At 46.1% G+C, this 548,686-nt stretch overlaps 5 protein-coding genes across 9 annotated transcripts; 3 read left to right on the top strand and 2 right to left on the bottom strand.

Annotated features, from left to right (window-relative positions):
• Positions 1-15,016: 15,016 nt before the first annotated feature.
• Positions 15,017-38,159, bottom strand: LOC129380065 (uncharacterized). The gene is made up of 5 exons (XM_050196666.3): positions 37,929-38,159; positions 34,274-34,404; positions 32,613-32,819; positions 18,862-19,116; positions 15,017-15,246 (listed from the first exon to the last, which is right to left on the bottom strand). Exons 1-5 carry the CDS (start codon positions 38,047-38,049, stop codon positions 15,106-15,108), a joined length of 855 nt encoding a protein of 284 aa, XP_050052623.1. The 5' UTR covers positions 38,050-38,159; the 3' UTR covers positions 15,017-15,105.
• A 57,442-nt stretch (positions 38,160-95,601) lies between these two features.
• Positions 95,602-333,954, bottom strand: Sec31 (secretory 31). 5 transcript variants are annotated; one of them, XM_050195734.3, is made up of 28 exons: positions 333,858-333,954; positions 333,300-333,418; positions 333,063-333,152; positions 327,853-328,048; positions 315,344-315,439; positions 314,327-314,464; positions 303,330-303,472; positions 290,520-290,631; positions 280,344-280,649; positions 264,560-264,793; positions 255,393-255,467; positions 251,044-251,127; positions 246,321-246,371; positions 229,672-229,771; positions 227,814-227,995; positions 223,962-224,088; positions 211,729-211,874; positions 197,081-197,251; positions 191,235-191,531; positions 188,281-188,428; positions 185,840-186,020; positions 164,347-164,426; positions 148,699-148,844; positions 147,620-147,811; positions 124,842-124,883; positions 122,603-122,740; positions 108,310-108,381; positions 95,602-97,556 (listed from the first exon to the last, which is right to left on the bottom strand). In XM_050195734.3, the coding sequence occupies exons 2-28, from the start codon at positions 333,410-333,412 to the stop codon at positions 97,368-97,370; spliced, it is 3,849 nt and encodes a 1,282-aa protein (XP_050051691.1). In that variant the 5' UTR covers positions 333,413-333,418; positions 333,858-333,954; the 3' UTR covers positions 95,602-97,367. The 5 variants fall into 5 exon arrangements, with proteins under 5 accessions (XP_050051691.1, XP_050051693.1, XP_050051694.1 ...); XM_050195736.3 differs by lacking the exon at positions 333,858-333,954 and adding an exon at positions 333,614-333,798; XM_050195737.3 differs by lacking the exon at positions 124,842-124,883.
• Positions 324,401-326,814, top strand: LOC140215317 (piggyBac transposable element-derived protein 3-like). Its single transcript, XM_072285931.1, has 3 exons — positions 324,401-324,602; positions 324,882-325,021; positions 325,084-326,814. Exons 1-3 carry the CDS (start codon positions 324,572-324,574, stop codon positions 326,716-326,718), a joined length of 1,806 nt encoding a protein of 601 aa, XP_072142032.1. The 5' UTR covers positions 324,401-324,571; the 3' UTR covers positions 326,719-326,814.
• Positions 333,955-416,567: 82,613 nt separating the features above from the next.
• LOC126547765 (UPAR/Ly6 domain-containing protein crok-like) lies at positions 416,568-444,940 on the top strand. The gene is made up of 3 exons (XM_055063136.1): positions 416,568-416,949; positions 435,171-435,329; positions 439,654-444,940. Exons 1-3 carry the CDS (start codon positions 416,889-416,891, stop codon positions 439,890-439,892), a joined length of 459 nt encoding a protein of 152 aa, XP_054919111.1. The 5' UTR covers positions 416,568-416,888; the 3' UTR covers positions 439,893-444,940.
• A 27,037-nt stretch (positions 444,941-471,977) lies between these two features.
• On the top strand, positions 471,978-487,439 carry LOC126547764 (uncharacterized). Its single transcript, XM_050195742.2, has 3 exons — positions 471,978-472,167; positions 472,900-473,082; positions 479,499-487,439. Exons 1-3 carry the CDS (start codon positions 472,101-472,103, stop codon positions 479,723-479,725), a joined length of 477 nt encoding a protein of 158 aa, XP_050051699.1. The 5' UTR covers positions 471,978-472,100; the 3' UTR covers positions 479,726-487,439.
• The last annotated feature ends 61,247 nt before the right edge of the window (positions 487,440-548,686 follow it).

The raw sequence follows: 548,686 nt of genomic DNA, 5'->3' as shown, positions 1-548,686 counted from the left end.
CAACAACTGATAGCTTCGCGCGCTGTGTTCTTGCCGCTTAACGTTGAAGAGAGACGCTCGGGCCCGTATCATGAAATCGTTCTACGAAAGTGTCCGACTGCGGCGTGTGCTGAGAGCTCCGTGAGCGCTGTGTTCCCGCTGCTTCGTTGGCGTCGAAGCGAGAGTCAGCACGAAGGTGAATTCGCCCGTTGCTGCGGGCGCTAGCTTGAAAGCGGTCGCTCTACAGGGCGGACGGACGGCTTTCTCGTTGGGTAAGCACAAAAATGCTTATGCATTTAAATAGCTGCTTTCGTACACGTTTGCATCTTCAGTACCCTTAAAATCAATCCCTAACATAAAAGAAAACAAAAACATAGTTCTTTACTGACACAGGTAGCCCCAAAACTTAGCCAAAACATGTGAAATCTCGCGCGAATGCCTGTCCGCGGGAAGTCGAAGGCCAACTGTCATGTTTGTCAAGGCGACGAGTGCGCCGACACGCGTAAAAGAAGAAAAACAGAGTAAAGGGCGCGAAACATACCACGTGACTGCGCTGAACCAATGTGGAGGCACAGATCTTCTCTCCTGCCTCCTATCATGCTCCTCGCCGAAGCAGCGGCGGCAAGATGAAAGTATGTCACTCCCTTTAGTTTTATTCAGGGGTCTACGCATCCCGGCCGGCACCGCCGCGGCAGCGTTTCACAGTTTGTGTGTAAGGCACGTGCTGCGCTAGCCTTCCTATGCGACAAAAATGCAGGTGCTGGGCTGTGGAGGTCACGTGCTGGGCTGTGATAGTGTAAACATTACAATCGTCCATAGCCGGAAGAGAGGACTTGGCGCTGGCGTCTCAACAGCCTGCTGGTCACGTGTGCAGAAAGAGCTCGTAAACGCGCCCGCAAAATGGCTCCAAAGCATGCGTTCAATGTCGAGAACACTCAAGCCCGAAAGAAGCATCGCGCGGAGCAGGAGCGTCTTTGGTACGCAGCGAAACGTGGTGCAGATCGCAAATGTATGCAGTTCGTTTCCGACAGTGCATGGAATCCGCCGATTGTTCAGTTCTCGCAATATTTTTCGGCTTTGGAAGTTTTGCTGCCGCCTGTGTGAAGTTGGCTGACGCGGGCGAGCAGCAGCACCAGCGGGCGGCCGCAAAGACACCCACCGCTGCGGGATCTTTCTCGTCTCATGTGTCTGGTTTCCTCCGGCTGCTCGGGGTGGCGGTGACATCGTCCACGCGAATGTAGAGAAAGATTACAGTAAACGAGTTCGTGCCTTTGTTCGACCTTCTGTGCCACCTATGTGTCGTGTGCTAAACAGCTTCGCTGGTCATTGCATTTCACAGAGTGGAATGGCTTACGATTTTTTATGCTCTGACTTTTTTTGGGAATTGGAAATTTTGCTGCCGCCTGTGAGCAATTTAGTTGGTGTGGGCGCGCAGCAGCAGCAGTGGGTTTAGAAAAAGTTTATTTCGACAAGAGACGATACGAACACTGAGTCATAATCACGGCACAATTCCACCGGTACGATAACATGTAAGAAACGAAACACAGCACGTTTTCAACGTAAGTAATGTCTGAGTTCTCACGCACCAACATATAAACACGTATACCCACGGAAAGGCATAGTTACACATAAACTAAATGCCATATGTACAAAATGATTTTCAAGTGGGTGTCAACAAACACACCCTCCGCTGCGGAGTCTTCTTCTCGCTCATCGACGCATCTGCTCTCGTCTTTGGCCACTTTCTCACGCAACAAAATTGATGGTGTGCGGCACCGCCCATTGTTCTCAGACCTCGCGCTTGCCGCGTGGTGGCCGCATCTCGCTCAGCTATTTGGAGCAAGCGCTCTGCTACGCTGTCGAACAATTCGTGAACAGATTCTGACAATCGCGCAACAGTTTGAGAGAGGCGATGAAGTCATTTTCATATGTGATGCAGAGATGGGAGCGCCTTACGTATAAGGAAACAAACACTTGTCTGGCTTTAGGCAAATATCGAAATGTTAACGAATTAGACCAGTGATGATGACGAGACAGATGTGAGGCTGCTGCCACAGCTACAGTCAGAAATTCCAGCGATCAACGTTAAATGTAGTCACTTTAGCGCGGATACGTACGGCACCCAGCATTCTAAACCTGCTCTGGACCTTTTCCGGCAGAGTATTTTGAGCTCCGTCAAAACTATCACACGCGAGAGCGAAAGCAGAGGGCGAGGAGAAGAGCCACCAACGGCTGTCGAGGGCTTTCATTAGCTTTTGTTTTTATTTATTTTTATTTATTTTCATTTATGTCTACTTTGTACTGTATGCATGCGTTTTCGAAGTTTGACATTATTCGCTATTTTTTTTTCTTTTATTGCGATTGGAATTACATGGACACTCGAGGTGCATTTCAGCCGTCGCTGTGAGGTTCCGTATAAAGTCCCAGGGTGATAAAAACGTCGCCGCGTGCCGTACGCTGAATGTGCCAGTGAAAGTTTGCGAGGATGAGCCGGCGAGCGTGGTTCAGTCTCGCGTGCGCCAGCGAGGAGCGCGGGCCGGAAGCGTGCCCTCTCCTGTCGCCGGCGAGACACACGGGTCCGGCGAGCAGGCACGTACGCAGGATTTTTTTTTTTTTCGAGGGGGGGGGGGGGGCAGCGCAAGGTAACATTTCTGTGCAAATAAGGGGGGGGGGGGGGGTACCTTTGCTAATGTAAATGTGAATAATGCCCACCATTCGCCATAATAAAGCGCAATCCCGCAAAAGAGAAATAAAATGAGGTGTATCTCACAGGTATGCGCGTGTGAGATAGAACTCTCATTTGCTTGACAACCAAGGAAGCGCATCAAATAGACTCGCGCAGGAAGGAAGCGCAGGAAGAACAGTTCCAAGGACAAGTAAACAAGCGAAAGCGTAAAATAACCATTTCAAGTAGCGTTTGTTTTTTATTAGCTCTTGAAGAAATACAGAGTAATATATATTTGCGGAACAATCACAGTTCTTCTTTTGTATCCCTCGCTTACTGCTTACCAAGTAAAATGCCGAAACTGACCCGTATTGTTATTTGGGAAATTGCGTAACGATGCGTGGCTGCCAGTCCCGTACAGCCGCGCAGAGCGCAGGACGCTACTGTTCTAGACGTACTCCGCCCACCACGGAATGTTAAAAAAACGCCCACATAAGCATAGCGAAGAAGTGGCTACGTCAGGCGGTCAGACTGGTAACGGTAGAAGCTTCATTCAAAACACACGGACTCATTCTGCATTTCCGGCGGCGTTTTCGCTACTTCCTCTCTAAATAAAAAGGTGTTGATTCATAAATAGTTCCACAAGCAACGGTTAAATTTGTGAATTTTCGTTTTTCTTTCCTGTTTGGATGTTGCCTCGGCTTTCTCCTTTAGTAGATCGCTTAATTTCTCAACTCCTTGCGTCTCTTGTTTCCAGTTGATTATTTTGCATTAAAAGTGCTGTACAATTAGGAAAAAACCAGACGAGGTAACGGATGACATTCATATTGCTTACGGGTTTAAAGGTCATTGCAGGGTTTGATCATGGACGCTGCTTCGCATGATTTTATTTTCCACCTTATCTAACCTATATCACCGGTATATGGTTCTGAGGATATGCCAGTGTCGCGGTGAGCCATCACTCCAGGAAATAATGAAGCAAAAGGAAAAGTTAAACGCAGCTGGCATTAGACAGTTTTAGAATAGTGTTTGTCGCCTTACGTACGTTAAACGTAATCACCTTTGCGAAACGTTAGGGCGCACGTCCTTTCAAGACTTTTAGTTTACCGTATGAGAACGCAAACGTAATGAAGACGTTATAAAACGGGGCGCCGTCTGGTGCCTCGTGCCAAACTTATCTAAGCGAAGGCAATCCATTACCAATCATCCTGTTGTTGCTATGCCGACGCGTCTCGTTGCGTACGGGCACCAGAATCGCTGAATGATCTCAGAAATTGGACGCGCTATGCGCTCATAACTAACCTTTCAGATGAGTTTAGAAAAAGCGAAAGCTCATTTCAATAGTTACTGGCAATCAACGCGAGTCAGAGCACAGCCACCACGAGAATTCACGCTGAAGCGGAAGCCATGGGTGCCGCCAGGTTCGACAACGCTATTTCTTAGCGTACGTGAACATTTGAACGTTAAACTGGCCCAATCACACGCGAAAGTACTTTGCTTCACTCTTCGAGATTCTATGGCCGTAAGAACAGAGATGCAAAGTCCGTACTCACAAAAAGAGTTCTTGAGCTATAGGAGCATAGGAGCAGATGCTAGCCAATGGTCAAGTTTTGCGTGCTTTGTTAAAGCGAAGCTTTCTTTGCCTCTTCTCCCGATTTGATAGGCGCTGCTGCTGCGGCTTCTGCTGCGGTCTTGCTCGCGCGCATCGCTAAGTTTCTTGCAAAACCACCAGATAGCGCTGGCCTCCGCGCATCCCGGATTCCGCCGCCGCGTTTCACACTTTGTGCGTATGGCGCGTTCAGTGCTTGCTTTCTTATGCGAGAAAAAGGCAGGTGCTAGGCTGGGGAGGTCACGTGCTGAACCTTACAATCGTCCATAGCCTGAAGGGAGCGCTTGGAGCAAGCAAAAAATGCAGTGGCTCATTGTCCTGTAATACAGAGCGTGCAAGCACTCAGCAAAGGGAAGCGAACCGTGCTTACATTCCTTCCAATCACGCATATAACATGCAGAACAGCATGTTCAAAACTGTCATCAATGGCTCATATTCCCGTAAGTAATGGCTCATACTCGGTTAAGAAAGCAATAGGTGCAATGGCTCATAGCCCCTTAAGGTTCATGGCTATTCACATAGCGTGCGTTAGTTGCGACGACGCTACCCGTGTGGTTGTCGGTGATGTCAATGTGGATGTGTCGGCACCGAAAAGGGAGTGGTTTCCGCGTTTCGTGGTGCAGACATATAGCTTGCGATGCCACACCGATCCGGCCCAACCGACCACCCAGGCGGCGTACGTGCATCGATTGGACATTGTCGAAGAATGTGTTTGCAGTTGCGAGATATGCCGATCAGTGTATATCATTGCAGCCACAAAAGCCATTGACCGTAGTCACTAAGCGTCAATGAGTGACGAAATAAAGTCTTTACTACAAGTTTTCATACTACGATGTTTACAGCTCCGCTCGTCATCCACCTTCTCAGGCCGGAATGGCCTTGCTTTTTTTTTTACAGGAAGCTGTCTATCGCTGGTATCTGCGAAAAAAAAAAAAATGTGTCGGAGATGTTGACAAAAACAATCATGTGGGCCGATCCTGATGATGGTGCAGAAAGGGTCCAAGCTCAATGGTTGCACCTTAGACTTGCTATGGTCAGGACGCGCGTTGTTCACTCTGAGGAAGAACGTGCCCTCAAAGAGCGACAACGAGAGCAAACGTGCGAATGGGGACGAAAGCGACGAGAAACAGCTGCAGCCGAACGTGCAGCGGCCGACGGGTCGGGATCATTGAATATGTGCCGTGCCGACGGAAGATGGGACCGTCGTCGCGACTGTCTAACCCTCTGGCTATGCCAAAAGGAGAAATTGAGACCTTTCTAATAGACGCCTCTGGTTGGATCTCATCCGTCGAAGACAAGTCGATCATCATAGTGGGAGACCTTAACGTCGACCTAGCGTGCCCCAACGGCAAATGGATTGCATCCTTCCTGTTGGAACGGTTTAGAATTAAGCGCTACACGGACGCTAATATGCCGAACACATGGCACCGATCGTTTATAGATTTAACATTTGGCAAGAACGTGTCTAGCATAACAGTACAACCAATAGTAGTGTACCACAGCGACCACAAAGCTATTGTCACTGTGGTAACGAATTAGACAAAATAAAGACGATAACAACCCCGAAGTTACCTATACATGTCTTTATTCAATCAATATAGCAATAACCATATATATCAATATAGTTGTCAATATAGTCATCCCAGTACAGCTTCGCTGGTTATCCTTCTTCACAGAGTGGAAGGGCACAGTGTTTCGATTATTATTCTGACTTTTTTTTCTTTGGAAATTTTGCTACCGCCCGTGTTCAGTTGGATGACGCGGGCGCGCAGCAGCAGCAGCAGTGGACGCCAACAAACACAACCACAGCTTTGGAATCTTCTCGTTCATCGGGGAGAGAGAAATTATTGAAAGGCAGAGTGGACGGCCTGCGCTGGCATGCTCTGGCCTGCTACTCTGTACAGGGGAAAAAGGAAAGGGGACAAACAAAGAGCTATGAAATATGATGATGAGGACAGGAAGAAGGGGTCGATGCATATATACACCAACACAGTGGTTTCCTTAAGGACTTGTGTCTAGTACGGTGATATTTAAGTAGTCTAGAACAGCCCTTGTAGCTATTGATGCTACTGTACAATCACACATTGCAGACAAAATATTATTTTCAGACAAACTTTGCCTACCAATGCCTGATAGCGCAGAAGCCAGCGTCTCCCGCTGTCATGCGCAGAGAGGGCAGTCGCAAAACAGATCCTGGAGAGTATCAGACATTTGGCAGCGTTCACAGTTCAGGCTGTCCGTATGGCCGACGAGATTTGAATAGCGTCGAGTGAAGGCGACGCTCAGGCGAATTCGATTAAGCATGCTCACTTGGCATCGCTTGACTTTAGCCGGGGGGCGAAAAGTCCTGCCAGTGTCTATTTCCCGAAAGCGCCTGTACCGATAGTCTGATTGAGCCCAAAAATGTGCTGTGCATACTCGCATGACCGTGGTCAACAAAGAGTTCATCGCTTCGCAAGTATGGGATCTTTACGTCGATAGTTTAGAGATAGCGTTTCTTGCTTTCGCATCAGCTAGCTCGTTTCTGGTCAAGCCACAGTGACCAGGTACCCATTGGAAGGTAACTGAGTGTGCGTTCCTCTGAGCAAGATCAAATATTTGCAGGACGTCTAATGCTAGCATGTAATACTGGCCTCTCCTCGAAAGAGGAGCGATGGCTTGCAGCGCTGATTTTGCGTCAGAAAGTATAGTCCATATATGTGATGTCAGGTACGAGACAAAACGGACAGCTTTCCGTATTGCAACAAGCTCTGCAGACAACTTGTGGTCCAATTTAATTGTATTGGCGGGATATGTCCAGCTGAGGGATCACAAAGGCCGCGGTCGATGCGCATGAAGTAACGGATCCGTATGTGTATACGTGCACAGAGCCATCACATAGCCCAGCCAAATGGGCCAAAGTGAGATGCTTAAGCCCAGTGGAAGGAATTGATTGATTGAAAACATGTTTATTTGCAGGATATTCGTAGAACTCGTGGGTGGGCCGCCTAGTCCGGTAGCCCACTGGTTACTGCTGCTGCGCTGGCCCTCCCCACCAGCCAGTGCTGACGGTCAGGATCATCGCTGAGCAGAATAGCTTCCCACTGCTCTTTTGAGGGATTTGGAATGGGGTCAACTATGGGATTAAATTGGCAAGCCCACACCAAGTGGTAGAGGTCAGCTACCTCTCCACAGTGTGGGCATTGCGGGGAGTATAGTGTAGGGTGCCACTGGTGTAACTTAGCTGGCGTTGGGTATGTATTAGTTTGTAGTCTCCTAAGAGTGTTCTCTTCCAACTTATTGAGGGATTTATGTGGTGTTGGGTACTCCTTCCTGGCTGTTCTGTATGGTGCGAGATCGTCAGCATACACTGCTAAAGCAGTTAGGTCGCAGCACCCTTCACGGTCATCAGGGGGAGACGCCCGGTATAGAAGAGCTCGGGCATGCCTGTGAGAGGCTTCGTTTCCTCCTGGTAGTTCCAGGTGACCGGGAAACCAGATGACTGAGGCTTGGCTGGATGGATGCTTAGTCAGCAATGACAACCCTGACCTGTGAATTAATTCATTATTGAAGTTGCGACAGGCGTTCTGGGAGTCAGTGAGCACATCGGCGTTGGGGTTAGATGCTATAGCTAATGCAATAACTGCTTCCTCTGCGTGAGTGGGGTTGGATGTTTTCATCGAGGCGCAATTCACCATCGATCCTGAAGGCGTTGAGACCACAATAGTCATCACTCCATTCTTTGGCCCTGCGGCGTCCACATAGAGGGTGTTAGGTTGCTCGTCCCATGTCTTCTGCAGGGCTTCCCCTCTTGCTTTTCTCCTTTCGATGTTATATGCGGGATGCATGTTCCGCGGAATGAGGTACACGTTGATGCGTCTCCTCACATCACGTGGTACCTCTTCCCTTTGGTCTATCGTATAGGGCAGATTAATATGGATCTTTTCGAGAAGATCTCTACCTGCTTTTGTGAGTGCGAGCCTATCGAGTTGCGAGAGGCATTGTGCTTCCCACATCTCTTTGAGGGTATTATGTACTCCTAGAGCCATGAGCTTTGCCGTTGGCGTGGAGTTTGGTAGCCTCAGTGCCGTCTTGTAGGCCTTCCGGATCAGTGTCTCCAACTTTTCAATTTCCGACTTGGAGAGGTTAAGGAATGCCGTCCCGTACATTATCCGAGAAATCACGAAAGCCTGCACTAAGCGGATGGCGTCCCTTTCCTTCATGCCATGGTGTTTATTTCTGATACGATGCATCATCCGGAGGATTTGCTCGGTGGATGTTGTAAGCTTCTTCATAGTGGCGGTGTTCTGTCGCCCCTGCGGGATATACAGCCCTAGGATCTTGATCTCCGTGGGTTTCGGTACTGAGTGGTTGTCTATATACACCGTGATGTTCTGCGCCAGGGGTGTCCTCGGGTTCTTCAGGATGAGCAACTCGGACTTTTCCGGCGCACACTGGAGGCCTCTTTCCCTGGCGTACTGGTTCACCGTGTCCGCTGCTGCTTGAAGACGCTCCTCGATCTCGGCGTCACTCCGCGAGTTGCACCAGACAGTGATATCACCCGCATACAATGTGTGTTTGATAACCGGGGTTTCGGAGAGAAGGCCTGGGAGATGTTTCATAGCCAAATTGAACAAAAGGGGTGACAGTACCGCCCCTTGCGGAGTTCCTCTCGGGCCTAGAGTGATGGGATCTGATTTTATTCCACCGAAGTTTATAGTGGCTTGCCTTGCTTTTGACATAGTTTTTGACATAGTTGTAGGTTCTGGCACCACAGTTAGTGTCGGCGAGGCTTTCAAGAATATTTTTATGCAGAACTTTATCAAACGCTCCTTTGAAATCAAGTGCCAGGATGGCCCTTGTCTGTGACTTGGGAGGTGTCTCAAGGAGATCCTTGTACAGGTACAAGAGGGCGTCCTGGGTCGATAGGTGAGGGCGAAAGCTGAATTGAGTGTTAGGTAGGAGGTCGTTCTCTTCTAAGTATCTACTGAGTCTCGTGTTGATGACCCTCTCTATGAGCTCGCCCAAACACGAGGTCAGCGATATCGGTCTTAGATTATCCAGTTTAAGGGGTTTGTTCGGCTTCGAAATGAACCGAACCTCGGCCGTCTTCCAGGATATTGGTAGCGTTCCTGTGGCCCAGTGCTGCTCGTTGAAGCATTCCACTAGCGAGGTGATGGTGTCATCGCTGAGGTTAAATAAGAGCTTTGCTGTTATTTGATCTGGACCTGGAGCTGCATTTTTTCTCATGGCCCCTATTTCTGCTTTGATCTCTTCTTTCGTGAGTAGGATGTCCAGCTTCGCATTCGGCAGCCCAGAATACTCCGGTTGTTCCACGACTGGGTCCGTGCACAGACACCTGGTCTTCAGCTTTTCCATCAACTCTGTGTCCGTACCCGAGATGGTGTGTACAATCTTCGTGAGCCTGTCTTTAGTGGCCGACTTGCTGCTGCTGGGGTCGATTAGGACACGCAGGAGCTTCCAAGTCTTTGACACACCTAGCTTCCCCTGAATACCATCGCAAAGCGTATTCCAGTTCTATCTGGCCAAGGATATGGCGTAGGATTCTGCCTTTTTGTTTATCTCCTCTATTTTTTTTTCCTGAGTTTGCAGTTAAGTCGTTGTCTTCGCCATCTCTTTGTCAATGAGTGTCTTGCTTCCCATAAATGTAGAAGGTGCGGATCGACCGCTGGGCAATCTTCTGTCGTGCAGACCTCTTTCGTAAAGGCTTTCAAAGCTTGCACCTCACCCTTAACCCATTCCTCTAGGTTTGTAATAGGGTTTGCAGTAGATGCCCGGGCCTGTCTATCTGTCCCAGTTCGTAATTCTTGCGATACCTATTTTGCATTTGCACGCGTTTATGCTTATCTCCAGAGAGAGGATGAAGTGATCGCTTCCCAGTAGCTGTTCGGTATTCTTCCAAATCGCGCTGTTTATGTTCTTGGTGAACGTCAGGCCCGGACACGTATCTCTACTAACACTGTTTCCCAGCCTCGTAGGTTAAGTGGGATCGGTGAGGGTCGATAGCCCTTCTTGCGTCACTACTTCTTCCAGTTTCCTGCCTTTTGGTGTCGCCGCCGGGTAGCCCCATGAAGGGTGCGGTGCGTTGAAGTCGCCCCCAATGACGTAGGGGGCATGGCCCGCTAAGCTCAGAAATTTCTTTATGAGGGAACCCAATCTTGCGTACCTGTCTTTGGGAGGGCTGTAAACATTCAATACATGCGTGCTTTTCGCTCCTCTTTGGAGAGGAAGAATAGTAATATAGCAGTGCGCAATATCCGGCTCGAAAGGGTCGTGCAGTATGGCAGTGTATAGTTTGTGCACTAACGTGGCAGTTAACTGGTCTCGCTGATAAGTCACATAGTCTTGGAGTTTGATAGGTATTAGGTGGGGTTCTTGAATTAGGATAGCTGCCGGTGGGTCAGATTCCTGAGATAGTAGGAGTTTTAAGAGCCGCTTGCTTTCTCCTGTAGCCCCGGCAGTTCCACTGCCAGATTTTTATTTTAGGTTTGGCTGGCATGGTGAGTCCGTATCGGAGGGCTCATCCACTTGCATTGCACGAGCGAATTTGGACTTGTCTTTTGTCCGCATGTTCCTTCCGAAGTGCAGAAATTGCCGTCTCCATGTATCATCTGTTGCTTGCAATCTGCTCTCGAATTCCTTGGAATTGGGCGTTCCCGTAAATTGTAAAGGCTCGAAACTCCTCCTTGAAGGATCGGAGTTCTTGGATAATTTGTTGGTAGAACTCGCCTAAGGCAGGCTGGGAGCTAGGTACCTGCTGTGTTTGGCTTTGAGGAGTCGGCTGAGTTACCGGCGTTATTGCATTAGTAGTGGCTCGCTTAAGCTCTTGGTTTTGGATTGTTAAAGCGCTGACTTGTTTTTTAAGACTTTCTATCTCTTTTTTGAGTGCTGCCAACTGCGTGTTATTCTGCGGGGAGGACGAGGGGAGGGGAGGCCACTCTGCAAAGCTCCCCTTCGAATCTGAGAGCTGACCCGAGGACGTCTTCTTGAGCGCCCCGGTGGTCTTCGTGAGGTTCTCCTTCCCTTGTTATTTACCCGCCTCCACGTGACTGGTGTTCTGGTTGGAGCCGGTTGCCCGGCGTCTCGAGTTCGAACGGCCTTGAGAGGTGAAACGAGAGTGGGAGACTGATGACGACGCTCCTCGCCATCGCTGTTCAAGCTCCTTCTGCCTCGGCCTGCTCCTGCCTTCATCTTCAAGTTCCGTTGTTGATGCCGCGTTTGATAACGTGGCACTAGCGTTCTTGTTCAGCGGTCTGTGGAATTTTTTCTTGCAGTCCCTTGAATAAGTCTTGTGCGGACCACTGCACAGCGCGCAAACGGGGGCGCACTCGTGCGTCTCATCTGGACTCGGCGTTCCACAGTTCTGGCAAGCAGCCCCCTTGGGTTTCGGGCAGACGTCTGCTCGGTGACCTGGCATTCCACAGTTGATGCAAGCCACCCTCGTTTTCCGATAGATGTAGCAGCGGCGCTCTGACCACCCGTAGTTGACCGTAAATGGAACTTTCTGGCCGGCGAAGACGATGACTGCCGACGTAGTCTTGCCCAGACGGCGCGCTCCCAGGATTGTATGGCTGGGTGAGGAGACGTCTTGGAAGATAGAGTCATCACCCACTTCAGGCTTGATATTATGTATTACACCCCTGCAAACATCCTCTGGCAAGGCAACGTAGGCAGTGACTGTTATACTGTTGCCGTCGAGGTGCAGACTATTAAGCTTGGCGAGGCGGAACGCATCTTCCTCACAGTGAGTACATATCATTATAATGTTCTGCTGGCTAACAACGCGCAGAGTTGGCTTTTCTTGTAGTGGTGTGTCGAGGGCCGCTTGGATCCCTAATTCGAGATCGTAGGAGCGTGGAGCCACAGATTGCAGATCCACCGTGGTTTTAGGTCGGATGATGACCTTGTATGGAAAATTCTTTAAACTCGGTAGACGCGGAGGTCTCGGTGCGGGAGGCTCTCGGTGTTCTTTCTGCTCCAGCTCTTGCTTGGGAGCTGTCAATTTAGCTTGCGCCGCTCTTTCGTTGTTGCGCCGGGACCATATGTTCCAGCCATGGCTGTTGTCTTCCTTCGGGAGATCCTGCGGGGGCATCAGCTGCTGCTGGGATGTTGGTACATGACTGAAGTCCATCTCCGTCGGGTCGTAGCCTCTTAGGGAACTCATAGTAGTCGTGGTAGTCATGAGTGAAGCGGGAGCACTCACCGGCGAACGTCGTTAGACCCAGCGTTGCGCGAACGCCATGCCGCGCATCCGTGGGCGCACCTGCGTCTCTGCTGCGGTGAGGCACCCAAACCACTCGGCCGTTAGGGTTAGCGCTCTTCGCGTGGTGCTGAGAAGTCAGACAGGCTTTACCGCCGAGAATATGGCACTCACAGGTTCACTGGTGGTACCAGGCGATTCCAGGCGTTGAAGGGAGCCCGTGGATGGTAAATATACGGTGATCCAATATTGTAATCCGCCGCAATCGAAGATTGTCAACGGAGCCCATGTATCGAACGTCGCTCTTGTTACTCGAGTTCGAGCTAATTTTGTACCCTCATAATTCCTACAGCAAAGCCTGAGCGATACATCTGTCGTGGTGCCCGGTATTTAAGGTGGTATAATGTTGAACCGTTAAGCGCTGCTGTATATAGATGTTTGTTTGTCATTCAGACATTTCACAACGCTCTAAAGAAATTATATACTTGTCCCAAGAACAGATATTTAACATTCGTTATACACAAGCGCTGACCCATGTCCGCAATGGGCGAGGAAAGTGCGGAAAAGAATGAGGTTATCTTTTTTGTATCAAGCGCCGGGAAATGTCCGATGAGTTCATTAGCTTTCCAAGAAAAAACTTCACCAAACAGTAACAGAATTGAAGCTGCTGCACACAAAAGGCGTGCCTAATAAATGATCGGCTGAAACAATTGATGATGATGATTACTGGAGTTTGTTGGCGCAAGGGCCAGAAGTGGCCAAAAAGCGCCAAGGCTATGATAAACTTTCATTGCTAAACGAATAACGATCATCGAGAAGTGGATGAAACACGGCTGTATAGAGGCCTAAAATATATTCTTTGAAAAGTGTATAAATGTAGTCTGAATAAAACTGGACAATGATACAGGACATATGCTATGGAAAAACGATGTACTATGAAGAGGTGATGTACCAAAATATGTCGCTACAAGTAGCACTACTGCCTTACCAAGGCCCTTGATCACAAGGGCCCGGAGGCATGTGCCCTACAGGTTGCTACTATCGCAGCATCAGGCTCTCGTGAGAAGGTGTGCTAAGTATATCGTGGCCTCATAACCTGCAATAAATAGACATCTTGTAAAAAATTTTAAACTGATTTAGATGAAAAATTGGTTCTGCTCCAAGATACATTATCGGATGAAGGGGAGTGTGGCATCGGTATGCTATAGGAAAGTACTTTTTTCGTTCAGCTTCTGCTTTCAGACACTCCACCAAGACGTGCAGAACGGTCAAGGAAACTCATTAGATTCACACTCATTACACTCATTAGATTCTACGTATAAACTCTGTATAGGACTTGTTCTGAAGGCGCCTGTGGCCAGACGAATACCTAAACTGTGAACGGGATCCAAAGTGTTTAATGCACTTGGAGCGGCAATTTGATACGCCGCGGAACGATAGTCCAGACGTGACCGTATGATGCTCCTGTACAGGTTCATTAAGCAGCCCCTGTCACTGCCCCATGTCGTATGCGCCCCCCCCCCCCCCCCCCGAACGAAATTTCTGGCTACGCCACTGAACACTAGCCCCACTTTTGCATCAGCCTCCACGCACTTCCTCGCAGACCAATATACAATGCTGTATAAAACTGCGAATTTACTTCGTGGCAGCATGGCGACAAGCCTATCTTAACTGCTGCTAGGCTCAGAACCGATGATTACGGCTTAAGCGCTCACCTGCATGGATCCCTCAACCAAATAAAACAAAAGCGTTGACGCTAATTAAAAGTTCATTTTTGTGAAACTTCTAAAGGAGATTATTAGCATGTACCTGATGCCTACTACTGCAAATCATGTTCTGCCCCCTCTCCTAACAGAAAAGGAAACTCCGTGCCCTTAGCCTCCGAAGGATGGCCAGCGGAAAGCTGTGTATATGGGCCTCTTAATGCCGAACTGCACCTCCGCCGCGGGTCGGCCCAGCACTGCACCATCTCCGGGATCGGCCCACGTATAGGGAGTGCTTAACGCCTGCTTCACCTCTACCGCGCGCCAGCCCGGTATCGCATTATCTCCGGGATCGACCCACGTATGTAAAATGGTCGGTATACGCGCAGACGCCATCCGGGAGATCATTACCCATATACAGCTTTGCTGTAAAAAAATATAGCCGGTAACTACCAGCCTGCAACAAAAAAGAATACACCACCTGGTAGTTCCTCAATGCACCATCTGAGCTTCCATAAGACGACCCCGCGAATGGGCGCAAACCAATGTCTATAAAACAGCACCTTAGCACAAAACTAGGACACAGTCCTCATTAAAAATTGATAGGGAAAATCCGTAAGCTAAGCCACCGTTATATTCTGCAGATCGCGAACAGCAGTTCCGCACAAACCCATCACTTAAACAAAGTTGAATGGTATAACGCTCGATATCACATTAAAGGTTGCCAGTTTTCATAAACCCCTACCCAAACATTAAACCGATTATGCGCTTGCATCCAGCACTATGTCATAGGGCGGACTTTTTTCTTCCCAGATCTGACGAAGATCTCTAGCATGGAAATAAAGACAGGGCATTATACATAGCGGGGAATCAAGCATTTATTCGCGCAGAGCAAGCGATAAATTCGTCAAAACTAAAATTAACTGGAACAAAACATTTACAGCATGCCCTAAACATCGGTCTTGACAACGTCATGCGAATCGCGTTTCCGCGTAGCCGTGGTTACCCTGCGCAGAGACCGTCGGAGGAATCCTGTGGGGCGTTTCTTCTCAGGCCCCTTGAGTGAAGCCTGTGATCCCTCTTCATGACTCTGAGAAGAAAAGGACAATTAGCACGGTATTAATCAGGAAACTGCATGCCTGAGAATTCATAACAAACAAAAAATTACTTAAAGCGACCGAACCAGCGACAGCGCGGCTTGCGCCGCTGCTGGAGGTTACGAACACGCCAAAGGCACGAGTACTGGCGCCATTCCCACCATTGCGTTGTTTGGCAGGCAGTTAAGGCAGAAGCCTTTCTAGGCTCATGGTGAAGCTTGTGTCATCACGCCATATGAAACCAGATGAAAGAATGAAAAATGATTGATGGTGACAGTGAATTATAACGTTATAATAGAGATTGGTAAAGGTTAATGGTAACTAGTAATGACTCGTAATTACTACTAATTACTTGTAATGACTACTAATGACTCCGAAATGACCACTATGTCTAATCACGGCTTGTAATGACCAGAATTGATTAGAAATGACTAGAAATGTTTAGTAGTGAGCAGTAATGGGTAAAAGAAAGAAGAGAAAGATAAGAGGCAAAGAGAATGGGTTGAATGATAAGAGGAGGAAGAGTAGGCTTTCGCCGTTCACCTCTTACGAGAGATCTTAAGAGACCCTGTCATTTTTTTCACCTGCATCCCTATGATGGTGGGCACTCATCACTCGCGATCAATTTAGTTGACGAGTGGCCACCGAATCACTTCGAAGACGGGAAAGGAGGCCTCGTTGGCGTGTTGGAGACCTGCAGTGTAGGTGTGATGTCGCTGCTCGTGCCGCACGTCTCAAAATGTTTGTTTGCCTCGGTGACTGCAGATACTGGTACATGCGATACCGAATGTTCCTACTCTGCATTATGGTAGAAACCCAATGCACAGAGAAAGAAGCTGTTCATTCTATAGCTAAAAAAGATCGAAAGTCAGCAGAGCGAGCACGGAGACGGAAAAAAGCCTCCAACTACAAAACGCCTTCAGAAATTGTACCCTGCCGCCTACAACGTACAAGACATTACAATCAGCCATCTATAATACACGGTGTTTCAGCGAACACTTTCAAATAAGGTTTCACTTATGGATATGCTTTGGTTAGCTTATTGTTATGCTATACGTGTGCCTTGTGTAGTGATGCAAATTGCTTATCAATGATATATACCATAAGTTATGCAGGATTATTAAATTTCTTTATTCATCATTGTTGGGCACATTGTCTTGCGATTTCTGTACAGCCATAAACACAGCTCTCTGTATCGGTAGCATCACTCTCTTCTTCTTCCATGTTGAATGCGCACGCCTATTCTCTGGCAAGCGGTTATACAGTCGGCCTCCGCGATAAACACGCGCTTGCGGCGAACGTCAAACGATGACGCATAGCGCGCGGCCACCTGCGCCGACTCCGAACACGCTTACGGAGCCAATTCAGACTCCGAACACGCTTACGGAGCCAATTCAGACTCCGAACACGCTTACGGAGCCAATTCAGACATACGCCGGCTTGCGCGAAGCGCGGTGTTGACTACGGTAGTGAAGCTTTTCGCTTCAAAATTTTTAAAGGTTGCCTGTGGCAGATCGCTCAATTATAGTTTATGAGCGGGTCTACTCGAAGCGACGGGCACGACTTGCACAAAAATCATTAAAAAGAACTAAGTAATTTAATATTATGGGGGTTTTACGTGCCAAAACCACTTTCTGATTATGAGGCACACCGTAGTGGAGGACTCCGGAAATTTTGACCACCTGGGGTTCTTTAACGTGCGCCTAAATCTAAGTACCGCAAGTGTTTTCGCATTTCGCCCCCATCGGAATGCCGCCGCCGTGGCCGGGATTCGATCCCGAGACCTCATGCTCAGCAGCCCAACACCATAGCCACTGAGCAACCACGGCGGGTGATTCACTAATTAACTTGGTGAATTATGTTATGACCCATATTGCAATTTAAAAATTCTAGCAGTGCACTTCGCAAGGCGGATCCACTTGGAGCGAATTCCGAGGACGACACCAGTTTCGAGATATAAATTCCCGAACTTTGTTGAGAAATGCATTGGCGTTCCAGTTACTTGTGTGCTTCAGTGCATGAAACGACGTTTCGTTAGCAATTTAACTGGAACGCCAATGCATTTCTCCGCAAAGTTCGGGAAATTATATCTCGAAACTGGTGTCATCTTGAAAATTCGCTCCATGTGGATTCGCCTTGCGAACTCCACGGCTAGAAATTGTAAATTGCAATATGGGCAATAATGTAACTAGTTAAAAACTTCGCGAATTTTCATTAATTAGTCAATTTTGGAACTCAATTTCCTGTGCAAGTATTGTCCGCCGCTTCGAGTAAACCAGCTCATGAACTAGAAATGCAATATCTGCCATAGGTAACCTTTAAAGATTATTTAGTGTTTGCTGAAACACCCGGTATACGAGAGATTACACTAAGCCGTCCATAATATACAAGTAATCGCATTAGAATAACAACTTCGCATACTAAATGCAAATGAATGCATGTTGCACATCAAAATTGGCCAGGCACCTTGGCAATGCTTGTATGACACCTTGCATTACATAGAATGAAGCAGCAACATCCTTAAGTTGCACTGGCAGGGCACACTATACATGCTCTGGTTCAGGATTTTGTGGCCACGGGTGGTGTGCTTTGTTATTGCACCCACCGTGTCTTCATGATAAACGCAAGATTGACGTCCCCTACAAATAGGAGAAGTCCCCAACCTCTGATTAGCGGCAACTTCCGCATCCTACTAGAATTACGTTAGGCAGCATTGCTCAACTCTTGTCATTACATCCCAGCGCGTCAAAAGCAGATGGAGTCAAAGACTTCTACGTCTGGAGTGCCTTAAATCGACGACACTACTACGGTGGGTAATCAGCGAAATCCATGAATGCCGTGCCCTTTAAGGCGACAACTGCACGGTTTGAAAGTATTAATTCTTACACTGCTCGGGAGGTTTAGAGGCAGAATGCTTTTATTGTCTGAGCTCACTTATACGAGAAGGAAAGGCAGTTGACGTCTCGTCCGGTTGCAGAGCCACAAACACAGTTCGGTGTTTTTGTGGCTTTGCGTTTTTGACTGGTTTTTTTCGTTCGTGTATAGAATTGTCCGCTGTGAAGTGAATGAAATGTAATTGAAGTACCAATGAGGCTATTCAACTCAGAAATGACGGTTCTGTACATACACAATGCATACGAAAAGGAGGCTGTCAACAGAGAGGCAAGTGCCCCACATAAGATGCCGTAAGTAGGACTGCACGATCAGCGTCTTATTTCTCCGCACTTTTGGGTAGAAAAGAAACCCATGCGTACCTCTGCGACATTCGGCTGAATTACAGTGAATTCCTGTTGGTTTACAAGATCACTCGGAACACTTCAACCAGCAATACCCAACACTGACGGAATCGCCTGCCAGTGCAAATGAGAGCTACGAAACACTGCAATTTCGACAATGTGCGTGAAGCTATGAAGCACACTAGTGCACGTTTTCGGCGTTCTCGTGGATACTTTACACCACATAAAGCAATGGGGTACGATAAATTACAAGAGATAGAATATATAGAAAGTCTGGGAGGTTAACCAGAGGGATTTCTGGTTGGCTACCTGGCACGGTAGGAAAGGGTAGCAGGGATAAAAATATGCGAGCTCGACAGCGCTCAACCATACCACCGAACAAGGGCTGGACGAGTTGGCGACACCCGCGAGGAAGGAGGCGAACTCGCCACTGCTGTCGTCTTTCGAAAGATCTTTGCGCTTCTGATGAAAAACCTTCCCCAGGAGTCGCTGCCAGCCTGGCTTTTTCTTGAAACGTGTTGCCGAAACAACATGACCCCGGTGCGGTGAACCAGAGTCCCACTGCTCGGAAAGTGTGAAGCGTTCGTTCGGCTCGCATTTGTGCTGGTCCGGGGGCTGCGACGAGTTCTGGCAAGAAAAAGTTGCCGTTAGCTGAAGACACGAAATATTGGGAGGAATCAAACAGGAAAGTAAAAGCTAGAGGGGCTCGCCGTGTCACTAAATGACACAGCTAACTTAATTATGGCTCTGTAGTGCACGTTGCAGCGTTATACCACCATTGTGAGCACATTTGGATAACCTTGTAAGTCCCAGAAAAGTGAGTAGAAGTGATAGTAAAGAATGACTTGTCATCTGGAATAGGTATGAAAGAGCACTGGGTAAGACGGACTCGCCGTATGTACGCATGAGCATTTTTGCAATTAGCATGTGTATACTATCCGAAATATAATGAAATAAGCGGCCCTAACTAAACCAAAAATTAAAAATTAAATTATGGGGTTTTACGTGCCAAAACCACTTTCCGATTATGAGGTAAGCCGTAGTGGAGGACTCCAGAAATTTCGACCACCTGGGGTTCTTTAACGTGCACCTAAATCTAAGTACACGGGTGTTTTCACATTTCGCCCCCATCGAAATGCGGCCGCCGTGGCCGGGATCCGATCCCGCGACCTCGTGCTCAGCAGCCTAACACCATAGCCACTGAGCAACCACGGCGGGTCTAACTAAACCAAGGTAACTACCAATAAACGCTGGTATTCTGGAACATATTGGGAAGCGTTTGCAGCATCGCTCACGACGATGTGAAAGACATTCACAATTTTAGAGCGCAGCTCTTAGGCGCCCGTTCCAGCGGCGAGCGTCGGCGTCGTACCTCCTAACCGAGCGAACGAGCACACACAGCGCGAGATGGAAGACGGATACCGAAAAGAGCGCGAGGAGGAAAGCGCAGGAGGAGGGTGCAGCGGAAGCATGAAGCGGAAAGCGGAGGTGATGGTGAAAGCGTGAGAAGAAAATCGTAGTGGAGCGCATGGCGGGCTTTGCGGCGACGATGGCTACGAGATGGCGCCAGAGTAGGACGCGTCGTCTGCATGGATCCGTACACAGGAACGCAGAGGCGAGCATGGAGGTGGATAAGGCACGTAATGCTAAGAGGAAATTAACGGAAAATATAGACTCCACTGCACAACCCGCGAACAGCCTCGAACAAAGACTCGAAGCAATAGAACAAACAATGACAAGCCCAGCGAAAATCATAGAAGAAACATTCAACACAATACAGTGTGTAATGCAAGAAACACTCAAAGCCTGCCATGACAAGCTTAAAACCGAAATCATCAGCACGCTACCTACCTTAGGCAGCAACACAAACTCTGCAGTCCTCGCTCCCACCATTGAACATGGCTACGAGTCACGCAGGACGACCTCACGACGGGCACGGCATCCCCACAGATGCGCCCGACGCCAGGGTCATGGTATTCCGCAGAGGAAATGGCGGAACAAGTTCGGATAATATCAGTGAAACTGCAGGTCGTTTGCCAAAAAGAGGGAAGCGCTGCAGTTCGCAATGGCGGACCTCGACCCCAAGGCCGATGTCATCGCGCTACAGGAAACAGAATCCGCAATCAAAATAACGGGATATACCTGCTTTAATGAGCTCTCGACAAGCAAGAAACAGACTGCCAGAACAACCATGTCTGTGCATCGAAACATCACGGCAATGCAAATCGACTTAGAAATCGAAAATCTGCACTACACCTTTGTGCAGCTAATGCCCAAAAACAGGAAGCATAAATGCCTCTGTATACTAAACATATATAGCCCGCCAAAGTACAATACTATCACCTTCCCCACAATCATGAGAAAAGCGAGGAAAGAGGCGGCACAAGTCCAGCTAGTCGTCCTGGGAGAGAGAGAGAGAGAGAGAAGTTTAATGATACGAAATGCTGAGAGGTCGGCCTGAAGTATATTCCTCTAGCTAGCTACTCGGCATTGGGGGAAGGGGAAGAGGGAAAGAAAGAGCGAAGATGTGCATGATGGGTGACGATGACGATAGAAGGAAGATGTAGAACATATCGCAAGCAATTTGGCATGCTCAAAGTCTGCAATCCAAGCCCGTAGTTTTTAAAAAGTTCAGTAATGCCTGAATGGCCTTGAAACTCGATTGAGCATCTGGCCAAGGGCCTAAAATAACGTCCTCCGACAACGGTGCGCTGTCGAGACGCGTAAGGTCGTTGTCCAACCTTTCACGCTCTTCCACGTACTTAGGGCAGTCACAAAGCACATGACCTATAGTCTCAGTCACATTGCACACCTCACAGTGTGGAGACTCGGTGCGTCGCATGAGGTGCACGTATCCGCGCGTAAACGCTACCCCCAGCCTTAGTCTGTGCAGAAGACTGGCACCGCTTCGATGAATTTTCGGTGGTAGCCTAAAATTCATGGCAGGGTCCAATCTTTGGAGTCGTCTGTGGCGATTATCCGGATTGTCCCAGTGCTTTGCTGTCAATTTTCGGATGACACTGGAGAGGAGACAGTTGGCGTCCGCTCTTGAAAAAGGAATTGAAAGCAGTGACTCTCGTTCTTCGAGTGCTTTCTTCGCTTCGGCGTCGGCCAGTTCGTTGCCCTGTATACCACAGTGACTGGGAATCCACTGAAATGTGATGTGGTGGCCGTTTTCTTGTGCTAAAGTGTAGAGCTCGGCAGTTTGAAGAGCCAACACTCTGTAAGTGCTTTCTTTCAACACCACTCTAAGTAGTTGAAGAGCCGATTTTGCGACGCTGAAGACTGTCCATAGGAGGCTGTCGCGAAATATATTGAACGGCCTCTCTGATTGTCACTAGTTCCGTAGATGTTGAAGTCGTCTTGTTATGCAGACGAAACCGTCGAATGACTTGATGCGCAGGCACGACGAAAGCCGCACCAGACGCATACGACGATACCGATCCGTCTGTATACACGCTCACCGAGGAGTCATATTCTTTCGATATATATTCAAGTGTTAAATGTCTGAGGCCGACGGTAGGTATTCGCGATTTTTTAGAAATTCCCGGAATAGATAGACGTACCGGTATTTTGGACATCACCCATGGGGGCATATGTGGAAGGTCAGCCGGGGCAAAGTATGCTGGTATGGCAGATTCTTGCCATTTAACGGCTCTTGAAAAAGTGGAGTCCGGCCGTATATCGGGTAATGTAGATAAGGGATGGCGTCCATGACGACAAAGCAGTCGCAGAAATACTCGAAGAGGTTCGCATCGTAGATAGACAGGTAAAGGGGTGACGCGAGCCTCCTCAATTGTTCCGTGGGTTGAGGTGCAACGTGGAACACCGAGACATGTTTTCAGTATCTGTGCCTGGGCACTTTCCAGCGTGCGTAAACATGACGGGCTCATACCTGATAAAACTGGCAGGCTATACCGAATGTATCCGACGTAGAGAGCCTGGTACAGCCGGAGTAGCGAACGCTCAGATGGACCCCACTTCATACCGGCCAGAAAGCGAAAAACTTGAGCAAGCCCAGTTAATTTTTTCTTTAACATTGCCACATGTTTCGACCATGAAACACCGCGGTCAATGACAACGCCGAGGTACTTGTGGTGGGTGACATATGGGATGGCATTTCCATTGATCATAATTGGATACCAACACATAAGCTTCCGTGTGAACGCTATCGCAGCGCACTTGTCTGGGGCCAGTTGCAGTCCTTGGCACTGCAGGTACTGAGACGTTAAAGAAACAGCAATCTGGCACGAATTTGCGGTCGCGTGACTGCGGATGCCCATATGTATATGTCGTCTGCGTATGTACTGATGCGTACTGTATCAGGAATTATTTCCACAAGGCCAATAAGGGCAACATTGAAAAGAGTCGGGCAGAGAACTCCTCCTTGAGGCACTCCACGGACCACAGCGTGTCTTGTCGTTTCGCCATCATTCGTGGACATGAAGACTGTACGACCATCTAGGTAATTATCAACCCACATGTAGAGACGGCCGCCGATGCCTAAATTACCGAGGGCATCAAGAATGGCTCCGTGCAGTACATTGTCATAAGCTCCTTTTATGTCTAAGAAAACTGCTCCTACAAGGCGGTGTCGCTTTTTTTCGTGTTCAATCGTGGACACGAGATCAATGACCCCATCTATTGCAGACCGGCCACGTCTAAATCCGGTCATCATTTCAGTATAAAGCTCATTCTTTTCCATGAACCATTCTAATCTAGTGAGCACCATCCGTTCCATCACCTTACCGACACAGCTAGCTAAAGCTACTGGCCAGTAAGATGACATTTCGTAAGGCGATTTTCGTGGCTTTAGGAGGGAGACCAAACGGCTGGTTTTCCACTGCTTCGGGACTGTACTGGATGACCACGTGGCGTTATAGTATGACAGCAGGACTTTCCGACCTTCCATCCCAAGGTGGCACAGAGCAGTATATGAAATACCGTCAGGTCAAGGGGCAGAAGATCGTCTCGACGCAGCAAGTGCAGCTTCCAATTCCGGCATCGTGAAAGGAAGGTCAAGACGATCATCTTTATGAGGTAGCACGGGTCGATCCAATGTTGGACATGCTGAAGCATCGGTACGGGTGACTCTCTTACAGAAGTCTTCGGCAACCTGCACTTCCGTCAGAGATTGGTGAAGTGCTAGAGCACGGAAAGGATGTTTTTGCTGAGGAGGGGCACGAAGGCTTCGTACTATCTGCCAGATCCTAGAAAGTGGCTTTCGAGGATCTAGAAACGAACAGAAGGTCCTCCACCGTTGTTTTCCCATTTTTTGAAGGTGACGCCGTATTTTTCGTTGAGCTCGTCTACATAAAGCAAGGTCTAATGACGATTGAGTTCGCCTAACCTTCCTTTCCGCTCTCCGACGGATCGCTCGGAGCCGTTCATATTCAATATCAATCGCCGTTCTGGATGTAGGTGCACTGATGAACTTAGTTGTCTTCTGCACTGATGATACAATAATGTCTTCTATATCAGATGGTGAAGTGATGTCTCCACAGTACTCTTCGACAGATGTAGTGAATGTGGACCAATCAGTGCAGCGTACAGCAGATGCAGTTGATTGCACAAACCACTTCATCTGCACATATGTTGGTATATGATCGCTCCCATGCGTTTCTATGTCCAAGCACCAGTTGACTAAGGGCAGGAGGCTCCGAGATACAATAGTGAGGTCTAAGCAACTTCCGTAGGTAGTGCCGCGGATGTAAGTTGGAGATCCATCGTTGATGACAGCCAGACCTTCAGTGTCTATGAAGTCCATCAAGTGCCTACCCCGACAGTTCATTGCGGCACTTCCCCAGTAAGGATGATGAGCGTTGAAGTCTCCAATAACAACATGAGGGCCTGGGGAACTTTGTAATACAGTGGATAGATAAGAGAGTTCAAGTCTTTGTCTAGGAGGTATGTAGGCGCCGATGATCGAAAACACATGTAGTTTATGTTTTAGTGTCACACACACACATTCATTGCTGTCATGTGGAGCGATCGTGTTCCGCACAAACGTCATGTCACTGCGTATACACATTAACACTTTGCTCTTGTGTCTATCTTCACGTGACCAGAGCTTAACGTATCCGGAAAGGCGAAATTCCGACGTGAGATTTGGCTCGCATATCACGATCACTGGGAAGCGGTATTTGAAGACTCGTTGCCTAAAGTCAGACATCCGGCCGCATAAACCTCGAGCATTCCATTGCATTATAACAGAATGATGCATCTTTTGTTCCAATGTCCAGTGTTTTATCGTGAGAGCCATGATTAACACCCTTATTTTAGAGCCGCTAATAGCGGCTCCATAGCATCTAACGCCTTCACGACCGATAGTGCAGTTGGCGTTGCCATTCCGGAGAGTAATATACGCATAGTGTTTACTAGCTGTTTGAGCATGTCTATCACCTTTTCATTTCCAAGCCTTTCATTACCCTCCCGGCACTTGGGGAGCGCCGAAGGAGTATCTCCTCCGGAAGCCCTTAGTGGTAGCGAAGGCCACTCAATAGCCGAAGAGGTTGGACGCACGTAGGATGACGCATCATTCCTTGACGGGCGCGGTGGTACTGGGGGAGGCGCATCTTGTGTGTCCCGGCCGTGCACTCTCTGTGGCACGTTTTGCATCCAAGTACTCAAAGGAAGCGCCTCTTTCCCTCCGGGCTTGCTCTGGGAGCGGCGACGCCTTTGCCGCAACCGGCGCCTTTTCTTGCGGACGGAATCGGCAGCCTCCTTGTGCGTGGAGTTCTCTCTCACCATTTTTCTCAGGATTTGCCTCTCCTCTGCCATTTTGGGGCAGTCCTTGGATGTCGCTTCATGGGCTCCGGAGCAATTTGCACATTTCATGGCGTCAGTCTCACAGGAGTCTACATGATGAGCACCACCACATCTTCGGCACGACGTAGGATTCTTACACACCGCACTCACGTGGCCCAGTTTGAAGCACTTGTGACACTGTAACGGTCGTGATACATATGGACGAACTGAGTGCCTCACATAACCTACTTTGACCGATGCTGGCAAAGAGTCTGACTCGAACACCAACTTGATGCACCGGGAGCGGCCGAATCGGTGGATGTCGAGGATTCGCACTGTCGACGATAAAAGAGATCCCAGGTCTTCATCCTTTATGTCAATGTCCACATCTGATATCACACCAGAGCAGGTATCTTTGCCGTACGCTAGGAATAAGCGAACTGGGATGTTACCAACCACTTGAATGCCTTTCAAAGCCTCTAATACTGCCTGAGTATTAACGTCCACCGTCAGAATGTTCTTCGGAGCATTAATGCGGATCTCTCTCACATGTCCTGAGGCTATTCGATTGAAGTATTCGGTCAGCGATTGTCTGTTCAACGAATTCATATTCGTACCTTCCGTAGTTGGGGTGTAGCCCATGGAGAAGACCCGTTCGTCACATCTGCTTTTATGAGTAGAATCACTGCCTGCTGACGTCCGGCGAAGCTTGCGCTTCAAGTGGCGCGATTGGACTAGCGTGTAATCACTGTCCGATTCCATCTCTGCCGCTGTTGAGCTGTCAGATGAATCGGGAAGCCTATAGTCGGTGATGTCGCGGTTTCCCACGGACAGGGCTACCGCCACGGGACTCGCCTTGCCATGAGGGCGCGGAGGTCCTCCGTCCTCCATTCCGGAGGATGACGTCTTCGAGGAAGCTCCTGATATGCAGAAGTCGCACAACTTTGAAGAACCACAGAACAAGGTCTACCGTTCCGCACTTCTTCGTCGTCCTGGGAGACTAATGTAAGCCATACCATGTGGGGCCACCCGCGAAATACTAAGGGAATGTCGATAGCAAATGGGGCCAACAAGCACGACTTGACCCTGCTCACAGATCCCACGCAGCCGACACGTATTGACAACAGCGTGCCACGGAACACTATTCCCGATCTGACCTTCGTCCGGCACGTGGAGGGAGCGACGTGTCCCATACAGGCCTCAATTTGGGCAGTGATCATTATGTCCTGAACATTATAGAATACCTGCAGTGGGGTATAATAAAAAGAAGAAACTGCTCGTCAAACATACCAAGTAGGAACAATTTAGATTCAAACGCAACCGTCAGGCAGCAACGAAGATTAAAGACCGAAACGAGTGGACGGCGCCGCTCCTCCAGGATGCGGAAGAAGCCACAATCGAGGCGTCCACCGAGGAAGATGGCCCCAGGCCCCACTATAAGCTGATCAGCCTCTGGGAAAAGCAGCAGACTCTCCATGCAGAATGGATGAAGCACAAACGTAACCGCACACTTAAACTAGCACTGGCCTAGGCTGAGACGGAAGTACTGGAGCATTTACGCGAGCTAAATTCGGCTCAATGGATGCAGCTGTGCAACAGGCTAAATGGCCAGCTCGGCTCGAAGAACCCCTGGTTCTTGTTTAGACATTTGCTCGATCCAGATAACAGCAGAGTGGCAACGGCAAAAAGGTCAATCGGCTCCTTCGGGCGCATCCGGCCTCGGAGCAAGAGATCATACAGGAGCTCAACAGCTGCTATTTTAATACAGAAAGAAATGAGCTGGCGTACGCCGAGTACACTGGCGAAACGAATGACAGCATAGATGCCGACATAACCGAGGCTGAGGTGAGAGTGGCGCGCCGGGGAACTGCCACAGCCATGGAAGGTGGCTGTCGTCTTTATTCCAAAACCTGGAAAAATGCTGCAACTGGAGAATCTCGATCCGCCCTGTCTCACGTCATGTCTGGGCAAAGCACTAGAGCACGTGGTTTTAACACGCCTCGCCCAGAATCTAGAGGAACACCAATTATTCCCACCCACCCTCTTTGGCTTTCGGCCAGCTGTGTCCACGCAAGACATGTGGATGCCCAAAAGGGACGTTGCGGATGCCGGAATCCCGGAGGCAGTGCGCACGATCCTAGGGCTCGATGTGCACATAGCGTTCGATAACGTCAGACACGAGGCCATACTCAGAAATCTATCGGACAAGAATGTTGGGGCACGGGCGCACAGATACATTAGTGCCTTTCTTCGCGAGCGGACAGCCACCTTCAACATTGGAGATACCAACAGCCCTCAGATCAATCTCGGCCCTAGGGGTACACCCCAGGGTGCAGTACTATCTCCTTTGCTTTTCAACTGTACAATGAGGAGAACCTACGCAAAGAACTTAACAAGATCCCGCTCATCCGCCATGCCATCTATGCGGACGATGTTACCATTTGGACGAGGCAAGGCAATGCCGGAACCATCAAACAAGCATTGCAAACAGCAGCCGACACGGTACAAGTCTACGTGGCCTGCTCCTCTACCAAGTCAGAACTGTTTATTGCCGGCAAAACAACGCAGGCAATCAAAACTACACTGCAAATCGTAATCAGTAGAGAAGTACTACCCCAGGTCGCCACCATCAGAGTACTGGGGCTCTTCCTAGAGGAAAAGAACTCGTGCAAAGAAACTATGAAGAGACTCGCGAGCACCTCTCGCCAGATAATCGGGCTGCTGCGACGTATTACTGGCCGCAAGTTTGGACTCCAAGAGAAAGAGGCATGCAGGCTAATCCAGGCTTACTTAAAAATTAAATTGTAAGGTTTTACGTGCCAGAACCACTCTCCGATTATGAGGCACGCCGTAGTGGAGGACTCCAGAAATGTCGACCACCTGGGGTTCTTTAACGTGCATCGAAATCTAAGTATGCGGGTGTTTTCGCATTTCGCCCCCATCGAAATGCGGCCGCCGTGGCCGGGATTCGATCCCGCGACCTTATGCTCAGCAGCCCAACACCATAGCCACTGAACAACCACGGCGGGTCCAGGCTTACTCGGTCTGCAGGATAGCATACACATGCCCTTTCCTTCAACTACGAAAGATCGATATCACAAAGAACGACACTTCACTGCGTTCAGCCTAGAGAGTAGCCGCCGGACTTCCTATATGGGCAAGCAACTAAAGACTGATGCAGTTAGGACTCCATAACACCGCCACCGAAATCGTGAAAGCGCAGAGATCGGCGCAGTGGAGGAGGCTGTCATGCACACTGTAGCAAGGGCATGAGATCCTACAACTCCTGAATTTCCCCTCCCCCACCCCTCCGCACACACAAACCACCAAGAGAGTGAAAATACCGAGAGACATTAGGAACAAACTGGTCATTCCACCCCTCCCGAAGAACATGGGAGAACACAACAAGGGACGCCGTCGGGCACGCGCGGAATCCCTTAAGACTAGTAGACAAACCGGCCACGTATGTGGACGCCTCGCCTGTGGGGAACGGCTCACATTCGATGGCGGCTGTGGACAGAACGGGGTGGATCCTCCAAACCGAGGAAGTCGCAGCGAGGTCAATCCTGTAAGCAGAAGAGGCCGCCATTGCTAGTGCAACCGCAGTCGCAGGGACGCTCTTCATAGTATCGGAGTCAATGACAGCCACTAAAAGCTTCAGATTGGGCCAAGTAAGACAAACCGCGGCAGAAAAACTACAGAGGCCGGAGGTAAGCATCAGGCTTCTCTGGGTCTCTGGCCACGAGGGAAACACCGGCAACAAAGCTGCCCACCTTACAGCCCGCGCAACTACTAACCGGGCCGAGGGGCAGCCTCCTCCTCCGGAGGACCCTGAAACACTGTCACTAAGTTAAGGAGATCGCTTCCGTCAGCAAAGAGAGGAACGACAGATTTACCCGCTTCCGTGCGGCGGCCTAAACAGACAAGAGGCCGTGGCCCTGCGTTGAGCTCAAACGCGCAGTGGGCTCAGCCCCAGGAGACTGGCGGTCATCCTGAAGGATGACAGCGTCTCGACATTTACGTTTTGCGGCTTAGCACAGGCTGGACAGAATCTAATTCTACGTGGATGTGACCGCCACCCGCCCCCTAAAGAGCTCCTGCAGCCATCCCCCTCACCTGAGGAATGGGAGAAAGCGTTGAGAAGTGTCGACCAAGAATCACGGTACAGGCTGGCGGAATGGACGGCGACAGCTGCGGCCCCCTGGGCCCCGACCTAGCCTCCCCCCCCCCCCCCCCTCATGACCTGGCTCCCCCTTCCCCTACTATTTAATAAAGTTGTTTCCTCCTCCTCCATGCAAACAAAGCAGACGACGCGCAGGTCAGGCTGCGGCGGCTGCTGTGAATCGCGCCTACGCGTCACCCACGCGCTGTCTCTCGCCGTCTCCCGATTACCGAGCCCTCCCCCCCCCCCCCCCCCAGTCGTTCCACACTTCGCTCCTTCTGCAACGTGCTGTAGGACACAAGTTGTCAACGGCGGCCAATATATATCGAAATAAAAGAAGTGTACAGGTGCGCTCAAATTTCTGATTAGGGAGTATCGTAATCGTACACGTCTTCTTTTTTTTTTCTTTTTTTTGTATGGATGCGTAGGCCCATGCGAGCATAAGCTGTTTCAGTTGCTGGTCAGGACGTCCTCAAAAGGTGCGGTGATAAACTGTCGCCACCAATGACGCATAATTCTGCCCCAGTATTCGCCGCATCACCGCGTCATCCGGGAAGACACCTGCCACGCCAGCGCACCACAGCGGCCTCGATAGCACCGAACAATAAAGGATGTTCGCAGGCTTTTTCACCGACGTGGGATGCATGTAGAAGGGGGCTGCGTTCCTCCGTAATTCAAAAGGATAGAAAGTTGGGCGAGTGGGTACGGTAACATGATCTTGAATTGTAGCGCGAAGTGACACAGACAGACACTAGAAGCAGACAGGACGAGCGCTAACTCTCAAACAAAATTTTTATTGGAACTATCAAGCTTTATCCCGACACCTATGCCACTAGTTCTTGCAGGCACTGCAATGACATCGCTAGCCAGGACCATATGCTCTGGCGTTGCCCCTCGTTACGAGGCCCAGAACAAATCAATGAGGACAAGTGACTCTCCGCTATCAAGAGCCCCGATGCCGGGGCGCAACTATGGGCTGTCCAGAGGGGCCACGATGCGGCGGTCAGGCATGGCCTGACTGTCCCAACGTGGGAGCGGCCCGCAGCGCGCTGAGTCGCGTACCTCAGGACCTTCATTAAAGTTTTGCATCCATCCATCCATCCGAACTATCAACATATATATAGGTGAGCGCAAACACCGCAGCGTATGAACGTGACAAGGTCTAAATACATAATCAGTTAAACATATCAAGAGGTAGGGAAGCGAAAAAAGCAAACAACAAAAAGACACTACTTGAGATTAACACACGTGCTGGGAAGATATTGAAATTCGCATTCTAACAGAGAATGATGCGTGGCAAACGCAAGTCACCTAATTTTTTTTTTTTTTAGCTGGGCTTTTTCCCAATTTCAAAAGCTTCGCCTAGGGCGAAAAAAAACAGCACTGCTTGAATTTTCATGTCATTCCGAACTTGTTAAACCGGAGACAGCATACTCAGCTCTTAGGTCTGCCATTGCTAAGTCATGTTTACACAATATACAACAGTTTTTCACAACAGATAGGCTCGAGAAGGCTGGTTATCCTGTGCATTTGTTACCGCTAACCTGCGAAAAGCTTTTGAAATGGGTAAAAGGCCCCGCTAAGAATCAAAAACAAACGAAGAAAGGTTTGTTGTGGTGCTCTATGTACATAGGTTGCCCCATGGTTTACGGAACGTAGCCAATATCAGATCTGACGTCAATACAGTTTTCTTGGTCCCCCGCATATTTTCTATCATGTGCCCTATGATAAATAGGTAACTTGAACAGGGTGGCAAAAAAAGAAAAAAATGATTGCGGCGTTAGACACGCGTCTCCTTTTGTGCCTTGTAACACTGGTATAGTTTATCAGATTCCACTTTAGTGCCGGAAAACTTACATTGGACAGAGCGGCAGGTGTATTAATATTAGAATAAAAGAACACAAACAATCACTTAACAAACCTAATGCTTCACATCTAGCGTCGCATTGTTTCAATTGCGGTTTTAAACCTTTGTTTGGAGACAAAAATTCCTTCAGGACACAAATGCCACACCACACGGGAAATAATCGAGGCATTTCACATTAAAAGATTAGGAGAGACTTGCATTAGCCACGCATCGTTGTCTCTGTTAGAATGAGACTTTCAGTATCTGAATACGTGTGTTAATCTCAGGTAGTGTCTCTTTGTTGCTCGCTTTTTGGCTTCCCTACTTCTTGATGTGCTTAACTGATGTCTTTAGACCTTGTCATGTTCATATGCTGCGGTATTTGCAATTATATATCTGTATAAGCTATGTGCGTGTGTGTATATGTATGTATCGATGTGTGTGTGTATGTGTGTGTGTATGTGTGTGTGTGTATGTGTGTTGATAGTTTCAATAAAAATTTCGTTGACAGTTAGCGCTCGTCCCGTCTGCTGCTAGTCTCCGTCACCTTCACGCTACAATTCAAGATCATGCCTCCGAAATTCACTGCTTGCCATAAGTGACGTGAAAAGGTCCCGTAATATGGAGAGGGACCGCGATACAAACGTATTCTTGAACTACGAGTGAGCTTTGGTACGGTTTGTGTTCACAAATCAGCCCAGAAACGCTATCACCCTTTCCTTTCTTAAAGTAGTTTTAAAGCTAAGCTTTTTAAAGTGAAGCTGCGTTTGTGCCGGCTAATGCCTTGCAGAGAATACAGCAACTTCGACCACTGCAATTATATATGGATGTTGGCATGTGCAAATGGGCATGGGAGCATTCTTGGAAAATCCCGCAGAATGTACGTGACACCGGGTAAACAGGTGCCCGAATACACAAGCAGAACAAGACGCAAGAAGTGAAGTCGGCAACAAAAGCACCGTAGTGCAGAGAAAAGGTTCAGTGAATGAAATGAGACCGCAACGTGCATTGAGTAACGAACGGTGAACTGCATAGAAGTAATATCATTTCAGTAAACATACAATATCCGTTCGCAAATTGATCGATTCGAACAGACTCGCGTGATCCTGCATATTTTATTTTTTTTAATAATTTCTACAAACATTTTTTTCTCGACCAGGGAGCCTCATTGAGCGTATTTGCAATATCGAAGGAAGAGCGACATTGATGGGAAAGGAAAAATGAAAGTCGAGGCGCGAGAGCTACTGCACAACTCAGAGACCAAAAGCCGCGATAATTGCATAGTGAAGGAGTCGACTTAAGTTAGCGGCCTGCAGGTGCATGCCGTTGTGAGCTCTTAGTTCGAATACATTTGGTGCAAAAACTCACCTCATTGGTGGCTGTCCCACGAGAAGTTGCTGGTAGTGGTTTCCTCAGCGAGTACAGCAACGGTGGGGGCGTGGCAAGGCCAACCCCCGAGAGCGCCAGGTGACAGTGCAAGGAGCCGGACGACAGAGACCGACTGCGGAGTGAATACTTGGCTTCTACTTCGTCCCAGGGCACAGCCTCCTTGGTCACCCAGTAGGGCTGTTCGCGCTGTGAAGGTGCAGGAACATTAAAGCGGCCACTCTGCTTGCGACTTTGAGCTATAAAAGCAAGCCGACACATCGTAGTTGCCACGTATTATGTTAGATACCGAAGGTGTTTTCATAAGTATGAAGTTACAAAAAAAAAGAAAATATTTGAAACGTCTATCACATTTTTTTTTTGCTTATATTTCAAAATTTATACTCGTACACCCATAGTTCCTTTACATTTCTAGTGCCCCAACCATTACAGAAATGACGTTCAGCAACAGGCAGCAAGTACTTTCTAAATGTTTAGCTTTAGCAATATTGGAACGATGACGAGAACTTAGGAAAACGTCCTTCAGTTCTTGCGATACAATCGATCGCTGGAATTTTTCAGTTCTTTGGTACAGTGTTGTTGGTAATGGAGAACGCTGAGCTAGTTTGGCTGAGGGTTGTTTACCTCTTTCAGAACCTCCCCCCCCCCCCCCCCCACTCTTCTTACAAGATGGGTGGAGCTACAGAACGGAATCGCTGACATAGCAGTCGCTTTTGTAGGCAGCTAATAATTAAAAGCTAACTGAAGGAAGAGCTCATGGCAGTGAGCCTGCAGCAACACACTAATTCCACCATCAAAGCGAAACGAAAAAAAAAAAAAGCAGCGAAGGGAACGCGTCTGCATCAACAAGGTGTAGAATCACGAGTAAATGACTGAAAGCCAAGGTTACTACGAACACTAAAAAAAAAAAAAAAAAACTATTGTGCAGCGTGCAAATGCAGCAGGTAGTCGAGTGCTATACAACGAAAGTGCGAGTGTTCGGCCCCAATGTGGTATACAAGTACCCAAATGCTGGTTACACGGACGCGCCAGAAATAAACAATTACGTTGTCTGCAGACATTTGCTAGCAGGGGCACATCACTTAGTTTTGAGAACTCGTCTATTTCCCGCGGTGCTCGCGAAGAGCATCACCGTCGAAAATGTTTTCAAAACATACTCAAGAATGAAACTTATTCATGAGGAACGGTCATACTTATCATAAAGCGCCCATTTGTGGCTACGTGGATGAAAAAAAAAGAAGAAAAATCGAAAGTAGTGTTACACTCGGCGAGAACTTTCCATGGCAGCTGTTCAAACTGATACTCGAAGTAGCTCATATCAAGGCGCACGGAGCCACTATCGACCACCTTGATATCAAATAGAATGCGCGAAAAGGTATACTAAAACATTTTCACAAACGCACTGCTTGCATGGGCCAGCGTTAACATACCTGGCAGACATTTTGTCCTTTTAATGAGACTTCACGGATAAATGTATACCATCCGTAAAGCACTCATAATTGAACCAGGCTGAAGGTGGAACTACAACCATTGCACATAGCGGTCTACGCTATAGATAGCGATGACCAGTGATTATAAATGTAGTTATGAATAATTATAAATGGTGATGGACGCTCGAGTACACGCTACTGATGCGCACGCACCTTCATCTGCTGCACATACTCCCAGAGATGAAACTTCTCAGGGCTTGCGATTGTCTTTCCCCTACGTTCTGCGAGCTTGTCGATGTGGTCGAAGGAAAACTCGAGAAGCTCTTCCATGTCGACCTTCTCGTCTGCAGACAAGCAATGAACACAGTTGGATTACGATGGATGGATGGATGCAAAACTTTAATGAAGGTCCTGATTTTTTAAATTTTATTTACATATACCTCATATGCCTAAGAGCCATTGTGTAAGGGGGGCCAAATACAAAAGTCTATACAAAGTAGGTTAACAATCGAAGAATATGACGGCAAGTACGGCAAACCCTGTCCAGAACGCTATAGAGCAAATAAGGGGCAATATGACAACGGCTGCCTTGTTACAAGTATAATCAGGCGATTTATGATCGTACCCGAATCACGATTGTACCAGCGTGTCCAACCCGTGTCCCATTCATTGGGGGCACGTTAAAGATCCCCTGGTGGTCAAAATAATTCGGGAGTCCCCTACTACGGCGTACCTCAATCAAAACGTGGTTTCGGCACGTAAATTTAGAACAGAATTGTACCAGCGTATACCGGGCGTCCCAGCTAACTTGGATCAAGCTTTTTAAATAAACGAAGAGCGCCAGAGAAGTTGTACCAACTGCATAATAGCGGTAGCTGCGTGTACTTAGCAGTATTTTTTTTTCATCACTAAATATTGTTTTTATTTGGCCAACTTTCATTATTGCTTGAATCTCTAACATCTAAATTATAACGTTTAGATCACCTCAAATAACCTCTGATGCAAGCATTTCTTTCGTGCTAAAATTTGCCTGGTTGTCTCTGCCGATAAAGAACGAAATTGCGCGAAATACGAAAAAAATTGGGCTCCAATCCACGCCGTGAAAGTGGTTGGCCAGCGAAGCTGTCGTACCACCTGATTAGATAGACCAATGCGACGTAACCTCGAACTGGGTCCTGCCTAGCCTGAGCACGACGCCGTTGTGCATATTCATGTTGCTGTTCCTTTCGTCGCTCATGGTACTCGTGCTGCTCTACAGGCGTCGTAACTGTGCGTGGCTTTTATATAGCGCTATATCACAACACAAACGAAATTAGTTGCTCGCGTCGGGTCGGGTCGAGCGCGTCGGCGTTTACACATGACACGTCGAACGTTCCAACAAAATCGCTGGTGACAGCGTACCTTCCAGAAAGCATACTACACAATTCGTGCCGCGCATACAATCTGATTACTCAAAGTTTGGCTAGAACATAAAACTAACGATAACATGCGAGTAAGTTCAAAAAAAATTAATTGTGGGGCTTTACGTGCCAAAGGCACTTTCCGATTATGAGGCACGCCGTAGTGGAGGACTCCGGAAATTTTTACACCTGGGGTTCTTTAACGTGCACCTAAATCTTAGTGCACGGGTGTTTTCGCATTACGCCCCCACCTAAATGCGGCCGCCGTGGCCGGTAATCGATCCCGCGACCTCGTGCTCAGCAGCCCAACACCATATAGCCACTGAGCAACCACTGCGGGTTGCGAGTAAGTTCCAATGATGCGAGCGCGTCTCGCGCTGAGCGGTAACATTAATTTGTTAGCGAGAGAGATGCAATCACCGAGAAAAGGATGAATAAGTACACGTGCCAATATGCGTAATACGCGATAATATGCTAAGTCGTTCGCATCGCGAGGATCGCTCGCTCTGCCAGGGTTATCTTCGTAGTCCTGTTTGCTAAAACGCGGCGCATTCATAAATGTAAAACAAAGAATAAAGAAAATGTAGAACAGTCTGAAATTATGCGCCACAGGGACAACTAGGTATGTGGCATTGGGTTTAAGTTTGCAATTTTATCGAGTGATTGTAAATATTCCGTATTATAAACATAAACACTACAGCCTATTATCTATACATAACCATTCGCTACAAAACAGATATTATTCAGACAACAGTTTTCTACAAATCATCAATGTTTCGCAATACGTAAACGTCAATCACAAGAACAAAAAAGGAATTCGTTAGCACACGCGAGGTATTGTAAAGAGGCGAGGATTGCAAATACTTGAAGCTGTGTGGCCTCGCTATTCGTGGCGGTGCGCGATGGCGCCTCGCGTAATACAAAGGCACGGCGCTAGCACTCGTGAAGCGAACAGCGCAGCAGATGGCAGCCAATCAGGTAAAATGTTTGGTCGATTGCAAGGAGGGCCGCCGATCTTGCTGCTAATGCCGTGCCGTTGACGCTCACGCGATAGAAAGTACAGGAGTGTATACGTTCATGACTGGAGTGAGTGTGTGTGTGCGTGCGTGCACCTCAACGGGACTACAAAAACGAGGCGACAACACACAGCGCTAGGAATTTTGTTGTTAGGCATCGCTGGGCATGTCTCGGTTTACTGCGCCGTGGTAGCGGTGCGCCAGTCAGACTATAGGGAGAAATGATTTTGTCGATTAAGTAGAAACACATTACAATTCCCATTACCATTTCTCTGCAATGCTAAGCTGACAAAGTGCAAATGAAGGCATGCGTCCAAAGAAGCGGCGAAGCGCCGATAACTCGCGAGGAGCGAGAGCCCAGAACGTGAAAGCAACCGGAGAAATCCGCGAACCTTGACTATGCTTGAGCGCTGTATGAGACGGCGAAACGTCGACAGAAAGCCACGCGCTTATCTGTTCATAAATGCAGTGCTATACACGGCGACTTCACCCGCCTGGGAAGGTCGGTGGCTATGGGCTTCGGCTGCTGGGTACGAGGTCGTGGATTACGAATACCAGATTTCCGATGGAGCGGAGTGAAAGAACGCTCGTGCCGAGGGCGCACCTTAAAAAGCAAAAACTGAAAGTTTAGGAGGGGGGAATGCAATCCTGGAGCTTGCAAGCGAGCGCGCGCGGGGAAGCGTGTGCAGTGCAGTCTCCCGACGAGAGTAATTTTCTTTGACGGAGTGCGCAAAGAATTTACTTCTGTACGCGGTCGTAGATACCATAAATTTCGTCCTCATGCGTGCTGTTGTCAAGCTTACGTTGGGGGAATCAGTGTTTTGCACAGTACCATTCGACGTACAGCAGAACACTGTATTCTTAGACTTCCCTTGATGCACATTGCAATTTTGAAATTAGAGTAGTTACCAAGTGCTCTTGCAGGTAGAGTACCGATTACGACAATACGATAATTACTTGTATGTCCCCGGAACATGCGAAAGCATTTTGTTCGCTTGACGGGAAGATGGCACAAAAACTTTAAAAGCCAGCAGCATTCTTTTCGCGACTCCCACTTGATTTGCTATCTTCGCCTTGTACTTTGCGCCCGAAAGCTGCACACTGTGAGAGACGCCGTTGTATAAGGCCCCGAATTAATATTGGCACCTACCGGATCTTTACTGAACGCCGGAACCTTAATTTGAGAGTGCTCTTCTCTACATGCGGCCGCCGAAGTTACCAAGCCCCAGCATATCCACTTCGCCGGCCGTTTAGCTCTCTTTTCCTCTCATTTTAAGCTCGTCGTGAGGGCGCAATATTAGGCCCGAAAGGGTAAGAAAAGTCACAGTCAGCTCGTTTACCCCCCGGGTAATCAATAGACAACCCCTACAATTTGCTTGCCTTCCGTAATTTCGACCTCGGTAGCAAAGACAAGACGACACGCTATTGCGGAAAGCCTGTTGTTACGCTTACCCCACAGCACCTCGAGGACGTTCTCGTCGACGCTGTAACACGACAGCGATCGCACAGAATCGGCGCGGGCAGCTGCATTCCTGCCCTTTGGCTCCGATGAGTCGCGCATCGTTGATTCCATTGTCTGTGCGCGTTACCGCCGTTCTTCAATGCACTGGTACTGCTGGTATTATATTAATCCCACAGCGCGGGACCACGCGAGCGGGTGGATTTAAATAGATATTGCTCAGGTGTCGTACTGCAGCGCATGCGCATTACATGACTCGCGAAAGTTGATTCTCAGCGCATGTCTTACGTCACCGGTGGGCTTCTGCGTCGTCAGCGATACGCTTTTCATGCTTCTTTTCATCTGTTACGTGCAAACATAGAGAGTGTAAGGGCCCGGCCGCTCGATGCAAAGCAAGGTGCGGCCAGCTACGTCGCGCCGCGGACAATAGGCGGGCGCGTCTCGGCCGAGTTTACAGTTGCGACCGCTTTTCTTGGTGAGGGCGCCACTGCTCGGGGATGCTTTCGCGACTTCGCGCCGGGGCTAAGCGGGCGTTGGTTCTCGCGTCAGAACGTGTTTGCCTCGTGCTCTATGCACTAATCTCGTGCTTTTTCGCGTGCGTGTGTGTGAGCAAGTCGGTTCGCGTCAGAACGTGTTTGCCTCGTGCGATATACATTAATCTCGTGCTTTTTCGCGTGCGTGTGTGTGAGCAAGTTTGCCTGTGCTTGCTGTGCTTTGTTAAGGCTCTTCGGTGTGCGTGTGTGCCGTAGCCAGCCTCGTTCATGTGGCGCGATGCCGCGCAACTGTTGTGTGCCACTCTGCGACACAAATGCCAAAAAAGGACCCGACTGTGAAATATCACGAGTTCCCCTGCGACTTGGAGCGTCGAGAAGCGTGGCTAAAAATATCTCTCGCCAAGGAGTGTCGGGAAAGGGAAGCAAGTGGGAACCAAGCGATAGGTCTCTGGTATGTTCCCTGCACTTCACAGAAAATGACTGTAAAAAGAACGCGAAACTTAGGCTCCTGCTTCCGAATGCGGTACCGACCGTGTTTTGCAAATATCCACAGTACCTGCAAAAAGAGAATGTGCAGCCCAAAACACGTCATCGAATAAACTTTACTGATCACACAGTAGTTGAGGCAAGCGATAATTGCGGCAGCTCAGAAGAAAGCCCCAACATCGAAAGTGCCTTGCAGTTTCTCAGCGAGGAGGTGGAAGCTCTAGTTCCAGAGACTGCCTTAGAATCATGCTCTGAACGTCGTTTTTCTGTTGATCAGGCCTGCCAAACGACATTAGATATTGTGGACGTCCTAGAACAGTCAAAGAAAGCAGTCAAGAGATCGAAAAAAAAAAAGTTGCCCCTCAAGGAGAAGAGTTGAAAAAATTGCAGTCCGAACGGAACGAAATGAAATACCGCCACTTAGTTTATGAAAACAACAACGAAATTCAGTCCTTTGTTCAGGTATTACAAAGAGCGCAAAAAGGAGACAAAGCTGCTGTTTTTATCAGCAACCAAGTGGCCACTTCAGGGGGAAAAAAACCTGCCTACAAGGAAAGAATCCTGCGGGAATGTGTTTTATGGAAAGCGTGCTCAAATAAAGGGTATGAGCATGTTCGAACTAGAGGTCTTTTGAAGCTTCGTTAAAAGGTAACCTCTAGCATCACCCAATATGCTTCGTTTTCATGCGAAACAATCTACTGATGATTATATGCAATGATAAGCGTTTTTATTTCATGTAAGTTAGTTTGAATTACTTGGGAAACTCGGTACAAGTTCTCCCTATGTAAAGTTTTTACTTTGCGTACGTGTTCACGAGAAGTGAATAAAAGTACTGATAGATTGCTTCACGCAGAACCTCTCGATGGAAGTGCATCACCCGGTCGTGCATCGTACGGGCAACCTTCACGGATAGCGTTCAGGCGTATTCTAGAACAGATTTCCACCCCTGTGACAATCTGTTGGCGTTTGTGGCGTAATCAGCACTTCCAATTATGACTTAAAAGATTTTGACTACAATTTCCAAATATAAAGCGCATTATTTACGCCTTGACTGGAGTGGAGATCGCGCATACCGACGCAGCGGTGAAGGCGCTCTCTATCAGCAGCCATCCCCGAGCAGTGGCGCCGCAGCGGGCGCACGGAGAACTAGGCCCGAGACGCCGTTGAGGCGCGACGCAGCGGGCCGCACCTTGTGCTTTTGGATCGAGCGGCCGTGGTAAGGGTAAGTTGAGTGATTGAGTACCGATGGTTACCGCCGTGCTTATGAAGAGTGTGAAACGGTAAACGTTGTACAATGACGTATATCATTTTACTTTACGTTTTGTTGTACAAAGCAACGAAGTCTGTCTGCTACCTCAATTCCGAAAGCAAGGTGTGAATAGGTTCGTGGCGGCAACGATTTAGGAGCAGCTGCAAGGATGCATTATGGCGATAGCACCGGAAGACGAAAGCTGGATGATTATTGTGCTCTCCCAGCAAGGGTACTCGCGACACGCTATCGCTGGTCTCACGGAATGCAACTCACGGGCCGTTGGCGTTGAAAAGAGCACAGGCAATCCTGTCTCTGCAATAAAAGATGACAATCCAGTGTACGGTGCACTGTATGTGCCTTTTGAACGTCGCTGTTAGAAATGACATAAAACTTCAGCGTACTACAAGTTACAGCTTGAGTGATATTGTGAACAAACTTTTGCAGAAGTAGTCGGAAGCAATATTTTTTTTACAGCGGAGCTGTTTTACGCCAGGTTCTCGCGGTTTGTGTGCGTAGGCAAAAAAGATGGCGGCCACCCCAGAGCTATAACATAAAGCAAAAGCGTATCACCGGGTAAGCCCCAGCTGCGTTTAATCGCGAGAAGTGTCAAAACGTACTGTGATGAAAAAAAAATGTTGGAGTAAAACCGGAATACTCACTGTTTACTATGGATTTCAGTTTGATATCACGGGCTCTGTAGTCAAACCACGTAATCTTATCTCAGTTCCTTTCCACCCGTGCAATAGGTAGGCCGCATGCGGTGAGGACTGCGGAAGAACAGCGCGCCTACGAAGAACACCGTCGTGAACGGAAGCGGTAATGTGCGCGGCGGCGACGGGCGGCACGTAATACGGACGAAGATCGGGCCGCAAACGGCAAGCGTATGCAGCTTTTGTTGGATCACCCCTGCCGACTCCACTCCCATAGTAATTGTGGGTGATTTCAACTTATAAACCTATCTCGGCCAGACGGAAAGTGGTTCGTGGCGTTTCTCTTGGAAAGGTTCGACGTTCAATGTTACACAGACATCTGTGTGCCCACGACGCGTCACCGGTCGTGTATGGACCTCACGTTGGTCAAAAACCTTCGCAGTTTCGCCACAGAGCCACTGGCCGTATATCATAGCGATAATAAAGCTATAGTCACCTTGGTGGTCAAATAATAAATCCAAAAATCAAAGAAAAAGAAGGTTAAAAGAAAGAAAGGTATTGAGTATGCACTTTATTAAAATAGCAACAAAAATCGTAAAAAACCGAAATTCGTTGCGGTATGTGTCTTTTATTTTCAATCAATATATTTATTATAGACATATTTATCACCGTATATATACAGCTCCGCTGGTGATCGAACTTCACAGAGTGGAATGGCGGAATTTTTTGTAACTTGTTTGGGCATTAACTAGCGTATCTAATGCGGTCCTGTGCAAAGGATATACGAGTCCAGAGACCGCATTTTCTTAAATTTTGACTGGCTGCCCGGATGACCTCGTATTGCGCTCTCAACCATGTCCGGATCTTCTCGTCTGAGTGGCCGGATAACAGCTATATATAGCTCGGCGACTGCACAACAGATAGAACCAGCGATAACATTCGAAAAACTTCCGATACGTAAAGACGCGCCTTGCTCTAGGCGGTAACTATGAACATTTGTCAGCTGGCGAAATACTGACACCAGGAACTGTGAATAAGTACGCGTGCTCACGTGGATCAGTAAAACTCTTGCTTGGGCTAGTTGGTTCATGCTTGAAGCAGTAAAGGCAAGGCGCAGAAGACCAGGACTCAAGAAGAAGAACACAGACGCCGGTCCTGTCGTTTGTGTTCTTCTTCTTGAGTCCTGGTCTTCTGCGCCTTGCCTTTACTACCTCACGTGGATAGGCAACCGCCAACTCCAATACGCCTGTTGGTATGAGCTAACCAAGGCAGTCATAAGAGGCCGCGGGTGCGTGGCGTAAGTAATGGCGACAAAAAATGTAATGCGCTATTCAGGTACTACAATGCTCCTAATCTTGTACACCCATAGCCACATCGCGAAGCGTGAGCGCTAAACCTGCCGACGGTGGAATTTATCTAATGTTGAACCGTTAAGCGCTGCTGTAGATGTTATTGCAATAGCAATATACAGACATTCCAGGCGAAGTTTCGCCTTCGCCATGATATTTCATTTATTACACCTCAAGGGTCCGACAAAGGACATTACATGAGGGGTGGGTACGGGGGACATAACGTAATTAGCGTAAAAACAGATAATTACAGGTCAAATCAATACAACTGAGTTAGTGAATACAAGGCGCGATAAATAATATAACGATGTGTAGCAGTACACACGATAATCCTATGGGTTAACGTGAATGTGTGTGATTTCTTCGACGGCAGATTTGAATTCTGCAGGGTCGGTGATCGTAACGATATGTCCGGCAAAGCGATTCCAGTCACGCGCAGTACGAATAAAAAATGAATGACGAAATGTTGAGGTGTGAGCACGTGGAGGAACGTCGCCGTTTGGATGGGTGTTGCGTGGCATGCGATGCGCGGGAATGATGAGTTTGTTTTTAGACTCCAAACAGTGAAAGAACTTGTGATAAAATTTAGTCGAGAATTTCTGCGGCGATGAGCCAGGGCGGGTAAAAAAGTGATTTTAGTGCTGTGATGCTAGAGTTGGGGTAAAAATAATCACTCAAGATGAATCTAGCCATTTGGTGTCGGACTGCTTCGAGTCTTTTAATTAGGTTTACTTGGAAAGGGTCATATATTGTACTGGCATAATCTAGCTTTGAAGGGACTAGTGTGCTGTATGCCAAGAGCTTAACAGAGGAAGGTGCAAGGGAGAGATTGCAACGGATGTAGCCCAAGACACGATTTGCAGAATCAGTAACTTGATCAGCATGAATGGTCCAAGTTAGATCATGAGAGATGCGTACACCGAGGTATTTGAACGAGTCGCCGGGAATTATAGGACAATTGTTAATGGTGCAGTCAGGATTTGGAAAGTTGCGACGACGGTGAAATGAAATTACTGCAGCTTTATTAACGTTGAGAAGCATTAACCAAGTTTTCCACCTCTCTTCAATGTGATGAAGATCGTTATGGAGTATAGAAATATCGGTCGAGTCTGTTATGGGGCTGTATAGAATACAATCGTCGGCGAGAGGCGCACTTTCCATGACACTTGAATGGGTAAGTCGTTAATATATATTAAAAACAGAAGTGGCCCGAGGACCATGCCCTGGGGGACACCGGTCTTCGGGCCACTTCTGAATAAAGTCTTCTGAATTTTCTGAATAAAGTATTCTGAATAAATATTTGGATAAAGTTCAGATGAAAATGAGCGGCTCGCGTGCCTACATGCTGCGAGGGCAAGCATGCGATTGTAGCTAAGCCAACAAAGATGGTGTCTTAATGTGTGCCGTTCTACTGCGCACCCAACCTTGGCGGTCACGTTATCGAGAGCACGCTAGGGAAGGAGTGCGCATCTCGTCATCTAACCCGGTCGTGGCTGCGCATGGCTGTCCGCACGGCCGAGCCCATACGTGTCCTGCGCGCCTTATGTTGGAGATGCTTAACGGCAGGTGGCGTGGGCTACTGCACGAGCCGAGATGGCCGTTGGTTCCGTAGGCGTTGTCTTTCCGAGCGCCTAGACTTTTGGGTCACGTTTGGCGAGGTGACTCAGTTAAAATGGTGAAGCCATCACCAGTGTCCCGCTTTTGGACAGGCAAGCTCACTCCCCACGAACCTACGTTCCTACAGGGACTGCGCGCAGTCATCGAGTAAAATCTGTTCCCGTTTGCTTGTGTGCGCGTGGCACCATGCGTGTTGACTTAAGAAGCGAATGTTTACGGAAATTATTGCGGTGTATAACACAGTAAATCTTTCTTGGCGCAGTTGTGTAATACTTTGTTGGCGCTATCAATGCGCCACATTTCGGGCGAAAGTGTTACTTTATTTCAATTTCATATAGACTACACAACGCAAAATGAAAAAAAAAAAAGAACAGAAACACGATGCATTTTTTTTTTCAAGAAATAACCCATCAGCCTATCGGCGTCCCACCTGAGCCCTTGTGCCATGTCAGTTTGGACCTTCTCGGACCCTTTCCTACATCTGCTTCAGGAAACAAATCCGTCGGTACCGATTAGGCGACGCGCTATGCAACGACACGAGCGCTGGCGACCAGCTGTGCTACAGGCGTGGCGGACTTCCTCCTTCGTGACGGAATTTTGGTACACGGTGCCCTACGACAATTGCTGCCCGACCGAGGCCGTACCTTCCTGTCTAAAGTCATTGACGATGCCCTGCGCTGCTGCTCCACACAGTACAAGAACGCCAAGTCATACCATCCCCAGACGAAAAGGCTCCCTGAGCGCTTGAATCGGACCTTAACAGATATGCTTTCCAAGTACGTGTCGGTTGACAGCGTGGTTAAAACCCTGCAGTGTCATATGTGACATTTGCATATAATTTCTCCCGCCACGACATTGCTGCATACTCTCTCTTTTACATTTTGCTCGTACGTGAACCAGCTTTACCGTTGGACACAATTCTTCCTTCCCCTGCCACTTCGACTAGTGAATATGCACGCAACGCCACTGGCTGGGTCGATTACGCGCGGCACATAGTCCGTAGTAGACTTCTGCTTCCCAATACAATCAGAAGCGCCTATACGGTCAGCGACGGCACAACGAACGTCTTGCTCCTAGTGCCCTTGCGCTACTTTGGTCCCCCTTCCGACAGGCGGGCCTTTCTGAAAAACTCCTTCCTCGCTACACGGGCCCACACCGCGTCCTTCGACGTGTGACTGACGTCATCTACGTGATTGTGCCCGCCAATCCTGCTACAGGTTCCCATCCGTTGTCCAGCGATGTCGTCCACATTTCGAAACTCAAGCATTACCACCCTTCCTCTGCTGTGGGTCCTTATAGTGGGGCTGGGTTGGCGCTTCTGCCGCCGGGCGTCATCCTACGCGCTACTCGAAGACGATGATGTCGATAACTGCGCGTTAAATTTATGCGTGTTTAGTGAGTAACACAACCGATTGTATGTGCTATTAACAGCAAGGATGAAGGTGAGTGGCAGAACGTACAATGGTAGAATGTACATGATGAGCAGAATGTACAATGTATGTTGTTAAATTGAACCAGTGAGGCTTTTGATCATAGAAGTAGACAGCCCTGGACGTGCAAGCCTATATGAAAAGCAGCAAGCAAGAACACAGGAAAGCGACACACCGAAATAAGACGCCGCATATAAATGGGTTGTTCAATAAAGACAGACTAGTGCTCTGAAATATTAATTTCTTAATATTATTCATCAGCATGTTTATCGCTGGCTATATGCTCTGCGTTAAGTGAAATGCACACGTCCCACCATTTCTACCAAGCCTAGATAACAGGAGTGAAGCCATCTTTGGCACCTACTTAAATATCGCCTCCAATGTGTGAACTACCCCTGGTTCCATGTCTTGTTCCATGTCAAAGCAATATCCCCCCTTTTTTTCTACCGTTCTTCAAAGCATCGCAACAATACCCTTACCCGTTTTATAGTCCAGATCTGGCACACTCCGGCTTCATTATGTACCTCACGGTAAAAAGGGACATGGCTCTGACATAGCAAAAAACATTGGTTGAAACGTTGGAGGAGATTTCGAAGCAAGTGTCAAAAGATGGCTTCACACATGTTAACTAAGCTTCGTAGAAACGGCGGTTACATGTGCATTTAGCTTTCTGGGGACCATAGAGAAATGAATAAAAGTGCCGATGAATAAGTTTTAGTAATGAAGATTTCAGAGCACCCGTCTCAATCTTTATTGCACAACCCTCGTATATGAGGTACGGAATCCCCGAACATTTCTTTCTCTATGATTTCCCATAGATATGAAACCTATTATATCTGCGACCTCCGTCAAACGCGGTCTGCGAGCGTTCAACGCGTGCACGTGCTGGTACCATGAAAAGGGCGTTATGTTCAGCAAAGCTTCTTACTGGAAGAGTTGGTATGTACGTGGCTCGTTAATGAACAGAAAACCAGCCAAAAGGACGCGTTTTAAGTGCAGCACTCGTACTGCCCACTTCAGCCCTTGTGTACGCGTCTCTATCGATAGTTTCCTGTTCATTTACTAGAACACTATGTGAAGAGTTCGACCGCGCTCGCCCAACACTCTTGACCGAATTTCCTGCCAGCGCTAATCGCTACGAGACAAAATATTATTATTTATAGAAGTTGCAAGAATATTGTGTAGAGCACTCTTGTCAGCGTTCTCGGGAGATTGTACGCCCATTAAAGCATTTGGATAAGACAAATTAAAAGAACATCACCGCCCAAGCACTACGTACAGATGGTTAACCAGCGAAGCTGAAACATGCGGCCCCGGTGTTTATCACAGGGTCAATCCCTACGCTTCATTAAACGATGGCTTGATAAGCTGCCGGATCCTCGGTACGCAGATGCTACCTGCGCTCGGCTGCACGAGCCTGTTCTTGTGCACGAGCTGCAGCATCGGCCCGGCGTAGACGAGCTCGTTCCCGATTCTGCTCGCGGCGTTGCTACTCGAAAGCTATCTGCTCCTCAAGAGCACGTATGACTCGTGGGCTACCCATTTCGGAGCCGGAGAGAAACTGCTGCGCGAGCACTCGGCTGCGACGGAGAGCAACGACGCCACTACTGGCGCGGCTAATCCAATACATATAGATAGCGCAAGGCCTTTTCACTCCGATCCATGACGTCATGTTACCTGGCCCCACTGTTGTAGAATCTAATAGGGTTGCTCATGAGTAGTCAACTGTGATTTTGCATAACGCCAGCTTTGTCAATAGAAATTTCGGGCCAGGTAGCGCGACGTCATGAATCGGAGTAAACAGGCCTTGTGCTATCAAGGTGGTGTTGGCTAATCGCGCGCCTCTCTCTCTCGCTTATTTTTTTTTTCGCGCATACGCACGGGGTTGCGCCAGAGTACATTTCGCCTTACAGGCGAGTGATAGACGGACGGACAGACGAATCCGCTAGCTATATACAGCTTCGCTGCAAAAAATGTGTAGCAAGGCAGTGAAGTTAGAGGTAGCTTAGACTGCTACACTGCACGGGGCAAGGGGGTACGGAGATAAAGAAAGTAACAGATTTTGAAAGCTCATCAGCGCATAGAGAGCTGGTTTGTGCGAGAACAGGAGAAGTTGGCTAATTTCCCAGGAAATAACTTCTTTGTGCTGTATGCTTTCATAATTTGTTCTCTTTCCTCATCTATTGGAAGTGTATACCCACGAAGCAACGGGCTGGAGGTACTTGTGGCTCCTTTAACGAAGGAGTCATACTCGTCTCCAACGATGTCTTCCCAAGTGACACCGAGTTCTTCATGAATAGCCTTCCTGGGAAGTACCTGCGTGCGGTAAAGAAATACGTAGAAAAGACCAAGTAAAGTTTCGTTCGTTCTCTGTCCTCGCTTCACCGTTGGAACTTGAAGCTTCTCGGACGATGATCGGCAGTTGTTGATCAAACGCAGGCAGGAAGCGATGAGATCAGATGTACAAGAAATATTTATAGTTGAACTTTTCTATATACATGGCAGGTAAAACAAATACATTACAAACTTGAATAATTGAGAAACAAAGTCTCACTCTTCGACTGTCTCATTGACTGTTAGAGCCCAGACTCATTTTAACGTACATAGTGCGGAGGCTCACTGATCTATCAGCAATCCTGATTTCAGCCAAGTCTGAGGGACAGCATGTCGTCCCGATTTTTATAGCCCAAATATACAAAGAAAAAAGGGCGGTAGGGCCGTTGGCCCGTCCCACAGGTTCAGTTGCCAATCAGAGTCAACCGTTTGTTAAGCCACAACCCACAGGGATGGGCTTACTCTTAAAAATAAACATATTGGAAAACAAAGCTCTTTTCCTTCTTCCCCAAAACTCCGTTGCCCTCTCGTTTCTACGTAGTTAGTGACGGGCTCAGCAAAACACGCCAGGCCCGAACAAGTTATCGCTAGACCGCCTCAAATCCCAACGGCGTCTAGGCCGCAAATGTCTCGGAAGCAGGGGCATCGACACCACGTAGTGCCGCTGTACTCAAAGTTTGGCCGTGTGGGAGACGGATGGCCTTCCTTGTCCTTCAAACTTATTGTCTACAAGACAAAGTTCTCCGAGTGCGTGTTTACAAGACGCCGCCGTCCGAATGCACTCTTCACGTGTGCACCGCATCCCTACAGCGTGCACTCTAAGCTGGCCTTCGACACCACACAGGCAGTCGCACCCAACAACAAGGCTGGCGATTGCGTTCCGGACGCGCGGCACGGGGTCAAGGTTGCTAAGCCCTTCTTAACCTCGGCGGCGCCTCCAATTAGTCAGGTACTCGGGCGCCAGACCCACAATACCGTATACAGCGGTCCCTTTCAAGGCTGGTCTGTGTGGACTCGTGTGACCGTCGGCGGACTGCCAACACCCTGCGCACAATACCGACTTCCCGGAATCGGCACTCGCCCTCCTGGCGCCTGCCGCGACGCGTCACCCAACACCGCGCGGTCCATGACCCCACATAACACAGAAACGGTTGCCCCGCTGACATGGGGGGGGGAGTGCACCCCCTCTCTATACACACAGCACGTGGCCGATTCGTGACACTTAAGAACACGAACAATCAGAGCGACCTTACACGTCCCTCCTAAAGAGTATACTGGGCTCACAATGTGCCCAGCTATGCTACAAGAGCCAAAGGGCGCTGTATCTTAGAATTTAGGCTCTGAAGGTTCCGTCAAAGAAAACTGACATACGCTGCCCAACACGGGTGCTGCGGAGCCCGTAATGAACAGGAAAATGAACTGAAAGGACCACGGAAAAAAAAAAAATTCTCACAGCGATAAAAAAAAAGGGCGAAAGCTCAACACATTCATGGCAGTGAGCATGCAAAAGAAATACATGTAAGTACAGGAACACTTTCCAACGCACTGCACTGCACAACAGCAGAAAAGTGAGATATGCAGAGTATATACATAGTATGTAAAATCTTATAACCCTCACACACATGGACGACAACAACCACCGAAAGTTCCATCAAGGCTAAACTGTCCCGCGCACACGTCCTTCGGGTGAACGGGAACATTCACGCCTGTCCTAGCTGGCATGGCTGTTTCTGTGTACCCTTTCTTTTCTGCTCTTTACTCGATTGGCTCCCATGAACGATTCGAGAGCCTTGACAATGCATCAGCATTGGCGTTACATGTTCCTTTCCGGTGACGCACCGTTACATTGTAGCGGTGTAGTGAAGGCGCCGATCTTGCTAACTTGGCCCCCTGCGGGATGCTGGTTGTCAAATATGACAATGGGTTATGATCAGAGACAACATTCACCACTGCTCCGAAAAGCCAGTAGTCAAATTCCTTGAGTGCCCAAATAATAGCGAAGGCTTCTCTCTCTACAGTCGACCAGCGCGCCTGTGTCGGGTTAAAGCGATGGCTAGCAAAAGCGATCGGCTTTTCTTTTCCGTCCGCTAACATTTGAGCTAAACAGGCACCGGCCGCCGTCGCCGACGCATCAGTGAATAGCCAGTACGGCTGATGAGGCTCAGGAGTGTTCATGGCGACAGCCTGACAGAGAGCTAATTTTTGACTTTCGAACGCGCACTGCGCATCTTCCAACCATGGAATTGAATTAGGAACCCCTCGCCTTGTCAAAGCTGTAAGTGGGCTAGCCACGTCGGCGTAGTTTGAGACATAGTCCCGATAATACCCACAAAGCCCCAACAGACTTCGCAACTCTTTCTTTGTGTGAGGTGGCACAAGGCCCTCTATGACAGCTATCTTGGTTGCCCGATCTGTGTCAAAGAGGAGTACTTGGTCCCCGACATAAAATTCTTTAGTCCGTGCCCTCCTATTGTAAACTTCAGCATATTTGCTCTGGCACTCGGTGCTTGTCAACTCAGCTACACTCGCGGCTAGTTCTACTTGCTCCAGCCACTGCTGCAAATACTTGGCAGGTTTCTCTCTCAGAGTTGAGGGCACCGCGATTTCACCCATCCGAGTTTGCTGCAATATTGATAGGGGCCCATTTGGGTTTCTACCGTACAAGAGCCTGAACGGCGCCACCCCGGTGGTATCATGCGGCACTTCGTGATACGCCCACAGAACAAATTGGATCAGCTTGTCCCACTTTCTTCGGTCCCGTTCCCTTGCACGATACAAGTTATTTTTGAGGACTCTGTTCCATCTCTCAACCGCTCCGTTGCTCTCAGGGTGTTCGGCAGTGGAGAACCTAGGTGGACAACCCAGTTTTTCTAGCATTACCTGTGTCAGTTGAGATTTAAAGTTAGTACCTTGGTCTGAACAGATCGTTTCCGGCACTCCAGTACGACTGAAAATTTCCAGTAAAGCCTCGCATGTGGCCCTCGCTGTCAGGGATCGGAGCGGTACTGCCTCATTGCGTCTTTCTTCTGTTAGGACTAGTTGTCTGACTTTGTCTCCCGCTAAGGAATCCCAATGGTACAAAAATCCGTCTGACACGAACATGCCAGCTTTGCCGTTTCTCGCATCATTCCAGGCCTTTTTCAGGCTTTTATCGGCAAGCTGAGCAGCTCGAAATCCCTCCCGCTGACTAAGCACCCCAGTGACATCTTGTGTGAAACTATTCTCTTGCAATTTAGGGATTTCATCTGTCGTTTCTTCGAAACTTAGACCGCAGTCCAGCTCAGTGTTATCGACCATTTCGACTGATTGGACCCCAACGGAATTGGCTACCCGCGGAATATTTTCTTGTCCAAACTCCTCTTTTTCCTGCGCCTGTAGTAGTTCCCAATCTTTCTTCGACAGCAGGCAGTCAACCCCCTTTGCAAGTTCGTCTGTAACCGCGCATACCAGATCGATCCTCTGCGGTTGTATCGAAGCCCCCGGGCGATGCATGCCTACGGGCAGCGTAGCTAGGTTAGCTCGAACGCTGTTTCCGAATGCCGACTCGAGTCTTACTGTTCCTGATGACTCCTGTACAACGACGGGCAACATACTTTTACGGACGACCGTTATCTCACTAGCTGTGTCCAACACAGCTTCCGTTGCTATATCCCCGCACATGATAGGGATAATGTCCAGCTTTGATCTCCCTGAACTAGCATTTTGAGCTAAGACTTGTACTCTAGCACTTAGCACCCTTTCTTGCTCTGCTGGAGGTTCTTCACTTACAACAGCAACCTTCTGTACCCTTTGTTTTTGCACAGTCGGCGCCTTCCCCTGCTGTTCTTTATTTGAAGCTTTTGGGCAGTCTCTGGCTAGGTGACCCTGTACCTGACAGACGTGGCATTTTAAATTTGTCCTCTGCGGGCTAGCTAGTTTTGCGTGCTGCAGCAATGAGGCTATTGCGGCTGGCTTAGTTGCTCGTCCTTTTCCTTTAGCTTGCTCGAAAGTCTCGAGCACTTTCGCCACCTCCACTGGCCTAAACCAATCTTCGCCCTCCCGCAAAAGAACATATTCAAGGGCTTCTGAGCTTATACTGGCTTTCATACGGTCAGCGACCATAAGCTCCGTCATAGCTTCTTTTGTGTTTGCATTTCGAGATTGAAGGTAATAGGCCAAGTAGGTTCTAGTGCGGGACGCGAACTGAGCCCAAGTTTCCTCCTTTCGTTTAGATGCCTTTTCAAACCTCTCCAAGTATTTAGCTGGCGTGAGCTTAAGTTCATCTAATACCGCCTTCTTTACAGTCTCATAATCTGTACATTCCTCGTCATTGAGGCCACGCAACAGATAACGGACCCGCTCGGCCAGCGCAGGCATGATCAAATGTACGCGGCTCTGTTCTGGTACTTGAAAAGATGAAAACAACTTTTCAACCTCATCAAACCATATCGGAACGTCAGCGTCACACGGGAACCGGTATGCCTTAAGCACTTTAGCACATTGTGATATTCCATCCGTGCTGGCACGGCGGAGATCGCTTCCTTCCGACACCGAAGGCGGCCTGCCCGACTGCCCGTGTTTACAAGACGCCGCCGTCCGAATGCACTCTTCACGTGTGCACCGCATCCCTACAGCGTGCACTCTAAGCTGGCCTTCGACACCACACAGGCAGTCGCACCCAACAACAAGGCTGGCGATTGCGTTCCGGACGCGCGGCACGGGGTAAAGGTTGCTAAGCCCTTCTTAAACTCGGCGGCGCCTCCAATTAGTCAGGTACTCGGGCGCCAGACCCACAATACCGTATACAGCGGTCCCTTTCAAGGCTGGTCTGTGTGGACTCGTGTGACCGTCGGCGGACTGCCAACACCCTGCGCACAATACCGACTTCCCGGAATCGGCACTCGCCCTCCTGGCGCCTGCCGCGACGCGTCACCCAACACCGCGCGGTCCGTGACCCTACATAACACAGAAACGGTTGCCCCGCTGACATGGGGGGGGGGGGGGAAGTGCACCCACTCTCTATACACACAGCACGTGGCCGATTCGTGACACTTAAGAACACGAACAATCAGAGCGACCTTACAGACCACTAGATAAGAAAGACTCTAAGGGCTTACGCATAGACACTTTGCAACTAACGGTTGAGTGTTAACCCCCCGAATTGCAATGGAATGAACACCAACTATAAAGCGAGGAAACCCCCGGTAAACTTTTATTTTCGGGAACAGCGTTTACCGGCGTCGCTTACGAAGCTATGGAATTTGGATGTACGCGTAGTGTTACGGCTCGAGGTGGCGTTTGGGTCAGGAATCCACAAAGTCCATCGACGAATACATCCGGTCGTAGGAATGAAAGACAAAGGCTTTATTTACATTATTTACACTGGCTCCAGGTACCGAAGCCCACTCCACGTAGAAGCATATTAAACGACCGAGTTCACATCAGGACACATCAGTTTGTCATTTTCAGATAGAGGGTCTTGACCCGTCAACGGTCGGCGCCAAAGCTGCGCTGACTTCTGGATAGGTGGGTGATGAATGGGGTGGGTTGCCTCTGGTAAACGTCTAAGAAATGCTCTTTGCCGTATTGAGACGTAACAGTCTCCACCGCCGCCAAGAGATTCGGCCTGACGGTGACCAGCTGTCAGGTTGCCCGAAGCGTCAATGTTCGGTCGCGACTTCGGGGATTGTCCTTGAAGTGATGGCTGATGTCTCACTGCAGCTTGAGGGCACAGCCCTCGCGTTGTTGCGGCATTCTTCCTAGGAAAACAGAAACGCACACTCTCTGGTCGGCGCTCCCGAGCGACACTCCTACCGGACGCTATGATCCCCACAACGCTTTACAAGGTTCTACTCTCTCTCTCTCTCTCTCTTCTCTCGTGATAAGCCCTCGGTAAGACAGAAATTGGTTGCCTATCTCAATAACATCGATTGCGATACGTACAGAACACGTTCTAAAAAAAAAAAACTGCGTTTGTAGCTTAATATCCCCGGCTCAGACCATCTACATTCTTATTCTGGCTCGCTTTCCTATACTTGACCTCGAAGTTGTATTCCTGCAAAATGAGACTCCATCTCAGCAGCTTCCCATATTTTTTCCCGACATTTGTCTCAGTCATGCAAGAGGGCAACGGTCGCTCTCGGCCGCGAATTTCGTGCCTTGAATATAGCATCCTAGCTTTTGAATGGTCCATACTATGCACATATACTTTTGTCAGTTTTCGACTGAGGTACAGCACGGGATGCTTTTCATCGCGTTCGTTAAGTTGAGCAAGGACCACACCTAGACCACGGTTGATGGCGTCGCAATAAAGAATGAATTATCCGCAAATGTTTGGCGAGCCAAGCACAGGCCGTGAAGACAAGGCTTTCTTCTCCAAACAATCTACATAATCCAAATAAGGCTGCGAAAGTCATTCACTTTCGTGAGACTCGCGCACTAACCTTGTCTTTCCTTTCCACAAAGGACTCTCACTAAAGAAATAACAAAAGAAATGTTGCGTAATTTACGCGCTTGAAACTACAACAAAATTCGACCTTATTTCTAAATACTTCCACGCACGCTCTAGCGATACTCAAAACGCTGCCATCTTGTGAATACACGTGCGAAACATGCACCAAAGTTTTGCTTGTTTGTGTCCGCGCCAGACACGCCTTAAAAGAACGGTACAAATACTTTCTAAATTGTACGGATATATGAGATGTTGTAACCACTTTATTTTTGGAACCAATAAATCTGAATCTGAATCTGTGTCTAAACAACGGCTCCTCCAAACAACGCGTTTTACTTTGAAAGAAAAATCTCGCGACCACTTCCGAAAAGTGTACTGATGCTCAAGCGCGCCACTACAAGACCCTAACAAATAACCTGGGCTTGACTTTACAAGCGTATCTCACACACAAGAAAAAAAGGAAGTTTATCTGCCTAAATGAAAGAACTACATGTCAAGAAAGAGAAGTTTCCAAAATATATGCGCGCGCAAACCATCTCTTTTAGAATATCGATGAGGTTCTAAAATAAACATTCTAAACAAAGCTCCCAACTTGCTTATCGAAACGATCTCTCAATCTCAAAACGTCTAACCCGACACTAAAATTAAAGAAACAAACGCGCAGTTTCCACAAAACATGTATAGCGCTCTTCATTTGGACTAGCCGACGGTTGCGTCATCTCTTTTGCGCCGTACTTGATGCTCGCGCGGTCTGAAGCTCTTGTCAATCTCGTCAACCAGGGAATACAAAAGGCATGCAAGCTTTTTTAGGCTTGTAGCGCAGCCCAGAAAGAGCGAAAAGGAAGGTGGAAGGGGTAATGAAAAGGAACGGAGAACAGAGTGAACGCTCACTCTGTTCTCCGTTCCTTTTCATTACCCTCCCACCTTCCTTTTTGCTCTTTCTGGGCTGCGCTACAAGCCTAAAGAAGTCATGGCATACCCACTCGACCAAACTACCACGCTTTTGGCACGCAAGCTGTTCCCCTCGCTACCGACCCCGACACTTGACGTACTGGCGACATGCCTTCTAGGCACTCCACTACGGATTCACGGCCGCTTATGACCAATTCGCGTTTGCTTACCGCCGCGCACTCCTGTGTCACACAGGTTAATACCTTGGAAAGAAATCAACAAAGGGGAACTTAATTGCCCCTGGCTTTTGTCCACCTTCGTGCAGAACACATCTTTCTTTTCATCACCTGGCAGCTCGAACGCGCTCTGACTTGGAACATATTCTAAACGACAAACACGCCTTTCTAACTCTTTCACTGCGCTGTCCACAGGGTTTAGCGCCTTTCGCTTTATTGGGCCGCGTTGCCTTTTCTGCCGCACTCCTGTCTCTGCGACGCCTCTTTCTCTTCGCACGCTTTCTGGTGCTCATTTTCGAATTCCTTTTCTTTTTTTCCCGTTGGCGGCTCCTCAGCAACTTCCTGAATTTGTCGGGGAAATCAGAAATATTTCCTCCTCCAGCTTGACTACGTCTCCGGAGCTAGCTGCTTCGTCCTCTTTCTTTACAGTCTGTTCATCGTCGTAACTCAGCGCCTGACTCTCCTCCTGAATTTCTGTCGGGGAAATCGGAAAGATTTCCTTTTCCGGCTTAACTACTTCTCCGGAGCTAGCTGTTTCATCCTCCTTTTGTGAACTTTGTCCATCATCGTGACTTTTCTGCGGAGCTAGTTCGCCTGCTTTCTACCTCGCCAAAGCCATGACCTGGGCTTCAGCAAATGTGCATCCACCTTTATTCAGTAGCGGCTCTGAGCTGTTCGAAAAAAGGTAGGAGCATCCTTCCGGTAGCCCATTGGAGACTGCTGCTACTGTCTCGATGTCTCCGAAAGGTCCTTCAGTCTGTACATTTGCCATAGGTAGGCACACTGAGTGTTCGCTGACGGCCAGTGTGCCAGTGTGTGTCCTGTCTTTCTTTTTGTGGCTCGTCTTAGTTGTTTGCGCTGTTACGTTTAGGCCTGTCTTATCCACGCGCATTCGGGGACGCAGTCTTCACTTCTCACTGATTTCGGATGGACGAGATCAATGAGTACCCTACACTTTTTGCCATTTACCATTTAACATTAGATACGTCATGTAAGCGTTTAGAAGATCGATTCTAGTTGGATGATTGCTTATGCAAGTAAATACTGGCCTTTTATTTGGGCAGTTTCGGGCGAAGTCACCCGTTTCCTTACAGTTAATTATAACATACCAGCTGAACTCTCGATTCTAACTCCTCCGAATGCCCTCCGGGTTCTTTTCTGCCCCTTTCAGACGATTTCGCTATGCCTTCGGTGCGCGCCGAACTGCGACTAGTGTCGTCTCGTTCTTTTGTTGTGCTTTCCTGCCCTCGAGGCTAAGATTTTGGCCGTTGGGACGGCTTTTGATAGTACTGTGTGCTACTGCTCTGTGGCCTGAAGCCACGGCTTGACCACAGATCCGCCAGCTGTGCTGCACTCTTTACAGAAAGACCTTCCTGCCTCTCCTTAGCCCAGAGGCGCACGTTATCCGTTAGGTCTCGTAAAACTGCTCTAAGCAGAATAAATCTGACACCTTACTGACGTTATTCGCCCCTGCTCCTTTCACCCACTCTGAAAAATTATCCTTCAGGCTACACGCAAAGTCAACAAAGCATTCCTTAGGCTTCTTTCTTTCCTGTCGAAATCTCCTCCGAAATTCCTGTGTACGCGCTTGCCTCGGCTTCGCTCAGTCGGGCTACGACTTGGGAGGCTTCTCCCGGCAGCAACGCAAACAACCGCTCCGGCCAGTTGTCTTGGTGAAATGATTGCTGCTCGCAACTCCGTTCAATATTAATAAGATAGAGACCTATATCATCGACTGTTTTATACGGCTGAAGCAAACTCGTCATTTTCACGCTTTCCGTGTGTAGTGGCGCCGCATCCGCACTGCGCGCTAATGTCGCTCCCTTTTTTTTTTTTTTTGGCGAGCTCAATTTCTGCCTGCCTTTGTTCCCTCTTTTCCTTCCTTTCCTTCTCTTCTTTCTCGCACTCTTTCTCTTCCGCTCTTTCTTTCCTCTCACGCTCCTTCTCTCCCTCCCTTTCTTTCCTCTAGCGAATTCTTTTTTCCCGGTTGCGATCAAACACAGCTAACTGACCGATAGAATCCTGTCCTCATCGTCCGGCAAAACATTGTCGCTCAAGCACTCACCCAACGTCGAGTTTGCGAAGGTCATGTCTCCTGCAGCCACGTTTCCAGGTCCACCGATCCCAGATCGTGGAACTGCCTTCTGCTGCTCTTCCTTCCAGTTTCCTCGAGTCGTCCAAGACTCCAAGCTGTTACTGTGACGGTTGTGCCTCCCTGAGCCACTAAGAGGAGGTCTGATGATTCCGGATCCACAGAAGTCGCTCTTCCGTCCGCAGTTACCTCGAACTTGCGTAGGCTTCCCAGCTCTGTCGATCCCAGATCATGAGGACTGCGTTCTTGATCTCACCGCTGCCAACCAGTTTGTTGCGGCTCGAGGTGGCGTTTCGGTCGGAAAACCACCAAGCCCGTCTACGTACACATCCGGCAGTAGGACGGAGGAAAAATGGTTTCTTTACATTATGTACACTGACTCCAGGTACGGAAGCACACTCCATGTAGGAGCATATTAAACGTCTGAGTTCACTTCAGGACACATGAGCTTGTCATTTTCAGGTAGAGGGTCTTTTCTTGGCCAGTCAACGGTCAGCGTCCAAGCTGCGTTGACTTCTGCAGAGGCGGGTGATGAATGGGGTAGGTTGCCTCTCGTAAACGTTTAGGAAATGCTCTTCGCCATATTGAGATATAACAGAAGGCTTATGCAAGCATATACCTTTTCAGTTGCTCATCAGAGCGTCCGCAAAAGAAGGCATTTGCAGCGCCTGAACGGCCACCATGTCCCACGATGTGGCTTCGAAAACTCCTCGCACATTTAATTGTGAACGCTTTATTGCAAGAAAAATTATATGGACACTCCAGACGTATTTGTGTCGTTGCCGTGAGGTTCCGTATAAAGTCCAAGGGTGTTCAAATTCTCGCCGCGCGCCGTATGCTGTATGTGCGAGTGAAAGAGTGCAACGCTAAGCCGGTGATATCGGGTCACCCTGGCGCACGCAAAGGATGAAAGCGGGAAGCAAGCGCTCCGTCTTCCCTCGCGCGCAAGGCTCCGGTGGGAGGGGGGCGCGTTCTACTCTGGGCGGCCAGAGCGGCCGCGCCCGCCCGAGTGGTGGTGGTGAAAAACTTTATCGAGTAATGACAGGAGAGAGTTGGGGACGGCCTTAAGGCCCGGCAACTCACAATATCCAGGAGGAGTCCCTAGTTCGGGACACCTGTGGCTTCTGCTGTAGCACGCGCTCGGGCCACTAGGGCACGTTGATCCTCCAGGGTCGAGCAGCCGAGCAGGGCAGCCTCCCAGCTTGCTCGGGTAGGGGGGCATGGGAAGGGGTGTGGCAGGCCCACACCATGTGGAAGGGGTCCGCGAACGGATGATCACAGTGTGTGCAGACCCCGGAGAATGCCGGGTTAAAGTGTTTGAGTATTGCTGGGCACAATACCGTGTTGGTGCAGAGACGGAGGAGCCAGCGCTCGTCCGTCTTGTTTAGGCCCGATGCCGGGGGTGGGAATCTGAGCCCGTGCGATTTGTACAGGGCCGTGATTTCTTTGAAGGATTTAGCCGCATTGGGTGCTGGAACATCAGGCGATGGAGGGCAAAGTGTATCCCAGTAATTTCGTGCACGGGCCGAGGCATCGGCCCTGTATGTCGAGGGCTCCAGATGATTGTACGCGGGTTCGGGCGATCTAGATAGTAGCATCGTTTAAGAATTTGACTGCGCGTTCAGTGATGCAACCCCGGATGAGATTTTGGCACGCAGCCCGCGAGTCGGTAATGATGATCCCAGATGTGGGGTCCGCTGCAGCAAATGCTATGGTGACTTCCTCCGCGTGTATGATGTCGGGTGCTCGGAAAGTGAGCCCTTGAATGGGTACGTTTTGGTGAACAACAGCGGCCGTGTACCACCCGCCGTCATGCGGGCCAGATGCGTCCGTGTATAAGACCTCCGTGCGTGAGCTATAGCGTTGCTGTAGGGCGTTAGCCAGCGCTATACGCCTACCATCGTTATGTTTTGGGGCAGAGGCGGAATGATCAGGGCCCCACGCCAGTCCTCAGGGATCGTCGTCCGCTCTTCTATCGTGTAGGTGTAGGACATGTGTAAACGGTGTAGGAGGTCTCTCCCAGCCTGCGACGAACGAAGTCGCAGGTACTGGTTGTTGAGATGAGCCTCTTTAAGTTCCCCGTATGTGTTTGTCATGCCCAGGTCTGCGAGACGTTGGTTAGATGTCGAGATGGGGAGGTCAAGGGCACGTTTGTAGATTTTGCGGAGTATGCAGTCGAGTGTATTCTCGTCGCATTTACGCAGACGCAGGTAGGGGGGTCGAATACAGGATCCGGCTGGTCACGAAAGCGTTAGTGAGGCGCAGAGCATCCCTGCTCTGGAGGCCTCCCCGTTTATTCGAAACCCGGCCGAACATACGGCCTACCTGATCCCCTACCGTGCGCAGTTTGCGCAGGGTGGTGTCAATCTTGCGGTGTGTGTGGATGAAGAGCCCAAGGACTCTGATTTCATCACGTTCCGGGATAGGCCCGGTACGCAGGGAAAGTTCAATTTGTGCGGTCTTTTTTGGTTTGGGACGAAGATGCACGTATTCTGATTTGGCAGGTGTGCATTCAAGACCGCAGCTACGGGCGTAGTCGTCTACTAACGGCACTGCTTGTTGCAGGCACGTCTCGATGCTGCCAAGAGATCCCTGGGTTGCCCATAACGTGATGTCGTCAGCGTACATAGCGTGCTGCACGCGTGGGACGTCACTGAGCAATGGTGGGAGGTGAGCCATGGCAAGGTTGAGCAGGAGAGGAGGAAGGACCGCTCCTTGTGGTGTCCCCCGCGTACCGAGGGGGTACGGGCCATGCTCCTTGTCTTGAATACGGAGGTATGTCTGCCGTTCCATGAGGAATTGGCGAACATACCTGAAAGCATTATGCCCACAGTTTGTCTGTGAGAGGAGGGTAAGAATGATGTCATGAGTGACTCTAAGGCAAGGATTACCTTGTCATCACTGGGGTGTTCAACTGGTTTGATAACGTCTCGGTTTAGCTGCAGGAGAATGTCCTGTGCAGAGCGATGTGGGAAAAAACCGTACATGGTGTCCGTAAAGGTGTGTTGGGCTTCCAGATATTCAGAGAGCCTATCTCGGACCATGCATTCCTTAAGCTTCCCCACACATGAGGCTAAGGAAATGGGACTGAGATTTTCAATGTTAATGGATTTGCCTGTTTGGGGTATGAAAGTAATCAAGGCCGTTTTCCAATCAATCGGTAGGGGCTCACGCCCCTCCCAGATCTGATTGAAATAGTCGAGGAGGTTTTGAAAGCGGCCTGCGACGGGAACAGAGTCCGCCGTACGCTGTGTTTTCGCGGCTTAGTTCGCGTTGATGCGAGTCGCAGCACGAAGGTCAATTCGCTCGCTGCTGCTGCCGCGCTTCCTCACTCCAGCTTTTTCACAGCGAGTTTCCGCGGTCATCGAGTGAGATGTGTTCATGCTTGCTTGTGCGCTCGTGACACCATGCTTGTTAATTTAGTTAGTATGTCTATGTTTACAACTTATACGGCCGATAAAGGTACTATCCTTACTTCGTATAGCTGTCCACTAATTTGCAATCGGAATCGGTGCTTCGTCTTTCGGACGAAACTGCGACTTTGTTTAATTGTTCCCTCGTCTTGTTTCCACTTCACTAGTATTTCAGATGCCGACAGGACACGTGCATGAGGCGTATTATTCAGCGCTGCATTGACGCGTGAACGAGGCTTGCCTATAATCCCCGCGGCCATTCGAGCGCACAGGGTAGGCATTCGAGGGTTCTCAATAACTCCCGTAATACGTACGGAAAGAGACTGCGATACTGCTACAACGCATGCGCTAAAATAGGAGTGAGCCAAATACCAGTGAAGCTATTGAGCATAGAAATGACGGCTCTGGACGTGCATGCGTGCATGAAGAACAGGTACCCAACACGCAGAAAAGCGGCACACCCAAATAAGATGCCGCATATAAATGGGTTGTTCAATAAAGACAGAGTAATGCTCTGAAATCTTCATATCGTAAAATTATTCCTCGGCACTATTACTTCTTCCTATATGCTCCCCCAATAAGTGAAATGCACACGTTCCACCGCGTCTACCAAGCCTAGATCGCATGAGTGAAGCCATCTATTGACATCTACTTAAAGATCACCTCCAATGTGTGAACTACGCCTGGTTCCATGTATATCCTTTTAAGCAATATCCTTTTTTTTTTTGTCACCGTTCCTCAAAGCATCGCAACAACGCAGTCACCCGTTTTGCTGTCCAGATGCGGCACACAGCGGATTCTTTATGAGCCTCACGGTAAAAAGGGACATGGCTCTGACATGGAACACGGTGTGTTTAAAACATAGGAGGCGATGTTGAAGTAGACGGTCAAAAGATGTTAACTCATGTTAACTAGGCTTGGTAGAAGCGGCGGTTACACGTGCATTTAACTTTCTGGGGAACGTATAAAAGGAATAAAAGTTCTGGTGAATAATTTTCAGAAATTAAGGATTCCAAGCACTGGTATTTATCGAGCAACAATCGTATGTAGGGTACGGAAAAAGACCACGATATTACTGCAACGTCTTCTCTAATTACGGTTTGTTTTCATAAGATGACCATGCAAATCTTTGTTCACCCCTTTCCTTTGGCGCTGTACTTTAAACGCTAAGTTACATTTTCGAAAACAATGAAGCTCTCTCTGAGGCACTTTACTGGGGCGCTAGCTGCTGTTTTGGCAAGGATACAACCAGCTGGGCCACTGTGTGTACGCAAATGTACAACTTGGTACACTGGGCATATGCAACTGGCCCTGCGTAGCTAGGTACATGCGAACATTCTCCTCCTATCCACAAGCATTGCTATGAAACCCTGAATCAACAGGTGCCCGAATATACAGGGTGATCGAAATAAATTTTACGCTTTTCGTAAAGGTAGGCGCTGGGTGGTACAGTGGAGCGAGCAAAAGTTTGGAGACCACGGCATCAGCAAACAATTAAGATATATTCAAGCGCAACTCCGCGGCCTGGAACCGGTTTATTACATTGTATTGGTCAAACACGTGCACGTGGGCATGCACTCTTGATTTGAGCCGGAATGCTTAGTCTGCGAAAAAGAAAAGAAAATCGGGGCACCTTTGGTCCCCATGCAAACTTTTGTTCGCGACTGTACGTGAAGCTCACCTATGCAAGTAACCTATGCGGCCACGGGAACACAAAGTGAGATGTTAATTATCGCTATCTGCCGGCCAATTAACTAAAATGGAACAATTAACTTCGTACCAACCGCAGTGAGCGGGCATGTTTGTATTGAAAAGTTTGAGGCAGTTGCACACAATTCCAATTGGCAGAATTCTTCTCGCATGCCCGTGTTGTGAGATATCCGGCTGCAAAGTTTAGTTTCCGTTAGCATGATTATGTATGCAATCGCATACAATACAATGAGGATCGGCGCAAAGCCTCTACCTGATGTGACGCGACTGTTGCGTGCGGCGTTTAGTCTGAAAACGGGGAGGAGGATGATAACTGTTCCCTTTTCACTATGCTGCGTTGATCTAATACGTGGATCCTAACCCCCAACGAAATGTTACGTGTGGAAAGACATAGGCAAAAGAGACTATTTGCACTGTATATATAGGAGCAGCGCAGCCAGAGAGCAAATATGAAAACCTAACTCGTGTCAAACCCAGATGTTCGCCTTCGTCTTTATTTGCGCCATGTCTCTCGAGCGTCTCTTCTATCGACACAATATCAAAACTGGAATTACTACTCTTTATGTAGATAATGAAATTCGCGCATCGCCTTTATCGACCGCACTGGCATAAACTAAAGTGCACGAAAAAGTACACGCGCATATGTCTCACAAGTGCACTCATTCTATGCCTCACTGTGAGCACGCCCAGCAGACACTGTGCTTTCAATCGTGACTTGATGAATGATTGTATACTATCTATAGAGCACTCGTATACAAGAGAAGTATGCTGGAGCTATAGAGCCACGGCACCAGACAGATGGCGACCAGACAGATGTTAACCAGACAGATGGTTAACCAGACAGATGGCGACGCCTAACGATTATAAATGTGGTTCGCAGCTTTGGTAGCTATCCTCGATGGGGATCGACGCTCGAGTAGGCGCTGATGCGCACGTACCTTCTTGCATTGACGGAAAGCGGTCTGGCGCCACTCGTCCAAGCTCTCGCAGCCGACCTCAGCAAGCTCCTCCGTATGGCTGTCTTTTCCTGCACATAAGCAATAAGCATAAGCAATAAGTTGGACAATGATGCAAAGTACAGCTCGGGTAAACGCTGTCCAGAGCGCCGCGAAACAAAGGAGCAACATGACAACTCTACGCATGCACTTTCGAAATTCGAACAGCTTCCATGTCCTTCCACAGGTAAAGAAGGGACTGCGACACATTGCGCCAACTACGTGTACGTCATCGCGACGTGAGAACACATTTCAATCACTTCGACGGGAAGACAGCGCGAACACCAGAGAAACCAGCTGCATTTCTTTCACGACTAACTACACACGCTTTGACAACTCTGCCTTATTATTTGCGTCCGACGGCTCCACAGTGGGCTATGGCGCAGGCCGTTGTATAACACTCCGAGTTAATATTGGCCCCTTGGTGTTCTTTATCAAACGCCTAAACCTCACTGCACGAGTACGGCATACTAAGAGTATAGGATAGCATCCTACGTATGTCCTATGTACGGGGTGATGATATTTAAGCTTTGCGGAAACTTTAAAAATTGTCTGTTGCAGGCAACAATTCTAGTCCTTGAGCTGCATTATTCAGAGAGGCGGGCATTACTTGCTAGACAAATATAAACACATTATCAGCTAATTAACCAAAATTGGACGAAAAATCGAAATACATATCTGATGAACAAAAATTCACTAACTGAGTTCTTTTATTAATTACCTTGCGGCACATATTAAAATTTACAAATTGTAGCCAGGAAGTTCGCAAGGTGAATCCACTTGGAACGAATCGTCAGGATGACACCTGTTTCGATGTAATAATTCCAGAACTTTGCCAATAAATACATCGACGGTCCGTTACTTTTGTGCTTCAATGCATAAAACGGCGTTTCATTAAAAAAGTGGAATGACCATGCCTCTTTACCGCAGGTTTGATGGCGGATATATATCTCTAAAATGGTGTCATCTACTGAATTCTTTTCAAGTGGATATGACTTGCAGTTTCCCCGGCAACGTTTTGTAAATTGCAATGTGTGCCCTAATGTACTTAGTTAACGAGTGAATGAATCTAACTAATCAATTGCAGCTTTCGAGTTCTTGTTCAAGTAATATCCGCCTCTTCGAGGATACCTGATCAGGGACTAGAATTCTGCTATCAGCCACAGGCGGTATTTAAAAATTACTTAATGCGGTCGCAGAAACACCTGACATATAGCATACCAGTGTAGCATACATACGAGTAGCATGCCTGAGCCTACCGACTTCACCGGTTTTTTAACTCTGTGTTCTTCAGTTTTAGGCTCGTCGTGAAGGTGTCATATTATCAGGCTCGAAAGGGCTGCAACGACCATATTCGTTAGCTCGTTTACCCGCTCAGGCAAATAAAAGACGTAGTATCCGCAATTTTCTTGCCTTCCAGAGTTTAGAACGGGGGAGCAAAAGAAGGAACAATTGAAGACACCGTACGTTATTGAGGGAAAACCCGCCGTTCAGCTCACCCCGCAGGAGCTCGCAGTTGTCTTCAGCGCTGGACCGAAACAAAGGCTGCGACTTATCGGCGCCAGCCATGGCTTGGTGTTTGTTCTTCTCTGACAGAGCGTGCGTGTTGATGATGGCTTGACAAACTGCCAAACGCAGTCTTCGACGAAGAAGGTGATGATGATGATGATGATGATGATGATGATGATGATGATGATGATGATGATGATGATGATGATGATGATGATGATGATGATGACCTTGATGTGTTTGGCGCGAGTCGGGCACATCCTACATATGCGTTAATGTGATAAATTTTAAATCTATAACTTTTATGAATAAATTAAAGCGAGGAAAGTTCAAAACGATTCAGTAGATAGTCATTCAATAAAAAAGTATATATGTAATATGAATGAGGCAATAAAGGAGGAAGGAAATGAATAATACGGTGAACAATGAAATCGGTTTGATTCAATAATGAATTTTTTCTATGGCAATGCTTACATTCCTGAGTGAGTTCCCAAACACAGACGCTCCGAAAGACAGCAGTACCGGAGTGTTCATGGTGGGCCGAGCTGTCGCACTGTAATTTCCAATGTCCTTTTTCTCAAGGAGGGGAAACGCTGGCATTCCAGTAAATAGTGTTGAATCGGTTCTAATGAGTTGTAAAAGTGGCACAAAGGGGAAATTTCCAGACCAGATCAGTGCATGTATAAATTTAGGGGTGGGACTCGACGACGCAGTCTCCGTTAATGTCACTTCAGTCTGTCTGGTTTTGCAAAATTATCTGCTCCAGGAGAATTGGAAGTGGTGTAGTTCCGAGGATGATGTTAGATTTGATTTTGATGTTAAAAGGTTGTATCTTTTAAACCTGACAGACGTGATGAAACCCATCGTTGGAAGAAGGGTAAGCACAGGGTCGCTGATAGAAGCCTTGGCCAAACTGTCTGTCGCTTTATTCATAAATATGCCTTTGTACCAAGGTACCCATAATAATCGTACAGTCCACAAATGACTTGGAGCCAGTGAGTACAAAGTATTTAATATATGCAACTCGCCGGGAGCAGTAAGTGAGTTACACAGCGATAGATAGTCTGTGATTGTTACCGCGGTTATCCTGGAAGATTGTAGCTTACGCTAAGCTAGGACAACAGCTAAGAATTCGGCTAGGAATATTGGAATGATGTCGGGAAGCCTAACAGAAAAAGACCAATCCAGTGATTATGAAAAAATTCCAACTCCGGCCTTTACCTCAATCTGCGAAGCATCTGTTGCTATAATTACGTTTGTGTGGAGCTGATTCAAGTTATCCTGGAGTAAGCCGTTAAGAATATGCGAGGGAAGCTGCTTTGCATTGTTTGGGTATATGTAAGCATAAGTAATAACCAATGAATTTGAGATACTGTTTACCGTGACTACACCATTTATGTGTACATCTAACGGACTCAATAACGATTGTGTTATAATCAATTCTGGCGTGTGAAATCGAGGCCATGAGACTCCAAAAAAAATGGGCTGGTTGATTGATAAAGATTGACTGGGACCTTCTTAGTAGGAATTCATAGAGCCTTATGAATGTTTGAACAGTGAGTATATTAAATGTCATTTCAAGGGAAGCTATTCGTGATTCCTTGTAGAGCACAGCGTTTGCTAAAAACATTGGTAGCGCCAGAAATAAGCGAAGTTCTTCCCGTTCCAGCAAATCTAGTGGACGTAGCTCATAAGCAGAAACACCGGAGAATAACACACAGCCGAACTCCAGTATAGGTCGGATATGCATGCGGTAAATCATTATGAGTGTGTCTCTGCGCATGCCCCATCGATTATTGCTTATCCTTCTTAACATCCCCATTGCACGGGAAGCTTTTGAAGTTATATGTTCAATATGATGACGCCAGTTAAGTTTTCCATCATAAATAATTCCAAGGTACTTGACTTTTTCCACTTGTGGTATAGTATAATGGCGGTATGAAAGGGATATAACAACTGGGTCTTGTGGAGGAAAGACAAGAACAGCACTCTTGTTTGCATTAAGGGACAAGCGGATACTGTCCAGCCATGCGTCTAGCTCGCAGAAGTATTCCTGTAAGCACTCGTACAGTGACTGAATATCACTTGCCGAAGCAAATAACGCTATATCATCAGCGTAAACGTACGTGTTTGTATTTTGATGACAAGGAATGGAGCTGAGTAAGACGTTAAAAACAACAACTGGGATAAATGTGCGCCTTAGGGAACCCCGCGCGTTTATCTGAACTTTCCCGATGAAATTCCACCTTGTGCACAGTAAAACACCTGCCCGATCGTCGTCTTCTAATGCACTGGTGATTATGATGACCATGTCTCATTTAACGGCACAAACCCAATATGGGGAACAGACCACGAACCGGGTGGTGATATAATTTAGAAAAATAAAGGAATATAAATGAGTAATCGAAGATGAGAAAGAAACCGATATTAATTAAATAAAGTGGTGCTACTCTAGTTATTCCAAAATGTTCTTTGTTCTTTTTTCCTTTTACATTGCGTTTCTCATTTTCGAATAAGAATTTTATTTAGATACCTACTGCCACCCGATTCTTGGCCTATTCCCCTTAGTGGGTACGAGCCATGATAGAGGTTCATTATCATCATCATCATCATAGTGTATAATAAGTTAGTCCCCCTTGCACAGATAGGAATAGCAACATGAACTTAACATTCAATATACCTCATGTGTAGGGGACACGTAAAAAATGAGTAAGTTACATTCTGAATAACTATATTAATAATAACTGTTAATTTGTGTTATTCCTATTTGAATTTTGTAAATTGATTATTTATTGAAGGAGAAATAAATCAATCACAGAAAATGGGAAATAGATAAGGCAATCTTTTTGTGTCAACGAAGAAATCATAAATGACTCGGCAAACGTTCCTTATTACGTCATCGACACGCCTCTGCGCCGTCAGCTATACGCCTTTTATCAGTTACTTGCGAACGTGGAACTTGTCGGCAAAAGTTGAATGTTCATGATAGCCGCCCTCCTTATGAAAAGCGTGAAATATAAAACGGGACACAATGACGTATATAATTTTACTTTTTGTTTTGTTCTACGAAACAATAAAGTATGTGTACTAACGTAATTATGAGAGGAAGTTGAAAATACGTTCGTGTAGGCAATGAAGAACTCTGTAATCTCCCCTCGTGGGTACGTGCGAGAATTTGAAAGAAGAAGAAGAACCCTGGAATTATTAGCAATTGTCTTAGCTTTACGCAAACTACCACCATCTTTGTCATCAGCCATCATCTTAACTGATTGTCTTTCTGTCTGTTCTTCACTAACCACACCCAAATTGTCCGATTCATTAAAACTTTCTATTCTCTCCTCCCAAAACACTTACGTCTCGTGAGTTTAGTATAGGTGCCAGGTCACAAAGGCCTAGCCTTTAACGAATATGCAGATACACTCGCAGTCGCGTCCCCCACGATGGTCCTATAATCCCCATTTTACCTTCGTCAGCTTTCATCACTGCGGCGAGATTCAGAAAATGTACTGGTACAAATAAGTACGCGCAATCATCATTGGCAACATCTGATTTCTCGCATCTCAGTTTTCCTTGGAACAACAAATGGTGCTCCTCTAGAAAAATTGAAGCAACGATAACGAGACTACGGTGCCGAGTCCCCCCACTGAACTCCATAGGTCTGGTCTGGCTGTATCGCCCTTGTGCCCTTTGTGCAATGAGAGTGAATCTCTGGAACATTTCTTTTTGACATGCCACCGCTTCATTATTCAACGGAAAAGATATTTAGAACCCTTCCAAAAGCTTGGCTTAAATTTGACTCTTCCAATAACCCTTTCCTTTGGGGCTGCCGTACTAGGTTACAGCCACAGGGACGTTTGTGAAGCCCTCTGCATCTTTCTGCGTGAGACAAAACGAATTTCACGTTAAAATTCTTCAAAATTCTTATAATGTTCACAAAATTCACAAAAATATCTAGATAATTGATTATTCATACCTGTAACCAGTAGACACTTTAAATCCCAATTTCAAGATACTTATTTCATTTCAACCTAAATTATTCAAAAAAGAAATGCTAGCAGTTTCTTCACCGCCCGATTCATGGCCGATCCCCCAGAGTGGGTTGCGCCATTTTACTAGGGAACAAGAACAAGCTCGTCTTAGGTATAGTATGCGAACGAGTTGCCCAGAAACTGTTTGGTGAAGGGCTGTTTGCAGCCTCTGTCTTGATTGGTGCATTTTCTTGCCGACTCCGGCGCCTCGCTTCTGCCTCGGCTGACCGAACTGGGTCGGCTGACCGACAGGGTCGTAGCGTCTTACAAGGCGCGTATATGAGCCCGACAAAAGCGCGTCGAGTCGGCTTGCCAGGCTGAAATTGGCCTGTCGAGTTCATGTAAACGCTGGCCGGTCAGGCTGAATGAGCATCGAGTCGGGCTGAGCAAGCCCGAATGCATGAGGTAGGCTGAACCAGCCGGGCCCGTTTTCAGCGCGCATGTAAACGCGGACGGATCGGGCCAGCCAGCGCCGAGTCTTATTGCGGAACCACTGAAACGTAACGATACATGCGCTGGCAGCGGGAACGGTATGGCAGCGGGAAAAACAAGCACTTGTGCAGAGCAACCTCTTCGTAACAGTAAGACCCATGCAGTGGAACTGTTGCAGACGGACTGCGGGAACGCGTTCATGTCTCGGCTCAAACGCTGCGCGCCGCCGTTGTCGAGACTCGTCAGAAGCGAGTTCATATAAACGCGGTCACGTCAGGCTCGGTCAGCCCGATTTCTGACTCGACCCGAACTACAGAGTTGTCGCGTCTATGCCCCTTTGCTTCTGCTTCTTCGGCTCGAACCAATGAGTCATCTCGCTTACGTCGCCGTGCTGGTGTCCCCGCGGCACGCAAGGAAAGGAGAGCTGTTTTGGCTGGCTACGGGTTTCAGCTCCCGATCACCAGCTTGCTGGATCGCTTGGGGGTCTGAGGGTCCTGCTTCCTCCATGCCATTCCACAATCGCAATCTGGTTTTTTTTTTTTTTTTTTTTTTTGATGGGCATGCTTTTATGAATGTCTCACACCCACTCTAGGAGTTTGTTTCCGCCGCCCATGATGCATGGAGTGCAAGACCGCCTGGTGGTCTTCGCGTCAGCATGACCGAAATGTCTTCTCTCATTGGTGGAAGCCCACGCTTCAACCAATGGAAGCACCTAGGCGCGCTTGCAAGGTCTGCGCCTGTGAGCAACGCCAACGGCGCGAAACTAAGCAACGAGCTAAGAAAGGCTGAGAAAAGACGCAGTTTAGCCTGTGTAAAACCGGCTGGTTGTTGTGCATGGGCATAAGCTGTATAAGAAAAATTCAAGATTATACAAAAAGACCTGATATTAACTAAAAAGAGGAAGGGATGTGGGAAACACGCACAGATCCCATGCACTGTGGGAATCGATGTTATGCGAACATTTTGCAGGTATAGCTGACCATCCAGCATTGATTGGAGTTTGGTAAAGCAGTTGCCAGGTGTACCGACGCCTTTGTGTAAATCGACTAGTTGTGCGAGTGACGCGAGCGTACGTGCGTGTGACGACAGCAGCAAGATGACGACGATGGTGACGACGATCGCATAAGGGCAACGTCGTTATTGCGACTGCCGCCGTTCGCGAATTCGTTCGTTGCGAATTTATGCAACATGTCGATAGTTGAGTTCTGCATAGATATTTAACGGACGTAAGCGAGAGACACACGGATGGTGACGTGACCATCGACTAAGTGTTATACAATCGTACGTATGAATATGTATAGTTATTCGGGTTTTTATTCATTTATTTGAATTCTGGGGTCTTAATTGCCAAAGCCACGATTTGATTATGAGGCACGTCGTAGTGTGGGACTCCAGATAAATTTTCACCACCAGGGGATCGTTAACGTGCCCCCAATGCGCGGAACACGGGCGCTTCTGCATTTCGCCGCCATCGAAATGCGGCCGCCGCGGCGGGGATTTGATCCCACGACCTCGTGCCTATAGCACCGCCACGCCGCTAAGCCAGCGCGGCAGATTTTATCGAATGTCACCCATTCGTCGTCATGTATATATGTTTCTTTGTAAATAAACGAAGCAAATTCGTTTTGAATACTGTTCCTGTATTATGTGCTAAATTCAGCAAAAAAGTTAGTAGCGCCTTGCCTAATAAACAATTGCAGCGCAAGTAAACGGGACTCGAGAATTTGCCTACAGGTTGGTGCTGAGTGATATGTTCATCACACTAGTTCAAAATATTTTACTGCGCAATAAAGAAGGTTCGGAAAAAGCAATGTTTCAGTTTAGTTTTATAACGCTAATTTCGAGTGCAACCGGCTCGCTAGCATAGGTATTGCGAAGGGCAGCTCACACAGTGCTTCTGTACAGGTAATTCCATTAAATAAAGGTACATTCATTCATTCCATACCACGAATCGTTCGCTGACAGCTTCGTTGGCTAGGCTTGCAGCAGACGGCTTGCGTATAATATGACACAGGGGTGTAGCAGTGATAAGTGAGCGCGACGAGAGTGTACGTAAACCAAGGTAAATGTACCTGGTAGCGAAGCTTCCATAGAAGTCCATACGTTCAAAACATGGCGGTTGATAGGCGGTTCATGGGGCTTAGCGCCATCAGTGTGAGGAGGGTACACTTCCGGCGGAATAAAAAATAATGTAATGCCATATCCGTTAAAAAAGGAAGTGACGTCATTTTGTTCTGAAAGGCGAGAAATTTGTTTTGGTGGCCAGCCATTACATCTGTATATTCAAATTGCCCGCCATTCGACTTGGTGGGCGTCCAGAGCTTTCAGCGCGGAAAGCGACGCAGTGAAAGGTCGTACGGGTGCCCAAATCGTACCCTTGCACAGAACATACTTTCTTTGGAGGCCGGCGATAGCTTTTGGTGTAGAGTGCTGGTCCCAACGTTGGACGCCAAGAACCTCGGCCAGCGCAGTCGCACGAAAACAGCTGAACTAAACAACTTCCTGGCTGTCGTAACTCACCACTTTTGACTGAACAGGTTAAAAAAAAGATGAAACGACCTGCGCCATCTAATTCAGACAAACGCTGACAAGCAAAACTACAGAATATGTGAGGGGAGCGTATTGTAACAGGTGAACTTTACGATCGCGCCTTTCTGCACACCTCAAGAGATGCAATGCATTGCAAGTGATAGCGACGTCAACGGCCTCTTCTTATTGTGGGCGCTGAAAAAAAAGGTATTTATTAATAATGATAAAGTAAAATAGAGTTGCCTTTTCTGATCACGCGCATTTAAAACTGAATAGGAGTTTTATTTTCCTTGAAATAATCTGTGTCTCGTTTTAATGAAAAACGCCTTTTTCTTTTCCAATGTTTGTTCCCTCCTCACATAGTCGCTCTTCAATCGCTGCTCCCATAACGACACTTGCTGATGTCGGTGACAGTTCGTTCTGAAGCAGTTTTCGCCCGAAGCTTCGCGACCTATTTGGATCGACCTAGTGTATGTGCGTACTCTCACCAGTCCCGCAGTGCACTGCAATACTACGCCCGCCACTAGAATGCGCCGATAGCACAGCAAGCAACGCGCTTCCGCATTGCCTTTGAACATTATAGGTCTCTTCGATTTGGCTACAATTTCTTCCTTGATTTGGCAGTGCAGCGCGCGCCACCTGCACCGCGCTCTTTGATTTGACTTCGTGCAAGAGCCAGTTCAGCACGAGCTCACGTTTAGTTCCCATGGCACTAATAAATATTATTTCTCTCTCTCTCTCTCTCTCTCTCTCTGTCCCCTGCGCTCGCTACTTTGGAAGTGCAGGCGTCATGCAAGCTTTGACGCGAAATAGCCACTTCCCGCCACTCTTGTTGTAGTTCCCCGGCCAAACGACAGGGAGCGTTGACCGGCGCTATCCCAGCTATCCCCTCGACAGAGTTAGCATCGAGCCAGTCGGGCGTCGAGACAGCCGAGGCTGCACTGCCTGCCAGAGTACCTCGGTATCTCTCGCAAGCAGACGCGCTCCTCCCGCACAAGGATGCCCGCTGGTTACGATCGCCAGGCGTCGGGTCGCCAGCGCCTGTCGACGCTTTGGGGAAGAGAGCGACTGAGAACTCGGGCATGGGGCCACGACCACCCGGCCAATGCGACCCGAGATGAGCCGAGGAATGAGCAACGGACGGCGCGCACACGCCACCCTTCAGAGCGATCACGTGAAGGTGGGGGCAACCGCGGCATGGGTAGGAGCGGCTCGACCGACGAGCCACGGCGCCGGGGCTCCAACACGGCCCCAGTGCCCCGGACCGATCCCCGGCCAGAGTTACCCAACCAGCAACCCCCAAGAAAGCTGCGGTCGTTGCGCCACGTGGCCACGCTGGTTGCACACGTGGAGGACCAGCCACCCCGCCTGTACGCTAGCGCAGCCCCTTGGAGGACGCAGATGCGGGTGCAGCGCGCCCACGGCCTGGGCGACACGGCCCTGCCAACGGAACCCCCGGGCAGGTACTGCGAGGTCTGCGGCGGCCTCGTGATCGTCGCCGCGCGGCACGCGGCCTCAGAGCTGCATATCGCCAGGATGGCGGAGGCCGCGGCCCGAGGACGCTTGCCGTGACGCCACATAGGTGCCCGATGGGATTGCGCGCGATCCTGTCTTGATGGCTCTTGTCCTGGGACCGGCTCCTCCTTTCCCGCCGCTGGAACCCAGGGAGATCCCACTCCAAAAGAGGCGGACGCCTTCGATTTTGATTTATCAGAAGGCATTTGGAGCTTTTCAAATAAATGTGTCAAATAAACCTTTCTAGCATATATCAACTTGAAACCAAGTGACCTTTGTTCTTACGGTAGTCACGATGGGCGATTGGAGACGACGCTCCTTACCCTATCTCCCGCACGCCGAACCAGGCGGATTACCGCCGGTGGAGCGACCCCTCCCTCCCCCTCCCATATCCCCATCTTCGAACTGGTCACAAGCGTAGACCACCATGTGGTTGACGAGCCCCGAACCGACTGGACCATGTAGTATAGCAAGTCAGGGGCGCCGGAATCTGTGCTCCAGGTAAGCCCTGAAAATGAGAGAACTGCCAGCCACGACGAAGCGAGAATCTCGGATAAACGTCTTGTTCCCCTGTTTTGTCGTTCCCTGCCTTCGTTTGCTGTGCGACGCAGGCAAATATCTCGATCGCTACAAGCCTACATCCAAGCTCCTCTAGCTTGCAATAAACATTATTTGCAACCCTGCTTGCCCTTGTACTGCTGAATTACTATCGAGCAAGGTGAGCACCCGTGAGTTGGTCGTCAAGCCTATATATAAGCTTTTTACGTGAAAAGGCGACTTAGCGAGAACGCCATCCACAACTTCCCTTGACGTCAACCCTGCCTTCGTCAATGGTTATCTGGGATATAGTACGATGTTCACGATGATGAGATTCCATCCTTTGTAACGGGCGGGCACACTACTACGCCCTAGCCACATACCCTAGCGCAACATGGAGAAAATAATTTTAAAAATGGGTGCAAGACGATTATGATACTGTACCTAATGCGAAATTTGAGAGCAGCTCGATACGTGTTTTGATTTCGTGATATATTGAGGCATGTAATTTGAGACCGAAATAACCGCACCGGTTAGTAGTGGACCAGTGCCGTCAGCGCCTTCACAGAGGCAGGGACAGTATATGGAAACGCTGGCATGATGAGCGGCATCTCAGAGCCAGCTGTGGAAGAAGACAACGACGAACGCGCGAGCAGTGTCACGAGCGCGAGGGGCAGTATGGGAAAGTTGACATGATGCGCGGCGTCGGAGCTAGTTATCGAAGACGACGACGACGAACGCGTGAGCAGGGGCACTAGTATGAGGGGCAGTATGGGAACGTTGACATGATAAGCGGCGTCGGAGCTAGCTATCGAAGAAGACGACGACGAACGCGCGAGCAGTGGCACAAGGGCGAGGGCCAGTATTGGAACGTTGGCATGATGAGCGGCGTCGGAGCTAGCTATCGAAGAAGACGACGACGAACGTGCGACCAGTGGCACAAGCGCGAGGAGCAGTATGGGAACGTTGGCACGATGAGCGGCGTCGGAGCTAGCTATCGAAGAAGACGACGACGAACGCGCGAGAAGTGGCGCAAGCAATAGGGGAAGTGTGGGAACGTTGGCACGATGAGCGGCGTCGGAGCTAGCTATCGAAGACGATGACGACGAACGCGCGAGCAGTGGCACTAGCGCGAGGGGCAGTATGGGAACGTTGGCATGATGAGCGGCGTCGGAGCTAGCTATCGAAGAAGACGACGACGACGAACGCGCGAGCAGTGGCACTAGCCCGAGGGGCAGTATGGGAACGTTGGCATGATGAGCAGCGTCGGAGCTAGCTATCGAAGACGACGACGACGAACGCGCGAGCAGTGGCACTAGCGCGAAGGGCAGTATGGGAACGTTAGCACGATGAGCGGCGTCAGAGCTAGCTATCGAAACAGACGATGACGAACGCGCGAGGGGCAGTATGGGAACACTGGTATTATGAGCGGCGTCGGAACTCGCTATCGAAGAAGTCGACGACGAACGCGCGAGTAGTGGCACGAGCGCGTTCGCGCGGGATGCCGACGAGCCGCTCGAGGCCCATTGTGTGTATTCGCGGGCTTTTTCACGCTGGGAAAACACTTTCATGTAGCCCGTATTGAGTATTGAGCAACAGAAAGCTGTATTAGGCGTTTTTCATGTAGCGCTACAATTTTCTGATTAACACTTTTCATCTATATAAATATTTGAGAAGTTGAGTAATTAATTAAGACTAATTATGTAAGCAAGCGGAATGTTAGAAATAATCCGAGTATCTTCAAGCGACGGCAAACTACGTTACCTTGGTTCTGTTCCATCCACAACTCCAGCAAAGGACACTCTTCCTCTACTTAAGACAAAGGTTAACCCTGTTGCCGCGGAAATAGGCGAGGTAGTTGTCCGGCAAACAAGATACGGTGTTACTGTATTTAGCAACAACAAAGGTTCTATCGACAGCCTTAAGAGAGCTGTATAGACTGAAACAATCAAACATGCAGAGCAACAGATTAAATTAGCGCAAAAGACGCAAGCCATCCATCAAGATAACTGGAGTGGACCCTGATGTCTCTCCATCGCACTTCATTGCCGCGATATATGAGGCAAACGATGGACTGACCCTCAACACTGACACCTGTGGAGTCAGGACATCATTTCGGGAACGCAGACGAAGCGCTTCTCATGTTTTAGAGACTGATCCTGCTACGTTCCGACATTTAATGCATCGAAGGCGCGTTATGGACAGCGGTCCATGCGAGCGACGATGTGCATGTACAGTCTCGTCCACTCTTAGGGTGAACACGGCTCACCGTGGCCGCGTAGAGTCACTGGAAAAACTTTCAGAGTACCGCAAAGGTCGGGATTTGACTGGCAACACTGAGCGGCCACCGCCATATACCTTCCAAGCCGACTGCGTCGCGGGAAGGCCGCAGTGTTGGAAGAGCTTGATATTCGGTGACACATCGGGTTGAGTGTTTACTGAAGTACAAATACTTTGTGCCCGGAGATAATGGTTGCTAAGAACGAAAATAAAATGTTATTTTGTGCGAAGTAATGCAGCAGGTGGTTGTTTTGCACGCCTATCGTGTTTACTGCTGGAACTGTGCTACGATTGTGGGCAGTAGCTTAGCGCTGCTATCGGGAGCTTATACGCGCGTTTTTTTTCCCCTTCCGCGGAGCGGGCTACGAAGGAAACATTTCGTCACTTCGAGCGGGAATGAGGCAAGCTTGTGATTTTGGGCATGAACATCGTGGACCGCCCCATCGGCTTCTATTGAATGTTTCCAAGTAGGACGAAACTAACACCTGACAGTGTCACAGGCACGTACGTTCATTGTGTAATTTCACAAGCTAAATCGGATACATTTAATTTAGTTTGTAAACGGATATCGCGCGTTCTCGATTCTGCCGGGCGACTTCGTCCGCCGATACGTACGACACACTGCGACTTCCGTGTGCGCACCGGTGTTTGGCCGTGATCGCGTAAGACGATCTGTGCACAGCAGGCGTAAAAACCAACTTCGATGACCATTTTGCGCACCAAATCTTGTGGAAGGCCAATATGAGATATTTGCGTGATTACAGCTACGTAAGTGTACTTCTGTACACTGATAATGAGCGAGAGTTTGCTACATTGCGATTTATGAACGCGGCTGTCTAGTGCGTGCATGAGCGGCTACTCTTCTCAACTTATTTATGCCTGTTTTCTTAGACTGCCAAGATTTACTGCCTGTGTAAAAAAAAAAGGAACGCCCGCTGGTGACGCAGTACTTTTTTTTTTCTAAGTTACATAGGCGATGTATAAAATTCTTGTGCTTTTAGAGCGGTTTATGTAACATGCATAGTGACAGAGTCAAACTAAAGCTACTGGGTGTTCTGTTGTTTTGTATTTCTTGTTATGCATCAAGCACAACATTATCTGGGTATGCACCGTAGCATTTCAACATAAAACATAATATGTATGCTGACTTCAGTTCATTGCATGTGCTCGGCTTACAAGCTCAAAATTTAAAGCATGTGTTGTGAATATCACCTGGCCATTGGTTTCAAGCTTGAAATGCGTATGTATAAATGAGCAAAGGATAAGTGGAAAAAAGGAAGTATCATGGGCCTCGCATTGACCATGTTTTTATTGACTGCGATCGTCACGATCTGCGAAAAACAAGTGCCATATGGGTCGAGTGACTCGAGGCGAGAACGCACTCACGTGCGCGGAGAAATCATGCGAGTACCTGGTGCACGTGAGGACGCGGAATTCTCGCGCGACAAGTGTGCCTTCGCGTGCCACGAGCACGGAATAACCGCGTGTGTTGAGCAACAAACGCGTATACACGTGTACCCGCGTCAAGCGTGCACGACGCGAACGATACCTGCAATGAACTCCTATTTTCGTAGCATCGCTAACACCGCGTGCACTTCGCTTAAATATCTTCTAAAACAGTGCCGAAAAGCACAAGCAAGGTGTACTTATATCTCGCACACGCGCGTGTTTTTTGTAGGCTTGAAGTTCTCCCGGCCGATTCTGTGTAACCACGCAGAACGACGCTCTCGGTTATTTTGCCCGGTCGGAATGTAGGGAAAAGTCTTTCCAGACTCAGTTCGGTTGCTGCATCCGAAGGCGCAGCTGCCAGGCATGATTTCCTTGCAGTCAAACGCGAGCGCGACAATCGGAACATAAAAAAACGTAGGGAACCTGCGCTGCCTGCGCTATAACTCAGCCGGCCCGCCCGGCGCTTGGAAGGTATATGGCACCCCAAAGTCACGTGGTACGGTTGGGCCAATGAACGCGTCGGCGGCGCGGGGAAAACAAATGCGGTACTCTGAAATTTTCTCCAGTGACTCTAGAATGATCTGCACTGTGCAGCCACCTGGTGGCACAGAGCTCAACCACACACAGGAGCAGTAACGAAATGTATTGTTCTTTGCTGCTGGTGTAAACTTTTCGCAGGAATGTAATGGTTAACACGTTGTTTTTGTAAATGTTTAAATTTTTTACACTTGATTAGAGCAATATTACCCCTTTGTTTGGCTGGTTAAGCTCTGCGCCAACAGGTAGCTGGACCGTGCTGACCGATCAGGCCACTCACGTACGTTGTGGGGATGCGTGACTCTCACGCGTGCCCAGATATCTTGTTTTCCCGCATAGCTCCTGCGGTGCGGCTTCGCCGCGTGGCCTGTGTGATGCCCGCGGCGGTCGATGTGGTTGGGGCGCAGTGCGAGAGATGGCGCGAGTGTTGCGCTGCTAACGCCGCCGACAGGCGGGGTGACTGGGGCGCCGAAAGAAAAGGCGCTTCCTCTTTTTGGGGGTCGGGACAGCAAGCAGTACGGATGTGCCGTGCCGCGCGTGCGCCGACCCATGCTTCCGCGAGACTGTCTCGCGTGGCCGCCTTCGAGCGCGCCACCGTTCGCGTGACCGTACGCGCGAACGATTTGGCGTTGGGATCCAGCGTGGGGCGAACATATTCGCTCGCTATCCGGTCGCGGTGAGTCGGACTTCGTGAGTCGCGCCCATCGGCATGTTTTGTGGATAGCAACTCGGCTAGCAGGCATTGATCTATGAAAGGTGCAATAAATGCCCTTGTGATTGTGTGCTCTACTGTGTTGTCGTTCCTATGTCCCAAGAGTACGGGGGAGGAGAACCCCACAACGTCTTCGCTCAAGTTCCTTCATCACCTTGAGTTTATGCCTCAAGCCATCCGCCGAAACGCCCAGCACGCCTGTGGTTATCGGAATACCAGACACTTTCGGCGCTTCGACGGAATGCTCGCAACGCATGCTGCTTCCATGGCTCTCGCTTGGGATCGACTGCCGAGCAGCTGGCGGAGAGTTTGGAGAGGCGTCGCGCGCTCGCTCCTGGACAACTGGAAGTCGACTACACGACGTGCCATCATGACGCAGAGCCAGTGAAGGCGGAGCTTAGCCCCGATCACTCGGCGAACAAGTTCAGAAAATCCATGACTATGGAGGAGGGTAACTTGTAATCGTCCGTAGCTCTCTTAATATGAGACGTTTCACACAAATTGTGGTGCGAATGATTCACTTTAGCTGTACCATACGCATCTACTATTTGTCCGAGCCGTTTCAGGGGCCCCTTTAACTAACGGATTAGTTATGTTTAATTAATCAACTTTTTAAGTATTGACTGCAGACGCCAAGTGTGATACGCAAAGTTGTAGAGCACCTTGAGAAACCTCTCAATAAATTGTTTCCTACGCGTTGTATCTCACGTGGTCCTTTCTTCCGCCTTCCAAAGCAAGCCCACGAAATATGAAAAAATACCACGTGACGGGGCGATTGCGCACTGTTATTGTGCTGCTCTCAAGCGTGCGAGGGATGAACAAGGTCGGCTGCAGCGAGACTGCCCCGCAACAGGGCGTTATGTCTGGTGTAGGTATCTGGGCATTGTTGCGTTCTCCAGGGTAGAGTACCCCACCGCTGCCGACTTATTGCGAAGCCTGTTTAGCGAAGCTCGACCGACTTTACTATTGGGTAGCGTGGCGTTGTCGGCGGGCTGCAGGCATCCGGTAGACCATGGCGACCAGGCAAGGACGAGACGACTTCTAGTGCAAAACTTGCACGTTTTATTCAAAGGTTGGTGAAATATGATAAGGGAATGAAGTTAAAAAGTACATTGCGGGGCCGTTTAAATAGGCCCACTAAAGTCGTAGGCGGAATCTTGCACACGTCAACGTCACGTGATATGCGCTGAGTTCCACGGTGCTTGGCGACGGCACCCACTCATCCGGCGACCTTTCACGAGCCCGCCTCCGCAGGGACAACCCGCAGGTCCGGAATAGTAGACGTTTTTCCTTTCTTCTAGGCGACGTAGGTTCGCGGAAAGGGCGTCTAGTTGCGGAATGGCGGCTGGTGCGCTCTCAGTTGGCGTCTTTACGAGCGCGCCTCCGCAGGTGGCAACCCGCAGGTCCGGGATTATCATCATCAGCCTGGTTACGCCCACTGCAGGGCAAAGGCCTCTCCCATACTTCTCCAACAACCCCGGTCATGTACTAATTGTGGCCATGTCGTTCCTGCAAACTTCTTAATCTCATCCGCCCACCTAACTTTCTGCCGCCCCCTGCTACGCTTCCCTTCCCTTGGAATCCAGTCCGTAACCCTTAATGACCATCGGTTATCTTCCCTCCTCATTACATGTCCTGCCCATGCCCATTTCTTTTTTTCTTGATTTCAACTAAGATGTCATTAACTCGCGTTTGTTCCCTATCCGGTCCGGGATAGTAGACGCTTATCCTTTCTTCTAGGCGACGTTGGTTCGCGGAGGTTCTCCTGTAGAGCTTGACAGTTCGAGGAAAGGGTTCCTCTAAAGTCGCACATACACAAAGAGGCCTGTAAGCACTGCGAGGCGCCCGCCAGACCGGCAACCCCTCGAGACAACCACGATAAATTGGGAAATCATCCTTCGTTTCGATGCGGCATGGTGGTCGAGTATCCTTGTTGCACGGGGTGCTACACGTCAACCGTAACAGCATGCGGTTTTTATCGCATGTCGGCGTAAATGCGTGCTGCTGGCCGAGTGGTGCCGAAGCGATAAAGCCTCTAAGGAGACGAAAGAGAATAAGAACATAGCTTTATTTTTGATGCTTGAAATGGGCAAAAGCTGGCAGCCTGCCGACGGAGTGTAATGGGGTTGGGTGGGGAGGCGGCGTTATGGCCGGAATGATTTTTAAGTGACCTTCAATCCAGAAAGCGCCCTTTGATTATAATGCGTGTTCAAAGAGGTCACCATCTGCTGCAATGCACATTTGGCATCTCATTGGCACATTTTCCGAGGCGTTCTTGATCATGGTATCAGGGATGGAGTTGCAGACTTGTCTTATTTTTTTTCTTTTAGGTTCTCTGATGTTGTGGTTGGTGTAAGGTATACTTGATTCTTGACGTAGCCCCAGAGAAATAAACCGAGGGGAGGTAAATCTGGTGACCGTGTCGACCAAGCAATGGGCCCATGCTGTCCAATCCACGGCTGCGGGAATACTTCATGCAACCATTTGCAAGCTTTGCTGCTGCCGTGCGCGGGAGCACCATCATGCTGATTCGAAATATCCTTGATCCTAGCCAATGTAACTTCGCAAATAATATCCTCAAGCGCCCCATCAAGGATGTCATTGACGTATCTTTCGCCTGTAAGCGTCTTATCAAAAAACACGGAGCCAATGATAGTGCCACCGTAAATTCCACACCACACATTAACCGACCACTGATGTCGGTGATGTGTCTTCAAAACCCAGTGAGGGTTTTCGTCGCTCCAATAGTGAGCGTCGTGGATGTTCACTTGGGCATTACGCGACAAGGTAGCTTCATCGGTCCACAGTATTTTGTTGACAAAGCCTGGGTCCTCTTCCGTCTTGATTGTAATCCAGTTTGCAAAGTCATTTCGATTTTGGAAATCGTGGGGCTGCAACATCTGGTGCGGCTGCACGTGGTACGGATGAAGTTGCCTCTTCTTAAGTACTCTCCACACTGAAGACTTTGACACTCCAGCTTCAGCACCCACACTACGAATACTTGCACGTGGGTCTGAAGAAAACTTTGACAGAATATCTGTCTCTCTGCAGCAGTTTTTCAGGTCTTTCGCTAAGGCCACCAAGAAAGTGGAAACAGATCTCGACGTCGAGCGGATGGACACCAGACTCGCCCACCTGATGAAGGCCAAAACCGCCCTGCTCCGCCGATGGAAGGGTCAAAGGCTCAATCGCAGGCTCCGAAAGAAGATTTCGGAGCTCAACAAGGTCATCGATGACCACTGCAAAGCGCTATGCCAGCAGCAGTGGGACGAGCTCTGCGAGTCCATCGACGGATAGATGCGCAACGGCAAATCCTGGGGTATGCTGAAGCACCTTCTCGACGAAAGCGGCTCGAAGTCATATCAAAGGCATACGTTGGCCCGGGCCCTTCACGAAGCCACCAGGTCTTACACGGTCGATGAACTCGTCGCAAAACTCATACAGAAGTACCTGCCTGTCCGTCGCGACGGAGATCCATCGACCCAACTCCCGGACTACCAAGGCCCTCCACGCCCCGAGCTGGACGAAGACTTCTCCATTGCCGAGGCCAGACAGGCCATCTTCGCGCTCAACCGCAAGTCTGCGCCGGGTCCGGACGGAGTCACAAACAGAATGTTGAGAAACCTTGACGACACGTCGATTGTCTTTCTGACCGACAAGATAAACGAGTCCTGGAAGAGCGGCATTGTTCCTGCAAAATGGAAGACGGCCTGCACGGTGCTCATTCCCAAGCCCGGCAAGGCTCCGAACATCGAAAGCTTGAGGCCGATTTCTCTGACCCCCTGCGTCGGCAAGGTCATGTAGCGCGTCGTCCTCAACAGGCTTAATGGGTACCTCGAAGACAACGAGGTTTACACGTACAACATGATCGGCTTCCGCGCCGGACTCTCAACGCAGGATGCCATGAAACTAATCAAGCATCAGATTGTGGATGGCCGTTCCAGAGACGTCAAGGCTCTGCTCGGTCTGGATGGACCTCTAGAAGGCTTTCGACAACGTGCTCCATACCTTCATCGTCAAGACCATTTCAGACCTGGGTCTCGGTTCCAGATTCCGCAGCTACGTCAGCTCTTTTCTAACTGACAGGAAGGCCAAGCTTCGCATTGGACTTCCGCTCAGAAGATGTGCCCCTCGGAGGGCGGGGCGCTCCTCAGGGCGCCGTCATCTCCCCAACACTGTTTAACATCTGTATGATTGGTCTTTCCGAGAGGTTGGCGCGCGTCGACGACGTCAAGCACACCATCTACGCCGATGACGTCACCATATGGTGCTCCGTCGGCTGCGAGGGCAGAGTCGAATAAGCCATGCAGGAGGCGATTGACGTGATCGAGAAGTATCTCTGCCCCACCGGACTTCGATCCTCCCCCGCCAAGTCGGAGCTCCCACTTTACAGAAAAGAGAAGGGAGACAGACCCAAAGATTGGAAGCCAGTCTGCGAAAGCAGCATCAGACTTCGCACTTGTGACGGGGGGGGGGGGGGGGTGATACCCAGAGTCGACGTTATTCGGGTCCTGGGCATGTTTGTTGAATTCAACGGCGGGAACGGAGCTGCTCTCCGCAAGATCATCGCAAAGACAGACAACGCTTTCCGCCTCGTTCGCAGAATCGCAAACCGGCATCGAGGCATGAAGGAAAACAATCTTCTCAGGCTGATCAATGCCTTCGTACTCTGCCACCTCACGAACACGATTTCTATGCACAACTGGCTCAGAGCGGAGCGAGACAAGCTCAACGTTCTTATCCGCAAAATAGTCAACAGGGCTCTTGGGCTACCCATCAGGACCCATACCGAGGATCTCTTGAAGCTGGGGTACATAACACCGCCGAGGAGATTGCCGAAGCCAAGAACGCGCGCAACTCAGTCGCCTGACCACCACAGCGGCAGGTAAACGCATTCTCGAAGAGCTGGGTTACCACCCTGCGGAATTCCCGATGGTCAGTACCCCGATCCCTAGGTGCATTCGAAACAAGTTCGTAGCAGCCCCTGCGCCCCGAAAAGTCCATCCCGTCCCCAACGAGGGCAGACGCAAGGCCAGAGCAGCAGCCACCCTCAAACAGATCAAGCAACGCGACATTAGAGCAAGCTTCGTCGACGCCGCAGAGTACAGTGACCGAAAGACATTTGCCGTCGTTGTGGTCGACTCGAGCGGAAAGATTTCCAATAGCGCCTCGATTCGCACTTCAGACCCCGGAGTCGCCGAGCAAGTCGCCATCGCTCTCGCCCTGCTAGGCGGTCGTGGGTCCGAAATCTATAGTGATTCCAAAACGGCAGTTAGGGCTTTTCAGAAGGGTTGCATCGCCAAGGAAGCTGTTCGTCTTCTTAGCGGCTCGAGTCCACATGCTCTCACATACCATTCAATTCACTGGTTTCCCGCTCACGTAGGATCGGTCGAGGGTGCTCCCCCGAACCTCAATGAGTCTGCTCACGCGGCTGCGCGTGACCTCACCGACCGCGCTTCCTCTATAAGGAGCACTGACTCCCCTCCTCTCTACGGTCACAGGGACGCTCCCGCTAGTCACAACGAGATTATTAAATATTTCTACATGTCCAGAAGGGTCTTTCCGCCCCCTCACCTCAAGTTGAATAGGGCGCAAGCCGTTTCGCTTAGGCTTCTACAGACCAGCACATATCCGTGTCTGTCCGCTCTCCACGAGGCTTACCCCGACGTGTATCGCGACGACGCCTGCCCGTCCTGTGGCCAGACATCCACTCTACCTTACATGCTCTGGGAGTGCGGGTGGACATACCCCAAGTTCATCAAGGAGGAGTGGGACTCGCTTCTGCGTAGCCCCGCTCTAGAAAAGCAAATCCTGGCCGTCCAGCGTGCCCGCGACCGGGCCGGTGGGCTAGACCTGCCGGTCCCGACGTGGGACTAGCCGGGTACGCGACGAGTTCGCGTCCTCGCCGGACCTGCAATAAAGTTTATTCACTCACTCACTCACTCACTCCACGTCCTCGCCCAGGATCGAAGATTTTTGTCGTTCGTAAAAGTCCCAGACTGTCTCAGCGTTTCATATGCACGCACAACCGTCATTTAACTCGGACGCGTACCTGGATGCCAGTGTTGAAATAGCTCAACTGTTGTGCGCTTTCTATGTCCACTTGACGCATCTAGAGCCAAAATAATATCCGCTATTTCCTCATTGGGGTAAGCCATATCTGCTGCTCAACGTTGGTCACAGCCAAATAGCGTTGCATGGCGTTGCTGTGGGGAACACACAGGGATACCAGCGCCTGAGGAGCACTGGATATATTGCAGTTCGCTGGGATTGGTTCAAACGAGGTACATAAGGTGACTGAATCAAGGGGTTTTACGTGCCAAAACCACTTTCTGATTATGAAGCACGCCGTAGTGGAGGACTCCGGAAATTTCGACCACCTGGGGTTCTTTAACGTGCACCTAAATCTAAGGAGAGGTACATAAGGTGTGATCTACATCGGGTAAACTAGAACAGCCTGTGAGCGCACTCTCTCAGGGACTGATGCGCCGGTCACGGTGCACAAGCATAGGCACAAGTATGAAGCCAGAGGCAGGTATACCCGATATTGCGACCACGAAGCGATGCGCACGTGCAGGGTGCGCGATCAAAAAAGAACGTCTGGTAGACAGTAAGTGTGAGAAGGAAAGCAGACGGGGCCAGTGCGAAAAGAGACATCGTCTGAAGAAGACATGCGTAATCTTCCTTGAATATAGCCAAGGTTTTTTTACCATAAGTTAGTTTCGTACCCGTGTAATTTAAACGCTGTTATTCGAGCCCTAAGGTTTAAAGTTGTAGCATCATCGTTCAATCCGAAAACTACTACACGGTCATTTGTGTACAAAGGCGATATTGTAGCAGCCGTCATCGCCTTCCAGCGTTCCCTTCGCCCTTTCCTTCTTTCAAGCAGAATCAAAATGCTGCTTTCGTATTTTCTTTTTCGCGGCCTTATACGCTTTATCACTTCGTCAACACTCAGCCAGCAGCATGCATTTGCACCATCATGCGATAAGAGCCGCATGCCCAGATACCTACACTAAACATAACGCCATGTCGCAGGCCAGTCTCGCTGCAGCCGACCTTGTTGAACCATCCCACGTTTGAGAGTAGCACAATAACAGTTCGCAAGCGCCCCGTCGCGTGGCATTTTTTTTTTTATATTTCGCGGGCTTTCTTTGGAACGCGTAAAAAAAGGAACACGTGAGATATATCGTGTTGGAAACAATTTATTGAGAGGTTTCTCAAGGTGCTCTACAACTTTGCGTATCACACTTGGGGTCTGCAGCCAATGCTTAAAAAGTTCATTAATTAAACATAACTAATCTGTTAAGGGAAAAATAAATATAGCCTGAGTATCTCTAGGTCAGTGCCAACATGATGCATACGGTTAAACTTGCGTCCGGAGTGCCTTTCATTTTTAAAACTTTGGCTCAAGTTATGTGGGACAGCCTACTGCATGTCATGTAGCAAAGCGTGGCATAGATATGTACCTAAACATTCAGGAGCCATTCCACTCTGTGAAGGTGCATGGACCAGCGAAGCTGTTTAGCACACGGCACAGATTTGACACAGAATTTTGAACAAAGGTGCGAACACATTTGTTGTCTTGATAGGTGGAAATGGTGACGAATCTGTTGTTGCGGTGGTTTATTCAATTCCACTATATCCTGTGGGAGGAGATATTTAGGCCTAACTAGTCGTTGCGTTAATGAATGGCTAAAATAACATTATTGTGATGTGCACACAGCAATTAAGGGACATATAGGAATTCACGGCCGCGACCGTGGATGTACGTCGAATTTTGAGCGCACAAGCACGAGAAATCGAAACACATATTCAACTAATTAACAAAAATGACTAATTATCTTAATTGTTGTTCGCTGGCGCCACGTGTGCGCCCACGAAGCATATTGCGCTAAGGACTAATTACGGGCTGCTCTGCGGGCCACTGCGTTATCGCTTCGCGAAGAAAGTAGACAGCGCAAAGCACGGGGATATGCGCATTTCTAGAATGACGAGACCCTCTCCACTTTTTCCTCGATAGCGCTACGGCCGCGGTTCGTGCGTTGCAGCTCATATTGAGCGCGATAGTACAGATTGCCGCACACTCAGTGACCCAAGCTGGTCCGACGGCTGTTTCGAACGCTGTTCCCTCAAGCACATCAGCCCGACGCGCTACCCATTGGACCACGGACTAACCCAATGACCTGCAGGTAGGTGCGAAAACGGTTAGATAGATAGTTAGCCCCCGGAAAGTGCGTGAAGTACCCTAAGAATGCAAGCGCAATAAAACGCATTCTGCCTTACTGCGTTGCGTGCGATTGCTGCTACTATACAGACAAAATCGAGATGCCGCCGCTAGAAGTGACGCATGGGCGCGAGCCCTGGCAATGCTCTGGAAGCAACTGGGAGCCTAGAAACACAACCGTTTGTGCAACGCGCACTTTCATTCCGTCAAAGGAAGCGTTTAACGCATATGCCTCATGTTGTGAGACAGATTGTGCGTCGTTCAGACAAAAATTGTAGCCAGACGTGTACGTCCCACTCCTAGTGTCTTAACCTGCATTGAAGAGCACGCCTTCGAACGCCAAGGCTGAGCGTTGGGCTAGTTGGTGGGCTAGTTGGTCTCTTTCCTCGCGCATTAGACACTTCACTTTCCCGAACACAGCCATAAATGCACTTTGCCCCAGGAAGAACAGGAAACGGCAACACAAGTTTGGCACAAAAATGCAATCTGCAAAAGACAATCCGACCACACGTGTCACTTAATTTGCCAATAAAGAGGGCGGTTTTATTATGACGCAAAAGTAAATGTTCGAATCAAAGGTGTCCTACGCCGTGAGCTCACTCTTTCCTAAGCAAATATGACACTTCGCTATAGCAAATGTAAAAAGGGAAGCACGTAGATTGTGCACAGCTACAGCTGGGCAAACTGTCTCAGTCCAATGACAAAGCCGAGAAACTAACCTTGGAGGCTTTTTTTCAGCATCAAAACGCACAAGGTGGACCGCCCGTTGCGACCTGACAAAAGGCAGTTTCTCAGTTCTTACAAGACATACTTGCCGTTTTGAATGTTGTGCCGTGATGTTCCGTATAAAGTCTAAGGGCGATAACACTGTCGCCGCGCGCCGTATGCTGTATCTGCGAGTGCAAGCGTGAGCCGACGACCGCGGCTCAATCTCGCGCGGGCAAGGGAGGAAAGCGGAGGAAGCGCGCGGTCTTCCGTCCCGCGCCAGGAATCAGGGGGGGGGGGGGGGAGGAGAGGTCGGGGGGTTGTACTTTGGCAGCAACTGCGTATGGCGCGGCTGCGCGGGCTTAACCTTGAAAGCGATCTGCTTTAGGGGCAGGGTTTACGTGGGCCGAGGGCTCATAGCTTTGGGCGTGCTGGGTTCTCGCCGCTCAATTTACGTTGAAGCGATAGACAGCACGAAGGTAACTTCACTCGCTGCTGCTGCCGCGCTTCTTCACGCCAGCATTTTGACAGCGAGCGTCTGCGGTCATTGAGTGTGATGCGTGCATGTTTGCCTATGCGCGCATGTTTCCAAGTGCGCGCATGTTCCCGAAAAAAGCAAACAAGAAAGCGCTCGGACGCGCGTTGCTGCAAACACTCGTGCTATGTACCGCGCTGAAACTCTACCATGGTAGTTGGACGTCGGTGTGGTGCCGAAAACGTGCGCAGCGTAAGACTGCAACTCCACTTTAAAAGAGAAAGCGGCCAGGTCCGGACGGAAAGCGGTCCGAGTTGTCCGGACTGCACCGTGAGCCAGGTAGTGACCGCCTTTCATGAATGGCTCGCTAATTCAACGAAAAACCCGTGCGTTACACTGGGGCGACATTTAAGGACATCACGTTGCTGACGAAGTCATTTTGCAGCGTCGGTCCTCACTTGCTGGTGGTGGCAGCGCGTTCCTGACTGCACGTACTCGTAAGGCGCGGCAACACTGCGTCGATACGAGACCGGCAAGACGCTCACTCCAATGATTGACCGACTATTCTGCGTCACTGAAACCTTTTTATCATACCAGGTCGACAACGGCGCAACCGACGAGCGCGAGTTGTACTGCGACAGGCTTTCTTGTCGAAGGCACCGGCAAAATCAGCGTGCCGACCATCGTCAACCCCGCGCGATCGGCCGTCGAACCGAACATGATAGCGACAGCGTCTTCGCTTGTATATATAATTAATCTTGCTCAAAATGAGTCAAGCACGCCTACCAAGTTGAAATGCACAAGCTTTAACCCTCTCGAGCCGTGCCCACGAAGTTTGAGCCAATGTCGATCCTGTTCAGCGAAGGTTAACCTGGCGCCGTCGACTTCGTGCACTCGCTGCCGGCGGACCTGAACTGAAATGTAAGCAGTTAGGTAAACTGCTTTTATAGTTCAATTCTGGCCTTAGCGATTTGAAATCAGCTACACTTCACTTCGCACGGCGCGTACACAATAAGCGGCGACACAGCGCTGTGCCAATATCTGTACGTCACCGTACCTGTAGGCTGTCGGCCGCATTCGCTACGTATATTTTCGCTACATTCGCTACATTTCTCAATTTCAGAGATGCATTGTTTGCCTCTGCGTCAAGCGGCAAACAAGAGAGGGTGTATTCGGTATACAGCAGCATAAACAACCGCCTCGCTCATTTATACTATGCAACGCCGTGTGAGCGATGGCATCCGCGCGTTTTCGTGAGAGAACAACATGGCCTACAAATGAGCACTTATGCGAGCACAGTTTTCTCTGATAATGCTATGTGGCAACCTAAACCTGTAAGTATGATGGAGTTAAAGAAAAGCGAGAACGAGTTAATTGACAGCCCATAATATATGTATCTGGATCACAGTTGCCGTTGTTTAAGTGGTTCGGCCGCTCATATTGACTCGTCTCAGGCTGTAACATGGCACATATGCGCAGATATGCATGTTTTGCTACATTTTGACACTATTTCATATCAGCGATGGACCTTTTCCACAATATTTGACGATAACAACGACCTGCGGTTGTAGATGTCGATGTAAACAAGTGCACCGCTTTAATAAATCCGACGTAGAAGGCTGCGCCCGAAGACTTTTTTGAATATGCGAAACGTCTAAATAATCTGTAAAAAGAATATAGAAAGCGATGTTTAAGGTCAGAAATCAGTGACAAATTCCAAGGCTGCCGTGTTGCCAAATGGAACTCAGCGTGCCTTTATCGGCTGCACTGTTTGCAGAATAGCGCGCTCAGGCCTGCTCACCCAGTAGTCATGGAGTGCTACATGGCTTCAGGAACCACATGCTGTTAGATATGGGGCCGTTTCCTGAGCCTACTTCGAGTTCCCCAGACCACATCGAATCGCACCACTGCTAAGTAAGGAATGCAGAAGCAGATGCCACATTCCTGAGGCATGGCACGTGCAAACAAGTTGGCGGACCCCACTTCGTACGCCGCCGGTGGAGCTATTCAATGCTTGACTCTTCCAGAAAGCGAGGGGATAGCCCGGCACTGTTGCAAGTAAAGTGGGTCCAGAAGCAAGACGTACGGCTGTAATGCGCCGTGACAACCTAGCAGCGTCGCCCCCGTCCGCCTTTGAAGAGGGCAGTTGCAAGCCAGCGAGGCAAGACCGCAGGGAGAAGTAAGACACCGTGAAATTCTGCCCGCCTTGGTCCGCCGTCGCCCCCACCTGGCTATTGTGACGGCGAGTTGTAAGTCAGCAAGGCAAGACTGCAGGGGGACCAAGCGGCGACTCTCTTCACCGGGTGTGACTCCATCGCACGGGCGCCTACCATTGGCCGAGGGTGACGACACCCGGGCGGGCTCGCCGATTGGCGGAGAATGGCGTCACCTGAGCGGGCTCTCCCATTGGCCGAACGGCCGAACGTGACGTGTCTGATCGACACCGAAGGGCTTAAAAGACGCAGACAGGGAGCAGCAGTAGAGCATCCCTTGATTCATCTCTTCCGCCCGTCCTTCTTCCGCCCGTCCACGCTTCGGAAAGGAATCTCAGAGGGCGAAGTACGTGTACAATATAAAATAAAGTCTCAGGTGTTATTTCGGCGCGCTGCAACTCGGAAGTACAGAGAGCATCAGGTTTGTCTGTAGGCATATTAGCATAAAAATCTATGCATTCCAAATTGGTTCATATTGAATGTCTTGAACACAAGACATGTATTTCCTATATTTATGTATTTTATCGTAATGTTTTGTCTCGCAATTATTTACAGAGAGTAAATCCTTTCATAGCCTTTTCCAGGGCAGCAAACAGCGTGCGATCATAACGAAAGTAAGCTTCCTACTGTGCCTACGCGCTGCATCTTTCTTTCTCGCAGGAGCTACAGCATCGCTCAGTACCTTAATTTGAACTTTTCGCAGACGCTTCAAGCAACAAGCGCGCACAAATAAATGTAAATAAACGCGACATCTTTTTCTTTACACACGTGCGTTACTTCGCAATTACTCATCCACTGCTCCTACAGCAACATTATTGCTCACATTTGAAAAACGCAGTCGAGCAGGCTCAGCACATTGCGAAGCGTGCTTGTTGTATCAGCGCAGGACATACAATAATAATAACAATAATATATAGGGTTTTACGTGCCAAAACCACTTTCTGATTATGAGGCACGCCGTAGTGGAGGACTCCGGAAATTCCGACCACCTGGGGTTCTTTACCGTGCACCTAAATCTAAGTACACGGGTGTTTTCGCATTTCGCCCCCATCGAAATGCGGCCGCCGTGGCCGGGATTCGATCCCGCGACCTCGTGCTCAGCAGCCCAACACCATAGCCACTGAGCAACCGCGGCGGGTGCAGGTCATACAAAATACCGAAAGCAGAAATGAGCTCGCGATGCTTTAGAACAGGATTTTGAATTCATAAACGAACCAAAATGTTTGGTTAAGCTGACCTGCCAAATCTCCCCGTTCCACTTGTTGAGTCAAGCGGAGGCGGACGTCTGTTAAAAGGTGGAGATATCGATGGCACATAAGCAGGATGGTTCGCAACGTTGTTTTTTCTGTTACCAACGAAGTGGTGGCTGCAGGTTCTTGAGTTTTCGCTTGGTTACCACGGTCCTCCGTCAGGGATAGGCAACACAATTACAGAAGAGCAAAATTGTCGCACTTTCTCATGCGAGCCGCTGTGTTGTAGGAAATGCAAGTAATCCGATTACCCAACAGGTTGAACGGCCCGTATCCAGCGCTCTCGCCTGTCCCCTTCATACGATCGCGATGGAAATCGGTAAAACTGAACGATGTTATTCCGTCCTTCACGTTCATGGCAATTTAGAACACAACAGTAGCGTTGATTGAGGCGTTTCTTCGTAGCGCGCGGAGCTATCGCGGTTGCCATCGTTTCCGCCATCAGTCTGAAGAGAGCCAGCAAGCGCTTTATGGCAGTTCGGCGGCGCGTCCTACTATCGGAGAAATTCATAGCTCTCTCTGGGTGTTAAATGCGCAAAACACTCGCAATATGGACCAAAATTTAGTTAAATCCTTGTTTCACAGTCGCTAGCTGCATAGGCAACTTAGCAAGGGAGTCGGGCTTCGCACTACTCAATTACTGCTTCTTCGCACCGGCAGGTGGCGCTACGCGTCTTGCAAAACTCCAGTCTAACGTCCATTCCCACAGAATATGTGCTGCAGCGTCACTCCGGCTCCGCATGCTTTACATTCGTTGGATGAATAAAGCGAGCAAAAAAAAAAAAAAATAACAGGCAACTGGTACAGTGCTAACACGTCAAAATCCACCGTTTACAAGGGAACCACCATAAATGGCTGTATGCTTCCTGCGCGATGGAAACGTATACTCAACCGCGCACTGGCAGCGTGTTCCAGTGACCACGCCGCTACACTGTCCACGCCTGGGCGCGTAAATTGCATGGTACACGCCACACACGAGCTTGTTGTGCGCACTACTTTATTATACAATACACATTAAAATGCGGATGCAGCCTTCTTTGAAACACTATCCACGATAACCCCTGCTTGATGCTCTGCATTGCTTTGTCTTGACTACCCGCCGTGGTGGTGTAGTGGCTTTGGCGTTGCGCTGCTAAGCCTCAGGGTGCAGGATCATATCCCGGCCACGGTGGCCGCATCTCGATGGGTGCGAAATGCAAAAAAGCCTGTGTTCCATGCACTCGGTGAACGTTAAAGAACCCCGGGTGGTCAAAATTAATTCGGAGTAACCCATTAGAGCGTGCCTAATAATCATATTGTGGTTTCGGCACGTAAAAATCCCCAGAACTTTTTTTTTTCTCTTGAGTTTGCATGCCCACCGCGGTAACTTAGTGGTTGCTCTGCTGAGCTTGAGGTCGTGGGTATGATCCAAGTTACATTCTGATGAGGATGAAATATAAAAAAATGTTCATGTACTTCCAGTCAGGTGAATGTTGAAGAACCCCAGGTGGCAAAAATTAATCCGGAGCCCTCACTATACAGCATTCGATCCCCATCATATCGTGGTTCTGCCCATAAACTAATGAGCCAAAGTAATTAAGATAATTGGTGAATCTTCATCAATTAGCTGATAATGTGTTTCGATTTCTCATGCGAGCAATGTCTGCCTCTGAATAATCCACTTCAAGGACTAGAATTATGCTGTCTGCCACGTTTTAAAATTCCACAAAACTTCAACGCGACCACCTCATATATTGGCTAATGTTGAATGGCTTTTTAGATCTTTTGTTACGCAAGTGTGTGCCACAATGACAGATCCTCATATAAGTAAACATGCATGCATATATGCATTACAGGAAGTTGTAACTGGAATAAACCCTCCTCCTATTTTAAATAGTCGACTGTAAATAAAGATGTTTCTGCAATTAGATTTTTTTTCCCCAATATAGGCTGTTTTGGGGGTATGAGGAAGCTGAAAGTGAGCCCTAATGTTTAAAAAAGCTCCGAATTCCATCGTGCCATAAAGAAAGTTTCAATAAATTGATTTTTGTGGATAAAATAAACTGAACCCCCTAACTCTGCCCCAAAATAAACTAAAGAAATGCACAACCCTGCACACACATACTGATGATTGACAATTTTTGGCCAGCAGCATCATCAAAGTACACCTTTCTCAGATGACAAGATTGCTGCACACCAAGCCTTTGTTTTACAAACAGTAAGCCTTAGAGTATTAGAAGTATAAGAGTTGCAAACTTGATTATCTACCACAATACATGGTGCAAAGAGATTTGAATATTGACCAATTTTAAAAAGCCTTATTGGCAAGCGTCACATATTCTATATGCACATGATGGTGTCCAAGAGGGTCTGCATTTATTGCCAGAACAAACCATGTGAACTTAGCTACTCCACTCAGCTTCTTGAACAGAGATACTGTGCTACTTGAAGTCGCAGCTACAGCACAAACCTACCTTCAAAGGAGTCCTGAACCATCCCTTGGGCTTGGTGAGAAAACATAGACCGCGGATAACATATACTGCTGTGAACATCTCAGCCAAGTTTTGCAGTCATGCACAACGCGTAGAGCTTGCAAGCAGAGCCTGAAGTCACAGAAGCCTGCTCCTTACTCTCTTCTGGACGCTTTACTTTGTAATAAAGCGGATTCCCATACACGGCTGCTATTGGCCAACGGCTGACGTCAATCAAGAAGCATGTTTTGATTAGTGTGCTTGTTCCTACTGCTATTGTGTATATTTATTGGCGAAGTTCAATAAACAGGCTGAAGTAAGTGAATATCTGCTTTCGAAGTTTGATAAGGATTGTGTACTTCCGGAAGCAGCTGACTATCATCTGCAGACGCTCAGCCGCAGCCGCCCGCATAGGAATTAGACTTTGGCCATCCTGCTTATTATTGTCGCAGCCATCGGGTATCACTAATTTTGACTAGTTTCGAACAATCAACTAGGCTCAAACCATGGAAAACTTAAGTGCAGACGGCGAGACCACACGCATGCTTGCCAGCATGACTCACTCCTGGCCGCTCCCGGTTAGATGCTTCGGCAGACTTGTTGACAGCGCTTCAAAATGCGTAAGTTGTGGCTACTATCTGTCATTCAAGCTGGCGAAGGACAAAGCCAATCCGCACCACGTAGCACGGCCAGATGAGCACACTAGTCGTAGCACACACTCAAGCCCTGTCGTACACAAAGTAAACATTGCGCATGTGCCCTACAGTTGCATGTATAGCTGTGGTTTCCCATGTAGCGTAGATACCACGGGCGCCATGACAAGTCCACTGGCTAAGCGTACTCTGGCTTGCTGAGGACAACCGAGTTTCGCTAATGTTTGGCGCGTCGTAGGTGCCAAAATTGGAAGTGGCATCATCGTTAACATCAAAACCCAATCTGAACTGCACGCCATGGTGGCATTTAGAAGGCGGAGTGTCATGGACATGTCCTGCTCTATCGTAGCCTTCACAGTGAAAGTCATTGAAGAAGGAGTGGAAGCACCGCAGAGGCCATGCTTGACTACCAATAACTCCACTTCTGCTGAACGTATTGAAGTACTTTTTGCAGCAAAGTATTTCTGAAATAGCCTGTTTTCACTTCAAATTCCTTTCTACAATTAGATAAAAAGTGGTTCAGGGTCCCTTTAAGTAAGCATGGCGCAGCAGCCACTGTACAGATCCAAGTTAAGACTTGTTGGAAATTGTAGAAAAGGGGAAATTACAATGACTGTTGGCCAAAGAAACTAATGGCACATTCTGCCTCAGTTGCGCCTCGCTTTCAATTCTGCCGAGGTGTACTCCAGGGTGTACAAAGAATGGAAACAGCACTGGCGTACTGCGGCTGGTACTGAAGATCTACCTCGGCATTCCTTGACCCATAATGTTTACAAATAGCCAAACTGAGAAACATATGACTTTTAATACAAACTTTACATTGTTTTTGTGGAAAAGTAGCTTCCAGAAATGAAACCTACTTCCACAAATTTCCAGAACTTATGCCTGGAAATTACAATATTACATGGTGCAGTTTCATGAATTGCGCCACAACCAGTAGCAATACCTGCCCAGTGCATAACACTGCCAGTAACTAGACAGCACAAAGTTCACCAGCACCCCACAATGAGCATAGCAATAACATGTGGCACCAGACCTTTTGCACGCCATGCCCAGAACATGTGCCAACAAAACAAAAGAAACGTACAAGCTTCCTCGTTCCTTTTATTCTTCACATTGCAACCTTGAAACAGTGCGCTTCAGGACAACACATAAAGGGTGAAAATGATTTGTTGGAAAAATTTAGGACCAGGCTGCTAGAATGCATAGATACGGTGATATGATGAGAAAAAAGATAGTTCAACATAGACTAATATCTTCAAGGATAACTAGCCAGTAACACTGCCTGATGCACTATCATGCAAATGAAAAGTGTTGAGCACTCAAGTCCATTCCTATACAAATGCATGTCCTGCTCATAGTGCAACAGGGCTTTCTCGAAGAAGGATCTAGAGATCTCCTGTTTTAAAAAAAAGCTAACGACACCTCCAGCTGCACCCCTAGATATATATTCTCTCTTTTAGTTGGTAACATGACACAGTTACCAACTAAGCCATTCAAAGCAGACTACTGCTTTTCAGGATCACCTTTCTCCATCAATGCAAACGTTTGTGCCAATAATAATTCTCATTATAAAAACAAACTGCAACAAGTGCGCACCCAAATTACAAGTTCTGAAAATCTATTCTCCCAAGCCTGACTAAGATAACAAATAATTCACATAAGAATGAAAAAGAGTGATCACTTGCCTACTTTTCATTGCAACCTTTTTCATTGCCTATTTTTCATTGCACTGCAACCTAAGAGTATCTAAAGTCACCTATAAACACCTGAGAGCTTTTTCTATTACAAGTGCTTCTTTATTATGAGCAAAAAATAATTATTCTCACACAACACACTCATTTCAGTAGAACCAATAAAGCTAACACAATCAGGCATGTGTCAGTCAACATGGCTCATCAACTGTCCTGAATTAAGGGAGCAAGCCTCAGCAAGTAAATAAGTTTTGTTTCAGTTTGGGCTTACCACAAGAATTCAACAGTTGCTCCACATACAACTAAATATGCTAACTAGGACCCATCCAATAGTGTTTGTGTGTCACACTTTGTGCAAAATATACTCTACACTGCACCTTAAGAGGTTGGCAAAGTGCAGTCACCGAAGGAGAGAACATGTCACACTTGTGACTACCCCAAGCATAGTCACACACTCTCATTATCGATTCATTCCCACAAGCAGACCAAAAAGTAGGTCACAAACAACTTGTGCCCCTCACAAGCCAGATTCTTGGTAAAAACAGCTCCATAAAAGTAACTACAAAAATAAAAGCAGCATATGAAAAAAAAGTAAGCTACAGAAAAATTATTGTAAGAACACACAGACATGATTGTTGTTTTGCAGAATACACTTTGCAGTTCAAGGGCTCACAGAAGAAGTAGCAGTACTGAAATTTCCTCCGACCCAACATTCTTTAATAAAAGTGTGAGAAGGCGCTGTTTTGGTTTCTTTTAAAAAGGGAGAAGAAAATGGGAAAACAATAAAGGTGTGTGTGGTGGGGGGAGGGGCAAGGCATCAGAGACGCAGAAGACCCAAGCAGAAACAACAGTGTGGGGCTATTGTACGTACACCCCCAGCTGCTGGGCGACTTGGAGCAGTGCCTTGAGCCCCGGTAAAAAGCTGCTGGTCTCGGAGAAGTTGGATGAGGACACCAGGTAGCTGTGAATGCTCAGCGCAGTTGCGTAGTCATTCTGCTGGATGGCCTGCACAATCTGGTGGAGGCCGTGTGTTGTCGCCGGCGCAATCTGCATGCACAAGAAAAGGGAACCATCACCACAGCTGCCTCGTACCAGTAGCCTGCCACACGAAAGCACCACCACGATTGCTAAACACTGGGGTTTCATTGCGACAGCAATTACATGGACACTTCAGGCACCACCACCACCGTTGTCATGCATTCCCGCTCGATGGCGCATGCGCAGTACAACTGCACCGACGGTTAGAGTGAGGGTCTCTAGAGACACAGAGTGCATTTGGCTGCAAAAACAATGAATTGAAATGGATACACCGTCAAAGGCTACATTCAATCACTTCGGTGGCAGAGCCAGGGCAGTGTTCTGCCTTCCGCTGCTGGCATGAGCATTGTGCGCACGCACACTATAAGCACACTAGCATTCCTGCTGAACTGCTGCATCACTGGTCTGAGTGGAATGGACAGTAAACATCAAGCTAACATTATCTAATATTTCACTGGACGCTGACCTTGGTGGTAGAATGGGAGAGGTTACCAAATGGTGCTGCTTCGCTAATGCTCCGAGCATTTCGGGAATGCTCTCATGTTGCTGGCGCTTTCCACAAGGGGCTCATTCTGCTGCTCCGCCGTAATCTGAAAGTACCAGGTTGTCCACTCCTAGAAGAAGCATGCGCTCGCGTGCGGCCATGGAGCACATGTGGCCGTCGTGAGAACTACTTGCGCAGGTGTGTTGAGAGCCAGAGGCAGTGCCTAAGGTCTGCTACTCTGACAGTGTGCGCAAAGCTTCATCTGATACTGGCACCATAGCTTTGCTTGCATCCCGGTGCATGAACGCCCATTTTTCGTTTAAACCTTTGTAAAGCACTGAGTGTTTTATGGCACACGGCACAACAAACTGCTTGAAGTAGTACACAAGTAGTCCGAGAATAACAGCCTTTAATGTATAGGCATTATAGGGCTGCTTCCTTTGGAAATCTGTCCGTCCATCTGTCTGTAATGTGCAACACGATGCACTCCATAGGCATACATGGGTCCCTACAGGGGTATATATAAGAATGCCTTATGATTACAACTACATATATTGAGTACCGAAGATGTATTAGGAGTAATTAAGGTTCAGGACTAAGAATATTAATTACAACTAATTAAGCCTAAATAAGACTCCTTAAGACTAATGAAGGGTACTTAAGCCTACTTGTGAATGATTAACATTAAAGTGATGAAGACTAATCATGAACAGTTAAGGGTAATTTAAGATTACTTCATATTACATTACGTCACCCTAATCAGACTAATTACGATTACATTAAATTTACCTAATAAGATTAATCCCAACTAATTAGATTCACCAATGTGGTAACTGCAACAGGTCATTGCAATACTTGCAGCACGTTGCGTCATCCTAAGTGCAAGATGAGCGACGGGAAATAATGACAAGTTCCATTGGGAAGTTTTTGTAGTAATGTTTAAAGAGGTTACAGTTAAACCTCCAAGTAAGGAAGTCAGTAAAATCGGCAGTTTGCTTCATTATATCGAAATTTCGTTCTATTGAAATTCGACCTTTCATGCAAATAATTACTGTCACCGATCAATTTTTCTTACACTGAAAGGGACTGCAGAAATTTCCGAATTATCGGGCAATCCAAAAAAGCAAATTTGAATGAGAAAACAAATCATTCTGATAAATTCGGTAGTCGGCGATGAATGATACAGTTTCATGCCACGTACGTCGACGGTATCTTCTCGGCAGTACGAATTACGCAAAGCCAGCCATGCTTTCACATGCACTCCGCCCCAACGGCTGACACTGTCCCCTGCACTGGTACAATGCTATCAGGAAAAGCGCCAGCAGCGGGGAGCGAATGCTTCGTCTGCCTCTCGCTCCAACGGGTCACAGGAACTCGAGATTATACAACCTCCAATACTAAACGCGTGGTAAGACAACTACATGGTACAACGTCGTCTCTGCACGCCCACTCTTTGCACAGGCAGCAGATTACCTCTAAAGCAGGGTGTGCGGCTGCGTATGCACTCAGTCGAGCTTACAGCCATGGGCAGCCCCGGCGGAGATGCCTGCCAGATATCGGGACGAGCGTCAACTTATCCCCTTCCCGCCCCCTCACGCACGCATGATCGCATTACCGCAAGCTCGCTCCCTTCCCCTTCTTTTCCTTCGCTTGTGCGGGAAGGCCACCATCTTTCTTGTGCTCATCCTCGCACACTCACTCGCACCTAAAGCAACAGTGCATGGGGCGCAATAGGATCCTATCGCACTTGGACTTCATACGGAACATGATGCAGCTCCACTTCCGTGGTTGCTCCTGTCGCGCGGCGCGCGATTTGTGAGGTGAGGTGCGTTTGCAAGCAGCAGCTTGTAATCCAATCATTTGACCATTTGCGTTCGCGGAAGTTTCCATTTATTGTCTCGGCATTCCTTTGCGGCGGCAGTGAAATATCGTTATATTGAAACCGCATACGAACACACATGGTTATATTGAGGTTCTAAATACATGGTGTTCTGTGGACAAGACTATGAAAAGATAAAAACTTTGTTATATCGAGAAGTTCGTTATATCGAGGCTTAACTGTATTTCTTGGAATATTTCACAGCATGCCGTATGCATGGCATGTGTGCCTTGTGCTACTCGTCTCAATTTACCTAATGAACGTAACAAATATCAGCACTGCTCAGTCCAACTTTTTACCTATAGCGCTGCGTGTTAAATGGGGAAAAGCGATGCAGTCGAAGGTTTTCCTGAGGCTAGTCAGTGACACGTGTAGTACGTGTTAACGTCTACTTCTGTTTTAATGTTAGGTTGTTTTGCCATTAAACACAACCTAGCCATCGGTTCATGAAGATGGTGCGGTTGCATTGTTATTATAGCAGCAAAGCTGTGCATGTTTACAGTTAGAAATTATACAATGGATTGGCTGAGCAGGGAGAGTATACTAAGGCAAAAAAGAGAGTGAGAGAGACATTGTACGGAAGGTTCATGCTGTAATATGCGCCTCAGCTCCTCTGACTTTTGATGCATTATAAACACAGTCACAAAATATTCCAAGACGTTCCTCTTATACCGCACAACATGTCAAAAAGTAGGTATTCTGCAAGCACTTCTTTACCGTTTTGAGCAGTTAGTTCTGCGACGGGACATAACAGTCAGAAATTTACCTACGGTGATACTAAAAACTTTTCGTTGGGCATGCTGCACTGTATTGTAAGCAAATTTTTGACGCCAGCATCAGGCCAGGTTTCGTGCGCACCTTCACAGTAGCCAGTCGCGCATATAGCTCTCAACACGCATGTGCACGCAGTTCGTCCAGTGGCCGTGTGCTCGTGTGTTCCCCCTAAGCGTGGATGACCCTGTACATAGTCACGGGCATCGAGAGCAATCGAACTGCATTTTTACATCTCAGATGTTTGAGAAAGAGCCTCACACTATAATGTCACACATTAGAGAGCTGTTAAATGACGTTGAACATACTCTTATTTCAGCAGTTCCGTGGAGCAGATCCAAGGCTGCGCGACCAGCGAGCGCAGATTCTTGCGCAGTGAGATGTAGTGCCACAGTTCTGAAATTGTCAGACAACTAAATGGTCTTCAGAAGTGATCTTGTCTGCAGGTGTTTACTCGGAAGCTTCTCTGCAGGTTGCAAGATGGTTTATTGCGTGATTTTGTTTCGTTCTTTAATAAAAATATTTTATACTTGGTTACAGCAATAGTAGCTCCGTGTTTGGCTCTGTTCCACCAGGTGGCTGCGCTATGCAGGCCACTCACGTTTATGCTAAAGCCCCTTCATCACAGTGGTAGTAGTATGGAGGGGTTTTAGTTAACGCCTCCACCCGTCTGTTAAAACACGCAGCTTGCCTGCGCTTACCGGAATATCAGACAAGCTCGGAACTGCGACAGAACACTCAAAACACACACTGCTTGGATAGCTCTCGCAGGCAGTGAACGGCCAGGTAGCTCGCAGAGAGGTTTGCGCGCTGGCTCCAAGACACCCAGAAGTAGAGGTCACGATGTCACATCTTGTCACAGCTGTGACATCGATGTCACATCGATGTCACAGCTTAGCCCCAATCACTCAGTGAATGAGTTGAGAAAAAGCATGGCTAGGGAGGAGAGTAACTTGTATCGTCCATAGCTCGCTTAACATGAGATGCTTCAGTTAAACTGTGGCGTTAATGTTTTACTATGGCTGTAAACTACGTGTCTACAAAATTTGTCCAGACCTTTTCAGGGATCCTTTAAAGGGGCCTTGAACCATTTTCTATCGAAGTGAAGAAATGCATTCGAAGTTTATTAAAATAGACTATTTCCGAAATACTTCCTCACAAAAACTACTTCAATGCATTCAACAGAAGCGGAGTTATTGGCAATCAAATGCAAAACGACAGCACAATTTAGGCATTAACTGTTTTGGTGCCGCTAGAAATGTGCCCATTTTCGTTGCTTTTATGTTTTAACATTTCATTTCAAGATGTAGTAGATGCATCATATACTGCAATACATAAAGTTATGGCCCGAGTACTGGTGTCTTGAATGGATTTATAGCAGCAATAATAATAATTTTTGAGAATTCTTATGTGAAACTTCAAGGAAGCACCTAAAAGAACATGAATTAAAGTAATAATTCTCTATGTTTAGTTTAAGTATTGAAAGTAAAAGAAATCTGAAATATATAAAATGTGCACCTGGTTCCTAGTTCTCAACTTTTGTAAGTCAGATAACCCCAAAAAATTAATTGTGAAGATTTGCTAGCATTAATACTAGGCATGGTGATGCCCATGCTATACAGGCCAGCAGTAACTTCGAAAATGTGGAAATGGGTAAGTTCCTATTGTACAAGGAGCATTTGTCTTCACTCATTGCAACCGGCACCTGGTTTGCTTTTTACTGCATTCTCTTGGCTCACGAAGCAGGCAGAAGCTTTCTTGAACTTGCTTATTGCATTCGATTAGCTTTTCTGTGCAAGCAAAATGGTCTAGTGTTCAAGTGGCACTGGAGCCTCCACATGCTTTCTTCAGTTCATGTAATGTGCTGTACAGTAATGAATAAGGGCACTTCCACAAGCAGTGTTCCAAATGTAAAAGATTAGACAGCTGGTCAAGCTCTGGTCAAAGGTCAGTCTGAAATTGACACCATGTTATTGTGCAAGTGAAAACCCCACATGACGGGAAGGATTTCGCCCAATAATTTGTACTTACACTGTCGAAATGCTGATGGATAAAAACAACCCACGGTGCACTTTATTAAACTACAATTAGTCGAACACAATTATCAAAACAATACACACATATCAGCATCTACCATTGTTTGAGACATTGTTAAAACAGTAGGCTTGTGTGAATATTCGAGCGCTTCGAATATTCGAACGAATATTACAGTATTCGAATTCGATTGGACCCGAATTCAAAATTTCCAATATTTCGAAGTATTCGGGGTGAACGAATATCAAAACTGCGTTCAAGTACTATCAGGAGTTTCAGTTTCGTTAGGCAAGCAGCAGTGCCATTGACATCAAGCCTACATCTTGACTACATGTGGAGCCAAGACAAGCTAAGCCACATTCAGAGCGCTGTCATAGCCATCACGCGCACACGTTCGTCAAGGTAGTCAAGGCTCCCGTTTCATTGCTTCTTTGGTTACCATGTGCCACGTGTGCACTGAGCAGGTGTTGATCGCATTGTGCACTTGAACTTCAGTGTGCATCAGTTGCTTCAATCAGTCAAGTGGCATGGCCAATGCGTCCACGGGTGCCAACCCAATATGGAACTTTTTTGTGAAGGTCCCGCCAGGCCAGGAAGCTGTGTCTCAAATGCCACGCTATTCTGAAGACGCTAGCGGCGACTACGATGACTCTGGCGACGCATTTAAAGAGGCGCCCAGATGTATTCGTGGCATATGAAAAAGAATGTTGTATGCGGAAAAGCGTGAAGTATACTGCTGTCACTAAGCCTGATGCGCAACAGCCTTCAGTAGCTGACCGTTTCAAGCTGAAGCTGAAACATACGACACCAAAAGCACAGGAAATGACAAAGGCTATTGCTGGATTCATAGTGCGCGGTATGCATTCTTACAGTGTTGTGGAGGAGCTGGGATTTGTGGCCGTTATGAACCCTGCTATTCCCAAGTACGTTGTGCCGTCGCGAACAACGTTTTCCAGAGCAATCATTCCAGAGCTCTACGCTTCGAAGAAGCAAAACTTGATAAGCAGCCTTCAGGAGGTGATTGACAGTGGAGTAGAGGCAATTTCATTAATGACGGACAGTTGGACATCACATGCTAATGAAAGCTACTTGTCGGTAACATGCCAATGTCATGGACAGCTCATTTCAACTGCCTATGCATGCACTGGCATGTACAGAAATGGCAGGTGCTCACACAGCCAGAAACTTGGTGCACTTTCTGAAAAGCGTGATAGAGGAGTGGGCGCTTTCCGATCCAGGTACTGTGCCAGTGTACGTTGTTACAGATAATGGCAGAAATTTCACTGCTGCAATTACTCAGTCGCCTTGGATAGGCATAAAATGTTTTGGGCACATGTTGCAGCTGTGCGTGAGTGATGTCAAGCGGGATGTACCTGGATTTTCCCAACTGTGCACGAATGCCAGGGCTATAGTTGACCGCTTTAAGAGAAGCTCAAAGACTCGGGTGCGCATTATGGAAGTACAAAGGGAAATGCAGCTGAATGCCCAGGAAGTGGTGCAAGATGTTCCAACGCGTTGGAATAGAGAGCATCAGATGATGACTAGGCTGCTCAAGCTTCGTAAACCGATCACCGTGGGGCTTTCGGACTGTGATGGGGTTGATAACCTCACTGCAGCTGAATGGAAGCTGATGACTGCCGCTGTGAAGGTACTCGATCCACTTGCTCAAGCCACAACAGAGCTATCTAGGGACAAATATCCCACGTTGTCCCAGGTCATTCCATTGCTGGAGTGCACTGGCATGGTACTTGCTCGACACGCAGCTCAATCAGATGAGTCGGCGGCAATTGCTTCGAGTCTGGGACTCAGCATCAAGGCAAGGTTTCCTGGTGTCAAGACATCTGAGGATACAACCCTAGTGATGTTGCTGGACCCAAGATTTAAGGATGCTTGCTATACGGAAAGGGCAGTGAAGAAGTGGGCCTGTGCTGTTCTCACCACAGCAGCAGAGGGAACTCTGCAAGTTGTATGCTGTGAAACATCGAGTTAGGGTGGTACAGGTTTAGATAGCTCCCAAGATGCTTCTGTGTGTGCTTCTGTAAGGGGGTCCTTTGCAAGCTTTGCATCAGATGGTACTTCATCTGATGACCCCTGTGGAAACCATGAGATGGTTTCCACAGGGGTGGCACACGACCACCCGTAAGTGGGTTCTGTTCCATGTGCACATGTCGTGCTGATTTCAACCACCTTTGTTGGGAGTGCCCCCTCTACATCCCACCAAGGCTTCGTGCCCTGGCCACCATACAGTGGGGACCCTAGCCTTCTTCTCTCCGGACTTGGGCTTGCCCGGATACCACGTCTCCGGACCATGCCATCGAGCTCTGCCGAGCACTGCTGTTGTTCCCCCATGACCCGGCGGCACCACCCGTCGGCGATCGGCTCCGCGACAGCCACAAGCGTCATGCGGCCCCCACTTAGCTGCCTCCAGGACGTTCGTTAATAAAACGGAGGCAGCCTTACCCTTCCCCTTTTGCAATAACACCCCTCCCCTTTCCACCGCAGCGTCTTCGGCGCATTTTAATGTGGAATAAACGTGGTTTCATTCATTCCTCCTTCCTCACTGTGAGGACCCGCTCGAATGGTGGAAGAGCAAAGGCAGCCACCTTCACCCGTCCCTTGTAAGGGTAGCCCGCAGGCACCTTCCAGTGCCAGCAACCCAAACAACAAGTGAAAGGTTATTTTCGACAGTGGGTGCCATCGTAACCAGCAGAAGGGAGCGCCTACTACCCCAGCATATTGAGCAACTAGTTTTTCTGCATGATAATTTTTGACTTTCCTTTTATTAACTGTAGAAAGGAACACCTTTTACTTGCATGTAAAGCTGTGATTTTTTCAGATTTTTTTTTGTGTGTTGTAGCTTTGTAACTAGTAGAAGGGAGTGCCTTCTTCACTGCATGTGGAGCTGCTAGTCTTTATGCCATTATTTTTTTACTTGAAATATGTTACCAAATAATTTTCTGTGATGTTTATGCATGTATTGCAGGTCGTTATCTGTGTGGAAGGGAGCACCTTCTTCTACAACTAGTCTATGTACAGAAAATGTTTTTACTGGTTAAGATATGTTATCACAGGATTCTCTGTGATGCCTTTGTATGTTGTAACCTCAGAAATAAAGAATTTTTGCATAGAACAACATTAAACTGTTCAGTTTTGTCCTTCGGACACCTGACAACTGTTCGAATTCACTTCAAAAGTATTCAACCCCAAGGACCATTCGCTTCGAATTTGCTTTCAACTAAAATATTACTATTCGCACAAGCCTATAAGACAGCCTATACACCAGATCCAGGGTTCATGCTGGTGTATATGACAAAAATTCAAGGGTTTTTAAGGACTTTCAAGGTCCTGTGTGTGGATTTTCAAGGACCACACGCAGGGCCATAATTATACATGCGTGTATAATTATGGAATATGTACTGTGTCCCGTGACAATTGCCCTTTCCCACGCTTGTTAAGCTTCACCGCAATACCTCACGCACGCTTCACCGCGTAACATCGCTGTGCTGAGGCGCAGCTGCCTTTCTGGAACCAGCATTATGCAACGCGCCACGCTTTCTAAGCTTCGAAGCCATACGCGAGGATTACAGATGCGGAGTTGGTGTGATTACTGACAGCAGCGAATTCTTTCAATTAAAAACGCGGCACCGAACGGCAAGAACCTTAATAGCGAACGTCGAAGCAGCGAAGCCTAGTGTTGCCGCGGTGGTAGCTACTGCTGCCAGCGGATCGGCGTGCGAGAGCGCTGGATAATTCGAGGCGGCGAAATAATCAAGACGGCGGTGATGGCTTTGATTAATGCCATTTCAGACCTGCAGTCACGGAAAAAGCTCCAGAAAATCGGACAGCGAAGGGTTCTTGCGTCTGAAATTACAGACATTCTTATACATCGACTCTATGGGACGCGTCAAAGCCGTCCGCGCTATCGGGCATTTCACAAAAATCGGGCGTCCAGAAAATCGATTGCTGACTGTGCACAGGCAACTCCTCCAGCCAACAACACGGCGTCAAAGACAATTCGTAACGAGGCCTCTCTTTTACTTGAGCCAGCAGTAGATCGCGACTTTCGTTCCCTTTCAATAAAATGACAGCCAATTTTCCCTGATTGAAGCACAAATTCCCCGAGTTTTACCAGACAATTAAAAATGCCTGAGAATTCCCTTTTTTTTTAACAAAATCGCAGCGGGAATTCAGGAGGGTTGAAATTTTCTCGAATACAATCACTGGAAGTTTATTAAAAATAAAAATTTAGGAAATTTAAGGATCTCCGAAAATTCCAGGACTTTCAAGGCCTTGAAAACGATCTTTTCAAATTCAAGGGTTTTCAAGGGTTTCAAGGACCTGCACGAACCCTGAGATCAGAAATCAACAACCAAGAGAAGCTTCCGTGTCTTCACTGCTGCTGTCAATTAAAAATAATGTTGCCAGGTAGACCAAAGTGCAAATTTTACATCTTTTTATTGAAGAACTGCTAAGAGCACAGGAGGCTAGCTTCGACGATATCCCCAAAGATTTATTTTTCCAGACTCCCCAATCTGCCAAATATTGTCAAATCTGGGGAATAGTAAAACCTCAGTCGTCATTCCTTTCGGTGCACGATGTTGCTAGTACAAGAATTCCACTGCAAATGTTTAACGACGCATAGAAAAACTGTTCATCAAATAGATCGATTTCAATAGATGTGGTAATAAGAGTTAAACTGTGGTGCAACCATGTTTGAAACATTTTCTGGTTTCTCTGAATATGAACACTTGCTACATTTTTCAGCCCAATTTTAAGGCTCAAGTCAAGCAGATTGCAATGGTGAAGTATAGCACAGCCAGCACAATGACAGAATAGATCCTGGAAGAAATACGGTGCAAAGAATATGCTCCTTGCACCATCTGACACTCTCTTTCAAATACGATTGACTTATTGTGTACAGCTACAACTATTTCTTGCATAGAAAATAACCTAAACATGGAATATAGCTTATTACAATGACTGAAGATACCATAAACTAAAGTGAAACAATGCCTTAACACGCAAGTGAGCTCCCCGAGTGTCACCACAATGCCCTCTGAACTGTCATAAGTTTACATGAGCACCTTCTCAGAACTATTACAGACAGCAGCAGCAGCAGCAGTATGCGTGCTTTGCATCCTAACCACATGTTCTCTCACTTTCGCACACACAAAAAAACTTTTATGCGAACAACACAACTGCACTCTGCCATCCCTACTGCCAGAATAAGAAAATAAGCTAACTTTCATGTGAATATAAGTAAATATAAATATTTTGAATAAAAAGAAAGGAAGCTAGAAAGGTGTGCTAACTTTTTAAGAAATGAAAAGCAAGAGTGCTACATCGCAGCTAAATGTGATTACTAAAGACTGTTTTCTTGCCTCACTTCCAAAAATGTTTACAACCATCCCAAAATGATGCTGCAAACGTTTTCTATCCCACAACAACATCTGATCTGTTTTCTATATTGAAAGTACAATCAGGAAAAAAGAGGGGGGGGGGGAGAATAAAGAAACAAGTCAGCAGTGCAAGTGACTCTCAGCATAAGCAAACAAAGAAGAGGTCTGCAGGTACTACAGTGGTGTCCAACTTACTGTGTCTTCTCGTAACCTGTCATACATGTTTTCAAGCTTCCGTGCAACGTCATCCAGCTTCCGCTTGATTTGCTGACAGAAAAAAAAAGAAACAAATACATTCAGTGTCTCTATGATGCTACTTCACTTTATTAAATTTCTTATCAAAGTCCTGTTGTACAGGGTGTTTTTTTTTATAGACCATACAGAATTTTTTAAAATTGCCTCTGGCAGATATCACAATTATAGTCCTTGAGCTGGATTACCTAAATCAGTGAATATTACTCGCATGAAATATCAAAATACATAATCGACTAATTAATCAAACTGAACACAATCTTTTTAATTATTTACTTTATGGCAGATATTGCAATTTATGAATTGTAGCCAATGAGTTTGGAAGTCATATCCACTCCGAACTATTTGTTAGGATCGCATGTGTACATGCACTGTGAAACTGGTGGTAAAAAAATTCCCTATTGTTCCACTTACTTTTTTAACAAACTGCCATTTTACGTATTGAAGCACTAAGGTAACTGGACCACCCATTATTTCGTCCCACACTTAAAGGACCCCTTACCAGGTCTGGCCATTTTGAGCTGACAAGCGCAGAGCATACAATACGTGATAACGCTCGTGTCTGCAAAGTATTACATCGCTGCGTGCCAAGAAAACACCCGAGATTTCAAACCGAATGCCGTTTTTCCTTCTCCTTGCTGCCACCGCAGTCCAAGCCAGGCAATGACGTACACACGGTTGAGCTGAGGTGGTTCGTGGTGACATGTGACTTCGAGAATTATTCAAGGCAACATCTGTTGTTTGTGTAATGTGTTGCTAGAATAGACGAATTAAAGCTCAGAGAAATAATAAAACACACAAACCGAATGTCTGCGTGTTCTTGTTTTACTTCGCACCGCAGCAAGAGAGATGTACTTCCGTTTCGTCTGCTTGTTCCCACGTCGTGCAGTCACGCGCGCAGACACCAAAACTATGTCATTTTCTACCGTGTTCCAGCGTGAGATCATGCTCTGTGATCTTGTTTATGGCACAGTATTCGTGTAGCACTGACTTATACCACTAGTCAGGTGTCCTCGTGCACAGCGCGCAAAATCGTGTGCTGCGCGAAACGAGACAATCCCAACAGCTCGCGCACGACGCCATCAGCGGTAGTGTGCCGCACTACAAAAAATATCATAAGAAGCCAACAAACACTGACACCAAGGACAATATAGGGGAAATTATTTGTGCTAATAATTTATTAAGCACAAGTAATTTCTCCTATGTTCTCCTTGGTGTCAGTGTTTGTTGGCTTCTTATGATATGACTAATAAAAATCTGGCCCCTCGGTTAACCCCCTTTCTTCTCGTTTCGCACCACAAAAAAGCGGAGAGGAAGAAAAAATTGAAGGCGCGGCCCGTGACGTATGCATCACGTCATCCTCGAGGTCCGGTATGGGAGAACGCAGGGAAGGAATTTCGCTTGCGGAGGCTAGACAGGGCAAGTGGAGAGAGTGTCTTGCTTGGCAGTGGAGTTTGCCTCCTGAAATCATGGGTTCGCGGCACTGAAATATTTCTATCTCGGCTATTAATGAGCCGAGTTGAAAAATTTTCACGGCAGAACACTCCCTAGAGCACACATAACTTCTAGCGTATAACTGAACTTTGCTGTGTGGCCTGGTGAGGTCGGCCCTTTAAGAAATCAATATCTCAAAACTGGTATCAACCTGAAAATTTTTTCCAAATGAATTCACCTTGCGAACTCACCAGCTGTAATTCGTAAATTGCAATGCCATAAAGTAATTAATTAGAAAATTAATTCGAGATTTTTAAAATTAGCTGAATGTGTGCTTTGATTTCTCATGCAAGTAATATCCGGCTCTTTCAATAATCCAGTTCAAGCACTAGAATTATGTTATCTGCCACAGATTATTTTAAAAAATTTCGTAAAACTTAAAAATGATCCCCTTATTTAGGATAAGCATGCTTGATAATTATGGCCTCAATCAGCAGTGAGTTTAACCACTGACAGCATACTGATGAAGGCCTGTCAACGTTTGAACTTGAATACTACAGTACTAGTAAAAAAATAAAAATAAATTAGTGAAAAATACTAAAAAATTTTTGATCTATTCAATATGGTAACTACTCAATACTATAGGCACTCTGCTCCATATATTAGCAGCTCAAATAATCTGTGCCCCAGATGTTTAATAAGTGTTTTCATAAAATATTGACATAATGGCGGTTAAGTTTTAAGTTGATATTTTACAATGATTCTACAGTGTGGTGTAACTTCTGCGCAGGTAGGTCCATATAATTGACACATAGAAAAAAATCAGGCTATGAAACTACAAAAATCGGTCAGTGATTCTAAATGTATTTTTTCAAAATACATTTTGCCATAAACGAGGTCTAACTGCAGAAAGGAATTTTGCAGGAATTAAAAGAAACTTTTTGGTGTTAATACAACAGCTGTAAGCCAGCTCCAAAAATCGGTTATAATAACATCATAAAAGCTGGCACCCATGTACATGCATAACGTTGTTCCAAGAAAGTTCTTTGCACTCTCGTTTAGCATGAAAACTATGACTATCAATAGTCAGGACAAGAAGAAAAGGTACTGAGGGGCCTGATTTTTATTTATCATATCATAAGAAGCCAACAAAGACACCAAGGACAACATGGGGGAAATTACTTGTACTTACTAATTGAATTAAAGAAATGATAATGGAAATAGAAATGGATGAAAAAACAACTGGCTGCAGGCGGGATATGAACCCACATCTTCGCATTACACGTGCGATACTCTTACCAATTGAGCTACCTCAGCGCCCAAAGGCGTAAAGTTTTCATTTTTCCGGGGGGGGTGACCCGCCTTCCGAACCCCATATATATATATGCGAACCTGTTACGACCACTGCAATAGTGAATTTTTTTTACATGTACTGCTCATTCGTCAAGAGTGCAAGCTACTTACAGCAACAATGCGTCTTGGCAGTGGATAAGTGCATAGGGGTCCCCTTATGCCATCCACGTATTTAAGCACAACACTGTACCGTTTCCATGTATTCCCTGAGGAAGGCCGGACCCGGGTCGAAATGTAGCAAATAAATTTTGTTTTTCATATATGCGTTCTCAACCTACAAATGACTGTTTATATATCATGAGAGGCCAACAAACAAAGACACGAAGGACAACATAGGGGAAATTACTTGTACTGACTAACTGAATAAAAGAAATGATAAATTAATGGCAATGAAAGCGGATGAACGTGGGATTGTTCCCCACCTGCGGCATGTTTTTTCATCCGTTTTCACAGCCATAAAATTATCATTTCTTTAATTCAATTAGTATAAGTAATTTCCTGTATGTCGTCCTTGGTGTCATTGTTTGCTGGCTTCCCACGATACAAATAACAAAAATTGGGCCCCTCGGTTAATCCCCTTTCTTCTCGCCCTCAAAGAATTGTTCACTGATGTGACGGCCTTATATGAGTATTTACAAGACCTCATAGTGGGAGACAGTTCAGTTTCACAGCCTCTGTCTTCTCGCACCACCAAGCATCTGGCGTCTCTCGGTGGTGTAATCTTCCTTCGTGGAATTGTCATATACTTCGCTATCACTAATACTGCTTCGCCTTTCCGGAGAGACTGCAGCCGCTCTCTCTCTCTTTTTGTTTTAATGTGAGTCCGAGTATAAGTGTCAATGACGCATTTACACGCACAGCCAAGGGACATCTAACTGCGGTATATTCAGCGACGTACTAATTGCATACTAATTTTTTCCGAGTGGTAAAGAAACCCCACGAAATATAAAAAATACCACGTGACTGCGCTCCCACCCGCGTCATAAAGCAGCGTCATAAAGCAGCGCTCTCAAATAAGCTGATTGAAAGCAACTGCTTTGCCTGTCTTACACCCAAAGAAAGAGACAGCACATGACCTTGATAATGATATGGAAGGAGCACCAACAGCAGGTTTCGTGGCTTCGAAGCTATTCTTTCCTCTCATTTCTACGTCACACTTATCCGTCTCTCAAGGCCGACTGATCACACTGATAACAAAAGGCCCTTGATAACACAGCTGAAGCGCCGCTCTGACCAAGCGCGAAATGCAAAAAGCAATGGAATAGGCATAGAATGTTTCAAAATCCCGGCTCTGCTCGTACCGCCTCAAAAGAGTGCGTGCGTAGCTATATTTCGCGCCAGAAACTTGCTTCGGATCAAAGTCAAATTAAAGTGACGGTTTTATTTTTCACGAGCGTGTATATCTGCTGCAAAAGCAAGCTCCTGACAAAACATAAAAGCGAAATAAAGACACAGGGAAGCGACCCACGTGTAGAAAAATGGCAACACCAATGCATTCAAGTAATTAAATGTACCACTTCTAAATGAGCCGAATTGGGAATCGGGACGTCTGCACAAAAAAACAAGAGAAAAATAAAACCATCAGATTTCAATGGCCCTTATTATCTGTGAATTCCTAAGCGCCGCTGAACACCAGCTGCTGCCGAGAGGGCGTGTTCGAATAGGTGTCCTTCTGCAGCTATGCAGCACTGAGCCCGCTTTATCACACCTTCAGTGGCGTTCTTGATGACCGACGCTGGAATCCTAAGGCAGACATCCATTATCCTTGCCTTGAGCTGATCTCACGTCGTCATCTCTATCAAGTAAACACAATCTTTCACATAACCCCACAGAAAGAAATCCAGTGGAGAGAGGTCAGGTGACCTAGCTGGCCAATTTAGAAGCCCGTGCCTTCCAATCTATTGTGCACGAAAAGTCGCATCCAGCCAGTTTCGTGCTCGGCTGCTGCTGTGTGCTGGCTGATACCGCAGAAGTGGAAGACGTGACAGCGGGACTTCACTGAGAAACTCATCCACAACTCCTTCAAGGACTTCGTCCACCTAACGCTGTCCAGTCTGTGCATAATTGAAGAAGATGGGACCGATTATAGCACCGGCGTAATTTCTGCACCACACATTGAACGACCACTGGTACTAGTGCCGAGGGCGCTTTACCCAGTGTGGATTGGAGTCACTCCAATAGTGTGCGTTATGCAGATTTACCTGGGCGTTTCTGCGAAGACTGGCTTCATCTGTGCACATGATGTTGCACAAGAAGTCCGGTGACTCATCCACTTTTGTGAGGACCCAGTTCAAGAAACCTAGACGATTCTGCAGGTCCCTATCTTCCAAGCATTGATGCTGGTTAAGGTGGTACAACTGAATGGCTGAGTGATTTAGAATCCTCCAAACAGATGACTTGGAAATTGGTACCTGGGTGGCCACGTCCCGCACGCTAGTATGAGGGTTCGAGGCCATAAATGCTAGAACAGCCGTGCGTAGGCTAGGACTCATAGAGAGTCCTCCGCCGCTGTCTCTGGAAGGTGCCGGTTTGTCTCAGGTTTTTATAATTTCTGATGATAGTCAATGCATTTGGTATACCACCACACTTCCATGACTGATATATATTTGCAGCCTTCACAATGTTTTGCTTTATTTTCTTTATTTCGTTTTGGCTAACTCAGAGGGAACCCGTCTGAGGGCGCCGCTTTAGGATGCAGGTGAAAGCGCAGTCACGTGGTATTTTTCATATTTTGCAGGATTTATTTATCAGTCGGAAAAAATTGGTATGCAATTAGTATGTCGCTGAAAATACCGCAGTTAGATGTTCCTTGGCTGTGCCTACAAATGCATCATTGACACTTTTATAATTAGGATACTACCACTCATGTTAGATATTTATTTACAATTACCTAAATAAATCTCAGTAACTAAAGAATTACTGGTAGCTACAACACTGTACAATATGCATTAGGTCTTCTTCAAGTAACGCAATTGCACTTCTTTTTAATCTTGGTGCGCCATCAGGGTGTCTACCAAGTTGACATTTCCAAATTCCCTGAGTTTTCCAGGTTTTCCCTGTGTGCCTTTGCACATTTCCCTGAGTGATGCAGAACTGTGTTTTATGCCAAGACGGGCTGAAACCATATCGCCTGATGCTGTCACTCTCGAGTAAGCACATGAAAAAAATAAAAAAGCGACTTAATCCAATTTGAAAACTAAGGAGTAGTGTTTATGTTATTCAAAAAGAGAATAGAAGGCAGGGGTTAATAAAATGCACAGCAAATAAAGTGTCTTCGAAAAAAATTGCAAATGGAGTCGGACATTCACAAATACGAATAAAAAGGAGATGCACATAGAAGCAAATATATTTGAATATGAGCTATTTCTATCAACTGATAGCAAGCTCAGTGGTATGAGGCCCGAACTCTGTCACAATTGAGATTCTCTCTCAACCACTCCTAAGTTAACCTCAACTGTCCTGACATACTCTCAGCCCGCGCACAACGCCTGAGTGTTGTGTTTCACTGCTTTAAAGAGTTTATTTTGGTTTGGATGAGGGACACCTGCATCTCGGCATCAGCCAAAACTTTTTTTTTCGAGCTCAAGCTCCTTCAAAACGGCGGCAGCAAGCTTCCTTTACCGTTTATTCCTCAATGCGTACATCATTTCTGTTCTTGTCCTCCTTCTGCCACTCGTTCGCCCCAAGGACCATTTGAAGCATCTTGGTCAGTTGCACAGTCCACGGCCGATATTTAGAACTCCCTAGGGGTCGCGAAAACGTTCGAAAAATCGGCCAGTTGGAAAAAAAATAAGTGCGTGCCATTTACTGCCCTTAGGGGCTCAAACCGCCACAGGCACGTTCGAAAACGCTCTGAAGGCCTGTCGGTACACATATTAGGCATATCGGCGCTCGTACTGTGACAGGAAATACCGGGTGCACGTGTGTATAATTAAGGAATATATACTGTTTTCCGTGGCAATAGCCCCTTCCCACGCTTGTTATGCTTCACTGCAATACTTTTGCATATGCTTCACCATGTAACATTTCTGTACAGAGGCGAAGCTGACTTTCGGGAACCGGCATTATGCAACGCACCGTGTTTTCTAAGTTTCTAAGCCAATCGCGAGGACCACAAAGGCGGAGTCCGTGCCATTGCTGACAGCAGCTAATTCTTTCAATAAAAAACTCGGCACCCAACGGCAAGAAGCGTCATAGCGAACGTCGAAGCAGCTAGGCCTAGCGTTGCCACAGTGGTGGCAACGGCTGCCAGCGGATCTGCGTGTAAGAATGCCGGTTCGAGGTGGCGAAGTAATCAAAACGGCAGCGGTGGTGCCTTTGATTATTGCCGTTCGGACCTGCGGTCACGGCAAAACGTCCGGAAAATCGGACGGCGAAGTTCTTGCGTCCGAAATTTCACACATTCTGATACTTTGACTCTATGGGGTACGTGGCGGTGCCGCGAAGCCGTTCAAATTATCGGGAATCCGGAAAGTCGGTCGTTGACTGCACACTGGCAACTCCTCCAGCCGACGACAGGGCGTCAAAGAAGATTCATTACAATTCCAGTCTGTTGCTCGAGCCAGCATTACCCGACTTTCGACCCTTTCAATAAAATTAGAGTTTTACAATAGGGGCCCCAATATTTTGGGGCCCCAAAGAGCTTTGCGGGTGTTAGCGTTGGGGCATGCAGGAGTGAAGAGTTTTAGAATAGGGCTTTGCGTTTGCAGATAGCGTCTTGCGCTGACAGTGCCACTACGGCGTCTAAAAAAACGATTAAAAATAATTAAATAAAATATACCATCTTATGATATGAATAGTAATTTTGACTTGCGTGTATTCGCGTTTAATTACAATTTAGAGGTTATTCTTCAAGCAGCAAACAATTAGTTGTGCTTAGTTTGGAGCAACAAAACCAACTTTACGTGCCTTCACCAGCCAAGCTTAGCCGTGTTAGGCCTATGAGTACAGTGGCTAGAATAGGGAAGTGTGATGAACACGCCGGCTCGCGCGTGGCGCTTTGGAAGGAAACTTCCAGGAGGCGCTGCCACACGCATACACGTCGGCCGCGACGGCGGCTAGCAGCCGCAGCGCCGGGGTCCTGCGCGGAATGCGATCATACGCGCGCGCAGTCAGGAATGCAATAACAAATAAGAGAGCTTCACACTACATATATGCTCGCTCGTTCATGGCTGCAAATTGCTATATAGTAGCATAGCCCCTTACCAATTACAGGGCGCCAAGGTAACAATCCGATTAAGCGCACGTCGATGGTAGAATGCAGCTTGTTTTATCTGGTTATCGAACGCAAAGCAAGAAAATTCCCAGTGGTAACTCGGAAGCAAACATTTTATTTTCAACACACTGCTTGCGCGAACAACTCATTTTTTGAAGAATGGCTTAGAATCTGTTCAAATCAAACCATTCTCAGTCATTGATGATATTTTGCTACGCGACACGTCTGAGCTGGTGCTCTTTTTTTTTTCACGAGAACAAAAAGAAAACATTTTGTTTAAATAGTTTACAAGCAGTTCAAACAGAACGTTGTCAGCCTCTGCTAAGTGACGCACCTGAGCTTCAGGTGCTTCTTTTCACGGGAAGAGTGCCTTTGTTAAGTGCCTTCGTGTAGAAGTGCAAACGGGGGACCCAAAAAACATTTTCAACCTGGTTGGTGAGGTTGGGGCCATGCTGTGCACAGCCTAGCATGGAGTTTCTCTCTCTCTCTCTCTCTTTTTTTTTTTTTGCAGGCAGATGACAAGCTTTTCCAAGCTGTCACTGTGCAGCTCGTTGTAACTGAACCACACCGAAAAAGTTGTTTCAAGGGCGTCTACGTATGAGAAGAGCTTCTCAGAAGGGTATATGAAGCTCCGCAGAACTTGATGAACATCGCCAGCTATTCGTTGGCTTCGTCGGTGGAAACAAGGAGCTCGTCGAAGCATTCTTTGCACGCAGCCTTCGGGATTGTTTTGTGTGCAACATACCCTGCCATGTATAAGATTAGCCGCGGATCGCTCATCTTTTCAGGGTACTCATGGTTGGGGAGCATTGCGGACTTCTTTATCATGTGAGAAGCTTCTTCTACGTTCCCACTATCCTCCATCCACTATCTCCATCCACTACTTCCATCCACTATCCACTATCTTCCATCCTCACCACTGAGGAGAAAGGTCAGATCGCCCCCTTGACAGTTGCCACTCCTGGACGCTTTGACAGCAAGAATTGGGCAGAAGAGGGATGGTCGTTGCCACCAGAAAATCGTCTAAGGATACCAAACAATTTCTCTAGGCAGTCCTGGCTCAGCCGGCACGTCAGCAGCTACTTAAAGCCAAGCTTCTCACGAAGGTACTTCATTAGATCAAGCGTGGCCTGAAGGGTGACCCTTAGTCCCTTGGCAGTGCTTGCTGGAAGAAATCTGGCTGATGACGTTCCCGTGTGAGCCTCCCATCGGTTTAAGCAGTCTAATACCCTGTCACACGGGCACCCGCGAACTCCGTTGAACTCCTTCGTCTTTACGCCAATGGAGTTGCGCTCCGTGTCACACGGTCTCCCTTGCGCCAAGGAAGTTAAATGGAGATTTTGGGCGAAGGGAGTTCGGCAATGACCATTACGGTTGGATGGAGTACTCTCGTTCACAGGCAGCTACAGTTCTGCAGAAAACTACGCTAGTAAAATCGTCGTAACTGGTTCATTTACAAATTTTAGCATTATTATTTTTTTTGCCTTGGGATATATGCCACATAATGGAAGTTTTAATTTGTTTTTAAGGGCATCAGCACCTGTACTCTCTACACCAATACTTCGCCACGCTGCATCGGGAAACGTCGTTCCGCCATTTTGTTTGTTTTTATATGCACGGGAGCCGCATGTATCGTTCAAGCCGTACGGGTAAGATTCTCCGGGTGACACGCACCATGAGCGATCCCGGCGCACCGCGAACACACAGACACGCGCGATTACACAGCGGAATCACAACTCGAAGCGCACCGACCCAACAACGTGACCCGTTCTGCCCACGCACGAAAGCAAGAGCGCAGTGTGGCCAGCATCGCTTGCAACTTCGCTATGCTTGGAAAACAAAAGTCTTGCGGTAACGTACCGCAAAGTTTCTCGCTGTGATTTTATATTATTACATACTGCGTTAAAAAAATGCACATAGATTACTTTAACGGCGACCGTATATGGGAACAGTTGCACGCGGAAGTAAGCGCAGCAGCGCCGTTTGTACCCCGTGCGGCGCCCGTCGAAAGCTCACGCTGTGCCGTGTAGCACAGCCGCAACTCCATTGCCGTCAATCTCCGTTAAGGAGTTTCATGCTCAACGGAGTTCGCGGGTGCCCGTGTGACAGGGGTATAATACATCCTTGATGTGCCTGTCATGTGCAGAGTCAGCTTTCCACCCCTCAGGTGGAATCCGTGCTGTCATTGCTTTTACTAGCTTCCACATCAGCAGAACAAAGGCTTGAGTTGGTACGAGGTCACCCCATGCTCCTTTAATTGCTTCTTGTAGAAAAACAGGCCTCGAAGCACCTGCGGAATGAAAATGTGCTATGCCAGGTTTACCTTCATCTTTTCAAAGTTGTTAGGTCTCACGTGAGCAAGATTGATATTCGGCATCACTTTAAGGGTAAGTGGACACTTATCCTCTATGTGTGCTGCTCTGATGTGCTCAGTGTAAACAGAACCTTTAGGCCTTTTGTACCTTGCTTTAACAAGACCATTTCGAACACATTTTATCAGGTTCGGAAAATCCGAAATGAACAGGCGTCTTCCAGTGCCAACAGGATATGGTGCAGATGGCTTTATGGATGTCGAGGAGCCAGAAATCACAAAAAGGCGCCACACTGAACGGTTCCATGAAGCTCCGTCCGCCGTAATATAATCTACCTTCAGCCCAGCCTTTCCTGCGAGCTACACGGCTTCTGTTAAGATTTTGCACAGACGCACAGCCTTCACATCTCCCCTGGAAGCGAAAACGCCGAATATCTGGTGCCAGCTAGGAACCAGTGAAAGGCTGAAACATGATCACGAGACCGTGATTGCAGGGAAGATGTTTCCAATGTGAATTTTCCCCAAGTCCACCAGTCCTTCCACTTTCCCTCCTGCGCCAACATTCAAGAACTCTGACAGCTTCCTTTCGTCTACAATCAGGCCGCCGTGGCACTTGAATTCCTCCATAGATTTTGTTCTTCTTTCAGTGCCTGTGATAATAGCAGGGTTGAGGCCAAACCCATCCTTGTATTTCCGCATGTGCACCTTCAAACAGCTTCTGCTTGGGAGGATGAGTATGCCTTCCCGCCCGACATGCTCGTCGAGCCTCGGGTTTTTCATTATCATTATTTCACAATCCAGCAACCAGTCTGAATTGTACTACATACCTTACGTTGATTTTTGGTGAGCGGCTTAAGCATTGCACAACAGCAAGTCTTTGCTTTTGTGGAAGGACGTGTAACCGGTCCGCGAGGATGCCCTCTTCAAGTTCTGCACTTTGTCTCTTCAGTTTTTCAATAGTTTGAGGGTAAAGTGACAGCTAGGCTTTCAGCCGGAAAGTGGCTTGTGCGTGCACTCTTCTACGTTTTGAAATTGCTGCAGCAGAAAAAGAAACGAGCACTACTTCCCAGAGGTCAGGGCGCGCGGCGTTGCTGAAGCAGCAGAGCCGGCGCAACTCGCACTGAGCGACGTGTAAACGTCAGCGCGCGCCCCCTCGCGGCTCCCCTGTGGGCGGCTTCACTGCGTCTCGTAGGCGCTGCGTGCTGGCCGCCACACTTCTCCATTCTAGCCACTGTACTACGAGCCATAAAATCCACACTCGAATTCGAAATCAGCGGCATCTAATGAATCAATCTTCATAACACATGCTAGTTGAGAGAAAGCGATAACTGCAGTCACTTCTCCTAGCTTGCGAACTTCACGCATTACCGCGAATCGAACCCAGTTTCGTGCTAGGTTAGAGCCGTCGCTTCGATGGGTGCCGCCATGTTTGTTGACGCAAAGCTTTTGGGAACGCTATTTGAGCTCCCGCTAAATCGGCGAAATAGCGTTCCCAACGCAAGACCCAAACGCAGTTTGCGTCTCGCGCATGCGCTGTGCTTCGACGCTATTTCTTTGGGGCCCCAAAACGTTTGGGGCCCCTATTCTAAAACTCTCTATTGCCGCTAATTTTCCCTGATAGAGGCCCAAATTCCCCGAGTTTTCCCTGACTTTTTCCAGACTACTCAAAATCCGTTAGAATTTCCGGTTTTCCCAGTTTTCCCGGTTAGTAGACACCCTGGTCATATAGTTAATTGGGGTGTCTTGTATATATTTATGACCTCTGCATGCAAGTTCTAAAATTTTAATAAAATTTGTCCTGTGTATATATTTAAATATATTGTGTATGTGCATGGTATTTACAGTGAAAATTGAAAACAATGTTGAAGTGAGGAAATGTGGATGTGGCAGCCACCGCTGGTGCTTGTAATGCGCTTGTCTTCCTATTGTCAGGATTTGCAAAAATAAAGCGAAACTATATAATATATATATATGAATTAAAAGCCGTGCACGTCCGTGCCAACAGTGATGCAGTAAGCTATTAGCAACAATAAAATTTTAAGTGATAAGGTAGAGGCAAGCCAAAAGAAACATCAAAAGATGTGGGTGACAAACATCTGGTAATGACAGTTTAGGTCTGTGTTTGGGAGAGGTGGGTAGGCTTCGGCACTGCCGGGGGGGGCTCAGGCCACAAAGCCCCCTGTAGTTGGCACCTATGGCGGCACCGTTTTCCATTCCACTTTCTGGGGTATTTATGTTTTACTACTACAGTATAACTAACCCTAGGAGTGTTAGCCAGCACCACCACTCACAAACCTTGGCGGCGAATGTGGAACATCCTTTCTGCCGCAGGCGTCACGAGTATGTGATCTGGGTGACGGAAACTGGTCATTAAAACCAGCACATGCTACCTGAAAGCATCAAGGTTGCTGAATTTGAGACCCTCCTTATGTAATGAACGAGAAGAAAGGGAACCGAGAGGCCCGATATTTATTAATCATATCGTAAGAAGTCAACAAAGACACCAAGGACAACATGGGGGAAATTACTTGTACTTACTAAATGAATTAAAGAAATAAATTAATGGAAATGAAAGTGGATAAAAAAATACAACTGGGTGCAGGTAGGATACGAACCCACGTGTTCACATTACGCGTGCGATGCTCCTACCAATCGAGCTACCACGTCGTCGTTTTCCCATGCACTTTCTGGGGTATTTATGTTTTACTACTAGAACTAACCCTGGGAGTGTTAGCTAGCACCACCATTCACAAACCTCGGCAGCGGATGTGGAACATCTTTTCTGCCTCAGGTGTCGCTGGTACGTGATCTATTTGGGTGATGGCAACTGGTCAATAAACCCACACGTGCTACCTGAAGGCATCAATGTTGTCGGATTCGAGACCCTCGAAATGTAATGAACAAGAGGAAAGGGAACCGAAGGGTCCAATATTTATTAATCATATCATAAGACGCCTGCGACAGGAAATCTCGCTAAAGTGAAAGTTACTGGCCGAAAATATTATTCAAGATCATAATCGAGCACAAAGTGAACCGACAGCAACCTTCACAAAATCATGCTCTGTTGCCACTTTATGAAGGCGATGATACTGCACCTGGTGGTATGTTTCTAATGCCACAAATGTAGTTTTCGTTTTGTATCCGATTGTAACATGCCGGCAATTTTAGGTCCTATTTTCTCTGAAAAAAGGTGCACATTAAATTCAGTTAACTATGGTAGTAGCACTACCTTAACAAATTTATCACACTAGTGAAAGGAATTTATTACAAACAGTCTGAAAATTTTCAACTACTTTGCTTAAACATCCATAAAGTTAGAGGCAGTTGTAGCTGAACACCTAGGTCCACTATCCATTCCCCTTTAAAAGCTCCAACCCAGCAAGCTTTGCTTGACACTGAAGGACTGGCTCATGTACTATATAGCCCTGCTAAATTTTTGCCGCCACAATGCAGCCACATTTTGGACTACAGATATAAATCACACAGTGGTGTCAGCAAGATCTACACTTGTACGTTTAGCAGCGCTTAATTTCATGTTTGCTAAGTTGCATGTCACAGAGACACATTCATTACAGGAGCAAAAAGGCAGCATATCTTACAAGAAGCTAGGATTCAGATTGCTGGTCTTTATTTTCTGCACAAGAAGCCTACAGAGATTGCCAGGATAAGCTGCTTTATCTCCGATGTGATTTATTCTTTTTCCTTTAAATTTAAATAGCCTAGGCGAGAGATCACAAGCTGACAACACAAAAGCTCCCCACAATTAATGGTGGCGTTACCACCTGTGTTTCACTTATATTTCTAGAATACCAAGTCTGCCTTTGGTAAAGTAACTCACGTATGCTATTTCACAAGTGTCTGCCAATGTACCAAGCTTAACCTTATATATTTTCGTTTAACATCCCTGTAAGCCCTGTACTTACGGGGTTGACGGCAGCATGGGTACAGTTCAACCGTAGCTGCTCAAAAACCTCTTGTAAGACTTGATTCTCCTTAGGAATAGGACCTTTTTCCTTTGGTGGCGGTGGCGGGACAGCTGGAGATGCAGGTGCTGCTGCTGCCTGGTTCACAGTCATGAAAAGTACTTATTAAGCAACTTGCTCAAGTAATATAAAATAATAATGGCACAAGCCTACACATACACTATATCGACTAGAGTCTGACTGTTAATTAATTAGTCTAGCAATGTTGACAGTTGGGCAATTTGGTGACCAATCATGGTGTATAAAGCAGTGCACAGAAACACGACGCAAAGTAGTGCACATAAGCGTTGTCCTGTACGTTGTTTTGCAGTGGATGTCCTGCATGTTTATTCTACTTCTTTGTGTCGTGTCTTTGTGCACTGCTTTATACGTCAAGACGATTGATTAGTCTACTGCACTTAATAGCACCAAGGTAGTCCCACAGTTGAGAGGCTAAGTCTACATTGCTATCCATCCCTAATTGACTGAAACTTCCTTGACTTACAAATTCGACACATGCCACATGCAAACGCAAAATGCCATCTGCTTCCTAGATAACCTGTTTTACTTGTGACACAGTAGTGACAGTAAGGTGTACGTAAAAATGCACCCCACATTTTTCAGGACGCCATGTTCACAAAAAAGCAGGGATATTGTACGAGTCAATTTGATAAGCCACTGCATTCTGATAAGCACTGCCTAAATCTGTCTCATCCAAGGCTGCAATCACACCTTCCCTTTCGCTTGAACCATACAAATGTTGCTCTTGCTTGGCATTCACCTTCAAGAAATGTTGAACAATGCCCTTTCTCCTGCTAAAAATGTGTATTCTTCCAGATCCAAGTGAAAGATTTCAGCCTTTAGAATAGTGTCACTTGGAACAACGTAGTTTTCTTTAAAGAAAAACTTTACATCTGCTGCTTCCAAAGTGCTTCAAAGTGGCACAAAGGCTGAGAGTATTAAAGACTGCTCCTCATGGTTAATTCCTTTTTAACTTTTGCAATGAATTCCGCATATGGCAATGTGCACAGATAATAAAATGGTTATTTCTAGCATTATGTCATTATAAATATAGAAAAGTATGTCCTTTCAGATTGAGCAGCTAGGAAAGGATGCTGTAATAACTTTACACTGATGCACCAATTACAATGTACAGCTCAGTGAACCATCCAAAATTAATAGAGGAAGAAAAAAAAAACAGGCTAAGAGATGTTATAATAAAAAAAATTAAACTTCTATGCTTCTTTAAAACTTAGCAAGGCCATCTCACATGAGTGCAGCTTAATTAAGAGACAAAAGCAGGACCAAATAAAACTACAAAATGCTATGGTCACATGCTCAGGCAGACTTCAGGCAAGTCATGGCTGCCTGAATGCATTTGCTGCACAAAATGAAGCAATGAAAAATAGCAGTGGCAGAATAATCTCCACACAAATGCTCAAGTATTTGCATCAATGCAAATCGTTGGTGCAGTATCTTATTTGCATCGTGGACCCAGATATCAGGTTTATAATACAAAATGTTTTTTTGTAGTGAATACTGTCTTTGCAGCAAAGATTTGCTTTTTTTCCCACCACTTCATTTTGGGCTTACAGTACATGGCAATTTAAGTCTAAAGAATTCAATTTTGTTCTTCAGATGATGCAGATCCAGACTGCAGATGTGTTAGTAGTTGAGAGGCAGGCATATCAGGCACAGGCTTGTTAGCATGGTGTGTGCAAACTCGAGCGTATTTGCAAGCCACTACAATTGTAGTTATGGCGGCTGCAAAAAGGGGTTTGAAAAATTAGGAATGACTAGCCCAGAGCTTGACGGTCCTGAACAAGGCCCCACAAAAAAAATAATTATAAAAAGACAAAGGAAATTAACCAACTCTCTTCCCACAGAGAGAGCCTAGATATTGTTTTGTCCTATCAGAAATTGAGTTTAATAGAATTTATTTTGTCAGAACAAAAAAAGTTTATCAAATGTCCAGCTTATAAAAAAAAAAACCTTAAAGAAACCTTGGTTCAAATGTTTAGATTCCTTTGTATATGCGAAGCCAATTAAAATTTGATTTTGATTCAAGTGCTCAAAAGGTATGACAAGTACTTTCTATATTTAATCTCCGATACCCTGAACTTGTCATCCTCTTTCCCAAACTCCTCACTACAGCCACTAACATTCAAGTCCTCAGTTGCGGACAATGAGGTTTACTTACAGCGGCAAGTGGATTGAGGATTGAAAGGTGAGGAGGAACATCCTTCACCGTCAGAGAAACCAAACAAAGAGAAAAACATAAATAGACCAGCCAAAGGTCAGAAACCACCACCAGATGCACAAAAGCCCAATGATATTGCACCATTGTACTCTTACATTCAATACAAAAGAACAAACAAAAAAAGTAAAACGAAATCAATATTGAAGTAAGGTCTTCTCTCAGTTTACAACCTTTGCAGTATTACATGGCTCGGAAAACTACAATGAGCACTGAGGAGAAACAAGAGAACATAATTCAAGTGGAAAACAAGGCAGTTTCACACAGCATAAAAAACCCAATTCGCAGGGCAAGAAACTATAAAAATTAGTACAGTTAAACCTCGACATAACGACGCCGTATATGCAGCAAAAATCCTATGTTAAATCACAAATTTAGTTAAGGTAAAAAACTTAAATTCTGGGGGTTTTTTAGGTGCCAAAACCATGACGTGACTATGAGCCAGCCGTAGTGGGGGCCTCCAGATTAATTTTCACTCCCTGGAGCACGCGCACCCAATGCACAATACATGGGTGTTTTTGTATTTCACCCCCATTGAAATGTGGCTGCCGTGGCCAAGATTTGATCCTGTGCCCTCGGGCTTAGCAGCGTAAGAATTTCGTTAAGCTAAGGTTTTCATGTTTCAGCAGGAAAAATTGCTTCACAAATTTCTACAACAGTCCTGGTGGATGTTGTCTTGGTAATTAGCATTTATGAATATAATCCCGCAAGAAACTTAACCAATACTCATCGGATCCAAAGCATGGGCATATGCGATTGCGATCCTGCAGAGAACACAGCTTCCGCGCACATCACACCTACCGCTAGCGACCACCATCACATAATGCTGTGCACACACATTTGTCATCATCATCATCATTATGGCCCACCATATTCGGCTGCTATTTTGTTTTGTGGTGATTTACAGTCAAGATCACAATAATGTCATCTCTGATAATGCTGATGCAGCTTGACTACGCAGTAATAATGCATGTTCCTCCCATCCTTTCTGAGGTGCTCGTGAGCTCCCTTCTATAGTTGACTCTTCTAACGATACATTCCTTTGAAGGATCGCCAGACGTTTGTGCGCAGGCGCGAATAAGAGCGAACGTGAGAGAGAAAATCTGGGGGCTTTTGCTCCTTGAATATATGACTCCGCCTAGGCACTACGGAGGATGTTTCTTAGCACATCTTGTATGCGTTTGTCTCCTAGACAAGCCGGCATTGCGGAGTGCAATCGAGTTTGTTTACGCTCTGCTGCTGGCTGCCTACGCGGTGAGCCAGTGGGCACGTGATCGCTGTGTCTGAAGGGGCAAGGTTCTGACTGGTGTTGTATAAGCCATGGGTCGATTTTTGCATCGCGATGATAGAATTTTTTTATTTTTACAAGCGGACGTGGTAATAAATTATAATATATAATATATTATAATATATTATAATAAACTTGGCGGCACAAGATCTCCGGGGCACCCAAGGGGTAGCGGGGGGATCAACGCTGGAACCAGGGCGGCCTGTGGGCTGTGGCCGCAGTCGCCGAAGCATGCCGGGGGCGCTCACATAAAAAATTGGCTGTCCGCGATAACGGACAGCCAATCTTATACACCCTTGGCATGCGCAGGCCTTGGCGAGCCCCAACCCATGGACCGGTTCGGGTTCTAGCATTGGTGTCCCCATTGCCGCTTTGGTGTCCTGGAGGCGCAGCCAATAATATGAAATAATAACACATTGTTACAATGAGTAAAAAACACGCTTGAATAAATATAATTACACCCAGCCGCCAACTTGTGACGATAAGTTCAGTACTACCGCGCCCCGCGACATCAGCAACACCAGTCAGAATTTTGCCTCTGAATACGTCAGAAAGACTTTCTCGCTCCTGCGGCACTGATGCTGAGTCAGCCATCATCACCGGTGGCCTTTCACCCACTTGCATTCAACTGCGGTTGCTAAGGCCTTCTAGATTTTCAATATATGCAGCCCGGGCTCTCTACTACGGTTGCAAGCTATGATCCGCCACGACCGACTTAGCACGAGCGCCACAGGTGCAAGACAGCCTGTCCGACACAGCGGTCACCACATCGGTCACCACATCGGGCATCCGTGCCTGCTGCTTCACCTATTTTACTGTGCCGGTAGCCAGCGTGCGAGCGTAAACAAACTCTAAAATCACTAAAAAGATTGGAAGATTCAACTCTAGTTGACATCTACGTAATGTGAAGTGTTGCAGCATGAGATGCCGACGCGCATCAAGCTGGTGAAGCCCGAGCCTTCTCAGATGCGCATGGTCGTTTTTCTATTGCATAATGTTTCCTAAGTGAAACTGAGCTGGAGGGCTTTGCCACACAGAGCAAAACTTCACGCCGCCTGCAGCAGGGAATGGCAGCGCATTTGGATTACCGACTTTTAAAAGCATGAAGTGTGCTTCCAATGGCACTATGCCATGCGCGCTGCAACACAGATAGGTGAAGATGCTTATTGCAATAGGGTTGATTGCAATAGCTGTGAATACAGCGCACAACAACCCGCAAGGAGATTTGCTGGTACTGGAAAGGAAACTGAATGAGCGCCGGCATTTTCATGTGACATAGGCAGGGAAGTACTGCAGGAAGCTGCTGCAGCAAGTGGCTACTGTTTGCGATTGCGCACACCTCACGCCTCTTCTTGTTTACATGGGAACTAGTGTCCCAAAAACATATAATAGAATCGCAGTTTGACAACATACTGAACGTTACTGCCAAAAGACCATGTTTTCTGGGAACGTATCAACCAGCAAAGATGAAGAGCAACTCTATTGGGTCATTTTCTTTGTTCTCGATCGTGAGTGCCGGGGCCAGGAAATCGTACGAAAACGGGATCGTAACGAGGTTCTACTGTAGTAATTATTGTCAGATCATTTTGAAGCGAATAGTCCAAATATCATCATCATCAGCCTAGTTACGCCCACTGCAGGGCAAAGGCCTCTCCCATACTTCTCCAACTACCCCGGTCATGTACTAATTGTGGCCATGTTGTCCCTGCAAACGTCTTAATGTCATCTGCCCACCTAACTTTCTGCCGCCCCCTGCTACGCTTCCCTTCTCTTGGAATCCAGTCCGTAGCTCTTAGTGACCATCGGTTATCTTCCCTCCTCATTACATGTCCGGCCCATGCCCATTTCTTTTTCTTGATTTCAACTAAGATGTCGTTTACCCGCGTTTGTTGCCTCACCCAATCTGCTCTTTTCTTATCCCTTAACGTTACACCCATCATTCTCCTTTCCATAGCTCGTTGCGTCGTTCTCAATTTCAGCAGAACCCTTTTCGTAAGCCTCCAGGTTTCTGCCCCATATGTGAGTACTGGTAACACACAGCTGTTGTACACTTTCCTTTTGAGGGATAGTGGCAACCTACTGTTCATGATTTGAGAATGCCTGCCAAACGCACCCCAACCCATTCTTATTCTTCTGGTTATTTCAGTCTCATGATCCGGATCCGTGGTCACTACCTGCCCTAAGTAGATGTATTCCCTTACCACTTCCAGTGTTTCACTACCTATCGTAAACTGCTGTTCTCTTCCGAGACTGTTAAACATTACTTTAGTTTTCTGTAGATTAATTTTCAGACCCACCCTTCTGCTTTGCCTCTCCAGGTCAGTGAGCATGCATTGCAATTGGTCTCCTGAGTTACTATTCATATTAAACCTTGACAGGAGAGCAAAATGTTGACAAATCTAAAAAAGAAGTTGGTTCTTTACTTACAGAACAGGGAACAGGTTCACCTCTGTAGTCAATTTATTTTCAAAGTGCCCCTTATTCAGACAATTTCATACAAAAATGGAAGTTTAACCTTTATTACAACTCCAGCAGCACAAATTTGTTTACAAGTTCTTGCTCACTGTTGTGATTCAGTCTCCTTAAATTTTTGTGGTGGTGAAGGACGTGTAAGCGTTTAGCGCCCGCCCATTGTGCATCGTTTCCGTGAAGTGCAACCTTGACCGTGTGATGCTGGCAGTTCGTGCTGTGTTCCGTAACTTCAGCTTGATGCTTTCAGTCTATAAGCGACCTTACCCCATTCCATACTGTAGGCACACAGACAACCTTTGTAGGCATGCTCACCGCTTCTGCGGTCCTCAGTCTAGCCTAGCCCGCCCATATGAACTAGGGCCTGATCACCGATGAGCGGGAAAATTCACGCAACACTTTGCTGTCTGCCGCCGTGCCTGACTTGGCTGTTAGGACTAATTAGCGCTGTTTCACCGGATGGCGGCCACCAATGTTACAATTTAGTGCCGCAGTGATGCAAATCTATTCACAGTGGCCGTACAGCTCTCAGGAAGACTTCATGGCCGCACAAATTTCACCTCGAGGTGTGGTTTCACAGCAGCGCAGGTCATGCTGCCGTGAAACTACCTTTATGGCAAACTTCTCTGCCGAAGTGAATATTGAGTAGCATAATATTTGATAAAATATTTGAAAATATCACATATTTGCACAAGCCTAGCAATGATGCATCCAACGTGGGGCTATGTTTCTTCTCTTTTGCTTGCCACACGGGTTCCAGGTACATGCATGCAATGTGCATGAACATTGCTAAATTGAAACTGCGAAACAAAGTTGCTTTCCTAAATTGTGGCAAAAAATCCAGAGTGTTCAATGATACTAAGATCACAAACTGAAGAATGCTCTTCATATAAAGAATTTAACTAAATCAATGTTCATTATAGCATAGTTACCATCCTGCAAAGATAAAAATTTGTGAAACATCCTGCAAACATGAGGTGGGGGGCAGGGGAAATAGAGTGCATCTTTAGGCATAGCACACAAACAGCATCAAAATTACAACACGGGATACCGAAAAGCAGCCACAGTGTTTTCAGTTCAGTTATCTTTTTCAATTCCTTAGTTACCTCTTCAAGTTACCTTTGCCAATTCAGCCTAAGGAACTGTTCTGAGAAACTACCTAGATGCAAGTATAGTACGGAGCTCAGCAATTCAAATGCGATAATTGGATTGCTTGGTGGCCTGTGTTTTTCTCTTCTTCCCCCCCCCCCCCCCCCTTTTTTTTGCCACCAGTAAGTGTTGGGTGAACACTACCGGGCCAAATGAAGTCACAATTTGTCACAAATCCAGAGAAAAGACGGGGAATGCGGGAGATGGAAACTCAAGACGATGAGCAAAACGTGAACAAGGTGAATGCAGGAGCCAACGTTTCGACAAGTGGACTTGTCTTCTTCAAGGCGACATATGCTTTCCTCGCCACAGTATATATGCTTTCCTCGCCACAGTATATTATGCTTTCCTCGCCACAGTATATATGCTTTCCTCGCCACAGTATATACTGTGGCGAGGAAAGCATATATACTGTGGCGAGGAAAGCATATGTCGCCTTGAAGAAGACAAGTCCACTTGTCAAAACGTTCGCTCCTGCATTCACCTTGTTCATGTTTTGCTCATCAATTTGTCACAAAGGCACTCACTTTCGTAGTATACCACAATGCATCAGCTCTGTGTCCCCAGCACCCACAGTTGGTGCAAAAAGCAGCAGTTTACATGTCAGCCAATTCTCACGTTTGAGTAGCTGAGCATTGCACACTCTGCTCTATGTGGTACCTTGCATTACTGCGAGAGGGTGGCGCTGGCACCATCACGATTTCTTTTTTGATGGCACTTTTTTTTCTAAGATTGCACTGCCCCACCTTTCAAGAGGTTTAAGCTATTTTCACCAACAGAATTGATTTTTCATAAAACTTAATGCAACATTTGTAAAATTGTACACCAAATGGGAACTAGCAAAGCTTACTAATGATTCAGGAGCCTTGGCAGGTACATTATAGTATTGAGGCTCAACTGTACTGTATATGCAAAAAGTAGCGAACTGTAAGTGGAGCTGAAAAATTTATGTTGAGCCAGTTTACAACCAACTGCTTCGTGGCAAGTGTTCACTATGGGAGTTTGTTATACTCACTGTCCCTGCCTTCAAAATAGCCTATCAGGGGGTCAAAATAGGATGGCAGAAAAATTTAATATACAGAAATAATGCCTTCCATTTTAATTATTTATTTACTTTCTTAAGAGATCGATAACCGAGTTCTACTTACCTACCATATCTTTTTGAATCTAGGCCAATAGTTTTTTTTTTTTTTTTTTTCAAATAATCATATACCAAACTCTAGGGTCGGCTTAGATTACAGTATTTTAAAAACTGCACCAGTTTGTAATTGAAAATAATAAATATGGTGCATAGCTAGTGCCCATCTACAAAAGTCAGTATTGCAGCCGTTACTAGCTGTGCCAGTAGCCAGCTGAAGTACACAAGCGACATCACCATTTTGACCTGTGTCGTATTGGCGTGCGGCATGGCGTTATCGTTAAAACGAAAATTGTGCTAGTTGCAGAGGCATCGTCAAATGTTCAAGCCGGGCAGGACTTCAGCATCAATGAGAAAAATGTCCATCGTTAGAGGGAGCAAAGGGAGACACTTTTTGCATGTGCCGCAACGAGGAGATAACAGTGATAAAGAAGATAAGCGTGCGACAACAGAGAAGAGCTGTGCGCCGAGACTGCGCTGCATTTCGACACGTACGAGCCTTGCTGCAGTTTTCGCATGCGTGGGCACACATAACGCGAGGTTGCGCGTGTCCACAAGCGTACAAGGCTAGCAGCAATGATGACGTAGAGCGAGCTCAGCATGTTCATATTAAATAAATGCTGTTTTTGCGAACGCTGTCCTCACTTTTTTGTTCGGCCTACATTCAAGGTAAGTTCTTTTATTTTTTCTGGCTTCGGAAATTCGGGGGTCGGCTTAGAACTGGAGCTGGCCTAGATTCAAGTAAATCCGGTATATTTGAGAATTGCACTCTCAAGATGCACTACCTATTCACATGTCTGCTGCGTCTAGCGCTCCAATTATGCAGTGGCATGGTGACTAAATGTCTTTGATGCACGAATTTTATAAAACCATGCTCTATCTCACACTTAACTTACAGCTTGATTGAAGTCAAGGCTGACAATGACAGCCACTGGTTGTCAACTCCCTCTTCACACACCACTGTCAGAATAAAGGGCAAGCAATTTCACCTTGAAATATGAAGCATCCCAGAAGGTGGCAGAAGGCAACTTCCTGTACAATAGACATGTTCTGTCCAACCTTCATGTACACTAACTACAATGGCAGACAACCTCTCCTGGCTATGAAGGCAAAGCTACAGGTGGAGAGGTTTCACACCTATACTCTGTTTTAGTAGTTCCGTGCAGCACTGTGGAAGCTACAGGCTTCTTTGACCAATCAGGTGGGCGAACCCATCTTAGAGGAGCCCTGTCATCTGCTAGCGGTGAGCGCTGCAGCGCAGGCAGCAGGAGCATCTACTAAGACTGCAAGTGCCCAATGAGATCAGCTGTTGTGATAGCAGTGATAGAAATTTTGTTCCATATTCATCATCATCATCATCATCAGCCTAGTTACGCCCACTGCAGGGCAAAGGCCTCTCCCATACTTCTCCAACTACCCCGGTCATGTACTAATTGTGGCCATGTTGTCCCTGCAAACGTCTTAATGTCATCTGCCCACCTAACTTTCTGCCGCCCCCTGCTACGCTTCCCTTCCCTTGGAATCCAGTCCGTAGCTCTTAGTGACCATCGGTTATCTTCCCTCCTCATTACATGTCCGGCCCATGCCCATTTCTTTTTCTTGATTTCAACTAAGATGTCGTTTACCCGCGTTTGTTGCCTCACCCAATCTGCTCTTTTCTTATCCCTTAGCGTTACACCCATCATTCTTCTTTCCATAGCTCGTTGCGTCGTCCTCAATTTCAGCAGAACCCTTTTCGTAAGCCTCCAGGTTTCTGCCCCATATGTGAGTACTGGTAACACACAGCTGTTGTACACTTTCCTTTTGAGGGATAGTGGCAACCTACTGTTCATGATTTGAGAATGCCTGCCAAACGCACCCCAACCCATTCTTATTCTTCTGGTTATTTCAGTCTCATGATCCGGATCCGTGGTCACTACCTGCCCTAAGTAGATGTATTCCCTTACCACTTCCAGTGTTTCGCTACCTATCGTAAACTGCTGTTCTCTTCCGAGACTGTTAAACAGTACTTTAGTTTTCTGCAGATTAATTTTCAGACCCACCCTTCTGCTTTGCCTCTCCAGGTCAGTGAGCATGCATTGCAATTGGTCTCCTGAGTTACTAAGCAAGGCAATATCATCAGCGAATCGCAAGTTGCTAAGGTATTCTCCATCAACTTTTATCCCCAATTCTTCCCACTCCAGGCCTCTGAATACCTCCTGTAAACATGCTGTGAATAGCATTGGAGATATCGTATCTCCCTGTCTGACGCCTTTCTTTATAGGGATTTTGTTGCTTTCTTTGTGGAGGACTACGGTGGCTGTGGAGCCGCTATAGATATCTTCCAGTATTTTTACATATGGCTCATCTACACCCTGATTCCGTAATGCCTCCATGACTGCTGAGGTTTCGACTGAATCAAACGCTTTCTCGTAATCAATGAAAGCTATATATAAGGGTTGGTTATATTCTGCACATTTCTCTATCACTTGATTGATAGTGTGAATATGGCCTATTGTTGAGTAGCCTTTACGGAATCCTGCCTGGTCCTTTGGTTGACAGAAGCCTAAGGTGTTCCTGATTCTATTTGCGATTACCTTAGTAAATACTTTGTAGGCAACGGACAGTAAGCTGATCGGTCTATAATTTTTCAAGTCTTTGGCGTCCCCTTTCTTATGGATTAGGATTATGTTAGCGTTCTTCCAAGATACCGGTACGCTCGAGGTTATGAGGCATTGCGTATACAGGGTGGCCAGTTTCTCTAGAACAATCTGACCACCATCCTTCAACAAATCTGCTGTTACCTGATCCTCCCCAGCTGCCTTCCCCCTTTGCATAACTCCTAAGGCTTTCTTTACTTCTTCTGGCGTTACCTGTGGGATTTCGAATTGCTCTAGGCTATTCTCTCTTCCACTATCGTCGTGGGTGCCACTGGTACTGTATAAATCTCTATAGAACTCCTCAGCCACTTGAACTATCTCATCCATATTAGTAACGATATTGCCGGCTTTGTCTCTTAACGCACACATCTGATTCTTGCCTATTCCAAGTTTCTTCTTCACTGTTTTTAGGCTTCCTCCGTTCCTGAGAGCCTGTTCAATTCTATCCATATTATAGTTCCTGATGTCCGCTGTCTTACGCTTGTTGATTAACTTAGAAAGTTCTGCCAGTTCTATTCTAGCTGTAGGATTAGAGGCTTTCATACATTGGCGTTTCTTGATCAGATCTTTCGTCTCCTGCGATAGCTTACTGGTTTCCTGTCTAACGGCGTTACCACCAACTTCTATTGCGCACTCCTTAATGATGCCCATGAGGTTGTCGTTCATTGCTTCAACACTAAGGTCCTCTTCCTGAGTTAAAGCCGAATACCTGTTCTGTAGTTTGATCCGGAATTCCTCTAGTTTCCCTCTTACCGCTAACTCATTGATTGGCTTCTTGTGTACCAGTTTCTTTCGTTCCCTCCTCAAGTCTAGGCTAATTCGAGTTCTTACCATCCTGTGGTCACTGCAGCGTACCTTGCCGAGCACGTCTACATCTTGAATGATGCCAGGGTTCGCGCAGAGTATGAAGTCGATTTCATTTCTAGTCTCACCATTCGGGCTCCTCCACGTCCACTTTCGGCTAACCCGCTTGCGGAAAAAGGTATTCATTATCCGCATATTATTCTGTTCTGCAAACTCTACTAATAATTCTCCTCTGCTATTCCTAGAGCCTATGCCATATTCCCCCACTGACTTGTCTCCAGCCTGCTTCTTGCCTACCCTGGCATTGAAGTCGCCCATCAGTATAGTGTATTTTGTTTTGACTTTACTCATCGCCGATTCTACGTCTTCATAAAAGCTTTCGACTTCCTGGTCATCATGACTAGATGTAGGAGCGTAGACCTGTACAACCTTCATTTTGTACCTCTTATTAAGTTTCACAACAAGACATGCCACCCTCTCGTTAATGCTATAGAATTCCTGTATGTTACCAGCTATTTCCTTATTAATCAGGAATCCGACTCCTAGTTCTCGTCTCTCCGTTAAGCCCCGGTAACACAGTACATGCCCGCTTTTTAGCACTGTATATGCTTCTTTTGTCCTCCTAACCTCACTGAGCCCTATTATATCCCATTTACTACCCTCTAATTCCTCCAATAACACTGCTAGACTCGCCTCACTAGATAGCGTTCTAACGTTAAACGTTGCCAGGTTCAGATTCCAATGGCGGCCCGTCCGGAGCCAGGTATTCTTAGCACCCTCTGCAGCGTCACAGATCTGACCGCCGCCGTGGTCAGTTGCTTCGCGGCTGCTGGGGACTGAGGGCCGGGGTTCAATTGTTGTATTCATATAGGAGGTTGTGGCCAAGTACTGCACCAGGGTGGCCAATCCTGCTCTGGTGAGAGAGTGCGTTACCGGTTCTGGTCACCGGGATCAGGCCGCACTCCAGGCCTGTTTGTGCAATTTTCTCAACACACGGTTTTTTTTTTTTGTATTTTCCGGTGGAGAATAGCGCGGCACCGGGATTTGAATCACGGTCCTCTTGCACTGGAGACGGATACTCTACCGTCCCCGTAGGAGTTAAATTAAAAATTAATTTATGGGGTTGTACGTGACAAAACCACTTTCTGATTATGCACGCCGTAGTGGAGGACTCCGAAAATTTCGACCACCTGGGGTTCTTTAACGTGCACCTAATTCTAAGTACACGGGTGTTTTCGCATTTCGCCCCCATCGAAATGCGGCCGCCGTGGTCGGGGTCCGATCCCGCGACCTCGTGCTCAGCAGTCTAACACCATAACCACTGAGCAACCACGGCGGGTCCCGCAGGAGTTGTACGCCTCATTTAACCTACAGTGGTGCCCTATTTGGTCAGTCAAGGTGGACCAATCTGAGCTCGGTTATACCGCATGGATGGCACTCGGCTACAGAACCTGGTATTTATGACCTGCACATGTGAGTGTGAGGCCATACATATTTGAAGATGTATATCGTGTTTTTTTTTTTTTTTTTTTTTTTTAGGAGGGTTCCCGTACAGTGATAAAATAAAGGAACAGACATTAAAAGAAAGAAAAAAAAAGAAAAAGGGGCGAAACAAAAAAGGAACATAACTGGTGATTTGAACTCGTGACCCTTCGATGTTGCCCGGAAAGATAGCTCAGTCGGTTGGTTCGTCAGGCCCCAGGCTACTTTCAAGCGCCACAGCTCCTGCTCCAAGCCTCACACTTACGTGGAAAGAGACTCATGTTGTCCGCGATAGTCGGTTTTTGCTGATTCCGAGTAGTTGGAAGGCATACTTTCTAGAAAAAATGGCCGCTCGAGGAGAAGAGCGAACTCGAGCGGCTTTAGAGGCTAGGAAAACTGCCTTAAAATATTTAGACTTGAGGGAAAGCTTCGTTAACAAACTATAACACGGCAATCAGCACTCGAATACGACGAGAGAAATTACTGAGACGTGGAAAATTCCCTTGAAAAAAAATCTGGTTTGCGAGACAAATGCTTGTATGTATTGAACCTCTTAAAAGATGAGGGGGGGGGGGGGGGGAATATGCGCTCACCGAGAGGGCATCTTCAGCACGAGACATCCACAAGGCACCTTACAGAGATGTGGAGAGCTTCGCGGCCGGAACGAAGCCTCCCTTCTCCGCCGGCCAAGAGGGGGAAACGCGCTTTCCGATCGCTCAAGGTTGCGCGGACAAAGCATAACTCTAGCGTCTAGGAAAAGCTTAACCAGGTGCGATGGCGGCACGCATAGCGTGGGAAGCTAGCCGCCAGAATAACTATACCAAGGACTGCTACTGATGAGGGCGAAATACCTTCGTGTAATTATAATAACCCTAATAAGACTACTTTCGAAAAAAAAAAAAAAAAAGAGGAAACGGCCCAGAGGGCTATACTACGAGAGCTATGACTGATAGTTTTCTATATATATATATATATTCATCTCATCTATGGGATCGCATGCGCGCGCTGTTGCTTTGTCTCTGCGTGTAGTATAGTTAAGAAAGCCAGTTTAAGGGCGGAGAAGAAGAAAGAAAAGAAAAGCAAAAACTGCAGCGCCGTGGTTTTAAAGCGCACCCGTGGTAGAGAAACGGAATGCGATATAAGCGTGCGTAGCCATGATACGCACACGACAAACTGCCTTAAAATATTTAGACTTGAGGGAAAGCTTCGGCAACAAACGATAGCACAGCAATCAGCACTCGAATATAATTATAACCCTAATACTAATTGTAAATATTCATCTCATCTATGGGATCTAATGCGCGCGCTGTTGCTTTGTCTCTGCGTGTAGTAGTTGAGAGAGCCAGTTTAAGGGCGGAGAAGTGGGAAGGAAAGGATAGTCTCTGAAGCAAACTTGCAGCGTCGTGGTTTTAAAGCGCAACCGTGGTAGAGAAACGGAAGGCGATATAAGCGTGCGTGGCCATGATACGCACACGACAAACTGCCTTAAAATATTTAGACTTGAGGGAAAGTTTCGTTAGCAAACGATAGCACGGCAATCAGCACTCGAACATAATTATAACCCTAATACTAATTGTAAATATTCATCTCATCTATGGGATCTAATGCGCGCGCTGTTGCTTTGTCTCTGCGTGTAGTAGTTGAGAGAGCCAGTTTAAGGGCGGAGAAGTGGGAAGGAAAGGATAGTCTCTACATATTCACTGTAACACAAAAAGGTGAGCGTTCTTAACATATTTCGAGATACAGAGGAGAAGGAGGGTTGCAGAGATGGCAGAAGTGGAGGGTACAGAAGGAGCACTCGGCCAGCATGTCGCACAGGATGGTGGTGTTATCTCCAGATCTCTCTGTAACATCCACTTGTACATGGTGCGCTTGTTGAAATTTGTAGGTGCAGCCATTTTCTTAATTAGAATTCCTGCATGTTTACCGCACTCCCTCTGCACTGTTTGAAGCATGTTCGGCAACTTATTTGTTACTTTTGCATAAAAGAACAGCTTGGAACAATACCACACAAGCAAGTCTGTGAAAGCCATTTTTGCCCAGGAAGGAGTTATTGAATATTTACCTTTCTTCGAATAGCTAGAGAAAAAGAAGCCAACTGCACAGCACACGACAGCACAGACACACGGAGAAGACGAAAAAGTAGAAGACAGCATCTGTCGTGGACTGCATTCGATCTAATTACTGTAAATAATGTAAATATAGTTGTGTTTCATCATAGGCGGTGACCATTTATTCTATAATCTGGTGCCAAAACCCGCTGGTAGTACTCACCGGGACTCTACATGCCTGGAGTGCTCATAGGAAACATTGAAAGTGAAGACAGCACGTCGTAAGGACAGCGGAAACCTCCTTCGAAAGCCAGACTGTACGACCTGACTGGACCATCCGCCGTTACCCTTTGCTGTGATAAGACACCTACTCAGCGTCCATCTGAGAAGGTGAACGAGGTCACACATTGTTGAAACACAAGATGAACCGCCTCAAAGTCCTCAAAGGCAAGCGAACAGCTTAACGCCGGATGAATACGTGTCTCATCAATGAAGCGAAAGCCATGATTGAAAACACTGACAGTGCAAAGATTTCATCTTCGATCGAACGACTATATGCAAATAATGCGGACTTGGACAAGCTTAACGCCGCGAGATAGAAGAAGCTATCCTTGAGGATGAGTTCACGACAGAATTTGAAGCTGTGTTGACTTATCATGATGCTATGCGAGAAATGTTGGGGGAGCTGAAGGCTCCCCCAACATGGTTACTTTGTCAAAATCAGTGTTCTACTACTGCCCCCTTCCACAGCTGCAGGTTCATCACATGTACTCGATGATCGCACCCCGCACAAATCAATCAAGCTTCCAATTCTACAGTTGCAGACATTCGACGGACAGCTTTGTCATTGGCCTGCTTTTTGGGAGCAATTCAAGGCGACTGTGCATGAAAATGAAAAGCTGACGAAAGGAGAACGATTTCAATATCTCAAGAATCTTCTGAGTAGTGCAGCAGCAGCTCTAATTTCTGGTCTACAAGTGACAGGCGAGTGCTACGACGACGCCATCAAAATTCTAATGAGTCGTTTTGGCAATAAGAGTCGCATTGTGCAGGAGCATCTACGCCGTCTGCGCACACTACCAGCAGTTGCTTCCTCAGAAGATGTATACAATCTTCGAAGGCTATTGGATTATGTACAGTGCCATATCAGAGGCCTGAAAGGTCTAAACGTTAGTCCTGCCAGCTACGCGACTATGATGATGGACATTCTGTTGAAGGCATTGCCAGCAGACATTGTCATTGGCTATTACCGAAAAGAACACAGTTCAAGGTCATCACCGTCTGTTGTTGACAGTTCAGGCTCTGTACAACAGCAAGATTCAACGACAGCAACAGCCGATGAGGAGTTGCAACAACTCTTGACCTACCTCTTCGCGTGGAAGTTGAAAGCCGAGAAAGAAGTGGAGTTCATGACTTTAAAGGAAAGAAATGTGCTAAACCATCTGTGAAGAGAAGAAATTTGCACTCCACCTTACCAACAGCAGCTGTCCTGCAGTCTTCATCGAAAGTGAGAGATAAGGACTGTCTCTTGTGTGGGTCTTCAAAGCACTCAACTTCAGTTTGTGACAGCAGCATCGACTATGAAGAAAAGTTGAAGAAATTGGCTACAGAGAACCAATGTTACCAATGCACCATGGGAGGACATCTTGCGGAAGACTGTTATTGAAAAGTCAAGCATGGAACATGCAGAGGAAGACACATCATCTCAATGTGCGATCCCAAGTGGAAACCTAACAAGACGGAACAAGAAAGTCCTGTAACCACGAACAGTCTTCATATCAGCTCTTGTTCGTATGTGGATGCTGAGGTTTTATTGCAGACATTTCGGGCATTGATCATCTGAAAAAAGCAAAGGGCCTACATTCGTGGAATTGTAGACAGAGGAAGTCAGCACAGGTTCACTCGTGCAGATGTACCCAAGACACTTGGCTTGAAAGAACTTGGATCTGTTAATTTACAGCTAAATATTTTTGGACAGACAAGCTCGGTTACCATACAACATCGCCTTGTCGAACTAAAACTTCGCAGTCAGTACGACAATCGGGAGTATCTGGTACAGGCCATTGAAGTACCGTTTGTCTGCAAGGATGTTGTTCAAGTACCACTCGAGCATGACTTTGTAAGAACCATCGAAAGCGACGGACACCTTCTTGCAGATAAGCTCTTGTTACCGGGCATGGCTACTGTTCCTGGTATTAGCCTTTTAATAGGTGCTGACCAACTATGGCAATTCATGTCCGGAGAAATTAAAAGATACCACAGCCAGGCAGACTTGGTGACGCTGGGTTCTACATTTGGCTGGATGTTACAAGGACCACTTTCGTTTAACACCTCTTTGGAAGCAGCACTCAACGCATGCGTATTACGAGAAAGTGCATCTACCGACTCTATCGATGATCTTCTTTGGAGGTTCTGGGAGTTAGAGAGCATCAGGATTGTGCCAGTCGACAACACTCCAAATAAGGAACCTAATATCGTGCTAGAAAAATTTGAACACGATATTGCCTTCGTCAACGGTTGCTACCAAGTAGCCTTTCCGTGGAAAGAAAGCTGTGGACAACTAGAAGATAACCGATTGCAGCCACAGAAGCGACTGATGTGTCTTGGAAAGAAAATGAAGAACAATCCAGAGTTTGCCGTACAATATGATACCACCATCAGGAACTATATGGAGATGGGTCATGCCGAGAGAGTACCTAGCCAAATTGATGCGCAACCCTCTAAGCTCTACTACATGCTGCATCACGCTGTTGTGCGAAGCGAGTCAACAACGGCTCGAGTACGAGTAGTTTTTGATGCATCCGCTCACGATCGTGATTCATCGTCCCTCAATGACAATCTCGAGAAAGGACCTAAGCTACCAACCGACTTGGTTGCTCTTCTCATACGTGTTCGTATGAACCGTATTGCTATGACGGCTGACATTGAGAAAGCCTTTCTCCAGATTAGCGTAAAAATGAGAGATGTGTTGAGATTTCTATGGTTCAAGGATATGCCCCCTAAGAGAAAACCCGATCCTAAAATTGAGGAATGGTGCATGACAAGGGTGCCTTTTGGAACAGTAGCAAGCCCATTCCTACTCAACGCCGCACTCCAACACCACCTGAAGGGAGTAAAGGATCAAACAGAAGAAACGGCCAAGTTGCTTGCTGCTTCTTTCTATGTTGACGACCTACTTATGGGAGCCGATAGTGAGGATTCAGCTCAAAAGGTATACAGAGAAGCAGATGGAAGACGCTGGAATGCGGCTAAGAAAATGGTCATCAAATTCTAAACTGTTGAGAGATCTTATTGCCACGGCTGAAGGAGATAGTGCCCCAGCGGGAGCTGTCAAGATATTGGGACCCTTGTGGGATCCTCTAACAGACAAGATGACAGTAACCATAAAAGCAGCATTATGCTTCTTGGGAAAAGATCAAAAGTCGTGTAAGAGATATATTCTGCAAGCAGTGTCAATGATATTTGACCCGCTCGGAATGATTGCACCCTTCAGCATTCAAGCCAAGATATTGTTTCAGGAGTTGTGGCAGAGACAGGCAGATTGGGATGCAGATTTGCCTTCGGACCTTGCTTTACAGTGGCAAAATTGGTGCTCAAATCTGCAACACCTTACTTCTACGACTATACCACGTTGGGTCAAGACTGGGCTCCTAAGTCACTCCATGCAGCTTCATACATTTTGTGATGCAAGTCAGAGGGCATATGGAACTTGTGCATATTTGAAATTCCTTGACCAAGAGAATTGTGCTCATAGCCACCTCATAAGGGCGAAGTCACAAGTGGCGCCTATGCAGAAAGTGACTTTGCCAAGACTAGAGCTACTTGGCGCTTTGCTCGGAGCAAGGTTAGCGAAATTTCTGAAGACTGCCCTTGAGAAGTACACTTTAGAAAAATTTTTTTGGACGGATTCCAAGGTCACACTGCATTGGATAAAGGGGTCTCCAAAGAAATGGAAGCCATTTGTCGAGAATAGGGTGGCTGAAATTCAAGGCTGTTCCGACAAGAGCCAATCACGACATTGTCTTGGGACTGATAATCCTGCGGATTACCTTACACGTGGAGTTCAGCTGCAGTTTCTCAAGACAAACGCAGTGTGGTGAAAAGGACCACCATGGTTGACAGAAATGGAAGATGCATGGCCCATGCACACCCTTGAGGCAGAATTACTTAGTAATGATATAGACTTAGCGGAGACAAAAGTCTTCGTACAAGTTTTACATGTGAGAAAGTTGTTGCCTATTTTGGACCGTGAATGTTACTCAAGCCTCACAAGAGCATTATGAATAACAGCGTGGGTATTTCGTTTCATCAAAAGCTGCAAAAATAAATGCCTCAGGGACCAACCACAGCTGACAGCCAAAGACATTAGCGGCGCTGAATATTACTGGATCAAGGTGGCTCAACAGGATGTTTATGCAGAAGAAATCAATTAGCTTGAAAAGGAACTACAGCTGAATCGCAATTCAGATCTGAAAATGCTTCATCCTTTTCTCGGCGGGGAAGGACGGTTGCGCGTAAGTGGACTGCAATTTTCACAGGAAGCAGAACAAGTTAAACATCCGATTTTGTTGCCTCCGCTTTATCATCTGACAAAACTTGTCATAAGAGACTGCCATAAGCGTACACTCCACGGTGGTCTGCGAGGTACCCTTACCGAGCTTAGAGAGAAATTTTGGGTATCCTGCGGAAGACAAACTGTAAAGAAAGTCATCAGAGGATGCAACGCTTGCATCAAGACACGCTTAAAGCCCAGCAGCTCACCTGTTGCACCATTACCAAGTGAACGAGCACGCCGACCTGATCCCTTTCAAGTGATTGGAATCGATTTTGCCGGACCTCTCTACATGAAAGACAATACATCGAAGGGCTACATTATGTTATTTACTTGTGCCGTCACAAGAGCAGTACACCTTGAATTAACCACCAGACTGTCAGCAGAAAGTTTTCTGCTCATGTTTCGTCGATTTGTATCATGTTGTGGATTGCCTGACGTAATATACACAGACAACGGGCAGGCTTTCAAGAAAGTGTCAAAGGAAATCACCTCCTTGGCAAGAGTATTGTTCAGTGGAGAGCTACAAGACTACTGCTCTCAAAGTAGAATAGAATGGAAGTTCATCGCAGAAAGAGCTGCATGGTGGGGCGGCTTCTGGGAGAGATTGATAAGAACTGTGAAAACCAGCCTCCGGAAGATCCTTGGCAAGACAAAGCTTACGCCAAAAGAATTAATGACGGAATTGTATGAGGTAGAGGCAGTAGTAAACTCCAGGCCTCTCACTTACTTGTCAACGTCACCAGCAGAAATGGAAATACTAACTCCGGCTCATTTCTTAACCGGTAAATGGCTAACAAGCCTTCCTTACCCCAACGAAGATGTCGATACTTCAGGGTCAAGATCTTCTACGGTCACAAGAAAGTGGCTTCATCGTAATCAGTTACTGGAGCACTTTTGGAGAAGATGGAAGAGAGAGTATCTTCTTAGCTTAGTGTACTATGCCAATCTTCAAGCTTCGAACAATCTGAAAGCTGGTGATCTTGTGCTTCTTTACGAAGAAAATGCCCCATGACAACTATGGAAGACGGGATGAATCCAAGAAGTACATCGAGGACGTGATCAAAATATCAGAACCTGTTCGGTGAAGCTTCCAAACGGCTCTGTAATACGCCAACCCGTCCAGCTTCTGTACCCAATTGAATTTTCTTCGCTCTAACAGACTAACTGCGCGCCTTTCCGGGGTGCGGAGGATACTGAATATTTAACTTTCTTTGAAGAGCTAGAGAAAAAGAAGCCAACTGCGTGGCACGTGACAGCGCGGAAGCACGGAGAAGACAAAAAAGTAGAAGAAAAGACAGTGTCTGTCGTGGACTGCATTCAATCTAATTACTCTAAATAATGTAAATACAGTTGTGTTTCATCATAGGCCGTGACCATTTATTCTATAGGAGCCCTCCATGGTATTGTGGCTGTGCCGACTACACGTACGAATTTAGCCACTGTTTGAAATCAATTAATTGCTTGTACTTTTTAAATGCAAATTAATATCTCTACATCTGCATTGCATTAATTTTTTTGGTTCTCTGCATGTTTTCATTCAAGCAAGTGGAGAACTCTAGTTTCAGTATCATAGAGCCTCAATTGATAGTTTATTAAAGAATGTATCAAAATCGCACAATAGACTGCCCTGCGACCAGCAGAGAAGCTTCCAAGTAAACACACCTGCCAACAAGACCACTTGTCAAGGCCATTTAGTCATCCAACAGGACCCAAACTGTGGCACTACATCTCGCTGCATAAGAATCTGCACTCTTGGGTCGCATAGTCTTGACTCTGCTGCATGTAACTACTGAAACAGAGCATACATTATTGTGATATCTAGATGAGTCTGGCATTGCATCGAGCTTTTGTAACTTTATCCAGTTTGTCTATTTCAGCAAAGGTAGCCACAGTTAACTCAACATGCATAAAATGCTGCACATAATGTTCTTTGTTTCACAACAGCTATTTCTAAGTTTGTTATGTCTCCAAGGAAAGCTGAGTGGCGGGCCAGCACACAAGAAATAGTCTGCAGAAGTATTTTGCTAATCAGAGAGCATAGGAAGTGGGACAATCTTTACACAATATGCACATTTTGGTTCTGTACTCCAGCCCACATTGAAACAAAAGTACTTTGCACGTACAGCTGGACTTCGTCAATGTGCCTAGCTTTATGTATCAGACAAAGTGGTGCTGTTGTGCTGCAATTCATTTCCTTTGTTCTAATGGAGTTGGCATGCCAACCAGGTCACTGCTTTAAGTGAGTGACCATTCACAGGCTTCTTACAATATTTGATGGATGGTGTAGGCCTGTTCACCCGAAGATGAAGTTGATTTTAAATGTGGCTTTATAAGTTGGCTTGACTGCATAATAAACAAAAATAATTAGACTCGTTTACCTTCACTGCAAGGTAAACATTACACGATTTTCCATGTGGACATTAGCACTAGGACTACAGCATACTCAGCGTGGTCATAATTCGCACAAGAAATGAGCTAATGGAGAATGTGGGCTCTGAAACGCATTTTCTTTTTTTTTTAACTTGTAGGACAACATGCAGCATGTGCAGGTGTCATTATTGCTATTTTAAACCGCTTATGTGCACATTAAAGCTTAGTTGCTTTCTTATAAAACTTTCGAAATGGTGCTAAAGCATTCTGGAATGATCAGTCAAATATGCTATTAGCCAAATATGCTGTAAGCCAGAAGATGCAGAATATACTAGGGCAAATCAGAAAGTTTTTGCCCCTACTTTTTTTTTTTTAAGTCAAATTACGGCTGTAAATGCGAAGTTAACATATCCATTCCCAGCTGTGGCCCTTTCTTGGACCGGCCTGGCTTTATCTGCCAGTAGCTCCGTGACACAGCGCTGCTGTCAGTTGTTGGAGATGACAGTTGTGCTTCACACATCCATGGCGTATGAGCAACGAAGTGTGATTAGTTTTCTATGGAGCAAGGGACGAACGCCCATTGAAATCCACAGGGAAATGCAGCCCAAGTAAGAGGAAAGGTGCCTCACTTTGAAAAGTGTGAGGTTGTGGTGTTGTGAGTTCGCAAAAGGCCATGAAGGCTTGCATGACAGTGAGCATTCAGGGCGGCCGCGTGCATCGCTGATTGACAACATTTCCCACGTGGATGCATTGGTGAAAGCATATCAGCATGTGCACCTCAAGGTCATTCCTAAGTTTTTGATCCACTGAAGAAACTCCTGGTAGGACAGCGAACCACGTGCAATGATGAAGCCAAGACAGCAGTATGACGGTGGTTCCACAATCAGCCGGACAAATTCTACCACAGGGGCATCTCAAATTTAGTGCTGCGATGGGACAAATGTCTGAACCGGTGTGGGGGCTATGTGGAAAAATAGTGTAAGGTACGTAGAATAGTACATATATTTGTAGTTACTTGCATGTACCTTATTTTGGCCAACAGAAAATAGGGGCAAAGACATTCTGATTCACCCTCATACACCATATTTACTCGATTGTAACGTGTCCTCAATTGTAACGCGCACCCGTTTTCCGTGAAAAAAATAAAAAAAATGTCCTTATTCGTAACGAGCACCTGTTTGCTGTAACCTAAAAAAAAAAAAGAAAGGGCCTTTACAGTACTCTACACCTCATCCTTTCATACATAAATACAACTTTTTCTTACTTGGAAAAACAGATTTACTCCCAATGTACTAAAGTTGAGATGAATAAAAAAAGTCGCAGCTTCGCCCGAAAGGTGAAGCATCGGTTGCAATAGCAAATTAGTAGACAGCTATACGAAGTAAGGATAGTAGCTTTATCGGCCGTATAAACTTGTAAACATTAGCTTACTAACTAAATTAACAAGCATGGTGTCACACATGCACAAGCAAACATGAACACATTTCACTCGATGACCGCGAAAACTTGCTATAAAACAATTGGAGTGAGGAAGTGCGGAAGCACGAGCGAGCGAATTGACCTTCGTGCTGCTTCTCAGTTCAACACGAACTAAGTGACGAGAACATAGCGCAGTGTGCTTAGACACGTAAACTCTAACCTCATCGCAAATCACTTTCAACACAGGGGCCGCGCAGCCGCACCGTATGCAGCAGCCGCCAGAGTAGAATGCCTCTCCTTCTGTTTGCGCCAGTCCCGCTCGCAAGTTTCAGGAAGTCAGAACGCCTGCGATGCGGCTCGATTTCCGTCCATCTTCGCATATGTGATCACTTTCCTTTTAATTGCAGCATCATGATGAAGTCGGTGTGTCTTTGCAGTAGGCGATTCTATGCTGACAGAGCAAACGCAGAAAGCGGAAGACAGACGGTGGACTAACCTAAGCACACTTACTACAGTACATGGAGAAAGCTACGGCATCTAGGCTCGAAGCGCATACAAGGTGACCATTTTGAAATGCCGATGGCGATATGGTAAAGTAGATTTAGGGTCGTACTTGATTTTAACGCGCACGCACTTCTTGGACTGTTTTATCGAGAAAAAAGAAGTTCACATTAAATTCAAGTAAGTAGGTATATATTCAAAACACAAAAATTTAGGTCACAAATGTAGGGAGGAACTTGACTTTATTGTTCCATTTCAGCCTTTGTAGATTTACACTAACCATAATTTTTATCCCTAATCAATCTCAGTTTTGATACTCAGTGCTTGAAACTGAGTGCAGCTTGCAACTCAAACATTACTTCAGACTGACTCATCCTTCTGAACAAACAGCAGTTTCAATGGAACTATTAAGACTAATGCTTGCATAAGCACAAGCTTGATGCCAATTTAATATAGTAGCACAGCGACATCAAAGTTTATGGGACACCGAGTTCCACGAGAGATGTGAATTTCTGCGCTGTTAAGGCATGGTACTTTAATTTACTAGATCACCGTGTAGGTCACAAAAGCTACTACTACAATCTGAAACTCTTGAGTTTGAAGATATGTACCTGGTTTTGTGGGAATTCAGCTTTTCCACAAATTTTGTGTCTCGTAAGCTTTTTGCCATCAACTGCACATGCCATACATTACATCATGTGCCTGCGTAAGAACCAAAACCTGCCTTATATATTTTGCCGTGAACCTAACCAACAACCAGTTTTTGGATCAGCCTCTGTATTGCAAATCAGTTCAGACAAAAGATTGGAACAGTACAGGTAGACAAGCAGCATGACCACACAAAGGGCTTACTGACCTGTTGTGGCAGTGCTTGTGCCCCTGAAGGCAGTGGCTGGGAGGCAAATTGTGGCATTGGTGGTGGAACATATCCACCCTGAAAGCTAGGTGGAGTTGCTTCAGGCACAGTTGGTGCTGGGGCACCAACAAGGGGCATCGTAATGGGGGCTGCCAGGTCAAACGTTGGCACGGATGAACCTTGTGACAGTTGCTGAGGAAAAGGTGATCATGGCAGACTATCACATTAAAGCCCTCTACAATACTGGCACTTTATTTAGAACTATGCATTAAATGTCCTCATACAATGCCCACCATAGACATAAAGCCAACACACTACTATGAAGTGCACTTATACATGTCAAGGTCATCCTCAGGGTAAAGAAAGACTGCAGGTTCTTTGGTAGCCCCAGGAACCAACCATGACGGGTATTTACAGTTGAACCCAGCCAAACAAGTGCGATTATCAAATGAGACTATCGCACATAGTCTAAAGAAAAATGCCACACATTCATCATCACCAGAAAGTGCCACTAGGCAGTTGAAAAAACATTCAATCAGCTGTAATTTTTGATGCTTCAATGTCTTCTGCCTTGTCATCAGAAAATAGACTTGGCCACCTGACCACTACAAGCACAATCATGTCACCACATCATTCCAATGAAGTTTTTATTATTCAGATAAAAAATTTATTGTTGGCATTGCGCCCTGTGAAGTGCAAATGAGAGTCGACAAACTTGCATTCTTTGAATACCATGCCCCTGATAACTGGACAGATAGCTTGGGAAAGCCTCTATATATGCTCGTTGCTACACCCAAAATATATTATTTTCTGTTTTGAACTCACTCACTGCTCTTGCCACATTCGCATTCATGACATGACATGAGTGGTTGCACCATTTGCTTAAATAGCTGCTTGGCTCAAAGCTGCTGGGTGTTTTATTTGATGACAGTAAATGATGACCAAACTGTCTCTGTTGCACGCATATTCTTCTAGACCTTGGCTATTCATGCCTTAAATTTTCACAAACCAAGTTTACACAGGCCATGGCAATTTTCATTAGCCTACAATTTCACAAATAATGCTGTGCTATATCCTACCTTGGCCGACGGCTTCACAGGAGGTGGGTCATTCCAGCCTGGTGGAGGTGGATTACCTAGCAAACTGGAAGATGGCAAAGGAGCTATGCTAGGCGCCACAGGTGATGGCGATAGCTGAGAAGACTGGATACTTGCATTGGACGAGACTGCACCAAAAGAAGGAGGGAAAAGGGAAGCCCAAAAAGCCATTAAAGCTATGACGAGAGAAAGGTCTACATCTAAACATGAACTTCCTCCCACGAAGAAGGAAGTATCTTGCTACTGACCATACTGCGGGGTGGAAGAAGTCAAGAAGCACAAGGATGGAAAACACTACAGCAGGAATTCCCCAACTAAGACCTTGGACGAACTGCAACAAACTTCATGCGAGTGCCAAGCAACCCTTAAGTACATTTTACGGACTACGGGATCTCAGAAAATGTTCACTTTCTGAGTAGCCTGTAACAGTATTCAGTAAAACCGAACATCACAATGTTCTTCACATATACTGGTAGAGGCTGTAAATGCGAATACTAGACTGCATCGCGAGTCTGCATAGATTTTCAGCTTCCTGTCAGATCTCGTGTTCCATAAAATTTTGTCGTTGACTGTAGCTGCAACCTTCACCTCCCTTTCCAGCCTACTTATCCTTTGTCATTCAATACATGTTCCCAATGAGTCAATCAAATGGCTACACATAATGTATTACATGGAAATAAGGGCAAAACCAATGTTCATATTACTGAATTAGCTTTCCTTCAATAAAAGGAATCAATCCGTGGCTCAGTGCCACTTTGGTTACTCTCAACTTGCCCTGTCATACAATCGAACCTCTATTTAATGCAATCCTAGCAGCAGGAAACTCCAATGGCAATACTAATCTAATTAGCACCCCTAACAGTCCAGCTGTTTGGTTTGCATGTTTTGCACAAACAAGTATAAATAACAAAATTTTGCCAGAAATAGGGGGCATTAACAAATGTTCTCTGCTCTTTTTGTTGCGCCTGTTTGTCCTTGGAGTGACAGCAGTCTGCATGTGCGTGTGCAGCAGGGAAGGGACAGAGAGCGTCTTCCTGGTTTTCATGCAGTCAGGAAGAATGCCATAAGCTTTTGTGACTCGCATGAAGAGAATACTTTGTTGCTTCTGTAAATTACTTAAAAAGTTATTGCAGCTAATGCGATCGTACATTTTATGCCAGGCATCAGACATGATACATTTGTCTTCATCATGATCATGATTGTCAATGCCAGTCTGACAGACTTCACGAGGGAGGAAATTGCTCACAGTGGCATGGGCAGTCATGGCAGGCTGACGATTTCCTCTCTCACAAGGCCTATCAAAGCCACAGTGTTGGCACATTTTGAGCAACAGTGCTTATCAATCAAACAATGACTTTTACACTTTTAAAGCATAGGCACCTGTGGGGGAGTACATGAGTGCCACTTCTACTGTCTTTACTACAATAGCACAATGTGAAAATAAAGCAAAGTGTGCCACTGTTGCAGAAATATCCAACACTTCATAAACTCTTGTTACAACACAGTGTCTCTGTCCCATAATGCATACCTGTACAATGCCCCTACAGTGTCAGAATGGCAAGTTGGGCCAGTTGGTTGGGATTCATGGCAAGGTTCATTACAGCACAACACAAGACAAGGATGAAAGAAGGTATAAAACGACGACCATGGCGCCGACTCTCAACTGATATTTTATTAGCGATTATTTTACTGTGAGTGAAAGTATGGTTCGCGCCGTCAAGAGCATAAATGACCAAGGTATTAAAACTAAATTAGAAGAAAAAATAAAAAACGCAGTAGTACCATATATACACAAGTTAGCGCATGGGCTTAAGAATGTTGGTTCAAGGTACAGCATTGACGTTTGTTTTTCTGCGAAACATAAGATAGGTCGCATATGCCCGTTAGTTGATAATTTGCTGAAGGATAAGCAAGTGAAGAGAAAATGCCCTGTTAAACATGTGAACAGGTACATCACTTGTGCTAAGCAGGTTGTGTATGCCATTCCATTATGTTGTGGTAGAAAGTACGTGGGACAAACGAAGCGATGCGTAAATGTTCGACTTCGGGAGCATGCGCTATCTCTTCAAGGGGTTGCGCCACTTCATCTGTCGGAGCATTGCAAGTTGTGCGGTTGTCGCCTCGAATTAAAAAGAAAACTAGTGTCATTTTTAAACACGCAAGCCAATTGACAAGGGAAATCGCCGAGGCTCACAATATAAAGATTAGGGACAAAGCATGTATCAGCAAACCGTCTATCACTTTTCATGACAAATAACTGTATTACCTATGTCAATTTTGATTTTGCGTCAGCTTGTTACAGTTGCCTGGATGCATCTCTGTGTCTCGTGCATGTCATGGTTATCAACTGGCACCTATATATATGTTAGACATATCTTCAATAAAATATCAGTTGAGAGTCAGCGCCGTGGTCGTCGTTTTATAACTTCTTTCAACCTTGTCTTGTGTTGCACTGTAACGAACCTTACAATGAGCCCCTTCAGAAGAAAGAAAAGGGGGTGAAGAGCAGGCAAGCTCTCAGATTACAATTTTGATAAGCAGCTCCTCCAGCAAGCCAATCAAGCCTTCTGGTAGCACATTGCTTTGTTTTGCTTTCTTTTTAACATTGGATTTATATTGCAAGTAATGAATTACTTTTTCGAGCATATTATACTCAAACACTTCATGTGGTATTGACATGTACCTTTTTTTTTAGTATAGTGTGGATACTTTCTCCTGAACACTGCTGTAAACACTAGAATTGGTTTCCATGCGCTCTGTTGAGACATGTGCATGGGCTGTCTGCAGTCAAAAAAGTTGCCTTTCTGCCCGAAAGGCAACTGCCTATCAATTGTGATAGCAAATTATTAGATAGCTATACATAGTAAGGATAGTAGTTTTATCATCCATATCAAGTTGTAAACACTCATTTACAAACTAAATTAACAAACATGGTGTCACGCTCACACAGACAAACAAACACATCTCAAGTGATGACCACGGACACTCGCTGTCAGAACGCTGCAGCAAGTAAGAGCGGCAGCAGCATCGAGCAAACTGACTTTCATGCTGCCTCTCGCTTCAATGCGAACAAAGCGACAAAAACACAGCGCACACGAAGCTATCACCTGTCAGCATACCTAGACTCTGCAGCCATCGCGGATTGTTGTCAAGAGAGGGCCCATGCAGCCATGCTCAGCCATGCCATAAGCAGCCGCCACCGGAGTAGTAATAGCTAAAATAATGTTTCAGTCTCTATAGCAGCTACAAAAATTAAGAATTTAGATAAGCTTGCCCATTTATGACAGGTGAAAGCAGCAATTCTTTCAATTTCTTCCTTATGAGTTCACAAATCTCACTGCCACATTAAACTTTGTTGTTGTGTAAACGGTTGCACACTAATCCCACTGCCGTTGTTCCTACACAGGCTGTTTCCCCGATGGCTGTTTGCCTTCATCAGGGCTACTCAATACAAGATCTACAATCCCAGCATCTGTAGTGGGAACAGCAGGAGGAATGGTTGTGCCAACAAGTGCAAAAGTACCAAAATTATCTGCAGGCTCTTGCCTGTGAATAATTTTGGTGGGGAAGATTGTGGTGCGGAAATGGCTGGGGAAGACCCATTTCATGTAAACTTCTGCAAAGGTTGCTGCAAACTTGCAGATCATCCTTTAGCTTGTAGCAGCGTGGCTATCACCTCCAGAGCAGGTGAAGAGAAAGACGGCTCACATGCAGGTAGCGTGAGAATAAAACATGCTGGAATGCTCGACCTGAGCGGCCACGGTAGCTGCCGTTCCTAAGATCCCGTGGCACCATGGCTGGCCGGCCTAAATAAACTGTGGCCACAGTGGCTACCTCTTCGCACCACCTCCCACAAGCTTTTATCGAAACGTATGCAAAACATATGAAGTCCAGTATGTGAAAGTATTCCTCTTGGCAACAGTCCTAACCATGAACGAGGAAGACAGTAGCACAAAGCATGTTTACACTGCACTCCATGTTAGCCTCACAGGCAATAAGCAGCCATTGAAGAATGCTGTTGCAGTAGAGCTTACCACCAGTTTCAATCACACCTTGATTCATAAGCTGCAAAATCATAGTGTTGACTAGTGAAAATTCCTAACCAGCTGCTTTTATATTTTCAATTTTTTCATGCTGGCAGTTGCCAAGAATGAATGGCACATTCAACTGTTCACACTAGACATTTCCGTTGAGAAGGTCACCACAGGCACATTTGTGGGCAGATTCACATTTTTAGAGTTCTTCAACCACTTGAGAAGGGCAACTTCCACTTCAGGGCACTTTGAACCCTAAACACTTTATTACCGCAAGCATAACTGGCCAGCTTGTGAAATCGGTAGTGTTTGCCTGAAGCTGCGAAGCATTCTGCACATTCAATTAGCACTTTGGGCAATGACAATGCAGAAATTCGAGGATAAAAATCATTAAGCATCCTTAATACTCTTTAACACTGTGAACACAAAGTCTGACATGCATATGCCTGAAATTGCTCTGCTGAAATGTTTATTATTAATGGATAACGAAAAAAATTTATGAAAAACCAACCCAGCTTACTACAGTAGAATCTTGTTCACATATTTTATAAAAAGCAGCGAGAAAAACGTACTAATCGGGAAAACGTATGATCCAAAGTAACTGAAAAAATGTTACAGACTTAACTATTGTTGACATCTACGTAATGCGAAGCGTCACACAAATTGTTGCGGCACGAGACGACGCGCGTTCAGCTGGTGGTGCTCCGGCGGCCTGAGACGTGTTTTGTTGTTTTTCTGTTGCATGGTGTTCTAAAAGCGATGGGAAACCGAAACGAAATCGAGCTGGTGGGCGACGCCGGAGGCCACTGTAGCAAAACATGATGGCCACATTGCGCCGCCTGCAGCCGGGAACGACGCCATGTTATAATTAGTGCGCAGCACGCTACCATGGCACTATGTGCCACACGCTGTAAAACAGATAGGCGAAGATGCTTATTGCAATAGGCTTGGCGGCGACAGCTGCGAATTAGGTGTGCGACAGCCCGGGCGGAGATTTGCTGGTACTGGAATAAGAAACTGTGCCGCGCCGTCATTTTCACATGACACGGGTGGCTATATAATGTTCTCGGTCGCTCGCGCCTTTTGCCTTTTCTTGTTCACATGGATCTAGTGGCCGGAAAACGTATACAATCGCAGTCTGCAGCAGGGAATGGCGCGATATGTTTCGGCTATCGCCTATTAAAAGCATGTGCTACACGACGGCTCGGAGCTTTGCGAGCGCTGTGTTCTCACTGCTCAGTTTGCGTTGAAGTGATAGACAGCGAGTGTCCGCGGTAACCAAGTATGAAGTGTTAATGTTTGCATGTGCGCATCGACACCATGCTAGGTAACTTAGATAGTAAGTGAATGTTTACAATGGGGCTTTCTACTCCGGTGGCAGCTGTGCATGGCATGGCCACGCGAGCCCTGCCTTGAATACGATCTGCTATGTGGACAGAGTAGGCGTCTAAGTGCACTGAGGGCCTACAGCATCGTGTGCGCTATAGCACCTATACGCTTGCATGTCACCTGCATTCACGAAGTGACACGTTACTGCAATTTTTTTTCTTAGAAGGGCTCTTCATGGAATTTATCCAGCATAGCCTTTGTACTCTTCAATATAAAGGACAGTGTTGATGCTGGAATGCAAACTATCTCTGCACTTTCAGACTTTGCTTGGAAGCTCTTTTTCACCTTGCGAGTCAAAATGATTTTCTGCTTGCGAGTCGGAAACTACTGCAATGATGTCGGTGAAAACATCTAAACCACAAGGAACCATGAATGTCCGAGTGAACCATCAGTGGATTTCTCAAAAAGAGGGGCCACACAACGAAGAAGTGTGCATGTTCCATGTTATCATGAAATATACACAATAAAGCTCAACTTGTAAATTTTTAAATGCTAAATTTTCAGGGAACATGCACTGGCACAGTAAATACTAATGCACCAAATGCACACACACGCCATAGGATGAAGCACCCAGGAGCTTTCATGGGTTTGTTGCCTGCGTCGTTTACACAACTTTCGTTTGGTGGCGTTGAAAAGTGATCGTCATCGCCTGCACAATCAGGAAGCTAACATTCAGAGGCACATGCACTGGCAAAGTAATTATTAATGCACTAAATGCACACACACGCCGTACGATGGGGCACGCAAGAGCGTTCATGGGTTTGTTGCCTGTGTCATTTCCAGAACTTTCTTTAGGTGGCGTTTAAAAGTGTGTAATGTAACACCTGTGTAATTAGGATGCTGTTCCTTCGCAATGCATTGGCAAAGAAGGGGCAGGAAGGGCTGGTTAAAGTGAAGAGTACATGCTGCTATTTGTGCCTCATCAAAAGGAATGGAAAGTGCCCATCTAGGCCACCTCCTGGGTACATTTACAGCATTTCTGGTTCTGAGTGTCTGCTGGTTCACTCTTTGTACTCAGTAGAAGCAGTAGAACCTTGTTGACATGTTCTCGTTGCACACGTTTTACTAGCGCCAACGTTTGCAATCGAGAACAGAAAAAATGATTCAATATAGTTACGTTCATTTTTTACCGGTTCATATGTTCCCGGAAAACACTATACTTTGGCACCAACATTCAGTACGTTGCCAAACTGCTATTGTACGATATGTTTTATGGCCACTAGATCCCGTGTTAACAACAAAATGCGCAAGGCACGTGGAATCGAGAACAGTACAGTCGAACCTTGATATATCGAACAGCACGGTGATCGCAAAATAGTTCGATATAGCCAGAATTCGATATATAAAATCACGCAGAAAACGCGTCAGAAACTAGTGCAAATCAATCAATCAACCAATCGTGGCGCAATAGATACTCACATGAAGCTTCAAACAAAGTATTTATTTAGTTCGCTAAAATTACTGAAGCAGCGTAGCCTGCTTCATATTAGCAACCGCGTGCTTGACCACGGCGTCCTCAACATAGTCCAAACGGTCCACAAGAGACAGTCCAGTGCCTTCTATTGCGCCGCAGTAGCGGCGTACAACAGCCAAAGCAGCTACAGCCTCAGTTGCAGTCGGGAGCGGGGCAACATCAGCGCTTGCTGGATCAGCCTCGGCAGCGTCTTCGTTTGGCCGCTCAGCAGTCACTTCTGCCGCGATCTCCACGTCTGTTAACTCCGCCACTGTTTCGGTGCTGTCGTCACCGCCAACGAAGTCCGCAATGCACATGATGTGTGGCTCAGCACGGACAAAGCGCTCCAACTGGCTCCACGGCCGCCTCGCCGTGCGCGCGTGATCGAGGTGGCCGTGCTGGCTCCAAGCCGCCGTGTGTGTACGCCGCTACGTTCAAATGGCGCCCTCGGCGCAACCGATGTGGGCAGCTGTCGTACGCAGCAGTCTGGAACGCCGATCGCGCCGCCGCTATCTTCGAGAGTGTTGCGGGAAAGCTCGCCTCCTGTCAACAGAGCGCACTTCGTCTGGGGCGGCGGAGTTAGATATATCCATTTTACATCCAGCCCCGTTCGAAATAAAGAATTAAAAATGCATGCGATTTTCCATGTGATATAGAAATTGTTCGATATACGCAATAATTCGATATATCCGTGTTCGATATATCGAGGTTTGACTGTATGTAGCTGCCCACAGCGGCAGCTTTACCGCAATACTCGCCTGCCCGTCTCACATGAAATTGGCGACGTGCACTCAATATCTCATTTTGGTCATCTTCTTGAGGTCATCTCTCTCTTCTCCAGGGTCATTGCACGCGGCATTCATAGCTATGACCGTCAATCCTACTGCGATAAGCATATTCGCCTACCTGTTTCAGAACGCATGGTGCCGTTGGGAACGTAGCGCATGCTTTTAACAGGTGATAACCAAAACATGGTACCATTTCCTGCTGCAGACTGCAATCGTGTATGTTTACCGGCCGCTAGATCACATGTGAACAAGAAAAGGCGCAAGGCGTGCGCAATTGAGACCAGTATATAGCCGCCCGTCTCACGTGAAAACATCGGCGTGCACAGTTTCTTATTCTGGTACCAGCAAATCTCCGCCCGGGTTGTTGCACGCCACATTCACAGCTATCCCTGCCAAACCTATTGCCATAAGCATTCTCACCCATCCATTTTACAGCACGTGGTGTGTAGTGCCATCGGTAGCATACCACACACTTTTGGTATACGATAATCGAAACGCGCCGCCGTTCCCTGCTGCAGGCAGCGCAATGTCGGCATCATGTTTTGCTTCGGCGGCATGAGGCGTCGCCCATCAGCCCAATTTCGTTTCGGTTTTCCGTCGCCCTCTTAAAACACCACGCAAAAGGAAAACAACAGAATGTGTCACGGGCCAGTGGAGCACCACCAGCTCGCCGTGCGTTGGCGTCTCGTGCCGCAATGATCCGGCAACACTTCGCATTGCGTAGATGTCAAAAATGCAGTCAAATCTCATTAATTCAAACATGCTTCCTTCAAACTTCCAGTTTATTCGAAATGATGCCGTGGTTCCGTCAAAGTTCTGTGCATTCCAATAGGTGAAAACGCCTTGTGATTCGAACCCACAAGCATTTGCGATGGTTAATTCGAACACACCGCACTCCGACAATGCTCTGAGCAGCGCGCTAAATTACGCAGCGGTGCCTCTAACCAGCATTGACCTGAACCCGCCATAGAGGAAAGGCTTAGGAGAAACCCCTCAACGCCACGCGTGAAACAAGAAAAAAAGACCGTGACGGAAATTTTACCCTCTCTCAAATGGCAAAGTCGCTGTTTCTGCATCGCGCCGTAATACCCCAGCCACATTAGTGGCAAAATGCGCGCCGCGGGAGGTATCGGACATGGGTCGATTTTTGATGGCTTGCCGCAGCAGTGAGCGAGCTGCAAGTGGAGGAGACCAATAAGAGTGGCCCCTACAGTGCCGTACGCACAGGAAACTGGTATCATGTGAACCTGCCCGACCGCTCTATTCGTACTCGCATCTGGTTCAGCCGGACCGCTTGTTTATCACTATCGTCTGCTCACGTTAGCTCTCACTCGAGCTTGTTTTGGTTGGCTTGGTTGGTCTCGTTCGCGCTTGTTTTTTTACAATGGCGCGTCTAAACCGAGAAGTTGCGATGGAAAGGTTGTTGGAGACAGTGTGCCATATCCAATTCTGTACAACAAAACAGTCCCTGAATACAAGGACGCAAAGGCGACACCCAGTACCTCATTCTCCTCGTCTTTTGAATGCGGCGACGCCGTAACAGTAGGGAGCACACATTATTATGATACATGGTAACGACTTCGTCATCTTGATAAGGCATGACTCACGTTAAGAATGCAGGAAGAAAAAGGTAAACACAGCGCTGATCTGTTGACAGACGAAGGAAAAAACGCGCACACACAGAGGGAAGCAGCAGCGGAGGCCCAGTCCTGGCCTCGACAACTCCACTGCTTCAGTGGCAGTAGGTGGCAGAGGTAATTAGTGCCATCCAGCACGCTGGCGGGAAAGCAAATCCATTTCCCTCCCACCCTTCCTTGCAACTACGCTCCCTTCGCCCTCCCTCTGAACTCCCTCGTAACTCCCTCATCTTTGACGGTCTCCGTGCAATCTAGCCTCCATGCCGGCGGCGCCCGCCCTGCTGGCCCAGTGCCAGCTTAGCCCGCTCCTGGAAGTTTCGTTTTGTGCCGTTATCGGGATGCGAGTGTTAGCCGGCGCGGGCAGTTTCGTGGTCCTCGCTGGCTGTATGCTTGCGCGCCACGGTATTTCATGACTTGCACCATTCATGCATCGTGCTATGGCAGACAAATACTTCGAAAACAAGTCCTTCTTTTAATTTGAACTTCTTTTAATTCACAAAATTTTCGGGCCCCTTGAAGTTCATCGAGATTTGACTGTAGTTGAGTCCGTTAAATTTTTTTTAGTTACTTTGGACCGTACGTTTTCCCAGTTAGTACGTTTTTTTCTCGTGGTTTTTTTCCCAATACGTATGAACAACATTCTACTGTTTTGGCTAGCATGGACAATCTGTCTCGTGCAGCACGTCGCAAACAGAGCAAAATGTTCCACGACTGCCTCGCTAATTGGGAGATTGCGAGAGGCGGCACGTGGGTGATGAGAGTGCGCAATTTGCACCAGCCACTGCCGACAGACCTCCATTCATGCAGCACTTCGTTTCCATACAGACGACGCGTGCTACTCTGGTGCCGTTGCCACCGCAAAGCCCATCTTGCCACAACACTACGCTTTTCTTCTCACAGTTTCGTCATATCCGCCTCTTCCGCTTTCTCTCTCATGGTTCTGAGGCACCCTCCTCCTCAACTTTCACCTTCCGCTGCATTCAGTGTTTGCTTTCATCCTTGGCTGTGTTCATTCACTTGGTTACGAGGGACAACGCCTACGCTTGCCGCAGGAATGGGTGCATAAGAGCAGCGCTCTAATACATGAATTTGGATCAGGACCACGTGAAACTCCAAATGAAGTGATACAGTAGTACAGTGCAGTCCACTTATAACGATATCGAGAAAGACGAAAAATATGATCGTTATAACCGATGATTGCTATATCTGGACTGCAGCTATTAAAAAAAAAAAAACGCGGAACATACCTTTGAAGCTTCAAATTCGCTACTTGCTTTAAAGAATAGATGATGTAGAAAGTAGGCCGTGAAAAACAAACTTTATTTCTAGCGCCAATGACCGTGTCAAGGGTTAGGCGCGCCGAAATAGTCCGAAATCGCACTTGCTGTTGCGGCAGTTTCAGCTCCACAACCGCAGTGTGCATGGATTCCAGCTGCTGCGCGAACACTGGCGGCAATCCTTTAGCATGCATAAAATCAATTAAGGAGTCGATCGACGACAGTGCACTTTGCGTGGACATCGAGGTCGGGTCAAGGAGCCACTGTCTATCTCGTTTTCACTGTCGCTGCTGCCGTCGCCACCGTCGCACAACTTTGCCGTCTGTCGAGACAGCACATCGGCGATCGCCTCGTCGGTGACCTCATCGCAGAACGAGGCAGCACTGTCTGCAGTCAAAAACTTCACCATCGACGCACCACCTGTGTCACCAGTAGGAACGAGCTCCCAGAACTCGGTTATGTCAGCGGCTTCCACCGTGTTGGTCTTAGTGGGTTGGGGAAGTTCGTCCTTACGCACAAAGCCCGCATTTTTGAAGAAATTGGTGATGAACCACTGGTAAAGCGCCTCTTTAACATTGGCGTACAAAGGGTCTCTAAACCCTTTTCCGCTGATCGGCATCGCCGCTGATAGCTCCTGCCTTCACAATCGCGGTGCTCCCGGTTTTCAAGATGGTTGATATCGTTAACTGGGCGAGCTCATACTTCTTCACAAGGGCGCTCACCTGAAGCCGCATCGAGAGTCCTGCAAAATATCCATCTTCGTGTCAAGCGACACAGTTCCAGTAGGTCGTGGACACAGCTTTGGGCTTTGTCGGCGCCATCTTCGAACTGGGTTGAACCGTTGGTTGCACTATAGAGGCTAGAAGGTTTAGCCTCTATAGTTGCACGCTGCTTCGGTGGCGTCAGCCTCCTATCGCGAGAGAGAGAGAGACGCGGGACGGGCGCCACCGCGCCGCTTTGCTTGTCGTTTTTTTTCTCTCTCTATCTTTCGGAGCGACTGTGGCCGACGCGCATGAAGCAGCTAGCGCCATCTTGTGGCGCGCTGCGCCTACTCAGCTATTCTCCGGTGCGCCGGGGCGGGGCGGGACGCGCTACGCGGTAATGGCGGCAGATACGAACTTACGGAGGTAAACATCGCCTCGTCTTGACATCGTTCGTTTCAGGGAACTAAGCAACGCAAATGTTACGATTATTTGGCACGGAAAACGCCGTCCAGACGGCAAAATTTTGATCGTTATATCCGATATGCGGTGAATAACCTATCGTTGTAAATGGTTTTTTTCCCCATAGACCTAATGCATAAAATGACACTCTCATGTCGACCCATCGTTATAACCGATATATCGTTATACAGTCGAACCCGGCTATATCGAACTCGCCAAAGAACGCCTATCAGTTCGATATAGAGCATAATTCGATATAAGCCTGCTAAATAATTGGATGCCATAAAAGCACATACCATTTATAATATCACTTTTATTGATGAAACTAGCTTAGTTTCGCACGAAATAGTCCTGCATTTTCTTCTGCTTGGGCGATTTCGCTGCGTGCGAGGCACGCACTTTTCCACTTCGTTTAAGGAGTCGGAGCAGCTGAGGCCGCAACATTCCGCATTCGCGCAGAAGCACCGGACTAGTGCGAGCGCACCAATCACTTCGGAGGATGTGGGCCAAAGACGGTCGTTGCTTTCGTCGTTGTGCCCATTTTCACTTGTGCTCGGCACGATGTCGGCAATGTAGTCTTCGTTTGAGGGCTCTCCCGTGGCCGCGACACCATCATTTGCGCTCACAAACTCGTCCACCGTTGATTCGTCAACAGCTTCCGCAAATTCTGACAGCTCGCTCCAAACTTCGGCAACAACGGCAACGGCTTCGTCGCAATAATCAGAATTTACAGTCATCACCGAGCACGCGGAAGTCGGTACGGCTGAAGCTATTTTGGATGAACCGCTCGTACACGGCCGTGCGTACGCGTCGGGCACTACGGGCACCGGGTCGCGAGTTAGGCCGCTTTAGCCCTAATTTCCTCCTTCAAAATCGTGCCGAGAGTGCACCTCGGAATCTTGTACGTTGCGGGGACATCCGACTTGTCACCGCGTTCGACCCGATTTACGATTTCGAGCTTCACGGCGAAAGGCGAATTCTGCCGCTTCATCACGGCAACACTGCGGGAGAAGGCGCACACAATGAATCAGATAAGCAGCGAGACAACTCGCACTTTCGCCATCTTGCACGACGAGAGCACAAGAGCCTCTGATTGGCTGTCTGAGCAAGCGCTGCGGGCGGGCGGGCCAGGATCATTTTTTGTAGGGGGGTGTCGGCGGCTTCGAGGTAGCGCGGTCACGTAGGGAGAGCGGTTGGATGGAGCCGCGCCGCCGGGTTTTCCCGACACCACGAGGGAAAGCCAACTTCCGGGGGCACTTTCCGCCGCTTGACGTTCGATATATCGGGAGTCGCTACTAGTTTTGTTCGATGTAAGCGTAATTTTTGCTATATATACTCATTGTAACTATACTGTGTCCAGAAATTGTTCGATATATGGAATAATTCGATGTAAACGAGTTCGATATAGTCGGGTTCGACTGTATGTGGTATCGTTATAAGTGGACTGCACTGTACCGCACTAATATGTTCCTTGTTCATACGTTTTCCCAGGTATAGCATCGCTAAAGCCCCGTTCCAGCAAAAGGCTCATAGACGTCTGTTTTACTTTAATACGACGTTGTTCCCGCAATGTTCCCAGGTAATAAGTAGCAACATTAGTGTACAACTACAAGAATAATATCAAGTGCACAGTCTATAATGGAAGAAATCTAAAAGAAATATGTCAATGGCTCTAACACCCCAGCTGCACACTTCCAACCACCCCCAACTTGAACTTTTGACCGGTCACGATCTTGGCGAGTATAGTCTTGGCAGAAATTTACGAAGTTTTGGCCACCTTACAGCATGCCATCATACATAGTCGAACTTTGCCTATACAACAGAGTGCAAATTTGGCCACAGAAACGAGCAAAAATAGCAATATTTTGGTTTCACGTTGCTGGCATTTTACTGGCTCCTCTTCAAAACCGAAACTAACGAAGCCTAGTCGATCCAGTAGTCACCAATCGCACCCAAACTGCAGGCCAACCCAGCCCAAGCTGCTAAGCATTGAAAAGCTGCATTGGCTGCATTTGCTGCATGTTGTGAGAGTGCCATGCGTACAACATTCATTCACTTGGGTTAAATAATGACACAATCCTGGGCGACTTCTTCAAGCCTTTTCAATTGCCACCAACTCCAGCCTCAATGCCTGCACCGACAAGGACAGTGATTATCATACTTTTCTGTACATAACTCGCACCCTAAATTACAATAGCCTGGAGCAAAAACTAGAACGGTCACATCTTTGCAAAAACGGTCTCCATTCATGGATGCATGACTCATTCCCGTTGTACCTTCAGCCAGCAGCTGTGTTCCCCCCTCTCTTCAGCAAGGCTGATAATATTCAGCTTCTGCTGCGCTGTAAAGGGTGGCCACTGAGTGCAGCTCATCGTGATCAGAGTTCTAGTTCGCCGGCGCCGCACGCACTACCACTATCATGTGCAATGACTATCAAACGCAAAATGGCGACTCGTAAAGAGAAGCAGAATGGGTGACCATGAAGGAGGGGAGCAAGGAGCTTCAACACGCAGGGGTGGGGCTCCCTAAGAGATAACGAAACTTTGAATGGCGGAGGACTTTGCCATGAGGTATGGCTTCATGGCAGTGAGCGCCACGCTGCCGCGAAATCACACCTCATGGCAAATTGCCATTTAGCTCGCACCCTGACTAATGTTAAATTTCTTGAATTTTTGATGCAGGTCATACATACAAAAATACAGTAAATGAGGGAAGCCCCAGACAATGACTGGTCATGTTGCCAGGGGATTAAGTTTCGGAGCATGCACTGACTGCATGTTCGTCTATCTGTAATGCCAGCATAACAATGGTCAATATAGAGACTGACCAGGTCGCAAGCAAGCGTATGTACACACAGCAACGCGTAGACAAATTGGGGCCGTATTCTTGCACGATCACTTTTGAACATACTACTTTCAGTTTCATAGCACCGGATATGTCGATGGGCAGCAGCAATCCTGGAATTGTGATATGTCAGCATGCTTGGGACTTTGCCCAGAATTCTATTGCTTGTATATACTGATGCGCCTGGTACTAGTCATGCGAAATTGTGCGGAAGTGAAGGTATCCTTGAAAGTGATTATCCAAGAATATTACACATCTTTTCCGGCCGCTTATGAAATAAGTCACTCATTTTCAGTCGAATCTTGTGCTTCGACTCCCAATCATCCGGACTTTAAGGTTGTCCCTACATGTCAATGAGCTGTAGGCGACTGTAAATCCTTTAGCGGCTGAGCCGTGCCCGTGTCCTTGTTATAACCCTTCAACACCCAAATAGTTCCAGAAAAACATACCAAATATCCCAACTTTTTTATGTAGCCATGAATTTTTACATGTCATTTCTGGTTCTAGAAATATATCACTCGAATCTCTATACTTCATTACATGTTTCTTCAAGACTTCTACCACTCTATAGCGTTGAAAATTGAATCCGAAGACAATTACAGACTTAACTCGTCTTTGGGAGTGGGAGCAGCACAACATCAGACTGCATGAATTTGACTCGTCATTAGCGATATTGGTACAGCCTCCCATGACAAGTGCAGCTTGAGACTGGTGGTTAAAGGGTTAATATGTAACAGCATGTATTTGTGAATTTAAGAGCATGTTCGCGCAATATGTTTCCTGGGTATTACATTTTCTTCTCACAGTCCTGTGGAAAACAAGCAAATTAGCGTGGTTCGACTGTAATACAATAACGAAATCTTTTCACAAGAAAATGTAGGTACTACATTCTTCAATTCTCTTTAAATGCTCGCTCTCTCTCTCCCTCTCTGTGTGTGTGTGTGTATGTATATATATATATATATATATATATATATATGTGTGTGTGTGTGTGCACAACAAAGAATGTCTAAAAGATTTCTTGGGGTTTTTGTGATTAGCTTACCTGCTGATACTCCATAAACACTTGTGTACTGCGGCGTAGTGGAGTGCGCTAATGTATAGGTAGAATTTTGGTCTTCAAATCTGGAAAACAGAAGTGTAAAAGCAAAAGAAATATAAAGCATCAGTCAGTACTGAACCAAAAGATTGTAATGAAAACAGCAGTCCCATAACACAATTGACAATTACTAACCAATTTGTTTGTTGCACACAATAGCCTGCACTTTTTCCCAGTAGTGCCATTGAGCCAAAATACTGCACTTGCACAATTCTAACAGGGCCCAGAATCTAACATGCGCCAAATTTTTGCAGGTTTAAGGTAAGAATATAAAAATGCACCTGAATGTAACACGCACACGATTTATAAGAGAAAAAAAATATAGCATGTCCCTACATTGGGGGTCAGCAAGCAAGCAGAATTTACTTTTCCCAGAGAGAAAATATATTTAAAAATGTGTTTTCATAATGAAAGCAGTGCAATGTCATCGCTACTTGCACTTTACTGCAATATTGCAAGCACACAAGGCGGTACTCCTGGGCGATCACATTTAGAGATACTGCTACAGCTGAACCTCGCAATAACGAAATTGACAGCGAACGTGACAAAATTCGCTTCCGTGTAAATTTCATTGTTGTGAAAAGAGGCAGTGCAGATAGATAATGCATCACAGAACAAAACTTTACTGTTGAAATTCCGTTAGCCCACTTTGCCAAGCTTTGCTCGAGGATATAGAACCACATTGCCAACAGTACAAAGTGCGCCACATGTGTCGATCAGCAGTGGCAGTACTGCCGTGGAGCAGTATTCTCATTCAATTGCTTTCAGAGATATGATCACTTTTGCAAGATTTTGCATAACTGACGCAGAGCAACAGCGCATGCAGCAGCATTTCTCAAGCGCACGCTGTCGCCTGTAAGCGCCGTTGCGTCCGGTGCGAGTGTAAAAGTGATCATATCTCGTGTACCCCAAGGCGAACGATCGAGATGATGGCCCTTTTGCACAACTCTATGTCCGGCGTGGAATGCGCACGCAGTCCTTGTTGGGTGGCACCAAAAGCAGCATTCTTGACGCAAGGGGTACGTATTCCCGGACGATCGCTAAATCACGGCCCGATGTGTGGCACTCCATGCTGCGACCGCCATCTCAAGTGCGATAAACAATTCCATGTCGGTGGAAGTGGATTTCCTTGTTTTTACTGCATTTTTCTACCCGAAGCGCACATTACGCAGCACACTGCCATCATTGGCGATTGTTGTTTGAAACGTGCGTTCAGTTTGTGTTAAGTTTTCCCTCACGGGATTGGCCTAGACTGCGCCGGGTCGTCAGTCGCGGGGAACGCAAACTGAACATGCGTTTCGAACAATGATTTAGAATGCCGCCTAGTAGAGGTGCAAAAACCGTCGTCACCTGTTGGTAGCAACATGCGTGCCGCTTCAAACGGGCGATCAACAAACAAGATGGCAGCCATGACATGTTTCCAACACACGTGATCGATTTTGGCACTTCGTTGTTCTTGTAAACAAAAATGTCAGCGCCTACACAAGTGTAATGTGGTATTTTACGCAATTTTAGTGCAAAACAATCACATTTAAGCAAACTTTGGAGCCTGCTAGCCCTACGCGAGTAGATAATATGCGGGGCTACGTTCCAGCAAATTTCGTTGATGCGGGATTGTAGTACAGCTTCATTTCATTGCGAAGAGGTATAAGATGCATTGAATCCTAGGGCATTCGCCAGGGATATGAAAATATTTTGTTGACGCGAGAATTTCGTTGTCGCGGGATTTCATTATCACAGGTTTCGACTGTATCGCATTCTCGAGATTTCACGTGAATCTGCGTCGTACTTGTGAAAATATGTGGCCAATAAGATTCTTGGCAGTTTGTGCAGATAGCAAGCATGGCACAACGTCAAAAACGCTGGTGGCAGTATACGCCGATGTGTGCCATGCCGAGTGACGTGAAATCTTGCAGAAATGAAAGTGAAAGTGATTGTAGTCTAGCACAAAATAAACCCACAGCAACCTTCAAGAAAATGTGCTCTGCTGCCATCTCGTGATGGTGATGATGCTACATCTAATGGTTCTGTTGGTAGGCTGTTGCGAACTGTGCTAATGAGGTTTTGGTTTCATATCCAATTGTGACACGCCAGTCATTTTCGGACCCATCTATTTTGAAAAAAAGGTGCGCGTTAGATTTGTGTAAATACAGTATAATGATGACCAATATTTTGGATGCAATATGATATTTTACTTAAATACAGTAGAACCACATTGATACGTTCCCGTTATGTATGTTTCTCTGGCACCAACATTCACAATCAAGAACACAAAGAAATGAGACAATAGAGTTACGCTCATTATTTACTGGTTCATATGTTCCCGGAAAACATAATTTTTCGGCACCAACGTTCAGTACGTTGCCAAACTGCGATCGTATGATACAGTTTCCGGCTGCTAGATCCCATGAAAACCAGAAAATGCGCAAGGCGCGCGCGTGCGATGAAGAACAGTACATAGCTGCCCACCGCGGCAGCTTCACCACAATACTCGCCTACCCGTCTCACGTGAAAATGCCGGCGTGCACTCAGTTTCTCATTTCGGTACCAGCAAATCATCTCCGGGGTTGTTGCACGCGGCATTCACAGCTATCACCGCCAATCCTATTTCCATAAGCACCTTTGCCTATCTGTTTCACAGCGCGTGGTGCCGTTGGAAGCGTAACACACGATTTTAATAGGCAATAACTGAAACATGCCACCGTTCCCTGCTGCAGACTATGATAGTATACGTTGTCTGGCCTCTGGATCCCATGTCAACAAGACGTGAGGCGTGCGTGATCGAGAACAGTACATAGCCGCCCGTCTCACATGAAAGCGATAATGCACACAGTTTCTTATTCCGGTACCAGCAGTGCGAAGTGCCATGGGCAGCAGACTGCACGCTTTTAGTAGGTGATAATCCAAACGCGACGCCATTCCCTGCTGCAGGCGGTGCAATGTGGGCATCACGTTTCACTTCAGCGACATCCAGCATCACCCACCAACTCGATTTCGCTTTGCTTTACTGTCCAGCTTTTCACGACCAGCTCAATGTGTGTTGGCATGTCGTGCCGCAACGATTTATGCGACGCGTCGCATTATGCAGACGTCAACAATATTTGAGTCTCAAATTTGTTTTAGTCACTTCGGATTGTACGTTTTCCCAGTTAGTACATTCTTTCTCGTGGTTTGCCAATACGTATGAACGAGGTTCTACTTATTTATGAAATAATTTGTATGTGCTGCATTGTAAATACAGTTTCTGTGGTCAAAATTGGCCATGGTTCAGTTTTTTTCGACCATCCTCGCTTTTATTGTTCAGCTTTGCTTAGAGTGCCATTTGCAGGCTTGCGCAAAAACTATTCAATATTCACTTTGGTTCAATTTTGAGTATTTAGAAATTTAAAAGTATTTGGAATTAAAGCATATATATTTGAAAACATGCATCATCGTCACTTTCGGTCAGCAGGTCACACTGCCATTGACATGGGCGGCTCTTGCAAGACAAACCAAAGACGAATTCGTTTAAAAGTTGCCAACCGATTTTGTGGACCTGCTTGATAATTTGAACCTCCCCACGGCACCGTCACCTTTTCTAGTAAACCAATGTGTGACAGCGACCGAAATTTTGAATACTATATGCATCCTAGCTTGATTTTTCTGACATTATCAGCGCGCACTATGTCAGAAGAATGGCAGCGTTGCCCACCGTGCTCGCACTTTTGTTGGGTTTGGGAGGTGTGACAAGATGGTTTCTCGGTTTGCCGAGAGCCATGCATGCGCTGCAAACAGATCTGCGTCAACCAGCACCAAACTAGCCTTGGTAGCCTGACACCACATAAAGCAGAGCTATTTAGGCCTAAGAGCCAAGACAGTGTGGTCATGACAAAAATTTGCTGCTGATCGACATGATGGCAAACAGGCGAGAAGTTTACTGCTTCGCTAATATGTTTGTACAAGTGGCTCATCAACAATCAGACCTGATATCGCGTGTGCCGGCTAAACAGAGGGCCAAAGTCAGGTCCATGGCTGACTAGATGACAAGTACAGTGAGCATGCCGACCAATTTTATCTGTGCACTTCCAGCTATTTTGCAAATTTTTTCATTGGTACAGGTTACGCGAGACACATGGTAATACAGTCGAAACCTGCGATTACAAAACACTGCAACTACAAAATTCTCATGCCAACGAAATATTTTCGTATCCCCGGCGAACACCATAAGATTCAATGCAGAAGCATAGCATATCTGCTATGCTTCAGCATGCTGTGCTTTGTTTTGTTTTTTAGTTCAGCCACTGTACAGTCGTCTTACGTTTATTTTTGAGTTGTTCCCATTGTACTTCACAGTTCTTTGTTACATTGCCCCCCTTACTCAATGCCCAACAGGGCCTGTAAGGTGTTTTCTAAATAAATAAATTTCGTACCTCTCGGCAATGAAATGTTGCTGTACTACGATCCCGCATCACTGAAATTCGCTGGAATGCAACCTCGCATATTACTTACACGCAGGAGGCTAGCAGGCTCCAACATGTGCTCAAATGCTATTGCTTTGCACTAAAATTCTGTAAAATACCACATTACACTTGCATGGGTACTGCCACTTTTATTTACAAAAAACAACCAAGTGCCGAAAGTGATCGCGCTGGAAATGCGTCACGACCGCCATCGTTGACTGCCCGTTTGAAGCTGTTGCTACCAACATGTGACGACGGTTTTTGCAAACATAGCAGTGCATAGTGAGAACAATGCAGCAATACAAGGAAATCCACATTCCAATGACATGGAATAATTTATGCTGCTTGAGATGGCAGTCACAGCATAGAGTGCCATGCATCGGGCCGTGACTGAGCAATTGTCCAGGAATATGCATTCCTTGTTTCATGAACGCTGGTTTCGGTGCCACTTGACCGACATCACATTGTAAGATTTGGCAGTCGTAGCTGTCGGAAGGAGCTTGACTCTTCTTCGGGACTTAGGACAGCAGGATTTATTTACATATTAACATTTTGAACAAGACATACATCGACAGTCTAGCGTGACTCCCAAATGGGGCCCACAAGACAACGCATACAGCAAAAAGCTTATGAGCACACAGCTCACGAGTACATTTCGAGCATGACAACGAGCACGCAGCTCACTAGTACATTTCTAGCATGACAGCGAGCACGACGACGAGCACGCTCTAGCAGCCGGCAATCGCTGCTTATAAACACTCCACTTGACGTCAGAGTTCGACGTCATTGAAGATGACCCGCCCTTTTGGAGGAGGCGGGCTCACATACACGTGTTGCACAGGTTTCAGTGTTGCACAGGTTTCAGTGCCGCACAGGTTTCAGCGGTCCGGAGCCGACGTCAGAGGGGCTTCGTAGAACTCTGAGCCGTCCCTGTTGACGCGGCCGGATAGCACATTGTCTGGTTTCTCGAAAAGCTCATGGGGAGGTTCCGCCAATTACCTCCCCTCGAGAACTCCCCTGAGCTGACCCCACGCCACATGGCTGCTGGTTATCCGCAGTTCTCTGAAGTGCGCCCCGTCCGGTTGGATTGGAACACGTGCAGCGGGCTGAAATAGCTGCAGGCCGATCTTAACAGCTCCTCCATGGCCCGGAAAATCTCGCCTGGCCAGTGCTGGTAACAGCTGGGCAGGAAGAGAATGGCTGGCGAGCAAGACGATGGCTTTGCTCTCTGCAACCCCTGGGCACTTGGAATGCCTTCAACCATCTCACAACAACTGGCACAGAAGAGTCGACCCAGCAACACAATACCGCTCAGCGCTCAAACGCCCGGAATCAGCTGTTAACCCACCAGGCTTCCTATCAAAATTTCAGTGCAAGTCACTCAACTGGGAATCCCCAAATTTTGCCCCAAAATTTCGTGCCGCCAAAGCGAGCGTTCACGTTCCTCTTGAGTTCGACCAAACCCGATCGTCGTGCTGCACAAGAGTAAAGGTTTACGCAGAATTAAACCGAAGGGTCTCAAACACCAATACCCAAACATAACTTAAGCAGCCTAACTTTACGAACAGCCTGTTCTTATCCTATCACAGTGGCGTACTTATCTCATGTACTGCCGCCACTGAACCGTCTGGCCAACTCCACAGGTACGTAAATACAATCGCACTAGCTTTGTGGTCCCTATTCCGAACACGGGCTTGCGTCATACACAAAGTCTTCATCACGCTTACTCACATTTGTTACTTTAGTCCATACAGGACATGTTCCTTAAACGAACAACCAACCTTGCGTAACTTACGGAACACAGAGGAACCTTTAAACAAATGTGTCTTCTAATAACTAGCTCTACGCATGCGTACTAGAGAAGTCAGAATACGGCTGCCCTCAACACACACGAGCAACCCAGTCATAAACCTTCTGCTTCCTTCCATCCGCACAGGACACGCGCCAATGGACCTAAGAGCTCTTAGTGCAAATCACGCACTTACTGAAGATCTACGCACTTAACCTTAGAAAAAAAAACATAAAAAAAAAGAAAGCTAACTAAAACACACGCGCGTTACCATAGGCCTCTCAACAATAACCTTGACACTCAGGTTACTTACACACAAAAAAAAGAAAGCCTATTTACTCATTAACTAACAACTCTCTAAACTACAGGTTTACTTAAAACTCGTCTTTCAACTCTCGGAGCTTCTTAAACAAAACAAACAAAGCTCATACCTCACATACTGAAAGAAACTGTAGTCTTAAATCGCGATATTTTCCAAATGCTCAAAAATAAAACAAAACAGCATTTTTTTCCTTCTACGGAAGCTCTCTTGGCCTCTCTTTTTCAAACGTTTACAACTGACTCGTACTACTTGAGCCGTACTCGAGGTGGTCGCAATCCGAAAGCTCTTCTGGCTACCGAGGAACAACAAAAGGGCCGACTCACTATCAGCTCCCCCAAGACGTTACAGTCTCCTGCCAATTTGCGTCCTGGCGCCCCTTTTTCCTCACGAACTCGATTGACCGCGTCGCTACTCCCCACCTGGTCTCGTCATGCCACCTTGCGCTTCTTCGTACTGCACGCTGAGCTTTGGAAAGAACGACGGAACGACGAATTTAACTGCCCCGTGCCCTTTGTCCGCGTCCGTGCAGAACATGCTTCTCGGTCTCCTTTTGACCGGTGGCTAAAACGTGCTTGATGCGCACACGTCGTCCGTGATGACCGCACCTTTCTTTTCACCGCGCCCTGCCTTTTCGCGCCTGTCGCCGTCTTTGGCTTCGCTACATTAGCCACCGCATTCCGATCTTTTCGGCGCTTCTTTCTGCGGCGTTTCCTCCTCAAACTCTCTTTCATGCCGTCATCTCGCGCCTCTTACACATCTCGTCAGCCCGGATCGGTCTCTTACACGCACAGTCTGAATGATCCTTAACTAAATCATTCCTCTCTTGGCTACCTAGACTGGCGGAGAGCCGCACCGATCCTCGAACAATGCAGTTGTTCTCTCTTGAGCTACGGAGCTTGCCATCCCGAGAACTACTCTCAACTGCATCGTCCAGCTGGCACTTCTCTTCAGCACGGAGATCTGACTCGACATGGGTGCTCGTGTCTGTCAAGTCCGTAGTATTCTGTACCTCGCTAACGACCTCGCTACCATGAGATGGGACGCACACGCGTGGTAACTGTGCCAATTTGTTCGTAGCAGGCCTAGCTGTCTCTACAGTCCTCTGTTGGCACAGCACCTCGTCGCTCTCACTCTGGCTTTTAACGGCCCCTGTTGCCTCTAAGGCATCGTTAGCTGCTAGCACTTTGAGTTCACTTGTGAACGTGCTGCTACTCTCACAGGTGCTACTACTTTCCTCGGCTTTCGACTGAACTCTGCTATCTACTTCCCACTTTCACTGCATCCAGCCTACAGATTTCTCAAGCCGCTGTGGACTTCGTGCTTTTAACTGCTGCGAATCTTTTATCTCTTTGTTCACTGCTGCCATTTCTTATTTAACCAGTTGCCGTTTTTGCTCACGCTCTTGGCGTTTTTGCCTAATTGATTCCCGTTCCTGTCTTTTACTTAGAATTCGTTTACCCATTTGTTCGATGAATTTCAAATTATTCCTACTTTCTAGAATGGTTTTACGAATCTCTGATTCTGTCAAGTCCTCGTCTACGTTTACCATGAGTTCTTCACACAACCACAACAGGTCAGCTCCCGTCAAACACATTAGGACCATGGTCACTACTTTAAGCTTTGGCTCTGCTGTCACACAATACTTGCTGCGATACCCACGCAAATCAAAACACAAGTAAAAGATCCCAAGCGAATCAAATCCAAAACACAGAGAAATTGAAGCCTGGTAAATCTTACAGCCAAAACCAAACGCTTATCCACTGAAGCAGCACCATATCACCAGTCCTTCTCCACCATATCCAGTCAGTTGCAAGAGGTGGTCAATCCGAAGTCGCCATATCTTATTTTGTTATAGCGCAAGCTAGACAAGGACAACAGAAGGCACATCTGACACAAGTGCTGTGTGTGTCAGATGTGCCTTCTGTTGTCCTTGTCTAGCTTGCGCTATAACAAAATAAGATATGCCGTACCAACAAGCCCCTATTGCTATCCCCAAGTCGCCTCCAACTTGATCAGGATACCGGTCGGTCACCATGTGCCAACGTCCGTCAGCTGCCGTTGCTGTTTCCGAGTCGTAGGCCGATCTAGGAGCCGTAGGCCGATCTCACCGCTGCCATTCAGTTGTAGGGACTGGAGCGGTCGTAGTCGTTGGGAGGACCTTGGGGCGACAGGACTAGGCGACCAGGGTTTATTTGCAGGATTTACATTTAAAACAAGACATATCGACAGTCTAGCGTGACTCCAAAATGGGGCCCGCAAGACAACGCATACAGCAAACAGCTTATGAGCATACAGCTCACGAGTACATTTCGAGCATGACGACGAGCACGCAGCTCACTAGTACATCTCTAGCACGACAACGAGCACGACGACGAGCACGCTCTAGCAGCCGGCAATCGCTGCTTATAAGCACTCCACTTGACGTCATAGTTCGACATCATTGAGGATGACCCGCCCCTTTGGAGGAGGTGGGCTCACATACACGTGTTGCACAGGTTTTAGTGCCGCACAGATTTCAGTGGTCCGGAGCCGATGTCAGAGGGGCTTCGTAGAACTCTGAGCCGTCCCTGTTGACACGGCCGGATAGCACATTGTGTGGTTTCTCAAAAAGCTCATGGGGAGGTTCCGCCAATTACCTCTCCTCGAGAACTCCCCTGAGCTGACCCCGCGCCACGTGGCTGCTGGTTAACCGCAGTTCTCTGAAGTGCGCCCCGTCCGGTTGGATTGGAACACGTGCAGCGGGCTGAAATAGCTGCAGGCCGATCTTAACAACATGTGGATTTGGCACCGGACGTAAATTTGCACTAAGGGACCATAATCTTAATCAACTTCCTTCGGGTATACGAGATGCGATCACTTTCGCGCTCGGCACCGGACGCGTCAGCATCTACGGGTGACAGTACGGGCTGGAGAAATGCTGCTGCTTGCGTGGAGCGCTCTTGCTCTGTGTCTGGTGCCGAGTTGCACAAAATCTTGCAAAAGGGATCGCACCTCCAAAATCAATTGGCCGAGAATAATGCTCCATGGCAGTGCTGCCAATGCCGACCGACACATGTGGCGCACTTTGTGCTGCCAGCAATGCGGTTATATATCCCCGAGCAAGCTTGCCAAAGTAGGCTAACGAAATTTTGACAGTAGAGTTTCCTTCTGCGACACATTACCTACCTTTGCTGTCTCATTTTGCAAAAACGAAATTCTTGCAAAAACGAATGTTTTCGCATTCCCCACTGATTTCGTTATTGCGAGGTTCAACTTTCGATTTTGTTATTGCGAGGTCCATTAAGTGATATCAGCCACTTGTGCCCAGAAAAACAGCTGAAACACTGAACACTATTTCGTTTGAATAATAATTACACTAATTAGGTGTTGCCTCTAGGTGTGACAAACAATCTTTCACGTTTCATGTGTTTCTCCTAGGCTGAATGCAGAGTGAGCACATGACAAGGTTATTCGAATAGTGAAATTTTCTAGTAGAATTTTAGACAGACAACTGTCGAATATGAAATCTATTACTGAATATTTCCAATTTCTATAGAACATGACATATAAAAAAGTATCTGGAATCTTCTTGGCAATACAGTCAATTTCCATTGATTCGACTCTGAGGGACGAGCGAAATTGATCAAATTATCTGGCGGGTCGAATTAAAAAAGATGTACCATATTTACATGATTCTAGCGTGCCTTCGATTGTTATGTGCAGCTGTTTTCCGTGAGAAAAAAAAAAAAAACTCATTTGTAACATGCAACTGTTTGCCGTAACCCAAAAACAGAAAAGGCCTTTACGGTGCCACACACCTCATTCTTTCATACAGAAATACAACTTTCTCTTATTTGCAAAAACAGATTTACTCCCAATGCACTAAAATTGCGATGAACAAAAATTATTGCAGTTTCGGCCGAGATGCGAAGCATCGATTGCGACAGCAAAATAGTAGACAGCTATACGAAGTAAGGATACAGTAAAACCTCGTTAAACCGCACCCGCTTAAAACAGTAGTTTCGTTTTAAAAGTAGTAAAGTCAAATCCCTGACTCAGCAGCCATTGAACATAATGTGTTTTGTATCTTCATAAACCGTACCAGCTTATTGTGTACGCATCGGTTAAAACGTAGCGTTTCCACTTTTCGTCGTGCAAACACGGCGGTGCATCGTCCCTATCGGGTGGCCCGGCAGAACAAACCTCAGAGATAGGAACAACGGCTTCTAAGCGGCCTGTTCGTCTGTGCGTGAAGTCACATCAACATCATTTCAACGCCGTGCCATAGAGCGTTATTGCATCGTGCAAGCTAGGACTCATGTGATGCTCGGATAAAAAACACCAGGTGCTCAGCATACAAAAAAAAATTGGACATCATTCGTGCTATCTAGTCTGCGCTGGCACACGACAGAGATCTACCGTTGACTACTGTCTGCGGCATTTTGAATGCGAAGAAATTGTTCGGCAGCTCTGCTGCGACCGCGAAGAAATATCGACTATGAGGTTCGACTTTTCGCCATTGTTAACTCTGTTGCTGCCGATGTGTCGCCTAACGACAGTGGTGATGACAATAGGGAAAACGACAGCACAGGCGATTAAGGCCCGACAGTGGCAGAAGCTGCGTGTTACGTCAGCCCCATGAATGCAATCACCGCGACGAGAACAACACCCATAAATGAAAAAGGCACCCCACGACTTCTGCAGCACTACCACACCTGTGCATGGAGAATACGCAACGCCACCGAGGAATCTGCCATGCAAGTGTTCGTCGAGAAGAGGGGGCTGGCTGAAAAGCTGGCTCGCAGCATCAGTAAGTTTCAGGTCACTGTGGTCGCTGCTAGGCCGCAGCGGTATCAAACGAAAGTAAAAGACTTTTGTCACACAAAGTGAATAAATACTGCATGTTTTTGCCCTTTCATCACACTCTCTCAGAGTTCTGTTTTTGACAGGTAAGTGGTCAATCTCATGCTATTTCGGTTAAGCAGTACTACCGTTTAGTACACACTTTTTCCGAGCTCTAGCCAACTACGGTTTAACGAGGTTTCACTGTATTTGGCTGAAAGTGCTGCAGCAGTGTAACCTGCTTCTTATTGGCAGCAATGTGCTTAAACACCGAGTCCTCAACATACCTAAAAAAACCGACATATGATACGAACCCGCATATAGTACGAGGTGAAACTTTTCGGATGCGAAATGGAAAAAAAAGCTCTATCCGCATATAATACTAGTTAGGAAAACTTGAGGAAACCATTTATTTAAATTGGACTCCGCACTTCAATCACTGTTTTCCTCAGCTGCGTTCTCTTCGGATAGTTCCTTGTCGGACATATCTTCCCAGAGGTATTCATCCTCTGTGCCATCGAGCGCATTCGAGATACCGCACTTCTTGAATGCGCGACGCACAAGCTCCTCTCATATGCTGGCCCATGCGTCCACAACCCACTTGCATAGCGTGGCTGGCGAAGCCCGCTTCAGCCGCCCAGTCGGCGTCACTGCAGGCTCCACCTGAGTGCATCCAATCCGCATAACACTGCGCGTCCTTGAACGGCTTGTTCACGCAAACAGCTAAAGGCTGCAGCTGAGACGTCATCCTGACCAGGATAACGACGAGTTCAGTGCCGAATTCGCGCAACAGCCTCTTCACTAAATGGCAACGAAATGCATCCAGCATGAGGATGGACGGAATGACAACAGTGCACAAGGCCGCCTACACCAGACGGACTTCATCCAGTCGAGCACAAAATTCTCGTTCATCCAGCCTTTCTTATGGCATCTCACGATCACATTTTTTGGCAGCTCCTCACCTTTAGGCACTGCCTTGCACTCGAAGACGACATAGGGCAGGTGCTTGCGTCCGTCTGCCGTGCACGACAACATGACGGTAACTCGTGTTTTCTCATTGCCAGTGGACAGGACATAAACTTGTTTAGAGCCCTTCTCGTGCAGGGCGAGGGGCGATGGCATGTCCAGATAAACCAGCTTTTCGTCAGCATTGCCGATTTGCCCTAGCTGGAAGATCTTGGACTTGCGCAGTGAAATAATGTGGTGCTGGAAAGCCACAAGCACCTCTTCGAACGATTCAGGCAGCTTACTCGAAATCGAAGTTCGGTGGCGTAAGGAAAATCCAGCACGGCACATGTAGCGATAAATCCAGTGCTTGCTCGCTTTGAAGGCGGAGCTCGGTAGCCCTTTTTCTCTTGCAAGCTCCTTAGCTTTTGCCTGCATAAGCTCCACACTCACAGCTAGATGCGTGGCTCGCTGTTGGCGTATGAACTTCGTCAGGGCAAGTTTGATTTCCGGGAATGTCCCACTCTTCGGGCCGCGAAAGCTTCTTCGCGTTCCGCTGCACGTGAAAAGGGCTTCCTTCAGTCGACGCCACCCGCGAATGCTTCCCTCGTTGACGCCAAACTGCCTCCCAGCTGCACTGTTGCCGATGTCCTGTGCGGCTAAAATAACCTTTCTCTTGAAAGCAGCCGAGTACTGTTTTCGTGGTCCGGACATCTTGGTCCTTCAATGTGGAATAAAAAAGATGCACTTTGCGAAGCGTGGTTTGCACATGTGCTGCCAAGGTGCACACTAAACAATAAAGAAATGATGCTGTAGTCACGCAGCAAGAACGAAACCAAGCAGTAGCCACTGTGGGGATGCACGACTCTCACGCGTCCCCTGATATGTTGTTTTCCCGCACGGCTCGCGTGGCCTGGCGCCCGCGGCGGTCGGACTGGTTGAGGCGCAGTACAAGAGATGGCGCGAGTGTTGCGCTGCTAATGCCGCCGACAGGCGGGGTTACTTGGGCGCCGAAAGACAAGGCGCTTCCTTTTGGGTTCAAGATCGTCAAGTGGCGCGGACGTCCCGCGCGGGCGCCGATCCATGCTTCTGCGAGACTGTCTCGCGTGGCCGCCTTCGAACGCGCGAACGACCAGGCGTTGGGATCCAGCATGGGGCGAACACCTTGGCTCGCTATCCAGTCACGGTGAGTCGGACTTCCTAGATTTGTCGAGCGCCCATCGGCATGTTTTGGGGATAGCAACTCGGCTAGCAGGCAATGATCTATGAAAGGTGCAATAAATGCCCTTGTGACTGCTTGCACTACTGTGTTGTCGTTCCTTTGTCCCAAGAGCATGGGTGTGAGAACCCCACATCTGGCTGCCCAACGTGGGGCTCTTGGGGCATCGGATGATAGATTTAACAGTTTTGCTTCGTTCGAGACCTTTGTTTGAACCGAAGCGTAGGCCTAGCGTGGATTTTGATCGCTAGCGTCGGCGGCGTGCTTTCTTGAGATGCGACGGTAGCTGTAGTGTGTTTGAACTTGTCAACATGCTAAGCCTTTTTGCAAGTGTTTTTTTTTAATGACATTCGTTGGTACGAGAGCCACGTGGTCTGCATTCTGGGAGATCAAGGCTTAGCGCCCGCGGAGCAATGGCAAACCTGAAGCGAGTGAGTATGGAAGCCTCGTGGGTGGTCCGAATTTCTTATGTAAATAGCTTCTTCTATCTCTTTGACTCTGATGAAGTCGCGGCTCTGGGAGCCGGGTGGCCGCGGGCCACGGGTGCCACTACGGGCTGACTGGTATTGCGGCCTGGCACCAGGTGCTCCGACACCGTCTGGGACGGTGGGCGCCGTCAACTCGGATGCTGTGTGCACCGAGCGGAGTAGGACCATCAAACAGAGCTGACGTATCCTCGCGGCTACCTGTTTTGCGCTCATTTTGGGTGTTGTTTTTGGATGCCGGTTGTTGTCAGGGTAGCAACGCTTTAGGCCTAAGGCTTTACGAAGCTGCCTGTCGCACGTGGAGGGACACAACCTGGTGGACCGTGGCATTGAGGTGTTGCAATTTGCTTCCCTCATTCTATTTAGCCTCGCACGAATTGAAATTACTCGTTTGACTCAAGAAAGCGAGCTTCGTCCACATGAACATAGCATCTGAGTAGCTGCCCGATCTTTTGCTAGCAGAGTTGAACATAGCACCACGTGGGCGATGCGCATGCTGAATTGCTCTCCCTTGCACTACTTTAGTGTTTGCCGAGTGTGTTGAGTGTACGCAGCGTGATTGGAGTCACCCCTGGCTTGCTGTCACCTGCACACTGTCTGCGCTGCTGCCCCGGACTACGATAGAGCCACCCCGGGCGATGGTGATGCTGTGGCCAGTTCGGCGCAGCGACTTCGGCGGCCTCCTGTATCCAGCTCACAACCCCCGGCGGCGGACAAAAGAACCGGCGGTCACCGACAGCTACTGCAGCTCTCGCCAGCAGGGCGCGTCGGCGCGAGCGACGCTTGCTCGTTCTGACTACTGCGTCGCCGTTTCCGGAGTCCTGGCCTGGAATCGTGCCGTCGAGTGTGCAAAGCTGCTGCTGTGACCGGCGGACGCCAGCGGTGTACCCAAGGACAATGTCGGCTAGCATGCTATGGACAGCGTGGGGACATTTCCTCAGCGCGACCACTGTTGCATGTACTATCTTGTTTGCGAAGCACGGGTTGATGTTAGACCGTGTCACATGTTTCGCCGGAATAAGAAGTGAACTAAGGTTGGAGAGATGTGGGGATGCGCGACTCTCACACGTCCCCTGTTATGCTGTTTTCCCGCACGGCTCGCGTGGCCTGGCGCCCGCGGCGTTCGGAGTGGTTGAGGCACAGTACGAGAGATGGCGCGAGTGTTGCGCTGCTAACGCCGCCGACAGGCACCCCGCAACAGGCGGGGTGCCTGTCGGCCTGTCTTTCGGCAAGTAGTGCCGAAAGACAAGGCACTTCCTCTTGGGTTCGAGATCGTCAAGTGGCGCGGACGTCCCCCGCGGGCACCGATTCATGCTTCTGCAAGACTGTCTCGCGTGGCCGCCTTCGAACGCGCCACCGTTCGCGTGACCGTACGCGCGAACGACCAGGCGTTGGGATCCAGCATGGGGCGAACATATTTGCTCGCTATCCGGTCGCGGTGAGTCGGACTGCCTAGATTTGTCGCGCGCCCATCGGCATGTTTTGGGGATAGCAACTCGGCTAGCAGGCATTGATTTATGAAAGGTGCAATAAATGCCCTTGTGATTGCTTGCACTACTGTGTTGTCGTTCCTTTGTCCCAAGAGCATGGGTGTGAGAACCCCACACCACGCAGCAATAAGGAAGCCAAGCTATAGCCCCGCAGCAATAATGAAACCAAACTTCTAGCCCCAATTTTTGTTCAAATCCACATATAGTACGAGGCCAAAATTTGGGAAGCAAATACCAATAGGAAAAAAAACTCGTATTATACGTCGGTTTTTACGGTAGTCTAAACGATCCACAAGCAATAGGCCGGTGCCTTTTATTGTGCCACAGTAGCGGCATAGAAGGGCCAAAGCAGCTACAGCCTCAGTTGAAGTTGGGAACGAGGCAACATCAGCACTTACAGGATCAACCTCAACAGCATCTTCGTTTGGCACCTACTCCTGCTGCGATCTCCACGTCCATCAATCGAAGCATTTTGAAACACTGTCAATAACGAAGTATTAAGTGGCGTCTGCCAAGGCATCTGTGAGGGAGCCCAGTGAGCACGCGCTGTCGCGCGTCATTGTGGATGCAAACTGCCAGTTCTCGTGGGGTGCAGGTGCAGAGCGCAGCACCGACGTGGAGTCAGTGCCACAAATGCAACGTGTCGTTGACGTTGTCGAACTAGCCAAGCCATGGCGTGCGTACGCCACTACGTTCAAATGGCGCCCTTGGCGCGGTCGATGTGTGCAGCTATAGTGTGCAGCAGTGGGGAATGCCCACCTTATTTTCTTGTGGGGTTTTACATGCCAAAACCACTTTCTGATTATGAGGCACGCCGTAGTGGAGGACTCCGGAAATTTCGACCCCCTGGGATCTTCAATGTGCACCTAAATCTAAGTACATGGGTGTTTTCGCATTTCGCCCCCATCGAAATGCGGCCGCCATGGCCAGGATTCGATCCTGTGACCTCGTGCTCAGCAGCCCAACACCATCGCCACTGAGCAACCACGGCGGGTGGGAATGCCCATCGCGCCACCGCTATCTTCGAGGGTGTTGCGGCAAAGCTCACTGCCTGTCAACAGAGCACACCTGGTCTGGGATGGCGGAGTTCCATATATCCATTTTACGTCCGACCTCGTTCGAAATAAAAAATTAAAGATGCATGCGATTTTCCAGGTGACATGGAAAGTGTTCAATATACACAATAATTCGATATATCCGTGTTCAATATATCAAGGTTTGACTGTACAATCCTTACTTTGCATAGCTGTCTACTAATTTGCTATCGCGATCGATGCTTCACCTTTTGGGTAAAACTGCAACTTTTTAGTTCGTTTTTTTACTTCACACGTTTATCATTCACTCTTTGTGATAACTACACATCTCGACCAATGTTTCGGAAGTAAGTCAGTAAGACTTAGGATAAAGCGGACATTTTTGGCCGGATTATCAGGGTGCGTTCTAACGAGAGTCAAATGTATTTGATTCGTACTCAGATGTTTCGAATACAGTCGCTGACTGATTTTTCGGACTCCAAAAATTCGGACATGCTCGATCATTCGGTCTGCTTCGCGGCACCGCCATTCTCCCCATGGACCATAATGTATAACAACTACCGAAAGTTCGGACACCTTGCAACCTCTCTGATTTTTCGGACACTCCTTCAGCCAACTTGACCGAGAGCACCATGCACCGACTCTGACCGGTGCATGGTTCGACTTGCTGAACGCCATTTTTGTTTTGAACCGAGCCTCCTTGCTGCCCCATGAAGTGGCGCTACTGCAAATCCCCGCTCATCATCATCGTTTCTGCCTGGTTCGTAGCTACAGCAGTTCCGGTCTCAGCTTAGTAGGCCATGTCAAGACAATCCAGCAGCTGATTTGTTTGTTTCTTCGTGCACGACGCTCCGAGTACGTCACGTTTTTCGTTTGTGCGACTGGTGTCGGCATGACGGCGTGGTGGTGTTTGCTTTGTGTGCTGTGTCGAGGTTGCAGTGATGCAACGCGGCATACAGAAACATCGCGTCAAGTGTCTAATGGCGCCGACAGTGCCCGCACAGACTGCCGGCAAGCGGGTGCCGGGAGGCCTAGGATTTGTCGCCTTCCGATGTGCTCCCTACTTACGCCGAAAATGTTCTGCCGAAACCTGCGCAGTGGTTACATTGCGATTCCGGACACCGTCTAATTTTACAGTTTCACAGGTGCTGATACTGCTGTACTGACATTGCAGAACTCGACGACGGCGAGATCATTCATCAGGTTTCTGCTGCACCGCCGGACGATGACTCCGAGTCGGAAGATGACGCACCATGTGCTAAGCTGCCGCTGCATGCAGAGGTTGTACAAGCAGTGACTGTGCTTTCAGCCACCTATAGTGACCGTACGACCCTCCGAGATTCAGGCTTATTTGATTGTGCGTAAACAGAACAGCATGCAATGGTGCATTCACAATTTCTTCAAGCCTACTGCTGAGCCCGAATGAGTGCGTGGAAAAAAGGATTTTTTTTCTTTTTCTTAATCTGCTTTTTCGGACACCTGTTTATGCGGACATTTCCGCAGTCCCCGTGAGGTCCGAATAAACGGTCGGCGACTGTAATCGCACACCCCTAACATGACCCTGTGTTTTAAGCTAAGCCATTGTCTATGGTAAGAGGTTACCACAGTCTACGTTTGTTACAACAGACCCACATACAACAGACTCACATATAACGGACCATATTTCAAGCTTACTTTGCTCTACCTATTTTATTTATGCAATGAAATTCACTCTTAATGGACTGCGCTACAATGGTCCATTGGCTCCAGTGGACAAAATTAGCGTAAATTTTTTTTTCAAAATCATCATATGAAACATACTTTTGCTCCATCAACACAGGCTGACAACAGACTTGACCACGCCGGTGTTTGCACGCTTAAGCCACAGCAAGTTTAAATTGCTGATGGCAACTTTGGCGGCCTCTGGCTAAGCCCAGCCTCTAGCCAAGCCAGTCTGAGGGAACGGTGATTACGCATGGTGTGCTATCGCTTGTTGAAGCCATTTTGTCATTGTGTTCCCGTGCTAGTCAGTTGTGCCAGATCAGAAGTGCTGAGCTAATGACCTCCAATAAAAGGAAGGAAATTTCACTGAGCGACAAGATTAAGATTGTGAATGCAGTTATGCACGCTGAAAAGCAGGCGGACATTGCAAAAACAATGGGACTATCAAAGCAGACCGCGAGTAACCAAGTGTAACCGGCATCGCCGGGTAACCGAGTAACCGGCATCGCCGGTAACCAAGTGTTGGGGGAAATTAATCCTAAGCACTTCAGGGTCCGCGAGGCAACATACCTGGATCTTGAGTCTGCACTTTTCATGTGGCTGCATGATGCCTGACCTCGCTACATTCCAGTGAATTAATTACTGTTAAGGAAGCAAGCAGAACATCTAGCCGTGGTCCTCAGACACGACAGTGTCACTTTCAGCGACGGATGGCTCCGTTCACGACTACTCCGTTCAAGTGTTGCAGCTGACTGAAATGCAACGCGAAGTGACTGCATGCTCCCTCAAGGGGGGATGCTAATCTCTCATCACGAAGTTCTTTTTGAGCTAAGTGTGAATAAAAAGTTTTTGTTTTAAACATGTGGAAAGTACACATGCATGTCTTTGTGAATGGTTCCCGTTCTTTTTTTTTTTTCTTTCATCTCTTGACGATGTTTTGCGCCGTTTCGGTGGTAGTTGAAACATGCAGCGACTGTTTGACGATCTTTTGGCATTTTGGCGGTGGCCTCCAGTTTCGGATACAGTCGAACCCACTTATAACGATGCCAGTTTTAACAATCTATCGGTTATAACAATGAGAAGCTGCTGCACCATCAACATTTAAATTATGGGGTTTAACGTGCCAAAACCACTTTCTGATTATGAGGCACGCCGTAGTGGAGGACTCCGGAAATTTCGACCACCTGGGGTTCTTTAATGTGCATCTAAATCTAAGTACACGGGTGTTTTCGCATTTCGCCCCCATCAAAATGCGGCCGCTGCGGCCGGGATTCGATCCCGCGACCTCGTGCTCAGCAGCCCAACACCATAGCCACTGAGCAACCACGGCGTCAACTTTTGTATGTTTTCCATGGTGAAATAACCTGCTTACTACAATGCCCCGATGCCGCATTATCAGTTATAACGATGAAGTCTGGCTGCTGCTGGGTGTCCGAGCTGAAAGGTAGTGAAATGGGAAATCCTTGAAAAGAAAAAAACTAAACGAGAAATTCGAGCCGCTGCACGATGGGCTGATGCTCTGATGCACACTCATTTTCCAGCCATATCAGCGCGCCTCTCTCCCGTCGCCCTTACACCCCTCCGAACACGAATGGGCTGCGCCCGTAGCTCTATGCCGCCCCACCCTCCAGAACACGAATGGAGCACACCAACTGTGCTGCTCACAGATTGCTCGCATGTAGCTCGCTGGCTCCTCATTCAGCACAGTTCTGCAAACGCTCGTGTTCATCTTCGTTGGTTGCATCGAAATCGTTCTTGGCCATGCACTTTCTTAGCCTCGTTTGACCAGCAGTTGATTTGACTCGCTGCCGAAAGGGAAGATGGCTGATCCGCCTGCTGATCATCGGCAATGCACGACGTTACCGGTGAAAAGAAAGTGCATGGCTATAGATTTGAAAACTAAGTGCTTCTAATCGATGAGGCGATCATTGCGAATGTGCATGCATCCGATAGCGACGGCGACAACGGTAGCAATGACGCAATAGGCCAGGCTGCCTCAACGTTGTACTCACAAGAGGCCCAGCAGGTGATTCAGTTCCTCCAGGGCTTCGTTTTCGCAAGGAACCAGAGGGACTGAACAGAAGGGACTTCTGTTACACTACGTGGAGCATCTGGATGCCTTGGAGAAGGATGTCGGTAAGCTTCACGTAAAGCATGCAAGGCTGACGGACGTAGGGTTTTCTCGTGCAAGCCAGTGAGAAGGACGTGGCGAGATGCTTGTGGCGATCTCAACTCAGCGTTTCTTCTGGATTTCTTAAGCTGACAGGCTACCACGGCAGCCTTCTCGCAATTTTTAAACGGCCTCTTTCGGGGCCACCAACGCGATGCCTCGGCGGAGCTCGCATATCGCTTGCCACCCGTGACTCTTCTATGCTGTTGTTATAGCAGTGCGATTCTTTAACGCCGACAGCCATGGCTTGTTACACAGGATCAGAGCACTCAGGAGGCAGTTAAACGAGTGAACACAATCAGCACTCGGATGGAGGAAGGTGGTGGGAAGGGAAACTGGCCTTCCTGCCATAGTTTTCTCACATCAGCTCTGCCATACCCCTATTTCAATTTTTTTCATGCAACCCGGTTATAACAATTATCGGTTACAACAATAGAATTTTTGTGGCACTTGAATATTGTTATAAGTGGTTTATAAGTGGTTATAAGTGGTATTACAGTTTTGTATATTACAGACTTTGGATAAAACGGACATTTTTTGTTGGATTATCAGGGTCCATTGTAACAAGAGTCGACTGTAGTAGCCTTCAGTGAACCGAACGATAGAGAAAAATTGTCATCCACCTGGGAGTAACACAAAGCTAAAAAAAGAACCACCTGATTTTATAAACTCCCTATAACTTGTAGCTTTAAGCAGAACTCATTTGTCATGCAACATGCAAATTTGTACCCTGTAACATCAAGTGATCAGCAGTGGTAGGACAAGGGATGCTGCAAGGGAGCAACAATCAGTAGAACCCAAGGGAGTCAACAAGTGGTAGAAGGGAGCCAATATCTCGAAAAGGGGACTTGCCTCCAGCAGGGAAGCAACTGCCAAAGACAGGTCTCCTTGTTGAAACATTGGCTCCAGGTCATCTGGCCCTCTTTCGGCCAGTAACTGTTGATCACTTCAAGTTTCCATCTTATCATGAACCTCTGTTTTGTTTGGACTGGTAACATCAATGCACACTTGTCAATTGCCTTACCCCTGGTCCTGAGAATAGTAGGCAGGCACTGACTGCGAGTACGGCTGTGGCATATAGTTCTGCGCCTGTGAAGAGGGGTAAGGCATCTGCGATGGTGGCTGGTAGTAGCTCTGTCCATAGCCCTGCTGCTGCTCGTTGTATACACAAGGGTCATGAACACTGGGGTACCGAGACCGCGGACCTGCAAAACATTAAGCGCATTATGGTGAATGAAGGTACACAGAACTAAAATTAAATTATGGGGTTTTACGTGCCAAAACCACTTTCTGATTATGAGGCACGCCGTAGTGGAGGGCTCCGGGAATTTCGACCACCTGGGGTTCTTTAACGTGCACCTAAATCTAAGTACACGGGTGTTTTCGCATTTCGCCCCCATCGAAATGCGGCCGCCGTGGCCGGGATTCGATCCCGCGACCTCGTGCTCAGCAGCCCAACACCATAGCCACTGAGCAACCACGGCGGGTGGTACACAGAACTAGAGGTCACCCAATAAGCCAGGGTCATTCCACGTAAAACGTCCCAGACCCCAGAAGTGACTACACAGATTCTCTTTGGAAAAATTGGGCTAGTTGGTGATTGTGTGAATGAGGTTTCATCGAAGTATTTTTCTAGAAAAAAATATTTTGGTTACATAAGCGCCCTTTAAAGTTTAAGTGAAGAAGCAAAAGTTGGCAAGATAATTTTTTTTAATCAAGTGTGAAGCTGGGTACAATGACAAATCTTATTTTATAATATTTTACAAGCATGCTTCTTTCATGTGAAGTCACAAGTGAACACATTTATGAATTTTCAGCATTTAATTGGCTCAGTTAAAAAGCAAACAATTGTGCATTTTCAGAATTTTCTTCTGAAAATGCACATTTCAGGAAACGCATTTTTTCAGAAACATTGTTAACTTTCAGCCACACTATTTTTTGTATTATTTTTTCCATCGTTATAGTGTATGTTAAAAATAATGTTATACTATGAAATCAAGCACATTTCCTGAAAATTACATCCAAATTTGGCAAAAAGTCACTTATTGACGATGTTCAGACCTAAATTCAGCGTTAAAGCCCTCCAGATAAAAATATGTGAGATAACTCATTATATGCATCAACAGTTAAGCTTGTGATCTAGAAATTTCAATTCGTGTAAATTTAGTTAGAGGTGAGAAAGAAATTTTTGAAATCCACAACCTCACCAGTAGACACTCCTGAACTGCGTTTTCACTACAAAATATGTGCGGACCAGAATTGAATTTTTGCTGTGCTTATGAACTCTTTGTGCATAAAATATAGGTGCACGCTTTTTTATGATTTTTCATGAAACAAATACAAATACTTAGCATTGAATATCGAGACAAATATTGATATGCACATACATTTATTAGCAAGTTGGTGTATTTTAATGTGTGGGAACATTTCAATTACATTGTCATTGGTAACAAAATTTAGCTAGTAAGCTGTTATACTAACAGATTGTGTATTTGGCTCATGTTAGCTCTGGAAAATTTAGCAATTTCCGCTAGTTGTATGTTCTCTCCAACCTGTGCCTTATTATACTGCATCACATTCCTGTAATCTCAAAGGCAGTTGACCCTGTACCAGCCGTCAGTCATCGCATTTGTTGTGAAGCAATAAGCTCAGGATTGGGGGTGGAACCTGCAAAAGAGTGCACCCTCACTGTTCAGAAACCTGTGCCCCTTGCTACTGAGAAGCTGGCTTTCCTGCAATCCAGTGGATAAGCGTGTTTTATAGGTGAAATTTCGCCAGCAGCATGTAATTATTGCAAAATTCAGCACAAAATCAGATGCACTTTCTTTGATTAGATAGAAACAAATACAGTACCATGCTTGCTCCAGCACAGCCAGCACTATATTCAATTTGTTTCGACTATTCACATCCAATCAAATATTCAAAAATATTCATTTGAATATTTCTGAATATTTCCTAGTTTTCGAATCAAATACAAACATTAAAAATATATTATTTGATACTATTCGAAATTTTCAAATATTCACACACCTCTAGTTACAAGTGAACTGCACTGTACTGCGCTCTGCTGTTCTACCAATATGAGTATGCCTTTACCTGAAATAAGTTTGTCTCTAATTCCCCTATGTAAATTAAACCCCTGTTCTATTCCCTCAACCTCCCAACCTCGTACTCCTCACCAAGCAAGCAATTCTAATGAAGGCACAGATGACAGCCTGGGCCCCTTTAGCCTTCATGTGACATCATGGCACCATAGGACAGCTACCAGTATTCGAGAAGCACCATTGGTGTCAGCTAGAGCAACCCTCTTTGTGACACCTGACTCCAGGACCATGACACTCAAATCCTATAAGGGCTCCACTTGGTAGAGTTGAGGAGGAACTTCAAATCAAAACATGTTTGAGAATACATTGGGTCAGTCGTGAATATTATTGAATACCAGCACTTCAACACCTGATGGCCCACCTTTGCTGTGCGACATAGATGACACAGAGTCCACTGGTGGTGGCGGCGTAGGTGCGACTGGAGGTTGGAAGGCCGGCTCTGCATGTTGAGACGCCGATACCCCGTAGCCAGCATATGCTCCTGAATCTCGGCGGCCAAACTGGTTGACCTAACATTTAAAGGATAGATAACAAAATGTGAGCACCAAGTTTTCTCAGATTCTCAAATTGTTTAAAAAAATGGCTTGTAGAAACTCCTCTTTAGTGGGAACCTATACAATACACTAAAACCAGAATGCTATAAATCATTGTTTGCACTGAAATGTCATGGAGGAAGCAGGACCTTCAGATCCCCAAGCAATTCAGCAAGCTCGAGATCAAGAATGCCTGGCCCACACCCCAGCAAACGCTTTAACCAGGGGTTCTCAAAGTGGGTTCCGCAGAACCCACGACATCTTATGATACCTCGAGCAGTGAGAATGAATCCGACCCTATTCCGTTATTCCTCATTGACTTCTACGATTTACTGATTTAGAGAAGAAATTTTGCATTGCATTTTAGATTTAACGAAGCCATCACACACCAAATCCACACTTATGTAGTCTGCGAGCAGTGAGAGATACCATATAGACTCGTGTAAGGGCCGCAGCCCCAACTTGGCAGCCTCAAATTTGGAAAAAACATTTCCAATGGAGAAGCCACCGCGTTCAGTGCCCCAATGCCATACGCAGGCATCGGCGAATTTTCTCGCACTGAGTACTTCCACATGCCGATACCACAGAGTGAGAGCCGGGGTGTGCACAAGTGGCTGGCTGGGTCGGCACCATTTTGACCAAAAAGTTCAGTCCCATGTAAGGGCCGTACCTCATCAAAATTGCAAAAAAAAGTGCGGCCCTTACAGTACATGTGGCAGCGGCACACAAGACCCATCATTGTGTGAACTGTGTGTCTGCGTATTAGAGTACACAGACATTGTTTGGGATCCGCACACCAAATAAGACACACAATACACTGAAAGTCCTCAGAGGAAAGCATTATGATTTATTTATAATTCTTATGGCAGGAATGTATGTGTTAGTAATCTGAGGGAAATGAGTGGGTTTCCCACTACTGAATTGTGCCGTAAGTTGCATAGCCTGCAAATGCTCTTTAACCCTCTATGGGGTGGCGCTACTGTATGGTAAAGAAAAAAAAAACTTGCTTTATTCTACAGAAGTATCCCACAATAGCCAAAGTTGAAGCAAACAAGCCTCCACCGGTAAAAGAAGACAGGAGAATTACAAGAATTCATATCAAAGCAAGGAACTCCCCAATACTCACACAATTTATGTTAGCAGCAAGAAACAGACCTGTACATAATCCAATAAATCCCACAAACCAAGCCCGTTCCCTGGCCAAGGTGACGCTGGTAGTATTTCCCCTCCCCTTCTTCACAACCTTTCCCCATCCCTTTCCCCAAAAATCTTTATTTGGCAATACCCAGTTCATTTATCTTTGATTGGCAACGCCTGCTATATTCTTATGGCACGAGCAGAGGCTTTTATTTTTATTTATTTATGCCTCACAATAATGAATGTTTATGGACTACCGAAGCCATGAAAGGCAGTAGCAATGCTGGTAGCAATATCTTGTGACGATTTGTCCAACTACAATGCGTTTGAAGAATTTCTGTGTCAGTGTTATTGTCGAAAAATAACAATAAAAGTACTGCCAATTAACGATTATGTCGTACCAACACTCCACACAAGCAACTAAGTAGAATATGTAAGTCACTAAAGTACTATTAGGTTTGCATGCTCTGGTTAAACTCTGCATCCCCAGAAGTCACCACCAGCACTGCTGCTGCTACGTATACATCTCTCTGGTAAGCCGGTATTCCGCAAACGCTAATATGATTATAGATAAGGTAAAACTCTCTAAAAATGCACAACAAGTGTTTTAACGCACTCAAGGGGCACTGTTGCATGCTAGACAACGCAGGCATTTATTAACTTAGGTGCATCCGATATTTTGTTTACATGAAGATGCTGTTATGGCATGTGGTGCCTAAAGCGATAGCCGTATGGTTGGCGCATGCTTCATTACAATGCGCGAAGCATGGAAACAAATAAAACATGAGTCTGCATATTAGCATGATTTCCTTGTCAAGAGCGATGGCCTTCAAGATTAATTATTACATGCCAAATTGTAAATAACGGAGACCACATGAAAATGCAGCGGTGGTGCTACTTTGGTTAGGCGGATCCAGAGGTGCCCTCCGAGACCCTAAACTCCCCCCCCCCCCCCCCCCCCTCTTTCTACGATGCATGCTGGCACTTCAGCGCTTACAATATTAAGCATGCAACCCTCCCCCCCTCCCCAACTTCTTTTCCATCCTCTGTGTGCCTTAATGAGCCTTTGTAGTGAGTCTGTGCATAAACATTTTGCCAGAAAGAGGACATTGTAGAAGGAGGGGTTCCGCGGCACTCTGGGAAAGCTGATGGGGTTCCCAAAGGTCAGAAAGTTTGAAAATCTCTGGCTTAAACAAACGCATTAGACACTCGTAAAGACTGTGTGAGTTTTGTCATTTTTTAAGCACTATGCTAATGGATATTGATGTTTTAAAGCAATGACATACAAATCAAACAAAATACATTAACTCCTGGTATGCAGCAGTGCACAGGAACACTGATAGAGTTATCATGGTCTACATGTGTCTCACCTATTTCTATGTCTCAAATTATGTGCTCCAGAATATGCATGAATGGTGCACAAGTGATCTACATGGCATGTTCAACAATGCATACAAAATTGAAATTCACCTAAGTACCCCTTCAATGAGAAAGTCTGAAGACCGCATTCTGCCCCAGCTGGAATGCTGCTCCTACAACCTGTGTCAGCAGTGGTATAACCAATCTTACAAGCAGTCAGGTTTAACTAAAAATTCATTGTTCTCCCTTTCTGCATTCGAAATATAAGGGGAAGGTTTAAACTCACAGATGCTGCCGCTGGAGGAACCTGCTGGCCCCCTTGGTAGAAGGCCTGGGACTGTGATGACACCGTGGCAGCCATGCGTGTATGTGACGCTACTGTGTTGCCAGTGAAACGAGTTCCAAGTGATGATGAAAGGCCAGCTCTGGAGCCTCCCGCTGTCAAGCGCCCACTGTGCTGAATGTTGCCACCTGCCAATGGTGCTGAGAACTGACCCTGGACTTCAACTCTTGGGAATGGGAAGTGTGGTGAAGGCATACCCAGGTGCTGGCAGATACGATCCCGCAGAATTGCTAGTGATGGCTGCATGTTTAAGTGAAGAAATCACAAACAGGTGTCAAATATAACTATTTGTAGTACTGCATACAGACCAAGATACCTCTTCAAAATCTCAAGCAACCCAGCAATGGAGCCCGCTGATGCTTAGCACGCTGTTGTGTCGGTGTGATTTTCTCCTTTGTTTGTTTACCATGTGTAGTGTAAAGCAAATAACTTTTTTTTTGTCAGCAAGTCTCTGGCTGCCTTGAGCAGTATGATATGTCGCATATAGGAGTTTGTGGCTAGTAACAGATGAAGAGTACATCTTTAGCACCACGGTGACCCGTATTTATATAGCAGTTCATACACTGGTGTGGTTCATAAGAACGTGTTCACAGCAGCCATCACCGTTATCATTAGCGATAGCTGCTTGTACATAAAGCAGAATTTTCGTAAATGAAAACCACGAATTCTGCCCTACTTTTGCCGACCACCGCAGGATGTTGGTTCGAAGAACGTACCCATATTGGCTCATTTTGACATGTTTTGCCAATCATCCAAACATTCCAAATGGTATAAATTAGCACATCAAGCTACAGCAGACACCAGCTTAGGACAATAAAAAGGACTGAACATTTTTGGAAGCGGGTTGAAATAAGTCACATTGAATATGATACTGATAGTGGTGACAGTACAGCAGCGCGAGTCATAAAGGATAGGTTCGCAGTCATCTTCATAATCATCAACGGCACACCACTACCATTACCAACAATAGAGTGTGCGATACTTTAGTGGAAAGAATGCACATACTGTGCACGGTGTGCACTCGGCTTCAGAGTGTTGCAGTGCTTTCTTCTTCATTTGATTCGTCCTTGTCAATAAGTGGCTGTCTTTGGTCTGTGAGTGCAAATGTGTCAGAGCAGCCAGCTCTTCACGATGGAGCCGATCCCCCCCCCCCTTTTTTTAATAATTGTTTCTCTCGTGAAAACAAATACAACAAATGCAACTTATAAGGCTATGCAAAATTTATGAAACATATTGGTTAGGTGTCACATAGTGAAACTTACGCAATTCGATCACCTCATAACAGGTCTGCTGCCAAACGCGGGGCATTCATGGAAGAATTGGGGGTCAGCACTTGTTAGCACGCAGGAGATCCATGAGAGAGGTTGAGTGGCAAAGCGTGGCACGGGGGATAGAAACCAACAAAGCTGCTTGGTCCTTGACAGCTGTCAAGCTTTGTACTCTCCAGTATACTGACATGCCAGTGCCGTCCGCACAACATATATTAATGAACAACAGTTTTCACATGAACTATGGGGTTTTACGTGCAAAAACCACGATTTGATTATGAGTCATGCCAAAGTGGGGGACTCGGGATTATCTTGACGACCAGGGGATCTTTATTATGTCCCAAAGCACAGGACACAGGCATTTCTGCATTTCGCCCCCATCAAAATCTGGCTGTGGCAGCCATTTTTTGGTCCGACGACCTCGTGCTTAGCAGCTCAACACCATAGCCGCTAAGGCACCGCGGCAGGTAACAGTTTTCATAGTTCATATAAAAATGATCTTTACATCCCAGTAGTCACTGTCACCAAGTTTCTGTCATGAAATTGCACATTATGAAGCACTGTTTATTAAAGGCAAAATTTAGCATTAGGAACAAATAAACAGTTTGTTCAAATACACAGGCCTCTTCAGAGAGTGTGAATGACTGTGGGCGGCAGAATTCGGCCCCCCAAGAGATGTAGACTGCTGCGCTGTGTAACTTCACACTTTATGTCTACTTTGGCCGTGGGCATAAAATGTACCATACTTTTGGTAAAATTTTGTTCGATTGCATACAGTTGACAATTTGATATACTTACAAACTATACTACAAACTAAAGGATTGTTTTAAATATTCTTTCTTTTTGCAAACTGCGAGAGAATGGAATAAACTGCCGGAGAGAGGGTAAGCACGAGTGACTGCAAGCAGTTTCGGATCCACCTTCAACAATATTCTTCTTAGTGGCACGTGATTTCAGTTTTTGTTACCTTATAGTGCTGTACTAAGTACCACAAGCTGATGCACTAAGTGTCATGAATTGTTCTTAATATTGTTTGTGTATACCTGATCATGTACACTGCCGTGTGTTTAGTGTTTATTGTTGTATAGCATGTAATATGTTATTGTACTCATTCCTATCCTGGCCCTGTAAAGGGCTGATAGCATGTTCGAATAAAAATAAAATAAAAATAAGATAAAAATAAATAAAAGTAAATAATTGTATTTACAAATACTGACTATTTGATACGTTATTAGAAAATTTTGAATATTTACACATCCCTAGTAAATAATTAGCTTAAGACCTGTTGTATACATATATCGTAAGACACTGCTGATTAGACCTATACTAATAAACTGGTTAACATGTGTCAAGGGTGTCAGAAAAAAACATAGGCTCTTCACTTAAAGGTTCAATTGAAAGAAATTAAGGGTTCCCTTAAACACGATGCTACTTATATGCTCTTGCTCATCAATCGCTGTGTCAGGTGCACACAACAAAGTTGAGCTAGGAAGGTGCAGATACTACACACCTTGGTAAAGCTTGTGTGTTTGCTATGGCATGATATCGGGGTGCCATTAAAAATGAACCCAGCAAATGACAGCTGCTGCTACTGTGATTTTGGTGCAAAATTGTGCAAATTTATTTCTTTTTTTTTTTCTTTTTTTTCATGGTTAAACATAAGACACACAAGAGGCTTCAGACAAGATGACAACTAGTGCAAACGTTAAGCATCACTTGCTATTGGAAGTATAAAATTTTAAGATTACACATCTCAAAGAGACACTGACACACAAGAGGCTTCATACAAGAGCTTCATAATCCAGTGTAAACATTTAAGTACAGTAAATCCTCGTTCTAACGAAATTGCTTTATCCGAAATATCACATTTTTCAAAGTTTTCCGTGATATCACATTGCTATTACCCTCTCCTGAATTATCCGCTTTTAACGAAATACCGCTTATAACTAAATTTCCTGTCCTGAGGACATCGTTACAATTAGGTTTTTCTGTACGACTTCTTACTGTAAGTGAAAGAAGTGCTGGTGCTTAGACATCTGGGTGTTATCTGGCAGAGCCGGTGTGCAACCATTTAGCAATTTTCTTCTTTCACTTTTTTAGACAGCAATGACAAAGAAAACTTCTGAATTACAATATTGCTTGGTGTCTTTAAGTAAACTGCACATGAAGTACAGTCGCCGACCGATTTTCCGGACTCCGAAAATTCGGACATGCCCGATTATTCGGTCAGCCTCGCGGCACCGCCATTCTCCCCATAGACCATAATGTATAACAACTGCCGAAAGTTCGGACACCTTGCAACCTCTCGTCTGATTTTTCGGACACTCCTTGAGCCAACTCGGTCGAGAGCACCATGCACCGACTCTGACCGGTGCATGGTTGGACTTGCTGAACGCCATTTTTGTTTTGAACGGAGCTTCCTTGCTGCCCCACGAAGTGGCGCTACTGGAAATCCCCGCTCATCATCATCGTTTCTGCCTGGTTAGATAGAGTGGCTCTGCAGCAGTTCCGGTTTCAGCTTAGTAAGCCACGTCAAGACAATCCAGCAGCTGATTTGTTTCTTCGCTGACGCTGCGAGCAGGCCGCGTTTTTCGTTTCTGCGACTGGTGTCGGCACGGTGGTGTTTGCTTTGCGTGCTGTGTCGAGGTTTCGGTGAGCCAATGCGGCATACGTAAACATCGCATCAAAAATCTAATGGCGCCGACAGTGCCCGCGCAGACTGCGCTGGGGAATACCGGCAAGCGGGTGCCGGGAGCCCTAAAAGACTTGTCGCCTTCCGATGTGCTCCCTACTGACGCGGAAAATGTTCTGCCGATACCTGCGCAGTGGTTGCATTGCGATTCCGGACACCGTCTCATTTGACAGTTTCATAGGTGCTGACACTGCTGTATTGACATGCGCAGAACTCGACGACGGCAAGATCATTCGTCAGGTTTCTGCTGCACCGCCGGACGATGACTCCGAGTCGGAAGATGACGCACCATGTGCTACGCTGCCGTCGCATGCAAAGCGTGTACAAGCAGTGACTGTGCTTTCAGCCGCTAATAGTGACCGTACGACCCTCTCCGAGATTCAGGCTTATCTGATTGCGCGTAAACGGAACAGCGTGCAACGGCGCATTCACGATTTCTTCCAAGCCTACTGCCGAGCCCGAATAAGTGCGTGGAAATAAAGGATTTTTTTTTTCTTAATCTGCTTTTTCGGACACCTGTTTATTCGGACATTTTCGCAGTCCCCGTGAGGTCCGAATAAACGGTCGGCGACTGTAATTAATCTTGCTCCTCTAGCTGTGAGAGTCCCACAAATTCGTTGCTTTCGTTGAAAGCAAATGATCATTACTGCCATCTAAAAATACTTCAGTTAACTCACACAAACATTTAAAGGGGTCCTGAACGACCACTCTAGCTTGGTGAAAAAAGTCCGCGAACAGCATACGCTGCTGTCAACATCTCAGCCAAGTTTTGCAGTCGTGCACGGCACGTGGAGCTCAGAAGCAGAGCGCGAAGTGACCTTTTTCTCAAACCCTCTCTTTTCAACAGAAGATTGCCCCTCGCTCTTTTCTGGACCCTTTATTTGGTAATATAGAAGGTCTCATACGCAGCTGCTGTTGGCCAATAGCTGACATCAATCCAAAAGAAAACCTAAATTATGGGGTTTTACGTGCCAAAACCATGATCTCGTTATGAGGCACACCATAGTGGGGAACTCCAGAATAACTTACACCACCTGAGGTTCTTTAACGTGCACCTAAATCAAGAAGGGTGTTTGGATCGATCAGTGTGTTTCTTCCTACTGTTACGGTGTATATTTGTTGACGTAGTTCACATGTTCCCAAAGTGCATTACAGCTATGCATCTCAGGCCACTCCCCATTAGAATTTTGAACTTCATTAGACACATTAGGCACCCACAGAGCTTGAATTAACAAAATCACCATCATCATCAGCAGCCAATACGTATGTCCACTTCAAGACAAAGGTCTCTCACAGCAGTCTCCAATTATTCCTGTATTGCACTAGCCAATTCCAACTTGTGCCTGCAAATTTTCTAATTCCATCACCCCACCTAGTTTTTTGCTGTCCTCAACTGCGCTTCCCTTCCCTGGCATCCATTCTGGAAATATAATGGTCCACCAGTTATCTGTGCCCTATGCATTACATGGCCTGCCCAGCTCCACTTTTTTTCTCTTAATGTCAAATACAATATCAGCTATCCTCATGTGCTCTCAGATCCACACTGCTCTCTTCCCGTCTCTTATCGTTATGCCTAACATTTTTCTTTACATCACTCTTTACGCGGTCCATCACTCTTTACGCGGTCCTTAGCTTGTTCTCAAGCTTTAATGTTAACCTCCAAGATTCTGCCCCTTACGTTAGCACCAGTAGAATGCAATGATTAACAAGATACCATTGTCAGTAGCGCATGTTGAATGTAGCCATTCTAAATTCACACTTGAAAGCAGGCTAAGCCCTCCATTCAAAGATAAAAATTCTCAGCTTAAGCAGCCACTCTAGTGACTTACCTCCGAGGTGTCAAGCAGGTAGTTGATAGAACTGTTCAGACTTCCCTGAGCAGCAAGCAGTGCCGCATAGCGACTCAGCAGGCTTGAGAGCACTCCAGACTCGATAGGCTGCGGCTGCGAACCCAGCTGGCTGACAGCTGCCCTAAGAACCATCACCTGCTCCACCAGCTCCTGTCGAATACCAAGATTAAAGTTTCATCAGTGGAAACAGAGAGAGTGAAAATATATTTAAACGATGGCTTGAGGCCTGTTTTGGGGAGTGAGTAAAAGCAAGGAAGATCGAGCTAGGTATGTCTCATTATGAAAGCTTTACATGCAAAGCTCCATACAGAGTTTTAAGTCTCTTTGACATTAGCACATGGCCAGAGCCATTCCTCAAAGGCCCTTCAGCTGGTGCTTGTTTTCGAGTCCTAGTTGGAGGTGTTAAAAAGGCTAAAAGCATGGACATGGACAAGCATATTGAGCCAGCTCATGTCGAGAGCCAGTGGCATACATTTACAATAGTCTTGCACAACAATGGGCTGCTTCAATGATTAGGAAAACAGCAAGGACAAGAGTGCAGTACAATGGCACAGTTAAAGGCAAACACAGGTGCTGTCAACCTATTCATGTTTTGTTACAGCTACCGTGCACATGCTGCATTTTTGAGATTGACCGTGCTTTTGCTGTCCTTTCTCTCATGGCCCAGGTGCATCAGTTGTTTACTTGCTCAATATGGCAGAAGTACATCTCACCTACTCTCTGCATTTTCTTTATTGAGCCTCTACTTCTACAAGGCTACTACATAAATTTTTGCGTGAATCAAGTGAACACCACACCAACAGAAAGACACAGGACAACCACTAACTTAGCAGTACTTGTAGCTGGACATGTTGGTGCACAAGCACTAACTGTTTACTTTACACAACACAGCTCCCCAAATCTACAGTAATTGCCATAGAGACACAACATGATCCTTTCCATTTTTATGCCTTTTAAGGCATTTGCTATAGCACATACACATCAAGGCAGTCATGCACCAAGATGTCAAATTTCAGAATCCCACAGCAAAACAAAGTCATCACTAACAAATGTCCCTTTCTTGTTTAAAAAAATAAGCAAACATTTCACATGCCACAGCATGCTTACTCTTGCCTAAAATACACAGTTCCTTCCTGGTGTTTGCTTTGCACTAAACTTAATGTCAAAGATGCACCAACTAGGTCAACTTAAATTAAATTCTGGAGTTCTATGTGCCATAACCATGGTTTGATTATGAGGCACGCCCTATTGGGGGAGTCCGTATTAATTTTGACCAACTGGGATTCTTTAATGTGTACCTAAATAACATCTACATGATCGTTTTCACCTTTGGCCCAACTAAATGTGGCCACCATGGCTGGGATCGAACCTGCAACCTTGAGCTCAGCAGCACAACGTCATAGCCACCGAGATGCCATGGCCAGTAACTAGGCCAACTAGTTCTACATTAAAAAGGTTATGAAACTGATTTGAACACTGCATTAATCCTTCAGCCAAACTCACCATTCTAGCCCTTTCTGCATTAGCGCACATTCTTGCCATTTTTTACTTTTCCCATGACATTACACCACCAGCTACTCTGGCTGACTCTCCGAGCGAACAAGTGAAGTTTTGCAGAGCCTGGCTGATGAACTTTCATTCGGAGTTCAACTAGAGGTTAGAATAGGCTAGTGCAAATATTCAGTATTTTCCAATATTAACTAACTATTATGCTATTCGATATTCGCTTCAGCTCGCATTTCATAATTCGAAGTTTTCAAAACAAACAAATATAACTGTAAAAATGTGCATCACCAACAGTTTCAGTATTGGTAACCAAGTTCATGGGTCATAGCTAAACAAGCCATAGACTGGAATTCATTTACAGTCACCGACTGACTTTCGAACCTGCTCGATTATTCAAATATCAATCTCACGGCACCACAACCTTCTCTCTTGAACCAGTTCATGAGGGCGACCGGAGTTCCAGACGCCAAATGACGTTACACTGCGTTCCTCATCGTTGCAGTCGCCTCCGCTCTCTTCGCCAGCTGCGTCGCATGCCTGATAACATGTCGGAGGATTGAAAAGGAGAGCTCGCGTGCGCCGCAACCACAGTTGAGGCGGCAGTATGGACGGCGACAATTCTGATAAGCAGGAGGAGGCCTGGAATTGACATCGGAACGAGATGAAGAGGAAACGAATCGCCCAGGAAACAGACGAACAGCACACCGAATGACTGGCTAAATGCCGCAAAATAGTTAGACAACCAGACTAACCTGGACTTGCAATCAAGATTAACCAAGGCTAACCATGCTATTATGCCTTAGCTTTCGCTACATATAATATCCTGGCATAGCCGAGCTAAGCCACTGCCAATTTTTTCTTTTATTGTGATAGCAATTATATGGACACTCCAGGTGCATTTCTGCTGTCGCTGTGAAGTTCTGTATAAAGTCCAAGGGTGATAAAATTGTCGCCACATGCCATATGCGCGAGTGAAAGCGTGCGAGGGTGAGCCAGCAAACGTGGCTCAATCTCGCGTGTACGAGCGAGGAAGGTGGGGCGGAAGTGCTCCCTGTTCTGTTGCACGCAAGGCATGGGGGTGAGGCGAGTGAGGGGTGCTTCGGCGATTGCTGCTTATGGCGCGGCCGTGCGGGCACCATATCTTGAAAGCGATCTGCAATGTTTGCAGAGTGTGCGTAGTGCCGGTAACTTCACATGCGCCGGACTTTTGACGTTTCCTTCGTGTTGAAGCTAGAGATGCACGAAGGTCAATTCAATCACTGCTGCTGCCAAGATTCCTCCCTCCAGCATTTTAACAGCGAGTTTCCGCACTCATAGAGTGATATGTGTTCATGTTTACCTGTGCGCACATGACACCGCGTTTGTTAATTTACGTATTTACTCGTATAATGATCGCACTTTTCTGTCACAAAAATTGACGCAAATTCAGGGGTGCGATCATTACGAGAGTTAAATTTCCCGCGAAAAAAAAAATTTTTTTTTTTCGTCCCGCGTTTGCTGCGGGATGCAGGTGCGGGACACCAAAACAAAAATGGCGGCCTGCGGAGCAAGCCGAACGCGCCGAACGCGATTTTTTTTTTATGCGAAGCATATTACTAGAGCTCAACCCAGCTCCTCAGGCGCGGCGGTGTCGCCTTCAATACCACGTGACACCGTGACGTCACGACAGAGGAGAAACGGGGCTCCAACTTGCGCCGTCGCTCGCGGCGTCGCGGCGGTATATAAGCAGCTGCGCTTTTTCTAGGTGGCTTTGGCTCAACTCTTGCAAGATGGGCTGGGTGGGAATCGAACCAGGGTCTCCGGAGTGTGAGACGGAGACGCTACCACTGAGCCACGAGTACGATGCTTCGAAGCGGTACAAAAGCGCCTCTAGTGAATGCAGTGTTGCCTTAGAAACGAGCTGTTTCTAAGGCTCAGGCGTGCGTCGCTTGCTCAGGCGCACATTTCGTTGCCGCGCCGAACGCTGCGTTGCTCGACGCTCACCGCGTCCAATGCGGGGCGCGTAGTCGCTGCGCCGTAGCCCATTGTCTTACACCCCTTGGCGGGTCGACGGGAACGCTGTCGCGTTCCACTCTTGAAGGCGAAGCAGAGTACCGCATGAGTTGTTTCTTCTACTAGCCGAACCAAATATAGCCAAGCAACAGCAGTTCACCAGGCTAAACAGTGGTTCAACAACTAAAATAAAGGCTAGTATGCTTCGCATCCTGGGCTTAACCTTAGCTAAGCCACAGCCATTTTTCTTCTCGTGAGTACATTACGTGCATTGAAACAGTTTCTTCCGTATCAGTGATGAATAATATCGTTAATATCGGCAAGTTTGCGGCAATAACGTAGCCATGTCCACTTTGAGGGGACAGAAACAGATGGGCGCGCTTAGCTACCAGTGACAGAAACGCATGACCGGCGTGCTGCGGAAACTGCGGCATCTGTCTTCACTACTATCCTAACACGGCACGTTTCCGCTGAGGGTGGGCGAATATCTTAGCTGTGTTACAAGTGTCGACGTGTGTTACAAGTGTCGACGTATGAATAGGGTAAAGAATAGGGTAAAGAGTCTCCTGCTGCCATATATGATAAACTCGTGGAAGTGTTCAAAAACTTAAAAGATAGTGCTACCCGAACAATACATATCAAACAACGTAACGTGGATAACAAGTGGATGTTGTCTGTCATACTCGCAGCAATAAAAGAAAAAGACTTACTGTGGGCCCAATGCAAGCGTGCCCCGAATTGTGCAGACTTTCGGGCCCAATTTAAGCTGCTCAGAAACAAAGTTACTGCCATGATCCGCTCCGCAAAGCGAATACATTTTCGAGACAAATTTAAAGCCGCTAGTTACAGCAGTAAGAAAACATGGACGTTAATTAACAGCTTTAGAGGCACTAATACGCGAGCTGATATAATGAATTATTTTCCTTCCAATTTATCCAGCGGCAGACAGAATATTTCTGATGAGTTTAATAATCACTTCTCTCGTGTAATGAGAAACGCAAACCTGCAGGTAGATTCTTGTACTTTGCGTCACAGCATTAGTGAATCGGCATATCTGCCTTCAATTTCTCAGGAATTGCTAAAATCGATTATATTCAATTTAAAATGTAATAAATCTCCTGGAATTGATGGCATTTCCATTAATGAGTTGCGCAGAACATATGAATACATCCAAGAAGTTTTGCTAACACTACTTAATCGCATAATTTCAAGTGGTGAAATTCCTGTAAAACTGAAAACAGCGAAGGTTATACCTCTTTATAAAAGCGGTGCACGTAATAAAATTGAAAACTATCGCCCCATTTCAATTCTGCCTTCTATCGCTCAAATACTTGAAAAACACTTATTGTTAACAATGACAAGCTTTCTGGACGCCCACAGCATTTTGTCGCCTAGTCAGTATGGTTTCCGACCCGGCAAAAGCACTCAAACCCTTCTGGAAGATTTATCCGATCAGTTGAATATAGCTTTCGATAATAACAAAGTTGCTTGTGCGCTCCTTCTTGATTGTAGCAAGGCTTTTGACAGTGTTCATCATGGTCTGCTGTTAAATAAGCTTTTATTGATAGGATTTCGGGGTGCTTTCTGGTCGTTGTTAGCAAATTTCCTTCGGGGTAGGCGTCAGGTCGTCTCAGTTGGGGAAGTTCATAGTGCATTCTCCATTATTAATGCTGGAGTTCCGCAGGGATCTATACTCAGCCCATTATTATTTAATATTTTTGTAAATTACCTCTCTAGCGTGATACCCGTTTCTCTTTATCAATACGCCGATGATACGATGATCGTAACTACCGCCCACAGCTACTATGATGCGATTGCTTCTTTACAGTCTGCTGCCACAAAAACTATGGATTGGTTTCAAAACAACCTAATTACTATAAATGTATCTAAGACGCAATTAATCTGCTTCCATAATCCTTTAAGGAGGGTAGCCCTTGACTATCCTCTTGTTTTGCATTCTTCAGATTGTTCAGCTTGTTCTTGTAGACCTTTAAAGTACTCACCTGTTGTAAAATATCTTGGTTTATATCTTGATAGCGACCTTTCTTGGAACAGTCACCTTGCTTACGTTTGTAAAAAGCTTTGCGCCGTATCCTGTCTACTGTACAATATAAGATACTACATGCCCTTATCAGTAAGGAAAACTATAACACATGAGTTAGGCTACAGTCTACTCCGGTATGGAATAACAATTTACGGGCACTGTGCTGTCCGCTGGCACAACAGAATAAATGCGATACTGCACTCCCTCTTAAAAACATATCTTATGATCTGAACCTGAATGCTGACACAGACCGTTTCAAAGTACTTTCGATGCCGAATTTCAATGATCTTTTAATGCAAACGGTTGTTTTGAAACACTTCTGGTGCAGTCAATTCCTAGTTCCATACACAGCTTCCCGATGCTTAAGGCCCAGGGACCCCTTTTGGAGGCCACATTGTTCCACAAGGTACGGCACTAGAGCTCGGGCCCATTATGTGCCCACCTATTTCAATAAATTACCGCACAGCACATTTTGTGCCAAAACGAAATATAAGTTAAAGAGACTGCTAAGGCGTGTCTGTTCGTAAAGGCGTACTTGTTCCATTTATTTACCGTTACTGCTTGTGTTTTGTGCATGTGGTTGTGCCATTCCTTTGCACCATGACGGTCAGTCTGGTATATGGTTATGCATCATCTCACGGTAATTTTTGTTCACACGCATTGCTGTACTTCTGTGTTTCATTATGCTCAATGAAATTTCTTTTCATAGACACTGTATAAATTCTAATAACATTTTTTGGTGTTCTATACTTGAGTTCGCTGCTTATAACTGATATATCAATGTACCGTGTATGGTTTTGCTGCCTGCCAGGCACTGCCGCTCAAGCCTTCAAAGGCTTTGGCAGGCCTGTATGAATGTACTGATTTGATTATTGGCAATAAAAGTATTCTTATTATTATTCTTATTATTATTTTAACGTATCAGTGTAAAGGTGGCTACTATCATTGCCGCGTGCGATTTGTTGCGTGCTCACGAGTGCAGATGAAAAGAATCGAAAGGCGCCTTTTTTGTTTTTGTTGACCACAACCATTATAAAGTCTACCCATAATAAAGGAAAGTTTGGTTGTACCTCTTTTTGTCATGGAGGTGCGGAAAGTGATGAAAGTAATGAAATGAGGCATCTACTTAATGTTTGGTGCGCGCAGACGAGTCGTTCGCGTAGCATTCGACAGATGGTAAGCGCGATCATTATTAGCTAGACTTGGCACACGACATATCGCTGCGGCAAGTTCGGGGTGCGATCATTACACGGGAAATTAAAAAAATCGAATTTTGACGACAAAATTCAGGGGTGCGATCATTACGCGAGTGCGATCATTATGCGAGTAAATACGGTACTATATCATTGTTAATTAGTTGGTAAGCAAATGTTTGTGAGAAAAAACAGGTCAACTTAAAGGCAGTAAGGGTAAAAGCAGACAAATTTAGGCTGGTACTTGCAAACAAATATGCAGCCTTAGAACAAAGAGATGAAGATGATGACATAGAGGTAATGAATGAAACTGTAACGAGGCTGGCTTCAGAGGCAGCAATTGAAGTGGGAGGCAAGACACCAAAGCAACCAGTAGGCAAGCTCTGCCAAGTAACAAAGGACCTAATAAATAAACGACAAAGAATGAAAGTGTCCAACTCAAGAGATAAGATAGAATTCGCGGAAATGTCAAAACTGATCAACCAAGCGAAAATAAGTGATATTAGAAATTATAATGTGAGAAAGACTGAAGAAATTGTAAAAAAATGGACACCGCCTGAAATCAGTGAGAAAGAAACTTGGCATAGGAAAAACCAAGATGTATGCACTAAAAGATAAGCAGGGTAATATCATCAGCAATCTCGAAGATATAGTAAAAGCAGCGGAAGAATTCTATACTGACCTGTACGGTACCCAGAGGAGTCAGCATACCTCAATTAGAAACAGTAATGAACAGGATACAGAAGCTCCTCCTATAACTAGCGATGAGGTCAGAAGGGCCTTGCAAGACATTAAACGAGGAAGAGCGGCAGGAGAAGACTGAATAACAGTCGATTTAATCAAGGATGGAGGAGACATATTGCTTGAAAAACTGGCGGCTCTTTATACAAAGTGTCTAGCGACTGCAAGGGTCCCAGAAAACTCGAAGAATGCAAACATTATACTAATCCACAAAAAGGGAGACTTTAAAGAATTGAAAAATTATAGGCCCATTAGCTTACTCCTAGTATTATATAAAATATTTACCAAAACAATCTCCAATAGAATAAGGGCAACACTGGACTTTAGTCAACCAAGGGAGCAGGCTGGCTTCAGAAAAGGTTACTCTACAATGGATCACATCCATGTCATTAAAGGTTATCGAGAAATCCGCAGAGTACACAATAAGCCTCTCTATATGGCTTTCATAGATCACGAAAAAGCATTTAATTCAGTAGAGATACGAGCAGTCACAGAGGCATTGCGTAATCAAGGAGTACAGACCGCTTACGTAAATACCCTGGAAAATATCTACAGAGATTCCACAGCCACCTTAATTCTACACAAGAAAAGTAGGTAGCTACGTATAAAGAAAGGGGTCAGACAAGGAGACACAATCTCTCCAATGCTATTCACTGCGTGCTTGGAAGAAGTATTCAAGCTATTAAACTGGGAAGGCTTAGGAGTAAAGATCAACGACGAATACCTCAACAACCTTCGGTTTGCTGATGACATTGTTCTATTCAGCAACAATGCAGACGAGTTACAACAAATGATTGAGGACCTTAACAGGGAGAGTAAGAGTGGGACTGAAGATTAATATGCAGAAGACAAAGATAATGATAAATAACCTGGCAAAGGAACAAGAATTCAAGATCACAAGTCAGTCTCTAGAGTCTGGAGGGGTACGTTTACCTAGGTCAACTAATCACAGGGAACCCTGACCATGAGAAGGAAATTCACAGGAGAATAAAAATGGGTTGGATCGCATACGGCAGACATCATGAGCTCCTGACTGGGTGCTTACCATTACCACTGAAAAGGTAAGTATACGATCAGTGCCTTTTACCGGTGCTGACATACGGCGCAGAGACTTGGAGGCTGACAAAGAAGCTTGAGAACAAGTTAAGGACCGCGCAAAGAGCGATGGAACGAAGAATGCTAGGCATAACGTTAAGAGACAGAAAGAGAGCGGTTTGGATCAGGGAGCAAACGTGTATAGACGATATTCTAATAGACATTAAGAGAAAAAAATGGCGCTGGGCAGGTCATGTAATGCACAGACTAGATAACCATTGGACCATTAGGGTGACAGAATGGGTACCAAGAGAAGGGAAGCGCAGTAGAGGATGGCAGAAGACTAGATGGTGCGACGAAATTAGGAAATTTGTGGGTGCAAGTTGGAATCGGTTGGTGCAGTACAGGGGCAATTGGAGATCGCAGGGAGAGGCTTTCGTCCTGCAGTGGACATGAATAGGCTGATGATGATGATGAAGCAAATGTTTACAAAGTTATACGGCCGATAAAACTGCGGTGTTTACTTCGTATAGCTATCTACTAATTTGATATCGCAATCAGTGCTTTGCGTTTCGGGCAAAACTGCAACTTTTTTTTTATTGTTCTGCCTTGTTTGATGCCTGAACATCTATGACCTTTTCGGTATGGTGTCACAATTGATAAGATATACATGCATCACATGCACGCACCTGTGCAGAGAGTGGAGGAGCTCGAAACTCAATATAACAAACACAGATATAATGAATTAATGAATATAAAGAAGTAAATCTAAAATTCTTCTCACAGATATCAACATTAACAAATACATAATGACAAATATCGGATGTAACCCAGGTATTTTAGTGTCAGATGCAACTTTGGTAAAAACGAGATGCAAATGTATATGCACAGTGTAGGGCTCAGTGAGAAGATTACGTGCTCATGGGACAGCTGGTTGGTGCAAGGCACAGACAGCAATGACCACGAGTCCCTGTCTATGCTGCCAACCACTGAGTCACACATCACAGCTTACATCATTGCCACTACGAATGTGCAAGTTACTCCCTTAACTTTACTGCATCTTCAACAAAAGAACAGAAAACTCTTCCAAAGAAAACAAGAAGAACTGAGGAAAGATTTTCTTTTCAGAACAAGCTCTGGCTTATGCCATGGGTAAAACAAGGGAAAGCTGTGATAAAGAAATCAAAGTTGATGTTCTTTGAAATAAAAGAAGGGGGCAGTCGCAAAGACAATGAAATTCTAAATTTATAAGAGGAGACACCTTTCATAGCATAACATCGAGCTAGGAACCACATGCAGCTTTAATGACCAGGTAAGTACAACAAAATAAAAAAATCAATAGGATATCAATAGCGTGCAAATAATGGCCAGTACCTCTTAAATTGAATTTTTAAGAAACGAATGTCAATAATCTAATGTAAAACCAAAATTCATAATTATAATTTCAGGATAAGCACAGATGCCTAAAATTCTGTGTAAGGAAATCAGCTACTGCACAACTTCAGGAGTTTACTTGTCTCATTCAGTTGCTTTCTACCTGATTCTAGTTGTCAGAAATACAAAAACAATGGCAGCAGTTTTGCATGTCACCTGTGGTTTGCATGATTTTCTATCTCAATACATTTGCAAGCCCACATATGAGGATTTCATATGATCCATCTACAAGTTGTCTTCCTGCGATTGCTTGATCCAAACTTCCTATAGAACCCTCATCTTTCAACTTTGCAGCAAAGAAAGAACTCCTTCACTCATTTTATCAGTACTGCTGTTGATGCCGTTTCTCTTCTTCCTTGTTGTGCATTGCACTTGTTTCAACTGGTCAGGCCGACCCAGGCAGACCTTACGCCAGTAGGAATTTACTGTGTGCTGTGGAAAGGCTGCATACAGCCTGGCATTGACACTGAGTCTCTTGCTAAATACAGTCGAGCCTCGATATAACGAAGTTGTATTTGCAGCGAAAGACTTCGTTAAATTGCGAATTTCATTAATTCGAGGTTTTAAAGTTTCAGCAGTAAAAATAATTTCTCAAGTTCCAAAAACATTCCTGGCGGATAGCAGCTTGTCAGTAATCACTTATAAACAAATCTCAAGAAGGTTGAGCCACAAAAGCGTGGTTATGAGTGCCAGCACACGCAGTGCAGATCACACCAAGAGCAATGCATCAGAGTGGCTCATGACACCCGAGATTAGTGTTTTGCGTCGCACGGTGCCTTACATTTTGGATGCCACAGCTAACCACACTTAAATACCCGTAACCATCCTCAGATGGTTCCCTCAAATTAAAAACAAAAGTGCGAAAAAATATGGATATTCATTCTAAGAAAAAAAAATGTCGCAGTTTTGGCAGAAAGGCAGAGCATTGATGGCAATAACAAAGAGAGAACTACACGAAGTAAGCTTCATAGTTTTATCGATATTCAGGCAAAGGTCACTCGATGACCAAGAACACTCGCTGTTGCAATGCGAGCGAGTGCTTCACACTGTGCCTATGAAACATGAAATTATGCGAATGCCAACTAGACACGTGAGAATAAAATGCACGGCACCAACGGCTCGGCCTGCACTTGCCGAAGATTACAGGGAGATGCTATTCAAAAAAGAAGTTTTTGTCATTTGCTCTAGAGATCTGAAGATACTGCCACTCATACAGTTGTCAAATATGTCATTATTTTTTGTGTAGCTGCCATATTTCTTTAGTTATGTCCCACACAACTGCAAAATACAGCCATCTTTGGAGGCACTTCCTTAAGTATTAAATTTTCATGAAAATCATCATGCTGTAGCTTATTTAGCTCTTTACAGACTGCAAAGTGCTGATATCTATCCGAACTGCATGTGTAATTAGTGGAAATATGCAAACAGGATTAGTACACTTCAACATATTTTTTTTTCACAATTCCATGAGAATAACCTTGTGCAGTTAAAATGTCCTATACTAACGTAATTTGGCATACATACTCTTCAAGATATATAGAATGCTGATATCTACTTGAAATTACAATATCTCTTGGCAGCAGTTGCAAAAGTAGAAGGTTATATTTCACGGGACTGTGAAAAACATTAGTTGAAGTGGACTAATCTTTCTTTTTTGCATACAATTAAACCATGCTATAAAGAAGTCGATAAAATCGCAGTTTGCTTTGTTATACTGAAATTTCGTTGTAATGAAATTTGACCTTTTATGCAAATAAGTACAGTCGCTGATAGATTTTTCTTACACGGAAAGGCGCCACAGAACTATCCAAATTATCCGGCAATCGAGAAAAGCAAATCTGAATGAGAAAACAATTCATTTTGACCAACGATACCTTCACATCGGCGGTACGAATTAAGCAAAGCCAGCCACGCTTTCACGTGCACTCCACCCCGGCGGCTGAGAGCGTCGCTTGGACTGGGACGATGCTACTATGAAAAGTGCTGGCAGTGGGGAGCGAATGCTTCCTCTGCATATAGAAACTCGAGACTACGCAACCTCCTATACTAAACGCGTGGGTGGGAAGGCAGCTTACATGATGCCACACCGTCTCAGCACACTCCCTCTTTATACATGCAGCAGGTTACCTATAAAGCAGGGTGCGCAGCTGCGTATGCGCTTAGCCGCGCTTACAGTCATGTGCAGCCACAGCGGAGACGTGGACCAGCTTAGCCCCCACTTCGCCCTCTCGCGCGTGCTTGATCGCTTTACTGCGAGCTCACTCCTCTCCCCTTCTTTCTCTTTGCTCGCATGGGAAGGCAGCACTCATGAAGTTACCATCTTTCTTGTCTCACCCTCACACAATTTCACTTGCACCTAAAGCACACAGTGCACGGGGTGCAATAGGATCTTATCACACTTGGAGTGTGTACTGAGCATGATGCCGCTTCACTTTGGCGGTCCCTCTTGTCATGCAGTCCATGATTTGAGAGGTGCGTATGCAAACAGCCGCTTGTAATTCAATCATCTGACCATCTGCGCCCGCAGAAGTTGCCATTTACTGTCTTGGCATTCCTTTGCGGCGGCAGTGAAAATTCGTTATATTGAAATTGCATACAAACATATTTCGTTATATTGAGGTTCTAAATACATGATGTTCTATGGACCAGAGGTTATGAAAAGTTAAATACTTCGTTATATAGAAAAGCTTTTTCTACTGAAGTTCGTTATATCGAGGTTTAACTGTAGTTCCACTAATTTACATGCAGTTTAAATAGATATCGGCACTTTGCAGTCTGCAAAGAGCTAAATAGCTACAGCACGTTGCTTTTCGTAACAATTTAATACACAAGGAAGTGCCTCCAAAGATCACTATATTTTGCAGTTGTTTAGGACATTACTAATAAAATATAGCCGCAACACAAAAACTAATGAAGATTTGAGATCTACATTAAAAAAAACTCTATGAATGACAGCATTTTTAAATCTCTAGTACAATAATAAAGAAAAAGCTTTTTCGAGTAGCATCTCCCCTTACCTCCTAGATATGGCGCGTGGCCCATGTGCAGGCCATGCCATGCGCAGTTATAGCAAGGGTAGAGGAGAAGACGTGCCCTAGGGAGAAAGGGAGGACAGGTGCACGTCTACTGCCCTCCTCCCCCCTTTAGCATGTGCTCGGTCATGTTACCACGCTCATCCCTTGCCCATCCCCCTTACGCTGATGGAATCGTCAGCTCAAGTTTCTCCGAGCTGTCGCGGCCTCCGCAAGTTGTTAAGTGAAAAGTGGCGCAGCACTGTTTCCTGCGTACTGCGTCTCGATGCAAGCACGTTGACGGCGTTTTTGCCGCTTGAAATTTTCACGTGGAAGGATGCTTGCAAGTAGCTTTTTCTTCGGCTAACATTTTTATAGTTTTCTGCTAGATTTACCAGCCATACAGGCTCCAAGTACATGCTTGAAATGGCTGAAAAATTGGTTAAATTGAAACTGTGTCACAAAATTGTGTCGTTAAATTGAAAAAAAAATGCACAATTTTCACTAGAACTAAGACCGAGGAGTAAAAATAGTTTGTTACATTGCAAATTTCGATAAATCTAGATTTGACTGTATATTGAGTATTTAAGAATCCAAATAGATGATACTATGTATTTGATTTGTGAATCAAGCTGCCAAGTTTTTTTATGGTTAAATATGAGAAACGCAACATCTTTGTGACATGCACCCACATTTTCATACATTGAGAAATTATTAACAGAATGCCCTTGCTTGTTCCCTTGCCAGTTTTTCATGGTAAGAGAAAGAGTAATGGCCATCTGTTCACCCTTGAAAAAAGAAAATTTATTGTATCTGAGCTACAGTAAACCCAGCAGCATTCATCATTGCTGTTGGAGTCCTCCTCATTCCTATCAACTGCTCAGATCAACATCTTTGGTGCCATCTATGGTATTTAAGATATCGCATTTCTTAAGCGCCTTGCAGACTATGGCAGCCTAACTTCAGTGTTTAGAATACACTATAGCCTAACAAATTTACGGAGCAGGCACAAATCACTGCAGTATAGTATACAGCTGCGTGGATTACATGTGGATTACATTGATTGATAGAACTTTTTCATTCCAATATGATAACCTGCCACTACTGTAGTCTTTGTTTCATTCTAGACTCTGACATCCATGCCATTTTTCACTAAATATTTCCTAACCCTTTCAGTGTCACTGATGTGCCAGTACATTTTCACTTTTCTGTCCCACCATGTCACTGATGTCAGATAGAAATGTGAGAACCATACCAAAGGAGCCATTTGCCGTTATCCATGTCATTTTCTCCCTTTTGCATAACCAAATATAAACTGTTGTGTCGGTTTTATCATATCCGAGAAAAAAAAAACAATGCTGGAGGTTGCATCATTCTCCACCCCCCCCCCCCCAATAAAAAAACGCCAACAATGAAACGGTTAAAAAAGAAGTGTGCATTAGAATCAAATAAATAAGATACAAGATGTTAATAATTCATTTCATATTCAATTATTCAAAACACATGCACATAATAATAATAATAATAATAACGCCTTCCAACATCTTATTCACAAGAAAGTACACACATTCACTAAGCAGAGCCACATATTTAAATATGACAGGACTTGCCAAATCTATTATCATGTGCCCTGCAATCAGTGACAAAATTGACTCATATACATACACTTACCTGAAGTGACTGTGGACTATCAGCCTTTATTTGAAGCCGTACCCAGCAACTCGCCAGCTTCTCCAAGTTGCCCGCACAGATATAGCAGAGCATTGCATATGGCACCAGTGCTGTGTTCTCGTTCTCCAACCGATTCCCGAGGCTCTCTAAGAACAATGCCCAGAACAGAAAAGTACTATAGCCTGCGTGGTGTGCTCCAGTGTACACTTATTTGCAATGCAACGTTAACAGATTGAATCAGCTTTCAGAACAAACCTATCCCAAGCAAGAGTAGACAGTAGAAAGTGCTGATACCTCACTCCAAATCACATATCTTCTGAGCTGAAATAATATCTTTTGTACAAATCAAGAGACCAAAACATTTTGCAAAAATGTGGCCTATGCAATGTCTAAATAAGAAATCATGTGTCTGTATGTATGCCTCTCCCCTTGGTGCAGAACAGTTTTGAGGAAGGCATTTTTCAAACGCATATGACCGAACTACAAAGCCAGTTTTATGAAATTTTCAAAAATTCCCCAGCACTTAAAGAGAGGAAGCCAGAACAAAACCATTCACATTAGCTGTCATGCTCAGACTTGTAGTATATACGCCAGAATTCCCAATTATTGCTGCAGTTGACCTCAGTTAATTTGACTCTGGTTACTTCGATTTTTAGGTAAATTCAATCCTGACCAAAGGTCCCTGCAAGAACCCATTCATTTCTATTGCGCAAAGTTTTCCTTATTTCAATCATAAAACTGTCCCTTGCCAAATAATTTGAACTCTACTGGTCAGCATGCTTGTCCCTTACGCCAATAGTAACCCCAATCTTGACACCAAGGGCTGCAACTTGTCTTGCCACTGCCAGGAGACAGTGAATGCGTAGAAGTCACATTATCTGCAGCCGAAAATGCAGATTTTTGACCTGCTTTGGGAGATTTAAGAGCAGAAATGGGAACTCGCAGTGAATTATCACTGTATTTACCCGATTCTAACGCCCCCCCTTTTTCCCTGAGAAAATTAGCCCTAAAATTGCCTCTGTATCATAATTGGACATGAAACCAAGACTGCATTCACAGCATTAGCAACAGCCTACCATGAGAGCCAGCATCATCTCCACTGTCTTCAAAAGGTGGCAGATGAACAAGTTTTCACATAAGATGGCAAAAACAATGCGCAGCTTTCATGCTTTAGTTACAAAAGCTCGTTCAAAACATAAGTTATTTTACATGCTAAGCTAGTGGCAACAGAGTCGGGTCACATGTTTTCAGCATTCCGGATAGTTCCACACATTGCAGGACGAACTGGCAAAGTGGTTAGTCTAGGTATGATGGGCCACCATCCCATTTGCGACTAGTGGAATGGTTCAACGAAAGGGGAACATCAAACGTAGTACAAGGCAAGGAAGGAAACGATGTGATCCATAAACAGCACTAAAAGGCTGTTTGAGGTTTATGACAACGGACATTAGTTAACTAATTTCCATTTCATGAAAATAAACACTGCCAATTTCACCGTATTTCTTGACTCAGTCGAAGGCATGCTACTTCTTTTTCTTTTCTTAATCAGGTGTGTTAGATGTGGGTGCACATTAGATATGGGGACACATTAGAATAGAGTAAACACCGCTAAATAAAGCAGCAATGTGTTTGGCTGTCTTTTCAGCCTCTGTCTGTCAATTCAACTCACCGGATAATTCACTATTTATTTTGGCTCTGTCAAGGTCAAATGAATGGAAGCCAACTTTATTCACATTTTACTGCATTGTGAATAAGTTACTTAATCTTTCCCCAGTGCAGGGTAGCAAACTGGATATCTACCTTCCGGTTAACCTCCCTGCCCTTCTCATCTCTTTTATCTCTCTCTTTTACTTAACCCAGTACTGGTATGTTTTTATTGGTCTATTATTAAGTCAAAGATGCATTCATGCTAACCTTATCTAAGCTTGTCTGGATGTCCAGTTTGACCTTTATTGTTTAATGTTCCCATATTCCCGAGTTCTCAATGTTACAGAACACATAAGTGTGACCTGCCAGTACAAAAAATTGGCAGTTTCGGCTGAACGACGAAGCATTCAGTGCGATAGCAAGGTTTAGCGTTGCGCCTAAACTACTCGGACAGCGTTCTAACTATATACGGATCCAACTAATGTGGACATGACATACCCGCATGCACCAAAATTTCTGGAAGCTTTAAAAGCTAACAAGCCATGTAAGGCCTGTAATGACATCGCATAAGCGCCACTATGCTGCCCCTAAGGAGCCACACCAGTAAAATTGCATCCCTTCCAGGTTTGAGCAAAAATATTGTTTTCTGCATTTAATATTTATGAGCATGAGAAGATTTAAGATAAGAGGCATGTGCTGTGAATTTTATGTTTTATGACATTTGTTTGCGGGCTGCCATTCTCAAAATCATGAGGAATAATTTTGTGAAGAATGCAAGACCTGGTGTGAGCAACTTTACTGACTGAATAGTGTAGCACTATAACCAGCATATACGGCGTGGATAAGCATGCAGCATCTACAGTAAAACCTCGTTTATTCGGATTTCACAGGTTCGAATTAAATGTCCGAATTAACCGAATTTTGAATTATCATAGGTATCAAGAAAACAATAAACAAATGCTTACTATGTCAACATTATCTTATTTATTGAATGAATCGGCAAATCCTGTTTCTATTTTGCACAAAAGCAGCGTGGAAGCTGCAATTTTTATCATCTAGTGACTGATTAGAGCTCACAGTGGTGAAGGCCTCGTAACTTCCTTCGCAGCGTGGCCGTGGCGCACATCTTTATCTGAGACATGCTTTTCACTACCATGCGAACATCCGAATTCTTTTCATGCAAGTGTCGCCAGGTCGCCATCCATCGCGATGTAGATGGTGCTCTTCATCCTCAACAGCTCTGCACTGAGTAAAAGTGAAACTACTGCTTGCTGCAACCACTGCGGACGAAAGCGCAGCCGCTGTCGATGCGATCATGGTCAGAGACCTTGTGGTTTTGAAGGTACATGGCCGATGCAAGCTCAGAGTCAAAACAAAAGTACTGTTTGCTGCAACTGTGGACAAAACTGCAGTCGCTATCGACACGATCATAGATGGCAACAACACAGTCATGAAGGCATGCGGCCTACGCATGCACCAAGTCAATGCGAAACTACTGATGCAACCGCTGCGAATGAAACCGTAGCCGCTATGGACGTGATCATGGATGGCGACTATGCAGTCATGAAGGCATGCTGCTAACGCTGTGCTATGCGCGGCAGTAGACACAAGAATAAAGTCTTTAAAGGTACAAACAGGCACGAAACATCTTGGCTTTGCTGTGATTTTTTGCTGTCACATGTAGGAGAAATTATTTTGGCTGTACTACTAGTAATGCCAAAAAATCCACTGTTACAGTGAGTGGAGGCTTGGTTAGGGAGAAAGAATGCAAAAACTAAAGTCACATAGTGACACCACCTTGAAGTTGCTGCACTTGCTCGCCTTGACATGGATTTTGATGACATCTGATCGGGCCTAGGTAAGTCGAACCTCGATATAACGAAGTTGCACTTGCAGCGAAAAATTTCATTAAATTGCAAATTTAGTTAATTCGAGGTTTTAACGTTTCAGCATTAAAAACAACTGCATAAATTCAGAGACCCTTCCAGGTAGATAATATCTTCTCAGCATTGATAAACTACTCCCAAGAAGGTCAGGCCATAATAGCGCGGTTATAAGCGCCGGCATGTGCGGTGCAGATCACACCGAGAGCAATGCATCAATGTGGCTCCCGACGTCCAAGATTTGCGTGTATTACATCGGTGGCGCCTTAAATTTTGAACACTACAGCTTACCGTATTTAGCACCTGCAGCCAGCGCCCACAAATTGAAAACAAAAGTGTAAGAAGATATGAATATTGGTCCTGAGCCCCCCCAAAAAAAAAGTCACTCTTTCCAGGAAGGTGGAGCATTGATGGCGATAGCACAGAGACTACACGAAGTAAGGTTTGTGTAACTCACGCTCAGGCAAACATTAACAGATACTCTTAAGTCACCACACGAGCGAGCGCTTCGTACCGTGTCTCACAAACTTGAGATTACAAAACCGCCAACACTAGACGAGCGGGAATAACGAAATGCGCGTGAAGGTACCATCCATTTCAGCTTGCCACAGTGAGATTAACTCCAAGATCGATACAGCGCATGGCCTGCCTATGGACGTGCGTGCAGAGGAGAAGGCAGATAGGTGCATGTTCCTGCCCCCCTCCACCCCACCCCCAGGGCGCACTTGATCAAGTTACCACGTGTTCACTCCCTCCCCATCCTCCTTGTGCAGGAGGAATCGTCAGGTCTCATGTTTCTCCTAGCTGTTTAGCAACGCGACAAGTGGCGTAGGGGTGATTGCTGCCTATCACGTCCCGATGTGCGTGCTTTGACAGCAGTTTTACCACTGAAACTTTTCATGCAGAAGGACGCTTGAAATGGTAACTTCTGCCTCGGCAGACATTGTTTTTTGGTAGATTTACTAGCCATACAGGCTACCAGTAAATTATTGAAATAGCCGAAAATTTCATTAAATCGGAACTGTCATGAAGTTACTTCGTTAAACTGCAGAAAATAAATGCATGGTTTTCAATGTAACTAAGATCGGGAAATTATAATACAGTCGCCGACTGATTTTTCGGACTCCAAAAATTCGGACATGCTCGATTATTTGGTCTGCTTCGCGGTACCGCCATTCTCCCCATAGACCACAACGTATAACGACTGCAGAAAGTTCGGACACCTTGCAACCTCTCGTCTCATTTTTCGGACACTCCTTGAGCCAACTCGATCGAGACCACTATGCACTGACTCTGACCGGTGCATGGTTTGACTTATTGAATGCCATTTTTGTTTTGAACCGAGCCTCCTTGCTGCCCCACGAAGTGGCGCTACTGCAAATCCCCGCTCATCATCATCGTTTCTGCCTGGTTCGTAGCTACAGCAGTTCCGGTCTCAGCTTAGTAGGCCATGTCAAGACAATCCAGCAGCTGATTTGTTTGTTTCTTCGTGCACGACGCTCCGAGTAGGTCACGTTTTTCGTTTGTGCGACTGGTGTCGGCATGACGGCGTGGTGGTGTTTGCTTTGTGTGCTGTGTCGAGGTTGCAGTGATGCAACGCAGCATACAGAAACATCGCGTCAAGTGTCTAATGGCGCCGACAGTGCCCGCACAGACTGCCGGCAAGCGGGTGCCGGGAAGCCTAGGATTTGTCGCCTTCCGATGTGCTCCCTACTGATGCCGAAAATGTTCTGCCGAAACCTGCGCAGTGGTTACATTGCGATTCCGGACACCGTCTAATTTGACAGTTTCACAGGTGCTGATACTGCTGTACTGACATTGCAGAACTCGACGTCGGCAAGATCATTCGTCAGGTTTCTGCTGCACCGCCGGACGATGACTCCGAGTCGGAAGATGACGCACCATGTGCTACGCTGCCGTAGCATGAGGAGCGTGTACAAGCAGTGACTGTGCTTTCAGCCGCCTATAGTGACCGTACAACCCTCTCCGAGATTCAGGCTTATCTGACTGCGCGTAAATGGAACAGCGTGCAACAGCGCATTCACGATTTCTTCAAGCCTACAGCCGAGCCCGAATCAGTGCGTGGAAATAAAGTATTTCTTTTTTTTCTCTTAACCTGCTTTTTCGGACACCTGTAGTTTGTTACATCGCGAACTTCATTAAATCGAGGTTTGTTATATAGAGATTTGACTAATTCCTTATTGGCAAAGATAAACTATTTAGTATTCTAAAGAAGCCAAAGATTAAACTGAGCAAAGTTCAAAGGCATTTATGGATCTACACCTGCCCAAATATAAAAAAAAAAAAACTTTGAAATCTGATGTCACACTGCCGTGCAAGTAGTGGGGCTGTGGCACAAAATTCAAAAATGGAACACTGAACTTTCTGTTCTCTGCTAATAATCAATCTACCATTGCAAAATTCAGGCAAATAGAGTTTTTAAAGAATACTTAACTAAATTGACTCTTCTCTTTAGTGTCCCTTTAATACAACACCGTAACTGGACATGCCTGCTTGCAGTGTACGAGTACTTGCTGCATTATGCATAAGTTTGCCAGCTGTCAACATGTGTTCTTGCCGCGAGGGATGTAGTAAAGAGGAACATGCTAATCCACAGCATGGGACATATTTGCAGCTTATGGACTGTTTCTTGCACATAACATGCTCCACACATTGGATGCACACACACACAGTGGCATAATTCACACAAAGCGGCATCTGAAGAATGCAAGACCACTGAAGCTGTAGCACTTCAGCATTCAACAAAGAGGGGATCCTGATGGCGACATAGAATCATCAACACACACACATACACATAAAAATATTTTCTGTGCTCAGATGTCTTAAATAGTCATTGCTTACAGTCCAGTTGAAAGAATTATTCCATTACATGTTGCAACACTAGTACACTTAATAACATCTGGGCAGCTTGGTTATGCATTTCCAAAGGAAGTCTCGTGGCATGAACAGCTGGAGCATTACAGGGAAGGTCTAGAGCAAGTAATAAACAAATTGTGTGCCCACAGTCGACCATCAACAGCAATCAATATGCAATCAAACCTAATCCGAGTCTTATTTTTCATCATACATCCTCCTTGAGCGAGCTCTGTGCCATGCTGCTTCAAGGAGTACCAAACTACAGCACAAATGGCAAAGAAGACCGTACACCAAAGAGTCCGTAGCTATAAACCCTCCATTGACTTCGCTAGTGACAACGGTGGCATGATTCAGGGTTTTGGTTTCAGTTTTACTAGAGAGGCAGCATCAATGGATCAAGACTTCTGATCTAACGCGTCCCTTAGCAAAGGTTCGGCACACATTTCCACTAAAATGCTCTTTTCGAATAAGATGGCGCAAAGGCCCGCTCTTGGAGCAATTTGCCACAATTGGCACGGCTGTTCCATCACTAATCGGATATACAGATTGTCCTAGGCATGGAGAGTTTCACTGAGATGAACAAGTTTTGAAAATTTCTACTTGAGATTTGAAAGCATATTAATAAGCAGCAATATGATTATCCGAAATAGATACTGCAACTCTTGAGTAGGGATGGAATTTCTTTTTTACATAAATTTTGGTTCGAATTTCTTGACTGCAGCAAATACACAAGTAAAAAAGTGTATTTAAAATTAGATTGCAGATCTAACGTCCCGAAATTCCATAGTGGGTTATGAAGGGCACCGTAGTGGAGGGCTATGGATTAATTCTGACCACATGGGGTTCTTTAACCTGTACTAAAAGCAGAGTACACAAGCATTTCTGCATTCTGTCCCCATTGGAGGCTATTGTGGCAGGTATTGAACGTGCGCCCTTGTGCTCAGCAACACAAAGCCATAGCCAAAGGGCTTCCTTGAGACGTATGAATAAAAAGTAAATAAATTTGTATCAGCTTTGAAAAACAGGCATGCCTGCAGCCATGTGCAAGGATTTTGGGAAGCCTTTATTTTAGCTTCGCATGCCATCACATTCATCACGTTGTAGCTGGAGCGGCTGAAACTTGGATTACAGCAAGCATGCTTTTACAAAATCAAGCCGTTGTCGGATGCAGGCTAAGATATCATGCTGCGCTTAGGGTTGCACGATGGAAAAGCTACAGGCAATTTCATGCAAGACATAAACGGAATGCTTCAGTCGATAGCACCAAGTACGTTTCAGCTGGTGCAAAAGTTATGAGAAAGCTCACTGCACAAACATGCACAGTACATATAAAGCAGAGAGCCTGTGGGCAATGCCATAAATGGTGCACATATGTTGCACGAACACATATGCACAGCCCAACAGTTGCAGAATGCTAAGATATGAATTTTGCTGGTGTTTAGTCAACAGGCTTCTTTCTAACAGTCCAAGTGTGGAAAAAATCACATCAACTGGCACACCTTTATGTGTGCCAATGCTGCACTTTTCAAAGCTGACCTCACACACAAGGTTGCGTGGGAAAAAAAAAAAAACGCACTAACATTTGCCCACAAGATGTGAACAGAATGTTGTGGTCAATAATACCCACACACTTTTCGGCCAGCACAGCAGCAACGATGCAAGCACAAAGCGCAGGAAACCTATGGGCACAGTGCAATGAAACAAGCTGTCTATAAAAGAAGATGCAGGCACAAAGCGTGACTGTATAAGCCGCAGTCCTGAAGCACCGAAAAACAAATTTCGTGATGATGACAACAGTTCAGTCGAGAAGCTTCCCACCAAAAGAATATCAATTGTGGACACAACTAAAGAGGAGACCAACACAGTTCTATGTACCACGTCGATACCTTACACAGACTGTGCTGCTAATTGTGGCTGAGAAGGCGCATGTTTTTGAAAAGAAGGATGTGGTCCATACAGTTGCCGGCCGATTATCCAAACCTAGTGGGGACCAAAAAAATAGTCCGAAAAATTGAACAATCCGAAAAACTCGTTCAGCCAAAACATAAAGTTTATGAGGTTTAGAACAGCTTAACAGAATCTCTAATAATGCCCTGCCTCATACTATGCTTGGAAGCGATCAGATTTGCTTGGATTTGTGGAAGAGTACCGCCGTCTCCGTATACAGTCTGACAAGAGCATCACCCCGGGGTGTTGGCGATGTGCCATCTCCGTTGCCGAAGATTGCCATGGGGATTGAAGAAACGAGCCCCATTTCTTCGCACCACTTAGATCTCACGAAGGCACATGAGGTGGTGCTGATCACACAAATGCAAAGCTGCACATACACATAAAGATGCGACGTCGTCTCCAAAACACTCTGCTCTGTGAACACACCATGTGCAAATAGCAACCAATACTATAAATAAATTAATAAAAATGGATCTGCATGACGATAGTGCTGACCAAAATATAGACATTATGACAATAGTGCTGACTGAAAAAAAAGAAATAAACAACAAAAAGCGCCGTCCCTCAGTGTTTTGTCGGCCAAGGAAGTTCGGGCATGGCCTCAGAGACTGGAAGATGTCACTTGCCATAGCGTGTCACATTACTATAACCAGAGGGAAATCTGGCACTGCGATCATACAACTATGATGGGAATGATAGGAAGTACAGGCTATGGATTGGTATTCTGTTGTCTGGCGAACTAGTCTACAGGTATTTTTTGGCAGTTTTGGTTTCGCTACAAGCGCAACAGCTAAATCCCGCAGTGGGACAGTGCGACACAAAGCTCTCTGCCTTTTTTCTGTAGCTCGAAGTGGCGATAGTGCGCTGGGCCAGCGGCTGGGCCGATGTTTGTGTCATGGTGTGGTGACGAAGCCCTGATGAGAAAGCGACGGCATCGTAAACGTTGAAAGAACGTGTTTTGACTGTTTTGACCTTGGTTTGTTAAAGGGACCCTGAAACGCTTTTGACGATTTTCTACAAACGTACTGAGTCGTTAGAGTAGGTCCTTCCGATCATTAATTGACACATCTAGGTGCCCCACGTAAAGTGTGTAATTTATCATAAGGTTTTAAAAATGCACATCGCTGCCGATCGCAGCGCACTGCTCGGCGGAATTTTAAGCCGCCCCTACCCATATGACCGAAATCACCCATACGACGTCATTGGGGTGAGCTATCCGATTGGCTGACCAGGGCGCGTGATCGATAATTTTTCCAACTTTATGGTAAACAAATGATCTTCGTAATAGTTGGAATGTTAGTTAATTTGTTTTTTATGAAAAGAAAGTAACATAAAATGAATGCACAAGAACAATATTTCAGTACACTTAAGCACTTCCGGCACACAGCAAGTGTCGTCTGCTTGTGTTACAACGTACTCCATTTTGACGAGAGCTCCGCGGTCAGAGTCGGTCTTAGTCTTTTCGCGAGCACTATGATTCGACTTTGTTGCCTTGTGGACTGCAAACGTAGCGACTGGCAATATGTCAAGCTGCGACATCGTGTCCCTCTGCGAGGCAGCGTACGAGCGAACTGGCTGCTGCGTATCGGACTGCCGCTATCCGATCGGCGCCAGGATTTGCGCGTTTGTGGCCGTCACTTTACACCGGAAGATTACTAACGCAAAATTAGGGCAAACGCAAGCGCAAGGGGACAGAGTCTGGCCGCTTGACTGTGCCGTAACGGGATGAGCCATGAGATGAGAAGGGCAAATGTGAATGGTCTGCACGGTGCAGCCACCTCGTGGCACAGGGCTCAACCATACACAGTAGCAGCAACGAAATGTATTTTTCTTTGCTGCTGGTGTGTATTTTTCGCAGGAGTGTAATCATCAACACGTTGTTTTTTATAAATATTTAAAATGTTCTACACTTCGTTAGAGCAATATTAGCGCTTTGTTTGGCTGGTTAACCGCCGCGCCAACAAGTGTATGGACTGTGCAGACCGATCAGGCCGCTCACGTACATCTACGCTAAAGTTCCTTCATCAGCTTGAGTTTATGCCTCCAGTCATTTGCTGAAATGACCAGCTTGCCTGTGGTTACCAGAATACAAGACACGTTCGGCGCTACGACAGAATGCTTGCAACGCACGCTGCTTTGATAGCTCTCGGTCGACGGCCAAGCGGCTAGCGGCGAGGTCTCGCACGGGCGGGGGCGAGCTCCAAAACAACCGGAAGTGGACGATGTGACGTCGCATCGTGACGCAAGCCAGTGAAGGCGGAGCTTAGCACCGCTCGCTCGGCGAACGAGTTGAGGAGGAAAAGCATGGCTAGGGAGGAGGGTAACTTCTAATCGCTTGTAGCTCCATTATTACGTAACGCTACACTTAAATTGTGGTGCGAATGTTCTACTTAAGCTGTACCCTACGCGTCTACAAAATTTGTCCGAACCGTTTCAGGGGCCCTTTAAGTGTGTTACGTTGGCGCTGCAGCGTTACGTGCTTTATCAAACTTCAGAAGAGCAAAATGAAGGCACTACTAACACAAGACATAGACAGTTGTACTTCTAGTGGCTTGACAATCAAATTTGAGGGCTTCATTACGCATTGCTCGTTTATGTGCTCATTGAAATGTGTGTTTCAGGACATTTGAGAACACAAACTTACTTGTGGTAGGAAAGGTTGTTCCTTCCTGGCTGCAGTCTACTGTCGCAAAATGGGTGTAAGTGCAAAGCCACGCCATAACAGCTGCTGGCGCACGCTTCAGAAGAAGCGGTACGTCAATATGAAATGTAATGAAGCATACTCGTAGGAGGCCACAAGCGTCCTAGCTAGCACTGCAGCAGATGTGCTTAAAAGGATGTGAAGACGTTCAGCAAATGCGACAGCTGACACAGCCTTTCGAAAGAGCGAGAGAGCTTGCAAGTGCCTGTCGTTTGCAAGAAAAATCTCGCATTTGCAAAAGGCACAACACTTTCTCACACTACAAAATTTTTATTTCCATAAATACTTGAGTATTTTTATATAAGTACATGCACGGTTGTTATTGCTGTTGTAAAAATAAATAAATAAATTATTATTCACTGGCACTATATCAGAAACAGAAATGTAGAATAATGCATACCCTGGTGTGCCCCAGTGGTAAACCGTGCTTCAATCTCAAAGCCATACAAACTTCATGGAATGTATTGTGCATTATATAAGATACTGCAGAAATAAAATTATATTTTAGACGAAAGTATCTGAGTATAGCTTCGTTTACTGCGCCGCAAGCAAACGCCACTAGTCTAAAGATTGAAGTCAATCCAAAGCCTGTACTTCCCATCATTCCCATGTAGGTCGAGGCAATGCTCAGGAGAACACCTGTAGACACTAGTGCCACATTTCCCTCCAGGGTACTTAATTAGAAACTATGTCACATGCTCTCTATTGAAAGCATGCACATCCTGATCTTGGAGGCTATAGAGTGGGCCACTGGAAGCTAAGCCTGGGAAAGCCAGCAGAAGATCCAACATGGCGGCCCACAAGATCAGGTAGCATGGCTCAGAACTAGCAATTTAGTCCAGAAAATCGAACTTTGGAGCCTAAATTCGTCAAACAAAAAATTGGTCACAAAATGCATTAGCTCTACGTGAACCCTGACGGCGCATTTATAAAGCCTGGAATATCCACCAAGTCCGAATTTTCGGAGTCTGAAAAATCAGTCGGCGACTGTACACAATTTTTTAGTTTTTTTCTTTTTCTTTTTTCTGAAATACCCAGGCCCAAAGTTGGGGATGCAGCCCTTATGCAAAAATACATGGTAGAAGTGTGTTAGCCAGTACTCATTTTGTTGTTTTTGTGTGCTGCACATTTGTCACCATTTTTCTCAAAATGTAGAAGCCGGGAGTACAGCTCACCACAAAGTACTGCAAAGTCCTCAGGCTTGGCATAGGTAAGTACAGCTGCCAGGGCCTCCTTCCAGCAGTCGATTTCACAGTTTTCCACGACATTCACCCAGTTGGAGTGCACAACCGCTGAAATGAGCTGTCGAACAAACAATGGAACTATTATTCACGCCAACAAACATCCCCTCTAATACCCCTGTCAAGCGGGCCAGTTAAGAGCACTTACGGGGATGGGGAGTGCACTTCGGAACCTTAAGTGACACTTTAGGCTATGCGGTGCTAAACAGTAGAACAGAGCGCACTCACGCTAAAAAAAAATGGTGACAGACTAAAATCATGTTTTTTGAAAATGTAGATTCAAATTTAAAAATCTTCTAAAAAGTGACTGCTTTAGTTCTATTATAAATAAAAAGCCATCTTAATCTATATTTACTCAACAAAAACCGAAAATATTTTTATCATAAGAGCGTTGCAAGTCAAGGCCGGCCAAGACGAATGCCTAGCCAATCCAGAACAAGATGGTGGTGTGCCACGAGGCGGCATTTGATCCTACTAGAACAGAATATCAGCGAGTTCTGTTCTGATTATTTTGTTAAAAGCTGTTCAACAGCTAGAATGAACTTCTGTGTCCTTTTTCTATGCATTACATTTTGTATTGTTGAAACCGCTGGCGACGAGGCTACACACTCGACCAGCAAAGTGCATTCCATCAACACATTCCGACCGGAGTGCATGCTGCGAGTACATTCCACTTGCGACGTTTAGATTTGGGAAAGTGCACTTAAAACCGAGTGCACATTCCGTAAGTGGCCTTAACTTCAAGACCCATTGCTCATACATTTTTCAACAGTACATATTTGAATCAGCTAACTATAGTGCTTTCAAGCAAAATAACATAGATGTTATCGAAAGGTCACTGCAACCAAAAATATGTCAGTAAAAGCTCTAAATAGGATGTCTGAATGTGTTATAATTTTTTTGAAGTTTTGGCACACAGTGGTGCTCTAGGATATCTGCACCTAAGAAGAGGTTCAACTGTATACTATATGCACTGAGTAGGGCTCAGTGAGAAGATTACGTGATCATGGGACAGCTGGCTGGTGCAAAGCATAGCAAAGACCAGAGCCCTTGTCTATGCCGCCAACCACTGATTCACACACAACAGCTTACATCATTGCCACTACTGTTTAATTTCATTTTCTGTTTTTCTTTCCTTATCATGCATTGTGCCAAGTAGCTGGTCTCACTCCTATGACAAAGGGAGCACAAAATGGAAAATGAAATGGATTGTTAGAAAATATGGCTTCTGGACAGCTGTGAACTGATTCCTTTGGATGCAGATATTTTTGCACCAGTTTAATTATATAGTATTCAGTTATATTCATACACAATAATGTACCCCTTAGAGTGCATGTACATGCACATCCAATATAAAAGGGAGCACTTCATCTGTATTGAAAGCGTGATTCTCGAAAGTGCAAGCCAGAACCTTATTCACAGCTATTTGCTATATGTTGTTCACCTGTTGGAGAATTGCACTCATGCAACTTTTTCTCATCACGAGCATACACAAGGGAACTTACTGGCTTCAAATGCAAATTCAGTGTTCCCTTTCATATTGGTGCACCGTGTACAACAGGAATGGAAAATCTGAATGCTCTGTGGCCTTTTCTGTTAAACGTTTGGACTTCTTAAACCGACAAAACAGCAACAATATTGAGTTGACTGCCCTTCGGAGTTTCTACTCGTAACACTGTTTCCATCCTGTCTACTATTGAAGCAGTATTTCTGGGCATAACCAATGCTTCCTACCACTATGCCTGTATCAAAACAACCCTTCCAGCAACTAAACAATCCTTGCATTATATATTATTATTTAATTTGATCAAACAACATAGCTTTATGTTTAGGGGGCAAAAAGAAAACCTTAGTCAATCTTCATTGCCTCTGTCATCATAAGCTCAATTATATGCATCAAATAGATGATAGAAGAAAGCCAGATCACCAAGACTGAAAAAGCAGGTAGTCACAGTTTAAAGTTCCACAACAACTTAACATTCGCTAAGACACTAGGTAGATTTGAAATAGCATCCCACAAGCAACTTTGCATACCAAAAAACACAAACTTTTATGTATGCCTTTTGCATTATTTTGAAGTAGTAAAGGCAAGGCGCAGAAGACCAGGACTCAAGAAGAACACAAACGACAGGACCGGCGCCTTCTGTCGCCTTCTGTCGTTTGGCGCTGGTCCTGTCGTTTGTGTTCTTCTTCTTGAGTCCTGGTCTTCTGCGCCTTGCCTTTACTACTTCAAGCATGAACCAACTAGCCCAAGCAAGACTTTTACTTGAGCATTATTTTGTATGCCCTTTGCGTTATTTTGTATGACATGGCCGTGCGTACACGTCAGGAACCACGGGCACCGGGTTACGAGTTTGGCCGCTTTAGCCCTACCCTTCCCCTTATTCTTCAAGATCGTGCTGAGAGTGCTCCTCGGAATCTTGCACACTACGGGGACGTCTGACTTCTCACCGCGTTCGACTCGATTTATGATTTCAAGCTTCATGACGAAAGATGAATTCTGCCACTTCATCACGGCAACACTGCGGGAGAAGGCCCACAAGGCGCACACATAATGAACCAGAAAAGCAGCGAGACAACTCGCACTTTTTCCATCTTGCACGATGAGGGCACAAGAGCCTCTGATTGGCTGTTTGAGCAAGCGCTGTGGGCGGGCCAGGATATATATATATATATATATATATATATATATATATATATATATATATATATATATATATACATATATATATATATATATATATATATATATTTTTTTTTTTTGCAGAGGGGTGGCGACGGCTTGTTCGAGACAGCGCGGTCACGGTAGGGAGAGCGGTTGGATGGAGCCACGCCGCCGGGTTTTCCCGCCACCACGAGGGAAAGCCAACTTCTGGGGGCACTTTTCCGCTGCTTGACGTTCGATATATCAGGAATCTCTGTTTGTTCGATGTAAGCGTAATGTTTGCTATATATACTCATTGTAACTATACTGTGTCCAGAAATTGTTCGATATATAGAATAATTCAACGTAAACGGGTTCGATATAGTCGGGTTTGACTGTATTCAACCACGCAAATCTCAGAAATACAAATCAGCAAGCCAGAAAGGGTGCTGCATCAGATTGGTAATTAACAAAACAAAAATTAAACAAAAAAATTTGCCACAGTCAAGAACCACAGCTAATTGCCTCATGGCAGGGAACAGACAAAGGGAGCTAAGCACCTCTCCACACTCAGCTGTGTTATTTGCCTCATGGCAGGGAACAGACAAAGGGAGCTAAGCACCTCTCCACACTCAGCTGTGTTAAAGACACTGCATCGGTGTTTAAGGTCAACACTGCACAAAACACCTGAAATGATCAGCGCCTCACAGTAACATGAGCTGCATGTCCAGAAGACAGTAATTGGCCTCACATACACAAAAAAAAACACAGAGCAAGCTTCAAAGGGTTGTTCACTGTCATCTGTTCATTAGACTACACAGTTCTGCAGAAAAGCTACATTCTTTCCCATCTGGGCATAAACAAGACTTACATGTAGGCATTTTTGAACACTTACAATGACATTGAAAAATTATGTAATTCACCAGTGCTTGTATACACATTCCCTTTAAGAGGCATTTGTCACTTCATTCTTGGCCTATCACGGACTATGTACAGTTTACATTATACATAATGGGTTTTTCTTTTATGTGGTCAAAAGTTTTTATAGGCATCACATTCATGGTCCCATTGTATTCATGCATATATATGATGCCCTGACCAGAAGCACTTAAATCATTATTAATGAAAGAAACAAGGCATGCCTTTGCTGAATCTGAAGTAGCCTGCTTGAAGTAGCGACACTGTGTTCTCTGCAGAAGTGCCACGCCACCGGCCTGTGCCAAAATAAGGGCATCAGCCCAGCGGCCATCTTGCAGGCACAAGTTCACAGCCGCCTCCACATTGCCTGTTAGTAGCGCCTTGTTCAGCAGGCTGTCTGCATCCCCTAAAAACACACGAGAACATGCCATAACATTCGTGATGGTTGGCTGGTCAAAGCCCATTTCACATGCTGTACTCTTGCAATGAAAACTGATGTGACAAGCAGCTCACGCCACGATTGTGAAAGGTTTGTTCCACATGCCCCGATTGTAAATGGTTGCCACAGCAGTGGCTGCCACTCTTCTCAGTAACAAGCACACATTTCTGCTGATAGATCAATGCAGATGTTACACCCAACTACTTTAACCCCTTTCGTGCCTTGGACAAGCTGGGTTCCTCCCCGCGTTTCTGGCAAAGATGGCTAAGGACGAGTTCAGCTCATCAACAGTATTTTGCATTTTCTAGTAATGACATGGACGAGGCAAGTTTCATCTCAGTGCTCAGTCATGCTTTTGGTAGATGGTAGCACACAATCCACGAAACAGCACAAGCAGAAGCGAATTTATTCTTTTCGAGGAAGTAAAACATGTCGGCAACTGCAGTCGTCAAATATAATTTGACCACTTTTGGCCAGAATTCAGAATAGCGTGGCACAGAAGGATTAATTAAACTCCGAGGGGTCAGAGGGAGCATCAAGGTGCAAAACTGCCATCAAGTCTAAATACTGCCACGGCTGCCACAGAGGGCCGACTACTATGGTTGAAATATAGACAATTAGCAGCATGTGAAATTGGCTTAAAGCAGGACAAGCGATTAAAGATGAAGTGCTCACCAATCAATGAATGCTTGCAAACATTTCAAACATCCCCGCCAGTCAAACAGTGTGTCTGGGGCATAACCTGGTTGTCATATACCATTCTGATGGCTAGAGTATTACCTCTGGCTATTCTCAGAGGACAGCCTCCAATCAATCAATCAATCAATCAATCAATCAATCAATCAATCAATCAACAAATAACTAAATAAATAAATACATTAACAAACAAACAAATAAGCAAATAAATAAATAAACCTAGACCAAACAGTTTTATATAACCAGGTAAGGCCTACATGTACAATATATTTTTGTGAACATTGATCCATTACTTACACAAAAACAGTGTCACACTATGACGTTAGTATACAACCCTCTGTTGAGCATCTTTTTGTCATTACTATTAAACCAGAATTATAATGATAGGGAAAATACTCAGTGTGTAGATTCCCCCCTCCGGATTGCCTGATTAGTGTTTATCAAAAGTAAGTAAGTAAATAAATAAATAAATAAATAAATAAGAAGTTTCATAAAACCATAGGCAAAGAGTTGAAGACAGCAGTTGTAGTTCAGTGTATTTAGGTACACACTGCCCCAATATGAAAGGAAACACTTAATGTGCACTCAAAAGGCGATTCCTAGAAACGTGCAAGTTAGAACCTAACTCGCTGCTGAGATTACCGTAATTACCAACATTACCTAACTCACATGGAAGAAGACAAACATCATCCAAAGTTGAAGGTATGATGCACTTAATGCTATTAAATTTGTAATACTGTATGGGTACAAGATGCCCACTGTCCAAAATCCATGAAGGCTTGGCAGACAAATTTTTATTCGGCACCTCAGTAGGAAAAGCCCCTACACTGCCACTGAACTTATGATCTGTTTTGTCCTTTTCAATAGAGTGGCTTTCACACAGCAAGAAGGTCACCAAGTATTGGCCTGGCAAGACATCCACACCAGATTGAGTAACTAGCCTTCACCTGAGCTTGTAGAAATGGTGAAAGGTGTGAACTCCTTTTCCTTATGCTTTGCAGCAATGCAATCAAAGGCACTCGAGCTGTCCTCCACAAGATCACCATTCTAAAAAATAGAAGCAGGGCAAATTTTATCGGCACTGATTAAAAGAAAACAGCAAAGAAGCATTCACAAAACACACACAAATCACTTGAATATCTATGGCCCATAACTAGTCATTACAGGGCACTCTGGCAATGTTGAGATTGTACCAGACAGACATTTATCATTTTAAAAAATAAGACAGCTTTAAAACAGCGTTAGGTGAATAAATGTGTCTTGGCACGATAATTGGGGTTGCTTATCCCCAGTGAAGCCTGCTTAGGCTTGCAGCTTAGTTGCTGTCTTACATGACTTTTGAAGCACTACCAGAGCGCTCTGAAATTACCAAACAAGAATGTCATTACAATCATAATCATTACAATCATACATACTGAAAACAATTTCCAACACCTAAAGGCATAATGGCGTATTCATGTTAAGCATTGATGAATGCTATTTAATTTTAGCTACAAACAGGCAGGCTAGCCAGCTTTAGAAGTTCATATTTCAGAGAACCTACAATTACAGCATTGCCTAAAAAGATGTATTTAAATTATAAGTATTATTATAAATGCTATGCTCACAATGTAGCATTTTAACTGAAGAGCACATGTTTATGGTGCGCTATCACTGTCTTAGTTTTTCAAGTTGTTTCTGTTAATTCATATGCATACTTTATGAATTGATATGATGCAACATTTTGTTTAATTTTTCCTTATATCGTTCAAGGCACTGACTTAATACCGGGTTTTTAAACAAGAACTTTAGATAATGCTTAAAATTTTTTTTTTTTTTTTTAAGCAGAGGTATAGTTTCGTTGGAGCTGTGGTCTAGTAAGTTGCACTGAACATCATATGATGGGCAAGCCATAATTAATATGATGACTAAAATTGCTTAATGAATTCTTATCTATTAGGCTTAGGTCACTAACCACAATGGGAAAACTGAAATGAGCTGTCTGTGCCAAATCAACATTTAGATCTTGAAACCCGAGATTCGTCTTGCAGTTGTAGTGTGATGAATTGAAGCTCTGGGCAATCGAAATTGAAATTCGAAGGCCGAAGACAACACGCAACCATGCTTTCGAGCAGACGTCAACTGAGAGAAGTCAAGCAGCAGTAGGAAGCCAGCACACACAACCAGCATCTGCATCGCATAGCTCAAATGATTAGTCATCGATAGCATGGAGTGGCTTGGTGCTCTTTGGCCACATGTGGCCCTTGAACCAATCCTACTAATCAAATCAGTGTGGAGTGGCATAGCTTGGCTATGGTGCATGGACGGTGCAAGGCAGGTTAACAATTATTACGCAAGGTGGACTTTTTTTTGTAGGGCATTTTTTGTCATGGAATGTCAACCATGCATCCACTGAATGGGATTCCCCAGAGTGGCAGTGACCAAGCGCCATTGGCATCACCTGGTACCATGCCTATTTATACATGTGTCACGACGATTAAACGGGGATTGTACAAGGGGTTCTTCGACTGCTCACTTGTCATTCCTTCCATGTTGTTGGCCTACGGCCTGCGGTGTGATCCCTATTGTTGTGTGATCCACTGTCGCTCGGGCTGCCGTCAACGACATAACTAAATTTATGCAGAATGCTACTGTGAAACCATATTCAAAAATTTTTGCTATACTTACAGAACAACTTAAATTTTGAATGAAAGGTGCAAGTGCAATTGTAGTGGTCCGAATCACATATTTTATATGAAAATTACTGAAAAATAAGAAGCCTCCACAGCAGCATAGTTTGGGCCTTCCTAATATAATATACAGGGTGTCTACCAAGGTGACATTTTCAAATTCCCGAGTTCTCCAGGTTTTTTTCTGAGTGCCTTTGCAAAATTCCCTGAGTGACACAGAACTTTGATTTATGTCAAGACGGGCTGACACCATGTCGCCCGATGCTGTCACTCTCTAATAAGCCTCTTTAAAAAATAAAAGAACGACTTAATCCAGCTTGAATAGTGAAGAATAGTGTTTATTTTATTCAAAATAAAAAAACTGAACAGAGGGGTTAGTAAAATGCACAGCGATTAAACATATTAAAAAAAAAGGAAATCGAGTCGAACATTTTCAAATACGAATAAAAAGAGATGCATAAAGAAACAAATATTTTCGAAAATTACCTATTTCTATCAACTGATAGCAAGCTCACCGGTATGAGGCCGGAACATTGTCATTAGTGAGGTTCTCTCTCAGCAGCTGGAAAGTCAACCTCAACTGTCCTGACATACCCTCAGCCTGCGCACAAATGCCCCAGTGTTGGTTTTCACTGCTTTAAAGACCATTTTTGTTTGGATGAGAGTCACCTGTATCTCGGCATCAGCCAACACTTTACTTTTTGAGCTCTAGCTCCTTCAAAGAAAAGGCAGCACAGTTTCTTTCTCAATCGTTCCTCAATGCAACGGTCCTTTCTGTTTTCTTCCTCGTTCCGCCACGCATTCAACCCACGGGCTATTAGAAGCATCCTCTTGGTCAGTTGTACAGTCAACGACCGATTTTTCTTAATCCCTAGGGACCGCGAAAACGTCCGAAAAAATCAATGCATGTCTTTTACTGCCCTTAAGGGCTCAACTCGCCACAGGCACATCCGAAAAAGCTCTGAAGGCCTGCCAGTACACTTATTAGGCATATCGGTGCTCGTACTGTGACAGGAGACTGCGGGTGCACGCGTGTATGATTAGGGAATATGTACTATGTCCCGTGACAATTGCCCCTTCCCACGCTTGTTAAGCTTCACCGCAATACTTCATTTATGCTTCACCACGTAACATTGCTGTGCCGAGGCGAACCTGCCTTTCAGGAACCAACATTATGCAACGCGCCATGCTTTCTAAGCTTTGAAGCCAATCACGAGGATTACAGAGACGCACTCGGTGCCGTTGCTGACAGCGGTGAATTCTTTCAATGAAAAACACGCCACCGAAAGGCAGGAACCTTAACAGCGAATGTTGAAACAGCTAGGCCTCGCACTGCCGAGGTGGTGGATACAACTGCCAGCAGATTTGCATGCGAGAAAGCCGGTTAGAGGCGAGATAATCAAAACGGCAGTGTTGGCTTTGATTACTGCTGTTTCTGACCTGCGGTCGTGGCAAGATGTCCGGAATATCGGACGGCGAAGGGTTCTTGCGTACGAAATTTCAGATGTTCTCATACATTGATTCAATGGGGTGCAGGTGGTGCCGCATTATCGGGCACGTCCCAAAAATCGGGCGTCCACAAAATCGGTCGTTGACTGTACACTGGCAACTCCTCCAGCCGACGACATGGCGTCAAAGACAATTCGTTAAAATCCCTCTCTTTTATTCGAGCCATCATTAGGGCGACTTTCGTTCCCTTTCAATAAAATGACAGCCAATTTAACCTGATACAAACACAAATTCCCTGAGTTTTTCCTTAGTATTTCTAGACTATTCAGTATCCCTGAAAATTCTCAGTTTTACGTTTGGTAGACACCCTGTATATATTATATAAGGCCCAAAAAGTCTAAGCCATCATTCTCTTCAGAATGATGGCTTTTATGACTAACCATAGCCATTTGAACTTTTGTAGAGCCATAACTGTTTCGCAAATTATTTAATAAATAATAATGACAAAATTTGGCACCAAACTATATAAACCATTTTTACGGCAATCCCGTGGGCACCACCATGTTTGATCACATGGCAGCGCGTTCACTGTTTGCTTCAGACGTCTCCGTTACCTCCGTGTTTACAATGGACGTACACGATGCCAGTGTGGCTCAGCAAACCTCCATTTCGAGATGGGGATTTGGTGGACAACACGAAGCTTTGGCCACAGCTTCAGAGGACATGTAAGCGCTTTCAAAGCTCATTATGACTTGTCCGAACAGTGTGAAGAGCGTATACAGTGCTTTGTACTAAAAGCAGGGCTACAAATTTATTATAAGCTGTTCAAACTTTCCACTTATGAATTAAATCAGGTTGAGCGTGTTTCGTTCTTCGTTCTTTATTTGGCAAAGACTTCGAACCCACGGCTTGTCGTGTTCCTAACTCAGTATAACAATCCTCCGTGCCATCCCTATCTAATTGTTTATTTTCTGCCTAATCGCTTGCAGGTGTGCTCAATTGTAATACATTTGTTCTTGCCACACGGATGGGCTTGGAACACAAATGTTCTGTACTAATAAGTACCTTGTAGCGAAGACGTATTATTGCTAGTTGCTCGCTTACTTTCTGGACCACCAGGAAACGTTCAGCTTTGAACATTCATGTGTGTTCAGTGTAGTCGCCATCACCCATGTTTCGACGCATTGACTCAAGTGTGTTCCCGTTCTCTTATTCTTGATATGTTGCCGATATAGGCGGCGTATGTTTGCATGTAAGTTGAGGCAGATGTGTGTAGATGAAGTGCAAGAAACTTACTATGCCATGAAGCCGCGCTACTCCCTTTGTCACTGTTTTTTGAGCGGTACTCATTCCTGCTGACGTTCCGGGTTTGAAGACCTTTCTTTGGAGATTAGCGATACAACACTGCCGGATGAGTGAATTTTTTTATCCTCAAGGAAAGCCATCAAGAGCCAAGTGCCAGCCACACATATAGTCTGCTCATGTAGCAGAGGTCCGTGGGACCTGGTCACACAGATTCATTCCATTCCTTAATATATAAGTCACTATTTTTGAAGCCAAAAGTCTTCGCTCTACCGTTCCAATTGTGCAGCATTAATGGAGCACAGCACCTTAGCAAACATTCAGTTGCATTTATAACAGCTGATCGCACAGCAGAAGGGCAAAAACAGTAATTGTTTCGTATTCGTGCGCTTTCGCTGAGGCAACGTGCAGCACGCCGCCAAAAGCGACGTCTCGTTTCTCTAGAGCAAACTGCCCCGTGAAAAGGATCTATAGTACAACACTGCACTAAACAAGCTTTCTAACATTACGAAAATTGAACCAGCAGTTCAAAAGGTTACTTTCATGGGCCGTGTCTTCCCTTACAGACTACTACAGTCAAATCTCGTTACTACGTACCACACATTAACGAATTTCTCAAATTTACGAATATCTTAAAAATACCTGCCAGATTGCCTATATTTTCAATGTAAAAATATTTCAGAACAACGAATTTCAATACAGCGCATATTTCAGAAAAACGCACATACTTTATTTTCCCTTTATAACCGAGGAACATCAGTATTACAAATTAGGCTAAAAGTAACAGCGCCGTAACTCTTGCGTGAAACAAACTGCAAGTCAAGTCAAGTCAAGTTTATTTACAACATGTACAAGGTACAGTGTTGAAGGCCACGCTGGCAAGAAAGCTGTAAACATACAGCTTGACGAGGCCAGGGGGCCACCACCAGGCAACATCAGCATCGCACACATCCGCAGTGCAAACAATAAGCTTTCGTAAGTAGCTGCAGTAATACAACACGTGGTACATATCCACTTCCCTGGGCATGAATAGATCTTTATACATACATAATCATTAAGAGCGCATTGAAATTCGTGTGGATAACGTTAGCGCCACGGAAATATATACTGTTACACTTTAAAAAATGAACATTATTAAAAGCAATAATTAAAAGGAAGTTAAACAACAGTAAAGAATGTGCACGTGCAACTTAAAAGAAATGAAATGAATATACATGTGATGAGTACATTGTGAATAGGTATGAAAACCAACTAATTTACAAATTTTAAACAGTCAGGTGAAATTTATCAAATACAAAGATATCGCGAAATAGCGTGCGTGATAGAACCGTATCTCCATTTACACATTTCTGCAGTTGATTTGATTGCGCGGGTACGTTGTATGTCAGGGTTTGCATAAAGTAATTTGTTCGATGGTGCCTTATCATCCATTTTTCCGATCCTCGTGTTACACGGGTGCTGGGTCGTTCTAGGAGGGCTGACACATTTTTTAGGAATTGTATGGTTTTGTTATCTGCAAATTGTAATTGGTGTAGAAGACGGTATGCGTAAAGATTTTTGACGTTAATTATTCTGCTTTCTTGAAATAATGGTTTTGTAGGATGCAAATAGTGAACATTGTGAATACAACGAATAGCTTTCTTTTCGAGCAGCAACAGCCTGTTAATGTTACGTTGTGTAGTCATAGCCCATACTAAGGTGCAATAGTTTATATGCGACCGAAAAAGGGAATGATAAAGCTGGAACATTACACGAGGTGGGAACATATGGCGGAATCTAAATAACACAGATAAAGCAGCAGACAATTTCTTTGCAACAAGGTTTATGTGCGAGTTCCACATCATGTGACTAGAAAATACAACACCCAAAATTTTGTGTTCCTGTACTACTTCAAGCGAGTGGGAACCTATGTTTAAATCGATGCATGACACAGATCTGTTCTTTGCAGCAAAAACAATGGCCTTTGATTTTTTTATATTGATTTGTAGGCTGTTACATAATGACCATTCGAACACTTTGGATAGAACATTATTAGCGTGTAAAAACAAGTCTGACTCGTTATCAGCGGAAACGAAGAGGCTAGTGTCGTCTGCGTATAGAACAAAATCTGTACACTTATCAATAGAAGGTAAGTCATTCACATATACATTAAATAAAAAAGGACCCAAAATGCTTCCCTGGGGTACGCCACTCAGTAATTGGCGAAATGATGACGTAGAACCATCTATATTTACGCACTGCTGTCGATCGGAGAGATATGACTGCAAAAGTGAGTGAATGACACCTCGTACGCCATATTCTTCTAGTTTTCTTAAAAGTGTGTCATGATAGAGTGAATCAAATGCTTTGCTGTAATCAATGAAGATTCCAAGAGTTAACTTTCCCGCTTCAATGTTGTTGAGAATTATTTCTTTTTGTACCAGGAGTGCAGACTCAGTCGATTTACCCTTTGTGAAACCGTGCTGGCATTCAGACATAATTTCGTGCTTCAAAAAAAAACTATGTAGTCGACATAAAATTATCTTTTCAAGGCCCTTGGAAAATATAGGTAAAACAGATATTGGTCGGTAGTTTCCGATGTTGTTTCTTTCCCCCCCTTTGAATACAGCAGATACATTGACTCGTTTCATTTTAGCAGGAAACGTCCCTGAACCAATAGCTAGGTTGAAGATATGGACCAAGAACGGGCAGATAATGTCGATCACATATTTTACGGGTGTTATCTGGATATTATCGATATCAGTGGCTTTACTGTTCTTTAACGCAATGAAGGTGTTATATACTTCGGAAGAATTTGTGGGTGGAAAAAATGCCGTTTCCCGAACATTTCGTTCCAGTCTGTACGACATGCCTGTGGGAGGAGCATGGCTGATTGTTGCTGATGCATAATATTCGCTAAAATGTTCTGACAGAGCCGTCCCTGACAGTGATTTGTTATTAATGACAATTTCTTGTACTTCATTGGTCACTGAACTTGTGCCCAGTACGGAATTAATTATTTTCCACATACGATCAGGTGGGCAATTCGATCCTGTCTGGAAAAGGTTCTCATAATATTCCTTTTTTGCTTTCTTTGCAGTAGGTATCATCATCATCATGTCCAGTAGCTATCATCATCCCCATGTCGAGTGCCAGCTGCTTCCCCACAAACTTCACCAAGAACTTCACGACAAAGGTTTGGCGATTTTCGCAGCTAGCGACAGGACCAAGAAGAAGCGAAAGCAGTTTTCACTGTAGGACAAATTGGACGTATTGCAGGAAATGATGCAAGGAAAAAGCAAATCGACGTATGCAGACAGCATGGCATTGCCCCATCGACTGTCGCGACCATTTTGAACGACCGAGACAAGATTGTCAAACTTCAACAGGAATCACAACTCGCTCCTACGAGAAAAAGGCTGCAACTGGGAAAATTACAAAATGTGGACCAAGCTGTTCTCACGTGGTTCAAATATGCCAGACTGCAAAACGTTCTCGTGTCTGGCCCAATGCTCCAAGAAAAAGCCCATGAATTTGCCGATGCACTTGAAATAACTGGGTTCGATGCCAGTGCAGGTTGGCTTTTTCGTTTCCGCCAAATGAAAGGAATAACTTGGCAGGTAGTCTCGGGCAAGAAAAAGGCTGCTAAGTGAGAAGGCGCAGATTCCTGGCGTAATGATTGTTTTCTAGAGGTGGCTGAATCATACTCTGAAGACGATATTTTCAATGCGGATGAGACCGCATGTTATCAGCTCATGCCAGACCGGACGATGCACTTCGAAGGGCAGCAGTGCAAAGGAGGGAAGAAGTCACATTTTCACGTGACAGCCCTGCTCTGGCACGAAGAAAATTTAACCGCTTGTCATCGGCAAGTACGCGAAGCCTTGCTGCATGAAAAACATGTGGTTATCGTAAGAATACCATGCCTAGAAACGAGCCTGTATGACCAGAGAACTCTTTTCCGAGTGGCTCATCAAACTCGACGACCAAATGAGGAGGGATGACCGAAGAATTCTACTGGTTGTTGACAACTGCTCTGCTCACATTGTGAATGTTCGCTTGACGCACATTCGCTCGAAGTTTCTGCCGTGAAACAACACGTCCTTGCTGCCACCCCTTGACCAGGGCATTATAAAGAGTGTGAAAGCAGAATTTCGTAAGCACCTTGTGCAGCGGTTGATTATCAACCTCCGCCTAAAGCAGCCGACTGCAATCAATATTCACCATTATCAACTGCTGGCGAAAAGCACGACTTGTCAAAGCACCTGTGCAGCTTGAACATGACCTGGAGGTGACCGACAACAACCCAGGAGACTTGTGGACTGAGGTTGTGGAACTGCTGTCGGTCGTCTCTTCCTTCGACGACTACGTGGAGAGCGACGGCACAGCACAAACGGCGGCCGACCTGCAACCGAAGAGATTGTTAACTACGCTCACGACGTTTTTAGTGACGATGACAACCTGAAGGAAGACGACTGTGGGTCACTGAACACAGAAGATGAGATCGTGTCGAACATTGATGTTTTAGTGCACATGAACAAAGTCCGCACTTTCATCGCTCGATGCAATGACATACCCGATGAGGTATTGCGCTAAGTGGAAGATGTAGACGCATTCCTAATCAGTCGTGCGTGCTGCACGTGCCAGAAGAAATGACTGATTTCTTCAAATAAAGCAGCTTTGAAGTGAGTGAAACATTTTTATTTGAGAGTATGCTTGTCTGCACACGCGTCTACTGCCAAGGTACGTCATTTTCATTCCTAGGTTTGTCCACTGGCTTATAACTGCAAGTTTTTTATTACAACGATATTTCAAAATAACAAACGATTTTCGGCAGTCCTGCATGATTTGTTATATGAGATTTGACTGTAATAAGAAACTTAGGCAATTACGAGCCCATTAAACAATTTAGCCAAAGTAAAAGTTCATTGCAGTTGGCCTTCAACAACCGATTAAAGTCGGTCAATTCCAACAACGGTTTCTCGCCGTTCAGTAGTAGTGAGCTATAATTTATTTTACGAGTGCTACATAAGGATTTGGAGCCGGCATGCTGGCAGACATGCAGCTGATTCCCCTGTTATTCACGCAGGTTCTCGCAAGTCTTGGAATCACCTTCTGGCTCAGTGCGCTTGTCGGCAGCGCAGAATTTCATCATGGCCAAAACCGAACTTCAGCGGTACCTTCATCTTCGGCCGGTATCACACCCCACGACTTGTTAAGCCACATCGACAATTCAAGACCCATTATCTTCAGTGCAGCGCTCGGCGCGTGGTGGAATTCGAGCGATTGCCTTCGACCAATCGCCGCTGGAAATCGACGCCCACGTGACCAGTGTGGACACTATATAGATGAGCGACGCTTCTGCCTCGTGGGATTTGGAGCCGGCACGCTGGCAGACATGCAGCTGATTCCCCTGTTATTCACGCAGGCTCTCGCAAGTCTTGGAATCACCTTCTGGCTCGGTGCGCTTGTCGGCAGCGCAGAATTTCATCATGGCCAAAACCGAACTTCAGCGGTACCTTCATCTTCGGCGGGTATCACACCCCACGACTTGTTAAGCCACATCGACAATTCAAGACCCATTATCTTCAGTGCAGCGCTCGGCGCGTGGTGGAATTCGAGCGATTGCCTTCAACCAATCGCCGCTGGAAATCGACGCCCACGTGACCAGTGTGGACACTATATAAATGAGCGACGCTTCTGCCTCGTGGGATTTGGAGCCGGCACGCTGGCAGACATGCAGCTGATTCCCCTGTTATTCACGCAGGTTGGTTTGCATTACCCTATTCGTGTCTCACGACTATTGTGTGCGTTGCCGGCTCCTCCCACTATGGTATTTGCTGATGCTTGTTGTCGTAAACGAGCGCGTGCGCCTCGAAGTAGGTCTTTTCTATTTTTGAACAGATTTTCGTACGTGTTCCTGCTTTTGTTGCTTTCCGGCGATATCGAACTTAATCCGGGTCCTGTCAAAATGGAAATATTGCAAAGCCTGCAAAAAGGGCAGACTGCAATCTTCAATAAGCTAGATGCTATTGAATCCAGGATCGCCGTACATGAAGGAATGATAGCGGACATAAAAGGCACCCTTGAAGCAACTAAGGAACAAGTTCAGGACCTTGGTAGAGCAGTTTCAGAACATAAGGATGAACTTGAGACTCTTCAGAAAGTATTCAGGGATTTGCAGGTTAAGAATATTGACCTAGAGAACAGAGGTCGGAGACAAAACCTTTTGTTTTACGGAGTGGATGACAACAGGGCGGAAACGTGGGACCAGTCAGAGGAATTGATTAAAAAGATCGTTGGCGACAAGCTGGGAATTGAAGTTACATCACTACAAAGAGCACATCGGATTCGTGTATACCGAGAACAAAAAAAAGAGGCCGATTATCGCAAACCTCTCTTCGTATAAAGAAAAACAAGAAATTTTGTCTAATGCAAGAAAATTTAAGGGGTCAGAGATCAGAGTTGATCAGGATTATGCGCCAGCTACTCGGGAAGTACAGAAGCGATTATGGGAATACGGTAAGGCGCACAAAGGCGAGAAAACAAAAGTTAAACTGAATTTTGATAGGCTTACTCTTGGTGAAAAAACTTACGTATGGGATGACGAAAAGAGGGTAGTTGCTCCACTAAAAAGAAAAAAATGATGCTTGCCTGAAAAAAAAAATAACACGGCACAACCTGGTCGCCGTTTTAATAAACTGTAGAAGTGTAATGAATAAGATGGAAGAATTGGCAGGACTAATTGAGACGGTGAGAGCTGACGTAGTTATTGGCACGGAATCATGGCTGAACCGTGATATCGGCGATAGTGAAGTCTTTCCGAGCGAATTTGTCGCGTATCGTAGAGATAGGTCGAGCCATGGGGGCGGTGTATTTTTACTTGTGCGAAGTTCCCTGAAATCTGCCGCCTTAGACATCCCGTGTGATGTCGAATCTGTTTGGTGCACAGTAACCCTAGATGATAATTCTTCGTTCGCCGTAGGTGCATTTTACCGACCACCGAACTCCGATTACAATACACTTCAATCGCTGAATGAAATTATCTCTGAAGTTTCAAGCAGACCATTCATTCTTGCTGGTGATTTTAACTTGCCAGACTTAGAATAGCGTGATGGAATGTGTGTAAGCAGCACTGGGTGCCGTGTAAACATAGAAATGAAAAATATTATTGACAATTTTGGTCTTATTGAATTTGTTACTTGCCCAACTCGAAATAATAACGTTCTAGACCTCGTGTTCTCGAATAACCCCAGTTTGGTGAATAATGTCAGTGTTATTCCAGGTATCAGTGACCACATGGCAGTTGTTGCAGAGATTAAAAAAGAGAGCAGAAGAACCTTAAGTTGTGCAACTAGAAATTTTTTTATTCAGCAAGGGTGACTACTCAAGCATAGCTCAAAAGCTAGAAGATTATTTGCCCGTGTTTGAGTGCCTTGCTGAAACCGATGGTGTAAACGATTTATGGCTTAAGTTTAAGGATAAGGTGTTAGCCCTTGTGGATAAGTATATACCTGCAATGCAAGCAGGCAAGATTAATAAATGCAAGAAGCCATGGATGACGTCAGGTATTTTGAGAGAAATCAGGAGAAGGCGACGAGTTTTCCGTAAATTAAAGAAAACTGGAAGCAGTGAGCAGGCGAAAGAATTACAAGCATTAACGGAGCAGTATAAAGCAAGTGTCGAAAAAGCAAAAGAGAGATATTTTGAGGGGCTCAATAATAAAATGAAAACTAATCCCAAGTCGTTCTGGCATTATATCAAGGAGTGCGGATCTGATAATGTTGGAGTCAGCGAACTGAATTTTAATGATACGGTTATAGTCGATGAGGAAGCTAAAGCTACATGTTTAAATACGTATTTCCAATCCGTGTTTTTACCTAAGCATGACGCTCCTTCCCAACCGCACCCAAGCACGTTTCCACTGATGCCGCCGGTGGAACTGAGTGTTCGTGGTATATGTTCTCTTCTTGAAAGCCAAGACGAATCCAAAGCAGTTGGTCCTGATGGTATCTCTCCTCGTGTACTGAAGCGATGTGCTGCGCCCATTTCGCTTTACCTTTACATAATTTACACTAAGTCCCTTTCAACAGGCACTTTACCCGATGATTGGAAAATTTCCCATGTTGTTCCGGTTCATAAGGGTGGCTCAAAAAAGGATGTAACAAATTACCGGCCCATTTCATTAACATCGATATCATGTAAACTCTTTGAACATATCCTATTTAAGCACATATTGACCCATCTTACAGATAATAATGTTCTGATAAATGAGCAGCACGGTTTTCGCAAAAGATTTTCTTGTACCACGCAACTTGTAGAGTTTTTTCATGAGTTGGCTTCCAACGTTGACGAGGGTGGGCAAAGAGATTGTGTCTATTCAGATTTTCGAAAGGCCTTCGACACCGTGTCGCACTCCCTTCTCCTCGTCAAACTGCAGATTCTAAATTTTGACCAGAATGTACTACAGGCGTCAATGCGTGCTTTTAAATGGGAGGTGTTCCTCCTATGTTGGTGTATCGTCAGGCGTGCCACAAGGCTCCGTCCTTGGACCGCTCTTATTCCTAATTTTTGTTAATGATATTTCTGTGGGTATTTCATCGCGCATGCGTTTATTTGCCGACGATTGTGTTTTATATCGGCAGATTAGGGACGAAAGTGACGCAGTTTCTTTGCAGGACGATTTGGATCGTATTGCAAGGTGGTGCCAGAAGTGGCAAATGACGTTGAACCCAAAAAAGTGTGTGCACATGCGTGTTTCCAAAAAAAAGAAACAAATTGAAACATCTTACAGCCTGAATATGTATGTGATTGCTACTGAACCGACATGCAAATATCTTGGTGTTGTTTTATCGCATGATTGCTCATGGAATGCTAATATTGATTATGTTGTTGGTAAAGCAGCAAGGGCTCTTAACTTTATCCAACGGAACCTAAGATGGGCACCCCAGAATTTAAAGAACACAGCCTACCTCACCTGTATTAGGCCGATCGTAGAGTACGCATGCCCTGTATGGGACCCGATGCAGGCCAGGTCTATAGATAAACTTGAAAAAATTCAGAATAGAGCTGCGCGGTTTGTTTTAGGGCGGTACAAGCGGACAGATAGCTGTACCGCTATGAAAACGGAATTGGGTTGGGAATCGCTTTCTTTACGCAGAAAAAAACTGCGCTTGAAGTTTTTCTTTTGTATTTTTCATGGTAACACTGGAATTGCTTATAATAACTACTTTTATCAACCCAATTACATATCCAGTAGAAATGATCACCGACACAAAGTGAAAGAGTACCGTGCAAGGACAACTATGTTTTACAATTCCTTCTTTGTGATGACCATCAGAGATTGGAACCGGCTGCAAGAGACGCAAGTGTGCTGTATAGATGAAGAAGTGTTCTATTTAAGTCTGTAACCCCCCTGCTGTAACGCCTTTCTGGCAAAGTGGGGCACTCACTGAATAAAGAATAAAGAAAATAAAAGAAACCACACACTGAGCCATTGAGACTCATACCAGTTGTCCAGTGTAGTCATTTTCTGGCTGCGTGTTCCAAGTTTCTTAAGCAGTACAAGTTTTCTGTCGAGCTTAGTGAGTGTCATTTCACAGTTGCTGTTGCAGAAACAGCATCAGAGAAATAATATGGCACTCTACGAAGACAGGCTTGAAAAAGCAGTGCACAACAGTGTCCAGGACAACAAAAGGTCACTCCTTGGTGCCTTTAAGCCACCATTGTGCCCAATCTGGGTACAATAGCATGATACATGTGAATGAGAGGCTCTCTGTTGTTTGCATTACTGCTTTAGAGAGCCATTTGGTGTGTGTCATCTGAGCATTCCCTGTGAAAATAACTGCAATTTTCAAATCTGTATTTGTGTAGTGAGGAATATCCTTAGCTCTGCATGTCTACCACCGTGAAAATGCTTGCACAGCCTTCTAAACTGGCATATAAAAGTCTAATAATATATAGCCTCAAGGATGTAACCCACTGCCATGGTGAAAGAGTTGACAGCTAGAAAGAAGCTGGCTTGATGGCTCTGATAGTGAAACTGGGGTATCTAAGTAACAATATCTTCAAACTTAAACGTGAATATGTAACAAAAAAATTTTGGTTTCGGGTGTATGATATATGCAACATAAAAACACAATAGGAACTTGGAACAGCTTGGATCCGCACACTGTTTTTTAATGCAAAATTTCAACAACACTAAATAAGCAACAAGTGAAAGGTAATTAAAGTTTGCATTATTGAAACAATGACAATGGCACAACAAAATACCTGAACAAAACCAGACGCATGTAGAAAGTGTGGCTGGTTATAATTAAAAACTAAATATGGCTGCTAGTATCACTCACAGAAGGAACTAAGCATAACTCCACAGCGCATTATTTGCTGTGTTTGTAAACAGCAGTGTTAAGGAGTCATATGGAACATGAATAACATAAAATTAGAATATGCTAAAAACTACAGGCAGCTTAAAGATGAGACATCCACTTTATGGCATTGAAAGTTAATGTGCAAAAGTTTTAACTGTTCTTATTTGTCCGGTAACCTCTATCTCCACAGTAATGGTATGAGAACAGCAGAGAGTGTAGGAGTTTAAGGGCATATGAAGTAGCCAACAAATTACCACTACTTGTTAACATCTTTGCTCCATACAGCTACATTAAGTATATTGTAAGACTGCAGTATATATGTACAGTTAAACCTCGATATACTAAACTTATACATATATAACGAACTGTTTAACTTTTTATAACTTCATATCCATAGGACACCATGTATTTTAAACCTCAATTTAACTAAGTGTGTCTATACACGGTTTCAACATAAAGATATTTCACTGCCGCCGTGAAGAAATAGTACCGAAATAATAAATGGAAACTGCCGTGCATGCACATGACAGAGAGTGACCGCCAAAGTGGAGAAGTGTAGCAGCAAGACCCTTTGCCATCACACTCTGTATACAGTTAAAATGCGATAAGATTTTATCACGCCCCACATGCCGTATGCAGTGGACGTAAGGGTGAGCCGAGAAGAATGATGGCTTGATGGGGCCCGTCTTCCCACCAAAGCAAGGGAAGGGGGTGAGGGTGACGGTGCAATGACGACGCAGTAACGTGATCAAACGCGCACAAGAGGGGGAGGGGGGGAGTGAACGTGCATCTCCTCCTCTATTATGGCTGTCAGCGCGGTTGAGCGCATACGCAGGCTGCATGTCCTATCTAAAGTTAATCTGCAGCAGGTGCATACATAGATGATGCGAGCCCAGATGGCCGTGGCTTCATGTGTGCAGTCTTCAGGTATGTTTAGTGTTGGAGATCGCATGATTTCGAGTTTCGGAGACACATTGAAGTCGGAGGCAGACGAAGCGTTACTTTCCTCTGCTCGTGCCCTTCATAATAACGTCATGCCCCTGCGGGAGACACTATCAGCCGCGGCGGTGGAGTGGACACGAAAGCTGTGCACGCTTTGCTTTGTGCCGTAGATGTGAAGATATCATCGACACAGCATGAAACTTCGGTCACCAATTCTCAATTCAACAATTTTTTTTTTCAAGTCCGATAATTTAAGAAATCTTACGGCCCTTTCCGTGTATGAAAAAACCATTGGTAAATGTAGATATTTGTATAAAAGGTTTTTATGCAATATAATGAAGTAAAGTACGGATTTTACCAACTTCATTGTATCGAGGTTTAGCTGTAATTTGATTACAGGAAAGTATTCATAAACTTTGAACATCTAACTCAAACACGACTCGATATGCCCAACATTCAGAAACCTTAATATAAGTTTTCACTTGGCAGTTCTTAAACTACAACAATTTATTTAGCTTTGCTCAGGCTCCAAACTTATACAGTACTTGTATTAGTAACTGGAGCTGAATATAAAATTGGTAAAAATTATCAATAACTAAGCTCTGCTTAGTGCAGAGTTATGGTGGACTGGTCATCTGTTTTGAAGTGTAGTAGTAAGGGCTGATCACTGGTACACATGTGCGAAGCTTTTTTCAAGCCCTCAAGTACCAAGCCCACATTAGACATCAGGACAGGAAATCCATTAACATCAGCACCACACTACATATAGAACTACATTATTAAACGACAAATGTTTTTTTCCAAGTTAATGTTTCATCCCCCCATACACAAGTACAGCATACAAAAGAGTAAATAGAAGCAAAGCCAGGGGGCATAGCAACTTACGCTGAAGTCTGAGGAGGGAGAACTACACCGCTCTGAGTCATCCTCATCACTCTAGTCACAACATAAGACCATGCAAAGGGAAGAGGAAAGACAGACATAGGAGAGAAAACAAAGAAAAAGAAAAATAGGACAAAGCAAAGCAGTACCAGCAAGATTTCCAAACCTGCAAGCTGAATAAGCAAAATGAAAAAGAAGAAAACGTGAGCATAAAAACAGGCATGCAGCAAGCATGCAGAAAGGCCATTTTCATTGCACAGTCTCAAAATTGCATCGCTCAAGTGACCTTGCAAGCTATGCTGGGCAGCAGGCATGGCACTTCAGCCACTTTTCAAGCAGGTAAGAAAGCTGCGCTCCAACATTATTGTTGGAAAAAAGCGGGGACTAATCAACATAATTTCTTTTTACAAGATCTAAAATACATGGCTAACATACGGCCAAAGCCACTAAGCAACATGCATACAATAAAGAGATATACTACAGTAGCTAACCAATTTTTCAGACTGAATTATTCAGACAAAGGCACAGCACAGCCACATGCTTCCCATATAGACCGAATGTATAATGATGATTAGTGGGGTGCGAATATCAGTTTTCAAATAAGAATTGAATAAGAATATCGAATTCAATACTGAATAATAATGTCCAGATGCATTTATTAGCAAGTTTCTTTAACATATTGGGACTTTGGAATCATGTTGCCAAAAGTAAAATACTATAGACTATTAATACAATGTGTTTTTGAACCTTGTAAATTTGGAAAACTGAGCAGTTCACACGATGCGTCTGGTCTCGTCAATCGGCATATTATCATACAGCATCAAATGCTCGTTAACTCAGAGGCTTTTGGCCTTGCTCCAGTTGTGACTGAGCGTATTTGTCATCAATAAGTTCAGGAGTGCATGTAATGATGCAAAGATAATGACAAATGAGGAAGGCAAAATCTGCACTACAGTCAAACCCGGCTATATCGAACTCGCAAAAAAACGCCTATCAGTTCGATATAGAGCATAATTCGATATAAGCCTGCTAAATAATTGGATGTCATAAAAGCACATACCATTTATAAAATCACTTTATTAACGAAACTAGCTTAGCTTGGCATAAATTAGTCCTGCATTTTCTTCTGTTTGGGCAATTTCGCTGCCTGCGACGCACGCACTTCCCCACGTTGTCTAAGGAGTCGGAGTAGCTGAGGCCGCAACCTTCCGCATTCGCGCAGAAGCGCCGGACTAATGCGAGTGCACCAATCACTTCGGAGGATATGGGCAAAGGACCGTAGTTGCTTTCCTCAATGTGTCTACTGTCATTTGTGCTCGGTACGATGTCGGCGATGTAGTCTTCGTTTCCGGGCTCTACCGTGGTCGCGACACCATCATCTGCACTCATAAACTCGTCCACCGTTGATTCGAATGTACCGGAAATTTTGTCAGCTAGCCCCAAACTTCGGCAACACCGGCAACGGCTTCGTCGCATTCATCAGAATTTACAGTCCTCACCGAGCACGCGGAAACCGGCACGTATGAAGAACCCCTCGTACACGGCCGTGCGTATGCGTCGGGCGCCATGGGCACCGGGTTGCGAGCCTGGCCACTTCAGCCCTAATCGTGCCGAGAGTGCTCCTCGGAATCTTGCACGCTGCGGGGACATCCAACTTCTCATCGCGTTCGACGCGATTTACGATTTCGAGCTTCACGACGAAAGGCGAATTCTGCCGCTTCATCACGGCAACACTGCGGGAGAAGGCCCACAAGGCGCAAACACGATAAACCAGAGAAGCAGCCAGACAACTCGCACTTTCGCCATCTTGCACGAAGAGAGCACAAGAGCTTCTGATTGGCTGTCTGAGGAAGCGCTGTAGGCGGGCCAGGATCATCTTTTGGTGGGGAGTGTCGCTAGATAGTGATCTAAAGAAAGGAAGGACGCTTGATTCTGCAACCCGTGTGGGAGCACGGCGAAGCGTCGTCAGGGGAGAGGGGTGGCAAGTGAAAGATGATAGAAAAAGAGGGAGGACGGTGGCCTAATGGACTCCACTATGCGCGATACGGGGAGTGTCGACGGCTCGCCCGAACAGCCCGAGATAGCGCGGTCACGGTAGGGAGAGCGGTTGGATGGAGCCGCGCCGCCGGGTTTCCCCGCTACCACGAGGGAAAGCCAACCTCTGGGGGCACTTTTCCGCCGCCTGACGTTCGATATATCGGGAGTCACTGCAAATATTTGTTCGATGTAAGCGTAATTTTTGCTATATATACTCATTGTAACTATACCGTGACCAGAAATTGTTCGATATATAGAATAATTCGATGTAAACGGGTTCGATATAGTCGGGTTCGACTGTAGTACCCAACCAAAAATAGGTGCTGGTGCACTGTTCAATATGACCACTACGTAGAAAAAAACAGCATCTTTGTTTTTCCCTGCGCTTTGCACCACATACATGCAGGACATCTATAGCACAGTACAAGCTGCAAGCCTCTATTGTTTTCCTTTAGTGTGAAACACCTAATTGACTCAATGTCATTGAAATACATATTGAATTTACAAGACTATGTATAATGCAGCCACTAACATAATGTGGAGTATGAAAGTGGGAAGGATGGCAATATGGGCATGCGACGATAGGATTATTCAAACTATAACTAATATTCAATCTGTGTGCGCCAAGCTCAGGTTAAATATTACAGTCGTTCCCAAAGGGACTAGTCAGATGATGGTGGGTATTGAGTGAAAGAACATTTTTGTTTTTCTACAGCAGATTGCGTGTAATAGCTCATACACGTAATCCTGAATAATTGGAGAATCTGAAACAGCAAAATGCTGAAAAGGTGTATACCCCCTTATCCTTCCATCCTTCTGTTCTCAGGCATTTGACATTAAATATAAATGAAAAGATCTGCGTAACCTATCCGAGGTTCCATCGGCACCAGCGTAAGCCTCTATTAGAGGGTCCCTAAAACGGTTTAGACAAATTCTGCAGACACGTAGGGTAGAGTTACAGTAAAACATTAGCGCCACAATTTAAGTGAAGCACCTCATATTAAGAGAGCTACGAACGATTACAAGTTACCCTCCTGCCAAGCCATGCTTTGTCTCAACTCGTTCGCCGAGTGATAGGAGCTAGCCTCTGCCTTCACTGGCTCTGCGTCAAGATGTGACGTCGTGACGTCTACTTCTGGTTGTCTTGGATCCAGCGCGCGAAGCCTCTCCAACCTCTCCGCTAACCGCTTGGCCGTCGATCACTCGCAAGAGCAATCCAAGCAGGGTGCGTTGTGAACATTCTGTCAAAGCGCTGAGCATGTCCGGTATTCTGGGGCACAATCGGAGATCGTTGTTCAAAACTTGCGTTTGGTTTCTGTTCAATTTCGCCTCACGCAATTGGCCTAGGCTGCAGCCTAGGTCAATCATGCGAGGCAAAACTGAACACAAACCAAACACACATTTCAAACAATTATCTCCGATCGCGCACCTGGTAACCACAGGCGAGCTGGGCATTTTGACGGATGTGCTAAGGCATAAACTAAAGCCTTTCCATACTACTACCGCTGTAATGAAGGGGCTTTAGCATAAACGTGAGCGGCCTGCGCGATGCAGCCAACTGGTGGCACAGAGCTTAACCAGTCAAACACAGCTAATATTGCTGTAACCAAGTGTAAAACATTTTAAACATTCAAAACGACAACATGTTCATGATTACGCTCCTGCCAAAAATTTACACAAGCAGCAAAGTAGAATACACTTGGTTACTGCTATATTAGCCCTATGTTTGTCTGGTTCAGCTCTGTGCCAGCAGGTGTCTGCACCATGCAGGTTGTTCACATTTGCGGCTTCCGTTCATGCGGTAAAACCCCCAGTCCACTTGCAATTCATGTTTACTCGAATACCGGACATGCTAAAACTCTATACTGAGGTAGTAATCTTCTGGCGTAAAGTGATGGCCACAAACACATAGATACTGGCACCGATAGCCCAATGCACTACAGCCACATGTACCCTTGAAGAGGGACATGATGTCGCAGCTTGACATGTCACCAATCACTAAATTCACAGCCTACAACGGAGCAAGGGTGATCCATGGTGCTCGCGAAAAAGAAGCTCAAGACCAACACTGATCGTGCAGCTCGTGTCAACACAGAGAATGTTGTAACAGAAGCAGATTACACTTGCTGTGTGCTGGATGCGCTTGAGTGCAGGGACAAATTGTCATTGTGTATTCTCTTTCTGTTGCTTTTTTTTTATAGAAACAAATTAACCAGCATTCCAACTACATGTATTATGAGCAACATTTGTTCACCACAAAGTTGGAAAAATGATTCATCGATATCCAATCGGATAGCTCGCCCAAGTGATGTCAATTGGACTAACTACGTCAATTGTGAGGGGGCAGCTGAAAACTCCAGGTGCAGCACGGCTGCGATCGGTAGTGATGCACATTTCTAAAACCTTGTGCAGAGCGCTTAAATGCATCCCTTAAAGATCAGAAGGACCTACCCTAATGACTATGTTTGTACAAAATAGTTTCAGGGTCCCTTGGATGTGACTTTAAACTAGTACGTTTGGTTGCCTGGTCCAAAAATTCCCTTGCAAGTAGGAATTATGCAATGCAACAGTGGTACAGATTCATAACAGTGGCAGGATGCAGCACCACTGCGATTAACACAAGAGGCATAGCCATGCAGAAAGCTAAGGCTAACTATGATCAAGGCATGGGTAGGAGAGTACATATTACCGTTGCATTGAGTGACAAGCTGCCAATGTCATTGGAGAGGTCCTGGTCATCTGTGTCCTCCGATTCATGGCCAGCTAGTGACAACTGGCCAAGGTTAAAAAAAGAAAATGTTAACTACACTAGTGACACCCCACCCCTCTCCTTTATTTCAATGTTCACATTCTAAATATAATGTACTGCATTGAAGCGCCATTAAAAGCAAACAGTTTGTAAAGATATAGGGATGGATTAACGCTGTAAGGTGTCCAAAGCATCACTTTGCTGAGAACGGAGCTTGTGCAAAGAAGAAAATGATGTAGACGTAGGACAGGATTGACTCCAGCATTGTGAAGCCATGATACTATATCCTCATGATTTAACCCTTTGAGGGTAGAGTTTTTTCGCCAAATGTGACCCCCCAGGGTTGAAAGTTTTTTTACTGCAAATTTAAAATCTTCAGACTGACCTATTTTGGAAAAAATTTACCCCAATTTTTTTAGAGCAACCATAAAGTGACAAAAAATGTTTTATGTAGATAAACACACATTGTTTATTCATGCATACAGATGGGCTCCCATAAATACTTATAAGAATAACAAAGAAAATACACTGAAACAGATATATTCTGATTCAACCCTTGGGTTGTCTGCATCAGATGTCTACATCGGAGGAATTGCCGCTCGACTCACTTGCAGCAGAGCAACCAGTGTGCACACCCATAGCGTAATTGAACCAGGTATGTGAGCGCATGCAAAAAAACTCTATGGTTGTGTGCCCGTGAGAAAAACCAAACAAGTCAGACACTTGCAGTAATTCTTTGTTCCGTCGCCAATGATGGGCAGCAAGATTTAATGATTCAAGTCTCGAGAAAAGAAACGCAAGCATGGCAGCTAGCATTGTTTGTATACGGCGGCATCGTTTGTAAATACTACCAGCATCCACCTGTGAACAGATGTAATCGCACCCCTATGAGCAATAGATGAGCGAGTATCTAGAGGTGACCCTTCGAGAGATTAGAAACCAGATAGACATCAGTTTTTAGAAGTGCAACGAACGGTAACGGTACGCGAGAAAAAACCAAAACTAACCGCTGCTCACTCTAACTGAAACCTTAGTGTAAAAACAGCCGTGGAATGAAAACCAAGTGACTACAGAGCAAAAAAAAAAAAAAAAAAAGAAGGCTTCATTTTATCCACACAGGGTGGCAGCACTTCCTGGGCAACAAACAGCTAAAAAATTGTCACATTTTTCAAACATACAGATGGCACCACTAACATACGGGACTTGTTTGCAGCACTGTACATTTACGGCATTAACCATCAAAGCATTAACACTTTGTGGACTTTTGCTGCACATGTACGGGGCCGCTGATCCATCCCTCATAGTTTTTCATGTACATATACAGCGCTGGTCTTATGTTTGACATTTTACACGTATTCTACACCAATGATTGTTGAGAGGTGCTGCCATCTACACAGAGTCACCTAAAGTCATTTGAAACTGTTCTTTCGCTCACCAGGGCACACAACTCTATTTATTTGCCTCAAAGCGCTCGCTCATGTGACAATGCACACATTGTCTGCTACCTCAAAGGCATGTGTGGAGGAGATGCTATCATTTTTTACGGCCACTGTTTTCGTGTTTCCGGTAGCTTAAATATAGCCATGCACAGCCGAAGTTCAGATATTTTTTTTCTTCTGTCGTGGTTTTTCTCTTCGTTGCAGTTCACACATTCCTGTAGGCTGGGGTGTGCGAAGTCGTGATTTCGGTACGACTTCGCACGGTGCCTTTTCTTGCGGCGACTGCTCAAGCATTTCTTCTGACTCATTTCTGACACATTTATTCTTCTTATGAAACATGTTTTTAGGACAACAAATTGATAGCCATAAATTTTGCTGGACATTTTTTTTTAATCTCTTACTGTATAGCATATTTGTATGCATACTGTTGGTGCAAGTAAAATGCTTTTGAGAAAACATTGCTTGCAATAAATTTCTGCTGTATTCATGAGTTTTCAATGATTTCCCATTGGAAACTCTAATAAAAAAAAATTGATCACATGGGCATGGTTTTTGCGAAAAAATTCAAACGTCAGAGAGTCCCGTTCATAATTTGTAAATTAAATTCAATAGAATAATTTATTAGTAGTCAACATCCAATAAAAAAACAAACTTTTTATGTTGCATTTAAACATGAAACAAAAGGCAGTTTGGGAATTTTTCCTGGATTTTCCTGACAGACCAACTTCTGGAAGTGTTGACTCAATGTTTGCTTTAAACATGCCTTTAAAGTTTACACACAAAAGCTATCCCCTTTTCAGGATCAGTGTGGTCTACATTCTTATAAAACCTTACTTTTCAACTAAGCTGGATAATGTCAAGCGTGAAACACCCAGCACATGAGGGTCAGCTGCGAAGAGACTGGTCTGACCCCGGTTGGTGATGCTCATGTATGAGATTGTCCACAAGAGAGGAGCTTTCATATGCAGGTTGCACAGTTCTCCAACATGCAAATTATTTCTCTCTGGACAAATACAGAAACTTTCCAGCTAATCCTCAACCTTTACTTTTTTAGCCTTTACTTTTTCTGTGCATCATTTTTCATTAGAGTGAGCCGGTATACACAGAGCGTAACACAGTAAACACAACCATTTCATATTTCAACTACATGTTTCAACTAATCAAAATGTAGAACACTTGGACAACATTTCATGTCAACTTTAACCCCACAAAGTCCAACATACTATCTTTGATATGCTGAATTTTATACCTCAAAATTCTGATTCAAGTGCTGTAAATTTAACACAAGGCTCATACGTAGTAGTGGGTCTGACACACCAATAAAATTTTCAGTTGTGTCAATTTCAGTAAGCCAATGATTAATTATTCAGCATGCTAAATATTTTTACTCAATTTTCATTTCACTTTTTTACAGGTATGTACTCTCGATGGTTAGAAATAAATGTGAACAAGTTGTTTTCATTTTCTTTGATGTGGAATGCTGTTGGGGCGTTTTGAGGTCAATACACTAAAGCTTTGTTGATACAATCCCATTTCGTACGATTTCCCGGCACAATCTTAAGCGCTAGCAATAGTAAAACGACAATGCAGGCTACTCGAGCCCTACCAGCTTCATGCACATCAGTGTCTCATGCTAAAATGTTTTGCACAATGCTTCATACTATGTAGATGGTACTCAGTTAAGTCAGCCAAATTTTTTAGTGACTTCAGATGTAACATTTTACAGTTTAGTACACCTCTTTCTTCAGATATTTCTTTTTTTCTTCAAAAAATGCATAAACGAGGTTCTACTGTGTGTAGATCTATCAGGGTTAAAACAGCCACGTTAACTCAAACAGTTAACCTTGATTTACAAAAAGCCTGCACTATCACCAACTGTGACCCTCACTGTGGTTCATATACTTTTGGTATCATTTGCAGAGTTAATAAATTATGGAACTCGTCATCATATTTTCTTTGCTTTGAGGGCACTAGTAGCAGTCTTGTGAAAAAAATATCATACGCCCATTTTGCTGCACATAGGCTAAAGGTATGCTGAAGTCCAACTACAATAATGTGAAGCTTTTAGAGGGAAATAAGATCAGCAGTGTTAAAATCATATGTCTCAGGCAACTCATACAAATATAAAGAACTTAATGAGCGAAAGCAGTGTCTAGGTTATGACACATACTGAAGAGGTGGGCTTTGGTTTAATTTATATATCACAGGATTTATTAAGTGGTGGTGAAACACTTATACCATATCATTTTGCAGACTTGTTCCCATTTCACTCTCATGCACTGAAATGAAAAGACACTAGCACTTGACAAACACACTGGCTTTCTAATTTGCATGAGAGATTAAAGCACACAATGGAAGCAATGCGTGTTTCTCCTTTTAAGCATGGTGGCCACCCTTAGCTTGCTTCCTACTTCAGTTCGATCAAATTATCTTGCCCTGTTACTCAGCCAGTTCACATCCAATAAATGGCACCACAAGGCTTTTGCTTGTGCCAACACGCTTCAACGTCTAGCATGAGTGATAACATTAATCTACTTTTAGGACGTTTTAAGAAGACATGTACTTGACTGTGGGTGCTACAATGAACTTAACAAAGACATAGATCATGTAGTCATGGAAATAGCCTCACAAGATTCCCTTTACACAAAAACCATCCTAACTATCCAAATTATGTCTTGATATACATTCCCTTGCCCGCCTATTTTGATATAGCATTTATATCCTGCAATCGTTTTTGATTTCTTTTGTTATTACTGTTTATATTGTACTAGTGAACTATTGTTTTTATGTATGTGCAAGAATAAGGTTAGTGTAAGAATAGTATAAGCATGGCTTGGAAAAGAAACTTACCTGGCTTGTCACATCATCAGGGTCGTAACCAAGTAGTGAAAGCATTTTTGCCCTTGGAGATGCCTCAAAATTAGCCTGCAAACAAAAGACAAGAAAGGGGTCAAAGGTAAAGTGAAATATGCATAAAACTTTCAGGCACGTTGCCACAATGTTTAATACAATAGATATGCACAGTTTTGGTACTTATTTCATACAATTTGCACACCAGTCTGTAACTCTCAAATTCTGCAGCAGCATGGGGATACGTGTGGCCTAAATACAATAAAATAATTGTACTCCTAAACCATCCATAACTAGCACTTAGAATAACATTAGAACTCCACACAACTGCCTGTCTCAGCTAATTTACCAACTCTTTGCCACAAGTCAAAAGAGCACATCTTTCCAAAAAAATTTGATCATTTCTTTGTTGTTGTTGAAATACTTTAATTGGGGGTGTAATTTTGCAAGTAAAACAAAGTCAAGGAAGGCAAGAACTGGGATACAGTGAAGAATGCATGCAATGCAGTCCTGAAGGCTCAAGAAACTTCAAATTATCATTGTCTTTCATTGACCAGACAGGCAATGCCACTGCAGTGCCGCTTTCAATCAAAAAATTGTGCTAGCTGCAGAGGCATCGTCAAACTTTCAAGCCGGGCAGGACTTCAGGATCGATGAGAAAAACGTCCGTCGTTGGAGGGGGCAACGGGAGACGCTGTTTGCGTTTGCCGCAATGAGGAGATGACAGCGGTAAGGAAGATAAGCACGCGATAACAGAGAGGAGTTGTTCACTGAGAACCCGCTGAACTTCGACGCGCACGAGCCGTGCAGCACTGTTTGCGCATGCGTGGGTGCGCGGACACGAGTTTGTGCACGTCCGCAAGCGTAGGAGGCTAGCAGCGATGATGACGTAGAGTTAGCTCGGCGTGCTTATATTACATAAATGCCGTTTTCATTTTGGGAATGTTGCCCTCCCTATTTTGTTCAGCCTACATTCAAGGTAAATTTTTTTATTTTTTCTGGCTTCAGACATTTGGGGGTCGGCTTAGAACTGGGGTCAGCCTAGATTTGAGTAAATACAGTATTATCAAATACATAGAAGGCATGTGACTCGCTGACCCAAAAAGCAAGCGTTAATTCCAAAAATCTGTAATCTTAGCTTTTTTGCGCTTCTTGCCAAGCGATGGCACAACGCAACTGTCGCATGCCGCCAGCAAAGCCATTGCCTCATTGTCATCCTGGGCGCCAATGCAACGCCTGATTGTATCGAATGTGTCCATGACCTGCGATGTAGTCTGTGGTCCGGGCTCACGTTGCGTGGCTGTTTCATCTTCGTCCGAGGAAACACAGTCTTCCCGAATGCTCTTCAGGGTTTCTTGGTATGTCAATTCTTCACACACCACCATGCATGAGTCGGCTTGGATGTACTCGTCGGGATGTACATTGGTGGGCACATCTCCACTTTCCTGCAGAGCTGTCCAAGCGGCTGCGACTTCATCAAATGGCGACCCGACTCTATCGCTACCTTCATTCTCAGAGTCCAAAGTCTCAGCAGCCTGCGCAGTGAACACAGCATGGTGGATGCAGTTGCAGATTATGGCACTTCTCGTTGCGCACCACAAAGCGGAAATCATTTGGAGCGCCATAAAGAGGTCCACCTTTGTTTCGCTGCTGAACTGTGTGTTCAGAAGCAGCCTTTGCATAAGGCCCTCATGGTAGACTCGCTTGACGCTCTGGATGACCGCTTGGTTGAGCACTTGAATGATAGAGGTGCAGTTTCGTGGGAAAAACTTTAACTGCACGTTTTTCAGCTCGGCATCCTCTATGATGTGGGCAGAACAATTGTCCAAAAGTAGACAAACCTTTCGGCCTTGCCTGCCCATGTCCCGGTCGAAGGCTTCAACCCACTCTCTGAAAATAGCCCAGGTCATCCAGGGCCGAATGTTAGCCATTTACTTCACGGGAAGGCTCAGATTGCCTTTGAAGCAGTTTCGTTTGGCACTTTTTCGGATGACCAAAAACAGTCGTTTGTCCGAACCGTCTATATTAGCACACAGGAGCATGGTTATTCTCTTCCTACTGTGCTTGCCTCCGTGGCAGCACAGCCCCTTAAAATCCAGGGTCCTGATGGGCTGCATCTCATAGAAGAGCCTGGTCTCATCGGCATTATAAATGTCCGATGGTGCGTAATCTTTCAGGATGCCTGCAAGGCTGGCTGACATCCACGCAGTCACGCCTCACTAACCGCCGAAGCGGCTTCACTGCACGAAACTTTGCCGATGATGCTGTGGCGTGACTTGAGTCTGTTCAGCCAACCTACGCTGGCCTTACAGTCATCTATCCCTAGCATGCAGGCATAATCCAGTGCTTTTTGCGGCACAATATCCCCACTAAGGGCGATTTTCTTGGCCCGCGTCACCATGAAGCAGGTGTAAACTGCCTTGTCCAAGGCCTCGTGCACCGGCTGAATCACTTTCTTGTGCTTCGCTGATGTCCCTGAAGCTAGTGCTTTGGCTATAGCATCCTTGCTCTTCAATATTGTTGAAAGGGAGCTTGCCGGAATTCCAAATTCTTCCGCAATGACCGATTTTTTTTCTTTCCAGCTTCAGCCTTCAGCCTCGAGCCTTCTCTTCTAGCGACAAAAACTTATGTTTTTTTGTCAGCTGTGACATGCTTCAGCTGATGATCCAACAGCTTCGAGAGACAATGACCAAATGGCATGCGATCGCTCGTTGTCAAGCGTGCGTCACCCGAACGCCTTGTCACACCCTACCGAGATTTGACCTCGCAACCGCTACTTCATATAGTAACTGGTGTTGTACACCGGAGCCATTTTCACAAAACTTTCTAGAAAATGAATAATTAGAAATACTGGAAGAATAAAATTACTGCGCGCACCATTTTCCTAACTAATATGACCCAAACCGTTTCCTCGGAGCTCAGATGCTCCTCCATAGGAGCACGTTGCATCACCATCACCAACGCAGCATGGCTGCTTTCTGTTTTGTTTACGTTGCGTCATGGCCTGAGCAGCTCCAGTTTGCATATTTTTTTATGCTATCAAGGTTGATGGTTTGTCAAGGCATGAAAAAACGGTTTTAAAGGTTTCGATGAGCTACAGTTTAAATAATTTTGCTCACGTCTGCTCCGTAAAAACTAAGTGAAGATGTGTCCACAAAGTAGTTTGTTTTGGAGGGAATTTCTATGTATTATGTTCTATGGGACATTGAAGGGGAATGAAAAAATTTTAATTGTGACGAAAATTGCATTTAAGTGGACTTCGTTGTGCCAGGATTCGACTGTACTCATTTATTTCAGTATCCTAGGATTGTGGGGGCACGAGAATGAACAATATTCATCTGTTTCTCTCAAGTGACCCAAACTGGTAGTACTAACAATTGTCCAAGATAAGCATGAGATGCATTTGTACTCATAAGGAAACAAGCAAACGAATTGACAGTGACAGAATTGACACAATTTCAAATAACCAAAGACGACAAGTTTAAGAAATTAGGAATGAATCCAGTTGTAACAATTCAGTTGACTGCTAACTATGAATGTCTGAGAGAACTTGTGCGATACAGCTTACAATGTGCCCATTTAGGGATCACTGGAAAACAGGCAAACGACATGCCAGTGTGGTGGTCAAACAGGCAGCCAGCATTGCAAGAGAAAAACTGGTTGTGTCAGTGCAAAGCCAGCCAGGTGACCCAAATCATAGCAAAAAAAAAAAAAAAGACATTTCTTCATGGCATTTCAGCATCCTCATAGAACATTCAAGTGCACCTTCTTGCCAAGCAAAATGTGTTAGGATTGAGTTTCAAGGTTTCTGCAATCTGCATAGGCAAAGCTAATATTATCAAATAATTTTTTTTAATTTAGGTCTTTTCAAAGCATACAACATGTGACTACTATAAATTTTCACATTTCTCAATAAGGCAGCCTGAAGGCCTGCCACCATTCTGCTACCATGGCCACACAGTAATAGGTGTGGAATGCAAAAACAATTTAATATTTAAATTTAGGGGCACATTGAAGAACACAAGGCAGCGAAAGTTTACCTAGAGCCTCCCACTATGGCTTCCCCCACAAGCCACAAGCATAGCTTTTGGACACAAAACAGCCTCAAATGAATTGAGGGAACTGAAGTGCAAGCATTCGGATGAACGACTTCTCCGAAATCCTCAAGTTAAGGAACATTGCAGACAGCTTATAGAATTGTACAGTAGTACTTAGGAAGAAAAATAGGCCACTGCACAATAATACCTGGAAACGATCACAATGTTAAAAGGTGTGTACAAAAATATGGCACCATAGTAAAAAGGTGTATCAAAAAGTTTTCAGAGCACCTCTGCTGAGAAAAAGTACATTAAGTACTTAAGCTTGACCAGCATTGCCTTCAAAATAGACATATTACACAGCAATGCACTGGTCTCTGCGCTCCTGTCCCTGCTAGTATGCAGCTTGGCAGTCATTTTGCACAACTTAAGCACGCCCACGACCTCATCAATTCTCACTATTTTAGCAACGGTATGAAAATGACAAAATCTAAACTTCATCTTCGAGAAAAAGAGAAGTCGGCAGCAGCTAAATCAGGTAAAGAGGGCAAGTGTCGGAGCAATAATGCAGTGGTTGAAGAAAAACTGATGAATTAGCAGTGCTTGGTGAGATGGTGCAGTGTTATTGTGGAGAATCCATGTGTTCTCTCAAATGCCACAAACGTCACGAGTAAAACTGCATATCAATGGTCTAGCCCAAGGGTACAGGCAAAAATACAGGCAAGCCTTAGAGGGCACTAAATAATTTAATGTAATACCTTTTCTACCCCCAGTTTTGGCTTAGTTTCGCAGGAGGCGACTGTGTTGTGACGATGACACAGAAGGCGGTCACATAAGAGCAGGACAGACCTCACAATGTTTTTGCACTTGCTCCAGCTCACTGCATCGCCTCCTATGCTGCTTCTAACAGTCCCCTTCTAGGAAATGAAAGTGAAATTGGCTACAGAAAAGCTATATGTTAAATTATTTAGGGCACTCTCAGGAATGCCCATATTTTCTCTAGGGTTTCAAGGTCTAGTACTTTCATTTAACAAAAAAAAAAAAAACAAAATATGAGTAAAATACAGTGTCGGTACTCCTTTAATAGGAAGTTTAAAGTGTAAACTAAACTGTAGTTGCTAAATAAAATTGTAATGTGTTGATGTTTAAAAAATGCAATACAGTAAACTCCCGTTAAGACGAACTCGATTAAGCCAAATTCTCATACATAACCGAACAATATGGGAACATTTGGTTGGTTTTCCATAGACTCACAGTAAAAACAAAAAACCACTTAAGGGGGAAGAGGGGTTTAGAAACTTTTTTTTTACTAAATTTAATTAAAATTGTCAGCCAGACAGTTTTTCATGCTGACTTCAAGAATATAATTACTTTTTAAATTCACGGAATGGTTCCAGATTTAATTAAAATTAATGACCTATTATCTGAAGAGTGTCAGCCAGAATGTTTATATATAAAGACATATGGCTGGATACTACAAAGTGTGAGCAACACAACCGTAGGATTACTTTTATTATATTGCAGGTATTACCAATTTTACAGCAATTTGAAGTTCGATCTCAAGATATGGCAATCATGTGGTATAATTAGTAGCTAGATTTTAAAATTTACAAATGCTAAATTAAGAAATCTACTGTTAGCATTGTGTAGTACACACATGTAGCTACATGCCGCCGTTAAAACTATGGTTATATGTGCCCTGAAGACCGAGATCACTTCTGCAAGTTTTTGAAAAATGCCAAAAATGAGATTCTGAGAAAACTTGAAAAAACAAAATGAGCTTATTTTTATAACAGAACACCACAAAATATTTGAATGTATAAAAGTGCTATTGCATTAGTAGCCTCCAGGAATGTTGCCTGTCTGGCTAGTGTCACTACAGTGATGCCTTCTGAGCAGCCGCTGCAAGTTTTCAGCAAATGCATGCTCAGCAGACGTAGCCGCCATCTCGTTTGTCCTGGCAGCCGTGTCGTCAACACCATGTAGTAGTTCCGATTTTCGGTCAGTAGCAGGAGTTGGCGTTAATGCTTAAAATTTTCCTTGAGCTTCACTGTCAATACGCCGCAAAAATTCCAGCTACAGAATAGTAGCGTCGTGCCGAAACTTCGATAAACACAGCCGTTGTCAGGAGCGCTTCGGGGGACTAGGCCTAACATGTCATCGGGATCTCCGGCGTCGCTCGACTGCGGGAGCGGGTGGGCTAAATATAGTCCGACGTAGCGTGAGCGCACGCACACGTTATGTCACGTTGGCGAGAACACCAGCATCTATTGTTAGACCAATGGTACGACACACTGCTGCAGCCAACGTAACCGGACGCAGCCAACGGACTCCGACGCTCCCCCGTGCGCCGATAACGTCGGACTATAAATGCGCCTTATCGATGTCATCGGGAAGCGGCGCGACGGAGTGTCATTTCTCGACGTTGTACGCCAACTTTCTGTTCCTTTTTTTTTTTCCTATATTTGAACTTCATAGCGAACTTCGCAGTCGAGGTCAGCATCGCTGTCAGCGTGGGAAACCTCGTTGGCACACACGGCATGTGCAGAGCTGCCGCGTAGTGATGCAGACAATGCCAGTCTAGCCAATGGTGGGGCTAGCCGAGGGTCACGTGCCTTTGTTGACCAATTACAGCACGCATTGGGTCTTCGTTTTGAGGCGGAATTCCTTCACTGCCAATGTGCGGACAGAGCCGGTGGTGGCGGGAAAATGAGGACGAGAGACTGCTCTTTCAAACAATATATGGGTGGGTGTGACCGAATGACTGTGGGGGCCGTCACGCGCGGTAGAAAAGGCGCTTTTTTGCGGAAAATTTGGCTCATATTTAGCCCACTCTGGTGCCAAAAATTTATATTACGGCTAAAATATCGATTCAGAATGCGCAAAATTTGGCGAAGTGGTAGAATAATAGTTGGAAATTCCAAAAATACCATTTTCGAAATATTGACTTTTTCGAGATTCTTTGGTCTCTAAAACCCGTATCCCCCCTTAATAAGAACTGCTTCACATATAATCTATAGTTAAGACGAAGTTTCACAGTGACCGCCAACGCTGGTAATTCCATGCAGCGGGGATTGCAGTGTTGGCAGGGCAGCCATGGGACAAAAAAAAAGAAAGAAAGAAAAAGAAAAAAAAGGAAGAAAAAAAAGCTCCCTGGGACAGCGCAGAGGGAGGGAGTGAGAAGTGAGAAACAAAAGAATGTCTCGCGCATCGCAATGAGTCCCTCAATTCAGCAGAAATAGCAATATTTCCGTTTTTATAAGTCGCTGGCATAGTCGTCAGCCTTGTTGCCGATGCCTCCTCGAAACAGAAACTAGCAATGCCTAGTCAATCTGGTTGTATCGCTGGCTGCTCTCAAACCACAAGAAAAGCCAAGCCAAACCACTAAGCTATAAAGGTTGCATTTGCGATTTCCACTATTTGTCATGAAAGCTCCGTTTGATCTTATTCACCGTTCATGGCCTGCTGATCCCATTGGCAACACAGGAGCAGCGTCGCTCTCAAGACTGACAAAGCTCGAAGAGTGTGAAAAGGAATAGTATACGCCAAAAAATCACGGCCGCAGACTGTCTAGGCCAAAAGTATGCACGCGTATATGCGCATAGCAAGACGTTTGCAAACTTGGAGCATATTTTGAGACGATCACTTTTGAAGATACTGTACATTCACTTACGCGATATTTCGCGTGACTATCCTCAGACGCGTCAATGGGTGGCAGTGCTTCCGCACTGTGCCAAAATGCCGTCACTCATAGATGCTGATGAGTCTTGTGCTAGTCACCCGAAATTGAAGGTATTCCTGACAGTGATGATCCAAGAATACAGCACACCATTTTTTGGCCACTTGTGGAACAAAGTCAATTTCTGGCGAATCCAGTATTTCAGATGATTATTACGGCTTTCTGGCAGTCTCTGTGGAGTCCATGACAAGTTCTTTATCTGTGTGTGTGTGTGTGTGGGGGGGGGGGGGGGGTCACTTTTGATAACATGAACAAATTTTCACGGTTCCGTCGAGTTTGTCTTAAAGGGAGTCTACTGTATTTTTAAATATGCCATTCAAAACTATGGAATGGTTGTAATGAAAAAAGAAAAAAGGATCATTTGCGTGCCTATGCAAGCTTATGCTGCTATCTCTAGGCACCAACGGAACTAAGGGATAAAATTTTTCATATAGCGACATACACCATGTGGAGAAGTGAGCAAAAGCAGAGACTGCAGGTTCCATAAAGAAACAGCTTAGTCCAAAAGTGACAAGCACACTATGGTCTATTAAGTGCCAAGTTCTCGTTGCTAGGTTGTATGCGTGTCCTGCGAGACTATGCAGTTCTCTCGCAGAACCTTTGGTCCATGTACTTTCGCTCATGGGAGTAGACTGTATCATGGGCATACATGTATGTATAAAAAATACATAAGAAAAAATTGACAGTACATTTGAAAAAGAAAACAAAACTCCATTGTTACTTTAGGTTTATAATTCTATGATCATTAAAGGACAAATGCAACAAAATTATCGACTATGTAAAAAGTGTAGTTTCAGATAGTGCAGATCTAGAGCAGCCTCCATGTGAAATTTTATGTTTTATATAAAAAGCTTGCAAAAATGTAAGCTCCTTTACCAAAATGGAAGGAAAAAAGTTTTTTAACGCCGTTATAACCGCTTACCAGAAGTGATGCATGACTGAGACTAAACAGTGCCCACAGTGGCTCACGGCATGCTTGAAAAATCTCGAAGACGACATGCTGACACTTTCGTCATGTCCGTTAACCACCAGGTGCACACATAGTCTGTTTAGGTGCTGTTTAAAGGCTGCTAAGAACAAAACTACACACTAACCAGAGCTGTAGCTTTGACAAAATTGCTTTAATAGCATAGGATACACATATAACCAATTTAGGCAAAGTTAAATTTCGTTGCAGTTAGAAAAATTGGTTCCCGCAGGACGTCTCCCCTAAAGATATACCACAAGGACAATTTACAGCTAGTTTCGGTAGTTGGGACATGCAGTGTTGACACAGTATATTTTAAATACCAAGTAGGAAAGCTAAATCTACAACTCAAGTTACACAGTCAACCTAGTGACAAACAGCAGCACTTGTGCCACTGGCCAAAAGTACCTCATGTGGCACACACCTGAAGAAAAGACCAGGCAAGCCTCAAGTTTGGGTCTCCCTGACAGTCTTGAACCTTGCGTTGGCAGAAGTCAGCAAAAGTGCCTGTACTTAATGCAGCCTCCAGTTCAGATGACCTAGTCATTAGGGCCTGTTCTGTTACTACTTGACTGATGTGGATCAGTTGAGCCACAGGCACACCACCTGACTGCTGCTGTGGCTGCTGCTTGGTAAAGGAAATCAGCTTTCCTCCAAACTGCAAAAGCAAGAAGAATATGGCACACCAGCTGTCAAAAGCAAAGAAACAGATAGCGAGTTGAAAGATATCTAGCAAGATTAATGCAATACAATGCACTAAGAATAGCATTTTCTGTGTGGAGAAAAAAAAGAAAGCAGCAAATAAGCATTTTTAGTCACAAACATCTGAAATAAGCAATACTGGCACCAATGCCCAAAATAGGCATTCATGAGCACTAACAAAGCAGCCCAAATGAACTTATTTCCCTATTCATGCTCAAAATGAAAATGGTATGGCCAGGATGCAGATAAAAAAATTTTGATATTTAGTAATCAAATTTTCAAAATTCAAATTAAAGATATAACTAAATTTTCAAATTCAATATTATTTTAACTTATTCAAAGAATGTTCAATTTTCCAAACTGAAGATTGGATTAAAATTTAGTAACAAGCTCTCACTGCACAATTATGTTGTGTTGTAACAAGTGCAAAAACGGCTGCCAGCCTTTACTATCCCTCACAATAATTGCTAATCATCTCTAAGAATGCTTAGCAATCTTCCCTGCAAGCTAGCCTCATCATTTACAATTGGCCGGAAAGCCATCACACGTACAGGTGAATAAATTCCATTAAGAAACTGAAATGTTTCTAAATGAACTGCACAACAGAAATTTAGGTTTTAGAAGAAAACATTGAATCACCAGCATGACCTCTTTTCATCCATGCAAGACAAGAAAAGCAACAATAAGCATTTTGTTCACAAATAAAGCTAACCCTGTTTCAAAAAGAAGAAAAAAACAATACATATTGTCAAGCTGTAGTGATGGTGAAGAATTAAACACTACCAAAAGTGTGATAAGAATTTTACTTTTCATTGGGCGAACCTGTGCCCAGAAAGACAAGCAACGCTCAAATCACAGCAATAGCAACACACACAGTCAGTCGTCAAAATCTGAGCCCATGGGTTAAATTCGTATTACATGTATCAACATGGGCACATTCTGATTAGACAAGTCTTTTTCACTGTAAAATAGGTGACATAGAATTTCATAGAATAAGCATGTCTTGCGCTGAGCAAGAACTTGATAACAGTAATAACCTGGTGAGAGATGGTCACTGGCAAAAAGCAAAACAATGTATGCATGACAATACAGTCGAACCCGCTTATAACGAACTCAACAGCTTCCCAAAATGTGGTCATTGTATCAGTAGTTAATTATATGTGAACCCACCCTTCAAAATGAACCTGCAAAAGTTGCCAGAACTGAAGCTCGTGTCGGCAGTTACGATTCGACACCACTTTGGTCCGAAACTCAGATTTTCAGTATATTAATTTTTGTTCCCATCACTTTCCAGCATTTAGCTGCAAGTTCCCATTAAAGAGGGCATGACACCCAATTTTTTATCATAATCTGTATTATGCGAGTTAATCATTGTGAGCTCAATGGCAAAATTTTAGCGCATTTGAGCCAGCACGTAATTTGTAATTTAATTCTTTATATTACACTCAAACGTCATAACAGTCGAGCAATACTGATGTGCTCGCAAGCCGTGACATCGCAAGCTGCATGCTTGCTGAACGAGCATGTATATTCCAGCAAACAATCCATGTTTCAGCTGCATGTGCATACGAGAAACTTATGCTTTGTTTAGCTTAGCATTGGAATTTAATTGCAGCAGTTGAAACAGTGCCACCGCAGCGCCCTTCTACCACTGTGGGGTGCCACAGCTAATGAAGCAAGGAGTGCTCTGTATCGTCTCTTCAGGTTTCCCAAGGAGCCCGTCAAGTGTAAAGCGTGGGAGATGAATGTGGGCAGGAAGGACTGGCGCTCATTTGACACTTCTGTTTTGTGCTTGGAAGACTTCCCGCCAGACAGCTACGACGATTTGCGCCTGCTCGCCGAGTTCGGGATACCCGTGAAAAAGCTGAGGCTGTGGCCAGACACGTTGCTGACTGTATTCGCGCACTGACCCATCCAGCAGGCAGTGCCCCGGCCAAACGGCAGCCTTGGTATATTTTGTTTACCAATGTAGGGTGCAATAAAGAAAGTTCAAGTAAAGGTTCAGCCAATGTGTACATCGCGCAAAATCCTTGCACCACGGACACATGTGTGTGGGTATTTGTTTACATTTGCCACACGCAATTACAGAAGGGGAAAAAAAGATAACTGGTAGGAACGCGTGGCAGCTTAACAAAATCGTAGTTTTGTTGAGTACGGATCTGAGAGACATGCATGCATGGAATGCATGCCAGCAAAAAATCCATGTGCATAACAATCTGCATTGTCCAAAGTAGCGGCAGACTTCGTCTCCCATGAACAGCTGGCTAAGCAGCTGCACACATTAAATATTAAATAACACTATAGTACTCAACAGTGCGGAAGGGCATCACTAGCGTCTCACGTTTCACATTTTCAATGCTGTCTTCGTCACTAAATCTGGTGGCGATGGGGTCGAAGTCAAAATGTGACACTACTGCTGCGTCTGCTACTCAAAGATTCGTCACTTGCTTCTTCATGCGAAGTTGGCGGTATTGAGGACAGGGCACACAATATATGGAGCAAGTATGGCAACCAATAGCAGCTATGCTCCAACCTCACGTGGTGCAGTGGCCGATTTTGTAGCAGATGATGGCTCGGCTCCATGCAGCACATGACGTCCCACATGACATGGCAATACGTGTAGTATCACGATCGGCACCAGAGGACGGGGCTTAGAGCTGGCGAGTTCCAGCTCATATTTTGGACAAATGCACTTTTACAGCCCTGTTTTTACAGCCCTGTTTTTTATGATAGACCCTCTACTACAATTTCTTGTTGAAAATCGCAAATTGTCCGGTGATCGTGTCATGCCCCATTTAAAAATCTCATCTAAAGAACGACACGCAGCGTTGTAGCTATTTCAACATGGTGCCCGGCCAGTTCCATGCACCTGCAGTTTTGAATGCATGAGAGCAGCCAACGCCATTTTCTCTTCAATAGCTTGTGATATATTTTACTATAAGCGGGACACGAGTGGATTCTCCATACGATTACAAAGCATTTTAGTTGGTTGGAAGCAGAAAGTACTGCGGCATGTCGGAATTTTGCAAAGGTCCTACCATTATGGCTGCAGCATCCGCCACCTGTGTGCCAAAAGCTGCAAAGCTACATTTTCTATGTTGCTTCGGCCGAAAAAAGTACAAAAGGTAGAACGGCATCACAAACCATAATGAGCAACAACATAAACGAAGCGTCAACGAACCATGAGCTCCCGATGAGGCACAGTAATTGCCAACACTTTGCAACTTTGTGTGGCAGTGTCGCATTTACACCGACTCAGGCCACATGAATAGCAACAGCAACAACAAGATAGCGACACTTGAACAGCCGTTGGTTCAAATTGGAGTGCTATTCTGGACATTGTCACATTCCACCATATAGTCAAATTTGGTAAGAGTGGCATTTTCAGCCAATCAGAGAGGCCCACAGGGCTTCTATGGCCTCCGAGTGGCTCAAAATGCCATCGTTACCAAATTTGTCATTATAGTGAAATTTGACAATGTCTAGAACAGCACCCTTGGTCCAAATCGTCCAAATAGGCATAGTTCACATAGTGCAGCACGGAGAAATGTGCAGAGGGCTGCCACCGTGGCCTTCGAGATAGCACCAGCACACACGCACGCCCGTGCTATCTCGAAGGCCACAGTTGCTGTGCAGCCTTGGTCTCGCCTTGAAGAACGCTGGAGACATGCCTTGAAAGCATGGTTACCCTAGCATGGTTGAAAACGACCGACTCTGACTGTGGCGCTCGCTCATCCCGGCGGTTGTATCTTTGTCATGATTGGACTGGAACGGGGTACTCTACCATGCTCCCAGCATGGTCACGTTTCTGCGCTTTGAAACTTCCATGCTTCTGGTTTGAGGTGTTTGTTATACAGTCGAACCCGGCCATATCAAACTTGCAAAAGAATGCCTATCAGTTCGATATAGGGCATAATTCGATATAAGCCTGCTAAAGAATTGAACATCATAAAAGCACATACCATTTATAAAATTGCTTTATTGATGAAACTAGCTTAGTTCTGTATGAAACAGTCCTGTATTTTATTCTGCTTGGGCAATCTGCTTGGGCAATTTGGACATTGTCTAAAGAGTCGGAGCAGCTGAGGCCGCAACCTTCCACATCCGTGCAGAAGCACCAGACTAGTGCGAGTGCACCAATCACCTCAGAGGATGTGGGCAAAGGACCATCGTTGCTTTCTTCATTGTGCTCACTTTCACTCGTGCTCAGTACAATGTTGGCAATGTGGTCTTCGTTTTTGGGCTTGCCCATGGTCACGACACCATCATCTGCACTCACAAACTCATCAACCGTTGATTCCTCAATGGCCTCCAGAAATTCTGACAGCCCGCTCCAAACTTCAGCAACACCGGCAATAGCTTCGTTGCACTCATCAGAATTTACAAACATTAACGGGCATGCAGAAGCTGCCACGTCTGATGCAATTTCGGATGAACCACTTATACACGGCCATGCATACACGTTGGTAGCCACGGGCACCAGGTCGTGAGTTTGTCCGCTTTAGCCCTTATCTCTCCCTTATTTTTTCAAGATCGTGCTGAGGGTGCTCCTCAGAACCTTGCATGCTGCGGGGACATCTGACATCTCACCGCGTTCGACCCACTTTATGATTTCAAGCCTCACGGCGAAAGGCGAATTGTGCTGATTCATCACGGCAAGCATGCAGGAGAAGGCCCACAAGGCCCAAACACAATGAACCAGAAAAGCAGCGAGACAACTCGCACTTGCACCATCTTGCACGACGAGGGCACATGAGCCTCTGATTGGCTGTCTGAGTAAGCGCTGCGGCCAGGCCAGGATAAATTTTTGCAGGGGGGTGTCGACAGCTCGCCCGACGCAGTACAGTCACGGTAGGGAGAGCGGGTGAATAAAGCCGCACCATCTAGTTTCCCTGCCGCCACAAGGGAAAGCCAAATTCTGAGGGCACTTTTGCGCCGCATGTCATTCAATATATTGCGAGTCGCTGCTATTTTTGTTCGATGTAACATAACTTTTGCTATATATACTCATTGTAACTATACCATGTTCAGAAACTGTACGATATACAGAATAATTCGATGTAGATGAGTTCAACTATAGCGGCACGGTGCTTTTGAATATGTTCGTTATATTTGCAGACAATTTCAATGGGCTGGGTCGGATAATTTAAATGCAGTGATATGTGGGCATGATAACTGATAGTTTTTTATACAGTGCAGACCATCTATAATGATATTGCCACCGCCGCCAGCAGCGTGCTCCACGGTTTAATTCCTACACACCCCGCGTGCCCGCTGACGAGCCCTAGCCATATCCCAGTTCCTTCCAGCGGCTGCAGCAGGGACGCGCGAACCGCAGTGACTCCCCCGTTTCCGCTCGCAGCCTCACACCACCACCGACACGACAACGACGCTCTCCATCACCTCGTCGTCGCTTGTTATCACCGCCGCCGCTGGGAAACTAGCTGGTGCGACCGACAGGGGTGAGGCCGCAATATGTTCATGTTCATGAAGACCCCCTTGTGTAATATTGTTTAAAAACAAAGTGTGTGTTTTAGTTGACAATGTGAGTGCTTTTGCTTTAGCTGACACTGGGGCGGCAGTTTCTGTTATGAGCCTGTCCTTCAAAAATCGTTTTGGACCAAAAGTTATGTTTTCTTGGGATCGGAACGCTACCTTTCGTGGAGTTGGCGGGGAAATGTTACGCCCACTTGGGGTCTGTTCTGTTTCAGTTACGATAGGGGAGCAGACATTTAGAAGTGAATTTACTGTGCTTGCACGTACAACGCATGACATTATTTTAGGAATTGATTTCTTGCGTGAGTGGGGGGCAACTTTGGATTGTGGAAGTGGCGCGATTTCTCTTCGCCGCGACGCGCGAACTTCAATGACAGATAGCACCAGTGATGCCGCCGCCGTTCTCTCCGTGTCACAAGATGTATGTTTGCCCCCTAAGACTGCAATGTTTGTACCTGTCAATACTTTTCACCCTCGTACAGGTTCTTGTTGTGGTTTAGCTGAGCCCGATTATAACAATGCGCTCAAGAAAAATGCGATAGTCCCTCGCTCCCTCGTTGTCACCACTGATGGTTGTACTCGTTTGTGGACAGTGAACATTTCAACCCAATCCATAACATTGCCGCTAGGACTTAAACTGGCAAGTTTTGATGAACAAGCCATTGTCAGCGTCAGAACGGTCGAAATCTCAACTGCCGAAAAAAAATCCAACCCTGATTCCAACCATCATAATTCTGCTGACTTTAAGCGCATGATTAACAAGTCGCTGTCTTCTAGGGAGCAGTGTCTGCTGGAAGCTGTGCTCGCTCACTACGCCAGTGTTTGATTTTGCTCAAGGCCAACGAGCGTCCCATACACCACCGGCGTCTCGTATGCAACACCGCATCCATACAGGGCAAGCAACGCCAATTCGTCAGAAGCCCTACCGCGTTTCACCTTCAGAGAGAAAAGTCATCGCCGAGCAGGTCGAAGAAATGTTACAGAAAGGAGTGATCCAGGAATCATGTAGCCCTTGGGCTGCTCCTGTAATCCTAGTCAAGAAAAAAAGACAACTCATGGAGATTTTGTGTGGACTATCGCCGCCTAAACACCATCACAAAGAAAGACGTGTACCCCCTACCACGAATAGATGACGCCGTCGACTGCCTCCACTCCGCGTCGTATTTCTCTTCTGTTGATTTGCGGTCAGGATATTGGCAGATTCCCATGCACCCCTCAGACAAGGAGAAGACAGCCTTCGTGACACCTGACGGTCTCTTTGAGTTCAACGTTATGCCCTTTGGCTTATGCAACGCTCCAGCGACATTCGAGCGATTTATGGATACCGTGCTCCGCGGACTCAAATGGGAAATTTGCATGTGCTATTTAGACGACGTCATTATCTACGGCCGGACATTTCACGAGCACAATCAGCGCCTGTCGATCGTTCTTGATTGTATCCAGCAAGCTGGCCTTATTTTAAACTCGAAGAAATGTCATTTCGGTGAGCGTCAAGCCCTCGTACTAGGCTTTCTGGTCGGCAAAGACGGCATACGACCAGACCCTGAAAAGATAGCAGCGGTTCGCGACTTCCAACAGCCACAAACAGTGAAAGACCTGCGAAGCTTTTTGGGCCTTTGCTCATATTTCCAACGCTTTATCAAGAATTTCGCACAGCTTGCCTCTCCCCTCACGTCTCTCCTTCACAAAGACACCCCATACTTGTGGACTGCTGACTGCGAGTCGGCGTTTCAACAGCTGAAATTTTTGTTGACTTCTGGACCGGTACTGCGGCATTTTGATCCGGAGGCGTCAACTGAGCTGCACACTGACGCCAGCGGTGCGGGTGTTGGCGCTGTGCTTGTTCAACTCTGCGATGGCCGTGAGCATGTCATTACCTACGCTAGTCGGACATTTACAAAAGCGGAGACAAACTACACCGTTACTGAACTCGAGTGCTTAGCAGTCGTCTTCGCCATTCAGAAGTTCCGTCTGTATCTACATGGCCGCGCATTCATGATAGTGACTGACCATCATTCACTCTGTTGGCTGGTTGGGCTGCGTGACCCATCTGGCCGGTTGGCCCGCTGGGCTTTGCGCCTTCAAGAGTACAGCTTTTCTGTTAACTACAAGAGCGGACGCTGTCACACGGATGCTGATTGCCTATCCCGTCTCCCTTCGCCGCACACTAAAGCTGAGGATGATGACTTCGACGACTACCTAGTTTCCATCTCTGCCGACTTTCCAGACCTGCGTACCTTCGAGAGCGAGCAACGTTGCGACCCTACTTTGAAATCCCTATGGGCAGCTGCACGTGAGCCAGCAGGAACAACACCATTTACTTTTCGTAATGGTTTGCTGTACAAAAAAAATTACTCGGCTGATGGTCCCCCATTGCTTCTAGTTGTGCCCGAAAACTTGCGCCCTGCTGTTCTTCGTTCCATGCATGACGATATCACGTCCGGGCACCTTGGCTTTACACGCACACTACACCGACTTAGACAGATTTTTCTGGCCCAAGCTCTGGAAAACCACGAAACAGTATGTCGCCAGCTGTACTGTTTGCCAGCACCACAAGCAAACGACGACGGCCTCAGCAGGCTATTTACAACCAGTTAAGCCACCGACGTTACCCTTTGAAAAAGTCGGCATCGACTTGCTTGGCCCGCTCCCAAAGACGTCAGCTGGCTACCGCTGGATTATAGTATGCGTAGATTATCTTACTCGCTACACGGAAACGGCGGCACTTCCATCTGCCACTGCAGCAGATGTCTCTTCATTTTTGTTGCATCACGTCATACTCCGTCATGGCGCTCCCCATGTTGTCATCAGTTACCGTGGACGGCAATTCACCGCCGACGTCGTTGAAGAACTTTTACGGCTTTGTGGTTCTGCATATCGTCATTCCACTCCTTACCACCCGCAAACCAATGGCCTCACGGAGCGGACGAATCGAACCCTTACCAACATGCTATCAATGTATGTCGCTGCTGACCACAAGAATTGGGACGCCGTCTTACCTTTTGTAACGTACGCGTACAATAGTGCTAAGCACGAAGTTACTGGATATGCGCCATTCTTTTTGCTGTACGCCCGCGCACCCCAGAGCTTTCTGGACACTATTCTACCTTTATCGTGCCAAGAAGATCCTTCCATCGCCCAAACTCTGTGTCGTGCTGAGGAAGCACGTCGACTGGCGCATCTTAGGACGTTGTCCTCACAAGGCAACAGCAAGATTCGCTATGATGCGCGGCATATCCCCGTCAGCTTTACGCCCGGTGATTATGTTTGGTTGTGGACACCTGTTCGCAAAAAGGGATTGTACCGCAAGTTTCTCGCCACTTACACGGGACCATTCGTTATACTCAGCCGCTTGAGTGATGTGAACTATGTCGTCGCCAAAGTGACGGCAAGTAATCGGCGTTCACGTGCGACGCAAGTTGTTCACGTGGCCAGACTTATACAATCACAGGTCCCTTTAACTAGCTCAGCGAGCTTCGTCTGCCCCCGGGGAAAATGTCGCAGCAGTGCGCGACTGAGGCAGAGAAAGAAGCAGGGTGCGCGCGTGATCTCGGGGTACTCTGCGCCGGCTGGGCCTAGCCTGTAGCTTCCATCTCGGATCTCGTTTCACCCTGTAAATAAACATCATTCGTAACAGTATATCGGGGGGAGGGGCATCGGCGTCGCCAGGGGGGGGCTCCGATGCCCCTCCCCCCGATACACACACACACATCTAAGTGTCATTACCAGAGATATGTCACCCAGATCAGTAGAGGTTTCTTTGTACTTTCCTCGACCTTCTCACTCGAAATTTTACGGGGGCTGATACCTTACTGCATCAGTATTGGCGCGGACGTGCACGGCTTTTAATTCATTGTATTGCTTTTTTTTCTGCAAATCCCGACAATAGGAGGACACGCGCAGTAGAAGCACTAGCGGCGGCAGTAGAAGCACTAGCACTAGCGGCGGCTGCCTCATCCGCATTTTCTCACTTCAACTTTTTTTTAAATTTCCGCTGTAAATGCCATGCTCATATACAATACATTTAAATATACACAAAGGACAAAGTTTATTGTTTTTTTAAAAGAGATGGAGGTAGCCAATTAAAAATTACTTGTAAAAGTATGGATAGCCTATGCCTAGACAATGAATGTGTTGCTGTATGTTCACCACACTTCAAATTGCTCTGCGTGCTTTTTTTACCATGAAAGAAACATATAGACTGCAATGACTCCTTGGGCAGAGTCTTTTATCAATGGCGTGTGAAATACACGTGAATGTTGTGTGTCTCAGTATTGCTTCTCTTTCCAGTAAGCAATTCTAACGACTCACGATAAAAACATTTATAATAATTTACAACATATATTAAGGATGGAAATATTGTCAGTTGTTGACGAATTTGACTTCGCCCTGCCATCTGTTAGCCGCCTGGTTAGCCCAGATGGTTGAGCGGCTGTCTCGTAAAGGTCGTGGTCCCGGGTTCGAGTCCTGGACCTGGACGAAGTTTTTCTTCAACTCCGAGGCTTTTCTTTCGAGGAACCCGTATGGGTTTCGTTTGTAGTAATTGATTGGTTGGATGTCTCAATTTTCCTTAATTAATATGTAGGGTGTACCAGTTAACTATCATGCGCCAAGATTTTAAAAAAGAACAATGCATTACTCGAAGTAAACCTAGTGCATGTTGTTTACAGTGAAGCGGATGCCAGTAATCTTTTCGTTGCTGAGATTTAATTAGGTAATTGTAAATAATTATCTAACTCGAACCGTACTATCCTAATTATCAGAGTATGAGTGAGGCATTTGAAGGCACAGCCAAGGGACATTTAACTGCGGTATCTTCAGCGACGTACTAATTTCGTACTAATTCTTTTCCGACTGATAAGTAAACCCCGCGAAATATGTAGAATACCGCGTGACTGCGCTCCCACCCCGGATCATAAAGCAGCCCCCTCGAACAGGGTCCCTGTGAGCTATCCAGAACGAAATAAAGTCGAACCCCGCAATAAGGCAACCACTGGGGAACGAATTTTTTTTCGTTCTCATGATAATTTTGTTGTCACGAGAATGGACAAATAAGCAAACCCATTAGTTTCCAAAACCAAAATTTAATGAAAAAAAGTCACTTATGTCGCTCTGCTTTCCGTTTCTGTGCAGAAGCTTCAAGACTCGGGTCTCACAGCTTGATTAGCTATGCATAGCTTTGTCGTCGTCGTGGACACCGAGGAAAGTCCAAATAATGTTGAAAGCATCAAGCATGTCACGCAAGTTTGCTTGCCTTTCTTGTGCTTAGTTTTTGCCACCCTCGTAGTCACTCTCCTGATGTCCTTTGCGCACACTGTTGATAACAGTGTCGTTGCTGAACTCCTCATGCACGATCAAGTTGGCATTGGCACGCAAAAAGTCGGGAAGTCTATGGGGCAGTGTCAGCAGCCGGTGTCATCATGTGAAATGTCACATGCCTACATGGTTGCCAATAGATGGGCTAGCAAAACACCGTTTAATGCAAACAAAATTTTTGCTATCATCATCGTCTGACCGAATGTAAACAGCAATAGGCATGCCAATGCTTGTTGGCGGACACGTATGTGCCAGACTTGTCAGATGAGTGAGCTGCTGTAATTTTCCTACCTCTGGGCTCTGTTACGATCGGCCTGCGGGGGTGGCATCCTTCAGAGAAGCGACCTTTGAACCCTTCCCGGCCCTCTGCGACAAGTCACTTTGGAGAACTGGCAACGCCAGCAAAGTTAACCGACCATGCACCACCTTCGGAGAACTGGAGACCACAGCAAAGTTAACCGACCATGCGCCTCCATCGAAGAGTCGGCGACGCCAGCAAGGCTAGCCACATTCGACGGACCGAGTATTGTTACTCGATACGGTGTCGCCTTCATGGTCTACTAGCAGCAAGAGAGCTGCTGGAAAAGGGTGTTTTGCAGTGCGTTTTCACAGGCCCCAGAATTCATCACAGTCTGCTGACACTCGTGGCGGCTACCTGAGAAGTCAGCTCTGGAATCAAGAGGCGCCCGCTGGGGTCAAGCGTGACAACCTGTCTACGAGGACCCGCTCAACTCGGTGGGTTCTGGGAATCTAAAGTGGGTATGTGAGTGTGTGAGCCCTCCCCCTCAAAGGCGGGTCGACTACACCTCCAACGACTGTGGACGGCCCGATTGGACGAAGGTTGGACGGCTGTTTTCCCTCACCTAGGGATCTAGGAAGAAGAGAGGGATTTTAAGCAGCAGTTTGTCGGCTGCTAGGTGTGCTCGTGTGATGCGTGGTCATGTGCTGTGTGCTTCGTCTTGTGTGCTACATTTGGGAGTCATGCTAGACTGTTGAAATGTATCTCCTGTCGTAATGTAAATATTGTAAATAAATCCCGTATTCCTAGTTCTCTATGAAGAGCAAGTTCCTCCCTGCAACCGCGTCCCAAGCGTGAGTGAGTTGGACGACAGCATGGGCCAGCTACCACATCATTACATGCCAGACCACAAATCCTACAACTGGTTGCCAGCGGTGGGAAGCTCCACCCTTCAACTACGTCTAAACCTTACAACTGTGTCAAATTAATACTGCCAGTGAATTAGTCTCATGCAGGCACAGAACAGGCCACAACAGTACCAAAAACACGACCGATGATCACCTAGTAACGGGTACCACACGAGTGCAGAGTGCTCCCAGCTGTTTACTGTGGAGCGAATGGAAGCTGTCCAATTCTATGGTGCAACGCACCTGAACCATTACTCTCGGTCGCAATTGCATCGATGGTTTCCCCCACGATATAATCCACATGAAAATAAAGTTTTCTTGACGCTTTGCAATGCTAGAAAACCGCGGTCTCTTGGATTCTGAAAAATGGCCAAAAGACCGCTGGCAGGCTAGAGCTATAGCATTCCATGGGGTGCGCTCGATGAGCAAAGTTTTATCTCTCTAAAGAGCACTTCTGGTGCTGAAACATGCCGAAAAGCACAAAAGAAGTGACCCTCCAATTATAAGTGCCCTGTTCGACGTGGGCAACTACATTAACAAATCGGTAAGATGACTTTGGGGAAGCCAGTCTAGAAATTTGCTCGCCGCTCGCCATAATCAGCCTGCATCGCAATAAAACACCGCCCCTAGCTTCGTTGAACTTTTGATGGTCCAAATAGACCAATAACTTGCCAAAAACACGAAAAATTCGAGCGTCGCCAGCGGGGAGCCAGGCTGTCAATATGGCGGATCAATGTAAGCTGGTGTTTCCCCGGCGATTTTTTCGAGCCAGTCAGGCTCAATTTGTGCAATTCTGCTTTAGACAAACAGTCTAAATGCGTGGTAGGGTAATTGAATTTTGTTCCTAGACATTTGTCAATGGCATGGGCGCGACGATGCGTGAACACCAACACTCGAACCATGGAATTAGCACAGTTTCGTCGAGAACGGTATGCTGACAAACTCTCGTTTTGCAAACTTCATGGCTGCACACCCCAGGAAAAAATTGCCTAGTGATCATGCAAAGCCCTTACTGCAAAACCATTCAGCCTTAACAATCGCACTGCGGACCCACAATGAGCGGCTGATCGTTTTTCAAACAACAATCGCAACCTCACACTCTAGCCACGGCATTTGTGGCGCTTTCCAGCGCAATACTCGCATAGTCTTCTGTGACCTCCGCACCCACCCTATAAAAGTGCCCCCCCACTGCCTTCCCCCCTCATTTGCTCTCCAGTCTGCAGGCCGTTTGGACGCCAGTCACTCGCCTTCATGTCAACTCCTCGCCTCCTCGCTGCCAGTTTCGTCGTTGCTGCTCCTCCAAAGCTGCCCTCTTCCGGCCTGGCCTCCCGAGCACAATCTTCCACCAACGGGTGCCCTTCCACAGTTCCTGCTTCTTCGTCTCCACAACTCCGATCATCTTTCTTCCGCTACACGTTAAGCCGATGCCACGCCCGCCATTGCAACCGTCGTCATCACCAGTGTGCACTGACGAGGAAAGTGGGATGCCCTGACGGCGTTTTGAAGCTTTTGCCTTTTGCATCGCACACAGCGTTCAGTCACTTTGGTGCTGACGGCACGTGCATTTGGATCCGTGCTGCAGGCCATGTATGTGATTGTGTGTTATTCAGAGTGCTTCGTTAGGTGTGCCTCGCATGTGCTTTTGTGGTGAACAGCGATAAATGGGTCCATCAGTCTACAGGCGAAAGTGTCTGACTTTGGAGCAGAAAGTTCTGACAAAAGAAACTGAAAAAAGGCAACCAGCAGAAAACTGACATCGCGAAAGGAATTCGGCATACCACCATCTATTTTATCAACTGTATTGAAAAACAAGGAAGCTGTGATGGATGGCTTTGAAAAGAGATTTTCAGCAAAGAGAAAGGATAATCGCAATTCGAAATACCCCGAAGTGGAAGGTGCACTTCTACAGTGGCTGAAGAATGGCAAGAGTGCAAATTTCCCCGTACATGGAACTGAACTTACTGCAAAAGCCGAAGCTCTTGTCCTCCAAATGGGCGATAAAGATTTCAAGTGCAGCAATGACTGGCTTGAGCAGTTGAAGAAATGACACGGTGCGACATCCTAGTCAATCGTTGATGAAAGCGCAGCCGTGAATCGTTACACTGTAGACGTATGGCGCCAACATCGGCTCCAAGCTCTACATAAAAAGTATGAAGACAAAGACATCTACAACCTAGATGAGGCTGCATTTTTCTACATGATGCTACCAAATCACACGTTCACTACCGCTGGCGTATCCTCATCTGAAGGAAAACAGAACAAGGAGTGTGTCACGGTTCAGTTTGGTACCAATGTAACAGGCAAGGACAAGCTTCCCTTGTTGTTACAGGGGAAGGCAGAGAAGCCTCAGTGCTTTCGAAATGCAACTATTCCCAAGGAATGCATCTACAGAAGTGACAAGCGAGCATGCATAATTGCTGCTATTTCTGAAGACTACGTGCGCCGCCTTCTGGATAGATGGTTCAACGCAAAGAATCAGCAAGTGCTTTTCATAATTGACAATTGTTCGAGCCAGGGGATGATCAACAACCTCAAGGCGATCACTGTGGAATTTCTGCCTGCAGACACAACCGCGGTACTGCAACCGATGGATCAGGGCATCATTGAGACCACCCGGAAGCTGTACTGCAAGGCTCTTTTGCAGCGCATGCTCACAGCGTATGATGCCAGCAAGAGGTACAACATTTATTTGATTGGTGCGATCCATTTGCTGAACTCTTTATGGAAAGAACTCGCACCTTCGATGGTCGCCAACTGCTTTGTGCACACCAACTTTTCCCGTGCCGCCGTCAGCGACCCTGACGATGACCAGCCTGACAATGACGGGACTTGCAGCGATCTGTATGAAGCTGTTCGTAAAATTTCTGGCCAAGCGGTAGAAGGCGACTTCGAGACATTCATGATGGCTGACGCTGCTGCTCCTGTGGTCGCCCCCCAGCGACGGAGTGACGGATCCGGTGGACGAAGAGCCACGTGAAGTGCAGACTATGGTGCAGACGCCGGAGTACCTACTCTTGCTCCGAAATAAGGTTGAATACATGGGTGGCTACCACGGCCTCATACAATGATGCTTGGTCAAATTAGAGCAGGGGTTGCTCGCGCCCGGTAAGAACTTGAAACAGCCAAAGCTCACTGCTTTTCTTGCACCTGAACAAAAATTTGCTTCACTGAATACATTGTATTTTTACTTCCTCGCAGTTGTGGTGCAATTAAAGCTCGACTTCTTTATCTTTTCTCGAATGGTTGCTTATATAGAGTTACCGCTTATAACCCATTTTTTGACCGTCCTGCTGGTTTTGTTATAACGAGGGATTACTGTATTGTTATATATGGTATCATTATAAATGGACTGCACTGTTTCTGGGATCGTTGTAAGCGGGTGCCGACTGTACTACACTAATGAAGATCAACTGAGAAAAATTCTGTGACCTAACAAATACTCACTTTACCTTGCACCACTACATACTACACAAAGTGTAAATAACGAAATCAGTTAAGGAATCACAGCCTACTCAGATTGAACCCTTGTTGATAAATGACACACGTACCCCAAATGAAGCACCAACAGGCTTGCGAAGCCACTTCGGTGGCTTGAGAAGTGAGATAGTGACACCCCGTTGTTGCTGCTGCTGCTGCTGCTGTTGCTGGAATGCTGGTGGCAACTGAGCCAGCGTGTCAGCACCAGGAAAGGACTCCGCAAGCTTTGGGCTTGCCTGGGCCTGCTGCTGGCCTCCAAGCAGTGAGTAGATGCCCACGTGGCCGTCAAAAGATGCGCTTGAGATGACTGCTGGGTTGCGTGGGCACCAAGCTACATCAAAATGCCACTGGTTGCCAGTCGGGATTTCACACACGACCTGCAGCGCCGTAAGAAGTGCACTTAACAGGATTAAGTGGTAGCCACGAGGCTGCTAAATAAAAAGGTGGAGACCTGCCAATAAAATATTGCAATATTTTATTGGTAACCATTCCTCTTGAAGATTCAATGCTTTACAGGTGCATCACTCTAGCCATAACCTCTACTGCCCAAATGGCAGGTGAGCTATTCTTTCTAAACATGTAGTAAAATGGGACATGTAACAATGCGGTATATATGTTGCTGTGATTTTTAAACCCAATTAAATATTCAAGGTTCCTGTTAAAGATGAAACATTTGAAAAGTTCAGAATTTATGCACCATCTTATGTGCATAAGAGTTAACTTAGGCTTGCACATTCTCGTGTCAGGAACCTTGTTTTTTCAGGGGAAGCAGCTTTCATAAATTGCCCTCAACATATCAAAAATTAGTTCATAGCATTCATTGACTGTCAAAAACAGAAAATGCAGGCCCAATCAGTGGTACATACAGATTTATCAAGCCAGCTGGTATCACATCAGTTATATTGTGTAAATATGCGGGAGGACTCGGCAAGTGACAATGATTGAGTGTAGAGATACAATCTGCAACGAACGCCCTTCATTAATTAATTAGTGTTGCTTTTATAATTAAAAAATTAGTTTTTTTCACACATCGCATGTATGAGACGCACCTTGAAAAGTGACCCTCAAATATGGCAAAGAAAGTGCGGCCCTTACCCGCGTGTATATGATACATGAGTAACAATAGGCTGTCTTATTCCTATAAAGTTGGATTCACACAACAGACCTTATTTATATTATTGTGCCCATGAATGAGTGCGACATATCTCAGTCACAGTGAACCAGACCATGCAGAACAGCGATGCAGACTAGCTCTTTGCAGTGCAATTCGGTGCAGCTCAGTGACATCTGCACACTGAAACAGCTATACAGTCGACTCTCGTTACAACGGACCCTGATAATTCAACAAAATATGTCCATTCTATTCAAAGTCCATAATATCCGAAATGCCTCACTTCCAAAACTTTCGTCACCCCCCCCCCCCCACCCAATGTCTAATAACTTTATTACAAAGAGTGAATTACGAACGTCCAAAGTAAAAAACAAAAAGAAAGTCGCAGTTTTACCCGAAAGGTGAAGCATCGATTGCGATAGCAAATTAAGCAAGATAAGCCCAGCAGCAGCAGCGAGCGAATTGCCCTTCGTGCTGTCCCTTGCTTCGATGCGTACTAAACGTCCAAAGCACAGCGCATATGAAGCTACTGGCAGTGGGTGCACTTTGTTCACATCGCAGGTGACTTTCAATATGCAGCGCACGCGCAGGTGTGCACTATGTCCACATTGCAGATCGCTTTCAAGATACAGCGGCCGCATCATAAGCAGCAACCCCTCTCCCTCTCACCTCCTCCCTCCCGGCCTTGCGTGCTAAAGACGCCGCGTTTCTGCCCTGCCTTCCTCCCTCACACGCACAATATTGAGCCGCGATCATCGGCTGACCCTCACAAGACAGTTGTCAGCACGTGTCGACACGGCAAAAGTATGTTTTATACGCCCAATTTTTTTTAAAATTGCCGCTAATTTCGTCCATTCTAGCACAGTCCATTGTAGCGTGGTCCGTTAAAAGCGAACATCGTTGCATTAGTAAAATAAACAGAATAAACTAAACCTGAAATACGGTCTGTTAAATCCGAAAGTCTGTTGTACACGGGTCCGTTGTAATGAGCGTAGACGTATTATGCACAGTGTAAATCAAGCTTAAGCAGCAAGAGCAACATAGAATAGACAGCAAATTTGCATGGTGGTTACTCACGTAGCTGGCTCAGACCAATCAGGCAAGCCAACATGATCAAACAGGGGTCAGAGTTTAGGCAACCAGACATGGTCTCAAAAACACCACGGACACAACAAAACTAACCACTACTAATGAATTGTTTCCCCCTAACGGAAAGTACAGCCGAGCATGGAAGAGTTCCAATAAAACTACCATAATGGGCAATATTAAAAAGAAAAAGGGGTCAACAGTTTAAAAAAAATTCCAGGGATTTACATGCGAAAACCACTATACAATTGTGAGGCACATGTCTGTGAATAGAGACTGTTTTTATAGGCAATTATTTACACAAGCTATTACGTGCGATTGTTTTTTTTTGTTTTGTTTTTCTTGAGTGTTGCAATTGGGGGGTGCGGCTTATATGCAAAAACATATGTATGTGTTTTCGTTCATTTCGAATACAGTAAGCTCTCATTATAACGAAGTGAATGGGATGGCAAAAAAATTCGATATGAGCAGTAGTAATTCCATAAAAGCTAAAAAGGTGAAGCTAAAATAGCAAAACTCAGCAGAAGCCCAATAGAGGTGTGACGTGGTGCACTTTTGATCGCGACTGAGCAAGACTGGGATCAAATTTCTTGGTTGCGTTGTGCAAGCTGCAGGAGGGAGCCACTAGGGCAGTCTTGGTTTGGGTGACTTTGGGCATACTGGGCACGTGGAAGGCAGTGCAGAGTAACATTTGTGTGTTCTATTTCGCACTACTTCCATGGCTCCACAGCACCATGGTGGCACCACCGCTCGCCACAGATAACGCGTGGGTACAGCATGGAGGGAAAGGGTGTTCCAATGGGGAGGGTTGCTCGCTTGGAGTGTATAAGTTCCCTGAATAAAACTAAAGGCAGCTACCTTCTTTTTTATTGGTGCCAGAGCTAGCGAGCGAGGACAGGTGAGGAGGTCTGGGGCTTATTCGTGTCTCCCTGCTGGTGGATCGAAGTCACGTGGCTATGCTCCTGCCATTTAAACAAGCATGTGAGCATGCAAGCACTGCCGGCCACTCTTTCTTTTCCTGCTTTTCTTGTTCCTACTTGCACCGGCACCATGACAGTTGCTTTTGATCGCGGTGCGCAGTTCCGCAATTGCAACGATCAACAAATTGAGAGGGTGAGCACTAGCCCCTTGACAGTTCACTCTAAGCAGAGCAGCTTATTGGTATGCTCTGAGTAATCTGGTTTAAAATGCATGCGTTTGGGAGGAATTTCGAATAAAGCGTGGCACTATTTGTTTTGTACTAGATTCATGTAAAGTGGCTTCATTATAACGATGGTTTACTGTACTTTGAAAGCTTTGAATACTGAAATTCGAGCTGAAGCAAATATCAAATAGCACAACATTCGATTGAATATGAGAAAATAATGAATATTCGCAAAAGCCTACTTGATACAATATTGGCACCACCTGCCACAGCCATTTGAACTAGAGAAAGCTTTTTTTTTTTTTTCTCGCTCTGCCATTGCACCAGATGGCAAGCATTTTGATTTAATCGTGAAGGTATACGCAGATAATAATTGGCGCACAAAACTGCATTTTCTAACTTTATGTAATAATGCACGACAACATATGCTCCAAAAAGCCCCGAGTTTACGAACAAACGCCTTAGTTGTTCCTAATGCTCCCTTTGTGCTTTTAATGAAGCATGCTTCATAATATGCAGTCTAATGACAGACATTTACTGTGAACACCATCATCTGAAAACTGATATTATTAGTGAGATGGCTGTATATTATTCAAATTATTAAAAAGATATTCTATATTTGATCTGCTTCTGGCACTATTTGTTTTGTACTAGATTCGGTTCACTTCTAAAACTATTCAATTCACATTTGATTCAATTCGATTGATATTTGATATTCAAAACCTATTTGCGCACCGAAGTCAAACAATACTTCAGTATTCAGAAAAATGACCCCTGACTTCCATTGTGGCCTCTGGAGTTATTTTGGTTAAGGGGAAACGTGGCAATGAAAACTTTTTTTTTTTTAATTATGGGAACAAATTGATGAAATTTGGCATGCAGGTGTGACTTGTTATGCTGATATCATAACTGAAATCCGTTTTGTGCTATCTATTATAGTTTTCGAGTCAAAACACTTGACAGCCTCTAATGGTCATCCCCAAATTAATTAATTACACATAAGTTCACGATTTTCACATCATGTTCACAAAGGCCCATTCTGTGCAATAAAGCTATTGGTTTATTATTCTTTTTTAATGCAGAAATGAGCATAAATTTTTTTTAACTTTCCTATGCATATTGCCTTATTAACAACTTTTGCAAAAAACACATAAATTTATTTTATGAAGTGCAGATAAAAATGGACAGCTTTATTGCACTCATCAATGTTTCAGGATCTAAGTGCAAAAGACAATGATATTGTGTTCATTCGTTGTGAAATGGCTCTAGGATGACTGAAAGCAACTACACAAAAAATAAAAGCTGAGGAAACGGAGCTCAATGTTTTATTTGTTATAAGCATTTAAATCTTTACTTTGCGCACCTAAAACCTGCCTGGGGTGTACAGTAAAAGCTCGTTAATTCGGACTTCTAGGGACCGTAAATTATGTCCGAATTAACCGAATGTCCGAATTATCGAGCGGACAACAAAAACAATAAATGCACGACTTTCATCAACAAACCTTTAATGCGCAAAGTAATCGAGGATGCTCGTCTGCTTTCGAGCAGAAACCCGCGCGGATACTATTTTACGAAGTCCTTCCAGGTGCTTAGCAGCTCGCATGCTGTCTGCAGTGTCCCAACAAAATTCTTCCAACACAGCTAGGGCCTCCGCGGCTCCTCTTCCTCCTCAGAATCTTCGCCGTGCAGCACGTCCCTGACAATTTCTTCTTCGGTGAGCGAGCCGGCTGTAACAATGCCGTCATCAATGCTGACGTAATCAGCGAGTGTCACCGCATCCGGCAGAACACCTCCAAAATCCTCGCAGTCATCTCCATTGTCATCTAGCGACACTTCAACCACTGCATCATCGCCAGGCTCACGCACAACGAAGCCACAGTGTCTAAAACAGTTGGCAACGACGTGCGCGGGCGTGTTGTGCCAAACGTAGGCAAGAATGTTGACCCCGCTCAAAAGATTCACGTCGTACTGCTTGCCGACTTCATGGCACAGGAGCATCCGTTCGAGCACGCGCCTGCGGTATTTGGTCTTGACATATTGAATTATGCCTTGGTCCATCGGTTGGAGGGCCGATGTTGTGTTCGGCGGCAAGAAAACAACTTCTATGTTGTCCAGTCCGGTGACACTGTTATGTGCACTACAATTGTCCAGCACCATTAACACCTTGCGGTTCTTTGCGGAAAACTGTCGATCTAACTTCTGCATCCAGCCATGAAAAATTTCCGACGTCATCCAGGCCTTTTTATTCGCTCGGTATTCCACCGGAAGAGCAGGCATGTTCTTAAAGCACCGTGGCTTTTGTGCCTTTCCAATGACGACAAGCGGCAAGCGCTCTGTTCCTGTCATGTTGGCGGCTAAAAGAATGGTGACGTGTTCCTTGGATCTTTTGCCACCAATGCACGGATCTCCTTTCATGGTCACAGTCTTGTCTGGCAAAGCCTTAAAGAAAAGTGCTGTTTCATCAGCATTAAATATGTCATTTGGATCGTAGGCGGCGATGTGTTCGAGCAGCTGAGCGTTCTTCCAGTTGTTGGCAACGTCTTCGTTGACAGCGCCTCTTTCGCCGCACACAGTCTTAAAAGCGAGGCCATGTCGCTCTCTGAAGCGCGCACACCACCCTTCCGATGCCTTGAATGCATCGATATGCATCATCAGTGCAAACCTCTCGGCTTGCGCCATGATGAGGGGTCCACTCAATGGCAGATTTGCATTACGCGAGTCGACCACCCACCGAAGCAAAGCCTCTTCCAAATCTGGATGTGCTGCTGTTCGCAGACGCTTTCGTGACGCTCGAAACTTCTCACTTTCGAATGCCTGAAGAATCTGTTCATTTTTCACATACGTGCTCAAGGTACTTCTTTTCACGTCGTACTTCTTCATGGCTTCTTGTCGAGAGAGTCCGTCCTTCAGGGCGCGCAAAATTTCCACCTTGGTAGCCAAGTCCTTCGCCTCGTATTTCGGCCGCTTCGCCGGCGTTGCCATCGGCGGAGAATGCAGTGACACGGGCGCACAACAGAAAAGCACCAATAAAGTTCAATAACTGAGCTGCGCTAAATCCAGCGGTCCTCGGCAAAACAGCGTGCAAGGATGTAGCGCACCAACAGCAACAAAGCGACAAAATGGCCCCGTCGATAACGCCGACCATGGAGGAAGGAAACTAAGGAGAGGCCCTACCCCCTCCGCGTGCTAGGAGAAAAGTGTGGAGGAAATGACGTAGTAGGTTCTCCTTTGTTTTGCTGTTTTTTTTATTTCTTTGCTGTAGTGGCCCCGCCTTTCGAGCCACAATGGCGGCTTTGTTATTGTTCTCTGCACTCACACGTGTAGCTCCGTAGGTTTCGTACCATGGTAAAGGCACCGTGCAGGCAGGTTTGCGTTGGTCTCCGTGTTTTGTTGCGCTGCGTTATCTGGACCGTGCTCTACCGGATGTTGCTGTGGCCAGGTGGGACAGGAGGAACTAAAGTTCGTGAAATGAACGCGCACGCAATGCTGTACGCAATGTACCGCGCCACGACAATGGCTACGGACGAAGGAATATTCGCGGGAAATGTTGCCCTCCTTCGCGGAATCATGCTAACGTGCTAACGATTGCTTAGTATTGCTGCGGAGCTCACGGGTCCGAGCAGCACGGTTGCGCGCAGCGCGGCATAGTTTCGCGAGAAATGTAAACAAGAGAGGAGAGCTTGGCCGATAGGCGGAGCAACGCCATGTGCAACGCCAACTTCCCGCTTCACTTTAGCTTCACAAAGAGTGACGTCAGGGCCTCTCCTTAGTTTCCTTCCTCCGCGACGCCGACACATGCAAAAACAAGGAAAAGCACCCATCCAGCTACAAATCGAGCCAATTGGATTGGATTGGATTGGCCAAGTTTCAGCCACTTGATGTCAATCAATGGCGATGCTGCGTTTGGGCAACGAGGCGTTGGCTTGGGTATCACTTTTGTGCCGTGTTTGCCGTATTTCCGTTTTTGAGCCTCGGTGGCTGCCCGAAATTGTCCGAATTATCCGAGGTGGGCTGGAATCAGTCCGAATTAACGTGAGTTTCGTCCCATAGACTCCTATATATAATTGTAGGGACCAGGCGCGAAGGTCGAATTATCGAATTTTCCGAATTAACGGAAGTCGAATTAACGAGCTTTCACTGTAGTCGTTTGACTGTGCGGACATATCTTATTTACATTTTGATGTAGTTTTTCACTTCTCTGCAGCAGTTTCGTGCACCTTAGTAGCCTTTTTAATGTGCCGTGCATCCATGCGTCGTGCAGAGGTGGATGACAGCGCATTCAAAATGTCCGTCCACTCTTGTCTCGTCTCGTTGCGCAACCTCTTCATTAGTGAGAGTTGGAGTTGAAATTCTCAGCTGAATATTTGATATGAAAACTTCTCCTCTCGCCGATGTCATGTTGCCGTCACGACCATACGCAGACGCACCGTCACCATAGCCCACGGTCGCATCACCCACATGCGCCGATCGTGCCTCGTCGACACGGTCGGCTGCATCTGCTTCTATGAGTAGTTTTCTCCCTCCGTTCCACGGCTTTCGTGGACTTCCATACAGATGGCCGTTCGGAACTTCCTTCCTTTGAGGCTCATCACAGAACATGTGCATTAAGCTACCACGATCATCAATTACATTGATCACAATACACCATTCACTGCTGCGCAAATGCGCATGAGAGAGGTTCATCAGCAATTCAAATCTACAACAGCTAATAGGAGCACGCCGTGTGGCCCACGTGACTACTGCGCAGAATCGCAATGCCGCTTTTGTCTTCTTTTTGTTCGCGTTTGCTGGTTTATTTTTCGGTGAATGAACACGTCGCTGCGGCTATCTTGAGCTCCGATCTCTCCTCTTTACGATGATACCAAGCTAGCAGCCTTGCGTCAACGGATAGCTGAGCGATGAACGGTGCGACGGTGCCTTCCGAAGCCAGATTTTTTTGCAGTTTGTGATGACAGCACTCCAGGAAAGTGCCGTTTTTTCTATTTCTACCGCATATTTCGTTTTTTCACCATGAGGTAAATAAAGGTCCATGGATCGCAAGAAAAATTAATCAGAAAATCAAAAATTTGGCCATTGGACCACTTCAATTGCCACGCCCCCCCTTTTACATTCTCATTCGCCGCTTTTCCCTTGACTGTTATTAGTTACCCTGCTTTTTCCCTGCTAAATTTCTCCTTTCCTCTTTTCAAATCAAAACCAATCCTAGGCTTCACTGTCCTGTAATCACTGAACTTCTCAACATCCCAACATTCTGTACAATGCTTGGATTGGTATGCAGTCTAGCGTGTATTTAATTTTTTGTTTTCCCATTTGGACATTTCCACACTACTTGCAATGATACACAACTAATTCTTTCCATGGAATCTAACAATGGAATCTAATTAACTGTGCCCTTTTTTGGCATGATTAGCAGCATCGATGTGGCAGTGATGTGGAAGAAGCGATTTGGAAGAAGACGACGAATACGTGAGCAGTGGCATGAGCATGCCGATTTTCTGTACCTCACAACGCGACCTTGAAACTGAGACCTAAGGCTTTCGCCTTAAAGCTGGAAGGGTCAGCGCTCGCTAGTGTGCACCAAGCGCTGGGGTGGAGAAGCAGCAGATGACACGGGGCACACACCGCCCTTATGAATCTATGCATCTGTGCGCCTGCTACACGTTTCCAAATCTCGCCAGCAGTTAGCGCCCTGCAGATTGCTGGCCACGTACTCGAATGTTCCCTCTAAGAGTGGACCCTACTGTACACCCGTAAGCAAAATTAAACGGACCAGGGATTGCGCGATAAAACTAACTGTCTGTGAATGCAACCTGAAATTAAAGACTGCAGTCAAAACTTGGAATTACGAATTTTCTAGTGCACTCGTGAGTTTCTGTTTATGCGCATTAATTACGAAGAAATTCAGTTTTTTCGGCGACCCTGTGGTCCATATACTTTTGTACACGGGTGTACAAAATGCAGGTAAAGAATATCCCTAGTATGTACTATGAGAAACAGTGAGCCACTGTGGGCAAGCTGCTACTATGGACTGCTTATGCAACAACGGGGACAGAGTACAAATACATTCAGCTCAACATGATATGGTAGTGGCACTTTGCTTCTTAAGATAAACAATCAGAAAAACAATCACAAGAGTCATGAATCAAAGCAAGTAAACATATCTCCTTTCATTGATTACACATCTTAATAATTATACTCTACTTTCTGAATATGGTATTCAAGTAAGTGTAAGCAGACTGATTATATCCCTGGTGGTGATTATATCGCTAATAACAGTCTAGCAATGTAAATATTTCAGTAATTATTGTTGTATGGAATTAAAAGTGAGCTTTGCTTTCTTTTTTGCATATTCTCAATACATCAATTTTGGGTTCCTTGCAAACTTTTAAAAGCGATGTCTCAGCCATCAAGGCACCTAGAAGCATAATTTTTCGTAGAGCATGTAGCTAAATGCATAATGCACACAATAGTAGGAGGAGATTTTCAAATTTCAGTTTTAAATAATTATACGATGAATAAGTCATATTTTCAACACAACACTTTGATGTGCTGCATAATTGTGAACACATGTCACACCAAAAAGTATCTCTACCACTGTGAATCTTGTGCATCCTGGTATCTAGCTATGTGCCTAAACCAATATTTAGGGGAGTAGTTCTTGCTCCACTGTTCCCAGAAAAAGCAGTCATAAATTTTGATTTGCTTTAGAACTATTACACAATTAGAAAATGATTGCACATTTAAAATCGGCACAAAAAATCTGAACAAGATAGTGCAGTTTCAATAAATTTCGTAAAAGATGCTTTAAAAAAGGCATCAATACCCATGCTCTCTAAAGCAAACACCTTTCAGGGCCTCTCTATGAGCATCGTTTTAAATAAACCACTTTTCATTAAAACAACTCACCTCACCACCCTGTACATTAGAATTTGGGTTCCAGCAAAGTATCCTGTTGTCCTTGCCGCATGACAACAGGAGGTCCGGGTCTTGTGGGCACCAAGCAATAGACAGAACACCCCTGCAAGTAAGAGCGGTCAAGTTGCAACACAAAACTAGAAAGCTTGTCAAACTAATGCCAGCTTTCAATCACTTGCTCACATTCTAAGCTCAAGAATGTATAAAATTCCCTCATTGTGCCTTGTCATTCGGTAAAGGCCCTGGTTTCACAGAACTTTAAAATGATGCCTTTGTATGTCATACATCTGTTTCAAAGAACCTTTGATTGCAATTATTTAATTTATAAAAGGGTGTATGAATAAACTCCGTTAACCCCTTAACTAGCACAACAAATTTCGAAAAAAAATTTTAAAGTGAATTTATTTTAAGCTGCATATTTTGCACCAATTTTTTCTAAAAAAAATGGGGCACCAGGAATGCCTATAAGGCTGGAGAGCTGGTATGGTCGCACTGCTGCGCTAGAGCAACCAGCGCCACCAATAGCAGCCGCAAGCGTAATCACGTCATGAATTGTAGCAAGCACTCTCCCCACTTCTGCCGCGCACAACGCCGGTCTACGGGAGCAATGGCCGCGCGAAACCAGCAGTGCATTTTATTTTGTGGATTTCACAGAACTGAAATAGTAGAACAGTATTTCAAAAGAAGCAGCCTGCTCCGTGTCAATGATCTTTATGCCAGCAATCATGTTTATGGCATTTGAGAAGAAATTATGAGTGCAGCAGACCCCTCCGATGTTGGTGGCAGATGTGTCGCGCAAATGAAAAGCGTTGACTACGACGTGCAGCTTCAGTTAAGCATAATGATCATTATGTTGTTCGCTCTCTCTCATTTTTCCTTTATTACCCAGTTGTCTTCACACCCAAGGCACATTGTGAGAGCGAGCTGCACATGTAAGGCTGGATACCGAGGATGGTGTAAACACGCCGCGGCCCTGGCTGTGTTTGTCAAGAAGTCTGAGCATACGTCCTGCACAGACCTCTCGTGAGCCTGGACACGACAATTTCCAATGATAGCAAAAAAACACACACTAAAAAAAATGAAGAATGTCTTTGTTTACTTTGCCTGTCACCGGGCCTGGATCCAGCACTCCCATCACTCCTTCTCGGAAGACTTCCCAAGAAATCCATAAAATTTTATCTTTGGGAGCTTACCGACGGTGTTCCTGCAGCTGTTGTGGCAGCCGTACACGCAACAGTACACAGTTTCACTCTTTCTCGGCTGCGATTCTGTGTCATTCTTTCGAGGTGCCATGCTTTTACCTGGGCACGCTAGCGCTTGGCTCAGCAACAACTGATTAGTAGCGCTTTGTGCTGCAGTAACGGCGCCACTTGTTCAGCTTAAAGCTACAGCACAGGAGCTCTATTGCATCTTTACTGGTCTTGTTCAAAAATAAAAACAGCAGAAGTCCCTGTGTATTATTTATATCTCACAATCACAAGAAACTACACATATACAGATGTGCGAAAATTGCAGAAAGCTCACGACTTAACTTGTCATCAACACCAGCAGACGCTTGTTGTGATCCCCAGATTACAAGATGTCTAGCCTTCAAAATTTGCTATGGAGAACCTTGATGCAGGGATGTAAGCAACCATAGAAGCTTTAGAGCAGCTCTGGAAGCAGCAATTTGGCACTTTGGAATAGGTTTGGAGCACGAATTGTATGTTTTGGAGCAGTTTGGTAAAAGTCAATGAGATAAATACAGGCATATGAAGAAAACATGTTCCTTAGACTTTGCAGAACACTATTACGTTACGGCAGATCAGTTCTGCGGAAGCCCGCAAGGTGAGCCAAATTTATGACAGGGAAAAATTGTCATCCACCCCACTGTAACATGAAGCTACAAAGGAAGCCCATATACGTTTCTCAGAAACCGACATTAAATTACATATCGGATGTTCCAACTAAAAGTGGCCAAGAAAAAACCTGCACAGCACATGAACAGCACCCACTCTATGCTGATAGGCTTGTTTTAAAGCTAATCGAGCTGTTTTTCATTGTGAACAAGCAACTAATATTTTACTTTAATGAACCAACATTTATTACCTTACTTATTCAATAAGGTGCCAATGCAAGAGTTGTGGAATACACCGAGAAACGACCGATAACAGCGTATATAGCAACCTACGTCTTGTGTGGTCCTTTCTGCTGACAAAAAAAAAAAAGAAAAAGCTAAAGAGCCTGCAAATTTTTTTTAAAGGGGCCCTGAACCACTTTTTATCAAAGAGGAGAAATGCATTTGAAGTTAAACTAGGCTATTTCAGAAATACTTTGCTGCAAAAAGTACTCCAACGCATTCAGCAGAAGCAGAGTTATTGGCAATCAAACACCTTCTTCGCCATGCGCCAGTTCCTTCTTCAATGCCATGCACTGTGAACGCTTATAAATTTCACCATGGTGCGCAGTTCAAGTTTGCTTTTGGATGTTAATGTAGATGCCACTACTTCCGATTTTGGCACCTACGACGCGGCAAACATAAGCCAAATGCAGCTGTCCTCAGCGAGCCGCAGTGCACTTAGCCCGTGGACTCATGGTGGCACACCGAGGAAGCCACGGTGTCTACACTACGTAGAACACCACAGCTACATGCAACTATAGTGCATATGTGCAGTGTTTGCTTTGTGCATGACAGGGCTTGGGTGCCTGCTACGTGGTGCGGACCAGCTTTGTCCTTCACCAGCTTGACCGATGGATAGTACCCACATACAACCTGCACATTTATGAAGCACTATCAATTAGTCTGCCAAGGCGCTAACCAGGAATGAGCACACGCTTGCAAGCATGTGCTCACTCCTGGTTAGATGCCTTAAATTTTGCACAGTTCGAGGCTAGTTGAGCGTTCAAAACTACAGGTAAACCTTGATATAACGAAGTCAGTAAAATCGGCAATTTGCTTTTTTATATCGAAATTTCATTCTATTGAAGTTTCATCTTTTATGCAAATAAGTACAGTTGGATCGATTTTTCTTATATGGAAAGGGGCCACAGAATTTTATAAATTATCAGGGAATCGAAAAAAGATAATTTGAATGAGAAAACAATTCATTTTGATAAATTTGGGAGTCGGTGACAAATGATATGGTTTCATGCCACGTACGTCGACGATATCTTCTCAGCAGTAAGAATTAAGCAAAGCCAGCCACGCTTGCAGCTGCACTCTGCCCCTGCGGCTGATAGTGTCACCCGCACTTAGACGGCACTATCAGAAAAAGCGTCCAGAGCGGGGAGCGAACGCTTTGTCTGCCTCTCACTCCAATGGGTCTCCGAAACTCGAGACATGCCACATGGTGCCACGCAATCTCGGCACACCTACTCTTTGCATACGCAACAGATTACCTCTAAAGCAAGGTGTGTGGTTGCATATGCGCTCAGCCGTGCCTACAGCTATGCGCAGCCACATCCGAGACACACGCCAACTTACCCCCCACTCCGCTCCCGCCCCCTCGTGTGCGCTTGATAGCGTCACAGGGAGCTCGCTCCCCTCCCCCTCTTTCCCTTTGCTCACGCGGCAAGGAGGCACTCATGAAGCCACCATCTTTCTTCTCTCACTACCGCACACTTTCACTCCCACCTAAAGTACAGTGCGGGGGGGGGGAATAGGTTGTCGTGCCGTGCGCGATTTGAGAGGTGCGTTTGCAAACAGCCACTTGTAATTCAATCATTTGACCAACTGCACCTGTGGAAGTTTCGATTTATTGTCTCGGCATCCCTTCGCAGCGACAGTGAAATTTTGTTATACTCAAATGGTATACAAAAACACTGCATCATATTGAGGTTCTAAATACATGGCGTTCTATGAAAAAGAAGTTATGAAAAGTTATATACTTCATTATATTGAGAATTACATTATGTCGAAGTTCATTATATTGAAGTTTAACTGTAGTACAAATTGGTGAGACCCGCCAGCTACGACACCAATAAGCAAGATATCACCGAGCGTACGTTAGCAGACGATAGTCAGCTTCTTCCAGAAGTACGTAATTGTTCTTGAAATTCGAAAGTACTTTTCGCTTAATTCAGCCTGTTTATTGAACTTCATCAATAAATATAGACAGTAACAGTAAGAAGCGCACTGATTTAAACACCCTTCTTGATTGACGTCAGCTATTGGCTAATAGCAGCCGAGTATGGGAGTCTACTTTATTACGAAATAAAGCATCCAGAAGAGAGTGAGGAGCAGGCTTCTGTTGAAAAGAGACCATTTTAGAGAAAGCCGATTTTGTGCTCCACGTGCAAGTTCCATGCGCTGCGCCCGACAGCAAAACTTGGCTGAGATGTTCACAGCAGCGCGTGCTATGCGCAGAGTGTTTTTTCACCAAGCCTAAGGGGTGGCTCAAGACCACTTAAAGTCCACGTGACGACATGTCCCCCCACCCATAAGTTATCTCAGATATAAACGTCGTCATCAGTGCATTGTGTATATTGCGAACATGCAAACCTCACCCATGGTCTTGTAATAGTTCACTTTCCAAACCGTTACAAGATCTTGCTACTTGACATTTGATAGGGACCGAAGATGCGTGCCAAAAACTGACGCAGCGAGAAAGAAGCCCGGCCGCTCATTTCCAGTACCCCTATTTGACGAGGTTTGCGTATGCAATCTCTGGTGCGCAGAAGCATTGCCACGGTCATAGCGTTTTTTATTTATTTCACGGGCTTTCTTTTTAGTCAAAGTCTTCCTGAATCCTACGTACTAAATGCTGTTATCGGTCATTTGGCAACGACATCCACAATGTTTTTCATTGACATCTCATCGATTAGGTAAATTTATAAATTTAGCTAATTAAGCATATTCGTGCACAATGAACGATAAATATTCACAGTGGCCGCCATGGACAACACCCATCAAGGTACAGTGAAAGCAGTTCATGTAGTCCTCTCAGGTAATTCTTAATTCTTGGCAACCTTCAGTCAAAATGGCAGAATACCGCAGAATAAAAGAGAAGTAACATATTGGTCATGCACGTTTGCAAATATTTCATATCGCTTGCTGAGAAAAAGTGCAAAGATATTTTTGAAAACAGCAAAGGGATAGAAATGTTCACTGGCTTTCCATTTGCAGTCTGCGTCGTCAACCAAAACTTTGAATAAGATCGACTATTTGAGCTTACTCACGGTTCTGCCACAGGCTCCATAAAGCCAATGTAAAATGGCAGCCGATATTTCAAGCACCAAGCGATGGTTTATTAAAATTTTCGGAGTTGATCAGTACAAGTCGCGTCGTGAACATCGTTGCCGCGAATACAACTTCGGAGGTTTGCAGTTTCACAAAACGTTTAAATACGATCACAATTTGGCCACTAAGGTTGAGTAAATATGATATCCTTGGCTTGCGTCCTGTGGTGGCAAGAGCCTGATTTTGTGTGGTGTGGCCTGGCAGAAAATAGTGTAGCCTGTGTGCGAATTTGAGTGACGATTGCAGTTGCCATTGAATATTTGTGACCAAGAAGTTTCATGAAAGCAAGCATGCATGTCGTTTTTTGGCGTGCCGCACTATCATCCCAGTAACCAGACGTGGTGCACATGCGAAATAGATTTAGAATGTCACACGCATGGCGTTTGCCCATTCATCAATGCAAATGTACCAATAGGGCAAAATAGTGAATGCTAAAATATATAACGAAACTGATGAGCTACACGCTGAGAAAACTGTACAACCTTATTCAATCAGCGCAGCTTTTTTTCCCAAATGCCCCATGAAATGAGCGCCAGTTCAAATTATCTTTAGCTGGTCTGGTCCGTACATGCGAAAATGCGTAACACCTTCGTAAAACATTTGTAATGCATTGTATAGCACAAAACAGTTTTCCTTTTCTTGTGGCCTAGTTACAATTTTGCCATCAAAGATACCCACAGTCCAAAAGCTGCAATGGATTGCTTAGGCTTGGATCACAGGGCTACGCACTATCCAACGCATGTCTATGGCTGTGCGGTTGCCACTGAACACACACATCCAGCTAAATTTGGCAACTTCATTCGAAATTAGTTTTTTGGAGCAGGTTGGCACAGCTCAGCGGTTTGGCACAAGATGGCGCAATTGGTGCAGCACTTCCATCCCTGCTGATGTGACATCCCACTTTTTCAAATTATGTACAAAGTATTTTCTTTTATTTCAGCCATTTTGGTACAGGAAGAGTTCTCAAAACCTGCTACTAGATTGAGTCCTTGGTTCTTTCACAATGCAGTGTATTCTTCTCAACGAATAAACAATTACTTAGAGCCAAATAGAAGCTGTCCAAATCCACGACATCACAGCAAGCTGGTACAAGAACTTCAAAGCAGCCATCCGTCTTTCATTTGACTCTCATGGCTTTCCCCCTCATGACAAGTATGACAGTTTTGCAGCTGCAGAAGTCCAATTTCCTATGCAGCTGAACTAGATACAGTTAAACATCGATATAAGGAAGTTTTTACCTTTTTATAACTTTTGGTCCACAGAGCAACATGTAATTCAAGCCTAAATATAACAAAATGTGCTTATACATGATTTTAATATAATGAAACTTCACTGCCGCAACATAGAAATACCAAGGCAATAAATGGAAACTTCCACGGTCGAATATGGTCAAATAGTTGAATTACAAGTTACCAAAGCACTTCTGAAATCGCGTGCCCTGCAGACCGCAGGAGTGGAACAGCATCATGTTCCGTATAAAGTCCTAGTGCAATAAGATCCTGTCGCACCTCACGGGCACCCTGTATGCTTTGGTAGTGAGTGAATGCTTGCAAAGGCAAGCTGAGAAGGATGAGGCTCGATGGGCGCTGTCTTCCCTGAGCAAGGGGAAAGTGGGGAGGGGAGCGAGCTCACAGTAATGCAATCAAGCATGCACAAGGGGGGGTCGGGTTGGCGCACGTCTCTTTTTCTGGCGCAGCCGTGGCTGTGCATGGCTGTCAGTGAGGCTGAGCACATGCCCAGGCGCCTTGTTTTAGAGGTAATTTGCCATGTGTGCAAAGAGTCAGCGTGCCAAGATCGCGTGGCATCATGTGCACTGCGCTCCTGCGCGTTTAGAGCTAGGCGTTGAGTAATCTTGAATTTCGCAGCCGTGTTGAACCTAGATGCAGACAAAGCATTCACTCCCTGCTGCCGGCGATTGTAATGATAGCGTCGTCCCACTTCGGGCAATACTATCAACCGCAGGGTAGAGCCGACATGAAAGTGTGGCTTGCTTCGCTGCCACACTTTCATTGCTGCCACGAAGGAATGCCAAGATAATAAATGGAAACATCTGCGGACGCAGATGGTCAAGTGATTGAATTACAAGCGGCTGCTTGCAAACGCAGCTCCAAAATCGCATGCCCAAAATCGCATGCCGTGTGGCAAGAGCGACCGCCGAAGTGGAGCAGCATCATGTTCTATATAAAGTGCAAGTGCGATAAGATCCTATCGCACCCCGCACACTGTGTGCTTTAGGTGCAAAAGTGTGCGAGGGTGAGAAAAGGAAGATGGTGGTTTTACCAGTGCCACCTTCCCGTGCAAGCAAAGGGAAAGAGGGGGAAGGGAGCGAGCTCACGGTAGCGCGATCAAGCGCGCCTGAAGGGCCGGGGGGTAAGTTGGCGCGCATCAAGGCTATGGCTGCAAATGGCTGTAAGCACGACTGAGCGAATATCCAGCTGCGCACCCTTCTTTAGAGATAATCTGCCACGTATGCAAAGAGTGGGCATGCCAAGACCGCGTTATACCATGTGAGCAGTCTTCCCGCATGTTTAGTATTGGAGGTTGCGTAATCTCAAGTTTTGGTGACCCGTTAGAGCGAGAGGCAGACGAAACATTCGCTCCCAGCTGCTGGCGCTTTTCCTGATAGCATCGTTCCAGCGCGGGAGACGCTATCAGCCGTGGGGGCGGAGTGCGTGAAAAAGCGTGGCTGGCTTCGCTTAATTCATACCACTGGTGTGAAGATATCGTCGACCTACATGAAACGAAACTGTACCATTCGTTGCGGATTCCCAAATTTACCAATATGAATTGTTTTCTCATTCAGACTTCCTTTCTTCCACTGCTCGATAATTCGGAAAATTCTGCGGCCCCTTTCAGTGTGAGAAAAATTGATCGGTGACTGTACTTATTTGCGTAAATGGCCGAATTCCAATAGAACAAGATTTCTATATAACGAAACAAATTGGTGATTTTACCAACTTCGGTATACCGAGGTTTAACTGTACTGAGGTTCTAAATAGATGGTGTTCTAGGGGCAAAACTGTTGACTAGCTGTGGGTTCCGAGAAGGGTGGGGCGTTCAGCCATTGTGCACTACTTATCCTTCAGTGAAACTTTGATTCGGTCGGCATCACGCGGAGGGCAAAAAGGCGGACAATGAAGGAACCTTTCTTCTGGTGTGTTGATGCAACTCGTAGCTATCGCTGCACAGCATTGAGTTGCTGAGAGAACGCAGCAAGGAGCAGAGGGCACCTGACAGGAGAACAGCGAAGGAAAGCGAGAAACCACGGCAGCCACGTAGTCATTATCAAACACCTGTAACTTTGCTATTACAGGGGTGGGACTGCCCAGTCATTCTAGAGCAATTTTTGGAGCAAGTAATGTTGCGTTTTGGAGCAGTTTGGAGCATACAAATTTCCATTTTGGAGCAGCTTGGAGCAGACTAAATTTCATTTTGGAGCGACTTAGAGCAAGCCAATCTGAATTTTGGTGCAATAATGGAATGTGGCAGCGAAGCTCGAAACCATAACGGAACACAGAATAAACCAACATGAGCATTGTACTGCAACTGCCTTAAGCAATGTCTTAAGCTGAACTTTGAAGCAGATTACCCTGGTAATAAAACCGCCTAGTGCATGCAAATTTTGGTAATAGTGTCTGTAGATTTTTAATTTGTAGTAGTAACCACAAAAACATGCATTCTGAAATCGCAAGTTCAAAATTTCCAAAAGCAACCTAAAACATATTTTTATACATACATTTTTCTGTAATGGCTCGACAATGTGGGTGAAGTGTCTTGGAATGCACTTCACCCAGAGTTACGGTGAAGCCAAAGCTATGAACTACTGTGGTTTACTGAAAGCCATTTCTACATAATAGAAATAGTTTCACATTGCCGCAAGCCAATTAAAAAGTGGGGCGGTGGAAGCACGCTTTGTAGCTATGGCGTACTAGACTATGGCAGAGTGGTTCGCGGCGCATGTCTTCCTGTAAAGCCAAAAACATCGGTGGCACTACGATAGGCTAGATCGGGAAGAATACGCAATTCCCGTGCCGACACTCATGATGATAGCGAAAAATGTTCTCAAATTATGCAGTCCAGTCAATGTGATAACATTATATCTGGGTCACCATATGTCACTGCACACCCAGAAAGCTGCAATCAACCCTGGGTCGGTATAATGTAAAACTATTCTAATTTGTTTTTATTCCAAATGCACCATTAACGCTTCGTGATAGGTCAAAATGGCTCGGGCTTCTTCCATGTGGGCCCAAAAACAGATTGGAATAGTTTTACATACCAGACTTGAGAATAGAGACGCCTGCCCGATGAACCCACTGCAGCACGCGAGCCTCCCTAAAGCCCGGGATACATGGAGCGGACTTTCAAGACCAAGATCGCCCGGCACAAATATACGGGGCAGGATGATGCCGATGGTTCGCTAGCATCGCTTACATTCAGCAAAAGACAGGGGGACGTTGCCATGCGCTCGCCGCGCATTTGTCCGTGTTGCCAGACTCTAGGCATGTGTTTTTGGATAAGAAGAATACTAAATAGGCTTTTTATTGTGTTATTTGTTGTTAATGACTAAACAATTTGGAAAAAATGTTCGTAGAGGTGCTTACAAACGATTTCCGCACATTTCATTGAGCTGCAAGCGTTTTAGCGGGCTGGCTTTGCGCCGTCTAGCTATGTTGAACGGTGGCACCGCAGAGCACAGGTGATGCCGAAGGTTTTGTGGTTTTCCAACTGTGACTTTAGTTTACTTTGTGTAAAAGCACATTGTGGTTATTCATGTTTACTTCAGTTTCAGTTCCTGTTTTAAAGCCTCCTCCAAGAACAAGCGTTTACTACTGCAGCCGGAGAGGATAGAATTATCAATATTTGGCATGAAATGGGCCTGCCAGCGGTTCTCATTCTCGATGCCCTAGGCATTCCATGCGCCGCCTGGGCCCACACAGATGCAAACAGCCAGATGACCAGGCATAGATGGCTTCTAACTATAATCTGTCGTCGCTCTTTTCCCTCAAGGCGCTCAACCAGAAGGGACTTATGGATGTACTAGAGCAGGAGTGGTTTCTGACCGAAGCACAAAACCAAGCTTTGCGAGCACGCGTGATGACAGCGACAAAGAAAAGAAAAAACAGCTTCAGGCACCGCAAACGAGAAACCATTTCGTATCTTATAACCGAACCCATATGGGCGGCACCAACAAAAAAGACAATAAGAAAAGCAGTACAATGCACACACTATTTTGCACCATGGAACCTTCGATCGGGTTGGTAAGAAAACTGCACCGCACTTATAATTATCTGTTTCATGAGCACCATTTCCGCCGGCGATTTTTGCCGGGCAGCGTTTTTCCGATCCGACTGGGTAGCCAGTGGAAGCCAAATTTTTGGACACCGAGAGGCAAGCGTTCGCCGCCGGGCATATTTCGTCGCCTGGACGCCGGTTTTCCGCTCCATGTATCCCGGGCTTAATGCAGGATTATTTCGCATTCCACGAAATCAAAGGTTTGGCCAGCACTTCATTTCAACAATGCAATTATTGCTACACCTTTGTATGGAAGCAGACATACCATCACGAACAAATGAAATGTGAATAAGAAATCACGAAGTAAAACACCTTCCTGAAGTAATAACTCACTAACATGATCTCACACCACTAATTATTGGTTGACAAAGGTGGCATGGGGCTCACATTAAGCTTGAAGCCAAAATTATGTCGACATTACATATTGGTGAAAACAGATAGGAAAGAATGCGTTATAGTTAGCCCGAACTTGTTTAACTACCCCCCCCCCCCTATAGCCACATACTTTATCATTTTCTTTCTAGGTATGTGTTTATGAGGTGGTTTCACTATGCAGGAAATAATCACATGAAGGCACTACCAGCATAAATTCAAACGCAAACCATTCAAAGACTACAATGCATTATTTCATTTCCAGTTTAGGTGAAACTGAGAACATTTGTAACAGTGGCTTAATTCAGACTTTGAAACGTACACATGGCACTACTCCATGCTTAGAAACTAGCTACCAGTCAACGTCCAATCTTTTGGATTCTTTAGTTGCTGCAAAAACATCCAAAAAAATTAATGAATGTGCTTTACTGCTCTAAAAGCTCAAATTGTCACAGGCATGCCCGAAATAGCTCTGAAAGCCTATCAGTACACTTCTTAGACGCACCATACCTCTTACTTTGGCAGGAGATGGCGGGTGCTTGCGTGTATAATTAAGGAATACGTACCATGTCTAGTGACAATTGCTTCTTTAAACTCTTGGTATGCTTCACCGCAATACATTACCTATGCTTGACCACATACCACTTGCAGCAAAGCTGACTTTCAGGAATCGGCATTATGTAACGTGGTATGCTTTCTGCACGTCGAAGCCATCGGCCAGGATTACAAAGGTGGATTCGGCTCCATTTCTGACAGTGGCAAATTCTTTCAATGAAAATCATGGCATCTAGCAGCGAGAAGCTTGGCAGAAAATGTCTGAAGCAGCTAGGCCTAGCATTCCTGCGGGTGCCTGCCAGCGAATAGGCATCTCAGAGCGCCAGTTTGATGCTGTGGTACAGTAAAAATGGCAGTGCCTGCGATTAATGTTGTTTCAGACCTGCAGTCACGGCAAAAAAGTCAGGAAAATCAGATGGTGAAAAGACGAGAAACATTCTTAAACATTGACTCTATGGGGTACATGACAGCTCCTTGAAGGCATCCGATCATTAGGGCATGTAAAAAAAAATCAGTGATTGACTGTAATTACACATCAAAGGCATTCATTACAGCACGCGCTTCTATTCATGCCAACAGTACTACAACAAAACCAGATGCCACACTGGCAACAGGATAATGAAGCACTGGACTTGAGGTAAAAACGGTTAAAAAAGGTCCTAGTTCGCTCGCAGTGCCCTAAGTCTACTTTTCATTGTTTTGCGCCTCAGCTACGTAGCGCCGCGCCACCCACTCAACCACATTCTCCCTGGCCGTACCAACAACAGCAATGACAGCCGGGAGTGGCCAGGTGTGCGCCGGCCACTCGCCAGAGGCGCCGAAGGGTCCAGTGTTATAAGCGCAAAAATTCGAGAAACTGTGTGGGAGGCGCCGTCGTGTGATGTGCGGAATATCAGCGGTTGCACTTTTTTCGGAGAATGAATCTGCTGCCTGTTCACAGCCACTGCTGGAGCACACATGCTGAAGCCATTCTGGCGCAGCATGGCGCAATTTCGGTCAATTTTCTGTGTTTGGCACAGTTTGGCGCAGGAATTGGCGCTTGTATCAAACTGATGCAATTTGTGCAGGAGTCCCACGTCTTCTATTACAGCATCATTTCAAAAAATTCTTGCAGCTGTATGCTTATTGTAATGTGGTACACAGTCGCCACTACATAACAAATTTTCAAGTTAAGATTGGTTTGGCACCCTTTAAAATATGCAACCTCCATACTTTCTAAATGTGATCCTTTTACGGGTGAGAAGCGCGTGTTAAAGTTACTACAAATTTAAAAATGTGTGCAAGTGTACTTCCTTAAAGTTGCTCCGTTCAAGTAATGTATCAAACCAAAGCTGTCACAGAGGCAATGCTTATCCACTCACTTCTGATGGTGCTCAAGTGTCTTCAGTGGAGAGGTCGCAAATCGCAAGTCCCAAAGCTGCACCACAGGTGAATGGTCATCCTCAGAGGCCAGGCACAGCTGAGTGGCCACTTCAGGGTGCCATGCCACAGCCTTGCAATGCACCTGCATGCAAGCATTGCATTGTATAGGCAGCCTTGCAGCACAGTCGGTTCAGCTAGTCACTCAGGTAACTGCAACGAAGTTTTACTTCTGCTAAAACTGGCCATAAAAGAGCAGTACTGTACATATATACTACGGAAGAAACTTTGACAAAATTGTATAGCTAGTAACTGCCCAAGTTAACTCTTATAATAGCCTTTATATAGCACATCATGAGGACATGCTCAGAAACCACGCTTGTTCTCATCAGTATTTGTTGTGTCATTTTCAGTGAGCAGTAATGACAATTTTTTCCTTCCAGTTTTGGCATCAAAAACACTATTTTCGCTAACTTTTTGCAATGCATCCCTTTACATTTCAAGAGTAAAAGTTTCCGTGGAAGCTGTTTTATATTCACACTATCCGAGACTAATCTTTTTATGCAGTCAAAATTTCATTACAGTTGCTACAAACTACACAGTGAATTCACTAGCGATGGCAGTATACAGAGTTTTTCTGCTCAAGCCACATGTGCATCATGGTGTGTGCCATGCCATCGCAAGATGCAAGCCCCCTCACAGATGTTGGTAGCATAAAAGTAAGTAAAATAAAACAACACCCAAACAACACATGCAGCATTATGTCTGTCAGCTACTTGCCCCTAGCCTTCTCTTCCTGCATTTGTGCCCAACAGCCAATCTTTGCACTCAAAGCTGCAACGCCTGCATCCTCTCTATACAATAACAGAAAGCCTACCTACTGTCTTTAAATGAGAATAAAGAGGCTTAACTGAAGGGATCGATTTTTATTAGTCATATCATAAGAAGACGCGCCCGAAAGGAATCGTGCTTCCGAGTGGCGTAATTGCTCGCGCAAATGAAAATGACCACGGACTTGGTTGCTCACTGGATTGATAACGTTTGGCAGAAGAGACCCCGCGGCAGTTTGGGTCTGCGTGGAATGCTTGTGCTTGACACGTTCAGGTGCCACCTTGACCAGCGCATGAAGGACACGCTGGCTGCATGCAACACCGACCTTGTCGTGATACCCGGCAGCATGACATCGCAGTTCCAGCCGCTCTATGTTTGTTAGAACAAGCCAGTGAAAGATAGAATTCAAGCGCTCTACACGGAATGGCCTGTCAGTGGCTGCCACGAATTCACGCCCACCAATAAAATGAAGCATGCCTCGCTGCTGGACTTTGCTGGATGGGTGAAAGATGCATGGTGCACGATCCCGTTTGCCATGGTCAACAAGGCCTTTAATAAGTGCAGGATTTCTAATGCCATGGACAGCACCGACGATGAAATGCTTTGGTTTGATAGCGATAAGGAGCTGTCTGATAGCGACGAGTGATATCTACTGCCCCACGCGACTTGTACCGACGCAGTGAAAGTCTTGGCGGCAAGGTACGCCGCTTCCATTTGTGTTTTTATTCATCGAAACTTTTGCGTATTGGGAATAAATGTGTTTTTTCCAAATGAGAGAAAACAGTATTTCTATATGAAAGCACAAGATGTGCGATATTGTACTTTCTTTGGGGGGGGGGGGGGGGGGTCACCGAAAACAGGTGCGCGTTACAATCGAGGGTGCGTTGGAATCGAGTAAATACGGTACTTGTGCTTAATAAATGAAATAAAGAAATGATAAATTAATGGAAACGAAAGTGGATGAAAAAACAACTTGCTGCAGGTGGGGAACGATCCCACAACCTTCGCATTTCGCGTGCGATGCTCTACCGATTGAGCTACTGCGGCACCGTTTCCCCATCCACTTTCTTGGGTATTTATATTTCCTAGTAGAACCCTGGGACTGTTAGCCAGCGCCACCACTTACAGACCTTGGCAGCGGATGTGGAATATCCTTTCTCCCGCAGGCGTCACGAGAATGTGATCTTTTTGGGTGAAGGCAGCCAGTCAATAAACCCATTCATGCTACCTGAAGGCATCAATGTTGCCAGATTCGAGATCCTCGTTATGTAATAAACGAGAAGAAAGGGGGTTAGCCGAGGAACCTGATTTTTATTAGTCATATCATAAGAAGCAAACAAACACTGACACCAAGAACAACGTAGCAGAAATTACTTGTGCATAATAAATGAAATAAAGAAACGATAAATGAATGGAAATGAAAGTGGATGTAAAAACAACTTGCCGCAGGTGGGGAACATTCCTACAACCTTCGCATTTCGCGTGCAAAGCTCTACCAATTGAGCTACCACGGCGCCGTTTACCCATCCACTTTCTTGGGCATGTTTCCTAGTAGAACCCTAGGAGTGTTAGCCAGCGGCACCACTCTCATTTCCATTAATTTATTGTTTCTTTAATTTCATTTATTAAGCACAAGTGATTTCACCTATGTTGTCCTTGGTGTCAGTGTTTGTTGGCTTCTTATGATATGACCTCCTATCTTTGTCACGCATGGTGGTCAGCGCGCATAACCACCATTTATTTTCTTTTTTTTTTCCCTCTTTGCCGTAAGCGTATCTTCATTACTTTTCAGAAGATCTCACCATTATCAAACTTTGTTGCTCCTATTTCTGGGCATCAGCACCTTAGTGGCTCTGCCCTGATACCTGTGGTACTCGCATAATTTACTAACTTCACGAAAGTGGCAGCATCTCTTTAGTATTTTAGTATGAAGGTGATGTGGAAGGCACTTAATAAAAGAGCGATCATGAAGAGCAACATGAGTATGCAGCATACAGTGTTGCTCTATGTTGGAGAACATAAAATCTTATTTAGTGGAGCTTCATTGGGTGTTCAGAGGACTGGGTATTGCAACATGGGTACATATGTTCACCACCAAATCTTCATAGTTCCTGACAAAAATTGTTTCTATTCAACAAGATTTTCATTGTCTCTCTTACCAGTTTTTCAATAACTTTGGGCTTTATTATAGCAACAAGCTTCTGCATTCAAGAGTTTAATGATCTCTCTACTTCATTAGAAAAGACAAGGCTTTCATGCTTCCTCATTTGCAAAATGATTGAATGACACACACATTGCCACATTCACACATTTATGGCACTTTTTCTTGGCCTACTCCTCAGTGTGGTTTTACATACAACAGGCAACTTTTCCGGAGTCTCATAAGCAAAATCCTAGCTCAAGTATCTTCCATCTTTAGAAATAATAAATGCTTCCACAGTAACTAAATTAAATTATGAGGTTTTACGTGCCAAAACAACTTTCCGATTATGAGGCACGCCATAATGGGGACTCTGGAAATTTGGACCACCTGGGGTTCTTTAATGTGCACCTAAATCTATGTACACGGGTGTTATAGCATTTCGTCCTCATCAAAATGCAGTCGCCGCGGTCAGGATTCAATCCCGCAACCTCGTACTTAACAGCCCAACACCATAGCCACTAAGCAACCCCGGCGGATACTTCCACGGTAACACCACCTAAGTAATGAATGGTGAAACGTTTTCATTCACAAGAATAACTATGCATTAGTCTATGGCAGATGAAACATGTTCTATCACAAGTCTGCTATCAACTGCAGAAGCATCCATGTGCAATCCACTGAAAGTCAGAGAAAAATGAAAAATTAACCTTGGCAATAAAAGATTACCTATGTGCATGAATATTGCCACATGCATGATTATTACATGTCTGCAGAGCCCGTACCACTTTGAGAGTTTTTTTTTCCTGATGGCCAAAGGCTAATTAACAGCAATTAAACCACCATTAAAATATTTAAAAGAACTTAAAAAGGTACATTTGAACACATACTTAAGCATGCTTGCATATTTTCCAAACTACAGTACATGGACTATACAAGTGAGCACATGCGCGAAACCTCGTTGCAAAATGTGCCACACATTCTCATGCAATTTCCTAGACGTGCAAAACACAAGAAAAGTTGCAATGGCACCAAAAAGATGTAGAGCCTTCACGGCATCATTCAAGCTCAGCATAGCGGAGTGAGTGCAAGAATTGAAGACCTGATTCTGAAGATTCTGAAGGCGATGAAGTGACTGACAAGGCGTTCGTCGAATCTGACATGCCTGACTTGTTTTCGTTTTGAGAGCCCCAGCAAGAGTGATTTTGAGGGGGGTTTTAGGATCGACTATTACGATGTGCAGTCTATACACAGTCTACTGGCTAACAATAGAAATATTTGCTTCTCTACTGTATACTAGTTCGTCCTTGCAGACTATACAGCCGATGTGGGCTATAGTCTGGAAAATACGGTACCTAGTACCAAAATGCCAACATGCCCCTTCAATCTATTAACTGTGACAGCATTTAAAAGCTCAAAACTTGGCTTGTTGTGCCCCATCTGTCCATTCTATGTCGACAGCCTCTGTCATCTTCAAATTGTCATTCTATGTCATCAGGCCACCATCACAAAGGGGATACGAATTCGTGCTCAGGTGCCAATGAGCAACTATGAGCTGGACGTACTTGCCATTGTGCTATTATGCAGCTCTGACACTTATTAATTTGTGCAAGGTTTCGCACCCCACATAGACTCATAGTAGTGGTGTCTGTGCTTGTATTTTAGAGTCGAAAACAGGCCATACTGTAGTGAACAAGGACAATGTGCACATCACAAAGTACATGGTAGCAGTTGTAACTCCACGCTGACTATGAGAGCAGTGGCATCAGTGCATGTGTTTCGGAGGCCACAATAGGCAATACTGCGGTGAATGAGGACAATATGTGTGCATAAAATAAAAGCTGTTCTTAAGAACATGGAAATTTACTGGAACATCCTGCTGCTGTCACAGTAAATGAGTTCAGTGCTAGAAGTATCACTGAAGTCTGCATATGCGATCCATGCCTGTTACAACGGATACAGATACAACATACTTTTGGATATAACAGACCATTCTTCTCACTTAGTTTGGTCTGCCTATATTGTGGAGAGGTCTGCCTCTCCAAAACATGCCTTCACTAGTGTTTCTCCCCTCCTCTTCTTTTCCAGGCAGGCTGACAGCAGAAATTCAGCGTGCCACATGCCATCAAAATTTGGTATTAAACAACCAGCTTAAGAAGCAACTCTTACACGGCTGAATGCTGTCGCATACCTGGCGACAAGCAGACGACAAAAGAAGAATGTAGCAGTCTCATTGCAAAAACATGCTGTGCATTTCTCGTTTGCGTGATAAGTGTTGCAAACTTAAACAGCCCCTCACCAGGCCACAAAGAAAATTTCAGTTATATGCTGGAAATTATTACATGCCCTCTAGGGAGCATTCTACCACAAGTATTTTTCGAATTGGTTCATTAATAGTTGAGATGTAAATATTTCAGTGACGCAAGCCCATGATTCCAGGAGACGAGCATCACCGCCAACATAATATACTCTCTCCACTTGTCCTGTCTAGCCTCTGCAAGCGAAATTCCTTCCCTGCCTTCTCCCATACCAGAACTTAAGGATCGCTTAATGCATGCATCACAGGACCCGGCGCTTTTTTTTTTTTTGTTCCCTCCCTTTCTTGCTATGCGGTGCACTTCCACTGATGGTTTCCCGTGCGAGCTGTTGCGTTTGTCTCGTTTCGTGAAGCACACAATATTGCGCGCTGTGCACGAGAACACCTGACTAGCGGTACAAGTCAGTGCTACACGAACACTGAGGCAGACACAAGCAGATCCCAGAGAATGATCCTGCGCTGGAACACAGTAGCAATTGACAGTTTCATTGTCTGCGCGCATGACTGAACGACATGGGAACAAGCAGACGAAACGGAAGTACATCTCTCTTGCTACGGTACGAAGTAAAACAAAAACACACAGACATTAGGTTTGTGTGTTTTATTATTTCTCTAAACTTTAATTCGTCTTTTGAGGCAACAGATTACACAATTAACAGATGTTGCATTGATTAATTCTCAAAGTCACGGGTCACTGTGAGCAACAACACAGCATATACATGTACGTAGGCGCACTTGCGCATACATGTCACCTCTCCGGCTGGGAGTGCGGCGCCCATGAGGAAAAGGGCTAACAGCGCTTGGCTTGAAAGTTCAGCTCTTTCTGTGGCCCGTTGCAATATAATACTTAGCAGACACAATCGTTAGCTCACATTATATGCACTGCGTTTGTCAGCTCAAAATGTCCAGACCTGGTGAGGGGCCCTTTAAGCCTCAAGTGGTCATCACACTATGCAGTTGTCACAGTATGCAATCGTGGTTTGGGCCTTCATCTGAGTCATGTTGGTTTTTGTTTTGCTGAAGTCAAAGGCGATTTCTCATCGCCCATTTAATGGTTTTAGGCTGTTAAGATCGTTTGATGGTGGATTAGCGAAGTTATTAGGTGTTTCATTCTAGGATGACAGTGCCTGTATGGCAAAGAAAACAAAAAGTTCTTGTTCGTGCTACTATGATCCAAGAGTGTACAGAGAGTGCAGCACGAATGTTCCAAAGTTCCTAAGAACATGGCTATGAAATAATATGTAGATGAAGTTTTACTTTCCGAATAGCACTTTTGGAATCCAGCTTCTTTTCTCTCTTAAGTGCAGTTCCCTGCAACTTTAACCATTCATACTTTTTTTCAAGTAATCATTGTGCCATGATATGCATGGGCAAAATTTAGCAAAAGCCTGGATAAACTCAGTGGTTCATCTGCTAATATAACTGCATTAACAGGCTGTAGACTACAGATATTGAGAGCTCCATGTGAATAGCTTGTGCAAATTGAAATCTAACCAGCTTGTGCAGTAAACGCATTCAAATTCATTTAGCAATTGTTGAACGTCAACTTTTATTTAAGAACGTCCAGCAAGCGAATGTCTAGTCGTAAGTGTCTGCAGGGTGAGCTGAAACAACAATTATTTATGCGCACCTATACGTGGCAAGTGACATACAGCGCAACCGTCTGTAGTGGGAGCTGAAGCACACGACAGACGAGATGTACGCGGCGACTGCGGCCAGCAACACCGCAGTGAAAGAAATGCGCCATCTCTAACGGTTGGCACAGAGCAAATAAGAGTGTCACCATCTGTACAACAAGTGGCAAAACTGCTGCTTCGCTACCGCAAGAAAGGAACACTTATCAGATCAGTCAGCTTTTGTGATTTTTTATTTTATCTTACTCCGTGGTCTGCATGGTGCATATACAATGTAGCTTGCTGTGGCATTGCGTGCATGCTGCTGTGCAGTGCATGCAACTACTTCCGGCCACTTGCAAAATCTGGGAAAATATGCTTTTCCGTAAGGGGGAATGAGGCACTTCATGATTTTTTTTTTTATTGAAATTTGCACAGTTAATGTATTTTTACCAGCCGATTTCAAAAATGCAATTTTGTTGTTTCTATAGTGAATATACCTTATTATACACAAAACAGGATGTTCTTTGTTTGGAGCCTAATTAGGTAATTAACAGCAACCTGCACGGTAACGTACAGCACACAGAATCAATTGTGAATTTCAGTGCGTCATAAGCTATAAATCATTGTTTTATGCCATTTTGAAACAAAGTTATTGGTTGTCAAGCTTAGTCATAAAATATGCCCACCTTGATAATAGAAAAATATCAATATGGGCAATTTCGATTCTCAATATAATGCAGTATGTATCTTTTTATAACTTCTTGTCCATAGAACACCCTGTATTTTGAACCTCAATATAAGAAAGTGTGCTTATACAAGATTTCAACATTAAGAAATAACACTGCCACCGCAAGGAACTACCAAGGTAGTAAATGGAAACTTTATTGTCTTTTAATTCGGATTGTCAAATGGTTGATTTATATGCAGCTGCTTGCACACACACCTCTGAAATCGCACGGCCCACGACTGAGATTGACCACTAAAGTGGAGCAGCATCAAGTTCCAGGTGCAATAAGATCCTATCGCAACCCGCATGCTGTATGCTTTACGTGCAAGTGAAAGCATGCAACAGTAAGCCGATAAAGATTGTGGCTTGATGAATGCAGTCTTCCTGCACGAGCAAGGGGAAGGGGGAAAGGGGAGCGAGCTTGCGGTAACGCAATCAAGCGAGAGAGGAGAGAGGAAGAGCTGAGCGCATACATGATCCTTGCGCTTTCTCTTGGAGGTAATCTGTGGCAGGTGCAAAAAAGACTGGGCAAGCCAAATTGGCTGATAGCATCCTCCCACTGTGGGCGACGCCATCACCCGTGGCGGCAGTCTGGACACGAAAGCTTTGCAGACTTCGTTTCTCACCATCGATGTAAAGATATCACTGACACGACATGAAACCTTATCCTTGGTCACTGACACTCAATTTCAACAAAATTATGATTTTTTTCTCATTCAAATTTGCTTTTTATGATTACTCGATAATATGGAAAATACTGCGGCCCCTTATGCGAAAGAAAATTTGTCGGCAAGTGTACTTATTTGAATAAATGACTGAATTTCAATATCACGAAATTTTGATATATAAAAAAGCAAACTGCCAATCTTACTGACTCTGTTATATTGAGGTTTAACTGCAATTACAAACTCAATTTGTCATAATCTTGCTTTCTGTACATGGCTCTGATTAGAGTGCAAATGTTTTACCAGGAGAAGTTTGCAACGTCTGGTGTGCATCGAATGAAAGTAAGGTACAGTAAAACCTCGTTAAACCGTACCCGCTTAAACAGTAGTTTCGGTTTAAAAGTAGTAAAGTCAATTCCCCGACTCAGCGGCCATTGAACATAATGTATTTAGTATCCGCATAAACCGTACCAGCTTATTGCGTACGCATCGGTTAAAACTTAGCGTTTCCACTTTTCGTCGCGCAAACACGACGGTGCGTCGTCTCCACCGGGCGGTCCGGCAGAACAACAAGCCTCAGAGATCGGTACAACGGCCTCCAAGCGCCCTGTGCGTTTGCACGTGAAGCCGCATCAACATCAACATCAGGTCTCCTCGATTTGGCTGCACTTTCTGCACTAGTTCAGGGGGTGCAGCACTCTAGCACTCGATTTGCCAGTGCAGCTAGCGCCACCTGCACTTCGGCACTCGATTTGACGTCGTGCTGCACGAGTTCATGTACACTTCGGCACTAGACTCTCCGCAAGTTCTTTTCTCGTGCACGTAGTGCAAGGCTTTTGATAGCAGACGACACATGCGCTCCGTGGCCATGCGGGTCTTGGTAGACGGCATCGACGGCGCCTGCTATTAGTAACGCAGCACGGACGCCAGTTTTCTTCAGGATGTGTACGCAGCATCTTGTTAAGGGCGCTTTCCGGGTTCAACTGCTGCTAAGTGCACTGTAGGCCGGGATTTTCCCTCAGGTCACAGTCGTTTGTATTAATTTTCACGAGCTTACCGCTACCTCGACGTTAAGTTTGCGCGAAACCACATCGGTCAGTCGTTTGAAATGTTGTGCCATATAAGATTCAGAAAGGTGTGGAAACCACGCTTGGTCATGCTTTCTGAATAATGACACACCAACAAAAGAAAAGCCACAGCCACCCAGTCGCAGCAGACGAAGGCCTGTACGTTTCTGCACTTTTGTCCTCGATTTGACCGCTGCACCGAAAGCGCTAGCGTCGCGCTACACTCACACTTCAAGAACTAGCGCTGCACTGGCACGACACTTTTCTGAACTAGTGCAAAAGGTGCAGCCAAATCGAGGAGACCTATCATTTCGACGCCGTTCCAGAGAGCGAGAGAGCGTCATGGCGTCGTGCAAGCGAGGACTCTCGTCATGCCGAAGCTCGGATAAAAAAGACGCCGGGTGCTCAGCATAGAAGAAAAATTAGACATTGTCCGTGCTATCGAACGTGACATGAAGAAGTCGGCGCTGGCCCGCGACAGGGATCTGCTGTTGACTACAGTGTGTGGCATTTCGAATGCGAAGTTGCTCGGCAGCGCTGCTGCGACCGCAAAGAGATGTCGGCTACGAGGTTCGACTTTTCGCCATCGTTGCCTCTGTTGTTGCCGAAGTGTCGACTAGCGACAGTGACGAGGACGACACGGAAAGCGACAGCACGGGCGATTCAGGCCCGACAGTGGCAGAAGCTGCGCGTTACGTCAGCCTCGTGAATGCAATCGTCGCAATGAGAACAGGGGCACGATAACGTAACTATTCCAAACGAAAAGTTTTCCGAACTCCGGCACCCGGCAATGAAAAAGGCGCCCCGGAACTTATGCAGCACTAGTGCGCGCGTGCACGAAGAATACGTAACGCCAACGAGGAATCTGCCGTGCGAGTGTTTGCCGAGAGGAGGGGGGCTGGCTGAGAAGCTGGCACGCAGCTTGAGTAAGTTTGAGGCTGCTGTCGTCGTGCTAGGCCGCCGCGGCATCAAACGAAAATAACACTTATGTCGCGCGAAGTGAATAAATACTGCATGTTTTTTCCCCTTTCATCGCACTCTCTCTGAGTTCCGTTTTCTACAGGTAAGTGGGCGATCTCATGCTATTTCGGTTAAACAGTACTACCGTTTAGTACGTACTTTTTCCGAGCTCCGGCCGACTACGGTTTAACGAGGTTTCACTGTACCACCAATATTACAATTGATCCTGCGCATTATGCATTATGTACAGTTACGATCAATATGACAGGGAGCATCTAAATTTTTTCAAATGCTATTGGAGCTAAACACACACGCCCTCCATAAAGGTGTTCAATAATACTAAAAGTTCAACAGGAAAACCTTTTTGTATCAGGCTCCTAAATTTGAATGCATGCGTCATGAGTTAACGTGCTTTTTTTTTTAATTTGCTGCTCCCTTTAATACTGATGACAACTGTACGTCCTGCTGAACGTTTACAAGTTAATAACTTTTAAACATCAAGCAGTTTTTTAACTATCTTGAGAGCTAGTTCTACATATTCAGAGAATGTTTCCAGATTATACATCAGTACAGAAAAATTAGGTGGCTGTGTACGCTATCATACGCTATCAAGACACACTTTTTCACTCACAACCAGCAGGAATGTGCAAGAAACAGTCGGACTGTAATCACTAACCCTGGCAGTTGTGTCCGACACCTTGATAATGGGCTCATTCTTGCGCAAGTCCCAAACAATGCATCGCGCTGGAAAGGTAGAGGCCAAAATGTGCTGCACTTGCCGATTCCATGCCAGGCAGCTGATATCTTCATTTGGCTGTTGAATAAAACAGTATTAGAGACCAGACATGCTTCAGCCATTGTTGAAAGCTGGGCATGTTGGTTACTGGAATGGTGAAACAGATTAACAGCTTTCATTGTATAGGGCAACAAGCATGAGTGGACAGGACAGGTGCTGGACATAAACTGACTGACTCTGCTGAGCCTTTTTTGGCAAACTGCAGCCCCCATAATAACTAAAGGTAAATTAGTTTTGCAGTTTATAAAACTTGAATAAAGAAACAGTAATATTACGATTATGCATTTCAGAAAATTGGCAGAAAGTTCACTCTAGCTCACTGACACTGCATTGCACAAAGTATTAAACCAGTCCCACAGAACATACATATCTTCTTAATTAACATGTGCAGATGTTGGAGTGTTGCCTTCCCATCAACGCTGTTTGTCTTCATGCAGTGTCACATCACTAGCTTATTAAACCGAGAGCAAGGTGCTGACACTACAGGCTTTAGAGTTAAGATACCACATACTACCACGGAGGAAGGAAAGACCTAAGAGGCAGCATTGCGCAACATGACTGAAGCCAAACAAGTCAACCCAACTCGTGATTGTCTCGTCAGAGTGCACGGTAGGTTATAGTACTGCTCTGCAGACAGAGCTATAGTAGGGCATCTCAATGGGTGCAGATCGATTGAAAACTACCGGGAACCAAACAGTCCCGGCACGATGAGTCTCAGCTATCACAAGTTTGGTCCAAAGCAAAGGGAATAGCTTCATGGAGAGCTTGCTAGCCAAAGCTGGCTACATGATGTGATGTTCACGTCGACTTTATTACCTTCCACCATGCAAAATACACTGCATACAGTATCCAAAAGTAACAAGTAATATGGCGGACTGAGAATAGCCATTTCCCCACCTGAGATTTGGCCCCAGGAGTCATAGGTGCATTAGGACTATTAAGGTCCCAGATGAAGATTTCTGAATCCGTTGACCCTGAAGCCAGAAGGTTTGCCTAGAAAAGATAGCACGTGTTTTCAATGCACCAGTTTCACACAGTTATCATGCACACTGAACAAGATTTAGGATAGGATAGGAATAACTTTAATAAAGTGCCGGCAAACGACGATTTAATGAGTCGTGACGCTGGCCAAGCGTCGACCCGGGGTTATACTCTACTCTGCACTAGCCCCGTTGGGCCCGTTTGTGGTGGGTCATGAGGCTTGTGCTTTTCGAGCGCACCCCGGGCCTGCTGGACGGCCCATAGTTGTGAGTCCTTGTCTGTAGACTGCAGTGCACTTTGAAGTTCTGGCGGGTAAGTCCTGGAGTTAGCTGCCGTCGGGAACCTGGCAACAATATTTCCTTCTTTTCCTATTGAACTACATACACCTAAAAGGATAATGAAACCAGTTCAAAGCATATGCCCTCGGTGCACATTTTCCCATATATTTGCTCATGTATGGCCCGCCCTCGTGTAAGGCCCGCAACCCAAGTTTGGAGTGCGACTATTTGGAGAAAAAAGAAGTTTCACTAGGCACCACACACCATACTCGCACGCTGGTTAATTCCCACAAGCTACTACAAGATGGCACTAGTCCCATGTCTGAAAAATTGGTCGGCGACTATAAATGTGTTCATAGTAGGCCACCAGTGGTTGCATTTATTTGCATAGTAGTCCAAGCGCAGTTCAAGACTTCAATGAGTAGCCATAAGCCTGCCTCATCTAAAGGCCGCACCCAGTAAAAATTCAGAAAAAAAAAAGTGTGGGCCTTGCATGAATAAATATGGTAATCATTCGCATGCTCTTGAGAAACTAAGGCCTAGTACCACAATTATACTGTCAACAGCTACCTAAAAAAAACTAAACAAAAGGAGAGTCAAGATTCTTGTGTCAGTGCACTTTTAAGAAAAGTTTGCACCCATTGGGGCTTATCTTGTCCCTCAACAATGATCATCAGCTATCTCATGTGCATTGCCTTTGAAACTGCACTCTCAGTACTTTTTTTGGTTCACAAATAGCAAGTGCACATTAGTGTGACATAGCGTTCCTGACAGGAAAGTAGCAAGTGCCAAGTGTTAAAGAAATGAAATGCACACAAGATCAGATAACTATTGTTGAAGTGCAAGGTAAGTAACAAAGGGTACAAAAATTTAACTTTAGACTGCACTTCTTTATGCAGCACTATATACCACCTAGCAGCAGAACTGGCAGAAGCTACAGTTGCTGCGATAGCACTCTCTGCACATATCTCTAGCAGCATCACTGAGCATCAGTTTTGTTTTTGTTTTTTTAATATATATTTTGCTAGAACATTCAAAATTTGCTAGAGTCGAGAGGATTCCAAACTTTGCTCTGCATACCAAGTTTCACAGACAGCATCTAAGGATTCTGCCGATGACCGTATCTGAATAAACTTGCCTCCTTCTCCATCTTCTTCCGCCAATTTTCACAATTTTCTTGGTTTAGAGGAGTAATCTTGCACTGCAGTTTGTATTAAGCAGCATTCACACATCGGATGCACACTTAGGCACTCTTAGAGAAGACTCAAATGCAACGACTCGCAAGATGTATCACCATGCGATATGTGGGATCATGTCAGTGCCTGTGCTCAGGGCGTTCAGTTATTGCTTGCGGGAATGCCCCGGCACGTGTAAACCAGAACAGATGCGAGCTTCTCCAAGTCAACAGAGACAGCCACATCTAGTTCTGTCTGTTTGGTCAATTCTTGTGGAGAAATAATTATAGAAAAACCTTAAAATTTGAAAAATTCTGCAGTTGAAGGCAAGTAATACTAAAATTTGGTTTAAAAGATACTGAAAGTTGTTTTACTACTGAAGGTGTTGACTGCTTAATGAAAATCTAGACTCTGTTGAGTAAGGATGCTGTGAACAAGCCCTGTGCTCTATAGTCGCAACCTGTGCCACAAACAAAATGAAATGTAGTATACTATATTGACGCGTGTATTCTATGCAGACGACAACGACGATGGGGGCATTAACGGAATCCGACTAGTGCGTTACTGAGATTGGACGAGGACGAAAAAGACGTGCCTCTGTTCCGTTTGTTTCTGAACAGCTTGTCCTGTTGTTCTTGAAGAACGTCTCCCTGTCTCCTGTCAGCGTTGTACCGCGACACTGGCGGAGACGCTGGGTACTGAGCTTGCCTGATGCTCCGGAGTCCTTCTGGGAGTTGTTCATCTAGCCCGGATGCATTGTCACCAGTTACGACACCCGTGCATCGCTTTAGTCATCGAGTGCTAGGCCTTGCCCCGGAGTTTTCCCTTCTTCAACCACCTCTCTCCAGGAGCTGCACACATCTCGCAATGGCCGAAACCAGCCCACCGCAAGCACCCCAAAGCAGCCGGTTTCCCAGTCCACAACAGGTAACCGTTCTGCATCTGCTGGTTCCCGATCGCTATCACGGTGCAGTCTTCGAAGAGATTGATGACTGGCTGGACAAGTATGAACACGTTGCACAGATTAACCAGTGGACTAAGCAGCAAGAGCTCTCCCACGTCTATTTCGCCCTCGACAACAGTGGCCGTACTTGGTACTAGAACCATGGAGCTAGCCTAACGACATGGAATGACTTTTGGCAGAAGATCACGGATACTTTTGCAAGTGCCGACTGACGCAACTGCGCCCAGCAGATGATGGAGCTACGGGTGCAACAACCTAATGAGTCAGTCGCAATGTTCGCTGAGGACATGGCCCACCTCTTTCTTAGAGCCCACCCGAATATGACCGAAGATAGGAAGTTGCGCTACCTCAAGCGAGGTGCAAAAGAGCAGTTGCTCGCGAGGCTTATGCGGAATCCACCAGTCACCGTCGCTGACTCTTTATCAAAGAGGCTACAGCTATTGAGCGGACCCTTCATCAACAGTGCAGGCAGTACGATCGACTGTCCACCAGCACCACAATCAATGCCACTGCAGGGACTGCCGAGTATCAGAACACCTTGCGTGATTTGATCAGAGAGTTCGTCAGAGAGGAATTGCAAAAGATTCTGACACTGACATTGGATAGACCCATAGCATCAATCGCTGCAGTGGTGCGCAATGAAATCAGGCAGGCATTCCCGGCAGCCGATCTTCAAGACCACCAGTGTCCCATGAGTTGCACCGCCGCTGTCAGATGTCCACCACCCGTTACAACCACACCGCCGTACCACTAGCCTCTGACAGCCGCTCCTTGGTCACCGCCGCAAGAGGAGGCTTCGAGACACGCACCTGTCACGCAGCTACAGTCATACCACCAGCCGTCGTTCACCACGCTTTGGTCAACGCCGCAAAACGACGCTACGGGACGACTGCAATTTCGGAGAACCAGCGTATGGCGCACCGTCGATAGGCGGCCACTCTGTTTTCACTGCGGAGGCGCCGGCCATATTTCACGTCATTGCTAGCATCGCGACACATCATTTCGACCACCTCATCGTCCGTGGTCCTATGGTCGATGTGCAAATGTCAATTCCATGCTACGTCGCGATGACACTGCTTTTCAGGGACCTTTAGTTACGTTCAGGGACGTTTAGTTAGCATGTGACGTACCATTTCATTGCGAAGGAGTTGCCATCCAAATAACACATTGTTGTTCACTCATGGTATCGCGGTCGCATGAGGAATCGCAAATGTCACCGACGGGCACACGAACAAACAGAACAGAGGCACATCTTCTTCGTCATCGTCCAATCTCAGTAACCCACTAGACGGAGTCCGTTAATGCCCCCATCGTCGTTGTCGTGTGCATAGAATTCACGCGTCATTTGCTACAAATGACGCGTGCACAATTCCCTATAAGAGCATCGCCCCGATGCTAAACTAGAAATGTCACTCGCGGAAGTAAGAGTCTCTGGCATAGTTATTCACTCACATACGGCTTCATGCGGATAACGTACACAAGTTCAGGACAATGCGTGCGACGCCGCGTACAACTGGCACTATCGGGGACGACCTCGTACGTGACATCACTGAGTCGGTGCAATACACGATATGGTCCGAGGTATCGTCTTAACAGCTTCTCGGAGAGGCCTCGTTTGCGTATGGGTGTCCAAACCCACACTCTGTCGCCGACTTCATAGCTTACTATTCTACGGTGAAGATCATAGCGCCCTGAGTCGTAGTCTTGCTGCTGGCAGATCCGCAAGCGTGCAAGCTGCCAAGCCTCTTCTGCGCGTTGCGTAAACACATCGGCGTCCGTATCAGTGTCGTCAAAGTCATGTGGAAGCATTGCATCCCACATCGTTCGTACATCCCGCCCGTGAACAAGGGTGAACGGAGTCATGCGCGTTGTCTCTTGTTTCGCCGTGTTATAGGCAAAGGTGATGTAAGGTAGGATGTCGTCCCAACTTTTCTGTTTAACATCCACGTACATGGAGAGCATGTCTTCAATTGTTTTGTTTAGGCATTCTGTTAATCCGTTGGTTTGTGGATGGTAGGCGGTTGACTTCCGATGAGACATTCCACTTAGCAGCAAGACGTGATCTAACAGTGCAGCTGTGAATGCGGTTCATCGATCTGTTATTACAACGGTTGGTGTGCCGTGTCGCAGCACAACATGCTCAATGAAAAAGCGCATCCCCTCAGCTGCTGTGCTTCTCTGGATTGCCTTTGTTTCAGCGTAACGTGCGAGATAGTCGGTTGCGACGATAACAAAGCGATTCCCTGCAGTAGAAGTAGGAAGTGGGCCCAAAATATCCATTCCAATTTGATCAAATGGTCTTCGAGGAATTTGGACGGGTTGTAGAAAGCCGGCTGGTTTCGTCGGAGGCAACTTGCGCCTCTCGCAGTCAAGACAAATGCGAACGTGATGTTTCACAGTGGTGGTAAGCCTCAGCCAGTAGTAAGTTTGCTGCACTCTGGCCAATGTTCGTGTGTAGCCTAAGTGACCAGAAGTCACCTCGTTATGACAGGCTTGAAGTACTTCCGTCGTACGAAGAGCTGCAGGAATGACTAGCAGATAGGGGGATCCGGTCGGAGAAGAGTTTCTTTTGTAAAGTACATACTTTGACCCGTAAACAAAATGATAACAGCCCTCTCGCGGAAACTCTAGGTGGTTTCGCAGATCTTCCCTCTAAGTAATTGATTAGTTCAAGCAACTCAGAGTCGTCCTGTTGTTGCATGATGGCGGATGTGTCCAGAACACAAAGAAATGCTAAATCTTCTTCGAGTGGAGCAGGTGACTATCGGCGATCGAGACAGGCAGTCAGCATCCGTATGCCGTTTCCCAGTCTTGTACATGACAGTCATGTCCAACTCTTGCAGCCTTAGGCTCCAACGCGCCAGTCGTCCAGAAGGATCTTTAAGGTTCGTCAACTAACAAAGTGAATGGTGATCGCTGATAACTGTGAAGTGGCGGCCATACAAATATGGACAAAACTTCATAACCGCCCATACCACGGCGAGGCATTCTTTCTCAGTTGTGGAGTAATTAGCCTCTGCGCGTGACAGTGTTCTACTTGCATAGGGAAGCACTCTTTCTGTGTCCTCCTGCTGCTGCACAAGAACAGCTCCCAAGCCAACACTGCTGGCATCAGTGTGGAGCAATGTAGGAGCAGTCTCATCAAAGTGAGCAAGCACTGGAGGTGCCTGGAGATGTTGCCACAAGTCGATGAATGCACCTTGCTCTTCATCGCCCCTTACAAAAGCAATGTCATCTCTCGTGAGGCGAGTTAATGGCGACGTAATGCGAGCAAAGTCTGCAATAAACCGCCGGTAATAGGCACAGAGGCCGAAGGAGCGCGCCTGACAACTTTTTTATTGGATGGTACAGGAAACTGTGCGACGGCAGCAATTTTTTCGGGATCCGGGCGGACACCTGCGTGGCTGACGACGTGACCAAGAAACTAGAGTTCCGCAATGCCAAAGTGGCACTTCTCCGATTTCAGGGTAAGGCCGGCGGACCGGATGGACTGCAGAACCACTTCAAGCCGTTCGAGGTGTTCTTCAAATGTTGCAGAGAACATGATGACGTCATCGAGGTACACTAAGCAGGTTTTCCACTTCAGGCCTGAAAGCACATTGTCCTTGAGGCATTGAAACGTGGTAGGAGCAGAGCATAAGCCGAAAGGCAAGACCTTAAATTCATATAGACCGTCTGGTGTCACAAAAGCAGTTTTTTCATGGTCTCTCGGGTCTACCTCGATTTGCCAATATCCACTTTTTAAGTCCATTGAAGAGAAATAATGCGCATGTCGAAGCCTGTCGAGTGAATCGTCCATACGGGGAAGCGGGTACACGTCCTTCTTTATCATCTGATTTAGTTTTCGGTAGTCAACATAGAAATGCAAGCTGCAGTCTTTTTTCTTGACTAGAACTACAAGAGATGCCCAGGGACTCATTGATAGTTGTATTACGTCGTCTTCAAGCATTTTTGTCACTTGATGTTGTATGGCTTCATGTTCTCTGGGAGCAACACGATAAGGATTTTGGTGAATTGGTCTTGCTGTATTCTCTGTAATTATTTGGTGCTTTGTTAGGGGCGTCTGACCAACACTGGACGTCGACACAAAGCAGTCGTTGAATTTGGCCAGTAGCGTAAGAAGCCGTTCTCGTTTGTGCGGCGACAAAGCAGTGCTGACGTCAAGTACAGGATTTGGATCTTGCAGAGGCACTTCTTCGAGTAGTTAACTGCAGCCACAGAGATCCATTACACCGTCAAAATGAGCCACAGCCGTGCCCTTTGGAAGGTGCCGTTGCTCTGTGCTAAAGTTTGTTAGCAACAATATAAAAGTTTGTAAATGAAATACAGTCGCCGACCGATTTTCCGGACTCCAAAAATTCGGACATGCCCGATTATTCGGTCAGCTTCGCGGCACTGCCATTCTCCCCATAGACCATAATGTATAACAACTGCCGAAAGTTCGGACACCTTGCAACCTCTCGTCTGATTTTTCGGACACTCCTTGAGCCAACTCGATCGAGGGCATCATGCACCGACTCTGACCGGCGCATGGTTCAATTTGCTGAACGCCATTTTTGTTTTGAACGGAGCCTCCTTGCTGCCCCTCGAAGTGGCGCTACTGCAAATCCCCGCTCATTATCATCGTTTCTGCCTGGTTCGTGGCTACAGCAGTTTCGGTCTCAGCTTAGTAAGCCATGTCAAGACAATCCAGCAGCTGATTTGTTTCTTCATGCGCGACGCTGCGAGTAGGCCGCGTTTTTCGTTTGTGCGACTGCTGTCAGCGTGACAGCGTGGTGATGTTTGCTTTGTATGCTGTGTCGAGGTTGCGGTGATCCAAGGCGGCATACGGAAACATTGCGTCAAGTGTCTAATGGCGCCGACAGTGCCCGCGCAGACTGCACTGGGGAATGCCAGCAAGCGGGTGCCGGGAGGCCTAAGATTTGTCGCCTTCCGATGTGCTCCCTACTGACACGGAAAATGTTCTGCCGAGACCTGCGCAGTGGTTGCATTGCGATTCCGGACACCGTCTCATTTGACAGTTTCACAGGTGCTGACAATGCTGTACTGACATGCGCAGAACTCGACAACGGCAAGATCATTCGTCAGGTTTCTGCTGCGCCGCCGGACGATGACTCTGAGTCGGAAGATGACGCACCATGTGCTACGCTGCCGTCGCATGCGGAGCGTGCACAAGCAGTGACTGTGCTTTCAGCCACCTATAGTGACCGTACGACCCTCTCCGAGATTCAGGCTTATCTGATTGCGCCTAAACGGAACAGCGTGCAACGGCGCACTCACGATTTCAAGCCTACTGCCGAGCCCGAATAAGTGCGTGGAAATAAAGGATTTCATTTTTTTTTCTTAATCTGCTTTTTCGGACCCCTGTTTATTCGGACATTTCCGCAGTCCCCGTGAGGTCCAAATAAACGGTCGGCGACTGCATTCACATAATGGCGACCGAAATTCCTGTTGCCATTATACATTCGTTTACGAGTTGGTGGCACTGCTGCAGGTAGGTCCAAATAATGGAGTGGTTATTATGAAAAATAAAGCAGTGAAAATTGCAGCAAGTGTATTTGTATTCTTCAGAAAACAGTTTTGCCCTATATTTATTGGACACAAATAAAGATTGTACTGTTACTGGTGCCAAAACGACAATTGTAAAGAAGTTCTGAAAATCTGGCATTTTACAAAAAAATCTAAGGTTGGAAGGTATAAAGAGGGCAGACGTGTGAATGCTCACATGCAACTTTCGATCCACACACACCAGCATTGGTAAAATGTACTTTCTGTACAGGCTGTCTTGTTTTCAAGCTTTTTCACTTTAAACCTTATCAAAGACGTAACAAGTGCACTATTCACCACAGCTGTATGATACAGGCTGGTGAAGTTCCTTAAGGTTAGGAAGGTTGAGAGTATGTTGGATAAACATTTTGCGACTCCACTAAATTAGGAAAAAAATGCCAGCAAGCAAAAAGCTCAATTTCATTGTGTAAGCTTGTATATATGTAGGTCAAGCACCAATCTTTATGCTAGCAATTTCACAAATATCAGAATGGAAAGAAGAACCACTACACCAGTGAGTCTAGCCACTAATAAAGCAACTATAGTATGTTCACTTCATCCCATGCCCCAGGACTTCCTCCACCTACCAAGTCTGTGGCCCATTTCAGTAGTGCCCCTAACACCACAAAAGGCAACAAGACTTTGTTTCTTTAGAGTTACCAACCATAGAGTGTTGACATTTAGAGCAGTTACACTGCCGTCAATGCATACTTTGAAATTAAAATTCTGCTAGCCTGACACAATGAGTGTGAGCGTCAAGGAGTTTTGATATTTATTTAGCCTCAATATCAGCTGCTTCAACTCAGTCCAAGTGTCCTTTGACGAAAGCTTAGAATTCAGAGTTGCATCAAGGTATGCGCCATTCTTATTCTTAATCCTCAACATTTTTAAGACCATTTATATTCTGCTCAAAGTTCTATCAAGCACTAATAATCATTTAAACTCTGCTAACAATCCACTATGATGACCTATTTCACTGTAACCACCAAGAGAGAGCTTAGCCCTTTGCGACACGGCGTGTACAATTGTACACGCGATTTTCACGAGCTTTTTTGCGAGCTTCTATCGTCGTCATCAACACTTGGGCCATTGGAGCCGCATTCGAATTTACCGCTCTACCGGACGGTGCTGCCATCTCGTGATTGCCGCGCCAAATGCATTACCAAAACAAGAAAACAAGATGGACGCCTCGACGTTCTACGGCGCGTCAAGTAGGTGCTCTTGGCTTTATCTTTTCTGCCTATTTAAAACGTTGATTAAGCTGGAACTAAAGCTGTGGACCTGATAACTAAGTGCTATAGATAAGAATAATACGGAATTATTTTTTATTGTACTACTGGTTAGGAAACGGTGGTCATGTTTACGATGGCGTGTCTATTTGTACACAACGTGTCACAAATGCACCGTTTAGGCGGCCGCCGGTTCATCCTGCTGTAACTGCGGCGAATGTCGCTTTTCTGCTTTACTGAGCCTTTTTTTTCCTTTTATAGGCATCCAGACTCATGCGAGAACAAGACGCAAGACTCCGAACTCGTCAGTAGACCAGCTTTTTGACGCCATCATGAATGGAGATGTGTCAGACGCCGATCTTTCTGACGATGAAGTCGCCGATGTACAGGCAGCTCAAGCGGTAAGTGGCAAATAGCGAAATTTCTTGTTAGCAGTTGCATCATTTTGCCTTTACGTTTGCAGGTAACTGCATCGAATGAGGAGCATGACCCTAAAATGCATCCTGCAGACGACGAGGGTGATCTCAGTGACAGTGATGAGATGCCTGCGAAAAAAGTGAAGCATGTCAAGTGGCTCTCCAAACCTTTCGATCCAGTGGACACGCGCTGCACCTACCACCCGCTTGGCGGATCAACGCCAGAAGAACCGCTAAAGTATTTCATGAAGTATTTCACCGATGAAGTGTTCGAGGACTTCACGAAGTACACAAATATTTATGCCTTGCAGAACACAGGAAACGAACTTTCGTGCTCCGTGCAAGAGATGAAAGTGTTTTTTGGAATTCTCATTTACATGGGTGTCCTGAAATTCCCACGTGTCCGCATGTATTGGCAAAGCGGTACCCGAATTTCTGCAATTGCAGATGCAATGGCGGTAAACAGATTTTTTAAATTGCGAAGCGCATTGCACATAACTGACCAGAATGAGCCAAGGGATGCATCCAGTGTGGACAAGTTCTGGAAGGTGAGGCCGCTCCTCGATGTCATTAGGTCCCGGTGCCTTCAGCTTGAAGAGCTTGAACATAACTGCATTGATGAGCAGATGGTGGCATTTACAGGAAGGGTCCCAGCAAAACAGGTGGTGAAAAGTAAGCCAAACCCTGTTGGTGTGAAGATCTTTGTGCGATGCAGCACCGATGGTCTGGCGCATGATTTTGAACTCTATCAGGGCAAAGGCACAGGAGTAGACCGGGAGTTCTCCTACCTTGGTCTAGGGGGCTGTGTGGTAATGAGACTTGTGGAGTCATTCCCACAGCACCGCAACCTGAAATTGTTCTTTGACAATTACTTCACGTCCGTGCTGCTTCTGAGGGAGCTAAAAGGTATTGGAATCCTTGCCACGGGTACGATCAGGTGCAACAGGCTGCTGGGTTGTAAGCTGAAGGGCGAAAAAGAAATGCGAAAGGAGGAGCGTGGGAGCACCGATGTCAAGGTGACAGAGGAAGGAGACGTTGCCCTTGTGCGATGGAAGGACAACAATCTGGTCACGGTGGCCTCAACACAGGTTTCCACTGGTGAAGCTAGGGCTGTGAGCAGGTGGAGCTCCTCGAAAAAGGAGCGCATCGAGGTAGAATGCCCACAGGCTATACTAGAGTATAATCGCCACATGGGTGGGGTTGATAAGTTGGATTTTATCATGTCGCTCTATCACATCAGAGCAAAGACAAAAAAATGGCCTGTAAGGGTAATTTCACACCTCACCTCATTTGCGCTTGCAAACTCATGGTTGCAGTATTTAAGAGATGCTTCTGCTGAAGGCCTTGTCCGAAAGAACACGATGGACATGCTACAGTTTCAAACCGATACTGCCATGAGCCTGCTTGTTTCAGAGAAACCTTTGGAGAAGAAGCGAGGGCGACCAAGTGCGGAAAGCTTACAGAGGGTATCAAAAGCACCTCATAATAGTGGACCCCTCCTTACAAACACTGTTCGTTTGGATGGTAAAGCGCACTGGCCTCAGCACGTGGATGCACGATTCCCACAGCGTTGCCGGAAGCCTGGATGCAATTCCAAATCACGAGTTCGGTGCAGGAAGTGCGAAGTGTTCTTGTGCCTGTCCGCCACTAATGACTGTTTTTATGAATATCACACCAAGTAAGCAAGAAGGCTGATCAGCTGATGACCAAAGAGGAATTTTTTATCGCTCTACCTGCAATATTTTCATGCAATAAAGCCTTCGGTTGACTTTTGCTGACTTAGTTGTATTGAGTCACAGTGTGTACATATGAGGACGCGACCTAATTTATTAAGTACCTAAGGTACCGGCTTGTTTATGGTTTTTTACTGAAATATTGTTCATCAAGAGTGCACACAGGCAGTTTCAAAATTTTCTGATGACTATATCCTAATGCGTGTCGCAAAGGGTTAGGCAAGTCCCCAAATGTAATACCCTTTGCGGAATACCAAATTACCAGAGACATAGACTACAACACCAAAGCTGGCAACGACATCTTCTTACTTTTTTGTCTAACCACAACACGTTAGACATGTTTTCACATTACATGTGTGTTCATGTTGAAGAAAAATAAAAAAGGCTACGTGCTAATGATTACGCCCCTGCTGAAACATTTCACCAGCACTGAAGCAGAATATGGTTGGTTACTGCAACATCTGTGTGCCATAGTTGTTGAACTTTGCGCCACCAGGTGGTGCCACCGACCTGGTCGCTAGCGCTTCCATTTCCGAGAAGCCAGTATTGCACAAGGGGCAATACGTTCAATGACATTCTAAAACTATCTATCATTTGCAAAAAGTGAATTTTTGCAGCTAAATAGGTCTAATATCTGCCAGGATATAGTAGTAGCAGAAAATTCACGAAGATGGCAACTCTGCTCAGCACTGAAATAGAAGAGGGTGCCCTTGCTCGGGCACCATAATACATTTTTTCAGAGCCCACAGCTGTAAATACAAATGCTCTGCTGAAGGATATTTTGCCACACTCAACACCATGAGCTAAGCATGATTTTGAACACAAGTATGACACGCTTATAACCACTGAACACAGCCGCAATTATATACTTGCAGCCTATGACGTTCTGCTCATTGTTATAACAGAAAAGATGATCTTGCGATACATGCTATGGTTCACAACATGAGAAAGCAGAAGTCACGGGACTTACTTTTCCAAAGTTAAGAATAGAAATACGAGCGAATGCAATAAGTTCTGAGAGTTCTGTCATAGCTGCACTCAAATCAAAGTGGTCAAATCATTCAACAACACAAAGCAACACACCTGAAATGTGTTGAAATCAAGTGCATAGACAGGGCCTGTATGCTTGTTCTTTTGGCAGACGAGTGCATTCTCTCCCTTGGCGAGTTTTGCTGGGTCATACACGAGCAGGTTACCAGCATCAGCACCTCCAACAAGTACACCACTGGGCATCTCGCCATCTGATATCCCGTGGCAGCCCCAGGCAACCTTATGAAACCTGAGCACATTACGGACAACACTCAGAGGCAGAAGCAAAATTGAAGCTGCACTTTTTTAAAATATTTGTGAAGCAACCAACGAATGTCAATAACAGGAAGCAATAGCTTGGCTGCTCCATAAATACAAAGATTAAACAAGCGACTAAGGTCAGGGCAAGCATACCGCTGTGTTGTCCTCCACTTAGCCTTGTTTTATTCTTGTGTGGCAACTATACTTCAGTACACCTATGGGCAAGAACACGCTGACCTCAAGCTCACCGAAAAAACTTAATTTATTTGTAGTTTAGAGGCATAAAATGAAATTGACAAGTGCACTAGAAAGTTCCCAATGCCAAGTTTGGACTGCGGTCATCAATTTCAAGATGCATTCATAAGAGAAGAAAATCAGCTTTACCAAGGAATGCCTGATCCGTATGTATGTGCCTTATATATTTCTGTACATCTTGTACTACTTCCATAGAAATGCAAGACACCCCTGCCTAGCCTCAAATTCACGGCACCTTATAGCAAAATGAAGGCAAGAAAAGCGAACACAGACTGTGAGAAATTATTTGGGTCTCCATGCTACACACCATTCATCCCCACATCATTCTGCATGTTACACATTTACAAAAAAAATTCACAGTAAAAGAGCCGTATTTTTAACAGGTTTACATTTACAAACATCAAGACAAACAAATATGACAATTTCTGGGACTAACAAATACGCATTAAATACACTAAGTTAATGAAATACCTATGTGAATTTTATACAGCATACAATTCTTTCATAGACACAGAGCAATGGAAAGAAATTTACTATACATCATATGACAACCGATATTAATACAAAAGTGTGAGTGAACTCCTGCGTTACTTGCAGAAAGGCAGAAATCCAAATGGGACAGTAAAACATGCAACATTATACTGAAGCCAACAAATAATATTTCAGGCTAATTATTTCCACATAATACTTGTGAACATGAAAGTTGTTTTTTTTTTAATTTCATATGGCTGGAAATTTTATATGGAGCTCTGTAAAAGAGCACAAGTTTGTTAACTATGAGAGTTTCACAGATAAAGATTATGCATGGTCTGTAAACCATTTACGCAAGAAATAGGGACTGCTGTTTTCAGGTAAAACCTGACTGCTGACAATTTCTGTATAAGAACTTGGTTAAACACAGTATATCTACAAAAATCTGCAGCCATGAAATCCCGGAAGCACTACACAATATATCTATTGACTGTTTGATGACTATAAATATCTTTTAACCATTGACAACAGGCACGGGCTCACTCCAGAATGAGTCTGAACACTTTCCATTCATAGCAAGTCCCTAGGGTCCAAAGTGACCATATGTCATATTGGCATGACTGTAACCTACACTATCCCATGCTAGCAAATGCTGCTCCCACTACAGTTGCACATTTGAAGTGGCAGGACTCATGCTCAAGTAAAATATATAAAATTCTCCACTTTACAGTTAAGTACTTGTAAAAGATGACTACCGCTGGCATGGACAGAAAAATTATGCTCATGGTAATGACAAACATATATTAGCAAATGCTAGTGATCATATCATAAGAAGCCAACAAACAAAGACTCCAAGGACAACACAAGGGAACTTACCAATTGAAATAAAGAAATTATAAATTAATGGAACTGAAAGTGGATGAAGAAAGAACTTGCTGCAGGTGGGGAACAATCCTACGTTTTCGCATTAGGTGTGCGATGCTCTACCAATTGAGCTACCGCAGCACCGTCTTCCCATCTCCTTTCTGGGGTATTTATGTGTTACTACTAGAACTAACCCTGGGAGTGTTAGCCAGTGCCACCACTCACAAACCTTGGCGACGGATGTGGAACATCCTTTCTGCCACAGGCGTCACGAGTACGTGATCTTTTTGGGTGAAGGTAACTGGTCAATGAACCCACACATGCCACCTAAAGGCATCAGTGTTGCCAGATTCGAGACATGGGTTGCACAGAGTAGAGCGAAAACGAAACCTTTTGACCACCCGCATCGTCGTCGAGGATAATTTCAATGAGTTCTTTTTTCTAAAAATGAAATAGAACTGGACAAGTAGCATTTTATTTCGTCTTATCGTGCAGTACAAGGATGTTATTTGCAACGAGTGGTTGAGTGCTAGCGAGAGAATTTAACTCGGGAGTGCTTTCGTCGTTGGCCTACTACTTGAATGTCCCGGGGGAGTTTATCATATCCTGCATTTACCTGAATTTCTTTATTATTAAGGCTCTGTACACGATAATATTGACGCTTTATAGATTCTCAAGCACTAATCTATCACTTTAGCTTGACTTAATATTTGCCTTTAGTGTCCCTTTAAAATGACACTAAAGGCAAATATTGAGTCAAGCTAAAGTGATATATTAATGCTCAAGAATGTTTAAGACTTCAATACTATCGCGAACAGAGCTTTAGAAATAGAGAAATTGAGGTGAATGCAGGACATGATTTGAGACTCCCCCAGGACATCCAAGTACTAGCCCGATGACATAGGCACTTATAATTTTGTCATCACTTGTCAACCACCCATAATAAGAATATCATTCCATAGCATTATAAGACAGAACAAAATGCTACTTGGCCAGTTCTTTTCAATTTTTAGAAAAAAAAGCTCATTGACATTACTTCTGACAATGACATGACGGTCAAAAGGTTTCGTTTTTGCTCGACTCTGCGCCACACAGGCTTTCGCATTTCAGTAGTTTCGTTATTGCATAGTGCTGTGCTGGTATCGCTGCCTCGTGAAACTCACGCAAACTGCAAGTAGCAGAGAATGCCACGTTAATGTGATTTCGGGGGATGCCCAAACAGTCTGCATCACTTGACCAAGAGCAGCTGCAGCAGCGAATCCAACACTCTGTTTGGCTCAGTTTCTCCTTGGCTGTGTGTTTTTGGGCAAAAGACAATAGCGCCGTCTTTTGGGTGCCGTTTTACTCACTGAAGGTAATGGGCAGTTATGGCATGTGCAACAACACCACTTCCCGCTAGGGGGCAGGAGATCAGAAATGCGCTAAAGGTATGCAGACCCTTCAGATGCTATTTTCTCCTCAACTAAGTCTTTTCTAGGTACAAAGCAAGCACTGAGAGGTTTCTGGAATTGTATTTTAACAGTCTTTAACAGTTCTTGCTTTCCACCCCTATCAAAATAGTATGGCTGTGGCAAGTAGTGTAGAAAACACACATACACATGCCATACACGCATGCCATGCACACACACACAGGAATGAAATATTCAAGCCATCTAGTGTAGATACTGAGGCACAATAAAAATATAGTAACAACATCAAGCCTTAACAAGCAGCACAAACATTCACACACAAAAAAAGCCTAAAGCAGCAATATTTTAAATGTGCTGCTAGAAGAATCAAATATTTAAAAAAAACATATCTTATTGCAAAAAGTTGTGCTTACAGAAATGGAGTGGGAGAGAGAAAAATTTAATTAAGATGGCTCAACCTTTGGTTGGGTGTATGAAACGAGTCTGGGTTCGTTCTAGCCACAAGTTAATACCGACGCCCACAACAAGTAACTTTTCAAATAAAACATGCCGGACACAAAGAGAAGAGGAACACACTTAGCCTTAGGTTATAATCCCAGAGGAATTTCATGCCAAGAAAATTGTTAATAACCTTGAATACACTTGACAATTCTCGAAATCAGTTTGTGGGAGGCAATACAATGTTCTTGTACAATTGGGGACAAAAGTGCCCAGGGCATGCAAGCAGTGTCCAAATTGAAGACTTGCTCTGTCTGCCAAGATCATCCATGCTGTCAGCTGGGGTTCAAGACCACTGAAAAGCACATGCACGCCCCACTCTGTTTACAGGCATGTGGTTTTTCTAATTTAGCTACGAAATCATGTCTGCCATGAAATGCGGCACGAGGTGGCACATTGTCAAGGTGTTTTGAATTAAATTTGGTTCTATGCACTGCTTTCGTTATTGAGACTGCCTCGTCACCATTTTTGAAAGAGCCTGGTCAGGGCTGTATGTTGCTACTGTAAACTATCCTCGCAGCTTGCTGGTGCGAGTAGAGGATAATGTCAGCTTGATCGTAACGGTTTCAATCAATCTCTCTCCAGCAACATGATCTGCATATGCCAGCTGAAATGCAGGCCTTAGCTGAGTGCAAAACACTGTAGAAGCGGTAATCATAAAACTTCGTAGCTAGTCAGTCATACCAACACAGTATATAATTTGGAGAGCCTGTAAACCATAAATGTCCAACCATTACAGAGGCCTTGAAGCAATATAAGAGTTGTCTGTTGCCTTGAAGTTGGATGCGCTTATCAGTGACGTGTACTGCAGAGCTGCAAATGTTGTTTCTATTCATAGCATATGCAACAGGTGATAGCCATCATGCCAGCCTGTGAAGCCCCGCACTCCATGGCAACCATGATGTTGCAGATAACCAGGAAAAAGCAGATGCCTGTGAAGAGTGTGGGCCGTGCATGTGCTTTTCAGTAGACTCAAATGACAGCGCGGCTGAACCCAGCAGATAGCACAGCAATGCAATTCGGTCGCCGCACATGTATCATGCGCACTTTTGCCCTCGACAGTACTAAAACTGTGGCCAGGTCACAAGGAATAGACAAGACATTGCATGTAAGCAATACACACAGCCTAGCAATGCGACACTGAAGTTCTGACTGCGCTATCCTACACAGGAAAGCACAAAAGGTTCTAAAAAATGATGGCGATGTTCATTCGAAACAGTGCATTGAATATTGATACATGGGTTGGTCATAAATGGCAGATCAAGCAGCAACAGAAAGGATTTTGCTATTTGATCGACCTTTAAAACTTTCTTTTACGAGACAAGGTAATGTGTGTGAATAAGATATCACCTTAGAAGAAAGAAAAATGACTCGAAGTCAACAACGAGCCGCACACATTTAGTATATGCTATTATTTAACTGCGTTTCGCTGAAACTAACGTTTGTAACAAGTTCATGGCACAACCGTTACAAGCTAAACTGCAAAATGGCAAACATTTTTCTCACCTGTGATCCGAATCTAGCGTTCCCACAAGTCCCATATCCAATCCTGGCTCCGTAAGGTTCAGTGCATATATCTCTAGTGCAGCCGTCGTGCTGAAATGTACGGAGCAAATCAACGCGCTGGCAGCAATAACAACACAACAAACGAGTAAGTTGGAAAAGGAATGTGATGAAGCAGACCACACAAATCTAACAAACGTGCATTGGGGTCCATAGCAAGAATCCCGGCTGCAATAGTACCTGAACGTGGAATCCAGCTGCTGGGCGGCTGTGCCGGCTGCAATGTAAATCGGGTGGTGCACCGCCGGCGACCAGGCAACGTTCGCCGTTCTATCTATTTCTTTCACCTTCATGTTTGCCTGCAAACCACACACAAACGGAAAACTAAGCGGCGAGTTAAGAAAGCTTACAACTGCTACGACGATCAGCAGAACGGCGCAAAAGTTCAATTGACACTCATTGAACGACGCTCGGACAGGGAGACGTTTCAACGCGATGGCAAAAGGTTGACGACTGATATGATTTAAGAATGGGCAAGGAAGGCAGAAACTCACTGTTTTTCTTAATTAGTTATGATGCAGTGCTCGGGAAACTGCACAAAACATAAACGTAGACGAAGCGGTGGATGGCGATTTCTCTTTCCCCGACTACCATCAAAAACAGCTGCGCTTTGAGGAACTATCCGCTCTTTACAAACTACCGCTGATAAGCTACACTATGGATCATCCGGTAGATTCAACAGGTTATATGATTAAGCTCAAAATCCAGAATAACGTCGAAAAAAAATAGGAAGAGTACCGGCAATCAAATCCAACGTGGCAATAAGATGCGTGTCGCTGTTCCTGCGCCCCCTGGTGGAAGTTTTTCTTTTGACAGCCACAGTAGCCACAGCCAGAGTTCTCGTCACAGCCACCCATAGCCACATGGAAGAAGAAAATGGTTTCAGTTTCGTAGTGTGCCTGTAGTGTGCATAGCGGCACTCATAAGAGTTTCTCACTGTAATGTAGTGAGAAACTCTATGGCGGCACTAGAGTATAGCGGCACCTTGCAGAGCTTTGTGTGGAACTTTCAAAGTGAAGAACTTGGAAAAAGCTTTTTGGCATGCCAAGCTTTTTGCACGCAGGCGAGCCTCAATGTTGCTCAGCGTCAACGGGGTTGATCCAGAGACTTATGTAGTCTTCATTTCCTCTGAACTTTCGCCCGTTAATTCTCGCCGATTTTTATAAATACACTATTAAACAAAATTACACTCTTTTGCCACACAACGATATTAATCATCGGTCTTGTCTGCATTTCCTTTCTTTAACGCGCTGAGCCTGGTACTTTCCAGTAACGAACGGCATGCGCGTTATCAGCATGACAGCATTCCCGACAGAAAAGTAGCGGGCGCGGCGTTTTCAAGAAAGGAAACGCAAGCAAGGCAGATGACGATTATTCTTGTGTGGCAGAGATACACCCCAAAGGATGTAACTTTGCCTATCACTCTTTAAAAATTTACACTATTTTGGGCTTATCATGTCCCACAACGATAATGGTCATCTGTCTTGCCCGCGTTTCCTTTCTTTAACGCTGCGAGCCCGGTACTTCCCACTCACGAACGGCATGCGCGTTATCATTGTAACGCAGCATTCTCGACAGGAAAGTAGCGAGCGCCGAGTTTTCAAGAGAGGAAACGCAAGCAAGGCAGACGACCATTATCGTTGTGGGACAAATATACACCCCAAAGGGTGCAACCGTTTTAGAGTGAAGAGTGTACAGGTTCCAGAATATTTGTCTGCGCGTGTTAAAAAAAAAGATTTTGCACTCACCGCTGCACTGTTCTTGCTCAAATTTCGCAGAACGATCGCATTTTGTTGTCTGCTTCGTTTAGTATAACACTTGACACGATTAGTTGCCTGTTTTTTTAAAACAAGAATGCGAAACGTTTTCGACTATGAGAAAAATGGCGTCTGATAAGCTGGCCCTGGCAGAGACTTGTGTTGCCGCCTGCCGGCAGCAGCAGAAAGTTTGTTAGCACCAGCTTCTTTTCCACCTGGGCCTCTCTCGTGCTCTTTTTTTCTTCAAATACAACCTCGTCATTGCCTTGGAAAGATTGGGCTGTTATTTTTCGGATGTAATTTAATGCCGCTTCCCCTTCCAATTTGTTTCCATCTTCGTCTACGATATGTTGTTGTATTGTTGTTGACTTCCTGCCTAATAATTTTACGTGGTTCCAAGATATTCTAGGTGCGGCCTTCTTTTTCTCACGTATTTCTGACAACCAACGTTCACTTTCACTTTTTATCTTTGCTTGCACCAGTATTTGAACCATACACTTTTTCTCCCTGTATATTTCCCATTTATTGGCTACTTCATCCTGCGGTAACTGCGCCTTCTTTGCCTGCCTCCGCTCTCGGGATGCTTACTGTCGTTCGGCGATCGCTTCTCGTATCTCCATGTTCCACCAGCTTTTCGGTTTCTTTTTTCCTTTCCAACGAACCATATTGTTACTCTTTCCGTGTTTCTGTCGCCTTTACACTTAGACGCTCACTCTTTGCTTGGCCATTTTCCAAGTTCTTCAACTCTTTTGAGTTTATTTCTTATTCGTTCAGTGTTCGAATTTGGACTGGCCATTTTGCGCTTCTTGCTCTCTATACCAACAGCATATTCCATTTTCAAAATGATGCGTTTATGGTCACTCCCTATGCTGCTATACCCTTCCTCATCTATGACAATTTCTGTCAACTTATTCTGAATTCCTTCTGTCATTAGACAGTAATCAATGGTCGATTGTCGGTTTCCCACTTCCTACGAGATCTGCCCTTCACACTTAGGCCTTGTATTCACGATAACTAGGTTATGTTGCTCACAAAGGTCTAGCTTTGACTTCCCGTTGTTGTCGGTATAGCCATCTAAATCCTGTATGTGGGCATTCATGTCACCTAATAGGATAATTTCAGCCTCATTCCCGATACCTTTAATATCAGCACTTATGCATTCCCTTAACCCTTTATTCTTCTCTGTGCAATTATTTCCGCTCCATAAATCCGCGAGCTTTGCTTTTGCTCGCTCGATGACAGAATCCAGTGTCCGCCCTGGAAATGTCCCTACCGCCACTCTTTTATCGCCTTTCACCCTCTCCACAATTGCTTCTGAGCACCTACCCATGTTTGAGTCGCCGGCGATAATCACCATTTCACTCTCTCCTGCCTCTCCCTGCTTCCCTTTGTCCTTTTCCGCGTGATTCGGACTTGAGAAGGAGCATTGATCCATGCGCTCCTGCTTTTTCCGCGTGGCGGCCTCAAGGTAGGTGCCACTCTTTCTAGATAACCCGTCACCACGTTGCCCGCATTCCACGTACTTTGCTGGCACTCCCTCTCCTGTCACGTCGGGGGACTGCGTTCCATTGTCACGACCTTTCTCAATGACGGCCCTGTTCAGATTTTCCTCGGCTGCTTCAAGTCTTTTTTCCACTACCTTCCGTGCATCACGCTCGCTATTTAGCTCATTTTGAGCTATTCAACCTGTTTGACAAGCTTTTCCTGGAAAGGCTCAATTTTCTTCAGCCTCGCCTCGGCATCACAGTGTGTGCCGATCACGGTGTACGAATATCTGCATACTTTTCACACCGTGGTGCCGATTGACTCGATTTCCTCTCCATTCTCATCGGTCCCCTCATCTGCCTTGAGGGACACCGCGCACACTTCACGCTTTCCCGGCTTTTTTCCCATGTATTGCGCGGCTTTTTCTACTGCAAATACTATAATACTATATTACTATAATAATGCACAGCACGTGCCTGCTTGCAAGAACATACGCACAGGATCTAAATCCTCAAAATGTCGCAAAGTAATTCTGACCAACTATTTAATTAAAAGCAATCAATGTCACACAGATTTAAGGTATGACACGTTTCCGCACGTGTTCAACCACGCAATCACGCTCTCACTTTCCTACCATAACACATACAGTAAAATCACTAATGGCTATTAGTCTTGCCATTTCCAAGCTACTATTTAAAGGCTATAAGGACTTAACGTCCCACCACGTTTATGACACGTTTTCGCACGTGTTGAACCACGCGGCCACGCTCTCACTTTCCTACCAACACACACACAGTAAAACCACTAATAGCTATTAGTCTTGCCATTTCGGAGCTACTATTTAAAGGCTATAATGACTTAACGTCCCACCCGGTTGCCCGTGTTGAAGCACGCAGCGGGAAAGGACGCTATGACTATCTTGCAAAACCGAAACACACCCTCGCACACGAAAAAATGGAACAAAATAAAAAGAAGAACAAAACTGCCCAATTATTATTTGAAGGCAAAAAGAATCAGCAAATCAAAAACAGAAGCAAGCTCAAAGCATGCACAAAAACTTATGATTTCGTCACCGCACGGAGCCCTAAAAAGCACGTCCATCCGCCACAAAAGCTCAAGCCACTCCTTTCTATCACATCGCAAAAACGTCTTTCGGTTGTCCCAGGCACGGAGGAAGGAAACTAAGGAGAGGCCCTGACGTCACTCTTTGTGAAGCAAAAGTGAAGCCGGAAGTTGGCGTTGCTCATGGCGATGCTCCGCCTTTTGTGCCACCCTCCTCTCTTGTTTACATCTTTCGCGAAACCACGCCGCGCTGCGCGTGGTTTCGCACGCGGAGCGCGCGCGCTCGCGCAACATCCGGCAGAGCACGGTGCAGGTAACACAGCGCAACAAGACACGGTGACTAACGCAAACCCGCCCACACAGCGCCTTTGCCACGGCACGAAACCTACCAGAGCAACACGTGTGCGCGCTCAATAAATCAGAACAACGCCGCCATTGTGGCCCAAAAGGCGTGGCCATGCAGCAAAAAAAATAAAAAAGCAGCAAAAGAAATGAGAACCTATACGTCATTTCCGCCACACTTTTCTCCTAGCGCGCGGAGGGGGTAGGGCCTCTCCTTAGTTTCCTTCCTCCGTGGTCCCAGGAGAGGCAGCGGAAGTTCTCACACGCTTGTCTAAAGAAGACTACCAGAATTACGGAAAGGTAAAAGCCGCGCTCCTTCGCAAATACCGCCTCTCTGTCGAGGCATTTCGACAGCGGTTTAGACAGGCAAAAAGAGGCAGCGAGTCGCACACTGAGTTCGCGGACGAGTTAAAGTCTAACTTAGAAGAGTGGCTCAGAAATGCAGAAGTGTATGGCAACCACGACAAGGTGCTTGAATGCATAGCGCTAGAGCAGTTTTACCGAGTTCTTCCAGAAGAAGTTAGACTTTGGCTGCAGGACAGGCTCCCAGAGGTAGACCTAGAGAAGGCAGCACAGCTCGCGGGGGAATATTATACGCGCCGAAACTTCCAAGGAAAACCGATTCAGGAAGATAAGCTAGAAACAAAGGACTATTCTGTAAAGCCGTTTTCCCCTCGCAACCCAGTTTTGCCGAATAAGAAATCATCCACGAGCGACGAGTTCATCAAGGGAGTATCGACTAAGGCTGAGGTGGCGAGGGAAGGGCTAGCAGAGACAGCCCAGTCGGCTGGGGCCGCTAAAGCAAAGGCAGACGTAGAGCGCGCGTTCGAGGCCCGGAGGCCAATTATCGACTTACGTTGCAGAAAGGAAGGTCATATTTCCTCAAATTGAAAGGAGCAAATCGCGTTCGCCAGCATTCGCCAGTCGGACGAAAATCTGAAGATGCTCGAGCCATATATGCAGGATGTTGTGGTAAACGGAAAAAGGTGCAGGGCACTTCACGATTCAGCCGCCACCATGGATGTTACTCATCCGTCCTGTGTTTCTCCCGGGGACTATATCGGAAAATGCGCCTGGATCAGACAAGTCGCACAAGAGCAGAGCGCGTGCTTGCCAGTTGCCAGGGTAACCCTCGAGGGTGCTTTTGGAAGGTTGCAAACGGAGGCAGCCGCGAGTCCAAGTCTACCCAAACACTTTTCATATCTTTTTTCGAACAAATCGGAGCAGCTTTCAGAAAAGGAGGGCGGTCGTTCTCTGCCAATGTCGCGTGCATGGCATTAACGCGATCGCGGTCACGCGCCCTCTCCAAGAAACGTAAAAGCTCATCTTCAAACGAGGAAATTACAGACAATGTAACGTCCTCACAGCGGCAGTCTAGACCGGGAGATACGGCTGATGAAAAGCAGATGACTCAGACTTGTGATGGATCAATTACCGGATCAGTGACAGTGGGTGAGAAGCCTTTCGAGACTCGGGAAAATGGGGCGCCTAGGGCTGAAGTGGAAGGTTCACTGCTTAGTCTCGCATCCTTTTGCTGGGAACAGCTTAGTAGGGTTGAACGAAAGGCGATTATCGCGGCACAGAAAAGTGACCCTTCGCTAACTGTGCTGCAGGCTAATGTAAATGAAGGAGTGGCCGGAAAGAACATCTCGTTCTACACTAGGTCAGGTCTCAAGTACCGGAAATACCGTGATTTCAAGGGTCGGACATGCAACCAACTACTCGTGCCAGAAAAGTACCGACCACAGCTTTTAGAATTAGCACATCGGAATGTTTGAGCGGGTCACTTCGGTATCCAGAAGACAAACGCAAGGCTAGCGCAGGATTTATATTGGCCAGGATGCTGGAAAGAGGTTGAAACACTTGTTCGGTCATGCGACGCATGTCAGCAAGTTCGTAAACCAATGACAAGTGACAGAATTTCACTCGGAGTGAGACAGGGCAAAATATAAATTTTTTCCTTCTTCCTCAGCTGTGTCTTGCCTGCCCGAATGACTGTCAAGAATTGCTTTGCAATCTATTCCTTAGCTGTTAATTTTCTTTGAATGTGTCTTCTTTGAGAGCACTATTTATAGAGGTCTGTATCCCGGGCTCTTTATCGGGTGCGTGTTTCGTGTTTGGTACAACAACCGTAATGGGGCTGTTGAGAGCACAGAAGGGGGTTAGAGCGTTTGTTTTCATGGAGTTTGATCTGGCGTTGTGGAGAGCATTGGGAGGGTGCCCACTTTCACCGAAGTGACTGGCGTTGATTTTCGGTCACTCCGTGAGCTTTCTCAGATCCAAGCAAAGGAAAGGCCAGAGGATGAAAGGGCGGCAAAGCCATTTCCTTGGCCCCTCAGCACATCGCATACGTCGAACCGCGTCAAACAGCTCGACTTCTGGATGTATTATCTGGCGGCGGGGGTGCTGTTGTGCCATACTACGAGCACCCCGTGGCTACCATGAGGCGACGAGAGCTCCCACTTCTCCGCGACGAATCAAGAATTCGACACGGGAGGCGACTTCAAGAAGCGCCAAGCCATCTCCGCGAAGAATCGAGAATTCGACGCGGCGAGGTCATCAACCTGCCCCGCCTGGTTCCTGGCGACGAGAATTCGCCCAAACCGGTTCCTACCGACGAGGGGTCGCCGAAGGGATTTAAGGGAGAACCGGCCCATTGTGAGAGCAGAGAGTCGCTTGCAGCCGCCCAGTCGGTCTGATGCGCTTCTATTGCTACATGTGCGCTATCATCCACTATCTGTAAATATCGTATAAAGTTTTTCGTTTCTTCTTCGTCTACAGAACGAGTCCGTCTTTCGTCCTCCACCCCGAAGTCACATCAGTCCTCACTTGCGGAATTAAGCGTGCGCAAGGCGGCGCACTTATTTCGGCAGCGCTTGCGGTGCCGTCTTCTCGTTTCGTGTCCCGTCTACGTTTTGCGCTGTTAACACCAGGATAAAAAACCAACAAGCACAAGCTGTTATTCTAGAGAATTCTTGCCGCGAAAACGCCTTTCGTGGCACGCGCTTATTTCCGCAAGCGAGGACGTACCTTAACAAAATTATGTTTTCTCGTATAGTCAAATTACAATCCGGGAGCTATCATGTGTGAAGGTTGTGTGTAAGTCGTAGTTTGCCACTTTTCCATGTATTTTAGCTTGATAAATTCAATTCAGTAAATTTCTTGCGTCACATGGAGTGCCTGGGTATATGTGGTTCGAAAATCGTCTTTGCCGAATCGGCGTTCTCCGACGCCAAATTTTCTGTCACGCGGGCTACGATTTGACTATATTCGTCCCGGACGAGTCATCAGCTTGCACCGTCTTGGATGTCATGGACAGTTACTGTAGTGCGAGTGGTACAAGGTTGAATAGGTCGACAAGTGCAGCCCTGTTCTTGAACTCCACTCCGTCCAGTCCGCAGCCCGTTGCGCGTTTTAGATTTCCTATTCGATCCAGACGGTCTGTCTCCTGAAAACAGGCGGCAAGCTAAGGAGAAGCTTGAAGCCAGGATTCAGGAATTCAGCGCGTTGTCATGTCCACTGACAGCTCGAGCGACAATTCTTCGCTCACTTTCGTTTTCCTTTCTCACGTACGTGGCATGTGTGTCTCCTGTTCCTACCCAAACCAAGCTTATCTTGGAAAGGGTCCTCTTTCGTTTCCTCTGGAAAGGGACAACTGGTTGTCTAGCTCGGCAGGTGCTTAAGTTGCCCAAGGATAAGCGAGGACTCGGAATTCCCGACCTGGGCCTCGTGGCTACTGCGCTACACGTCAGGTGTACCCTGGTCCCTCTTAACTCGGATATGCTCCTGACTCGAAGGTTTACTTCCCTTTTTCTTAGTACCCGACTCCGTTTGTTTTCGCAAAGCACATTTTCTCACTGTGTGCCTCCCTCAGGTTCCCCGTCCACCATTTATGCGGCGGCTGCCAACTCTCTGGTATGTCTCTGCAAGATTCACCCCGGCATCGATGTAGTTTCAACTCCAATGCAAGAACTAGTCGATATCCTCACCCCATGGCAGGTCTCCCGCCGCGTTGCCAAAGGTACGATCTGTCCATCCACGGACCAAGCTGGAAGCTCATTACGGCCAGTTTCATCGACGCCAGGCGAGCTACGTTCATGTACCGCCTAGCGCGAGGGTGCATGCCGACGAGTTGCAGGCCTTTAACAGCCACCCCGGCTCGTGGAGTGTGTCCTTTTTGTGGCGGTCCTGAGGACTCGGTTCATATCTTTACGCAGTGTTTGCTTGCCGCAGCTCTGCTCCACCGGATTGCTATACAGTCTTTTTAGTCTTCCAGGGGTTCCATATCAGACTGTTCGCTTTTTGCACCCTTTGCCTAAGCAGGCGATCAACCAGTTCATGCTTCTTCTTCTCGAGTGCTCATACCATGTTTGGTTGGCACGCTGTGATGAAGTTTTCGGGGGGCGAACACCGGGCCTTCACAGAGTGCTTGCGAAAGCACGGAAGGAGGTCTGGTTCCATTTCACTAGGGAGCCACACCATCTGGGCGACAAGAAGTTTCTGGAAGTGTGGGCTCGCCCTGCCATGATTTTTAATGAGTCAGGTGGAAAGCTCTCCATTAAGTTATGATGCATGCTCCTAAGCTCGCTCGACTTGGCCGTGTGTGCCAGTCGATCCACGGGGTTTTGTTTGGCTCAGTGGAACTCGGAGCCGGAACCGGTCGTGGCGCACCCTCGTGTGGTCGCGCTGCTCCGCTGATGGCTTTGGCGGCCTCCATGGTTGTGTGACGACCTCTTTCGTGTTAAGGCAAACCGGGGGTCTGCCAGGCTCGTGTCCTATAAGACCTACATGGCTGTTTGTGTGTTGAGTGCAGTAGCTCAGTTGTGCCGCACCACAGCAGCCCCCTTGTGCGGAAAGGACCGTTGGCCCGAAACAAAGCCTCCCGCCCAGTCAACCCGGGCTGAGGGGGAGCGTCAGGGTCAATGTAGCGAATGATGCTTGGTTGATGAGTACATGCAAGCTCTGGGATGCGGCACCTCCGGGTGCCAAGTCCTCTTCCCATCTGACAAAGGCGCGTTAAAATGTCTTCCCAAGTGAGTTAGGCGTGAAAATGTGTATGAACCGTACAATTTATAGAGATTCGCGCTGGAGCGACAACGTTTGATAGAGGTCAATGAGGTTGAATTGTCTTCCAACTTTTCTGAGTACATGTATATATCGACTTCTGGCAACCTCGATTCTCTCGTCGAAAGCTTCTGGGTGCATTTTATGGCGATCGAAATTATATGGACACTCCAGGCTCATTTCTGCCGTCGCCATGAGGTTCCGTATAAAGTCCAAGAGCGATAACAACGTCGCCGCGCGCCGTATGCTGTATGTGCTAACGAAAGCACACGAGGGGAGCTGACGATCGCGGTTCAATCTGGCGCGCGCGAGGGTGGAAGGCGGAGAGCGAACACGCCGTCTTCCGTCGCGCGAAACTGGTAGCGAAGCTTCCATAGAAGTCCACATGTCAAGAAAATGGCGGCTCGTTGCAACCTTCGCCATCTGCGGATCGTGAGAACAACTAACAGCAAGTAAAAAATAAAAAAGCGACGTCACAGCCGAAAATGTCAGTGGCGTCACGATCTTATGCTGCTTGGCGCGAATGTTTGAATTTCTTTAGCGTCCGGCATTTCGACCGCTATGCTAAAAGTCATTTTTCTTTTGAGGCTGAGGAGAGCTTGCGACTCACCTCATCTGAAACGTCAGCGTGTCCTTTAATTATACGAGTGGTGTATGTCTTAATGTGAACATAATTAGGCTGTTATTGACGGCAATTGCTCCAGTAACTTCCTTAGGAAAGTGAGCGAATAGGATGTAAATAAATGACACCGCCACAGGGGTTTCAACAGCAACTTCACTTTTATTCGTCTAGAATAACGCAACCAATATAATTGACCAAACAAAACATGTTTGAACGCATGAAAGGTACTATGGCCAGCAGACAGTCGTAATGTACAGCAACATATGCGGATCCTTTTCACAGAATCATTCATAATTCCTTGCGACACCATCTATTCATACGCAACAGTTATCAGACAAGACAACATTGCCCCACATTATCATTTAGGAAACATTCGACTGCTGTCCGTCGGACACTCAGAGCCTGTGTTAAGGATAGTAAACGAACACAGTGCGACGTTTCTTCGCGGAGCGTTCCGCATTTATCGTCACGACGATACAGGCGCGCAGGATACCGCAGCGTGAACTTGCACGATAACAAGAAACCTGCACTCACACGTCTCACTAATGAATGCCGTGCGCTAGGTGACGCAAAATTTGAAGTGGAGCGCACGCCACACTTTGAACAAACATGCAAGGAAATAAAGAAACTCGGATGAAACCACCGCTTTCAAGTGGTGGTGGTGGTAACATCTTTATTGAGATTCTGCTCAGTTATGATCTGGCAGGCCCGAGTCCTAGGATGGCCCCTCACGAGGAGCGATCCTTTCGGCCCAGGCAACGAGGGCATTTTGTAGTTTTCGATCCAAGTTGCAACGCCATTCTGCACGACATAGTAGCTGGTTTGCACAACTTTGCCAGTCTTGCGCCAGATTCACTGGTTGGTAGGGGTCACCAAGAACGAACTAATAAATTGAGAAATGGAAAAAATTAACAATTGTTGTTTTAGCATGCACAGCAAAAATACTTGAAACAAAATATTTACTCGTAGACAGCATTTTGACTAATATTTTCAAACGTTCTTTTTTTTGGCATAGATTTTCTAGTTTCAGTGTTTGCCCCCCCCCCCCCCGCCCCCCCCCCCCGTCATCTAGTCGCGCTTCAATCGTGCACATTCCATGACCGTGCACCACTAACCCCCCTCCACACCCTCACATTTTTGAAAGCGGGCACTCCCGGATGCACGCTGGGAAATTCAACAAAACAACAGCTGAGGCCAAAGTTTTCTTTTTCCCTGAATATACATTGCCAGCGTATGCGTAATTATCACGGCTTGTCACCTGGTTCGCCGTTGGCGCCAAATCATTGACGGGGTATACAAGCCGGTTGGTCGTTCCTTACTCAAGTGAACACCGTGAGGGAGTCAGAGTCGGGAGAAAAAAAATAATATTTATCGATTGACAACGATACACAAATTTAAAAATGAAACACAAGAACACTAACACAAATGCATCTAATATAGATCAATGACGACAACAAAAGAAATAAAACGAGCAAATAACAGTGGATAAGAATACACTTAACGGTGGTCCACTAAACATAGTTCAAAAGAAAACAAATGATGGTATACGCATGGCCGCGCAGTAGCAGCAAGCGCATAAAGCGTGGAGTGGACGGCAGAGCTTTCCCGAAGAACGCTGGCGAGCCGACCTCATTGCGGTGGATGCGATTGCTGTGCTGGGTTTCCCGGGAGTCTATAAATTATACGTCTGACGAGTTCCCTCGAGCAGGTTGAGCTAACTTGAGGGGAACTACCGTGAGCTTCGTTGCAGACGTTGGTTTGCCGCCTCTTACGTCAACTAGCCACTCGGAGTTCAAGACACGGCTAGGCTGATCAGGCGATTCTAGACTGCTTAGCTGGAACCGAAACCTGAATTTTAAACAACTTCCTAGTTCCCTGGGGAACGGCAGGTATTGGGGACGATCCAATCAAGTTCACCCAGTTGTATCCCGGCTCCTCCCAAGGACTTGGCCGCGTCCCTTTTAATTGGGGGCGAGGGAACGGGTGATTCTCCCCCTGTTGTCAGAGGTCGCGCACTTGCATTGCACGATACAGACACACACGCACACCCTTGAGTCCGTGGCGGACCTCTATGGTCCGTTGACAAACACAGAAGAAACGACGGCAGCCGGCCATATGGCGCCAAGCACCCTGACACACACACATACACTGTGAGCAATTCGTGGCCACGGGATTGCAGACACACCCTATATTTCGAGGTATTCGCAACCTCTGCCGTCTTAGCAAGCTTCTCGATGTACGCGCTGGGCAGAGAATACACAGGGGTTCCTACAAAAAGCTCCCGGGGCGTCACGGTCGCGCGCACAAAAAAAAAAAAAAAAAGCTCTAAACTTGTTTTTGACTTTTTTTGGCCGCTCACCCGAGTGGCCGGCAATAGCCGTCTTGCTCGCCGGTTCCTGTTCCCATGATCTATTGGCGCCCGTTGAGCGGTGCTTCGCCGACTCGAACAATACCACGCCGGGACAGTAATTAATACCTTTCTTTATTTCGAATCCCCTGCTTATACATGCTATAAAGCATATTACAGGTCTAACTGTAGAATTTTACTGTGTAATCACGAGTTATCCTAGACGTGTTAGTAAAAACGATCTGGTCGAATGTGCATAGCCATTGTAATACCATTACAGCACTGATTCTATAGGCGTTCGTTACTTCTGACGTTGTCTGTCCATTTCATTTTCAAGCTGTTTCTGCTTAAGAGTTACGCTAGCGCATGTACCATCGCAGGAGCAAGAACAGCATAATTTTAATATTTTTGAGAAAAATGGGGCCATTTTCTCGGTGATGCACATCGAAAGCTAGAAATGTGTAGGTTACTTATATGATTTGAGAGTAATTACTAAATGCTCGCTCTCCCCCTGTTTTCATGCGCTATACAAGATATCTTGTTGCTTTTACCGTTTTTTTTTCTTTTCGGTAAACTGTATGCGAGGCACGGTGTTTATAGTTATGATGATGATGTGTGGTGTTTTGTGGCGCAAGGGCCAGGTTTGGCCAAAGAGCGCCATGACAAGTGGTAGTGTTAACGATGTATTATGGAAGATGTGACTTGGCTGTAAAGTGGCCTAAAAATAGTCGCTGTAAAGTGCGTAAAATCTACGTGCTATAAAATTATGGCGATGACTAATGACGAATACTATGAACATTAAAATCAATCGTAAAAGAATGACGCATTGTTTAAAATATGCGAGATGTTAAATTGCTTACAGCACTACTGCCTCGCCAGAGCCCTTGAACCACAAGGGCCTAGAGGCATGTGCTATTCAAAATATCTATCGCAGCGGCATCCTCTGAAGAGAGGAAGCGCTACGAACGTGTGGGGCTACTAACATGCAACACAACATCTTTCAAAAAACCTAAGACGGCGTTGGTGTCAAAGAGTGGTTCTGGACCAAGTAACATAACAGGATGAAGGGGGATGTGGTGCCGGTATGCTAAGAGAAAATGTTTTTTTCTTTCGGCTTCGGCTTCCCGACACTCCAGTAGGACGTGGAGGACGGTCAGCCTCTCCCCGCATCTACCATAGGTTGGAGGCTCGTTTCCCGTGAGTAAAAAGTTATGTGTGCCAAAAGTGTGTCCTATTCTTAGACGGCAGAATAGGACATCTGTCCGGCGGGATTTTGTTACAGGAGGCCAGAAACCTAATTGTGGCTTTATTACATGCAGTTTATTATTTGTTTCCAGGTCCCACAAGCGTTGCCAGTAGTTTCGCAGTTTTCTTCTTAAGAAAGACTTCAGGTCTGTAACAGAGACCGAAGCAGTAGGATTAACTGCATGCATTGAAATTGATGTGGCCATCTGGTCTACTAGAACGTTACCCTCGATGCCCCTATGTCCAGGCACCCAGCATATTATCACATGTTGGTTAGATATATATGCTTTGCACAGGACAGAGTAGAGTTCATTAATTACCGGATTTTTGTGGTTACAGAATGACATCAAGGCCTTCACAACACTAAGGGAGTCCGTATATATAATTGATTTCTGGAGTTTTGATTTCTTTATATGCTTTACAACCGACAAGAGTGCGTAGGCCTCAGCCGTAAAGATACTGGTTTCCGGATGTAGTACGTCGGATTCCGAGAAGGATGGACCGACGGCTGCATAGGACACCCCGTCGTGTGACTTCGATGCATCCGTGTAGAACTCCGTGCAGGAATATGTGTACTGGAGTTCCCGGAAATGCATTTGGATTTCAATCTCCGGAGCATGCTTTGTGACTTGCAAAAAAGATATATCGCATTCTATTAGCTGCCACTCCCAAGGAGGTAGCAGCTTGGCTGGAGGCATTAGGCGGAGCTCGAGGAGTGGGACATGCATTTGATCACTAAGCTCCCTCACACGTAGCGAGAAAGGCTGTCTTACGGAGGGACGATTATGAAAGAGTGTAGCATATGTCATATCGTTAACGGTATTGAAACATGGATGTTGAGGGTTAGAGTGGACTTTCAGGAAATATCTTTGGCTGATGTATGTTCTTTGAAGATGGAGTGACCACTCATTTGATACTACATACAAACTTTCAATGGGACTTGTTCTGAAAGCGCCAGTGGCCAGTCGGATTCCTAAATGGTGAACCGGATCTAGCATCTTTAGCGCGCTCGGGGCTGCAGAATGATAAATCACGGCACCGTAGTCCAATCGTGATCTAATGAGGCTTTTGTAAAGATTCATCAAACATTTTCTGTCGCTGCCCCATGTTGTATGGGACAAAATTTTCAGTAAGTTCATTGTTTTTAAGCATTTCACCTTGAGATACTTTATGTGTGGAATAAATGTTAGTTTAGAGTCAAGTATGATACCTAAGAACTTGTGCTCTTTGTTCACAGGGATTTGCTGGCCATACATTTCGATATTGGGATCTGCAACGAGCCCTCTCTTTCTTGTGAAAAGCACACAAGAACTTTTGTTCGGATTCACTTTGAACCCGTTTTCGTCTGCCCACTTAGACATCTTGTTCAAACCCTGTTGAACTTGCCTCTCACATACAGTAAGGTTGCAGGATTTGAAGCCTATCTGTATGTCGTCTACGTAAACAGAATAAAAAATGGCTGGCGGTAATGAAGCACGAAGGGTGTTCATTTTCACGATGAAGAGCGTGCAGCTAAGTACACCTCCTTGAGGTACGCCAGTTTCCTGTATAAAAGGTCGCGACAATGCATTGCCGACTTTCACGCGGAATGTACGGTTGGACAAATAGCTTTCTATTAGGACGAGCATATTGCCACAGATGCCAATTCTCGACAAGTCTCTCAAGATTCCATAGCGCCACGTAGTGTCGTACGCCTTCTCCATATCGAGGAATACGGATAGGAAATATTGTTTATGTAGAAAGGCGTCGCGAATGTTTCCCTCAATGCGCACAAGGTGATCGGTTGTGGACCGCCCTTCTCTGAAGCCAGACTGAAAGGGATCGAGGATATTGTTGAGTTCAAGGAAATGCACAAGTCTGCGGTTAACCATTTTTTCAAAAAGCTTACAACGACAATTTGTAAGAGCTATCGGGCGGTAACTTGCCGCCAAGGAAGGGTCTTTACCCTGCTTAAGAACAGGGACCACAATCGCATCTTTCCATCTGGATGGGAGGTATCCCGTAGCCCAAATAGCGTTGAAAAGCGTGAGTAGTGTAAGTTTGGTGTCAGTGTGTAAGTTTCTGATCATTTCGTACATGACTCTATCAGGTCCCGGTGCAGAGCTTTTGCATGTGGTCAAGGCAGCTCTCAACTCAGCAATACTGAATGGCCGGTTATAAGGTTCATTCTGTCTGGATTTTCGTATTATTGGCTTACATTCTTCTATTTGTTTGTATTTCAAAAAGGATTGCGAGTAATGGTTTGAACTCGACACGCTCTCAAAGTGTTCTCCAAGTGAGTCTGCCTGATCTTTCAGTGTTTCACCTTGTGTGTTCACCAAAGGAAGTGAATATGTTTGTCGCCCGTTTATCCTATAAACCTTGTTCCAAACTTTGGCCTCATCTGTATAGGAGTTGATACCAGATAAAAACTTCTGCCAACTCTCTCTTCTGGCCTGTCGGCGGGTTCGCCTGCCTTGGGATTTTACTTCTTTAAAATTGATAAGATTCTCCGCAGTGGGGGAGGCGCGTAGCAACCCCCACACTTTGGTTTGTTTCTTACGAGCGATCCTACAATCGTCATTCCACCACGGGACACGCCGTTTGCATGCCAATCCATTTACTTGTGATATACATTTAGTTGCGGCATCTATTATGAAGGCTGTAAAATATTCCACGGCAGCATCAATTCCTAACGAGGACATGTCATCCCATGATATACTAGTTAAGTTTCGGAATTTTTCCCAGTCTGCTGTCTCAATCTTCCACCTAGGAGCCTGTGGTGGATATTCGTCTTCTTTAAGTGTTCTTAATAATATGGGGAAATGGTCGCTTCCGTAAGGATTATTCGTAATTTCCCATTCGAGTTCAGGCAGTATGGGCGGGGAAACTAAGCTCAGATCAATTGAAGAAAAGGAGTTGTTCGCAAGACAGTAATATGTGGGTTTCTTCTTATTCAGAAGGCACACACCAGAGGAAAAAAGGAACTGTTCAATAAGACGACCTCGCGCATCTATACGAGAGTCTCCCCACAGGGAGCTGTGCGCATTGAAATCGCCAAGAACAACATAAGGTTCTGGCAATTCGTCTATAAATGACTGAAATTCATGTTTGTTTAATTTGTAGTGTGGGGGTACGTAAAGCGAGCACATCGTGACGACTTTATTTAGAAGAACAGCTCGAACCGCCACTGCTTCAAGGGGCGTTTGTAGCTGTAAACGCTGACAGGAAATACTTTTATGAACCAAAATGGCAACACCGCCTGATGATACGACTGCATCATCGCGATCTTTGCGAAACTTGACATACGGTCGGAGAAAGTTTGTATGTTGTGGTTTTAGGTGTGTTTCCTGTAGACACAGCACTGTTGGATTGTGTTTTTGGATAAGCTCTTGCACATCATCAAGGTTCCTAAGAAGACCTCTGACGTTCCATTGAATTATTTGTGTATCCATATTGGAGGTCAGTGGGTGCTGTGTGTAAGAAACAGAAGTAGTGATTATGAAAATTACAGAGATTAAATTACAGAGCCCTTTCGAGGCCCTGTAACGGGAGTTTTGCCCTTTCTGGAGCGTTCGAGCGAGCCTCGCCGCTCCTTAGGCGCTTGGTGCGCCTTGAGGATAGGTGTTGTGTCCATTGCCTCTAGTGAGGCTCCGGACACGTGCTCTTGCGAGCGAGAAGTTTTCAGGGTGAGTCCCGCCTTGGAGGGCAAGACCCCTGCGCCCACCAGCCCGAAGGTCGATGGGGCTCCCTGAGGGATTTGGCTGCGCCGGCTGTTGCCGGCGCTGGAAGGGGCCGGGGGGGGGGGGGGGGGGGGTTGGAGCAGCCTCGGCTGCGCCCACCTTCGAGGTAGAAGGTCCCTTCTGCTCGGTTGGTGGAGCAGCGCTAGCTGCAACCACCGTGGGGGCAGACGGCATAACTGCCGACTCACTGTTTGTGGGTCGGACAGCCGCCGGAGGCCGTTGTGACGCTGCCCCCTGACGCGCCACTTCGGCAAAGCTTTTCTTTGGCAGGTAGGCAACCCGCCTGCGTGCCTCCTTAAATGAGATATTTTCTTTCACTTTGATCGTTACGATTTCTTTTTCTTTCTTCCAGGATGGGCACGACCGCGAGTACGCGGCGTGCTCCCCATCACAGTTTACACAGTGGAGAGCGTTCTCACAAGTTTCAGTGGTGTGTTCTTTGGCACTGCATTTAGCACAAGTTTGGCGGCCGCGGCAGCTCTGCGAGCTGTGGCCGAAGCGCTGACATTTGAAACATCGGAGTGGATTGGGGACGTAAGGCCTGACACGGAGCTTTATGTACCCGGCCTCGATTGATTCGGGCAGGACACTTGAATTGAAGGTGAGAATTAGGTGTTTGGTCGCAATTTCTTCACCATCGCGCCTCATCTTTACTCTTTTCACATTAACAACATTTTGCTCGTTGAAGCCTTCTAGGAGCTCTGCCTCTGTCAGCTGAAGCAGGTCATCATCTGAGACAACGCCGCGTGTAGTGTTCATTGTGCGGTGAGGAGTCACTGTCACTTGAAAATCTCCAAAAGACACTAAATTGGGTAGCTTTTCGTATTGTTTCAGGTCACGGAGCTCCAAAAGGAGATCTTCACTTGCCATCCTTGATGCCTTGTAACCTGGACCAAGAGCCTCAGTTAAAGACTTCGAAACTAGAAATGGGGAGATTGTGCGTACTTGTTTATCTGACTTTTCCGAATGAATGACGTGAAATCGTGGGAAGTTGGGTCTTTGTCGTCCAAAAAACTGAAATACATCTTTGGTGCGCCCTCTTTTCTGAGGGCGATCTGGGAGGGGAGGGAAGGAACTAGCCATAGAATAATGTAATTTTCGGCAATAACGCCAACCACCCACCGTGGAGCCCTACAAGGGGACGTTACAGGGACTGTAAGAACAGCTCCTGCAAACGCCAGCTGTACGTTATCACTATAACCAAATATGAGATAACCTAGGTTGGTTATTCACACAAGGTTAACCCTTGCTGCCTGGAAAAATTGAAGTAAACGGAAGCTAGGAGAAGACAGGAAAGATGAAAAGTGAGAGAAAGACGAAGGCTGGAGGGAGAGAGAGACAGGAAAAGGCATCTACCGATTTCCCCCGGGTGGGTCAGTCCGGGGGTGCCGTCTACGTGAAGCCGAGGCCAAAGGGATGTGCTGCCTCCGCTGAGGGGCCTTAACGGTCCTGACACTCAGCATCGGCTCAATCCCCAGGATCCCCTTTTCCCCGGACACGGCTAAGCCGCGCACGGCTACACGCGGGAGGGTCCAACCCTCGTGTGCTCGGGTACGTGGTGTCGCAACACACCAAACGCCTGCTTGCGCAGACGCCCCTGCGGGGTGTGTTTATAGTTAGTTGAAGTAGAAAGCATGTTTTGTGTGACGAGCGATAAATGTCATATCTGTGTAGGTTCATTATAGCCTTTCAAAAGTTACTTATTCAGCGTTAGAGGACGCGTCATACTAACGTTATTCAAAATATTTCCCAGACTTATAAAACAGCTGCACGATATACGAGCTTCAAATTCGTTCCGAAACTTTCAAGTTCCTGCTTTAAGCGAAAGCGTTGAAAATTATTACTGAACCCTCGCTTTCCCTCTTTCAATGCGTCACACGAGCCCCGTATTTTGTTTCTCCGGTGCCTTTGGTGAACTATACAGGGTGTTTCACGTAACATGAATCAAGGATTTTAAAAAAAAAGTGGGTAACCACCACTGAATCAAACCAACGGCATATGGTTTCAGCCGTCATATGTGGCGCTCCTTAGGGTATTTTTTTTAAATATAGCGCTTAATTAGTTAATTAACTAAGATCAATTATGCAAAATTAATAATAGTCACTTTAGGACCAAGTACGTTTCGTTACGTTGTAGAGGGCATTCCAAAAGGAACGATCTAATTTTTTTGTGGCAACGTACAGTCGACGTCACCCTTGTCTAGAGCGCGGGAACGGCGGCCTCCGGGGCGCTCCTGAGGCATCCAGCGACGTCCTTGACGTGTACTGTAGCCGCTGAGAACGTTTTGGCCCAGCAACTACAGTTAAACGTCGCTCGCTGGCTCCTGAACGCCCCGGCAGCCGCCGTTCCTGCGCTCTACATTAGGGTAACGCCGACTGTACATGCTGCGTGGGGATTTTTTCCGGCGTTTAAAGAAATCCCGCGAAATATGAAATAAAACCACGTGACTGCGCTCGTGCGCTATCGCGTTGCAGCGCTCTCAACCGTGCGTCGAGCCTATCGCTTATCAGGGACGACGGTGCTTCCTTTCCGTGTGACACCCTAAAAGATGCTGACGCACTGTGAAGCCGATGCCTAGAGCGGCGGCCGCTCACTTGGCCATGGTCCCAGCGCACGGTTCTTTCACACGAAGCGTGGTTGAGAGCGCTGCAAATTTCAGGGTGTCGAACCAACCGGAACCGAAAACCAGAACCGAACCAGTATTTTTTCCCGCCATTTCGGAACTGAACCTGAACTGTAACGAATAAATAGAACTGCTCCGAGCCGTTTCCGGGAGCAGGGATTTCGAGCTGGGCAGTCTGGTAAAGAGAGAACGTTATTTGCTCGAAGCATTGTTGAGAAACTATTTTGCATGACCCTCAATATAAATATCTTGGTGTTCACCTAACTTCGACGCTTTCGTGGTCAACGCACATTGCATACATATGCGCCCAATGCTTTGACATCATTAGAGTACATAAGAAGAAAGTTGCATAATTCTGCTAAAGACATTCGTAAACTAGCCTATCTACCTCAGCTTGAATACCCCGCATCATCTGGTCTCCCATCAGAAATACGTGATCGAAAAACTCGAATCTATTCAGAATAGGGCTGCGCGCTTTATTTCCCTTTCTTATGACTATAACAAAAGCATAACACATATTAAACGACCTCTCACTACAGCCCTTGCATGATCCTCGTGATATATGCCTGCTATCATAATTTCATATCATCATCATCATCATCATCATCATCATCAGCCTGATTACGCCCACTGCAGCGCAAAGGCCTCTCCCATACTTCTCCAACTACCCCGGTCATGTACTAATTGTGGCCATGTTGACCCTCCAAACTTCCTAATCTCATCTGCCCACCTAACTTTCTGTCGCCCCCTGCTACGCTTCCCTTCCCTCGGAATCCAGTCCGTAACCCTTAATGACCATCGGTTATCTTCCCTCCTCATTACATGTCCTGCCCATGCCCATTTCTTTTTCTTGATTTCAACTAAGATGTCATTAACGCGCGTTTGTTCCCTCACCCAATCTGCTCTTTTCTTATCACTTAACGTTACACCTATCATTCTTCCTTCCATAGCTCGTTGCGTCGTCCTCAATTTAAGTAGAACCCTTTTCGTAAGCCTCCAGGTTTCTGCCCCGTACGTGAGTACTGGTAAGACACAGCTGTTATACACTTTTCTCTTGAGGGATAATGGCAACCTGCTGTTCATGATCTGCGAATGCCTGCCAAACGCACCCCAGCCCACTCTTATTCTTCTGATTATTTCACTCTCATGATCTGGATCAGCAGTCACTACCTGTCCTAAGTAGATGTATTCTCTTACCATTTCCAGTGCCTCGCTACCTATCGTAAACTGCTGTTCCCTTCCGAGACTTAAACATTACTTTAGTTTTCTGCAGATTCATTTTTAGTCCCACCCTTCTGCTCTGCCTCTCCAGATCAGTGAGCATGCATTGCAGTTGGTCCCCTGAGTTACTAAGCAAGGCAATATCATCAGCGAAGCGCAAGTTACTAAGGTATTCTCCATTTACTCTTATCCCCAATTCTTCCCAATCCAGGTCTCTGAATACCTCCTGTAAACACGCTGTGAATAGCATTGGAGAGATCGTATCTCCCTGCCTGACGCCTTTCTTTATTGGGATTTTGTTGCTTTCTTTATGGAGGAGTACAGTGGCTGTGGAGCCGCTATAGATATATTTCAGTATTTTTACATACGGCTCGTCTACACCCTGATTCCGCAATGCCTCCATGACTGCTGAGGTTTCGACTGAATCAAACGCTTTCTCGTAATCAATGAAAGCTATATATAATGGTTGGTTATATTCCGCACATTTCTCTATCACCTGATTGATAGTGTGAATATGATCTATTGTTGAGTAGCCTTTACGGAACCCTGCCTGGTCCTTTGGTTGACGGAAGTCTAAGGTGTTCCGGATTCTATTTGCAATTACCTTAGTAAATGCTTTGTAGGCAACGGACAGTAAGCTGATCGGTCTATAATTTTTCAAGTCTTTGGCGTCGCCTTTCTTATGGATTAGGATTATGTTAGGTTATAATTTCATAAGTATGTCCATAATACAGCGCCATTAGTTCTGCCTCTTGAAACGCCTCATTACAGGTCACACCGGCTGTACAATCAATCCAATTTCATGCGCATCTACGGAAAGACTAATTCATTTAACTACTCCGCTCTTCCAAGAGCCGTTCGCGTTTGGAACAATCTTCCTAACGCCATCGCTTATGACAGTGACCAGGGGCGGCTTGCACGAACATTTAAGAACGAAATTAATAACAAATTTAAGAACGCGTTCTTGTGCGGTTTAGGCGTTGTCTATGGAACTTTCAAGAACGCGTTCTTAAATTCGATATTATTTTCGTCATTAAATGTTCGTGCAAGCCGCCCCAGGAAGATTTCCGGCATATTCTAACAATGAATTTTCCAAACTCTACATAACCTAACGTGTTATTTTTTCTTGAGTTTCCCGTTATTGTTGTGCTACTATGCCTTAAATACTGTTTTAATTGTTAATAGCCAAATACGTCCCGCTCGCTCTGTAATTCTATTGAGTATATTTTACTTTGTGAAAGTTTCTTGTTCACTGACCTCTCGCGTTCAAAAGCATGCGGTTTGTCCTTTGACAATTTTAACACACATTACTGTATGTTAGCACATTTCTTACACTGTATTTTTCGTATATGTATTCACATGTGCATTCTAATTATTGTATAATCTTTGAGTGTACTCTCCCCCGTTACACAATGCTTCTAGGGACCTGTAAGTCATATTTAAATAAATAAATAAATAAATAAATAAATGAATAAATAAATAAACAAATATATAAATAAATAAATAAAGAATGGGAGACGCTGCTGAGAGATAATGCGGCAGCATCGTCCGTCCACGCTCTGCACATCCTGATAGAACCATCATAAGTCGTAATAAACAAGTTGATTTTTATCGAGTTATCAGCCTCTTATGGTCACCGTTTGTCACAAGAAATCGGCGCACATATGAAAAAGCCTATACGCGGCTCGAATAAACACACTGGCGTGCGCCGTAGAAGCCTCCAGAACGATGGAAATAAATCGACTCGCGGCCTGCGGAGAGCGTGTAGCCTTTTAAACTGTGTTAAGTGGGTCCATCTCCACTTTTCGTCGCAGACGGCGGCGCCGCGTCTGATAGAACCGACTACAACCTTCTGGAACTTGATTACGCGCCTGACCAATAGCAACGCGCGCACCCAGCGGGAGAGTGAGAACGCTGTATTTTGTATTCATCCAAAGGTTTTCGAAACAAGTATTTATATAAGGTAATACTTTAGGAAGCAACTCAACTGAAAGGAAAAAAAATGAGGGGCGATTAACTGGTTTGATGCAAAGGAAATCCGATAGCATTCTTCAATACCATCTCTTCCTTTGTGCTGCCGTTCTGCAGCCTTGGGTTATACCAGCGACCACTACCGTTGCTTGTGACTTCACTAAGCTACTATCTTTACTAGAACCCAATCGCTGCCCCCTGTCACCGAAGTCTCATTAGCAAGTTGCTATCGCTGGTGTTTCCCTATAGCCAGTGAATCATTACAGCCGTTTCTTCCTTCTAGCCGGTCTGTTAGCACGTGGAAGGTGAGGAGAATGAAATACGTCTAAACACCACCTGCCACGCTTGACGGGTGGATGTTAAAGCTAAAATGCCCTTGAAACTATAGGTACAGTCGCAATAAAAAATACGCGGCCCACGGCCCCGGGCGCAGGAGCGGCTGCGGGGCCACACCGCGTCGCTGCTATCTCCATCGGGCGCCTGCTTTGAGGGTGCACCGATCGAGTGACGCCAATCTTCGCCCTCACTCTCATGCAGCCAAGTCACGCGCTTGATAAATTTCAAGTGTGGTGTTCGGCTGTTTATAGACATAATTGATATTTGATATTACAGACATATTTGAATTCATATTAATTGACATTGACATAATTATACACATAATTGAAATGTTGATTTCTGAGCAAAAAGCTCGCTCCTATCAGCTCACTTGTCAAATGTGATGTGTGTGCATGCAGGAATTAATAGGCAGCTACGCATTCTGAATTTAGATCGGCAGCAGACGTAAGTATATAGTCTCTACTTCATTTCGCATGTGCAGAGCAGTTAACGTAAACACAGACCGACACGCACGTGAACAAGGCAGGCCTATACGACCCAGATATAGGCGTAAAAGCCGGTGTGAGCCTGGTGATTCAGCTTCATGCCGCAGCACAAGTGACTCTTCGCGTCTGCCTTAATTGGCATGAAATTTTGTTGTTGTTGTTGTTATTCAGAAATTATGCCTGCAGCGTGATGTTTAAATCATGACCCACGCTTCGCACGGGCGTCTATACGTCAGCAGGAGTGTGGTGCGTCGCGACGCCACGTAGCCGAGCAAATTGGGTTCGGATCCTCCCGCGCCTAGCCGTGCGATGTTTTGCCGTGTATAAGGAAAACAGTATCCTGGCTGTTGAGCTCATGACGGGTGTTTGGAACTTTATGGTCCCTCGGCGGAGGCAACACGCCTCTTTGGCCTCCGCTTCACGTTGACGGCACCTCCGGTCTGACCCACGCGGGCAAAATCGGCCGTCACCTTTTCCTGTCCCTATCTCCACGCTATCTTTTTTACACTCCTCGTTCATACCTGTCCTGTCTTCTTTTATATTCTGTTTACTTCTAATTTTCTCGGCTAACCTGTCTTGGTTATGTTGTATTTGGTTATAGTAGGTGTGTACAGCTGGCGATGGCAGGACTTCGCTTGCAAGAACTCCTGTCACGCCACCTTGTTGGGCTCGGAGGTGGGTGGCTGGCATTGCGGCCGAATTTAAGCGAGGCCTTTATGGCATCACCTTCATACCCCAAGCTACCTGATCGTACTTTTTTCAAAAGAGGACGCACCGAGGAATCTTCGAATTTTTTTGTCCAATGTAAGGAAAACTTTTCCGGCTATCATGTCATACATATATCGATAACCCCGACAAGACTGTCTGAACAATTTTGCCATTTATTGTTGCTGAGTCTAACACCGACATACTTGGTGCCGGCTACAAAGTCCCAAAAATGGCTAACGGTAACCCCTTTCTTGTGGTTCGCGACAAGCTTCAATATGAAAATATCTCAAAGCTCGTAGCACGCAGTGATGTACAAATCGCGGTAACCCCACACCGATCGATGAATTAACACATCCAAAGGAGTCATCTCTGATGAAGATCTCTTGAACCTGAGCGAGGAAGAGCTCCTAGACGGCTGGAAAGAACAGAACGTCACTCAAGTACAACGAATAAATATTAAACGAGACAACAAGGAAATTCCCACGAAGGATATGTCCATACATTTGGCTTCAGTGACTCGCCGTGGTTGCTTAGTGGCTATGGTGTTGGGATGCTAAGCACGAGGTCGCAGCATCAAATCCCGGCCACGGCGGCCGCAGTTCGGTGGGGAGAAATGCAAAAACACCCGTGTACTACATTTAGGTGCACGTTAAAGAACCCCAGGTGCTCAAAATTAATTCGGGGTCTCCCACTACCGCCTGCCTCATATATAGATCGTGGTTTTGGCACGTAAAACCTGATTATATTTAATTTGGCTCCAGTATTATCTTCCCAGAGAACCTTGAAACGGCATACACAAAAATCCGAGTAAAACCATATATCCAGAACCCACGTAGGTGTTTCAATAGCCAATGGTTCGGCCATGCCTCCCAAAGCTGCTGAGGCCTACTGAAATGCGCAAAGTGTGGTGACCGTGAACACAACTCTGACAACTATAGTGGTACGCTCCACTGTCCGAACTGCAGCATACTCGCGAGCACGTCCTACGCGGAAAAAAATAAAAGGACGCCATAACTATCAAAGCAAAAGAAAACATTTCCTTCGAAGAAGCACGGAATCGCTTTTCATTTCTTCGTGTCGCAGGCCCAGGTATGCTGATGTGGTGCGTAAGTGGCCACGCGGCAGCATACTCCGGCATCTTCCCGGCCCGGCCCCATTGTTGCCGCGCCCATGCCACCAGCTCCCTTGGCGCGAAAGCAGCCAGAGCTGCTTTGCCTTCCCTGAAACAGGGCCCATCGACCTCCGAGTTGACAGGCTCCAAGGCTTGGTCTCTTGAGGCGAGGTCTTCACGACGAACACACATCTCACAAGAGCGGACGTTGAGCGCCTCGCAAAAGGCAATGGACGCTACTCCTAGCCAGACGGCGCAGCCAGTGCCGAAGGACTGCGGCAAGACTCCGCATTACGGGGCCAGGAAAGGGCCCTGTAAGCTAAACGACCTTAACCTCCTTCTCTTAGACACAAAGCACAAACTTCTTTCTTAACATGGATACTGAAATATTACGACGGAACGTCGGGGACCTTCTCCAAAACTTTGATGACGTCAGAGAACGCCTACTTATAAGTTAAATCCAAAGGTGATGTGTGTTCGAGAGACACACCTTAAATCTAAACTCACAAACTTTCTCCGGAAATACGCCATATTCCAGAAAAACCGACACGACGTTGTCGCCTCGCCCCCCGGTGGTGTCGCCGTAATAGTCGAAACAGGTGTTGTCTGCCGGGAAATAAACCTTCTAACGCCCCTAGAGGCAGTTGCTGTCCATGCTGTGCTGTTCGATAAGCTAGTCACTATCAGGTCTTTATACATCCCTCCCAGTTATAAACTTCACAAAACCAAATTTTAAAACTATACTGATAAACCTTCTAAGCCAAAAATATTTGTCGGATATTTAAACGCGCATAGTAATTTGAAGGGAAACGCTCGTTGCGATGGAAGAGAACGCTGAATACAGAATTTCCTCTTTTTCTCTTGCAGGTGCATGCTTGCCCAATAAGAAGGAGCCAACCTACTACAGCGTTGAGCACAAAACTTATTCCTCAGTTGATTTAAGCACTGTGTCTAGCACTCTCATACCGTTACTCGAGTGGGGCGTTATAAAGTATCCCTGTATGGAAGTGGCCACATCCTGATAGCTTTAACACTTACAAAACAGGATGAATGCCCCCGATGGAAGGTTGCCTCGGTGAACTGGGTACTCTTCCGGAAAATCCCAGATTAACTCGAGATGACATTGCTGGTTTTAATATAGACGATACTGTGGCTTACCTAACCGGTTTCGCAACAGACGTTGCCACAAAATGCATAGAACAAACTAACGGGCTAGCCAATAAACGTCGCATCCCGTGGTAGAACGACGAATGTAGAAAAGAACAAAAAAAAAAAAAAAAAGCCTGGGGATTGCTTCGCGGCTCTCATACTGCCGAAAGCCTCATCAATTTCAAACAAGCAAAATCACAAGGCAGGGGACCACGTAGACCAGCTAAGAGAGATAGTTGGGAGAAGTACCTTTGTAGTATAAATTCTTACACGGATGAGACAAAAGTGTGGAACAGAGTAAATAAATTAAAAGGCCGTCACTAGCACTGTCTGCCCTTGGTAAATACACAAGGTGATAGCCTAAAAGATCAAGCAGACTTTCTGGCGAACACTTAGAATGTATCTTCAGTGCATCGCCCTACACCGAACCTTTCCTGAAATGCAAAGAACGCGGAGAGCGACAGCCCCTCGTGCGCAAATGTGCGCGAAACGAGGCATGCAATAGACCATTTAGCCTCGCGGAACTTCAAGCATCTCTCAACTGTTGCAACAACTCTGCACCAGGTGGAGACTGTGTTATGCACAAAATGATTAGACGCCTGCACCCTGAAACTCCAAACACGCTCTTAAGCCTGTTCAATGACATGTGGGCACCTGGCTGTATTCCATCCGCCTGGAAGGAAAGTGTTATCATCCCTATACTTAAACAAGGCAAGGACCCATCATTAGCCAGCAGTTATAGACCCATAGCTTTGGCTACCTGTCTTTGCAAACTATCTGAAAAAAGAAATGGTAAACCGGCGCTTCATCTGTGTTCTAGAAAGCAACAAAATCCTAGACCCCCTTCAATGTGCTTTCAGAGAAGGTATGTCCCCAATAAACCACCTTGCTCGCATTGAGGCGTACATGAGAGGCTTTTATACATAAGCAGTTCTGTCTCTCGGTATTTCTAGAACTAGAGAAAGCTTACGATAGGACATGGCGCTTCGGGATTCTCCGAGATCTTTCCGCGATGGGTGTCTGTGGCCACATTTTAAACACAATAGAATGTTGTCTGTCTAGCCGCACATTTCGCGTAAGAGTGGGCGGAGCTTTGCCTAGGGCAGTCACCCGAGACGAGACGTTCATTTGAGGGATCTCCAGCCGTTTGTGCGCAGGCGGGAGTAGGAGCGGGTGCGAGAGAGAAAATCTGGGGGCTTGTTCTCCTAGCGCGAGTTGTAGGCGTTTGTCCCTAGTCGCGCCGGCATTGGGCGGTCGGCGTAGTGGGGTAGGACGCTCGGACGCTGGCTGCCGGCGCTGTAAAATAGGTGAAGCAGCTGACAGTGACGCCCGATTTGGCGACCGCTGTGTCGGACAGGCTGTCTCGCACCTGCGGCGCTCGTGCTAAGTCAGTCGTGGCGGATCATAGCTTTCTCGCGCCTTACGGCGATGTACCCTGTAAATAACACCACAGATGAAAAAAAAAAAAGAAACGGCCGTGGCTTAGCTTGGTTAAGCCTGGTGATTGCGAAGCAATAGTGTGTTATTCTCGGATCAGCTGGTAGTAATTGAGTAAATATACTCAGTAATGCCTGAGAGGAGCGGGAGTTAGGCCACCGTTGGTGGCTACCGCCTCGCCTCGCGACGGCGTGAGATGGGGCCCCGTTTTTACACAGCTGGTGTGACGTCACACCGACCGTAGCGCCCCTGGTGAGAGGAGCGGGAGTTAGGCCGCCGTTGGTGGCTACAGCCTCGCCTCGCGACGGCGTGAGATGGGGCCCCGTTTTTACACAGGTGGTGTGACGTCACTCTACGTCACATGGTGTGACGTCACGCATCGAGGTCACGCTAAAGGTCAATGGTGCCTACCACCGCCTCGCCGCGGAACGGGCTGAAGTGCGACCTAAAGTAGTATTGCTTCGCAATAAAACATGTAGAGGCGGGGCCGCATATATTGAAAAAAGTCGCGGGGCGCGGTAGTGCTGAACTTAGCGTCACAAGTTGGCGGCTGGAGGTAATTATATTTATTCAATCGTGTTTTTTTACTAATTATAACAACGTGTCATTATTTCGCATTACTGGCGGCGCCTCCAGGACGGGGACAAAGCGGCAACGGGGACACCAAAGATAGAACCTGAACTGGTCCGTGGGTTAGAGCACGCGCCACCCTGCTTCCAGCTTTGATCCCCCCGCTACCCCTTGGCTGCCCTGGAGATTCTGCGCTCCCTGCTTTATTATAACCTCAGGTGCTCTCCCGAGGCCTCCGCTTGCCGGTTACATGTGCCCTCCTGGAGCAGTGCTTGTAAAATATCCAATCTATCGTCGCGACGAAAAAAGCGATCCACGACTTATACAACACCAGTCAGAACATTGCCCTTTCAGACACAGCGATCACCAAATTCAGCATCCGCGCCCACTGCCTCACCGCGCAGGCAGCCTGCGACTGAAAGTAAACAAACTCGACCGCACTCCGCAATGCGGGTATTTCTGGGGACAAACGAATACAACGTGCGCTAAGAAACCTCCTCCGTAGTGCCTAGGCAAAGTCATATATTCAAGGAGCCCAGATTTTCACTCTCGCGTCCGCTCTTACACGCGCCTGCGCACAAACGGCTGGCGATGCCTCAAATGAATGTCTCGTGACACCCGAGAGACCGGTGAGGGCGTGCTTAGTTTCACTCTATTTGTGTGGTAGTGTGGCAGTAGCGCGAGATTTTGTGGCGAAGGGTCGTGTCTTTCCAGGGCTCCGTGGCGGCGACGAAATCATAAGATTTTCGTGCATGCTTTTAGCTTACTTCTGTTATTGATTTGCTGATTTTTTTTAACCTTTAAGTGATAATTGGGCAGTTTTCTCTTGTTTTTCTATTTTCTCGTGCGCGCGGGTGTGTTTCGTGTATATTTGGTTTTGCAGGATAGTCAGAGCGTCCTTTTGCGCAACGTGCTTCAACACGTGCAACCGGGAGGGACGTTAAGTCTTTGTAGCCTTTAAATAGTAGCTTGGAAGTGGCAAGACTAATAGCTATTAGTAGTCTTACTGTGTGTGCTTTGGTATCGGGAATATTGCGTTGGTAGGAAAGTGAGAGCGTAGCCGCGTGGTTGAACACGTGCGAAGACGTGTCGTACCTTAAAAAGGGCCTCTCACCAGGTCTGGCAATTTTGAGCTGACAAGCGCAGAGCGGACAATGAGCGCCAACGATCGTGTTTGCAAAGAATTGCATCGCTACGCGCCGCGGAAACGCCTGAAATTTCAATCTGAACGCCGTTTCCCTCTTCACTCGCGGCGAATCCGCCCGGAGAGGGACGGTGACGTGGTTGGGCTCCTGCGCCTATGTTATCGGGTCCGCAGTGTGGCGTCGAGAATTATTCAAGGCAACATCTGTTATTTTTTGTGATTTGTTGCTTGAATTGACGAATTGAAGTTTAGAGAAATAATAGAACACGCAAACGGAATGTCTGCGTGTTTTTCGTTTTTCTTTGCACCGAAGCAAGAGATATTTACTTCCGCTTCGTCTGCTTGTTCCCACGGTCGTGCGGTCACGTGCGCAGGCGCCGAAACTGTGCCATTTTCTACCGTGTTCCAGCGCGTGGTCATGCTCTGCGATCCGCTTGTTCTGCCTCAGTATTCGTGTAGCACTGAATTATACCGCGAGTCCTGTGTCCTTGTGCACAGCGCGCAAAATCGTGCACTGCGCGAAACAGCTCGCGCGAAACGCCGCCAGCGGAAGTGCGCAGCGCCGAAAAACAAAGCGAGGAGAAAAAAAAATGAAGGCGGGGCCCATGACGTATACGTCACGCGACCCTCGAGGTCCGGTATGGGAGAACGCAGGGAATGAATTTCGCTTGCGGGGGCTAGACGGGGCAAGTGGGAGGGTGTCCCGTTTTGCAGTGGAGCTCACCTGCTGAAATCCTGGGTTCGTGGCATTGCAATATCTCTAGCTCAGCTAATAATGCGCCGATTTGAAAAAAATTTGCGTCAGAACGCTCCGTAGAGGACGCGTAACAACTTCCAGCGTATAACCAAAATTTGATATGGGGCCTGGTGAGGGGCTCTTTAAGTCTGTGTGACATTGATTGCGTTTAAAACATTGGTGAGAATTACTTTGCGGTATTTTATGAATTTAGATACTGTGCGTATGGGTTTTTGCTAGAAGGCACGTGCGCTGCATTATTATAGTATTATAGTACTATAGCTTTTGCAAAAGCCGTGCAATACATGGCAAGAAAGCCGGGAAAGCGTACAGTGTGCGGGGGGTCCCAAAATGCAGACGAGGGAATGGGTGAGAATGGAGAGGGAAACGAGTCAATCGGCACAGACTGTGATGTCGATGCTAGGCTGAAGAAAATGGAGGCTTTCCAGGATGAACTTGTCAAACAGGTCAAAGAGCTCAAAAACGAGCTAAATATGGAGCGTGATGCACGGAATGTAGTGAAAAAAAAACCTCAAGCAGCCCAGGAAAAGCTGAACAAGGGCCGCCATTGTGAACGAGAATGCTCGTGACAATGAAACGCATTCCCCCAACGTGACATGAGAGGGAGTGTCAGCAAAGCACGTGGAATGCGTGCAACGTGGGGAGGGGGTAGCTGGAAAGAGCGGCACCTACCTTGAGGCCACCACACAAAAAAAGCAGGAGCGCATGGGTCAATGCTCATCATCAAGTCCGAATCACGCGGAAAAGGACAAAGGGAAACAGGGAGAGGTAGGAGAGTGATTATCGCCAGGGACTGAAACCTGGCTAGTTGCTCAGAAGCAATTGTGGAGAGGGCGAAAGGCGATAAAAGAGTGGCGGTAGGGACATTTCCAGGCCGGACACTGGATTCTGTCATCGAGCGAGCAAAAGCAAAGCTCGCGGAAAATGGCCACGTGTGCAACCTTGTCGTAGTAGCTGATGGGCTAAATGACGTCCTAAACAGGAAAGGGACAGGACTAGCCCAGCGCTTGGCGAAAGGGGTAGACAACTTGCGCACAGTGGCGTAGCCAGAAATTTCGTTCGGGGGGGGGGGGGGGGCTCACGTTGCAGCTCGGCCTCCTCCTTAAGAGGAAGGTTTAGTTCGGGTGGTGTTATTTAAATACATGCAGAAGGGTAATTCGTTTTTCCTCACAACAACTGCACCAAATTTGACGATGTTTGTTGAATATAAAAGAAAACTTAAATTCTAGAGACTGTTACTTTCGAATTTTTCATTTAGGCGGTCAGTTCTATATTAAATATTGGCCAAAATTGCAAATTTTCAGAGAACAGAACTATCAAGTTTAAAACTCAGTAACTCAACAATGAAAAATGATAGCACAATTCTGTGAATTGCACCTAATAGTACATCTACAGCGGACAAAATAGATATGTTAAACATGAATCTCAAAGAAAATTTGTGTTATGGAAATACGACTTTTGCAGAACCCTTGTACACAACGTAACCAATTCACGCACGATACAAATTGACACACCAAATTTGTCCGCATTGACTTTCCTAATAGTTGCCGTTTACAGAACCGAGATATCTGTTCTTGGTACATAGCTATTATTTTGTAAACGTCGTGCTTCTATTTTTCCGAAATTTCAAATTTTTCAGAATATTTTATACAAAATTCAGGCCGTGAATTAAAATTCCGTTTCCAACTGACACTATAATTTATCTTCTCTCTCAAAGGCAACAAATTCTATTAAAAGCGATTAGCAGAACTATCTCAGAAAAGCGGTTCTGCGTTTTACATGTACTTGAATAGGCCGCGTCGGATTGGGCCCCAGCTAAAGCTTCCTCTTAAACAATTTGTCGAGGTGTCAAATACATGAATAATAACTGCATTACGATTGTAAAAAATGCGGTAAACGAATTCTTGAACGCTACGCACTGTCCAAACAAGTAAAATGTGTATTTTTTCATAAAAGAATATTCTCGTATGTGCCAAAAATTGTGCCCAAAGTAACCGATATCAATGCTTCCATGTTTTTTTCTTTATTTAATAAGTAAAGAAAATATCACACGAACCAGGAAAGCAGCGCATGCCGCTGATATGAAAAATGAAAAGGCCATGAAATGAACAAGTTGAGGACAAATATGTTAATGAATCTTGGTCATTCAAGAACCGTGTTTACATTCTTGTATATATGCAATGGCCAGTGAAAAATCTCCATGACGCTGTCATTTGTGCCAATGCATTACGCAGGAGCAGCTGTCACCGGTCGTGAATCGTGAGTAATCGCACCGAAATTATAGTCGCAACAGAGAGCACGTATAAAAAGCAGTTCTGAAATTTATACGAGGGCGAGTCAAATGAATGTGAGCCAATGCGAATATATGACAAACGGGGTACTTTATTAAAAAGTAGTCTTCATGAGAATTTAGACATTTGCCCCGTTGACTAACGAGTCGCGTGATTCCCGTCTCATGAAACTCCTTAGGTTGCTGCTTCAAAAAGTCTGTAACTGACTCTTTCACGTCATCGTTCGGCACGAATCTAGTTCCGTTGAGCTGTTTTTCGGTTGCCCCAGAATGTCGAAGTCGCAAGGGGACAGGTCTGAGCTGTATGACGGATGTTGCAGGGTTTCCCACTTGAACTTTGCCAGTTTTGTATTAACCACATCAGCGACGTGGAGACGGGCATTGTCGTGGAACAAGATGACCCAATTCGTCAATTTTCCACGTAGTTTGTTCTTGATTGCGACACGCAGTGGTTCCGGCGTTTCACAATATCGGAAACAATTGATAGTCTCTCAAGATTGAGCAAATTCTATCAGTAATGGCCCCTTACGATGGAAAAAAAAGTCAACAACACCTTTATGGCGAAAATGACGGCCTTTGCGTTCTTTGGCCGTGGTAAATTCGAATGTTTCCACTGTAAGCTTTGCCGTCGTGTTTCAGACTCGTAGTATTGGCACCATGGTTCGTCCCCGATCACAATAGCAAACAAGAAATCGTCATTTTCATTGTGATACCGGATCAGATTAGTCAAAGCAGCGCCAAACTTCTGCTTCTTCTGGCAGTGGATCAAAATCTTGGGTATCAATTGCGCACACAAGAGCCGATAACCGAGGTGCTCATGGCGAATTATGGCGTGAACCGAGCCGTGACTGATTTTCGCACGCTCTGCCAGTTCATCGATGCTTGTCCTCCATTCTTGTCTCACCAGCTCATCAATCTTTGAAATTGTGCGGGATGTGATTGCACGATGACATTGGTCCGGTCTTGGAATGTCTTTGCAACTTTCCCATTCTTCTTTGAACCGTTTGCTCCCACGCTTTACAGTGGCCAATAAAATGCAATGTTCAATGTACACGGCAGCCATACGGCAATTAATTTATTTTTGGGAAACACCTTTGGCTGTCAAAAACTTCGCGACACCACGCTGTTCAGCTTTTGGGGTGCCCATTATGTCAGGCAACCATGTTCAACCCAGTGTATGAGAGCATTAAAGAACATTTATTTTCACACATGCGTACCACTTTTGTAAATGAGAGATGCCACTCTGCTACGCGCATGCCTCGCAGACAATGAACCAAACCATTATTGCGACTCGCACTCGTGCATTAGAAATGCGAAGATACAGCTTGATAAAGGGCAAAAAGTGTGACTGGAAACAAAGTTCATCGCACGTAAACACGAAACCTCGCAACAATATATTTAAATATACGTATAAGTCTCCAATAAATCTACGTATCTAAGAAAACGTCGCTGTATATAATGCGTCAAACAAGGCAAATAAACATGTTGCGCGATCACAGATTCACAGAATCCTAGATTCCGCCCCAATTCCATGCACTCCCCCCGATGTATCGCGCGCGACGTAAGGCGGCGCGCTTGCTCCCCGCTTTTCTCCTTTACGCACACACGACTGAGCCACCATCGTCGGCTCAGCCATTCCACCCCCCCCCCCCCCTACGCTTTCATTCGCACATACAGCATGCGACACGCGGTCACGATGTTATCACCCTTGGACTTTATACGAAACATGAGGGCGACGGTGATGGCAGGAATGCGCCGGTAGTGTCCGTATAATTGCTATCGCAATAGTATAATAAGAGCATCCGGCAAGTGAAGCGTCCCGTGGCCCATTGCTTTCCTTTCCGCAAAAGAAGAAGTAACAAAATCGAACTTTCACCATGCGACAATTCACTGCGCCGCAACAATGTATTTTTTTTTTTCCTTCTGTGGGGCGGGGGCACCGAAATGAAAAAAACGCATAGGAAAGTATGTTGGCCACAATCGAATGCCTACTTTGGGCACCTAATGTGACTACGGAAGGAATATCGAAGAAAACATGAGACGCTTGGTCCACTGAGAACCAACCATAACGCGTACTGCTCGGTATCCTACACCGGCGAGACAAGACTTTCCGGAGAAGTTCTGCAAAAGCGAACGCGGTGCAATCCGTCGAGTCCCCACAGTGATGGCGGCGAGCGACCATCGTTTCTTTATCTCGTCTGCTAGCCAGAAAGTGTCCAAAACTCTGCCAGGCGAAAATCCACTCGGCCAGAGAAAACCGAACGCGCACCGAAGTGCGCCGCGCGGTGGACGGGGCCACGCGAGAAAAACGTATGCGCTCTGGCTGGCTCTGGCAGCCCGCGGGTATGGTAGCGAGAACAAAAAAAAAAAAAAAATTGAAGAGGCTCAATGTGTCCTCGCGAATAAAAGTCAAAGTAGAAAAAATAAATAAGAACGTAGTTAGCTTGGCTGGCTTTAGTGTTTTGACATGGATGTTTTCGCGTAGGTTAAAAAAAATGTTGATATTCTTTTTATGTGACATGGCGGCACAAATGAACCACCACAACGCTTCGTCTCATTGAACCTCGCTGCGTGCTTTGTCAACTTGTCTGCTACTGTGTTGATTTGACTTGTCTCGTTGTGTGTTCCGATGTAAGACTTTAGAAAAGTCAATGGACATTTGGCGTCAAATGTTCATAACAACATTAAACCCACAAAGTTCCGCAATTGAAAACCTAAAGCACAACTTTGGAAATGTCAATGCACCTTTCACATCAAGAGTTTATGAGATTTATACCCATAAATTTATTAATTGACATCCATGCGCTCCATAGATCCCGCGGCCTCAGCGAGATGCCGCGGCGAGCCCGCTCACCATCAAAACGCCCTTGAAACTTTGTGGTCGGATTTGGCTGCTTGGCGTTATGTGACTCTCGGTGCCTGGGCGTTGCCGCGAAATCCGGCCCGAGTTCGCTATTTTCGCGGTGAAATGTCTTTTCGAGAGTGAAAAAGACATTCTAGACAAAATCCAGAATGATTTCCGGCGCCGGGGGTTGCTTTCGTCGGCGGTGCATGGACAGCACGAAAAAATTTCGGGGGGGGGGGGGGGCTGAAGCCCCATAAGCCCCCCCCCCCCCCCTGGCTACGCCCCTGCTTGCGCAGATCAGGTGCAGATCGTGGCGTGCACGATGCCGCAGGTGCGTGTACGTGACAGTCCCGTACAAAGAACCGTAGTGGCTGCTAATAAGGCGATATGGAAAATGAGCCGAGAGAAAGGTTTCGAGGTTGTCGAACTAAACAAGGAAGTAAAAGGTGCGGTGGTTTTCAACGAGACGGGATCCACTTCAATTACTGACTTGGATGCGAAGTGAGCGGGCGACTTGCTGGTCGCACTGATGGTTTTTTAGGGGCCCACCGGCGCTCAGCAGGCCAGAGTAGGCAGTCATGAAGAAAGCCCCCAGGGGAAATAGCATCGTCGTCAATAACAGAAAAAAGGAGGAAAGCAAGAAAGAGAGTTCGCCATGCAGTATGCTACATAAACATGCAGGGCTTCACAAGAAAGGAAAAGTGGGCAGAGATTGAGGAGCAGTTAAATAGAGAACAAATAGGGGTGTATGCGGTTACAGAAACGCACCTTAGAGACTCGGAAAAGCCGCCAGTGATAGTGAATTATGTTTGGGAAGGGTGCAATATAACTGTCAGAAAGAAACTGAGGGGAAGTCGGAATGCTCATCCGTCAGGGAGCCGAATGGAAAAGAGTTAATTCAAAATGTCAAGAGCATGTTTAGTTATCAGGTGCAATGAGTGGTAAAAAAACTTGGCTGGGCGTAACATATTCGCGGACCGGAAATAATTGCACAGAGAAGAATCAAGAGTTAGTGGAATGCATAAGTGCTGATATTAAGGGTTGTGGGAATGTTGCCGAAATTATCCTATTAGGTGACTTGAATGCCCACATACATGATCTAGATGGCTATACCGACAACAACGGGAAGTCGATGTTAGATCTTTGTGAGCAACATAACCTCGTTATCGTGAACACAGGGCCTAAGTGTGAAGGGAAGATCACGTGGGAAGTGGGAAGCCGACAATCGACCATTGATTACTGTCTGACGAAAGAAGGAATTCATGATAAGTTGAGAGAAATGGTCATTGACGAGGAAGGGTACAGCAGCATAGGGAGTGACCATAAAGGCATCATTTTGAAAATGGGATATGCAGTTGGGAAAGAGAGCAAGAAGCGCAAAATGGCCAGTCCAAATTCGAACACTGAACACATAAGAAATAAACTCTAAAGAGTTGAAGAAGAACTTGGAAAATGGCCAAGCAAAGAGTGAGCGTCTAAGTGTAAAGGCGACAGAAATACGGAAAGAGTAACAACATGTTCGTTGGAAAGGAAAAAAGAAACCGAAAAGCTGGTGGAACATGGAGATACGAGAAGCGATCGCCGAACGACAGAAAGCATCCCGAGAGCGGAGGCAGGCAAAGAAGGCGCAGTTACCGCAGGATGAAGTAGCCAATAAATGGGAAATATACAGGGAGAAAAAGTGTATGGTTCAAATACTGGTGCAAGCAAAGATAAAAGGTGAAAGTGAACGTTGGTTGTCAGAAATACGTGAGAAAAAGAAGGCCGCACCTAGAATATCTTGGAACCACATAAAATTATTAGGCAGGAAGTCAACAACAATACAACAACATATCGTAGACGAAGATGGAAACAAATTGGAAGGGGAAGCGGCATTAAATTACACCCGAAAAATAACAGCCAAATCTTTCGAAGGCAATGACAAGGTTATATTTGAAGAAAAAAAGAGCATGAAAGAGAGCCAGATGGGAAAATGAGCTGGTGCTGACAAATTTCATGTGGAAGGAAACCGAAGAGGAAATTCCTAAGCGCACAGCCATAGGGCTATAGACGAGGTTCCCATTAGGCTGATTAATGAACTAGGCTCAAAAAGTAAGGAAGCTTTGGTGAAAGCAGTGGAAAAAACTGTAAAACATAGACGAATACCAGATAGTTGGTGACATAGTAGAATGAACTTATTTTATAAAGGTAAGGAGGAGAAATATAGAATTCAGTCGTATAGACCATTGACCATTACATCGGTAATATACAGGTTAGCAATGCAGGCAATCAAATTAAAGCTGCAAGCATGGGCAGAGAATAATGGCATTTTGGGAGAACTTTAGAATGGCTTCAGAATAGGTAGGCGTTTTCATGATAACTTATTTCTTCTTACTCAATGTATTGAAATATCAAGAGTAAAAAGCAGACCGTTATATGTGGCCTTTTTAGGCATTACAGGTGCGTATGACAACATAAGCCGCAACATTTCGGCAGATGTTCTGGAAGGGGAAGGCTTAGGCGACGACTGCCTACAGCTTTTGAGAGAGATTTACCTAGAAAATACCATTTGCGTTGGACGGGAAGGGATGAGGAGCGAGGAGAAAGTTGGTATCAACAAGGGGTGCCCTTTATCCCCACTGCTGTTTACGATGCACATGGTGAGGATGGAGAGGGCGCTAGAAGGAAGTAATATCGGGTTTAATCTCTCATACAAACAGGCGGGTACAGTAGAAGAGCAGCAGCTTCCAGGTTTATTTTATGCCGACGACATTGTGTTGCTAGCTAAAAAGCAAAGTGATTTGCAACGTCTGACTAATATCTGTGGACAGGAAGGCGATAATTTAGGTTTGACATTTAGCGTTAGAAAATCAGGTGTTATGGTATTCAATGACTGAACAGGCAGTGGTAATACAGGGAAAGAAAATACCTCGGGTAAAAGAATATAAATCCCTTGGTATATGGATAAACGAAGGCAATAGATATACGGAAACACAGGAAAAAACAATAATAGTAAAGGGGAAGAGAAATGCAGCCATAATGAAGCACAGAGCGCTATGGCGATACAATAGGTACGAGGTGCTCCGGGGTATGTGGAAAGGTGTAATGGTTCCAGGACTTACTTTTGGAAATGCGGTTGTTTTTCTTGAAATCAGGGGTACAATCAGGACTCGATGGAAACCAAAAGGTCAGTGGGACGCCTCGCATTGGGCGCTCACGGGAAGACTACAAATGAAGCTCTGCAGGGTGACATGGGCTGGACAAGTTTTGAAGTGAGGGAAGCTAACAGTAAAATTGATTATGAAGAACGACTGAGGAATATGGAAGAAAGTAAATGGGCTGGGAGAGTGTTGAGGTATTTGTACAGGAAAAACATTGATTCACAGTGGAAGAAAAGAACTAGGAAGCTCACCAGCAAGTATGCGGCCTGTAGGGTGAGCAACACGGCAACAAAGAACGTCAAGCGGAAAGTCAGAGAGGCTGAAATAATCTCATGGGTGGCCGCAATGGAAAAGAAACCTGGCATGAATAACTACTTAAGAGGAAAAAATGAAATCAGGAAAGAAACAATTTATGATCACTCAAAGAGAAGCTCATTACTTTTCGAAGCGAGATAAGGATGCCTTAGAACACGCACCTATAAAGCGAGATATAAGAAGGAAGAAGAAGCATGCGCTTGCTGCGGTAAAGCTAGGGAAACGATGGAGCATGTTTTATTAGAATATGAAGATCTCAGCGGTCGATTTAGGCACCACTGGCCACACTGAAGCCCTTGGGTTCAGTGAGAGCAGGGGGAAAGTAAACATGTCCGCAATAGAAATTAGTAAAAGGCGACTGCAAGATGGGTGGAATAAAAGTAGGTAAATGACAAAAAACGGAGACGTAGAAAAACAAAGTTCACAATAGGGGGTCAGAAAATTTGGTTACGGGAATTCATCGTGGTTTGTTTTTTCTTTTTCTTTTTTTAACCTAGGTAGGACATTAGGCAGCCTAATATAAAGAGCTTAATTGGTGGCGCAACCCACCACCCAAAGGGGACGCTCATAACATCCATCCATCCTATTTATTTCAAAAATGAATTCCCTGAAACAGTCATTGCACGCACAATGTTTTGCTGTCTTTATGTCGACGATGTGCACATAGGCTTCAAATCATGCAATATTGCCATGTGGGAACGACAGCTTCAGCTTGGAATAAGCAAGTTTTCCAAATGAGCAGATGAAAATGAATTTAAAATAAACACTCAGAAAAGTACTTGCGTACTCTTCTAAACAAGGCGGGGTGTAACTCCACTGCCAAGTATTGCGATCAAGGGAATTCAGCTCTCTATAAGCAGCGAAGATAAATTCCTAAGAATCATTTTAGACTCAAAGCTTACGTTTGTTCCGAATATTAAATATCTTAAGACGAAATGTCTGAAAACAATTAACCACCTGATGCTTCTGTAGCACACAAGATGAGGTAGTGATGCAAAATGCCTCCTGACTTGCACAGAGGCCTTGCCCGCTCTCGCCTTGACTGTGGTGCAATAATTTATCATTCTGCAGCGCCAAGCACACTAAAAACCCTAGACCCTGTTCATCATTTAGGTATCCGCCTCGCGACTGGTGCCTTCAGGACAAATCCAGTAGAAAGTCTCGACGTAGAATCAAACGAGTAGTGACTCGTTTGATTCGTTTGAGAGGTCATATGCCAGTTTCACATATTCAGGATTCGAATTTACTTTCAGATATATCTGAAAGTACATTCGAATTCTGGACATTCTTGTTACAAAACTGTAAGCGATTTGTCCTGCGCCTTACGTTTTAATAATCGGCCCACAGCGAGGGAGCCCTTCTCTCTGCGTGTGAGGAAGATCAATGAAGAAATGGCTGCCCCACTTCTAGAGCATCGTCTAATGCCCCCAGCAAAGCTACTACCGCCGTGGCAGTGGCAGCTGGTAGAATGTGACACATCATTTATCAAGGTCTCAAAACAAGCCCCAGAGGCGCACATTCGCACTTCCTTGCACTTCCTTGAACTTCAGGCGAAGTACTCATGCGCGGAGTTCTACACTGACGCACCGTGTCCTTTGCAGCCCTAGGGCCATCCTTTTCTGAATTCGATGTGCTGCACCCGGAAACCACTATCTTTACGGCCGAAGCCTATGCAGTACTGTCGGCTGTGAACCTGATCACGAAAGCAAATATACAAGAAGCCATTATATTCACCGACTCCCTAAGTGCTGCAAGATCTTTAAAATTATTCTCCTAAAAGTCATGCTAGTTAGATGACATGCTAGCTAGAAGACATGCTAGCTAGATAGCATACATTTCTAGCTAGCATGTCCCAACATGCTGAGTTCCTGAGCATAGAGGCATCGAGGGCAATATGCTGGCAGACGAAACCGCCACACCGGTACCAAGAAAAGCCAGCAACTTTGTAGCTGTCTCTCATATACTTGAAGCCTTTCTTACCAAAAAAACTTCGAAGCTATTGGCAGCGCTCATGGGACTTTGAAACGTATAATAAGCTGCATGCTGTTAAGCCACAGTTAGGAAATTGGCCACACCATAACAAAAACACGACGAACGGAGGTCATCATGTGTCGTCTAAGATTCAGGCACACATATAGCACATAATCATACCTGTTGACCGGCGGTGACCTACCTGTCTGTGGTAAATGTGGCGAGACGTTGACTGTCCTGCACGTATTACTGGAATGTCGTGAAATAGACGCTCAAAGAAAAAAAACTACTTTCGTTTACCATACGATCAGCGAATTCCATTTCATCCAGCAATGTTCCTTATGCAATGACTCACTTTTTAATAGAAAGTCAGTTTTAGCTTTTTAAAATTATGTTTGTTTACTGCATGTTATAGACAAAAGCGATCCGTAGCACAGCCTATTATCGGAAGTTACTGCTGTACTTAGAGCAGGTGCTTATCTGCCCTTGCGTACAAGGGCCTGTGTGAAGCACTAGTGATACCTGAATATTCTTACATTTTAATCTTAGAACCACTTCGCAATATATATTTTATGCTCAAAGCTCACCTCACATATTATAGCTTTAATACATATATACTATATTTTACGCAATTTACAGCGAATAGTTTAGGCTACTATAAGCCAAGTTGCATTGGTACCATTTGTCAATGAACGCACTATCGAACGCCTCATACCATTTCCTGGTACTCTTTGGAGTTTGGTGGGTCTTGCGCCATTAAACCCCACACATCATCAAATCATCATCAAATCATGGCCCACGATAAATGACACTACATGATGTGTTTGCACGCGCATGTACGCGTTTATGGTGTATAGTGGCTAGAGTCCTAGTCTGCCAAGCGCTGGTCGTGGGTTCCAATAATGCCACGTGTTGTGACTGTGTTATGATAACTACGGCACTGTGCAGGTGTGCGAAGCCTTGTGTGCTTGCCATGGCGTAAATGTATTGTGTAAACGAAAAATTAAGGAACTGCTGTCGTATAACTTCTTTTAAAAAAAATAGCAGCAAATATCTGGGCCGCATAGTAAGCATCGTTATTTTGAACTTTTGTACCACATAACAATGTCCCATTTATACAGCGGGCCGCTTCGTAGGCGGCTTTTTCTTTTTTTTTTTCGTACCACATAAAAATTTCGGCTAAAGAAACGCGCCGCATAATTGCCGACCACGCAACTGGGTTCCGTTCCGTTATACTGTGAGCAGCATACACTCGGGCTACACAGTATTCGTCGATATTTTGAGCTTTTGGGAATATACAGCGCTGTTATAAGCGGAATTTCATTGAGAGTATAACCCTTCCCATTATGTTGAAATTCACTGGAAAGATGATTTGCGAGACCTATATAAGAGCCCTCTCGTATATATAGAGGTCTCTATAAGAGACCTCTATATATACGAGACCTCTCTCGTAGTTTCGGAACAGTAATCCTCACTGAGGCCATGGTCCTCATCTGGACCATGGTCCTCATCTTGGGAACATGGCCTCGCATATCGCAGCTACAAAAGGCCACAAAGCTCTGTTGCGATATTTGAAGGCTACTGGATTGAGTCAGCGTCTGTGATCCGGACTGAGTGGCCGAACGATATACCCAGTAGACTTTCTCTTCTTCTTTTAATCTTTCCGTCCCCTTTTCCCTTTCCCCAGTGTAGGGTAGCCAACCGGGCTCAGTCCTGGTTAACCTCCCTACCTTTCCTTTATCATTTGCTCTCTCTCTCTCTCACTGGACGGCAGAAGTTCTTAAAGTATAGCGGAAAGCAAGCTTTTGGAAAGGACAGAGTCCTTTTATTTGAGCTGAAACCTGCAATACGTCTCGAGTAGCCCGTCTTTTGTGCATACTACACGTGTTACACTGCATGCAGTGTGGATAAGTGAGCAAACAGGGACAGCCGATATTCTAATTGACATTGACAGAAAGAAATGGAGCTGGGCTGGTCATGTAACGCGCAGGTTAGACAACCGTTGGGCCATAATGGTTACAGAATGGGTGCCAAGAGAAGGGAAGCACAGCGGAGGAAGGCAGAAGACTAGGTGGGGTGATGAAATTAAGAAATTCGCAGGCGTTAGCTGGAATCAGTTGGCGCAGGACAGGGGTAATTGGAGATCGCAGGGAGAGGCCTTCGTCCTGCTGTGGACATAAAGTAGGCTGATGATGATGATGAATTATGCAATTAAGCAGAATACAAGAAATAGTGTGACTTACTCCATACAATATTCAGCAACATGCATTTGGTCACGTCGTCTTTTTGTTCCCAGAGCGGTTAAAGATTCAGCAATGGAAGCCTATGGAAACTGTGAAAATTTGTGCTCGATTTGATAGACAAAAACGGTAGCTATGATAAAACTACGGCTGCTATCGTAATACCCGCTACAGCGTATGTCGTCCGGAGACAGCTTTCGATTTATGCCTATCTCTAGTCTCTGCACATGAAGTAACACTGTTTCCAAAAGCGATTTTCGAAACACAGTCGTGCGAATTCGCGTGGTATCTCATAAACCTAAGCGTATCATTGCAGAAGTGTCGTAAGTCGCGGCTGAGTTGTTTAATCGCACGCACCTCTCGTCCCGCGTCATGCTGACAGCGGTTCCATACCGTGTTGTGTGATAATTTTTTAGGACTTATATTACCACATTCTCCCACTAGATGGCAGTAAGACAAAACTGAAGATACAGTTCCGATTTTTCAGTGGTGCTCTTCAAATATTATATTTTCTATTTTGCCTTCCTAAAAGGTAGCAATATGTTGATCATTTGTAAAGTCATCCCTTTTATGACCAGATCTCATCTCTTGTACAACATAACAACACGCATCCGCATGTCTTTGTTTTAGGCTAAAAAAAGAAGAAAAAAAAGCTACCGCTCCTTGTAGCATGGACATACTCAAGAATTCTGGACATTGCACCTTCACTATTCTGTGGAACTTCACGGCAATGCACATGCACAACTGAATGGGCAAAATTTTAGAAACCTTTATTTCAATATATCGGCCGAGTGTCCACAAGGTTCAAATGCCTGCTACCGAGAGGGTAGTCTCTTCTAACAGCATATGCATGGAAGCAGGCAAGGAGAGGGAGTGTATGTGCGTGTGTACGCGTTGAGCGTGCGTGCGTGTGTACCTGCATTTGTTGTGCGCGCGCGTGTTTGCGTCTCCCTATTTAATTTGCGTGCGTACATTTTGGTGCGTGTGTGCATGCGTGGGCGTACATAAGTATGTATGCGGGCGAACATGTGTCGTGTGTGTGTGTGTGCGTGTGAGCGAACATTTCCCCGCTTACACCTACTCTCGGGGATGAATGGGGTGTAGAGTTTATTGAAACTCGTATTTAAATCTACGAGACAAGAACGAATGACACTGTATTTATAGCATTACCTTTTCCTGAAAGCGAAATCAACGCAAGAAATGCGCCTGAGCCGTGAGCAGCTACCGACTGTTCACTTTCGTTATATCCCTTCCTTCGGCGGCAGCGCATTGTGTTTATGCGAGCGACGCGCTCAATCTGCACCATCGTTGCGTCACGCGTCGCTTCTGTGACCAAGCAAGCTTTCGGCGGCACACGTTCGCTGCTATATTGATATTATAACTTTAAACTGCTTGCCTGGAAAAAACAGCACGAATAAAAAAATTATCGCCCCTTCTATTCGGCGAAGATGGTCGAACAGCGAAGCTGCGTTAGTTACACCGAGTGTTACAACCGAGACGAGGTCGGTTTCCGCGTCTCGGGTGCGCACTTCCGGATGTGCCTCCCGAAGCTGCCCTTTAAACTGGGCATCTCTGGCACGCAGCTCGGGGTCGGCCCTACGACGACGAGCCCGTTCACAAGCCAACTCTTGCTCACGCTCGCGGTAGGCAGCTTCTTCCTCAGGAGTACGCATTACCTGTGGTCTTCCCATAGCTGCAATCGTTTTGACGATTGGTTGGATTGGTTTGACGATTAAGCGCTCCTAGTATCGCGTTGCAATCGCTGGGCGCTTTTCGTTGGCCGCAAACCCACCAGCATAACATTTGTTTCTTTCGCGGCAGGGTGGAATCAATCGTCGATAAATTCGATGCTGATCTGGCTCGATCACCGAAAATGCACCGTGGGACAACAGTATACGATTGGCATATAATATAGCATTCTCACAGGAGGAAAGGGGTCACTCTAACTTCTTTCCCCCTGTTGAGCTCTTCTTTTCCTCTCCGGCTAGGTCACGTGGCCCCCTTTTAGCGAAGTCCGACAACGACGGCACAGAGTCCGCTAAACAGCTTAGCTGCAAAATCGGAAGCGGACTGACCACGAGGAACATGCTCACGGGGCCATACTTATTGATGACAGCAACACAAAAGGCTAGGTGCGGTCAGGTTGACTTTACAGACGTTCTTTTTCTGCGTCAGTCAGTTACGCTTTCCAAGAGCGTTTAATTAGAAAATATTTGTTCCCATAGCTCATGCAGAAGCATGTTTAATCACAATGTCTTCGCTCGGCTAGATAATCTCGAGGACGTGCTCCAATCTACTAATTTTCTTTATTCACTCAAGGTCAATTATTGAAAATTTAATTAACGTGACTTGGTTAATTATGCACACAACTTCTCAACTTACTCCGTATCTAGAGGCTACCAATCTGAAAGCTCAAATAAATATATGATGTCGCCAATATTTGTATTGGTTTAATAGTTTTATTTGGTGCATTTAAAAGCAGCCGGAATATTTATGATGCAGTAGACTTCTTATAAAGCAACTGTGAAAGCTTGGACAGGTTATCTTGGCGCAAATCAAGTTCGTGAGCTTAAACACATGTGCCCAACTGTGCACTTCTGCCTTTTCAACCGATTCTCCTACATCATACAAGAAGCACCTCAGCGCTACGGTACATCACGCAAGGTATGTGAGAACATTGCACAGGCACTCCCGATTAGATTTCTGAGCGTTGGTGGCATCAGTCTTGGTGTCCTGGCATCCTCAGGAATAAAAACAGCTGCCTGGGGAAAGCATTGCAATCATTTTCAGTGCTTTGTAATATATGGAGCAGCGATGGCATGTACGTTAGAACTAAAATTACTGAAGTATTAGGATGAAGGTTTTGCTGCACATATTTAAGCTGTATAATGTTAAGACATAAAGAAGAAAATACTAGATTTTGTGACAATACTGACATACGTACAGTCACGTGAAATATGAGCTCCGACACAGTGCCCGTGGTGGAACTGGTCCCTGGGCTACAGGACTACATTGAACTACGCAATGGCGGTTTGATAAATACCAGTAATCGGAAAGTGTTTTAAGGAGGTGCCCGTCTATCCTCCCTGCACATGGGGAGGGAAAAAAAGTAATGGTAATTTAGCGGTAAATGCGAGAGAAATGCGGTAGGCATAACGTCGCACCTCTGTGAGGTCCCGGATCCATGATTTATGCCACGTTTACCAAATTGCAAATTCACTCGACACACGTCCTGTCTCTTGTCTCTTCGAGGAGCGAAGTGTAACCGACGGTGGGCTCTGGAGCAGGCCACCTTATATATATATATATATATATATATATATATATATATATATATATATATATATATATATATATATATATATATATATATATATATATATATATATATATATATATATATATATATAAGCTGTCCCATCTCCTCTCTACCTCTCCCACATGACCAGCTTGCGAAACTTCACACGCGTACACTTTTTCCCCTTTGACACTCCTAATACTACACACTAAAATAAATGAAGAGGTAGCGAGAGTGAACACCGCAATACACACGGCGCAGGCACTTTCAAGAAGCACAGTTGTTCTTTTGTGGCCTTGTGCATCGAATAATGCGTAGGCCAAGTTCCCAGAATATTTTTCTCCGAGAGTGGTCTGTTGTCGAAGCGGCTAAATGTGGCTCACGGAGCAAGCGCTGAGTGTGGAAGTGGCAGAGAAGGTGCTCTGTACAGACTCGTCGCCAACCGAAAATTGCACGGTGCGCTGCTGCCCATTCCTAGAAAATTGTATATGCGAAGCCTAGCCATTTGCAATACAGCAACACTATTTCGCAATTGGAGAGTCCAGGTGAAAGAGAAGGTGGTTGTGGTTAGACACTACTTTCTGTGGCAATTTGACTTCATTTATTAAGAAAAGGGAGGAGCAACCAACGGTGGAAGCACGTCTCAGCACATTGGGAAAGCAGCGGGGGACAAAAAGAGGAAAATGTAGAGTCCGGCTGGCAGGCGAAGTCGCAGTTTAGGGTCGAGAGAATATAAGCGAAAGTCGGTGAAACCGGTTGAATTCCAATGTAGTTGTGTGACGTAGCAAGCAAATGATTGCAGTCACCGCCCAGCAGGCGTCCTTCGCAGTAGAATAGGCGCCCGCCGTTTTGGTAATAAACGTTTCCTGAATACCAATATTGGCAATTACTTATTCATCGGCCATACCTCGTCACGTATTCCTTAGTGGCAGGCTCTGTGGATTACAACAGCGCTGTCGCGACAACTTACGACCATACGGTGACTCTTGCGATTGCGGGAATACTGTAAACATGGGTTTACTGCACAAGTTAGAGAACAAACGGTTTAAAATAGAATTTCTCGCCTTGCATGCACTCAACGCAAGCACCTCTGCAGCATGTCACGGTGCGCGTTCATTGAAGACCGAGTTTAATATACGCAAACGCGTAGAAGACAGGGCGCCGTCTTCGGTCTCGTGCCAAACATATCCAAGCCAACACAATCTATTAGCAACCATGCTGTTGTTTCTAGGCAAGGAGGTTACATACTTAGCCTTCTTCAGTGGCAGTTCCAGCCGCCGCCTAGGGGAGCGACTGAAGCCGCCGGCAGCCATATTGCTAGACGAAAACGAGCACGCGCCTCCGCAGCGTTTGCGGTTCCGCGATGAAAAATAATATTAAACCGCTTTAATAAGTATATCAGTCTGCGGATGTGTGTCACTGATGTCGAAAAAAATACTCCTGCGTCGATTGATTGCCGCAGGCTTTGAGAACGGTATCGGCGGGACGCTTCGCCAATCGCATTTCCTCGCTTGGTTAATTTCTGAATGGTCTCTCCATAAAAAAATAAGTTTGTGTGATGTGAGTGCTTAAAGAACATTCATCGCTATTTACCCACGAACTGAAGTGAAAGATCATCAGACACCTTGCATAAAGAATGAATACACTTCCCGACCGTCAAAGTTTGACTAAATGGTGCCACTACTATATTATCTTTCGTGAGCGCTGTCATACGGTTGTGGGCGTGCGGAGAAACTGTTCTGAATATTTCGTATCCGTTGCAGATAGTTCCAAAAAAGGCATTCATGCGACTGGAGGCATTGCTTAAATCGCAATATTAACATATTTACGCAAATATAAGGGGAGATTTATTTCGAGGTTTCCGGCCTCAGAACGCACCGCGCAGTTTATTCGTGTTCGTAACCCAAATATAACGCGGCTTTCGTTTTTTTTTTTCTTTTTATTGTCGCCCGGTCTCCATGTTATGTCGCGCCCTTCGTGCCCGCTGCCACTTCGCCTCAAGCGAGAGTGGCGAGCTGCGCGTTGCCACTGTGCATTTTGCGCTGTTTTTCTTCATCGGATTTATAACTCAGTTACTGGTTACGACGTATCAATTGCAACCTTGAATAAGACGATATGCGCTGTTGTGCAGGCGCGGCAAGCGAGCGGTCTTCGAAGTCACGTGTTGCATCACCACGCAATCCGTGTAAAGACCCAACCACTGGTATGCGTCGGTACGCTTCGGCACGCGCCGACAAGCGAATGCGTCGCTTCGCGTCGGTTAGACGAAAACTTGGAGGACGCTTAAGCTTCGCCTTTAAGAGTGGAACGCGATAGCAGTCAAAGATCCCCGAGTGCTTCTCACACTTCCCGGCAACTGCAGGTTATGTAACCGCAATGTTCATCGGGAAACGCTGGCGGCGAACGCTGTGCACGAAGGCGAGCTTTGTGCTTTTTTTCTTTTTTTGATGGTGCGCAAGAAACCGAGGGGTCCGCGCCGCTCCTACTAAGACAGACCTCAAACGGCAGCTGGAAAACGCTATCGCGTTAAAAGGGGCTTGTGTTTGAGTTTCCGCGTAACAGAATTATGTTTTCTCGTACATTCAAATTACAATTCGACGCTATCATGTCTGTAAGTTTTCTGTAAGTCGTACTTTACAATTTCTCTGCGTATTTTACCTTGAGAAATTAAATTAGTTCAGTGATTTCCTTGCGCCACATGGAGGACCTGTGTGGTTGGGTATGCGTGGTTCGAAGTCCTTTTTGCTGACGCTAGACGCCGGACACTGTCATTGTGAGTCAGGGTTCGTATCGTCTTTTGTTGAAATACATTTTTTTTCTAAAATCGGACGCCGACGCTGGAGTTTCTGCGACATGGTGCCCTTAACGCTATCGCGATAAAAGGGCGCGTAACCACAGGACACAAGCCACACAAGCTCTGACGCGCGCCGCGGCGCTCACTCTGCTCACTCCTCGGCTGCTGTGCACTGTTGTTGGACTGCTTTGTCTTCAACCGTTCAAGACCGGCCTATAACAGCCTCCTTTAAACTGAGCTTGAAACAATAAGTTTCAACAACAATAATAAACAATAAGATATAAAAACACGTTTGATTAATGAATGTACGCCTGCAGTAACGGTATCTTCTTACATTTGAAGTAACACTAGTGTACAAAATGTCGACATCAGCGCTCGCGTCGTCGTCTGTCTACAAGATCGCTTCATATGTATACAAACACCTGCTCGCGCCCATGCCATGTTATATTAAAAGCTGTCGTACGATTTCATTTTTGGTAGCTCATTGCACAGACAACTTTGTAACAATTAGTCGTGCAAAGCATCCCCGAAAAATCTGTATTAGGAATATTGTCACGTTGTAGTGACGGTGAAGAATGATGCAGCGATAAAACTGGCAGTTACAAATTTAACTCTTTATTGGGCGAACACTTGCCCATCAAAACAAGTGACACTCAATCGCAACGACAGCGGCGAGCAAAGTCGGTGATCGTCGAAAATTTGATCTGCGGGTGAAGCGCGTCGGCATTCATACATCAGTAATATGCATCAGTCGTCGAAAGTTCCAGCGTATTCGCTGGTGCCTGCGCGCTTTCCAGAAACTACTACACAATTCGCGTCGCGTGTGCAATCAGATTATACAAGATTCGTCGACAGCAGACAACGGATAGAACCATCGATAACATTCGCGAAACTTCCGGTACGCGCAGGCACGTCCTGCGCCGAGCGATAGCGTTTGACATTTGTTAGCCGGCTAAATAAAGATAAAGAAGCATGCGGGTCAATATAATTATACATGTTGGTACATGAAAGAAAGGTGAAAAAGTGAGTTCTGCGACAATCGGCAAAAAGAATTGAAACACCTGCAGCGCTCACAGAAAAACAACATTTAGAACCGCTAAAATTTACGTAATTCGAAGCTTGTCTCCTCCCGATTCTTGTTTCTGTCTAATCTTGCCGATGGAGCACCTTATTAATTTTTCTAGGTTGTTTTGAAGCATCAACATCGCACTGGAAGGCCTTCACATTGAGCAGCATTAAGTGTAGTGCTAGAAAAATTTTCACCGTGTAAAGGGCACGTTCTATTGTAATTGGTTTCAACTGGTCAAGTCTGTCTTTCTCGACATTAATGAAATGGCATAACGTCAGATAAAACAAACTTCAGAATCGGAGGCTTTCAATAGGTGTCTTCCGTTGCCCTTTGCCAAGTCACACTATTCAAGCACTTCTTAAAATAAATGGGGGCAGCTCATTTGCATAATGTAAGAAATATAGATTGTAGTGAAGAGGAATGCCCGGCGCTGCAGCCACATTGCCAGTCGTCCGGGAGGCGCGAGCTCGAGATTGCCTGAGCTGTTCTGGTTGAGACACGCTGCCTGCTGCTCTCTTGTACAGTATTCGTATTAGATTCTGGTGGAGGTACTGCGATTTTCCCCCAACCTAGAATTACGCACCCGAACTCTGCCATCCGTCATGCCTGACGACCCCAGCCCGACATCCCCACCGGTTACTCCAGCCATCGTATGTGCCGGTGCCCACTGTCAGCGGGATCCTGATATCTTCAGCGGCACCGATGAGAAAGACGCTGAAGATTGGCTGGAATCGTATGAACGCGCCAGCAACACCAACAAATGGCACGATCCCCTCAAGCTCGGCAACGCGATCTTCTATTTATCGGGCGTCGCCAAGCTGTGGTTCAAAAACCACGAAGCCGATCTCTGCACGTGGGCTAGCTTCAAAACCAGCATCGCAGAAGTTTTCGGCCGCCCTGGCATGCGCAAACTTCGCTCTGAACAACGCCTACGAAGCCGATCCCAGAAAACTGGTGAAATTCAATGAGAAGTTCTGTAGGTCCGGTGCATAGGTAGTTTTAGAAAGGAAGTGGACACTTACGAAAATTGCATCTTTAATGTTTTTAACGTTTCGGCCGCGGCACGGTCTTCGTCAGAATAAAAACCTGACGAAGGCCGTGCCACGGCCGAAACGTTAAAAACATTGAAGATGCAATTTTCGTAAGTGTGCGCCTTCGTTTCTAAAACTATATATATGTATATATATATATATATATATATATATATATGACAGGTTATTTTCACAATTTATACACTTCAAGACACCACACAAAAATACCAGTTTATTCTTTTCAGCCTACTATGATGTTTTGACAAAGAAAGACATTCAGTTTGTTCTGTGAGGCTTGCAATAATTGCTGTGGCATATTATTTTATCGCACAACACTGGATACAGTAGTTAACCGTTATTAACCCTCACATTAAATTAAAAACACAGTGCATATGATCAGGCACATAGCATTTTATTGCAGTTTCCTAACTCGTGCTTTCTTTTAATTGTCACACTATAACAATATTGCAGAAAAGCTACTGGAGTGCAATAATATAGTAGTACATACTTTAAAAAACATGATTTTATACTACAATAATAATTAATCACTCAATCAAATGTTTATTATAGTGCCCAGGAACAGCTAGAAAGCCTTCGTACTGGTGCCCTTAGAAAGCAATATGCAAGTTAAAACGTACAGAGAACACAAGTGTGGTAGACGAAGTATTGCAAGATAGAGAAACAAATGGGGAAAAAGAAAACGAGGAAGCGTAAACGGGAGTTAATCAAACAACATAATTATCTACATACTTACAAAACACAGGAAATGAACTCTGAGATATGTCAATACAGGCACAATTCGTATTGCGTTTTCTGGAGTCGAGCCATATATAGGGCAGCCTTTAATGCAACAAGACCAGGTAGAGAATGTGGAATGCTGCCTGGTATACTGCTGCGGCACGAAAAATTGCATATGATCAAAAAGCTTTGGGGAATGTATAATGTCATGGACCACCTTATACAGGACCAAAAGGTCTGATTAATTAGGTCTTGAGAGTCTAGAGGTGCGAGTTGAGGTATATGTAAGAGGGCTGGACTATGGTCGCCAAAATGGCAAAAGTGGTGCTTGAAGATAGATATCAATTTATTCTGGACGCGTTCAATGAGGTCAGAATAAGATTTGCACGTTGCACCCCCATCTACAGAGGCATACTCTATAGTAGTGAAAGGCACACAGCAGAATACAACTCCAGAAACAGAATAGGTGAGTGGAAATCATTCAATATACGACATACAATTCCAAGAGCGTGAAGGCACGTCGTGCATATTTAACGTGTGAAGAGAAGTTTACCAGTTTGTCGAAGTACACAACAAGATAGATCATTTCATCGACTCTGGGCGGGGGAGCATCCTGAAGGGTGTATGAAAATTGCACATGGTGTGTTTTGCAACCATTAGAGTTTTGGAAGCATTTAAGAGTACCTTATTTTTTCTACACCAGTTGAAAGTGAAAAAAAATTCTTTTTGGAGGTCAGTGCAGTGGTGAACCCTGCTGACAGCCTTAAATAGCTTTAAGTCGTCGGCATACAAGGCCAAACACTGCGGAAGGAATACCATCAACAAGAAAACGAAGGTTTGAGGCGCTTCATACACTTCAAAACGAGGTCTTCATTGACTGATAGCGTACACACCGTGCCAGACTGAGAAGGAAGGTTACTCGAAGCGTCTCTTACACCATATACAGAACAGAAATGTTCTGCAAAGGCATCAGCAGAGTTCGAGACATCATCACCATTTTCACCAAGAAGACATCGGCGCACTCTTTAGAAGAGTGAGAGAGCACTAAGCTCCAGAAATATCTTGAATTACATGTCATGCTGGCTTCAACACATTCAATGTGGTCGTAGTGATCATTCTAATAATAATAATAATAATCTTAGCGGTAACAGGACACACAGTTCGCAAGGCTAAATATAAAGCTTAAGGCCCGTACGCTACATCATCTGATAGCCAGCCATCTAGAGCAGGAATTTGCAGGGTGCAGAAGACACCCACTCACACACAAATGCGCACACACCCAAACACACACATACACTCACACACTTGCTGAATCGCAGAGCACGGCACACACACAGGGCAAGAACTGGGCAGCAGTTTAAGCATATCAACTGCACAAAGCACCGATGACACCTTTTCCCCTTCTCTGCAATGCACTCACACATCTGCTCTTTCCATAAACAAAAAGAGATCAAAAGAAAATTACAGTTTCATTGACTCAGTACGCCCTGCTTCTCAAGCAGGCATCGAAGCAATCCTGGTATACGCGGCTGCATGCGTGGGTCTTGCATAATGTAGGTCCTTCTATGCATTGCACACGGTGCACATACTGCAAACAGATAATTTCTTTTTGCAGTGCTCAAGTATAAGGACACAACGACTCAAACATGACAGCGCTGTGTCATGTTTCCTTCAGTGCATCAACGTTCTCGAGTGCTGCACCAACGATTTGTCCCCATAAGACCCATGCACTTGAAAGAAGTGAGTGAAGGAGTACTGTGAACTTCTACTGAACTGAATTCACATGCCGAATAGAAAAGCGAACTGTCAGCTGAAACAGACGGCATGGCTGGTGATATACGTACTTCCCATTGTTCAGCTACTAGCGTTTTTCGCTTTAGCAAGTTATATTTGCCACTGGAAACAGCGCAGAGCTCGCCCGTTAAAGTTGATGTTGTGGAATAAAAGACGGAGAACTTTTCAATGATGAAAAAAAAAAACGACAAACGTCCTTTCACTTCAAGTGCATCAAGAAGGTTATTTTTACTAGAGGGTACGGGAAAGGGGAGAGAGAAGAAAGTAACAATACACCGGGTCAAACATGCTTTCTTGCGTTCTTCCACCCCGCACGCGCAAGTGACTCGCTCCAAAGTTCAAGTTTGTAGAACACGCCAGCTAGGCATTCGCATGTAGTTCGAGTGGCGGCAACTGTCCGGCGCCCCTGCCACAAAGGCATTCAGCAGTGCCGTTTTAGGTGGAGGTGTCCTCCTTACCGCATCGTCGTCGCCCCTCCCCCCCCCCCCCCCCCGCCCCCGCACGGGGAAGCTTTTGGTTTCAGAATGGAGTATATACAACAACGTCCCCAAGATGAGCGAACTATTAAGCTGATTGCTCCATAATCTCCAGGGGATACAGCAGCTGTATCGGTCTCTTCACCTCTATTCCCCCACTTAATACCAATTTGCAGGACTGCACCCTGCCGTCTGTACCCTTAAATGTTTCCTTAATTCTGGCGATCTTCCACGTGTGCTGCTTCAAGCGGTCTTCCTTCAGGAGCACCAAGGCTTCTTTGTTCAGATCACTCGACGTCGTTGGTCGGCACATATGTGTCGATCTGAGCTCCAATAAGTACTCCTTCCACCACCATCGCCAGAAACCATCGGCCATGGCAATCCGGTACTTCCAGGGGTGTGAGAGATGCATGCCGCCACCAGGAATTTCTTCCGGCAGCAGGTGTGGAGGAAGGGTCGTCAACCTTCCTCCGACAAGGAAGTGCGCCAGTGACAGCGGTTCTGGCTCTTGAGCATCCTCAAATATGAAAGTCAAAGCTCGTGGTTTGATCACGGCCTCCACTTCATGAAGAACAACAGTCAGTTCTTCAAAACTCAAGCTGCTCCGACCTAACACCTTTCGCAGCAGTACCTTCACCGATCACACCATCCCAGAATCCGCCCCACCAAGCTACCTGTTCAACAATAAGATTCCATCTGATCTGGCTTCTGACGAAGTAGGATTGCAATTCCTCGGCTTGCAACCTCATGAACATGACTTTTAGATCCTTGGCTTCACGCTTGAATGTGAGCGCGCTGTCCGAATACACCGTCGAGTAGATTCCACGGCGAGCCACCAAGCGTTTAAAGGCCAAGAGGAAGGCTGCAGCCGATAGGTCGCTGACGAGCTCAAGGTGTACGGCACGTGTCACAGCACAGGTAAAAATAGCGATGTAGCACTTTGTGCGGTCGCGTGACGGTTGACAAATCAAGGGCCCTGCAAAATCGATACCAACGATGTCGAACGGGTTTCCTTTTGTCACTCTGTCAGCTGGAAGTGATGCTACTGGTTGCGTGGTGGCTGGAGGGCAACCTTGTTTTTGACAGACGAGGCACTGCTTGATAACTTTCCATACAGCCTGACATCCTCTGACAATTTAATATGATTATCGCAGCTGTGCTAGAGTATCGCGTACGCCCGAATGCAACGTTCTCAAGTGTTCCTTCCGCATGAACAGCGAAGTGAGGAGGTGATTGCCAGGGAGAACGATGGGATGCTTAGTCTCTTTGTTGTTATAACTGAATTGCAAGCGTACACCAACTCACATGAGGCCCTTTCTCCCGAAGTACGTGTTGAAAGGCAAAACAGGAGAGCTCTTGTGCAGCAGTTTTCAATTCTTCAGGTTTGAAATGTCGTCGCTGAATGCATCTCCTTGACCTGTAATCAACCAGTATCTTTCAGTGCGGATTATATCTTCATCTAATATTGGGCCGATCGTTTTTCCCTCTTTATTGAGGAAGTTGTCGACAAAGCGGCGGACCCACACGCTTATACGCACGACTCCGCTGAATGAACTATAATTCTCGACATCGAGAACTGCCATGGGTGGCGATGATACTTTGGGCATCACCGTCACCTCCCCCCCCCCCCCCCCCGCACGGGGAGGCTTTTGGTTTCATAATGGAGGATATCCAACACTTGAGTCACCTGAGACCACATAAACCACACACGAAACATGCCGCGGTTCACCATCCGAATTTCTACACAGCTCGTTTACCACATCACACACCAAACGAAGTCACGAGTGCCATATTTTAAATCGCTGCAGCGCCAAACGGAACTGAAAATTCATTTCCTTCGACAGAGTTTCTCAGCTGGGTTCGTTGTGGCTATGGTGTTGGGCTTCCGAGTACGAGGTGGCGAGATCGAATCCCGGCCACGGCGGCCGCATTTCGATGGGGGCGAAATGCGAAAACACCCGTGTACTTAGATTTAGGTGCACGTTAAAGAACCCCAGGTGGTCAAAATTTCCGGAGTCCTGCACTACGGCGTGCCTCATAATCAGAAAGTGGTTTTGGCACGTAAAACCCCATAATTAAATTAAATTAGCTGGGTTCGTTCACTCGCCATTTACAAACTCGGTGAGGCGTACGCGTAACGTAAACATCGGCGGTAGGCGAGTGCTGCTTATCCAGACTTCGGAAGCATGTCTCCATTCGTTTCGAGCACGACCAATCATACATACACAAAGCACAGTCGGCAATCGTGATTCGGTTGGATGTTATAGCAGACAGTCGCATTGAAACTGGTGTAAATGACAGTCGGTAGGTTGGATTTGTCGGCGTCGTTCGAACTCAGCTCGGATGGACGTCACACTGCCACAACTCACGACCGTCGGTCGTGTCGTTGTCGGTCTAGTGTTACCACTGTCTTTCAGGAACAATCTCAAAAACTTGGACGATCACTGGTGTCGGCGTGTTCGCAATGGCGCCCCCCCCCCCCCCCCCATCATAGCAGCCTAAAATTTTGGTATTTTCTGTTCCAACGAACATGTCCGTACTGCCACATCTGTTACGAAATACTGAAAAAAATATCCAATGCTTATTTCCGAGGCAGCTGTTCTTATTCCTGATAACGACAGGAAACCGAGCCTGATACCACCAACGCTCAGAAATCTAATCGGGAGCGCGCACAATGTTCTCGCACTCCTTGTGTGATGCGCTGTAGCTCTGAGGTGTTTAATGTAGGACAGTCCTAGTTTAATTTTAAAGGCAGAAGTGCACGGTTAGGCATACGGGTTTATGAACTGCATGTGCGTCAAGAATACGTGCTCAAGAATTAGCACTTGCTTTATCAGAAGCGTACACTGCACCATGAATATGTCGGCGGTATTACAGCGAAACTGTATATGGCTAGCCGATTCGTCCGTCCGTATGTCGCTTGTACGCAGAAAACTCCACCGGCTTAACCACATGCGCATGCTCGAAAAAAATAGAAAGAGAGGCGTGCGATGGGCTGCGCCAGTAGTGACGCCGTTGCTCTCCGTCGCAGCCGAGCGCGCGCGCAGCAGTTTCACTCCGGTTCCGAAACGGGTAGGCCGCGAGTCATACGTACCCCTGAGGAGCAAGCGGCTTTCAATCAGCAATGCCGCGAGCAGAACCGACGGCGAGCTCGTCTACGCCGTGCGATGCTGCAGCCCGGGCACAAGAACAGGCTCGTGCAGCCGAGCGCAAGCAGCAGCTGCGTAGTCAAGGATCTGGCAGTCTACCAAGCCGTCGTTCTGTGGGGATTAACCCAGTGATAAATACCGGGGCCGCACGTTTTAGCTCCGCTGGTTAGCTATCCATAAGGAGTGCTTAGGCGCGGGTTTTTTTTTTTTTTGTTGTTGTTGTTGTTTACTGTTCTCAAAGTTCTCTATGCTTTTCGTGCCTTTGCTTTTCCTCTCCGCTATTCTCTCCGTCTTTTTTTCCCGTTACCCCTACTTCAGTGCAAGGTAGTAAACCAGAATCTCTCCCGGTTAACCTCCCTGCCTTTCCCACCCCGTTTAAATATATTGTAACAGGCATGTTCGTCTCAGCAACGTGGGCACGGTGTCTGGAAAAAGGCCACTAACACAAGGCAGCCACAGCCCGAAAAACCGACAGAGCGAGACACAGACGAACGTCAACTGCTTCCTCCGTGCTGGCACGGAACTGGCGCCGAAGTTCTCCGGTACAACACTCCCAGGGTAGAAAGGAACCAACCTGGCGACCTAGGCAGAAGACAGCACAGGCGGGTCGTAGCTCGGTTTAAGCCGTGGGACATGAACTGATTCGCGCCCTCGGAAACGATTGTCGGGAGCTGGCTCGACCGGCTCGATGACATATTCTTCACGGATGACATTAGCTCTAGGACTCTATAGGGACTGTGGTACTTGGACAAGAGCTTGGTAGAAAGACCCATAGCCAAACCAGCGTTCCGAGGGAATAGTGGGCAATAGATGCAGAGGCGTCATGGCGAGATTTTTGACGACACTGGTCTTTCGTGGTAAACGAACACGCCAGTTGACGGAATTCTTCAGCATAAGCAGCCGCTTCAGAAATAGGTTTCGCTTCAGAAACGTCAGGTCGGTATGACAGAATTGTGTCTATGGAGTATGATGGTTCACGTCCATAGGGAAGAAAGAAAGGTGAGAAACCACTGGTAGCTTGGACCGCAGAGTTAAAAGCGTAGGTTATGAATGGAAGTATCCGGTCCCAATTCGTGTGATCGTCGGACACGTACATAGCCAGCATGTCGGCAAGGGTACGATTGAAACGTTCCGTCATACCGTTAGTTTGAGGATGGTAGGCTGAGGCGGTGCGATGTACAATCTGACATTCCTTTAAGAGAGCTTCGATGACGTTTGAGAGAAACACGCGGCCACCGTCGCTTAGTAATGTCGCAGAATGACGTGATGAAGAAGTAAGTAAGCAACGTCTTTCGCGGTGGCGGTTGGAAGCGCAGATGTTTCAGCATACCGTGTGAGGTGGTCAACGGCGACAATAACCCGTCGGTTGCCGTCAGGAGTGTTCGGGAGGGGACCGAAAAGATCGACTCCAACGCGGTCGAACGGTCGGGCAGGGCAAGGCAATGGCTGTAGATGAGCGGCGGTGCTGTGAGGAATGTCTTGCACCGATGACCCGTAGGGCATGACCGAACATACTGGCGTACGTAGCGATACATGCCGCGCCAGTAGTACCGCAGGCGAAGACGGAAGTACGTTTTGAATGTGCTAGCGTGGCCACATTGGGGGTCGTCGTGGAAAACGCTGCAAATGACTGAGTGCAGATGACGAGGAATAACAAGGATCCCCCTGCGGCCGTCGGTTAAGTAATTGCGACGGCACAACAAGCCTTCGCGAACGGCAAAGTGTGGAGCTTGACGACGAATGGTGTGTGAGGGCGAGTCAGGCGAAGATCGAGATGTATGGTCAAGCAGCGAAGCAATCTAGCCATCTTTGTGCTGTTCCGCCGGCATGTCGGGGATGATGAATCGCATTGGAAGTTGTTGAGCAGGCAGGTTCAGAAGGCAGTGGCGAACGGGAGAGGGCGTCAGCGTCCGAGTATTTTCTTCCCGAGCGATAAATGACACGTATATCATATTCTTGAAGGCATAAAGCCCAGCGAGCGAGGCGCCCAGTGGGATCTTTCAACGACAATAACCAACACATGGCATGGCATGGTGGTCGCTGACAACGTCAAACTGACGGCTGTAAAGGTAAGTACGAAATTTCCCGATTGCCCAAACAATGGCCCCAAGCATTTCTTTTCTGTTATGGGGTAATTTGGCTCTGCCTTTGTTAGTGTACGGCTGGCATGTGCCACAACATACTCGTCAAAGCCACGCTTGCGTTGGGCGAGTACGGCACCAAGTCCGATACCATTAGCGTCCGTGTGTATTTAAGTAGGTGCGGTAGGATCGAAGTGACGCAGTATAGGAGGGGGTGTGAGGAGTAGGCGAAGCGTTGTAAATGACTCATCACACTCGGGATTCCAAGTCGAGAGGTCAGTGCTGCCGGCAAAAAGCGGTCTCAAGGGGGCGATAATGGAGGCGAAATTGCGGATGAAACGCCGGAATACGAGCACAAGCCGATGAAGCTACGGAGCTCCTTTAGAGTTCGGGGCTCGGGGCAGTCGGCAACCACACGAAGCTTCGCAGGATCCGGTAAGATGCTTTTTTTCGAGACTATACGTGGCCTAAGATCGTAAGTTTACGGGCGCCAAAATGACTTTTTTTTTTCGAGTTTAGCCGTAATCCTGCGGCAGTAAGACACTCGAGAACTTGTTCAAGGTGAGTGATGTGAGAGGAAAAATCTGCAGAAAATACTACTACTATATCGTCTAAGTAGCACAGACAGGCCTGCCATTTGAATCCTCTGACAATCATCTTCTCGAAAGTTGCAGGCACGTTGCAAAGGCATCACATTAAATTCATATAAAGCGTCAGGGGTGACGAAAGCCGTTTTCGGGATGTGGGATTCAGCCATGGGCGCTTGCTATTAGCCGGAGCGCAGATCCAGCGACGAGAAATATTCGGCTCCTTGAAGGCAATCCAGGGAGTAGTCAATAAGCGGTAGCGCATAGACATCCTTGCCTGTAATCTTGTTTAGTCGGCGGTAATCGACACAAAACCTGATCGAACCATCCTTTTTACGCACCAACATGACCGGAGAAGCCAAGGGACTGTGGGATTCTTCAATCACGCCCACGTTTCAGCATATCATCGACGTGGTCGCTATTACTGTGGCGTTCGGTAGGTGATACCCGGTAGAAATGCTGGCGCAGTGGAGCGTGGTCACCAGTGTCAATACGGTGAACAACCGCAGACGTGCGCCCCAAAGAAGGTTGGTCGAGGTCAAAGGAGGCACGAAAACCTTCAAGTAGTTGAATGGCTTGGCTGCGCTGGGCTTGGGTGAGGGCGCTATGCTGCGCAACAATATGTCTTGGTCACGTTCGGCGGGTGCGATGGCAGAAGTGACTGCATCAAGAGGCAGCAGTGCCACATCTGAAGGTGCCTGGGATGGGAAAACGGCATGAAAAGTGTCCAGATGGCCGAGACATTTACCGTGTAATAAAGTTGAAGGGCAGGGAAAGGGATTGCACGCATAAACAGCACCGCAACGACGACAGCAAACGGAAGTACGAGGTTCCGGCGATGGGCACAATCTTCAGACAACGTGAAAAAAGCACTTGAATCGGTAATAGAGCCACATCAGATGGACACTAAGACGGCCGAGAACGGAGAAATGACGACGTCGGCAGCAACGACCACTTTAGGTGACGGGCACGTAGTGTCTGCGATTATCGTACTGAACGGATACAGGGCGAGTTGTGCACCAGCGCAGTCGACTACAGCATGATGTTCGGAAAGGAAACCCCAGCCTAGGATAACATCATGTGACGCATGCGAGAGGACGACAAATTCGACAACATATGGCACGTCTTCAATCACAACACGAGCGGTGCACGTGGCCAAAGGCTTAACGTGCTGCGAGCTCGCCGTCCGTAATGACAGGTCAGGAACCGATATTGTCACCTTTTTTTCAGTTTGCGGCACAGTAGTTCACTTATCACAGAAACGGCAGCTCCTGTGTCGACAGGAGCTTTGGTCGCGACACCATCTATAAACACTGCGATTTCATTAGGGGGCATGAGTATGAGTCCTTGAAAATTTCGACGACAGTGCAGTTCTTGCCTCAGGAACTGCGGCTGTTAGTTTTCCTTCGGCGGAGAATTGGACCGCCGAAGCATGGGGCAAATGGAGCGGCGGCGAGGTGAGGGCGACCGACGTGAGCTGAAGGTGGCACGACGTGAACAAAAGTCCGAAGCGTCAGCGTCAACATGGCGTTCTCTTCGATGAGGTGTGTATTCAAAGCGGGGCGCGACGTCGCGAAAATACCCTAAACGGCGGCGACAGTTGCGCGCAACATGCCCAGCGATACCGAAGGCGTAGCAGACGGGCGGTTATCCGGACTACGCCATCGGTTGTGAGAGGGTCCGAGAGGTGGGTACGCTGGTACGTGAACCGGGCGTACGGGACGTGGCGGCGAGTAGAAGCTGGTGACTGGGCTGCTTAACGCTGACGGCGGTCGTGCGTATGAGCGAGTACGGCTTCAGCGTAAGTGAGAGGCGCTGCAACGTGCGTTAGTGCCGGAGGGGATGACAGTGCTTCAGCGAGTATGAATGACACGACGGAACGGGTTGTACAATGCGGTAGGAGTCTCGGGAACAGATGCCACAAGGGAGAGCTGACGGGCCACTTCCTCGCAGATGTACTGCTGAATTTGCGGCAGCAGGGCGGAATATTCAGCTCCAGTACGTGTGGTTTCCAAGGCTGAAATTTTCGCGGATTGCATAGTTGTACGACGCCTACGTGGAAAGGCGCCCCTTACGCAGCTCATCAAAACTTTGGCACAGTTCGATTACTTGGGTGATGGTCCGAGGGTTCTTGGCTACCAGCATATGGAAGGCATCGTGTCTATGCCCTTCAGAATGTGCCTTATTTTCTCGGTTTCCGCCATTGATGCATTCACCCGCCTGCAGAGGTCGATAACGTCTTCAATGTAGCTCATAAAGGTCTCGTCATTTTGTTGAGCTCGGCCACGCAGGCGGTGTTCAGCGCAAAGCTTGCGCACGGCTGGCCGACCGAAGAACGAAGTGAGCTAGGGTTTCCTTGAAAACCGACCAGGTCGTGAAATCGGCTTCGTGATTGTTAAGCCATAAGTTGGCAACATCAGTCAAGTAAAAGATAATGTGAGTCAGCTTGGCAGCGTCACCCCACTTGTTATGAGCGCTACAGCGTTCATACTCGGACAGCCAGTCTTCAACATCGCGATCGTTAGTACCGCTGAATGTCGAAGGGTCACGCTGACGAACCACACCAGCACACGTGGCAGGCGCGGAGTGGGTACAGCTTGAGAGGTAGTGGCGTCCTCAGTCATTGCAGCGGGAGATGGTAAAGTACGGTTGCAGAGCTCCAAGACGAGAAAAGAGACTACCCAGCAGCTCCACCAAATGTAACATGCGTGTTCGTCACAGCAACGTGGGCACGGCGTCTGGAAAAGGGCAACTAACTTAAGGCAGCCACAGCGCGAAAAACCGACGGAGCGAGACACACACGAACGTCAACTTCTTCCTCCGTGCTGGCACAGAACTGGCGCCGAAGTGCCCCAGTACAATATATATATATATATATATATATATATGTGTGTGTGTGTGTGTGTGTGTGTGTGTACGCATGATTTTTCCGTGCCATTCTAGAACGCAAAGTAGCAGAAAGTATTAATTTTTTTAAATAGTGCCCATGTTGTAGAAGATATGGACAAATTTGTAAACGGTGTCACTTAATTGAAGTGTTTGCAGTGAATTACTAATTCAACCACTGGAAAGTACTATACAAACATCGTACGCATGTTTTGCCGCTATTCTGTAAGAAAGGAACGTGACAACACGTTTAAATATGCACAAAGAAAGAGACGTGCTAAGGGTCACATGGGTGTGAATATTTAAAATGCGTGGTTTATTGTAGAAAGTAAAAAGTGCTAATACAACTCATTAAAAAAATACGACCCTCTCCACGAAGTGAACCCGTATTTCGCGTGAGCGTACTTTCTCTCATATCTGCCGTCATTGTTTGTCTAATTGTTCTCTTATTGTTTGTCTAATTTTTTATCTTATTGCACTGAAGTCAATCAACACATCAAATCAAGGATGATGAAATAAAGTAGGGGGAAGACGACGATTCAGGACATATGCAACGCCGCTCGCCTATTTTCATCTAGGTCGTCCATCATTCGCCAATACAGCTGCGCCGCTCACGTCATTTTTAGCGCTGTGCAAATTTTTATCGCCGAGCTTCATACAACCGCATTGTCAATCTTCCAAGTGGGGGCATATACGCTCGCGCGTAAAAAGAGCCGGACTGAAATGACGTCGTCGCTCCCCTTCGCAGCTGAGCGCGCGCACAGCTGTTTCTCTCCGGCTCCAAATTGGGTAGGCCACGCGTCATACGTACTCATGAGGAGCAGGCAGCTTCAGATCAGCAATGCCGCGAGCAGAACCGGGAACGAGCTTGTCTACGCCGTGTCGATGCTGCAGCGCGGGCACAACAGGCTCGTGCAGCTGAGCGCAAGCAGCAACTGTGTACCGAGAATCCGGCAGCCTACCAAGCCGTCGTTTAATGAACAGTCGGGTTTAACCCAGCTAGTGATAAACATCGGGGCCGTACGTTTCAGCGTCTCTAGTTAACCACATGTGCGGAGTGCTTGGGCGGTGATCTTTTAATTTTATGCCGGCCGCGGAATGAAGGCACCCCTCGATCTCAGCATACTAATTCGCCGGCGGTTCAGCAAGCGCATCGTAGACTGGGAAAACGTCGCTACGTGCTTACTTTGTGGCTCTTTGCTGTGCTTGTCTGTGATGGGCTTCGCTTTCGAATCGGGAAACGCTACTGAGATCCACTGGCCGTATTATGCAGGGTGTGCTTTTTTTTTCTAGTGTTAAGAAAATTTTTAAAAATAACCTGTGGGATATATTAGAACTACTGAGTGAGCTGGATTACTCGAAAAGGCGGGCATTATTACAGTGCAAATCATAATTCATAATTGCCTAAGAAAATTTCCCTGCTCAACTTTTGTAATACGTGAGCTAAAGCAATTCGCTAAAAAGTTGAGTAGTGAAATTTTTTTAGTTAGACAATTATGCACTTTGATTTACATTGCAATAATGTCCGCCTTTTTGAGTAATTCAGCTCAATGAGCAGTTTTGTGCTTTTCTGAAAAATCGGAGGCGATAACCATTTGACTCCTAACCTACGCTGGTAAAGTTGTTTATTGTTGTTATCGGTTCGACTTTGCGCGCATATCACCAGTCTTACAATTGCTACAGTTAACTATTGTGAATCGGGCGACATGCTAGCATTCACTTTCTTCTCAGACTTGAAGTATTACACGCTGGCCAAATGCCTTCCGTAAAGAATTAAACAAAGCTTCCGCGCACAATCCGATACGTCTAATACTTATTAGCAAAACCTTCTTGCTTTTCTTTCTTACATGAATCTACTACTCGACCATACGAGATGACGTCAAAGCATCAGTTGCATTATTGGAGCGCTCCGGCAGCACCTACATTATGTAGGCAACTATTTTGTTACAGGCCATTCCCGTACATTGGAGAAGGCGTACACCGAGATGACAAAAACGATGGTCGGAAAGGAGCTATAGTTATCGATCCGTCTTGGCTGCACCTTATCCCTCCACGTTGTGAAAACATTTCACCTATTTTAGCCTACCCTATCGTCGTCACAATTTGGTGCAAATGTGGAGTACTCTAAGCTATCTAGTTGTTGGGTGATCGTGAAGCTGGTGTAGAAGAGTGGTCGTAGGGAGTACACGCAGAAGTGTGGGGCCATCATATTTAGCATCGCGATGGCAGAGAATATCCTCACGGAGCAGGAACAGGTTGAGGAACGAGTACAAGACGCCCGAATATTGCGTTCATAGGGTTTTAGGTGCAGAGTCATCACAAGTACATCTAGTACATCTTACCTCTTCTACCTATCTTACCTATCTTTAGTATGAAGCAAAAGCAGGAGAGTAATCGGTTTCTCTGCGAGGGCTATCGCATAAAGACTTCTGTAAATACAATACATCGCTCCCTTTAGTTGTTCTAAAGAGTACCACTATTAAAAATCATTACACAATTATAGAGATTTTATGACCCTTACAAGTTATTCACTTTTCGCTTCCAGCCAGTCATTACATCGTCTAATGACGAATACTGTGATAAGAAAAAAAAACGCATTTAGGATTAATGAAGCCCGCGATTCTGACTTCTATCGCCGATAGTATTTATAGGAAGAAGCACAAAGAAAGGTGGTGTAGCGGCGTAATTGCGCCAACGCTCTTTCTTCGCAGCTTACGTCTCAAACGTGCGTGTTAAATTTGTACGTGCTGCTAAAAGTAATAAATATATATATATATATATATATATATATATATATAGTTTTAAATCGCTTACTGGTAAATCCTGCAGCGGAGCAGATTTTAACTATTCATTCATATGAAAGAAAAACGAGTTGAAGTTCTTTCTTTGTAGAAAGTTGATTCACAAAACTCGCCAACATATTTATGAGATCATAAAATTATTGCTTACATTTAACCCGAGCTCCTTACATCGTTTTCTTGCATGTTCTTTCTTAGTTGTCCATGCTTTCATTTACAAAATTCTGGTTGCCTTCCGTGTCAGCTAGTGCCAACAATGTGAGCGCTATTACCCCGCAATGGCCTCTGGAAACGTATTGTTACTGCTGCTTCAACTAGCATGACTTCGATAATACTATACAGTCCTTCTCGGGAACGATCAGCTAAAAATCCTTGACTTTGTGGTTGGTATATCACAAACATCACACTACAGTGATTTCTTCATCTCTGCAATAATTTATTGAGACAGCAGCATTCTCTTCCAGTGAAGACCGCTTTCTTGTTTTTACTCGCTTGCTCTTTAATGAATAATTGGGTTCACCTGCTATGAAGTTAAAGCCAAGAAGCATGGTTTTTCGGGTAGAGGGTTCTATGTTTTCAGTTATTATTTGCCAGAAATTTGACCTACTTTTTTTTCAATTTTTATTTTCACCCTATTTCTCGGTGACCTTCAGTGAATTGACTATAAATGACGAATTTTCACCGGCCTTTATCAGTGGATGTTTCGCCTCGAGGTTACCTTTTTTTTCGGTGAAATGTTTTATTGACGCGGAAATCTCCTGTATAATTGCACATATTGGTCTTCAATGCTGTACTTGTAACCAATACACGGAACATCAAAGTTTTTGAGAAGCAGTCTAGCAGGAGCACAACACCATACGGCGACGTTAGTATGCAGGACCTAAGAGGGAGGGCATTCGACATTCAAATGAAAACAGAATAACAGAATCATATTTTATTTATAACACTGAGCTGCTACACAGCTCCAACGAAAAATGCCCAAGAAGATGTCTAGGTAGCTTAACAAGGTTTGCTGCTGGGCTAGTTGCTTCATGGTATATAGTAAAGTTAAAGAGCGCGAAAAAGGACACCGACAGGACTAAACAGCACAAGCGCTCAATGAGCGCTTGTGTTGTTCAGTCTTGTTCGTGTCCTTTCTTGCGCTCTTTTGTTGTGCTATATAACTAGGTTGGTACGACTCCGCATTATTGCCAGTTACTTTGCCCAGCTCATCCAGAGCATTAACTGTTGCAAGGAACCTGCAAAGAACTGTGCCAAAATTCATTTGATCCCCACTGCGCATTACATTGCTCTCCTCTATTTTTTTTTTGAAGAGGCAGTTAGGTAAAAGAGACAGAACTAATCAAAACAATATGCAATTCTAACGCACATGTCAGAATTTATGTGAATCGAAGCTAGAGTGAAATGGTTAATTAAATTCTATTCGCGTAAATGCAATGCGCACAATTGTCTTTGCAACGTGCAACCTCAAGGAATGTTCATGTTTATGCATCACACTTGTCACAACCTTAATTTCATGCAATGCTTCCGCGTATGCATTACACCGGTCACAAGCTATGCCAGTATGCGGACACGCACCCAAGTAATTCCTGAAAACTGGCCAACCATGGGCACATAACCGTGCAGTGGCACTTACCCAGTGGCCCAAGAGTGCGGTAGCCCAAATATAAGAAATTACAGAAATTCAAAGCAACCGTGGAATATTATATGCCACTCCATTAAGATCACTGTGCGTCTTTAAGGTGTCTAGGGGTACATTATAAACGATAAGAAAGGGTGTTAACCGAGGGGCCCGATTTTTATTAGTCATAAGGTTGGGGGATCGTTCCCCACCTGCGGCAAGTAGTTTTTTCATCCACTTTCACTTCCATTAATTTATCGTTTCTTTATTTCGTTTATTAAACACAAGTAATTTCCCCTATGTTGTCCTTGGTGTCAGTGTTTGTTGGCTTCTTATGATAGGGGTACATTTTAAGCACATATCTTATGACGTGAGATATGGTTTACTCGAAACAGAGGTGGCCCTTACTGGCACTGCATTGTTTATCAAAATTGTCCCGCGTCCGGCACCACCAGATATTCTTGGTGCACCATGCTTTCTTTATTCTTTGTGTGTCATGGTGGTGGGCGCCTCGTGTTCTGTGTAATAAGTGGCGAGAACTGAAAAACAGTCATTTTTTTTTTTCTTTTCCTCATTCAGTAACCTGCCGCGCGCATCGTCAGTGTGATGCCCTTTCGTCGATGCGTGGTGCCGGCCCGTATTGGCAGCGACATGACCTCGAAATATAGTATCCTTATGCCATTTCTTAAAAATCTCTATTTGTGTAAATGAGTGTTCAAGTCGCTGATGATGAATCTGTTGCTACCTTAAAGTTAGGGTTGAGCGTTTTTGGTTTCTCACCAGGCCCCATAGCAAATTTTGGTTATACGCTGGAAGTTGTTACGCGTCCTCTACGGAGCGTTCTGCCACATACATTTTTCAAATGGGCTCATTATTAGCCGAGATAGAAATATTTCAATGCCGCGAACACAGGATTTCAGCAGGCGAGCTCCACTGCAAAACGGGTCACCGTCCCCACTTGCCCCGTCTAGCTCCCGCAAGCGAAATTCATTCCCTGCGTTCTCCCATACCGGACCTCGAGGATCGCGTGACGCATACGTCACGGGCCCCGCCTTCGTTTTTTTTTCTCCTCGCTTTGTTTTTCGGCGCTGCGCAGTTCCGCTGGCGGCGTTGCGCGCGAGCTGTTATCGTTTCGCGCAGCGCACGATTTGGCGCGCTGTGCACAAGGACACATGACTCGCGGTATAATTCAGTGTTATACGAATACTGAGGCAGAACAAGCGGATCGCAGAGCATGATCACGCGCTGGAACATGGTAGAAAAGGACATAGTTTCGGTGCCTGCGCACGTGACCGCACGACCGTGGGAACAAGCAGACGAAGCGGAAGTAAATCTTTCTTGCTTCGGTGCGAAGAAAAACAAGCAACACACAGACATTCCGTTTGTGTGTTTTATTATTTCTCTAAACTTCAATTCGTCAATTCAAGCAACAGATCACAAAAATAACAGATATGTTGCCTTGAATAATTCTCGAAGTCACGTGTCACCACGAACGACTTCACACTGCGGACACGAGTACGTAGGCGCAGGGACACGAGTACGTCACCGCCCGGCTTGGAGCGCGTTCGCCGCGAGGGAAAGGGTGAACGGCTTTCGCATTGAAATTTGAGACCTTTCCGCGGCGCGTAGCGATGTAATTCTTTGCACACACGATCGTTAGCGCGCATTGTATGCTCTGCGCTTATCGGCTTAAAATGGCCGGACCTGGTGAGGTCTGGCCATTTAAAACTAGAAAACAGGAACAAAAACATATAACGGTATGACTCATTTTACAGCGAAGCTGTGTTAGTTCCCCCGGGATCGTGTCCGTGTGTAGACATAAAATCCCGAAGACAATGCCGGGCCGACCAGCGTCGGAGGTGAAGCAGGCGTTAAGCACTCCCCATATATGCGCGGATTTCGCAGATGGTGCAATTCCTGGGCGACACGCGGCGGAGGTGCAATTCGCCATTAAGGGGCCCATATACACAGCTTCGCTGGTCATCCTTTTTCCCAGAGTGGAAGGGCAGCGAGTATTTTTCTCTGGCGTTTCAGTTTTAAGCGAGAAGACTAAGTGAAAGCAAATTTACAATAAAGCTAAGGCGACGATCTGCATTCAGCCGCAAGCATAATATACATGTGCTCCGATGAGAGTAGACTGGCCAAGTTAAGGTCGTGTGTAAGCTAGACGCTCAAGCAATCTTTATATTTTTTTGTTTCTGCGTCCGTTCTACCGGCGTCTGCGAGGAAAACGAGAAGTGGGAATGCAGGTAAATCAAAGGTGGTAGCGTAGTGTTTAGCCTGCCCAGATCCCAAATGCACAATGCTGCAGTTATATGGTGCCACAAAAGTGCTCATAATCAAAGCGCGCTCAATTGGACGCTCGAACGAGGTGGAGATGAAGCTCCCCGTCCCCGAAGAGGTCCGACGCCAGACCAGAATCAACCCCATACCGAAGAACATGAATCCCGAGTTCAACAAGCGAAGAAGAGTGGCGAGGGCCAAGGCTCCAAGACCAGCATACCAACCAGCATGCCAACGACGAACACGCGCGGTACGTGGACGCGGTCGAATACCAACGGAACGCCTTCGCAGCGGTCGTCATAGAGGCGTCAACCGGCGCCACGAGGACGGCAGCGAGCGTGAGAAGCGCCGGAGTGGAACAAGCGGAGGAGGTAGCCATCGCCCAGGCCATCGCCGACGCAGATTGCCACACGGTGCTGAGTGACTCGAGACAGGCGGTGCGAAACTTCGCCAAAGGCCAAATCTGCAGGGAGGCTGAGCGCGTACTGCGAGCGGTCAAACTACAAGAACGAAAAGTACGACTCAAGTGGTTCCCGGCGCACGCGGGCGACGCGTCGGAACGCAATGAGAACCATAATGAGACGGCCACGCAGCGGCGCGAGCGCTAACCAACCGCGCCCCGGTGACAGACGTCCGACGTGGTTCGGAACCAAGGACCGCATGACGTATTACAATGAAATAACGAAGGCCTACCGCCTGGCTCGCAGGACTCTCCCACCCCTGCACCCGAGGCTGAGTCGAGCGGAGGCGGTAGTACTGAGACAGCTCCAGACCGGATCGCTATCGAGCCCGAGACTGATGAATCGCATGTACCCCGAGACATATCCGACCGATAAGTGCAGAGTCTGCCGGAGGGAGACCGCAGATTACACGCACATCTTGTGGGACTGCGTTAAACATCCAGAAGAAGCAAAATCAAGAACGCTCCCACCGCGGCTCGAGGCAGCCGCGAAGAGCTACGACCGAGACGAACAGCTCTGAGCCGTCCAGCAGGTCTTCGAGGCGCTCGAAAGGCACGGACCCAGCGAGCCGACAACGGCGAGCGGAGACCCGCGCTGAGTAACGGCGACTTCGCAGATGACGTAGGCCCTCGTCGGGGCGCGCGAGCGCCCAACTGCAGGCATAAATAATGTTGCCTCCAATCCAATCCAATCGCGTAACACCCAAGCCAGCAAAGGAGCACGCCGCCACGCTGAAGCTTCGACAAAGGGAGAGGGCACATACGCCAGACAACCGACGCGATCAGCGGAGACTAGAAGCTTCGACAAGATACGCGAAGGTTACGGTATTGAGAGAAAGAGAGGTCGCGCACTGAAACGCCCTCTCAAGCTTAAACACACGGCGATTAGAGCGAGATAAGTAGGGCGACAACACGAGCGCGCGCCAACGGATGAGTCACCACCCTCCTCGAAGACGTTTCAGTGGCCGCGGCCGAAAACGCAAGAAATGTCTAGAAGATTTACAGACTTTGTTCATGCTATGGGAGTGCGACTCCGTCAGAAAGTTCGAGAAACGCCGGCGAAGGCGATAAAAGCGCCGTGCTGGAATCAGTAGGCGGAATCAGACCGCACCTATGACGAGATGTGACGCGCAGAACACCCGTCTGCAGAAGAAGGGGATTCCCCGGAAAACTAATCGACGAGTTCCTCGGGCGTCTGCATTTCCGGAAGAAGTCCCTTCTTCGATATTTGAATCGAGTTACGCCGGCGACGTCTAGCTCAATACCAGCATGGGTGAATACGAGTGGACACTTAGTACTCCTATTCATTCTGTATAGTATGTGTTCAACTCTTAGTGCTTGTCGTTCATTATTTTCCAGATATTTGTTAAAGGGACACTAAAGGTTAATATTAAGTCAACGCGGACTGTTGAAATACCATCCCAGAAACTTCGAAACGCTTGTTTCATGCGAAGAACAGACTTATTTTAAGAGAAAATGCGCCCTGAAGCGTACGCGTGCCTCTAGCGCAGTTCAAATCGCCCGCCCTCCGATCGAGGAGTGGTGACGTCATGGTCTCACAGTGACGTTGCGCCGTCGGTGAGTAAAACGGCGCCCGCAGACGGCGCTACGGCTTTTCTGCGCAAAACGCAAACGTGCGGCCAGAAACAGAGCCAAGACAGAGCCGACAGCAGCGCGAAAGCGGAACTATGGTGGCTAGCGGAAGGGAAAGCGCACGACGATAAGCTAGTTCTTTATTTTATGACGCCAACTTTGACGCTCGTTGCTGCATACAAGATACATCATCTTACAAGATGTGGACGTGCTCGGCAAGGTGCGCTGCAGTTACCATAGGATGGTAAGAACTCGAATTAGCCTAGACTTGAGGAGGGAACGGAAGAAACTGGTACATATATAAGAAGCCGATCAATGAGTTAGCGGTAAGAGGGAAACTAGAGGAATTCCGGATCAAGCTACAGAACAGGTATTCGGCTTTAACTCAGGAAGAGGACCTTAGTGTTGAAACAATGAACGACAATCTTATGGGCATCATTAACGAGTGTGCAATAGAAGTTGGTGGTAACTCCGTTAGACAGGATACCAGTAAGCTATCGCAGGAGACGAAAGATCTCATCAAGAAACGCCAATGTATGAAAGCCTCTAACCCTACAGCTAGAACAGAACAGAACTGGCAGAACTTTCGAAGTTAATCAACAAGCGTAAGACAGCTGACATAAGGAAGTATAATATGGATAGAATTGAACATGCTCTCAGGAACGGAGGAAGCCTAAAAGCAGTGAAGAAGAAACTAGGAATTGGCAAGAATCAGATGTATGCGTTAAGAGACAAAGCCGGCAATATCATTACTAAATGGATGAGATCGTTCAAGTGGCTGAGGAGTTCTATAGATATTTATACAGTACCAGTGGCACCCACGACGATAATGGAAGAGAGAATAGTCTAGAGAAATTTGAAATCCCACAAGTAACGCCGGAAGAAGTAAAGAAAGCCTTGGGAGCTATGCAAAGGGGGAAGGCAGCTGGGGAGGACCAGGTAAAAGCAGATTTGTTGAAGGATGGTCGGCAGATTGTTCTAGAAAAACTGGCCACCCTCTATACCCAATGCCTCATGCGAGCGTACCGGAATTTTTGAAGAATGCTAACGTAATCCCAATCCATAAGAAAGGGAACGCCAAAGACTTGAAAAATTATAGACCGATCAGCTTACTGTCCGTTGCCTACAAAGCATTTACTAAGGTAATCACAAATAGAATCAGGAGCACCTTAGACTTCTGTCAACCAAAGGACCAGGCAGGCTTACGTAAAGGCTACTCAACAATGGACCATATTCACACTATCAATCAGGTGATAGAGAAATGTGCGGAATATAACCAACCGTTATATATAGCTTTCATTGATTACGAGAAAGCGTTTGATTCTGTCGAAACCTCAGCAGTCATGGAGGCATTACGGAATCAGGGTGTAGACGAGCCGTATGTAAAAATACTGAAAGATGTCTATAGCGGCTCCACAGCCACCGTAGTCCTCCATAAAGAAAGCAACAAAATCCCAATAAAGAAAGGCGTCAGGCAGGGAGATACGATCTCTCCAATGCTATTCACAGCGTGTTTACAGGAGGTATTCAGAGACTTGGAGTGGGAAGAATTGGGGATAAAAGTTGATGGAGAATACCTTAGCAACTTGAGATTCGTTGATGATATTGCCTTGCTTAGTAACTCAGGGGACCAATTGCAATGCATGCTCACTTATCTGGAGATGCAAAGCAGAAGGGTGGGTCTAAAAATTAATTTGCAGAAAACTAAAGTAATGTTTAACAGTCTCGGTAGAGAACAGCAGCTTACGATAGGTAGCGAGGCACTGGAAGCGGTAAGGGAATACATCTACTTGAGACAGGTAGTGACCGCAGATGCGGATCATGAGACTGAAATAATCAGAAGAATAAGAATGGGCTGGGGTGCGTTTGGCAGGCATTCTCAGATCATGAACAGCAGGTTGCCATTATCCCTCGAGAGAAAAGTGTATAACAGCTGTGTCTTACCAGTGCTCACGTACGGGGCAGAAACCTGGAGGCTTACGCAAAGGGTTCTACTTAAATTGAGGACGACACAACGAGCTATGGAAAGAAGAATGATGGGTGTAACGTTAAGGGATAAGAAAAGAGCAGATAGGGTGAGGGAACAAACGCGAGTTAATGACATCTTAGTTGAAATCAAGAAAAAGAAATGGGCATGGGCAGGACATGTAATGAGGAGGGAAGATAACCGATGGTCATTAAGGGTTACGGACTGGATTCAAAGGGAAGGGAAGCGTAGCAGGGGGCGGCAGAAAGTTAGTTGGGCGGATGAGATTAAGAAGTTTGCAGGGACGACATGGCCACAATTAGTACATGACCGGGCTAGTTGGAGAAGTATGGGAGAGGCCTTTGCCCTGCAGTGGGCTTAACCAGGCTGATGATGATGATGATGATGATGATGATGATGATGATGATGATGATGATGATGATGATGATGATGATGATGATGATGATGATGATGGTGCAATGGTCGACCCTGACAACGACACATTGGCTCGCGATGCTGGGCTCGACTTCAGTGATTTAAGCACTGATGAACGTGACCTGCTGCTGAGGGCTCGCGCTGCCGGCGTCGTTGCGTACTACTACGACGGCAACTGTATGTCATGGCTGTACATATTCACCCATTTGTAGCGTTTCCTTCGTGAAAACCAAATGCTGCACTCATCGCCCCGTCTTCGACCTGCAGTTGTTCTTGCGCTTCGGAGAATGCAGGCAAGACCGACGGAACAGCGCTACGGGAAAGCATTGCTTTCAAAGGCACTCCACACGACTTCAGTAAGTCGGCGTTGAACTCTTAATCCTCTGGACGAAAGTGCAGCGAGCATTCTATGCGATTTTTCGGCTCTGCCAACGCGCTGTGGCAGAGGTACGGCACTTAACCACTTCGAACGGAGAGGTTCACTCGTTGGCACACACTGTGATAAGTAACGTTGGATTCGCCGCTGCAACTGCCCTTGGCCAAGTTCCGCGGACCGTCCGCGCATCCCACGACATCACATGGACGTGGCATTCTCGCTGCTTGTTCCAAATGCAAGTTTCGCGAGCAAGCAGAACCAGCGCAGCACGACGCGATAACGAAACAACTGAAACTCCAAAGCGCGCGCGGCGCAGAGTGGAGCGCGCAGAGTCGAGCGAAAACGAAACGATGGACGGCTTTTCAAGCTCTGGCAGAGCTTGAAAAGCCGTCCATCCAACCTGACTGTCTTCTTCAAGCTCTGGCAGAGCTTGAAAAAATTCCGATTAGAAAGTTGTAGAGCGCTTAGCAAGGCATCCGATTAAACAGTTTCTAACTTTCTATCTCTTAGGTATTAGTGTTTTTCCGCTTACTGCAGATGGCCGCGAAAAAAATAAATACCACGTGACATGTCCGCTTGCGGGCGCCGTGATTGCAGCGCTTCCAAACGCTCCGTGTACAAACGAACATATATCGTTTAGCCGGAATCGCTATCACGAACCGCCGCGAGGGAAGCACATCGGTGGCGTAAATCGCACAGCCAACGCCTGCGTCACTGCCCTGTCACCTTTTATGCGACAGCACGCCCTGCTAGATTCTATGTTCGTTTGTACGTGAAACGTTGGGAGTGCTGCAATCACGACGCGCAAGCGGGCATGTCGCGTGGCATTTTTTTTTTTTTTTTGTATTTCGCGAGCATCTGCAATAAGCGAGAAAACACTAATACCTAATAGATAGAAAGTTAGAAACTGTCTAATCGGACGTTCTGCTAAGCGCTCTACAACTTTTTAATTGGAATGTTTTGCCTAACTTCGTTGCTTCAGAAGTTGGTTAACTAATATTCACTAATTATGCAATTAACCAGAATACAAAAATATAGTGTGACTTACTCCATACAATAGTCAGCAATATGCATTTGGCCGCGTTGTCTTAGAGTGCATCGGCATATCTTCAAACTCTGGATCGGTTATCTTGGAAACCCTGCATATGCGATAAGAAATGCGATACGCTTTCACGTAAACGCGGATAGATCGCTTGCTCTCTCGTGCAGCGGCTTTCGAGGCTCCCGCGTTTTTCGCGATGACGTCACAGCAGACGCGACGACTATGTATAGATTGACGGCGTAGGCTCCCAGCCATACAGTAACTCTAGGCGCAACGGCCCATAGACGCCACCCATTGGACAATCGTTAAGGGAGCCCACAGGCTCCCTACGATTGTTTAACTTGCAACGCGTGCACACCCTTCCCTCTCATGGCGCGTCAATGCGGTTAGCGCCGTTTACACATAGATGCGATTAGCTTAAGCGAGCTTGTTAATACGCTCCACCCGAGCTGTCACTGCTTCTTTGTCGCTCTCGGGCGGAAAGAAGAAAACACTACCGTCCAAGACAAAAAACAGTAACATTTGGTGAAAAGAAACAAAATTGTTTTCTGCACAAGATGTACACTTTCTTATCAAAAAAAAAAATACAACCTTAGCTGACAATGCTCTGCGTAAACGATGTGAAAAGGCAAGCTGATCTATATTCGCCGGAAGAATTATATGTGTCACATAAAAACAGAAATGTTCGAGACGTTTATTCGGGGTATATTCACGTAACGGAGGCCAAAATTTCGCAGAACCTTCGCATTACGGTGGGAATGAATTCGGTCCCCACTGGCGACAAATTATCTTTTCGTTCATTGTCATTCCTTTTTCCTCTTCATACTTCTTTACATTTCAATTTCAACCACAGCTAATTACCCCTATGCTTTCTTTGGCTTCATTGCTTGTTGGCTCTATATGGTCGTGATTAACAAAAATTAATTAAGTCTTCGGCACTGATCCATACCGCCATGAAGCTGCTAATCATGCATATTCAGAGATTATTCCGCACAATGTATTTACTACCAGTATATATCCCTGAAATAACACCTTTCTACCAGAAGCTTAAACATATAGCCATGATATAGATGATTTAGAAATAAAACCAATCAAATACGTTAGATTTAATTACGCCAGTGCTTATACACATATACAGGGTGTCTCAGCTAACTTTAGCCAGAGTTTAAAGAGAGGCAAATGCCACGTAGCTGCACAGAACAAAGGTAATGTTGTTTGCCGTCGCTTGGATATACTCAAACTATTTTTTTTAGCCTTAATTATTTATCAACTTCTCAAATACTAGATGAAATTACTTAGATGAAAAATCTCAATAAGAAAATTGTAGAGCGACATGAAAAACTCCCGATACAGCTTTCTGTTCCTCAATACGTGCTACACAAAAGTTTTTTTCCGCGTTCGAAAGAAGCCCGCGAATACACGCGAAGTGCCCCGAGCGGCCTGTCTCGCGGCATGTTGCGTGCACTGCGCCCTGGCAACTACAGTAAATGAATTAGAAGACCCGAAAGGTGTACGTTGACGTTCATAGCCATTAATAATTTAAAAAAACTTATTTGACCTGTTTCTGTAATTGTTTTTGAAACTGCTCGTGTGTGTAATAGTGTGTAATTGTTTGTGTAACTATATCCATATGTATAATGGTATTGTATGATTGTTTCTATATTTGATGACACGTTTATATAACTGAACCACATAGTAAATAAAAAAAATTCTCTGGCCCCCAATCTTCGCAGTAACAATGTATTGTCTACGGCGAAAATAAAATTCGATTGATTGATTGATTGATTGATTGATTGATTGATATGGTCGTGATTAACAAAAATCGAGTCCATCTGTTTCCCTTGTCTTCGTTCATTCATACAGCATATGTGAGACGGAGGCCGACCGAGCTATATATAGACGTATACCGGCTGTTTCAGGGAACACTCCCAAAATTTTTCAAAGGTTGCCTGTCGCAGATAGCACAATTCTAGTTTATGAATTGGTCCACTCGAAGAGGCGGACATTACTTGCACAAATAATTGAAATGCATAACATACTAATTAACAAAAAACAGTAATTAAGTGAATAGCTAATTACCGTATGGCCCATATTGCAATTTACAAATTCTAGCCGTGGATTTCGCCAGGCGAAATCGGCGTTTTGTTAACAAAACGTCGTTTTATGCATTGAAGTGCAAAGGTAACTGGAACGCCAATGCATTTCACCGCAAACTTCGGGAATTAATATCTCGAAACTGGTGTCATCCTGAGAATTCGTTCCAAGTGTAGCCGCCTTGCGAACTCCACGGCTAGAATTTGTAAATTGTAATATGGGCCATACGGTAATTAGTCTTAAAATTAATTAGTGAATCTTTATTAATTGGTTGATTATGCGTTTCAATTTTTTTACATGTCCGCCTCTTCGATTGGACCAGCTCATTAACTAGAATTGACCTATCTGGGACAGGCAACCTTTAAAAATTTTTGAATGTGTTCGCTGAAGCACCCGGTACGTACAGAGGGCTTTTTGCAGGAGACACTTATTCCGCATAGCATTAGTACGGCCTGTCGTACTAATAACTACATTCGTCACCTTTCCAACAGGGTACACGAGCTTCCAACAGCCGAAGCAGCCATATTTCTGACACGTCGTCCGAAGGATTGGACAGTGACGCACATGCGTTTACGACTATATTCGAAGCAACGCACCCCGGCGAAGAAACAACATAATAATGATGGGCGGCGCACCCTGGTCCGCAAAGGTTTTCAGATCACGAGGTCCGAGAGAGAGAGAAGAAAATTTCGTCGTAGTCGCGATCAGATTGAAAACAGCGGAGAATGCCTTTTCCCGTACGACCAGCACACCGCTCCCCTAAATTCGAGGCTGACTGGTGAAGTATATCCAGGAAATGTTGCTTATTGGCGAAACATCGTGCACTGAAATCTTTTGCGGTCTTTTTTTTTTTTTTCTCTCTATTTTTGAGAAAGATGAAGTACAGTGAATTGTGCTCACACTGACTTCCCCCCGTCATGAAAAAGCGGTCAACCTAACTGGCCGGAACTTATGAGCACACCTGAACGGGAAGTGAAAGGCTTTCAGGCGAGATATACACAGCGACCGGGCGGTCTGCGATAGAGTGAGCCAGTACGGTGACATATCCGGTATAGTTCACTGCGGATGTTTTGTTGTATTAACGCCAAAGGAATTGCTCGCAGATGTCTGGTGCCCGAAGAGCAGTCCGGAGCATGGCTCAGACTGACAGGGTGGAAGATGACGACCTCGTGCGTTTGTTGTCGCAAGCTTCGTTTCTTGTTTGCTTGGGTATACCTTCCGTGTTTCGCCGGGTGACTCGATGGCAATGGGCCACTCGGGAAGCAAGCTCTCCGGTAGAAAGGAGGAGTTAGGCGACGTAGGAACCGAAAACACTGCAACGTTGAAAACAGCGAAAGCTAATTAGCCATTGTACACGAAAAAAAAAGAAGAAGAAATCGTAGTCGGCGATCCGTCGAATAGGAGTGTTGTATGCAAACGTCAAAAAAGGAAAGATGTTATCTGGTTAGTGTGATCAAGAATGATAAACAAGAAAGTGATGTCAGACCACGTTCTGTGGATGCGCTCAGGGGCGCTATAACGTAAAAATATTCCAAACTTTTCTATTCCAATTCTGCTATCAGCCCTCCACGATTGGTCAAAAACTTTTTGGACCACCCCCACTTCACCTGTGTCACGCGACATCACGAAAACCGCGATACCTCCCCATCTGATATGATGTTTACACACTGATTATGCATGATTTGACAGAAAAAAAAAACAATGATTTCTGATTCGACCCCTTTTCGCCATTAGCCCTCGGCTATTGGTAAAAAGTTTTCGGGCTGCACCCACTTCGCCTGCCTGTCACGCGACGTCACAAAACCGCAAGAACTCACCGCGTCAAAGTGACGTGTACGCGATAAAGATGCATTAATATGCCGAACAAAACTGAATTTTCTTCGGAATAGCCACAGGCTGCCCCGTTCCGAAAGGAATAAAAGATGGCTGCCGCCGATCGCTCAGACGCTGGCTACTTGCACCTGCCGGAGAGCATGGGTGTATTTGCGTATAATAAAACTTCTTGCGTGGCCGTGTAACGTTTTCGAGCACTTTCGGCACGTTTACCCCCTCATTCTGCCAACTCTTCTTTGCTGAGGGTCCGTTTTAGCGTCATTCTTGAGCTTCCGGTGCATGCCGCCGCGATTTTCAACCAGCCACCGCAAGCTAAGTAAGGGAAAGCCGACCAATCGTAGACGCCGGCACCACCCTCTTCATCCGGTTATCGACTTTCAGTGCAGTGGCTCGGCCCCATCGAATCCCTCTCCACTTGAGCATGCTCCTCGCCTCTTGTGAGCCAATTAGATAAGACAAGCCGCTCAGTGTAGGCAAGGTTATTCGTTTTTCAAGCAAACAAAAGTGACCTCCTATGAACGAGGAGAGCGTTTGATTGGTCTGTTCAGACAACCCTGCGGGTGACCGCCCGGTGCTTGCGTTGGTGGTTACGCAAATTAGACGTCAGGAGATTGGAATAGAAACATATTGGAATAGTTTTACGTTATAGGGCCCCAGTATATAAGTGTGCTGCGTATTAGTAGTTCTGTGGCACTATTAATCCTTAGAGTCCCGAAATATACCACCTCGGGAAAATGGGAAATGAACGCCTTGCCGCGGTCTCTGAGAAGAAGAGAGAAGCACAATTGATGAGGAGCGCCATAATCGATGAGCATGTTCAGTTCGTAAACACTACTAACCGGTCCAGCCTGCGCTGTATTATTGCTTTGTTGTTATTACGTGACATTTCTTTGGTGATGCTGAGCTATCAGTCATATGTGACTTTTCTGCACGAAGTCGTAGTTGTCAACAGTTGGTTCGACAAATACTGCCCCCAGCATTCTATACTTGTGGAGAAAATGGGCTTATTGTTTCAATTGGCCTCCTTGCGATGACGCGATAAGCGGCACTCGCGCACTTCCGCGTTTGTCGCTATACCTTAACTGCTGTGCTATACAGTGGCTGTGATGATCACGCATTGCGGTGACGTATGTAGTGATTTCTGCGCTCGGATATGATTCAGAAATTATGCTACAAAGGGAACTGAGCAGTGTACAAGCGCAGACATGGTCGCGAGTTTACTTAAGCGAAGTCAATCCTTGTTTATGGGACGAGCTTGCCACTCTGGTTTTTGTTAACTAACCTTACACCGTCACTACCTGCGCGCTACAAAAGAACTTAGCCACATCGGTCACACTGAATTACTAACCTTATGCTAGCGACTTGCGTCGGGGATCTTTTAACGATGTACCTTGCTCTTCACAAGGTAATCTATCAGTTAGGCTAAAATTCCCGTAAAATGTCAAGAAAGCAATTGTCGTCAGCGCGTTGGTTAAATTCTTGATAGAAATTGTGAACCGTTTACACATACTTGTATCAAAAGGCCCCTTTACAATAATAATAATAATAATAATAATAATAATAATAATAATAATAATAATAATAATAATAATAATAATAATAATAATAATAATAATAATAATAATCGACAGATGGCAAGGCATATTAGCCACGTAAAGTACTTATCTGTTTGCTTTCTTCTCTCTTTTTCATTTTATTTCTCCGCTTTATTTTTTTAGGGGTGGGGGTGGGGCACAGAACTGGGACCGTATTCACAAAGCTTCTTGGGACGAATTAACAAAGCCTTTCCTCCGTTAGCTTTGGCCGTTCGCATTTGCTAAGAATATGCCCACCATCAGGATTGACTCGAATTTGCTCTTACGATAGAATTTTTCGTAAGAGAAAATTCCAGCCAATCCTAACGCGGGACATCTAATTAGCGAAGGCGACCTACCCGTGGCTAGAAGTATTTACTAAAGAAAGGCTTTATGAATTAAGCTCCTTGGCCCGTATTCACAAAACGTTCTTACGCTAAAAGCGTTCGGGACAGCTAAAAGTGATGTAGGACACATTATTAGCGAAGGCGATCAGCCAATCAAAAGCAGCACTTACGAACGAAAGGCTTTGTGAGTTCGTCCTCCTGATTTTCGCACGCTTTGCTTGGGTTTCAGCAGACGGCATAGAGTACTACTATTCATGCAAGTTTCGCATAATGCGAATGTTCTGTTGCGGACGAGGAGAGACCGCCTATTAGTAGAAACCAATCAACGCATAAAGACACTTCGTTACCAAGAAATACCAATATATATATATATATTGGTATCTATATATAGATTTGCCGCGACATGCCATCATTCAAATTTCGTCACACACTTCTTAATGGGGCGTTGCTGTCTGACGCGCCGCGATACGCGCTCAGTTTAGATATTTCTTCGATTAAGCTTTGAAATTCGTTCATGAATATCGCGAATTAGGCACGAATTTCTACATGAAAAAAATGGGTACACATTAAAACCTGACTGTCTCCAAATTTACCATTTAGACACATGCCCCAAAGGCACAGATAAATAAGTTAATTAATGATTTTTTGCTATTCACTCTTCGGAAGCTGAAGTTATTAGCGGCAAAGTATGTCCACCTCGCCTAAAAGCTCTTCTGTCAAAACGACATGTTCGTTGAGCTCGTAATCTTTCTTTAATAAAAAATCTGTGTGGTCGGAAAAAACACCGTGTAGATTATTTCGACACGGTGTTTCGCCGAAACAGGCGCGGCGAAATAGGACAGGCACTTCCGACTTTTTGGTGCGCCCTAGGTGGACTTGCTCCTTCAAGTCCGCATGGAGCAGCTATGATGGCTCGGTTGCGTGCGATTTGTTCGTTCTTTTGTGTTTCCTTAGAAGTTGAGAGGCGCCAGCTGCCGCTGATGCCAGTGCTGCTGAGACGTCGAATAGGTGAACAACGTGCTTTGGCGCAAGGATGATGCACCGGCGTTCTCACGGCAGGTGGGGAGGCGGGCTTCCCCTCGGCTCTCCGGACAACTTTCAAAGCGCCTCCCATCGACTGTGACGACAAACAGCGCGCGCGCCACCGCCGCTCCGTTTTCCGCGCATGCGAGAGGCCTGCCGCCGTCGACGTAGTACGGTTACCTGACCGACCGTACCTGTTTTTGCGGAAAGGAGGCCGGGTGGCGAGGGGCGCAACGGCCGCTCCTCGAAGTCAGCCCCGGCTGCTCACTTGGCTGGCGGTTTGCCGTGGCGTCCCCACCCACCGCCGCTGACGAGGCAGTGCCGGTGTCACAAAGGCCCCCGGCGCTGGAGGCGCTGACCGCGGAGGTAAATCGCAGATGACGACGCCCGTCAAAACGTGGTGCCGGTGATTACCGCTACGAGCAGGTGGTGGTGCCGAGCGGCGACGCTTCACGCGCAACCATGGAGACCGGCGTGTTCGTGACGGCGCTCGCGTTGTGCCTCGCGCTGCTGTGGGAGTCGGGTGAGTCCTGCCTCTGGAGAACGGCTAGTGTCATCCGACGCGGCAAAAAGGCGCGACGCGCCTCGATCGCGAGCGAGCTACTTGTGCGCTAGTGTGTCAATTGCCCCGCGAGGCGTGGCGCGGCGGTATACGAAATTACGCACGAGGAGCGAATTGCGCGCGCGGACGACGACGCTGTGGTTGTCGTTTGCTCGCCTACTGGGCGGTCCTCCTGCGTACCCGTATAGCCAAGTCGCGGGCGGGTCGGCATCGACGCTACAGGTGTAGCGGTGTGTGCGACGTGCCACACGAATCGCGTGAAATGTCGCGTGTCACGATCGACCGACTGGATGTTAGGCCTATAGTATTATAGCCGCTTTCCGCGTTCTTTCTTTTAAAATTTCGCTCCCAAACAGCGGTTTCTCGGGAAGTGGCGTCATCTTCGGGCGCGGGAGTTTTAAGAAAGCGGCGCCTACAGCCGCAGCTGCAGGTCTGCGTCGTCCTGCCGGTGCTGTCACGCGCTATTTGCCGGCGGCCGGCGACGGACGTACGCGCAACGGTTTCGCTAAACACACGCGCCGCGGCGGCGCGTGTTTCCGAAGCGGCCGCGTTGCGTGCTTCCTGCGGGGCCCGCGCGTGTGGAAGAAAAATAAAATGGACGCAGCGCTTGCAAGTGCGCATCTGACGACCCGCTAGACGAAGGTCAAGCTCCGTGCATGAATGGCGATTTCCTAGCCAGCCGCCAACCGACCGCTTGCGGAGCATGTTCCGACAAAGTGGTCTGTTCGGTTTGCGTCCCGACGCGTTGGTTGAACCTGCGTGGCGCGGTTGTTTCGAAAGCGGCGGGTGCCCGCGTGCGCGCTCCCATCCGGTGACACGGCATCTTGGACTCGTGCCCACATTCCGGTACCTCGAACGCTTCGAGGGAGCGCGGGAATTTCGTGGTTTCCGCCCTAAGGTGACGTCACCCGAGCGCAGCAAACGCGCGGATCACGAAGCGTCTATTATGGCTGCAGCAACCGGTGCTTTACGTGCGCAAGGACACGCGCAATGAGCGAGCCATGGTCGCAGGTTCGCGGAGGGCCGAAGAAACCGCGAGATGTGCCGCGCTGACAGCGTCCCATGGCAGAACCGCCACCACGTCTTAGGAGAAATCTTTAAATGCAGGGGCGTTGCCGAGTTGCGTGTATGGCTGTTTGCGCCTGGTAGGTAGAGGCTGCGCTCCCACGGAGGATTGCCTGGACTCTAAAACGCACGCGCTTGCTAGTATATATGCGAGGGTTCTTTTTCGAAAATGTGGCATATATATATACGTATATATAGTGTTGAAATTTCGACGAGCTATAGCTTCATCTGCGAGAACAGCTACACCGTGTTTCCAAGTGCCATTACCACACCGCGGTGCCGGCCCTGCCGTGGTAAAAACATGTTCCCGTTGCCACCCGTCCTTCTCACATATCGCACTGTGTACTCGCACGTGTGATTTGCACTGAAAAGCAGCACTTGCAGCATCAGTTGCGCGCCACGCATAAAGGGCTGGTAACATGCAACGTTATGTGCGTGACGGACACGCATGTTGCGCAGGTATCTTGGGAACTCGCTTCGTCTTCTTCTTAACCACGCAGTCGTCTCTGTGCTGGAGATAGAAGTGTTTATTGCAGAAAAGCGCTCATTGATTTCATTGAAGTGGTATATAAGCACCTGGTCTCTACCTGAGGCAATCCATATACTGGCGCCAACCAGTGTCGTGTTTATTTATTAGTTTTTCTATTTCTTCTTCTCTCCTTTTTTTTTTTTTTCGAGCGAACTATCATTCGGCGGCCGCTAAAAGCAACTTCGAAAGTCGTGCCTCAGTAACATTTTACAGGTTTATTTTTTTTTCCTACGCTGGGGAAAGGTGGTCTATCAGTGAGTTGCATTCTGGCGCGGAAAACGTCCGAACATCACGTGTGTTTCGCAGTAGAAGCGATTCCAGCGCGCATTATGTTCTGTATCGCCGATGAAACTCTTGTCATCGGAAGCACGAAGAAGCGTGCATGTATGAAAAATATAATTCCGACTTTGGCCAAATATTTATTTTCTCTCTTTCTTTTTTATTCAAGAGCAGGGCCTCCTCGTTCGCTATTTTAGTGCAGCACCACAAAGAGACAAGGGCACAGCCAAGAGACTGACAAGAAGGTTTCCGGTGTCCTTGTCCTTCTGCGATGTTTTAGTCCCATCCATCAGTGCACCCCGAGACTTCCCTATTTGTCGTTCCTGTTTGCCTATTAGCGTGACTGAGGAGCTCTCGTATTGTGTGTTCCACGCAGTGACACCGGAAGGTAGGAATAGAAGACACGGGGGGTAGAGTGTTTCGATGTGCGCGCCAGAGAGGGGGGCTGGAAGGGGCGCCCCCTCCAGACACTATGCATGGCCGAAAGCTGCTTCAGAACAGAGTTTGCCTGGCCTGATCGGTTGCACATAGCGCAAATGATTTCCAGCAGAACGCACTGAGACGGACAGAAAGGGAAGACGACACAACGTGTATCGTGCCGTCGTCGTCCCTTTCTGTATACGTGTCAGTGCATGCGTTCTGCTGGAAACTATTTGTGTGAAACCTGCTGTTGTGGATATCGGACCACTAATATGCTCCTTTCATCCCCCCCACTCCCCTCCACCCCTCCTCTCACTTCCAACGCCCTATATTTCGCTCCAGTGCTAGTTTCACGTCTTCCGAAGCAATGATAAAATTTCCCCTTGTGTCGCGTGCATGCTGCTGGCCAGTTTTACCTAGGCAGTATTAAGCGTACGTTAACTATTTAGATGCCTCACTGAGACCATGTTGTGCGCTTTCTTTCGCCGTTCCCACAAATTACAAAGTTATATATATATATATATATATATATATATATATATATATATATATATATATATATATATATATATATATATATATATATATATATATATTAATCATAAAGGTGTGTATTAGTCACCAGCGTATGGGCCGACCGTCAGAGCAGCGCACGGACTCCCAGCACGAACGGCGTTCCCCGAGCAAAACGCTGAAGAGATTGCCCCACTAGAAAGCGGTGGAGAGGATGACCCACTGTAGCGTTCCTCTTCTTTGCTACTATATATATATATATATATATATATATATATATATATATATATATATATACACACAGCGATGCATGTTAACCGAATTCATTTCGCGCCAACTTGCAGCATATCCGAAGCGAGCGCGACACATCTGGCCATGAGATCTGTATAATCAGATAGGCGGTTGTAAGCGGGTTGGTTCTGTATTCAGTTTTTTTGTTTTGTTTTGTTTTGTTCTTTACCTCATGGAATGGAAGCAAGTTCTCTGCGCTATGCAGACACTATAGATACAAGCGTAAATGGCGGCCTGTCAGTTGAGTAGTTTTCTGCTTATCCTCCCCCCACCCCATCCCCCTTGACCTCGTGTGCGTGTATGCGTGTGTGCGCATGTGTTGGTAGAAAGGTCCCTCGGATGTTAGTAGAAGATGTATAAGAAATTCCGAACAACCGCTTTCTTATGCCAAGAAATTGTTCGATAAGTCGAACAATTTTGGGAGCGCGAAAACTTGGTTGGAGCACCTCATGCATTGACAATTCTCTGTGACTGCGTGGCTGCACTAGATTACAAAGGGTGTCCGAACTATCATGCATCAAGATTTTAAAATTTGCAAATGCCACGTAGCTGGACAGAACCAAGGTAATGTTTTTTTTTTTTTTTTTTTTTTTTTGCCGTCGCTTGGCGATACTCATATTATTTTTCATTTCGCCTAATTACATAACTAGTCTTAATTCATTAATCACCTTCTTAAATATTACGATTCGAGGAAACCCGCCGTGGTTGCTTAGTGGTTATGGTGTTGGGCTGCCAAGCACGAGGTTGCGGGATCGAATCCCGGCCACGCGGCCGCATTTCAATGGAGGCGAAATGCGAAAACGCCCGTGTACTTAGATTTAGGTGCTTATTAAAGAACCCCAGGTGGTGGAATTTTGCTGGAGTCCCCCACTACGTCGTGCCTCATAATCAGAAAGTGGCTTTGGCACGTAAAACTCCGTAATTTAAATGATTAGATAAAAAGTGTCGATGAGAAAATTGTAGAGCAACATGGAAAATAAAGTAAAGCCAGTTCCACGCAGTGAAAGCTGTCAAAACAGCGAAGCTGGTGGTCGTTTTCTCAAGTTTGAACTCGTGTTTGGCGCGATCTTCATGGAAGTCTTTTGTCTCGTTGTCGCCGTTTTGCTAGATTCGAGCTTCAGTTCCGGATTGCGCACACTCTTCAGTTGCGCGAGGTTGTGATCAACCCACAGTCTATCACACACCTTGCAGCTGTGGCCGCACTCACGGTCGAGAAATTCTCGCTTGAACCGTCCATAGGCACCCTCCGTGGGAGGAATCTCTCTGCGTCGACATCTCTGCTCGGCCTCCCACTCTCGAAGTTGGGGGTTAGCTTGCCTCCACCCGGCGCTTGGCTTGCGCTTCTCGCTCTCGAAGCTCGGGACTTACGCGACGCCGGCGCTGCCGCTCTCGTGCGAGCTCCGGCGAAACACCTGCTCCTATACCCCTCTCCTCCCTCCTCCTCCGGCGCGCGCTCTGCCCCCCTGAGTGACACCGGACGGCGAAGGCTCGACTTAAACAGCTCTGCTGTTAAAGCTCCCGATACATCTTTCTGTTGCTCAGTACGTGCTACATAAAGGTGTTTTTCCGAGCGTGTAAGTAGGCCGCGAGTACGCGCAAAGTGCCTCAAGCGGCCAGTCGCGCGGCAATTTCGCGTGCATTTGCGGGCTTCTTTCACGCTCGGAAGAAAACACTTTTACGTAGCACGTATTGAGCAACAGAAAGTTGTATCGGGAGTTTTTTATGTTGCTCTACAATTTTCTCATTGACAGTTTTCATCGAATTACAGTGTTTGAAAAGTTGATTAATCAATTAAGACTAATTTTGTAATTAGGCAGAATGAAAAGAAAATATTCTGTGTGTCTCCAAGCGACGGCAAACAACGTTACCTTGGTTCTGTCCAGCTACGTGGCATATTTTTAAATTTTTATGCATGATAGTTGGCACACCCTGTATAGGCAGCGCACTCGCAAAGTCGCGATCTCGTGCTTCCCCAGTGTTTCGTGTGCTTCGTTTAAGTATGCTTAAAAAGGAAACGGACAACGACAGTATACTTTTAAAATGTTGCCCGGCTTCTTTCTTCTCTAATCCGTAACATTCAGAGTGATTCAATAAGCAATAATAATGTTTAATAAAACACGGAAATAAGTAACAAAGACCTTCGTCATCCACACTTTCTCGCTCTTGCATTATTTTTCTCGCGCAAGCAGTTGCCGTCCAGCAGGCGCAAGAAAGAAAAAAAGAAGAAAACATTCTTCTCCTCTCGGAACACACTTTGAACGGCCTGCTTGCTGCGTATATCGTGTTCCCCTTGCCGGCAAGCGTACGAATTCGAAAACAACTGGCGCACTTCGGATCGCCTCCCGTGATTAGGAGGAAGTTTGTGATTACAATCCCCCTTCGACTAGCCGAAGCTGGAATCCCTCGCCGCACTCATCGCATAAAATTAGGCCTCGCACATAAAGCGTTATCTTCTTTTCAACTCGCGGGGAAAGCACGTAGGGAGGCGGTTAGGAATGGGACGGCGTGTGATCGAACGCAATTAAGAGGGGGCGGTACTGTAGGTGGCGTATAAACTTTCGGCGTGCGAAGGTTCGTTGATAATTCCCCTTGCGCGCATCGTCTCTGTGCCTGGAAATTCAGCTCGTACGTAAGTGTAGCAACTGCGGTATAAAAAATCAGTCCGTAGCTTCAGCTCTCAAAGTTCGCGGTGCATATAATTAATTGCTCTTTTTTCTTCGTACGTTTGCTTGGTGAAGGAACTCAAGAACCTTGTGATGCACGCAGAGAGGGCGCGCTGCGCTCTGCGTGCATGCCTGATCTTTTTTGAACAAATGTCGATTCTTAACTGTCGTGTTGATGAACTGCGAAGAGCTATCTGTTTCTTTGACAGTGCTGAAAAAAAGGACATTTGCATATATATATATATATATATATATATATATATAAAGCGCAGCCAACTACACTACTACACTCGCTGCAAAGTGCAATAGCCGTGAGCCCATGCAGAAGGATCGTATTACGCGCTTTATGCTCAAACATTCCACGCGACTGTTGGCCTAAGAGGCGCGCGGACAATTCGCGGACAATTCGAAGAACTATAAATTACCGTCGTGCCATTCATCAGTCATTATGACTGCACGGGATGAAGAGTTTTTCTTCCCATCCACATTCGTCGCCAGGGGTGACAGTACTTTATTGTTATTTTTTTTTCTTGCTGCACGTTCGGCCTCGATCGCAGACACATGAAAAGCGCGTTATAAACCGCATTGCAACATTGCTTCTCGTGCGACGTGGTCTTCGAAAGGTATTATCGCAGTGTACGTCGCCAACACGATTAGTAGTCTGATGCAGTCTGTCTGCGACTCGGAATACTCTTTTCGATCGGCGCTGCCTCTGGCCGTTCCATATGCAGGCACATATGAGCAGACTTTTACTATCGCCGCAATCACCACTTAAGTGACCGACGTCTATCAGTTGAGCTCGTTTTTTTTTTTTTAACTATATAGCGCTAATAAGATTGACTCCCCGAATATGCATGGCGCCCACCTCTGATTGCTAAATTATGCTTATACAGCCACGATCCGACTGGATTGTAAATGCGCGTGTGCTCAAGAGCGAGAGTGCTCGAGTCCGAGCGTGACTTATGTATAGCTCACGTGTTTGCGCACTGTTTGGCACGCTCAGCAGCAGTGCCCAATCGCTGTTGCTCTCCTCTCTCTCTCTTTCTCTCAAATTAATCTTGCTCTTCACTGGTTCTAGCACTAATACAACAACCGTCCAGGGCAGGCATGCGCTAACGAAAGTTCGTCCGGCAAAGGTGCATCGTGCCTTTCTCTCGTCCGCACAAACCGGCTGGACGCAGGCTTGCATGCTGTCTTATACCGGTGTCACAGGAACACGTTTGATCGCGATCAAGCCCGATCCGGATCGAAATTCTCAACTGCGATTGGTTCCCTCGCGCAGCTTGCGCAAAGGAGTCAATCACGACTGAGAAATTCGATCCAGATCGGGCTTGATCGCGATCAAAGTGCGTCGTGTGAGACCCGTGTTATAGACGAGTGAAAGAGAAGCAGTCAGACTGCGTGGCCTAAAACGTTTCGACGCGCTAGCTGACGGACGGCTGGTTGTATAAGCGGTAATCATTTTTAAATTTTCTGGAATTTTTAAAAATCGTCCGCTGCAGATAACATAATTCTATACAGTCCTTGAGCTGGATTATTCAGAGAGGCGGACATTACTTGCACGAGCAATTGAAACACATATTCAACTACGAGGGACGTTCCGAAAGTAAGTTTCGTCATTGTTTTTAAAGAGAAGCTGGTACACCAGGTGAAACAATCACCATAAGAATCCACGCCCGTTTCGGTTTCAACGACGGAAGGAACGTCAACAGAGGAGTAATGACGCATGCGCAGAGCGCCAAAGGAGAAAGAGTAGCAGCAGACCGGCGTGCACGAGGTTATTCGAGTACAGATCACGATGGCAGACAGACGTATGCTGACAACGTGGTCTCCAGTGGAAGTTCGTCCTGTGGGCCGGTATGAATGGGCACGTGGGACTAGTGTGTCCGTCATCCATGAACGCCTGCAGATCGTGTATGGTGACGAGGTCGTGTCTCAAGCCTTGCATCGCAGGACACCCAGTTTTACCAGAGTCGTTTCTTCAAACTGATTGCACTCTACGACAGATGTCTTAGTGTCGGTGGCGACTATGTGGAAAAATATTGCAAGGTGTATAGGTCATGATGCCATGGTGTATATATATACGTTTTTTGCAATAAAGTTTCCTTCGGAAAATAAACGACGAAACTTACTTTCCGGACGTTCCTCGTAATTAAAGAAATACTAATTAACTACTCCATTACTTACTTTACGTCACATATTGCAATTTACAAATTCTAGCCGGTGAGCTTGCAAGGCGTATCCCCTTGGAATGAATTTCCAGAATGACTCCATTTTGGAGATATGCGCCATCAGACTCACTGTAAAAATGCACTTGGGTTCCATTTACGTTTTTAACAAAACGCTCTTTCGATGCATTGAAACACAAAAGTAACTGGAACGCCCATGTATATCGTCCTACACTTTGGAAAATATCTCGAGACTGGTGGCATCCTGGAGATTAATTTCAAATGGATACGCCTTACAAACTCGCCGGCTACGATTAGTAAAGTGTAATATGTTCCGTAAAGCAATTAATTTATAAGGTAGTTACAGAATTTTTTGTTAATTAGTTGGATATGTGTTTCGATTTCTCGTACCAGTAATATTCGCCTCTCCAGCTCAGAGGGACAAGAATTATGCTATCTGCCGCAGGTGGATTTTAAAAGTTTCGGAATACCTAAGAATGATCACCCCGTATGCGTCGGTAATGGGGCTGACGCCCGTATAGAAGCTCACCTGAAAAAGCCCCGCACGCACGCTCTTGTCTACCTGCCCTGCTTGAGTGCTAGTGGGTTTCAGGTGAACTAAGGAGAAACATCGTCATGCGCTTACGTTTCCTCGGCGCTCCGCGAGTTAGATCAGCTCGTATTGCACCCATTTCGAAACAGATACAATGGCTGGTAAGAGAAATGCTCTGTGTGTGTACGCCTGCTAGCCGTGATGGCGCATTGGCGTTGCGCTGCTAGGCCCGAGGTCGCGCGATCTAAGCCACGGCGGCCGCATTTCGATGCATGGGGGTGAAATGCGAAAACGCCCGTGTACGCTAAAGAACGCCAGGTGGTCAAAATTAATCCGAAGTACCCCACTACGGCGAGCCTCGTAGTAATATCTTGGTTATGGCACGTAAAACCCCACAATTTAATTTTCACGCAGAGGCGCCGTGTAGGCTCGATCTCCCGTATAACTCGTTTTGTTAACCAAATATGTTTTGGACTGTAAGTGTAAAAATGTGCACGTGGTAGCGGTACTTCGTTCATTTGGCCGTCCAAGCGAAAGCGTGCAAACAGGCGGTGTGCGCACACCGCCTGTTTAGCGTAACGTTTCCGCTTCACTGAAGCCACCCCCGTCGCAACCACGTCCCAGCAGCGCGCTAACAAGCTCTACCTCTGCGCGACGGCGTAGACGGCGTCTGTCAGCCAACTGACGGTGTCGGGCTCAAGGCGGTAACACTATGCTCACATATTCTAGTTGAGAGTTGTAGAAATAGTGGAAGCAGGCGGCTTGCATATATACAGTATACTCTCAAGGACTCCCTTACACAACACACACCCCTGCGAAAAGAAAGTAAGGAATACTTACTACACAAGTAAATGCGCTGCTCTCTCCCTTAACATGAAGCCGTATTTGAAGAAAGAAAAGAAGAACTCTTACGCTATAATTGTTAGCGAGAGAAAATTCCAGCCAGTCCTGATGCTGGACAAACGATTAGTGAAGGCTGCAACGGCAAAGAGCACTCGCGAACCTTTGTGAATTATGTGCCGGATGCCTCGCAGCGAGCCATATAAGCCATTGCGGCGTGAGGCGTATACGTGCGTATACGTACCCAGGGCGAACTATTAGGGAGCGAATCCACAAAAGCTTTTCGTTCGCAAGTGCTCGCTGCCGTTGGCTGGTCACCTTCGCTAATAATATGCCTAGCATTTGGATTCTATGGCGCAGCCAGGGGAGGGGCTCGCACTTGACCGGGGTGGGGGGTCGAGTGCGACCGCAGGCGGATGGTCTCGCACGTCCTTTTATACCAGGTATTACACACCAGATATAAAACCAGGCACTCCGAAACTTCGAGAGAGGGGGGGGGGGGGCACGTACCCGGTGCGCCCTCCTGAAATTTGCTCTTATACGGACAATTCTAGCGCAAGTTTTTTTTTCTTTCTTTTTAGTGAACAGGGCTCAGTGGCCAAATTCACAAAGTTTTTCGTCTGTAAGTGCTGTTAGCCGTTGGCCAGCCGCCTGCGCTAATAATACGCCTGACATCACGATCGGCTGGCCCCGTGCTGGAAGTTTGTCGGTATCTTTGACGTCTTTCTTTGACCGATACAGAAATAAACCGAGTAGAGTAAAATGAGTGGGCCCTTTAATGTGTGGAGTAATTGAATGAATGACATATAGTGACAATCTTGCATTTCTCCACAAACGGGATGTCCGTCGCCTCTATTGCAGCACCACTATATCCAAAGCAAAGGAGCAGCCTTTTCTTTCCTTCTTTCTCTGAATCTGTCATCCCCATTCTCACGTGCAGGGTGAGAATGGGGATGGCGCTTTGCTGGCCGATGAAGTGGCGCTTTCATTCATTTATTCATATTCGCCAGCATGCTAATAAGAATTAATTAATGTTATGTAAAGAGAGTAACACTAATATAACGATGATAGAGCGTCATTTCGTGTTCGAAATGTGAAGGAGAGAGAGAGAGGGAGGATACAGAGTATTTCACGCGCTTATACTGGGTGGGTATAGTGGGTGGATATCCTGTACGTGCGACTTCCCCTTTAGCTCGTCTTCTGCTAGACGCGCCTGAATAAGAGAGCTGTCTACGACTGGTACACTAAGCGCACTACAGCATTGGTGTCTCGTAACTAGAGCGAGAGACAAAGGATTGTGTAACGAGATACGTCCTGACATCTTTGGCTATACATCTATAGGGAACAATGGGAGACGTACATCCGTTTCTACGCGGACGAGAAACCACAGCTTTAGCTCAGAGTTGTCTGTTTCATTGTTTCGCAAGTGCGGCATTCTCTCTCTCTTCACAAGAAAGACAGCTTATGCTTTTCCTTTTCTGGCGGAGCGAATCCCTTTGCCCTACCATTCACGACGGCCACTCTTATCAGTGTTTTCGGTTTTACGCGATTTATTTGCTCTTATTGTTTCCTTTCTTTCTGTATGAGGTCTGCCGCAAAAGTCCCTGCAGTGAGTCAGCAAAGGAACTTGGAGAAAGTGTAGTGGCGCCGCTCTCTCCACTCGAAAAGTCCCTCGTACGAGCCGGACCGTTATTGTATGGCAAGGCATAATTTTGTGCGTGCACTTTTTGTGCAAGCCATTCTTAGCCCTCGTCGAAATGGAGATCGATGAACAGACGGAACAAAGGATCAATATCGAATTTCTCGTTTTTTTTTCTTCTAATATTTTGAGATTCTGCATTTTTGTACTCCACATCTATTGCTAGATAACTTCTTGACAGGAGGTCGATCCCCATGCAGCCTTCTGCTCGTGACCTCCTTCTATTAATTTATCTATGTATGTTTTTCTATTCGTGAAATAAAAGAAAAACATTTATTTATTTATTTATTTATTTATTTATTTATTTATTTATTTATTTATTTATTTATTGTGAAATTTGGCAAGAATGGTTCAGGAGTTCATCAAATGTTGCAAGAGGCCTACGGAAAGGATGCCCTAAAGGAAAGCTGTTGATGACTCCAAAGACGACGAAAGGTCAGGACGCCCCTCCACCTTGTGCGAAGATCAAAGCATAGATCGTATGCGTTCTCTTGTACTCAGTCACCGCTGAATGAGCGTTACGATGATATTAGAAACACTTGGTTTGGGAAAGTCGTCCACAGCCCGAACTGCTGACTCCTGAGCAAAGGTTGCGATGAAAAGATTGTCGCATTGATCACAATACTTCACACGACGGGATGAATTCTTGCAAAGCGTCGTCACCAGCGACGAATCTTCGATTTACAGATCTAACATCGAGCTGAAGTGCTAGAGCAAGAAGTGCAAAAATAAAGATGTGCCATAACAAACAAACAAACAAAAATTCGGCAAGAACCACCGAGGACGATTGTCAATGTAAGCGAATAGCCAGAGCGAGCGAACGAAGGAGCGACAGGCTTCTCCCCCTCCTTCCCGTCCCTCCCCGCAACTCGGTTGCCGGAGAGCACGCGCCCTTTGCCTCGGCACCTCCTCGCGTCTTCCCTCGCCGTAATCCCGACAACTACGAAAACCGGCGAAAGAGGCAAAGAAAGCTATTTGCCTTAAACAGCGCGGAAGAGCAAAGCGATACTCAAGGACATGATCGTGCTTTTTTGACTGCCATGGAATTGTTTAAAAAAAATTAAATTATGGGGTTTTACGTGCCAAAACCACTTTCTGACTATGAGGCACGCCGTAGTGGAGGACTCCGGAAATTTTGACCACCTGGGGTTCTTCAACGCGCACCTAAATCTAAGTACACGGGTGTTTGCGCATTTCGCCCCCATCGAAATGCGGCCGCCGTGACCGGGATTCGATCCCGCGACCTCGCGCTCAGCAGCCTAACACCATAGCCACTGTGCAACCACGGCGGGTTGCCATGGAATTGTGCGCTACGAATTTGTACCTGCAGGTCAAACTGCCATTGCAGCTTGCGTCCTACGTGGAAGTCCTGAAGCGTCTCAAAGATCGTGTGCGCCGCGTGCGAACAAATTCGCCAAACGAAGGGCGCTGGTTTTGGCACTACGATGATGTCTCTGCGCACTTTGCATTGATAGTGCACGAGCTTTTGACACGCAATTCCATAGCGGTGCTGGAAAACCCTCCCGACTCGTTGGATTTAGCCCCCCTGCGACTTCAGAAATTACAGGAGGTTCCTGTAATTTGGCACGTGTCGGTTTGTGTGGGAATAGAACTCGGGCCTCCACGGTGAGAGACGAGTACTCTTCCCCGACGCCACGGCGGCTCCACAAGTCTGGCTGACTAAAGGTGTGCCTATAGTGCGTGCGTCATTGCACACGTCACGTCGTAGTCATGTGACTGACTAAAGGTTTGGCCTATTTCACCAAAGGGATATTTGAAACAGAACAGCGCGGTTATCACGGGGACAAGCAGGGAGAAACGACACGGACGTCCGTGTCGTTTCTCCCTGCTTGTCCCCGTGAAAACCGCGCTGTTCTGTTTCAAATATGTCTTACCAACTCGCCCGAACGTCTGTTTTCACCAAAGGGACTATAATGCTTTCGCATTCCCACACATAAGCAGTCGTCTCTGCCGATTTTTGTTTTTGTCTTTTTTGGGCAAGTCGCACTGCGACCGATACGAAGACGATGCGAGGGGAAGGGGACCATTTATCATATTTGCCAATGCCTCCGCCCCGTTGTCGGACTAAACGCCGCACGCAACAGCCGCGTCACATAAGGGAGGAGCTTGGCGCCGATCCTCACTCTCTTGGATGCGTAATCATGCGAGCGACAATTAAAATTTGGAGTCGGATATCTCGGTGCACAGACATGCTAGAAGAATTCTTCCAAGTGAAACTGTGTAGAAACACGACTGCCTCTAACTTTTGAATATAAACATACACACTTACTGCAGTCAATAAAATGTTAATTATTCAATTTCAGTTAATTGGGCTGCTGACAGCGATAATTATCGTCTCACTTTGCGTCCCTCTAGCCACATAACTTATTTGCTCAGGTGGTATTCGCGTGCCTCCCAGTGCCTAATTTTAAGAAAATCATAAAGCTTAATTTTGAAAGCCCGGTAGGTACGCACAAACATTCGCGTATCACCTCTGTTATTAAATGTGTCCGTCACGTAAGACATTGAATGGCTCATACCCCCTTAAGCAAAGGATCATACGCCCGTGAACGCGGCCTGCCCATTCGGACGACAGAAGTGAAATTCTCCGCTGGAATGATGAGCGGCAACGGAGCACACACTCGCAGGGGAAGCACCGCGTTAACGTTACCGCTTCTCGATGTCCTTCGCGGTAGCGATCGTAGTGAGGCTGTTATCGAAGCACAATGGGTCACAGACGTTGCAGGTAGAGCCGAAATGACGATCAAGGAGGTCTCTTTGGAACCTCGCGTTCGCACCTTTGAACTCGTCCACGTTGACCCTTTGACGCCGAAGGCGCTTCGCGCTATTCTCTGACTCACGGTATGCTCCGTCGGTTCTCGCTAGTCGCTTACGTGCCGTCTCGCGGGCACGCCCGTTGGCCATCGCATTGGCGTCCGCACGTCGTCGACGATCACACTCGCGTCGCTCTTCATACGCGCGCTGTCCTTCTGCAGTCCTGACGACCCGCGGCCTACCCACTGCACCGGCGGAACGAAACTGGGATCAATAACGTCGCTCACCTGACATCAGCCGTGACGTAGAGCCGTGACGTCAGCCGCACTCAAAAGAGCCATGATGATATTTTTTTGCACAACGGAGCTAGCTGTGGTAGAAGAAGCGAAGAAGGCGCGAGTAGTGGCACGAGCGCGTTCGCACGGTTGTGCCTATAGGGGCGCCAACGAAGAAGACGACCGCGCTCGAGCCATTGCTGCTGATGATAATTTCTGCTCGCAGACGCCAGGAAACCCAGTATCTGAGCAATACACATCTTCGCTGTAAAACTCCCGATACACCTTTCTGTTGCTCAATACGTGCTACATAAGTGTTTTTCCAAGCATGAAATAAGCCCGCGAATACACGAAAAATTGCCACGCGCCCGGCCGCTCGAAGCAGCTTGCGTGCATTCGCGAGCTTTAAGTTAAAGAAACAGCTAAGAAAATGTTTCTTTTTCTTTCTTTCTTTTCTCTTTAGTAATGAATGCCCGAGGCGGGCCCGGCTTCGTATCACTGGCCCGGGCTGGGCTCGGGCTTCATAATGCGGGCCCGTCCGAAAAATCAGGCCCTCCAGTGCTCTACTTCAAGGTGGCCTCCTGCGCTTCCCTGCTCGCGTTCTCTTCGCTATCGCCGTATTTCATCCCCGCAGCGCTGCACGTTCGCTCTTTCTTTCGCTGTGCTCGTTCGCTCGGTTACGCCGCCGAGGCCCGCCGACGCTCAATGCGGGAACGGGCGCCTGAAAGCTGCGCTCTAAAATAGAAGCCCGAAGTTTGCAAATCAGTAACTCTGCAACAAGAACAAATATCGCTTTTCTGTTAACCGAATCCGTGAAATCAACCAGTGCGAACAAATTTGATGTATTATTGTATATCTTGAATTTGTTACAATGTTTACAAGCGTTTTGCAATGTTTTACTTACATATTATTGGGGTATCTAAGGATCAGGTATAATACACCAATTTTGTCAGCTTTAGATCTACTATAATGTGCAATTTACATATTTGTCATTTTTCATTGCTGAGTTATAGAGTCGTAAACTTGATATTTTCACTTTCTAGAAATTTGCGATTTTCAGCAGTTGTTATAAAAACACCCCCCCCTCCTATCTGTGCTCGCAACTTTCCCTTCATTGCCGCAGAAAGTTGTCCGCAAGAGAGCAGCAACACCCACGCTCAGGAAAGTCTGGAGGGATCACAAAGAAAGCTTCGTTTAAAAAATAAAAAGAACGCGAACGTGCTTGAGCGACGCTGAGGCGACGTGACAAAGGGGGTGTTACTTGACTGCCGGTTGTAGCTCAGAAGAGCAGCCGGTCGTTAGCTTTCGATATCGCAGCGTCGCGCTGCCTGTCGCGACACTTGCGCGCGCGCGCCGCCCGTCACCCTCGCGCGCGAGGTCCTTGATCCCGCGCCAGCCGTATGCGCTCGACAAACCCCACCACGGAGCCGGGCGCGTTTTAACGCGCGCCTGGATCAACGTCCGCGCCACGCACCTTTCTCGGTATTCGCCGCCGTGCACGTCGACCCCGTTGCGCCGACCGCAGCTTTCACAGCCGTCGGCGTTTCACGCACGGACACGCCCGTTTATATTGGAATGTATACGTATCTGTCTTCCGTTACCCGACTCGGATTTCTTTCCTGTATATTGTTCTTATATATATATATATATATATATATATATATGTGTGTGTGTGTGTGTGTGTGTGTGTGTGTGTGTGTGTGTGTGTGTGTGTGTGTGTGTGTGTGTGTGTGTGTGTGTGTGTGTGTGTAAATAACGGCATCCGGATGTTGTAGTGGCATGTGATCTGCATTCTAGCCACTTCGCGATCAGCGCCGACCCGTCGCGCCTGTATGTATACGTCGTGTTCGTGAGCCAGAGTGCATGCGCGCCAGGGCGCTTCCTTTTTATCTTCCCCCCTAGCTACGAGATATCAAAGAACCGATAGGCTGAAGTAAAAGTTCGGCCTTTTTTAGTTCAAGTTCGTTCTGCCACAGTTTGAGCGATCCGCCGCAGTATAGCTCAGCGGATATAATTAAGTTCTTCTGCTGAACACTATACGGTATAGTATAGTTCACGGATTCCATCCCTCCAAAGGCAGGCGAATTCTAATTGCAGATAAAAGAAAGAAGAAAGGAAAGGAAATAAACATCCGGTGTACTCGGGATTTATGCGCAACGTAAAATGATTTAGGGGCTGAAAATTAGTGTACAACCCTTGTGCACCCTGGTGTAGCCTTAAGTCCATTCGCTCAGTCAATGCAATTTCGGGATTGATTGGCTGGAGGTTTCCGTTACGCGATGCGTTTGCACCTGGTGCCGTATATTTTAAGATTCCTTCCCTCCTATATCATAGGCGTGCGCACAAGGGAGGGGGGGAGGGGTGTCAAGGGCCTCAGAACCCCCCCAGGCCTTCTTGGGAAGAGGGGGGGGGGAGTCAAAGCGAGTGCACATTCGTTATTTCCATGTCCCGTATGATCGCCTTCGATGTTGCCTTTATTGAGCAGGCCATGTTGCGCTGTTTACTGGTGCAGGCATGCTTTGATCATTCAGCTTTGGTAAAAAGAAGGCAGGCTTTTGCGTTAAAGGGCCCCTCACCAGGTTTGGCCATTTTAAACAGACAATTGCACATGGCGCAGCAAGATAACTTGGCACCCCTTATAAGAATCTCTGTGCACGCCCTATATGTCTCCGATTCCGCGTATTCCTCATATCGGTCCCACCGAGTAGCTGATCTCGGTGAAAGCGTGGGCTCAGCTTCGAGCGAGCCAGTTACGAAGGGTAAATAAGATGAAAAATGAAAGAAAGATATCGTTACGAAATGCCCAGATTTTACATGCGCAACGTTCTATACAGGCAGTGCCATTTCACCCGCGTTCGCTTGTCTCATTTTATCTACTTTTATCTTTTTTTATTCGTTTTTGCGCGCAGTAAATGTAATACGAACGAATGAATTCCGGGGTTTTACGTGCCAAAACCACGATTTGATTATGAGGCACGCCGGAGTGCGGGACTCCAGATTAATTTTGTCCAGCTGGGCATCTTTAACGTGCCCCTAATGTACGGGACACGGGCGTTTTTTTGCATTTCGTCTTCATCGAAATGCGGGCGCCGCGGCCGGGATTCGATCCCGCGACCTCGTGCTTAGTAGCGCAACACCATAGCCGCTAAGCCACCATGGCGGGTGCACTCGATCTGGAATCCACTGGTAGCAGGCTACCACGGGAACTGCATTTTGCGACGGGTGTTGGGCAACGCGCCTTCAAGGCCGGCGCAACAGCGCGCATTACATAGCTGAGCATTCTCGTCTCTGCTTCCCAGCGCTTAAATATGAAGAGATCATCAGGAGATTCTCTAGGTATGCGTGGAGCGCGTACACGTTATCCAGGAGGTTGTACGAAGATGCGTTGATTGGTAGTTTACAGTACACATTAGGCCATTTCCTGCTGCATAACTTTTTTAGCCTGATTGTACGTAAAAATATCTCTGGCTGCAACTTACAGTTCACTGACCCTCCCCCTGAAAATAAAAAAAGAAAAATTAAAGAGACGGCGAAGGGTTAGTGTAAACAGATCGCGCTTAAAGACAGTGATAGGTATCTGCATATTGAAAAGCATGTTGGTCATTTCTTGTTGATTTTCTAAATGAGCAACTGTGTTTCATAGCGCAGTTTAAGTCCACCTGTCCGTCTAACGCATGCAAAAGCGTGGAATTGCGTTGTCTACGAGAGACGATCTTTAAGACGTCTGGTATAAAATGATGATGATGATTATGATTATGATGATGATGATAAAAGAATAGCAAGTAAGAAAGAAAAACATATATTTACCTTGGTTCAATATAGATGAATATATATTACTCGGAAGTAGGCGGTCATTCCGCCTACATACATTCTTTCATGTTTTGCCAAAAGGTAAAACAGACACAGAGTATGGTTATTGCTTTCAAATACCAGCTATAGGTCGCTCAATTGAAAGTACCTTCGGAAGAATACGCTGAAAAAAAAAGAAGCACTGTAGCCCGCATACTACTGGCGTACAACTGAGTCGTAAGTGTGTCGTTGTTTTCTCTGTTTCCGAATTGACGAGCACGAACTTACTTTTCTTTTTTTTTTTTTTTTTTTTACGTTCGCAGGCGGGACGATCAAGTGCTGGGAGTGCAACTCTCACTTCGATCCACGGTGCGCCGACCCGTTCGATAACAAGTCGCTTCCAATCGGCGAGTGCGCTGCCCGGTCGTTGCAGAGCTACCCAAAACTCAAGGCCTCCATGTGCCGCAAGATTCGACAGAAAGGTATTACAAGTGCCCTTTGTATAAGATGCTTAACTGCGAAGTATGGTCTGCACAGTGGATTAGCGCCAGGGTACAAGAGACGAGAGAGAGGCGAGAAAGGAAAGGCGGAGAGGTCAACCAGACGCGAGTCGGTTTTCCTACCCTGCAGTGGGGAAAGGGGGATTAAGAGGAAGCTCCTAGCTCGGGGCCAACTCCCAATTTCCCCTTTCAAATAGTTGTAAAACGCAGCAATGCGTATGTGAGACAATTCCTGGACCCATTTGAATGAAATTTGTCGCATTCGAAAAAATAACATTAAACTCTAGTGACTGTAGGAAGCATGATATCGATTTAGGGCCTGGATATTTCTTTTTTTTTTTTCAAAAACTGACAAAAAGTCGGTGTGTCTGAAGAAACTAGAAGCGCGAAGTTTATGAATCCGTGCTCTGCACCAAAAACAGACATCGCAGTTCTGTAAGCCGCATCCGTTAAAGCATGTAAAGCGGGCAAATTTTGTATATGAATTTACAACTTACGTGCATTTGTTACAATTTTAGACGGCTTTACGCAAAAGTCTTATTCACATGTCAGCGGTATATTTCGGAGAAGTGTATGCATCAATTGTGTCCGCTTTAGACGTATTATTAGGTGCAGTTTAGAGAATTGTGATACCGTTTTCCATCGCTGAGCTAGAGGTTTGTAAACTTCATAGTTCCGTTTCATTCCTTTTTTTTTTCTTCTAAATGTTGCGGTTTCGAACAATTTTTATAAAGATTTACCGGCCCAAATAAAAGATCTGCTTGCTACAGTCGCTAGATTTCAACTTTTTTTCTTTTTTAGCTGTAACAAACTTGATGAAATTCGGTGCACTGGTCGCCGAGAGAAACGATTTCACCGTTCCCATGCGTTTAGATAGGAGCCCTTGAGTTATAAAGCTTCCTCTTAAAGGGATGAAACGAAATAAGTGAGGGAGAACAGCGAGGCTGCCGCTTCATCCGGAGGTGCACCTTGACGCCCACAGTTGGCCACTGACGTCTCTAGATTTCGGGAATTCCAGCAGTTCGCGTGTCGCTTTCTAGGCTTGACAGACGTGGTATTCGTCATGGAGCTGCACCGCATGCGGAACGTATGCGAGTTGGTTGCGTGCCGATATAGATGACCACTTCGCTGTGCACGTTGAAGATTTGATGGATTCGTAGCCAGATAGCGTAATGCAACATGATAGAGCAGGTCGGACGTGCTGGACATCACTGAAAGTTTATGCTCCACGCTATTTCAAGTTTTGCACATATTTTCATATCTGCGCAAGTTGCGACGCGCAATATTAAGGTGAGAGCGTTAAGTGGCTCGTTGCAATGGCTCATACCCCATTAAGGCGGCGTCTAGTCGAGTGGTACAAAAATTATCATCATGTTAAGTGATATGTAAGTGACACTATGCACTGTATAATCAGATTTTGGTTTTAGACCTGCCATTCTTATGTACTCCAACATGTAATTAATTTTTTTCTCTTTCTTCCTCTTTTACATTAGTTTTACCTAGGTTCGAAATATTGCTTACTGCCGTTATATTGTCTATTAATTACTTCATCTGCTTATATTTGTATCTCATTATTTATCATTACTGCAATTGTACCAGTTGAGCTGTTGTTGCTTGCCAAATTAACTTTTATGTTAACCATGAACAGGAGGTCCCAATTCAGTTTTAACTATGGGACCTCCTTCTGTATACCTCTATATGTATATTATTTTATGCAATAATAAAAATTGATTGATTGATTGATTGATTGATTGATTGATTGATTGATTGATTGATTGATTGATTGATTGATTGATTGATTGATTGATTGATTGATTGATTGATCAGCAATGGCTCATATACCCCCGTAAGCAAGCAGAAATGCAATGTCTCGTACATTCATTGAAATCATCCATACAACACACAAAACAGCATACGTTTCAGTAAAGAACAAGCTCAAAACAAGCATCCGAACCATCAATAAAGCATTGCATACTCCCCTCGGAAGTGTACGCTACGGCCGAGAAAGTTCGCCCAGCGAGAAATGAGGTGCCACGTGCGAAGCAAGGGGAGTGCAGTAAGGCGTTCAACCGCGAGTGCTGCTTTCCCCCGCTGAGAGCACGCGACGTAAAGTCGTATAGAAACGTGCTTGGCGCCAGCCTGTCCCCGCTATGCGAGCTCGCGATGCCGCAGCTAAGCGGCGAAAGCGAGCCGAAGAAGCCGAACTGCGAAAGCAGCAACGCGACGATGCGAGACGGCAACGTAGAGAGGAGGCGGAATCTCGCAGACAACGGCTTGCCAAAGGTGCATTGCACACAGCGGCTCGTTTTGTCTTGCAAGGTGTCTCACTCCTCTGATCGTATAACTTAATGCATCACCGCGTGTGCAGCAGACTTTAACCTTCACGTGCTACAGGAGTGTAACATGCTGCCGAACTTTTAAGAAATTGCATATGGATAGCTGATCAGTTTTTCGGGTATACACAGTTTACCCTTAGAACTCTTGTAACGTATACGCTGTAATAGGCTGCATGCGGGCGACTCCGCACGCAGCCACTGCCTCAGCTCCGAATTAAATATATTCGCAATTCAGCCTTGTACATTGGCGCGCATTTTTTTTTTTAATTAAAAAAATGGAAAAGGTGTCACCCACCCGACATTGGTGTACGAAGCCCAAACGAAACCCATATAGGTTTCGGAGAAATAAAGCTTCGCAGTTGCAAAATTTATCTTGGTCCGGGGATTAAAAAAGAAAAAGAAGAAAGAAAGAAAAAAATAAATAAAGAGAGAAAAAGAAAAAAAAAAACGCGTGGTCACTGCCTGACGTCGACAGTATCCACGACTCAGATGGATAGCGCGAAGCAGAGTCTTTGGTCTCGAGCCTGCACAGTTTGAAGAACTCATGCTTGTCTGAACAAAATATAAATAAGTACAAGGTATGAACATTTAAAAAATTAATAATTAAAGGCACAGTAAATCAGCCCGGTGTGCTCGTATCTGGACAGGTAATGACGGAGAAAATGGGAGTTTCGGCACCAAATGAGCTTTCAAAGAACCACCGGCCACCGAAATCCTTCGCTTCACAAACTAATTGTTTGCCTCCAGCAGGCAATGAACAAAGGTTGAGTGTTTACGAGTACCGTGATGATGGTGGTGATGGGGACGATGATGATAGTGAGCAGCATGTGCCGGATTCCAAATTAGCAGTCGACCTCGGGAACGCTGTATTTCAGCACGCCGCGGCGAGGCAGAAGCGTCATCGCAGAACCTGTGCGAAACAGCGGAGTCGTAGCGCTTGTGCGTTATTAAGCTAGAAATATTTTAATTTTGTTATATTTCGTCACTGATTAAACAATCCTGACGTTTATTTTAGGAAACTTGAGCTCCATTATTAAAACGAAACGTACGCCAAATAAAATGTACTGCATGAGAGTGCCTGTGAACAATGTTTCTTAACTCGCGCATATCATTATAAATAGCATGACCAAATTTTCCACAAGGGACCAAACCAAACTTCTCTAATTGTCAGCTTTGCTATACGTTCCCTCTTGTTCAGTTTGTCTGTAGATATTCGATGGCTTTGAACTGATCAGGAATCGGGGACAGTGCACGAGAAGCGTCTGGTATACATACCTGCCAACTCTCCCGAACTGCATGTAATGTTTACGAATTTGGCCTCGTTTTTCGGTTTTACGGATGTCTTGTTTTACGTTTTAGTAAACGTTGACGGGAAACAAATTCTGTGCGCGAAAACGTTTCGCTCGTCGGTCTCCGAGCCTTCCGTTGTGTAAGTGTTCTGGTGGTGAAAGGACGCCCAACTAAGGTACTTGCTTCAAGAATCTGGAGGGGGGGGGGGGGGTACGTTTACGCCGTCAAATTCCTAAAGCAGGCGAAATCGACAAAAGCAATGTCGCTGTATACTCTAAAGGCAATGTATTGCTTGTCAGTCTCCGCTGTTCCAAGTTTGCTGATGCTTGTGTGCTGCGTCTGAACGTAAATCATCGTTCATAATGTGCCTCGAAGTGCGCATATATGTACCCAACAAAGGTCGTGTGCTCAGGGCAAGCTTTAAAGCAAAATGAGTGATATCCCCATTCCTTCCCGGTGTCGTGTCCGCGGGATTATTAAGAATTATAAGTTCACAGGTTGGCATGATAGTACTAGTCGCTGTAGTCTGTCGCAGCTAAAGCGCAGTATACTCACGTTTCAGTGATGCTGTGCTAGCCTCAGGAACCCGCCTGAGTGCCACGGCTTGTCATTCATAGTATACTTATTGCCGGTCACGTGCGATGCTTGGTTCTTGACGGTCATGTCTGCTTGGTGCGCAGTGAACGGCAATTGGCGGTTCATCCGGACCTGCGCCTTCCTGGGCGAGCCAGGCGAAGGCACCAACGACGAGAACTACTGCCTCATGCGGACTGGCACCTACGACGTATTCGTCGAGACCTGCACCTGCAAAAGCAAGGACGGCTGCAACACAGCCTCGCAACAGAGCGGACCGCTTTTACTCTTGGCGCTCGGAGCAGCTGCGGCCACTGGGGTGGTGTTGGGCGCCCTCCGCAATTGACCACTGCGCTTGACGTACGCTATGCCACTATGCGCGTGGGCTACTCGGACACCCCGCCTTGTGGTCTACCTAAGGCTCACACGTGCGTGCACCTTCTGGGACATTTTGCCATGCTGACGCTAGTGGTACTAGTGGAGCTAAAGCTGACAGCAACGCCACCTGGTGGTCATTTTTTGTCGCCGTTCCACCCGCTCCGGATGCGAGGTCCTGACATCGAGTTGTCGGCTGGTCAGCAAAAAGAAGACATCGCTGTTTGCTGTTCGCTTCTTGCGCACGGAGCTTACTCTGTACTGTGGTGATAGTGTTTGCTGCGATTGGGACACAAGAGTGGTAAAGCCTGGGCCCGAAAGGTGACTCGAGTCACCTTTCGGACGCAAGCCTCACCACTCAGCAGGATCCTGCTGAAGGGGAGTCTAGTTCAGGCTGGTTGTGAAATGTCCGTCCAACTTGTTTGTGGGAGAATCCCTGGCAAGAGTGCGCAGGCAACAACAGCGTACCCCGCCGATATTGTACTTAGCTCGTGCGAACGTTAGCGCGCATACCACGGGGCACTTGGTTACGACGGTAAAGAGTCGGACGCCAAAAACGACAGACTCCTGTTGGAGCCAAGGTGGTCGATATGTAACAACGCCGTGCACTGATCATTAGCAGATTAAAGGAGGAGGATGAGGAAATAAAAAGAGAAGGCAGGGATGTTAACCAGAAATGCATTATCAGGTTAAAGAAATATGGAGCAGGAAGGGGGTCTATCCTGCAGCAACGTTTTCCATTGCAGCTAGCTCTTTCGGGAGGCCACAGTACCAAAACGTTGGTACTTTTGAGAAGGATAACACGGCGGCCGGTCAGTACAGCCGTGTTCTGGAATAACCACAACATATAGGCAGAGGCAGTGGCTTGCCCTTTAGGTCAACAGGTAAAACCTGTTGACTAAAGTACGTTAAGAATGACGGATTTAAAAAAAAGGGTATAGAGGTTGCAGTTTGGTCTTACCGGGCGTACAAATGCATTTACCCCATGCGATGAGTTCCCGGACAAGCTGTGGGCTGCAGTTGCTCTGCATACTACATGTATGTTTACCATGTATGCAGTTACATGCATACCACATGTATGCTTTAGCTGCTCCACGACGGAGCAGCTAAAACGAGGAGGCTTAGAGGGGATATGGCTGAAATAAAACAATCTGGTCTAGATAAAAAAAAAAACAGTTTGCGAGGTTACTGTAAAAAAAAAATAAGAGTAAAAGAATCAGGGGAACCGAGGGGCTTCATTTTTTAGTAACAACCACATGAAGCCAGCAGTTGGCTTCATATGGCGAACTGTGTTGACGCTATGAAAGTGTAAGAGCAAGGGGGGGGGGGGCACGCGAATTAAGTTCCTCGTAAACTTAGTATTGCAATCTGCTTTACTCGCGCAAGGAGTGGGGAGGGAGAAGTTATTGTCGTGTCACCGTTTGTTCTGTGTTCTTCAGCCGAGCGCAGAACGTTGCATTAAATATAGTACCGCAGGTTTGTACCGTCACACGTCGCACGTTATTGGGCGCGACTATACAAGCACTTGCATTCATATTTCCGGCGCGTTACCGTACGGCGTCGTTATCCTAGATAGACGCACAGAGGTGATCCTTTGCGTCAATCTTGCAACTCACTTGATCTGCCTGCACTATACACAGGAAACCTTGCAGTGCCTTAAGTAATTGTGATCGCCTTTATACCAACTGCAGTGACATTGTTGGCAGCGGATAACCGTCATCGTTTCTCTTTGACACCAGTCAGACTCAGGCATATAGCGTTCGCTCTTTTTCAGTGCGCGAGGTTGTCGCGTCTACAGGTGTCTTGCAAGAATCTCGTGCGTGGCGGCCTACCGGTATAAACTGCCTTCCGTGATCGAATCTATGGCTTGCCGTCGCTGTAAGTCGTGTGGTACCAGCACCATTGAACTGCAATGAGGTTTTGTTTCGTATTTACTAAACGTGAACGAGCAACCCTCGCCAAAGTCATTCGATTCAAGAAAGCCTGAAGGTGAACGGGTGAACTTGCTAATGAGCTGAGGCGTAAAATGCGCAAAAAAGTCAGTATTTGTTTTTATCCCTCTGTCTTTCTCTCTTTGTACGCGACTTATCGACCTGGTGAGGACACGCACGGCATGGCGCCTTCAGCGTCAGTAAAGTTTATGAAGAAACGACAGAGACGACAATGAGACAATTTTTTACTCTAAGTTACAATGTCTAGAACCCAAATCTTGTGCATTCCGACTACTCGATGTACTGCATAACACATTCTTTAAAGGCACGGTTTTCTTGTGTCTTCTCGAAAAAGAGCTAAACGTGCAATAAGGTCAGGTTGTGGCTTGCCGGAAAGAAGGAGAAAATGCTTGTCTTTGAGAAACTCTGAATGTCACACCCTATTTTATTATTTATTAATTTTTTTTTTTGGCGCACTATATACCTGTACCCGCGAAAATATTTTCTGTAAGCCGTTGGCGTCTGAGCGCTGTCTTGGATATATTATACGTATCGCCCCCTTTTTTTTTTCACAAGACAGCCGCAATTGTTAAATAGAAGATGACGTTCGTGATATCGAAGGAACAACGTTCAGCTCACGTTACCGTCTCTCAAGACTGCGCATATCCTTCCGCTCAGCGTTCACAATTTTGATGAACTCCGTGCGGAAGTTATGAGCTGCCTGCAGCAGCATACTTCATATAAAGCGGTGTGCTGCACAAACGGAGCCCGAAAGGTAACGCGCAGAGCAGCGTGGAACTCGGGCAGGGACCAGAGTCGCGCGACCTTCATGTTGAAGCGCGACCATTTTGTTAATTCGTTGCCTTATTACCTTATACCACCAGCTTGTGCGGGTGAACATTCCGTCCATACTGTAACACCCCTGAATAATCCAAGTGCCACAAATCACCGAGGTAACCAGATCACTCCTTTTCATGCTGTACTTCTTTAGTTACCGTGTTTTACTGAGAGTAGAGTGTGCGTATACGTGGATCGCGAAAGGGTCGTGTGAATGCTCGTGCGATTAACCAGTGCATTTTTAGACGGATCTTTTTTTTGTGTGTGTACAAACGAAATATATGAATATTCATGGCCTCCATATGCAAACATGTTTCCTATTCACCATGTGAATGCGTAGAGTGAATGAAGGGTCGTACGCTGCGAATTTTGTCTCGTTTTTGCACTCTTATAGCCTCCATATTTTTGTACCTCAAATGCGGAGTTTGTTGCATGATCACGTGCGGTGCAACCAATTTGGCTCGGTGCTGATGTTGAGAAAGAAAACCAAGGAAGAAACACTTCATCGGCTGTCTCTCTCTCCCTCTCTATTTACTTTCTTATATTGAAGTACAATACAGAAAGTGACAGAGCCTCGCATAGCTGACAGGAAGGAGGCCGATTTGCAAAACTCTGGTTATATTTATCGCATGTTGGAGTAATGCCTTTCAGTTACGCTCAGATTTATAGGGTTACACTAAAGAAAAAAAAATAGAGTCAGGCTGGATTATAGGCGCTTTCACTGCATTTCTGAAATGGCGAATAGACCACGTTTATTGAGGAAAAAAAAAAAAGGCATTCGGGTTGGAAGAAGTGTGCGCTATAGAAAATGACGTAAAAGTGAGGGGGGCTTTGTGTCGACGCCACCTTCCCATTTTCGCGATGGCTTGCTGTGGCGTCACAGATTACGATCAACAACCAGCCGAGGCTGGTCAGTGACCTGTTTAAAAAAAATTCATCGCAAACGGAAGCTTTAACGCGACTTTTCCGCCTTTCCTGCAGTATGTGGACTCGCATCCGACGAAATGCCACGAAATACGTGGCGTTGTACGACGTCGTCAGTAATGCCGCTCTTTGACTATGAGCCAAACTTTATGAATTCGGCCTTGCGAATTGCTCCGCTAGTAATTCTTTATTTTTCCCCCCCAAAACAAGCGGCTAGAGAGTACGAAGTAGGAATTGTACCAGACCGATCTGGTGTAATATTCGCCTTCAGCTTTCTTTTGTAATTTGCGCTTACCGGCCGCGCTTGCCCTGCACACAACTATCCCTTTGTTTTTTTAATCACTACTGTTGAAACCGGCTGAACAAGCGTGTTCTGTATCGTCTTAGAAAGATCCTCTGTGTGTTTCAGGGGCTGGGCGGTGGCCCCGTCACAAGCACGCTAGAATACGTTGTTTCTTTAACAATGTGCTTTACGTTCTTGTATAACTGCGCGATCACATAGTTTCCCCTACCTGTAACCATTACTTTGTTGCCTTGCCTACGCGAAATTCAGTCCGCAAGTCGATAATGTGCAGCTCCCATTGTCTTTGTCTTGTACTGCAAACTATTCCAATGGCTTCATTATCTTGCTTTTCTTTTTTTTTTAACACTTTAAGCAAACTTCTTCTTCCTCTCTCCTCCATCATCACACTTCTTTGAATTTGTGCGCAAGAAGAAGCGATGTAATGATGGAAAGTTATAGCTGACCGTCGGCTTACGGTACGTTCCGCTCCCGTTTGACCCGTAGAGGCAGGCACTGCGGAGATATTTGGCGTTTTTCATAAGCGCATCTCGCAGAGGCGCGGGCGACGTGCGGTCAGTCTGGCTACAAAAACGACGAAGAACATGAGTGAACGCACAGTCGCGCTACAACAACAACAACACTCACAAACGGCTCGGCTGAGTGGCGAAGGTAGACTTTTGCCTTCCGCTGCCGGCAATAATGAGCGTACGTGCACTGGCGTTTTGTCTGGTCGGCTGTGCGCAAATCGCTAGGATGCACGGATCTGAGCGGAGCGAACTGTAAAGAAAAACGCCAAGCTAAAACTCTCAAATGCGCGTGTTTCGAGTATATATGCTGTCAATTTCAGTTCCCGGCAACGTACGCAAGATTATAATTTGGTGGTCCTCGTCGGTCTGCACTTTGCACCGGAGCTTCCTACGTATCATCCGGAGGTGTCTCTCTCTGTTCCATAAGAAAGAAAGAAAAAAAAGTCATTCATTGCCACTCGTGTGGCCCCGCACGATGCTCAAGCCGTGGCGACAAATAAACACTTTCAAAACCCCTGTGGATTTCCGTGCCTATTATTTCGCCTACAGTTCTAAACGTATAGCTCCGCTACAAACGCACGGAGCAGTCATCCGGCACGTGTTTGTTCTTTACTGACGGCAAACATACTGCAATATAAGCTATACCTCAGAGCTGGCTATCCCTACAATCATTTAACAAACCAACGCCATCCCCGCAAAAGAAAAAAAAAATATAGGAGGGGGGATATTACCAATGCAAGCTTACCACAAGCATCACAGTCACACGATCAAATTAACACTAAGGAAACGAAAGGAAACAAACAAGCTAAAAGAGGAGTCGTGCGGTGACGCATGTAAGAGACAGTAAGTTTCTTACTGTCTAAAGCTACTTTTGAATATTGCTTTAACTGAGATTAACTTTCGCATCTGTAGAAAATGATTCATCGATTTTATAAAGAGGCTTGTATAGTATGCATAGTACGTACTAGCATTTAAAAGGCACCTGCACACAAGTTTTTTGTAGAGGCTTTCCCGCATAAAGAAACGTATTGTGGGGAAGAGAAAGAAAGGAAAGGCAGGGAGGTCAAGCAGACGAGCGTCTGGTTCGTTGCGCTACACTGGGGGTAAGGAAAAGGGGAATAGAGAGAGGGATCACTGAGTGCACCATGCAGAACTGTGGCACAATTCAGGCGGCTCAGCTTGCGCTCGAAAGAGAGAGGTAATAAACATTTAATTAGTGGCTCCAATGCCTGAACCATGACTCTTTAGCCTTCTTCATCAAGAATTTCCTCGCGTTCGAAGCGCCCTCGATCGAAGCTGAGGTCACCGTGCCAGACGCAAAGAAGAGTGGAACGTGCCCAAACGCGCTCATGACGTTTCTGCTTGAAGCGCGAGGTTCGCCGCCGCGTTCTTGCCGGTCCAGTAACACCGTCACTTTGTTTTTGTTTTTCTTTTCTGTTTTGTTGTTGTTGTCGTTAGCTGTGTTTAAGGAGACGTGTTTAAGGCGACGCTTGTCGTTCTCCTCTCTGACATATTTTGCCACAAAACGACGCAAAAGCTTTAAGGTTAAAAGCATATATATATATATATATATATATATATATATATATATATATATATATATATATATATATATATATACGCTAGATTGCTTAGTTAACGTATGAAAGAAACCAAAATACAAATTTTCCACGGCAGGTTGTTTGCCTGACGAGTGCCACATTCCAAACACCGATAGAGCCACACCAACACGAAAACGCAAGGAAACGTGGATGCGTGATTCCAGACGAAAACAATTAAATCCACAAACACAACGTCTTAAAACACCAAAGGCGCCGTAATCTTATTTATTAACTTTTTTTATTCTTCCAGAAACTCTGCTATAGCGCGCGTGGTGCAGCACTGCGTTGAAATGTTTCCTATAATGATATGCTGCAGCCTCCTATCTATGGAGAGCATGTACATCTTGGCAGGAAGCCCTCTTTGCAGTGAGTGTATAATGCTCTTTTATAGTGTTAGAAGAAGATGTGCCTTTTATTGCGTCGTTTGAGAAGCTACCGTTTACTTCAAGCTTCATTTTCCTGATACGGCAAACGCATACGCCGTTCATCCGACTTGTTTTCTTTCAGCTGCGTGTGTGTAATCTTCTGTCTGTATAGTAGCTACACTGGTCGAGTGGACGACTGCAGTTCGGACATGGCCAGTATACGGGCGCCGCTAGATTTCGGAGGCCATGGTTTCATCCTCTATGCCCTGCGAACGATGATTCTGCTGCAAGAGGCATCTATTCTGCACGGAGAGAGCGCTTACTGCGCGATCGGGCATAACTGCTTATCTTGTTTATTCTTTAGCGCTAATTAACTTACGGTCAACCCGAGACACATAGGTGTCGGCCTCCTCAGCGAACGGTGTCTGTCAGGCGCATGACTATACACTGAAACTGCAGTACGTTGGAGGTCGAAGACGACGAAGTGATCCTATTGCTCAGTGTTTGTTCTGCGTCACCAGTATTTTGTGGTAATTCTCGCTTTCTTCCGGGGAACACTGTTCCCTGCCCGACGGGAATGGAAGTGGAGCCACGCGCACTCCCACCTCATGTACCGGCGCCCGCGTCGGCAGCCTCAAGAAAGCGGAACAGCCTCTCGAGCACACAGCGAGGCTACCCTGATAGACTCGACCGAGAGCGACGACAGCTCCGGCGAGGACTACGTGACTGTCCTGAGTCAGAAAGCAAAGCGGCGGATGCTTAGGGCCTCTGTGGACACATCTACTATGAGGACTACGCAGAGTTCGCCGAAGTACACCATCCTTTTCTTACCTGTGCTACCCTCCGACAACATGAAGTTCCTCAACAGGCAAGTTGCATCGGTTGAACTCGAGAGACTGTTGCCAAATGGCATTGAGGACGTACGAGTCAACCCTCGGAAGAATGTTGTCGCGGTAGACGTCGCCCAAGCGTCGGCGTTAGATTCTCTGCGAGCTGTCACTGTTCTCGGTGGCATGAACGTCCGTACCATCATCCCGATGGGAAAAGAGGCTACTACAGGCGTCATATATGACATTGATGCGGCCATCTCAGGCGAGGATTTACCACTTTTGATAAAGCCTGCCAATCATGGCACCCACATACTACAGGTGGCCCGTCTCGGAACTTCCAGATGCGTGAAAATTGTCTTTAAAGGTGACTGCCTTCCATCGCATGTGAAGGTAGGTCATTTCCGACATGCTGTCCGGCCCTTTGTTCCCAAGCCGCTTCAGTGCAGAAACTGCCAGAAATTCGGGCACGTGAGCGCCGTCTGTGGAAAGTCTGCTATATGTTCCCGCTGTGCAGCACAACACTCTGCAGGCAACTGCCAGGCCAAAACTTATAAGTGTCCGAACTGGCAAGGGCCCCACGATGCCTCATCAAAGGAATGTCCTAGAGTTAAGCGAGAACTCTCCATCTTGAAGAAAATGGTGAGGGACCGCGGTCGACTCATCGTGAAGCAGCTGCTGACGTCAGGCGACGTCGTTCTCGTCGCAGACGCTCATCAAGGAATTCTGCTCTCCGTACAAAGAATACGCGTGCCGCACAGCCTCTTGCTGTTGAATCTGCTCCAACCCCAGTCCAAAATGTGTCCAAACCGCGTATAGATAGCGGAGCATCTGAAAAGAATGCCGTGGATGAGGAATGGCCACCACTGCCAAGGATAAGCCCTGTGAAAGAACCCCAACAAGGAGAGGCACCACTATGCTCCACTCCTCACCCAGATGAGCTGACAGAGCATGACCGTTGAATTGTAACAATGCTCAAGTCTTTGATAAATGCGATTCGCACGCTTGTGGGCAACTCGAATACGCCAACAGCTCGAAGCGCAGTGCAAGTGTTGGATGCCCTGAGCCCAGTGCTTGCAAATCTTGCATAAGCATAATGGCTCTTCCACTGCCGTCGCTCCGTGATGAGGTGCGTAGCGCGACGATTTTCCAGTGGAATGCCAGAGGACTTAAATCACGGATTTCATGTTTCCGCCAATACGTTTTCACGAACCGATTTCCTGTAGTGGTAATATGTGAACCGAACGTGTTAAAAGCGCTAACACTCTCTGGATACGAAGCCTTTATGGCGTCGACGTGCGGGCAATCCAGCAAAGTAATTGTTTACATCCGTACAGAACTGACTTACATTCCCCACTCGGTGCAGCCTCATGATGGAAACCAATACGTGTGTCTCCGCATTACAAAGAATAAAGTGGCCTTCACCCTTATCGGCGCCTACATATCCCCATATAGTCGGTTCGACGGCGACCGATTGCGAGACATCCTGACGGCGACTACTGGACCCTGGATTATCACGGGAGACTTTAATGCTCATCACTTGGCTTGGGGAAGCTCCAGAATAGATTCCAGGGGCCGGAAACTTGTGGAATTTGCTTCCGACCATGAACTTAGCATTATGAACGATGGCAGTCCGACGTACTTGCGTGGTTCGAACTATAGCAGTTGCTTAGACTTGACCTTGGTGTCACGGCAATTTGGTCAAAATGTTCGATGGTTCTTTGACATCGAGACTCATGGCAGTGACCATATTCCCACCTACTTAAGCATCACTGGATTTGGAAGCTTCTCCTTTTGTACTTCCCGACAAGTATATATAAGGTGGTCAACGTATAAGACAAAGGTGGAAGAGGCATGCAAAGAAGCATTTACCGGCACCATTGAGAACCTTATTACAAGTGTACTGGAATCGTCTAAGTGCACATTTACATCCGCTAAAAAACGTACGGATTTTGACATGGAACTTGAGCGACTTCGAACGATTCGCAGAAGAGCCGAGAGGCGATACAGGCGCACGAAGTCAATTCATGACCTTAGAGTCGCTCGACGTATACAGAAGAAAATCCAACGTCGTATGGACAGGCTGGAGGAACAATGGTGGAAGACGTTCTGCGAATCACTTGACCCCCGCAAGCCACTGTCTATCATATGGAGGACGGCGCGCGGCCTTGGCTCGTCTCCACAGCAACGACACCCATTCTCAGCCCTAGCCCTCCATCAAGGCCGCTCACAGGTCGATATAGCCGACGATTTCTGTGTGAAGATTGCGGGCAGTGTGGTCACCATCAATAGCGAAATTCTGGGTGACGTTCCTGCAACACGCTTCCCAGAATTGAATGTGTCCTTCTCACTTGAGGAATTGAACGCTGCTCTGGCCACATGCAGGCGCTCATCGTCGCCAGGACCAGACGGCATCACCTACGCTGCTTTATGCCACCTAGGTGAAGATGGCCGAAGCAGACTTCTGGAATGTTATAACCAGTCATGGAATGATGGCGTCGTTCCTGAGCGGCGGAAGTCCAGCCGCTTGATACCACTCCTGAAGCCTGGAAAGTCGCCACTTGACCTAGCGTCCTACCGACCCATTGCGCTGTCCAGCTGTGTTGGGAAGGTCATGGAAAGAATGATTCTCACCCGCCTAGAATGGTATCTTGAGCGCCACAACGTATACCCCGAGGCCATGGCTGGTTTTAGAAGAGGCCGTTCCTCTATTGACAACGTCATCGACCTAGTCCCGTCTGTACAACGAGAAAAACACCACAAGCGTATATCGGTTGCACTATTCCTCGACGTGAAAAGCGCCTAGGATAATGTAACGCATAAAGCCATCCTTAATGCCCTGGAAAATAATGGAATTGGTGGACGCATGTTTCGGAGGATTCGGAGCTATCTATTCAAAAGATCCTTCTTTGTGCACAGTGCAGATGGCCGAACTGCTGACCATGACACTTGCCGTGGCGTCCCTCAGGGTGGGGTTCTTAGCCCCACTTTGTTCAACCTTGCAATCCTTGGACTTGCCGACGTTCTACCACATACAGTAAACCTTTCCATATATGCTGACCACATATGCATATGGGCCTCGGCAGTTACACGTCTCCAGGTGCGTGCACGGCTCCAAAAAGCAGTGACCCTAACATCATCGCACCTGCGTGCGCAAGGCCTCAGCATTTCGACCGAGAAGTGCGCCTTAGTCGCTTTTACCCACAAGCCCATGACCGGGTACCCCATTTCTATTGACCACCAACCAATTTCCTACGCAAAAACTCACCGATTCCTCGGCGTTATTATAGACAGAGACCTTTCATGGAGTCCCCACATCTCATACTTGAAGAAGAGGCTTACTTCTATCTCCCATATACTAGGGTTTCTTGCCGGTAAAACGTGGGGCACATCCGTGGCATCTAAGCTTCAACTATACAGGACGCTCTTCTTAGGATACTTGCGATACAGCACACCAGTGCTGTCCAATGCTAACAAAACTAACATCCATGTCCTACAGAGCATTCAAGGCCAAGCCCTTCGAACATATCTGGGGCTACCTCGAAATGCTTCAACCGTGGCAACAATTGCCACCGCGAGAGACCACCCAATAAGGACATATATATATATCGACGCACTCCGGGCCCATGTTCGCCATATATCCAGAGTCCATGACCACCATCTCGCTCGCTTGCCTGAGAAAAGACCCAAGGCAGCGTTCTCCAGATCAATTGCGGCTAACCGGCACTCTTTGTCTTTGAGGCACTCACCCGCAACAAGAACGCCATCCCCTATGTGGTGCTTGAAGAAGCCTCCTGTGTACCTTGCTGTTCCAGGAATAGTGAAGAAAGCTAGCCTGACCACCGCGGCTCTCAAGCAGATCACATTGGAACTGCATTGTTCATACGCTAACCGAATTCATGTTTACACGGATGGTTCCATCTCGGAAAATTCTACGGGCGCCGTTGTTCTACCATCTCAATCGGTCGTCATCAAGTTTAAGACTTCACACGTAACGACATCTACAGGTTCCGAACTGGCCGCTCTTCGCGCTGCTGTCGAATACATTGAAAAAGAACCGCCCAACAAATGGGCAATATTTTGTGACTCGAAAGCAGCCCTCCAGAGCTTGCGAAGTTTACGACGTGGCAATTATGAACAGCTGGTGTCACAAATCAACGAAACCTGCCATTGCGCTGCTGAACGAGGACATGATATCATATTTCAGTGGCTGCCGGGACATTGTGGCATCGTTGGTAATCACCTCGCCGATGACGCTGCCCGACGTGCCCAGGCTGGCTCACCGACACTCCTTATACCTTTATCCAGAGTCGACGCTGCAAGAGAGCTTCGCAGTCTCTTTCGTACCACCACGTTAGGTTGATGGCATACACCACAAAACTCTAAGTGTCGTTTATACAGCCTCGACCCATCACTGAAACTTAAATTACCAGCGAGCCTTCCACGACGTGACGCAACATTGCTGTGTCGGCTGTGGTTAGGAGTAGCATTCACCAACTCCTACAGCTATAGTATTGGAATGGCGGATTCACCAATGTGCGCTAAGTGCAAGTGTGAAGAGACCATCAGTAACCTTCTGTGCCACTGTTCTCGCTTCGATAATCAACGTGAGACTCTCCAGTGTGCCTTAAATAGACTGGATGACAGGCCATTTACGGAAGCGAAAATCTTGGGAGCCTGGCCTCACAGTTCATTAGCCCAGAAAGCAGTTCGAGCGCTTTTTCGCTACCTTAGGGCAACAGACTTGAGTGCCCGACTATAGACATCCTACACCTAAGTTCTCTCTCTCTCTTTCACTCCCCATTCCCCTCCCCACGTGTAGGGTAGCAAACTGGACTCAGTCTGGTTAACCTCCCTGCCTTTCCGTCTTCCCTTCTCTCTCTCTCTCTCTCTCTCTCTGCAGTACGTTAACATCACATAAGCGTTCTTTCTGGCTAGTTATGGCACGAACTGCCGAAAAATATCGGGACAATATTCTCTCCGCCTCGCATTGTGCGCATTTAACCGGTTGCCAAATATGGGCGGCGGGCGGTGTTCGGCGGCACTCTGGTAAGGTAGATGGGGCTCTTCCAAGGCAAGAAAGTTTGGGAACCCCTGCATTAGACCATGGACTACCGAGAGACCCAAGTTGGCGGGAAAATGGTTAGAGACGCAGAACTCTAGAAGTGCGTGAAGTTCCCAAATAATGATAATCGCATTAAAACTATGCAGATCCCACGCGCTGTGAGAATCGGTGTTGTGCGAAGCATTTTGCTGGTAGCTGGCTGTCCAGCATCGTTTGGCGTTCCACAAGACGTCACCAGGTGTAATTCATGTCATGCCATGCATATCCTGATATATATCCAAGTATAGAAATGACCACGACAGCATTAGGACCACGAGCCCAAGCCTGGTGGCCCGAATGTCAAGTCATGCGGATCGTCATATATATCCATTCAAAATAACGACCAGGACGATCATCACGAGCACGTCATGCATGTCGTTCATGCCGTTACATTTTTGACGTGCATCACGACTACAAACACAATCCTAGTGGACCAAATATAATGTCACGCCGTGTCATTCACGTCATCATGTATGCATGTCACATGTAATGCATATCCTGATAAATATGCAGTTGAAGAAACGACAACGAGCACATACCTAGTGGCCCAAGCTATAGTGGACAATTGTGTCACCAGCTGGATCGGGCTAGATAGACAAAAAGTACGTAAAGTAGGCAAATAATAATAATAATAAAAAGAAGAATGTGCAGAAACCTTCGACGATGATATCAATGTAAGCGAATAGCAGAATGCTTCTAGAAAGCTATTCACTTTATAGACCTTTTCAGACGCTAGGTACACACTTGCGTGCATCGTGGAATCGCACCTTTTTATCCGAACGTGCTACAGGGGGAATGATGCGCTCGAAAGCGTGTACATGTTGCAGTGAGAATACATAGGTAGCGCTTGTTGCTTCATTGCGTAATTATGCAGAGAACAGAGCCGTCAATCAGCGCGCCTGTAGCGGTAGTATAGGGTGCTGTACATATAAGCCGATTTGTCATATGTGTGTGCTGTCTCCAGCGGCGCGAGCGCCAGCGTAGAAGGCGGCAGCCATCTTTCTCGCCTGCAGCCGCAACAGGGGGGAGAGAACGGCGAAAAAGTTAGGAGGGCTGTCCTTCCCGAGCGCTCTCGCCACAGCATGCAAAACTTTATCTAAACCAGAACCTTCAAACGCCCCAACGCTCTCGCGCGACGGCAAGTGCGTCTCTATGAGCTGGCGTTCGGCAACGAACGCGCCCCGCAGCATCGTTTTGCGAGAGCACGTGCCCTTTTTGTATCGGCGCCAAGTCCGACCACTGTCGATAACCCCAGAGAGAGGCGAAAAAGCCAAAGAACGCTATTCGTTTTAAAACGAAAGCGGGTCGGCCGCAAGGAACCATCTCGCGTGGCCGTCCATTGGCGACGAAGGTAACATGACGAAAGGCGGGGGCGGTAAGGTCATATATATATATATATATATATATATATATATATATATATATATATATATATATTATTACGATATGATCGGTAAATACCCGAGAGACGAGCCGCCGTGAGAACGACGACGAAGTGGGTCGGTGCTCTTGGCGCGAGTGAATGTCGGCCTGGCGCTCTGGCTCCATTCTAGTGTAAATAGTGTGTAAATAGCCTCTTTTGTCTGTGTCTTTCTACACGTAACAATATATATATATATATATATATATATATATATATATATATATATATATATATATATATATATATATATATGTGTGTGTGTGTGTGTGTGTGTGTGTGTGTGTGTGTGTAATGCAGTAGAACCTCGTTCATACGTGATGGAAAAAGCGCGAGAAAAAACGTGCTAACCGGAAAACGTACGATCCGAAGTAACTAAAGAATTGGACAAACTGCTGTTGAAGCCTATATACGTAATGCGAAGCGTCGCGCCGATCGTGGCGGCAGGAGACGCCGACGCGCGTCGAGCTGATGGTACTCCGGCGGCACGAGGCGCGTTTTGTTGTTTTCCTCTTGCGTGCTGTTTTAAGAGGGCGACGAGAAACCGAAACGAAATCGAGCTGGCGGGTGACGCCAGATGCCGCCGAAGCGAAACGCGATGCCCACATCGTGCCGCCTGCAACAGGTAACGGCGAAGCGTTTGGATTATCGCCTACTAAAAGCGTGCAGTACTCTATCAATGACACTACGCACCACGCGCTGTAAAACAGATAGGTGAAGATGCTTATCACAATACATCTGGCGGCGATAGCTGTTAATGCGGCGTGCGACGACCCGCGGGCAGAGATTTGCTGGTACCGTAATAAGAAACTGCGCGCCGTCGTTTTCACGTGAGAGCGGCAATATACTGTTCTCTATCGCACGTGCCTCGCGCCTTTTCTTGTTCGCATGTGATCTAGCGGCCGGAAACCGTATATGATCGCAGTCTGCAGCATGGAACGGCGGCGCGTTTCGGTTGTCGCCTATTAAAAGTGTGCGCTACGCTTCCAACAGCACCATGCGCTGTGAAGCGGATAGGCGAAGGTTCTTATCGCATATTGATTGGCGGTGACGGCTGTGAATGCTGCGTGCAACGGCCCCGGAGAAGACCGAAATGAGAAACCAAGTGCGCGCCGGCGTTTACACGCGAGACGGGCGGGCGAGTGTTGCGGTGAAGCTGCCGCGGCGAGCAGCTATATACTGTTCTCGATCGCATGCGCCTCGCGTATTTCCTTGTTTACATGGGGTCTAGCGGCCGGAAAACGTATCATACGATCGGAGTTTGGCGACGTACTGAACTTTGGTGCCAAAAAATTGTGTTTTCCGGGAACGTATGAACCGATAAAAATTAGTGTTGGGTCATTTTTTGTTTTCTCGATTGTGAACGTTGGCGCCGGGAAAACGTACGTATATCAACGAGGTTCTACTGCGTGTGTATATACATATATATGCGCTCTTTTTCTCCGTTGAAACAGAATGCCTGGCTCGGCGGCCACGTGAAAGTGGCGAGGCATTGGTATCGGCGTTGGTCACCGCGAACTGCGAGCTCCGTTTTCCGCGTGCAGCGCGAAGCCAATGCAGTGCGCAGCGGCATTGAGGAGGAGGAGGATACAATCATTGAGCACAGTTCATTCTTCCGAGTAACGCCAGGGACCGCTGGTGTCGCGTTAATGGATCGAGGTATGAGGTAATCACGCGGCTATTTTCATATTTCGCGCGTTTTATTTATAACGCGAAAAAAAAAAATACCGTAATTGCACGATTCTACTACGCCAGCGATTGTAACGCGATGTTACATTACCGCCCAAATATCAAAGAAAATAACCTGGTGCCGATTCTACAGCGCACGTCAAGTAACGAAACATGAGCCGAGGTGTACCGTGTTGAAACAACGTTATGGGACATACAAAGGCACACAGATGCACACACAACTGAATCTTAGCGGCTAGTTACTATCGTGGTTCGACGACACTGCTTTTCGCTGTATACCGACTGCAGAAAGTCATCTTTAGTTCCATTTATTGCATTAGAAGAACACACTTACAGTAAACTGGAAACTGGTGACTGCAAACCAAGGCGCGCACGCACGCACACACGCACACACACACACACACACACACACACAGTGTGGACAGCCACCTTGCATTGAGATTTCCTTTTTTAGTAAGAATCGGTATCGTTTTTGATTTTGAGTAGAATTAGCTACGATTGTAACGCGCATGCAAATTTCAACGTACTTTTTATTCAAAAAAGGCGCGCGTTAGAATCGTGCAAATACGGCAATTATGGGAGACATAGCACACTGAAAACAACTCAATCATGCGTTTTAAAACACAATTATTACTTTTCTATCATAATTCGGGCCCTCCATTCAGCGAATAAAAAGTTCGTCAATTAATCTAATCTAATTATCCATATTTCAATTATGCGAAAATTCCTCCTGCATGGTGTGGTACGTCACTGCTGAAAAAATACCAGTGGTTGCGTCCACGTATATTCTACATTTTATTTTTAAGATCTTGGCTAACGTCAGCTGGGACACCCTGTATACCCAACATGCACAACTGATATACATATGAACAGCCCTACACTTTTAATTGCAAGAGGTACGACGATCAATGCTCCGCAGCTGTAATTACAGCATTTGCATTTACAGCATTTGCAATATGTACAAGTGATGATGAAGCATTTCATCGGTTTACAAGCGAAAACATTGGGGTTATCAGTCCTCCTCGTCGTCGCGCGAAGCTCAAATAAATACCCGTCTTTTTATGTTCTGCTTGATAGTGCACTTTTTTTTTAATTCGAAAGCATACCCTTAGGCATAATACAAATGATGTTAAAAGTGATAGTGCGCTTGCAACCCGCGTTGCGATCTGCTCTGTGCGTGAAAACAAACAGCGCTCAAAGGGGGACGGGGAAGAGCTGTGCGCGGAACACCGCGGTATGTATTGCTCACCGCAACATGATTCTTTATGCGTACAAGCTTATTCAAGGAAATACCGCTTCATCATACGGCTCTAAACGACGCGCCTATGGTCTCACGTCCGATAATTCAAGGCAGAGGTAATTGAATTGAGGGCTGTGGTTTTACGTGCCAAAACCACGATCTGATTATGAGGCACGCCGTAGTGGGGGACTCTGGACCAAATTTTGACCACACGGGGATCTTTTATGTGCCCACAATGCACGGTATACGGGTGTTCTTGCATTTCGCCCCTCATCAAGATGCGGCCGCCGTCGCCGGGAATTGATCCCGCGACCTCGTGCATAGCAGCGCAACACCATAGGCGCCACGCCACCACGGCGGGTAAGGCAGAGGTAACGAGTTGAGATGGAGAAAAGAAAACAGATAGCTCGTACTTAGATAGCTGCTTAGATAGCTCATCCTTGGAGAGCTGCACATAGTTACTGCGCGCATGCAGTCTGTCTGCTCCAGATTACAAACTTATGATGACAGATGCACACCTTGCTGATCCCCTCAAAGACCAAAAGTGGCTGTTCGCTCAGCAGTCCTGGTGACAAATTCCTTGATCATGTCTTCTACGTTGAGCGTGGCGGTCCTTTCCTTGCGAACGTGCAAAATGAGACACGTTAGCTTCCTCTGCGTCATGCAGTTCCACGAATAAGTTTTCATTCGGCGTAAAACACCAAACGCGTTCTGCCGAAGGTATACAGATGCAGCTATAGAAAGAAGATGCATGCCTTTGACGACTTGGTTTAGCAGCTCATGGACTTGTTCAAATTTTGCCTGCAGAGTTTTCGAAATGCTTTGAATTGATAAAGACTCGACATTGGACAAAATAACAGGAAAAAGTAAGAACCAGCTGCACCGAGAGACGGCTTAGATCAAAATCAGCTGAGTGCACACTGCTGCGTTTAGGCCGTCAGCCGAAAATTGTCTTCCTCTGGCGGTGTTAGTCAACGTGCCTTCTAATTTCACTCGCTACACTGTAAAATCACTTACACTCTTAAAAGTGAAAAGGGATGTAAGTGTGTCTAACTCACACCCTTAGGGTGTGATTTATATAACTGACACCCTAAGGGTATGAGTTATAGACACATTTACACCCTTTTTCACTTTTAGGGTGTAAAATATTTTACCGTGAACTCCATACCAGGCTGATCAAATCGGTGCCGCATTTCGCTCGCAATACGGCTTTGCGATCGAGCGCAAAGGGCGGGAGAGACGTGCTGGACATCTCAAACCTCCTCGGCAGCTTTGTATGCCTTCCACTGCGAAGCTTCTTCAGATCTAGCTGAGTTGCAACAGCGCTCGTGCGGTTCCACACGTCCTTAAACGCGATTCCTGACCGCAGACGGGACATTTGCTCTTTGCAGCTTTTTTCACACCTGCCGAACGAAACGTTGTGCGTTGGAGGACCCTTGCTAGTTCCTCACACGGACCAAACACAGCTATGGACACACACAGTTAGCGCTGTGTGTGTCAAATGTGTCTTTCTGTTGTCCTTATCTTTCGGCTTACGCTACAACCACAAAAAAATATATGCCGTACCAACAAGCCCCGGTAGCTATCCTCATCAGCTATGGAGATATTTACTCCCAACAACGTTTCAAACTTTCCCAGGAGTGTTTGGTATTCCTTCAAAACGGCTTTGCTGTTGTCTGCCGTCAAGCCTACTCCTTGAGGTATCTCATTCAGTGTCTCTACGACCATAGCGTAATTCTCAGCGATACCATTCATCGACTTTGCCCTGACTGTCCACCTTGTCGGGCACACCAGTGTGATTGATCCTGGCTCATTCGATGGATCCCTATACTGAGGGAAGAACAATAGACGAATAAACCCTTTTGTGCTTTCTTGATTCAAGAATGACTCTTAAAGATATATCTTACGGTACTCATAGCATCGCCAATGCTCGTCAATGATCGCCACTACATCGCCATCGCAGCTCTTACTAGTTTCCTGCAGCACAAGATCTAGGCAATGATTACTACAATGTACATACAGATATCTCGGCTCAGAACCATTAGTAATAATATTTTTTCTGGACTCTTGCAAAGTGGCCTTTCATGTTAGCTGCCCCGCCAAAGCAGTGGTCACGAATGTTGTGGAATACAAGGCCAAGGTGCAAAATCATATCTTTGATGGTCATGTATGTACATGCAGCGTATCAGCCTTATCTGGCTCGTTGTACAGTCCAACATATAGTTTTCGTGGACGTTGAGTGCCCTGTCAGCTCAACGCACGCAGATGGAACACTGCTCTTCCCCTGTCACATCAGTTGTTCCGTCAGCTATTGTGCGTTGAACGGGCTACAAATCGCGTCTCTAATAATTTCCCGCCGTATCGTGTGGGCCATGATCTCAATTTCCTCGTTCTGCATGTCACTGCTTATCCATTTGCCTCTCTTTGCCATACATTTCCTCAATGGTGGTACATCCCCTGTCCTTTCATCAAGGAAATCGAATAGATTTCCACCGTATTTAGTGCGCCCAATCAGAGCTTGGCCCGTGCGACACAGGTAGCGGACGGAGCTTACAATGATACGTAGTGCCGTCCTGGCTTCCTCCTGTGGCTTGATACACTGCTACCTGTGTTAGGAGCTGTGCTATATGAATACCCCTCCGCCTCGACAGGTTGTGGTTCAAAGAACCTAAGTGGAACTGACTTTTTTTCATGTCGTCGGAACCTCTCTATTGCTTTTTTCTAGTTATTAAAACCAATCTTCACAAAAGCTGGTTGTGTTGCTCCAGGCCTGCTACGCTTTCTCTTTGAACATGAAACGCACTCGTGACAAATTACAGCGCTTTTGCTGTCGTAGGATAGCCACGCGAATAGCCATGCGTAGGATAGCCACACGAAGACGGGGCTGGGGAGAGCGAGCTTGTCGTCGTTGGGGCGAAGGCGAACGAGAATAGGGGCGGTTCGGTCCAGGAGAATCAGCGGCGGCATTATCGGAGCGTGCGGCATAGGGACGAGAAGGGCCACCTGGGGGGCAAGAGTAGGCAGTATAAGTAGACCGGGTCGGGGAACTCCAGCGACTGCGACAGTGCCGAGAAATGTGCCCGATTCGATGGCCTGCAGTGAAAACAAATGGGCTTGTCGTCAGCAGTGCGCCATTCAGATGGGCTGCGGAAACGTGGTGGGTAAGAAGATGCGGGACGGGGCGGAATCGAAGAAGCCGGGCGGGTGTCAGGGCGATGGGCCGAGCAGATGGTGTGTAGAGCCATGTTTTCGAACTCCAGGCGGCCAACTGCCTGTATCAGGGAAACCGTCACTGCAGATGCGTTGGTGGGACTGGAGTTGAAGGCAGCCGGATAGGCGGCCTTGATCTCACGCCGGACGATCCTGGTAACATCGGCAGTGTTGTTGGGACGAGGAGCGTCGGCACAGGAAGATGTCGCTGGGGTGTTGGGCAGACGGGCAAACTGCTGGTCGATACGTCGGTCTTTGGCGAGTTCCAGGTGGCGGCACTCTTTTATAACTGCATCCACCGTCGCCGCCTTGTTAAAAACGAGCAAGTTGAAGGCGTCATCGGCAATGCCTTTGAGGATGTGGGAGACCTTGTTGGACTCAGTCATGCGTGCGTCAACTTTGCGGCACAGAGCCAAGGCGTCCTGAATGTACGTGACATAGGGCTCTGTTGACGTCTGCACACGGCCGGAAAACGCCTTCTGCGCGGCAAGTTGGTGGCCGTAGGGGTTGCCGAACAAGTCTCGAAGATTTTGCTTAAGTGAATCCCAACTGTTGAGCTCATCTTCGTGCGTCCGAAACCAAACTCGAGGTGTGCCACCGAGGTAAAAGACTACGTTGGCGAGCATAATAGTAGGGTCCCACCGGTTATTGCGGCTGACGTGTTCGTACAGGCTGATCCAGTCATCGAAGTCTTCCCCATCTTTGCCCGAGAATACGCCAGGATCACGGGGAGCAGGGAGAGTGATGTAGGTCGTCGAAGTGGCAGCAGGTGTCGGAGCCGGCGGAGTCGAGTTGTCGCCGGGAGCCATGAAGGAAGGCTCGACGTACCGTCCACTGCGAAGCTCCGTGACGAGGTACAGGCAACGCCCACCTCCACCAGATATGTTACGTAGGAAGGCGCAGATGAAAAGCTATATACAAGTATATTTACAAGAAAATACGCCGCGCTTGGCCAAGAGGCAACAGCCCGCGCTAGCCTCTAATCGTCGTCGTCGTCTTCACACTGCTCGCCTCTTCGTGATCGCAAGTACAGTTCCGTAGCAATATTATCCACCAATCAGATAGCCTCCGTTTAGTTATTTCCACCTGTTCAAAGTCTATTTTACTTCAATGTCTTTAAAACCCAAAGCTTTGAATAGTTCCCCGTTACATTCAACTGCAGGGTGAAGTTGTTTATATATATATATATGGTGATTCTTAAGGAGGAAATAGACGCTTAATTTCTGTAGCCCATCAGGGAGCACGGCGCAGCGTCATAGGGGAGAGGAGGAGTAGGAGGAAAAGAGGAAAGAGGTGAGAGATGGTGAGATGGTTTGTCCGCACATGGCAGCAGAAGGGGCAGGGACCGGCAGGGGCACACCTGCCCCCTTCTGCATCTCCCGGCACTCCACAAGGCTGTGGAGGTGGGAACAGCAGGTCAGAGAGTGAGCCAGCAGGAAGGCCCTGCCGTCTATAGGGTCGGGTGACCCTCGAACGTTCCTGTGCTAGGGCTGGGCAGGCGCAGAGTGTTAGGATTGGGGGCTCAATCCCATCGCTCGTAACCCGTTGTCAAGATTGGAGTCCGGCATGAACTAGAAGGTAGCTGGCCCATGCCGTCGTCCAACTTATCCACGCTGAGGACGTTGATGAAGGGAAGGACTGCTCCTCATCGAGAACGAGCAATATGGGTTTATTTACAGAATCTACATCAGTCTAGCATGACTGCGAGAGAAAGTACATCAGTCTCACACGACGGCTTGAGAAAGTCCATCAGTCTAACATGACTGCTTGAGAAAAGTGCACTGAGCATCCGCACAACAACGGTTTATAAACACTCCCCCCCCCCATACCCAGGTGACGGAAACGGCCGTCCAGTCATCGTAAACAAGTCGCCTCTCTGCGGGACGGTTTACACACATACACTCACACACACACTTCCTTGCGCGAAGTTCGCGGTCCCCAACCGAGGTCAGCCGGACTTCGTAGAACTCGGGGCTTGTGTCAGGAAAGGTGCCTTTTATTCCCCGAGCTGACCCCCGCAGCGCGGCCGGTAGCCCATTGTCTTGCGTCTCGAACGGCGCGTGGGAAGAGGCCTCAGTAGACGTTCCCGCGGGCACTCCCCCGCCCGCGGCAGACCAGGTTGGCAGTGGCGGGCTCAGTAACAATAGTTGGTCCACCGAGCGCGTTTAGTCACAATGGCGACGAGGCTAGAACGTAACGGTGGCGTTCCAAGAAAAGGTTGCCGCTGCTGTCGCAACTGGCTGGCAAAACTTGCATCTCAGCGGGCCGTTCTTAACAAGAGGAGGTGTTCGAGGGCCTCGGGATCGCCGCATCGTCGGCAGGAGGGGGAGGCCATTCGACCTTTGGCGTGAAGTCTAGCTGCTGTCCATATGCAGCCAGTCCGGAGTCGCAGCAGGGTGGCCCTGTCCCGCCTGGTGAGGCCAGACTCGGGGAGCAGCTTGGGTCCCTTGCCTTTAGCCACCCTCGGGTCAGGGTGAATTGCCACTAGCAGCTGCTTCAGTCGTGGCCTCGAGTCGTCTGAGGCCGCCACTGCTCGAGTGAGTGTGGCTCCTGAGAGGTGGGCAGCTTTGGCGAGGGTGTCCGCCTCCTTGTTACCAGCAATACCCACATGGGAGGGCAGCCAGTGGAAGGAGACGGACACTCCGGAGGAGGCGAGCGCCGAGAACTTCGCGGCCAGGAGAGTCCCCGTCATTCCAGCTCGATGGCAATTGGAGAGGGACTGTAGCGCCGGTTTGCTGTCGCATAGCACATCGACCGGTTGTGCAGGTGGTCCTCCGCCAGGAGATCTGCGGCCAGATGAAGCCCCGCCAGTTCCGCCGCGGTCGAACTCGCTGGTAACGGGAGACGGCATTGCCTGCTGATGGCTCTGGCAGGGATGACGCACGCCGCTGCTGCTGACCCATCCTGCATCACGGATCCGTCGGTGAACATCTGCAGCCGGCCCTCTAGTTGTTCCTGGAGTTTGCAGGATGCTCCCTGCTGCAGAGCGGCCACAGGTGTCCGATGTTTTGTAGCCCCACCGAGGGAGAGGTGCACCTCTGGTGGCCGGTGGTGTGGTGAGGAATCGCCACTGGTGGGTGTATGACGATCTGCTCATAGAGAAGGCAGAGCCCTCCCATCCGTGAAGATAGTAGGCTGCGAAGCCGTTCTACGAGGGCCCTGCCATCAAGTGTCGGGTGCAGCCGGTCCACATGTCCCAGCGCTCGCTAGAGCATTTGTAGAGAGAGAGGCCACTCGTTTGCCTCGGCGAGTGTAGCTGCTACTGGGGAACACTTGGGGAGCCCCAGGAGCACCCCTGTGCAGTCCCTCTAGTCGGCATTTCCTGGCTGGAGACAGGTTCACCAGTGGGAGGGCGTAAAGGAGAGCAGATGTTGCTGCGGCCTGGTTGAACCGCAGTGCCCACTTCGTGGTGCATCCACGGCCATGCTGCTGTAGCTTGCTGATTGCTCCCTGGACTCGGCGCACTTTGGTCGTGGCCACCTTGGCAGCTGGAATCCAGGTAAGCCGGTGGTCGATGGTGAGCCCCAAGTACGTGACCACCGGTTTCCATGGTAGTGCTTTGGCGCCAACCTTCAGCTGCTTGACGTACAGACGGGCCGAGGCCAGCGGGTGAATCAGGAGGGCCTCCGTCTTGGCGGCAGAGACCCTGAGCCCAATGCCTCCTAAGTACGAGACCACCGCATCCAAAGCCTCCTGCAGCGACCTCCTGATGGCCGGGATCGATCGCCTCGGTCCCCGCACCCATAGTGCTACATCGTCCCCATAAATGGAGCAGCGGGCGGGGAATCGGGCGGCGGCTGGGAGTGAGGCCGGCAATCCTGTCAGTGCCATGTTGAAGAGGAGGGGGCTGAGCACTGATCCTTGTGGGACACCTGCTGTGATGTCCCTGGGTTCGCTCAGTTCCCTTCCAACACGGACCCGGAAGGTCCTTCCCGTCAGGAATCCGGTGACAAAGCCGCGGAGGCACCCGTTGATGCCGAGTCCGTCCATGGCAGCCTCGACGACGGTGTGTGGGAGGCCATCAAAAGCACTCTCCACATCCAGCAGCAGCAGCAGCATGGCCACGTCCCCGCAGCTCTTCGCATCCTCGAGAGTGGCGACGACGTCTGCGATGGAGTCCGCCGTGCAGCGGTAACCCCTGAAGCCCGGCTGTCGCTCTGGGAAGAATTGTAGCTGCGCTGCAATCCACTCCAATCGCGCCAGGGCCACGCTCTCCAGCACCTTGCAGGCTGCAGAGGTGAGGGAGACTGGCCTGTACGAAGACAGTGCTGTGGTGGGCTTCTGTGGCTTCAGGATCGGCGCTACCACTGCTGCTCGCCAACTCTCTGGTATGTCGCCTGAGCTCCAGATGTCGTTGAAACACTCCAGGAGCCGTTGCCGACCGGCATCCTCCAGATTCCGCAGCATCTGGAAAGTGATGCCATCAGCTCCAGGCGTGCTCCGGCGCTTGGTCCTGCTGAGCGCTGCTTCCAGCTCGTGTATCGGATGGGCTCGCTACACAGCTACGCAGCCACCCATCCTGGATGATGGCAGGAGGCAGGATATTGCAGTGCAGCAGCCGGTGGTGGTGTGGCCAGCAGAGCAGGTATTCTGGCAGCAAACCGGTCTGCCAAGAGCTCGGCCAGGGCAGCGGTGCTGATTCCCAGGTGTACGGCAACTGACAGCACCTGGCGTGTGGCTTGTGGAACCATCAGCAAGCACTTCAGCAGGCGCCACGCACGGGTACCATCCTAGGTTCGGCTGATGGAAGAGCACACGCCCTCCCAGCTTGGGCGCCGGCGTCTCCGTGCGTGGCGTCTGCAGACGGCATCCACTCGGCGGTACTTAGTCCAAAGCTCCGGCCGGGCAGTGCGCAGTGCCTGGCGCTCTGCTCGGCACCGTTCCGCTCGCAGGGCCAGGTGCCTCAGATCCGGAACCGGCTGGCCCACCTGTGCTGTCGTGCTGACAGTTGCAGCCCTGGCGCTATCGACCACCATCTGGAGGAAGTCTCCGCTGGAGGTGTCCTGGTGGCCGAGCCGTCTGAAGGCCCGCCAGTCCACGATGTGGCACTCCTGGCTCGTGTCTTGCCTTGGAATGGAGAAAGCAGGAGAGGCAGGTGGTCAGACCCCCAGGCGTCCGGGAGTGGCGCCCAGGAGTACCGATAACCCTCTGTGGCCACGCTGATGTCAATGACCGAGCGGACTACCCGGCCTGAGCGTCGGAGGAACGTTGGTAGGCCGGTGGTCAGTATCTGCAGACCCAGTTGCAGGAGGACGTCCCTCAGCTCCTTCCCTCGTGGGCAGCACCGTCTACTGCCCCAGGCCGTGTGGTGAGCGTTGAAGTCTCCGCAAAGCAGGAACTCCCTCCCTAGACGGTGGGCCAGCTGCCGCAGCTGCAGCTGATGTAGACGCAGGTCACGGTGGTGTCGGAACCCTCGAGGCGCACTCGAACAGCACAGCACTCGAAGGGACCGCTGACAAGGTCTGCCACATCCACCTCCGCCTGAAGTAGTTCCCTCTTCACATACACAGCACAGCGAGGAGCGCCCTGCTTATGGCTGTCGTCGAGGCATGGCACTGCATGGCAATCCGCCCGGGTACAGGAGGTTCGGCTGCTATAACCACGTAGCTTGGGAGGCGCAGTTCCTCAGCAGCTACGTACACCTCCTGCAGAGCAAGTACATCATAATCTCTCTGCAGGAGATGTACGGAGAGGTCCGCATGTCGCCGCCGCAGTGAGTTAGTGTTCCACTGGAGCACGCTAGGGCGGCGACGACGATTCCTTGCCCTAGGCGGATCAGCCATGAAGGTTGGCTGTGGTCTGTGCTGCCACTGCCTGCAGGCAGATGGCTCTCAGCGGATGTTCAGCAGGCAGCATAGAGCCGACTACCTGCATGGTCAGCAGAAGATTGGCCACCAGTTGGTCCACTGTAGTCAGGGCCAAGGGGGCCGCAGGCGATGTGGTCGTGGTGACCGTAGCAGCCTCCGGTAGCTGGCGCCGGGAGGTTCGTGGAGTTGGCACCGGGTGCTGCGAAGCAGCGGGGACACCCTTGACCACATTCGCGAAGGATCGTACCGAGGGTGTGGTGGCCTGCTCCACCTTGTTCTCCTCGTGAATAGCTGCTCTTACAGTACGCCTGGATAGTATTGTGGCGGAGGAGGCCATGATGGTGGCCACTCGTCGTTCGTGCTGCCACACGGAACAGGCGGGAGTGTCTGCAGCGTGGGGGCCACCGCAGCAAGTATCAGGTGTTCAACCGTTTCCTTCTCCTCTCCACACGTCCCGCACAACAAATCTATCTCCTGGTATCTGGCTCGGTACATTTTAGTCCGCAGTACACCTGTCCTCGCCTCAAACAACAATGAGCTTCCCTTAGAGTTATCGTAAATATTTTCTTTGGCTATTTCTTGCTTAAACGTCCTGTATGTCTCTAATGCTGATTTGGTTTGCATCTCTGTTTTCCACATACCCCTCTCTGTCTCCTTAACCTTTTTCTTGAGGGATGATTCATTACCTGTCCCCCAGTGGCGTAGCCAGAAATTTCGTTCGGGGGGGGGGGCTCACATTGCAGCTCGATCTCCACCTTAAGAGGAAGCTTTAGCTCGGGTGCCCGTATCTAAATACATGTAGAATGAGAATTCGTTTTTCTCGGCAACCAATGCACCAAATTTGACGAAGTTTGTTGCATTTAAAAGAAAAACTTAAATTCTAGTGACTGTTGGTTTTGAATTTTTCATTTAGTTGTCAATTCTTTATTAAAAATTCACCAAAATCGCAAATTTTCAGGAATCTAAACTATCAAGTTTAAAACTATGTAACTCAGCAATGAAAAATGATATCACAATTCTGTGAATTGCACCTAGTAGTACATCTACAGCGGACAAAATTTCTATGTTACACGTGAATCTCAAGAAATTTAGCATTATGGAAATACGGCTTTCACGTAACCAATTCACGTAAGATATGAATTGACACACCAAATTTGTCCACTTTGACTGTTATCATAGATGCCGTTTACTGAACAGCGACATCTGTGCTTGATGCAGAGCTATTAATTTGTGAACGCCGTGCTTCTATTTCTTTCTCCATTTTTTTAACTTTCGAGTTTTTGAAAATATTTAAACAATGTTCAGGCCCTAAATCGAAATTCCGCTTCCAACAGACACTAGACTTTTCCTTTCTCTCTCAAATGCAACAAATCTCATTAAAAGCGATCCGGGGGTTATCACAGAAAAGCGTTTTTGCGTTTTACATGTATTTGAATAGGCCGCGTCGCAGTTGGGCGCGAGCTAAAGCTTCCTCTTAAACAATTTGTCTGGGGATAAAATACATGCATAATAACTGCATTGTCATTGCTAAAGATGCTACAAACGAATTCTTGAACGCTACGCACTGTCAAAACAAGTAAAATATGTATTTTTTCATACAAGAAAATACTTGTATGTGGCAAAAATTGTGCCCGAAATAACCGATATCAATGCTGCCATGTTTTTTTTTTTATTTAATAAGTAAATAAAATATCACACGGACTTTAGAACTATGTCAGTTCGAAACCAGCAAGGCAGAGCATGCCGCTGATATGAAAAATGTAAAGGCCATGAAATGAACAAGTTGAGGACAAATATTGTAATGAAACTTTGTCATTCAAGAACCTTGTTTAGATTCTTGTACATATGCAACGGCCAGTGAAAAATCTCAATGACGCTGTCACTTGTTCCAATGTATTACGCAGGAGCAGCTTTCACCGGTCGTGTATCGTAATTGCACCGAAGTTATAGTCGCAACAGAGAGCACGTATAAAAAGCAGGAGTTCTGCAAAATAAACGAGGGCGAGTCAAATGAAAGTGAACCAATGCGAATATATGACAAACGGGGTACTTGATTTAAAAATAGTTTCCATGAGCATTTAAACATTTGTGCCACTGATTAACGAGTCGCGTGATTCCCGTCTCATTAAATTCCTTGGGTTGCTGATTCAAAAAGTCTGCAACTGACTCTTTCACGTCATCGTCCGACACGAATCTGGTTCGCTTGAGCTGTTTTTTCAAATCTTAAAACGGAATGCGGCATGCAAGGTAAATCATGTCAATAAGTACATCAGTTGCAAGAAGGGCGCTGTCTACCAAATTCCTTTATCTTGTGGTCAAACTTACATAGGCCAGACAGGCCGTTGCATGAATATTAAACTAATGGAGCATGCCAATTCATTGGACAAAAAAGACTAACCTGGCAAAGCATTGCAGTATTTGTAAATGCGTACCTTTCTTTGACGACACACAATTGTTATTTTTTCAGTGACAAGACTACCACAGAAGTCGTTGAAGCATTCCATATCATCAGAAAATCTAATAGTTGCCAAAACATCTTTAATCTTGTCAGCTAAAGAAATGGCATTGCTGCATAAAGTGTAGATTGCAAGGCAGGTACATCGCGTGCGTATGTTGGCTGTCCGGAATTTGTATCTGATCATCGATGTATGACCGGGCGCATGCGTGCCTAGTTTTTGTACGTATAAATTGACTTCTTACTTCAAATAAATCAGCTGTCACTTCAGCGCCGTGTTTGTCTCCTCCTCTTTGTGGTCCTGCCGTCTAGCGCTGTTTGAATTTTATTGTTACCATGGGACACCAACTCGCCCAATCCACTGCCCTTCTGCGTATACACAAAACCCCGCAACAAGATATTTAAATATACGTATAAGTCTCCAATAAATCTACGTATATAAAAAAAGTCACTGTATACAATGCTTCAAACAAGGCAAATAAACATGTTGCGCAATTAGAGATTGACAGAATCCTAGATCCCACCCCCATTCCATCCACACCTCCCAATGTATCGCGCGCGACGGAAGGCGGCGTGCTTGCTCCCCCGCTTTTCTCTTTTGCGCACACAAGACTGAGCCACCATCGCCGTCTCATCTATTCCAGCCCTCCCCCCCCCCCCATTCCCCCCCTACCACTATGTCCCTACGCTTTCACTCGCACATACAGCATGCGGCGCGTGGTCACGATGTTATCGCCCTTGGACTTATACGAAACATAAGGGCGACGGCAACGGCAGGAATGCGCCTGGAGTGTCCATATAATTGCTATCGCAGTACTTAAACTGAAGCGTCCCGTGGCCCATTACTGTGCGCAAAAGAAGTAACAAAATCGAACTTTCACCATACGACAATTCGCTGCGCCACAACAATGCCTTTTTTTTGTGTGTGTGTGGGGCCGGGGCACCTAAATGAAAAAACGCAAAGTATGTTAGCCACAATTGAATGCCTACTTTGGGCACCAAATGTACCTACCGAAAGAATATCGAAAAAGGCGTGAGACGCTTGGTCCACCGAGAACCATACGCATACTGCTTGGTATCCTACACTGGCGAGACAAGACTTTCCGGAGAGGTTGCGCTCAAGCGAACGCGGTGCAATTCGTAGAGTCCCCACAGTGATGGCGGCGAGCGACGATAGTTTCTTTTTCTCGTCAGCTAGCCAGAAAGTGCCCAAAACTCTGCCAGGCGAAAATCCACTCGGCCAGAGAAAAGCGAACGCGCACCGAAGTGCGCTAGCGGTGGCCGGAGCAACACGAGAAAAACCCTCTGGCAGCCCCTGGGTGGGGTAGCGAGGACAAAAAAATTGAGGAGGCTCAATGTGTCCTCTCGAATAAAAGTCGAAGTAGAAAAAATAAATAAGAACGTAGTTACATTGGCTGACTTTAGTGTCTTGACACAGATGCTTTGGCGTAGGTGAAAAAAAAAAATATGTTGATATTTTTTATGAGCCATGACGTGCCAAATGAACCACCACAACGCTTCATCTCATCCGACCTCGCCATAGAATAAAGAACAACTCGCTGCTGGCCACGGAGGAAGGAAACTAAGGAGAGGCCCTACCCCCTCCGCGCGCTAGAAGAAAAGTGTGGCGGAAATGACGTAGTATAGGTTCTCATTTTTTTGCTGCTTTTTTATTTTTTTTGTTGCATGGCCACGCCTTTTGGGCCACAATGGCGGCGTTGTTATGGTTTTGAGCGCTCACACGTGTTGCTCTGGTAGGTTTCGGGCCGTGGCAAAGGCGCTGAGTGGGCGGGTTTGCGTTAGTCACCGTGTCTTGTTGCGCTGTGTTACCTGCACCGTGCTCTGCCAGATGTTGCGCGAGCGCGCGACACCACGCGCAGCGCGGCGTGGTTTCGCGAAAGATGTAAACAAGAGAGGAGGGTGGCCCAAAAGGCGGAGCATCGCCATGAGCAACGCCAAATTCCGGCTTCACTTTTGCTTCACAAAGAGTGACGTCAGGGCCTCTCCTTAGTTTCCTTCCTCCGTGCTGCTGGCTTTGTCAACTTGTCTGATAGTGTGTTGATTTGGCTTGTCTCGTTGTATGGTCCGATGTAAGACTTCAGAAAAGTCAATGCACCTTTGGCGTCCAATATTTATAGTAACATAAAACCCACAAAATTCTGCAATTGAAAATCTAAAGCACAACTTTGGAAATGTCAATGCACCTTTCTCATCAAAAGTTTATGAGAACTTTATACCCATAAATTTCGGAATTGACATCCATGCGCTGCGTAGATTCCGCGGCCTCCGCAAGATGCCGTGGCGAGCCCGTTCGCCGTCAAAACGCCCTTGAAACTTTGCGCTCGGATGGGGCTGCTAGGCGTTATGTGACTCCCAGTGCATGGTTGCTGCCGCGAAATCCAGCCCAAGTTCGCAAGGTTCGCGCTGAAATGTCTTTTCGAGCGTGAAAAAGACATTCTAGAGAAAATTCAGAATGATTTCCGGCACCGGGAATTGCTTGGGTGGGCGGTGCATGGACAGCACGAACAAATTTCGGGGGGGGGGGGGGGGGGGCTGAAGCCCCATAAGCCCCACCCCCCTGGCTACGCCCCTGCCGTCCCCCCACTGCTGCCCAAGTATTTGCGTGTCAATTTTCTAGTTCGCTTTCTCCACCTTGTGTCAACATTCCTCGTGTATAAGTAACTGAAAACCTTCCTAGCCCACCGCATTTCCCCCATTTTTCTCAATCGCTCCTCAAATGCTATCTTGCTACTAGCGTTCTTCCCTCGAAAGAAGACCATCCCAGATCCCCCTGCACCCCAAGATTTGGTGTCTTGCCATGTGCTCCCAGAGCGAGCCTACCCACACCACGTTGCCTAGTTCCCAACTGTTGCCGGGTCTTTGCTCTCATACATAGAACTGCATTGGCAAAAGTCAGGCCTGGAACCATTATCCCCTTCCATATCCCTCGTACTACCGCGTACCTATTGTAGTTCCACAGTGCCCTACTCTTCATAACCGCTGCATTTCTGTTACCTTCAGTCGTTTCATATTTTTCGTACTCTGTCAGATACTCAATGCCATTATTTATCCACACCCTAAGGTGCTTGTATTTATCGACTATCTCCAGCGTGGCCGCCTGTATCTTATGCTCGCCGCAAACGTTATCATTAAAAATCATGACTGCTGATTTTTCTTTGCTAAACTTCAAGCCTAATCTGTCTCCTTCTGTACCACATATGTCCATGAATACCTGTAGATCTTCTGTATTGTCAGTCATTAATACAATATCATCTGCGTACATCAGTCCTGGTAATGACTGTTCAATCAATTTTCCTTGTTTGAATAATGATAGGTTGAAGCCGAGACCGATTTGCTGTATTTTGGCCTCTAAACCTTGTAGGTACAGCATAAACATCAGAGGGGACAATGGCCACCCCTGCCTAAGCCCCCGCCGAATCATTACAGGCTCCGAAACCTGCTTTTCCCATTGTATAATCACCCGGTTACATTTATAGATATCTTTTAAGAACTTCGTTACTCCATCTTGCACTCCTAATGTTTCCAGAATGCCCCACAAGCCCTCTTGAAGTACACTGTCATAGGCTCCCATGATATCCAAAAAAGCCAGCCTAGGGGGTCTGTGTTCCTTTTCAGCTATTTCAATGCACTGTGTCAGTGACAACAGATTGTCTTCTAGCCTCCTAAAACGAGCATCACGCCATAGAATAAAGAACAACTTGATCACGCCTAGGCACGTCGTACCTTTATAAACGGCGCGTCGTACGTCGTTTGAAAAAATCCACACTGGCAGCGCCATCTGTTAGTTGGTATGAGAAACGTAGTCACATCTTACGCGTTTCAAAAGTGAGTCGCGCTCCGTGCAGCAAGTGGTTGTTGCGTTGTTATCCGCTGCGGAAGTAGAGAAGAAGACCGTTTGTGTTTAGATCGTAGTTTCAGGTTGTGTTCCACCAGAAACCATGAAGAATTTAGAGCCACTAAGTGTTATCACTGTGGCATGCATTTTCCTCGCCTGCCTCTATCAAGGTAAGCGCCAGAACCTGCCGTAGTTGTTTTCGTTTTCCAACATGGCGATTACCGTACGAAAATGATGTCAAATAATCATGTGGGCGCAACAATGAAGGAATTAAATTTTTCTCTAGAGGTATAACCAGTATAGGTTAGCGTATAAAGCGAAGCTGAGTGAAAATGCGATGTTGGTTTTGACATAGTGATTTGCCGCGCCCAAGTTCACTGTCGAAAGAATACTTGTTGGGAGTGGTTTCGCGAGGCTGGCCAGCGTAGTAAGTTTGACAACGCCTTTGACTCAGATTCCTTGCTCGATCTTGGTGAGTGTAAAATGGAGCTGTGCTTAGTGGACTGCGGTTCGTGGAGCTTAATATGCCCGGTCTTTGGTCCAGTTAGCTACTCCAAGCATTATATCCGTGGGCCAATTAATGCAAAGACATTCCTCTGCATCAATCGTTCGTTTGTTTATCTAGCCCAGTGTGAAAAGACAGTTGGCGACTTGAAATCACTTGACGCTAAGTGCAGTACCAGATGTGTTCCTTCAAATCTCCTCGTTTTTTTTTTTTTTTCAAGCTTAATAATCGAAAAATGTGTGCACTACATCAGAAAGCTGTTTTAAGGCTAGAGTTGTTATGGGACGGTCTCAAGGACAAGCATTATGGCACATGACTCTTTTGAGAGTTACACTAAGTTGCAACATGAAGAGGCCGAAGCAAGTGATTGATTGTATGTACTTTGTCACTCTTTCAGCAATGGCCATCAAGTGTTACCAGTGTAGCAGCAGTGAGGATCCCAAGGGCGAAGACCTATGTGGAGCGTATGCCTACTATGACAAAACCAAGAATACGGCTGTTGAGTGCTTGGGGGAAGAGGCCAAGGCACTAGGCACCTTCTGTTACAAGCGTATCATGCAGGGGCCTAGGGGCTTTATCTGTGAGTCCTGTTTTGTATGTGTTTCATTTGAAAGAGGGATGCTGGTTATTGTGCACAATTTCGCCGACAGTTCAGTAATATCGCCCACAAAGGTGGAACTTGTTTGCCACAAAACTACATTTAAAAGTGCACAGGCCTCCTTAAATCATGACTGTTCCTCCACTTGACACTCCACTTTGACGCCAGAAAGTGTATCGCAGTGTGGCCTCTCAACTGTTGTGTTCATTGCACTTCAGTGCCACTTCCTGAGCAAAAACCCATGCGTCCTCTTTATATACTTCAGTGCATTGGAGTGGAGTGGTGTTTCGAAAGCAATTGATCTTACAAATTTCAGTTATTTTAGTGCAGTGTCCTGTTCAGCTGATGGTTAGTTTTGTGGTTTGCTTGATGAAGTCGAGGGCCGTTTTTTAATATCGAGGATAGGTGAAAAACTTCTGTGTTGGTAATTTATGTTGTTTAAGCTGCTCTGGTAAGTTACATTTCTGGGACACCGAAAATCTGTCTTCCTGTGTGTGGAGACATGATAAAAAAGAAAAGGCGCAAATGTGAAAAGGAGCGATTACTGTGCTAAATCTCCATAACAGCATGGGTTTGATGGTTTCTGCTTGGACCAGTTAACAGTTTATTGATAACATGAATTACATTGTATTCTAGGAATACCAAAGACTCAACCTGTGAGTTTTTATGACTTTCTCCACATAAAAACAGCACAAATGCATAAACATACTTGGAAATTCTTGACGCTGCATAATTCAAAAATGAAAACTTTGACCTTTACTTTCTCCGCTAGTAGCCAACCTTTTTTCATCAGGTAAATGGAAAGAGCCTTTATAAACATACTAAATGATTTAGTGTTGCTTTGTAGTGTCTACTTTAAGTATTCTGCATTAGTGAGCAAGTCTGGGCACTACTAAAAGACAAAGTATCAGAATAGTTAGTCATAGTTATACAGTCCTGCCAAAATATAATGAAACTGGCACTCCTGTAGGGAGTGCACAAGTTGGCGCACGAACTTTGTATGGGAGGAGCTTTGAAAATCCAACTGATAACAGAAACCCCAAGTTTCACTGCTGCTCATATTTACTCTGTGAGCAGGAATGTAAGTTAAGGTGTGCAGTCATGCTTAAAGTGGCAAGTGTAAAACTTGGAACAGTTTCTTTAATCTTGAATTCCTTGTGAAATGGAAGAAGCTGTCAAAGGAGTGCATAAGATTTTTGAGTAGACGACTTTAGAAAGTGGCGTGTGCCCTCAAGCGGCTGTTGGTATGGCATTATGGGAATCTTGATGGAAGGCGCGCCACTGTCTACTTCACTTGCAGTCACCCGCATAGGATGTGCCTCGTCTAGCTGGAATCAAGCCTCCTGCCATCTTAGCTAACAGGTCATAAAGATAAGCGCAACCAAAGTGGCCACAAAATGTGGGTTCTGCAGCAATCATATCTCTGCACATTCGGTGCGTCAAGTGCATTCATGTTCCAGCAACTGCTCTTTGACTGCCAATTATATATTCGAAGCCCGTGAGTCATGACCTGCATGACCAAGACAAACTGCTGAGAAGACAGTGGTATGCCATCGGAACATGAAGAGGTTTTGTCTACACTACTACTTTGTTGCATTTTGGCTGTAAATATGCGTGGAGACATTCCGACAGCAATAACATTTAAAACAATTTGGCACACAAAACAGTTTCTTGTGGGGCTCTTGGCCTTGCGTGCTATGCACTGGAATATGCCTCATGCCAGTTAGAATACCGAAAATGTTATTTCGAATGGATATCTTTGGCTATGTCATTCTACACATTTCGGAAAGTTGCTAAGAGTGGCCAATGGGTTGCACGTAAACATTGCCTGCCGCTTGCTCTTTCTTTCAAGCATGTGCTGAAAAATATGCCTGGGAACAGCTACGAGGTTCCTCCAGATTTGTTCTTTATCTTTAAAGGGACACTAAAGGCAAATACTAAGCCAACGTGAACTGTTTAAATACCATTCCAGAAACCGTGCAGTGCTTGTTTTGTGCCAAGAAAAGACTTAGTTTCCGAGAAAATTGCATCTGAAGGGTCCAAATACCTTTTTTGAAATTCAAATCTCCCGCCACCCAACCGGACTGAGGACATTGCATGCGCCATCATCACCCTTTGCTGCTGTCGGTGAGTAAAATGGCATCCAAGAGATGGCGGTACCGAGCCAAGACAGCGCGGTATATTTGCCGTTGCAGCTGCTTTTTGGTCCAGTGTAGTAGACCGTTCAGGCATCCCACAACATCACATGGAAGTTGAATTCTTTGCTACGTGCAGTATGTGAGAGTTCTGCGAGCCAGCAAAACCAGCGCAGCACTACGCGATAACGAAACTACTGAAATGCAAAAGCGTGGGCAGCACAGAAGCAAGCGAAAGCGAACCCTTTCATAATTTCAAGGAGTTCCTTTTTCTGAAAATGAAATAGAACTGGACAAGTAGCATTTTATTTTGTCTTATAATACAATATAAGGATATTTTTTGTAACAAGTGGTTGAGTACTAAGGATAGAATTTAAGTGAGAGGTGCTATTGTCATCGGACAAGTACTTGAATGTCCCGGGGGAGTCTGTAACCATATCCTGCATTTATCTCAATTTCTTGAATATTAAGGCTCCGTTCGCAATAATGGTGGCGCCTCAGAGATTCTTGAGCACTAATCTATCACTTTAGCTTGACTTAATATTTTCCTTTAGTGTTCCTTTAAGAGCACAGCGAGAACACACTGTTTCACAAAATGCTGTGGAACCCTGACTGATTGCAGCAGCCATCCAATAATGTTTACCAGCCTTTCACGTGTTTCGTGGGCAGGTAACTTCTCACACATTTCTCCCAGAATAGTGGTTGTGTTGGCAAGTGTAGCCGAAGTGCCTGTGAAAAAGAAGATCAGCTGCTGCAGCTGCTGACCCTAATAATTTTTGTGCGTAGGATGAGCATGTGCAGTCCACGCAAGACATTTTGTGCTCATGGAAGTACAAGCTCGGGCTGGCTCGCGTCACCGGACCTACGCTTCTGGAACTACGTTACCCATAGACACCCTTTGGAGCATGCGGTTGTGCTAGTGTTTTGATGGAGAGAGGGCTTGCTGTGCCATCCCATGATGGCCGTCACATCTAGTTATACAGCACATGGCCTCCAAATCCAAAACTGACCCTCAATGTTCCCAAATGCCTTTTGCACCACAGGTGGTGCTGACTTTATCTAAAGTCGTCTATTGTGTGTTGATGATGTGATGTTAAGGGCCGACTGCACTAATGTTTCGAACAATATTGCTTATTCTTGGACATTTCCTTCTGCACGCATCATCAGAGGTTTACCTGGCCATTTTATCATCTTCAACATCTCTGCATCTCACAGTGAGGTGTCTGCACCTCTGCCCAAAAGTTTGTTCATGTGGCATAGCATTTTCTCCTTGCACACCCTGCAACACTTTTTATGCACTTACACAGCTATTTCTTCAGTCTCACCATAAGTTGGAGCTTAATGGGCTGCTTGAGTTTCACATGTGCCATATTTAACTGCATTATTGTACCCTCAATTGCAATTTGCAGAATAACTACAATAACTATGGTTTCGTTTTTACTGTGTTCTAACATATGACCCCAGGTGACGCAGAAGGTAGTCACACGGGGGCAGGACATTGCGAGGTTTTGATACTCCTCCGGCTGGCTTACTTTGTCATTTGCTATGCTGCTACATCGCCCCTCAACGAATAGTAACATAGGAGGTGACCGAGCAAGATGGACTGAGTGGCAAAAAGTTTGAATGCCCTGCTTTCACATAACCACATTCTGCTTCATGATGTTGCAACAGAGTAACCACCTTAAGAATGAAACAGAAACTGTTCGTATTAAAAAAAAGAAATAAAAAAGGAGACAAATAGCTGATCCTGTAAGGAAGTCAGCCGAAGCCATACTTACAAAATACCTTGCTGGTAGTGTAATTATGTTGTCGTCGTAGTAATTGAAGCTTATGAACTTAAGGCTCTGGCCAAGATGAAGTATGTTCTACTTGTGGTGCAGAAACACTGGCATTAAGATAAGTGCTTGTAGTTCAAGCATACTAATACTTTCTAGATAAAGCTGCTCTTCGTACATTGTTGTGAAATGTCTAAGGTACCTATTACAGTTGATGTTTAGTACACATATTAAGCGAGCTTTATGACGATGTGTATGCAATGCGAAAGCTGCATTGTTGTTTTTGCTGGCACCATTGAGAGTGTAGTTTATCAGCCTGTTGCCACTGACCTCCTCACAGGTTGTTTGGCCAGAGCAACATCACTGACGTTCGTCTCCTTTTCCTCTCACAGAAATTTGTTTCTTCCCTAGAGCTGTATTGTGCAGCCATATGTTCTGAAATGCACACATCAGGACACACAAACTTTACTGCTATAGGAAAGTAGAATTTTGAACCAGCTGGTGAAGCATATTTGACTGTGGTGAAGTGCAATATATGGGACCAAAGGAAGACTAGACAGATGTGTCCCATCTGTCTCATCTTTCTTTGGACCTGTGTATTGTGCCTACCCCAGCCAAACTGTGCGTGACTAACTCTATTAAATTTTTGCAGGCTAATTGCTTTCTTGAACAAACAGTTAAGCCATGAAACAGTGTGGTAGATACCTGTATCCAATTAGCTGAGATGACATAATTAGCCACACACACACTTTTGCTTTCATTAATAAGTTTCAACACATCAAACAGAGCTTAAAATGGAACAACTTATTGATATCCTCACCTATTGTTCCATTTTCTGAATGTTTGCCTACCTGCTCACTTAGAATGACCGTAGCCGAATGAGCACTTTCACATCTTGTGAGTGGATTATTGATTTTCCTTTTTCACCAAGTCGCTTGTAGAAATTTTCAGTGGCTTGTGTGTGCTTTTTTTTTTGGGTGCTGTCAGATGTTTTTATGCGTTCTTGAAAAATTTAGTATTTCCCTGTGCATTCTTCCCCTCGCAAGTCTTTTTGCAGTATCAAATTTTGAGCTGGTTTGAACTGCTACATTCAGATGCAACAATATTGTCATAAACAAGAATAGCAACATGAAGCTATTTTCATATTTTAGTAAATGTTTCGCCTACAACATTGTAACTCTGTAATCAGTGATGGCAGTTCACAGCGACCATTCCAGGTATTTTTTCCCCAATGGGTTTTTTTCTAAGGTCAGCCATCTCTGGAAAAGTGTGTGGAAAATAAATGAAATGTATTTAATTTAAGCAGGCTGGATTCCTAAACAGAGTGCCTTGGATGAAATATAGCCATTGTTTTGGGCACTTTTCATGCAATTCATGCCACTTAAGGGATTGTTTTGAGAGGGGCGTCTATTTTCCCAGGATCGTTTAGCCATCCTTAAGAGGGGGAGTGACATCATATGCTGGGAAGGAATCCACACCAGGTGTTGTCGGAATTTCGCTTATACAATGGAAGTTGTAAAGAGCTGTCCAGAGAACATCTTACCACAAGAATTTTTAAGAAGGTTCTATTAATAATGGAGAAAGGAGCAAATGAAATGTTCCAAGGCTATGGTATGAAGAGGTGAGGTACCCTTTACTCAGTAACATTTCATCAACATTTCTCCCCCGATTTCTGCATATTGGAGCCGAGGCCCCATGTCTTGTTCATGTCACAACCCCACCTCCATTTCTCCTCTCCCCCACACTTTTTTTTGTTGCTGCGTGGCATATCTCCAGGGTTATTTTGCACATTTTTCATTTCATGGGGCGCACATTTTGTAACTCGCGGGGATTCTCGCATTGACGTTACTGCTCACTGTTTGTGTATTGCATGTGATGTAGTGCAATAGCTGCAACATTTCTGCTGACAGGAAGAGTGCCTCCTTTCTTCCACTCTTCCAGGAAGAGTGCTGACAGGAAGAGCGCATTTGAGTTTTTCACTGTTTTTGCAGTATTCACCAGTGTAATACTTTGGAGACATAACTTTCACCGCATGATCTACGCACTCCACTGCCTTTTTGTAATGCCCGAACCTCGTCAGTGGCCCTTTAATAGGTGGCATTGCTGTGTAGTGCGATGTTAATGTTGTGAAGTTGTTAATGTGATGCTACATGCCTGTATTGCTCTCCACTTGCATAATATCAGAAACAACTGGCATTAAAATGGTAATAGGAAGTCTACTGTTATGCTAGTTTTTCCGAAGATTTTGTGTAGTTATAGTTTGTTAGTGTGTCACGTACCTTTCTGCACAAGGTTTGTTGTCCATAGGGCATGGGTCAACTTGTTTTCCATTTCGTGCTTTTCACATGCATTGTTATTATTGCTAATCTTGTTTTATTATCACTGTAAGCATACTTGAATTTGAGTCAAAATGTGTGTTAGCCTTCTGGCACTCCGATTTTACTTATGAAAAAAAAAGCTGATTGACGTTTATGTATTTTTGTTGAAGGGGATGGCCGGTGGAGAAGTGTGGAGCGGCGCTGTGCCCAGATCTCGGAGCGGGGTGTCAACTGGGGTTGTGACTGGGGCTACCACGAAAATGGCGTCTACTGGGAGGAGTGCTACTGTGCTGAAGATAGCTGCAATGGTGCTGACCAGCTTAATGTCCGTTCACTGCATGCCCTACTGGTGTTGTGCGGAAGCCTCGCATTGCTTAGGCACCGTAATTTCTTCTGATTGGTTAACTACTTCATATGCATTCTGTAAAAAGAAATTTTCCAAAACTTGGTGACATAGGCTGGAAGATGCATAGGAGGAGTCTTGTGGTTTTGCCTAACTCCGAACTACATGGGTCTCATGCATTGTACTTTATGCTCTTGCATCCTGATTCTTCTCAGTTGACACTGAATCATTGAATTTCTTCCATAAGAGACATTTTCTTTTTGCGGTTATGTGCAGCTATGTACATTTCAGCTGGTTATTCATGGCAACATGTGAAAGAGCCTGTTTTATTAAGAGGATATCGAACACACACCCCATGAAGATGAGTGTGCTGGAAGTATATGGCTAACGGTTTTTAGCATTTTTGTTGGAAATATTTGAGTGGGCCTGATGCTTCAAACTTGTGTGTGTGTGTGTAGTATTATACATTAAGTAGTATCACAGTTATGATGGACTTTGCTTGTAAAGCACAGAACTTTGTCAGATATGCAGTGACATTCTGAAAAAAGAAAAAAAAAAGATCCCTCAGCAATTAGGGGGGATATTTAGTTATTGCTTGAAGTGCAGACCTGTGATGCTAAATGCTTCAGACAATTTGAAGCATGAAGTGCACTTTTTTTCACCTCTAGATTAAGGCTTGTAGAAATGCTGACTGAAAAATTTATCATTGTGCTGAGTTTGTTTTATTATAACCACTGAGTGTAACGCTCCGTCCATTTTTTACACCTTGTTCTTTTATTGCAAGATGCCACATCCCAAGATATTGCCAATTTTTCTCAACTTGTGCATCTCATTACACAAATACCAGTACTGTATACCTGGTAAAGCATTAGAGTTTAAATGCACCAGGGCATGTTGTGTTGTAGAGCTTGTTGTAGAATTCCTTACCACTAAAATGTTTGAGTTGAGCTTGTGGACAACCAAGTATGCACATTTTTTATGTTGATATCTCTGCCCTTGTGCTGATTGGTTTTGCTCTGCAGAAACCTTGTCTCCTAGCTAAGTTGTAAAGGGTATGTGAACTGGAAGGCAGGCATTTTGCCAAGTTTTTGTCTTCAAAGATTCAAGGTAGTTCATATTAATTTTAAAGCTTAAGAAGTCCAATTCTATAAACAATTATTGTCAGCTATATGGGAGAGTTGTGTGTTGAATTGTTTACCTAATTCATAGAACAATGTGATTGGAAGCACAGTATGCACTTTGACACAGTTATCTTGGTTAGATAAAAATTGTAATTTATTTAGTGTGGTGCCAGTTCAAAAAAAAATTTTTTTTTATAAGGGCTGATGCAGGGGAGTATAAGAGCTGACTGTGGTTTGTTGCTAACAAAGAGTTTATAACTTCGTGCTTTCCTTGAGGCTTCTCTGCGGGCCAAGATACACTGAGTAATACAGACAAAACTCAATAATTCTAACTCGAAGGGGCTTGAAAATTTGTTCGAATTAAAGGAAGCTAATTGAATGGAGGACTTACCTGCAGTGGAGCATGTGCACTGAGCTAACACATCAGTGGGAAGCTCCAGAGGATTTACTCACGCGCATTTACAAATCACAGTCAACGTCCGATTTTTCGGGCTCCATAGGGGCCGCGAAGACGTCCGAAGAATCAGACGGTCCGCAAAAATGAATGAATGCCTTTTACTACCCCTGAAGGGCTCAAATCGCCACAAGCACATCTGAAATAGCCCTGAAGGCCTGCCAGTACACTTATTAGGCATATCGGTGCTTGTACTGTGATAAGAGACGGCAGGGGCACGCGTGTTTAATTAAAAGAAATGTACCATGCCCTGCGACAATTGCCCCCGTCTAACTTTTGGCATGCTGCATGCTGTATTGTATACACTGCTGTATTGGGACGAAACTCTTTCGAGAACCGGCATTATGCAATGTCCCATACTTTCCGTGCTCCAAAGCCATTGGCAAGGATTACAAAGACGGAGTCAATGTCATTGCTAACAGCGGCGAATTGTTTAGATGAAAACATGGCACCGAACAGCAAGAAGCCTGGTAACGAACGTTGAAGTAGCTAGGCCTAGCGTTGCCGCAGTGTGGCTACAGCTGCCAACGGATCTGCTGGTCGGAGGTGCTGCCGTGTGATGATTTGGCACGCTGCTGAGAGCATTGTCGGAGCGCAGTATATTCGAATTAACCGTCGCAAATGCTTGGCACCTTCGAATCACGAGTGTTTTCGCCTATTGGAATACATATAACTTTGACGGGACCACAGCGTCAGTTTGAATAAACCAAAAGTTCGAATTAACAAGATTCAACTGTAGTTATGATTTCCAGTCGGCTTAGCTTTTTAGTGAAAGTTATTACAAATATTTGCTCAAAGGTTACAAAGAAGGCTGCCTGTGAAGTTTCTTGTGAAAACACCTGTATGCAATGTATGCCCACCTCTTGCTGCCTTGTGTTGGTTTTGTCAACTTAAGATTGTCAATTAACTTGTACCCACTGCCTTGAGGTTGTCGTGGTAACTTGCTGCAGTAATGTGTGTCCTATAGGACACCAAGTGAGTGAACTCTGTGTCGGCACATCAGAGTGTAGCCTGAATGTAAAGGTACATTTACAAGTATGATATTTTAAAACTGCAGTGACACTGCTTCTAGCTTGTCTCCAGCTCTCATTCCGGAGTCTGAATGCAAACCAGAGGGGACACCAATATGAGAATGCATGGAGTATAAAAGACAAGTGACAGGTGTTTCTGTCTGAATAATTAAAATAAAATTAAAGAGAGGGCACATATGGGATGCATACACTGTTGTTTCCGGTTGTAAGCCAGAAAAGCTGGAAGAAAAATTCATGCACCGCCATTTTACCCCTCAGTATGCAAAAAGCCTTGTTCTACAGACCATCAGTTGGGAAGAAGGTGCTGGCAGCCCTTTCGCGTGTGTGAATAACCAGTCAATACCAGTGTACCCTGCTACAGTGAAGTCTGAAAGACATGGAAAAATTCATTGCTTTCTTTGCCTAGTTCATTCACTAGATTGAGGAGTGCTTTTTCAATGCAGCGTTGAGACCCCATATTTTGATAGCACACTCAATTTTTTCTTTATATGCAGTGTTTGCAAAAACTTGCACACACATTTTCCTGAAGCTTTTGCACAGGTGTTCGCATAAATATTTTTACATAAAAGTTTATTTTGAGAGCGTTTCTGCCCAGTTGTGTTCCCCAGTAGAGTTCTATCCGTGCATGTTTATCTCACGGATAAAGTACTATTTTGCAAGAACTATTCCGTCCATGATGCCTAAGCGAGTATGATAGGCAGTACATACTTCATTATGTCGTCCTTCCACGGCTATGTGGAGCAGCCACAGTGCAGAAATGAATGACTTGTTTTTGTGATGATCACCTTGCTCATCTCCTTCATTTCCTTAATATGTTAGAGCCATGATGTTTAAAGAAAGTAATATTTTTTCTTTAAGTTTTTTGTTCTAATTTAAAGGAAATGATACAGTAGTCATTCAGCTGTTATTAGAGAATATGCCTTTGGAGTGGTTTGAACTAGTTTACTTTTGTGTGTTTAACCAATATGTAGTGTTGATGGCAGCAGCATAAAATAAATTTATTTTAACCAATAATGTATGCATAATGAAAAAAAGTCGTAAGTTTCTTTCACTACATGAATAAAACCTATGAAATTTACTATGCTTTGTTACATGCTACTGGGCAGGAATTGCAGTTTGATAACTTAGCTAAAAGAACTCGCTTTGTTGAGTGTGATTAGTGAAAATGCACAAAGTGCAGCAAATCGTATATGACATTAAATGGTACGGAAGTGCATGAAAGGATGGGCGCAGTACAGGGAAGTTTGCTATACAAAAACAACTTGGCTCCTGGAGTGCTAGGCAAGAACTGATTTAATCCCCGCAGTGTGCATGCCATTGAAATGTTGTCTTGTGCGATTTTCTTCATCGTCGGTGCCACCACAGGGGGCTCCTTTGGAGAATGAGTATTGCCAACGCACACACGCTTGGGGATAGAAGATAAGGATGGGTCTTGCGCTGTTGGGCCTATTGAGGCCGTAGCAAGACAATTTCTGAAAAATCAGAGGAGCAGCCACATGAGCCTCAACAAAGGCAGGTTTCTGCCGGTCCAGGGATACGACAGTGTCATGACCATTCCCACTCAGAGTTGCTCTTATCCTGCGTGTGACAGCGTGGTGCAGACCGGTGTATGATGCCTTGAGAGAACAGCAGGTGGAGTTGACGTGAAAGAATACATGCGTGCTGTCTCGTAAGTGATGCTGGACAAACGGCGACTTGTGTTGTTGGGCTTGGGTAGGAGGAGCACGTGGGCGCGCGAAAAGGTACACTAGTTGGCGAGCATGAGAAGAGTTGGGTATGTGCCTTGATGTGGCTATGTTAGCTCTGCTGGCAGTTGTAAGGAGGGGCCACAGACGAGGTGAGAAGGCACGCAACCAAGGTTTTCTTTGATGGTGGTGTGCAGTTCCAGAAGTATTATGGGAAGAAGTGTGACCGATTGGTCACGGCTGCTGTCAGCCATAAAAGCGCAGCTCTGAACTGGTGATGGAATCACTCAACAAGGCTTTTGGGTGGTACGCTGTAGTTTTGAAGTGGCTAGAGGAGTCTTGTCAACTGCTGAAATAGGACCACCTCGAACTGTCGGCCATGGTTGATTACAGTCTCAGCCGGAGTACTGAAACAGGCAACCCATGTGGAGACAAGTGTAGTGGCAACAAGCTCTACTGTAATGTTTGATACTGGTGCAGCCTCCGACCAATGCATGGAACGGTTGACAATTATCATTATATATTGGAATATCTTTGTAGGAGGAAGAGGTCTGAATAAGTCAATGTGAGTGACGCCGAAACGAGAGTCTGAGAGAGTGAATCTGGCCATCAGCGTAGTACAGTGCCTGTACACCTTGCACTGTCAACGAGCAAGGCACACATGCCGAGTCACGCACATCCACATTCATGTAAGGCTAGACGAAATGCTCTGCCACGAGCTGCTGTGATGCGTGAATCCCAGCATGTTACAGATGGTGAACGTGTTCAAAAATGAGATCACGTAGTGGCAATGGAACTCAAGGAGGGTGGCATCTGGTAATCTCATCACTGTCACAGACGATGGATATGCTGGGAGTGGGGACAGTAGATGTCATGGAAGTGCAGTGACAGAGAAGGAGATGAGATGAATGAAGAGTGCGAAGTTTCCTATTGTGCTCTTGCAGTTCTGTGAGACGCTGAAGCATAAGCTGGGGCATTGCAAGGCTTGAAACGTGACTCAGTGTGTTGGCTCAGATGTCGGTGCCTTTCACATGTCGAGGATCGATAGAGAATTCAGCAAGGAAAGCTAAATGACACGTTCCTCTCACAGAGTACGTAGTTTTCGATAAGGAGAAGGCGTTTGTCAAAATCCTGTGGTCTGTGAAAATGATGAACGGGCATCCTTTCAAGAAGTAATAGAAGTACTTGACCGAAATGTATGCTGCAAAAAGCCCTAAGCCAAAAGCACTGTAGCACTGCACTATTGGTAATAATTACTTGCATCTAGTTTTTGGGGCATTCGTGGGCTGAAATGGAACACCACAGTGTTCCCCATGCAAATTCTGGGGCTGATCCTTCTCAACGGCGACTCGTCGATGCTTGCGCTGTCCACCTGCCTCCTTTCCACGTGCAAAACCTGGACCTCTGGTTCCTGCAGGCTGAGGGGAGCTCAGAGATTGGCAATATCACATCTGCGTCAATAATGTGGGGAAAAATAGTGGGTATTGTGAAGCGCTAGGCAAGAACTGATTTATTGCTTGCAGTGTGCGCACTGTCGAGGTGATCTCTCATGCTGTCCTCTTCGTCGGAGGTGCCGGCACAGCAGCGTCCCCACACACTACGTGTGGGAGGCATCCACCTCTGGGTGGATGCGAGAATGGTGCTTCCTTGCTTTTGGATGTGCGAGGCAGTTCAAACCTTACATGCAGTCAGGAATCGGATATAAAGCGCTGCAATAGGTAGTCAACTTAAAATAAGAACCAAAATATTTATTTTTGAATTTTTATGCCTATGAAAATATATACATTAAACATATGCTGGTTACGGCTGTGTGAATATCTAAAATTTCGAATATGTGTCAAATAGGCTTTGTTATTGGACTCGTATTCGGTTTGAGAATTCACTATTTGAAATTGTTGAATATTAATTTTTGTTTGAATATTAAGCATAACGCTTATTGGAGTATCAGGGGACAGATACCAATACAAGTAGAAACTATTTGAATGATTCCATTGCAGGAGAGCTGTGGTTGATTAGTGCAGAGCCACTAATTCCTGAGCAAACACACAGGGATAAGTGCTGCTCCACAATTTCCTGTAATTTACCAAGAATGTTTCATTTATAGGAGCTTAGAAATCTAGTGTCTCTATAAGCAAATAATTTATTTCCTACAATGGCACAGCACCCCGTGTGCTGTTCCCTTAGGTCAATACTGTCGTAATTGTGCACCACATAATTGAAAGCAGCTGTTTATCATATACAAGCTCCTCAGTGTACGGATGTCAAGTTATGAATGCCATTATGTGCATGTATCAGATAATGTATATGAGTCTTTTTTCACCAAATGTGACTCTACACAAACTTTATATCTCGGTTTGTGTAAAAATGAGAAAATATTCAGTATTTGATTTGGAGGTCATTTTTTCTAGTATTCATATTTGATTAGAAAATTTTGCTATTCGAACACCCCTAATTCTAATTCATTCTGGATTTGCTCTAAACAAACTGTTTTTTGGCTGTTGGTTCGCTTTTTGGTTTTACTTTTCTTGGACATTCATATGCCTGTGCAGCATAACCAGCTTGTATGTTATACTGCACAAATGTCTCGGGTGCACAGTGCCTCACTAGTGGGCCACACCATTTCTGTGCACCTTGAGATTCTTTATGCCATGTACAACCAGCTTCCCTAGTGCAACCAACTTCCATGCAATTTTGTTTATTCTTCGTAAACCTTATGCAGAAATAGAGCTTTTGTGCACTTGCTACCATAGAGTTTCCTACAATATACTAGCTTTGCAATCTTCAATGCTGCTGTGAGGCTGTTGGCCATATTGAGGCAATCAGCTGAGATTGACCTTGTCTTGCTCACAATTACTCATCATAGCTGCTGATTATGGCTTTTTTCTTCTTTTCTTTTTTGTGACGTTTGTGTGTGCACATGTGTGAGTTGAGGAGTCACCATTACCAGATCTGTGGCACCTCTGACCATATATTGAATCTCATTTATTTCAGAATTATTACAGGATGGGGTGCTCTCTTTCTCGCTAGCATTTATCGTGTTTGCATCTGTTTGAAGCCATGTTCTAAAAACATTGTTCCTCTCATTTCAAAGTGCATAGTGGAGATTGTGAATCGCGTCTTATGTGAGCCAACTAATTTTTGTGTGCTCACAATATTCATGCAATGTGTTTTAGGTATGCTGAAAAAGCCTCTGTGTAATGTGAGCTATCACTATTACTGCCTTAACAAACATGTGGCAGTTACCTAAATCTGCTTTTTGCATTTCCTGCTGTTTGGCTGATGCCCGGTTACCATGTGTTATTTCATAGTGAATTTTAAGCCGATGCCATTGTTATTTAATCATAATATTGTTTTTGTCCATCCATTTTTATATTTCATGGCAAAGTTGAGTAGTAATGCTTCTGGTGAGTGTTGGCATGTACAATATTCAAGCAAGAATTTACCAGAATAAATGCAACTTTTTACACTTTAAAACAACTCATTGTCAGTGCCTCCTTATTAGAATTAGCATTGCTGTGTTTATTTCCAAAGCCATATGGCTGCAAAATGGCCTGCCAAATAGTTTCATATTGTGAATGCTCAAGCAAACTGCAAAGAGGTCATTGTCCCAATATGTTTCCACTTAAGACATGAATGCTGCTTTTCATGGCATCGTTCTCGCACCCTTCTTGCATTTTACTGGTGATGATGCATCACACAGACTACTCTGTAAAAGCGTTCATCAATAAATGCAAACAGTCAGGTTCAGGACCTTAACACTACATTACACTTTACTTTAACTGTGCAGTATTGGGTTTGGTCAGTACTTGGGAGGGATCCTTATGTTTAGGCATGCATCCATCACTCGCGTATGTAATTAGGAGGAAATACCTGGTGGCTTCGAGAAATATTTTCGTAGCTGTGTAGTGAAAAATTTAACCGGAATTGCAATAGAATTTTGCCTGTATAGGGTGTCTTTTCTTTAGCTGCACCAAATTTTTTAAACATGCATCTGGCAGATAACACAATTCTAATCCTTGATGTAAATTACTTGATCAGGTGGCCATTACTTCTTTGAGAAATCAAAATACTTAATTAAACAATCAGCATAATTCCTGCCCACCTGGTTGGATCTCGGGCACCCCGCCCCACCTCAACGAGACGGCCCATGACACTGCGCGTGTGCTTACCGACCACGCCGTCAACCCTGGGCAACCGTGTCTTGACGAGTTGGAGGCGAACAAGGATGCCTCAGTAATGTACAACGAAATCGCTAAACACTTACCTGTGACGACGTCTCTCCACCCTTACACCCCAACATAAACATGCCGCAGGCGCTAACGCTACGTGTGTTACAGACACACCTATTGCAACCCCGCCACGTTACACATAATCAATCCAACCTTTAATAAAGTTTATACAATACAATAATTATGTTAATTAACTTTTAAATAATAACATTACGGCCACTAATTCAATATATGAATTATAGTTGGTGAGTTCGCAAGGCGTATCCACTTGTAACTGGAACGAATTCTCTGGACAGCACCAGTATTGAGCTATTAGTTTCCAAAGCAGCCGACGAAATGCATTGGTGTTCCAGTTACTTTATTTTTTACGAAAATGCTGTTTTATTAATTGAAGAACAAAACTAACTGGAACACCAATGCATCTTCGTCAGGCACCTTGAAAATACTATCTCGAAACTGGTGCAGTCCCAAGAATTCGTTCCGAGTGAATCAACCTTGTGAACTCACCGGCGATAATTTGTAGATTTACATAGTGGCCTTAATGTTAATAATTGAAATGTTAGGTAGCATAATTATGCTAATTATTTAATAGCTTTATTTTCTCATAGAAGTAATGGCCACCTGATCGAGTAATTTAGATGAAGGATTAGAATTGTGCTGTCTGTCAGAGGCAATTTTTAAAAATTTGGTGCAGCTAAAAAAATCCTGTATAATTGAACATATTCATTGATTGGTTTTGTGGCACAAGGCCAACCAGGCAAAGAGCATGAAAGCTGTGTTTCCAGGTATTTATGCAGCGTTGTAACTGTGAAGGCATGTAAAAGCTCCAGTGTGCTGTCGTATTTAAAAAAAAAAAAGCCTAGTTTGCATTGAGGCATGAAAGTGAGCTATGATAACAGAGCTTTTCCTATTTCCCCTTATCGCACTACCAGCATGGAAAAACTGGTGCAATGGACAAGATAATCATCATAGCAAATTTGTAGAACATATTGACTATGCTAAATATACATCCACAACATGTTAGTAGAATTAACTATGTCCAGTCAGTTACGCTAACTCGAGCCCACCTCGAATTGGACTTTGGCCGCATGCGCAATGTGGGACCTCGCCAAACCTCCCCTCCCACTGTCATCTCGCGCCGGTGTTTTCGGGATCGTACCGCTGCACTACCTTGGCATGTTCGCTAAACCGGAGAGAAAGCGAGGGAGTTTAATGAAAACTGAAGATGTCAGCCTTGCTATATGCAGGACTTGCTACTTCATATGAGCTGTTTAAGATGACAAGAGGAGAAAAATACAGAAGTAGAAGACCAAAAAAAAAAAAAGTCAGACCCAACGCGTTCGTAATGTCTGACCATGTAAGCGAAGTTTACTTAGTTTTGGAGAACATTGCATTGAAACAACACATAGTATGTACAGGTGGGAACAAAGTAATACAGGATGTGCAAGCAGGTGCCAAACTGCATTTCTGCGCTCTCAGAAGAAGCAAGTGCCTCGTGTCAACACAAGGCATTGCATATGCGAGACCTTTTGTGCTCGTTTCCTGGCCAATACACCTTTTTCTGGCCAGTCTGCTGTCGGAGTCATGATTGCAAAATATTATGCTAGAAAGTGGTATCGCCGGAGAACGGATAGCTTACTGCCATTTACCAAATATAAAAAAAAGCATGCACCCATATTTTATGCATAAAAAGTTCAAGAGCACGGCAAAAGTTCAATTGTGGCCTGCATGTGTTTTGCAGTGAAGATGCATTTGAGTAGTGCCTACCGGTGAGATTGGTTGTGGGCTTCAAAATTTTGTTTTTGCACCTAAAAAAAAATATTACTCGAATTAAAATTTCTAGATCACGAGATTAAATGTTGGTGCATATATTTCACGTATGTTTATTTGGGGGCTTTAATGTTTAATTTGGATCTGAACATCATAAAGAAGTGACTTTTCGTCGAATTTGGTCGTAATCTTCTGGAAAGCCCCCCTTGATTTCATAGTCAAACATTGTTTTTAGCATATAGCAACGGGGGAAAATAAATATATTGTGGCTCAAGCATTAACAACATTTATGCTAAATAATTTCTAAGAATGCACATTTTTTTGCTTATTGAGCCTATTAAACGATGAAAAATCATAAATGCGTTTACCTATGACATCACATGAAAGAACCATGCCAGTAGAATATTCTAAAATATGACGTCATTGTACCTAGTTTCATACTTGAGTTTTTAAGAAATCACCTCCAACCAACATTTGCTTCTTCGCGGAAACTTCATAGAGCGCTTACGTAGCGAAAATGCGAAAGAAAGTCACAGTGTCACCTGAAAGGTGAAGCATCGATTCCGATAGCAAATTAGTAGGGAGCTATACGAAGTAAGGATAGTAGTCTTATCGGCCGTATAAACTTCTAAACATTAGCTAACTGAATTAACAAGCAAGCTGTCACGAGCACACAGGTAAACATGAACACATGTCGCTCGATGACCGCGCACACTCACTGCCAAAACAGTGGAGTGAGGAAGCGCGGCAGCAGCAGCGAGCGAATTGACCTTCGTGCTGCCTCTCGCTTCAACGTGAACTAAGCGTTGGAAGTACAGCGCATACGAAGCTATCGGCACTCGGCGCACTTTGTCCACATCGTATGTAGCTTTGAAAGTGAGGCCCGCGCGACGGCGCACTTCGTCCACATCGCAGACGCCGGAGTATAACCCCCTCCCCACCCCGGTGCCTCGTGTGCGACGCAAGACTGCGCGCTTCCTCCCTGCTTCCCTATATTGTGCGCGCGAGATTGAGCCGCAATCGTAGGGTGACCCTCGCAAGTTTTCCTAGCACATACGGCGCGCGGCGACGATGTTATCGTGCTTGGACTTTATACGGAACGTCACGGCGACGATGACGGCAGAAATGCGCCCGGAGTGTCCATATATAATTGCTATCGCAATAAAACTTCTTTTTTTTCGTGAGAAATACTTCGGTGAAACCTCATTCACACATTATCCAACTAGCCCAATTTTTACCAAGAGAATCGGTGATCGTCGCTTTTAGAGTCTGGGAGGTTTCGCTTGGAGTGACCCAACTGCTCTTATTACTGTCGAAAGACCCCGCGCTAACGGTTTCCGAGCGTTCAGATAGCTTGCTACTATGCACATGCGTCATAAATCATGCGAGGGAACTAAGAACACGTGCATGAAGTGCACAACCTTTAGTCAAACGCCACAGTCAATCGGCGTTGATTAAATATTAATGAGAGTTAAGGGTGAGGAAAGGGTTCAGAATATGTGGTCTGAATTAGGCACTGCTACACCTAGATAAACCGATACATAACTATACTTTGTGGCACGATTTCCAGGAGTTGCGAGAGCGTGTCCTTTTGACGTCAGCGTGCTCTTGCGCAATTGACAGCGCTTAGAAACGGACACCAACGTGTGGGGAAGGGACTAAGAAAGCTTTGCTTTAAAAATAAAAAAGAAACTACATGTAAATGAACAAATCATGCCAAGATGACACAAGTGGTCAAAGGATGTTTTGAATACCGGCTGATGTTAGGTATAACAGCAGGGCCTTCGTGGCTTGGATTGTGACCCCACTTCTCCCAGGACTCTAGAAACCACTAGCCCGTAATTGCCCTCGTACACCAAATGTAGTCTTTGCTGCTACCCGCGCAGTGGTACAGTGGCGGCAGTGGCACACAACACATGCTTAGTATCTGCAGGTAGTTTGCACTCGTTGCACAGCCTGGCACAGCGATGAACTGAGCTGCTCTATCTTGAGCAACTATTGTATAAAATATTCACCAATTTCCAATAGAATCAGGTTAACACTTCAGTCAACCAAGAGAACAGGTTGGCTTCAGGAAGGGATCTTCTACAATGGATCACATATGTATCATCAATCAGGTAATCCAGAGAGAGAGCAAATGATAAATGAAAGGCAGGGAGGTTAACTAGGACTAAGCCCGGTTGGCTACCCTACACTGGGGAAAGGGAAAAGGGGAGGTAAAGATTAAAAGAAGAGAAAGTCCACTGAGGATATTATTCGATCATTCACTCCGGATCACAGACGGTAACTCAATCCGGTAGCTTTCAAATATCGCAGCAGAGCTTTTGTGGCCTTTTGTAGCTGCGATATGCGAGGCCATGGTCCCAAGATCTTGTTCAAGTTCAATGGTTTTCTATCTAACTGATTTAGAGCTGTGCAGAGGTCCTGTCTTTCATTTTCAAAAGATGGGCAGTAGCACAGTAGATGTTCTATAATCTCCTCGACACCGCAGGCATTGCACTCGGCGCTATCAGTCATTCCAATCAAACACGTATATGCATTGGTGAATGCATGCGACGCCCAAGCGTAAGCGGCACAGCATTGTTTCCTCATTTCGCGGAAGCCCTGGTAGCAGCCGCAGTTGCATAGATGGGCCGAAGGAATGCAGTCGATGTTGGGAGAATTCAGGTGTGTGCCACTTCTCCAGTGTCGTACGGTGCGCTGGCTTGCTGAAGTGTTGGGCTGCGTCAGTCCCCGATAAAGGTAATCGAGAAATCTGCGGAGTACCATCAGCCTCTATATATGACTTTCATAGATTATGAAAAGGCATTTGGTTCAGAGATACCAGCAGTCATAGAGACATTGCGTAATCAGAGAATACAGGAGGCATATAGGTGAATGTCTTGGGAAATATCTACAAATATTCCACAGTTATACCATGGTCCTCCTCAAGAAAGGTAGAAAATTACCTATTAAGAAAGGGGTCAGGCAAGGAGACACAATTTCTCCAATGCTATTTACTGCATACTTAGGAGTATTCAAGCTATTATTAGACTGGCAAGGCTTAGGAGTGAGGATCAACGGCGAATATCTCAGCAAAGCTTCGGTTTGCAGATGACATTGTCCTGTTCAGCAACACTGGGGACGAATTGCACCAAAATATGTTACGAGGAGTATTGAATCGGCAATAGCTGGTTGGTATTCGTCAAGCTACACAGCACTAGGAAATGCAGGCTGCCACCTAGCTCGAGCGTTTAGTCATGCCCCTCATCGCTGTCGTATTCATCGCTCAACCGTGACAATATTAATATGCAGAAGACAAAGACAATGTTCAAATGTTCAATGTTCAATTCAAGATCGCTAGTCAGCCTCTACAGCCTGTACAGAAGTACGTTTATCTAGGTCAATTACTTACAGGGGACCCTGATACTGAGAAGGAAATTTACAAAAGAATAGACAGGGGTTGAAGTGCATACAGCAGGCATTATCAAATCCTGACTGGGAGCTTACCGCTGTCGCTGAAAAGAAAAACGTACAATCATTGCATTCTACCGGTACTAACATATGGACAGAAACTTGGAGGTTAACAAAGTAGCTCGAGAACAAGTTAAGGACCGCGCAGAGAGCGGTGTGGATCAAAGAGCAAACGGGGATAGTCGATATTCTAGATGACATTAAGAGACAGAAAGGGAGCTGGGCAGGCCATGTAATGCGTAGGATTGATAACCGGTGTACCATTAGAGTTACAGGATGGGTGCCAACGGAAGGGAAGCGCACTCGAGGACGGCAGAAAACTAGGTGGGGTGATGAAACTATAGGAAATTCGCAGGCGCTTGGTTGGAATCAGTTGGCGCAGGACAGGGGTAATTGGAGATCGCAGGCAGAGGCCTTCGTCCGGCAGTGGACATAAAAAAATAGGCCGATGATGATGACCTTGAGCAACAGAGCTACTAGTGTAAGCTACACGAAGTTTAAACTGATGAAAGACACCCTCAACATGCTTTTTCCCCGCAGTACGGTGTAGTTCCACCGAGGGTCGATGCCATAAAGAGGGCCGCACTGACGAGCAGGGCCTGCAGTCTAAGGATAAGTTTGTGTTCGCCATCCGATGTGCGAGACAAGCGCTATGATGTCCTCACTGGAAGGTGGGATCGGTGTATAGTGTGTTGCACAAGTGAGCGTTAGACGGGCTATGCCGCAAGCCCTTTTTATAATCCCACTCGACGAGTTTGCCCATGCTGGTATAGCACAATAAGCGGAAATGGGAAAAGCCCCGTGACCGCTGCTCGCTTTTGTGCTTCGATGCAAACGAATTAATATTTTTTTATTGCAATAGAATTATATGGACACTCCAGGTGAATTTTCGCCACAGCCGTGATGTTCTGTATAAAGTGAAAGTGCGATACATCGTGCCCCGCGCGCTGTATGCTGCGGGTGAGAGGACGAGCCAAGAAGTACGGTCGCTTGATGCGCGCCGTCTTCCCGCGCACCCAATGTTGGAAGTCGCAAGCTCAAGCGCGCGCAAAGGGAGGAGAGTGCGTCTCCTTGCCCTGGCTGTGGCAGCTCGCCCACAATCTTCCACGTCACGATTGAGTGCACTGCAAACCTCTTTCCTCCCTTGCCAACTCTCCTTTACCCCCTACGTAACAAAGAGATGTGGGACGATGCCCTCCGCAACGGACCTCCCGAGGTCCTCCGAGCTGTGACACAACGGGCTCGAAACATCGCCGGAATCACCTTAGGGACCCTGGACTGAGGGTTCCTCCCACACTGCTCTCGCCGTTCAAATAATAATAAAGATGTTTTACTCTCTCTCCTCTAACCCGGTCGTGACTGTGCACGTGCCCAGCGCATACTAAGGTCCCTCTATAGAAGATAATCTGCAGCGGGTACAAAGACTAAGGACGAGCCGAGATCATACTCGCTGTCTTTCCGCGCGCCTATGGTGTTGGAAGCGGTTGGAAGTCGCGTTATCTCAAGTTTGAGAGACGCGGTGAACCGAGCGGCAACGCGAGGCGGTCGCTTCCTGCTGCCGGCGCTCTTCATCACGCCAGCGTTGTTACAGAGAGGGCTTGCGTTCATCGAGTGAGATCTGTTCACATTTACCTGTGCGCGCGTTTCAACATGATTGGTAATTTAATTAGTAGGCGAATGTTTACTGCAATTTAAATTGCCACTAAAATACGAACGTGTAGGTTTCGTGTAGTTGTCTAATATTTTATTGCTATCAGCGTTTCGCCTTTCGAACCTGCCGTGGCTTAACGGCTTTGGCGTCGCTGCTAATTGCACGAGGTCGCGGGATGAAATCCCGGCCACGGTCGCCGCACTTCCATGGTGGCGAACTGAAAAAACGTCCGTGGTACCGTTCATTGGCCGCACGTTGAAGAACCCCGTGTGGTCAAAATTAATCCGGAGTCCCCCGCCACTGAGTGCATCATAATCAGATCGGGGTTCTTGAACGTAAAACGCCAGAGTTTAATTTTCACCTTTCGGGCAATACTGACTATTTTTTCTTTCTTTTTTAAAGGACAGGACACCGAAGATTCACATGCTTCACAGTTACGACCCTGTGTAAACCGGACGCTTCCACTAAGGTGATCGAAAAATTATTAGAGTTAATTGAAGGATATCATCGGGTGATCCTTCCCACTATGGTGGTCGTTTAATATGCTTAATTTTCCTAGTTATGCCGCTGATTAATAACATCACGCTAAATAACATTTAGTAAGAGTAGCGGCGCGGTCTGACTTATAACATGCCTACAGTGCAGTTCGTAACCGGTCTCAGTGTTTGAATATAACAAAAGCCTTCGGCGTGGCCCGTCTGACGCGCCATCAGCACGACTGCTACGCCCAGAAGAGGCGCACAGTTGCGACATTAATTAAGGGAGAATGAGACATCCACCTAATCGTAGCAATTGCTATACAAAGGAAATCCATACGGGTTCCTAGAAAGAAGAGTCTCGCAGTTGAAGAAAAGTTCGTCCTGGTCCGGGACTCGAAGCCGGGACCATCCGCCCTCACAGTTGTGACGTGTTGCAACGCTGCGAACATTTTTCCAGGCTTGTGTTAGATTTCCAGACTCTGTTCTGTAGAGATGCCGTGAACAGCCTGTCTGCTCGATATAGTCGCACCAACAATGATCTGCGCCGCAGACAAGCAGGAATGTTTATGAAGTCTATTCATGAAATATTCACGTAATGGCAGCCGTTGATTCGGTTGCCATTATACCTTTATCACATCATTTGATGTCGTTGCCGCTCGGGTAGGTAGCATAATCATTTAGTCCCAAAACTGTGCCCTAAAAAAATAACTAAGCGACTGTATTTGACTTTTTTTAGATTGTTCTTGCCCGAAACTATATGCAAATAAAAACCGTAAAATATTTGTGTCAATACGACAATCGTAAACGAGATCTAAAAATTGGGCATTTCACGATAATATCGTAAATAGTGGCAGATGTGCATTAGGTTAAAGGAGTATACTGAAGTGCTGACGCGAAATTTATGTGTAATCCCCCCCCCCCTTTCTTTTTTAACTTTTTAGTAGCTGTTGACTTCATAAATATAGCACGAAGTTTAGATTAGCGGAAGGTTCCACAAATAATTAATTACAGTACCTTTTATGCGACCTCTTCAAAACGCGCACCAAGTGCAGCACGGCTTTGGTCGTGAAAAATAGAAAACTATCCTCGTCACCGAAAGTAGAGGTGGCGGTCACGGGGAATGACAAACAAAATGTTGTGCGCCCGTCAGCCCGGCGCAGTGGCTGAAAGTCGTACAATGACCATGTCGCCGAAGGCTGCCATACTTCCCATTTGCAATTGTGCGATTCTCTTCGAAACGCACCTGGGGAACCCGCTTTCTCCTCTTGTCTTGTCGAGTGCTGAATGAACTCGGCTTTCGGCAGCAGGGCTAGGGTGGCTAGCAGGGCCATAGTGTGTGTGTACGCGTCAGGGATGTCTGGTACTACTAGACCTTCACATCGAGTTTCGGTGACGTCACAAGTCTGCTTTTTCACGTCCGAAACCGCGCTGCACGTGGCACGCGTTTAGAGCTGCTCGCATTAAAGTGTAACGTAATTAAATATTTGGTGCGCTCTCGAGCAACTGAGGCTTCATAGCGGACGTAATTTCTGGGTTGACATCTATGGAATAAAGAAATAAGGCAGAACTTTTCCGTCAGTACTCCTCTAGGAACGACGAATTCTCTTCTGCGTACCGACCCAGAAGTGCATGAACAGACTAGGCAAGGCATCTGAGAAGCTTTCAAAGCTTTTTTTTTTTTTTTCTGGATTATTCTGAAGGAGCGCGGATGCCAGGCCTGCCCTCCCTGTCGTTTTTTATACATGAAAGGTCGGATCCTGTGTACCGGGATAAGTTACGCATGTAGAGGTTGCCTCTCTGAGAAACAAACAATGCAGGTGCAGCACATTACATCCATAAAAAAAGTCTTACACAATCTGGATAAAATAATATGTCACCTGAATGTTTAGACTCACTAATCTAACTTTCTCATAATTTACATCGATGCATGCACTTCAGTTTATTTGGCAAATCTGAACCCTTTGTTATTTTCCCCGCTTTTTATGTCCTGAAAATAAAAACGAGAAAAAAATTTTCACCTTCAATTCCAGTTTTTTTCCCTCGAGTCCTCACATCTGTAGGTGTGGTTGAGGAATAATAACGGACTAACCTAAATTAAGAATATAAAAAATTGAAATAACGTTACTATCCATGATTGCAAAGTTTGTGATATTAACGAAATCAAAGTGTTTAGATAAATCAGCTGTTACTTTGCTTCGAGTTGTTGACAAATTCGACGTCGCCCTGCCATCTACTAGCCGCTTGGTTAGCTCAGATGGTAGAGCGGCTGCTCCGGAAAGGTGGTGGTCCCGGGTTCGAGTCCCGGAACAGAACGAATTTTCATTCAACTGCGAGGGTTTTCTTTCTGGGAACCCGTATGGGTTTCCTTTGTAGCAATTATCTACGTTTGGGTGGATGTCTCATTTTCCCTTTATTGAAACAGCTGTTACTTTGTGATGCACACAACTTCGTTTCTGTATGATACCGTCATCTCTAGCTGCGATTGAAAAATAATAACGTACTAACCTAAAGTAAGAATATAAAAAAAATGAAATAACATTACAATCGATGATTATAAATTTTGTGATATTAACGAAATTAAAGTGTTGTTTAGATAAATCAGCTGTTACTTTGTGATGCACGCAACTTCGTTTCTGTACGATACAGTATTGCATGTTATGGAATCAAAGAATACATAAGCAGTTTACGGCTCTTTTAAAGTTAAGTATGGCTCTGTCGATGCTTTCGACATTGCTTTTTACCAGCCGCACTGCTCAATTAGCGCATCCTCTACTCAGCGTATGTGCCATACTTGAGGCTCATCCTCATCACTGTTACGTATTTATGCCGTCGGCAACGTATTCATGACGACGTATTGCACACCGATATACCGCCATCTTTTCAAGAACAACGTCTGTGCATGCATCTTCCTCTACTACGGCATGGCCTTCCATGACCTCTGAAATATAGGCATGGAGCGCAAAAATTTCCACAACTTGCCAAGCTCTTAGCAGGGTTGACTGCTGGCAACCTCAATTGTCGAGTAATAGCGCAGTAATTAGCGCGTCGTACTCCCCTATAGTAAAGTAGTTTTGACTTCTCAAAAGCGTTCGATCGAGTTCCTCACCACCGGCTCTTACTAAAACTTAGACAACCTAATATTCACCCACTTGTTCTGGCATGGGTGCAGGCCTTCCTCTCTGATAGACAACAATTCACGTCGGTCAATAACTTTGACTCTCCTTTCGTCCCAGTCTCATCCGGTGTTCCTCAAGGAAGTGTGCTCGGTCCATTGCTTTTCCTAATTTATACAAATGATTTACCCTCCTCCCTCAAATCTAGAGTTAGGCTACTCGCTGACGAGTGTGTTATTTTACCGCAACATCTCTTCTGAAGCTGACCGCCAATCTCTGCAATCTGACCTTGACTCCTTAACTTCGTGGTGCACAACTTTGCTAATGACACTAAATCCTTCAGAAACTAAGTTGATGTCTTTCAATAAAAAAGCTTCTCGCATTCCAACGTCTTACTTGCTAAATAATACTTCAGTGGAACTTACGACCACGTACAAATATCTTGGAGTTAACTTTCAGTCTTACCTGTCCTGGCATTACCATATTAACGTCACCCTTGCTTCAGCAAACCGCTCACTTGGATTTCTTAAACGTAACTTGAAACACACCCCATCGCACTTACGTAAACTGGCTTATATCACTTTAACCCGCCCTAAAATAGAGTACGCCTCAGCCATTTGGGATCCCGATCAAGACTACACTATTAAAAACATCGAAGCCCTGCAGAACCGTGCTGTGCGTTTTATTTTTTCGGTTTACTCACGTCACACCAGCGTCACTTCATTGAAGAATCGTGCTGAACTGCATGTGTTATGTCGCCGTAAAATCGCTCGCTTATCACTTCTTCATAAGCTCTACCATCACGCATCACTTCGCGAGGACTTCTTTAGGCCACCCTCTGCCATCTTTCCCCGCCGTGATCACCCTCTTAAAATCGAACGCTTCACGTGTCGCACACTAACTTATGCCAGATCGTTCATACCGCGCACCATAACCGAGTGGAATAGCTTGCCATCACACATCGCAACCGTCACCGACATAAATGAATTCCAGAAACTTCTAATCATTAATGAAAGTGCGTAAACCTTTATTGTGTCATGTCCCCCCCCCCCCCATTTCTTTTTCCACTACGAATGATGTTAAAAGATGTTCTTGTCCGCAATGTAACATGCATATTTTTGTGGTTATTGTTCCTATTTTTATTGCGGTGTTTTGCCATTTCATTTTAAGTTTACGTGTTTTATTGTTTTCTGATTTGTTATACATTAATGGTCTTAGCTTTCTATGACCCAGATTACCCTCCATTTTTCGTGTGCTTGTGATTCGTATTCTCTTTTTTGTGCACTTCTGATTATTATTACTACTACAATAATCTTATTGTCTTATATTATTACCTTTTGTGATTATTGTTTATCAGTTCCCGATTTTTTTTTTCAACTTATTACTCACTTATTACATCTGTATGCGTTACTGCACCCCCCCCCCCCCCCCCATGTAATACCTTCCTACGAGAGAAGAAAGGGGGTTAACCGAGGGGACCAATTTTTATTAGTCATATCATGAGAAGCCAACAAACACTGAGACCAAAGACAACATAGGGGAAATTACTTGTGCTTAATAAATAAAGTAAAGAAACCATGCACTCCTGCGAGAGGGCCTTTAGGGGTATTCTGAATAAAAAAAAAACATAAAAATTGCTGCAGTGACATGAGTCCAAATCCCAGTGGCGGGCAAAGTTTTATTTTAAGCGCTCATTGTGGTTACCCTCCGCCGCGTTTTGACCAGGACCCGTCGCAACTACTGAAGTGTTTCATCCTCCATTATGAGACCGTTGAATATCATGCGCTGCTGTATTAGCAAATATGTGTGCTTTGGGGAGCTCGACGAGCCAACTCTATATTAGGCAGGTATTATGTCGTGGTTTATTGTTTAATTACATAGAACATACTAGCTCTCATTGGCACCACTGCTTGGGTCAAAATGCCGTTCTATGTGCTCGTACATGCGACCCCTTGAATATTATAAATGTACATTGCCTTAATTAAAAACCATTACCTGAAGTGATTACGTAACTCATTCTAGATGTAAAGTAGGATATATGCAGAACAGTGTGGAAATGGCTTACGCATATTCTCGCCTGCAGCTTTCGCGAAAATTGACGCTAGTTTCACCTAGACCGTTGTGTCGTCACAGGCGTCAAAGACATCCGTGAAGTGCGTTTCGAATACCACGAGAAACTCCAACACGTAGCATCAACGTGCCAACTTGCCACACCGATGCTACGCCGTCAGAAAAAAAATATTTTAAAAGCGAGGCTTTCTTTGTCTTTCCCTGGGGTTTTAGGTTCGTCGTCTTTTCCTCGCCGCATGTACACGTGTGGAGAGATTATAGGGTTTTACGTGCCAAAACCACGATCTGACTATGAGGCACGCCGCAGTGGAGGACTCCGGATTAATTTGGACCTCCTGGGGTCCTTTAACGTGCACCTAAATCTAAGTACACGGGTGTTTTGGCATTTCGCCTCCATCGAAATGCGGCCGCTGCGGCCGGGATTCGATCCCGCGACCTCGTGCTTAGCAGCGCAACGCCGAAGCCACTAAGGAACCACGGCGGGGGCAGATGACATCGTCATCGTGACATCGTGGTCGCTTCATCATCGTAATTCCGTCATGCCGTCATTGTCATCGCACTGTCTTGTCTAGTCTTGTGTCCCAGACAGTGGCGCGTAACCACTACGGGGGATTGGCCAAGAAGCAGTCGGTTTTCCGTAAGGTTAGAAGTATACAGAAACGTCGTCTTCCTTCGTCATCAAGCGTGGATCCGCATGTTCGAGCGTCAACCTTGGCTCTTTCGGCATAAACATAAACAGTGCATGAGATCACAGTTGCGTCGGATGAAAGTAAACACGATTGCACGCATCGCTGTTGTTTAGCATATTATTAACCGCCTCGATAAAGCTTTACTTCACAGACTCCATGTGCGTGAAATCCGCATATTTCTTACGACGGGTACTTTCTCCACGTACATGGTGATGCTACCCTCGGCCTTTAAAACCGTGGTATATAGGTAACAAAAAAAAAAAAAAAAAAGGTTTTTCGCTTTCGTAACTTCCCTGTCGGTAATAATATAAGAAACGACTTGAAAAGCGATTCCTCAGCTGTCTTCGGGTCTGGGGAGGATATAATGGTTTGCCGGAGCTTGCATTGTCTGCACTGCGAGCACTTTAGTGGCGCTGGTGGACAAAGTTTACTTCGCCCTATACGGTGATGGAGAAAATGATGCTCAGGAGGACAAACACGACGACACAATAACACACGACGACACAATAACGTCGATGACGACAACAGTCGTGTAATGGACGGACGCACAAAGTAAACCCAGTTTCGAGCTCTTAGCTGTCCTCGCAGTAAAAAAAGAAAAAAAAAGAAAGAAACAAAATATTCGTGCGAGTCGTGCACGGAGGTCGGCTATACGTTAAAGAGGTCCACGAAGCAAATAGTAAAACGTCGAAAGAGGCTGCGAGAAACGCAGCGAAAAAAAAAAAGAGAATTTAGATAAATGAAAGCGTAGGTCCAACGCAGTGCTGGAATTCAAACTACGCGATGCTTTAGTCAGCGAGGTAGCAGCAGTAGCGTATGACAGGAGCACAACCTCGTGTCGCCTGTACACCTGTTAGCTGTTGTCGTCGCGAGGAGACGAAGGCGATGTGCGGTGCTTATCGAGGGAAGAATGTTGACGAGAGGTGCCGGGCGCAGAGAAGTACGATACTGATCTAAATACATTTATTAAGGCTTCATATCCCTTGTGCCACAGTGCAGTGGTACGCCCATTCTTGGGCATTTTCCCGAGAATGGGCATCATGCCCAGTGGCACATACCCACTTGCACAGACTCAGTGCCGAAGTTTTCTGTTCGGGCACATACCCAGTGATGCAAGTTTTCTGTTCGGGCACATACCCAGTGATGCAAGTTTTCTGTTCGGGCACATACCCAGTGATGCAAGTTTTCTGTTCGGGCACATACCCAGTGATGCAAGTTTTCTGTTCGGGCACATACCCAGTGATGCAAGTTGTCTGTTCGGGCACATACCCAGTGATGCAAGTTTTCTGTTCGGGCACATACCCAGTGATGCAAGTTGTCTGTTCGGGCACATACCCAGTGATGCAAGTTGCCTGCTGTAGGCCAGTTGTCTACTCGCGCACATATCCAGCAGCCCAAGTTGTCTATACTGGGTGCCCTACGTAACTTGTGCCAAAAATTAAAACACACACACACACACACACACACACACACACACACACACACACACACACACACACACACACACACACACACACACACACACACACACACACACACACACACACACACACACACACACACGAAAAAGTGCCGCGCCACTGGGCGGGCGGCACTTTGTCGCGGACTTTTTTTCAAGCTCGTAAGAAACTTTTATGTAGCAGGTGGGGAATTTTTTGGGACGGTCTGCAATTTTCCCATTGGCACGTTTGCTCTGAATATAACATTTAATGAAGTGAATTAATTAATAATAAAATTAAGAACATTCTGGGGGGGGTCTTACGTGACAAAACCAGGATATGATTACTAGGCACGCTATAATGGGTGACTCCAGATAAATTTTGACCACCCGGGGTTCTTTAGCGTTGCACCCAATGCACGGGACAATCTGAAGAGAGAAAAATAAAATTATTGTTACGATTGTGACGCTGCTAACAGTGGCCGCGGTGATGAGATTTGAGATGATGCGCTCAAGTACTTGAAACATTGTATCTACCAGGGGTTCATCCCATCCGCCGTATGTAATCTGCTCTTGCTCAGCCCGTGAACGGCGCGACCGTAAGAAGCCGCCGTGCTGCTGCCGTTGCGCCTCGCTGCATTATATATTGCATCTCGGGTGTATGGGGAAATTGCCTTTCAAACTATCGCATGACACTAATAGATTTTGCAGCGAACACCTGTTAATTAATGGTGCCTTCCGCGCCGGAGCTGTCAACTGAGGCGTACGTGTCCCGCCTACAGCCAGATCTGCGCAACGAGAATTAAATGGTCATCTTCATGCCGTCACGACGAGGGTGAACTCATTTGCGAACACCTATTATATAGCAGCACCCTGCGCCAAAGCTACACCAAGCCGTGTCCCGTCCGCAGCAATACATGGGCCGGGATGCTGTAGTGATTCTATTTTAATATCTTTTTCTTTCCGAGCTTCGTTACTGACTCAAGCGGCGCTCCGCCTATGTTATCAGCACTATCAGCCGGTCGTGAGCGGTGGTTGATATAAGGAAATTTAAACGAGCGAAAGGAATCCTTGATAAGTATGATAACCATCATGTCGTCACGATGACGATGAAATGAAGTAAGAAAGTTTCATTAAAAAAAAAAGGCACCGCAACGGGTATCGAATCTAGGACAATCCCTCCTAAATGTCAGCTGCTCTAGCCAACTGCGCCGCGACGATACCGGCGAAATGACAGCCCTAAAAGAGGTAATAGTTCACGGGGCGCGGCGCTGCTTGCGCCACATAGTGCGCAGCATTTATGCGCGAAAAAAGAAAGGAAAAAAAAGGAGGAAAAGAAAAAAGTACTCCGACATTTCAACGCAGTCACCAACTTGTAGCAACGTTGTGGAAACACAATCGCAGTGCAGGCCTCGAGCTGCGTTTGTCATTTTGTTTCTGCGTGCGCTGAAAAAGCCACGTTGCCATGGCGACCGCGTGCTCCTCATTATCTTGAGCGACTTCCACGGTGCGCTCGACGAGCCGGTTCGTTTGCCTTAGCGATGTTTGAAGAGGTTGCTTACCTGTGTCGTTTGACAAAAGTGAGCAGCGCAGCGTCCCGCGTCTTGCACGTAGAGAACACAGACCGGCGTCTGGTGCCTTTTTCTACACTCGCGCACATGCTCCTTAACAAGCTTATTTTTTACGCACCCATCTTTTGTAAAATAATCAAACAAACACAAGCGATGGAACGAAGTTCCCTAGCTTGGGATCGTATCTGCCTTTGATTGATTACCGAATGATTAATTCGATTGGATGATTAGGAAGTTAGATCATGCTATTTTGACAGTCAGATGAGCCCCCTAACATCGTTATGCTGTTGTAGTGATCGCGAGAGTAGCAGCTGTTAATAAATCAGAGGTAATCGATTTTAGATTACACGAGAATGCTCGAAAGTTAAATGTAGCTAGCAGTGAAAGCAAAATGCTTACAGACACGGGTATCAGACGAGGACGGTGCTGAAGTTACGTTGTTACGGCGCAAGAACGAAGGCCGAGAGCCACTTTCAATTTCCCTCATTTTTATGCTTCTATCTTGTCTTAACGATACCTCGGAGAGCTACGCCGATAAAGTTTCTCTGCGAAAGCACGTTCTCGACGAAGTCTGCGTGCTGTATCCGACTTTATGTACCTAGTTACTGCCAAGTGCCGTGGGCCTCGGCTAAATCATTTAGTCCTGTATTAACATTGTACAGAGCCTGAGCCAGAAAACGAGTAAACATAGCCTGAATCAGCCGCACAGAGTATAGGGCCCGTCATCGCTTACTGTTGCTTGACCGCACCGGTTCGTCGTCCGGGCACGGCTACATCAGGCGTGACAGATTTGAAAGGTGTCCTACGCGTCTACATTATAATTCCTGCAATTCCAACCCTGCAGCCAATCACACTTTGAATGTTCAATACAACTACAACACCAAAACGCCGCTCAATGCTGGTAAGTTTCAATCGATGCTGTCTGACTTGTCGTGAACCTTTGTATTGCCTGTACCAGCTTGCAAGCTTGAAAACAGCGCAGAAGTACGAACTGTTGGGTTATAATTGGTAATTCATTATGCACAGTGTTGCACAAAAAGAAAAGGACATAAAGAGGAATATATAGACGAAGCGAATTAAGACATGGTCCTATTAACAAGTGAATATTTACAGGACTTGCATAGGAGTTTATTTATTTATTTTACTTATTTACAGATACTGCAGCCCAGAAGGGCTATTGCAGGAGTGGGTGAATACAAATGTGGCAAATACAAATCGTAATACAGAAGAAGCATATGTGAGAACATGGCTAAATGGAGTACCCAATAGCATCCCTAAATTCTTTATGTGGTAAACAACGGATGGAACCAGGCAGGTCATTCCAGAGTTCAATTGTGATTGAGAGTGAGTTCAATTTGTGAGTTCAATGTATACATATACATCGCACACCAAGAAGCAAAAAATATAGATATAACAAAGAACGCTTGCAGCATAACTAATATGTCAACCCACACGGCTCTATCGATAAATAAAAACTTTTTTTTTCACATAAATTTGGATGGGCGGCTTATGGACTTGTCCGGCTAGTCTTAAACGGCTTGTAAATGCTGGTGAATGTTCTTAGGGAGCGCATGCGCATTAACAAAGGTGACCACCTGCAGCGCTAATAGGGTGTCGCAATAATAGTGATTTTTGCAAATGTTGTCCCCTTTACCGTTCATGCGGGTGTCTGCCTAACTGGCTCTTTCGGACATTCCGATGGAATAAAACAAATTGCATCCCTCATGCTTACGACAAGTTCCTTGTTGAATATGAATCTATAGGCCGGCTGTCTTGGCGGTATACACTGTGTCAAATGGAATAGAGCCCAACGCGCTCTTATAAAGCTTCCGAAATGTCGCCATCAGCTCGACAACGTACACTAAACAATCACTGCATCCCGATGTAATGACGTCGTGTAGAAGTCGCAGAGCTGTAATGACACGATACTATCCTCATTATTTGATATTAATAATCCGCATACCTTTAAAAAGCGCCCTCGTCACATCGACATGCCTTCGTATTGAACTTCGTAGCCGTCCTCATGACTTCGTTATTACGAGTGTCTACTTAATATCCACCCCCGCCGCAGTAGTTACGGCGTTCTGGAGCTGAGCACGAGATCCAGGGTTCGGTTCCCGGCCACGGCAGCCGCGTTTCAGTGAGAACAGAATGCAGAAAGCACTGAGCTGTTGATTCCTGAGTGCGCGTTAGAGAAAACCATGGAAGCAGACAAAATTAATCCCGATTCCTCCACCGCGGAGTCTCACAATGTCTGTGTTACGTCGGGACATAAAATCAATCAATCAATCAATCAATCAATCAATCAATCAATCAATCAATCAATCAATCAATCAATCAATCAATCAATCAATCAATCAATCAATCAATCAATCAATCAATCAATCAATCAATCAATCAATCAAATTCGTCCACACGTTATTACAATAGGAAACAATAAAATAAATATGGATAAAACACGCTCTTAAATTCAGAACTACAAAGAATTAGGATTGTTGGTTTAGATCAATGATTGGGGGAATACGAAGGAAGCCAGACGACATGCACGGCCGGCGCCGTGTTTGCGTTTCCATTTATCTTTTTATGCCTTCATCCCTTGCGCTTCCGCTAGCCGCGAGGCCTAAAGTGGATAACAGCACAGAAAAGGTTTCCCTGCCGAAACCACGAAGGAGGCGAACGGTCGACAACTATCGGTTGTCAGTAGGAAGGCACTATATACGATGCGATTCGTGCAGCTATGTGCTGCTGTGGTCACGTATCCGCTGTCAACGTCGTAGGCGCCAATAAAAGAGACGGGTAACCTCCGTGCCAGTCACTGCCTAGAGTTGGCAGTGCTGTCCGTTTCTTTTTGGCATAGTCGCTGGGACAATCTCTCTAGTTGCGTTGTAAATTGAAAATGACGTAGACGCTCTCTGCATATTATATAAACTATACCTACAAATACTACATACAAAGAAGGGCACGAAAGAGGAATAGAGGAAGCGAAGACATGGCCCTATTAACAACTGATGGGTTATTGGACTTGCACGGGTATGTAAAAAACATTGCCTACCAAGAAGGAAAAATGTCGCCATAACAAAGAGCACAGCATGACTAATCGTCAGCCCACACAGCTCTCTACCAATAACGAGAAACATCATTTTTCTTTCGCACAAATATGGATTCTTGGCTTGCGAAATTGCCCGGCCAGTCTGAAAGCCTTCTATATATAATACTGCTGCTGAACTGGCCTGAGTGCATGGGCTGACAGCCTTCTTGTAGCTTTGATGCTTTAAGGAAACATGTGCGGGCTTATTGACTAGCTGCCTCCACCAAAATAGTTCGTGTAGACGTGACCGGTTGCGGCAGAAAGGAAACTGGTGGCGCTGGCTAACACTCCCATCGTTCTAGTACATAAACATAAATAACTCAGAAAGTGGATGGGAAAACGACGCCGCGGTAGCTCAAGTGGTAAGAGCATCGCAGGCGTAATGCGAAGACGGGGGTTCTTATCCAACCTGCGGCCAGTTCTTTTTCCATCCACCTTGATTTTCAATGTGTTTATAATTTATTAAATTCAGTTAAGAACTGCAGATAATTTCCCTTATGTTTTCCTAGTTTGTTAGGTTCTTACGACATGACTAATAAAAAGCAGGCCCCTCGGTTTCCTCTGTTCCAGTTTATATATATATATATATATATATAGTGACAGCACAGGTGACATTATTTGTAGTTCCTAATTTTATTTTAAGGAAATGATACATGAATGAAAGTGAATGAATAAGCAACTGACCGCAGGTGGATACGATCCCATGTTTTCGCATTAGGCGTGCGATGTTCTTACCAATTGAGTTACCGCGGCGTCGTCTTCCCATGCACTTTCTGGGATATTGCGCCCGTCCTGTGTACGTTCCTTTCATCGTCCTTGTTTTTTCGCGCTGCCCTGTTATCTGTTCAAGAATGCACCAACTAGCTCAAACAAGAGCTTTACTGCTTTTGTAAAACTGCTCTAGACATATGTATTCAATAATCATGTCTCTGCTCTCGTACGCTTCCGCGCTTTTAAATCACTCTTCTAGCTTTGCCTTTAAGCCATACGCCAATTCTCGACATCCCTCGCTATCCTTCTTGACCGGGCTTCGAAACCTTTGCTGAAAAGCTTCGGCTGAAAGGCGGTACTTCTTCAAATGGCTAGCCTTAACCTTCGCGTAGTCATGTGTATCTTGCACACTGAGTCTGGTGATTATTTCAGCAGCTTCACACGGCAACATAGACGGCAACCACTGTGGCCATGTACTCGCAGCGAAGTTCTTCTAGCAAGTCCTTTCAAAATTTCCTTGGAACAACCCTATGTCGTTCTCGACTTCAGATGGCTTCAACAGCCTGTCCATGCGGTATGATTCTGCCTCACTTGATCGTTACAGAGCTCCTTCGAGACAACTCCAAACGTTTACTTTCAAGGTCAAGTTGCATTTTTCTTAACTCGCAATCTTTCTCGCGTTCCTCTCTGTCTTGTTCTTTTTTCTTTGTTTCTCCGGTCTGTTCTTCTCTCTCTGTACCTTTCCTCTTTCTCTATTTCTCGTTTCTCTCTTTTCCTAAACATTCTCATCCAATTCCAAGGCCCTCCTCACTGGCCTGTTCTGAAATCAGCTTTAATATTTCTGATTTCATCATTTCCTTGTGTATCTCTAGGCCCAGTTTCTCACCGACAACCAACAATTCGTTTCTCAGCAGTGTCTCTCACTGCTGCCGGCACTGCTGAGAGACGAATTGTTAGTTGTCGGTGCTGAGCTCAGACCAGCGAGACCAGGTCTGGGCCGTCCAGCTAGCCGAAGCAGCCGCTGAGACCCAGGGGACCTCGGCCGTCTGCTAGGCGGAGGGAGGCTGCGTAATAAATGTTGACTCTCTCTCTCTCTCTCTCAGCAGTGTCCTCAAATATATTATTTCTGTTTTACTGCTTTGGTCCTAATCGCTAAACACAACTAGGTAAACACAACTTAACTCGTAATCAACAATCCAGCTTCCCTACAGTTCTAAACTGAACAACCACAAAATGAAGCCTAGAGAGTCAAAGCAAAAACCAAGCCCTCACCACGTCGCAAAGTCGTTTCACCGCTGCCAGCCAGTTGTAGGAGTTGGGGTCGGGCATATCAACAGGGGTACCTGGCCCATGCTGTCGTCCGACTCATCTACGCTAAGGACGTTGTTGAACGGAGGTACAGGTTCTTATCGAGAACGAAGACTACTAGGTTTATTTACGATATCTACATGAGGAGTAGAGAACGTCACTTCTGAACAGTCTAGCATGGCTGAATTCAAGCACACACTGAGGAGCCGAAAAAGTCCGCTTAAATCCCCTCTGTCTTCCGTATAGATCTCTAGGCCAGTGAAATCTGCCTTCATACCTTCGTCTAGTCGGAGCGCCCAAGGTCGCTAAAGGGTCGGCATTGAGGGCGAGGGTGCGTACAATCACTCCCGTACCTTTGTTCACTGAACATAGAGTCTCGTAGACAGCGATTGTCACGCTCGTCTCAAACTGGCGTGTCTTGGTTCCTGGGATGGCCCAGGCAGCTGGTGCGTCTGTCAAACCGTCTTGGCGGCTAGCAGTGGCCGTGAGGAAGCGGCGTAGGACGTCTTTATCCAGGAGTTTCTTGCTCCCATCGTCGGGGACGGTGGCAGTGTACCATTCATCAACACCCTATTTGCCAAACGTGTCTCGCCTTGGTGTCACCGCTGGTCTGTCCGAGGGCACGCATTGTTAGTTTCACGAAGCGATTCGTCGCAGCAGGGTAGGAGAGTCTGGAAGGTCACTTCCTCCGCTGGCCGACCGTAACAATACGTCTTGCAAGCTCACCGGCTACAATTTGTAAATTGCAATATGTGCCATAAATTAACCAGGAAATTAATTAGTGTCCATTTTATTCAGTCGTATATGTATTTCGATTTCTCTTGCTAGTAATGTTCTCCTCTCCGAATAATCCAGTTCAAGGAAAAATATTTTATCTGCCGCAGGCGATTTTCAAAAATTCCGTAAAACTTAAAAATGATCACCCCATGTGTTATAGTAGTGCTTGGGACTATGTGACATTATCATTTCAGTGCGATAAACAAATAGAGACATCGGTGTTCCGGTCGACACTAATGAGGCTAGATGTGTATGGTTTCCAAGAAATTTATGTTTTTTTCTCTTTATCTTTTAAGTAAGCCACCTCACGATCTTCATGCACTCAAGTAACCACTCATAACGACGAAAAGCCCGCTGAGTATCTCTCATACCTTCACCAAAGTGCCGTATCAACCGCAAAGCACAAACAACCTCCCACTCTCCAGCCCGCATCCACCTTCTACGAAGTCCCTCACGTAAGATTTGCTTCCCTGCAGCCATTGCTGCGACCTCGCAAGCACCCATCAATCACATCTTATGAATGTGACATCTTCCGCCAGCTCCACTCCGAGAACACGCATAGCTAGCTGTCCCTACCCCAAATCCTCGGCGGCTGACTGCGGTGACCGCACTTCCGTATCAAAAAAGTTGGAAGGCGGTTCAACCTCTAGTGTCGATGAAAGACAATACAATTGTAGCGTGTTCGGTATTCGGGTAAACGCAATCGGACTGGGCCTTATACCGGATGAGCGGGGGCGCAAACATGAATGGCGTGCACGGTGCAGCCACATGGTGGCGCAGAGCTCAATCAGACAAACACAGAGCTTACATTGCAGTAACCAAGTGTATGCTGCTTCGCTGGTGGTGTAAATTTTTGGCAGTGGCGTAATCGTGTCGTATTCAGGGGGGGAAAACTGTAATAATTCGCTGAAAGCTCGGTCTTTTTAAAAGTTTTTTCAGCCACCTTTAAGTTAGCTGCGGTACCTTGTGGATATATTTTCCTGCAAGACGAGGCTACTACCGTAAGTAGGCTTCGCCCCATTACGATCCTTAGTGTGGTGAAGCCAGGTACACAGGTGTCTACATCATACGAGCAGGTATATTCATTACGAAACCGCGTCGAGGTTCGTGTGTACAAGCCTTCTTGATTAATATCCTGCCTCTAGTGGCGAAAGTATGAAAAAACGACACAGTGCAGGACAGGCAGAAAAAAACTACGGTTCGCAAAATGTTTAAGGAGAACTTAGCTAGCGATCTTCAAGGGCCTAACTTTTACAAGCAATTATATACAGCAAAACTCGTTGCATGAAATGAGCTTTCATGCCATATTAGATTGGGCGCAAAACTATGCGCTCACAACTGACGCACAAACAGGAACAGGCGCCTGTTTCTATCAGTGTATATGTAGAGTGCGCACAATATCGGACCCCATCTACTTTGACATCAGGTCCACTGCAATCGAAGAAATGTCTTTTGCCGCGCTACTTGTTATGAGCTCGTTAGAGTAATCCTAACTTGTGATATTGTCTTACGTACGTACTCAAGCAAATCTGTTACAGGCTGAAAAAAAAAAACGACGAGGCCAGCGGCGAGACTTGAACCTATGTCCGTCACGTGAGTGAGAAATCTGAGAACTAGTTGGCGCCAGCAGGTCGTGAGGACGTCTCGCTCCACGTTCCCTTCGATGCGCAGGTGTCACTACTGGGACCCCTAGGTGACGAGACTGGCACCGCCCACGTGTTTCGCTCAGGTATTTCTAGAGGGCACGCCTCTGCGACTAACAGGAAAAGAGAGGGAACCGGAGACTGTGATAAATAGGATAAAAAAGGTTCGAAAATGCTTGCCTTTGTCAGCGTTGATTCAAGTATCCTGGTGGCAAAACTTTTGTACGTTGTTTCCTACGATATACCTCGTCCGTACACCTTTTGTATCGTTCAGCTGGCAGTGAGCAGGTGACGAAGCGATGAAGCCATCATTCAATGGCACCATTTTAAGCTATAGGCGGAGTGGGAGTTTTCTTGTCCAACGTGCAACGGGCGTGTCGATGTCAGAAAACGCCTACCATGTTGCCATCTTAAACGCTTGCTGTGCCCCACAGGTTGTCATGAGAGCTTGTGCACGCCAGCGAAGTCATTGTTTGTAGGAAATGTAGTTCCTCACTCAGAGATAATTTAATTTGGAACGTTTTAGCATTCCAGCACAGGTAAGCCAATTTCATTTCCGCCAGGGGTTGACGGCGTAGTTGCATCTTGGTATGTGATAGGCGTGGACCCACATGAGCTTAAGAGGAAGCTTTAGCTCGGGCCAAACTCCGACGCGGCCTATTCAAATACATGTAAAAACGCAAAAACGTTTTTCTGAGATAACACCTGAACCGATTTTAATGAAATTTGTTGCATTTGAGAGAGAAAGTTAAATTCTAGTGACTGTTGGAAGCGGAATTTTGATTTAGGGCTTGAATTTCGTTAAAAGGATTTTCAAAAATTCAGACGTATGAAAAATATAGAAGCACGAAGTTTACAAACTAATAGCTCTGCATCAAGAACAGATATCGCGATTCTGTAAACGGCATCCATTAGACCATTCAAAGCGGACAAATTTGATATGTCAGTTTACATCTTACGTGAATTTGTTACGTTGTTTACGAGGGTTCTGCAAAAGTTGTAATTACACATTACTCCATTTTTTTAGGTTCATGTGTAACATATAAATTTTGTCCGCTTTAGATGTGCTATCAGGTACAATTCACAGAATTTCGATATCATTTTTTCTTGCTGAGTTACAGAGTTGTAAACTTGATAGTTTCGTTTTCTGAAAATTTGCGATTTCTGCCTGATTTTTATAAACAATTGACGACCTAACTCGAAATTTCGAAACCAACAGTCACTAGATTTTATGTTTTTCTTTTAAAGGCAACAAACCTCGTCAAATTTGGTGCAGTGGTTGCCGAGAAAAACGAATTCTCCATTTACATGTATTTAGATAGGAGCACCCGAGCTAAAGCTTCCTCTTAAGTTAAGCACGGATTGTAACAATACGTTAAAACGTCGTAATATTTCTTTTTTTTTTGTATCGTATGATTCGTAGAGTTTAGCGCCCAAAATTGGCACGAAGGTTTTAAGAGAAGTCGCAGTGCAGGGCTCCAAATAATTTGGGACTAAATCGGCTTCTTTGAAATGGCTGTAAATCATAGATAGCCCCAGGGCGCTTTTGCATTCCGCCCCATTGCTATCCCCCGAAAACTAGTTTCCGAAAACTAATATATATATATATATATATATATATATATATATATATATATATATTATGCAAAGCGCTTGCTGCGCCAGGATAGGCGCTACTTGATATGTAGGTGCATGAGCAGTGCTATTAGGCTGACTCCACACGCTCAAGGGGTTCTATTTTATCAGCGTATCACTCTGTGAACGTTATAGGAAAGCCAGACCTGTCGAGCCGATACTGACGTCTCCTGTGGTATGCTTGTATAATGCATGCCCATTCAAGGTTGACAAAATACAGGTGTAATGAAGTGAAGACAGATAAATCCGAAAATGTGCGCGTATGGCTGACACACAATACGGTATTAATTTACTTTAGAGGAGAGGTAGGTCTTATACGAAAGCTATATCCGCATCGATGCACTAGGTGCAGGCGCATTCGTAGTTCACGCGTTTTTTTTTTTCGCTTTTTTCGTGGGCGAGACCGATTGTCCATTCGCCTTCAGATCTCTTCGGTCAGCAGCACAGTACACTCGCTCACATTGGCCATCGTAAGGTAGCGCCTGACCAGCCTCTAGCAATGCTCATGCACGGCGGCGAACTGCACGTACTGGTCGTTGTGTGGATGGCAGACGACTTGTTCTTTCACGACCCCGGCCAGTCGCATGAAGCCGTCAACGACTCGAAGCTCCGGGGAGATGTGATGCATCGTGCCAGAAACTTCGTCCTCGCTAATGAAAGCAAGTTTCGTTCGAGATCGTCAGAGAGCGATGTGGGCATATAGATGCACTGCAGGGCTTTGATGGTGCACCTGTTTGTAGCTAAGAAGTGCAGCTACGCAAATGCAGCCACTGGGCTCTCACGGCTCCAACTTACACACGGTACCTTCGAAGGTAACAGCAAAATTTAACACAACGCCATGCTAGCTACCCAGACGTTTCTTGCTTTGATGGTTTATGCGCCGAGACGAACATGATCTTTTTGTGCCGCGATGAACATCTCTCTGTATCCTACCTGCTAACAGCCTAAGAAAGGCGTCCGCTACTATTACAGTTAGGCAAGGAGACCGATCAGCTCAAGTTGAAATATGGTGGCTAAGGCTGTGATTACTTCATCGCTATTTCACGACAGACAAAATATTGAAGTTGACATGCAATGATGAACTGTGCCATGTTAGCATTCACAAAAAATATGTGGAAAAGAAGACATGTGTACATTAACGAGACCAATACATACAGAATCGCATAGTGAGAAATATCATACAAAGATCTTGCATTAACAAAAAACTAGTATGAGAAACACCTTTGTAGTTATACAAACTTATGATATGAACTTATTTCTATGTAATATTGGTGGTAACTAATATCGGTGGAGCTCGTTAGTACATTTAGTAATGCATGTATGCATGTGCAGGTATTCCGCAATTTGTCCCGCGTTTTCACATTCTTCTACCCTGCTGACACACACCTATTTTGCTTAACCTATTAGGAAGTTTCAAACAGTATAGTTGATGTGTTTTTAGCAATGACTATTTTTCTAGAAGTTGTCTAGTCCTTTGATATCTAATAAGAACATAATATTGTAGGAAGGCACGTCGCTCTTCTAATAGAACTAATAACTTTCTGTTATTAGTTTCTGTAAGTGTGCTTTATACATACGTTAGTCTTGAACTGAAGAGTGAGTATAATCGTATAGAATTTTTGTAACCATCTCGGTAGCAGCGGGTTAAGTTCCTAGAGGCAACCCGCAATCTTGTACTTATGGGTCTACTGCGTGCTCCCTGCATGCTCCTCTGCCAGCTTATTCCATTTTAAACCTTTATTGAACACATTTTCTAATAACGTTTGGTTCTTTGCTTACTTTGCTGCCCAGAAATGAAGTAGTTACGCTACACTTGCGTGGCTTAAGCGCTATTCACAAAGGCGAGGCTTCAGCGCAGAAGGGAGCATGACGTCATCAGCCGCCACTCTGCTTCACGGGGCTCCCCTGCTCACACTGTTGGTACGATGATTGAGGGACGTCAATATTAGTGGGAGGGTTTAGCAGCATATACTTATGGCGCGCTTATATGCAGGCGATTGAGCGTCCGTGTGGGGGATGTGTGCTTGTCAGCAGATGGCGCTTACGATGCTCTTGACTGAGCAGAAGAAAATGAGAAGTCGCGCAGTAAAAAAAATCGGACGTTTCAAACGTAGTTATGGGCTGGAGAGATGCCACTGTCAGGGTGTATGGTTAAAGTAAAAGCACCGATTTAGGAGTATGCAGGCGCAATTGATCTCTGCCACCGCAAGTGCACACTCTGCGGCGCCAGCTCCGCTCTTTCTATCACTATAATATATTTGTTAATTATTATTTTATAATAATAAACATGTCGCAGTTTCGCGTGAAAGGCGAAGCATCCATAGCGATTGCAAATTATTAGACAGCAATACGAAGTGAACATAGTAGCTTTATCGGCCATGTAAACGTGTAAACATTCGCTTACTAACTAAATTAACATGGTGTCACGCGCGCACAGGCAAACACGAACACATCTCACTTGATAACTGCGGACACTCGCTGTCAGAACGCTGGAGTGAGGAAGAGTGGCAGCAGCAGCCAGTGAATTCCCCTTCGTGCTGCTTCTCGCCTCTACGCGAACTAGGCGCGCGAGATCACAGCCCACACGAAGCCACCAGCCCTCGGCACGCCTAGACTTTGTACCCACCGCAGATTACTTTCAGGATAGGGCTCACGCGGCCGCGCTCAGCCGCGCCATACGCAGCCGCGACCAGGGTACGTTCATGTTCATGTTCATGTTTACGTTCATGCACCGTGCCGGTCACAACTTTAAATATGACACAATGTTTATGCGTATGCGCTACACCGTTCACAGTCTAAGCTTAGATGCAAACAGCAGTTCAGGTGAATGCACACGGTGGGGCGTCGACGCAGTGACGTCACGAGGACGAATACGATGTTTGTCGAGGAAAGAATTGTGAGTGGTAAGTACCCATATATTCTGAGAGAAGTACGTCACGAAAGACAGGGTTAAGGTTGACCACTCCTTTCCCCGTTTCATTCGAGAATCCATGGCATAGAATGGAAGCTGGCACACACACATGCTCTCGCGCGAGTTAACGAGGTCTTGCGCCCACGTTCTACGTGACATGAGGCACGCGCCTATTCGGCAAGACAGCAGCAACCACGGTTTCGAAGGTCTGGAAGGGTTCACTAAGAAAGCTTCGCTTTAATAACAGAGAAGAGATGCGACACACCGACGTGTCGTCAGCAGCCAGCGTGGAAATTCTCTCCTCTGATGCGACCGAGAATTCAGACGTGTTGGCAGAGGGAAGCCAATGTTGTTAGCTGAGCACATCGCTCCAGCGATTCCTAAAGCTGCGATATGGGACGCGTTCCATGTGCACAGCTCTCGGGTGATGAGGCGCGGTCGGCGGTCTGTTCCTAGCAGTGCTGTGAAGTTGACAACAGCGCCGGTGATGCAAAATTTGAGGCCATAAAGATGCCAAATTAGTGGCAGAATGCTTCTCCTTATCCTCGGCGGAAGTTGCACCAGTGCCTGCTACCGTTTTATATGGGGTATCTGGAACCGCACTGACCGCCGCACGCTTGTTGTACCCGAGGTTGGGGGCCCGACGACGGACCAAGAGAGAGCCGGCGAACGGACTAGGGGCGTCCCGGCCGGCGCCTCGACTGGCAACCTGACCCGTGTTTTCGGCGGACCGCCTGCTGTGTGCGAATAGCCGGCGCCTCCGAAAGGGACGAAGGCGTCGGTGCGGCCAACGGACAACTTGGATTTTGTGTTTTATTCTCTCTTCCTTTCCACTGCAACCCGTGCTTTGTAAAATAAACATTTAGTCTTGAAGCGAACCCCGACGAGTGAGAACCGTTCCTTCGAGGCTCCTGCGTGCGCGGTCGCTACGCCGCCCGAAAGAGTCTCACGCAATTATAGTCGCATTCGCGAAGTGACCTCCACAGTGTTGGTCGTAGCTTTTATTCCACACGCACCTCTATGCACGACTAAGGACTGAAGTTCAGTCGTGAACGCGGCGAAGTGAGGCTCTCACGATGGCGCGTGTGTACACCAAAGTTTGTTATCTCCGTGGCATTAGGCGAAGTAATATGTCCGTATTTTACGAATTACCTAACAAATGTCACCGTGGGGCTTGTAGCGTTACTGGGGTGTCAATGGCGACACTATACAGTTCTCGGTCTCCTGCTCGGCAGTCGCGATGCGGGTTGCTCGGAAAGCTTTTGTTACGTTTGCAACTTATAATACGCGTGCATGGAGCAGGACAGCGAACTTTACAGAATTTAAGTGAGGAATTCTTGGAAGAGAAAGCGCTAGGTGGAGCGGGGTTTTCGAGTTGCCCGTTGGGGTACGGAGGCCAGCACTCCGTACGACACCGCAAGACGATGTTTACCTTTCAGCGCAAAAGCGGGAGGATAAGCAATGGTACTCGCACCGCTCGCTAGGGGGCAAGAAGCGCTGTGCGAGGTCCCCGGAATTCCACGTCACTCATTCGGCGTTGGTGCCGGCAGCGATTGTTATTCGGTATGATTGATATGAAACAGGTGCAGATAGGGAAGGGTATTCGTGGAGAAAGGACATAGAGTCCGTCTTGTCTTGTCCTCTCTTGTCCTGTCTTGTCCTGTCCTGTCCTGTCTTGTCTTGTCTTGTCTTGTCTTGTCTATCTGTCTGTCTGTCTGGCGTGAAGTGAATTCGCTCTCGACCGACACGAGGTTTCACCATACGGGGTGGCCGAAAGCTAGGATTCCCACAGTTTACAAGTTTCGATATGTCTCGGTATCTATCCGACGATGTCCCCAATACCAGTGTGTATTTTTGTTGATTGTTGTCACGCCATCCCTTGGGCGTGAGCTGCAGTCATGTAGCTTCTTGTTATTAATAGGAAAAAAATGAAGCAAATATCGAGGCTCCTTGCCATGACAGGAATGAAGAAGCAAGCGATGTGCATTCCTCAACTACTTATTTGTCACTGCTCCGTGATAGACACGCATCTCCTGCCACTAGTCAGAGTTTCCTCTAACTTGGTTGTCATCGTTAATCAGCAGTGATTTCCCCTAATATAACTTCATCGCACACCATTTGAAATGCAGTAAAGACAGACGGAGCAGAGCTGGTGAGCGAAACACTAAAAAGCTTTTTGTACCTTAAAAAAAAAAGAAAAAGAAAGACAGATTAAGCTAGCAAGTAAACAAAAAAGAAGTACTGTTTCGTTCAATGTGAGCTGAAACACTGCGTCTGTGGTCGAAGCGACTCCAAGACTGCACGGCGGCGCTTACATACACAACATTGGTTTAATACCATTATTAATAGACGCGGGTTTGCAAGTAGATGCAATTTTTCTAGACTACTCAAAGGCTTTTGACCGCGTGCCTCACCACCGGCTACTGACCGAAATTGTAAAAGCTTAACATTCACCCTAACGTTCTAGCATGGATAAAATATTTCTGATCAGCTCGCGTACAATTCACCTCTGTTAATCACACTACCTCATTTTTCGGACACGTCACCAGGGCAGTGTGACTGGACCATTACTATTTTTAATCTATATTGTTACGGCGCAACCAAGAGTGGCACCAGTCAGAAGAAGACGATTTGACGTGTGTAGGTAAAATCGGTCTTGGGAGCCATCTTGTTTATGTATCGTTGTCCCTCTTGTAAATATCGTAAATAAACCCTTACATGCGATTTCTGCAACGTAACAATATGAACGATCTTCCATATCTACTGTCATCCAGAATTAGATTCTTTGCCAATGATTGCGTCATATATCGTAATGTATCCTGCACCACCGACCAGCTGACATTACAATTCGACCTTAACACGACAAGTTCAAGGTGCTCAGCCTGGCTAATGCCACTTAACCACAGTAAAACAAAAGCAATTTTGCCGTGTACCTTCGTCTTACAAATTAAACGATAGCTGACATCAACGTACGAGTACCTCCGCCTTCATTTACAATCCGACCTAACATGGTATTACCATATTAATCATTCTCTCGGCCGGCTTAAACGTAACTTTAGACAAGCGCCTATTCACCTTGGTAAACTTGCTTACACCACGTTAATCCGATCTAAAATTGAATATGTTTCTGCTATCTGGGACTCTTATAAATGCTGCATTATCAACGACATCATCATCAGCCTGGTTACGCCCACTGCAGGGCAAAGACCTCTCCCATACTTCTCCAACAACCCCAGTCATGTACTAATTGTGGCCATGTTGTCCCTGCGAACTTCTTAATCTCATCCGACCGCCTAACTTTCTGCCGCCCCCTGCTACGCTTTCCTTCCCTTGGAATCCAGTCCGTAACCCTTAATGACCATCGGTTATCTTCCCTCCTCATTACATGTCCTGCCCATGCCCATTTCTTTTTCTTGATTTCAACTAAGATGTCATTAACTCGCGTTTGTTCCCTCACCCAATCTGCTCTTTTCTTATCCCTTAACGTTACACCCATCATTCTTCAACGACATCGAAGCCCTTCAAAACCGTGCTGTTCGCTACATCTACTCCGAATACTCATCTTTCGCTAGTGTCACTGTTTTACAATATTGCGCTCAATTGCAAGAGCTTTCGCATCGCCGTAAACTTGCTCGCTTATCAATTTTCCATAAACTATATCATCACACATCCCTCCATGACGTCTTTTTCCAGCGACCAGCAGCTATCCTTCCCGGAACATCCTACCAAAGTAAAACAGATAATATGCCGCTCAAAACACTACACGCCGAGTCTTTCATACAGCGCACGTCAAAGGATTGGAACCAGTTGCCATCACACATCGCTACTGAAACTAAGATCAGCAAATTTCAAGACTTCAGTCATAATAACGTACATGCTACCAACCATCCCTGATTAATATTCCGCTGGTTTGTTCTTCTCACAGTGTGTTTATTAATTCACTAGTTTCTTTTTCTATATGTTTAATTGTATTTTGCACTTTTATTGAATTTGCTTTAATTATACTTTTGTTCTGTACTTTAACCGTTACCGAACTTCTTACCATTGTTTGACTATGTTCTTGATTCGTTCTCCTTTAATAACTCGAGTTATTACGCTTCTGTGTTATTCATGTAAGGTGTAAATATATATGCAGTATTTATATCTTTTTTTTGTAACTATTCTGTATTATTTTTTATTGCACCTGTTATGTATTCTTTTTTTACTGTATTATTTTGTATTAGTTTTTTTAATGAGCTTTGTATACACCTGCGCTTATTTGTACAAGACCTCCTATGTAATACCCTCAATCAGAGGGCCTAAGAATAAATAAATAAATAAATAAATAACAACAATTAAACAATGTTAAGTTCTCCAATTTTGATGTGCGATCAGCGCTAAAATGCTGATAAATTCACTGTCTTCCGTTACTTTCCTGCCTTTGTTGTTTTACGCATGATCATTCCAATACGCAATTAAGGATTGATTGCGCCGTATAAAATAGCATTTATTCAAGTTGAGGAGTTTCTGACAAATATCGCTCAATTTAAAACTTCTGATATTAATTTTGATAAGTGTTTCAGAAATAAATACAATTCGTTATTAAATTTTCTTTATCGCTTGTATCGCCATTGTATACCTCAGTCTGCAGCTCAATACTGAATGCGCAGCACGTCACCACTTTTTTTTTCCTGTCTTTTTTTTTTCAACTTCACAATTTTCCTCGCGCATTTATCGGTGGTTGTGCGTCCAAACATATAAGGCGATTAGATATATTTAAGGGGACTGGAGAAAGCCCCCCCCCCCCCCCCCCCCCCAAAAAAAAAAAAAAAAAGAAAAAAAGAACTGGAAGAAATGAACGCCCTTTTTGGAATATTACATTCAAATTTGTGCCGTATTCTATTCATTTCCTGCTACTATGAGGGCGGCAGCAAAGAACCAAAAGCCCATTAAAAAGGTCGCGTGAAATAGCTTGAAATCTATGAAATATGAATCTATGAAATAGCTTTTTGTTGGAGCAATTCTTTTATTCTTTTACCACAGAAGCGGCTTTTTTTTTTTATCATCGTCTTCCTCAGACTTCCGTTTCACGGAAAGTATACGTCAACGCCCGACAACATAGGACAGCACACGTATATCACGTCGGCGTATGCGTTATAGTAGCCGTCTGGGCACTTATACCGCTACGGTCCCTGTAGAGCTACCGCACCAGCGCTGTAAACTAATTTACACCCTTAAGGGTGCATAAGGGTGCAGATTAGTTTACAGTGAGACGCGACGGCCACCGACTCTAAGGAATTACGCAACAACAAACGCTACGTAAATACACTCACCGCGACAAATATATACGCCGTCGAGCGCACCACCGTGTATTTAATAAACCGAATGGATTTATTTGACTCTCTCTCCCTCCCGTCTTACGGCGACTCGCACTATATATTCTCCGCTCAACGGCACTTGACCGTTGCAGAACCGAGTTGTAGGACGCGTTGTTCGTCGAACGCCAACGCTCTTTGAGAGGCACGTGTTTTTGCGCGAGAGTCCTTTATGGTGTCTGAAGGTTTCGATGCTGTGGTCGGTGTTATATGTCGAGCTGTGTCGCGTTCAAGTTCCCACGGCAGCCGTATTTCAGTGGGGGCGAAACGAAAGAGAGAGAGAGAGAGAAAGAGAGAAAGGAAAAGGAAAAAAAAAAAAAAAAACACCCCGTGTACCATGCTTTGGGTGCAGGCGTCAAAGAGCCCCGGGTGGTCAAAACTTATCCCGATCCAACCACTACGGCGTGCCTCATAATCACGTGGTAGTTTTCGGCACGCAAGAAAACCGCAATTTAATATATTTTTTTTCTGTCGCGTTCGTCTGCCGCCTGCGCGGGAAGTTCCAGACCGCGTTTGTCACCGGAATGCGCTGCACTTCCGTCGTCGAGATGCGCCCAAAATTTACTCTTCTTTCCGAAGTAATACACATTTCAACGCCATATATGATATAGAGTGCATATTTGGATACACCCTCTCCTGCTAGGACTTGTTTTCCGCAGTACTGTATAAAATGAATGAATGAATGAATGAATGAATAAATGTACTTGCAAACATACTTGTGGCTACTACTACTGTCACTATGGCACTCGGCGGCCGCCACTTCCGCGGTAAACTATAGCTTGGTTCAGAAATGAAATAATCCTAATTTTTTTTCTTTCTACCGTCCTTTTTTTACTTTTTTCTCGTACAATGTCCGACCTTCGGTGATAAAATTAATATTGTACTGCCGTGTTACAGATTTCTTCACAGAAATTAGTTACGAAATACGTTTCCCAAAATGTTATAAAACGCCACAACTGTAGCAGAAAATCACGCGATGATCGACCGCAGCGTCCTGTGTTGTTTGGAATGGAATGACCCTGTTATTTTCTCTTTATGAGCATTATCCTTCTGCCTAATACGCACCACTCATGCTGTCAGAACAAGTTCGCTATGCTACAGGCCTCGTGGAGCTTCGATGGCGTATGTTTCTAATGGCTCCAGAAACTTGAGGAATTTGCTTCGGGCTCACTACCGCTACCTATGCGTCTTACGGCGTTTACTGGCGATCGCAGCGTTCTTCTAAGAAATTTTTGATGACCAATTAGATAAATATTGTGCCCGAAAGTAGTGGGAGGCTCAATGGATGCGTACTTTATCGTCGAGATCTCTCGTTTTCCGCGTGCAACTTATGGAAGGCAAGCGACGTACGTTATCGCTGATAGCGCGCCGTAAGTTTGTTTTGAATCTGATAGCGTCGTAAATTTACGCAAATGCGCTGCGCTGAATGCACTAAGTATTTGCTGAACGGCGTGGTTCGACAGCAATACCAAATCAGTTGTTTTTTCATTCGTGTCTTCAGAAACGCGTAATATAGCAGTTTTTTATTTTTACTGTAAGATTTTTTTTTACACAAGCTTCTGAAAACAGGATATAGAATAAGTAATGAGTCTGCTGTCTAGCACGCAGGCGTTTTCTCTTTTGAGGCGTATATGATGCGCCGCCTTCGTGAGCGATTCTCTTGCTTTGCCTTTAAACGTGCCTCAAGTTCAAGTTTCTGTTGTAGATAAAATGAAGGTTCCGAATCGAAAATCCTGCATCTGAACCGCCAACGCCTGTACAGTTACCGTGAGAAGGACAGAGGCGCCGTGTTTCGCGAACATCTGATCACAAAGGCAAGTAATTAGAATGTTGAGCAAGTGGATTCTATACATCTAGACATGTACGTAGTGAATCCCAAATCAGTTCAGTGCAATTCTGCAAAGTGGATAGACGTTCGTGAGAGGGGAAAAATGTTAAACCGAGCAACATTGCTGCGCTAAAAAACACACCATTGTGGCTTAAATGTCGGAAAGCTCGGGTGAACGTGCTCTACTGTCTCCATTAATACACATCCATAAGAGCACTTGACATGCCCCTGTTTCAAATAGCTCTTACTTACATAATCAAGTTTGACTTCATTCATTACGCACAATTAAATATTCGAACGTTTCAATTAGCATTAGGATACGCGCATGCATGAGATAACTGCTAATAGGAGGACGTCATGGAGAGCCGGTAGACCACGTGGAAGCCAAGGCGAGGTAAATAATCGCCGCAAATCAATATGCGTTCACTTCTGTGCAATAGAATGCGACAACTTCGCCGCGCAATCTCTTCGGCTAAACCTTTTTATTAGTAACAAAAAAAAAAAAAGGAAACGATAACGAGAGTTTGGTGGAACTAAGAAGGCGGGCTCTTCGGATTGCAGGAGATCACAGATGGTGGTGTTCCCACTGCATGTGTACTGGCTCACCTGGCGTTGTAACGCCGCTCGAGCAGTCCGCTGGGCTTTCTGCTGGCGCGCTCGCCACATGCGGCCTTCGGGTCCCCATGGGTGAGACCGCAGAGGTTACACGGCGATGAAGGAGGCCTATATCATGTCCTCTACAAAGCATCTACAACACCTGCTGCGGAGAGGGTAGTTTTGTAAGAATGAATGATACTTTATTGAAATCGCGCATGGTAGGCTGCACGGTTGTTCTTGCGAATTAGTTTTCTACGTATAGGATCACTTTCTCAAACTTCAGGACAAGCCTGATTTAGAGTTGAAATACTAGAGCACTGTAGGTATAGCTGTCTCTGCTGCCTGTACCTTTGGGCCTTTGGACATCTGTTGTGCGTTGTAAGGTCTTGTGGTGTCGCGCATGACTGACTGATGGAACACGAATGTCCCTTGCAATGTTCACATTGCAATTTTTCTGCCAACCTGGTCGCGAGAAGACCTTCGAACACGTCTTGTGCGACTGTCCTCCATACAGTGTACAGAACCGATCGCTCGCAACTGCGCTAGCTAGCATTGACGGTAGACCACTGTCAGAACAAAACATTTTGAAACACGTACTGACCTCTCGAGCCGTCGCTGCAGAGGGCTACGAATGGATTGTTAATATTCTCTTGTCCAGGAATTTTGGATATTGCCCCTTCTGAAAAATGTTGAATTTCACCGCAATACACCAACGTAACTCAATGGGCAACATCTTTAAAAAATTATATTTCACAAGATTGGCTGAGTTTCAGCAAGTTTCATTTAGCAACGTCCAGAGGGTACTTCTTTCTAATAACGTGTGCATTTATCTTCGTTTTTGGTTACTATTACTATTTACTCTTACACATGAATTTACAGTACTTAAGGCTAACGCGGAATTAAATCCCGACTAAGTGTCATAGGTGCGTATATTATTAGAGGGAAGTACCCTCTCGACGTTGCTCACTCACACAAAAAAACTTGTTGAAACTAGGTCAATCTTTGGCAATAAAATTTTCGAAAGTGCTGCCCATTGAATTACACTGGTGTCTTGCGGCGAAGGTCAACAAATTTCCGAAGGGGCAATGTCCAAAATTTTGGGGTATGTAAGGGGCACAAGCCCCACTTTAGCAGTGACCAGTGGTGAAGTTATGAGCTGTAATCGTGTGCTGTGAACGGCAGTAATCGTGTGCATGTGCACTCTCTCTATTTTCTTTTTTTTCTACTTCTCCCTTCAACCCCCCTCCCAACCCCCACTGGAGGGTAGCAAACCGTACTTATTGTTCTGGTTAACCTAACTTGCCTGTCTCCTTCGTTTTGTCTTTCTCTTTCTGCCAACCAGTGATGGGGACAGAGCATCACTCTGCGCACCTCTGGAGAAGACTGCGATGTGTGCCTGTGCGGGCGATACCATAATAGGGTGAGGTCCGCTTCTCTTGCAACTGTATCGTAGCAGCTTAATTCTCACCTCCTTCGCGCTGTCGCAGACGAAACGAACGAACGCGATTTGGGCGATTAGACTGCGTCATGGTAACAATGTTTGATCAAGCAGCTTCAATGTTTGCGCTACAGTTTTAAATCGAAACTGTAGCATAAACATTGAAGTCAGGACGCTATTTCTCTAGCTCAGCTGTTTTCCCCTTATTTCTGCGTACATCTTTGGAGAGCCGGCATGGTTCGTGACGCGGATGCAAGTTGACACCCCCGTACCTCCACCGGGAATGGCGATTTCAGCGGTGGCTGCGTCTAGGAAGCGGACCGGCCTCCAGAGTGACACCGACGGCGATGACACCAGCGTCTACTCGCTCAGCAGTGAGGACTTCTCCGATGACGCTTTCGAGCTTGTGCGGAGCCGCAAGGCGAAACGAAGACACACCAGCAGGGCATCCATGTCTTCGAGTACGCCAACGGTAGGACCAACTCAGAATACCGTGGTCAGTACGATTCTATTTGTACCAGAACTCGCTACCGACAACCTGCGGCGACTCAACAGACAGTCTGTATCGGTGCAACTTGAAGCGGTGGCGCCAAATCAGGTAACAGACGTTAGAGTCAACACACGAAAAAATGTGTTGGCTATCGACGTCACACATGAGACTGCGCTGAGAAATTTGACTAAAGTTACAGAACTAGGCGGCGTTAAGATACGCTCGTACATCCCCCTGAACAGTGGTTCCACCACTGCTGTCATTTACGACGCGGACGTCTCCATCTCCAGCGCTGACTTGCCGATTCTAGTGAAGCCTGCCGTTGATGGCGTCGCCATAACACATGCGTATCGCCTCGGCATATCTCGCTGTGGGAAATTATTTTCAAGGGCGAGACCCACCCTTCGCACGTCAAGGTGGGCCACTTAGACACCCTGTCCGACCATTCATCCCAAGGCCACTGCAATGCCGCAATTGTATGAGGCTGGGACACGTGAGCGCCGTGTGCGAGAACACGAGAGCTTGCTCACGCTGCAGCGGGCCCCACGCTGCAGACTCTTGTGCAGCCGCGGTTCTCAAATGCACCAATTGCCTCGGGTACCATGATGCTTGCTCGAAGGACTGCCCCAAAATGAAGAAGGAAAAGGCGATCTTGAAGAAAATGGCGAGACACTATTCGTCTCGTCGGGAAGCTGTTGCGGCCGTTAGAAAGCGATGCTCCCGACGCCTTCGGACTTGAAAGAACGCTGATGCCTCTGCGAAGAGTACGCCCTATCTGACACCACCTCCTCCTCTGCCCTGTAGGCCTGGCGCAGTTCAATCTAAATCTGACAAGGTCATGGCGGAGAACAATACAACTTGGTCCGCACTACTAAAGCAACGGCCAGAGCCAGAACAACAGCGGAAGTCAAAACCGAAGCCGCAGCCGATGCGACAGCCGATGCCACAGTCGGTGGCACAGCCGATGCCGGAGCCACATCAAATGATACAGCTGCACACGGCTGTAGAGTGCACATCGCGGGTTCCTGACAAATTGCCCGAAGAAGACCGGCAAGTGGTTATGATGCTCCGGTCTCTGATGAATGCTTTTCGAATGCTCTTGAATAACTTGCACACTCCGTCAGCGCGAAGTGCAATGCAAGTGCTGGATGCTCTCAATTCAGTACTTGCAACTCTTGAGTAAGCATCATGGCTCACTCGCATCATTCTATTCGCACTGAAGTCAAAAAGGCTGGGGTTTAAACTAACAATATACTGCCACGCACTGCAACATACTGCTGACGCCCACCGGCTCCTTGGTCTTTACTGGTGACTTCAACGTGCATCACCAGCTATGGGGAAGCACCAAGGTTAGCTTCAGATAGCAGAATGACGGCGGCCTAACGTATCGGTGGAGCACTTCCTTGGACTTGACTGATTTCCAGGCGCTTTGCTGCGTGCACACACAGAGTTCCCTCTATCCCACTTTCCTCTTTCTGTTCCCCTTTCCCTTCCCCCAGTGTAGGGTAGCAAACAGGAAGCTCGCCTGGTTGACCTCCCTGCCTTTCCTCTCTTTGCTATCTCTCTCTTTCTGTCTCTTTAAAGTGAAGATTTCTTTGCCCCTTCCTTCGACTTTCCCACTGCTGCTGCCGCTGTGGGCTGCTGTCACGCGCACCGCGTCGGGGAGTGGTTCAAAGCGTGTATATACATGACAGCGCGAGTAAGAGAGAAAAGGCGAAGGCAGAAACTCGTTTTCACCCCACCACGGATGAATGGGTTATGAGCGTCCCCTTTGGAACGGGGCGGTGGGTTGCGCCACTAAGCTCTTGCTAACATACTGCCTAATGTCCTACTTAGGTTAAGCAATAATAAAAAAAAAACACGATGAACTCCCACAACCACATTTTGTGATCCCCTATTGTGAACTGTGCTTTTGTACGTGTCCGTTTTTTGTCGTTTCCCTACTTTTCTTCCACCAATCCTCCAATCGCCTCTTACTAATCCCTATTGCGGACTTGTTTACTTTTCCACTGCTCTCGCTGAACCCAAGGGCTTCAATGAGGCCAGTGGTGCCTAAATCAACCGCTTGGTAGGCGTCTTCACATTCTAATCAAGCATGTTCCATAGTTTCCCTAGCTTCACCGCAGCAAGCACATGCTTCTTCTTCCTTGTTATATCTCGCTTTATAGGTGCGTGTTCTAAGGCATCCCGATCTCGCTTCCAAAAGGAATGAGCTTCCCTTTGAGTTATCATAAATTATTTCTTTCCTGATTTCGTTTTTTCCTCTTAAGTAGTTACTCATGGCAGGTTTCTTTTCTATTGCCGCCACCCATGAGGTTATTTCAGCCTCTCTGACTTTCCGCTTGAGCTTCTTTGTTGCTGTGTTGCCCACCCTACAGGCCGCATATTTGCTGGTAAGCTTCCTAGATCTCTTACTCCACTGTGAATCAATGTTTTTCACGTACAGATACCTGAACACTCTCCCAGCCCATTTACTTTCTTCCATATTCATCAGTCATTCTTTATACTCAATTTTACTGTGAGCTTTCCTCACTTCTCGACAACGGCCCTACGAAGACGCAGCAGCGACAGAACCTGTGTAGGCTCGTGCACAACCACGCCGGATCGGAAGAGAACCTCCTCCGAGAAATTCAGAAGAAGCTGTGAGGCGACCCACCCGTGAATACGACGGCACATGACAAAGTTTACGGTGGGAAACCAAACCCCGACCTTGACCAACAACCCTTCACGCATGCTGAACTCTCTGCAGCACTATCGACGCTCACCAGAAACACCAGCCCGGGCAAAGATCGGATCACGAACAAGCATCTTCGGAACCTTCCGCAGCACGCTACCGCAGCCCTGCTCCAGTACTTCAATGCATGCTGGGAGAAAGGAAAGCTACCGGCTGCCTGGAAGCACTCGGAGATTAGCATGATCCCCAAACCAAATAAACAGCTCAGCATCGAGAATTTGCGCCCAATTTCCCTTACCTCGTGCGTAGGGAAACTTTTCGAGCATACGATTCACAACCGGCTAACCTCGTACCTCGAAGACAATGGATATTTTCCAAACACTGTTTGGTTTCAGGCAGAACCTGTCAACGCAAAATGTCTTCCTTCTACTCAAGGAAGACCTCATTGACCACCTGAGTACCAGAAGCAAATCATCGATTTTAGCCATCGACGTAAAGGGAGCTTTTGACAACGTCAGTCACGAAGCTATCCTCTGCAACCTCGAAGACCTGGGCTGCGGTTCTCGGACATACGACTATGTCAGGAATTTCCTCACGGGCAGCACGGCCACAGTTGGAATATACAACCTGCGCAGCGACAGCTTCCGACTACCGAGCAAAGGCACGAATCAACCAGCCCCATTGAATACACTGCAAACTATGTCTCGCGCAGTGCCTTGGTGCCAGATGTCTTGTCAGTGATCACATCTCATATGTTCTGCTTTATTGCCACGTACCGTGCTTATATGTACATGTTTGTCATTATTTATTGGCATCCCCTTTGAGACACGGCGGTGACAAATAGTCACCTAGACTGCTTTAGTTAATCAGGTATGTTATACATGCTTTTAGTTCTAGAATTTTTGCATACATATTCTTAATCTCTCTTTTTTATTCCTCAAAACTTCTCTGTCTACCTGGTGCCGCTACCTATGCCTGTAACAGGTACTATTGTATCAATATCTTCCGTGCTTTTCTTCCCCACCAATACTCTAAATGTCTCTTGCTTGCACTGACCCGCCTGATACTTCCAGCCAATTTAAATCCAAGCGTCTCTGGAAGATGTGATGTGTGATTTGTTATAAACGTCATCCCAGCATTCGAGCCTTTCGCGCTACATGAAAGCTGCAGTCATGAGGGAAGTCAAATTTACTCCTTTATTGGCACAAATATTTAACAATATATTTTTCTGTAAAATTACGGGAAATAAATGAACAGTTAATTTAAGTAAAATTATAGAAAACCAAGTTTGAAAATACAAGAGAACAGGAAAGATATTTAACAAAAAATTATCATACTTTCTATTTTTTAACAAAATCTTTTTCAAAGTGTAGAAATCATTCGTGCATGGACGCGAAGTATTCCGAAATGACATAATATTTGGTTGCGCGGCTATATTACAAACGTGGCGATTCTACATTGCGGTCTCAAGTATTCATGCGTAGGGAGTGTTTTCATTAGTAACATCTTGATGAGGGCTGGTTGGTTCATATCTAGAACTGAGGTTAAACAGCGCGAATAAAACAAGGACACAAGGAAACAAATACCACAGACAAGCGCTGACTGCCAATTGGAAGTTTAATTGAAGTTCACCAGCCATTTATACCTTTTTCAGCATAGGCATGCGTACACCAGTCGCAAAAACATCTGCAAATCATCAACATCATAATCTTTCATCCAAAAATGCTATTTATTTTCCAGACAAGGTAAGAGAGGGAGTGCTTACACATTTATCTCCTTCCTTTTTAATGTGATAAGCCTCTATTATTTTCCTTTCCCTCTTACCTTTTCCTTTCCCTATGAATTTTTTTTTCAAATATGGGAGTGCAGTGACACTTGTTACAGTTTCCTCCTAAATGACTCCCATAGCCATTCTTTAGGTTACTGCTGTGCTAACGAGCTCTTTCATTGAAACACTGTCCCGTTTGACCTATATAAGTTTTTCTACAGCTGAGCGGTATCCGATAGATAACGTGGCGCCTGCACTCAGTGAAACGGGATTTATGATTTGTGGTGCACAGGGGCATTTCGCGCTTTTTCATACGAATACATATCAAGGAAAGCTTGCACGTGGCACTGAAAAGCAAATTAATATTATGTCTATTGTAAACTTTCTTTACAATGTTATGACAACTTGTGTAAGTATCGCGCTATCTGATTTAAAAAACTTTGATAGCATGCTCACACGACTTGCTAAGTGCTGCCTTAATGCACGAGGTTGCTATGCCTCTCTTAATCAATGTAGAGCGCGCGCTGTCGTAGCACGTGGTGCCATACTTACACAAGTAGTCATAACATTCTAAAGAAAGTTTCCAATAGCCATAATATTAATTTGCTTTTCAGTGCCACGTGCAAGCTTTCCTTGATATGTAATCGTATGAAAAAGCGTGAAATGCTCCTGTGCACCACAAATCATAAATCCCGTTTCACTGAGTGCAGGCGCCACGTTATCTATCGGATACCGCTCAGCTGTGGAAAAACTTATATAGGTCAAACGGGACAGTTTCAATGAAAGACCTAGTCAGCACAGCAGTAACCTAAAGAATGGCTATGGGAGTCATTTAGGAGGAAACTGTAACAAGTGTCACTGCACTCCCATATTTGAAAAAAAAAACAAAAACAAAACAAAATTCATAGGGAAAGGAAAATGTAAGGGGAAAGGGAAACAATACAGGCTTATCACATTAGAAAGGAAGGAGATAAATGTGTAAGCACTCCCTCTCTTACCTTGTCTGGAATATAAATAGCATTTTTGGATGAAAGATTATGATGTTCATGATTTGCAGATGTTTTTGCGACTGGTGTATACGCATGCCTATGCTGAAAAAGGTATAAATGGCTGGTGAATTTCAAATAAACTTCCAATTGGCAGTCAGCGCTCGTCTGTGATGTTTGTTTCCTTGTGTCCTTGTTTTATTTGCACTGTTTAACCTCAGTTCTAAAAGGAGTGTTTTCGTTAACTCAGTTTTTTTTTTCATCCCGTTCAACGTTTGAGTTTCTGTTTGGGCACACGATAGCAAAAGCATGCGCCTGGATTTCACTTCGAGGCGTGTTGTGAGGCTTTTACTACATGCCCAGCGTTGGAAAAATTCGGGTTCTTGGTGAGTCTACCTAAGAGTTATTCAGAGCTTCGAACGGTGGTCGCGCCACGAGAGCCCCGTCACAAACTCCACGCGGAGAAGCGCTTTGCTATGCGTATAGGTACAAAGTGGTTTTTGCGTATAATTTCCATGACGCTCATGTACTCAAGCGGGGAATGTGCCATGTTTGAAAATCCAAATGTGCGGTGCCGCGCAAGAGTGTGCCGTGAAACCTAGTTCCGATGTGCATACCTGCCAAAACAGCAACGTAATTACTCTCCTTTCGCAACGAATAGCCTTTTTCTGACAGACAAGAGCTAGAATTTGGGGGGGGGGGGCGCCCGTCGATCATTGAACACGCTGGAGTCGTTGACGTGTAGCCGTGAAGTCTGGTGTGCCTTGTTGACGTCGCCATCACTTTGGCCAGCTCCGGCATTTTTCAAATGGTGTCGCAAAAAATGAGAGGGAAAAAAACAACCAGACTGACAGCGTGGAAAGACTCGCCTTCTAAATGTAACGTGGTCTGCTGTAGACTGCTGTGGTCAGCGACTGGAAGACGGCTCCATTGCGCCTTCCTTATCTTTCCAAACGCGCTCGAAGAGGCGAGAGGAACCTGAGACTCCCCCCCGTTGTGAATGAACGTAAAACCGCCGTACTCTTTGAGCACGGTGCTTTAGCCATGGCCTGAGTATTTGCTTACGCGGCCTTCTCGATGCTCGTCCCGCGATCAGATGGTGTGGCAAGCCGACACGCCACGGCGTCCCCGAAAACAAGCTCATGATTTATTATAGAGGAAGCCTCTGTCAAGGAAGCTGTGCTTTACGGAACGCAGGGCATTTGCTAAGAGCGCATCTTCACGAAAAAAAAGAATAAGGAAGAGATGATAGGCAAGAAGAAAACGTTATCTTTGAAACCTGTTTTGTTTATAACTAGTTGCGTCCGATGAAACGTGCTCGGCCACACTTCACAAAATACGAAACAAATTGTATGTCTGACGCTAACCCGTCGGAACTGGTTTACGCATATCAGATTCCTTACTCCTTTCTAGACTAAATGCATGAACGCCCATTCTATGCAACATCGCTACCTCCGCGCGTACTTAGTTAATCTGTTATAGTTTTCGAAGTTTACAAATAGCGGCAAACAATTGACATAATTCTGCAGCGATTCACTCTTGGATCTTTCTTGATTGTAATATAATGTATTAAAAATTACATTCTGGGGTTTTACGTGCTGAAAACACAATATGGTTATGAGGCACGACCTCATGGGGGCACTCCCAATTAATTTTGGCGACCTTGGGTTCTTTATGGTGCACCTAAATGTAAGTACGCGGGTGTTTTTTTTGCGTGTCGCCCTCACGGAAATGCAGCCGCCGCGGCTTGGATTGAACCCACGACCTCTAGCTCTAGCGCAATGCCATATCCACCAAGATACCACGGCGGTTGTCGTTTATGAGGAAACTGCGCTAACGAACCGCGCGAAAAATCACATTTTCTTCTGCAATGTAACTTTCATTGTCTGTAATTGGTGTAGGGGGTGAGTGCGGGGCGGAAGGGAGGGTACAATGCAACTTGCGTTTCAGAAATAAGGGTGAATTAAACTCAATTGAGCGTTAACATAACATTCAATTTGGACTGAAGGAGAGTGTGTGAAAGCTTTATGTGGTGGGTGTATACAATTCGAATTGAAGCGTAATAAGAGCAACACATATGTAGAGTGTAACTTTCCTGGCTTTAAGTTTGTTTATTGGTGTCGATTTCTGTTTTGAAAGATGTAGTCTTGCATGACGAGGCCCGTAGGATTAATGAGTGCCTCGACTTGACTATAAAATGAAAGAACGTGGCACTCATGCTTGTAGGTGTCTACATTTCGCCTTCGAGTCGATTTGACAACGCAAGGCTAAGTGCCATTTTAAGAGCGACACCTGGATCATGGATTATTACCGGCGATTTCAGTGCGCATCATCCGCTATCGGGGAGCTTAAAGATGGATTGCGAGGAAGACGTGTATTATGCTTCGCGTAGGACCATGAACTCTGCTGCTTGAATAACGGCAGTCCAAATTTTCTGCGGGGATTGACATACAGTAGCTGCCTGGCCTATTGTTTCAAGATGCTCCAGTGCCAGTGTGAAATGCTTTCCGGACAACGAAACGCATGGTAGTGACCACGTTCCAACATATGCTAAAATAGACGGCATACGCAAGTCACACTTTACCACAGTTCTTCATCACATCGACTGCTTAAATACACGTTGCTCATGGAGAAGAATTGCCAAAAGATCCAGCATTGTCTACCTGGCAACATCGAGGAGCTAATTAACGGTGCTGTTAAAAAAGCCACAGGAGCTCTCAGGCTTATTCCTAAATTTTCTGAATTCGAAGCAGAATTGGAGCTCCTTTTAGCAATTCGCCGTCGTGCGGAACGAAGGTACAGGCGCGCCAAGTCCATCTGCGACTTAAGAGAGGCGAGACGCATACAGAAGAAGATCCAGCGTCGGATCAACTCCCTGCAGTCTCTAAGATGGAAAACTTTCTGTGATTCTCTTGATCCACATAAACCCCTGTCACATATATGGAGAACGGTGCGCGGTCTTCGAACATTACCGCAACAACGCCACCACTTGAAATGCGTGGCTCTCTGGCATGGTCGCCGAGTAATCGACGTAGCGGAGGACTTCTGTTTAAATAATGCTGGTGAACCGTCTTTGTTCCCGCACATGATCCCGAAGACGATCCAATCTCGCGGGATTCTCGTATGGACAATCCGTTTTGCATCTAGGAGCTGCAAGCGGTGTTGGCAGCGTGCAGACGTTCCACATCGCCTGGGCCTGATGGAATTACATACGCAGCTCTTGGCAACCTCGGTGAAACGCCCGGTACGCTCTTCTAGACGTGTGTAACAGTTCATGACGTGAAGCAGTGGCTCCTGCTGCATGGAAGTCCAGCCGCCTTGTGCCTCTACTGAAACCAGGCAAATCACCCTGTGGACGTGGCGTCTTATCGTCCCATTGCTCTTGGCTGTTGTCTAGGAAAGGTGATTGAGAGGATATTGCTGACGCGTCATAGCGGTATTTCTAGAACACTACAAGATACACCTGACGCTATGGCAGGCTTCCTACGCGGACGCTCTTCTATAGACGACGTCATAGGCCTTGTCTTGTCTGTTCAGCACGAAAAAAGCACAAGTGGACTGTCAGCGGCGATGTTCCTGGACTTTAAAGATGTTTATGACAACGTAACCCATCGAGCCATCCTGGACGCCGTGGGCGATGTCAGCCTGGTGACCTTGTTTTTCGATGGACATTCAGCTACTTGAAGGACAGGTCGTTCTTTGTGCAAACAGAGGATGGTGCGTCATCGCAACACACCTACCGTGGCGTACCAGAAGGCGGAGTCTTGAGCCCCACTCTATTCTACCTCGGGCTCATCGACCTGGTTCATGTCCTTCTGTAATCCGTCCATGTGTCGATCTATGCAAACGTGCAAACGATATATGCATTTGGTCATCACGAGTGACGCGTCCCCAAGTGTGCGCCAGGTTGCAAAAAGGGGCCACACTAACATAAGGTTACCTTCGAGCACGAGGTCTGGAGGTGTCCTCCGAGAAGTGCTATATGGTCTGCTCGTGCAATGTAATGAGATCAAAAGTTGTGAATTAATGGACAGCATATTACCTACGAGAAGACGCACCGCTTTCTAGGAGTGATAATAGATCGAGACCTATCCTGGAGCCCTCATGTCTCCTACCTAAGAAGGTGACTAGTCATGATAACCTATGTGCTCAGGTTTCTAGCAGGAAAGTCATGGGGTGCCTCTGTGAGTGCGATGCTCCAACTCTATAACGCACTGTTCCTGGGTCTCCTCCTCCTCCTCATCATCATCAGCCAGTTTTATGTCCACTGCGGGACGAAGGCCCCTGCCTGCGATCTCCAATTACCCCTGCACTGCGGCAACCGATTCCAACTAGCGCTCACAAATTTCCTAATTTCGTCGCACCACCTAGTCTTCTGCCGTCCTCGACTGTGTTTCCCTTCTCTTGGTATCCATTCTGTAACCCTAATGGTCCAGCGGTTATCTGGCCGGCGCATTACATCACCTGCCCAGCTCCATTTCTTTCTGTTGATGTCAATTAGAATATCATCTATACTCGTTTGCTTTCTGATGCAAACCGCCCTCTTTCTGTCTCTTAGCGTTATGCCAAGCAATCTTCGTTCCATCGCTTTTTGCGGGGTCCCTAACTTCTTCTCAAGCTTCTTTGTCAGTCTCCAAGTCTCTGCCCCATATGTCAGCACTGGTAAAATGCATTGTTTGCACACTTTCCTTTTCAATGACAATGGTAAGCTTCCAGTCAGGAGCTGACAATGTCTGCCGCATGCGATCAAACCCATTTTTATTCTTCTATGAATTTCCTTCTCATGATCAGGGTTCCCTGTGATTAAATGACCTAGGTAAACGTACTGCTCCACAGACTCTACAGGCTGACTGGCGATCCTGAACTCTTGTTCATTAGCCCGGCTATTCATCACCATCTTTGTTCTTCTGCATATTAATCATCCACCCCACTCTTATACTCTCTCTGTTAAGGTCCTCAATCATTTGTTGTAACTCGTCTGCATCGTTGCTGAATAGAACAATGTCATCGGCAAACCGAAGGTTGCTGAGATATTCGCCATCGATCCTTACTCTTAAGCCTTCCCAGTTTAATAGCTTGAATACTTCTTCCAAGCACGCAGTAAATAGCTGTGGAGAGATTGTGTCTCCCTGTATGAACCCTTTCTTTATAGGTATCTTCCTGCTTTTCTTGTGTAGAATTAAGGTAGCTGTAGAGCTTCTGTAGATATTTTCAAAATATTTAAATAAGCATTTTGTACTCCTTGATAACGTAATGCCTCTATGACTGCTGGCATCTCTACTGAATCAAATGCCTTTTCATAATCAATGAAAGCCATATAGAGAGGCCTATTGTACTCTGCTAATTTCTCGATAACCTGATTAACGACATGGATGTGATCCATTGTAGAGTATCCCTTCCTGAAGCCAGCCTGTTCCCTTGGTTGATTAAAGTCCAGTGTTGCCCTTGTTCTATTGGAGATTATTATGGTAAATATTTTATATAATACTGGGAGTAAGCTAATGGTCCCATAATTTGTCAATTCTCTAACGTCTCCTTTTTTGTGGATTAGTATAATGTCTGCATTCTTCCAGTTTTCTGGGACCCTTGCAGTCGATAGACACTTCGTATAAAGAGCAGCCAGTTTTCCAAGCATTATGTCTCCTCCATCTTTGATTAAATCGACTGTTATTCCACCTTCTCCTCCCGCTCTTCATCGTTTCATGTCTTGCAGGGCCCTTCTGACCTCATCGCTAGTTATAGGAGAGTTTCTGTATCCTGTTCATACAGAGAGAGATAGAGAGAATGAAGAGGAAAGGCAGGGAGGTTAACCAGATATGAGTCTCCGGTTTGCTACCCTACACTGGGGATGGGGGATAGGGGTTAGAAAGATGACAGAGAGGAAAACGCAAAAAAAAAAACGAACGCGCACACATGGAGACACACACACAAAAGGCGTTCCAGTTAAAGTTGTTCACACAGGCCGGTAGATCGCAAGAAGCGCAAAAGCGCTTGCACGGCCTTCTTCTGTCACGGTAGGTCCTTTCGATGTTGCAGAATTCTTTTTTCGGATAGCGGTTGGTCGTCCAGCTGGTCAAGTTCGTGGCTAAGGCATGCCCTCTGTGGACTGTACTGCGGGCAGGTGCACAAAATATGGCCAATTGATTCTTCATGGCCGCAGTGGTCACAGGTTGGGGTGTCGGTCATCCCTATGCGGAAGGCATAGGCTTTAGTAAAGGCAACGCCCAACCAAAGTCGATATAAAAGCGTGGCGTCTCTACGGCGAAGCTGTGATGGCGCTCGAAGACTTAATGTTGGATCAAGTGAGTACAGTCGCGGATTTCTTAAATGTGGCTCATTCCATTGCGACGCGGTGCACTGCCGAGCAAGTAGGCGGAGCTTCCGTGCCGCGTCAGTTCTAGAAAGAGGAATTGGGACGTGGCGCTCCTCAGTATGGGCTGAGCGGGCAGCGTGATCCGCCCGTTCATTGCCGATAATGCCGCAGTGACTTGGAAGCCACTGAAAGGTTATTTCGTGGCCTGCATCACTTATATGGTGTAATGTCTCTGTAATATGGAATATTAGTTGTTCGTGTGGTCCGCGTCGTAAATGTGACAGTAGAGACTGCAGTGCCGCCTTCGAATCGCAGAATATTGTCCACCTGTGTGGTAGTTCATCACTAATGCGATGAAGGGCAGTAAAGAGCGCTGCGAGCTCTGCTGCCGTCGATGTTGTCGCGTGGGGCGTCTTAAATTTGATTGTTGTAGCTTTCGCTGGTATGACGATTGCCGCCGCGGAGCTGCTTGGAAGGACAGATCCATCAGTGTAAATATGCGTAGAGTCACGGTAGTTCTCGTACAAATATAGTAGCGTGAGCTGTCTAAGGGCTGGTGATGACAGAGCAGCTTTTTTCGAGATACCAGGTATTGCGCGGTTGATTTTTGGCTGAGCGAGGCACCATGGAGGGATCGAAGGTCTCGCAGCCGGAGTGAAACAAGCTGGCAATGATTCATCATATGCAGTTATCGTTTGGCTGAAAGATGTGTGTGGCCTGTCCGCTGGTAGAGAGGCTAAATGGTGACGAGGAGTCCTGGCTAGATGCCTTATATGGGTCCTGAGTACTTCAATTTCAATGTGGGTCTTGACAAGGTGGTCTCTAGCGATTGCTATCGTAGCCACTGTTGAAGCACTCTGAGGCAGGTCTAGACAGATCCGGAGCACTTGACCCTGAAGACTTTGTATTGTGCGTAGATTCGTTTTGCCTGTGTTGTTTATTGCTGGCAAGCTGTATCGCAGAAATCCCAGAAAAAGCACCCTGTACAGTTGTAACATGGCACTAGGCGACATTCCCCAGGTCTTGCCAGCGAAAAACGAACAGGTGGCAGATGCCTGTCAACCGTTTTTTCACGTAAGATATGTGTGGGCTCCATGACAAGTCCCTGCCGATTGACACCTAGAAACTTGTACGATCGGACCCGTCGTATTATTTGGCCATTTATCGTTACACTGTAGTTTGCCATGGGTTTGCGCGTAAATGGCACTAGTGCGCATTTCTCGGAGGAAATTTCCTGGCCTCGATTACGGAGGTAGATAGCAGTTTGTGTGGTGGCTCTGTGAATTCTCGCTCGCAACTGTAGGCGTGTTACTGCAGATGTCCATATGCAGATGTCATCCGCGTACATTGATAGCCTGACTGTGGTTGGCACGTGCTCAAGGAGAGCAATTAGTGTTAGATTAAATAACACGGGGCTAAGTACACCGCCCTGGGGGACGCCGCGGCAGCTATAATGTAGAGAAGTATGGCCTTCCTCGGTGCTTACAAAGAAGGATCGCATGGATAGATAGCTCCGTATCCATTGAAACATCCGACCACCCACTCCTACCTCTGGGAGAGCAGAGAGGATGGCTTCATGCGTAACGTTGTCATACGCCCCTTTAACGTCGAGGAATAAGGATGCGCAGAGACGCTTACGGCGTTTCTCATGTTGAATGTAGGTCACCAGGTCGACGACGTTATCGATCGATGATCGACCACGTCGGAAGCCCGCCATGGCATCTGGGTAGGTGTTGTGGTACTCCAAGTACCACTCCAGGCGTCCTAGGACCATCCTCTCCATTACTTTGCCCACACAGCTCGCCAAAGCGATCGGGCGATATGATGAGAGCTCCAACGGCGACTTGCCAGGCTTCAGCAGTGGAACAAGGCGACTTGTCTTCCAGGTTGTTGGTAGCGTGCCATTTCTCCAAGATTCATTGTACACCTCAAGAAGACCCCTCTCGCTCGCTCCCCCAGGTGACACAGAGCTCGGTAGGAAATTCCGTCAGGTCCTGGCGCTGATCCTGTTCATAACTTTTTAACGGAAGTGTCCTGACTCCTCTGGGTACTGTACAGGTCAGTATAGAATTATTCCGTTGTTATTTTCTATATCGTCAAGATTGCTGATGATATTACCCTGCTTATCTTTCAGTGTATACATCTTGGTTTGTCATATGTTAAGTTCCTTTCTCACTGATTTCAGGCTGCGTCCATTTTTTACGGCTTCTTCAGTCTTTCTCACGTTATAGTTTCGAATGTCACTTATTTTCGCCTTCTTGATCAGTTTTGACAGTTCCGTGAATTCTATCCTATCTCTTGAGTTCGACACTATCATTTTTTGTCGTTTCTTTATTAGGCCCTTTGTTACTTGGGAGAGCTTGCATACTGGTTGCCTTGGTGCCTTACCTCCCACTTCAACTGCTGCCTTTGCAGCCAGCCTAGTTAGGATTTCATTCATTACCTATATGTCATCATCTTCATCTCTCTGTTCTAAGGCTGCACATTTGTTTGCAAGTACCAGCCTGAATTTGTCTGCTTTTACCCTTCCTGCCTCTAGGTTGACCTGTTTCTTCTTGACCAATTTTACTCCTTCTCTCTTCCAATTTAGGTGAATTCTAGCCCTCACTAACCTATGCTCACTGCACTTTACCTTGCCTACCACTTCTACATCCTGCACTATGCTGGGATCAGCAGAAATTATGAAGTCAATTTCATTTCTTGTTTCACCATTAGTGCTTTTCCACGTCCACTTTCTGTTGCTACGCGTCCTGAAAAAGGTGTTCGTTATTCGAAGCTTATTCCTTTCTGCAAATTCTACCAGCATCTCTCCTCTAGCGTTCCTAGAATTGACGCCGTAGTGGCCAATTGCTTGTTCATCAGCCTGCTTTTCCTCCACTTTTGCATTGAAGTCGTCCATTACTACGGTATACTGAGTTTGCACTTTTCTCATCGCTAATACAACATCATCGTAAAACTGATCTACTTCCTCATCATCGTTACTGGATGCTGGAGCGTAGGCTTGTACTACGTACCTTTAATCTATACCGCTTATTAAGTTTGATTGCGACTACTGCTACCCTCTCATTAATGCTGTAGAATTCGTCAATGTTGCCCGCTATATCCTTATGGATTAGGAATCCTACCACGCATTGCTTCTTTTACGGAAGATCTCTATAGCAGAGGACATGGCCGTTATTCAGCAATGTATAAACCTCACCAGTTCTAATCTTACTAAGGCCGATGATATCCCAAACAATGTATGATAGTTCCTCAAAGAGTCCTGCTAAGCTAGCCTCACTCGACAGAGTTCGGCAATTAAAGGTTGACAGGGCCAGTTTCCATTGGTGGCCTGTCCAGACCCAGAGATTCTTAGCACCCTCTGTTGCGCTACAGGTCTGACCGCCGCCTTGGTCAGGTGCTCTGCAGCTGCTGGGGACTGAGGGCCATGGGTTTATTGAAGGAATCATTTGGGAGGTAGTGGCCGAATGCTGCTCCAGGGGTGCCAATTCCTGTTCTGGTGAGGGAGTGTCTTTGTTGAAGCTTAGTGGGCTTTCCTAATTTGGTTGTACCTGGATTACTATAGCCCCACTCGCTCTCGGCATCTTTTACCGGTGTCAGGCGTCACTCCAAGCCTGCAGATGTAGTGCACTGGAGGAAGTGAAATTGAAGCTTACCATCGTCAAATTAAAAAAAAAAAAAACCTTATAGAAGGATTCGAACTTCCGACTAATGCAACCCAGGATTCCACATAGCTCAGTCAGATAATCCCGTTGGCGGTGAGGCTACCTTATCGCCGACAAGTACAGCCAGAGGGTCCTACGTGCCTAAATACTTATTTGATTTATCCGCGATAGATGTGTTTTGCGATGGCTAACTCAATATAAAGCGATTTCTAAATGGTTGTGGCCTCGTAGTTCCGAAATCGCACGTGCGCATACGGCCGTGAACTCGACTAGGCAAACCGTACAGGCGTACCGACGACCTTTCACAGTGGCGAATACATGCTCGTGCGTCTACAGGAGTACAAACGGAAACACGCGAAAACGGATATAAGTGCAAATGTAGAAGAAATTTGGATAGTAAATATGGATATAATATGTTAAAGCACTAACAAACAATACAAAAGAAATCTAGAAATAAATTAGTGTAGTAACAAGAGTGGCGGTTTTTTAAATTAAAAGAAATCAGCAGATTTCACTGATTCCTTTGGTGCTGAACTCCTATTGGGGGCGAGCTCCACCACTGGAAAAGCTGGCGTCACCGTCGGCATGACGTGGCATGAGGGATCACGTGGACACAGCGGCCGTGTGTCGTTTGCTTCTGAAGCGCCGAAGCGAGCTGAAAACGAAAGTTTAAAGTCCCACCTGCGCTGCGGTTTTGATTAAGTAGTGAGGCTTTCCTGCCTAGGGTGTCTGCTTGACAACATTTGAAAGCACTGTAATAGGTAGTGGCTGCCTTTGGAGGCGTGCAGCATGGTAGGCTACTGCTTGGTGCCGCAGTGCCGGACGTACGCAACGGAGCCCGGTGTCAGCCTTATTCACACGTAGCCGCAGGTCAAGGTGCTGCGCGAAGCTTGGCTCACGAATCTTAGAACCGGCAGACAGCCATCGGCTACAACTCGGGTATGCAGCAAGCACAGACGCGAGGGAGATTTCTGCTACGGCGCCGGGACTGCGATGTTCGGCGAGTAGCAGAAAACGCGCACTGAGACGCTCGCCCGCGCCCGCTGCCCGGCTAATGTCAGAACGGTTTGTTCTATGAACTTGTTGATGCTAGATACTGGCACGTTATCTGGAACGGAAAGGGAGCGGTCAGACACCCATAAAAAAAGGCATGGCATATGGTCATGTTCTTTTATGAATTAATGCACTGCATTAAGAAAAAGAAGCAGAGGGAAATCGCGGGCTGTGAATTAAGACCGATAAACATACAGTGCGACGCAACTTGAGAAATATCGAAATGTCCAAGAATTTAGAAGACAAAAAAAAAAATTTGAATCGTCGCGACGGCACATCACAGTCGCCGTAGGCGTCGAAGTCTCTATAACGAAATTATTTTTGAACAGTTCTGATAGCGTCCACGCAACAATGGTTGCTAGTGTACTGTCAAATGCTCATATGCTGCGGCCTATAAAGCTCGCGGCACGGTGCGAAAACGCGCTCGCAGCGAAAGCAAATCATTGTGCGCAGACATGCATGCAGACGCGCAGTCGGTCACTGCGAACCCGCGCGATCGCTGCACTGAGGCTTCATTCTGTTATGCTCCATTTGGTTGTACAGACAGCCCACTATAAGAACATATTTCACATAGTTTACTCTCAGCGTTTGCCTACCTTTCACGCAAGAAGCCGGTTCGGGAGACTGCATCGCGGCGACCGCGCGCAGTGGCGTTTGCTGTACATATTCGGTAAAAAGATAGCGTCTGTAAACGATTCTATGCTTTCAGTTCGCCCAACATTATTATATCGACAGTCAAAAACTTCCCTCGTTTTGAGAGTACCTACATAAATGTCCAGGAGGGCTGCCGCGTGGTGTTTTTATTGAGCGCCACAAGCGAAACCTATGAGGAGCGCGCCGCGTGATCCCTCATACTACGCAAGGCAGGCGCTTCCGACAGTTGGCGACTCCGTAAGTCCTCGCCCCCAATACTGGAACAGCAGCAGGCTCTCACACCGAATACTGCTCGCAAGAAAAACTTTGTAATGCACACACTGTTACCCTCACCTGCTACAGTATAGGATGTTGTAGCATTGAAAATACATGCAGACACACCACCACTCTCAGGGTCGGTGCAATGCCTAAAACCTTGCACAGATTACCAAGTGCGAATGTTGTTTTGCGCTAACCCAGTGGTTAGCACATCCAGCTACCAGGTGTACCTGAGGGCCATGTGTTCGAATCACAGTTGCAGTAATAGTCAATTTTGTTTTCACATGGCCTGCGAGACCGGGTGGCAGCTAGGGGTCATACAGTCTCAAAGGCCATGTATTTAAGTGTGTGAGCACTAATTGGCTGCTCTCAGTGAATTTTATCAACTTTCGTATGTAACACCTATTGCACTCCAAAATCTTAGGTGTTGCACCTCTTAGTGAAACCATCAATGAATATCATGCACTCATCTGTTAGCAGGTCTGTACGCAGGTCCTTTGTTCTTGTACAGAGTTTATAATTTCTGAAGCTGAAGAAAGGCAAGAGCACCAACGCCGCATGATTGTTGAATAGACAACACCGCGAGTCAGCGGGTCTCCTACGCTATAGCTTACCTGTACCGGGTGGGACCGGTAGGACCAGCCTCCGTGCCCTGCAGTCTGCGCATGCTCAAGCTCTGCGAATATTTCTTGGCCTTCCCAGGGGTGCATCCCCGGCAGCAACAATAGCCATCGCAGGATCACCCCATCAATGCGTACATTCAAGTCGACGCTTTAAGGACGCACATCAGGCACTTCGCCCGACTTCCATCGCATAATCTCGCCTCCCTTCCTGCCGCTCGATCTCGTTCTGCGTTTAGCAGGATTATTGCCGCCAACTATGGAACTTGAGCACCAAACTTCACAGCTGCCGCACGACCGTCTATATCGCTGTGGTGTCTGCATCTACTCCAGGCCCTACTTGTCATTCTTGGCATCAAAAAGAAAACGGAGATGTCATTTTCGCCCTCAAACAAACTGTGCTTTCATTCCTGCATGAGAAGCACAGAGAACGCATCCACGTTTATACGGACGGTTCTGTCTCCTCCAAAAGTTCTACTGGAGCAGTGGTAATTCCCGCAAAAGCTGTCACCATCAAATTCAAGACGTCTCACATTACATCATTGACGGCTGCAGAACTCGCAGCTACCCGTGCTGCTCTGGAGTTTATTGGTCACAAATCGCAGTCATGGTCCATCTTTTGTGACTCGAAGGCAGCTTTCCGGTGTCTGCTGTCCCCTTTCAACCACGGACATAATGTGCAATAAGTCACAGACATCCGACTACTTCACCATCACGCAATCCGCAAGGGCCACAACATCCTATACCAGTGGATATAGTGTGACTGCGGAATTTCGACAAATCACAGTGCGGATGAAGCTGCCCAATCGGCCCACGATGGTGCCCATATTACACCAATGCCGCTGTCAAGAACAGATGCAGCCACAGGGCCGCTATCTTGTACACGTTCGAAAAGCCGACGTTCGATTTCGCCTCGCGCGATTGTCCAGGCTGCGCCGATATCGCGGCCTAGGCCAATCTAGTCCAATCGCGTGAGGCGAAATCGAACGACGGCTTTTCGAATGTGTACAAGATAGCGGCCCAGGTCTTCGCTCCCTCGCACGCGAGCTTACGCAGACTCTGTGAACACCAGTGTATTCACGAACGCACGTCTCCACAGATTGGATCCGCGTCTGCAACTCCGTCTTCCACCATGGTTAACACGAGCGGAAGGAACACTTCTGTGCCGCTTGTGGCTCGGCCGCCTATTCATTCCGGAATGAAATGGCCGGCAGCCCTACTTGCGACACCTGCGGTTATGAGGAGACGATCGAGCACCTCCTCTGTGGCTGTCTCCGTTACAATGTGTCAAGAAAAGTGCTCGTGACCGTGCTCTAAAAATTGGGCAATCACCCCTTCACAAAAGAAAATGTTTATTTATTTATTTATTTATTTATTTATTTATTTATTTATTTATTTATTTATTTATTTATTCATTCATACAATACTGCAGGCCCAAATGGGGGCCCAAGCAGGAGGGGCAGAATACATAAATATTTACATATGTACGTATAATATATACATACGCATATGAAAAAGAAATACAAAAGCAATGTAACATATGTAAATATCAGAAAAAAAAATGAAAGCGACGACTAAGTAAGATTAAGAGAAGGTACACTGAAGGAAGACAACTTGACAAACATTAGATCAGTATCACACGCATATATGAGCACTTGCAACCAGATGACAGCAGTTGTGAGACAGTCTTTGAATGTTGTACGACGTAGCATCGCGTTGTTGTTTGAATTTTTCTCAATTTGTTTTCTTCTTTCATCTTTTATTCCTTTTACGCTTTTGCCCAGCACAGGGTACCTAGCCGGTACTTACACTGGCTCACCTCCCTGTTTTTTATCGCCTTTTGTGTCTCTCTCTCTCGACTTCAAAATTGTCATGCCCGTTTCGACATACTTCAGAATCAACCGCAGTAAAAATCGATAGCTTTTAGTCTCGACACTGGTTTAAGGTAATTCGTCTGGATTTCGCGGCGTCTGTTGCAGCTCATCACCATGTTTGCCGTGATAACGTTTCCTTAGCAGAATAAGCCCGCAGAAAATAAAACTGCACTGTTCCCCGCCCAGTGTTCCATTGCGGGTTTGTGACGGATAGGCAGTCCTACAATGTAGTCATCGGCGTCATTTTCGTTATCGCAGTGCCATCATGGGACATGGTGGAAGCTTGAGATAGTTGGCTTGACATTAGGAACGGTAAAAAGGAGCGCGAAATACGTGGACAAAACAAAAAGGGAGGAGCACACAGGCGCTATGTTCGAACACACGCTGCACCTTTCTGTGCCCGAATACGTCTCCCTTTGTGAGCACGCACATCTTCCCCTCTGCTTCATCGTTCCTAGCGTCGTTGGCCGTCATCATGGTGCCGTCATCGTCGTAGTGGTCGGGACAGCTATATCGCTGTTTTGGGTGGTACTTAACGCTTTTTTCGTTTGAATTGTTTTACCGACGTGATATAAGGAGATGTTGGCGCACAAATACGGCGCCGGTTACTCCTTGGCGTTTGAATATGTGTTACATACAAAATACAGTTGCAACAATATGCTACATAGTTACAACAAAGTGGCGTAGTCACATACAAGTCAATATAACAAGACGAGATTAAAAAGATGCACTTAAAGCAATAATGCGAACAGCGGTGTCACCAGTAAGAAATAAACTCTCAAGCAATGATGCTAAGGACAATAATATCACAGATACACCTTGACAAGAAAAATAAACTATTCTCCTTAAAAAAAAAACTGCCCTTTACATCAAAAGCGTGGCAGTTTGGGCGAGTTGGTATGTCATGACTGTTTTAGGCTTGTAGCGCAGCTCAGGAAGAGCAAAAAAGGAAGGAGGTAGGGGTAATCAAAGGGCGCTCACTCTGTTTTCCGTTCCCTTTGATTACCCCTACCTCCTTCCTTTTTTGCTCTTCCTGAGCTGCGCTACAAGCCTAAAACTGCCCTTTACGTCTATACTAGTGTTTCCTCTTTTTTTCTTTCGAAGAGAGATGACAGCAAACGAATTCAGCTGCGCTTTTATGCCCCATTATCCCCTAAAGGTCGATGGCCCTCGGTATTCTGTCATTCCATAATTCGTCTCTCACTGGTCGATGAGAACACGAACCATCCTATCAGTGTGGTTTAAATAATTTCATTCATTCATTCATTCATTTGCACGTTTTCTAACAAGGTTGTATGTAACCAAAGCAAAATACATGTTACGGACAATAACGCGCGTCTCGTTCGTGTGATTTACGCATCGTGCACCCCACAGCCTTGCGAGATGAGGGCAATCAATTCGATATCGACATCACTGGTGCAATAACTGATGCAAAGTACGAAAGCATGAAGTAATAATGCACATGCAAATTTAATGAGTCTGAAGAGCGAGACAAATGTTTGCGGCCGCACGTATAGGCCGCTACCGCATATGTCGTCAGGGTATTGCTCAAGTGTTGCCTCAACTGTTCCGCCACACACACGCACGCACGTACACACACACGCACACGCACACGCACACGCACACGCACACACAAAGTAACGATGGCAGTTCAACGTAGACGAGGGCGCTTAACTTCCGACACTAGTCAGCATATGCGTAGAAATTCGCTGCAGGCTACTTCGATCCGGAGCTTACTACATTATTTCGAGTGGAACTACGAAACGTTAAGAGAAAGCTGCACAACCGTGCTACGCGAGAGGCGTTCGGGGCCACACAAGCGTAATGCACCGCCATTGCTCATGTCAAGAAAAGCACATAACTTAAACAACTTTATCGGTATCGGATTGCGAAGGTCGGTAGGAGAATTTCTGTCCAATCGTAATAACACATTATTTTTATTTATTTCAATACCTTAATGACCCTATTGGACATCATATAGGGGTGGTGATGCTAGTGCGGGGGGCGGGGGGGGGGGGGCGAATGATGACACACATGCAATTTCAAACATGAGAAAAAAAAGTGAGAAAACAGCAACATCACTGGAGGGACTGCATCATCATACTGTCCTTCCAGAAACAACCATTCATATCAATCACCACATAGAGTCTTGAGATGGGCTCTCGCACTTGGTAAAGGCTAAAGTTTCGAACTTAGAAAACCCACTTTTACGTCGTTGCGGGATTTCGGGAACTCGTATGGGAAAAGATAATCTGTAGCGGTTTGACAGCATTCAGTATGCTCCCCACTGTGTTCTATTTAATTTATACTGGACTGCATCGATTTCGCGTAGGCTACTTCTCTGCCTGTAAAGTGGGAAAGCCAAGAAGCTGCGCCAGACGGATTAAACATCGTGCTGAACACAGGACGACCTATACAACTATCTGAATCGTCCACCCTGCTCAAGACGAAGACGCAGCAGCCAACTGAAGAAAACGAGCAACGGCAGAACCCCCCCTCGCTTCCAGACGCTATCACCAGTCTCGAGCGCAGCGCTCACGTCGACAGCGACGCACATCGATCGCCGCGGTGGGCTTTCCTGCAGTGCTCGCACGTCCTTTGCCAGGCTTCGTGAAA

Source organism: Dermacentor andersoni, chromosome 1 (genome assembly GCF_023375885.2).
Source record: "Dermacentor andersoni chromosome 1, qqDerAnde1_hic_scaffold, whole genome shotgun sequence".
Lineage (NCBI taxonomy): Eukaryota > Metazoa > Arthropoda > Arachnida > Ixodida > Ixodidae > Dermacentor > Dermacentor andersoni.
The sequence above is the reverse complement of the archived record's forward strand: the minus strand, read 5'-3'. Positions and strand labels throughout refer to the sequence as shown.

What these genes read in the sequence shown, in the direction of transcription:
- LOC140215317 (XM_072285931.1), top strand. Translation starts at nt 324,572, where the DNA reads ATGGACGCCTCGACGTTCTACGGCGCGTCAA. An exon ending in GACGTTCTACGGCGCGTCAA is followed by an intron (nt 324,603 to 324,881) that starts GTAGGTGCTCTT and finishes TTCCTTTTATAG; the next exon opens with GCATCCAGACTCATGCGAGA. An exon ending in ATGTACAGGCAGCTCAAGCG is followed by an intron (nt 325,022 to 325,083) that starts GTAAGTGGCAAA and finishes TTACGTTTGCAG; the next exon opens with GTAACTGCATCGAATGAGGA.
- LOC126547765 (XM_055063136.1), top strand. Translation starts at nt 416,889, where the DNA reads ATGGAGACCGGCGTGTTCGTGACGGCGCTCGCGTTGTGCCTCGCGCTG. An exon ending in CGCGCTGCTGTGGGAGTCGG is followed by an intron (nt 416,950 to 435,170) that starts GTGAGTCCTGCC and finishes TTACGTTCGCAG; the next exon opens with GCGGGACGATCAAGTGCTGG. An exon ending in CCGCAAGATTCGACAGAAAG is followed by an intron (nt 435,330 to 439,653) that starts GTATTACAAGTG and finishes CTTGGTGCGCAG; the next exon opens with TGAACGGCAATTGGCGGTTC.
- Sec31 (XM_050195734.3), bottom strand. Translation starts at nt 333,412, where the DNA reads ATGAAGGTGAAAGAAATAGATAGAACGGCGAACGTTGCCTGGTCGCCG. An exon ending in ACGCTAGATTCGGATCACAG is followed by an intron (nt 328,049 to 333,062) that starts GTGAGAAAAATG and finishes TAATGTGCTCAG; the next exon opens with GTTTCATAAGGTTGCCTGGG. An exon ending in CTACTTCAGATTCAGCAAAG is followed by an intron (nt 224,089 to 227,813) that starts GCATGCCTTGTT and finishes TTTGTTCGACAG; the next exon opens with CTCATTTCAGCGGTTGTGCA.
- LOC129380065 (XM_050196666.3), bottom strand. Translation starts at nt 38,049, where the DNA reads ATGGAATCAACGATGCGCGACTCATCGGAGCCAAAGGGCAGGAATGCA. An exon ending in CGTCCTCGAGGTGCTGTGGG is followed by an intron (nt 34,405 to 37,928) that starts GTAAGCGTAACA and finishes GCTTGTCTGCAG; the next exon opens with ACGAGAAGGTCGACATGGAA. An exon ending in GTGGGACAGCCACCAATGAG is followed by an intron (nt 19,117 to 32,612) that starts GTGAGTTTTTGC and finishes TTTTCTTGCCAG; the next exon opens with AACTCGTCGCAGCCCCCGGA.
- LOC126547764 (XM_050195742.2), top strand. Translation starts at nt 472,101, where the DNA reads ATGAAGAATTTAGAGCCACTAAGTGTTATCACTGTGGCATGCATTTTC. An exon ending in CCTCGCCTGCCTCTATCAAG is followed by an intron (nt 472,168 to 472,899) that starts GTAAGCGCCAGA and finishes TCACTCTTTCAG; the next exon opens with CAATGGCCATCAAGTGTTAC. An exon ending in GGGGCCTAGGGGCTTTATCT is followed by an intron (nt 473,083 to 479,498) that starts GTGAGTCCTGTT and finishes TTTTTGTTGAAG; the next exon opens with GGGATGGCCGGTGGAGAAGT.